This window comes from Lissotriton vulgaris, chromosome 8, assembly GCF_964263255.1.
Source record: "Lissotriton vulgaris chromosome 8, aLisVul1.2, whole genome shotgun sequence".
In the NCBI taxonomy this organism is placed as follows: Eukaryota; Metazoa; Chordata; class Amphibia; order Caudata; family Salamandridae; genus Lissotriton; species Lissotriton vulgaris.
This window is the reverse complement of record NC_141696.1, coordinates 1420159418-1420736133: the sequence shown is the minus strand read 5'-3', so window position 1 is coordinate 1420736133 and position 576716 is coordinate 1420159418. Positions and strand designations below refer to the sequence as shown.

General features: G+C 45.8%; 2 protein-coding genes across 2 annotated transcripts; one reads left to right on the top strand and one right to left on the bottom strand.

Annotated features, from left to right (window-relative positions):
• The first annotated feature begins 129868 nt into the window (after nt 1-129868).
• Nucleotides 129869-547418, top strand: C2CD2 (C2 calcium dependent domain containing 2). The gene is made up of 14 exons (XM_086935444.1): nt 129869-131624; nt 280542-280640; nt 289807-289926; nt 334149-334253; nt 378741-378854; nt 385955-386075; nt 413442-413550; nt 437459-437523; nt 447190-447317; nt 448960-449131; nt 452317-452430; nt 474968-475095; nt 480949-481285; nt 541163-547418. Exons 1-14 carry the CDS (start codon nt 131373-131375, stop codon nt 541390-541392), a joined length of 2094 nt encoding a protein of 697 aa, XP_086791570.1. The 5' UTR covers nt 129869-131372; the 3' UTR covers nt 541393-547418.
• Nucleotides 313388-322303, bottom strand: LOC147698854 (uncharacterized). Its single transcript, XM_086935445.1, has 2 exons — nt 321814-322303; nt 313388-314565 (listed from the first exon to the last, which is right to left on the bottom strand). The coding sequence occupies exons 1-2, from the start codon at nt 322301-322303 to the stop codon at nt 313964-313966; spliced, it is 1092 nt and encodes a 363-aa protein (XP_086791571.1). The 3' UTR covers nt 313388-313963.
• Nucleotides 547419-576716: the final 29298 nt, after the last annotated feature.

Below are 576716 nucleotides of genomic sequence, written 5' to 3'. Positions count from 1 at the left end.
ACGTTTTAAACACCTTTTACCCTCATGTCAGAGAGGTACGCGTTTTTGATAAATATTGCAACCAGCAGAGTAGAATGTGTAAGCTCTTCCGATGCTGTTTTTTCCACATGGTTCTTGTGCAAACAGGCATTGGTTGAATGTGTATTAATTAATCGCTTACCTGTGTATGTTACAACCAAACTGTCTCACTATCGTCATCGCTTTTACCCTTATGTCCTAAGAGGTGCGCGTTGGTAATAGGGTTACTATGTATCCCATTGGTTGAATGTACTGTAACTAATCGCTTGCCCGCAACTGTGGTTACCAAACGTTTTCACCATTGTCAACGCCTCCACCCTTATGCCATAAGAGGTGCGCGTTGTTTATCAAGATATATCCCATTGACGGTCTTTTACTGACTATTTGTGGTGTTCAAATGTCCTACAATATTTGCAAATGCTTACACCGTCATGCTTGATAGGTGCGCGTTCTATACTATATACCCAAACGATTAGTCGTTCCACCATGTCGCTTCCCACGCATCACAAGATACACTACATGCACGCGATCACGATGCGTTCCCTTCTTAAACGCTGCAGCACGAACCGCCGGTGACGGCTCATTTCACGGCGGATGCGGGACAAGACACTCCATTCAGCGGCCCTTGCTAGAGGTATTTGTAAACTGCAACATATCGTTTACGGAGGGGATAGCTCGACTGGGAGTTTGTATTTTGACTTTTACGATTACTTGAGTTTGACGCCAGGTTCCTGTTCCTTGACTCCCATCTGCACAGATCTTGCCGACCCCTGTGACGGCATCGTGTTAACCAAGGAGTGATTCTGACAATCCACATGTGAGTTATTTAGGGGCCACCCTGACTAGAGGTATTTGTCTTACCACTATCTTCCCGAGATTAATGTCGTTTCCTCCGTGTTTGTTTTTATTTCTTGCAGCAATACAACCAACCTTCATGGCGGCCATAACCACTTCTATTATTCATTTATGTTTGGTGATTATTTCGTACTAAGCCCAGTGAGTATTTGTCAGGCCACTGAGCGGGTTAGTGATATCACCGTTCCACACTGTACATAGATATTATACTGTACCCTTTTATATTTTGTAGACTAATTTGCGTCCCTCTGGGATTGGAGCCGGCTGGCCCAACCTTTGATGCTTCCCCCATGGTAAACGCCTTCGGGCCACTTTTCTCGATATCTTTCGATTCAGACCATTTTGTCAGAGTTGACAACCACTTTTTCATTTTTAGGGCTCGCCTGCTGATGCGCACCCCCCACCCCCACACCGCCCGCCTCGTGCTATTTGTAAGCCCCCCTCCCCCACACCCTCCTTGTTTATTTCTCCCCTGGACAATGATGGCGTTTTATGAAGTTCTAACCGGTTTTTGTCAGGGAGATCCTTCTCACTGCTATGCAGCTCAGCGTTCCGGATTAAACATCGACTAGTTAAATAAAAATTTAAATCAACCGCCTCCTAACTTCTAATGTCATGTTGTTTATAACTAATGAACTGATTAGAGGATAAACACATCAGCAAGACATTTCTGCATGCCTGCCTCTGCTGCGGAGAGGCAGGCACCAGCAGAGTACCTGCTTTCACCTAGGCTGCCAGATAGCTGCTATTCAAGTCTCTCTCTTCTCATTAGAGCTCCTGCGACGAGCATTTTTTGTTATCCATTTTTTTACTCGATGACGTATTGGATTTATAAAAGCAAAACTGCTGAAAACGTTCTTAATTTTCATATTTGTTTGGCTAATTTCAGTACAACGCTGTACTTTTGGATTGGAGGATTTTATAGCAGTAGAACTACTGAAATATTTAAAACAAATGTTTCATCAGCTCCTTTGCATACTTTACGTTCTCTTTTCTCTAACCCTCATATTTTATCAAAGCTGTGCCGCTTTATACTTTTAAAGATCAATTCAAACGCACAGAATTATTTTCTTTTGGGCCTTGCTTTAGATTCAGGGGGAAGCTGGGGAAGGAATTAGACAGCACGAAATAAAGACATGCGATTATGTTCGGGAACCCCGCCGACACCCACCACACAGCTCCAGCGATGCAGCCACCACACAGCTCCACCGACACAGCTCCACCGAGGCACCCACCACACAGCTCCACCAATGCACCCACCACACAGCTCCACCAAGGTACCCACCACACAGCTCCACCGATGCACCTAGCTCAACCGATGCACCCACCACACAGCTCCACCGATGCACCCACCACACAGCTCCACCGATGCACCCACCACACAGCTCCACCGAGGCACCCACCACACAGCTCCACCGATGCACCCACCACACAGCTCCACAGATGAACCCACCACACAGCTCCACAGATGCACCCACCACACAGCTCCACCGATGCACCCACCACACAGCTCCACCGATGCACCCACCACACAGCTCCACCGACACAGCTCCACCGAGGCACCTACCACACAGCTCCACCGATGCACCCACCACACAGCTCCACCGATGCACCCACCACACAGCTCCACCAAGGCACCCACCACACAGCTCCACCGATGCACCCACCACACAGCTCCACCGATGCAGCCACCACACAGCTCCACCGAGGCACCTACCACACAGCTCCACCGATGCACCCACCACACAGCTCCACCGATGAACCCACCACACAGCTCCACCGATGCACCCACCACACAGCTCCACCGATGAACCCACCACACAGCTCCACCGATGCACCCACCACACAGCTCCACCGACACAGCGCCAACGATGCACCCACCACACAGCTCCACCGACACAGCTCCACCGATGCACCCACCACACAGCTCCACCGAGGCACACACCACACAGCTCCACCGATGCACCACCACACAGCTCCGCCGAGGCACCCACCACACAGCTCCGCCGATGCAGCCACCACACAGCTCTACGGATACAGCTACAACGATGCACCCACCACACAGCTCCACCGATGCACCCACCACACAGCTCCACCGAGGCACCCACCATACAGCTCCACCGATGCACCCACCACACAGCTCCACCGATGCACCCACCACACAGCTCCACTGATGCACCTACCACACAGCTCCACCGAGGCACCCACCACACAGCTCCACAGATGCACCCACCACACAGCTACACAGATGTACCCACTAGACAGCTCCACAGATGCCCCCACCACACAGCTCCACCGAAGCACCCACCACACAGCTCCACCGATGCACCCACCACACAGCTCCACCGAAGCACCCACCACACAGCTCCACCGATGCACCCACCACACAGCTCCACCGATGCACCCACCACCGAGCTCCGCCGATGCACCCACCACACAGCTCCGCCGAGGCACCCACCACACAGCTCCACCGATACACCCACCACACAGCTCCACCAATGTTCCAACTAAGCTCCACCAATGCACCCACCACACAGCTCCATCAATGCACCCACTAAGCTCTACTGATGCACCCACCACTCAGCGCAACCACAGCATCACTCAGCGCAACCACAGCATCACTGGTCCAAATATGTTCTTTCAATGTTTCAAGCTGTTTTCAAGCTTTCATGCTTTATTACAAATCACAAAAAGATGTGAATATTTCACTTCTGTTCTTGGATTTTCGTCACAATCAAAAACACTGAACATAATCTTCACAAAATGTATTTACAAAAGTTTAAGCTATTGCCATTGCTATTTGTAAAATCAATACATCTAAGTCACGTAAATACACAACATGTTGCATTACAAATGCTATACATGTTTGCGAAAGTTATAACTATTGGCATTGTAAATGACAAAGCTATTAATTTAGCTATTTTAAAAAATAACACATAAAAAAAATTCATTTATAAGACCAATAGCTCAAACTTTCTTAATGCGAGCCCTATTGCATTTCCAATGCTTGTTCTTAGAGCTACCTGCCCCGTCCCACCCCTCACGTCCTGATGAGGACCCCGCTTTAAGGCCCTGCGGTTGCCTCTGCGCACTAATATACAAGATATATCTACAAGCGCGTGTAGCATGGTGTCGTATCTAATGATATATGAACATTGGTTGTTTCTCTTTGTAGCTGGCTCTATGGTGAAGCCAGGTTTTAGTAATTGCAATTAAATTTAGCTTTAAACTGTGTAACTTTATTTACTGTGTTCTAAACTCGCACAACTTTTTCCCCACTACACTACCCATCCCTCCTCACCCTCTCATCTCCTGTGGCACCGATCTTTTATAAGGATGTTGAAACGATATATTCATGACATTCTGTATTCCTAAACACACTGTGATTAAATAACAAGTGTGCTGATGCAATATGTGTCTTTTTGTTTATATTTGCACAATTTAGACTTAACACTGTCCATTATGTACTGGGACCCCTCTCCTCCTGTACCATATAGCACCCAGGTCCCAGTGACTTATTTGGGTATACCCCATGTTTGTACTTCATTTTTTTAAAGCCACACGCAAAGGCTAATAGAATTTCACAACCAGGTGCACAAGTTTGCAGAAAGCTTTCTGAATGTCTGGAGTGATTACAAGAGGCCCTCTCCTGGAGCTTTGCATGCACGCTGCACTAGGCGAGACCTACAAAGGGAGTGTGGAAGGCTCTAAACTGAACAAAGAACAATAAAGACTGGTCCGGAGATTGTCTAAATCGGTAATGCTTTATTCCTTATTTCAGAATTGAGGGCATTTCAAGCAGCTTAGTTCAGTTGAGCGAAAGTTCCAAATTAAAGGGTCTGCTCCTTAACCCCTCCCATGCTCGTGACGGAACCGTTCCGTCACGAGCCTCGGGTGGGCTGTGCTGGTGACGGAACGGTTCCGTCACAGCCCTCTCGCCGCGCCTGCCCGGCACGAATTCCGCGCCTGCGCTAACGTTCTCTAGCGCGGGCGGGGCCGTGACGGAACCGTTCCGTCACAAGCACAGCTCACCCGCATGCCGTGACGGAGCGGCATGCGGAGCGGAGTGGAGCGGAGTGGCTGAATTCCAAGTATCAATTCTGAGGAGAACTCAGAAAGGTCAGCCAATTCAAAGCAACATCAAATCAATGTCTTCAGTTACTAAGTTGATTTTGTGGAATATAGCAAGGGCCAGCAAATTGGCACAGAACCTGACTTTGGAACAATGATCTCACAACTTTGACGCAACCTACATAACTAGCAAAATGTTTTATGTGAGCCAACTAGATTTAAGGACCAATCACACTACTTGTTAAAGATGTTTTCCTTGTACTGCCAATAAAATAAAAAAGACCAACCACATGCTGACAATAATAATTACAATCTGGAACTCCGGAACGCAGATAACCTCACTCATATTAGTGTCAATATTTACATAAATCCTAGCACTATTCAGAAACAAAATCCAATAACTGCCACGGAGCACCAACTATTAGGATTACGAGCCACCCAGGGTACATAACATGGAATATTACTGGAGATTTCAATATAACCCTGGCAAACTATCACAAGAGAAAGTGTCCAAGACATGAAGTCGGGAATTCCAATACAGGTATCGCAATCTATGAACATTAACAAAAGCGTTGATATACTCCTGCTTGTCCCGGAGGCTCAGGGGCTGAAGGCCCTTGTTGGCAAAACTCCCATATTTATCCCTATGGCAGGTATACATTATTCAAGGAATTCTGAGTCGACTTTGGATTATACCTTCAGATCTTCCTCTATATTCCATGACATTCAGAGCTTTCATTTAGAGGTCGGATGCGAAAGTGATTAGCATCCACAGATTAAATATCAATCGGTAACCAGCGCACGGACTGCATAAATAATCTTGGATAACAAGACCCTGGCAGGGAATAAGAGGGAACAACGTATTCCGGAAAAATTGCGAGAAATGGAAAGCAAGTTTACCAACTGAGCAAGGGGAAGAATTAGATCTGATTGGTAAATGGGAGACTATACAGGTATCATTGGAAAAAAAGCTGCGTCCACAGCACTGGAAGATCCATGCTTAAGGCAACAGAGGTAGCAAACTAATAAGGAAGCTAGCAACATGAAGTACCAATATACAGCAGGCTCCTACCCGAAAACTTTCCTTGAAATATGAAAAGAGTACAAAATGGTAGTATAGTATGGGAGGCCAAGCAAGCATATATGGATCGGGAGTGTATAAAAATAGTGGAGGTTTGTAAGGCCAAGAACAGCAAGCCGTTGTGGTCCATCATTAACCAACTAGAGCGAGGGCCTGCAGGAGCTTTAGGAAACACGTTGCCCGAAGAAAAGTGAGTAGAGCACATCTCTAATGTGTATCGGAACCGAAACAGAAATTAGTTTTCGGTGAGTACATCCTGTGGCTTTAAACACCTAAACTTCACTGATCAAAAGATCGAAGCTAAAATACAGGCCAGCAGAAGCAGCTGGGCTTCAGGCCCTAATGGCCTGCCTGCATCTCTGTTTAAAAAGGATTGCGAGCTCTGAAGTAGTCATCTAGGCAGAATATACAACACCTGCATAAGATAAAACAGGGTTCCAGACTCATGGAAAGGGGCTATTGTTATACATCCTATCAACATGAAAGGCCTATATGCGAACACGTGCAGTTACCATATGATAGCACTCCCCTATACTGATGCAAAAATATTTGCAGGCCTGCTACTTGAGGAACCAGAATCCTGGGCAACGAAAACAAATGTAATGCCCTTAAACCAAATCGGCTTCCGCCCAGCCTCGAGCACCATCGATAACTTGACAGCTAATGCTATGCTTGCAGAAAAATGTACATATAAAATATTATCCTTTAATACCTGCTTTGTAGACCTTACTAAACCATTCTATTTAGTCAACAGAAGCCGCATCTGGTAAATAAGAGTCAAATGGAACATCCCTCCAAACTTGCTTAGAAGAATACAACTCATACAACTGGGTCAGGGTCACCCTTGGTTGCAATAGGGGCTTAATATCTAGAATTCAGATAGATAGAAGTATTAAAGAAGGAGGTGTGTTGGCCTCAACTTTATTCAATTTATACTTAGCAGATTTGAGTGCCCAACTAGATTCCACCCGCACCCATCCCCAAAAGTTAGAAACAACCAATAACTGCATTATTAAACTCGAACAATATTGTAGTATTAATTCTTTCTGGCATAGGTTTGCAAACTTTGCTAATCTACTTGCATCAATACTGCTCAAATAAGCAGTTGACCATAAACTTGAAGAAAACAAAGCAAAACGTTTTGCAAACAGATTATTATGAAGACCTGATACTGTGCGGGAAGTCCGGTGGGTAGAGGCAAAAACTGTAAGTATCTAGGTATATGGCTGCAAGAACTCTGGTCCTACCGCCTGCACCTAAACACACTGAAAGCGAGTGTGGCATCACAAATTTTACCACTTCAGTGCTTGGCAAATAAATTGCTCCAACTTGGCAGCCGCTGTTAACAGCAATAAAGGCAAGGTTTCTACCAATTCTGATATACGGCCTGAAAATCTTTCACAGAAAATTTGCTAGCTTCTTGAATATGGCACAGAACAAAGTTTTCCGCCTCATTTTCCACCTGCCACAATGCGCCTCGTTGGCACAAATTAGAGTAGAATTTGGCCTCCGGGACCGAGAACTGATACAGGTAGGGTCTTTCTTCCAATATTCAATGTTACTGAGGCAGGGAAAAGCTAACACACTAAGAACATTATTATTATACCAAGAAATAGTCTCAAATGTGTCCTCGAATGCAAACATATGGTTGGGGAAATAGCTGTGTCAATTAAACATCTGGAAGTGGAACAGCTCCAGCATACTAACTTACCTCACCAGTCGTTCAAGCAGACGTTGAATAAACAAATTAAGCAGAGTTCCTTGTGTGATGCAAAGCAAAGTTCAGGTTGTGCAGTCATGCATGGATGACCATTAACACCTACACGACACCAATCGTGCAAACGTATATGAACACCACTTTTAAGAAATTATAATAAAAAAGCGCTCCAAGCCATACTTGTGTTTCTACCATCAAACGATGCTTATCCAAAATGGCACCAACCAATGGCAAACAAGGATTGCAGGCTTTGTCAATTTCCACAGGAAGACTTTCTCCATATTCTATGTATTAGCCCAGTTTTACTTCCTTGGCGCAAAATCTAGCTCTGAAACCTCTTGAATTCAAATGGCATTAGACCTTATCGCCAAGCTTACTGTTTTGGATGAAAAGTTTAAAAGGGAGAAAACCAAGCTAGATCCAAGTATACAATGTTCAAAAGACCATTAATCTACCAGGACAACAAATAATTAATCAAATAACATTGTGCGTGTATATGATATTTATCTTTTTTTAAGTATCAAAAAAGTTCCATTTCATTAAAATCATCAATGCGTCAAACAGGTTATGAAGTATGAAACATGATCATATTGTTAAAAAGTTCATACCGTACAGTAGGATTGTATATGTGGTACAACACTTTGTCACACATGTTTGAAACCATGTGTGATGGGTCATGGACAGAAAGGAGGGTTGGCGGTGGATGGAAGCTACATGCGTTACGGCAGGTTGCCTTCGTCAGGGAACCGTCTCAACTTTCTCTATTTCTGTATATATTCATTCATTTATAGGCAATTCTGCTTTCTGAAATTCCTGGCCATTCATTTGGAAAGTGCACTTGGGCCTTTTAGGCAGGACGCAAAGGGATAATGAAGATTTTGCTGATCCACACTCCTTAATTGGACTTCCAAGATTAAATATATATTCCTTGACTTGTGTGTATCACAAGGTTCCTGTATGGGTACCTGTGTAGGGTCCCACTCTCGTAAAAAGTGGGATCCTTTTGTTATATTATTTTACTTCTCCCCTTGGGGGGCATAATGGTTCTCACCAGTTCTATGTCATAGACATTAATGCAGCTTCAAAGTAATGTTTTCGAAATATCCTGGCTCATATTATTTTGGCATAGGATAAAGTTCCCTCAATTTTCAGGGTTGATTATATTATTTATCTTAAAATAGCCGGCATGTCCTTCATAGTGGTGGGAGCCCTTACGTGAAAGGTTTGACACAACAAACCATAGCGTGTTTTGCTAAATTTCTTTTAAAGAAGAAGTTACTCATTAGATAGACTACAACTAAAATTTGAGGAAACCCAATGGAGTTAGCATTCTAGCTGCCTTCTTAATTGGTTACCCAATTCAGGGCCGAATGGCCAGGACAGTCAAAATTAAAAGATTTAACGCACATCATCCAATTTGCACAACCTGTGAAACATGCGGAACTTGAGTTGGTTGACGACTACTAGGCCTTTGAATGTGCATAAAGTCTTCCGTTCAAAACTGCTTAATCAATCTGAAATATGGAAACATGCCAAACCAACAATCTGCGGCCATCTCACTTCCAATTTATAATGCACGAGATATAGCCCCCTTCACATGGTGGACCAGAACTTTGATAATGCTGAATGAACTGCACCGCCGTGTCATAATGATCGATGTTGCAATGCACTTCAGCTTTTGTATTACAATGAAGGTATGATTTCAGAATGCATGTTTAATCCTCCTGGTGCTCGGAATGGCCTCTTTTTGTTGCAGATTGCTCTAAATGGAAATGTGGGCTCTTAAGCACTTTACCTTTTGCTGGACCTGGATTCAGACAATCACTGATTAAGTATATTTTTGCTTTTTATTGTCCTTTTAATTAACGCTGGTGCATGGCATTCTACGTCCTGGTGTTTTTTAGGCCGTAGCAAGGATTTTAATTTCTTTCCTGTTTTATTTTTCTCTGTTTTTTCTTTGTTGTTGCAAGTCACAGGGGCGTAACAAACGCCCCCGCAGTGGGGGGGGGGGGGGGCTCACTCTCTACAGTTAATGAAGGGGGCCCCGGCCCCCTCAGCTCTTCTGAGAGCTGTGAGAGAGGTCTGCGCTGAAGCCTCTCTCCCTCTGCATCTGAAGCAGGTGCAGCCTGCTCGGAGCCCCTCGCCCCCCTCCCTCTGACTGAAGAGAAACAAAGTATCAATATACATTGTTTCACTTCGGTCAGAGGCAGTCCCGGAAAGAGGATGGGGGCCCCAGAGACAGCAGTCCACTGCTCCTCTGAGGCAGCACAGAGCCCGGCCCCCCACTCTCTCCTCTCGATAAACAAAGCCCACCCCACAAGAAAAGAGAAGAGACAGGGACAAGGATTGGGTGGGGGCCCACCCTACAAGAGAAGAGACAGGGACAAGGATGGGGTGGGGGCCCCACCCCACAAAAGAAGAGAAGAGACAGGGACAAGGATGGGGTAGGGGGCCCACCCCACAAGAGAAGAGACAGGGACAAGGATGGGGTGGGGTGGGGTGGGGGCCCCACCCCACAAGAAAAGAGAAGAGACAGGGACAAGGATGGGGTGGGGGGCCCACCCCACAAGAGAAGAGAAGAGACAAGGACAAGGATTGGGTGGGGGCCCACCCCACAAGAGAAGAGACAGGGACGCCCCCACCCCACAAGAGAAGAGACAGGGACAAGGATGGGGTGGGGTGGGGTGGGGTGGGGGCCCCACCCCACAAGAAAAGAGAAGAGACAGGGACATGGATGGGGTGGGGGGCCCACCCCACAAGAGAAGAGAAGAGACAAGGACAAGGATTGGGTGGGGGCCCGGGTGGGGGCCCACCCCACAAGGGAAGAGACAGGGACAAGGATGGGGTGGGGTGGGGTTAGGGCCCCACCCCACAAAAGAAGAGAAGAGACAGGGACAAGGGAGGGGGGGCCTCAGAGAGCAAGAGCAAGATACTGCACAGAGAAGTGCTCGGGACCCTGACAAGGCTGCGAGTGGGGGCCCCCAGACAGAGTATTCTCCAGGGCAAAACTGACATGAGAAGGGATGCAGCAAAATGGTGCCCTCAGGTAAGCACTCTTGTTAGAAGCACCATGGGCGTCAGCAGGGTGGGCAAGGTGGGGCTGAGAAGGGTGCAAGGCAGAGGTGGAGAAGGGTGTAAGGCAGAGGGGGAAAAGGATGCAAGGTAGAGAAGGGTGTAAGGCGGAGGGGAGAAGGGTGCAAGGTGGAGGGGGAGAAGGGTGCAAGGTAGAGGGGAGAAGGATGCAAGGCAGAGAGGAGAAAGGTGCAAGGCAGAGGGGAGAAGGGTGCAAGGAGGAGGGGAGAAGGGTGCAAGGTGGAGGGCAGAAGGGTGCAAGGTGGAGGGGAGAAGGATGCAAGGCAGAGAGGAGAAAGGTGCAAGGCAAAGGGAGAAGGGTGCAAGGAGGAGGGGAGAAGGGTGCAAGGTGGAGGGCAGAAGGGTGCAAGGTGGAGGGGAGAAGGGTGCAAGGCAGAGGGGAGAAGGGTGCAAGGCAGAGAGGAGAAGGGTGCAAGGAAGGTAAAGAAGGGTGCAAGGTAGTGAAGGGTGCAAGGCCGAGGGGGCAAGGCAGAGGAGAGAAGGGTGCAAGGCAGAGAGGAGAAGTGTGCAAGGCAGAGAAGAGAAGGGTGCAAGGCAAAGAGGAGAAGGGTGCAAGGCAATGAGGAGAAGGGTGCAAGGAGGAGAGGAGAAGGGTGGAAGGTAGTGAAGGGTGCAAGGCGGAGGGGGAGAAGGGTGCAAGGTAGAGGGGAAAAGGGTGCAAGGCAGAGAGGAGAAGGGTGCAAGGCGGAGGGGAGAAGGGTGCAAGGCGGAGGGGAGAGGGTGCAAGGTGGAGGGGAGAAGGGTGCAAGGTGGAGGGGAGAAGGGTGCAAGGTGGAGGGGAGAAGGGTGCAAGGTGGAGGGGAGAAGGGTGCAAGGTGGAGGGGAGAAGGGTACAAGGTGGAGGGGAGAAGGGTGCAGGGCAGAGGGGAGAAGGGTGGAAGGTAGAGAAGGGTGCAAGGCGGAGGGGGAGAAGGGTGCAAGGTATAGGGGAAAAGGGTGAAGGCAGAGAGGAGAAGGGTGCAAGGCGGAGGAGAGAAGGGTGCAAAGCGGAGGGGAGAAGGGTGCAAGGCGGAGGGGAGAAGGGTGCAAGGTGGAGGGGAGAAGGGTGCAAGGCAGAGGGGAGAAGGGTGCAAGGCAGAGAGGAGAAGGGTGCAAGGCAGAGTGGAGAAGGGTGTAAGGCAGAGAGGAGAAGGGTGCAAGGTAGAGAAGGGTGCAAGGCGGAGGGGGAGAAGGGTGCATGGCAGATGGGAGAAGGGTGAAAGGCAGAGGGGAGAAGGGTGCAAGGAAGAGAGGAGAAGGGTGCAAGGTAGAGAAGGGTGCAAGGCGGAGGGGGAGAAGGGTGCAAGGCTGAGGTGAGAAGGGTGCAAAGCAGAGAGGAGAAGGGTGCAAGGCAAAGGGGAGAAGGGTACAAGGCAAAGAGGAGAAGGGTGCAAGGCAGAGGGGAGAAGGGTGCAAGGCAGAGGGGAGAAGGGTGCAAGGCAGAGGGGAGAAGGGTGCAAGGCGGAGGGGGAGAAGGGTGCAAGGCAGAGAGGAGAAGGATGTAAGGCAGAGAGGAGAAGGATGTAAGGCAGAGAGGAGAAGGATGCAAGGTAGAGAAGGGTGCAAGGCGGAGGGGGAGAAGGGTGCAAGGCAGAGGGGGAGAAGGGTGCAAGGCAGAGCGGAGAAGGGTGCAAGGCAGAGGGGAGAAGGGTGCAAGGCAGAGGTGAGAATGGTGCAAGGAAGAGAGGAGAAGGGTGCAAGGCGGAGGGGGGAAGGGGTGCAAGGCAGAGAGGAGAAGGGTGAAAGTTAGAGACGGGTGCAAGGTGGGGGTGGAATAGGGTGCAAGACAGAGAGGAGAAGGGTGCAAGGCAGAGGGGAGAAGGGTGCAAGGCAGAGGGAGAATGGTGCAAGGTAGAAAAGGGTGCATGGCGGAGGTGGACTAGGGTATAAGGGGAAAGGGAGAAGAGTGCAAGGCGGAGGGGGAGAAAGGTGCAAGAGGGAGGGCAAGAAGGGTGCAAGGCAGAGGGGAGAAGGGTACAAGGGGGATGGTGATGAAGTTAAAAATGTGCCCCCCCCTGGAAACATTTCTGTGGACACCCATGGAACGCACACTACTTTGTGTGGGAGAGTGTGGAGAGAGAGAGAGTGGAGAGAAACAGTGGAGAGAAACAGTGGAGAGAAACAGTGGAGAGAGAGAGTGGCTAGAGAGAGAGAGTGGAGAGAGACAGTGGAGACACAGTAGACAGTGGAGAGAGAGTGGAGATAGACAGTGGAGAGACCGAGAGTGGAGAGAGAGTGGAGAGAGCATGGAGAGACACTGGAGAGAGTGGAGAGAGAGAGTGGGGAGAGAGAGAGAGTGGAGAGAGAGAGAGTGGAGATAGACAGTGGAGAGACCGAGAGTGGAGAGAGAGCATGGAGAGACACTGGAGAGAGTGGAGAGAGAGAGTGGAGAGAGAGAGTGGAGAGAGAGAGTGGAGAGAGAGAGAGTGGAAAGAGAGAGAGAGTGGAGAGAAAGTGGAGAGAGAGAGAGAGTGGAGAGAGCGAGTAGAGAGAGCGAGTGGAGAGAGAGAGTGGAGAGAGAGAGAGAGAGTGGAAAGAGAGAGAAAGAGTGGAGAGAGAGTGGAGAGTGGAGAGAGAGTGGAGAGTAGAGAGAGACAGTGGAGAGAGAGACAGTGGAGGGAGACAGTGGAGAGAGAGTGAGTGGAGAGAGAGTGCGTGGAGAGAGAGTGAGTGGAGAGAGAGTGAGTGGAGAGAGTAGAGCAAGAGTAGAGAGAGAGAAGGGAGAGAGGGTGGAGAGAGAGAGAGTGGAGGGAGACAGTGGAGGGAGACAGTGGAGAGAGAGAGACAGAAGAGAGATTGTGGAGAGAGAGATAGTAGAGATAGAGTGGACAGAGTTGAGAGAGAGAATGGAGAGAGTGGAGAGAGAGTAGAGACTGACTGACTGACTCAGAGACTGAATACTGACTGACCGAGAGACTGACTGACTGAGAGAGAGAGTGACTGCCTGACAGAGAGAGAGAGACTGATTGAGAGTGAGACTGACTGACAGAGACTGGCTGATGTAGAGAGAAACTGACTGAGAGAGAGACTGAGAGAGAGAGGCAGAGACTGACTGACAGAGAGATAGACTGATTGACTGTGAGAGACTGACAGAGAGAGAGACTGACTGAGTGAGAGACTGAGTGAGAGAGTCTGACTGATAGAGATTGACTGACAGAGAGAGAGAGACTGACTGACTGGGGTAGAGAGAGAATGACTGACTGAGAGAGACTGACTGACTGGGAGAGAGAGAGACTGACTGGGAGAGAGAGAGACTGACTGACTGAGAGAGAGACTGACTGACAGAGACTGACAGAGAGAGAAAGAGACTGACAGACTGACCGAGAAAGAGAGACTGACTGACAGAGACTGACTGATAGAGAGACTCACAGAGAGAGACTGACTGACAGAGAGAGACTGAGACTCTGACAGAGAGAGAGACTGACTAAGAGAGAGAGACTGACTAAGAGAGACTGACAGAAAGACTGACAGAGAGAGACTGACAGAGAGAGAGCGAGAGACTGACTGACTGACTGAGAGAGACGGAATGACAGAGAGTGATAGACTGACAGAGAGAGAGACTGACTGACAGAGAGAGACTGACTGGCTGACAGACTGACTGACAGAGAGAGTGAGAGACTGACTGCCTGACAGAGAGAGTGACTGACTAAGAGAGACTGAATGACAGAGAGAGATAGACTGACTGACTGAAAGAGAGATACTGACTGACAGAGAGAGAGACTGTGATGGAATTGGGGTCAAAGTGTGTATGAAGCTATGCAATGCCTCTTAAGATTGCTATTGTCTAATAAAAATAAAAATGTATTATCAAAATGTGCTCTTTGTGGTTACATCTGCTTTTGAAATACTGCATTGAAGCTTTGTCCAATGTCTTAAAACGGAAATGAGAAGGAGCAGTGGATGCACTTTTGTCAAAACTAAACGATGAGTGGGCCCAATGTTGTATATCATGACAGGAGTCTGCATCAGGAAACCCACCTAGAATTGGGCAAACTTCCCCGGCGTACTGATGGCAGGGACCCTGTAATGAATGGACCGCCACCTATGATAGCCTGCGGGCAGACTAAGCCCAACCTTTAACTCCACCATTCAGTGTTACTTGCAACGGCTGGATTGGTGACAGTGGCGTAACAATCGCCCGCGTCCCCTGCAGTATGGCGGGTCGCTGGCCTGATCGCTCTAGACTGGCACGGAGGATGGGAGGGGGGGCCCCCTCCATGTAGTTTGCAGGGGGGCCCCCTCAAGTTTCGTTACGCCATGCACTGGTTTCGCTTCTTATTATTAATTTGCATGCCTATTATTATTTGTGTAAATATCATTATTATTAGTTGAACACATAAAAGATTAGAGGGATTTGAAAAAATACAGGAAGAAGTGAAAGAAGAAAGCTCGTTCCAAAAAGAAAATGTTGATACAAAAGAAACAAGTGTGGTCATGGGTGATCCAGAACTAGAGTCGGTGACAGAATTTCTTTTATGGGCAACACATGGAGGTAATTATGTGCATGTTCCTTGATGACGTCTATGCTTTTACAATACATTTCCAAAAATTGAGAGAACGGATTTGTTTCAGCTTTTGTTTTGGGTTTGCATCTGGAGCTTGGCTCTCATATCCAGAAAAGTGTAGTGGCTGGCTGGCGTGAGTATAGCTGAGATACTGAAGAATATCATGGATTTCAGTGTCTGTTTTGATTCAAAGCAGAAAAAGTACAAAGAGAAGTTGATTATTTCACAGAAGACACAGATTCAGAGAAGTAATACAAATCAGATAATGAGTTCTGATTTAGAGTTTGTGCAGCGTAAATTTCTGTATGAATTGGAATGCAAGGAGAAGTAATTAAGATGTGTTGCGCATCAGGGTGCAACGGGTGAAAGAAAATGCACTTTTTCGTTAAATTGTCTTCTTAGCGTATCTTGTGTGTGTATGTTTGAAGAGAATTACAAAGATTTGTTTCTGATCACCACTGTGTCCCTGGATTCCTGTTTATGGACTGTTAATAACCCAAAAGTACTGACGCCACTTCAATACTTTATTTGGTGGGGCTCTACAGGGCTACAAAAACCTGTTTTTCACATTCATGCATTGACTACTGTGACCCCTGGTTAAGAAAGCAAACCTTGTAGAGCTGAGCCAGACACGAAATTTACGCAATACATCATATACATACGCAAGTGGCAAATACATACTTTGTGATTAGTGTCCTGTTAATTTCTTTTGCAGAGACTTTCTTTGCAAGATGAATTGTGTGATATATCGCACACCAGATGGTGTTGCAATTGAAACTCAAGATGAAGATTTGGTATTTAAAATAAAATCAAGAATCAAGTGTTCATTTGTTTCTAGTTCTAGAGAGGAGTTGGCCTAACGGCTAGGGCGGTTGATCTCGAAACTGTGGAACTGGGTTAGAGTCTCGACAATGACGCTGAACATCCTGTGATTCTGGGCAAATCACGTAATCTCCCTGTGCCTAACAAAAATGAATGTGTCCAAATGCAATGCAACTGGTGCTATGTAAAGCGCTCTGATACCCGAGTCAAGTTTGAGCTATATAAAACTCTGCACCATTTTTTTTAACAAGATGACCTGCCTCTTAATTTGCGCCTTTCTCCAAATAGGGACTCTCCTTCCTAGTCAGGATTAGGGAGTTACACTCCTAAAATAACCCCTACTCACCCCCTTGGTAGCTTGGCACGAGCAGTCAGACTTATCTTAAAGGCATTGTGTAAAGCATTTGCACATAACCAACAGTTATACAGCGTAAGCACTACAAAAGGACACCACACCAGTTTAGAAAAATATCCAATATTTATACAAAAGACAAAAAACGATTAATATACACAATACAGTACTTAAAAATCTACAGTTCTCAAAATACGCTTTAAAAACAGTTCCTTGATGTCGATAGCTCCGACCGGGGCTATCGCGGCGTTGTGAGCAAACAAATCCAAACAGTTCTAGCTAACCGCGGCGTCGCGGGCCCGCTACGGTGTCGGGAAGACCCCCAAACAGTATCTTTTAGAAATGCACGGCGCCAGCGACCTCTTGTGGAGTTTCTGAAAACACGCCGTTCGCAAGCGACGGTTCCGGAGGTCGGTGCCGGATTCATCGGGGCCCTCTAAGTCAAACGCGTTGCTGGTCGATCTAATTTCTGTTGAAGTCAGGAGTGCTGGCGTCGGCAGGTGTCGGGTGCGAAGTGCTGCGTGCGGTGCCCTCAGGTCACGGTGTGAGCAGTGGCTCATGGGCGGCATCAGATGGTGTTGTCAGTGAGACCAGGGTTGCGGTGCGAGATGAAGGCGGTGCTCGTCACAGTGTTAGCAGGTCTCGGTGTAAGCAGCGGCGGCGTAGTTGCTGAAGTGCTGTCATCGGCTGACGAACTTGAGTTGATGGTGTCAGCGTCGGTAGACCAAGGCCGCGGTGCGGGATGAGGGCGGTGCGTCATGTAACTTTACGAGCGGTGCCCTCGAACCACAGTGCAAGCAGCGGCGCCAATTTCGGCGTGGAGTGGTGTCGTTGTGAAGCAAGGAGGTGCGAAGTGTGATGCCCACAGGTCACAGTGCGTGCAACGGCTCGGTGGTGGCATCAGCAGTTGTCGCTGGTGAGACCAGGATCGCGGTGTGGCATTGCGGCAGTGCCCTCTGCGTTGCCAAGGCGTCATCATGAAGCCGCGCGGAGTGCGGTGCCCACAGGTCATTGTGCAAGCAGCAGCTCGGTGGCGGTATCAGCAGGCATCGTCGGTGAGACCAGGGTTGCGATGCGTCGGTGCCCTCTGCAATGCCGTCAGGACACGGAGTCGGCAGCAGCGTCGTAGACGTCATCGAGTTGCTTTTACTCGGTTGCATCACAAAACACACAGCCCCCAGTGCAGAAGAGCTTGAAGTCTTTGTTGTTCCTGAGACTTCTTGAACAGGGGGCAAGCTCTATCTCAACCCTTTGAAGAAACTCACAAAGCAGATTGCAGAAAGTTCAGTCCAGTCTTTTCACTGCCCAAGACAGAAGCAGCCACTGCAGGCCAACACGACAAAGCACACAGCAAAGTGGTAAGTCCTCCTCACAGCTTGTCCAGCTCTTCTTGTCAGTCTTCTTGCTACAAAAGAGTTCTAAAGTTCAGTGGTCTGGGCCCCCTTATTTGTATACAAACGTTATTTGATCTGGCAGGCAGAGGGTGTCTGGGCCCGGCCAGAACCAGTTTGTCCTTCTCTGGTGTGATTCCCTGGCAGGAGATGGAGACGGCATTGTCAGAGGCAGACCAGGCCCTTTGAGGTGCAAGGAAATCTGCTCCCCATCCCCATCGAAGCCCTGGTCTATTCTACCCTTCCCTGACCCACAGACTATCTGGAGCCCCTCTGGCTCCCCAGCCTTCTGTCATCCAAAACCCAGACAGGCAATCCACAATCCAGCAGAGGCACACGGGATGACTGAGTAAGAAAATACCTACTTTCTAAAAGTGGTATTTTCAAACCCTGAATGTGAAAATCAATTTCACTAAAAGATGCATCTTTAGTTCATGCATACTATACTTCATTTTCCTACCGAATTCCCTGGGCCAGTTACGTTTATAAGATGTTATAAACAAACCTCCCATTCTCTCCCATTGGGAACCGGTAGCCTTGTAATAGTGAAAAACGAAATGGGCTGTAATTCACTATCAGGATGTGCCACCCACACCAGGGCATGTCCTACCTTTCCCTGCCCACAGAGCTACCTTGGGCCTACCTTAGGGGTGACTAACATGTAGAAAATGGAAGGTTTCGGGCCTGGCAAGTGGGTGCACTTGCCAAGTAGACATGGCAGTTGCAAACTGCGCGCAGACTACAATGGCAGGTCTGAGTCCCCTTTTTAACACCTTCGATGCTCATGACGAGCTCAGCTCGTCATGAGGTACACCTCTTGTACACTCATGACGATCAGAGCTTGTCATGAACAATGGGAATAAATCGGGATCAGCACAGGAGGGGAATACCATCAGCATTGATGGTGATAAGGCTACTTACGTGGGTGGCAGGCCCACTAGTGGCAGTTGATTTACAGGCCCTGGCACACTCAGTGCACTTTACTAGGGACTAACAAGTAAATGAAATACCCAATCATGGAAACACCAATCCATAACACAATTTACTACAGGAGCACTTGCACTTTACCACTGATCAGCAGTGAGAAAAGTGCACAGAAACACTACGCCAGCAAAAACAGAGTAAAACCGGGAGGGCAGAAAGAAAAACTCTGGGGTAAGACGCCAAAAGATGACAAGTCTAACACATGTCCCCTCCAGCTGAAAGTAGGGAGAACTACCCAACCTCCTGGCAGTTCTCTTTACTTGTCACAACGTCAATGGTACTATATAACCACTAACCTCGGAGAGAAATCAGCAGGAACGATGGCACGTAGCTATACCCCCTTCTTCCCCAGGAAGCAAGTACCCATAGAGTTATGTTCACACTGCTATGCACACAAGCTCCACAGGGAAAAGGGAAGTGGATAAAATAATAAACGGTTGCCGATAATAATCCCCTCTGCTGGTAGAGATTGGTGTCATCAAATACGGACCCTCAAGGATGCACTGGGAGTCTTCTACCACTAGGTAACTGCAGGTTTTAGGATGACAAATAAACCATAGATCAGAATATATCAGCTAACACCCCAATAGATTCTTACTACAAGAAATCATGCACACTTACTAAGGGTACGGCAGTATTCAGAGTGCAGAGAATCTCTCTAACTGGCAGATTCACTTAGATTCCAATAGCATACTCAGCTTTGTGAAGTAATAATATAGTAACCTCCCAATAATCTGCTTGGGGATTCGTAAGCACCTATGAAGCACTCCTGTGCTCTCATGAAGGATAATCTCCAAAGGGTTTAAAGCAAAATCATCAAAACGGAAAACAAAACATGAAGCAAAATCATCAAGGAGGAAAATTCGTGGTTAAGCAAAATCCTCAAGGAGGAAAATACTCGGTAAAGCAAAATCAGCAAGGAGGATAATACAATGCAGGCAAACAGGGGACCGAGCTTCGATTCACTCAAAGAAGCTCACTCGTCACAGCATGGGTCTATGTCAGGGCAAAGGATTGAGGAAATAGCCCGTCCCACAAACTCGAGTGACTGAGAACTGAAATGCGCTCCTGCGCAGTTCTCCAGGTCACTGTGTTTTTTAAAGTTCCTGAGCAGGTTACACAAGCAGAGGCAGAACACCTCAGTAGCGGCTCGGTTCCAGCCGTGAGTTAATCAAAAACACACAAAGAAACAGTCAAGCAGGAACAGACTACGCAGACTGCGTGTCACTCCAGCCAGGGGTTTTAATACTTGCAATTCAAGGTCTTATACATCGGAAGCCTCCCGAAGCACGGAAATCCTCTTCTCCTAGGACACGAAGCGAGCTGGATACTCTGCAGGTTCTGGATTGGCAAGCCCCGTCTTTCTGACGTGGAAGAGCTTTGTAGGGGATGCCGATCATGGGGCGCTTCCGGGTCAGGCCTCGACGCATCTGGGTAATGTAGTTTGCTTTGCCTCCTCTGGCATTTACACCTCGCAAAAGCCTCGTAATCGCTACAGAGCCCCCTCTCGAGGACCGACGTCCCGGCGGTCTACCCGGTTTACCAGGGTTCGCCGCATGAAAGCGGGCCAGCAATACAGGGCAGTGCAGATTCGCAGAGGATTCCCAGGTTCTTTCCTCTACCCCAAAACCCTTCCAGCCTATCAGATACTGAATCCGACCCCTAACCATGCGGGAGTCCAGAATCTCCTCCACCTCATACTCCTCCTGTCCATCTACCTCCATAGGAAGTGGCCTGGAAGGGAGCCTCATACTGATTGGACACTGTCGAAGCAGAGATACATGGACCACTGGGTGAACACGCCAAGACGTGGGGAGGGACAAAAGTACAGCCACAGGGTTAATCACTTCTTCAATCCCGTAAGGGCCTATGTACTTGGGTGCCAATTTACCCACCCCTTTTAAATGCAGACTTTTTGTGGACAGCCAGACTTTATCTCCCACCTTATAGACGGGCTCAGGAGTCCGTTTTCTGTCAGCATACTCCTTCTGGGTGGACTGTGACAAGGCCAACTGATGTTTGGCCTCAAGTAGGACAGCCCGTAAATGGGCGTGACGTTCTTGGATGGAAGGGTGTGTGGAGGTAACTGGCCATTCAAAGGGGAACATGTCTGGATGAAAACCATACAAACAAAAAAAAGGCGAACATCCTAACGTTGAGTGATCGGCGTTATTATATGCGAACTCCGCAATCCAGACTAGAGGGTACCAATCGGAGGAATTCTGAAGGGCAAAGCAACGTAGATATTGTTCCAAAGTCTGGTTCAGTCTTTCGGTTTTCCCATCGGTTTGGGGGTGGAAACTGGTAGATAGACGTGCTTCTATGTTCAATGCTTGACAAAGAGCCTTCCAGAAGCGTGAGGTAAACTGTGTCCCTCGGTCAGTGATAAGGACTCTGGGGATCACTGACATAATATAGAATGACAAAATATAGACTTACCAAAATATAGTCACCAAAATATAGAATGCCAAAATATCGAATTCCTATCTACAAACAGGTAAGTACAAAAATATCGAATCCAAAATATAGTCTGTAAAAAATATAGTCAGTCAAAATATCATTTTTTTTTAAATGTCTTAAAAGTAATTTAAAATTAATGAAATAATAAATAGAATTAACTAAAACATACTTAAAAATACTCAAATAACCTTAAAATTAAGATATAATTAATTTAAGTTATTAATAAAAAATGTACAATATTTTACCGTAGGATAGCAGGAGGGTAACATTTAATATTACCACTCCAGTGAGTGCAACAGTAGGGAAAGCGTTGGCTAGCATAGGGGTAAAAAATACTATTCCCACTCCAGTGAGTGCAACAGTAGGGAAAGCGTTGGATAGCGTAGGGGTAAAAAATACTATTCCCACTCGAGAGTGCAACAGTAGGGAAAGCGTTGGATAGCGTAGGGGTAAAAATTACTATTCCCACTCCAGAGAGTGCAACAGTAGGGAAAGCGTGAGTGCAACAGTAGGGAAAGCGTTGGATAGCGTAAGGGTAAAAATTACTATTCCCACTCCAGAGAGTGCAACAGTAGGGAAAGCGTTGGATAGCGGGAGGGTAAAAAATACTATTCCCACTCCAGTGAGTGCAACAGTAGGGAAAGCGTTGGATAGCGTAGGGGTAAAAAATACTATTCCCACTCCAGAGAGTGCAACAGTAGGGAAAGCGTTGGATAGCGGGAGGGTAAAAATTACTATTCCAACTCCAGAGCGTGCAACAGTAGGGAAAGCGTTGGATAGCGTAGGGGTAAGAATTACTATTCCCACTCCAGAGAGTGCAACAGTAGGGAAAGCGTTGGATAGCGTAGGGGTAAAAAATACTATTCTCACTCCAGAGAGTGCAACAGTAGGGAAAGCGTTGGATAGCGGGAGTGTGAGAATTACTATTCCCACTCCAGATAGTGCAACAGTAGGGAAAGCTTTGGATAGCGTAGGGGTAAAAAATACTATTCCCACGCCAGAGAGTGCAACAGTAGGGAAAGCGTTGGATAGCGGGAGGATGAAAATTACTATTCCCACTCCACTGAGTTTAACAGTAGGGGAAGTAATGATTTAATATATTATTAAAAATAAATTAAATATCAATACCAATAAAACATTAATTGAAATTAATAACCAATGTAATATTATGTAATAATTAATTAGAAATAGAACTACATATTAGTTATTAAAAATTAATAACCTATTCATAATTATTTAACAACTAATTAATTTTCAATAACAAAAACTTATTAATAATAAAAACTATTACCAATTAAAAATTAACAGTAAATTAATTATCAAAACACAAAAAGTATTTTTAATATGTAATTAATTACAATTACATTACTTCCCACCTTATTCCCCTATAAACCCACATCCCACTACAGAAGATACATTAATACAATTATCATAATTATCAAATATTTAATTAATACAAAATAATTACCAATTAATAAAAATAATTGCCAATTAATAAAAATTAATTACCAATTAAAAATTAATTAACAATAAATTTAAAATCAATACCAATAAATGAAAAAAAATTATTTACTTAATTACAATTAAATTACTTCCTACCCTATTCCCCTATAAACCCACAACCCGCTACAGAATTAAATTACGCAAAAATTAAATAACATAAAATTCATTACTTAAAATACATTAAACATACATTACAAAATTAATATACACTTTTCACACATATACTAACATACAAAACACTTTAAAAAAAGTGATATTATTAAAAAAATCGATATATTTAATGCTTATATTGTATACTTCGATATTTTGACTTCTATATTTTGAAAATCGATATTACTTACCTTAAATTCGATATTTTTAACCACTATATTGTGTCCATTCGATATTTTGTCCATTCTATATTTTTACTCCGATATTATGTCCATTCTATATTTTGAAATCAATATTATGACTGTTTACTGGACTCTGGGGATACCATGTGCTCTCGCCACATGTTGAAGAAACACCATAGCCAATTCAGAGGAAGTTGGGAGTCTTTTGAAAGGGATGAAATGCCCCATTTTTGTTAAATGGTCGTGAGAACTAGAATTGTAGTATAACCCTCACTTGGAGGCATCTCCACGATAAAATCCATAGATACCGTGTGCCATGGGGAAGGAGGGATAGGTATCGGACGGAGTAGCCCTACTGGTCTAGAATGACTGGCTTTACTCTGGGCACAAATAGCACATTTCTTCACGTATTCTTTAGCGTCTTTCCGTAATGTCGGCCACCAGAAGGATCGCTCAAGTCCTGCAATAGTCTTCTACTCCCCTAGATGTCCACCTAGGGTAGAATCATGAACCCAGGTCAGGGCCTGCTCCTGGAGTGCTATGTGTGGAATGTACAGGGCTTGATAATGGTACAGCAGATCTCCATTCAAACTTCTATGACCTGGATCTTCCTGTATCCAAGAGAGGCTGTCTATGTTGGCTACCGCTACCTTCACATCTTCAAGATAATCTTGGGTTATCACCAAAGCCATTGTCTGTTCATGAAATGCAGAAGAAGGAGGGATGGACGGAGGATCCTGGTTATTCTCTTGGGGAAAGTCTGCATGATCTGCTCTCCGGGATAAGGCATCTGCCTTGCCGTTTTGTGGACCAGGTCTGTACTTGATGAGAAAATCATAATCAGAAAAAAAAGCGACCATCTCAACTGTCTTGGGGTCAAGGCTCTTGCTGTCTTAAGGAATAGGAGGTTGCGGTGATACGTATACATCTCTACTGTATGGAGAGCTCCTAGGAGATAATGTCTCCATTCTTCACAGGCCCTTTTTATGGCCAACAGCTCCTTATCCGTAATCGAATAATTCATTTCACACGGAGTGAGTTTTTTAGAGAAGAAGGCCACCGGATGGAGCTGTCCGGTATCTGGATGACGTTGGGACAACACCCCTCCTAACTCATACTGTGAGGCATCCGTTTCCATAACAAAAGGTAAATTGGGATCTGGATGGCGTAATATGGGTGCTTGGGTGAAACGTTTTTTCAGGGTTTCAAAGGCATGGTTCGCTTTCTGGGTCCATTCAAATTGAACGTTTTTTCGCAGCAGCCTGGAAATAGGATGGATTATGCTGGAGAAGTCTTTAATGAAGCGTCGATAATAATTTGCGAATCCCAGAAAACTTTGCACTGATTTTACATGATGGGGTGCCTTCCATTGTTTTATGGCTTCCACTTTGCTCATGTCCATTTGGCAACCATGAGCATTAATGACATATCCTAAGAAGGCCACTTCTTTCACGTGAAACAGGCATTTCTCTAGTTTGGCGAACAAGGAATGTAGTCGGAGTCTGTCTAGGACTTTTTTCACATGGCAAACGTGTTCTTGCGTGTCGGTGGAATAAACAAGAATATCATCGATGTAGACGATGCAAATGGTCTCCAGAAGACCCCTCAGTACTTCATCCATGAAAAAATTGAAGGCTGCGGGGCATTACATAGTCTGAAAGGCATCACCTGGTACTCATAGAGACCGAATTTCGTTCGGAAAGCAGTCTTCCATTCGTCTCCTGTTTTAACCTGTACCAGGTGATATGCTCCCCATAAGTCTAGTTTTGTAAAAATGCAAGCCCCATGCAGCTGATCAAGTAGCACTGGAATCAGGGATAACGGATATCTATTTTTTATAGTTACCCTATTAATCACCCTGTAGTCTATACACGTCCTGAGTTTGTCACAATCCTTCGAGATGAAGAAGAGAGGAGAGGAAGCGGGAGACTTAGAATGCCAAATGAATCCGGAGGCTAGGTTCTCCTCCAAATAGGTTTTGAGGTAGCGTGTTTCAGGCTCCGTAAGGGCGTAGATCCGGCTGCATGGTAAGTCGGCCCCTGGGATGAGGTCTATGCGGCAATCAAATGGTCGGTGTGGCGGGAGTCGCGTAGCTTTTTGTTTATCAAACACATCCGAATATTCCGCAGATACATCAGGAAGGGAAGTAGCACAGCAGTAGTTCACATCAAAGCTTCCTTGGGCCAGAAGTGATGCTTTCGTCACAACGGTCTTCTGGTCAGCAGGGTGCAAGGTGGTGTAATGTTCTTTACAAAATGCAGACGTTAAAGATACAGTTCGTTCTGTCCATTTGATAACCGGGTCATGTAAGGTCAACCATGGCATACCTAGAATAAGACGAAATTGGGGGGCATCGATGAGATCGAATTGAATAGATTCGTAATGGTCCTCCCCGATATGCATGGATAGGGGTACTGTGTGGAAGCGAACAGGTCCGGAAGTCCGTGCTTTCCCGTCCACCGCCTTCACCATTTCTGGGATTTTCTTTCTTTCATAAGGAACACCTATATTCCAGGCATACTGTTGGTCTATGAAATTTGCTGTGGCTCCAGAGTCCAGCAAGGCTGATACGGTGAGTGGGTTGTTTTCATGAACCCATAGGAGAACGTTGATGTTCATATGTGCCACAGAAGATTGAAGCGTATTTGCTAGGTAAAAAGGGATCCTTTCTTCATCTGAACCCAAGGCGGTGATCCCGTCCGAACTTGGGCGTATCAGTTTTCCGTCTCCTGAATTGTGGCGGCCTGTTTTCTGGGAAACATGTTTCGTTCGGGAATCCTGCCCATGGCTCGGCATTCTCTTATAAAATGGCCACTTTTACCACAATAGTGACAAAGCTTTTGTTGACGTCGTTTTTCCCTCTCCTCTGGAGTGAGAGGACCCCTTACTCCTCCTATTTGCATGGGTTCAGCACCATTCCCGGTTTTGACAGGTTCCTCGGGATGTAGCCGTGGTCTGGGGACATATGAACGTATATCTCCCTTGCTCCTGTCGCCTTTTCTCTCTTGCACCCTGTAGTCCAGTTATACAGCGAGTTCGATCAGTTCCTCGCATGTCTGGGGGAGCTGAACCACTTGTGACAGTACGTCTTTTAGCTCACCACGCAATCCTTGATAAAACAGGGAGATACGTTTTTCTTGTGGCCATTCTGTCTCCACCACCAAGCGTTTAAAAGTGGTGATGTACGTTAACAAATTTTGGGATCCTTGGCGAAGAGTTATGAGTTCCCGATCCAATGATAACATGTGTGTCTTTCTGTCGAACAGTTTTCTCATTTCCATACAAAAATTCTGGAAGTTGTGTAAAATGGAATCATTGCGTTCCATAAGAGGGATTGTCCAACTCGCTGCGTTCCCCCCCATATAGGACATCATGAAGGAGGTCTTTGACGCATCATCCTGGAATATGTTGGGCTTACAGAGAAAATGGAGACGTCTCTGATTTAAGAAAGTCTCAAAGTTTTTTGGATCTCCATAGAACCGTTCCGGAGGAGCCAAAGGAATTCCTGAGTTCTGTATTACATGAACCGTAGGAACATAACCGGGGGGGGGGGAAGAGGAGTGGTCTGGGAAGAAAAGAAGCTGGCTCCCTGAGTTGCCCCTTCATGAGAAGACCGGGGAGGAGGAAGCGTCGCCTCTTTGATGTAGCTCTTGCCCTTTCTAGAAATGCCTGCGACCTCTCTGCGTAGGGATCTCATTTCGTTTCTCAGGTCTAGGGTTTCCTGACATGAGGTATGTACCTCCTGCAGGAGAGCTGCCAGGGTCTCCAACAGAGAAGACAACACCGTATTGGTGTCTATCGCTCGGGCTGATAGTATTCGTGGGCTTGCCAATCTGTCACAACATCAATGGTACTATATAACCACTAACCTCGGAGAGAAATCAGCAGGAACGATGGCACGCAGCTATACCCCCTTCTTCCCCAGGAAGCAAGTACCCATAGAGTTATGTTCACACTGCTATGCACACAAGCTCCACAGGGAAAAGGGAAGTGGATAAAATAATAAACGGTTGCCGATAATAATCCCCTCTGCTGGTAGAGATTGGTGTCATCGAATACGGACCCTCGAGGATGCACTGGGAGTCTTCTACCACTAGGTAACTGCAGGTTTTAGGATGAGAAATAAACCATAGATCAGAATATATCAGATAACACCCCAATAGATTCTTACTACAAGAAATCATGCACACTTACTAAGGGTACGGCAGTATTCAGAGTGCAGAGAATCTCTCTAACTGGCAGAGTCACTTGGATTCCAATAGCATACTCAGCTTTGTGAAGTAATAATATAGTAACCTCCCAATAATCTGCTTGGGGATTCGTAAGCACCTATGAAGCACTCCTGTGCTCTCATGAAGGATAATCTCCAAATGGTTTAAAGCAAAATCATCAAAACGGAAAACAAAACATGAAGCAAAATCATCAAGGAGGAAAATTCGTGGTGAAGCAAAATCATCAAGGAGGAAAATACTCGGTAAAGCAAAATCAGCAAGGAGGATAAAACAATGCAGGCAAACAGGGGACCGATCTTCGATTCACTCAAAGAAGCTCAGTCATCACAGCATGGGTCTATGTGAGGGCAAAGGATTGAGAAAATAGCCCGTCCCACAAACTCGAGTGACTGAGAACGGAAATGCGCTCCTGCGCAGTATGGCTGAGATACCCGCCACCCCCTCTCGACACAATCCCCAAGGATGGGAAACCGGAAACGGTTCTGAACTTTTGGAAGGCGGGAGGGAGTGACCCTCCCGGCCGTATTTATTAAAATATGAAACAAAATCAAAACATTAAAATAACAGTTTCATATTATGTACAATTTCATTTCCACATTACGATGTTTGGCTAACCTTAACATATTTCTAATACAAAGGTTCTCCTAGCCGAACTAACATCCTACAAAACATTTAACTTGAAATTGTACATCTTAACTTTTAAGGGCCAACGGCAAGGTCGTAACCGGTGTCAGATCCCTAAACCAGAAATACCTCCCCCACTTGTGAGGGGCGACCGCACAGAGGCGTACCTCAAGTGCATCTACCAATTTCCCTTGACTTGACGGGGGCCCCAATGAACTCGACGCCATTTAAAGGTCGTCCGAGGACTCGTGTGAGGTGTCTAGAAGGTAGCGTAAACCCCCTCCCCACCCCACACAACTTACCACATCTGCCGTCGCAGGTGTCCTGGCCCCGGGAAATTCCCCAGGAGGGGCCCGTAGCCCCTCCTATCCAGGAAGGGGCCTTGACCGCCTTTCCTTTCCTTTCGGCGGCCCATCCTTAGAAGGGACCGCCTCCCCGTTGAGGGGCCAATGGCCACCTCCCCCGAGCGCTCCCATCCGTAATGGGTGACGCCCCCCCATAGGGATCTTCCAATTACTGCTCACCGATCACGACCTTACCGCCCGACCAAAATAAATACGACAATTTAACTAAAATTACTAATTACAAAACAACCACAACTATTTCACGTATGATTACTGATCCACACTAGTGCAGAATCACTTTATTCGAAAAAACATACTGTAAATGACCATTCTTTATTGCATACTCAAAATAACACGACAATCATCACAACCTGTAAGAAATAGAGTTACCACATCAAAACTTTTATTTAAAACAACTGGCTGTCCTCAGGGGCTGGTGGGTGGGTCAAAATTGGCTCTTCGTTCCGTCTCGAGCTCACGTGCAGCGGGGAGGTGCAGCTTCAGAGCACAGGAACAAGAGGATGCTTTCTTGGCTTGTTGCTCCTTTTATCCGTCTTCGGGCGGGCGTAAACCCGCCTCCGCCTGCCTCCCTGGGCGTGGCCGGCCGCGTCAGTGTCTAGGACAACCCACTCCAGGGCGGGAAAAGGCGCGCCCCGGCTACGCCGCTTCGGGCATACCAGCCGAGACTCGCCTCCCGCCCAAAATGGCCTCCCGGGGGGATCGGGGTACTCCACCATACGTTCGGGGGGACCGAATGGTCGCCCCTTTCCATATGGCTGAGATACCCGCCACCCCCTCTCGACACAATCCCCAAGGATGGGAAACCGGAAACGGTTCTGAACTTTTGGAAGGCGGGAGGGAGTGACCCTCCCGGCCGTATTTATTAAAATATGAAACAAAATCAAAACATTAAAATAACAGTTTCATATTATGTACAATTTCATTTCCACATTACGATGTTTGGCTAACCTTAACATATTTCTAATACAAAGGTTCTCCTAGCCGAACTAACATCCTACAAAACATTTAACTTGAAATTGTACATCCTAACTTTTAAGGGCCAACGGCAAGGTCGTAACCGGTGTCAGATCCCTAAACCAGAAATACCTCCCCCACTTGTGAGGGGCGACCGCACAGAGGCGTACCTCAAGTGCATCTACCAATTTCCCTTGACTTGACGGGGGCCCCAATGAACTCGACGCCATTTAAAGGTCGTCCGAGGACTCGTGTGAGGTGTCTAGAAGGTAGCGTAAACCCCCTCCCCACCCCACACAACTTACCACATCTGCCGTCGCAGGTGTCCTGGCCCCGGGAAATTCCCCAGGAGGGGCCCGTAGCCCCTCCTATCCAGGAAGGGGCCTTGACCGCCTTTCCTTTCCTTTCGGCGGCCCATCCTTAGAAGGGACCGCCTCCCCGTTGAGGGGCCAATGGCCACCTCCCCCGAGCGTTCCCATCCGTAATGGGTGACGCCCCCCCATAGGGATCTTCCAATTACTGCTCACCGATCATGACCTTACCGCCACAGGCCGGATAGTTGACCGGCTATCCGGACCCCCCCACAACAACTCCTGCCTAAAGGTCATGTTTTAAACTCTTTAGCCAAGCTATGAGGTCTCCTATGAGTAACTCATTCCCCACCTGGGACAAATGGACCCCATCTCCCAGGTACATACTGTCCCCCTTAATACAACCATGCGGAATAGAATGCAGTGTACTTGAACGAAACAATCTACCCAATTTGTTATTTACTTTCTTCACTGAGTGATTCAGAGCAGAAACCGAATTCGCCCCCCGCCACACTTTCCGTGGAATCATATGGGACCATGCAATTGTGCACCCTGGAACTCTTCTCGCCAACCAACTTACTGTGGAGAGCATTGCCTCGAGAAGAAGTCGTCTACCAGTGGCCATCAAATAGTTGCCCCCAAGATGGACTATGATTATAGACGGCGGTGACCTTGTCCGCCCTAACAAACCCTCGAAAAAGGATTGAAACTGGTCAATACAGAGCCCGCCCCTTCCGTAGAAGGTCACCCTGTACCCGTATTCCCCAGCCATGTGAATCATGTCACCTGCTTTGAATACGTCCGCGGCACGCCTCACGTATGAGTGGCCCACGACCCACACCTCTTTTTCCGCAGCCGGTGATGTCTGACCGCTGGTTCCCAGGTGTCGGGTCGACTGCACAGTCCGCCCCGCCTCGTAAGCTTGCGAAACTGTAAACCAAACAAAAACAAGAAGCGTGAGTACATCATTACAGCTTCACAACATGTGCAACCGAACATACTTTTTGTAACAATTCGAGGACCAACGCCCCAAACGTTTCACTTTTTCCACACTCAGACCCCTGGCTGTAGCCTCAGTAGCAGCCCCTATCCGAAAGGAATGGGTCCCGAACTCGCCGGGGTTCAAGCCCGCGGCCGAAATTGACATCGCAAGCACCCGCTGGAACTGAAACCTCGTCAGTGGGGTGGCGTCAGCGTGTCTCAACAAGGTCCCCCCCATGATGCCACCCTCTGCGCCAAATATTCCTCTACGCAAACAACAGGGCACATGGGAGACCCGGGAATCCTATGTATGACTATGCAGTCCCCAATCGCACCCTGATCGGTCTTGGACCTGATAAACGAGACAGTCATCGTCTCCACCTTAACCTGAATGTGCTCTCAGCACAGTCCCCCCACCGTATCCTGCTTGTTCTTCGCCACCAGTTCGCTTACCCGCATAGCCCCATGGAATGCTAGTGCAAAAGCAGCTCGGAATAACACTGTTTCATACTGGGATGAACATGTCGCAGGGAGTACAGAAAATAACAGGGCCAACCTATCCAGGCCTATCGGGTGTCTCCGATCTACTCTGCGACCCTCCAAGCGTTGCCACCCACGTAGCGCTTTCTGCACCACGAAAGACGCTGTCGGGTCCCGGATCCCATGAGCCCTTGCCATAAAGGAAATGGCGGCCCGATACCTCTGGGCCGTAGCTACTGATTTGCCTGCCCGATGTAGAGACAGCAAAAATTTTACGACAAGCTCTTCCTGGCCCCAAAGCTCCCCCCTAGCAGAACCCAAAAAGGACCAATAGGAACGAAACGCCCCTTCATATGCCTTCCTTGTCCTGGGTGCTAAACTCTCTCCCACGAGGTTTTGTAGTTCGGGGCACCGAGAGACCAGAGAGCTTCGGGAAAGGGTGCCGCCACCCGGTCCGCTGTGGGCAGAAAACCCCAGAAGGCCTGCATACGGAAACGAGAAAGCGCATCAGCCGCTTGATTCAACACCCCCGGGACATGTCGCGCCCTAAAGAGCACATTCAACTGCATACACAATAACACAATTTCCTTGAGCAGTCTCAGAATCCATTTGCAACGTGCTGCCTGACTATTGATACACTCAACCACGGTCATGTTATCAGACCAGAACACCACAGAGTGATCCCTGAACCCCTCAGGCCATGTTTTCAGGGCCACCAAAATAGGGAAGAGTTCGAGAAAAGCAATGTTACTCGTCAGCCCGCACTCGTGCCACCATGACGGCCATTTTCGAGCCGACCATTGCGTACCGAATATGGCGCCAAAACCTATACTCCCCGCCGAATCTGTCCACAGCCCCAGCTCCTCGGAGGACCCTGCCGGTTTGTTCCAGACAATTCGACCATTGAAATCCGCCAAGAATGCCAGCCAAATGCGCATGTCCTGGCGAATCTCCGCCGAGAGCCTCGTGCGGTGGTGTCCCTCCTTCAGGCCGATCATGGCTTGTGCAATCAAGCGGGAAAAGGGGCGGGCCATTGGCATTACTCTGAGGGCAAAATTCAACTGGCCCACCGTTTGTTGCAATTGATGCAGGTTTACCTTAGACACTCGAATACATGTTTCAAGGGATGCCCTGAATTTTAACACTTTTTCTTTGGGTAACCGAAAACAACCTTCCTCCGAGTCGAGCTCGATCCCCAGAAACTCGAGTGAAGTCGAGGGACCCACAGTCTTACCTGGTGCCAATGGCACACCAAAATGATTCATTAAGACACAAAATTCGTTTAAAGCCTGTCCACATTCTGGATCCCCGGCTGCCCCCAAGAACAGAAAGTCATCGAGATAATGCATAACATGCTGAAAACCCGTCTTTCTTGTGAATACCCATTGTAGAAAACAACTGAATTTTTCAAAATAAGCACAAGATATAGAGCATCCCATTGGCATACATCTATCCATATAATAGCGACCCTGAAACATGAAACCAAGAAGACGCTGATCGTCTGGGTGTACCGGGAGCAACCGGAACGCTGACTCGATGTCTGATTTTGCCATCAGCGCCCCGGGCCCCAGGCGATGCAACATGGCGACGCCCTCATCGAACGATGCGTACCGCACCGAACACACTTCCGGGTCTATCGCATCATTCACGGAAAGACCTTGTGGGGCTGACAAGTTATGTATTAGCCTAAACTCACCCGGGTCCTTCTTGGGGACCACCCCTAATGGGGAACAAACAAAGTTAGCAACCAGTGGAAAATCGAATGGACCGGCAACACGCCTTCGAGTCACCTCTTTCCCAATCTTTACCCGTACCACCGCCGTATGCTGCAGGACCGACAGTTGGTTCTTACAACTTGCTTCACCCCGAAAATCCCCCACTGGAATGCGGAAACCATATGAAAAACCGTCTCGCAACACCCCAGCGGAGACATGATCCGGGTATTCGTTGAGCCAAGGAATCATCGCCATGGTATCAATCGGGGTAGGTAAAGGCGCCCCTCGGACTATTTCAGACCTGTTTGGCGCTTCCCCTACCACCGTTATCACCCGTTTTGGCTCTGCACATGGTCTCAGGATGGGAAGACTGTCCACACCCCCCACATTCATGTCTAAACTTGCATGACCCCTGGGGCCTCGTACATTTTCCCCTGTTAAAATTCCAACAAATCCCCCTTTTACCTGCGTTGCCACTCGACTTTGAGTGGTGCTCGTTACCTTCACCCGTCCGAAAGGGTGTCCCAGAGGATTGGCGGGAAGACTCACCCCCGTTACTCCCCGACAATGGTACTTTTAACATGCCTGAATTCTCCATTTTTTGCCAAGAAATGGAGTCATAACAATCCCATGTTAGAGCTGGGTCGTGCTCCTTAGCCTTCCTAAAAATATTGTCATAACAAAACCACTGATTACCCTCGTATGCTAGAGAATACTCCATGATACGTGTCTGGTAAATAGGCAACTCCGTCAACAATTCAGGCCTTCGCTCACCCATAATGGAGGTAAAAATGCCAAACGCTCTGCCCCAAGTACCTATGTTTTCGTCGACCTTAAAGGCGGCCATTTTTGCGCGCCAAACACTCGGATGCATAAGCTCTTTTTGGCCCTTCACATGCTCCATCTCGTAATGGTCAGTAAGCAAAGAAAACATGTTCACATACTTATCGGCCCAAATCTTCTCCTTAATTTCAAGTGGAACATGCTGGGCCACTTTCTCCCTTCGTGAGGGTACAGACCCCTCCCCCGCAATCGGCAGTAGCCGCTTACCAGAACTAGGTGCCGTACTTGCTGCCGAACTCGCACCTGCTGCAATCTCAGCCACCGGAACCTGTGGGGGAACAGAAGATGGTGCCTTCGCAGCCTCTCTAGATTCCCGCAGTTGTCTCATTACTGCCCTGGCGTCGTCAGCCGTGGTGCCCTCACTATCTTTTCCCAACCAAGCTGCCAGTTGTGCCGCCAACTCGGGAGGCATATCCTCTCCGTTCACGGGGGTGACTACCACGGGGATCGGATGCCCCTCCTTCGGAACCGGGATAGGCTCCTCTATCGGTGTATCGGGAACCGGGGCCTCCCCCCCAGGTGCCCCCCTTTTGGACCTCTTGCCTCTCCCGCTAGGGACTACTCCCGGCAATGCTGGTCCGACGATTCGCTTCGGTCCTCCCTCCCAGTTCTTTACCGCCATCTGCTTCTTCAACTCGGCTACCTCCTTTATGAGCATGCGGAGCATCTGATCGGTCCCGACCCGCTTTCCGACCTTCTTGCCTGGCATTCTCAAACGAAGATATCTGTAAAACAAAAACAAAATTACAACGCTCAAAATTGGCTCTTCGTTCCGTCTCGAGCTCACGTGCAGCGGGGAGGTGCAGCTTCAGAGCACAGGAACAAGAGGATGCTTTCTTGGCTTGTTGCTCCTTTTATCCGTCTTCGGGCGGGCGTAAACCCGCCTCCGCCTGCCTCCCTGGGCGTGGCCGGCCGCGTCAGTGTCTAGGACAACCCACTCCAGGGCGGGAAAAGGCGCGCCCCGGCTACGCCGCTTCGGGCATACCAGCCGAGACTCGCCTCCCGCCCAAGATGGCCTCCCGGGGGGATCGGGGTACTCCACCATACGTTCGGGGGGACCGAATGGTCGCCCCTTTCCATTCTCCAGGTCACGGTGTTTTTTAAAGTTCCTGAGCAGGTTACACAAGCAGAGGCAGAACACCTCAGTAAGCGGCTCGGTTCCAGCCGTGAGTTAATCAAAAACACACAAAGAAACAGTCAAGCAGGAACAGACTACGCAGACTGAGTGTCACTCCAGTCAGGGGTTTTAATACTTGCAATTCAAGGTCTTATACGTCGGAAGCCTCCCAAAGTACGGAAATCCTCTTCTCCTAGGACACGAAGCAAGCTGGATACTCGGCAGGTTCTGGATTGGCAAGCCCCGTCTTTCTGACGTGGAAGAGCTTTGTAGGGGATGCCGATCTAGGCGCTTCCGGGTCAGGCCTCGAGGCTTCTGGGTAATGTAGTTTGCTTTGCCTCCTCTGGCATTTACACCTCGCAAAAGCCTTGTAATTGTCGTGATCGCTACATTACTAAGGCGGAAGAACCTGGACAGACCATCTGCATTGGCGTGTTCTGTGCCAGGACGGAATTCCACCATAAAGTCCATTCCCTGTAGGGAGATGGACCACCTCAGTAGTTTTGGATTCTCACCCCTCATTTGCATTAACCACCTGAGGGACCAGTGGTCTGTCGGAACCTGGAAGTGAGTCCCAAACAGGTAGGGCCTCCGCTTCTTCAGTACCCAGACCACAGCGAACGCTTCCCTTTCTATGGCACTCCACCTCTGTTCCCTGGGGAGTAGTCTCCTGCTAAGGAAGACTACAGGCTGGTGTAGGCCCTCTTTGTTCAGCTGGGAGAGCACCGCTCCCACACCATGCTCTGAAGCGTCAGTCTGCGCGACAAATTCCTTGGAGAAGTTGGATGCCTTGAGCACGGGTGCCGCGCACACGGCAGCCTTCAGGGCATCAAAAGCCTTGTGGGAGGACTCAGTCCAGATCACCTTCCTGGGCTTCTTCCAGCTCGTTTAAGGGGGCAACAATGGTGCCATAACCCTTAACGAATCTCCGTTGTACCCGGTGAGCCCTAAAAAGGCCCTCACCTCTGTCTGGGTCTTGGGAGCTACCAAGCCAGAATGGTGTCAATCTTGGGGTGTAGGGGCACCACCTGGCCGCTTCCTATCAGGTGTCCCAAGTACACCACAGAACCCTGCCCGATCTGGCACTTAATTGCCTTGATCATGAGGCCTGCTCTCTGCGGCTCCTTCAACACTTCACCGAGGTGCTGCAAGTGTTCTTCCCAGCTGGAACAGAACACTGCAATGTCATCCAGGTAGGTGCCACTGAAATCCTCCTGTCCTGCCAACACCTGGTTGACATACCTATGAAAGGTGGCAGGGGCATTCTTCAACCCAAAAGGCTTCACCCGGAACTGGTAATGTCCTTATGGGGTTGAAAATGCTGACCTCTCATTGGCCCCATCGGTTAAGGTAATCTGCCAGTACCTAGACGTTAAATCAAACGTGCTAAGGAATTTGGCAGCTCCCAACCGATCAATGAGCTCATCAACATCTGGGGATGGGGTGTGCGTCAGTCCTGGTGACGGCATTGAGTCCACAGTAGTCCACACAAAACCCCCATTCCGGAGTGGCACCAGGTGCAGCAGCCTTTGGGACCAAAACCACTGGCTGGCCCAAGGACTGTTGGAAGGCTTTACCACCCCTAACGCCAACATCTTAGAGACCTCCTCTTTGATGGTGGCCTTGACCCGGTGTGTGCTTCACAGGCGGGCTGTCACCAGTGTCCACGCCTGTGGAGAAGTGTGGCTCAGGGGTTAGAGGCGGCAGACCCGGAAGCTGAGATTGGCCCTGGACCAGGGTTCAATTCCCCACCTCGGCGGGTCCTGGGCTCAAAAAATTCCACGGACTCGATAATTCTCGCTCTGGTGCCTTCTCGACTCACGGGTTCACACTCTGCGACTCTTGCTTAATCTCCACAACAGCCCCTCGCGGCGGGATGCCTGACTTTCACCTTGTGGATACCCTGCCGGGGTTATCTCACAGGGGAATACCAGGACGGGTTCCCTAAGCAAGCGCCTGGAAACCCACTGCGGGTAGCTGTGCGCTATGTAAGCTCAAATACATTTACATGGGTACACCAGTGAGTTACACCGGGGGTGAGGGAGAACAGTGGGGCAAACTGTCCCAACAACCCGTGACCGTCGCTCTGCTGCTCTGTGGTCAGTGTAGGGGAGAGGATCACACCTTCCACTGACCCATCACCCTCCTCCACCTCGTCATCGTTACCAAGAGCATGCTCACTTTGGACCTCTTGAAGTGGGGTGTGAGGCGGTTCACGTGGAGGACCCTCAAAGGGTTCCTGGGAGCCTGCAAATTCACCAGGTAGGGGACATCACTTTTGCACTCCACCACCTCAAATGGCCCAGTCCACTTTTCCCGCAAGGCACAAGGTTCCACTGGGGCCATGACCCATACTTTTTGTCCAGGTTGAAACTTGACCAGAGTGGCATTCTGGTCATACCACTTCTTCATTTCTTCCTGGCTTGCTTCCTGGTTCACCTGAGCAAGTTTCTTGAAGCGGGCAGTTTGGTTTCAGGAGGCTAGCAGGTAACTAAACACATACTGGGGAGTATTCCTTGGACCTGCCTCCCATCCTTCCTTTACCAAACTTAGAGGTCCTCTCACAGGGTGACCATACAGAAGCTCAAAGGGGCTATACCCACAAGACGTCTGTGGTACCTCCCTGTATGCAAAGTGAAGGCGCAGCAAGAGGAAGTCCCACTTACGCCTCATGGGTTCTGTTAGACCCTTGATCATGCCCTTCAAGGTCTGGTTGAATCTCTCTACCAGACCGTTACCTTGTGGGTGGTAAGGAGTGGTGGACTTGTAAGTCACATCACGCTCCTTCCACATGGATGTCATATACTTAGATATGAAGTTGGTCCCCCTGTCAGAAACCACCTCTCTGGGGAACCCCACTCAGGAAAAGATCCCCATTAACGCCCGGCCCACCACTGACACCGTCATTGTTCTGAGTGGCATGGTTCACCAAGACCAGATGTACCTGTTGGCCATGGCAATCTTGGGGTCCAGTGGACCCACAATGTCCATCTCTACCCTTTCAAAGAGTGTTCCAACAACTGGAAACGACTGGAGAGGAGCTTTGACCTTTCTCCCACTCTTACCACTTGCCTGGCATGTTTTGCAAGACCGGCAATGTCCATCTGACTGCCTTCGCATTTGGGGCCAGAAGAAGTGGATGACAAGCCTGTCAAAGTTCTTGTCCTGCCCCAAATGTCCTGCCAAAGGCAAGTCGTGAGCCAGGCCCAGTAGGAAGGTCCTGAAACGCTAGGGTACCACCAGCACACGGACTGACCAGCTGCCTGGTCTGCAGCCTGCTGCTGCAGGCCATCTAGAGAAGGGCACTCTTTCTTCTCCCTGCAGAATTCTTCCTTGGTGGGACCCCCTTCTTGCTGCCAGTGGCTCAGAGATGTTCCCCAGTTCAGCTACCTGCTCCCCTGTAGTCACGGGGTGTCCCCTTCAAGGTCCGCCTCCTTCTGGTCCGTGGGAACTTCAGGGGCCGGTTTTCCGTGCCCCTTGCACTTTCTCTTGGCAGGGACTTGGGCCACTGCTTCAGGTTCCAAGTCCTCTTGACCACCCTCTCTGGCAGCTGTTGACCGATTGGACATGCATGCCCACTCTGGCAACCCAAACATCTCGAAGTGAGACCTGAGCTCAACATCCTTCCTCAAGGACTGCTCCAGGTCGTTACCCAGCAGAAAACCTATAGGCATGGAAGGGCTCACAACCACCCTCAAGGGACCTGAGACCCCCCCCCCCCCACTCGAAGGGAACCTCCGCCACTAAACACTGGCGCTCTGAATTGTCTACCGCAATTGTTTGGTGGAATGCTCCTGGGACTACCTGCTCCTCAGAGACCAGGTGACACCAGACTGAGGTCACACTGGCTCCTGTATCTTTAAGAGCCTCTACCCTTTTCCCATTGATGGCCTCCCAGGTGCTGTATTTCTTTGTGTTAAGGGGCTCCTGGTTTCCTGGGCCCATCTCACTGTCACATGTGAGACAATGGTCATTTCTGCGTGGTCCCCACTCTCCTGTGGGTACTCCTCCTCCTCCCCAAGCGCTAGTCTAGCCAACACTTTGGACTGCCCACTGATGAATGGCTGAGTCCCCTTTGAGCACCTGAGGTCCCCCTTCATGTGCCCTACCTGGTCACATGCAAAACACTTGTGGGGGGCAGTCTCAGCATGCTTTCCTGACGAGACCCCTTGTTTCTTATCTCCGGGGGGATGGGAAACTTTAACCTGGGTGTTAGTTTGAGGCCCTTTAGAGAACTCCTGTGCTTTACCCTTGTCCCCCCACTTTTCTGCTGGGGACCCTGCCCACCTTTGGCTGAGTCTCCCCCAAAAGCTTTCTTGTGGACCCTGGTACTCACCCAGCGGTCCGCCTCCATAGCAATCTTCCTAGGATCAGTCAGCTTACTATCAACTAGCTGCTGGTGCAGATCTGCAAAACAGAGACTAGACAAGTGCTCCCACGCAATCGAATTGTAGAGCCCCTGAAAATCTGTCACATTATTGGCCTTCGCCCAGCCATCCAGTGACCGGCAAAACACATTCACACATTCAGTGCTGGCATCAGACTTCTTACTGGACCTGAACTGATCCATGTACTTTTCAGGAGTAAGACCATACTTAGTGAGAAAGGGCGTCCTTCATATGTGAGGTGATACTCCTTACCCAAAGCTAATAAAGTATCCCTTGCTTCTTCTGGGAATAGAGGCTACAATCCTGCTCCCCAATTCTCCTCAAGGACTCCATTCATATGGATTGCTGCCTCGTACCCCTGAAACCACCTTTGTTTGTCATCCCCTTCTTGAATTCGGTGCCTACATTCTTAGGGATGTGAAGAATTCTGTCTGCCTGTCATGACGGGTTGCTGCCACCATCTGAGCTGGCTCTACTCCATTGATACAGCTCCTTTATCCTGATCTTGAAATCTAACATCACCCTTTTCTCTTCCATGGCTAACTTAAGCTTCTCCAGTTCTACTGCAACTCTCCTTGCTTCCCGCCTGTCCTCCGCTCCTCTGGGGACATGCCAATGCTGCCTTGCCTGGAGGGTTCCCCCCCCCCCAAAAGCACATCCACCCTAGAAAATGGCTCCTCCGCCTCTCCACTGAGATCACCAGACTGCTCGCTGGCATGTCTGGCTGCTACCCAGGCCCTCTGCACCTTTTGCAGCTCATCCTTCCTAGTGAGACCTCTGCACTGGACTTTTAAGTTTTTGCAAATTGATTTCAATTCCTTAACATTGTAATTCAAGAAGGGGATGACATATAAAGGTGGATTCAGGGGAACAAGGCAGCAAGGAAAAGCAACTCAACGACATTTACAATGCCGTTTCCAACTCCGTGTCCTGACAGCACCACAGAGGGCACTGCCGCAACGCTGCACTGCGTCCCTGGTCTCACCGACGACTCCTGCTGCTGTGCCACCGAGCCGCTGCTCGCACTGCGACCTGTGGGCATCGCACTCCGCACCGCTACACGATGAGACCTTGGCCCCACAGAGCCTAAAGTTTTGAGATCGTTCGGGTCAGCATCAGTTTTTTTTAGTAGGGGGGTTATTTGGCCTTGTTTAGGGCAGTCGGGCATCAATCCATTGTTTAGGGAACTGTTGATGATCTTTGTCCATAGTGGGGTTAGGGTGCAGTTGAGGTTCTTAGCCAGGGAAGCAGGTCTGCGTAGTGGTTGGAGGGTTTGGAGTTGGCAATCACCCTGGAAATGTTCTTCTGAGAGAGGTTTGAAGTCATTAAGACTCTTGGGAGAAGATGGGGGTCTTGGGTATAGGCTTATTTTGGTGGTTGCCAGGAGAGGGGGTCTCGATTTTGAGTATCATGGAGTGAACTGGGGCTGGGTTTGGTTTTGTTAAGGGTGATGACTTGCTGGGTTAAGATTGAGGGTGGTGGTCTAGGGAGAGCTCAATTTTGATGATATTGTCATTGAAGAATTTAGCCAGGTTGTTACATTATAGTTTGGAGGCAGGAGTATTTACCTTGGTGGGCTTATGTAGTGCAATCTTTCTTTCATCAAGTGAATCTGTAAAAGGTATAGGAGGTTCCCCTGTAATAGATAGCAGGGAAGTGAATCTTGACACAGAGAATGATTTAGAGTCCCTGCCTTGAACGTAGCAGACTAGGATTGCTGAAACAACACTAATTGAGGGGGTCTTAGTTGGAAAGTGGAATTATTCCACATATCCCTAATCAATACAATTCAATGACAAAACAAAGCAGAGCAGGCAACTAAAGCAAAGTGAACTAGAGTGAAACAACTAGTAGATACACCAAGAATTTTTTTAAAAAATAATTACATTTATTATTTTCCTCCCGGTTGAGTTACAATCTAAAATATAATAAAAAAACATTTAAAAAACCACCAGCAGTGGTAATACAGTGAATATATGTACAGTCAAAGTAAAAACAGTCGACGCGGCGTTTCTGTGCTTTTCAATCTTGACACCTTCATCAGGATATTAATAACATTTAACTCCGTATCTACAAATTAAATAAGAGTATTTTAGCATTTATTCTGTACTTTGTTATACACACCTTGCTCTTTTTTTCTTACACCTAGACATTATTAAACATGCTTGACCTCTTATATTTATGCGACTAATCCTAGGAGAATCCAACATTAGTACACTCATTATGGAAACTTATAGTGAGGGAATCCTCATTTCATCTGAACCTGAGTACTAATTTCATCCAGAATCTGTTGATTCCACCCATCATCTATTTTGGTCCACCCTTGTGTCCTTATATACAATTAGTGACTCTACCTATATTTCGAGTGGGAAGAGCGTTTCAATTGCTTTCCAACTTGTCGTGGACTTCTCTGATATTTATAGTCTCTTGAGCTACATAAATATAAGCACAATGGAACCCTCTTATTTCTATCTTATATTATCGATGTCTCACCAATCATATTTATACTAGATTATATCATTATTTACCTTAAGGATCAAGAATAGGATCTTCTATGTGCACGGAGGGGCCACCATTGATAAAGGGAGTAGCTTCTTTCAGTCTTATTGACCTATACATGTAAAGATCACATCTACATGAAACACATACTAATATAAGTTGGTTTTAAAAGAAGCTCATGTTTGTTTAAAACAAGTCTCAATGTAGTACTCCCCTATTTTGATATCAGGTGAGTGTCTAAGTATAATGCTTTGATGATAGTTAGTCATCCAATTCTTATCTTGATGGACAGAAAGGGATATCTGTGGATATACATAAAAAAAGGGGGAGACTTATAATCAAAGTCTATATTTGTAGGAAATTAATCCAATGCATGCATGCGGATACAATGCTATGTTTGGCAGCTGTCTACATTATCTTCCACTGGGACATAATGAATTCTATTTCTATTGGTTTGGCATAGAGTATTCTTGGTTTGAACAATTAACATCTCTGTATCACTAGTGCTTCATGCACTGAAAAAACCGGAACATATAGATTTCCTTAAGTTCTAAGCAAAAAAGGATTTATTGATGATATCATCCCTGATAGCCAGGCATGAATTCTATACAGTTGTCCCTATCATTGGTCCATGTTGCAGGTAGAGATAATATGCAACCTATGGACAGGTTTCAATGGGCCCCTATAGGTTAGGTCTCCTGATTTCTAACAGACTACCTAAAAAGCAGAGTACTTGCTCAGTCTACTCTCGTCCTCAAGAGCCCTCGCCTACCTTTTGATGAATATTTGGCCTCCGTGCTGTCGGCTTGGTGATATTTCGAAGTATATGCTGGTCTCGTGGGGTCGGCGTTTTTATGCTGCCGCTTATCATGTTAACCCGGAAGTGGAGGGTCACGGCGACTCCGTGATTTTACATCTAAAACATTTCAATGAATTATTCCTATATTATTTATTTACGTATACCGGTGCATGTTGGAGACGTATTTTAAAGATTAATTCCTCGGTTTGAACCGAAAAACGGGCTCCCGGACCCGGAAGGGAATTACATAAATGCGCAACCACGGCGATATCGTTTTTCTAAACATCGACATTGGAAGAAATACCTTACTTTGTTGGGCATTGCACAGTGTGTATTTATGCCTGTTATTCACAAAACCAGGAGGAGAGGCAACTAAGTGATTAAACATATTAAATCTAAAATGAGTAATTAGACAACGATCATGGAGACTGGTTAAAATTGTAAGATAAGACTCTATTCCCCGCACTGATTTAACTGGAGCATGTGCTCTTACAATAGGCTTGTTAAGCTCCTTTCCTTCACGCTCGGCGCTAGCTGTTTTAAAAAGCAAGTCTTTAATTAATTTTTTATCATCCCTCTTCACTGTGTTATAAATCATAAATATATCTGGTCTTCTGAGGGCACAGAACAATTCTTTGATGTATCTTAACCAAGGGGTTTTCAATGCATGATCCAATGAAAGGCAATCTAAAATTACTGCTTGATTAAATGATGCCTCTTCATTGGACCATACATTCACCCAGCAGAGCGGAGGCTTAACTGCAACTAAGTCAGTCATGTACTTGACCCCCAGTTCCTCGTTCCCTATGGCACTTTTAAAATCTGTCTTAAATTACAGATTATTACACAAATAAAATGTTTAGCAGCTGCCTTATAGCCCTATATCTCACTCCCATAAAAGGCCTTGGAGAGATTGATATCATTTTTAAATCACCCCCGGAGACCATGTACCTAATCTGTGTGTGTAGTTTGCGATAGCTCCCAGTGCTTTATTCATGTCCCTTACCTTTTTGTTCTTCAGATTATTCCAATTCAATTTGACGTCATATAAAACACCAAGGTATGTAAAAGTCTGGACTTTGGCTAAGCTAGCAGTGCCTGCCTTATAGGTTTTTGTGGTAGTTCCTCGACACCCTATTTACATCACAAACAACTTCGTAAAATTGGGGGACATATCCAACCTATTCATGATGGAAACAAAATCGTCAATTAGGGCTTGCAATGCTCTGGGTGTTTGTGCTATAAGCACAGCGTCGTCCACATATAAAAGAACTGGTACCGGTCTACTGCCTATTCTCGGGTTATCGACATGAAGTGAAATCGAGGCACATTCTAGCCCATTAATGTCCAGTGTAAATAAAAAAGGGACAAGAATGCACCCCTGACGCACACCGCTTGAACATCTAAAATTATCAGTAAGTCCCCCCTCTTGTGTGAAACAAACTGTGGCTGATGTATTGGCATACAAAGTCATTAAAACATGTATTATTTTGCACTCAACACCTATCTCATCTAGTAGTGACCACAGTTTACTACGGTTAACTCTGTCGAATGGCGCAGTAAGATCCATAAATTCAAGATAGATAGAACCTGCTTTGGCGATTTTATATTTTGATGTCAACAGATACATGTTCAGGCATTGGCCTACTGTTGATTTGCCTTTTCTGAAGCCATATTGAACCTCAGAAATGATCTGTTTATTATCTGCCCACTCAGATAACCTATTTAGTAGAACTCTACCCATAACCTTGACAGTAGAATCTATCAAGGATATGGGACGGTAACATTGAGGGTTGTCTCTGTCGCCCTTCTTGTAGATGGGAACAATGATGGCAGAGGACCACGACTGAGGCATAGATGACATTGCTGCTGCGTTTAATATCCTAGTCAGGACCGGGGCCCAGACATCTATATTATTCAGGCACAGGTCCGTGGGATCCCATCTGGACCTGGGGCCTTATTCTGAGACAGACCCTCAACGTAAGTTTTAACTTCATCCATAAGAAAGTTGATATACATATCACACGGGAGGACACCAGATCATGAATATCTTGTTCTCCATCTCCATGATTGTAAACCGCCTGGAAACTAGCCTTCCATTGGTCTTGGGTTATATGATGTCCTAGGATCAGTTTGTCCGGTTCAGAGAAACAAGGTCTATTGATAACCTTCCAAAAAAGAGTGCTATTCTTTAGTTCACTAGCTTGACCCAACTCTTCCCAGACCTGTTTCTGTAATGAGGACCTCCATTCTTTTAGTGCACTTTTATGGTTTTTACTGCAAGTAGCTACCCTTATTCTATTAAGAGGGATCTCCTTCAAGGCTGTTTTTGAATTCCTCAACGCCTTAGAATTTTCCGAACAGGAAGAGACTGCCGAAATAATAAACATTTGTGTCCACCTGCGACCACCGCAATCTCCTTCTCCGATCAGTTGACAATATTGTTCCCGCACTCCTGTTACTTTGTGCTGGCCCTGTGCCAACAGCCCCAGAATTAAAGGGTTATGTTCGCTAAAGGGACTATGTAAAATCCTAAAGATCAATATAATATGACCCATGGATGATGAATCAAAAATAAAATTGATAGTTGTGGCATGGCCCTTCCTTTGTAAGAAGGTGGACAAATACTGTTAGGGGACCTAGGTGCATTCTGCAAAGTAAACATTAGGTCATGAATATTTAAAGGGAATTTAGATCTCGGCCTTCTGGGTAATGCTCCATATGTCATTCTTTTGATGCCTGGCAAATGCGGGTGTCTCTCAAGTTTTGTCCAATGTCAGGGCACAGATGACAATTAACGTCACCAAGCAAAACAAGAATTTCCTGTAGAAAGTCATCACCTTGTAATGATTCCAGGAGCCCAGATAACTCTATCAAACTTGAAGAACCGTGATTCTTAGTTTTTGTGTTCTAAAAATGTATTAGTGTAAACCGCAGTGTTTTTCCCAACATTAGCTTAAGGCCTTGTGCCAATTTAGAATTCCATGTCAGTAGTTTCATAGATGCACCGAGGTCAAGTGCTATAAAAATAACTAAACAACCTTATGCTCGACTGGAAGGCGACCCTTCTGCTGGGAGAAATAATGTCTTGTAACCTTCCAGGAAAAATGTATTTTCCGTCTCCCTGATCTCCTGCAGACATATGCAGACATATGATCTTATATGAGGTTATAAAATGAATCCATCTTTCATCTTCAAATGTAGGGGCTAGGCCTGCCACGTTCCAAGAAATCAAACTTATGTTTCCCCCACATCGGTCGCTATGTGATGTAGCAGGAATTATATCTCCCCCGGGGGTCTATCTGCCAAGAAGGGATGATAGAATCAGTAGGCTGGACTACATTATCACTCATATAAGGTTCACTGGGCATAATGTCCTGTGTTTGTGGTTCAATCAATATTGTCTGCAATATGATATGTTCAGTGCCCTCAGCAAGTCAATCCAGACCATTAAGATCTGACAAGGAGGCAAAGGTATTCAATGATACCATTAATCCCTCTCCATAAGATCACCCCCTCCAAACCATGAGCAGAGTTATTTGCTGGGATGTTGGGTGTAGGTCTATAAAAAAAGGCCTAAATGTAATGGTTTAATCTCTGAGGTGTAGAAAGGAAACTCGGCAGAATCTCTCAAGATGTTATATGCCGGTGCTGGGAATCTAAAAGTGACTATCACAGCATCACCCTTGAATATTTTCTTCGAACCGTCCAATCCAAGAGACCCTTCTTGCCATCAAGATATAATAGTGTGATCTGACACATTAAACCTGCTGTCTGTTCCTAGCCAGTGCATTACTTTATTGATCAAATTATCTGTGGTTTCTTTACTGTGTGCACCCAGACCTAGAACACTGTATAGGGACAACACTCCGGAGGCAGATCAATTAATGGCAGGCCTACACTGTTTGTATTGTTTAAATTAACCCTAGCTTGCTCAGGCTCGGCTGCAGTAGAATGTTGCTCCCCCCGCCCCCAGCACCCCTAGCCAAACTAGCCATTCAGGGAATAGGCTTTCTACAGGGAGCCTTGCTTGGGTCCGTAACTTGTTTCGAGGACCCTTCCTCTACCTGCAGATTCTTATATATCCCACCAGTTATATTATTTTGCCAGGGCAAAAGAGAACTTACTGCACAAAGAATCAACAACAGAACCCTGCCAGCACTATATAGAAAAGGTACTATGGAAGGATCCTAAGATATAAGGAGGGCAACAACATGTACTCCCAGAGCCAAACAACACATTGTAATCTTTGAATCTTTTATTTATTAACTATTTTCTTTGCATTTTTTGATTTCATGAGTTCTCAAAATTAGTACATCGCATGGCAAAACATTAAAAAATATACAAATTCAGTAAAGTTACATAATCAATATGGCAATAACAGTCCCACAAACACCGCACACATCAGACACTCACAACCAAACCAAATCGGCTACCTATCATTCAACCGTTCTTTCATACATCCATACACACAAATATATCAATGGTACATTAATGACTTTAAATGAAATCAAGATGGACAATAAATCATTAACAAAAAGGAGTATAGGGCAGGTAAGGATGGAAAAAGGATTGTAGAAAAGCATAGACAATCCTGCCGCCAACACGAATCACGCCAACTCGCGTTTCTGTGTACCGGCCCACACAGGCCACATCTTCGTCAGGGCGGTGAAGTACCACGGAGTAGGGGACACAATAGCTGAAAGTACAAAACATATACATATATAAAAAACAGCAGCCTATGAGGCTCTCATATAATACATCACTATTTACAACATGTGTTAGGCTATGATTACATGGGTCACTCCATTAGGTATGATATCCTTGATTTATAGAGCATATATAGATCAGCTCAAGGATCGGGAACCAAACAATCGCACATATACTTTAACACAACGTATAGAATTTAATCATTTATCCTCCAACTAAACACAACCTGAGGGTTTACAGAGAAGAAGCCATGGGAGTCAAATAGGACGCATAATAAACACCTGACAATCAGGGTCCATCTATATAGGTACCAACCCGATATAGGGTGTTGTCTCTTTAGTTGGTGTAGTTTACCTATTAAGCCATGGGTAAAAAGGGCAAGGGAGAGAGAATTTAACTCACCAGTAAGAATTATAGCTTCTACTTTAGCCACCAGCCCTCAATTAAGGTGGGGTAGGATCAGAGACTGGGTTCCTTTTTGATGCAATCTGTATAGGGCATAGACCAGCATCGACCCAGTAGGGATGGGCGAGGTTTCCACAGTTGTCGCAATAAAAAAAGAATCTACAAATAAACTACCAAAAACACAACGGGTCAGAACCTTACATAGAATTAAGGGAAACTCCATATGTCCAAATCATAGAGCTAGGATACGTTGCTCAAAAAGGAGCAGAAAGTTCTAAATGTAAACAGGGACTGGTTAAGACCTACCTGGATACAGTCTTCGCGAGATCAAGCAGACGACGTGGGCTAAGCTCCACATCCGCTGAGGAGAGGTGAGCAATTTTTCTCAGGGATCGGCTCAGTCTTATCAGGGGGGTTAATCTATACGGGGTTTCCAAAAGAAAAAAAAAGGAAAAACACATCGGTAATCACGTTAGAACCCCGTATCCAGCAAAGAGTCTGATTGAAGGTAGGTCCACGCATAGGACTGAAGACCCGAATATCCAGACCTCGTATAGATGGAAGCCAAAAAATGGATGCAAACTTAAATCAGGTCTGTCATTTTAAAATAATACACTGGTTCCCCCGAATGGCCAAATGGGGATATCTCACTAAAATATATACCCGGGTCAGTTATAACCCGTTGTATCATGGTGTGTACGCTCTAAAAATATGGTTTCAAATTATCACACTCAATACCTAGTAGAGGACGGATCTTAGGGATAACACTCTCCATCAGAGTTCAACAAAGTATTTCAAGAGATAGGATGTGTCCCGGAATCAGCTACGCGCGCTCTGTAAGGGAAGTTTAGAAAGGTTAATAATGGGGTACAACACTCCTCTTCGGGGTAAGCATACGAATAGGGAGGTCATAATATATTATCTCTTCAATCAGAGAGGGTGGCGCAAAGCCAAATGACCGGCCGTGGAGTCAGCGCCAGGTCAAGAATCTCGGACTCCATGGGCGGAAATTCAGGCTTAGGGCGTCCGACAAAAAGAAAGATTCCGGAGACACTCACCGAAGAGCTGCGAAGCAGCACGGTCACCGAGGGGTCTGTGGCAGCGTAGATAGCTTAGTCCTCCAAGGAATGCCAGGGAACGGCCAGAAAAAGATATATGAAAATATCCAGGAGACTAAGGTTAACGGGGATTAGTCGCAAGCAGCGGCCATATGAAAGCTACTAATCGGGGCTCAACATGCTCAGATGCTATATAGACTACCGTATAAATTGAAGGCATGCACTCCGACTTTTAACCTCAGGATAAATAGTCCAATTGAGGGGAGTTCTGCCGTAATCTTTTCAGGAGGTACGATGATACAGATATAGAAATCCCAGAAAAGTGGATAAGTAGATTACTATGAGGCCCAGCTGTCAAGGAACATTAACATTTTCAGGTAACAACCCGTGTCGCGCACAGGGACTCTTCAAGCAGAGAGTTGACGAGAGATGACTAGTCCAGTGGCGTCAGGCCCATTGGAGACAGATGGTAATTTCTAGAAATATTTGAATCTAAACATAGGTTGTCCCTCTCATACATAGGACTTACCTATAAGGATGAGAGATCATGCAGACACACAGGGAGTTAAAGGAAGCTCATGGGCTACTACATCCACTCCTAAGGATGGATCACTCCAGGTCCCTCAGGTCTCAAAAATGGACATGCAGAGAATAGGGTCACAGAGAAAAAATGTAAGACAGAACAGGTTATATGATGGCATTGGACCAGGGGCACTCCTCGTTAAGGCCTTTCTTCACAGAGTTCAAATAAAAAATCCCAAAAAACTCTCTTTTCTTATGGAGAATCGTAAGGTCCACTCCAGGTTTAGGCTGGATTTTTTCCAAGTATAAACCACCTTAACTCTTTTTTGGAGTTCTTGGTTTCTAACCAGTGTGACACAATGGGAGCTGTAACTTTCTCATTTCGGATGTTGGACTTGTGCTCTCCAATTCTCAGGCGACATTCTCGTCCTGTTTCCCCCACATAGGGCAGGTTACAGGGGCAACGAATCATGTATATGACGTTACCTGTGCGGCAGTTGGTCAATCTTTTATTGCGAGCCACAGATATGGTGCGTGATCGTATCGCCAATCACTGCATGGGGACAGGACTGACAAGTACCACATCGGTGGTTTTCAAATATCTGGTTGAAATTGGCAATGGCAGTTTGTTGGCTTGTAGGGCAGTCCTGTATTTTGCCTTTCACTAGGTAGTTCTTTAAGTTCTTATTCCGCTTAAAGGCAAAAATGGGCCTGCGTAACGGAGTTCTGTTCTCTTCCAGATTGAGGAGATGCCAGCTGGAGTTAATGATGTGCCTCACTTTGTGATCCAAGTTGGAATGTCGGGTGATGCATACCAGTTGGTCTAGGGATTCCTTATTTCTGGGTTGGAACATGCATTCCCGATTGGAATATCTTGCTCGTTTGAATGAGTCCTTGATCAATTTGGTGGTATATCCTCGATATTTGAGTTTTTCTTTTAGGATGTCAGATTGGGCTAAAAAATCTCTGATGTCAGTGCAGTTACTCCGAATCCGAAGAAACTGACGGTAGGGTATACTTTCCCTAGAACTTACTGCCTGTGACTGCACAGTTGGAAGGGGTGGGGATATTTTGTGTTTAACATACTCTCTGCTTTATTGAATGTTTCCCTGGTATCTAATAGTACTTAATCAAGTTTGACCCATGGCTGAGAAAGTAAGTCAGTCAGCAAATCTGTAAATATTTCTTCAAAGTGCTCCAAAATTCCCCCATGTCTGTCAGGCTAGTTGGTAATATTTGCTCCTCCACTCTCCATGTGGGCTAGTTTCTCTTTCTTGTTTTACAAAGTCTCTTGGGTGCCGGTGGTGCCACTGGCTGCTCACCTTCTTTATTGTCTGGGGCTGTCCCTCGGCCATTCACCCTTATCCCCATAGAGGGAACGCTAGGGCATTGTTCTCCTCCCCCTGTCATTGTAGCACATATAGCAGAGGCATGTAAATTGTCAGGGTTAGGAACCTGAAGATTCATATCTGTCATGTCTACAACATCTCCAGGCAGAGGTACTGGTGCAGGGAGACCGGCAGAGTCCATAGAAATTCTCCTAATAGCTTTGTCAATCTCTTTTGAGATGGCTCCCACCGCTTTTGCCAGAAAGAAGTCAATAGTTTCCCTCTTATTGCTATAAGGATGGTCGGTGTGAGCAGCCTTTCTCTTCCCCATAGTAGGTGAATACAGGAGATTTCTACTGGTTAAACATTTATATTTAGCCTCCCCCACTAAAACAATGTTCACTAAATTATGGTCTTCCAAAATTTGCACTGACCAGCAACATCGCTGAGGTGCTGCTGGAATGATGTATCCCTCTATCTGTAGCCACCTCGTAGATGACCAAGAGAGTAGGCCCATCTCGGCCACAGATGGCCACAGACTGGCCCGCCCTTGGCCCGGGCATCCCTGCAAACGTCCCATGCTGGGGGAGGCCCTGGGCTCTTTTGTGCCCTTCCGGGCGCAGGCAGAAAGTCGCGTTGGCACCACTCTGGCTGTATGAGATGCCAGGATTGGGAGTCCCTGGTTGCTGGATTTTGCTCGCCCACGCCGCAGGAGGCCCTGGGCCCTTTTGTGCGCCTTCGGGCGCAGGCAGAAAGACCTATTAGCACTCCGGCCGCAAAGGATGCCAGTATTTAGAGTCCCCTGGTTTCTGGGTTTCGCTTTCCCCCGCTGCGGGAAGCCCCTGGCCCTTTTGTGCACAGGCAGAAAGTTGCATTAGCGGCACTCTGGCTGCAAAGGATGCCGGGAAGTGGAGTCCCCGGTCCCTGGATTTCGCTCTCCAGGTGCTGGCAATAATGCTATCGGGTTCCCAGAGAGCCGCAGCGATGCAATGACGGCCCACAGTGTGGTCTGGGGGCTATGTTTGGTAAGGATTCAAGCTCCTAGGTGCGGAGGGGTCATCAGTAATGGGGTTCGCGCAGCTTATGTCCTAGGCCCTCCCAGAGCTGTCACTGGTAGCTGAATGCCAAACAAAAAATTCAACTTCCGTGAACCGTAAAGGGAAAGCAGTTAAAAGCAATAGCACAGCTAATCACAAGTAAGACTAGTACAGCAAAACATCAGTAATTAATCCTCCAATAGAACTCAAAATTAACATTACATAACCACGCATACGGCACAGCAATCCATCTTGAAAACGCAAAACCTCGGCAATGTTTGAACACTCCAGAAGCCCTCACAATCCACAGAATCATTCCACATGTTCATACTTATACTCCAAATCACTCAGAAACAACACTGCAAGACAGGTTTCTCAGCAAATCACTAGGAACGGGGCAAAATAGGGACCCTCATTGAAAAAGGAGGTTCTCTTTAGTGTGCAACCATCCTCTGCTACCAAAGATTTGTGGAAACAAATGGTGCCCCAAAATGTAGACACCCCAGAACCTTTTCCTCAATATAACCTCCCACAATTAGTGGATTGGAGACAGTGTTAAACCTCAATTAAATGAGGCAGTGTGTCCCCGTGTTAAGGCACGTGCCATAGCACCCAAATCACTCCAAGCACAATTCATTAAAAATTAATTAAATTAACTAAATAACTGAGTTGTAGATCAATGTAAAATGAATGAATGAATGAATTGAGTTTTATAGAGCGCACATAGCTGCCCTGAGGCGTCCAAGCGCTAATATTACCAACTGAGGCTTAGGTTGCTTGAGGGAGGGATATCTTACGCAACTACTAATTGATGAACAGAAGCGCTTTCAGCTGTTTGCGGAAAGAGATGAGGTCGGGGTTGGACCTTAGATGCTGGGGGAGAGCATTCCACAGCTTGGCCACATTATAGGAAAAAGAGCGGCCTCCCGATCTTGATTTCTTTATTTTCGGCACAATGGCCAGGTTGGCAGTGGTTGAGCGCAGCTGTCTGGCAGGATGATAAGGTGTAATGAGGGGAAGATTAATTACTGGGCCTAAAGACCAAAATGCCTGATGTGCAATACAAAGTGATTTAAAGTTAACTCTTTCCCTAACGGGGAGCCAGTGCAGTCTCCTTAGACCGGACTTTACTGATGATCTGCGGGGGATTTGTAAAAGAGTCCGTGCGGCGCAATTCTGTATCAACTGCAGTTTGCGCAGAGTGAAGTCAGGAGCTCCCAGATATAAAGCATTCCCGAAATCCAACCGTGATTGGAAAATGAAGAGGTTTAAGTCCAAACTTCCAAAATAAGGGGTGCAGAGTCAATTCCAAGACAGCTTTCAGATTCAAAATTATATGGAGTATTCAAGAGTCAGAAATTATTCTATGTCCCAATGGGCAGCAAAATCATAAAGATATCGGACAGCATCCCTAGTAGAATGGGAAAGTGTTTTGGCTCACCTCCAAAATTGAGGGTTTTTATACACAGTTCTTGCATAGAAAATGAGAAATTTGGAGAATCACTGTGGTGTTAGTAAATGTATAATTTCTTCAGCAAATGAGAGCCCCAGAATCACCCAAATCAAAATCAGCAGGTTTTTTTTCTTATGGGGCGGAAGACGGGGCAGACGGAACAACAAATGAGTGCAATGGAGCGACATCGCAGGAGAGAGGGTGACCGGAAGAAGCCATACAAAGGACCAACGAGCAGGCACGAGCTCCCTATAAATCTGGTAGTTAACCTCACAAATTAGATCTTCATCCCAGATGAAATATCAGTCCTGAATAAGGGCCTTTGGTTTGTTCCTGCCACCTAAATTGCCAAATTGAAAACACGATGTGAACTAAGTCAATTCTTCTGAAAAATCAGAGTAAAACATTTTTTTGAGGGTAAGCCTCCATTGGAATACGAACACGGTCACACACATTTGCGAAGGAAATCCTCCTTCAATCCCTCCGGTTCTGTGATTTACTAAGAGGTACTTGCGTTCGAAGAAGCAGTTATTAAGGAGGTGGAACAACTGCAACCTAGGAGAGATGCCTTCAATAACCTCAGCAGAAAAGAACAAGATGTCTTATGTTTACTCAGCGAGAAGCCCAACATCTAGATCAAACCAGTAGATAAGTGGGGGGCCACTGTCATTCAAGATCTTGACAGTGACAGAGAAGCTTGCCTCACCCACTCAGATGAAAGACACTATATAAAACTTCAAAGGGACCCTACTGCACGGCTACAGAAAAAGATACCTGAGCTGACAAATAGAGCGCTGGAAAGAGAATGGATATCCAGAAATGAAATGGACTTCCTGAACACTGTGGACCGAGGACTCCTCTCTTCTACACTATCCCAAAGATACACAAGGATAGGGTGCCCTTGCCTGGCAGATTGTCTCCAGAATAGGTTCGGTATTGGAACCTCTCTCTCAATATACTGACTGGTTCCTACGACCTTTAGTCACACAGATTAGGTCATATGTTAAGGACACGAAACATCTCCTGAATCTCATATCTGATTTGGAATATGACCCTACAAAGGAAATGATGATGTGCCTGGAAGTAGAAGCATTATATACCAGTATCCCCCAAGAGGAGAGCCTATGTGTCATCGAGAACGTATTATATGCACAAGAGTGGACCTGGCAAGCACCAGTTGATTGGATCATGACACTCATGCATATTGCCTTGACCTAAAATGTCTTCATGTTCGAAGATCAGTTCTACCTGCAGAAGTACAGGACTTCTAAAGACAGCAATTTCGCCCCCAGCATGGAAAAAGAACATATATGGACTAACCACTCACATCCCCTTAGAATCCAGAGTTGGCTGAGATACATCAACAACATCCTGATTATATGGCGTGGTGACCAAGAAAGCACAGAAACATTCGGAACTTTGATTAACCAACTAAATCCTTTCTTTCAGTTCACCATGTCCACTCGTAATCATAAAATATCATTCCTGGATGTGAATTTCATTGCCAGAGGCAGGAGATTGGAGAGTACCCTCTATATCAAACCAATTGATAGAAACAGTCTTGTAAACATCAATGCATATCCACGTGCATTGGGGAAAAATCTTCCTGTGGAACAATTTCTAAGAATCCCCAGAAATTGTGCAGATATGGCTACCTACTAAGAGGAAGCTGTGAAGCCAAGAAAAAAACTAGAAGAGAAAGCTTATCTAAAGAGAATAATAGAACAGGCACAAAAGAGAGTACGTAACACTCCTCGTGCTGCCCTGCTTGAAACTCACACGGAAATAGAGACCAATTCTTTGATATGCGTCACCACATTTAATTAATTTTCAAACTCAATCAAGAAGATTATAAATAGCAAATAGAACATATTTACCTTGAAGCAGCTGAAGTTCGAAAAATCCATGTTTTTGTTCAAATGGAACAGGAGCCTTAGGAACTCCTTGGTACACTGACATATGGAAATCTCATCATAACATGTAGTGTAGTTCCTATTTTCCCAATAGGCCCTGCGCATTGGAATAACATAAACAGTAGTTTCGACGTAGAAGTGCGGATCTTCCAGGCCTCCACTGACTATGCTAAACTTAATTGGGTTTGTTACCAACTAGCTCAGAGGTCACTGGAAACTTTCGTGACTGAATAGGAAGTGATCAGCTTCCCTGGTACAGACAAGAAGGGATTCAGTTTTCCAACAACCGTGCAACATGACAACTTTGCTCCTCAGATCAAGAGTCAATCTCTAGGGTCGTGTGAAACAATAGACAGTTATTTTACTCAGTCAGTGGTTGTGCAGTTTACTTTCACAATATGTAGAGAATAGAGAGACGGGCGTTGTCAATAAAAGGTAACATTTATTGAACAGTTTTTCTTCTCGTACAAGAGAAATGAATTGCCACAGTTGCAAGACTTGTTATTATAAAAAGTACGTACAGTAAGATGATTATTGCGAAATAATACTGTAAAAGCATTGATATGGTTTCTTAGCCATACAATGGTTTAAAATGAATAAAACATATATACATTCATATATACATTTGGCTAAAATACTCAACTGGTGCTTCTAACTACGCCTACCCCAGTGTACCTGACCTAAGCCTAATACTTGGGAGGGGAGTAAGTAAGTAGCTTTAAGTTAAGTTGGTTTTGCCAAGGTTTGCTTCAAGAATTCTCTCTAAGGGTTTAGTCAACACCATACCTCTGGAATAGAATGATGGAGGTCTGGTATCTCCTTCAGGGGGTCGATATCCCAGTCACTCGCAAGAGTGGCTTGGAAACGCCGGAGCTGGATTTCTCTGCAGGAGAAAAGACAGCGTCTCTCTTTCAGCGCGTCGAGGAGGAGGAGGAGGGGCAGCGTCCGCGGGCAGCTTGCATCTGCTGGGCTCTTGCAGGGGACGGCTGTTCAGCTCCTAGGTTCACCACACCATTGTTCGCTAGTTAGCAGTGATAGCAGTAGCGATAGCAGCTATGGTATCATCAGCATAACAGCAGCTTCAGCAGCAGCGAGACAGCTTCAGCTTCAGCAAAACAGCAACGAGACAGCTTCAGCGTTTGCTTAAGGCAACGTTGGTAATATTTATACCTGAAAGGTGCCTTGTTTGACGTATGTTTTTGGACATAAGACGTCAATAAAGATGTCACTAGGAAGTGATCGTCTATCAGTGCTCATTAGAGTTCTATTACTAATCAAAACATAGCAAGCGGGGATTTCCAGGTTGCTGAGTTTTTATCTTGTTGAAGAACTCGGAGTGTTAATCTAGGAATCTTAGATAGTAACTTCTGCTATGTCATTGCACTAATTGGTTGCAAAGGAAGTGGCAGAGAAAGCGATTCTGAAATGTGGCTCTGTTCGTGTGAGGCCAGAGATGAGTTTCTGAATGTTGCACTTGAACGGTTATGCCAATATAGGGAATAAATGGATTTATAGCCGAATAGGGGCATAAGGTCACAGTATCGATCAGGGTCCTAGATTAGAACGCTACACCCACTCCACGAATTCATGTCCATCAAATTACTAAAACTAGAGCAATAAGATGTATGTGTAACATTGCCCACCCCAAAATACATATATGCATTTGAAATAGGCGTATTTGTAATTTTTTTGTACGTTTTTGAAGCATAGAAATCATTCAAAAATTATAGCATATGAAATAAATGAACGATTTTGCAAAAAGAATTACACATGAAAATATCTCTGAATACAGAAGAAGGGCGAGATAATTTCATCACATATAAATGCATTGCAGTAGAATGTGCTAGAGGCTGGTGTAAAGTTATTATGTCTCTAGATGTATATAGAAATAGAAGTAGAAGTAGCAGCTTCTGTTCTCTATGAATAGTTTTACTTTAAGCAAAGAATTTTTCGTGCCAGAAAAAAGGTGAATATTAAAAAGTGTTCAATTCAAAAGAATTATTGCTTGAACGGGGAAATTCGAGTTCCAACGCTTTTAGCAGTTTTTGTTGTTCAAAACTGAATGCCGAATCCAGAGTTCATGGGAACGCTGTGTGTCAGAATGCGTCTCTAAACTTATTGTTTCTGTTCGGGTGAGAACATCATATCAGACAGGCTCTCAAAGAATTGGTCTACAAAATCAGGTGACAGTTCGACCAAATTCGATAGTGCTGTAACTTGGCATGTGTGAGAAAATAATTGCTGTCATCAAAGGCTGGATCAGCAATGCTCACAGAAGGTCGTACCTGGGTGATGTTGCTTTTGTCACTCGCTCCACTGTTACCACCTAGTCGTAGCACAGGAGTCTCAACGAATGCCGTCATCAGGATTGGTAGCCGCTGGAGACAACACAATGCGTGAGCCGTTATCGGACTTAGCAAAGTATCGATATCCATTGGTACTGCTGATGGAAGTGAAAGACAGGTGTCCAACACGCACTCATCTCTGCATAGCATACATCGAAGTACAGGTAAGATGCAATTTTGCCATATCGGTCTGAATGAAAGGAACTAGGTCATGTTTAGATCTCTCAGCCTGGCCAATCCAAGGACTCTAGTTATTCTGTCCCGGTAGCGCACTGCTAGGATTGTTTCTTCCATTCCCATAGGAGTCATGTCTGAGTTGTGGCTTGCCATAACGAAGCAGGAGGGTTAAAAATAAAATCCCTGCTACAAGTCCCAAAAATAGGGGTATGCCGCCAAAAACAGAGTGGACAAAATTTGGAACGATTCCCAGAATTGCTTGAAATGGTGTTAGTAGTCCCATAAAAATTGTCTTAAATATGCCTGGGATGCCTGTGGCACTAGACATGTTAAGGAGTTGGCTAAGCATTTCTACGAAATGCACGGGGCAATTTATTGATAAAAGGTCATGAACCTCCGTAGCTGTCCTTGCAACTAGGAGATCATACGTCTCTTTTGATGACGTGATGGGCACTGTTGTCTGCAAAAGCACAGACTTCATTTTGCTTAAAGTATCAATTCGTATAGAATAGAAATGCAGACGAGGCCAGATGGGAGTCTCTATGTCTCCAGGCCTGCTCGGGAACAATGCTTGCATACAGCATTTGACCATGGAAGTTACGCTTACGAGATAACTTTTCCCTGGCACAAGGCCACAACATCTGTGATCCGTTCTTAGAATGTAAATCCCATTCGCGAGTTGCATAAAGAAGGGCTCTATCAGCGTTGCAGGTGTGACAAGCTGGTGGCATGAAAGGTTGTTAGAATTACCTTCACAGGCTCTGTGTAAATTAATACCCTGGCACAAAAGTATACCGCTTAGTGAACGTTTACAGTTATCACCACTAAGAAATACATTTTTGTCGCTGTCACTATAGCATGAATGTGTGTATGGTAATTTCCATGCTGACTTAACATATCCTTTACCCAATCGTTCATACTGGCCAGCAGGTATGTTTTCAAGGCACTTTTTAAATCGGAAAGTTGTTATCGGAATAGTGATAATTCCGTGTATTATCCATTCAATGACAGGACTTTCTGACATTGTCAATGGTAATCTCTCAAGTTTTTCGATGCTCAGGATTGTATAGTCTGCTCCTTTCTGTGCCAAGCTGATTTGTTTATCAGTAAGGTTAAAATTGGAAAACAATGACGTTGTGTTGATTAAACGCCAAGGCACATAGCCCGAACGAAGATTTTGCAGCGTCCAGCCTAATTGTACCATAGAACGTAATTGCGACTGGCCATGCTGTAACATTAGCAAGTCTCTGTCTATTATATCAAAGGCAGAGGATACAATATTGTCCAACGAATATATTCTGGAGGACAGAGTCATTAACCCATTGTCCACTACAGAAAGTGATTTTTCCAAATTAATACGATCAATTTCTCGTATTTTTTCTGCTGTTTCAATTTGTGTGACTTTCCAAGCCTCGTTGTACGCAGCATAGATACTGGTCGCTATGAAACGTTTTTGACGCTGTTTGCGTGGTCCAAGAATGAAATCGCGCAAATCAGCACCATCTTTAAGTAAAGATAAGTGTTGCTTAATTTCAGCCAGTGTGGATGATCCTAGCCATTCGAGGCAGAGTTTCCCTACACTGTATGTTGTTACTATCCCTGGATGTTGTCTCTGGGAGTATCTAGGGTCTTGTCTGGTCATTTTTAACCCCTGTGTTTTATTCAGGAATCTATCTTGACAGTTGTTTGTGTCAGTAGGCCAGATTAACCACTTTTTCCAATCAGGATGTGTTCTGTTAAAATGTAAAATTTTAGATACGTCTATCTCAATATCTGTTGTTGCATTTTCAGGTATTGGCTTTGGAATAGACGGTTTGTTTAGGTCTTTGATCTTAGCTAGGCCAAGACAGGATGTTTGGTGAATTGTGTCATTTAAAAACATCATTTGTTCTGGTATCATGCAGGTTCTGAATAGTGCTTCTAGGCCTTGTACCTGCCAATCTTTCGTACCCCAAATGGTTTTTGTTTCAATGTTATTTTTCCAATAATCAAAACCAAATGTCATAATTTTTTCATAAAATGCTTCTGAATATATTAATTTAGTGTTTGTCAGCATTGTTTTCATTCCTGTTTTATCTAACAGTTTGTAATAAAACGTTTCTGCATCACTGGTGTTGAACCCTGAGAAGTACTTGAATTTCTCAAAGAATGTTTTAGAACTGCTTTTAGGTGGTGTAGCACAATGTTCCCATTGATTATACTTAAAAACATTTCTAGGCTGTGCAGATTTATGCAAATAATGATCGCCATAATGTGTATAACAGAACAACTGTTCATAACTCGACGTACCTTGTAAATAATCATGTTCTGTGAATCTAGCTGACATTCCTAAATCAGACATCATGTCATTAATACTATCAAAGTCCCAATCATCAGAGAATGTACTAGGTTTTACAAAGTCACTTAAGGAAACCTTCAGTTGATGAGGATACTTCAGGATCTCGACCGGACCATAGATCTCATAGTCAGTTTTTTTCCCATACTACCCCACCGGGTATTGGAATGGCTGTGACATTTACTGTTGACAGTTCTCTTTTCTTCACATGGGATGATCTGTGTGGTTTGAGGACTAGGTTGATGTTCTGACTTGCTGTGTCCATTGTACTATATTTTGCCTCAATGAATTTTCCCAAACAAAGTACCATGATGAGCCAAAGTAGGAGGAAAAATACACCTAGACCGAACCAGAACTCTAACCATGGGGAAATAAGGTAGATATCCTTCAGTTGATGAAAGAGTTCCGTTGCTTTTTCTTTAAAAGTCATTTTTGTTTCTGGCATCACTTCGGGGTTACTTTGATCCTCGGAAAAGTTGTCGATGTCGATGAAATAACCAGAGGCAGTTCTGTCAATTGTTGGGATTGTTCTTTCAATCTGTCTTTCGGTAGCACTTTCTGATGCCACATTATTGTAGACTGGTGTTTCTTGACGAACTGTTTCAATCTGTGTCTCAAGAGGCACGAGTTCCATGGCATTATTGCATAGTCCTTCTCTGTGCACTGCAGGCTGATCGAATGTGATTAGTCTTTCAGTTTGAACCTCTTGGATTGTTGCAAGTTTGGGTATTCTGTTGTTTCTCGGGAGTCCACTGGGCCTACTGTTGATTATAGGCCACATGCTTGTGGTTTTACCAGGTCGATTGATACAACTCTGTTCTCCTTTTTACCGGCAAGGGGCGGTAGTACAACTGATCTTGTTCCGGTGACTGCCAAGACAGGTACTGCTTTTCTGTAAGAAGGCCCAAATTCCTTCTTCACCGCTATTTTTTCTCTGACTAGATCCCCAATCTTTGGAATCCAGACAGGCCTTGCTGGGGCTGTTGCTTGTGGTGCCTCGTCAGTGGTATCTGGCTGTTGCTTTAACTTTATGTTGCTTAAGGATTTTCTTGTTTCATTCAAGTCCTGTAAAACAGCCAAACGCTATTTGATGTCAAAGTCTGTTGTTTTCTAATCTTGTACCACTGATACTTGACTATCTAAGTCCTGAACTCTCATTCTAATTCCGAACAATAGTTCGTATGGGCTGAAACCTTTTAGAGAATTTCTTGGCAAGTTATTAAGACTCGTTTGGACACTTATTAAATGTTTGACCCACCCAGCGCCTGAACCTAATACCTTCGCTGTTATAGATCGCTTTATGTCCCGGTTTTTTCTTTCTACCACACTATTCCCTTCGGGGTGTGACGGACAAGAATACCGCAACCCAATTCCCATGCTGGCCATGGCCTCCTTATAAGCTCGAGAGCTAAAAGCAGGACCCTGGTCAGAATGGAACATGGCAATTGCGTATGTGCCGATAAAGACTCGCAGATCTTTTATAACCGTTCTGGCGTCAGCCGAGCGCTGGAGGCCACATTTTTTAAGTGTGTTTAGCCTTAATGATGCGCTGGACCTCTCCAACGTCATGCACCCATGAGGGCCGGTGCATCCAATTAGAATCCTCAGGCATTTAAACTGACCGGGTGTTCTTCCTCTCGATATTCCCGGGAGACAGTTGCAGTCCGTGTAGGTACACGGAGGGGAGCCGCGGGCGTGGAAGTAAGCAAAACTCTATCCCTAGCATCATGGCGAGCTCTCCAATCGAGGCGAACTCTCACAACGCGGTATTATTTTCCAATGACCTCTCACCCTTCTTATTGTTATTTCTCATTTATGGTAGAAAAACGCCGCGTGAAGTCACCCCACGCTGTCGTTTCCGAAGGGGCGCAATCTGTTCCCTTAGGAAGTGAGTTATTTCTACAACTTCCGAAATACCCACTACTGCTCACAAATCCCTTTTTGGTATTCATTTCTCACGGTGTGAGAGGGATCTTTGCTCTATGTGTGTGTTTGTGGTTTATCAAACATTTGCGAATATGCTTGCTTGCAAATCCCTTTTGGTATTCATTTCTCACGCTGTGAGAGGGGTCTTTCCTCTACGTGTGTGTTTGTGTTCAAACATTTACGGATATACTTGCTCATACCCTCTTATCACTGTGGTTTGCTAACCTCACCACTTTATAACCGAGTGGTACATTGCTCGACCCTAATGACCATCGAGCACTTTCCGGACACGGACTCATTCACCGGGTCGGTCCTGGTGGCTAATTTAGATGCACCTAATGATGGAATCTAATGTAGCACCCCTTTATTGGTTTCACATAAATTATGCATGATGCCTAGACCTGAACATATGTGAAACCAATGTTGATTACAACCTTGCACAGAAGAAATTAACTCTTCTCCTTCATGTTTATGTGTTTGTGGTCCTGTTTTGTCCCTTCTTTCCTACAGCTTTCCTTTTTCAATACACCCCTACCAGAGTGTGTAGTGTGGTGTTGATGGAACTTTTTCCGTCTTCTGACACTGTATATAACTTTTTCACACTTAGAGGCTCACGGGAGGGTGCGTCTTAGCGCGCGCACACCACCGGAGGACTTTTGATATAGGTCCTGAAGAAAGCTGAGCTATACGCAATATAAACAGCTGAAACATGTCGACCAAATTTTACTTCTGATCCAGGATTCCGGTTCCGTAATTAAGAACCTGGGGAGTCCGCTCACCTTGTTTTTAACTAATGCGGGCTGGCCATTATTAAAAAATGTTTTCTAAAGGCACAACCTTTGCATTTTTTAATTGTTAAATACACATTTGCACTATCACATTTAGTCACCTCCTAATTTGGGCACTGTTGCACCCACCACATCCTGCTCCGCTGTAATCAGGCGTCGTAGCACGCTGGGGAGGCATTCGGTCACCCCAGCTGGGACCCGATGATGAAGCATGTCACCAACTAGTGGTGAGTGAGGGTCCTTCTAAGAATTAGGGTTCTTTCCCTCCACCCACTATAGGGTGACCAGCAAGCGCCCTGACTTTCTTCCAATTGAAGATAGTCGCTCGGGCCCTCTTAGGGACATTGAGACTGCCCCGCTGTGCATACTACACGCGTGTGAGTATTGATCACGCGTGCAGCACACAGCGGAGCTTTATTTCATAAACCTTTGAACTTATCACGTTTGTCACTTTTCTTTTGCACCTTAGTCACTCCTTCGTTGTTTACAATAGCCTTAATGATGTACAATGGGACGCGTGTCTCTTTTTTGATTGCGCGGATAGATTGCCTGATGCTTTCTATTAGGGCTTCTGACACTACACTGGCCGGTTCTTCACTGCGATCTCTGTTGCAGTCTTCACAGTTTTTTGCAAACTCATGAATGCCTTCACTCATTTCCGGCCACCAGTACTCTGATTCTAATTCTCTCATAGAGTCCCTGATTGTTTGGTGTCTCAGACCCAACCCAATATGTGCTTCCTGTGTGAGGAAGCCCCTCCGGTCCCTGTTTGGAATTACCCTATCCCCCACTCCAGGGATTCGAGCAAAAGGAACGGAGTTTGCATCGATTACGTATGCATAATTGAGTGGATAGTTCACGGGCAGTGCTGCACAGTCGCCTTTTACGGTCGTTTTTACTGCCAGCATGGTTTCCCCGTCTATGTATTTTTCTGCACGCTTTTTTGTGGCTACGGAAGCTGGTTTAGTTGCTTCCGCTACGGCTGTATTAGCCAATGAATTCCCTGCAACGTGAACGCCATCACGTTGAAGACTCTGTGCGTATATCACAGGAGTCTTTTGTAGTTGTTTCTGTAAAAGAGCTACCTGTTTCCAGAGCAATTTATGCTTTATTGTGGCGCCTGTGTCATCTTTGTAATCGTTTTCAATCCAGCTCTGCAGTTTATTATTGTAAGAGTTGACGCATAAATGAGAATCGCACACGATAAGTGTCGGGAATTCACGTTCTGCATTTTCAAGCGCCATCTTTAAAGATCTGATTTCAGCTCTCTGAGCCGAACAGTTTCTTACTGATTCAGTTTTTGTTATTTTCGGTCTGAATTTACCGCACAGCCAATGACCTTTAACAATCGCATAGGCTGCATTGTAGGATTTGCTCTCTACGTTAAAATGCTGTACAAATCTATCTGTATAGATTATACAGGCATATTGTGGGAGAGGCAGAAGTTCGATTGGCAGAGGATATTCTTCTTCATATTCTAAATCATTCAGTTCTTCGAATTGCGGGGCGAAATAGTATTTCACATCTTCCGCTCCTAGAGAATCTACACACTGTCTCCATTTCGGATCCAGTGACACTGTAGGCAGGTTTACTGGGCTGAATAGCGCCTCGAAGGCGGATTCTGCTGTGAGGATATTAATCCGTTTACCATGTGCTAGTTCTCGTTCATGTGCTAATGCAATTTGCACTGCTTTCACAGTTCTTTCTGTGGGACTGAATGTTTTTTCTGCTTGTGTGTACAAGTGAAATTTAATAGAAATTGGTACCTTTTCTCCCTCATTAGAGGTCAGGTACGTGAATCTGCATCCTCCAGGGATGACTCGGATTACAAGGTCGCGTGTGTTGTCACGTGTATCTAATTTTGTTTTTGCTAACATGTCTGCTTGCAGTGATCTCAAAATTTCTGTGTGTTTTTGAGTCCAATTGATTTCTTTAAAATCAGGTTTAATTAGTTCGTAGAGAGGTTTAACCCTCTCTGCGTAATTTAGAATGTATGTTCTTCCGAAATTCAGAAAACCTAGTATGGATTGTAAATTCTTCTGCGTTTTCGGAGCTTGGAGTACAGCACACTTCTCTAAGAAGTTGTCCGCTAGGCTTTTTCCTTCACTTGATAATTCGTATCCTAAAAATAATACTGTCAAATGGGCAATTCGAGACTTTTTAAAGTTGAATTTGTAACCCTCTGCTGCGAACCCAAGTATAATGGTGTTCACTCTTTTTAAGTGAGTATCCAAGTCGTCATCTGTGAGATAGATATCATCTACGTAAGATAATGCCTCATCATCATATATTTGTAGTAACTCTGTTACTCTAGCTGAGAATAGTCCTGGGCTGTTCTTGAACCCCTGTGGGAGTCGACAGAATTTTTTCTGAGACCCCATTACGGAGAAAGCGGTCAAATACCTGCTTTCTGGTGCAATGTTTTGACAAAAGAAACCATTAGATATGTCTAATGTCGTTTTATATTTTTTCCTAACTATGTTGTTCATTAGGGCTGCACTATGTGAGTTTTGTACTGCAAACGTTTTGCAACATGCATTAAGGTGTCTGTAGTCCAAAACTAGACGATATGAATTGTCTGGCTTGGAGACAGGAAACAAAGGATTGTTCATTTGAGAGGTGCATGTTTCAATCACCCCTTGGTATTCAAGTTGATCTAAGATCTCCCTGACTTGTTTTTTAGCTTCTTGCTTAATGGGATACTGCCTTTGGGCAGTTGGTTCACTTTTTAACTGGATTTTGTGAGGAGGTGAGTCCTCATCCCATCCTACATGATTTTTATACAATGCCGGTGGCTGGGCTACTGCCCATTTCCTTGCATGAGTATATTTTTTGTGAATCGGAATGTGATTCGAGAAGGCAGGCATAATCTGTTCTTCGCCACGAGGGCACTCCCTGACAAACTCTGGGGGCCAATCTTTTTCAGCTAACAGAATATCATAGCCTTTTGAGAGTTTTTCCCAAAAGAGACCCTTTATTTTCCTAGTCTTATCACCCTCTATACACAATGTTATTTCGTATATTTTATGGGGCTCGCTAGGTCTGGTGTCGGCAGTTTCAACCTGAATGTATTCATTCGTGTCCACTGTCTCCAGATGACTCATCAAGATCTTGCGGGCTATACTGATTTCTGCTGCACTGTCTAACATTGTCTGTGCCCACTCCCCGTTTTTCAACTGTGTCCTCAGTTTTCTCGGCATGTTTGATTACCCTAATACTGGCTACCTTCTTTTTTGGAAATTGAGATTTTTTACTCTGAGCAGGTTCCTTGTCTTTGGACTTGGTGTGCTCTCCTGGGTCTGACCGTCCTCTTCTTTCTGATTTCTGCGAAAAAGATCGAGAGGGACGTGTATCAATACTTTGATATCTATCAGGTTTTTTCAAATTATCCCTATTTCTAAGGTTATATCTTTTCTTAGAGGGCTCCCTCTGGGGAGACTGGTGTTCTCGAGTCGGAGTTCTTTCCCTCCGTGGAGGAGACCTTCCTCTGGACTGGAAAACTTTTTCCTTGGGAGTGGATTGTTTATTTCCATCCCAGCTTTTTTTAGGAGTGTTTGAATTATTTGTAATAAATAATTTTACTAACTCTCTATATGCTTTTGTTAATTCTCTTATGTTGACTAAGAGTTCTTCTTTAGACATTTTTGCAATGTCCGGATGTGGTGTGTAGCTGGCTAGAACCGGCCACGTTGCTCCTGGTCTACCTAGTGGACCGAGCCTGGTAATATGATCATTATGTTTTAGGGCACCATTAAACCAGAGCAGGTGCTCTTGGAATTTTAGTGGGATTTCAGTCTCCTCGAAAGGAGCGTACTCTTCCGGTGGTTTCTCTATTTTGTAATAGTGAAACTCTTTTGTTCTAGCGTTTGCCGCTGGAAAGTTTATCCATGAATAGAATACCTCTGTCTGCCGATATTCGTGTGCCTCTATCACGAAGACGACTGTACCACCTTGTGGTGTCAGTCCGTTTTCTATAAGTTTTAACATTATAGATTTTCTTAAGTGGACCGGGATGTCGATAGCATCCGGGTCAGTCTGTAGGAGACTCGAGTCTTCCTCTATTAGTAGGGTTGCTAGTCTAGCTGCTTCCCTTTCTTCTTCACTGTCTGACATTTTATAAATGCAGGGTTTGCAGAGTAGGTCTCCAAGGAGACAAAGATTAGGTGCACAATATTTTGGAACACTGTATCCTTCAACGTTGAATAAACCAGAGCTTTACATAAGAATCTCTTCCTACTGAGTTCGGGCGGATTTTAACCTTTCACCCACTCCAGACGTCTATTGGAGTGTTTACGGGAGAAAGGGGTCTGTGTGAAATATGCACGACTGAGTTACTCTAACGTCTTGCGTTAGTTTATCACCTTACCAAATGTTGGGCGCCATGTAGTGTAGTTCCTATTTTCCCAATAGGCCCTGCACATTGAAATAACATAAACAGTAGTATCGACGTAGAAGTGCGGATATTCCAGGCCTCCACTGACTATGCTAAACTTAATTGGGTTTGTTACCAACTAGCTCAGAGGTCACTGGAAACTTTCGTGACTGAATAGGAAGTGATCAGCTTCCCTGGTACAGACAAGAAGGGATTCAGTTTTCCAACAACCGTGCAACATGACAATTTTTGCTCCTCAGATCAAGAGACAATCTCTAGGGTCGTGTGAAACAATAGACAGTTATTTTACTCAGTCAGTGGTTGTGCAGTTTACTTTCACAATATGTAGAGAATAGAGAGACGGGCGTTGTCAATAAAAGGTAACATTTATTGAACAGTCTTTCTTCTCGTACAAGAGAAATGAATTGCCACAATTGCAAGACTTGTTATTATAAAAAGTACGTACAGTAAGATGAGTATTGCGAAATAATACTGTAAAAGCATTGATATGGTTTCTTAGCCATACAATGGTTTAAAATGAATAAAACATATATACATTCATATATACATTCGGCTAAAATACTCAACTGGTGCTTCTAACTACGCCTACCCCAGTGTACCTGACCTAAGCCTAATACTTGGGAGGGTAGTAAGTAAGTAGCTTTAAGTTAAGTTGGTTTTGCCAAGGTTTGCTTCAAGAATTCTCTCTAAGGGTTTAGTCAACACCATACCTCTGGAATAGAATGATGGAGGTCTGGTATCTCCTTCAGGGGGTCGATATCGCAGTCACTCGCAAGAGTGGCTTGGAAACGCCGGAGCTGGATTTCTCTGCAGGAGAAAAGACAGCGTCTCTCTCTCAGCGCGTCGAGGAGGAGGAGGAGGGGCAGCGTCCGCGGGCAGCTTGCATCTGCTGGGCTCTTGCAGGGGACGGCTGTTCAGCTCCTAGGTTCACCACACCATCGTTCGCTAGTTAGCAGCGATAGCAGTAGCGATAGCAGCTATGGTATCATCAGCATAACAGCAGCTTCAGCAGCAGCGAGACAGCTTCAGCTTCAGCAAAACAGCAACGAGACAGCTTCAGCGTTTGCTTAAGGCAACGTTGATAATATTTATACCTGAAAGGTGCCTTGTTTGACGTAAGTTTTTGGACACAAGACGTCAATAAAGATGTCAATAGGAAGTGATCGTCTATCAGTGCTCATTAGAGTTCTATTACTAATCAAAACTTAGCAAGCGGGGATTTCCAGGTTGCTGAGTTTTTATCTTGTTGAAGAACTCGGAGTGTTAATCTAGGAATCTTAGATAGTAACTTCTGCTATGTCATTGCACTAATTGGTTGCAAAGGAAGTGGCAGAGAAAGCGATTCTGAAATGTGGCTCTGTTCGTGTGAGGCCAGAGACGAGTTTCTGAATATTGCACTTGAACGGTTATGCCAATATAGGGAATAAATGGATTTATAGCCGAATAGGGGCATAAGGTCACAGTATCGATCAGGGTCCTAGATTAGAACGCTACAAACAGACACCTCACTTTGTGGAACCAACCCCAGGTGAAAGGCCACTACCTGTGTGGCTCTTGTATTGTATGCCAATTCACTACACTCACTGTCCAGATTGATCTAGGACTACCCCGGATGTGGGAACAACATATCCATACTAACCAAAACACTGAGAACGTCATTTATATGATGACATGCCCGTGCGGATATCGCTATATTGGCATGACCACCAGAAAGCTCAAAGTATGTCTGAGTGAATATGGAAGCACTATATGTATAGGCATAACAGTCACCAGGCTGACATTTCACTACATGGAACTGCAACACTCAGACAATGATCTCTAATGGACTATCATTGCGAAAGTCAGGGGGTTCTGGGACTACCCAAGTGACTATAAGAGAAAGAGCAGAGGTGGGTTTCCTGCTTCAAGACCCATGAACTGGGCCTCAATTATTCCATTCCGTGGGGCCAATTAACCCCTTGCATGCTGATGACGGGCCCCGTCCGTCATGCACCAGCTGATGACAGCTGGGGGCCGTCATGAACCCGCCCACTCTCCAAATCGCCCGCACAGGCGCAGAATTGCGGCCGCATGCAAGGGGTTAAGACATAGATGAGACTCATCCCAAAGGCAAGCATTTATTACTATGCCTTGTGCTGGAACTTTGACGACTTCAACACGAGCATTAGAACTGCAATCACCACGAGTGGTTTGGTTGCTGTAACTTCACTCAACTATACACAATACATAATATTCGGCAGCAGTATAGTATGGACCACCTCTGACATTAAATATTCCTGAGGTTTGACTGAACATTTCACATTAGTTGAGGATATTACGCTCCACATTTAGACAGTTTGCAGCCTAATAACTGCAGTGCCCATGATTCCTTGGATAAGTCTGTGATATTTTACGTTCGACGCATAGCACTAACGTCACATGTGACCACATGGGCGTGACCGTTACGGGTGGACGTGTACGTAATCTTTGCCAGCCACCTGCAAATAAAAGACAGATGCCGCTCCCAGTCCCGGGCTCCAAGAGCCAGGGGATGTGGACCCTAGCAGGTTTTTGAGTGAGGCAAGGATCCTTGATGACATGAGTAACCCCAAACGGATTGTGTATTAATGAGTGGTTTTTTTACTTTGAGTTGTGATTTCTGGAATGATCTAAGGTTTAAAAGTCTGATTCTCTTGTTTCCTCCGATCTGCCTGATCAAACATCACAGTGTTTGACTACAGAACTACGTCTCATTTCGCATCCCTGCGACACATACGTTGTCTTCCCTAGTTGGGTAAGGAACACAGTATATTCATTTAACCACAGCCAGCGATAATCAGGTTTCACTTTGGGCATACTTCACGGCGATTTGGCCTTTTTCCGTTCAATGTATTTGGATGTTTTTATAATTTTATATGTGCTTATGGTGCATGGTCGCACGACTGCTGGAGGATGATCAATGATCGCACCCCTGATTGAAGTTTCAGGACGGTAGATGTCTACTTCACGTTTACCGAAGTTATGGTGGTACGGGGTGGACTTTGTTTTTTCCGCAGTTATCACTATATGTTCCAATCATGATGCATGTGACCTAGCGCACAGATGCGCGCAGTTCCTTAACATTGCCTTTAGGGGTTAGCAGGCGCCGTGCAATTTGGATAGACAAATCACTGTGAGTCACTATTTCTCTCTTGTTTCAGGTTGGACACTAGAGGGCTGACTTTCCGGATCCAAGATAAGTATATCTGAGGGCAGGAAATATAGGTGCAGCTACCTGCCCCACTTAAGTAACTAACTGCAAACCAGGGATGGAATTTTCTAATTTCTTGCCCTGAAGAAAGCTTAGGACCCATTGAGGCCATAGTCAAAAGGCTGAAACATGTTGGCAATGTAACTAGGGTCATAGGACCATTAAATCCTCACGACCCCATTTTCCCATCCAATAATATCCCCTGATACTCCACAATTAAAGGGATACCTGGAGTTTCTGAAGGATTTTTAATCTTTAAAACCCCCTTGCCTATTCATCTAAGTGGTACCTGGAATATGCTCCAGCCCAGCCTGACCTTTCAGTCAGGGTAAACCCGATGATGAAGCATGACACTACTAGAGTGTGTGAGGGTTACTAAACAAAATGGAATTGCTCCCATTCATGCTGATTAATTAAGGATATCTCTACAGAAGAGGATAGTGCCCAATATATAGTGCAATTAGGTGGGATACTTTTTCGTGATTGTTAGTATTTAGTTAGGAGGACGTATGCCTCCGTTGTCTTTTCCAGCACTGTGGAAGACCCTCTCTACCCTTCCGGCCTTGGGCCATAAGTTTATAGCACCAGAAAAATTAATCATTACTTTAGCACCTAAACACTATCTTATTTTCTTGAATAATTATTCAAAACCCTCTATTCTAATGTCATCCGGAGATGCTCAAACAAACAAGGAACACTGACAATAAGACCATCCTCCAATAAGTAGATCCAGTGAAGAAACAGAGAATGTAGTTACATGTAACAATTTTGCATCCGAACTGTGGAAGGTTCCCTTTGAGCAGGACAATAACAACAGTGAAAATAAACTATTATGACTTCAGCTTGACTGAATGCTGCGAAGCCTGCGGGGAGAGGATGTGTGTGTGGGGAAGCACAAGTGAGTGACAGAAAAGACTTCCAGACCATCTTGGACAAGATGGCCTATTACAAAGAAATGTGGCCTAACTAAAACACATTAATAAATACACTTCTACACATCGTCGGAAATGTGTTTCTAAAGCAATTGCATTAATTCAGTCTGTAGCTAAAAAATCGGGTATGAAGATGTATATTGCACTTTGATAACAAAGCACAAAAATGCAAATCCATAAAATTCTTCTGCACTACGGACACTTTTCATTTTGGCTTGAAAACAAGTACTACGCACTCATGTTTGCTTGGGTTCTATTCTTTCGGAAGGCTGCATTCTGCCTTTGTCTTCGGTTAGTATGTTTTACCAATCCAATACTCAGTAGAAATGAAAGGCTGCCCATCTTTCATGAGACAAAAAACACACCCCTTGCATCTAAACTGCCAGACTGCTCTGCCTGTGTGAGCATACACCTGTTTAGAGACATTGTTCAGCCAGTCAATGAGGAGTATCTTACTTCGTTTGTGGTTAAGAAAGCATAGTATGTACGAGTACACAACCTAGAGCTGTAGACAAGAAAACGACTTGGTGGTGGGTGAGCTGGGAGGAAAATGTGCTATTCTGCTGTTTACTGATGTTTTTATATAGACTTTTATATAGAACATTTTTAAATATTAGGAACATTTATTTTATGCAATAAATGCGAACACCCAACGAATCCTAAACTCACTGAGCTATCATACCCAACATTATTCTTTCGAAGAACCTATTGAGGATTCCCAAATGTGGGAGACACCCAAATAATATAAGGGAGTTCTTCACTTTTAAACTTCTTCCAATTACATGCACTAGATTGCTGCTTGGCGATCAACAAGGGGCACCACCTAAAGATATATCCCGCTCCAAGGGCTGGAGTTTTCTAGTTATGGCATTCATAATGATAGGGCTTTCTCCAGCCACTGGTAGTAAGTTAAGGGATACCTTTTGGCAACCACACACTTTACCCCACCCCCTTCTTTCATTTTAATTTCCCATATACACATAATGATAATAATCCTGTATTTGTGAAGCGCACAGGTACCCATAGGTTTCCCGGCCCTGGGGGCTTTTGGGAAAATTAAGCAAGCTTTTGCCCAAAGTCACATGGTGCTCGGCAGACCACTACCGCCGGTGCCGGGGATCGAACTATGATCCCCAGTGTCCGGGGTCAGTCGCCTGGCTGTTGCACATGTATTTTTGAGTCTAGCCCTTTTCCTAGTAGCAGGTTCTGCCAATTAAATATGCCAAGTGTGAGGTGTCCTCTATGGTGTTTTTATCATCGTCTTATTAAATCCACCTGCCAGCTCCGGCATGTTTTAAATGTGTGAATTTTGTACTAGATGTATGTTAGTTTTTATGCTTATAGTTGATAAGCTGGAACAATAAACATTTTTGATACCTTCCATACAACAGATATTTGAACTTGCAAGGATTCAAACTCTTCATCCACCTCACAACCCCGCAAAAAACAGATATCAGTTTTTGGACTTGGCCCTCTCTGCTGGGTCACTGCCAAACGTTTTGACCTCACCCCTACTGTATTATGAACACAATTTTGTTGGCTTTTAGGACTGTGCACTTGCTAACCAGTGCTAAATGCTTGCGCTCTCTCCCTAAAATATGAAAAAAATTGGCTTACACTCAACTGGCACAATTAATGTACTTATAAATCCTTCCTAAAGTGATACTACATGTTCCCAGGGATGTACGTAAAATGCCTGGGCTGGGGCTGGGGCAGCCGTGCGCTATACAAACACCTATAACATAACATAATAGTCAGCTTGCAGCACTAATTGTGCCATCCACTTAAGTAGCCCTTACATGTCTCAGGCCTACCATTGCAGTATTTGTGAAGTTTTAAACTGCCATTTTACTTTGCAAAATAAACCTTTTGACAGATCCAACCCTTCCTTTCTAAACCATATGTCACACTTAGGGTAGGCCCTAAGCAGCCGATAGGGCCGGGTGCCGTGTATTTAAAAATTTGGACATGTACTTTTAAGTTTTACATATCCTGATAGTAAAAAAATCCTACTTTTGTATTTCACTACTGTGAGGCCTGTCTCTCTCATTGATAGCATTGGGTTACCTTATTACATGTAATACGTGATAACGTTCGATTGGAAGCAGGTGGGAATGTCATGCTTACACCTAAATGAATTGTAATTAAAAACCCTCTTTAATGGTAAAGTAGGATTTTAAGTCACAATTCTAAAAACTGCACTTTTAGAAAGTTAACACAAGGAAATGATGGACAGAGCGCTGAAACTTTTCCGACACTCACCCCAGTCACAGATCTGGTTTGAATCCATCATCAGCACTCACAGCCCACGCAGCTCTCACAGCCCACACAGCTCTCACAGCCCACACAGCTCTCACACAGCTCTCACAGCCCACACAGCTCTCACAGCCCACACAGCTCTCACAGCCCACACAGCTCTCATCCCACACAGCTCTCACAGCCCACACAGCTCACAGCTCTCAAAGCCCACACAGCTCTCACAGCCCACACATCTCTCACAGCTCACGCAGCTCTCACAGCCCACACAGCTCTCACAGCCCACACAGCTCTCACACAGCTCTCACAGCCCACACCGCTCTCACAGCCCACTCAGCTCTCACAGCCCATACAGCTCTCACAGCCCACACAGCTCTCACAGCCCACTCAGCTCTCACAGCCCACACAGCACTCACAGCCCACGCAGCTCTCACAGCCCACACAGCTCTCACAGCCCACACAGCTCTCACACAGCTCTCACAGCCCACACCGCTCTCACAGCCCACACAGCTCTCACAGCCCATACAGCTCTCACAGCCCACACAGCTCTCACAGCCCACTCAGCTCTCACAGCCCACACAGCTCTCACAGCCCACTCAGCTCTCACAGCCCACACAGCTCACACAGCCCTCACAACCCTCACAGCCCACACAGCCCTCACAGCCCTCACAGCCCACACAGCCCACACAGCTCTCACAGCCCACGCAGCCCTCACAGCTCACACAGCTCTCACAGCCCACAGCTCTCACAGCCACACAGCTCACAGCACACACAGCTCTCACAGCCCACACAGCTCTCATGGCCTACACAGCTCTCACAGCCCACACAGCTCTCACATTTCACAGCCCACACAGCTCTCACAGCCCACACAGCTCTCACAGCCCACACAGCTCTCACAGCCCACAGCTCTCACAGCCCACACAGCTCTCACAGCCCACACAGCTCTCACAACCCACACAGCCCCCACAGCCCACACAGCTCTCACAGCCCACACAGCTCTCACACAGCCCACACAGCTCTCACACAGCTCTCACAGCCCACACAGCTCTCACACAGCCCTCACACAGCCCACACAGCTCTCACAGCCCACACAGCTCTCACAGCCCACACAGCCCACACAGCTCTCACAGCCCACACAGCTCTCACAGCCCACACAGCCCACACAGCTCTCACAGCCCACACAGCTCTCACAGCCCACACAGCTCTCACACAGCTCTCACAGCCCAAACAGCTCCCACAGCCCACACAGCTCTCCAAGCCCACACAGCTCTCACAGCCCACACAGCTCTCACACAGCCCACATAGCTCTCACACAGCTCTCACAGCCCACACAGCTCTCACAGCCCACACAGCTCTCACAGCTCTCACAGCCCACACAGCTCTCACAGCCCACAGAGCTCTCACAGCCCACACAGCTCACAGCCCACACAGCTCTCACAGCCCACACAGCTCTCACAGCCCACACAGCTCTCACACAGCCCACACAGCTCTCACGCAGCTCTCACAGCCCACACAAGCCACACAGCTCTCACAGCCCACACAGCTCTCACAGCCCACACAGCTCTCACAGCCCACACAGCTCTCACATCCCACACAGGTCTCACAGCCCACGCATTTCACAGCCCACACATTTCACAGCCCACACAGCTCTCACAGCCCACACAGCTCACAGCCCACACAGCTCTCACAGCCCACACAGCTCTCACAGCCCACACAGCTCTCACAGCCCACACAACTCTCACAGCCCACACAGCTCTCACAGCCCACACAGCTCTCACAGCCCACACAGCTTTCACAGTTCTCACACAGCTCTCACAGCCCACACAGCTCTCACAACCCACACAGCTCTCACAGCCCACAAAGCTCTCACGGCCCACACAGCTCTCACACAGCTCTCACACAGCTCTCACAGCCCACACAGCTCTCACAGCCCACACAGCTCGGGACTGACTGCGGCCCTCGCTGCCTGTGATCAGTCGAGATTGGTGAGGGACGCAACTGCGGAAGGTGAAGGCTACAGCTTCCCGGCAGAAAGGTGTCTGAGAGAACGAGCACCGGAGATCGGCAGCGGGCCCTGGACTGCTGAAAGATGACGCATTAACACAGGGCGGTGAGAGGCGAATATGTGGAGCATCGGGCTGGGAGCGGGCGGCCCCTTCTGCCTCTTGCCTCGCCGCCGCAGACTACTGACGTCCTATAGGGCCGAGCGGTGGGGGAGCCGAGTGTAGGCACGGACCTGGAGCGCAGACCACAACGAGGGAAATGCCTCTTGGAGGTGGTGCCTGGCTGGGCGATGTGAGCGGGCTCCCCCCAATAGCACCACAGCGCACCGCTAGGCTGGAAGACGTGGGAGGGCTCCCCCCCTCCAACAACCCCCACCTCCTCCACACACTGTCGGGAGCAATTTCAGGCACACCCGATGCATGCTAGACTGCACTGGGATCACTTGAGCGAATGATTGATGAGGCGGCTGTACTTGCAGAATAACGGGGTCTGACCTGACTCAGGACGGACCCCTGGGGGCTACTGTGAACATTGAGACACGGTGTGGTGGTGGCACGGAGGAGAAAGGAGACCATTACAGACATTAGAGCGCAGTAGTGCACTGTAGAGTGCTGCCTGGTGAGACGACACATTACCACAGGGTGGTGAGGGGAACAGGTGCGGTAAATCGGTCTGGAAGCGGGCAGCCCTTTCTGCTTTCCAACTCCCCTCCGCGCCTGCCGACATATTACAGGCCTGTTACCGGGAGTTCTTTCGGGCACACCAAATACCTGCTAGACTGCGCCAGCACCGAGGCAGATCACATTACAGAGGAGCGGATGGCGGCCTGCTACAGGGAGAACCCCCTAGCCACCAAGCCCACGTAGTTGGAAGCTGGGCCTGCGCCTCGAGGAGGACGGGCCGCACCGGGCCCAGAGAACAGCCGGCAGGCAGGAAAACAGGAATAAAAATGGCGGGCGCAAGTCCGAAAATTTTCGGATTCGGAGGTGTGTTTTGTTGTTCTGAGTGGCGGATGATGTCACCGTCAAAAGAACAGCAAAACTTATGCCCCCGAATCCGAAAGAGACGGGGCTTTTTTAGAGTGACGCCTCTCTCCTCCAATGGCTGGCCTCCATTTAGGAAGCCAGCCAATGGAGGAGAGACGGAAGAGAGAGGCGGGTTCAAAAATCCTACTAAAGGACATTAATTCTCTTCCCGGAGACTGCGCAAGCGCAGCCTTCTCGGTCCTCAACCTAAAAAACTGTTTTATTTGAAATGCAGTCCCAGACATGGTGGTCTGCTGAACCCAGCAGGCCACCATACCTGGGAGGGCTGCCATTCCCGATGGGGTCGCAAATTGCGAGAGGCTCATTAATATTCATGAGCCTCTCTATTTGCGACCCCATTGGGAATCGCTAACAGTGTGTTAAAAACTGTTGTACATCCTAAATAGCGCCTTGCAATTTTGTCTTTCTTACATCTGGCCCTTGGTCTCCCGTGAGCATCAGACTTGCTCAACACCATCTGACTCTGACTCTGGACGACTCTGTGAGTATCCCACCACTCAGCACCGGGCGCCCTGAACACAAACCTGAGTGGTACAACACCCTAAGGATGTCCCCCCGGCTATCCTAGCCTGGGTTGCGGTGACCCCTGAACCTCCAAAAGCTTCTAACCTGAGCCTGTAGCCTGTATCTGGGTGGTCCCCTCCAACCATTATCGAAGGTGACACCCTGACCGTCTCTCTGACCGAGCCGGTCCAAGGAGGCCGACCGCAATGGCCCAATCGAATCCGTCTGCAAGCACTTGCAGCCACAAGGTTTCAACTCCCAAAGACCCTGTTTACTGGCCCGGTCGCTGACCGCCTCAAAGGAAACACCGACCGAATCTGCCGCTTGAACCAAGACTGAAGGTCTCCACTGAGAAACCCTGGGATTCCCAACAGCCGTATCCTACACCTGGCCGCCTCTGTGCCACTGGCAGTGTAGTGCTTGTGTTGGCCATTGGACCCTTCAGTGCTAGCCTCGACACCAGGAGCTTTTTGTTCCCTTAAGCAGGTGACCTGCTCATCCACATTCCCCAAACCAACGGCTTTACTTAGCCCGTTGGCTAACGCGCGGTCCCTGCACTCTGCACCCGGCCACCTCTGTGTCGCTGGCAGTGCAAACCGAATGTCCATCCGACCAAGTCCTACTCATAGATCGTAAACTCATTGTTGTTCTTTCAGATCTAAGAGGGTCTCGTTAGTAACCCTGAAAAACTGTAATTGTATTACAAAATGCATTAATTTCCTTCTCTTCTCTTAGTAAATGTACTAGCGTGGTATCTAGAGAGACCTCGCTGAGAAAGAAAAGTAACTGTATAGTAATTTCGACTGTATTACCAACGTCTACAAACCTGTATCAAAAACCAAATTAATGTCAAATGCATATTTATGATACCTTGCCTTTGAGAATACGATTTTGCTTAGGATTTGGTTCTAGTAATAAAATAACGTTAAATAATATTTGTACACAAGCAAATTGGTCTGAATTCAGTGTTTGTGTGTGTGACATAATTTTTTGCCTGAGTGTGTACAATAAATGCTTAGCACTACCCTCTGATAAAGCCTTACTGCTCGCCCACACTACCACAAATAGAGAGCAAGGCATTATCTATTTTAGCCTCTGCCTAACTTTGGGGATCCACAAGAATCTGTGCATACTATACTTTACTTTGGTATAGTATATACAGAGCCAGCTTCCAAAAGACGCCTTACCAGATGGCATATCTTTGATGGCAGCCACTATCTCCTTATCTGTTATCTCAATATCAAGCTCAGCTTGGCCCTCTGACGGAGGGTGCTGGAGTTGGAAATCTTCAAAAAACTGTTCCACAACTGCCTCTGAGGTATACAAAGCCACATTAAAGTATGCAAATGTTTCCCCAATGTCCTTGGAATGACTGTGGAGGTGGTCATCTGCATTGAATTGGGCTGGAATGGTAGAACTTGCTGTTCTCTTCTTGAGTTGAAAGGCCTGGAGTCTGTCAGCGTTCTCCCCATGGTCGAAGTGGTGCCTTTTGAGCTGGTGCAAAGCTTATTCAGATTCTGTCATAAGCAGACTATTAAATTCATATTTTTTATCATGAGGAGGCAGAAGGTTGCTGATGAAGGGGTACTACTAGTGACTTCTTTAATTTGTTTCCGATGCGTGTTTTCACTACAAATGATTTTTCTGTGCTTCTGCTGAGTCTCTGATCATTAATCCCTTATGTCTTCCCTGCTGCCCACAGTATCGAATGTAGCCCAGTAGCTTTTTTTTCTCCAATGAACTATAGCTCAGGGAATTCATTCTCCAAGTTCTATCCTTTGGGATTTGTACTTGTACAGCAAGTTCCAAGGATATAGGGGCATGATCAGAGACCATTTGCACCCAGATAGAGGCAGTGACCACTTTGGACAGAAGGCTGGCGGTAATCAAGAAGTAGCCTATTCTTGACTCCACATTATGGGATCAAGAGAAAAAGGTGCAGTCTCTAGCTGTTGGATGGGTGAGTCTCTGGAGTCTGCCAATATGTGATTGTTCATTGGGTCCCTCAGTATTCCTCTCTTGTTATTTCACCACAGATCTGGGTTACCAAAGCAATGCAAGACAGGATCGAAAGTAGGATTCAAATCACCACCCACAACAGATTGGTCAACAATCTCTTTCAGCACCCTATTAAGTTTGGAGAAGACATCCTTTTTCTCACCCGTAGGGTGTATATGAAGCCTACCCAATATCGAGTGGGGCAAAGACAAACCTAACCATTGGGTCACACTACGTTTCCTGACGGTTGCCGCAATACGGCTGTGGAGGAAGATGGCTGCACCTCCTTTCCTGTATGGTAGGGGTTTGAGGGCTGATGATCTCGAAGAAGGATCCAGGCGTGAAGCAATGATTATCTTCCCCACCCAATCCCTCTTGAGTTTCTCGGTTTCTTGCAATAAAGCAATTTTAGGATTTTTTTTAACCTAGAAACTTGAGTATTTTCTTCTTCTGGGCATATCCTGTCACTCCATGAACATTAAGGAAACAGATCGACAGCGGGTTAACCAGGCTCATTTTTACTTTCTGGTGTTGTTGATAATTGAAGGCAGCTTATATTTGAAGACTCAAGCAAGCTCCATGGGCTGGTGCACGGGCCCACAAGGGTTTCGTTCTAGCACAGTATGTAACATAAGATAGCTCATAAACTCTGGTGAAGGGAATGACAGGATAATGTATAGTACCAATAAAGCAAGTCCACTCCCTACGCCTGTAGAAGAATTTGTAAGGGTGCGCAATCCCTGGTGCTGCTGTGGGATATCCCCCTTACTGAAGGGTATGAAAGAGAGGGGGTCCTGAACGTACAGTATGTAGCTTCCAATCGTTTGTAAGATGAGTGGTCCATGTACAGCGACTATTGAACACATGTTCAATATGACTTCTAGCTTAGGGTTTCAATGGTCACCTTGATTTATCTATAACTCTCGTAAATGTTCCTTGTCCTGTGCAGCAGATGGGGGTCGGGTTCTCAACATCTCCACAGTAGGTACCTGAGATGTTGGGGGACTCAAATCAGTAACATGCATCTGGTGGGTGGAACCTCCCATGTGCATAGAGATAGAAATCTCCATTGGTATATGAAGAAAGGAATCAAAGACATCCTTGAGGAGGTTAGGATCATCAAATTCACATTTCTGGCTATTAGTCGGAAACATAGTGTCCGGCTCTAGGAGGACATAACAAATGCCCCTCTGCTTCAAGAAGGGATGCAGGGAGAAAAATGATTTCCGGACAATATGAATGTCAAGTGAAAAGCCTGTCGCGAAGGCTAGGTTGTTGCTTTTATACAGAGAAGGGCTATTTTCCTGCGCTAAATGGAGATTCAACCTTGCCTGTGCATGTTGTAAAAGGCATGTTATGTTATGTCAGACGGTTCAACATACCAGGACATTTTATCTTCGTTCTGTGGCCCCCCTCAATATCCAGGGGGGCTGGGAAGTCTATTTTCAGAATCTTGGTGATAAATCTCCTCACCTTCTTAATTTTCCAATAATCCATGCAAAAAGACAATATTGTACCTGCTGCAGTTTTCCAAAATCGGTGACCTTTCGTTGGAGAGTCCAGAAAGTAGATTCCCAGTCGAGAGCTTAGCACATCTTGTCCCCTAGTGCAACGACCTGTGCATCTGTAGAGCATAGGTTGGTTTGAAATGTCAACATTTCCGTACATATGTTTTCCACTTCCTGCATTGCCTCTGTGGATGAGGGTTTAACAGGGTGTATGTAAGTTTTTATTTCTTTCAGTTCTCTCATCAGCATTTCCAATGCTATGAGGACTCCGCGGCCATCATTGTCGATGTTTTCCCCCTTTCACCAGTCAGAGCCTCAAAAAAAGAGAGCTGCCTAGATTTATTGTTCCTAGATATTGGAAAGTTGATAGCTTGGCAATGCTAGATATATACCAGAGGCAGAGGGGGTAATGACCAAGGTTGAGCAGGCAAAAAAATGTAAATGTAGCCTCAGTCTATGTGTACAAAATGTTCCTCCACTTGGCCAGGGCCACGACCCCTGTTTCTTTCTCTCAAGAAAGGTATTGTTACAGCTTGGCTCAGCTATTACGCTTAAACTATACCCTAGAGTTGAAATGCCTTCATTCCCTTAACCCCTACAACTCTGCTCCCACTTTCCAGCACTGCCCTTTTAGGTTACGGAAACTTCTCCCCCCTCCGCCCCCCATGGGACTGCCCGCCAAAACCTTTTTAATTCTTTCACTTAATTGTAGATCTTTACCTAAACATTCCACAGAGCTGTACATACTGTTGACTGACGAAAACCCAGACGTCTTGTTTCTTACTGAAACATGGACTAACTCCAATTCTGAACCTTATATTGTCCAAACCCTTCCGTCTGATTATTTGCTGCAGAGGTTGGATAGGGCGACAGGAATAGGAGGTGGAGTGGCTAATATTGATATAAGCCATCTGAGTTGTCGAACCTTTGGAAGTCCTCTAACTGAATGTGACAATCTTTATTTCTCCATAGGGCTCACACCCCTGCTCTCGGATGTATGACATTTCAACGCATGCTCTTACCAGGCATTCTTATATATCGACCTCCCGAATCTTTGGCCCAGTTCCTCTCTTCTCTACCTGAGCAGTCACAAAAGTGGTGAGCACTGGCTCCAATTTTATTATCCTAGGGGACCTAAACATTCACTTTGATGACCCTGCGTCAACAAGTGCTTTAGAACTCTCCTCTGATCTCGCAGCCCTGCAACTCCTGCAGAAGGTATCCCAGGCTACTCACGTGAAAGGGCACCTTCTTCACCCTGTTTTTTCTAACCTCTAGGAGCTGCACTGCTTGGAGCCTTCACCCATCCCCTGGTCAGATAATCACTTGATCTCTCTCTACTGGTCCCCTCATGTTGTCATTCCTTTTGTCCGACCTACAAAAAAAAACAGCTCGTTGTTGGCCAAAACTTCCATTAGATGAGTGGTCCTCTTCAGAAAGTAGAATTCATCTATCAATCCAGATCCTGAAGCGGCCAACGATCAATTCAATAATTGGATGGAAGAGACCATAGATCGAGTCCTTCCAAAAAAGACCCACCGAATGAATCTGGGGCCTAACAAATCAGCATGGTATACTCTTATACTCCGTAAACTAAAGAAGATCAGTAAAAAAGCTGAGAGAGCCTGGAGAAAGATTTCTCCCCCTCTAAGAAAAAGGAATATAGGGACACCATCAAAACATACAAAACTGAAATTAAAAGGGCCAAAGCCTGCTATTATAATGAAAAAAATTCCTGTGCAGCCAATTCACCTAGTGAAACTTTCTGTATTGCTAAAAAACGTTTGCAAGCCACAGCTGACCCTGTTACTCCTGAGCCAACGGATTGTCGCTGCAACTAACTTGCGGAATACTTTCACAACAAAATCCAATCTATTCCAACCTTGTTTTTCGAACCTCACACAAATTCTTCTATTGAAGAATCAACTGCCAGGAGTGGGGTACATTTGCTCGAAGTATTTGCTCCCCTGTACAAAGAGGCTTTCTTAACTATCTCTGCTCTTATCAAGAGTGGATCTCCTAGAGATCCTGTCCCCCCTAAAATTCTGAAATAAGTAGTTGGTTCTGTGGGTCCCTTCCTCACAGATTTGATCAACTCTTCATTGTCCTCTGCAATGGTTTCCTCTTCATGGAAAAGGCTCTGGCAAAGACCTTGTTGAAGAAGCCTGGCTTATATTCCGACTGTCTTGCAAATTACAGACCCATTTCGCTTCTGCCCTGGGTCGGTAAAATCGCAGAGAAACATGTCAACATGGCTCTCCAGGCACCTAGAAGTTGGAAAACTCCTGCATCCATCTCAAACTGGGTTTCACCCTTCTCAAGGGAATGAAACAGCCTTACAGGCAGTCGTGGAAGACTCCAGAAGGATTCTTGATGCAGGTGGTTCTTTGGCCGTGATACTATTAGATCTTAGCGCGGCATTCGATACGGTCAATCACTGTATCCTAATCCATCAACTCCAAACTCTGGCCGTGACTGGAGTATCCCTTGACTGGCTGCGTTCTTTCCTGGAAGGTAGATCCTTCCAGGTCTTCGAGGGTGAGGCCATTTCAAGCCCTTCATTGTGGAGTCTTTTTAACGTTTATATGACCGTCTTGCTGATATCGTCTTACCCTTTGGGGTGCATATTATTACATATGCTGACGACACTCAATTGGTGGTGGCATATAACCACAAAAGCAGTTCCACTATTAGCCTTGGCCCATGCCTCGAGGAGGTGATGAGATGGATGCGCCATTCCCATCTAAAACTGAACGGTGAGAAGACTGAGCTCATGTTGCTCGGTAATGAATGAATGAATGAATGAAGGAGAATTTGTCGAGCGCAACTTAGCCCAAGGGCATCAAGGCGCCAGGAAAGATGGTACAGCTGATTATGATATGAGATAGTGCCAAACTACGAGTAAGCTTCTACAAAGAGCCAGGTTTTTAGTGCCTTACAGAAAAGCGAGAGCGATATTTGCCCTCTTAGCTCAGCAGGAAGCGTGTTCCAAAATCTTGGGGCAAGGGAGGAAAACGCCCTCCCACCCCATCGGGCTTTAACAACTCGGGGGACGGTCAACAGTTTTTTATTAGAGGAGCGTAAGTCTCTGCTAGGAGAATACAGAGATAGAAGGGACCTAATGTCTTCTGCGCCCAATCCATGAAGGGCGCCGTAGGTGAGGCACAGGATCTTAAAGTTGATCCTGGACTGTATAGGAAGCCAATGCAGATTTGTCCTGCTTAGAGTGTCTGAGACACGTCTAGGAGCGTCCGCGACAAACCTGGCCACTGCATTTTGCACTATCTGAAGGCGCTGAACCAGCTTTTTGTTTATGCCTAGATAAGGTGCAATGCAGTAGTCCAGCCTTGACGCGACGAGGGCCACCGCAACCTGTTTCCGAGCTTCAGGGGAAAGATAGTGGGTGATCTTTCTCAAAATTCTGATAGCACCACAGCAAGTAGAGACCGTTCTACTAACTTGCCTTTCGAAAGAAAGCGTGGTGTCTAGCAGCACACACTGGTTGCGGGCAGATTGAGAAGGAGGCCACCAGTAATCCCCCCCCCCCTTGAGGCCTCCTCCATGTGGCCAGCATGCATAGGTCCTGTGCCTGCCCCCAAATCCGAAATAAAGAGTTTGGGTTTTTGGCTTGACTTTGAGCTTAGCTTTAAAACCCAAGCAAGGAAAGTTGTTGCTTCTTGCTTCGGTATTCTAAGGATGCTGCGCAAAGTGCTGCCTTTGCTATCTCCTCAAGCTAGAAAGCTTGTGGTCCAGGCGCTTATTCTATCTCGCCTGGACTATGGAAATGCTCTTTATCTCGGTGCACCCTGTGCGGTCTTTGAGAAACTTCAAACCATGCAAAACTGTGCCGCAAGGATTCTTGAGGAATTCCAAGCCGCCAATCAGCTAAACTTGCCCTTAAGTCTCTTCATTGGCTTCCTATTCAGGAAACAGTCCACTTCAAACCCCTCTGTACCACCCATAAGATGCTAGGAGGCCTGGGACCGGCTATCATTTCTTCTTTTGTCCAGCTTTACCAAGCCAAAAGACGGTTACGTTCAACTGACCTCCACTTGGCATCTGTCCCCAGAATCAAGAGGGCCAGAAGTGGTGGCCGGCTCTTTTCCTACAATGCCGCTAAACTTTGGAACTCTCTGCCACTACAGCTACGTAAAGAGCCTAACCACACTGCCTTCCGCAAGAGGCTCAAAACCTGGCTTTTCCCCAATTGATTTGTCACCGCTCAGTACGGCCTCTGCCCTAGCGCTGGGATGCATCCGTGTAAACACGCGCTTTACAAATGCTTTTTTAATTTAATACTATTACAATGAGGATCTTCTGGCTTGAGAAGGCACTGTAGGTGCGAAAAGACATCTTAATACTGATTCACCATGGAACTCAACAGTCTCAGCCAAGCCCAAACAAAGATGCCTGCTGCTCCATACACAAGACTCCGGAAAGTTGTCAAACGCCCAGTGGGTGGTTGGTCAGATGCGGTAGTGGTGCCCTGAATTTCAGAGGGTGCATGGTGCAGCAGTGGTGAACCTTAGTCGCAACGCTTCTTAGGGTGGTATTGGCAGAGAGGTGTTGCTGGTCCGAGAGGGACAGCAGCACCACCACCTCCTGCTGCCTAAGGGGATACATGAATGATTGACCTTCAGGGACCGGCTCTGCAATCCCCACCATGAAGCAACCCTGTGCTGAGGCCCATCACCAACCGGAGTGTGGATCTCAAAGCATCCAGAGCTTCACCGTTCAAGCAATCCACCCTTTTTAAAGGCATCTCACACCTCCCTACATGGAAAACGATCGATCGGGTAGGTGATAACAAAGACTCGGCATACAAGTGATGAATCTGATAGGAAAAGGTATTAACATGTCATGTCCCAAGCTCTGAGTAACAAATAATGCCCTAACTGACAGATATCGAACGTGTCCCGCGTTCTAAGCACTAGACTGTCAAAACCAATACAGGAGAGGAAAAAGGAAAAAGGGGGAGCAAGCAATGGGAATAAAGAATGGATATGTAAAGCATAAATGTGGTTATTTTACATTGCAGCATGTAACACATCTTCCTTCTTTAACAAATAAAAACACAAACCAAACAATAATTAATCATCAAATAGATCCTTCCTTGATGGTTTATGGGACCTTAGTGCATACTTCACTATGTCCACTAAAGTGGCGTCTGCCTGGTCAAACGTGGAGCCACTGCCTTGTGTAGAACCTGAAGAGTTGTTGTCATTGACGTCTTGACAGCATTTATCATCATCACTGTTGGCAAGTATCCTTGCTAGTTAGCATGACCTTCATTCACACCAGCGTAGGAAGAATTATTGGTAGCATCAGAGCAACTACAATACACATCATTCCATACATGTTGGAATTGACTATTTCTCCCATGCATATTACATTTAGCTATCCTTCTGAAACTCCAATGTTTGCCATCTTGGGTGATGACACTTCCTTTGTTTACTTTGATTATTTTAACTGGTTTGGAAATTTTAATTTTGCCCTTATTCACAGTTTCCCAACCAAATCATGACCCAATTTCCTACCGATGTTATAGGTGATGCTACTCAATGTTTTTTGTCACACCACTCTTTTGACTTCTTTTGGTTAGCTGCTACTTTGGTCCTCATCACATCCAAATTCTCCCCACTCAGCATCTGCCTGACATGAAACTTTGAGATTAACCACCAGGGACTCATTGATTATGTGGGTTGCCTTCCCTTCATTTCAACAAAAGGTGAAACACTTTCCTTTAGATATCTGTTAAAACGTTCGATTAAACCATTGCATTGGGGATCATACAAAGCGGTGTTTATGTGTTCTATGCTGTGGGTGCATAAGAACTCAGACATTTCTGTAATAAGAACTGGCACCGTTATTGGCGGCCAGCCTTTCGGGGAATCCTTCTCTACTGAAGACCTTCATTAAGAATTCCAGCACCACGCTTGTTGTTAACCATTCTGCAAGCATTATCTCGGGCCATTTGGAATGGTGATCAATCAATACTATGGCAAATTTTAGATTGTCTGGTAATAATTTAGAAGAGCCCACAGTACCCAAACCCACTTTTTGCCATTTGAATTCTGGCCACTTTGTGGATTACATGGGAGGGATGTGTGCCTCACAATGTTTGTCAGAGGCCACAAATATGTCACAATTGTGTACCAAACAAACATCCTTCACATGCAGACCAGGCCACTAAAAGAAACTACGTGCTAGAACTTTCAGCGCTAATATCTTCATATGTGGAGAAGTGTGGCTCAATGATTAGAGTGGCAGACCTTGATGCAGAGCTCTGGCCCGGGACCAGGGTTCGATTCCCACCTCGGCGGGTCTCGGGCTCAAAAATTCCTCGGACCTGATATTCTCGCCTTAGTGCCTATTCCAATCATGGGTCCCACGCTGCAACTCTGGGCAATAGCTTGCTTAATCTCCACAACGGCCCCAACAGCGCTAGGATGCCTGGCTTCACCCTGGGGGTGCCCAGGAGTGGACACTTCACAGGGAAAGCCAGGAAGGGTTCCACAGCGGTATGAGTAATAGCGCCACGAAACCGCTTGGTAGCAGTGCGCTCTACAAATACTTTACATTTACATGTCCTTTGTGACATAACTCAAGCAAAAAACACTGAGACCTTTTGGAGGCACATATTTGCCATTGCGAAATTCAAACTCCCCATTAACGGACAACTCAGAGGCTACTTATGCAAAAGAATGAAGAGAACCTTCCAAATGCTTACTCACTGGCCACCCTTCTCTTATCTATTTTTTGATGAGTCTCAATTCGCCATCATTCTCATACTCGGTCATCCATTGTTACTCATCCATCTCTATTCCCTTGATCAAGCACCCATCACATACTTTTATCACCACATCATAGACTTAATTTGTCCCTTCATCCTCTACTTTTTGGTGACATGGTAATCTAGATAAACAATCTGCAGTTTGTTTTTCCGACCTGATACATACACAGTGTAGAAATTATATTCTTGTAGTTTAGATCTCTACCAAGCTATGCGAGCAGTTGAATTTCTCCCACCACCTTGGGGACAAAGTAGATATCAGAGGATTATGATCTGTCTGGATAACAAATTTGTTTACCGAAACAAAATGTCAAAAGTGTTGATTTACCCATACCCAAGCCAAAGGTTCCTGCTCAATGATGGAGTATCTACGTTCAGTTCATTTAAGGTCCTGGACGCATAGGTAACTGCCCACTCGGAACTCCCTGATCTCTGGGTTAACACAGCCCCAAGCCCATACGCACTAGTAGCTAAGGAGATGATACATTTACTACCAATAGAAAATGGCTGCACAGCAGGAGCATCAATGATAGAGGTTTTGACAAAATCAAATGCTTGCTGTTGTTCTGCTCCCCACACAAATGTGCATCCTTTGCATAACAACTTCCTAAGTGGTTCTAAAAATAGTGCAACACTGGGGACAAACCTACCATAGTATCCCATAAACCTATAAATGACATGAGTATGTCCTTGTCATCAGGCACAGGAGCATTCTTAATGGCATCAACAAGACTTTCTTGAAGACAACTCCTTTGGCAGATATGATGTGATCCAGGTAGTCAACCTGTGGTTCAAACAGTTTACATTTTTCCAAACTTAACACCAAACCTTTGTTGAACAGTCTCCTGCATACCTCCATTAGGATCTCGCAATGTTCCTTTTCACCTTTAGAAAATACTAAAATATCATCCTGAAAACACCCTTGTGTTCCTCCAAGTCCTTGAATATGGGGAATATCACTTTCTGGAACATTACAGAGGCAGACACTTGGGCAAAAGGCATAGTCTTAAACTGGTAGACACCAACTGGCATGACAAATTAAGTTAAAGGCTTGTAAACTTTTGCCAGTTCAACTTGACGATACACATTTCGGAGGTCTCGCGTGGAAAAAACAAGCACCCCATTCAACATTGACAAAAGAATCATTCACTTTCGGCAATTTATCTTTAAGTGCCCTCAAATACACGCCACATCTAAGGCTTCCATCACCTTTCTTTGCTAAAACAGTAGGTGAAATCCACTCTAATTACTCTTGGCGGTGCGTCCATTGGGGGCGTTGCCCCACTAGCCAGGACGACCGTCACCACTGTCACGCATGCCATTGCCATTCAATCGATTTATTATCAATGGGCTGTGTAACAAGAAGCACCAGCACGACGACGACAGAATCATGATCGGATTCTATTACAGGACCTCAGGCTTCAGATTGTCATTGTACATAATTTAATAAGGATTGGATAATTCTTTGCAATTGCCTTTACCTTCGTGTTTCATTGTGCAGTATATTGTTGCTTTGAGGGAATGGTGCATTAGTGGGCGAGCGCGGTGTTCGGAACGCGTCTCAGCCCGCTTTCTTTCCCTTTCATTTAGTGGCTTATGTGCGAGGTTAACGCCCATTTAGGGCGTGTGGATATTACGGTCGTTGACCGGGGGCAGACCGTCACCGCAATTTAATGAGCCTTTTGTTCCCGGAGTTTGTGTAATCTCCCCCCATTACTCGCACGCTTCTCGCGCATGTGCAAGGGCTCCCCTCATCGCCCTATGAGGCGATAAAAGGCCGGGTGGCTCTCGGCGGCAACGCGCTCCCCAAAGCTCTGAAATTGGGCTCTTTTTTTGGGCGTATTTCAGTCGCGCTTGGTCAGCACTTTAGCGGCGCGAATATTCCCTTCATTTTAAAACGCTTGTCCACGGTGATCGCTCTGCTCTGGAATACGCCTGCAGCAGGTTGTAAAATTCTGGCCTTACTAGAGTGAGCACACACTCTCTATATTACTACATTGGCCTGGGTCACTGACCCCTTTGGTTTACAGCTTTGCTAAGGGGGTCTCTAGTGAAAATTTCGGTGTGCTGGTGGGCTGACCCCCCCGATAACCCTCCTTGTGGCTGTGACAGAGTCTGGAATAGACTATTACGTTCAGTGGTAACTACATATAGTATTAGTGCTTAAAGCCTCCCCTGATGATGGATGAGTGGGAGCAATACCCAGAAGAGTATGCGGAGGAGGAGACATATGATGGACAGCAGGAGGCTGTGTTGGAGGACAACCTAGTAAATGCTCTGGATGCCTCGGTCCAGTCCTCAGTGAACAGAGTTATGGAGACCACGGTCCCACAAACTGTTCAGCAGGCACTTGCGGCTGCTCTGCGCCCTATCAGGAAACAGCTTGAGGGCTTCGCTAAGAGACACTCCTATGATAAAAAGCCGCAGAAAAAGAAGGCAGAGGCTTCTACATCTAGTCAGGGCTCTTCTGACCCTGCTCAGTGGCCACATGCACAAGCACTGTCCGCGTTGCCCGCCAGTGGGGCGGCTGATCACTCCTACTCGGGAGGCAAGGCCAAGGGTAAGCTCAGGGACCATTACGACACGGATACGGACACTAACACCACGAATACAGACACCGACACTGATACCTCGGAGGAGCCTCCTCCGCCGAAGAAGGCAAGAACATCTCAGCCGACTGGGGTTATTCCTACAACTACCCCTTTCACCTTCGACCCTTCAGACATTATGCACCCCAGGTCCTCGGACTGGGTGCCCCCCCGGCAGTTTCGACCTACCTGCACGAGAATCTTAGGAAGAGTTTCCCAAGAGAGGTGCGTAATCGCCTAAAGTCGGAGTGTTCACGACCTGACCTCCCGGACAAGGTGGCAGAGACGCTGGAAATCGATGCTAGCCTCCTGACCTTTCTATGTAAATTTTCAAAAGACCCCAAACGTGGCATCGATCGAGCCTGGAGAGGATGCCAGGACAAAATGCTGGATGTTGTGAGCCCCTTGGCCAAAATTCTAGAAATGGCCTTAGCAGTCAAGGAAGCGTCTACGCCGGTAGACCCGGATATATTGGCAGGTTGGACCCAGCGGGCCATATGCCTTATTGGCAACGCCAACTGTGCTATATCCTCCGAGAGGCGTAAATCTCTCCTGATAAAGATGGATAGCAACCTGACCGAGCTGGCAGATGCAGAACCCGGACCCCTAGCGGCGGGTCAACTTTTCGGCGACAGATTAGTTAAGGACGTCTCAAAGTACGTCGGGGCCTTCACGGCCTTGGATAAGGCGCAGACGGGGATTAAAAGAGCACTTAACCAGGGTGTTTTTAACCAGGCCGGACGAGGCAGGGGGTGCTCATCAGGCCGTGGAAGTCCCCAAGGCTCCCAGAGAGGCGACTTTGGTCGTGGAAGAAACGACTATGATTCCACCAGAGGCGGGACCTTCTATCCATCCCGCAGGAGGTTCAACAGGGGACGTTTCCAGTCCAACAACAACAGGGCGAACTTCAAAGCTCAACAAAAAACAGGTGAGCGTTGTAGACCTTTCTCTTCTTCCTTTGGGGGGGTCGTACTCAACACTGCCTACGGCAGTGGCAGGAACTAACACAGGACGCCTGGGTGTTGCAGACAGTACAAGGCTTTCACTTAGAGTTTTACACTCATCCTTTTCAGTCAGGTATCCCTGCAGATCTCCATTTTTCTGTACAAGATCGGAGTTTTATAGAGGAGGAGATCGTTGGGTTGCTGCAAAAGCGCGCGATAGCACCAGCCATCCGGGGGCCTCACGGCTTTTGCACCAACATATTTATTGTACAAAAGAAGGGAGGTGGAAACAGACTGGTTCTGAACCTCAAAGGCTTCAATCAGTTTCTAACGTACAATCACTTCAAGGTGGAAGGCATCCATCTTTTAACGGATTTGCTACAGGAAGGGGACTGGATGGTCAGGCTGGACCTCAAAGACGCTTACCTCTTCATTCCAATCTTCCCGCCGCATCGCAGGTACCTCCAGTTCAGGTGGAACGGCCAATGGTACGAATATTTGGCTCTTCCTTTCGGGCTCTCCTCAGCTCCTTGCTGTTTTACCAAGATAATGAAGCCGGTGGTGGCTCATCTACGGGACAGGGGGATACGTCTCATAATTTACTTGGACGACATCTTGATAATGGCACAGAGTCAGCAGGTCCTTCAGCAGCATCTCGTCCTTATGAAATCGCTGCTTCAAAACTTAGGTTTCGTGATCAATCCAAAGAAGTCGGTGATTGTTCCCACTCAGGTGATAGATTTCCTAGGATTTACAATAGACTCGATGTCAGCCCAGTTGTGCCTCCCAAAGGCGAAACTGAAGGATCTCAAGAAGGAGATCCGGAAGTTGTTGAGCAGTCAGACAGTCACCCTCAGGGCGATTGTCAGAGTAGTAGGGATCTTGGCCTCATCTGTCCAAGCGATATTCCTGGGCCCTCTTCATTACAGGGCCCTGCAACGACTGAAGATCAGGCATCTTCAGAAGGGATTGTCCTATTCGGACGTCATCCCTCTGTCACAGGAAGTACGGACCGAGTTACAATGTTGGCTAGGCCATGTACACGCCTGGAATGGCAGAGCGATCTTCAGCTCCCAACCAGAAGTCATAATCGAGTCCGACGCCAGCCGTTGGGGCTGGGGGGCGCGTTGCGTAGAGATCTCCACAGGCGGCAGATGGCCCCCACAGGAGCTTTCCTTGCATATAAATTGCTTAGAACTGCTCGCAGGGTCGTTCGCCGTGCGGACGTTATCCCCGAGGCAGACCTCTTGTTTTATCCTCCTTCGCTTGACAATGTGTCAGCAGTGAGGTACATCAACAAGTTGGGCGGGACGAGATCGTCGCTACTTGTACAGATAGCCAAGGATTTCTGGCATTATTGCCTGACGAATCAAATCTTGGTAATGACGGAGTACCTTCCGGGCCAATCCAATCAGGTGGCGGATTGGAATTCGAGGTACCTCAGGGATTACAGCGACTGGAAGTTGCTTCCCGAGGTCTTTCAGTGGATCCAGAAGATTTGAGGTCCTTTCCAGACGGACCTTTTTGCCTCCAGACTAACATACCAGCTTCCCCAGTTCTTCAGTTGGAGATCGGATCCGCTGGCGAAAGCGACCAATGCCTTTCTACAGGATTGGCCGAAGGCAATCCAATATGCCTTTCCCCTGTTCATCTTGATCCCCAGAGTAATGTTGCAGGTGATCAGACAACGGGCGGAGATAGTCATGGTGACACCGTGGTGGACATCCCAGTCGTGGTTTCCCAAGTTGTTACAGTGGAGTTGCGATCTCCCCAGACTCCTTCCGGAGTCGGAATTGCTATTGCTGGGCCCTCATCAAGAGCGGCACCCACTGATTTTGGAGGGCAGGCTCCAGCTGATGGCATGGAGGCTTTCAGGGAACAGTGGCACCTGCCAGGTTTTCAAGCAGGACTTCTGAATTTATAAGGCAGGCCTGGGCACCATCCACACGAAAACGGTATGCCTCGGCCTAGAAGAACTGGGTGGATTGGTGCGTGGAATGACATTTGGATCCCGTGGGGGCCGAATTGCCCCACGTGTTAAATTTTTTGTTGGATAAGTCAGCGGACGGATTGGCTTATAGATCGGTGAACAATTTCCGGTCCGCCATTTCTGCGGGGCATGCCCAGATAGACGGGAAACCGGTAGGCATGCACCCAGTGGTGTGCAAATTGCTTAAGGGTATTAGGGTTGCTAACCCACCTAAACCCAAGTACACGGGTTTGTGGGACGTTTCTTTAGTTCTCGCGTTGTTTAACAGATGGCCTGTCAACGCGCTCTTATCCAGGAAGCAATTATCGGCCAAGCTGGCCATGCTACTTTGCCTTTCAGCGTGCAGACGATCATCGGACGTGCGGGCTCTCGACGTTACAGGTAGAGTATTTACTCCGGAAGAAGTTTCCTTTACCATTACAGGTCGCACCAAAACATTGTCACGTCATATCGATTATAATGCTTTTCATGATAATGAGAAATTATGTGTGGTACAATGTTTGAAGATGTATGAGGAATGAACCAAGGCCATTAGACCTCAGGGCTGTTCACAATTGCTGATTGCATTGCAAAAACCTTTTAAACCTGTGGCGGCCGCCACCATTGCCAGATGGCTTCGTTATATTATGCACGAGGCTAGCATTGACACCACCATTTTCGGTGCCCATTCTGTAAGAGGCGCTATGGCGTCAAAATCATTCATGTTGGGTTCTAGCATCCAGGACATTATGCGTTGCGCAGATGGGTCCTCTGAGTCCACCTTTAAGACATATTATTATAAGCCGGTGGGGAATATTACCTCTGTTGTTTTTAAAGAGCGTTAAACTAGCATAATCTGAAGCCTCCGGTCCTGTAATAGAATCAAAAATTTGCTAGCATTCGTGCCAAGAATTTTCAATTCTATTAAGGACACGGAGGCGAGGATTATCCCGCCCGGCTTGGTTAAGTGTGACAGCTTGCCCACCCAGATGTTTTCGGTGGTAACGGTTTCATTTCCTTTGTTTCAGGATCAGACAAGAAATCTGTATAAACGCAGAAGGCTGCCAGGATATTCAACCTGAGGAGCACGTTTCTTTCTTCCATGTTGGAGGAGTTATGCTGTTATTCAAGTTACTTTTGGACTTGTTCGCCACAAAGAAAGAGGAAGATGGCGGCACGCTAAGGGTTCCTATGGACTGTGGGGCGTGCCAATATACATGTCATCATGGGAAATGTAGTTTGTTTTATTGTTATTTATGAAAATATGCATTTTCATTGGCTGCTGTGATTTTTGCAGTAAAGATTGAGAAGCATAATCATCGCCTCCGTGTCCTTAATAGAATTGAAAATTCTTAGCGCAAATGCTAGCAAATTTTTGATTCGGACCTGACATCATTCCGGAAGGGTGTGGGGATGGGCCTGTGGCTTTGAGTGACAGCCAGCGTGCGCTGTGACAGAGCACAGCCAGCTGAGCAGAAGGATGGCAGGGCAGCAGGGTGCACATTTTGGACTAGTCATTTTTATGACTTGCCCACGCATGCGCACACACGCTGCAGTACCTTCCCTCCTCCTCCCCCCCCCTAGCAGTCCGGTAGGCAGGGACCTGGCTCCCCCAGGTTTCATTATGGGCAGTATTAGCCCTGCTCTTAGCCAATCCTGGCGCAGTGGCGCTGTTAATGCTGCGCCAGGATTGGCTGAGTTACCGAGCACACAGGATGGTTCCGTTCCACGCATGGGTGGCGGCTGTGCTCAGTGCTGAATCTGCTGATGCACTGTGTAGGCAAATCACATGTGGCCATGGCAAGGCATGTAGTGGTGATTGGCCGCTGTGGGCACGTCACCGCGCCTGGCGTGCCGCCAGCAACACAACACAACAACAAGTAGAGTCACGAGGAGGAGAGTGAGCGCCGTAGATCTTGTGACTCGGCAGTAATTCTATTCTTCTCTACTCTGTACTCTTCCTAAAACGTAAGTTTTTTTAACACAGTCAGTCAGTGACTGTGTGTGTGAGTCAGTGCGTGTGCGGTGTGCATGCGCTGACCGGTGCGTTTGTGGGTGGCATCTGGCATGACATGATTGAATCATTTGATAATGATTAGTAGTAAAGTTCTGAAAAAATCACAGAAAACACAGGTCACGTTGAGCCTATGCTCTTCCCTTTTGTTGTGCTGCAGAGTTTTCACACCTCGTCCTTCGCAGAGTACCCATACAATATTGAATCCTCCAGACCTTCAGCACGTGCCACGTTTGCCTAATCGTAATCCCGGGCTGACGGCCTCTACAGAAACAAGTGTCGGGCCTGGGCCAGGTCGCGACTGTCAATAAATTTAATACGCATACATATATATAACGCATCACATGGAAGGCGGGTGGGCTTTGAAAGTTAATGAATGGCCCCGCGGCGCCACATTACAGTTGTTGTCCACTTGCCTCTCAGCTCGTTTTTCCATAATTATCCTGCACTGATTTGCATCGCAATCGCATGCACACCAAGGCTCGCCGCAGTCGCCTACAGTATACTGATTCCCCCTAGGTCCAAAGTAAGTCTGGCCTGGCTGTTATCCTGAATCCCTACAAGCATCATGCATTGCTCCGGGACCGAATTCATTCGAATCATGTATGGAGACGAGACAGTTTTGCATAGGGTGCCGGGCGATGCATTAATAATCTTAGAGTCGGAGATCTGAGTGACTAACTTCAGAGAGATGTGAGGAGCAACTACAGCGAGTACAGGTGGAAAGGTCAGCGCTGCAGTAATGAGTGAGACTGGGATTGAATATTAATAATGAACTAGGCTGACATCCTTGACCCTGAGTGATATTCTGGAATTTCCGGTCATCATGTAACTGTGTACAGTCTTCTTGTTATGGCTGTCTTGACAGTGCGGTCGGGTTCAGTCAGAGCTGAAGACTTACGACTCCTGAAATCTCCAATGGGGTTAACCCAGTATCCCTAAGAACCTGGGCAGTTAATCAATATTACGACAATTGGTTCCTTCGGGTGTGCCACATTTCTTTTACTCACTCATAGTTATATATAGTGTATCAGGTACAATACAAAAGGATCAGAATCCCACACCAATCTTGTATTTATGCACTATTTTATGAATTATAGTCATTCATAAATACTCTTTGCAATTTTCAAGAAAAAGGCTGTACAATGTGTGAAAAAGTGCAATTTTGTGACATTTAGTGCTCAGTGCTGGCGGCGCAAAAGTGAAAAAACCTATACAGTATTTATATACAGGGAAAATATACAATGATTCAACTTTTGGTCTGTAGAATTACACATATACCACTGTATACCACATAGGTTAATTTTCATCACAGGGTATTGAATACAGATCCAGCCATTCGTCGACGTTTCGACCCTCTAAGCGCGCACATATGACGTCAAACACGGGTCTTCATCAGGACTGGGAGGGGACAGAACAGCCTTCAAAAGAAATCAACTGTCAAGGTGGTGTATCTTGAATAGCTTGAACTGCGTGTGTCTATCAGTGGTGCGTAGAATGCTCCCACGATGGTTGTTCTTATGGAACCGCTGTGCGGACTTTATTTTCTGACTGGGTATTCGGATTACTCTTGTACCCAGTCGTGCTTCCACATATGTTTTGAAGAGCCAAGGGATAGCACTTTGATTCGATTCAAAACGCTGGAGAAGAAACCTCTTCCTTCCTAGCGTGGACACGACTGCATCTTCCTTCCTAGCGTGGTCAGGACTGAATCAGATACGTGGAAGCACGACTGGGTACAAGAGTAATCCGAATACCCAGTCAGAAAATAAAGTCCGCACAGCGGTTCCATAAGAACAACCATCGTGGGAGCATTCTACGCACCACTGATAGACACACGCAGTTCAAGCTATTCAAGATACACCACCTTGACAGTTGATTTCTTTTGAAGGCTGTTCTGTCCCCTCCCAGTCCTGATGAAGACCCGTGTTTGACGTCATATGTGCGCGCTTAGAGGGTCGAAACGTCGACGAATGGCTGGATCTGTATTCAATACCCTGTGATGAAAATTAACCTATGTGGTATACAGTGGTATATGTGTAATTGTACAGACCAAAAGTTGAATCATTGTATATTTTCCCTGTATATAAATACTGTATAGTTTTTTTCACTTTTGCGCCGCCAGCACTGAGCACTAAATGTCACAAAATTGCACTTTTTCACACATTGTACAGCCTTTTTCTTGAAAATTGCAAAGAGTATTTATGAATGACTATAATTCATAAAATAGTGCATAAATACAAGATTGGTGTGGGATTCTGATCCTTTTGTATTGTACCTGATACACTATATATAACTATGAGTGAGTAAAAGAAATGTGGCACACCCGAAGGAACCAATTGTCGTAATATTGACTTACGACTCCTGGCAGCACATCCACATACTGCCAGTTCTTTCGTACACCGGAGCACTAGCAATATGCTCAGGCTGCCATCACAAACACAGCACTGATGGCTTCTCTCAAACTGTGTAGCTTAGCACTGTCATGCCTTGATCATACCTGTCCCCCATATCCTCCAACATCCGATGAGTGAGAAACTGCCTTTAATAGGCTTCTCCGCTTATATCTACTTCTATTTCAATTGAAGCACTTTCTGAACGGTATTGGTATATTAGAATGTCAACTGATTGTATGGGAGACACTGACACATGTAGCTCCATTTGAAAGTTATCTCGACTCATAGGTCAATATTTATTGGGCACAATAATCCTTTTTTAGGCGCCAACAGGTGCTTGCTTTTGAATCGGGATTTACAAGTAAAGCGAAAGTACAACATTTTTTTCTAAAGCAGAAATGTATCAAAATAATGCCTGGTGAAAACTGTACAAGGAAACGCCACACCAATGCATGCAAACCTCTGTTGTGCTCTATGGGTTGTGATATTGAAGCTATACCTTCAGAGTTTGTACTCGTTTCTTTAAACTTTGCTGGTAGCATAATAAATGTGTAGTTGTGCGAGAGACCCAATATTTCTGTGTTGCATGTTTTCAGGAAATTAGAAGGAATGAAATGGCTTCCCCTCACAAAGGTGTTGTCTGCTCTGACTCTGGCACTTAGCACGCGAGCCCTCCATCGCATGGAAACCACGCTAACACCACCACATTGTCTGTAACCAACAGCGTGCCATCGCGCACTATTTGAGGAAGATTCCTTATAGACCAGCAATAAGCTATGTTTTCATCCGCACAGTCTTCCTTTGCAATATTCTATGTGTGCACCCCGAGATTTGAATGCCTGTGGTGTCATGAACAAACATGGTGATGGAGTGAGAAAAGATACTTGACAGGGTTTAATTAAATTAGTAATTTGTAAGTTTTGTAGTCTCTTTTGGACGGCTCAGCTTAGTATCTAGATAGTATCTAAATATAAACTGAAATTAATGCATTCTCGCTGCATGGTAGTTTGGTCTGGGGGTCCATAGTCTGGTGCAGTTTCTATGTCTGTACTCAGAAATGCATTGTATCTCAAAGTCTGTTAAGATGCTCTGTGGTTATACTGAAAACGCAGCTACGTATGTTATGACATCTCTTTATTAATTTAATAACTGCACTTTCACAATTGCTTTCTTTGACCTCCCTGCTTTATCAAATTTGCCTGAAAATGCAACATTTGTCCACTCTTTTTTCAAAAATTTCTTGGGGGGTTATCCCCCCAAAACCCCCTTAGGTTGTTCCCGCTCGCTCGCTATGGTGCAGTATGAGAATGATTTTACGCCCCATGCTTTCAAATGTCACCAGCCGCCACTGAATACTCTTTTTCCTCTATGACATTGTTGCGTTCTAATTGATCCAGCAAGTTTTGTAACTCCCTTCTCACACTAACTGAGATGCGTCTCAAGGATTCAACATCAGTTTTAAGTTTAATTTCATGTACAAACCCTTTCAATGTTCCCAATTTATTACAGAAAACTTCAAGAAAGGTTGATTCTCTCCTTCATATCTATATCTTTGATCAACTAGAACAGATCGTCAGCATTTGGGTCCAGTTTAATTTTCAGGTTTTTTTTATCTTTCCAACCATAAACATTGATCCCAACCTTAGACATAGATCTTCACATTCGCGGTTCTTCCTTTGAACTTTTCAGTTGTGCTAAAATATCCTAAAAATTGAATGTGATGACCATCAAAAGTTACTGCTCAAATCTCAGGTGGATGCAAATTCCTCACTTTCTTCCCAAGTTGTGCATCAAAGTAGGATTTATTGATGATGGTAAATAGGGAAACAGAACCAGCCATTGTAATTAAAAAAAAATAATGAACCTGAATCAAACAATTTAGTGGTTTGACAATGTCATATGTACCATCCCTTCCAACCTCTTTTTTTTTTAAAGTAATTTTTATTGTAGTCACACATTGCTCAGGCCATTGCTCATACATGAAACCGCATGGTAAAAGTGCGCTATAGAAATGTTTTTAAATTCAAATTCAAATTTAAATTCAAATACATGTACAGTATTAATCAGGGTGCTGTTTCACGTTGTTTCTCATCCCATTTTACACAGCCTGCGAGCCCACATCCCGGGGGCCGGGGGGCGGCAATTCGTCAGCTCCCCCATGCCTGATGTCAGTGCTACAGGAATAGCGTTCCGCAGTAGTGTGTGTTTGGCTACTTTTCGTCCCTCTCCTATCTGGCCTATATAACCCCCCGTACCCACCCTTACTAATGGGACACCCCCCCCCCATCCGCTCAAAGGGTCTCTTGGTGTATCCGCCTAGGCATAATCTCAATTCTCCTGCGACTACTGGCTCTACTCCCTCTCGGTTAGTTTAAATTGCTGCCCTGTTCTCGCTGAGTGTCTCCTCCTCCTCTACCACCCCGCTGTCCCTGAGGGCCTGTACTAGTACCTCCCAGGCCGTTGCCATTTCCAGCGCCCTTGTATTAGTGGTCCTGCGCGCCATCTGGTATCTATGTGTGCTATCACAAACCGCCCATTTCAAAAATTCGTTGTACCACCGCCTGTGAGTTGGTCCCGTTTTTGCTTTCCAGTGTCTGGTTATCTCCCTTTTGGCTACCATCAATCCCATATCAATGAATTTGCTTGAGAGTTTGTTTTTGGGGGTATGAGGGAACCAATGCAGGATACACGCCGCCGGGTCAAATTCGACGGTTCTTTCCGTCACTTCGTTCAGGGTCTCTCCTATGTCCTGCCAGTAGTCCCGGAGAGCCGGACAAGACCACAACATATGCACAAGCTCAGCTCCCTCCTCTGTACAACGGGGGCACGCCGCCTCCGCCACGCCGAAATCCCTCTTAATCCTCCCGGGGGTCATATACGCCCTGTGTAATATATAATAGTGGATGATCTGAAACCTCGCGTTTCTCGTGCTATTACGAGCCCGGCGTACAAGCTGTGCCCACGTCGTGTCAGGGATGTCTTTGCCCAAATCAGTTTCCCACTTAGCCTTTAACGTCTCGAGGGGTGGCAGATGTTCCCGAAGCATCCTATTATACAAGCAAGTCACCGCCTTGATTGTTCCCGCTGCCATCATGGTATATTGACAAGTCGTAGACGTCTCAGGCTCCGCTAGTCCCGTTCCCCAATGCGTTTGAATCGCCCTTATCACCGCTGTGTGAAGGAGGTAACCCCCCCCGTGAGAGGTTGAAGCGTTCCTGAAGGTCTTGTAACGGGAGGAGCGCTCCGTTTTCAAAAATGTCTCCTACTACCTGTATCCCCGCTTCCTCCCATTGCTGCAGGCGCGACCCATCGCCCCCGTGCGGCAACGCCGTCAGCATGCCCAGCGGTATTTCCGGGGCATGTGGGTGCCGTACTCCCGCTCGCCGCTGCGACCGGTTCCAGCACTGCCGAAACGTGCTTTGCTCAAGGGTCAAATCCCGTACATTAATTTTCTGCCGTAAGGCGATATAGCAAAAAACACAGTTGATGGACAGAATGTAGAACAATGTCATACATTCACCCAGTACAAGGATCTGGGCCTAAATCCATCGATGTTTTGCACTCCACACCACCCTGGGTTAGACACTGGCTATATGCAAATCAGCTCTGGCCCTGTGCCTCATGGGAACAGTCCAGTCCGAACTACCAAGCTATGTCTTTCCCAGACCGGAATCAAGCATCCAAGGACGGTTTCTGGCTATCAGCCTTCATCAGCCTGGATAGCTTGACTCCAGTGGTGTGGAGAGCCTGGGACTCACGTCTGAGTATACCCAGCACACTCGGGGTGAAAATTGCAAAAAACACAGTTGATGGACAGAATGTAGAACAATGTCATACATTCACCCCAGTACAAGGATCTGGGCCTAAATCCATCGTTTTTTTGCACTCCACACCACCCTGGGTTAGACACTGGCTATATGCAAATCAGCTCTGACCCTGTGCCTCATGGGAACAGTCCATTCCAAACTACCAAGCCATGTCTTTCCCAGACCGGAATCACGCATCCAAGGACCGGTTCCTGGCTATCAGCCTTCATCAGCCTGGATAGCTTGACTCCAGTGGTGTGGAGAGCCTGGGACTCACGTCTGAGTATACCCAGCACACTTGGGGTGAAAATTGCAAAAAACACAGTTGATGGACAGAATGTAGAACAATGTCATACATTCACCCCAGTACAAGGATCTGGGCCTAAATCCATTGTTTTTTGCACTCCACACCACCCTGGGTTAGACACTGGCTATATGCAAATCAGCTCTGACCCTGTGCCTCATGGGAACAGTCCAGTCCGAACTACCAAACCATGTCTTTCCCAGACCGGAATCAAGCATCCAAGGACCGGTTTCTGGCTATCAGCCTTCATCAGCCTGGATAGCTTGACTCCAGTGGTGTGGAGAGCCTGGGACTCACGTCTGAGTATACCCAGCACACTCAGGGTGAAAATTGCAAAAAACACAGTTGATGGACAGAATGTAGAACAATGTCATACATTCACCCCAGTACAAGGATCTGGGCCTAAATCCATCGTTTTTTTGCACTCCACACCACCCTGGGTTAGACACTGGCTATATGCAAATCAGCTCTGACCCTGTGCCTCATGGGAACAGTCCAGTCCGAACTACCAAGCCATGTCTTTCCCAGACCGGAATCAAGCATCCAAGGACCGGTTTCTGGCTATCAGCCTTCATCAGCCTGGATAGCTTGACTCCAGTGGTGTGGAAAGCCTGGGACTCACGTCTGAGTATACCCAGCACACTCGGGGTGAAAATTGCAAAAAACACAGTTGATGGACAGAATGTAGAACAATGTCATACATTCACCCCAGTACAAGGATCTGGGCCTAAATCCATCGTTTTCTTGCACTCCACACCACCCTGGGTTAGACACTGGCTATATGCAAATCAGCTCTGACCCTGTGCCTCATGGGAACAGTCCAGTCCAAACTACCAAGCCATGTCTTTCCCAGACCGGAATCAAGCATCCAAGGACCGGTTTCTGGCTATCAGCCTTCATCAGCCTGGATAGCTTGACTCCAGTGGTGTGGAGAGCCTGGGACTCACGTCTGAATATACCCAGCACACTCGGGGTGAAAATTGCAAAAAACACAGTTGATGGACAGAATGTAGAACAATGTCATACATTCACCCCAGTACAAGGATCTGGGCCTAAATCCATTGTTTTTTTTGCACTCCACACCACCCTGGGTTAGACACTGGCTATATGCAAATCAGCTCTGACCCTGTGCCTCATGGGAACAGTCCAGTCCGAACTACCAAGCCATGTCTTTCCCAGACCGGAATCAAGCATCCAAGGACCGGTTTCTGGCTATCAGCCTTCATCAGCATGGATAGCTTGACTCCAGTGGTGTGGAGAGCCTGGGACTCACGTCTGAGTATACCCAGCACACTCGGGGTGAAAATTGCAAAAAACACAGTTGATGGACAGAATGTAGAACAATGTCATACATTCACCCCACTGGAGTGCAAAAAAAACGATGGATTTAGGCCCAGATCCTTGTACTGGGGTGAATGTATGACATTGTTCTACATTCTGTCCATCAACTGTGTTTTTTGCAATTTTCACCCCGAGTGTGCTGGGTATACTCAGACGTGAGTCCCAGGCTCTCCACACCAATGGAGTCAAGCTATCCAGGCTGATGAAGGCTGATAGCCAGAAACCGGTCCTTGGATGCTTGATTCCGGTCTGGGAAAGACATGGCTTGGTAGTTCGGACTGGACTGTTCCCATGAGGCACAGGGTCAGAGCTGATTTGCATATAGCCAGTGTCTAACCCAGGGTGGTGTGGAGTGCAAAAAAACGATGAATTTAGGCCCAGATCCTTGTACTGGGGTGAATGTATGACATTGTTCTACATTCTGTCCATCAACTGTGTTTTTTGTAAGGCGATATAGGCCAGGACGTGCCGTGGCGTGCCTCGCAGCCTGCCGTCCTCCGGCCCGATACACTCGTGCCACCGCCTGCGTGAAGATTTGCAATTGGGCAGCGAGATAATAGAGCTCGTAGTTCGGTACTGCAAGCCCCCCCTCATCCTTCGGGCGGGTGAGCGTTGCCAATGCCAACCTACATCTACCCGCTCCCCACAGGAATGCGGATAGCTGGGATCTTAGTCGTCGGAAAAAGGAGCTAGGAATCCAGATTGGAAGCGTGCGGAAGTAATATAACAAACGCGGTTGCGCCACGATCCTAAAGAGGGATATCCGGCCAGCTATAGATAGCGGAAGTGTGGCCCAAAAGGTCATACTGCCCTTCAACCCCCACGCGCAGCGCCCTACGTTACCCTCGAACAGGTCCGCGGCTGAATGATAAATGTGGACTCCGAGGTATTTGAGACAAGTTGGTTCCCAAGTAAGGGTTGGTCGATGGTCAGGCCGGGCGGTGCCCCCCCGCTTCGGGAACAGGCTCGTCTTGGTCCAATTAACCTTCAGCCACGAGAGCTCACCAAATCGTCCTAGCATTTCTTCTGCGCCCTCCAGCTCTGTTGCGTCATTTTCAAGAAACAGCAGGAGGTCGTTGGCGAACAGTGAGATAAACTGCTGCCCATCCCTGGCATTCACTCCTGCAAAATATCGCCCCGCTCGGGCCTCAGCCGCCAGCGGCTCGATCGCTAGCGCAAACAGAAGGGGGGACAGGGAGCATCCCTGTCGGGTGCCTCTCTCCACCGGTTATTGGTGGGATATCAAGGTTCCGACTCTCACTCTCGCCACTGCTGCTGCATAAAGAACCCGCGTCCATTGCATATAACCCTCGCCTAAACCGAAGCGTTCCATTATCATGTATAAATAGTCCCATTCTAAACTACCGAACGCCTTTTCTATGTCAACCGAGAGGACCAGTGGGGCTCTGCCTTCCTGCTGCGAGTCTTCCATGAGGCGAATGAGCCGTCTAATATTAAGTTTCGTGTTCCGGGCAGGGATAAAACCGTTCTGATCTTCATGGATCAGATCAGGCATATGCTGTAAGAGCCTCGCCGCTAGTATAGAGCTCAAGATTTTATAGTCGGCGGTCAGCATGGAGAGCGGTCTGTAAGACGCGGGGCTGCTACTCTCCCTACCCGATTTCAGAAGCGGTACCACTATTGCTTCTCGCATTGATTGAGGCAGTTGGCCCGCAGCTCTGGCCTCCTTATAAACGGATAGGAGTCGCGGCGCCAAGATGTCCAGATATTTGCTATAAAATTCAATGGGCAGCCCATCGATCCCCGGCGTCTTGTTGCGGGCCATTTTCTTGACGGCTCCTCTGATCTCTCCCAGGTCTATATCTTTCCCCAGCTCCTTTGCCTGCTCCTCATCCAGCCGCGGCAGGGTTAGGCCATCTAGGAAGGCCACTGACGCATCCTTCCGGTCGCCCGGGTCGCTTTTATACAGGCCCTCGTAATACTTTTGGAAGCCATCCACTATAGCTGACTGGGTGTAGTGCATGTGGCCCTCCTTATCTTTAATGTGCAGAATGGGGGAGCAGCGTTTCGTGGGGTTTGCAAGCCACGCCAGTAGGGTGCCTGTCTTATCCCCCTCCACATGAGATCGAAGCGTATATGCCCGATAGTCAAAAGCACGGAGCCGCTCCACCTCAACCGCTACCGCTTCTCTAGCTGAGCTGACTGCCTCCTGGAGATCAGGGTGGCCCGGTCGCTCCCTTTCTGCTTCTCGCAATTTAGTGTCTGCCCTGTCCAGATCCGCTAATAGCACCCTCCTCGTGCCCACGTAGTGTGTTATACATTGACCTCTCATCACCACCTTAAAGGCATCCCATTCCATTGCCCTAGAGGCTGCTGATCCCTCATTGTCAGTAAAATACTGGACCATGCCCTTCTCCAGGGCCGCTCCAAAAAGTGGATCCTCAAGGGTTTCCGGCCTAAGTTTCCAGGTCGGCACCCGGGGCGTCTCGTTCATCCAGGCTAAATGAATCAGGAGCGGATTGTGGTCCGAGATTGTTCTTGTTAAGTACTCTGACCAAGTTACAGCCGGCAATACGCCTTGAGAGCATAACATCGCATCTAGCCGGACGTGGAGATCATATAACCCGGAAAAGAACGAGTAATCGCGGTCAGTGGGATGTTGTGCCCTCCATGCATCGGTCAACCCCCAGCTCTCCTGTCACTCCAGCCTACCCTTGGTGATTCGGTGCGCGGGGGAGTCCCTCAATGGCGGGTGAGATCTATCCAAAGTCACGTCCGCTATGGAGTTAAAGTCCCCTCCCAGAAGGATCGGGCCCGCTAGAAAATGTGCCAGTGTCCCCGACAGTCCCACATAGAAGGCCAATTGTTCTATATTCGGGGCATACACACTACAAAGGGCAATGTCTCTGCCTCTCAGCTTACCCTCCACCACTACATACCTCCCCTCCGGGTCTATCAGCTGCCATGTTGGTTGAAAAGGTGTTCCCGCTCTGATCCATATCAAGGCTCCCCTAGCGTATGCTGAGTAACAAGTATGAAAGATCTGCCCCCTCCATCTCCTCTGTAGCGCCACCCCTTCCTGCTTCGTGATATGTGTTTCCTGTAGAAGCGCAATATGTATCCCCCTCCGCAGTAAATAGGCGTGCACTTTGTGTCTGCGCTGCATCGTGTGTAGCCCCCTCACGTTCCAGGTTATGCATTTCAATACATTCATATTAGCCATTGTCCCTTAGGTCAACACAATGCCTCTCCTCCGTTGTCATTCCCCTGCAGATGGTGGTCCCCCCCAAAACCAATCCTGAACTTCCAACTGTCCAACTGTTCAACCCCTAACCATTCCGGGGTCAGCGATTTCAAGGAATGCAAACAGTCCCCAACAGTACAACCCCCCCCCCATTACAGGCCCCAATACCAAGATATCAGTTCCCATCCAAACTCCCGCACCTGCCCAACCCAGGTAACTAATACACGGCTGTAACCGTGGGAGCCTTAAGGGTTTATGGAGTGTGGCCTTGCCTAGAAGGGAGCCACGTGGCCCTTCTCCACACCCTTCCTCCGGTCCCCCATGATATTATCTAGCTGCGTGCCCAGTGTCCAGCCCCGGTTCCCCATACCTGCTAGCCGGGGGGTTCCCCTCCGGTGCCCCGCCCTTTACCCGCTAGGTGCAAGTCAAATATTCAGGATCTCTTCCGACGTCTGCGGCGTCACTGACGGGCCTTTGGCATCATGGATCCCAGACAGGTCTGATTCCGAGCCTGAGGCCGAAGAATGCGTCTCCGTGTCCGTGCCCTGTTTGGAGTCCCCCGCTCGTGCCATCGTTTCCACTGCCTGCAGCGCAGCCTTGCGTTCAGCTTCGGTTTTCTGAGGCAGCCGGTTTTTGTGCTCCATATCTCCGTTTGCGCAGCCTCTGCGATTTCCGCAGGCCCGCCGGTGCTCGCTCTCGTTCCTTTTCCCTTTCTTCCCGGACCTTGGCGCCGTCTGTACCCGCCTTATATGTTTCCCACCAGTCCCAAGCGTCCGCTGCCGAGCTGAAGAATAGCGTTTTTTCATCCACCACTATCCGGAGTCTAGCTGGGAATAGCAAGGAGTATGAGATCCCCTCAGTTCGCAGCTCCCTTTTGAGCGTTAAGAAGGAGGCCCGCAGTCTTTGCGTTTCGAAGGTGAAGTCAGGAAATAGTGTGACATTGTTATTCGCAATTTGAAATAGGCCAGCGTCTCGGGCTCTTTGTAGCAGCAAATCCCTGTCCTTATAATGTAGCAGCTTGGCTACGATCGGTCTTGGCGGCAGTCCAGGTTTAGGCGGTCCAGACGGAACTCGGTGTGCTCTCTCCAAGGTGAAGAAGGGCGACAGGCCCTCTGGTGCCACCACAGTCTTAAGCCAATTATCGAGAAAGGTCACCATGTCGTTCCCTTCCTCTTTTTCCGGAACACCCACTATTCGCACGTTGCTGCGTCGGCTTCTATTTTCTGCATCCTCAGACCGCCTTTCTAAGACTTGGATTCGGTCTAGGGCATCCGTGAGTTTGCTCTCCAGAGTTTTATGAGCGGGAGCCAGGTCCTTTAGGGTGATCTCAGCTTCCTTCACCCTATCTTTCAGCTTATCATGGTCCGCCCAGAGTAGGCCCAGCCCTGACGCCACCTGTAATGTAATGTAATGTAATTTGACTTATATAGCGCACAAATCACCCGAAGGTCTCAGGGCGCTTGCTTAGGGAACCCGTCCTGGTATTCCCTTGTGAGATACCCCGGCAGGGTATCCACAAGGTGAAAGCCAGGCATCCCACCGCGAGGGGCCGTAGTGGAGATTAAGCAAGCTATTGCCCAGAGTCGCAGAGTGTGACCCCGTGAGTTGAGTAGGCACCGGCGCGAGAATTATCGAGTCCGTGGAATTTTGAGCCCGAGACCCTGCCGCGTCGGGAATCGAACCCTGGTCCACGGCCGCTCTCAGCCTCCGGGTCTGCCGCCTTTAACCACTGAGCCACACTTCTACACCTGCGCAATGTAATTTTGCAACGTATCCCGCGTGGCCGTTATGGCCTCCAGGATGCGATCTTGCAGCCTCTGCAAGTCAGTAGGTTCGATAGAGTCATCATCCGCTGCCTCTGAGGTCGCCATGCCCTCCGGTTTGCCTCTGGGTTTCCCCATGCTGCGCAGCGCCTCGCCACAAGTACCTGTCCAGCGTCAGGCTGCTCCGCAGGCTTCCTGCCGTCCCGCGGGCCCCCCAGCAGACGGCGGGGCCCGCTGTATGATCGCTGCGGTTTCAGTTGTGGGCTCCGCTGCTTGTAGCTGGGGTTGTCAGGTGGATCCCGCCTGCTTCTTCCTTCCCCCGACCACCAGCGATCATTCACTGCCCTCCGTTCTCCATAGGTCGCTCAGGGTGGGCAATCCGGCCTCAGCCAACTGTCCCTACGTGGAGTCTGGGCACCCCCCGCAAGTCTTAGGCGGGCCAATGCCTCTCCTCGTGGTGTTTACTGGCGGCAGCCCCAGCCTCCGTGCCTGCTCTCCTCTCCTCCAGCGGTCCGCTCAGCGCTGGGAGATGCCCGGGCCCCACCGGGCCGCAGGCCGCCCCCGTCCGTCTCCCCTCTCCGCCGGTCCAGTGCTTGGCTTCCCCTCTCACCGTTTTTCCCTGTGGGGGGGAGGGCTCACGGGAGACCCCGTCCCATGAGTCCCAGCCTCTCCGGTCCGACCTCCGTTTCGGTGCCGATTACGGGCGCACTCCGGCGCCCCCCTCTGTGCGGCGCAGCCGCCTGGGTCACTCCACTCCTTCCGGTCCAACCACTCCCCAAAGCCGCGGGTGGGGCTCTCGTTGGTCCCCTAGCTCCAAGGGGACACCGGCTGGCGATCTTTCCTTGGCCGGCGGCAGTCTACAGCCGCAGAGCCGCGCTTCGACGAACTGCCGGGCCAGCTGCAGCGCAATCAGCTTCTCCTCGCGGCCGCCATATTGGATTCTCCTCCGCTCCGGCGATTCCAAACCTCAGCGGCTACACTCGGGCAATCAGCCCCGCCGGCGGCTCCTCACACGCTCCTCGAGCCCACGCGTTTGGATCCCCTCGTCTCCGGGGTTTCCCTGGGCTCCTTGCTTCTTTAGTCAGGATGATCGTGGGGAATGGGCGCGGAGCTCCGGGCTCACGCCGCCATTACCTTCGGCGTCCAAGCCACGCCCCTCCATCCCTTCTAACCTCTTGTACCGTAAGTACCATGTTTTGGTTAAGAATTCCTCTGGGTAATTCACTTGCATCACTTGCCACATCCTCCTGATCTTGGGGGGCACGTGGATTACTTTGTTTCTTTACTTACCTTTTTTTTTCGGCAAAATGCCCTTTTTTTAAAATAAATATTACACTCCCTGTTCACTGCGTGCCAACTCTTTGAGGATTCTAGATGTGATGGATCTCCAGACCTATAGCAAATTATTTGGTCCTGATTGTGCCAATTTTTTGATGAGTCATTTTTTTCTTGGTTTGTTGTTGAGGTAACACACTTCATTTTCTTTTTTGCCTGGGCAAATGCCACGGACAGAGCAATTCAAGGACCGGCTATCTCACTTGAGGTCCAGCTCCGACCCCGCCCAAGCTCTGCCCCCTCACTACTCTGACTATTATTGCCAATATGACGCTATGCTATATGATCAGACTGCATCTAAGTTGGCTGTAGAAATCAGGTTATGTTATTGGAGCTTATATAGTGCATTAGTACCACTAGTGGCCTTTCGGTGCTTACCTGTAACTAATCCAATATGTTGTATGTATGGTGTCTAGTCAAAGGTTTAAAAAGATTTTAAGAATTGTCTCATGTCCAACATAGGCCTAGTAGTGCTGTTTCCATGCTAGCTGTTTGGGAATACCCACATAACATAACGTGAATTTGTAAAGAATAAGTCCAACCAGAGGGGTTTGTGGTCATGAATGACAGATATGTGTTATTAATTAAAATAGTATACATAAGATGCATATTAATGTCCTAAATCTACCTAGAACTCATTTGCGAAGTCAGTGGTTTTCCAAACATTTGGCATGAATCCAACCCTCCTGTAGTTACTTTGGGCATCCTCCATGACCTACAGCTCAAGTGGTTGCTCAGAAAAAGGAGAAATATCTAGAGCTTGAGTTGTTTTTTAGGATAATCAGTTGTGTCTATATTTTCTGTTGCATGAATAGATGCAATTTGTATATGTCTATTTTTTATATTTAGAAATTGAAAAGAATAAATAGGAAAAAAGGGAAATACTCATTTCCTTGAAGGAAACATTACTCCATTTTTCTGGCCTCATCTTCAGAAAGCTTTGAACTGTCTGTTGTCAAAGATCTAGTATCATGTCCACTGGAATTTTTGGCTGTATTTCACGCATTATGTATTTGTCGCTTTGCTACAGAATTGGTCTTCTGCATAATATGCATATTTTTTAATAGAAAGTTTGTAGCTTAAACAGAAGAATAGTTGCTAAAAATAAAGCTGCCACGTTGTCACTGTACAATGGAAGATCTTCTGCAAATGTTAAATGGTCATCTTACAGTTGCTGATTACTGTACTTGGATGTTGAACTTATACTAGTGAAGTGAAACATTTGCCAGATAGTGTTAACATGCAAAAATGACAAAATAATAAAGTAATACTGTTCACATTGTGCTGTATTAAGCTGCATAATTTAGCCTTTTTACCACATAATTCAGTCCACCCAGCCACATAATTGTGTTCTTCTATGCCTCATAATATCAGTGGCCATACCTTTTGCGGATAAAAATAATACTTACAGTGGGCTTTGGGTCTGCCCATTGCTTGCCATTGGTTTGCTTTTTTGTCAAACAAATGTCCTTGCTTCTTATTCAATGGTTTTAATTTCTCTTCTTGTGTTTGTGTCTCACATGGAGCATAGCTTCTTTACTATCCTATTGATTGGATGACTTGCACAGCAGAGAACTGCTATTTTTCCTTTTGTTTCAGCAAGCCAAGAGAGTACATTTATTTATTGCTCTCTCTTTGGTTGCAGCTTTCCCCTAACATTCCTACTCTTCTATGTGCTACGTGTTACTCACGGTTGTAAAGTAGATTATTGGTAGGGGTAAATATGCACCTACCACTAGTAACAAGGTCACTAACACAGTATAGGGTCCAGTAAAGGTCTAGGTAGATTAGACACTTGCTCAGATCTTTGTATCTCACAACAAGCAGTCAGGTCTAACTTAGGAGACAGGAGTGTAAAGCATTTAAAAACACCAATATATCAAATCAGTATGACACCACATAAAATACAAATCCTAAGCCAATTTATAAAAATATAACATTTTTATGAACAAATAGACACCAAAAACGACAAATATCCAATGCAGGGAACCGGAGATATGAATTTTTAAAGTTTAACTTTATAGTGCGTAAAAACATATAGAGCCACTCTGGGACATCTGGTCGCACTTGACCGGTACAAAGTCAAAGTTTGAGGCCAGCCGCGATGGAGCCCTGGTCGAGTACACTAAGGGGGAGGCCCATCAAAATTTTAACTTCACACTTAGAAACTTTTACAGAGCTTTTTCTTCCAACGTTGCTCGACCAGCCACAGCAGGCCAGATTCTGAGAGTGTTCACCAGCTTGACTTTCAGAAAGGCCGTGGTCAAATCTTGGAAGTCTGGAGCCTCAGAGCTTTTAGCAGGACAAACCTGAAATCCTGGCCGGGTTACGGTTGAAAGTAGTGGACTTGACTCTCGAGGTTTGGTCGGTCACCCAATAGAGCTTTTTCACAAAAGTTCTCCAAACTTCAGGGGGTGCTTGCTGAAGGTCTCCTTGTAGGTTCAATGTGTCCAAGTCCCCAATCCAAAGGTCTGGAATCTTTTAGATGGTCTCTGGATTATCTGGACCACAATTCCCACAATGCATCTAGCCAAATCCATAAAAATCCACTGGACATACTCCAGGATGGGGACTCTTGGTGGAGATGATGCAGGTGGACTCTGGTAACCTGTAGCTTGTAGCAAGTCCACTCCTTAATCCTTCTTCAAGAAAGGCACAGTCCCCAGGACTGTATTACTGGATTGTGCTACAGGCGCAGTCATTCAGAGTGCAGGCCTTTGGGTGCAGATCCAGATTCTAGCAGGGCAGTCTTTTTCCTTCTCGTTTCAAGCAGCAGATCTGAGAAACTATGCAGCTCTCAGATATGTATTCAGCGTTCAATAGCGACAAACAGGGGGCACCTCTGTCCAATGAGATGCTGGGTGCCACCCAAAAGCAAAACATCGTCCTCCAAAGTGTGGCACCTTCTTGTCCCACAAAGCACTGCCCTTCCAAAACCCAAATGGATGATTTCTCTCCAGAGAAGTACCAGCTAGCTAAACCAACCCAGAGTGTGACTCATTTCCATTAGCACTCCACCCCCTGACCTCTGCAAATACCTGTCCTAAGCCTGCCATCTGGCTGGAGCACAGGATGTGGGGGTAGGTACGCCTGGCATTTCTTACCCATCTGCTCTCTGTTTGAGCTGAGTTTGATTTACCCAACCTCCTCTGCAGATCCCATCCTCCTCAGCTTCAGAGCTCTTTCCATCAGATATACTCTGCTCCGGCCAGGTCACTTATTGCTTAATCAAAGCAGCCTGGCTAAGCCTGTTAAAGCTGACCAATCAGCAGAGACCATTAGAAAGCTGGATTTTGGCTTACAGAAGAGAAAGCTCCATAACTTCTCTTCTGTACCAGTAATGATAAATTCAACAGTGTCAAGTTGTTGCAGTTATTAACACCAATTTTTTTACATCCTACGTCCTTGAATAATATTTACTCCTTTCCTAGCAATATTTATAACCAAATCAAATATTGCAATGTTAACCTATTGAGCTAAGTATCTACAATTGGGAAAAATATAATGGGCCGTTTTCTCTTACCAGGGCATATAAGACATCTTTTATAAGGCCCCTACTTATAGTTACATGCCTCCCTCCTCCCCCCAACCCTGAGACACCTAGGAGAGACACCGGGGTACCTAATATGTACAAATAAGGTAGATTATCACTTTTAAAGTTCCCATAGCAACAACTTCGATTTTACACACAATTTCACTTTTAAAGGCAGTCAGCAAGGCCAGGCTGCCTTTAAAATGACCACAAGGACTCAGCAGTGCGCACATGCAAGTGCAGGAAATCTTCTGGCCTCTAAACTTTCATGCCTCATTATATACTAGGGTATACATAGTTTGAACCCCCTAGCCCTATTATATACTAGGGACGTATAGGGTATGTCAATACCAATTGTGAGAATTTACTTTTGAAGACAATGTTGCAAGGCAGGACTGCTTTTTAAAGGATAGCAGGCACACAGAAGCACACACATGCAAATGCAGGAAATCTGCTGGGTTTCTAACCCTCCATGTCCCATTATACACTAGGAACTTATAAGTAGATTGCAACCCCTGGCCCTGTTATCAACTAGGGAGTCATAGAATCTGTCATTGCCAATTGTAAGTGTACCCTATTACATGCACCCTTTTACACATAGCACTAGCCGTGGGACTGGTTAGTAGAGCCAAGGGTACAATCAGAGTCAGTTGCCACCAGTATCATTCATCAAGGCAAAAGGGTGATTTTCTAACACCCCTCCCCCCCAGCTTGTCTGTTGCTTCACTGTGCAGCAAATCAGAGGATTCTTTGACACATATGATTTGCATCTGCAAGAGTTTACTTCTACTAAGGAAGTTCTGGATGCGACCAATGTTTCACATTTTAAGCATTCGATCATGTAGGAGTGCTATCATCTGCTGTCTAAAAGGTGCATCGAGTCTTCTCTCAAGCAGCCTTATATGGTATATGAGAGTAGTGTCAGACAAGCACAAACTCGTGGGCCATACTGACACTGAACCCTCACAGAAGGAACCGAAATAAAGAGAAGGCTTGTAACTTGATCATGTCAGTATATCCCCAAAAAGTGAAGAAAATTAGCATAGATCATGAGTCATATTGACATTAAACCCTCAAAGAAGGAACTGGATTAAGAGAAGCCTTTTTCCCTGAATATTCATCTAAAATGTTGGTAGGGGTTTATAAGGGAGCAGTGCAATAATGGGAACAGTGCTCTATCTTGGGAATGCTGATTTTAGGCTTATGTATAATCCAGGAAACGTTTGTGGTATACGCGTAGATAATGGGAGGATATCAACACTTAATATCGGTTGACTTGATGTTGGGCACATGTGAGGCAGCACAGGTGCTCCAGGGTTATGCAAAAAAGCTTAGAGCAATAATGGGAATAGTGTAATCCTTATTGAAGATTCCTTCTTTGGGCATTGAAATTGTGAGGAAATGTTTGTACTGTACCAAGCTGATGACGATGTGTATGGGTATGGGCAAGGAATGGAAAATGCCCTTAGCTGCCATATAAAGTATTGTGCAATAACAGGATTTGTGCAATACTTACTGGAAGCTCACTTTTTGGTAACATTAAGTGCAATAATGGGATTAGTGCAATTATCACCAATGGCTTACCTATGATACTACTGAGGTAAGATGAAATAGCGTTTGTAAAAGAAATATGGAAAAATGCATCATAATGCTTGCAGGTGAGTACTTCATTGAGCTTTGTTTTTTGCCCATGCTATTCTCATTTGCAAACAACATTTTTTCAACCTTTTTTTTTCTTTTTTCCGATGCAGAACAGCACTGATAAAGCCAAAAGGCGGGTTAACACCATTAAAGCGAGATTACTGGTCACTTTGCCAATACTTTTTAGGTCGAGGACCGAAGGCTGCGCTTGCGCAGTCTCCGGGAGGAGATTTCATGTTATGGAGTATGGGGGCTTGAACCAGCCTCTCTCCTCAATTGGCTGGCTTCCTTAAGGAGGCCAGCCATTGGAGGAGACAGGCGTCACTCCTTTAAAGCCCCGTCTCTTTCGGATTCGGGGGCGTGTTTTTTTGCGTTTTTTCGACTGTGACGTCACCCGTCACTCAGAACGCCAAAACACTCCCCCCGATTCCGAAATTTTCTGAGCTTTTGCGTCTGCCATTTTGCTGCTCCAGGCTCATAAGTCCCTTGCCTTCTCACTCTTATGTGTGACTGCGTAGTGTACGTGCTTCCTTTATTACTACAGTTCTTTTACAAAAAAAGCGCTCTAAACACCTTTGTTTAATGTTTGCGCTAGAAAAATTTCATAAATATAATAGTAAAATACTTGTTCGCTTTTCCCTGTTAAGCCTGGAGAGCACGCCTCATGTGCATTAGCTAACTCTCCTGGCTGTTGTGGAAACCAAGAGGAGGCGGGCCTGCCCGCACTCGCTGTCCTGTCAGGATGACGGAAACTGCCATGAAGATTCATAACAACCGGATCGTCTATCCTAAAAGTAGCATACTGTACGTTTGGGGTAACAGAAAGATATGCACTTCAGAGGCGTTACACAAAGATAATGCAGGGTGTACATTACTGTGAGCCAAAACGTACAGGGATTACAAAATTACAGGTGTGTATGAATCAATTTAAAAATACCACGTTGCGCTAAGTCTCAATACTTGAAATATTTAAAGTGGACTTATTCTGTAAATATCTCTTAAGGAGTCTGTTGTTGGATTTGTTGTTCTTCCAACGAGCATCTTTCGCACCTGTAGCTCTGCATGCTGCAAGATAGCTGCCTCGCGTACTTGTGTCTCTCTTTACCGCCCCCATGGGTCTATGAGCACAACGCCCACCTCTTCCGCTCCGAATCACGACGTTCAGTGACGCTCTTGGTTACGGACGCTGCTGCCTAGGCCGATTTAGAGGAACTGTCCGGTTAACAGGAGGTGGGGCTGCTCAGGTCAGTTGAAAGGGCCATGCTGGGGCTGAATTTTTATCCTTAGCACAAATTCTTCCCTGCGTTTGCGGCGTGTACTTTAATGGAAGGATAATTGAGCTCTGCAGTTTCCCCCCTAGACAATATCACTGAGGTGCGCGCTGTTCTGCAAGCGGTTATCTGTGTGCGCCTCTTTCGTTTTCCATCTCCTTCCATAGTGGCTGCCACGGTCAGTGTGCTTATCTTTTCCTCTTATCAGTGAGGTATGAAAAGTCAATACCTAACGACCATATAGTGCCTCTCCATCAGCTACTTGCCTGTCAACAACTGAATCTGTTGCTGCTTTTCATAAACATTTCAGAAGAAATTCACACGAGAGAAAATCATTTCCCATTGACCTGAGAAGGTTGCTACTTATGCCTGTAATGCCATAGAGAGGTATACTAGTTGTTAAGCTGCAGCAAATAATTTGAGTTTATTATGCTTTATTATCAGGCATGTTACTCTATGATTCTGGATCAATGAGGGCCATGCAAAAGCATGGGATGTTTTAGTGTCGGTGGTTGTCGTTGCTTGTAGTTTTTATGTTTTAGACACTCAAAATCTGTCCGATATTGAGCATGTCTGAGAGAGTTAAGTTACATACCACTTGGTTTAAAGGTAAACGTGTTTCCTCTGATGTAAGGCATGCTTCTTAGCTGTTTCACACTGTCACAGCTCCATAGGATGAGGTGTATCCGGAAAAAGAGTACTGGTTTGACACAAGGCATGGGAAAGTAGACCATGCTGAAAGGCTACTTGCAAGATACTACGTGCTCTCGGCGCCGCAGTTGAAAATATTGGGTTTAAATGCCATGGAAAGGGTATGAGTAGGGAATTAGTTTGTACTTTTGTTTGGTTCGTTTCTACCTGTGGCAGTCTGAGAGCCGTGGTCACAGTGCTCCAGGTTGGGAGGCTGCAAGAGTTTTTGAAGATCTTTAATGCTGGTTTGTGTGAAGCATTGCATAGCTGTTTGGTGCCCTCTTCTTTTTGAGTGACCCATGGTGAAGTGGAGGTATATTTCCATGTTCATTTTATATGTGTAAGTCGCACACCTGAAACGTTTTATTCGTTTTCCCTATCGTAAGCTAGGTTATAGGAAGGATACCCGTAACAGCTGAAATTATTTGAAACCTAACCTGCACGAAGCATCTGTGCAGTGTAAGATACTCAGTGTACCAATCCAGTCAAGTGCATGCTGACAGCTGCCGTGCTGTAGCACCCTCTAGCAATCGTCCTGCTATTAGTAAACCCAGAGAGTCCTTACAGCACCCAGGACGTGCAGGCTTTCAGCGATGTAAAAGAAGATCTACGTGCACCCATTCGCTTTTCCGTACAGCTCTTAGTGACTGTAGGCATCTTGAGCTGTACATCGCTGAAGGCGCATTGCAGTGTGGCGGAGCAGGGATTACTGTTGCACCAAGGAGCTGTATGCAGATTGGGAATCCTGGAGGTGTGGGTCATACCAGCAGGCTCTGTGTGTGTGTGTTTGTGGGGGCGCTGTGTTTGTGTGTGTGGGGGCTCTGTGTTTGTGTGTGTGTGGGGCTCTGTGTGTGTGTGTGTGGGGGTGGCTCTGTGTGGGGGGCTCTGTGTGTGTGTGGCTCTGTGTGTGTGTAAATGTAATAGGTCATGCATTTGCGAGCGATTAAGCTATTGGCGTTGTAAATGACAATGCCATTTATTTAACGATTAAGCTATTGGCAATGTAAATGACAATGCCATCTATTTATGATTTTTAAAAAAAAATCATGAGCAATGCCAATAGCTCTACCTTTAATAATGCTGAGACCATTGCATTGTAAATGCTTGTTTTTCTTTCATTAGAGGAGTTTTCATTATATTGTATATGCGGTTACCTGAAGGTGAAGGGCCAACAAAATAGTGATACAAAATATTTTGTTCTTTTTAGGTAAGTCTGTTACTCTACCCTCACTCTCTCTGACCTTCACTCAGGTTCAAACGTCACATACTTGTTTAAGTACTTTGACAGCTGGTCGGAAACTGTTGAGGCTCACCACACTCACGGTCCTGGAATAATCTTTGCACGTCCTAAACACTTTTTATGCTGAGATGTTCTTGGGTCATTTGTGGGAAGCAGGACTCAATACATCTACATGAAGTACATCTCGGTTACTGGACTCAATTTTATGGCAAGACCGGAGGCTCCTATTATGCATTGCTTATCTTGCAGCCAAGATAAGTGAAAACCACAGTTCCCAGAGGGCCAGGCGACAACTGGGCCATGGGAATGAGAAAAAACAATAGTACAGTAGCTAATCAGAACAATGAATATAGATAAGAGACCACACTGACTGCGCAGCTTCCTCTTTTCTTGCTGCTCGCAGTCAGATAAGTGTTCTCTTATCTTTGCTCTCAGTTTGAACTATTGTGTTTGCATATTTATTTATTACTTGTGCTTATTTTACCCTTATTGTATTTACAGCGTTTTTTCCCTATCGCACTGCGGCGCGCTTTGCCGGTTCGCACTTCACGCGCTGTTTGGTTACTCGCCCTCAGCGGTGCTCGGCCTCCCTTCTGGTCCCCCCCCCTCTTACTGGTCCGGTGGTTTCACCCGGCGCTGCCTTCTCGTGCGTTTTCGCGCCTCTTTCCTGCCTCCTCTCAGGTTCCCCTTAAAGCTGCTTTTTCACAGAGCTCTGTTTCAGCCTGCCTTCGTGCTCCGATCCTCCCTGTCTCACGGCTGCTTTCCGCTTCAGCTTGGCCGGCCCTGCACACGCCCACAGTGCTCTCCTTGATTTCTTTAACCCCTGCCTAACAGCGTTTGTGTGCTTTCCCTCTAATATTATGGAACGTGACAGTTCCTCCGAGAAAGTCCCTTCAAAAGAGGACAATGGGTCATTTAAACAAGATTTGAGCAAATTTATTAATAATTCTGTAGAGCATGCAGTAGAACTGTCAATGAAACGCATGTCAAAAACCATGGAAAATTCTATGCTCAGCTTGATGTCCAAGGCTCTGGCCCAATCTGCGGGGGATAGCAGAAAACGTAAGGTGGACCACTCTGTTTCTGTGCATGTACCTAAAAAAGCGTCACTTTTGATTGGCGAGTCCTTCTCGCATATGACTGAGGACTTGGTACTTCCTAGGCCTCCTAATAAGGAGGGGTTTGTTGGTTCCGAGGGCAAGAAAAAGCAAAAAACTAAGCACACAGAGACACCAATTAAAAAATTGGTTATTTCCACCGTCTTGGACACAGACGATGATATGGCTGACGCTGATGATTTGTTCGACATTTTTGAAGTTGTTGACCCCCCTTGACCCCCTTGCAAACTTCCCAAGTCTGATTCCTTTTCGTTTGAAACAGTTTATGATTCTGAGGGTCTCCCTATGTTCGACCCTTCCTCCATTCGTCATCCAGATTCCACCGAATGTCTCCCCTCTCATCATGTTGGCGAATATATTTCGGCTCGTTTGCGCCTTCGACTGGAGACCGCGGTGCGGTCTAGACTAAAATCTGAATGTCCTAAACCCGCCTTGCCTGACAAAATTACCCAAGTCCCTTCCATTGATCAGCCCCTCCTTACTTTCTTTTCTAAATTCGGCAAGGACCCCCGTAGAGGGGTAGACAAGGCATGGTCCACGTGCCAGGACAAAGTGTTGGATATTGTGGGTCCGCTGGCCCGTATTTTTGACATGGCGGAATCCGCCCGCCTGGAAGGTTCCGAACTCTGTGCGGAAGATATTTCTATGTGGGCTCAACGGGCTTTCTGTCTTACTTGGCAACGCCAACTCGGCCATTACCCACGAAAGACGAAAAGGCCTTCTGATCAAGTTGGATCCTAAACTCGCCAATCTCGCTCCCATGGATCCCCGCTCAAAAGCTAATGGTCTCCTCTTTGGCGATAACCTGGTCCGTGACCTCAGCAGGTTCGTTTCTACCTTTTTCTCTCTGGACAAGGCACAACAGTCCATCAAGAAGGTCTTTGCCCCTTGTGTTTTTGGACGGGCCGGACGAGGCAGGGGTCACTCTTACGGCCGTCCCTATAACCAAGACCCCAGAGGTTCCTACAGTAACACTCAGGACTACAAGCCACAGTTTTACCCACAACGAGGCCGTGGCTTCCGAGGTAGAGGACAAAAAACCTACCGTAATTCCAACTCCAACCAGCAAGGTAAGCCCTTCTTCTTCCCCTCCTGTAGGGGGCCGTCTAAAACTGTTTCTGCCAAAGTGGCACACCATAAGTTCAGACCCCTGGGTTCTAAACACTGTTCAGGGCTATCTCATAGAACTCTCTTCTCCGCCTCTTCAAACCTCCTTCCCTCCTCCTCTCGTCTTCTCCTCTCATATGGCCTATCTAATCTCAAACGAGATCAATTTGTTGCTACTAAAACAGGTCATACGGATTTTTCCCTTCGACTCTTACGGCTTTCTAAGCTCCATTTTTCTGGTCCAAAAGAAAAACAAGAAACTGTGTCCAGTTATCAACCTGAAGTCATTCAACCGATTTGTGGTATACCGTCACTTCAAAATGGAGACAATTCTTCATTTACGGGACACTCTTCGCCCAAAAGATTGGATGGTTCGTTTGGACCTTCAGGACGCCCACCTTACGGTACCTATTCACCAGTCCCATTGGAAGTTCCTTCAATTTCAGTGGTCAGGAGTGACCTACTGTTTCACCTCTCTTCCCTTTGGTCTCTCTTCCGCACCATGGTGCCTCACAAAACTCTTGAAGCCAGTGGTTGCCTTTCTTCGTTCTATCGGGATCAGACTTATCATCTACTTGGACGACATTCTGATCTTGAATTCCGACAGACAATGTCTGCTGTCAGATCTGCAGATGACTCAGTCTCTTCTCCTGGAACTGGGATTTCTCGTCAATGTCGAGAAGTCGTCTCTGACTCCGTCCCAGAACATGGAGTTCCTGGGTTTCCTTGTGGATTCAGTGGCTGCATCTCTCCGCCTGCCCCTTTCCAAAGTTTCCAGAATCAAAGCGGAGATTGCTTCTGTCCTCCAGCTGTCTCTTCTGTCCCTCAGGTCTCTGGCCAGGATTGTCTGCCTTCTTTCCTCCTCCATTCAGGCCATCTTCCCAGGACCTCTTCACTATCGCGCTCTTCAACGCCTAAAAACCAGGCACCTTCGCCAGGGCCTTGCCTACGCAGATCTCGTCGCCCTAGACCCTGAGTCCCGCACTGAGCTTCAATGGTGGATAGACCATTTAGATGGGTGGAACGGGAGCACTATCTTCGCCACAGCCCCAGATCTTGTATTAGAATCCGATGCCAGCCTGTCGGGCTGGGGCGCCCGCTGTGGTCCAATCTCGACTGGAGGTACATGGTCGTCAGAGGAGTCCAAATTGCACATCAACTGTTTAGAGGTGCTTGCAGGTTTTTTTGCGATCCAAAGCCTTTCCAAAGACCAAATCCGTTGTACTATCCTACTTCGTATGGACAATGTTTCTGCGGTTCGCTATATCAATCATCTTGGCGGAACCAAGTCCAAACCTCTGGCAGATTTACGAAAAGCCTGTGGGAATACTGCCTAGCACATCAGCTCTCTTTAACAGCAGAATACCTTCCAGGAGACCTCAACTCAGTGGCGGATTGGTACTCGAGGTTTCTCTGCGACTCCAGCGATTGGAAGCTTTGTCCCTCCGTTTTCCTTTCTCTTTCTCACAAGTGGGGTCCCTTCTCTATCGATCTTTTTGCGTCCCGCCTCAACTCTCAGTTGCCCCAGTTCTTCAGTTGGCGGCCGGACCCTCTGGCCCTAGCTACAGATGCCTTCCTTCAGGATTGGTCTCGGCACCTCAATTATGCTTTTCCTCATGATCAGCAGGGTGCTGTCTCAAGTTCGCTGACAATCCACTTCTCTGGTGTTAATTGCTCCCTTTTGGCAAGCTCAAATCTCGTTCCCCTCCTTGCTGGAGATGGCGATAGATTTTCCAGTTCTTCTGCTGTCTTTCGACGATCTTCTTCTCAATCCCCAAGGCGCTCGCCACAGTCTCATCCTGGACAATTCTTTGACTCTGTCTGCCTGGAAAGTTTCCGGCCTTCCTCTTCTAACGTCCTCATTTCGCAAGAGGCTGCTCTCTTTATCAGCCAGGCCTGGGCCCCTGGAACTTCCAAAGCATACAAATCTGCCTGGTCTCTTTGAGCAAGCTGGTGTTTGGAAAGGAATATCGATCCCCTTTCAGCCCCTCTGAATTGTATCGTCAATTTTCTGGCTTCCGAGGCCAGTGCAGGTAAGGCCTATCGTACTATTAACCTCTATCGCTCAGCCACTTCCCTCAACCACGCCCAGATCGATGGCAAACCTGTTGGCACTCATCCTCTGATCTGTCGCCTCTTCAAGGGTGTCCGATGTTCTAAACCACCGTTGGCTAAGTATACCTTTTTATGGGACGTTTCTGTGGTTCTTAAACTGTTTATGGATTGGCCAGTTTCAGTTTCAAAATGCTTTATTCGGTTTGTACAGGTACAACCATATAGCAACATTCATGAATGCAATTGAAGTCACTTTTGTAAAAGATTAAAGAATAATGAAACTTTCTAAAAACAATTACATTGATTCAAGCCAATCAAGTTAAAACCTGCAAAATATCACATTTATGTACAGTACAAAATAATCACTATATGTAGCATCAATTTAAACGTTTGGTGCAAGGCATGCCAAGTGGGATGGTACTAAACAAGAGGCCTATGCTGGGCGTAAAGTGCAATAATATGTGCAAAATATGCAAAAATTGGACATAGTATTTAACAGCAATTTAGCAATTTAGTGCAAATCATATCACATTTATATACAGTAGAATAATCACTAGTATGTAGCAGCCGTTTTAAACGTTTGATGCAGAGCATGCAAATGGGATGGTACTAAACAAGAGGCCTATGCTGGGCATAAAGTGCAATAGTATGTGCAAAATATGCAAAAATTGAACATTGTATTTAGCAGCAATTTAAAAATTTAGTGCAAAACATGCCAAGTGAGGTAGTACAAATCGGAGAGAGGCATGCGCTGGGCATAAAGTGCAGTAGTATGTGCAAAAATATGCAAGGATGACTAAAGTGCAATGTCTATAAAATCTCTTACGTATTTTAGCAGCAATTTATATACCAGAAATTTAAAAAGCATTAGTCCAGAGAGGTACAGAACCGAGGGAACAATCAATACCCGGGTCTAAAAACATAATAATAACCAAAGTTCATGTATAAGAGAAATGCATAAGGTTTGGCAGTAGCTCACAGTTGATCAATAGGTGTCTTTTCCAACTGAGATCATATAATGATTGATTTCCTGTGCCCGATGCATTTAAGAACATAGGTGGCTACACGGTAACACACATTAGGGGACGACAGGTCAAACAACAGTTGCATTGCAGCTCTTATATCACACGTACTATATTCTAAAAATAATTGCTTTAGGTAAAACTTTCTAAAACCAGTATAAAAATTACAAAGTAGTAAAAAGTGGCAGATACTCTGTTTAGATTTCCCATCGCATGGGCACGGGCAAGACCCGGGCTTCTTTACAGTAGGGAAAGCCACCAGATGGTGGACTATACCCAGCCTCAGGCGTGCCAGAACGAAGCGATGGGAGTTAATACTGACAAATGTAAGGTAAGATGGGAATCCTGTGCTTAGATTATATTCCAGGTACAATTTAAATGTACTCTGTGTAGCATACCCCTTCATTCTAATCCCTTTTGCATGATCCATATAGGTGGATTTAAGGTCACGCTTCGTTAGAACTAATTCTGTTGGGGTGTCTTTGAAAATATCCTGACCAAAAAGGGAATTATACCAATGGAAAATATGTTTTAGCCAAGGGATTTTTGAGTGCTGATCCAATTTAATGCAGTCTAAAATTACTTCCTGAGTAAACTTGGTTTCGTCTTTGGCCCAAATGGATCGCCAGAGGGAGAGGGGGCGTAGTGCAATCAAATCTGTGGCATGGTGTATGCCCAGCTCCCTGTGGATGATTTCGTTGGATGCTGAAGCAGGAAGACATAATAAGCGTTTAAGGTACTTGTTTTCTTCCTGCTGAATGGAGAGTGCAATCTGCGAGTTATATCCCCATATCCCTGCTCCATATAGAGCGGAGGACATGCACCTGGAATTATAAATAGAGATCATCTCCCTTATTCTACGCTCCCCTAATTTGGAAGCGAATCTGAAGATACAGTTTGTATTTCTAATCATCTTCATGCCTATACAGGATTGCTCGTTTACCCATCTCCCATCCCCTGAGAAAGTAATGCCTAAATAACAGAAATGTTGCACAGACTCAAGTTTATCCCCATCAAGGAAGAATGACTTACTTTTCTTTAGTTTCTTTCCACAGGTCATAGTCATAGTCTTACCCTTGTTAATTTTAAGCTTTCTGACCTTGATAAAAATATTGAATTTGTCAATTAGCTTTTGGAGCCCGTTCGCGGTCCTGGAAATCAGGACCGTGTCGTCCGCGTATAAGAGGACGGGTATTTGTTTACCATTTATCATAGGGGCGTCAGCAAAAGACTCTTGTGGGGACTGGTCGACCTGGTTTATAAAAAGGGAGAACAGAAAGGGGGCGAGAACACACCCTTGTCTGATCCCTCTGCCTATTTTAAAAAAGGGGGTGCATTCTCCATTTGGTCCGAATCTAACTTTACTTGATAAGCTGCTATACATTCTGGCCAGCAAATGAATAATTTCGGGGGGTGCGCCCATAGCAAGTAGTGTTGGCCAGAGCAGTGTGTGTTCCACAAGATCGAACGCTGAGCTTAGATCGGCAAAGCACATGAACAAATTCCCTTCCTTGGCTTTTGTGTACTTGCCGATGATAAGCTCAAGGTTCACACACTGCTCCATGGTTCCTATGCCCCTACGGAACCCATACTGAATTGGTGACAGGACATTTTTGTCCTCGACCCAGGACTCTAATCTTCCCAGAAGCACGCGACTCAGTATTTTTAGTGACGAGTCCAAAAGGGAAATTGGGCGATAATTTCGTGCTTCAGCCCTTGAACCTTTTTTGAAAAGTGGCACCAAAATAGATTGACCCCATGAGGTAGGTAGCTCGTCCTCAATAGCAGCATTGAAATAGCGTGTTAAAATAGGGGCCCATAGATCAATCTTGGATTTAAAGAAGTCCACAGGGACCCCATCTGGGCCCGGGGCTTTCCCCCCCTTGCTTTTCTCAATAGCATCCCGCACCTCATTTAAAGATACTGAAAACAATAATTTCTCCCATTTAAAACTGATTGGCATTACAGTTAAAACGTTAAGATCTGGAGCCAAAGTAGAATCAAAGATACAATCAGAGTTAAAAATCCCAGTGAAGTGTACAATCCAGTCTTGACAACTGACGTGCGAGGTAAGTTCGGGAATATTGTCGTTCTTTAAGAACGGGCTGTTTACAGTGTCCCAGAAAAGTTTATGGTCTTTTGTTTCCGCAGCCTGATCTAATTTAGCCCATGCCTCGTCCTGTAGTTCTCTCTTCCGAGTGGCTAGTGCGATTTTGTAATTATAACGCTCTTCCCTTATCTTACAGGGGTCTCTTGGTTTGGCATCGAGCGAAATTTTTAGCCTTTTTAGTGACTGGGCACAATTATCATCAAACCACACTGTCTTAACTTTTCTTGGCTCCCGTGTTTTGCGTGTCAGTGATTTCTCGACGGTTTGTGTAATAATTAGAAATTTAGACAGCAAAGTTTCTGGGCATGGTGTTGGGGATAGACGGTACTCCACTTCTCCATAGCAGTTTGTAATTACATTAGTGACAATTTTAGCAGGGTCAACTTTTGTCCATTTCACCCTTGTCCCATTTGGCCTTCCTACGGAGATGTTCTGAATAGGTTGACCATAGGAGTTCCTTTTTGACCCCCAGCCCAGTAATTCGACAGATACACTGTTGTGGTCACTGACAGTTTGTTCAATTACCCAGACATTTATATAAGTTGCAGAACTGGATACGATGATGTGGTCAATAAAGGATTGGCTATTCCTTCCATGGAATGTTGGACATCTGACATTGTTTGCATTCATGTTACATTCAAGGAGTTCAAGATCATATTTGGCCAATAGGTTATTCAAGGCACTGCCTAGGATGTTGTGCGGGAAATGATTGAAAACACATGTAGTTTCCCTTCCAGAGTATTCCTCCCTATGGCCGCAAGCCCCCTTAAGTGCATAAGTGCATGTTTTGATGTTAAAATCTCCGGCCCACAAGATTACAGCTGGTTTGGAGGAGCTTAATAACATTGCATCGATTGCCTGCTCGATATCAGAGATAAACAACCCCTGTCTATGGCCGGCAATGTTGTTGTAGAAGTTCACTATTATTAAGTCTCTATGTCCACTGTGGGCCACGCGCAAAACGGAAGGGTAATCTCCCAAAACTGCATGGTTACTGACCCAGAACTCGGTCAGTGTTGTGGATAGCAGGGTCACTAACCCCCCCTTGGCTCGACCAGCCTGCGAAGCCACAGCCAGCACGTTAAAGGAGGTATATCCCTCGACATATACTTCAGCTCTGTCCCAGGTTTCTTGTAGGCATATGATGTCATAGCCCTGTTTAAGAAAGACATCCCATGCGGGTGTGTTTACCTTGGAAGCTAGGCCAGCTATGTTCCACGTGATAACCCTCAATGACTCTTCCCTGGATACTTGAGGTGGAATAGTATCTGTTGTGGCTGTCGATGGTATTTGGTCGCCCAGGTGGTTTACAACAGTACAAGTGCTGTTATCTATCATAGACAGGTCGTTTGGGCTGATTACAGGGTTCTCTATGGGAGGTTCATTTGCAGGAGGGATTTCAACCGGACAAATGCAAATGGTGTTGGCTGTCATGGTTAGATTGTTTGAGCTTGTAGCAGAAGTGTCTTTGTGGGATTCACTTTCTCCGACAAGTGTATTCGCGAGTCAATCGTTTTCATCTAGGGAGTTGAATACCTGGAATCTGTTTGATGTTGGAACTGCAAATTGACCAAAGATGTTATTTCCAGACCTGATTGTATTGTGGTAATTAAGGTAATTGGGGTTAGGCATTCTGTACAATTCCATAGGTGGTTGTGGAACATGCTGATTGCTAAAGTCATGAAGGGTCGAGGGATACCCGGCTAATTGTACAGGTGCCTGCTGTGCAAGTGGGTAAGGTGTGTTAGTTGCTCTGGGATGTTTAAAATTCTGCACCGGAATCTTGAACCCCACCAGATTTCTATAAAAGTAATCCAAAGGAAACAGGGTTGTGTTGTAGTCATTGTCTGAAGGAATGGGCGCGTTCAGGATGGAATCTCGTGCCCATTCAGTGGTTTTGTAGTTTATAATTACACAGTCCCCATTTATTTCCTTTTTGCTAGGGCCCACCCACCCTACCCTTTGGGTTGAAATGATCTGGCCTGCACCACTTAAGGGGAAACCGCAATTATGGACAAGCCAGTGTAAAATTTAGTTTTTAAGGGTTTCGCTGTTTTCAAATTGGGAGGGTTTGAGTTTTGGTACATTGGCAAGGATTGCTACAAAAGGCCTGCTTTCTGGTGGGAGATTGATCACGGCGGGGATAATATTATTATAGTAGCTACGCGCCGGTGGGATCCTGCTTACTGGGGTGTAGTCCTTGGGCACCTCCCCAGTTGCTCTGTGAGAGGTGGATGAAGATGGGCCGTTGGTGACGCTACTTTGTAAATTTGCAGTTTTATCGGTAGATGCTGGGGGATTCGTATTTCTCACAGGTGGGGCCTGTGGTTTAGATACAGTATGGACAGTCGTATTGGCCTTATTCACGGTCGGTACATTTGGGATGGGTTGGGTAGTTTGTGGGCCTAGGTGTTCAAGAATGTCTAATTTGGCTAGGCCCAGTTTTTCCAGATTTTCCACCTTTTTACCTATTTGCTCAAGTTTGTCGTTTAGGGGAGCAATGAGGAGCTTCATAGCATCCATGATTTGAACCAGTATAGACTCCATATTAACTGCAGGTCCTGGATTTGGCACTGGTTGTTCACTTCCATTAAATTGTTCTATGGGGGGTGTTGGTAAAATGATCTTCTTTCTTTTACCCTTTTGTTTCACACATCCCCTAAAAGGAGCTGGTAATTTCTTAATATGGGTACGTCTGGATCTGCGATGGGCAGTGCCATGGTTGGTTGTACTATTGGCGCTGCTATTGTTGGCTAGATCTATTGTATGAGTGGTATCTACGTTATCGCAGGAAATCAATGATGCGCTAGGCGCAATACTGGGGCCCAGTTCCTCGGGTGGTGTAGCATTAATCTGTAGATTAGGGGTTAGGGACAGACGACTGTCCCTATCTTGGAATATTGTGGGGGGTGTGGGAGGGTCTTCTGTGGGAGGGGGCACAGTTCCAGGAAGGCCTGTGTAAGATTGCATCAGAATGGAGTCATTTGATAATGCTGTCATATTAATGTTATGTACAGTGCTGTCAACAGGTTGTGGTGTGCGGTGAATTAGACAAGCGCTAGGTGGTAGAGACAGTCGTCTCTCGGTGTTTTCGATGGCATTTGCTACCACTACGATTGTCTGTTGAAGCATGCGGTCAATAGCAGTTAGTGTTGGTAACGGTGTTTTGGTTTGGGCGGTGATCCTTGCAACAGAACGTGTGTTAATAGGCGTTTTTTTGACCATGTTTTTAGTGGTGGATTTGGATACAGTTGGAGCCATTTACAATATGTTTTAAATCACAAAACGTAATACCTTGGTGGTCAGTGCGAAATTGGCCAGGGGGTAGTGCCCAGCCCAGTCTCCTCAGGCCTCTGAGGGCCACAGAGGGCCCGCCCTTTGCCCGGGCTTAGCCCCGGGCACGGCCCCGCGCGCGGGATTGGCCAGTTAATTCTGCCTTATCTCTCAAAATGTTATCTGCTAAACTCACAATGTTACTTTGTTTAATTTCCATTAAAAGAGTCTCTGATGTTAGAGCTTTAGATGTTTCTTCTCGTCAATTTTCTCCTACAGGTGTGTTGTTCCAGATTCACAGAAGAACAAAGACAAATCTAGATTCTGTTTTCTATCCTTATTTTCCTGCCCAGCCTCAACTGTGTGTGGGACAATGCTTGAAGGTGTATGAACAAAAGACCGCTGATCTCAGAGCGCCCTCTTGTTCCCAACTGCTTATCTCATTCTGAAAACCCCACCTTCCTGTTTCTTCCCCTACCCTCGCCAGGTGGGTTTGTTGGGTTATGTCTCTTGCCGGTATTGACGTCTCCGTTTTCGAAGCGCATTCGGCCAGGGGAGCCATGGCTTCTAAGGCCTTTTGGTCTGGCTCCCGCTTAGAGGACATCCTAAGATCAGCCGATTGGTCCAATGACAGTGTTTTCCATATGTTCTATTGTAAGCCTATTCATACTGTTGCTTCTGATGTTATTGATATGCTTTGAACAAGCATAATAGGAGCATCCGGTCTTGCCATAAAATGTAGATTTTCCTAGTTATTATGACGGAAAGTCTTAATTTTTATTAAAGACACAGAGGCGAGTATTATCCCACCTCTACACTTCTAACATGTGTTCTCCCTCCCTGCAGCAAATCCGGCCTTGCCACCTGCTTCATCCTAGGAGGTCATCTCTTCAGCGACTACGTTCTTCACCCTCATGGACTCCTCCTCCGGCTCTCCGGGCACCCTCTTCTGATGCTCTCATTGGACTTTGGCCTTGGCTCCCTGTGGTTCAAGATATCTGCTCCTGGACTTTGGCGTTTTCCTTAGTTATGGCCATTTTTCCTTTGTTTTCTAATGTTATCTGACCAGCTCGTCAGCGAAAAGAGGAAGCAGCGCAGTCAGTGTGGTCTCTTATCTATATTCATTGTTCTGATTGGCTACTGTACTATCATTTTTTCTCGTTCCCATAGCCAGTTGTCGCCTGGCCCTCTGGGAACTGTGGTTTTCACTTATCTTGGCTGCTGTTACAATAAATCCAAGATTAGAATGCATAATACTCGCATCCGTGTCTTTAATAAAATTAAGACTTTCTGTCATAATAACTAGGAAAATCTACATTACTACAGACTTCTTGGGTTTAATTGCTATCAAGAGGCTCACTTCCTCAAGAGGACATCGATATAGATACTGCATAGTTAAGGGAACATCAGTTTGTACACATATTAGTACCTTTGAAACGGCCACAATATGTGCTGTTTTAAAAATGTATGGGAAATACTTTGTTTCAATATTGTCCTCGTTTGGAGATGTACTCTCTCAACATGACTGCAGAGATATATTTAATAGAAGACAGCTCTCGTCTGAAGGCGCAATGATTTCGTAATAAGGAAGGCTTCGACCGCTTATTCAGAATTAAGCCCTGTATCACAGGTTTTCGGCAACACTCCAAATACAATAGCGATTCCCAGTACTATTCTAGAAGATTGAAAATAGTAAATTGTTAGAAAGTATATTAAAGAACGTGTTTATTACAAACTTCAAATAATAAAAAATTCTACATTTAAAATTTAAGTATTACCTACATCTCAAAAATTGCCAACATGGCATAGCCTAACCATGACACGTTTATTTTTTACAATACCGTTATGATAAACACGAAATACACCTTTTCAAGATGGCCGAAAAAGTGGTATAATGCGGCGGGGCGCAGCAGAGAATGCTCATAGAGCTGAAAGAGTGAGTGTAAGCCGTCCCCTTTCTATGTCTACGGATGCACGCTAACCTTTCATTGGCCCCAGCCTGCTGAGTCACGCACACTTCACTGGTAAGAGGGCGCTCCAGATACAGCTTCGGCAATGCTCTTTAAAGTGCAGTGCAATGCAATGGAAGAGCGGGGAGTGGATTTTGCCTGTTCATATTCATCTGCTGGAGTCTGTATTGAGTTGTGATGGACTGGGCTAAAGTGCTGCACGGGCGTGAGCTAGGAGTGATGTTTATCTACTTCCTGGTGCAGCCCACATGAACGTACTTATGTTTATAAAATTAAAACGTACATTGAAATTACATTTGATTTATACCCATTAATAAAGCAAATAGCCTGATTACTTACCGGTAGACTTAAGTACTCTTCACTCTGTTCGTCTTCGGCCCAGTCATTATTTGTGAAAGTGGGATCTCACAAGTAATGACTAGGACGAGGATGACTGTGTGCCCTTATATATAGCGTTTTTGAAATTGTAGGGGAATTCATGCGTGGATTCTCCATTAATTATTTAATGGTACCTTAATTATCTTACTGAATATTCAAGGTAATTATACATTCAGATGACTCCGTGACGTCTATTTGTGAAACATTAAGCGTATGAAAAGAATTGTGTATTTATTTCACCCAGTATTTGAAAATACGCCCGTCCACGATTAAATCTCAAGGAGCTGCAGCTTCATGGGGTGCGATGGTAGAGTAGATATAATCTTTTTGTGAAATGCGTGTGCATGGGTCTCATTTCTCTATAGCGCCCATGCTGTGCATGAAGCGCTGTGCTGTCTTTACTCACTCGCTCCGCCTCTTCTCTTTGGCAGGGTGCTGCGCCTTTAAGAGTCCGGGAGCTGAGCGGCGCCCGCCAGAGTATCAGCAGAAGGTGGCTTGTGTGTCCCTGCCGTCCATCGCTTGGAGCCAGTGGATGTCTCACCGGCGAGTCTCTAGGGCGCCCAGTAAGGAGGGAGCAGGTCTACCGGGGGCGAGAGAGTGTCAGTCCCGGATCAGCGTGTCTCCCCTTCCAGAAGATATGAAGCCGGGCACTTCCTCAGTCTGAGTCTTCGCACACTACTCCTGGATCTTCACAAACCCTGTACGTGATGAGGAGTTTTACTGCCCTGGACTCTCTCCAAACTGCTCCCCATGCAGGTGGCGGATGTGATCCTCGGCTGTTCTTCTCTGCACCTCTCACAAGCCCTTCTTAAGCACGGAAAGGAGTGCCTACTCCTCCTGAAACCTTAAACTATAAACAAGTTTCATGCATCAACGTATCAGACCCATCGAAAACTCGCATTGTTGTCATTTTTTACATTCCTTTTTTGTGATTGTTTTAAAAAAAAGCTGATGGGGTGGAATGTTTTGCTTAGCTGACCCCACCCACCTGGGTCTTCCACTTATTTTATTTCTCATGAGGTCAGCGATGGAAAACTCGTTTTAAACGGCGTAAGTGGCTCATCGTGTAAATGAATCCGTTTTTACCACCCTTTTTTTGACCATCCGTAAAGAGAAATGCTCCACAACCTGGCTTGAAGAAGGAGGAAGGGAGACTGTTATGCTTCGCAATGTCTTGGGTGGGCGAGGTCCAGTGGTTTGTGCTGGTGTCGTTATTTGTAGTAGCCTTGGTAACTTTGGCTGTGTATCTGGTGCAATATGCTCTGGGCATTTTGTGGAGTCCACGAGGCAGTGGTCCATCCCCGGATCTGCTCCATGAGACTGACTCCTTGCTCACCTGGGTGCTCTCCCTCAACAGCTGGAGGAGCCAGTGGTTGGCCGCCTGGATATCTGCCTTGAATATCGAAGCCAAAAAGTGGGGGGTAAGTAGTCACCCACTGCCCCGTTATGGGTTACAAACGTGTTCGCTGGTGAGAAAGAATGCTGTTCTCTGCATCATGCAAAATATTTTACGTTTATTATTCACGAGTTGTTGCAGTGTGCATGCTTATTTTTTAAAAAACAGTTTCATATAGTGTGCTGTCTTTGCAATTTGAATACTATTATCTCTTTCAGTTTTCATAATGCAATGGTTCTAATATTTATTCTGTTATTGCCGTCAGTTGAAAATGGGGCGAATTAATCTTCTTTGACCTTGACAGTATTTGTTTGGGAAACGGCTATAATGGAATTCTCTGACTTAGATGTCTTGTAAATGTTGGCATTTTTCTTATTTCTAAGTTCACGATAGGGTGGTCTTCTTTTAAAAGTACAAAGGTGGTTCCACAGCTTATTTGAGTTTGAGTGTGTTTGTTTAATTTGAGTAAACCACACTAACGAACATAAATGTCGCATTACAGCATGAGTTTGCTTTTTAAAACCCGGCTAATTTCTGTTGTAATACAGTGTTTTCGTTTTATTTGACTAGTGATTTAGTTATCAAGACAATAAATGTACATCAAGTTCTTGCCTACTAGACATACACACATGCGATGTCCATTGCAAGCCATATTACCAGATTACAGTGGGTTTAGAGCCTGCTCATTGCGTACCATTGGTGTCTGTATTGCCACTCTCATTGGCTCGTTTCTTATTTGTTAGCTTGTGTGGGCTTTGTAGCATCCTGCTACGATAAACACAGACACTTATAATGGTCTTCAACTGGAGCTTTATTTAGTATGTCTTATCTATGCCCTGTCCCTGCTCTAACTAACCCTTTCCTGTGTCTACTCCTCCTCTTCCTCTGGCCCCCTAGCTCCGCCCACTCCCAACTACTTGTGTGCTAACTTCACAACATCTCCCCCTTTTGTGACAAAACAAACAAAACATACTGACTTCTCAGTCCATCTCCTCGATCAGTCTCTTGGGTGGACGTACGTCACGATGAGGTCGTGGCGACCTGGTTCTCGGACTAGTAGTGCTTAGTGTCTCAATGATCGGAGCGATGTTCTCATGATCATTTGAATGCAGTTCTTCTGCTCTGGGATTGTCCATTTCACTCATTATGGTTCTTGAAGTGTCTTGTGGCAGTTTCTTAAAGTGCGAGATGTTTCTCGTGACTCGCCGCTGCTCGGACTCCGCTGTCACCATGGTTCCTTTCCTTCTTGTGACCACCAATGGTTCATCCTTGAATGGACAGTCGGTCTTTTTCTGCGTCTCTTGCTTGACGATAACATGGTCCCCTTCATGTAATGATTTTTGAAAGGAAAAGGGGCCCCTACCTAACAGGATGAACCCTAGTAGGGATAATGCAATTTTTTAGAAAAAAGTCAACCTGTACACCGGGTTATGTGTATGTTCCTTATACTCTGTCACATATTACAAAAGGGTATAAATTGAAGTGCCGTGATATGTGTTTCTGAAAAACATCTATTTATTGATTATTATTTTTTAGCTTTTTCCACACTTTTTGTAACACTTATTTACAGTAAATCATTTTTTTGCATATATCTACATAACAATTGATATACTTATTATACAATTCAAAACAACAATAGCATATTTTTGCCCATTACAAAACTAGATCCAACGCGTTTCGGCGGCTGGCCTTCATCAGGAGTTTTGTATTCTGCTATGTCGGTTTGGTACTGTGTAATGAACTTTTCAAATCGCGGTCTGATAATTCAATGGTGCCTGGAGTAAAGCCGTGAATGTTCAGCCACTCCCCAAAGTTCAGGTACCAACAAAAAATGGAAACGAATCTTACTAGTGGCTTTCTTATAGAGATGACGCAGTTGAGGTCGGCTCTGTGCCCTCAGGGATTCGTGCAGAAGCGGATGCTGCTAAAAAACGGCGGAGAATTGTATACACCTGTAGAATAGGACCGCGGAGAGATCGTGCTAGATTTCACGATGAGGCTGTTTGTTGTCCGTGGTTGGCGCAGACGTAAAGGCTGCTGATAGTTGGATGGATGATATGTACGCTGCTCTGTATTAAACAAGATGCGGAGAAGTCCTGCTGGATGGTTGGATGTGGCCAAGCGGCAAAGGTGAGATCCTGTCTGTGTAATGAACTTTTCAAATCGCGGTCTGATAATTCAATGGTGCCTGGAGTAAAGCCGTGAATGTTCAGCCACTCCCCAAAGTTCAGGTACCAACAAAAAATGGAAACGAATCTTACTAGTGGCTTTCTTATAGAGATGACGCAGTTGAGGTCGGCTCTGTGCCCTCAGGGATTCGTGCAGAAGCGGATGCTGCTAAAAAACGGCGGAGAATTGTATACACCTGTAGAATAGGACCGCGGAGAGATCGTGCTAGATTTCACGATGAGGCTGTTTGTTGTCCGTGGTTGGCGCAGACGTAAAGGCTGCTGATAGTTGGATGGATGATATGTACGCTGCTCTGTATTAAACAAGATGCGGAGAAGTCCTGCTGGATGGTTGGATGTGGCCAAGCGGCAAAGGTGAGATCCTGTCTCCGACGTCGCCGATGCAAGGTTCCGTCAAGCCCGAACTGCTAAAAATAATAATCAATAAATAGATGTTTTTCAGAAACACATATCACGGCACTTCAATTTATACCCTTTTGTAATATGTGACAGAGTATAAGGAACATACACATAACCCGGTGTACAGGTTGACTTTTTTCTAAAAAAAAAACCCCTTCATGTAATGACAATGACCTCGCTCTTCTCCGGTGGTCTGTGTAGGCCTTCATTTTTCCTTTGTTGCGTTCGTCAGTTGCTCTTATTTCACGCGGGTCTTTCGCAGATGAGGATGCTTCCAAGGCTCCCTCCCACGTTGGAATGCGATTCCTCATGGAACGTCCCAGCATAAGGGTCGCCGGGCATTGGCCAGTCGTTGCGTGAGGAGTTGTACGATAAGCTCGACTTCATTGAGTGCTGCTTGCAGGTCCCTCCCTTCCGCGGTAGCATGTTGAAAGGTTTTCTTGAGGGTGGCCATGAATCTCTCAATTGTCCCATTTGCCTGTGGCCAGAGGGGTGTAATCCTGCGGTGATGAAAGTCTAGGTGTTTCGCAAAAGCTGCAAAGTCATTTCCGTTGAAAGGTGGCCCATTGTCAGATTTAACTGTCTTGGGAACCCCCCACGTTGCAAAGACTTCATCGAGTACTTTAAGAGTACTGGAAGTGTTCGTGGACGGCACAAAGCATGCAATGGGGTATCTGGAATACTCATCTATGATGGCCAGTACATATTTGCCCGATGACAGGGGTCCGTAAAAGTCTATGGCGATTTCTTGTCACACACCACTGGGTAGGGTGGTCATGTGTAGTGGTGCCGGAGGATCGCTCTTGCTAGTGAGTTGGCAGAGATGACAATCCTTCAAGGTGGCTTCCACTAGTTGATCGAGGAATGGAAACCACACTCGTTCCCTTAGTGCTCGTTTGGTTGACACAATTCCCCGATGCCCTTCATGTGCAAGAGCAACCACTCCTTGTCTCAGTTGAGTGGGAATTACAATCCTCTGGTCTCGCAACAGTATGCCATCAGTGGTGACCGACAGCTCTCCACTCACGTGCTGGAAGGCTTGCATTTCACGTTGGGTCGAGGAGTCGGCATTATCATCCTGAGGATCGTGTCTCCATCGATTGTTGCGGACTCTGTGAAGGACTTTCTGCAGGATGACGTCCTGTGCTGTACTTTCTCGAATGGTCTCCATAGGGATAGCTGGAGGTAGAGCTTGGTCTGTTACGAAATGAATGTACTCTTCTGCGATGGAGGACTTGGAAGCTGACGATGGAAGGGGGTGTCGGGACATGTAGTCCGCTGGATTTTCAGACTTCCCTGGTTTGTGAATTATGGTGAAAGTATATTCCTGTAACCGTAGGCCCCACCTTTCAATCCTCGGGGGCATCTTGGATCGTGGGTTTCCATAAATGGTGATGAGAGCTTGATGGTCTGTAATTAAAGTGAAATGTTTGCCATAGATGAAAACATGAAAATGTTCACATGCCCACACTACGGCTAGGCTCTCTTTTTCAGGCTGGGAGTAGGCCCGTTCCGGGTCAGTCAGACTACGACTCGCGTAGGCAATGATGCAGCGTTGATCTGAATCATTCTCATATTGAGCCAGGATCGCTCCAAGCCCCACGGGGCTGGCATCCACCGTTATTTCAGTCTTTCGCTTCAGGTTGAAGTATGACAAGTGGTTCGCTGAGTCCACCGCTTTCTTGATTTCCTTGAATGACTGCTCACACTGGGAAGTCCAATCAAATGGCTGATCCTGTTTGGTCAGCATGCGGAGGGGATGGCTGATCGTTGCGTAGTCCCTAATATAACGAGCACAATAGCTGGCCATTCCAAGGAACGACCTGAGTTCGCTGACATCTTGGGGACTCTTGGTGTTTGTTTAAGGACACGATTTTGTCCGGGTCAGGTTTCATGCCGGCTCCAGAAAAGATATGACCAAAGAACTTCTTCAGCGTGGCTTGGTGAAACTCGCATTTTTCCTTGTTCAGAGTCAGGGTTGCCGCCAACAGGGCATGGCAGACACGATTGAGTGCAATGTCGTGTTCTCGGACGTCAGAACCATAGACCAGGATGTCATCGCTATAGTTGAGCGTATTAGGAATGTTTTGAATGACTTGCCGAATTGTCTCTTGAAATATTTCGGCCACTGAAGAAACTCCGAAGCTCAGTCTTTTATATCTAAACAACCCCAGGTGGGTTGCAAAGGTGGTGATGTATCTGGACCCCACTTCTAGTTCCAATTGATGGTAACCTTTATTCAAATCCAGCTTGGAAAACACAGTGGCCCCATTAAGCGCTGCGATCATGTCGCTCAAATGTGGCCCCGGGTGTCGTTCTCTTTCTATTGCCGTGTTGGGCAGGCGCATGTCCACACAGAGTCTGACTTTGTTGGCCGTGCCCTTCTTTGGGACGATAACGACTGGTGATACCCATGGGGTTGGGCCGTCAGTGCGCTCGATGATGTCCGCAGCTAACAAATCCTGGAGTTCTTCCTCAACGGCAGTCTGTAGGTGAAATGGTACCCGTCGAGGGTGTTGGGCGACGGGCCTGACTTGTTCATTGATGTGCAGTCGCACCTGACAGTCTTTCAATTTGCCCAATCCCTGAAACAATCCGGGAAACTGGCGAGTCACATCTTGGTTGTCGCTGACCTTGAAAAGAATATCCACCAGATGGAGCCGTTCAGCGGTTGGTAGGCTCAAAAGACAGTCTGCTTCGGGGCCCTTGATAACATGGATGACCGCTGATATAGTTGTGTTGTCGTGTGTAAGGGTTGTTGAGAACTTCCCCAGACAGGGAAGTGGCTTCTTGGCCATCCACGTGAAAACCCTCACGGGTGCGAATGTCAGAGGAGGTCGTGGACTCATTCTTTCATATTCGGTGACTGGAATGTAGTTTAAGGATGCACCAGAGTTTAGCACAAATTTTGTGTCGTGATTTCCAACTTTAATATCCAGCCGAGGGTATCTCTTAAGCTGGTCCGGATCTGCTGCCAAGTTCAGATATTCAATGGTGTATGCCGAGTCTCGGGACGATGGTCTGGATTCTCTGGAAGGTGACCTCCGCTCCCACCTGGACCGACGTGACGCTCTGCTGGAATGTGACGATCCAGAGGACTGTTCCGACTGATCTTGGACAGCTCGCGTGTGGTGTCTTCGAGTGTCGGACTGAGACATTCTTGGGGCACTACTTTGTGTGCCAGATCGTGTTGTTCCTGTGGGACCACTTCATTTCTCTTTATTGTAGTCCCCACACATTACTTCAAAGTGGTTAGTTCGACCACACTTCCGACATCTCTGGCCCATTGCCGGGCAGCTGTCTACATGAGGGTAATCATACCCACATCGGTAACATTTTCTCACTCTTTCCGACCTTTTCTCCTTCTTCCATGGTTCTCGTCGTTGATATCTTGATTGCTCTTGACGGGAAGACGTGTGCGACCTCCATTGTTTGTCTCTTGAGCTTCTTCGACTGTCACTTTTGGCGTGCACACGTCGCACCTGTTCATGACTCCCTTTGTGTTCCGTTTCCATGACGGCTGCGTACTTCTCCGCCTGGTCATAAGCTCGTGTCATTTCTTCTATTTCATCCAGTCCATGTGCTTTTCTCAGCAGGCGCCTCCTGAGTTGATCCGAATAACATCCGTCTATTATTTGAGATTTGATGGCGTCATCTGTAGAGAAATTATCAAATTCACAGTACTTGGCTAGTCTCCGCAAACGCATCATGAAGGCACTCACGGGCTCATCCTTCCCTTGCCGAGCGGAGTGGAATGTGTGTCGCTCGTAATCTACATTGCGGTTGTGAAGAAACTTTTTATTCAAAACCTCACGTGCTTTGACATAAGTATCTACATCAGTAGCCGGAAGGTCTTTGAGAATCTTGACTATTTCCCGCCCTGCCAAGTTGCGCAGAGCAATCAACTTCTTTTTGTCTTCTGCAATGTCTGAACCTTCGGTGTAATCTTCAAACTCTTCCAACCATTCTTGCCATTTGGGACCCATGCTCCCTCCAGTTATCACCGTGAGGGGCGCGGGTGCCCGCAGGAGCGACCCACTTGGTGGAGGTGGAGCGACATCTTCATCGGCCATTTCGCAGCAATCTCACTTGGTTCCCCCAATGCTTGTTTCCTTGCCACTGCTTGTTTTGTTTCTTTCGCCAATGCTTGTTTGTTTGCTAATGCTTGATTTATTTCAGTCACCAATGCTTGTTTGTTCGCCAATGCTTGTTTCTTTCAATCGCCAATGCTTGTTTACCTGACCAATGCTTGTTTCTTTCAATCGCCAATGCTTGTTTACTTGACCAATGCTTGTTTGTTCGCCAATGCTTGTTTCTTTCAATCGCCAATGCTTGTTTACTTGACCAATGCTTGTTTCTTTCACGGCGCCTGACTTCAAAATGGCCGCCTTTGCTTTATACAGGGTTGTCCTTACCAGCTGCCTGACTTTAAGATGGCCGCCGGCACTGCAGGCACACACGAGGCTGGCTCTCCAGGCTCATTCACTCGGGGGGCACTCAGGACTCACCAGCGGTCAGTTTCTGGGGCAGTCCACGCCAGGATTCACTCCTCCTCCGCCACCATGGACATCAGGTGAGATCGGGGTGGGCTCCCGGCTCGCCTCCGCAGTGCCCGCTTTTCTTCGCCGATGACCTCCCAAACCTCACGCATTAGGCGTGAGGTTTTCCGATGTCCGCTGACGCCCGGGCTCAAATTTCAGCGCTCTCAGCAGCGCTTGCTGGCGGCACGTTGTGGACGCCTTCCACAACTCTGGGGCACTTCTTTTACTTCTCTGGGCACTCCACAGGGTCGGAGTGGGCTCCCGATTCCTGCACACGGGCTCGTCACCAAGGGCACACGCTTCCAGCGTGAGGCGCTTTTCAGCGCGACGAACTGCTTTGCTTTCGAGCGGTTCCGCGCTCGTTTCTTCGGCCCTTCTGTTCCCTCACAAGCTTTGGAGGGCAAATTTAATAGCTGCTGACCTTGTCCTTCAGGCGACAGCGTGGCTGCATTCAGCAGCGTTTTCGAAGCTGCTCGGGACAGGGCGTCCTGGTGAGGCTCTGAGTCTCTGCACACAGTGGGGCTTGCTCTATCCCACCCTCGTCGCCAGTTGTAGCATCCTGCTACAATAAACACAGACACTTATAATGGTCTTCAACTGGAGCTTTATTTAGTATGTCTTATCTATGCCCTGTCCCTGCTCTAACTAACCCTTTCCTGTGTCTACTCCTCCTCTTCCTCTGGCCCCCTAGCTCCGCCCACTCCCAACTACTGGTGTGCTAACTTCACAACAGGCTTTACTTTCTCTTCTTGCATTTGGCCCTCCCCTGGAGCATGATGTATGTCCTTCCACTGCTCACTATTCAGGCACTACGTTTTAGGTCTCGCCTGGGACAGCACATTTACTGGCATTTTCGAGGCCTTTTGTTTACTTGCATGTGGCCTAGAACATTTACCAATGGTTGGCTTCATAGTCCCTCTCATTTGCTTGCCTTTCATAAGTTGACATGTGCAGCATTCACTTCCGCATCTTGTGTTTGTCCCAGGGGCCCTGGAGCATGGGCAGAGTACTTGTGGCATCCCACTGCTCCCGTAGTCGGGCTCTGCTTTTTTTCTCTAAGCACTCAATTAAAGTGTGTCTTTTTTTAGCAGTTTCCCTCTTGTACTTGTCCACAGTGTTGCTTCGGACCTCCGCCCCTATGGTGCTTTGCCCTCTGTGTTACTTGTCAAACCCTACTGTTTGCGTTAAACCTTGTCCTCTCCTGCATTAAATTTAGTTGCTCCCCCTCCAACCCCACCCACTGTCTGTGTTGTTGCTCTCCCCAACCACAGTTTTTGCTCCCACCCAGGGCACAAGTCCTAAAAAAGAGAAGTGGGGGGACTCTCCAAGTTAGATAGTATCACAGGAAGTAACATCACTGCACTTGATGGGTTCCTTTACCCAAGGATTGATAAACTAACTCTGCTGCCAGCCTACCCCACCAGGCATAATGGTCTATGTGCAGCACACTTCCATGCAGATGTGATTGCTTTAGCTGCATGGTGGTTTAACACATTTGATGGAAAGATCTGTTTTTGTCTAGTCCTAGTTTTGACTTAAAGTAGCCTACAGAGTTAATGCGCCTCCTGCAAAGCACATCATGTAACATGCAGATGGCAGATCTTATTTTGTGTAGATAGCTAAATGTGTTACTGCTTTGAACGTAAAGATCCTTTTGTTACACCAGGGGTGTAGAATTTCATAAAATATCTCCTTGTCCATGGGGCAGGTTGCTTCATAAACCTACTTGTCCTGTAACAAAATCCACTTGTCCTTTTGGTGCCATTTAGTGTGGCTACAAATTATGGCAGCAATCTCATTATATAAGAGCCCTGATCTAGCCTCTCTGATTATGCCAGGGCTCATACCATTATAGGATTTGAATACTTGCAATCCCCATATGTTGCCAAGTTTCTGCAGATCTACATACTCGGGCTGAAGGTAGTGGTAAGCAATAGTTCTAGGGTTAGAATGCCGTTTTGAGTCTGCAAACCTACTAACTTGCATGATTTTAGATTTTCAGGAACTCTTCTCTAATCTTTTCCCATACTGAGAAATGTTGGAAATTTACTCCTGACAATGGCAGACTTAAACCTTCTTCCAGAGTTGGGAAAAAAGTGGTTGGTGGGAAAGTGAACTTGCAAACACTCAGATTTTCTCATGAGCAAATCTACACATGCGTATTTGCGCATGCTAAAATGCAGTTCACAAATATTTTCCAAGAGTACTATTTCTTGTCCTACTTCTGTAAATTCTTGGGAATTTACGAAAGCCATATAGCTGCACTTAATGCAAGGACATATAACATGGGTGCACTTTTGAGACTTTCTTTAAAAATTGGGCCCCTAATTTGGTCTGGCTTTGACCATGACCTTTTGCGTTTATTAAAATTCTGTCTATCTCTCTGTATTGACTAGCTTCACTGTGAGTGGCCGCATTCTGCTCTTTCACAAGGAGCATATCGGCACACAAACTAGTTTTGGTCAGTGCCAGTAACTCCTGTGGCAGTGTGTGTTTTTTAAAACCAAAATGTTTTTTTTGCTTTTGGCAAAGTTTGTTATAATGGTGAGGGCCCGGCAGCTCCCACACCAATAAGGATTTACACAAACCATGCCAAAACAAGTCACACATTGACAAAACTAAAAAGCTGATCACCAATTTCAGACCTACTGGCTTTGCCAATGTGTTTATTTTTGTTTCCCATAAACTTATTGAAACTGGTTAGACTTATTTTCCATTATGAATATTTTTGGGAAATACTAGCGTGCATGAACACATGTTACTAAATGATGCTGCAAAAAAATGGTACCTGAAATTTTACAGTAGTTCAGCAAACGTTTTTTTTTCTTATTTCATTTTTTAATGAACACTTTTATTTTGAAAGCAAAGAATCATCAATCTTGCTTTCAAGTTTCTGCAAAAATTTGCATCAAATCCGAGAGCATTCTGGGAACATTATACATAGTCTCATATTGCTAAACTTTAAAAACGTGTGTACACATTCTTATGCTGGAACCCCGTCAGTAGTGCAGTCAGAGCTTACAACATTTACTTAGAGTGCTCCCCCTAATAATAAAGGATCTCAATGAATAAACCATAAATACAAGTTTGAAAAGCATTAACTTACAGACAAAAATATGACCTTAACTGCAGATAGTGCCCTTCCCTGATCCATAATGTGGTACTGCAAACTGGCAGCCAAAGGGTTTGTGCTTCAGAGAGTTGGGCCTACTTGTCCCAAGGACAAAATACACATGACCATGTTGCCCTTGACCCCAAATAATATGTCCTGGCCGTCGGGCACGCAGTTGCATTGTAATCCTTCTAGTATTAGCACAGTGAGCTATGAAGGATATGTGACAGCTACACCCAGTAACCCTCACTCTCTTATGTAACACATCCTGTACAATGATTTACAAACTTGTGTGATTTATTGACAATATAATGTGTATGTTTGCTGTAAAGTGATCTGACACCCTGTAGTGGGATGAATAGTGCCGTAAAACAAATACAAAATACTGGTCTTTAAATTGTTATTTTGCACTCGGACAGAGTAACACATCTGACATTCTTACAGTGCATGAATATATATAATTGGGGGGGTCCAAACCGAGTAAACATTTTGCCTTTCTTAAGTACCTGTGAAGTGCTAACAAGCTGCCTGCTTTTGTTTAGCTTCCACTTCATTTACATCTAGGTGTGAGGCTACAGGCAGGCCCCAGCCTGGATACTCAGACTCAGCCTTTGTTATGGCGCAGCTGGGGTCTAAAACGACAAACCCTCTTCCCCGCCTGCATGGTGCTGCTCAGAAGGAAAGCAGACACCGAGCAGGCGCTGCTGAATGTGTCCCGGTGTCTCAAATGACACCGGGACCAGTTCAGCATATTTTAGAGTGGGGCTCAACTTTGCCGGGTGGACACTCCACCTGTGAAAAGAGTGGGTGGACCATGTCCACCCTTTTGTACCCCCTACTCGAGTCCCGCTCCCACCCAACAATAAACCCCCCCCCCCCCTCCTAAAAAAAGCTCTCCGATGACATGGGCAATAGTGGTCATGCCATAGTGTTTCCCCCCCCACTTTGTTACTGTTTCTGGCCATGTTGTACAGTATGGCTGAAAGTTTATGAAAAAAACACGCTGTGATGCTGCAGATGCATTTTTTTTTTGGGTTCCCTTTGCTTTCATCCATGCTGCACTGCTGTGTAACATGGCTAAAACATTGAGAAAGTCATTAGCTCTCAAAGGTAAGACCCATTGGCTTGTCAAATGCTTGATGCTTTTTTTTTTTTTTTAAGTACCCCATAAGAGTGCTGTGTTTTCCAGTCATCTCTGAAGTGTATTCCCCCTGGCACGCTCATGTTGCTCTTTATCTGCCCATGTTCTTCTCCCCTCCACCCTTTCGTGATGCCCTTGCGTGGCTCTCCACGACGTTGCTATTTCACTTGGGTGCTTCTCTCTCTCTCGCCCATTGGCTCCCCCCACTCCATATTCCTCTCTGTTTGCTTCTGTTCCAGCGGCCTCTGAGTTACTTCCTGAGCTCCAGTGCATCCCAATGTTGCTTCCTCCACCCTCTTATTGCTTCCCTTCCTACCCTCCAGTTTTGCTCCCCCTACTCTTGTAGTTCACCCCAACCGATTGTGCTGCTTTTTTTCTTTTTATTACCAGTGCATCTTGAAGCCCTTTCGTCATTTAGTAGGCGTGCAAGTTAGGTGCGCACACCTACAAAATTACTTTTTTTCTATTTTCAATCCGTGTCGCACAGCATTAGGGGTACCGTACAACACAGCCAAAATCAGTGGCAAAGCCAGTAGGTTTGGTAGTCGAGATCTACTGGCTTTGCCAATGGTTGTAACTTTTAGAAAACAATACTTTGGCTGTTGGAGCTTACAGACTCGTACATATTTCTTAAAATATAAAACTGCAACTCCCAGAACAGGAAGTGATGCTTGTTCAAATTTTAAGGAATGGATGAAAGTCTCGCACATATTATGGGGCACACACCAGCTATGATAACCCATGTCCCAACATGAATGCTCGTAAAATTCAAATACTTCACATTCTCAAAAACATAGTTGCGAGTTGCAACAGACAGCCTTCAAAAACGTCGCCTACTAAGGAATCAAATAAGCTTTAATATTTCAACACATGAAACTTACCAAAGGAGAAATGCAACTCGCACCGATGACTCCATGCCCCACAATGCCTTATGGATTGAGCAATGAATTACGCCCATGGGGGTCATGGAAATAAAGATAGTCAGTAAATGGACAAATGCGAACATTTCATTTGTTGAATTGCAGCCCGAGAAGAAGAGGCTTTCTGCCTCGAAACGCGTTGGTGAAAGAATGCAAATGATGGTTTAAAAAGGCTGCCTGCTGATGAAAGCCGGATGGCAGAGTGTTGCTGTGTGACCTCTCATTTGCAAGGGCAACTTTGAGGGGAAAAAAAAATAATAAAAAAATATATATATATATTATACATACACACACAAACTCACTCACTCACATGTATGTTGCAACAAAGTATGAACGATTTCTCAATACCAGACTGTAAGCACTCACAGGAGCATTTCTCAGAGTATAAAATACTTTATTGGTGCAGACCCCGCTTACTGAGAGACGCTTTTCACCTTGCGGCTTTTTCCATGCGGGACATCTAAAAAGCCGCAAGGCGAAACGCGTGTCAGTAAGTGGGGGGTCTGCACCAATTAAGTATTTTATACTTTGAGAAATGCTCCCGTGAGTGCTTTCAGACTGGTATTAAGAAATCGTTGATACCTTGTTGCAACATGGATATGCGGCTCACCACCGCAGGAGTGAGCACCCGGGGAAAATAGGAGCGGCGGCGGTGGTGGTTTCTTTTGTTTAATCAGTTTGTTGCTTCGTAAGTTCTGCGTCAGTGCTGAACGTTCGAAGAAAGTCGTGCGGCAGCGTCGGCCAACGGACGTGCGCAGCACTGGCAAGGTAGTGCTCGACAGTTGGCCGACGGCAGCACTAAAGGGGTTAAAAAAAAATATATATATATATATATACATATAATACACCCTCACTCTCTGGTGTCTAGTTGGCTTCCCCACCCGCCCCCCCGAAAATTTGCCCACACTTCTTGTACGCAGTCCTTGCCACTATATTTAAAAAAAAAAATCATGGTCCCTAGCGGGCTTTTTGCACCCCTACGGGCACAGAGTGGGAGTAATGACTCTCCATCTACCCTCCAAGGGGGCAGAAAGATGGGGGCATGGCCATGTCCTAGTGGGCAGCCTCCACCACTGTATTAAAAAAAAATCCCTGCTGCCTAGTGCACAAGCCCATGCTGAAGGGGCCACTCCCTCTATCCCATGTGCCTAGTGGGGGGGTTCCTGCTTGTGGATCGCTCTCCTGTGGCGACCCTCAAGCAGAGATGCTCTGAACAGAGGTACCATTAGAAAGGGGAGATTCTCTTAGACGAGGTATCTGTGGAAAGGGGAGAATCCGTGCTTAGGGGGCTTAATTGTACCTCCGAGCACTGATTCAGTGAAATGGAAATGAGCCTATCGCCCCGTTTCCTTTGAGTTTTAGAAGTAATGACCTCAGAGCGCCTTGCGTGCTGGTCGTCATTACGAAGAAAAAAACACCCAAACACTAAGGCTGAAAAACTGTCTGCTTTTTAGGTCTCGACTATTCTATTCTGCAGGGATGAATAGACGAGAGTATAGGAGTTGAAACAAACTCTTTGACCAAGCAGATTCCTCCCAATGCATGCGATCTATTGAAGTGTGCCGCTTCGCCAGCTCGCGCTTGGCCTCACTCACACCAGCCTGACTTCATTGGCATGCACTCCCAAGCTGCTCCCCCGCCGCTCGCCATATGCTTGTTCCCTCCCACTCGCTCGCTCCCCCTCCCCTTCCCCCCCCCATGCCTCGCACCAGACTTCATTGGAATGGCCGACTGGCGCGTGCAGGGAGCGTGAGCTGACTCTGCCTCGTTTCTTGTTTTCGTCGTTTCGTCAGGTGGGCGTGTATTCCCTGTTGTCTTTTGGTACTCTTTTGTAACCTACATTTTGTAACCTGCACATGCCACTTTCCTCTTGTCTACGTAACTGTTGTAAATAAAAGATGAGGCAACGAAGTGAAGTCAGTTTGGTCATAGGGTTTATTTAAGTATAAGGGTAGAAAAACCCGACCAGCACGACCGGGACCAAACGGGCAATAATCGCCGTTGGGACCGAACGCTGGCCACGCAGTGCAAGCAGGCAGCTCGAGCTCAGCGCGAGATGCACGCTGAGAACATGGAAATATAACACATCTCCTTTCCTTAAACAATGGAAAAAGGAGGAAAGCACTAAAGTAAATCAAACAAGGAAAGCACAGCAGAACACAAAAGAACATTGCTTAGAACATGCAGTTTTCACTTTTTAGAAACGAGGTACCAAGTAACATGAGACTTGGCAAGTGGCATTACCTAGAAGACTTACCGTAAGCCTCTAAAGAAGGTATGTCAAAATAACTCACCGGGAAAGTTTAACTCTGCATGAAACTTGACGGAGCGGTGGCCATAAGTTCCCAGCCCGTCAACGCAGACAGCAGCGTCTCTTTGCCATCGCGCTTAAAAGTGAAATCTCCCTCTGTCCTGAAAGGCAACATTGGTGAGCCCCACCGCGAAGACTATTTAAAAGGGCAACGCGCTTTGAAAGCGGCACTAGCAGAAAATTAAAACGGAAGGGACCACTTTAAAGGGCAACGTGCTCAAGGGTTAGAGACAAACTTGTGGAACTTAAAATAGAATACGTCTGAAAGCGGCACAGGCACAAATTTAAAACGTAAAGCCTTCCTGCATTGGAATACAGCGAACAGTGACACACTCACTCCAAATACTGTGTGTCATTTTGAAGGAAAGGAGATTAAAACAACTGTGACACACACACTTATATCGGAAGCCACACAATTTGTAGACAGCAGTGACACACTCACTTTAAATCCAGTGTGTCATATAATTGCAAACCAAAACTGCAGTGACACACACACTAATTGTTCACCTTACTGTGACTTTAATTAACTGCTCATACCATGAATGTAAACAACACCATCCTAGCCCGCTGGCCACGCAGTGCAAGCAGGCAGCTCGAGCTCAGCGCGAGATGCACGCTGAGAACATGGAAATATAACAGTAACGTTAACGTTTGTTCTTGTTCTTGAGTGTCTGCCATATATTGCAACATTATACCTCTAATTGTACTTTTTGTTTTTCTCTCGTAACCTGCACACATGTCACTCTTCCTCCTGTATTGCACCGTTTGCTACCTCATGTGTTCCGCTCGCTCACACGGTCACCCTTGTCTGTGCGGCACCCGCCCCCATCGTCCTCGGCCAGCCCCACATCCTCTACTGCAATCACCTTTCCCGACAGCGCCCGACCCCCCGCATTGTCCCTCCAGCGCCCGCGGCCATCCCCACATCCTCTACTGCAATCACCTTTCCCGACAGTGCCCGACCACCCGCATTGTCCCCCCAGCACCCACGGCAGTAAACCCCCATCCCAATCGGCCCAAGAAGGATGAAAGGCCCGTGCCTGACGCCCCTTCAACTCACGCACCAGTCCCCTCCCTCAACCTCTGCTCCTGCGCACAGTCGCCTCCGAACCGCGTCGGCTGCTCCATGCTTAAATCCCTCCCTGCATGCCCCCCTCATTGCCCCTAGTTAAGTTCTTCTAGGCACCCTGGCAGCCCTGCTCCCCCTCAGCCCACGCCCCGCACCAGACTTCATTGGAATGCGCTCCTAAGCTGCTCCCCCACCGCTCGCCATATGCTCTCCCTGCCCCGCCTCCTTCGCCCCCCCTCCTCTGCATGTCCCTAGCTCCTGCTCTCTTGTTCTCTTAAGCCTCCTCTCTCGCCACACTCCCTCAGTATTTACATTACAAGGGTGCTCCCCCGGGTGTGTGTCCCTCTCCATGACTCCTTGTTTATTTTACTTCACGCACCCAGACACGTATTCTTTAGTCTTATTTTCATTCTTTCCTTTCCAGCTTACTCTTCCCGTCTTCGTCTGTTTCCTCCGACCCTCTATCAACTCTCTCGAGCTCTGAAGCAGACACTCCCCCGTCATCCTCATCCTCCTCTGCCCGTCTTCACATTACTTTTAAATTCCATGTCTCCTCTCTCTAGCTCACTCTCATCTCTTCTATGGCGTAACCACCTCCTTCCTATCTTTGTCATAATCGGGTTGCCCCATTGAGCCAAGGTTCTTGATAGTGTTTTAAAATGAAAAAAACAAGATACTGTATATTTTCCTTGCTTGGCTACATTCTTGGCTCACAACTCGTGACCAAGTCGTGTTGGCCCCTGAACGGCGGGGTTGACTAAACAAGAGAGGCTTGAGCTACACACTGAAGAGTGAAGAAAGACTTGGCACCCACATCCCCTCTGGTGAATCCAGAGCCAGTTGTAACTTGCTTAGCCAGTCGCAGTGCCTTGAAGAGGCAAACTCTGTAAAACTCTATTAAAAAAAAAAAAGTTTCCTCTAAAATAAAAGACGAAGTGCAAGCTACCGTATACGAAAGCTAAGTAGACTATATTTGAGCTAAAACGGAGTACAACCAGCGTTCCTAAAGCCAGTCAGCTTGACTAACCAGCATTCCTAAACCAGTCATCTTGAATTTCCCTACTGTTCCCCGATAACAGGAAGTGACGCATCTCCTATGTTTTGTCTCCTCATTCTATGGTTGCAAGTCATATTTCACGACAGAAACTACGGTAGCGTTTCACTGGCACCATATGTGACGGAAATGTTCGAGTCATTCATTCCATAGGGGTGTTCTGCAGCATGTGTGAACATCAGAGAGTGTGCTTGCTCATAAAATCGGTGCATTCGCCCATTCAGCACAGCACAAGCGGCCCACTCAGCACAGCACCAGCTGCCCACTCTTCATGCTGTCAAACTGTGCATGGGCTCCCTTAACGCACAGGGCGCACAGACAGCCCACGCACTCTCACACACACTGCATGCATTCTTAGCATACAGTGCGTGCCCCCAAACCCCAAATAATGCTCGATCCACTATCAAGTGCATGCCTGCACACTATTAAAAAAACATATGCATGCACACAAAACAGTACATCAGGGGTATCCATCGTAAGTCCAGGAAGATTGGTGCCTTGACACGTATTCAGGATAGCCACGGATTATGTATGTAATGTGCATTTAGATTCATTGCCTGCAAATGTGTGGCATGGATCAGGCCCACCTGATCTTAGATTGAACACACCTGCAGTACATGTATGCATAGACGCCAACATCCCATGTGGGCGTGCGCACACAGATGCAGTACACTACACAACACATAGTACAACCACACACAGTGTAGTGTGTATGGAACTGTACAGTTATACACCTGCACCATACATTGAGACACAGACACCACAAAGAGCATGCAAGTGTATAACATACGTCTGATGCACCCACACCACATACAGTGTGCACACATGCAGAGATAGAACACAGACCACAAGCGTTTAAGACAACATGTTCCCATATGACGCCATTCCTACATGCCCTTTGAACGTATCCAGGTCAGATCATATATCCGGACTGTTCACGCTCCCTCCGCAGAGCAAACCCCTACCAGTGCATGCTCTCACACCACAGAATATGCCCCACAAAACTTGCATATTATACACAACACAAACTCCTTTCAATGATTTATGCTCCATACACACAATGCAGGTTTCCAAACACTGCATACATGCGCACTAAACCCAACTTGTTCGTTTTCATCCTAGAAGATGCATGTCCTGTCAGTGTATGCTCGCAAAGCGCAAACAGCCCACAAATGCTATGCTTGAACACATTAAAAAAAGTCTATCTATCTATCGCCCTCCCTCCCTCTTTCTATCGCCCTCCCTCTATCTATCACCCTCCCTGTATCTATCTATCGCCCTCCCTCTATCTATCGTCAGCCCTCTATCTATCTATCGCCCTCACTCTATCGCATCACCACAGCATCACTCAGGGGCACCACACCATCACTATGCTCTACCACAGCATCACTGAACACCACAGCATCACTTGTCGCAACCACAACATCACTCAGCGCCACCACAGCATCAATCTGTGCAACCATTCAACAACAACTGGTTCAAATATGTTCTCAATGTTTCAAGCTTTATTAAAAATGTCACAAAAAAATGTTAATATTTCCCTTCTGTTCTTGGATTTTCGTCACAAATAAAATACACTGAACATAATCTTCACAAAAGTTATTTACAAAAGTTTAAGCTATTGCCATTATAAATTACAATAACTTTTATTTAAGTATTAATTATTTAAAAAAATTAAAACCCATTGTTATTTGTAATATCAATACATCTAAGTCACGTAAATACAACACATATTGCATTACAAATGCAATAGTTGTCACATTTGCAAAAGTTATAACTATTGGCATTGTAAATGACAAAGCTATTAACTTCACTATATCAAAACCAACACATAAATAAAATATTTATCATTTACTATACCAATAGCTCAGACTTTCCTAATGCGAGACCTATTGCATTGCAAATGCTTGTTTTAATTCTTTTTGTGGGCAGCCCTCGCTGCTATATTTTATTAATAAAATAACCTGGGCTCTCGCTTGCTTACTGCCAGCTAGAGACCAAGTAGTATAAAATTCACGGGTACAGTTGTTGTAGTTGAACCTTCTTAGAATGAGCCTGTTGCAGGCAAATTCTAAGATGTTTGAAAGCATTGACATAACATTTTTGTGTGTTTCTCTTTCTTGGGACTTCTGGCACTCAGATGGTAGCTTGATATTTTCTGAAATAGATGGAAACCGTCCCTTCTGCAGTGCCTGCCTGGCCACGGGTGGCTAGATAATGCAGAAAAGCTCCAAAATTATGGTTTTGTCTTCCTTCAGTGTCTGGTACAGGAAATGCTGCAGCTTGTAGATACACCCAATACCCGTCTTTCATTGAAGTGAAAGTTGAGTGTTCTATATATATATTATTTTTTTTCAATGATGGTAGAGCCTGCACATTCATGTATTCTTTATTGTTGACAATACGGTAGTAATGAGACAACATTTCCCCTTCATTCCTACCTCACCACTGTCAGGAGACATCTGTATTTAGCAAACAGTGTGACTAGAGCTGAACTAAATGTATGGCTTTGTAATGTTATTGTGGCCTGTACTTGTAGTCTCTGCTCTTTGTAACCCTGCTCCTAAAGCTATAGCCTAGTTTCTGGGACTGTCATCATTATCTTCAGAAATATCAAGAGTTATGAATGTAAAGGAGCAAATGGGCAAGTGGAGTCCCCATAAAGTACGACCATATTTGGAATTCACAGATTAACTCTTTGCAACTATAGGCCGAGCATATGACACTAACTACACTGGCTGATTGGTCGGCACACCGTATATTGGTATTTTGTTGTCGGTACGAGTGTCATGCTTTCTATTTGTTTGTTGGCCCATCAGGCCCGAACTTAGTATTGTTTATTTTGTTTTCTTGTTTTTGTTAAACTATAGTAAAATGTGTTTGTTAGAAGGGGGTGGTCTCTGGGTGGTAGAGGTAGTTACTTCTGACCACACAGGGACCCCCCTCTCCCAGGAACGTTGCTGAGCATTGGGGTCTGACCCTCAGATGGGAGGGTTAGGCATTGATAGTTGCACACAGTGAGATCTCACTATACTACAAAAGGACAACACACCAGTTGATTATATGAATAAAAGGGTCCTTTATGTAACTGAGGTCATCAGGCTTGCAAAGTCCATGGGTACACTATATAATCAGGATGGGGGCTAGGGGCATCCCTCAACACGTGGGGACCAGGAGACAGTTCGATCTGGGTATAATCGTGGTGGCTTTCCCAGTACTCACAGTCCGCCAAGAGCGGGGTGAGGTCACAAGTCCACAGGCCTGAGATATCCAACGCCTGGGTCGGTCCTGCAAGACCGTGAAGAGCAGCGGTGATTTGGTGGTCTGGTGGCCAGCTCTCAATCCTCGAGCCACGTGGGTATTTCTGAATGAGTGACGCGGGGCGTATCAGGCGAACGGCTCTCAATCCTCGAGCCGCGTGATACGTGGATGCCTAAGTGCGGGGCGTACCCGGCGTCTGGCTCGTGGGTCAATAGGGAGTTGCAATTCGGCTGGGCTGCGGAAAGTCCGAGGCGTAGCTTTGTGGAAGTCGGCGAAGACGTGATGCGCACCGGCGGGTGCGTGTCACGAGTACGAGGCGTACTCGTGTTCGTGGACTGAAGCTTACGATGCGCACCAGCGGGTGCAGGCCAGGAGTACGGAGCGTACTCTACGTTACTGGACTGAAGTTTACGATGCGCACCAGTGGGTGCGGGCCAGGAGTACGGAGCGTACTCTACGTTCCTGGACTGAAGATTAAGATGTGCACCAGCGGGTGCGGGCCAGGAGTACGGAGCGTACTCTACGTTCCTGGTGGTACAAGGCAAAGCGCACCGTCTGGTGTGTGCACGTCGAGGAGGAGATGTCAGGCTTGACCCGCGACAAAGTCAGCAGTGCTCTGGAGGTCCGGAGACTGGGCGTACTGGCAGTACGGGTCGACTGAGCCACGACTAAGTCAGCAGGGCTCTCGAGATCCAAAAGTCAACTGCCCCAGTGGGGAAGGGGCCTCCAGTTATAGGGCCTCACTCCTTTGAAGTTCTTTGATCGGGCTAGGCGGTTCCTTGGTGTCCTCGCCCCGATTGTCCGGGCTTCCTGCTAGATGGCACCTGGCTCCTCTCCAGTTGGTGGCAGGTTTATCAGACGGCCATGGGGGAGCGGGGCCGGCCTCGGGGGAGACCGGACGTTTGGCCGACACTCCTCCACCCCCTCACTTAAAACCAGGCTGGGAGACAACTTGGCAGGATGTTTCAGGCCCTCCCGTTTCTCATGGCCCGGAGTACGGTGGTGGGGATAGGGAGTCGGGGATCTCACAGGACAGTGCTTTTCCTACACTGGGGGGTGCTACAGGTCTTCGCTACGTGTAGGTCTCATGAACCCTGGGGATGGGGCGCTACTCTAGAGTTTCTGTTACCTACCCGGGGTCTGGTGAATCCGTGAGGTCCGGGGTTAACTTATTAGTATGAGGCCTCGCACGGTGTTCTGGGGTGGAGCATGAAGGAGTTTAGCCAGAAGAATGGGACGTACACGGGGGGCCTAGGGGAAAGAATGTAAGGAGACCCACGCCAAGGATGCCAGGTCTAACAGTGTTGTAAAAGAGCACATGGAGTTGAATGTAGATGTAGATGTAGCGGAAGGCAAGATTATGTGCACTCTGCATAGAGCGAGTCCCTCCATCCTCCTGAACCAGCACTTATTAATTGAGGGCAATGTGAGAAGTTGGCCTGGCATTAACAGGGGCTGTAGCATATATTATGACACCCCTGGAAAGCCTTCCAAAATGGCACCACAGGTCTGCTACTGCAGCCTGGGTAAGGTGGTGCATGCACCCCTTACTGAGATATAGGTTACCTATATCTACGTTGTATCACTGACACATATAAACCTATAAGTCACTCCCATGGCAGGCCTTCTCAATCCTGAAGGCAGAGTGCTTGGTTTTGTGTGAGAGGGTGCCCATTCTTGAGCAGGATCCCTCTGCAGCTTTTGGAATCACTTCTCTGTAGCTGTTCTGTGATGCAGCCAAACCATATACTCTTAAGTGCATTTTAACCTCGCGGTTAATGCTAACTTTGGAATGGCTGCATGGAAACATGTCGTGTTTGGGTTCAAATACTTTGGAATCCTCCCCCCCCCCCGCCAGTTCTGACGCCGGGGGTAGAATTCCACCCTTCTAGAGGGAGAAGACATGTACACACTTACTTAACCGGTAATAGTTTAAAAGAGCCCCAGCTTCACAAGATGGATGCTGCAGCCACAGACACAAGTCTGACCTCCTGCTGCTGGACGAAACTCCGGCAGGGGAGCCCTGGACAATAGGTTTCTTGTCACAGGGAGGTGTATCCACCTCCCAAACAGGCTTTAGTGTATTGGGTCTGGGTGGATGCATTCATAGAATGCTTTTTCAGACAGTGCTGGGGGCACACTTGGTGTCCCTGTGCATATCCCAATTCAAACCGGTTGCAGTGGCACTCAGCCCCTGCTCTGGCGCGAAACTGGACAAAGGGAAAGGGGTGTCACCACCCCTTCCCTGGATCACCCATTGGTGGGTCCCTAGAGTAAGTCCATCCCCTAAACTTAGTATAAGTAGAGGAACACAGTCCTTAGGACTTTAGATTACCCTGGATGAAACTCTGCAACATATATCCTGCAACTTCGACATTCTATTTCGACTAGAAGGTGGAAGAATCTCCCTTGGGGTTAAGGAGTGACTCCCCTGTTCAAACAGGCACCAAAGAAGCATCTTGTCGGTCTGCATTTCCAAGGCGCCTGCCGGATCCCGAAAGATTTGCGACTCAGGACACGGACTTCCAGACTTCTCAGAGGCCGACGCGAGATCCCAGCAAAGCTGATACCCACTGCCCTCAAGAGTGACGTGGGACCGGAACTCCTGGACACCTGGCACATTTGCAAGTGCGTCGACTTCCCAAACTTTTCTGAAGTTGTGCATTGGGCTACTTGTTGTCCAAGCCCTGTGCACCTTTTGCACCGAAGCTTGTGGGCCTACACTCCACTAGTGTTCCGTGGGCCCGCTTTTAGCATATCCGCTCTAGGCTCCTTCGCGATCGCTGGCCCGTCGACCAGTGGGTCCCCACAAAGGTAACTCTTCTGTTTCTTGGGCTTTCCTGGTTGCTCCAGACATGGCCTGACTCTCCTCCAAAGGGTGAGTCCAACAGACCTTGCTGGTCTGCACCGAAGCCAATCTTTGCTTTCTGCATGGGTTACTGTTGCAAAGGCTTGTTGGGTCCAATCCGGAGACACCGCAGCACTCGACATCCTTCGTGGGACAGCTCTAATCCAGCTCCTGGTCGTCCTCCGCCTCCTGGTCCTCGTGGCTGAAGTCAAGCTTCACCTTCTTCACCTGAAATCACCCGAAATTGGTTAGCATCTTCTCATCGCCTTCCTGGTCACTGGCTAGTGACCTAGACTCTGTCCCCTCTGCTTTTAGGTTCTTCAGATCTCCGATCCACCCTTGGATCCACCCGGACACTTTCCACTTGGTCGCCTGCAGCACTTTTCAGCAGCTCGCCATTGAAGTCGATAACGAAACCCAACACCAAAAGACACCTATGCACCCGGCTTCATTGGGTGAGGTAACTCGAGTACTTTGGTGCTCCCGTGGGTATTGACTCTAGAACTGCCTAGTTCCAAAGGGGTTTGCTCCAAGTACTCTTCTAAGTGTCCTTTATCTGTAATTAACCACGACTTCCCCCATAGAAGTTAATGGTGATTTGCGGCTGTGTTTAAACATTGCACGCGTCCCCTGTGGGTCCCCTGTGTCACTACCTTGGGTGGTTCCTGGTGGCCCCAGCGGTTCTAAAGCTCTAGACCTTGTATCTATGTCTGTAGTGGTTCTTGTACCACTTTCTTAGTATATGGTTTGTGACACCCCTAGGGCTAATCATATATTGTGCTAATTTACTGTGTGCTAAATAAGTTTACTGAATGTACTTTTGCCTCTAGCCTCATAAAGAGACTAGAGGGATGTGTTTAGAATAAATGCATATATTATATATATATATATATATATATATATATATATATATATATATATATATATACCTGGCGTAGTTCTCCTTTCATTTGGTCATTCATGAGATTATAGACTGGTAAAACAAGCTGCTTTACATTCCTTTAAGACTTAGCCTGAAGGCTGCTCTCCACAGCTACCACTAGGATAGCTTTCTATATAGGTTGTCTTTAAGCCTACCATCAATAAGGGTCGTTTGGACTGGTGCAAGGTGCCCACTAGAATAGTGGACAGCATATGCCAGGCCAACTTCTCACAGGCAATACATCCTAAGACTATATATGATGGGTGTGAGGAAAGGAGTATATTCAAGTCAAAGTCAAAGTCAAAAAGTTTTATTTGTATAGGTACTCGACAGAGGACCACAAATATACAGTTTACAGAAAATGAAAAGAGGTAATTTCACATTTTAATCAATACAATATTAAAAGAGATTTAAAAAATTTATAAAAATTGTAACAAACAAATTAGTTTGGTGGCTGTTTACATAACTCTAATAGTTCACTCACTCAGGTGATTCTGCAAGTGCGATAAATAGAGGCAAGGAATCTTGTCCGTGCGATAGATACTTTTGAATTAGGACACACGAACAGCAAGTGCTCTATGTTTTGGTCTCCCCCTTCACACAGGGGGCATAGCACGGATCCTCCTGGCAACCATCTTGCTGTATAGGTTAGTACGGGTAAGATGCCCAATCTTAACATGGTGATTGACCTCCTTGCACCATGAGTCAAGGAGAACCCGATATATGGTTGATTATGCTTATATTCCAAAGAGTCTACAAAGTATTTGTATGTTGACAGTTTTTTACAATGTTCATAGTCTAATTCATAACTTAACGTCGGGGTGAAGCATTTTAAAAAGAGTTTCATTTGGGCTGCTGTCCAGCCACTTAACATTTCCGGGCTGATTTCTGCCATTTGAAAAATAGTTGTCATATTTTTTTAAAAAATCTGATTTTTTATTTCACCATCGAAGATTTCTTGTTTCAGTAAGTGTCTTAATGTGCCCTCCTTTGCATGGAGAAGATTATAGCTCCACCTGATTACATTGGCTACCGCCGTGGCGTAGGAACTTGTGATCGAGAATTCCAAACGTAATGCTTGAACTGATATGGAGTCGGAGACCTTCATTATCCTTTTTAGGATTTTCCCCTCTTTACGGTCCATGTAGGTCCATTGTCTTATCGGAATATATTCTGTTGCATATGACAATACAGGTGGAATTTTTGCCTTATATATTTTTATTAGAGAGGAAAAGTGCCGATTCCCAGTTGAGCGGTAAAGTCTTAAGAGGGCCTCAGTATGTACTTCTGACTTCCTCATTAAGTTTTCTAACTGTTTTACATTTGTATTGTTCTTTGATAGTATCCTGCCTAAATAAGGATATTCGTTTACTATTTTTATTTTTTCTCCGCCTAGGCTCCATCTGTATTTATCGCTAGATTTCTTTCTCGAAAAGACCACAATTTTTGTTTTCTTTAAGTTCGGAATAAAAAAGTTTGCTTTTGAATAATTATAAAGAATGTCCAAAAATTTTTGCAGACCGAAGGGAGTGAGATCGAGCATCACTATATCATCAGCATAGAGTAGTACTTGTATGCTTTGCTTAGCAATTTTTGGGGATAAACTTGAGCCCTGTTGTAATTGTTTGGGTAAGTCGCTAAGGTATAGGGAGAATAATAATGGAGCCAAAAGACACCCTTGCTTTAGACCATTGGCTGTTTTTATCCTTTTTGTTAAGCCCCTTTCTCCCCCCATTTGCACCTGGCACCAAGTGTTGGTGTGAAGATTCACTATAGTTTGGAGCAGTTGTTCTGGGATTCCAAGTTCCCTGAGTCTATGCCATAGAGTAGGTCGATCAACACGATCGAACGCAGTCGAGTAATCTATAAACACTGCATATACTGCCTGGGATTTTCCTGTTACATATTTATCTAATATTGTTTGGATGATAGCAATATTATCCGTAACTGAATGTTTTGGCCTGAAACCAGCTTGAAACATTGGAATTTTATCCAGTGAGAAAGCCCAATCCTTTAATCTTTGTAGAACCTCTGCTGCAAAGATTTTTCCTGCAGCGTCCATTAATGCAATTTGCCGGTAATTTCCTGCAATTGTCTTGCTACCCTTTTTATGTATTGGGATGATGGTACTCCCCTGCCAGGATTTTGGAATTTGTCCAGTTTTAAGGATATAGTTAAATAGATGCGATAACAACTTACTCCATTCCCTTGGGTTTGCCTGATAGATCTTTATAGGAATCTGGTCTGGGCCAGAGGCACCTGTTTTTCTCGCTTTTCTGATATTCCATTCCACTGAGATAGCTGTGACTCTGAATATTTGTAAGTCAACATCTCCTTTGGTTTTTTCTGAGCTTTTCCCATCAAAGCTAATCGGGTTTGCTTTGTAGAAGTCTGTAAGATAAGTTTCCCGATCCTTTGGTGGAACAGGTATTGATTGGAGTTTCTTTTTCGTCCCTGTTAGTTTGGCTATGAGGGACCAATATTTACGTGGATTGAAGTCTTTTGCAGCTACTTGAATGTCAACCCAATTGCGGTCTTGGATTTCTTTTTTATTTCTTTGCTTTTCTCTCCTGAGTTTATTTTTTAATTTATTGATTTCTTTCTTAGTTGACATAGAGTTCAGGTATTGTGCACGTACCAGTTTGTTCAATTTTTTCTTCGTAATAGAATTTTGGGTGTTTTTTATATTATTTTTTTTGCGGTTATTATTATTCCCATTGTTGGCTCCTGAAGAAGCACGATGTAATTTATCCATTAGGAAATTTTTGAGCTCTTTAGTTATGTGTTCAAAATTTTCTATTGGGTCATCCGAGATTGTTTTTGCTAGGAGATCGTTATGTTCAATCGATGACGATATTCTGTCCAGTACTTTGGAGCTCCAGAAAATTCTTCTCTGTTCTCTATTTATCAGGACAGAACTTCTATGGAATATTAACTGCCTGTCAGTTGCTGTTTGAGGCCTCCATTCAGTAGTTAGAATCATCAATGCATGGTCACTCTCTTGGCTTAGCTGTACTTGTAGGTGTGTAGCAGTCTCCGATAGATTCATGCTACAAATGATGTAGTCAATGATGGATAAACTTCCGTTGCCCCGTCTGGTGTATGATGCCGGGATGTCACCTTCTATATTACCATTCAGAATTACCCCACTTAGAGTAGGTAATATCGATAATATTAATTTCCCTCTTTTATCACATTTTGAACCCTTAGGGAATTGTGGGGCTGAGAGTTCGACAGATTCCTCATCATATAGTTGAACCCATTTGCTAATTTCCAGATTAGAGATTTTGCCATTTAAATCACCTGTTATTATGTATGAAATATGTAATTGGTCTTCTACTATCTGTGTGATGGATTCCTTGATCTCTAAAAAAGTAATATCGTGATTCTTGCCGGGGGGGGGGCATATACATTGATTAGCAAGATTGCCTTTTTTGGTGCTGCATTATGAGTTTTTAAAAAGACCTTTATGCATTGCAGATAGTATGATTTAGTCTGGATAACTTCCTGGGCCCACATGTAATCCTCCCTCAGTAGAATGGCCAAACCACCTTTTGCGTGGCCCCGATTGGTGGCTTTGGCTGGGATGTCATAAACATAATAGCTTTTCTGAGAAAATGATTCAGTTGCCCAGGTTTCTTGTAGCATCAAGATATCTGGATGGTTACTTATGGCTTCCGTCAGTTTGGTCTTAGTTTTTCCCGCCATATTCCATGATATTATTTTTAGGCCATTGCTAAACAGATTGTCCTAGACATGAGGAAAATTTATTGCTATTCAGTATATTATATTGTGTGGTTGTGTGACCTCACCATGAAATTAACTCATAAATTTGTCTTTGGTCCAGTTAGGCTCACCTGTAAAACCTTAGCTCAACCCTGGGTAGCTGTGGCTTTGAGCAGTTCGGCTTGAACAAAGGAACACATGTTAAGCATTTAGAAGTATGAAAATAATGTAATCTGAAAAATGCGACTCAAGGGAAATGTGACACCAAAATGACTTTTTAGACCTCAAAATTAATAAAATCCACCGGAGGGTTTCAGAGGTATAAATTATTAAGTAAATTGTAAATCACTGCTTTCCACTGAAAATACAGCAAGCATTGACCAATTAAGTGGTTACTTAGATAACTTTAAAAAAACTGCTCAGGTACTCCGGCCTACTTTGGGCAACCAATTCCTACATAGAGCCAGTCACATGGGCCATTAAGGCGTAGCAGGATAGTAACCTACAGTCCAACAGTCAAAGCAGTCTCCAGTCCAGTTCAGAGCTCTGTGGACAAACCGCCATGGACATCAGTGAGATGGTCTTGATGCAAGGGATAAAGGATGCTGAAGATGCTGATCTGGTCAAAGCGGATCTTCCTAGAGCCACCCCTCGTTCTACGACCACGGTGTGGCGGCTTCGACCACAGAGGTCAATGTTCCTCATAGTCCAGCTAAAAACCAGTTGCTACTTGTCTACTGGTCTCCATTCACAGCAAAGCCAGCGGTTCCCTTTAATTGTGTCTAGTGTCAGTCTTGAGCGACCAAACTGCACTTTGATAATTCTCCGGGGTCCAACAGACGTGGGTGCTAGTTTTGAGTGTAGGGGCTCGGTCTCCCGGGCTGCGCTTCAGTAATCCGCTGCCACAAAGTAGTTGTGGCTACCAACATGCCAAGGCTGCTTCTTCAGCTTTTGTGGCCTGTAGGTGTAATAGGAAGTCAGCCATCTGCCTCTTGGAGTTCACCTCTTCCTTCTGGGGCTTAGGGGCGATTTTCCTCAAGCAGGTGCAGTCCAGTCTTTTGTGCAACCTCTCTTTGCTGGGTCTAGGGAACAGCAGAGCAGCCCTTCTTCGAGTCACTCCCAAGTGCAGACATGATCTAACGTCTGGGTGCCAGGGGTGTCACTTTTATACTTGCAACTTGCCCTCTGGAGATGTTGGAACTACCAGCCAATGCGCCACCAGATCCCTTACCACCTGAGGAGTTCCTGCAATATGTGGCTATACGCTAGCCTAGAGTGCAATATTCTGCCCACGACCTAGATGGCAGAATCCTTCTCTCAATGTGTGACTCTTAGTAACCCACTCTAGAGGTGCGTCTACTTGAGGGCTACATGCCCATGGGAACACTGGTTTGGCAACTGGTCCCCCCCCCCCCTTCTGTCACTGACACCAATGTGTAAACCCGAACAAAAGGGCAGTCCCTCGAGTGTGTCACCACCAATTGCCCTTCAAATGCAGCTTCCCCTTTGAAGCTCGCCTTCTGAGCTCATAACCTGTTTGGGCTTCTTGCCCAGGAGAGGTGACGCCTAGTCCAACGGCAGATCTCTATTGTGTCCTTTCCTGAGAGTCGTTCACACCTCATCCCAGTAGTGCAGAAGGTAGTCTTGTTGCCAGCATCTGTAAATGGCCACTGGAAAACTTGGGCAACAGAATGATAACTTTCGAAAGTCCCTTTTACTTAAAGGTTACATTAAATTCAACTTGGGCATCAAGTCTGGTTTAATGCAACAGTTTTTTTGATACCTTGAAGTGCCAACTATAGTAGTCCCATTCAGGAGTTAGCATAGCTGAGTTGTCTGCATGTAACCCTGTACTTGCCTATGGGCTACTAGCTCTTCCAAAGTAAAAACAATTTGTGTTTTTTTTTTTTTACTGTTATGACATATAAAAACGCATGTCCTGCTTTTTAGGGCTCGCGCCTGCGTTGCAGTGCGCAGCACTGCTCGCGCCGCGAGAGCTCTTTGGTAAGGGGTTTTGAAAGCTGCTCATACGTGTGGTTTTGTTTCCCGCGGCTCTAATGGCTTTCATGTGCTTTTTTTTTTTTTAAAAGCACACGCAATTGGGCAAAGGCAGGCGCATGACCAGCCTTTGCTCCGCCCATGGCTAGCACGCGCAGCACTGCACGTTCGCCTCGCTCCTCTGTGGTGCACGCGCACCACTGGTTGCAACATGTAATCGCACAACAACATTTTAATTTAGGATAAATATTGCGTAATATATGCGTGAGTATGCACTAGACCGCCTCTGTGGGTGACTTTTTTTGCTAATTTTTTTGTCGAAAGTTCGACCCATTACACTAATAACTTATTTGTGTTTAATATATACACATTGAATCAGACCATAATAAACACAAGTTCTGTTGAAGAGCGGCCTTTATTATTCCTTTTTCGTGTATCTATTTACTCAAGACAATTATGCGCTTGTGTTAAGGCTTGGTTTTGTAGTGGGAAATGTAGATACTTGTAAAATAACAAAAGGGGCGTCCTTTTTTCTTGCCACGTTTCCCCACCTCACGGTAATCCCGCAAGACCTGCCAGGAAATCGAGTGCCCATGACACCGGGTTAACGACTTGCCAGTAACCCCACCAGGCACCCCAGGTAAACTTCGTGCAGGTTGACCACCACATGTAAAGAACTTGCCGGTAACCTCACCCGGCACATCATTAAACGGCGTGCCGGTAACCCAAACAGGCAAGCGGCGTGCCCGTTACTTACCACCTGTACACAAATTGCCGGTACCTGCATACTGCAAGTCAATAAATGACGTGCCGGTAACACCACCATGCACCCCAGGTGCCCGAAACCCACCACATGCGAAGAACTTACCGGTAACCCCACCCTGCACTACAGTATACGATTGTAGGTAACCCCCCCCAGCCACATCAGTAAAGGACGAGCCGGTAACCTCACTGTAGGTAAACAATGTACCAATAACCTCACACCAGGTAAACAACGTGCTGTTAATACCACCAGGCACCAATGGTAAATGACTGCCGGGTAATGGGCCAGTAACCGCACCCTAAGTAAATTACGTTGGGTAACCTCACCGTAGGTAAATGACGTGCCACTTGAAAACAAGGTGCCCTCAATCCCACCCTGCACGTCAGTAAATGACGTGCCCCTAATCCCACTGGGCACACAAGGTAAAAGCACGGGGTGCACTGGACGATGCTTCCCATCCCCACCCCTCCTCCCCCCCCCCCCCCCCCCCCCCCCCCCCAAAGGTGGGAAGGGAACAGCCTGAGAGAGTAGACGGTGGGAACTTGTCCCTCAAACACCTCGGCGCCGCTCACACCCCAGGTGGCATAGGTGCATTCTGTGAAAGGCAAATTCACGCCACATAAAACGTGCATTAATGGCGTTTGCTGACAGTGGCATTTCAATGACATTGTTTGGGAAACTGTTGCCAGGGGCGAGGGAATGGCCGAACCTCTGTCATTTGTAGAAAGCCACACGGAGCCGTAAAACATGGGAGGGCAGCTTATCTTTAATGGGGTCACCAACTTCAGTCCTTTACACCCATGCCTGCCTCTTTAAAAAAAAAAAAAAAAATCCATAACCACGAGTTGCTAGTATGCCCAATGTTTGACGTGTGGTGGGAATTTAAGACCAGTTTTGCACACATTCCCCTAGATTAGATTAGATTTGGGCATTTGTAAAGCGCCTGGTTACGCCACTGGCGTGTCCCCGCGCTGTGATAAGTGAAGTGAGATGATCCATTTCACAGAGAACAAGATGACTAGCTAGACCAGCAATGGAGGAATTTCCAGTTGACCAGTTACTAGTGTTTTTTTTCTTAATCCAGTTGCAAAATGTGCATTAAACTATATATGACCTTTGGAGGGAAACATTTATTTTCTACATGTTAAATAAAAACACCAAACTGAGCATTAGTCCTTAAGTTACACAATGAACCAGGAATCAACTGTAACTGTATGCATTACACTTCTGACGATTAAGAAACCAACACCAGCGGTCGGTGCCAATAGAAACCACTCGCAACAGGGTAACTGGATATTCAGCCAGCCACCATAAAGGCAGTTAAGGCTTTAAAAGTAAAGATGCTTGGCTTGGTTGCAGGAGTCCTCTGGGGAGAGACACCCCTACAGGGGACGTAGATTGTGTTAGAAGGGCATTCCCAGGAGAGGTGGCAAAGCCCAGAGCAAACTGTTGTCGTGGGTGCTTAAAATGCTAATTGCTGCAGAAAGGACAGGCACGAAGGCGTAACGACATCAGAGCGCTTTACATGGATTATGTCATCAATCCCACAAGTGATTCAATAAGACTATGTTGCTTTGTTGTGTTGGTCAATAGACCTACATAGGTATTAAGGATGAGAGTGGGTATTATAATGCATATTGGCTATTAACAAGTAACCCTAGTTTCCACACACCACCGAGAACGGCTCTGATTGGTATCAGAGCTGGTAAATATGGCAGAAATGGCTGAACCGAAAATGCCATCAGTGGCACACTTTCCATCCTATTTAGACCTGGGTCGGCAAAAGAGCACACAAAGCATAGCCATAGCGAACACTGTTTTATCCACTGTTCATATATGCCCCTCTTAACCAACAGTACTCAAGGCATTTCTGATGACCACTCACACTTACTGAAAAATATGCTTGACTGAAACTGCCCTGGTAAAATGCCCGGTAAACCGCTTACCGTACATTTCCCACCCAGGCTGTAATAAGGGGCCTAGACTCAAGTTCTTTACTGCTGCTGTGGAGTTTTTGCTATACATCTAGGCAGAATACCTACCGTGCATGCACGCTCTCGTCCTTCATATTGTCAGTGAGCATTGGAATAGCACTCTTTGTGCTAGCATACGTTTTGCTTGTCTAGTTTGACCTAAAAAAAATACTGCATATTTATGGGTTGAGTATTGTTTAGGAAGTTAGATTAGCCGCACTGATCATAGTACGTAAAACTAACTGCAGTACGATATCTGAAACTGACCAAAACCCTTGAAACAAGCATATGTGGTACTGAGTGGTATTATGTTGAGTGTAGTTATGTTGCATTGATTAGTGTGTAAATATGTGGTTTGTAATTGTATGGTACTGAGTGGTATGAGGGGTGTATTTATGTTGCATTGAGTAGAGTACATAACTACACTCAACATAATACCACTCAGTACCACATAATTACACATCACATAACTACACTGTATTCAATACAACATAAATACACTCCATATACCACTCAGTACTACATAATTGCACGTCACATACTCTCCACTTAATGCAACATAAATACACTCCACATAATACCACTCTGTGCCACACAACACATAATTACATGTACTCATTGCAACATTAATACCAAACTTTCACTCAATTTTGTGCAATATAAAAATAAAACCACAAAAGAAACAATTGCAATGCAATAGGTCTCACATTACTGAATCTTTGAGCTGCTAGTGGTGTTATTATTAGCAAAGCCAACAGCTCAAACTTTTCTAATGTGAGACCTATTGCATGGCATATGCTTGTTGATATTCTGCACCCTCCCTTAGGCCTTGACACCCTAGGGGCGACTTATATATATTAAAAAGGAAGATCTGGACTTTGTGATTAGTTAGCAGTTTTAAAACTGCTCTTCCAGTTTACAGTGGCAGGCTGGAAGACATGTTTTATTCTGTCACACTCATGGTGGCATAATAAGTGTTGCAGCCCTGGGGGATATGTTAACTGACATGCCCTGGGTATCCCTGGTACCATATACTAGGGATCTATAAGTAAGTTAACGTATGCCAGTTGGGTGTAAACTAACCAAACATACACTTTTAAGGGTCAGAGCTCAGGCACAGAGGTCTGGTTAGCAGACTTCGCTGCACTCTGACTGGAAAAACCAGTAGTCTCAGCCCAAAACTTGGAGGGTGATCATGCAAAAAAGAGGCATTTCCTTACAATTGGAAATTTACTACGTAGGAGCATTTAACAAGTATTTACAAAACCAACAGGCCCGGCTGTGATGTGCTTATGCATGCCAGAAATACATACACACTATTGAAGCATCTGCTGTCTCTGTGCAATATGTGTCTCTGTATATCTTCTATATCGGTGCACACTTTTTTTGTTCCTCCAGCTTCTGTTACTACAGGGTCTCAGCAGGGCAAGCTTGGCGATTAAAAAAAAACAAACAAAAAAACTGGGAACCGAGATAAGGAAGCATAAAAAGAGACCGGTCCCACACAGACACTGCTTCAGTAGTCTGTGTGCATTTGTTAATTCATAAGCACATTAAAGTCGAACTTTTTTGGCTTTGACAGTGCTTGCAGTCAATGTGCGTGTCTCTAGCTTTTACTATTTCAGTGTTCGGTTTGCAGTGGGGAGGGTGAATTAAGTTCCAAAATAGGAAAGGAATGCAGAAATTGCCTGCCCAGATCCCATTTGAGAGCATTAGCATACTCATGCAGTGTGTCTTTATGAAAGTCAAATGCAAGGTAGAGCTATTACTGTGGACTGGGAAGACGGACTGTTGTTTTCCTGTATGGATTTGATAAGGGACATGTGGATGGGTCACTTTGTCTTGTGCCTAGTAGAGACTAGCATCTCCCATGAACATCCAATCACAAATAGGGGTTTGAGCATCATTATATTCAAGGAAACTATCAATGAACTCTTATTTGTTACTAGGACGGCGGTATTAGGTGTTCAGCCTCCGTGATCTAGATGTTGTGCTGGTTATCTCCATAGTGGAGCATAGGTCCAAGAAGGATTTTGTTACATTAATTAGTTTGCATGTAAGGAGCCCCTTTTGAATAAACCCATCCATTTGTTTTCCCTTTTTTATCATGGTCAAGTATACTGTGCCCTAGTGGTGAAATAGCGGTAGGGAGGATAAAGTTACCTAGGTTTCCATTAGTGCAAGTTTCATTTTTTGAATGAGGCCAGATATGAAAGTTGCAATAGAGGCCAGAGCCTTACAGTTCAAGGGTGCAGCTTTAATGTGATGTGCAAGAAATAGGTTACTAGAGGGGCGATGTTTATGAGATTCCATGTGCAGATTGATCTTTGTGTTTTGGATGTCTAACTATGTAAGAGTGCATAAAAGTTAGTAAGAGACTTTTTGTTGATCGTGTTAACAAACTTGTGCGTGATCCAGTTGGAATAGTAGTCAATGAGAACAAATGGGTATTTGTCCAGTGGACCCATGGCCTGGATGGGTCCTGCAATGTTAAGTCTGAACTTGTTCCACAGAACCGTGGGAACTTCAACAGGAATAAGAGGGATGCGCCTCAGACTTTTAGTTTTGTCACTCAGGATACAGGCATGGCAATCCCGAACCTTCTCCTCCATTAGATGATCCATGTAGGGGAACCAGTAATCAGATCTTAATCGGGCTTTACTAAGACTTCTTTCCAAGTGTCCTTCGTGAGTAAGGTTTAAAATGTGGTCATGTAAGCCTTCTGGTGGAACTATCTTCCCTGATATCACAATCTAAGGGCAGCTCATCTCTAACATTCTAATAAGACTGTAGTTCTTCCGGTAAGTTTTTGCATTTAATAGGCCACCCCTTAATCGCATATTATTTAACTCTTTTAAGGTCTTGATCTTGTTCCATATGGAGATTCCATTGTTTTTGTTCCACAACAGGCAGGGTAACCTCCAAAATCTCATCATTTGGAGGTGTTGTACCACCGTCTCCCTCTACTGGTCAATCAGTCAATCAATCAATCATAGAAATTTGTATAGCGTGCTACTCACCCGTAAGGGTCTCAAGGCGCTGAGGGGGGATGGGGGGGGTCGCTACTGCTCGAACAGCCAGGTCTTGAGTACTTTCCTGAAGGAGAGGTGATCCTGAGTCAGCCGTAGGTGAGTGGGGAGGGAGTTCCATGTCTTGGTTGCTAGGTAGGAGTAGGATCTTCCTCTGACTGTGGATTTCCGAATTCTTGGGACGGAGGTGAGGGCGAGGCTGGCGGATCGGAGCTAGCGGGTGGGTGTGTAGAAGGTGAGGCGGCTGTTGAGGTACTTCGGGCCCAAGTCGTGGAGAGCCTTGTGTGCGTGGGTGAGTAGTCTGAACGTGATCCTCTTGTTGACGGGGAGCCAGTGCAGGTCTTTTAGGTGGGCGGGGATGTGGCTGCGGCGCGGGATGTCCAGGATGAGTCTGGTGCCCTGGATAAGAAGTCAGCTACACAGTCCTTTGACCCTGGAACATAGACCATTTTGAATTACCCATTTGGCTTAATAGGGTGTCTTGTTCTCCACGCTCTTTTTTGAAAACAAGGATAGTAAAGGCTTTATCAGTGCACAGTTCAAACGGCAAGCCCCACACACAAAACTTGAAATGTTTAATCGTCCAATACAGCCAATGCCTCCTTCTCTACCGTTGAATAATCAACCTCTTTCCCTGTTAACGTTCTGGAGGCAAATCCAACAAGTTTCTCTTTGTTGTTTACTCTCTGAGAAAGGGTGTCGCCAATACCCTTGCTGCTAGCATTGGTGGTTATAATAGTTTCTCTTTCTACATTAAAATTTCCAAATTGGGGAGCAGTGATAATGGCCTTTTTTTATGTCTTCAAATGCCCTCTTGTGGTCCACTCCCCACTCAAATGTAGAACCTTTTTATAGCAAGTTCCTCAAAGGTTGCGTCAAAATGGAGAATTCTTAATATATTTGGCCATGTACTCTGCCAAACCCAAAAATAACAATGTCTCCTCTTTACTAGTGGGGGTGGGAGCTTTCCGCACAGTTTCAACCAAATCAGTCTTGGGTTTGAGGCCTTCCTCTGAAATTGTGTGACCCAGATAGTCTACAGAAATCGCTCCCAATTTACATTCCTTAGTTGTAAATCCTGCATCTTTTAGTTTGCTCAGCACATTACTAACATTAGAATTGTGTTCACTTTCACAGGCACCATTTATTATTATTCTATCATCCTGAAAACACACTGTCTTGACACATTCCCTGAGTAATTGTTGCATTATTCTTTGAAAGGCTGAGGCAGCTGTAGCCAGCATTCTAAAAAACTTGAAATTGCCATAAGGTGTAGTGAATGCCGTTAACAGCTGGGACTCAGGATGCAGATTGATCTGGTGGTACACTGAGGAAAAAATCGAGAACGCTGAAATACTTTGCCTCTTGAATAGTACTTGGCATATTGTGTATCCTTGGTAAGGGATGCCTGTCTACCGTGATGCTTACGTTGAGATCCCTTAAGTCCACACTTAAATGAATGATCTTACCGTTGTCCTTGGTTGTGAGAACAATGAGCGCCAACCATTCAAAACTTTCAGTATCCTGTATTACACCCTGATTTACCGGTTTCTCAAGTTCTTACCTTGAGGGTTCCCTCATAAGTAGTGGTACAGAACGAGTTTTATGTACTACAGGGCATGCTCCATCCTTAAGTACAATCCTGTGCATGTATTGTTTTAACCTTCCTAATTTCTTAGTGAAAACCTCAGGAAACTCTTTTATGAGGTTGCCACCTACCACTGGAGATTCCACTAATAGCACCTGGCCTACATTGGGAGGATCAAGGGTGATGCCCAATTCCTTCTGGTGTTTCCACCCCAATAAGCTTGATCCATTCTTCGTGACATAAACCTTTCCCACTGTGTGCCTGTCCTTAAAAGAGATTCACATTCTCACTATACCCTCCAAGGGAATGGGTTCTTTGTTGTATCCACCTGGACATATATCAGCAGTTTCCAAAAGAAGATTATGTTTACCAAACTTTTCGTCAAAATGTTTTTTCTCAATCAGGGTGTAAGGAGAACACATCTGCATAAACTTGCACGTTTTCTTCATCTAGACTTGTGTTACAGGTGGGATCTTGTATTTTTTCTTCACCTTCCCCTTGGTCTATTTCAAAGGCGTACCCTTTGTTCTCCTCACTCTCAACTTCTAACCCATTTCCAAGTGTACCTTTCCACTAGCAGCTTTGCATACCTTCGAAAAATGGCCTTTCTTACTACATTTCCTGCAAACTGCACTATTTGCTGGGCATTTCCAATTATTAGCTACATGGTTAGGACTACCACATCTAAAACAGCAAAAATTCTGTCTTATTGCGGGAACCCTCTTTAGTCTTCTCGCTAACTTAAAACACCGTCTCTTCACTGACTACATTCTTAGATTCTCCTTTCTCTTTGTTAAACCTGCAGCATTTCTCATCTTTTACGCACAATGCTGTATGCTCTATGCCCTTAGCAATGTTGATGGCTTCTGACTGGTCCGGTTTTATGGTGAGCAGTTCCTCCTGTACTTTCTGATCATTCGTGCACCTAACTAACTGGTCCCTAATAAGGGAATCTGTAAGTGTGCCAAATTCACATGTAGATGACAAGCCTCTTAAAGCTGCCACATAAGTTGAAACCTTCTCTTCCTTTTTCTGAACTCTATTAAAAAATGTGTGCCTCTCTAAGACCACATTAATCTTTTCTCGGAAATGGGACTCTAACTTCCTCAAAGTGAAATCGTAAGCATCGACGCCTGCTTCTACCTCATCTTGTTCCTTATCAGCATGTCTACCAGTAATATCCTCTATACTTTCCTTCCTTGAATGCCCAAATTGTGTAGAAGAATATGCGGTTATCTTACAGATGACAAATCACCTCCCCCCACCCCCAATTGCTATGAGATATGATTTAAAAACGGCCACCCACTTGCCCCAAGGTATATCTGGTTCACCTAGCTCAGGCGGTTGTTGACCCATGCCAGCAGCTGCCATAGTGAAGGAGATGGCAAAGTACCTTTTAGAAACAAAATTGCAATCTTAAAATATCCCCCTCTCTAAGCCAAGCTAAAAGCGGCTTGGAAAATACCCAAAGTACCCGGAGGACTGGAGAGCAAATGTATAAAGGCCTAATAACCTGTGGAGGAAAAAGGTAGGTTAATGACATATATGCCATGTACTGGGCACAAACCATCAGTCACAATGCACTGAAACTGACATAAGCTACGTCCTGTTTCTATGATGATGTTTGAAACTAGAAACTCCGGCTGAAGCTGGCCCGACGTAATTAGGCTAATAGCTAGCATGGCATACGTTGAGTAAATCCTCTCAGAACGAGTACACCTGAGCATTCATAAGCTTAGTCCTGTTTCTATGCTGGCGTTATGTCACAGGAAAACAGTGAGGAACTCGCGGGAGGAGCGACATCAGGAAATCCTATTAAGGCTCACTTAGGAGAATGCTTACGCTCGAGGAGAATCCTGCGTGTCTGGAAATGGCAAAAGGAAACTCCGACTGGTGACAATGAGGAGGACACTAACAGCGGAACTGCAACACCACTTGTAGCGAAGGAACAACTCCACTGCCGCCCGAGCGCTCTGACAGCCCACAGCAAAACGCCTCAAGAAACGAGGAACACTCCGCTCCAGCGAACGCATCCTGCGTAGGGATCACAGCAGCCAAGTCGGACACTCCCAAGAAGGCAGATGGGTTACCCAGGAGGGAGCACCTGAAAACATGCCTACACGGAGAGTCCGTCGCCACCTCCCAGGCGGCAGCAGCACAGTTCGACTGAAAGCTTCCTAGTGAGAGAACCACACAGTGGAACACTGGGCACGAAAGAGAGAGTCTCAGAAATGCTACTAAAGACTCTTCCTTAAGCTTCCTTCCCCCTGAAGTGTGGCAGTCCACGGGCAATGAGGACACCAATTTTACACAAGTTGTGCCCAAAAACGAAGCCATGACCAGAATATAACAAGCGGGGGCCAGAAAAGCCAAGAGTGGATGCCGGTGGTGTACGACAGGTACTAATGTCCCATATAACGGTCCACCGCAAACATAGGAAGATGTCACTGGATTTGCCTGATGAGATCTACTCCCCACATGAAGACAACGGATAGCAGGCAAGAAGTGCACGTCAGCATATCACAGGATCCATGCAGTAGTTTTGAGGCTGTCCCTTGTGTCAGAACGACTGGCAAGACGTAAATGAACAGGGTGGAGGTGAGGCGCTTTCCCTGTCACAGCATCCTGTAACTCGTCGCCAAAATGAAGTAAGGATAGACACGGTAAGTTGTGTCCCAAGTTCTTCATTACCATGTAGAGAACCAACACATTCAGCTTGCCAGTGCCTCTCAAGCTCTCTCTGAAAGAACTCCAACATACTAAATATCCTCCTCTGGAGGATTCTAAGATGGAACCGAAGAGGTGGGATGGGTAGGAGAGGACCGGAGGAAACCAACTGGAAAAGATATGGCATAATGCACCAAAGCCTTGGGTTTATTGTATGTGTTGTGCTGTTTAGTCTGTTTCAAGTGAGGTGTGACTGGGTGTAGCGAGCAGTACCTGCCAGGAGAATACTGCCTGTGGAAGTGAGGTGGACAATTGTTTGCAGACTTGTATCTCATGCGAGTGCTCTAGCTTCAATTTGGGTGACTTAATTCAGTTTATTTTGAGGGAGTGGATAAGAAGTTTGTGCTCTGATTTGTAGGGAGTGGCTACCGTGAAGTTTAAGGTGAGTAATAGCCTCCCTCATGTCACTCAATCATGATTGAGTGCGGTTGAGTCAGTAATTGGAGAGCTGGTTTGTACGCTGCTGTTTTGTATAGCTGGGTTAGACTAGGAAGTTGGGAATCACTAGAAGTGTTATTTGAGAGACATCTGTTGGTCCTTTACAGCATTTTGGTTTTAGGAGTGTGTTTCAGATCGTGGTCCCAACTACCTTGATTTATGGTCACATTTTGCTGTCTAGTGGCTTTCTTTGAGGAGGGTTTGAATGATAGTGGGGAGTTAGGGGCAGAGGAGAACTGTGATCTAGTAGTGTCTGTGGCAGTAGAGATGGTAGGCATAGAATCCTTGTTGGGTCCCCTACCCATGCTTCAAGTGTCAAGAGCCTTCAGGGTAATGAACAACTTTGTGAAGAAATACTGGTTGATATCCAAGGCTTGGAGGAGGGCTTTCTCATTTTTACAAACCGTGCAATGTAGCTCACATTTCTGGTTATGGATACCCTTCTTCCTGTCAAGGATTTTTGTGTTCTTTGACAGCAAGAAGAAAAAGCATAATGTATTGGTCCACTAGGTTTGTTCTTCATAAAAAAATCTTTTTTTAAAGTTGACCAGTTTTAGTGAAGCCCAACTGGAGACACAGAATTTGTCACTGATTAATAATGTGTTTGATTGGCTGCTGAGTTTTAACATTTGATGTATTTGAGAGGAGTAGTTCTGGATTGGCCAGGGGGAATATGATCTCTGAGGCATTGCAGTATGCATCCTGGAGATTGTAGTTTAGGTTAGTAGCCGTAATAGGGACTCTCCGATGTTTAGTCGATTTTTTAAGAAGCAGATTCCATGTAGAACACCCACATAATGCAGCCATGTGGAATCACTCTGTTCACAGGAAAAAAAGCAGTATTAAAATCTTACATTAGGTGTAAACCTGTCATACTGATGTACCTAACATATGGCTGAGAGTTTCTCAGGATGCAAATTGCTCTTCGGTGCAACATCAGCATGAGTGTGAAAAATATTTTCCCAAATATGATTTAGGCACTCATTATAAAATCCCTTTTACCTCCAAAGGGAGATACAAGAGCCAGAATAAACAATGCTAGCCAGACTTTTCTTACTTTTCTTGTGAGTTAAAATGGATTGTGGGTTAAAGTCCATAGAATGTGTAATAACCTGACTGACACACATTTACCAGGCCATTTACTGCAAGTTCTCCCTGATTAAGGGAAGATTAACATTGATGGCTACTATCTACTCTGTGGAGGTGGTAAATATTTGAGGATGGCCGGTGTGATTTGGGGGTTGTTGGGTGTGGAATACAAAGGGATTGTGGGAAGTGAGTGGGCAGTGGACTTTGTCGGGGAAGGGGGGCGGTGGGGGATGCATTGTCTGCGTCTCTTGCGGTACTGGAAAGGGCAGGCGGGGATGGGTTGTGCCTTTACACTCTGGCCTTGGCCCACTGCATTGGTGGTGTGTATTGGTTCCGGACCCCATATTTTCTAATCCAGAAGCACTGAACCACTTGTAGTTCGGTCTACAACCCCCATTTCCCCACCAACAACCCACCCACAGGTTCCACAACAATCTTCGAGCACTTTGTGGCATTGTTGCTGGATTGGTCCCAAATCCCTGAGGGTTCCTTTCTCTTGATGCGCTATTCAGTTTCTTAGTGAAGTGTGTAGCACTCTGTCATGTGTCTGAGGAGCGCTGGTTCTTACAACGGCATCTATCTGTCCGAAAGATGCTGACAAAAACAGGGAACCCCGTTATTGGTTAGTTCTTCCCTATCCCTGGCTTTTAGAGCATCTTAAGTGTTCAGATTACTGCAACATTGTTCAAAATTTGAGATGCAGTGCAGGTCAAGAGCCAGTGCATTCTAAACCTGGGATCCCAAAAAACGGAATCCAATACCACTACATTGGTCTGCTTGAATAGTAGGACTTAAAGCAAAAATTGAGCCTCTGACCTTAAGGAATTAAGGATCTGTTTGCAACATATAACGTTCCTAATCTGCCAGTTGCTCAATTTGGAACTTGTCAAGAAACAGTGCAAACAAGTATTCCTTTGCGAGCTTGGTTGATTATTCTGCAAAAAGGTCAAGGGCCAACCAGGGAATCATTTGTGGAAAAAGTATTTAGAAATGATTTGCCTGAGTTATCTGTCCCAACAGTGACAGTAGGGACTGAATCGCAACAAAAAGTTACATGTAACTAATAAAGGAATTAATCTTGAAGGATAAGGCGCACAGAATTTAGATTGGCGAAAAATCCTTATATTCAAGATATCCATGTATGATTTAGAGGTACAAATTGCTAAATTCCACATAAACATTAACCTTGAAAATCGGATAAAGGTACAAGTTGCAAAATTCCACATAAACATTAACCTTGCAAATCGGATCAAATTCGAAGTCTAAATGGTGGGGTCAAAGACTAATGTATATAAAGTCCAGTCCATTCTGATTGATATTCGTTTGTTCCCACTATAAAGATCGAACAATTCAAATGTGAAGATTCAGTAAATTCAAGTGGAAGGAGTTGGACTTGGCTTTGACATTTCGGCCTCTATTGTTCAGAGTCTGCAAGACCATCATCCGGACTACCACAATAGATTGAAAATACAATATGTATACTAGTGAGAATACCCAGGTAATAATTCATTTCTTGTAGCTTCATTCAAAAATTGTCGTCCTAATTTACTTTTGGTGATTCTTTGACTTTACAATTGATTCACTCAGGGTATAGACAGCATCGAGCTTATTCATTTTTTTATTTTTTAATGTGGGGTGGTATCCTGATTATTTCATAATTTTAATGAGGGGTCACCTTTTGTATTTCCAATCTATTGGATTTCGTGGACCATGAACAAAAGAGACCAAAACGTTAATGCAAAGTCCCAACTCCTTCCACGTGAATCTCTTCCCCATTGAATTATTCTATCTTTATGGTGGGAAGATATTCTTGTTTAGCAGAGTGGACTTTTGGACCTTAATCGTTGATCTCTCTATTCAGACACAGAATTTGATCTGCTTTGCAAGGTTAATGTTTATTTGGAATTTTGTGATTTGTACCTAAATCATACATATTGAATATAATGATTTATCTTCAATCTAAATTATACGTGCTCCTTTCTCATAAATATTAATTTCTTCTATTAATTTCATGTAAAGTTTAGTTGTGATTCAGTCCCCACTGTCACTGTTAGACACTATGGAATTCAGCCCTTCCGATAAATAACATTAAAACAAAAGTCTATGGCGATGGTCCAAATTTCTGGTACAATGAGTAAGGCCTAACTCCATCATGCTCAAACCAGAGAGGACGTAGCCCACAGTACATGGCAAGGGCAACAGCCTAGTTATAGTGGCCCACCAAGAGCTGGGGGCATTGGTCTAAGAGTAGTGCTTTGAAACTGGGATGTCTCTCGACAGGGTCCACTGCTACCCCAAAATGGGCCTCCCTTAACACAGTAGTTGACTGGGGCTAGCTTTTTTTCTCACTTCATATCGCAGACACAATCCACTCTCTTATTTGCTTATCTTAAAGCTAATGTGGAGTTGCTTGCATGTTTCTAAGTGCAAACCTGAGTAATCTTTGTATGCTTGGACTGATAATTAATACTAATATTACAGTTACATGCTTGGCAGTTATTCTAACATTACCTTGCAGCAATAAAACCCTCCCTATCTTAGCCTAACATCTGTTTGACGCTACATATATTTTTTGTCTTTTTTCACCCTCCAAGCATCTTTATGATTCTTGATTGAAGATAGTTTCTGTAATGTTTAGTTATCCTTCTGAGAATTGAGGTACTTCTCTTATCATACCAGTGTGGAGTTTTTGTTTGCATCTAGTAAATAAATTGTGTATTAAGGGTTATGACCGGAATCATTCTCCTTCACTTGCAGTGCTTGACTAAGCCATAATGCTTTATTTGTGGGTAATGTTCTCCATTGTATAACCACGGGAGTTACCAGCTTAAAAATGGCAACAGCTTAATAAGTACATGACCAGAGTAGTAATTCATCCTTTATTGATAAAAATATCTGTGTTTCAGGGAATACGTTCTAGGCATCTAAAAGTAGGTATGAGGTAAAAAGATTTACCTATGGTATATCGAAGGTAGTAAATTGATCCCACTACACTGATGTAGCATTTTCTGAAATGATCATTACAATGATCAAGATAAGGAGAGTAACTATTATTGTCGGGTAATGCACCTTAAGTTTGCAGATTATGAATATTTGTTAAAATAATGTTTGTGTTCCAATGATTAACTTGATATTAATTGCATTTTAAATTCATACAATGTACATTCATTAAAGCTTAGTACTAGAGTTAAGGTAAAGATGATCTTATATTTACATTAATCATTAAGGTTTAGATTGTTTTAGATTTTAATGTAAATAAAAGCATTTTTAATTAAATTTACAGTCATTTCAAATTTGGGGTGAGGGTTAATGTAACACGGATTATTTTTCAAATGTAATTTATTTAAGATTAATCAAGGAATATGGTAATTGTTGGGTTATGGATATTTTTTAATGAATTATAGACTTATGGCTTCAGTTGATATACGGTTTATGGCTTCAGTTGATATACGGTTAATTAAATAACATATTAAAAGTTTACTTTGGGTTGATATGGTTGTAGGATTATGATGGTGGCACTGAGGTATTTGTAAAATGCATTAGAAATTTCTCTTAGCGATGTAGTGACTGTAAATGTTGTGACTAATTGATGTATGACCCTCAAAGTCCATGAAATGCTTGACATCTGTTGTCTGTGAAGCAGAAAAAGGCCACAAGTTTACTGAATTGTATACTGATCTACACAGGATAAACTACCTTTTGCTTTACGAGGCCCAGTGTGATGCTACCGAGCTTTGGCCTAGCTTACAACAGCTTAGTCTTGCAAATTTAAAGATGTTATCCTCTATAAAATCAGAAATCACAGGAGTTTTTTTGTGGGGTGGGGGGAGGGTGGGAGTACTGTGTCTACCATTAGTTAGTTTCTTTTAAAAAAAATATATATAGTGCTTCATTTTATTCATGTATTTATTGTTTCTATACAATAGTGGTGGTTGGGGTTTGCAGACCATGATTGAAAAATAAATCTAATACTCTGAGATGTCTACTTTAATCAGGCCTATCCTTTACCTCTATCACATACAGCTCATCCCAGCAGCACTCTAACGAGTCTGAAGAGAAGTAGTTTTAAATCAGAGTTCCTGTTTCTATGTTATTATGTCCCCCCCCCCCTTAGTCCAACGTTTTAAAAGCCTTTAAACAGCTGCATGACATTAACCTCTGCCATTGATTACCAGTGGCCTTACGCTGCAATGTCTCATACATTTTAAAAAAATCAATTTTTTTCACCCTGCCAGTTATTAAAATTATTTCCAATTGTTTTTTGTGAGTTTTGCAAGGAATCAGGATAAATCTATCAAATATGCAGTGTTTATTTACATGACCAGTGTATAGCAAATCTGCAACTTTGGGCCTTGATAAAGCATACAAATTCAGGAAAGCTTAAGACTTTGAACGTATTGAGTCCAGTTGACAAAGACCTGCACATCACTGGTTATATGAGGAAGAAAGAGATGCGTAAAATATAAATTGTGATAAGTAAAATAACATAAAATCGGATAATATAAGCAAGACTAAAGCAGAGTGGAAAAAAGTGTGGTATCCTCCTCCTATGTTGACTTTTTTATTGCAGGCCTCACAAAAGATCGTACCCCTTATTCCTGCACAGTGAACAGCATTTGACATAGGTGGATGTGCGGGTACTAAGCTTTATTTTTCAATTAGTTTTATTTATTTTCCACATACTTAAAATGGCCAGCTAATGGTCTTCATTCAAAATGTTCAGGTGCTAGTCTCCACTGGCTTATTCAACTTTTGTCATTCAGGATTGGGATGGCTCGGTTTGTGCCGTGATACTTCTTACAATGTACCTCCATTTTAGCTGAATGCCAAATAAATCTGTGGATTTGCCTCTGCATTAGGTCTTCTGCGTTTTCCTTCTCTTTTGTAATTGTTATTATATTGACAGTTTCACGCTCACTGTCTAGAAGGTACCTTTGGCATGTGGATCTGCTATATCGCGCAAATAAGGACTCTCACACAACTCTGAATATAGCATAAAAGGTCACCTTTATTACCAGGACAGCCAAAGACCGACCCGCAACATTAACTTTTTCCAAACAATCCTTTTGCTTTTATTTTCTCCAAACCTTTTCCATAGAATCCATTTCCTTTTTCAATGCTTTATTTCCAAATACCATAACTTGTTTTCATACCATCCGTATGTTTTCCTTCTTTCCATCTCTTCCCCCACCTACCCTCCCAAGCCCTCCCCTTTAGAGAAAGGATGAATCCGCTCTAGATTATCCTATCCCCTTCAAACACGCCACCCAGGAAAACCTATGAGTTTTCCTGCCCCACCCAAAAACCCTTCTCCCCAATCATAAATAGACCGCTCAAGTCAGGTGCAAATTCTCAGTGAAGGAAAACACTGCCTTTATTGTTCATCCAATCAATTCTTTGGTTTGGAGCACCACAAGTCAACACACCATAGATTGGCCAGCGTGTCTCTCAGTTCCATTAGGTAATAAGATTGACCCATCTGCGAGAGGTGAACCCCATCATTCCTCAATAAATGCAGCATTTCGTTGTTAAAATGCTCATGTGCAATTACCGTGATGCCCATTGCTGCACAGTATGTTTTCAAAGCCCTGTTAACTTTGCGGCGAGCCCTTTCCACCGCCGCATGAACCCTGGCACCTTTCCATTGACTCCTGTACAAAAATTCCGTCCACACTACCCGAGTCCCCACCCATCTGTCTTTTATCACCGCCAAGTCAAGTTTCATTTGTTTGATTAAAGCCAATCCAGACAATTCAACCAGATCGTTTTCTCCTAAGTGCAGGATCAATAAGTCTGGAGTACCCCATGCCTCAGCCATTTTGTTCAAAACCGGAAACAGCTCCCCCCATTTCATCCCCCCTAAACCTTTCCAAATCACCTCATGGTCATTACCATACAAGCCCAGACCTCTCCCACACAGCTGCTGTTCAGCAAAGTTTGCTGCCCATTTCACTATTGAATGGCCAACAATCCAGGTCCTCTTTTACCGAGGAAAATCCGCCACTCGACCTGTGATGGAAAAAGTAACATTAATACTAACCAGAAACCCCTTTCGTTTTTTTTTTTTTTTATATATATATAACATTTACCACCTGACATATTTAAAGCAACAATTAGATTTCCATCTCCTGATGCGCTGCAATTCTTCTTTCCCCCAACCCAACCTAGCCGCTTCGGTAGCTGCACCGATTCTGAAAGAATGCGTCCCAAAACTTTGCGGATTTTCCCCCACCAAAGCCTTCCTCAAAACAGCTAAAAATTGGAAACAATTCAACTGGGTTTTATTCTTATGGCAAAATACCACTCCCTCTTGAAATACTGCAGAATCAACAAATGATTCCCACTCCCCCACCGGACAACAACCCCCCACCCCACTCCTTCCAAGCCGCACCAGCATCCCATTCCCTTTCTGGTCTGTCTTTGACTGCCTCAACGTAATTTTCAACAATCCATTTCCCAGAATTTCTATATCAGAAGACTGGATCCCCGTTTGATTTCGCAACCCCAGCAACTCTGATATCCTAAATGCACCAAAGAACAACCACACCATACATAACTTGAAGCGAGACCATTCCCATTCATCATAACAGCAGACGGGCAGAACTCCCAACAATTTCTGTAATAATGCAAAAGTAATGGGATTTCCCAACTTTTTCGCATGCCAAACGGTCCTCCCAAAACCTTTTAACATTTTTTGTAAACGGAAGCCCATTCGAACCTCACACCCCAAAAACAATTTACTATAAAACGAAATTCCCGCCAACTTGCCTGAAATGGTCGATGGCGACAAACCTTTGTCTATCAAATATAACACAAACTCCCACATAAACTTTTCATTTTGCACCGCTGTACCGTTCATGCCGCGCTGAGACGCATATCCCAAAAAACTAGACCATGCCAGCTGATAACTGCGTCGCGTGGAGCCCGCTAATGACTGTTCAACAAACTCTGCCATTCTCAGTTCCCCAGGTCCCACATATTCGACGGGATCGGTGTCCTGCATCTGTCCGCTCCAGGTGCCAATTCCTGAAACCTCTGCCACTGACAACGAGATAAAGCGTCGGCAATTGAGTTGTTGACACCAGGAATGTGTTGAGCTCTAAAAACAATATTCAACTGCAGAACACGCAACATGAAAGCCCGTAACAATTGCAGCACCCGTACATCCTTAGCCCGCTGCCCATTAACCAGGCTAACCACTGCCGTGTTATCGATGTGAAACAACACGCAGCGGTCTCTGAATTCCTCTCCCCAAACCTGCAGCGCCACTAAAAGAGGGAAAAATTCCAAAAACGTGATGCTGCGACCCTGTTGCAACCACAGTGACGGCCACCGCTCCGCGTACCACCTTCCTTCCCAAAACAAGCCGAAGCCCATGGCCCCAGCCGCATCCGAGAATATTTGCACTGGCCAGACCGGACACACCATTGAACTCTTCCAAAAATCGCAACCATATGAGCAAGTCCTCCTTGATTTTTGATGTCAAATGTATGTGATGGTGGGGCAAAGACGCCCCAGCCATAGCAAAACCCAGACGCCTACAAAAGTTCCGACCTTCCCTGACCACTCTGCATGCAAAAGTCAAGTACCCCAGAAGCTTCTGGACCTGCCTCAACTGCACTTTCTTTGCCCCCAACACTTCTTGAAGAAAAAGCCTGATCTCCTGCACTTTCGCCCGAGGCAAACGGGCCACCATGTCCTTGGTATCTATCTCTATACCCAAAAAGGTCAATGTTGTCGTTGGACCCTCCGTCTTGTCTTCAGCCAATGGCACACCAAACTCAGTGGCCACGGCCTGAAAACATGCCAAAACCTTAGCACATTGCTCCGTATCAGCTTTTCCTACAAACAAAAAATCGTCCAAGTAGTGACATACAGCCGCATGCTCTGATCGCCGGACGACACACCACTCCAAAAATGTGCTAAATGTTTCGAACAGTGAACAAGAGATAGCACAACCCATGGGTAACACACGGTCCACGTAGTACTCTCCTTCAAAATACATACCCAGCAACTCGAAATCCACCAGATGAATAGGTAAAAGACGGAAGAATGCCTGAATGTCACATTTAGCAAGGTCAGCTCCCACCCCAGCCTTGCGCACCATTTCCAGAGCGTCGTCCACTGACGAATATGACACAGCAGAATCAGTAGCGGAGATGAAGTCCTTCACTGACTGCCCTTCCGGCCAAGACAAATGATGGATCAGGCGGAACTCGCCTTGCACTTTCTTTGGGATAACGCCAAGGGGTGACACTATCAAATTTGGCAAGGGGCAACTCGAGAAAGGGCCAACTATCCTGCCTAAATCCAATTCCTTTTGCAACTTCACCCTCACCACCGTAGACAGCTCCTTTGCAGATCGGAGGTTATCCGCCCAACGCAAAACTCTGGGACCTTGGTAGCCAATTCTAAAACCCAGCCGAAAGCCCCAAAACAACTTAGCCGCCTCCTCCGTGTCCGGGTATCTCTCCAGATAACTCAACATGGCCTGTAATCTAATTGGGGTAGGAGCCTTTTGGAATAAGAGGCGGCACTGACCCACGCCCCCTCTGACCTCTCCCGTGATCTCCGGGTTGCTGGTTGGGAAAGCACTGAAAGATGGCATGTCTGCCCCCACACTGAGCGCATTCATGTTTGAATTTACAGTACTGACGCACGCAGGAACATCTATTAAAGCCCCAACATGCTCCGGTTTTGGGCAACTGACCCCTTCCGACACCACCCGCCCCCATTGTGGCGGGACGCTGGGAAAAGGGCCGATAAGGTATTGGCAACCCACTTGCCGTATGAATAGTGTTAGCAGACGAATGTCCTGACAACCACTGCAACCACAACTCCTGATCAACTTCCCCCCAAGGTTTATCGTTAAATAAACCCACCCTCGCCCGAAACTCCTCGTCGTAGTTCAACCACGCATACCCCCCCGCCTGCAAATGCGCCCTTCTAATGACATCGATGTATTTAAACAGCAAAACCGCCCTCTCGGGGTAACGCTCGCAATACACGCTGGCATAAATAAGGAACGCCGCTGTCCAATTTTTATCGTTTTCGGCACCTTGGGGCGACGGGACAATTCCACTTCTTCCTCTTTAGACCCTTCCCTGGCCTGTAAATCCCTATGAAGTAGACGGAAAACATCCACGTAATCATGGTTCCAAATACGTTGCCTAGTTCTGTTTGACAAATGGATACCCAACGGCATCGACACCCCCATATAAGGCAGTTTTGTACCGCTTAATCTCGGTGGCTCACTCTGTCCTGAACTAGTTACCGATGAACTGGGGCTCCCTCCCCCCTCTTTATCCGTCCTCCCCCTGTGCCCTGCCGTTGACTGTAAACTTTCCACATGTTTCGTCCCCAATCCTTCACACCCAACCACCACCTCATGACCACCCTCAGCAGGCGCAACACCTGAACCACCTGCCAACGGCCGTGTCCAAGCCGCCCACCAGTCTGCCTTACCTGCTGGTAACTGCGAAGCTCGTTGACGAACGTCTTCCAGACCATCACGCTTATGATGTCCGCTCTGATTCACACGTGCCGGTGAGAGAACCGCTCCAGAACTCTGAAACACACTGGCAGAAGTTACTTGTCTCACCCCCCTCCCAACCCCAACTCGGCCATCATGAAACAAACCACCTCTTGAATAATTATCATTTTCTTTATCAGATTCATCGTCATCACCTTCAAGATTTTTATCAATTTCTGAAATTACCAAACTTTTACCTGGCCTATTGCCAGACGCCAAGTTAGTAAACCGACCATGAACCTCAGACCTCCGTGTAAAGCGCCCAGTCGCAGGTATGAAATCCGCACCAGATCCACTTCTTGCACGAACCCCTCCCCCAACAGCCGCACTCTGCTGCGCCGACTGAGAGAAAAAGAACTGCTCATCCGTTACCAAACCAGCAGCCTCCGTAAGGTACTCGCCGCTCGAGCGAGGACCCGTTCCATACTTACCCGATACCTGTGAAGCCGAATTGCCAGACCTTTGTTTCACTGGCATCTCCGTATGCTCCACCCACACCCATTGGCCTTGCGGAGCCGCAGAACCCGCGTCAAAAGCCACCGGAGTACACCCAGGCGGAGGCCTAGCGTCTGGAAACAAGGCGCCAGTATCCTTCATTTGCCTGACACAACCCCTGTCACCCTTATCCCCCCCACCTCCCACTCCGGAACTGCCCAACTCGAGGCTTCCACAACATACCCCCCACCACTTGCTTAGCCTGTGGAAAATAAGAATCATATGTTACATGTCCACTGACATCCTCATCAAGAAATTTTTCTTTGGGGGGCCTCTAGGCTGAGGAACAATAATGTCCTGGCAGTCCATAAACTCTTCCTGCTGCAGTTGCTCCTCTAATTCTTGTGCACCTCCCCTGTCATCGTCGCCTTCCTCCGCTCCAGAAAGACCATATTCATCGGACTCACTATCACTGGAATAGTCTACCAAAATCTGTTTCTGCCTGTCAAAAGATATTTCTGGTGATATTTCAATTCTATTGCTGCTCAGCGACGGACCTTCTGACCTCTGAGGCGTGTCTGCCGACCCTGTCATGCCGGATCGTGACAGAGCCCCTCTGGACACCTGTGACGCAGGGACCATATTTTTATCGAACTCCCTGTCAGCCTCTCTCTCGGCCAGCTGAAACTGCAAAACACGCGTGTCAAACACGCCACCGGCTCTGCCTCCGCGCCTGCCGGCCCGTCGTCTGGCCGGTGTGGCAGCTAACTTTCGGCCCACCTGCAGCGCACTTGGGGCCGATGCCGAGCGCAGGGGTGGGAGCTTCTTACCCCGTCCGCCTCTGCTCACTGAACGCGCTCTCCTGGCTCTCACCGCTGGTACCTTCGCACCGCCCTCCTCCTCAGAAACATTACTGGGAACCGACCTGCAGGCAGCTACAGCGCGCAGGACTCCCTCAGCTGCTAAGCGACGAGGACGCTTCACTGCTACTGAGGTATCTACCACAGCGCCAGGTCTCAGCAAATCACTCCGACCAACTGCCACCAAAGCTCAAATTGCCTCTCTGGCAATGTCCTCAGCCGCCATTCTTCAAATACTGACGAGAATCGTCGAAAAAACAGCTCACAGAACGTGTGACAGTGCTAACAGGATTACCTCACAGCTGCTCCTGTCAAACACGACACCACCGCTCCTCTCACTCGCTCAGAGTGACGTCAAACCCTCCCTCCCCTCCCTTCACTTTGACCTAGCCCCTCCCACCACCCAATCAGGCCGCGTGAGGTCGTCCCTCGCGCGAAATACCCCAGGGGGACATTGGCTTTGCCAAGTCCCCCTGGGGACCCATTCTGCAGAAATAAAACCGATCGCTCAGTCTTTTGGTGCTCCAATGAAAACCATGTTTTTTACCCTACTGCTGAAAAGCCCCAAGCCCCAAGTCCAGTCCAAACTATCGGACACACTAAAGCCCTATTCCTAACATCTGCTACATGCAAACTTTGTTTTGCTAGATTCATGACTACACCTCTTGAGGGAATCATTTTTATTTTTTTTTATAACCAATTTTATTTATTTTTAAATCGCAACAAAGATAACAGCACCAATTGTGGTTACGATGTACAAGACAAGGCAAAGACGAAAACACATCACATTGACATACAAAGGCAGACATGTATAGGGAAGGTATCCGCAATCCTACTTCAGTCCTTGGCTGCCTATTAAAACCCTTTAGTCCACCCCGACCCATTTGCCACACATTCGGCGAAACTTTTTAAGGCACCATCTGGCTGCATACAGAGGCCGTTCTTGTGCAGCACACCAGTCCACTACTCTGCGCCAGCGCGCTAAAGTAGGTGTCGTTGAGTTCAGCCAGTGAGCTGCAATGTTCCTTTTGGCCACCATCAGTGATGTGTTAAGAAAGAGTTTCTCAGCTCTGGTACCATCCATCGCCTCGGGGATGCCCAAACGCACGTTCGGTGGATCAAGGGGAACCTCCCAGCCCAGGACCTCAGCGAGCTCTCGGGTCAGACTCCCAATACCTCTTGATCGCACAACAAAGCCATACCATGTGATAAAAATCTACTTGTGGGTGAAAGCAACGGGAACAGGAAGCATTGGGCCGGAGCCCCGCACGGTGGAGGCGCGGCAGTGTGAAGGTAGTATATTTGGTATATTTAGTATATTATATTTATATTATATTATATTTATATTATATTATATATTATATTTATATATATTTATTATATATTATATTTTTATATATATATTATATATTTATATATATATATATTATATATTATATTTATATTTATATTAATATTATATTTATATTTATATTTGGTATATTTAGTATATTATATTTAGTATATTATATTATTATATAGGTAGTATATTTAGTATATTAGTATACAGCGCTAATAGGTCAGCTTTAAATGTGCTGCCCCCTGCACTCAAAAAGGCATGCCGTTCTCCATACATGCACAGGTATCCCTCTCCTCCTGTATTCGTGATAAAAATCTACTTGTGGGTGAAAGCAACGGGAACAGGGCGGAGCCCCACACGGTGGAGGCGCGGCAGTGTGAAGGTAGTATATTTGGTATATTTAGTATATTATATTTATATTTATATTAATATTATATTTATATTTGGTATATTTAGTATATTATATTTAGTATATTATATTATTATATAGGTAGTATATTTAATATATTAGTATACAGCGCTAATAGGTCAGCTTTAAATGTGCTGCCCCCTGCACTCAAAAAGGCATGCCGTTCTCCATACACGCACAGGTATCCCTCTCCTCCTGTATTCGTGGAGGTACATAGGTCTCCCTACAATTACGAGTGTGTGAGACACCCACACCACTCTCATAATCTCACACAGGCACACCCTGCCCTTGCTCTAACAAAAGAACTCTCTTCACGCAGCACTTGCACATGCCCTGCACTTCAACAAGCATAACTCACTCCAAGTCAAAGTACAACATGCTCATTGTCTCACCAACCTCAGACTGCGGCTTACAGTGCGAGTAGGAGGATTAAAACATTTGTTGGCACAGATCAGTCATAGGAGTGGTCTAAGTGGTCAGACAAATTGTTGGACTCGTCACCACCTTTTGCCCCCAAGGATTCAGAAACTACCCTCTGGCTGACCAGCACTATAGCCATGAACCAGCGTAAATGTTTATCAAAAGCCTCCGAATGAGGACACTTGTTGTTTTTTGCCTGTGCTTTACCTCGTGGAACACAGATGAACCATCCTGGCTGAGAATCCCTCTCAAACCGTAGCAAATGCACCATCTAACATTTAAAGTGCCCAGTGAAGGGTTGAAGTGCAACCACTAAAGCAATGTTAAGACAGTTGCATAGAATTATCAACAGCCTCCACCACCTTTACCCCCATATAATACTGTTCACCAATTTAAGGTTCATATTCCTCCATTAGAGGCCTCCGACTGTGGCAGCACAACACATCTCGATACCTTTCAAATATGGACCTCATCCACCGTCACAGAAATAGAAAAAGGACCGCGTTCAAACAGAACACGGTCCAAAGATGTACATGTCTTTCACCCGCCTTGCACACGGAAGAGCGCGCCTGCCTCGCTTAAACAAACCTAAGGCAATGAAAGAGGATTAGAATCATTTTAATAGTCTGAGCATTTAAGAATACACAACTGCACTACAAAGCAATATAGAGCATTAGTGATTTAACTCTTGGCTGCAGCAGCAAAGAAGAGTAGGGATTATGTTGTGTCTAACAGATGTTGGGCCATGTGTTCCTGATTGTTTGAAGGTTTTAACGGGAAGTGTAGTTTTGATGTGTTTACCTGTTTTCATTGGCTTTTGCATTTTTAGCAGTAAAGATTGAGAAGCCTGGTCTTACCCTCCAATCCTGACAGAATTTCTTGCTATAAGTGGTGCTTGTCGAAGCTGTTTACAAAATTCCTGGACACATGCCTTATGTGCACTGCGCTTAAAATCACCAGAAGGGTTCTAGAATGGTATGGATGGATGGAACTGCATTGTAATGCCGAATTTCAGTGAGGGGAAAGGGCAGAGAGTGGAGGACTGAGAGATGGAGAAAATTGTCAAATGAAGAGTCTGGACCGAAACGTCTCTGGGTTTTGTAAATGAACGTCACCCAGGAAAGGGGCAACAGGTAAAAATACTGGACGTGGTGGTCTGAGAAGAAGTAAGCTTTAAGAAACTTATTGACATACATAACTAAATAAAGTTAAAGCGCCTTGAAGTTGCAGCTCACGCTCACTACTGCTTAGTCGCTTTGTAATTATAAGGTGTTGCCTATTATATAGGCGGGTTGCAGATGGGGCAAAATGTGAAATCGTTTTTTTGAACTGGTGCTGGAGTACAGGAGGGCAGGTATAGCTCATTTTATAAATAAGGAATTTCAGAAGAAAATGTTATTCTGCAGCTTAAATGCGCACATTAAACATGGCCCACTGTGTGGAGGATCCGAAAGAAAGTAGGGAATTGGCACAGTTCAAACCAGAATACAGTCTTAAACAAGCTGCACACACCAGTGGAGGTAACTCATTTTTGTGTGGGAGGTGGTGCGGAGACAGGCCTCTGTATCGATGCTCAGCATGCATACCTATTCGTCTCAAAATTGGTGTACCAAAACCTTACTTGATGTCACAAGTTCGGTCAGTGAGGCCCCTGTCTGCTGCCAGGTCTTCAAAGGGATCTGGACAAGACCGGCTGTAGCGGAAGTCCTCCCCAATGCCTTTCTGACTGCAATCCACTGACGTTTCCGGGTGTGCTGTTCGTCGTTGACACACACTCAGTCACACAGCCGACCCATGTCCCAACATCCCAAAGACTCAGAATGTTTGGCCCGGTTGCATCAGGACATAGTGGAAGGCAAGGAAATGCCCTGGCAGTCTGGACTGGGTATGGGCCAGTTCACTGTGGCTCTGCAGCTGGAGGTGGCGGCTCTGTAGAGGTCATGGCGCCTCGCCCAAAATGTTTCACTTGTTGAAAGAGGAGGGACCAACCTACCTATTGTTGAAAGCGCCAGTCAGCCCCAAAAATAATGTGTGCGCAGTGCTGGATTAAACCCTGTGGCGGCATCTGGGCAGTTGAAATTTCGGGGGCTCCCTCGCAAATTATCTCCTATTACCCAATGCACTGGATTTTTTTTGGTGTGTTACAAACTGACAGGTGCCAGAAGATGAGCTTTGAAGAGACAAACTTGCATGCATCTGATGTCTCTTGCTTATGCGTTTTAAGTTATTACATTATTAGAGTATTTTCTCTATAGAGTCTTTAATGTAAAGTTTTCATTTCTTTGAGTTGATTCATTTTTTTCGATCTTGTGGAAACAATACTTAAGAAAGCTTGATCGGAATTTTCTTACAAGATCAAATCCATATTATTTCGATCCGTTGTCAAAGGGGCCCCCTAAAAGGAGTGGTGCCCATAGGCCGGTGCCTATGTTGCCTATTTAGTAATCCGGAACTGTGTGTGCATTGTAGCCTGACAGCCTGAGGTATGTCACTGATCTTTGCAAACTGCAATCCGTACCATATGTACACAGAGGCGGTCCGATTAGGACCAGTGCTCAAAATACTATGTTCTATTTTAGCATTTAAAGAACTGCCCCCAGCAGTGCTGCACACTGCCCTCACCAGCACCACATAATTCACTCTGTCCGCTCACTGTAATGCGTGCCCTTTAAAAACCAGCATTGACAAAGCCTATAGGTTTCGCCTATGCGAGACATATTAGAGTTGTAAGTTTAAAACCATTTTTGTACATGATGCACAGCAGCACAGGCTGCTGTGCAACATGCATCACTACAGTCTTCCCATCGCCCTGCTTACAGTAGTGAAAGATCCATGACCATTTCGATGTTTCTTGGTGGAAGAATGTTGGTAAAAGTATAAACCAACATAATTGTAACAAAATATTTTTTTGTAGTTGTCAACTTTAAAAAAAACATTTTTTAAAAGTTAAGTAGTGCCTTTACTTTTTTTTCGAAGATGTGACCGTTCTAGTGCTTAGACACCAGAGCCTTTACAGCACTCTTGCACCCCATGGAGGGATATGCTTTCAAGGAGTGGTGGGTTATTTGAGTATTTTATAGCACAATCCCACAGGGGAAGATACGCACGCTTCCGCCAACAGAGACAAAAACAGGCAAACAGGTGGGAAGGGACTTGTGGGACGAACCAAGAAAAAATGGAAGGGGGCAAGTGGGTAGGGGGGAAGCAAACAAATGGGCATGCAGGGATGGGTCAACTAACAGAAGTGGGGGCAGCAAGACATCTGAGGGCGAGACAACAGTGCTAAGAGGGAAGACAGGCTGCAAGCACATGCACTCGTATCGAGTGCTAGGAAGCAAGTAAAACAAAAGTACCTTCACAAAGGCACAGCAAATAGAAGGACATTGGCAAAGACTTGGAGCTGTACTTGGTCCATGGCATGGAGTGAGACCGAACAGAGGAAAACCGGAATAGGGGGAGCTTACCCATATGTTATGGAGAACGAGGCCAGAAAAACTAGTAGGAGGAGCAGAAATAGAATTACCAAGACTGTGGGGAGTACCAGGATCAACAGGACCAGGAATAGAAAGACAGAACTAGGAGGCCAAAGAGTGGGCTACCAAGAGGCTTAGGACCAATGAGGGTAGAAGGAGGCACAGGGACCAGCTAGGAGGGCAAAGAACAGAGGACCAGGAAAACCGGGATCAGGAGACTGAGTAGGAAGACCACGAGAAGGGAGAAAGAGTAGGAAAAACAGGAAGACCAGGAAGAGAATGATAAAAAAGAGAACTGAGAGGACCAATGCTACTAGTAGAAACACAACCTCCAAGCGGACCACGAGGCCAAAAAGTAAGACCTAGAGGAGGTGGTTCAAACCGACTAGGAAAAAAGCCAGAACCATTGGGGTCGCTAGGAGCAGAAACCGGCTCCGGGATCAGTACCAGGAAGAACAAGCATTTGCAATGCAATAGGTCTTGCATTTGCGAGATTTTAAGCTATTGGCATTGGAAGTGAAAATGCAGTTTATGTATGTGCTTTGAAAACCTGCAAGCAACGACTAGAAGTACAAAGTGCACATAACTAAAAGGCATTGTCATTTACAATGCCAATAGGTCAACGTTTAGAAAATGCACGACCTATTGCATTGTAAATGCTTCTTTTACATTGGTTCTTATAAGGCTTGATTAGCCATTTCAAAGAACACTGCACCGGCATGGCGTTTTCAGGTATCAGATGATGGGGAGATAGACGCCTACACTGCATACAGATGTAAACCGACTCCAGGCACACCTCACTCTTACTATACACAGTGAGCAGAACCCAATAAATGGTACAGATAACTCCAAGACACTAACAATGAAGCTGGACAACAGCACACCAAATAGATCAGGTTTTAGTTAGGCATTATAAACACGTTTCATCATCATTACAGATACAACGGTTAGACTCAACAGAAAAACAGAATACAAAGTACATTTCAAGGTGTAATCAAGCATGACCGCTCATTACTGGAAATTAAACAATACAATTTGAGCGATAACTATCATGTGTGGAAGAACAAACTGTAGTAAGAGGTTTCCGTTTAGTAAAACACACTGCACTTTTATTGTTGTCCCTTTTTTTTGCTTACATGGGGGCGGTGCTCTGAATGAAACCGAGCGCGTTGTCCCTGAAGCAGTGCGGCTCTTAGATGAAAGTAAAAAAAAAAAAAGACGAAACTGAAGGATCAAACCCTAATACTGCCTGCGCTCGGAAGAAAAGGAACGCAGACATGGGAGGGGGGGCGGGAACAGGACAGCAACAGAAAGGGCGCTGTGATTAAAGTTAAAAATCAAAAACATAGGGATCGAACCTTAATACTGCTCTGCCAATGTACAGCTACATATGGATCCGCTGGTGCCTCCTTCTGCAGCCCTTCCCTCCTGGTACTGTAAAATATTCAGCTCATGGAGCTGTCACGAGTGCAGCGGGGGCATTGTATGAGCGTGCAAAACTGAAAACGCGGTGAGAGCGAACAAGACGCCGTGAGCGTGCACATCGGCTGTCCCTGCGCAAGCTGAGGATTGCCAGAACAGACACACTGTCTATATGCGCTGAGGTTCCGAGTCTGAATCGGAGGCTGAACTGTCCATGAGCCTGGCACGCACCAAAGCACATTCCTACGGCAGCACGGCTAGCGTGACGGCTGTCGCCTGGTCCAAGAGGTACACCGAGCACCCAGTGAGCTCTGGGGAAACTCTGCTGGGCATCGCTCTGAAGTATGGCGTAACGGTAAGAAGTGCGGAGAGGGAGTAGCTGTACGGAGGTGGTGTCAGGGGCTGAAATGTTCTGCCGCAATGCCTTTGTCCTAGTGGGGTAAAAGGAAACTAAGTGTGTAGTCGTGGAGGAATATGGTGGGGTCGGCAGAGGCCTCAGGGCTGGCTGACATTGGAGGGGGTGCAGGGCAGCTGGGGATTGGAGAGGAGCGACCTGGTGTGAGACGCTGGAGGGTATGTGGCAGTAGGAGGAATCGCTCGCCCAGGCAAGTACTACTCACGGTGAGTACACTGCGCTGCTTGGCCCGCTGCTCTCTTTGCACCGTTTGCCGCCGCGTGTGCTCCTCTGCTGCTGCTGTGTGATGTGAGCGCTGAGAAAAATAACAAGCTGTCCACACGTGTTCAGATAAGCGCGACGCACACAGACCGGAGATGTGCACGCATATGGTGTGAGCAGGAGTTGTGATAACGTTGCGAGGCGTACGTGTGCACATCTCCTGTCTTGCTCTGTGTGCACATGTCCCCCCTTCCAAACTCAAGTCGACCACAATAGATCTCGCTAGCGACAGCGCTTCGCACTGCGTCGCTAGGCGAGACCTAAAAATTATGAGGGGTATGCCGTTTTAAAAATTTAAGTGAAAAACTGTGCTTGGAAGCGCAAAGTGCCAACTGTGTTTATCTGGTTGTGCTGGACCGGGACAAAGTCATAAGTTCAGGCCAACTGTGTTGGAGGATGGGTCAGGTACATGGACCAAGTTAAGCCAGCACAATCCTGGTTGTGGAGTGTTGCGAGATCCTGTGTCAAGCATGTGTTGTACTGCGGTGGTTCCAAAAGGCTGCGGGCGTCGATGCAAGGTCCTGTGTCGGGAAAAATGCGTTACACAGTGTCACTTCAGTGGAGGTAATCGGCAGGGCTTGCGATGTGAGGTCTGCATCATTGTTGAGGATGACATCGATTAAGGTTTGCGATGAGAAGTCCTGTGTTGGGGATGTCTTGCACAGTGGCAGTTCCAAGAAGTGGCGGGATGCGTTGCGAGATTCTGCCCGGCAGATGCATTGCACAGGAGCGATTCCGGTGCAGACTTGCAGGAGATGCGTGGCTTCAAAGGTTCTGCCCAAGAGACCACAGCTGGGCTGGCAGAGCACCTTCAGGGCCACTTCCAAGGGTCCTGGACAGGAGTGGCACCAGTTGGGTAGGGGGAGCCAAAACTCACAGCAGGCAGATTCCAGTTGCTGGGTTCAGAGTGGTTGGTGGATTTTCTGACTCTGAGGCTCTGATCAGGAGACCAGTCAACTACCCCTTGAATTCACACTAGTGGTCCTGGGTCCAAGATGCAGGTCCAGTCCTTCTCACTCTGGCAGCAGTGTACCACTTCTTCTTGCAGAGCAGCACAGTAGTCCCGAGTCTTCTATGGGGTCAGAGGTGAACTGAAGAGTTTGGTCTGAGGGTACTGAATTCATACCTGGCGTGAGCTTTGTAGTAGGTGAAGTTTCTAGAGGTTTCCACCACCAGTGGTGCTTGGAAGTGCCTGCCTCCCTGCCCTCAGATTGTCTGAGGACACAATGGACTAATGTTAAACCATTTGTGAGTGTGCTGAGGCAGAGCCTATGTGATGTGCAAGTATGGCAGGTGGCAGCTCTGCGCCCCCTATTAAGTCTGAGATGCCCCATACTGCCGACACATATTTCCCCATTGTCACACTGTCTAGAAGCAACACACAAAGACCAACTGTCAGCTATGCTTAGTCATGTGACCAGAATGTAGGCTGCAGATGGTTGGAACAAGAAAATGCCAACTTTCTAAAAGTGGCATTTTAATAGTTGTGGCGTAAAATCTGACTTTACCAATAAAGAGGGCTTTAATGTACAATTCTTGAGACACCAAACTCTACATTCTTACCTGCCTCCAATTGAAAGTTATCACTTAATAAATGTACTAAGGTAAACCAGTGTTATATTGTGGGAGGCCTTGCAGTAGTGAAAAATGAATTAAAAGTTTTTCGCTACAGGGATATGAAAGTTAAAAGTACATGTCCAACTTTTTTAATACACTGCACTCTGCCATCTGGAGTGTGTAGGGTCTACCCTAAGAGTGACTTCATGTAATAAAAAAAAGAAGGTTTAGGCCTGGCAAAAGGCTTTTTTGCCTGGTGGAAATGGCAGTTTAAAACTGCGAACACAGACTGGAATGACAGGCCTGTGACATGTTTAAAGGTGATGTATGAGAATCAATGGGAAAACAGAAACTGAGAAACCATATTGGAGGAAACCAAATCATGGAAAACCAATTTTGAGGAAATACAAATAAATAAAAAATAAAAGGAAACATTTTAAGAAAAATCCAAAATTGCATTAAACTTGGAGGGGGGTGGAGTGGAGGGAAGGAGTTTAGAACTAGTGAGGCGTTTTTGGGTTCAGGGATGGCTAATGTTTAGGGGTAGTCAGGGGGTTTTTAGGTGTCAAAAATTGGTGGAGTTCAGGCACAGAAACAGATTTTTAGGGATGGGTGCAGTTTAGGAGTAGTGAGGTATTGTTGGGTTTCTGGAATCAGTGGAATTTAGGGATGGTGAGGGGGTTTTAGGGTTCACGGCTCAGTGGATTAAGCATGTGAGGTGTTTTTAGGGCTCGGGATGGGTGGTGTGTATGGATGGTGAGGGGTTTTAGCTCCCTGTGCTACATTACGATTGACACGTATAAACTGCACAGTAACAAAAGAATCTGTGACAAAATAAGTAATCCTCTGAGCTATGCACATAAAATACTGTTATTTTGAAATGCATAGTACAAATTCTTTGCAGCAGGCATATTAACCATCTGTGATACCTTAGATGAGTCAAAGCTGCCATGTGCCAGTGCTACTTTGATTTCCAAGTCCGGCCCTGGCAGGGGCAGGAGCCTCATATGCTGCCAAGTAAAACCAAAACATTGAAAAGTTAGTCACCGACCTTCCCATTAAAAGCTTACAATTTTTGCAAAATGTTTTCAATATAAAATAATCTTTAGTATTTCCGGTATTTGTTTGGTGTGCACTTGTTTGTGTATTTTATGTGAATTATTGTTATAATGTTTGAAATTTAAATTGTGCAGATTGCTTGGGAGTCCCCGGCTTAGAGTAGTGACTTGGGGGGGGGGGGGGGGGGGGGGGGACGGAGGGGAGGGTCCTCCGGCATCAAAAGGGTGGATCCACTGCATTAAACCGTTTAGGTGAAATGATTTCTCAGTAATGGTATTCCATGAAATCGTTTGTCTATGAAATCGCATACAATCGTTTAGGAGGCTACTTAAATGGGTGGCCCTATAAGGGCTGCAGGCCCACTAGTACCCTTTAATTTACAGGCCCTAGGTACATATAGTACCACTTTACTAGGGATTTACAAGTAAATCAAATGTGCCAATTGGGTGTACGTCAATGTCACCATGTTTAAAGGCAAGGACAAGTAAAGTAGGCACAGTCCTATAGCCAGCAAGAATGAAGTCCGCAAAAAACAGGAGGATTGAATTAAAAAAATTGGGGAAAACCACACGAAGGATAGGATGTCCAATAGGGTTCTTTCAGGGGGTGGAGGGGGGGGGGGGCAATGAGTGGATTTGGTATTGGCAAGTGGCGGCCATTTGGAACACTCTTCAGAAACCCAATGCATGCTCTTTGACAAATGGACGGATGGACAGACCTCAACATGCTTGATCTTGGCAAAAGCCCTAACGCAGAATAAACCTTTTGAGGCCTTCCTGGTGACATGTGGTATCAACACATCGACTTCTTGAGCCTAAACTAGGATATTCAGCAAGAATCTGTTGAACATGTCAAGTTACGGACAGCAGAGATATAAAATAGCTTGGAAGAATTCATTAAAATCCACTCTGGCATTGTAGACCTTTTGCTTTCAGCAACAGCTGTGAGCTAACATTGGAATGTTGGAGTTCCGGGCTTCTCCCTGCCATTAGAAGCCCGGAGCACTCCATTGTTTACAATGGAGCTTCCAACATTTCATTGTTCTGTATGACGCATAAAGAAATATATATTCATGTATGAAACACAGTAATCATTTATAGATAACACTGAGATTTAACCCCTCCCATGCTCGTGACGGAACCGTTCCGTCACGAGCCTCAGGTGGGCTGTGCTGGTGACGGAACGGTTCCGTCACGGCCCTCTCGCCTCGCCTGCGCGGCACGAATTCCGCGCCTGTGTTAACGTTCTGAAGCGCGGGCGGGGCCGTGACGGAACCGTTCTGTCACAAGCACAGCTCACCCGCGTGCCGTGACGGAGCGGTTCCGTCACGAGCACGGGACCGCCGCGCGGCCCCCCACCCCCTTAGCACTGCGGCGGAATAGCCGCCGCAGTGAAGGGTGTTAAGATGCCAAAGGAAACCTTCCAGAATAATAATGAGGCGAAATCCGGTAAATGAAAGTAAGCGAGTCTTTAATGATCCAGCCAGATCAGCAGCGTACAGTTAAGGTAACATTCAACTGCCCAGCCATACTATTTATATCACTCCTAAACATTCAAAGGACAACATACAGACACGCGACACAGATCCGCATACACACCGCACGCGAACACAACACGCGACATACACACATTCAAACCATTACAATACACTTATTGTTTGTGAATGACGTGCGTGCGTTCACGCGCGTCATTTCAAACAATAACATTATACCACACACCTCCCTCCTTTTTTTTTTTTTTTTTTTTTTTTAACGTAAGGACAAAATCCCTGAACCGTGCCGGAGTTCTGCGATACCTTGAACTTCTCAATAACTCTTGCCTGTAATACACAAAGGGGTTAAAGTATGGCCACCAAGTCTTGTTGTACTTAGAGCAGCTTGCCAATTAGTGCAGCCTAGTCATCTTTTCTATCTCCCCTTCATGTAAAGTGCTCTGATAACCTCTAGGGTCATGTTTGCGCTATATAAATCTTTATAAATAAATGTGTTGCAAAGAAATGTAATCTTTGTAAACCTTATTGTTCTCATCCGTTTTATCGTGAGACCTCCCGTTTTGCCGCTGCTAACCCTTTCATCTCATCTGCTCCCACACAAATAACACATTTCACCTTTCATTACAGAAATGCAATTTTCTGAATGATTCCTTCTTCCACAGAGTTGCATTGAAATCCGCACATCTCACAACCCCTTAACTGTATTTTATGTAATTCACGTAGAATTTTAGGTATTTTCCTAACAAAAAAGGGGCTGCACCCGTGGGAACTTACCGTTTTCAACAATGTCTTTATTCATCCAGTCACTGTGTAAATACTGCCCGAAACCCACATCCTTTTCCTCTTACCTCTTACCTCTTATCTCCACCTGACGCCTCAAACGTGCACGAGGCAGCGAGAAAGTCCCAGAAACCTCAACCGTTGACGTCGCAGCGTTTGACCTGGGTTTTTCCAAAACTCCGCCATTAGGTTGTTCAAACGCTTTCTGTTTTCTTCACCCACAAAACGCGAGTATTTCTGTGTGGTACTTTCAGGGCTGCTATTGTCGTCTGTTTAAATATTCACGCTGAAGTTATAAGAAAATGGTAATGGGGTGAGGGTGTTGTGTTTTTTTTTTAGTTGTTTTTTTTTTTACATTGTTCGGTACTTTGAGCTTCAAGCAAGGAAATTCCAAATCACAAACCAGAGTGTAGCAAAAGCTAATACACTTAGAATTTTGTATTGATTGTGATCTGCAAGTGCCCAAATATAATACTTGCTCTCGGGAAAAAGTGTGGAGGGTATGGCGTATTACTCATTCAACGAGATCTAAACTGTAGGGCCAACGAGAAACACGGAAAAACAGGATATAAATGTGTTTACCTTATGGAATGTTTCAGAGGGCAGGAAACCGCTGAGGCCATTACTGTCTTTTCCAGAAAGCAAGTGGAGCAGTTGTATTTTATTTATTCCCTCACATTTCAAAGACGATTTTTATATTGTAGGTCCCTTACAAACCTCACCATTGGAAAGGCTACGCATTCTTCCGGATGTGAGCATATGAGTCAATTCAATTTCAAAAGCTTTTATTCGATTTGTGCATACAAATCATACAAGCAAAAAGTACATAGTTAAAATATTAAAATCATCATATGAACTCTCATAGAAAATGACAAAGTGAAAAAGTTAGGGTGCAGCAATTAGTAGATGAACATGTCTCTGTAAGTCAACATAATGTAATAAAATGCAATACATTCTTAATGAGCAAACAGAGGATCAGTAGGGATTACTCAAGAGGCCTTTCCTGGCAGCTGTACATCAGAATTTTTAAATAATCATAATATACTGTGGACAAACATGATTAATACCTTAATTACAGAAATTGATATAAGAATTAAAAAGCATATATATACAGACAGGAGTGTTTAACGGTAATAGCATCATAAAACATTTCCTGGCAGCTGTATAACATAAGTACAGACAGGTAAGTATAAAAATGTTATTATAATACAATACTTTTCCTGGCAGCTGTACATTTCAAAATAAAAGTAGCCAGAAAAAAACAAATCTCCTCATTCTCTAATGAGGATAAAAATATTAATGCTATTTGTGTTGTGCGAATATTATATTTAATAAAAATTGGCTTAAGGTATTTTAACCTGAAAAAATGAAAAAATTTGCAAAAAAGCAAGAAATGGCAACTACTCTGCCGGGAAATACTGTCACACGGACAGGGTATGTCCGAACTGGTTCCTGTGTTTGGAAAAGCAACCAAGTGATGAACAATACCCAATCTAACACGTGTTAAAACATACTGATGAGAGGGACGAGTCACATACACAAGATAAGATTGGAGTCCTGGAGTTAACTTTAAATCTTTATAAAATTTCACGGAGACAAGCTTGCCAGACAGTTTATCGCGTTCTGCCTTTCGGTAGTTTAGAAACGTTGTCTTGATCTCTTTTTTTGGAATAAGAAGAACCTCTTCAGGCTCACGGAACACATCAATATTAAAAAGAAGGAGATACCAGCGGTAAATGTAACTTAACCATGATATACGTAAAGAGTAGTCCAGGCCTATACAATCAAGAATAATATCCTGAGTGAATCGAGTCTCTGTCTTAGCCCAAATAGAACGCCACAATAAGAGTGGCCGGACTGCTGCTAAGTCAGAAATGAACTCGATCCCAACTTCATCATGGATCAGCTGGATGGAGGCAGAAGGGGGAACACATAACCAGCATAACATAACATAATCAGCGCCGTGATATCCTACCTAGGATGATTGTTAGCGCTTTATAAATAAATTAAATACAAATACAAATAACAACCTCCTTAAAAACTTGTTTTCCTCCTTCTGCAGGGCTATACCCTCGCTCTGTCCCCACACCCCTGCCCCATACAGAGCAGAGGAGACACAGCATACATTGTATATGTTCATCATGTCTAAAATGCTTCGTGAGCCAAGTTTAGAGGCAAAGCGGAAAATACTGCTTGTGGACCGCAGCATTTTTATTCTAATAGATTCAAATTCCGCGGTCCAGGACCCACTATTGTTATATGTGATTCCAAGATAACAAAAGGACTTAACAGAAGTCAACTTTTCCTTATCCAGAAAAAAGGTGTGCTTTACCTGCTTAGCTGCCTGACCGCATGACATTACATAAGTCTTAGTTTTATTCACACGAAGCCGCCTAGCTTGAATGAACTGCATAAAACTATCGATCAGGCGCTGAAGGCCCATCTGTGTTCGAGATAAAAGAACAGCGTCATCCGCATAAAGTAATAGCGGGACAGGTTTACCACCAATCAGAGGGGCATCTGCTGGGATGTTAACCAAGGAGCGGTCGACACCATTAATAAAAAGGGAAAATAAAAGCGGGGCCAAAACACATCCCTGGCGTATACCACGGGACACTTTAAAAAACGGGGTACATTCGCCAAGGGTGCCATAGCGGACTTTACAGGAGAGTTTTTCGTAGAGTCTGGCCAAAAAATGAACTATTTCCCTTGGGGCCCCTGCATCAAGCAAAACCTCCCAAAGAATGTTATGGTTAACCAAATCAAAAGCGCTGCTCAAATCAGCAAAACATAAAAAGAGGTTGCCATTTTTAGCCACAGTATATTTATTAATCAAAAGGTCCAAATTTACACATTGATCCAATGTGCCCAGGCCTTTCCGGAAACCATATTGGACTCTAGTTAAAATGTTAAAATCAGTTGCCCAATCTTCCAGCCTCTTGAGCAGAATCCTACTCATCACCTTTACAGAGGCGTCCAATAATGAAATTGGACGATAGTTAGAAGCCTCTGATTTATCACCTTTCTTATGTAAAGGAATAATGACCGATTGGCCCCAACTGGGTGGGAAATTGGTTTCTGCCGCACAATTAAATATCCTCGTCAGGATGGGGGCCCATAATGCCGTTTCCTCTTTATATAGATCCAGCGGGACCCCATCGGGGCCGGGGGCCTTACCTCCTTTACTTAAAGAAATTGCTTCATGGCTTTCTTCTAATGTTATTCCCAACGGAAGGGGCAGCCATGGAGTAGGCTCTAATAATGGTGTCTCAGAAGATAACCCTTCTGGATTGAATATCTTGGAAAAGTAACTAACCCAATCACTACATGCCACGTAAGAGGTTAATTCTGGGACATTGTCTTTATTGAGAAACGGGCTATTAATTGTCTCCCAGTACAATTTACTATTTTTAGTCTCAGCAGCCTCCTTCAACTTATCCCACGCCTCGGACTGTAATACCCTTTTCCTTTTGTTAATTGCTAATTTATATTTAGCCCTAAAGTGCTGTATATCCGTCTTAACACGTGGTTTAGTGCCTAAGGCCTTCTTTAGGTCACGGAGGGCGACTATACAAGTCTTGTCAAACCACCCCTGCTTCGGACCACTATTGGCTGACAGGGCCTTAGTAAAAATACCATCAATTATACTATTCATGGAAACAAAGTGAGCTATTAAGCAGCCAGAATCACAATCCTCATCCAAACAGGAACTAATTTGATTCTTGCATTGGATAAGAACCTCCTTCTGCTTAGTTTTGGAATTTAAACCAGTCCATTTGATCCTTAGACCCTTTGGTCTAATGGGTACTAGGTCAGTTGAACATTTCCCACCTGAAACTAATGAAGTACCATGCCCCAAGAGGGTGACACGAATGCTGTTGTGGTCACTGAGACTTTCTTCGTTTACATACAGATTAATAAAGTCTCCACCGCTAGACAACAAAATGTGATCTTTAAATGATCCTGCATCTCTGCCTGTAAATGTAGGGCATGTTATTGCCTGGTTGTTAGTATTGCAGTTTAACAGTGTCATATCTAGCGTGACTAGCATATTATTTAATGTGGAACCATAACTGCAATGTTGGAAGTGAGGAGAATCCTCCCTCGTCCCCAGACCCCCCCAATGGCTACTCGTTGCTGCCCCAAAGCCACAGATGTTCCCGTTTGACAAATGGCAGGGCTGCAAGTTAAAATCACCTGCCCAGACAACCACGGCCTTTCTTTTCGAGATACCAAGGGCCTTGACAATTTCCCTTTCTAGAGGCGGTAAAATATCCCCTCTAGTAGCGTCAAAAATATTGTTGTAAAAATTTACAACAACTAAATCAATATTCTTCCTGCACTCCACCCTTATTACTTGGCTATGAGTCCCCACAGTCGTACTGTATTTGACCGTGCAGTCACACAGCTTGGTGGATAGGAGCAACAAAAGACCCCCCTTGGCCCTACCCGAGCTAGATTTAGTTGCTCTAAGGCAATAAGATGCATACCCTTCGATATTAATGGGTTCTGGACACCAGGTTTCCTGCAATAAAATTAGGTCCAATCCCTCCCCCAAAAAGCTGGTCCAGAAGGGTGTGCCTAATTTGCTGGCAAGGCCGGCAATGTTCCAGGAGACAAGAGAGAGTCCTGCTGGTTTACCAGGGTCCTTACCAACACATGGCTCTGACTGGATTGCTGGTAATGGGGCTGGACCATCTTCCAGAGGGATAGTGTCTGGACTTAGTCTGAGGCTGACAGTAGCTGTACATGTATCAAAGCTACCCCTATTTTCTATACGTAAGAAGGGTGTTGACAGTGGCACCATTAAAGGTTCAAGAAGTGCGGCTATAGGCCTGACAGGAGAAGAACTCGCCATATCTAAATAGGGCGTAGAGATGTTTAAATCCGGGACTTTAGTAGGGCTGAGTCAATCTACCTGGTCTAGCACAGCATATCTATTTGGATGGGCGAGTTGTGAAAACAGGGGATTTTGGGAATGGGGCAAGTCCTGCCATGTTTGTTGCCACTGGTGTTTATCTGGTTGTAGTGGCTGAAAGGGTTGCTGCCACTGGTGGGCAGGCTGAGGTAAAGGTGGTGGGAAATGGAGGGGATGTTGCCAATGAGAATTAACATGGTGCATAGGGAAGGATGGGATGTTTAGTGAATGCTGCTGGAAATTAACACAATGTGGAAGAAAAGGAGACGGATGTAGGGGGTGCTGCCAAGGTTTGGTAGCATGTTTTGGAGGGTACACAGGTCTACTGTTATTTTGAAATGAGGAACAAGGAGGATTTGGTCTTGAGGACATCGGTAAAAAATAAGACAAAGGGAGTGGGTTAATTTGAGTCGCAGGTCCACTATTGGGTGCATTACATATGTAACTAGCAGCCCCTATATCCCTAAAATTAACTGTGATTACGTCCCCTACTATTGTTTTCTTGCTTCTGCCCACCCAATCCCCTCTACGCACGGTAAGAATTTCACCGTTCATGTTGTTAGGTAGAGGTTTATGTAAATGGAGCCATTGAGCACATTTATTTCTAAGCTCAGTAAAAGTTTCTTTTACTCCCTCCTTCAACGGGGGGACTGCTGTCAACACAACGACAAAAGGGGAAACCTCTGGTGGTAGATTAATTGACCTAAAACGTGCCTGTTTTGCCTTAGGACCTTCAGGTTTGTTCGTGAGAAGAGACACTGAAGGTGTGTTAGATTTCCCTGCAGCATCTTTTACTTGAATAATGGTGGTATTATTATCAACAACAGGGTGTTGATGGGTCAAATTAGGAGCCTTCACCTTTGGAGTGGGTGTAGTTTTAGATTGGATGGGGTTGTTCCCTGTTTGCGTCAGATGAGATACAACTGGGTTCCCAGGTGCTACAGTAGCTTGAGCGTTGTTTGATACATCTGTGGGGGGCTGGATACTTGATGAACATTTAGGGGCTAATTCTATAATCCCTTGCCCATGCATTTTGTGTGGCCATTTAGAATGTATTAGGGATGTAAGCCTGTCCACTTTAGAGATTAAAGGCTTAATTTGTGCTGCTAAAGTGGCCTCCAGGTCTAATTTTAAATCTGTTACCATGTTTTGCACCCAGCAAGGGATACCTGATGTCACTTGCGGGGTAGGGGAAATCAGATTGTGATTCCTAGCTGGCGCTTTTACTTTATTTTTACTCTTAGATGTAGCCTTTGGGAGATTGGGAGCCCTTCCCCTGGGAACTTTGGGTGCAGGAGCTGTTGTTTCTACCTCATTAATACCACTCAGACTCGACACCGCTTTGCCAGACGACTGACAGGCTTCTAGATCTGGTGTAACCTCCAGGTCAACAAAAGACGGGTCAGAGTCTGATGGTGCAACCGATAAATCAACAGTATTTGGTACAGTCGGAGCACTATTACTAGGCATGGTTAGGGGTAGGGAGCAATTATTCAAGGACTGCAAAGCGGGTGATTTAACATTTGCCAAAGAACCCAAGGATGAGCGCTTAGCATTTGCAAGGTCCATGGAGACTCTCTTTTCCAATAAGACGATGCTTTGATCAATAGTCTCATGCACACGGGAAATAAATAGATCTATGGGACCAGTCACCTGGGCTACCGCCGTAGCTTTTTTCGCGCAACTTCTGGTCCTGTTGCGCATGGTCGACATCTTAAACGTTTGGATGGTTAAGGGCAAAGGGACAGGGGTTCAGGGCCAGGGCCGTCCTCTGCCGTCCTTGAACGGCCTTAAACGGCCCGCTCTTTGCCCGGTCTTCGCCCCGGGCTGCGTCCCGCGCTGCGGGAGAACTAGGTCAATAAATAGGTGATCAGGTGGGCCAGGGGGTGTGGCAGCGGGGAGAGCGGACCGGAAGTTGGTGAATGGTCTTGCAGGGACTCCTGGGCAATGGAGTCCCCTGCACGCTCGCAGCCCCGCTGATCGCACTCACCCGGTACTCGGCAGACCTTCTCCTGTGTCCCGGTTTGGCAGCACACGCAGCGGCACCCGCGGAGCGGGTGCGGCAAGAGGTGGCAAGAATCCTCAAAGAGGCGCTGTGGCAGGAATCCTCAAAGAGGCGCTGTGGGCAGTCCAATCTGCTAAAGTGCGTCCGTGTTCTGGAAAGCGTCCCGCTAAAGGAGAAGTGGTGAGAGATTTTAACAGGCTGCAGGAGGCGGGGGCGGCAGCGGGGAGAGCGGACCGGAAGTTGGTGAATGGTCTTGCAGGGACTCCTGGGCAATGGAGTCCCCTGCACGCTCGCAGCCCCGCTGACTGCACTCACCCGGTACTCGGCAGACCTTCTCCTGTGTCCCGGTTTGGCAGCACACGCAGCGGCACCCGCGGAGCGGGTGCGGCAAGAGGTGGCAAGAATCCTCAAAGAGGCGCTGTGGCAGGAATCCTCAAAGAGGCGCTGTGGGCAGTCCAATCTGCTAAAGTGCGTCCGTGTTCTGGAAGAGCATATGAGTCATGTAAGGGTTTATAATGTGTTTAAGGTATCAAGAAGCTTAAAATGAAACGTGACGTCTGTGGGCAGCTGCTGAAAGGAGTCCATCAGAAATGCTAGTTTTGGGGCACCTGTTCTTTGTTGGCCGCTGTCAACCCATAGGCAGTAGAGAAACCTTAAGGAAACCATGTTTACACATTCTGCACGTTCTAAGGCATTTAAATGGTTTGATTTCACATCTTCTTTGGTTGGCCAGCCGGGAGACCGCACAGGTCAGGTTCTACACAGGTTGGGAATCTCGGTGGCATAGACCACATTGCGCCCTATTGGTTAGCTGGAGCCTGTTCCAGTGTTCTAATGGATTTTCAGACACCTTGCATTTCTGTTCAGCTCCCCAGCATACAAAAAAGTCATTGGGAGTGATGGCACAATTAGTTATCCTAAGTGTCCTCGGTACTTCTATGCCTTAATAATTTGGAAACTTTGTTCCTGTGTCTGCAGCGAAGTGAACCATTTCAACAGTCGAATGTGCGATCCTAACATGGCCTTTTTAAAGGGATCAAATATAAGAAAATGTGCATCTTAAGTAGCTTGACGTGGCATTGTAGATGTAGCTTCAGAGTTAGTTACTATTGATGTATCTGCGAAGCCCGGGTTACATTTGGTGGTATCATAGAATTTTTGTGGCGAGCTCCTTAGCCCATTAAGCTTTTAGGTCATTTTGTGTGGGATTTAGCTTTAATGCTCTGGGGCGGCTACCATCTCATACAGACATTTATTCCATAGGCTTCTTCAAGGTGCCTTGTGTGGCTATGCCCTTAGGTTTGACCTGTAGATCTGCTGGGTGGCCACATCTTTACTTGCCTCGTAGGCATTGAGGCTCTGGAAGGGGGAGAAAACTGAGATTAGAAGGCGTACGAGTGATTGTGTTTCTGCTACTGGCAGTGACAGACTTAATAGTGTTAGCTTATCAGTGTGTTTAGCACTGGGTGTTTTGACACTGCTTCTTTTCTTTGCTGATGCAGGAAGCAGTAATTACAACAGTTTATCTTCTTAGTGGAATCCCTGCAGCCGTTGCAGTCGACAGCACGGTCTACAAGCAGTGGCAAATCCAATAGATCTCAACATTAGAAAGCAAGTGCCGACCTGTTGGCTTTCCAGATTGCAGAGGCCACTGGGTGGGAGGGGCTACTGGGCCACAACCATGGGGGTCGAGGCCTTTTGTAACTGCTGTCCCGGGTCATTACAATAGCTATGCAAACTGTCACATACAACCCGTTCCACACTTGACTCTCGGTAGTAGTGCGTGGCTCGCAGCCACAGGCTTCTCAAGGAGGTTAGTGTGGGGATACTCGCGCTCAGTAATCTGCATCACCCTCTCCTGCCCCCTCCTCACCAGCAGTGCAATAAGATCAACGTCCAAATCAGTGCTATTCTTTGTATAAAAGGCAAGTACTTTAATAAACGGAAAGCCTAGAACTCTACAATACATACCCAATGCAAGAATACCCAGTTTACAGATGTTAGCCTTTATGGTTCCAGGGGCCTTTTCCAGCTAGCTGAGCTACCCCACCACCTTGTGGGTCCCCCCCAGGTCCAGAGTTCGAGGTGCTGCCTATAAGTGCAGCTAGTGCTTCCCCCTGTTTGGTCTTAGCACTCAGTCTTTCAGGCCTGAGCCCTTTTATCCTCTCACTCAGTTTGTAGGAGCAGCTCTTGGTGGCGTTCAGTCCTCCTGAGGCAGCTGGACCTCCAGGGAGCTTGCAGGCCGCACACAGCAGTTGTCAATGGAGCTGCGCTGCAGTCAGTCATGCAGCGCATACCTCGGAGGGTTACAGCAGAAGCAAAGGCTTCTCTCGGTGGCACTCTTCCGGGTTATGGTGATAGACCTATGCTCACGGCATGGCTCACTCCGGCACTCTGATGAGCACTTGGCCTTCTTATTGAGCCCAATGACAACACGCCCACAGGTGATTGTTATTTGGTTAGGGGGTCGCCATGTGTAATTTTTGGCATGTAGTGCCTCGAGGCACGACTTGGATTCTTTACAGGGCACTCCAGGAGCACCTCTCAGATCACTTGGTCTTGAGGACTGGTCCTGACCCAACGGCTGACATTGTCCGCTTATCTGGTACACATGCCAGCAATAAGCACTTATCCAGGCTTCAGCTGGGCACAAAGCTCCTGGTGCCCTTGTAACTACAACGGGGATAAATGCTGAAGATTGCACTGCCCGCTCTGGCAGTGCCACAATTCCTGTTATTACCCAGCCGCTTAGCATGTCCCTGTTGTACAGACCGTATGCCAGGGTAAATTATGACAGTCTCTTCTACGATCAGCTCCTCCTGCACAGTTGGCACATCTGTCCCTTGCTCGCAGACAGTTTGCAGGTTATCATGGCATACAGGACAGTCCAGTAGTTCCCTACTCCGATCTGACTCCAGACGAGGTTTCTTTGACCCTGTGGGCATGCATGTCCATGATGTCCGTGCAACACCAACCCTTGGCTGCTTTAAGCTTAGTAGTCCCTGAGTACTGTGCAGAGTACCACAACCTCGCTAGAAAAGACCACAACAGCAGTGGAGTTTTGGGTTCCCATCTTTATACTGATTTTGCAAACTGAAGACGTGTACTCCGACTGCTTTCTTGGTTTGGGCTAGTTCTGCATTCGGGCATCCTGCCCATGCCACCTTCTAGTGCCCACCATAGAAGTATAAAAAGGTTTGAGAAGGTTGCACCCAGCTATTTACGATCCCTCCTTGCACATCAAGAAGAGAGGCTAAAGATATGGGCCTCTTCAATGAATTTCTTTCCCTTACAACAGATACTGTAGCCCTCACCCTGCATCCCCTGCCATCTACCTAACTGCAGCTATAATCTGAATCATTTACAGCCAAATATATCGGGACAGGCACCTCTAAAGACAGTCAGTGTTCTCTTTCCTCATTAGAATATCTGGTGTAGCCCCTCTTCCCATCTAGTAGATGACGGCAATATACATATGCTGTTGGGGAAAGCAACATCTCCTCCATCTTGTACTCTGGGCCAGGCATTGGACTTCCACTTCTGCAGGCCTGCACAGCGTTTTATCAGTCCTAATACACATGTAAATGTAAATGTATTAAAGTATGTATGGGATGTCAGGCTTCGGGATTCTGAGTTCACCGTGAGCAGCAGGAGTTTAGAAGAACGGGCATGTAAGTGCACATTCATGTCTCATAGGTAAAACATGTTACTATAATTCCACAACCATGGTATGCTTCCCGACCGCACTCCACACATTAAATCAGATGGTAGCTGTCGGTCTCTATGAGGGTGCGCTAGTGCACCCCTCCCAGTTCAGGATAAGGACCAGAACTTATTTCAGACCAGGGCCTAGGCCATCACACGTTCGAGAATAGTGTGTGATGCAATAAAAAAATGAACATATGTAGTTCAGGCATGCAGCGTAGAAAGACATACCTTTTAAATCATGTAGGGGACATTCATGTTCCAACACCAATGCTTGTTTCCACTGCATGTTCTAGTGCTTCACAGGACATACAGGCATATGCATTGCAACACGTGCCTTTGCATGTGTATACATGGTGGCTAACTTGTTCGCCATTCCAAGATGGCCTACATTACATGTTTGCATGGGGACAATGTAGGGTGGGGGAGTAACAGAACAGGTAGGAGGACTGGTGTATTAGCTCAGAGAAAATTAGTGCGGAGGCTGGAGAAGAAGAGAATAAAACATTTCCTAGCTATCATAATAGAAAGTTTAAATTATATTGGGGATAAAGAGGTGAGGATTATGCTTTTCTTTCTTCACTTCATTTGTAACCAGCAGCCATTACCAAACATCAATAAACTACATTTCCTATGAACCACAGGGAAGAAAACCGAAACATTAGTACAGCTAATGAGCCCACCGGATCTCTTCTTAAAGTCCCATCTTTCTTGGTGTGACAGGAGCTAGTAATCATCCTTCTTATTTCTGTTTAAAGGAGTCTAAACGTATTGTAGAAAGGTACAGTTATCAAGACCGTTGCACAAAAAAACAGTGTAGAAATAACAATAGCCATTTGGCAATCATCACGTTTACATATCAACCAACATAAGTCCACATAATGTTTGCACAACATAAATGCATAGAAATTGAAAATGATACGCTTACTAACAAGATACTGAATGTCACTCACCACAGGACAGGACAAATGATGATCAGCCAGTGGGTGGGCTACTCCTCGCCTCTGAGTCCTTAATAGAATTGAAGCGTTCAGTTGCATGAGCTAGGAGATTTTTTATTCAATGTCCAGACCGGAGGCAAGGAGTATGCTAGTTTAAAGCTTGCTGACTACCAGGGTTGTTATTGAGGAGCCTGGTTTAAAGTAGAACCTTTTAAAAGTTGAATCTGAGGATCAGTCTGCTGTGATAAGGATATCCTTTAGGCGCACCCCCTGCCCCACGGCCAAATGCTGAATGCCTCAGAAGCCACCCCTGGTATGTGCCCCACTTTTGTGTCATTACCAGCCTCCTACATGGCCACCTTGCCCACATTGCAATTGAAGGGGACAATACTGCCTTATGCGTTTTTTAAAACATTTTTTTATTGTAATGAGGACCATGTTGTCCCCAATGTGGACAGAGATCCTCTGTCACTGCTTTGTATGCCTTAATACAACGAAGTCCGCATATCTTGGGGGATTACGCAAAAACAAGGTATGAAACCATGCAAGAGATACACTTGGTCCGTCTAGATTTGTGGAAGGTAACCCCATCCGGGGTGAAAATTCTACTCTTTATGTCCAAAGCCTTGACATCAGAAACTTGCCTGCAGGAACCAGGCATAACAGAGTAGCCACCTTTGCGGATATCTTCTTCCTGGAAAGGTATTTATTGCTGGGCCTAGATAAAAGCGAGTTTGGCACCTTATTTACATCCAAGAGGTCGGAGTATCGCTGTTCCAGAGGCAAGGGCAGTCTAATGCCTCTAAGCACTTTTTGGACTAAAGGGTGTTCCCCCTATAGGATGGTCACCAACATGGGCGTTTGCTGCTGATATAACTGAGTGGAAGGTATTGACTGATCTATAAGCCTTGCGATCCGAGGCTAGGGAAGCCAGGAAGTTTAGGATATGGACAACGTGTGTCACCACAGGATCCAGATGTCTCTGCTGACACCAATCCATCCATTGAGACTAGGCATACTGGTATTGTTTGATTGTGCTATCGGCCCATGCTCTGGAGAGGTCTACAGTTTCTTGCAAAAGGCCTGGCACATTCCATTGTTCTCTGTAATCCTTCATGCCATAAGTTGTATTATGCCTACCAGAACCAGATGGTGAGGATTCCCGGAAGGATCCCTGAGGAGACCTAGGAACAGGGGTCGACTGATTGGAAAATCCCAAGAAAGTTCCCTCAAAACCAGAAACCAAACTTGAAATCTCCAGATTGGAGCAACCCCACAAGATCTGCTTGTTGCCTTCGAACTTGAGCTGAGAGCCTCATGACCGAGGAAGGTGGGGTTAACGCATATCCGACTCGGATTCCTGCAGAAAGGAAACTATTGCCACTGCATTGGGGTCCGGTCTCCAGCTGAAGCACCTGGCGGGCTGGTGGTGCAGGCAAGATGCAAACAGATCCACAATGAAAGTGCCCCATCTGGTCTAGTTGGCATGAAACACCACCTGATCCAGTTTCCAGGGGCTTCAGTCTTGCAAGTAATCTGACTGCCAATCTGCCACTTGATTGGCAATCCCCGGGAGATATTCTGTGATCACGAGATGCAATTCTCGATGCAATAATCAGACGCTTGGAGCCAGATCCAAGAGAGCCCTAGATTTTGTTCTGCCCCGGAGATTGATGTAACTAACTGCCGACACATTCCCTATTGTTATGAACCCCAATATACCGCAATATAGCCCTAGGTAGTTACATGACCTTTTACCTATATTCGTCCTACCATTGTTATACATTACGGGTTTTGTGCTGACCTTTTACCTAGTTAGGTGCTGCATAAAAGTTGTGATGTTTTCTCCGAAAACTATCCTCATTTATTATGCATGAGGATTCTCAGTATCACAGCAGGATTATCATCTTCTGTATAATAACTCTGTATAAGGGTTACCACTATAGTCATCCTTGGATGACATGCCCACAGTATTATGATACATCTAGGTAGAGCCCTTGAGGGTACCTTTTTGGGTATATAAGCCCCAGATCTTCACTGGGCAAAATTGAGGATAAGAAACTTCCATGCTGACAAAAGACGCTGATCTATTTATGCAGACACTCCAGCACGCAGTGGTCTGACATCCCTCACGGGGTATCCAACTCGACACCAAGACAGGGACCTTCGCTCTCTCTCATTAGGTAATGGTGTTGTCAGCAAATCTGCACAGGACAGTCAACCTCCTGGAGTCGCTAGGGTTTATTATCAACGGGGCAAAATCCATCCCAACTGACACAGACCTTCACATTCTTACGGTTCCGTAGTGGACTCAGTCAAAACTTTGAGCCTCTCCTCCAGAAAGATCTTCAAAGCAGACCCACACCGTGGAGAACCCTGGTCAACCTAACCACATCCCTCAGAGAGGTCGGTCACATCAACCGGATAATGGGACTTCTCTTTTCCTCAATGAAGGCCATAATCCCAGGACCCCTGCACCCTTGGGCACTCCAGTGTCGGAAGGCTTCTCACTTTCGCAGGGGCCACACTTACTCTCAAAGGGTCCATCTCTCTGACAACACCAAGGACGAGTTACGCTAGTGGCTCACACATATTTACTCCTGGAGTAGACGTGATATTTTCAGATCCCAACCAGACTTTGTGATCAAGTCAGATGACCGTGGCACAGGCTGGGGGGCCTGGTGTGGTAAATATTCCCATCTAGAACAAACCATACATATCAATAGAGATGACGCAATTACGGTTCCCCAAGAAAATGACTCATTTGGCCCACCCTGATAGGAAATCCGGGGATATGAGTGATCCTGATGCTTTGGCGTCTTCAGCCATGTCGAGGTTCTTCATTAAAGGGCCCGCTATGTTGAGGAGTTTATCCTGACAAGACTGCCAGGAACGTTTGATCCCCTTTTTAGGGTCTCAGACATATTTGGCAAGAAGTTGGACATCCTGGGGTTGATCCCTGGCATTAGCAGCACTTTGCCTTCTAGGGATGGACAAGGATACTCTGCCCGCATGCAGTTGCTCATCTTTGTCCAGGGGTTTTCTCAACTTTCCTGCCACGTAGGTGGCTACTTTTGCTGCTGGAGCCCACTCAGAGGATCAATGGTGTAGGAGATCTTCCAGGTCTTTATATCCGGCTCTTTGTCACGATTGATAATATCACTTGGGAGGGACACCACTGGGTGTGTCTGCGTATGTAGGCTCTGTCCTGTCAGGCTAGGCAACCCCGTTGACACTGCTGGGGAGTCACCACTATGTGGAGACAAGAGGATGTGGGGGCTCAGGCCCTTCTGAAGCAGACTGAATTGGGGCCCCAATGCTCAGTGAGGGGGTAGTGGCTTACATCAGTGAACTAGGCTACTAAACGCTTTTTTAAATGTGTTGAAAGCGTCTAAATAGACCACAGGGTCATGTGCACTTTGCGTTTGGTGTCAAGGGCTCACGCGCCAGGCTGCCCTAAGGTTGGGGGACCAGAGGTCAAGGAAGGTCTTCTCTCAGGAAGAGGGGTTGAACGCATTTTTCTGCCATCTGCAGAAGATTTTGCTCCATAGGCACAACCGCATCTGAGACTCCTCTATGAATGGAGGCATCCTTCGCGTCACAAAATTCTATAATGGGGAAGCAGGAGAGGGGCTCCTCTTCCATGTAAGAGTCCTCCGGCTCCTGTGTATTGTGAGAGCAATTAATAAGAAACTGGGGCATTGGAACCAAGTTTAGTGTCTGGCCCGGGCCCTGGAGACACCACATGCCTGTTAAATTAGAAGGGGTCAACTTTATGCCTGCCTGGGTTGGTGTCTCGACAGCTAGTGAGGCCCCAACTACAGTATGTACACACACAAAAAAACAGATTACCGGATAGAGGACCTAGTTTGGGGGGGGGGGGGGGGAGGAGTTTGACCCCAAGTCAAATTGAAATGGAAGGTCAAGTATTTATGACAAAGAACAAATCCTTTCTTGAGTCCCCTCACTCACCGGGGTTTCCCACCAGAGACATGCCTCATCATTGGGCTCCTCTCAATCCGCTGCGGATTGAGGCTTGCTCCGACTTGCAAAATTACTTAGGAGCACTAATAGGCGACTGTGTGGTGCAGTATTTGGTGGAGTAGATAAAAAATCTAAAAATACCTGGCTGGTGGGCAAAACACTTTATTCTAGCTCCTAGTCGGTATATTAAAAACAGGGGTACAAGACAACGATGTAGCCATAATGAGTTAAGTCTCTAGTGTTGGTCAACATGCTCCGAGTCTCCCCATGGCTCTTCCTCAGGACCACACAGGGGCCAGCCTGTGCGTTCCACTCCTAAGTGAACTAAAAAGTGAGGTACATAAATAGTTAAGTCGGAAGTAATGTGTACGCACCTACTGTGTGTGCACTATAATACATACGACATTAATTCAATTGATCGTAGTATCTGTAGGAGATAAAACAGAACAATGTTAGCCATACATCAGCCTGCCAGGGCACTGGCAGGTATTGAACTGCATGCAGCACACAGCGTCTAGAGCACACTTAATATAGTTTGTTATGCGTGAAATAACATCGTAGTCTTCACTTCCATCGTGCCTTATCGGTGGAATCAAACATGCATGTGTCTTCTCCGAGGGAGATCCTAAATTAATGTGTTTTTGTAAAAAACTGAGACATAGACACAACGTAAAAACACATACATAAACCACAAAGAAAACTTTGCATATTGTGCCATTACATACTTCAAATGAGGTTCAGATTAGCCCCTTGGTCTGGAGGGGTTGAGGGGCTCGTATTCATAATCTCAAATGAGGATAATGAATGATTAGATTTAATGACAGCAGTGAGTCTCTGAAAAAAATGAGAGCGCATGTGCTGTGGTATAACGGTTGTCCATTGTTGCAGTATTTGCCGCTAAACACTATCTGTAGTGGCTGCGCTGTTAGGGAGGAAAACGGGACACTTACTTGAGTGGATCTCGCCTTGGCAGTAATTCACCCACTCGTACCCCTGGAGACCGCATATGAACTTGTCTCTCCACAGGTACCGGGTTAAATACTGTTAGTTCCGCCTAGTCATCGAGGAAATGGCGCCAGAGTGTGGGAAAACGGCGGCCATGTTGGGGGTTTTAAGTGGGGAAAGAACTGTAATAAATGACAGTAAATACAGGGGAATTCTTTTTAAAGTGTGTTATAGCCCCCAAGGTCATGATTATTTTCGTGAGGTAGTGTTGTAGTACGGTGTGATTCATGTACAAAGACCGCCGTGTTGGATGAAGTTGGGTTCTTATGTTATTCGTATGGTTTTACTTCGAGAGTAAAGTTACTTTCTTGGTCATGTTAACCTCCTGGACTAGCATTTACTTCTGCGGGGGCTCATGGTGCAGCGAATAACGAGTGATTGGGTGCTATGGAGGTTTTACTATTCGAATGCTTTTCTTTGGACTTTTTCATGTGTACATAGTACATAAAAAAGGTCAATGTTGTTGAGGTAATTATTATTCCTATTTTGTGGATTGGCCTCAGGGGATTTTATCATTCAAACCCTTGGTGTCTGTGCGTAGTTTAAACACCCAACGTTGCTCCTTCGCCAGAAGTTTTTGTTCTAGGTTCTCAGTAGGTTTAATGTGTTCCAGCACCACCCGTTGGAGGGCGTTAGGGGTGTGTTGTTTTTCAATAAAATGTGTGGTCAGCTTTGTGGTTGTTCGCCTGCTTCTGATGTTACTACGATGCTCAACTATCCTTTTGCTAACTGTGGGCGTGGGAGTAGGGACGACCGTGACACCAAGTAGTGGGGTTAAAGACGGTTTTATTTTTATGGCTCTAGCAGGTTTAGACATCAACGTCGTTCTGTTTCTAAGTGTCAGTCTCTCTCTGGCGAACACGCTGGGATCCGTGGCAGTGGTCTTCTCCTTCCTTTAATTGGGTGTAGAACGGTTGGTCTCCCAGGTGTCTCCTGGATAGGGTGTTCTCTCCGCAGCCTCAGGCTCGGGTGCATGCAAGAAACCAACAGAAAGGGAGCCGTTAGTGTCCAGTCCTCAATGGGGTTGCACCAGGGGGTCCGGGGTAAGTGAGGGAAACCCAGTGTATCGTGCCTTCGTATTTTACAGTGATTGGTGTGCAAGTGAGGTGGGGCAAAAAGGTAGGAACAGGGAAGGGAATGGGAGAGCGAATGGGACGGGAGAACAACACAGGGTAGGAACGAACAGGGTCTATTTGCACTATTCACACGCTATCGCTTCGCCTCCCCAACCAAGCTGCTCAACGCCGCCGTACCTGTGACAGCCACACTCCTCCCTCGGGAGCGTGGCACGGCGGTCCGCAGGGTCGTTGGCCTCCTGGCTTCCCTCCGACTTCCGTCTCCTCCGTGATGTTCCTCCGGGCTGGCTCTCTCCACGCTCTCTTCGGTTTCGCCTCCGTCCTCCGTTCCGCTTGCTTCCGCCTGTCTCTCCTCCTCTGCAGTGCTCGCACACCCAACGAACATCACTTCCTGGCTTTTCACCAATCAAGTCGCTCTGACGTCCTTCGGGGGAGTGTCCTCCTCATCTGCGGAGAACGCCCAATTAAAGGAGCCGCTGTTGTTGTCGTCGTCCGGCTCGCGTCGTCCTTCGTCCCATCGTCCTGACTGAAAAGAAGGAGTCGGTGGTTGGTCAGCAGGGTGAGGGTTCCACCAGTCACGCGAGGTAGGCGCCCCCACCTCGTTACACTAACCTTCCTGGTAGTCATGCCTACGTAGTGAAGGTTGCATGTGCAGGTTATTAGGTAGACCACCCCTGCAGTGTTGCAATTTGTGAATTTACGTAATTCCCACACCATGTTGTTGTTTAGTGTCACGCTCTTGGTGGGTGATGTCAGGTGACGCACACTGCAGTTGTTGCATGGGTAATGTCCGTTGGGTAAGGGCTGTAAGACTCTTTGGTTATCCCCGCTGGAAGTTGTAATTTTTGGGCGTGTGTGCACCAGAATGTCTTTCAGATTTTCCCTTTTCTATGGGAAAACATAGGTCTTGCAATGTCCAAACTTCCACTATTCAAGATGCGCCAATGTTTCTTCACAATCTTGGCCACCGTGTCCGATGCTACATTAAATGTTGTAATGCAGATTGGTCTCTTTTTAATCAGGTTTTTCTTCCCGTTGGACCTCCAGGAGTGATTCTCTGATTGTTTCCCGCTCTTTTCTTGGCTTGATTCACTAGGTGGGGGGGTATTTTCTTGTGATCAGTTTTCTGGACAGTTCTCTTGCTTGTTGCTTGTAATCCTCTTTCTCTGTGCAGTTTCTCCGCAGGCGCAGGAACTGTCCAAAAGGGAGATTCTCTTTGAGTTGACTCCTTGAAAGCTGTCATACAGCAGGAGGCAGTTTTTCGCTGTCGGTTTGAAGTGTGTTGTGGTTCTCAGAGTCTCCTGTTGTAAAAATGTTCATATCTAGGAAAACTAATTGTGACCTGCTCATAGTATGGGTACATTTGAGAAAAGGATCCTGTAAGTTCAGCCAAGCCATGAAGTCAGTGGCTTCAGACTCATTTCCTTCCCAAATGAGTAGCACATCATCGATGTATCTCTTCCATAACACTATGTGGTCGGTATAAGGGTTCATATCGTTGAGTGTCTTAGGTTTCTCCAGGTGGTGGACATAGGGCCCTGCCACCCTTTGGGCGAATGTGCTCCCCACGCTGGTACCATGCTGTTGGTGGAATAGGGTCTCTTCAAAACGAAATAAATTCTCTGTGAGGGCCATCCTGCAGCATTCCAAAACAACATGTCTGGGGGTGTGAGATAGCCATTCTTGTTCAAAAAGCACTTCCTCTATGATGTTGAGGGTCTCCCTATGGGGTAAACTGGCTTCGAGACTTTCTACATCCAGCCCAATGAGTATGCTTGTTGTGGGGTTAAAGTTGAGGTCCTGGAGGAGGCATAGTACCGCCTTGGTATCCTGTAGGTAGGTTCTTGTATCTTGTATCAGCGGGCGAAGGAATGCGTCCGAAGTTCGAGAGTGGTTCCAGGATGGACCCAATACCTGAAAGTTTGGGAGCTTTTAAGTTGAACCATGGCAGGCTGGTGGTGCCAGGCTTTCAATTGTAGTATCTGTAGTTATAGAAACAGCGCTACTAGTTGTCACAGAGGAGCTTGGAAAGGTCCTTTACCAAGGTGGGTCTGCTGATTTCATCCTGCTCAACATGAGTACAGCATTTAATAAGGTCTTCTACGCAACCCTACTGAGGAGGGTGAAAGAGGGAGGGATCACAAAAAGTGCTCTACAATGGCGTTCATCTTTTCTAAACAACAGAAGCTTTCCAGTTAGCGAGAGGTCATTCCTTTCTGTCACACATCACATAAAGTGTGGTGTTCCTTGAGCCACAAGCTCTTTTAATGTCTGTCCACTGTCGGACCTCATTTGCTCTCTATGTTTTTCTGTGATGTCGTATATAGACAATACACAGATAATTGTCTCCCTCACTCCTAATACAGGATTTATTTCACAGCAACTTAACTCCTGCCTAAATCAAGCCACCGATTAGATGGCTAACAGAAGTAAATGGAGATAAACCTGAGGTTTTGGTGGTCGGTAACAGCCTACTACTTTGGAACCAGATAAGCTGGACCTCCTTCCTTGGAGATCGTCCATGAAAAGCCTGCGCGTTACACTGGACAGAAAATTAACTATGAGAGTCCAAGACAAAAAGCTGACATCCAGCTGTTTTGGCCACTTATTAGCCCTCAGGAAGGCACTTATCGGGTTATCAGTCGCTATCCAAAAAACAGTGGTTCAGGGTCAAATTCTATCCCACCTTGAATTCTGTGTTTCTGGGCAGTCCACTTTCTATTACAACAAGCATTGGAAATGCAATAGGTCTCGCAGTAGTAAAGTTTGAGCTATAGGTGTTATTTATTTTTTTGTTTTTTATTTATGTGTTTTTTCTAAATAGCTAAATTAATAGCTTTCTTCTTTACAAAGGCAATAGTTATAATTTTTGTAAATGTGACACCTCTAGCATTTGTAAAGCAACATGTTTTGTATTAACGGGACTTATATGTGACTTAGATGTATTGATATAAAAAAAATCAATGGCTTTAAAAAACAATTAATAATTAATACGTAAATAAAATGGATTTTATTTTATATTGCCAATAGCTTAAAGTTTATTAAATATATTTAGTGAAGATGCTGTGGTTGCGCTGAGTGAGGGTGAGTGAGGGTGAGGGTGAGTGAGGGGTTGAGGGTGAGTGAGGGTGAGGGGTTGAGGGTGGGTGAGGGGTTGAGGGCGAGTGAGGGCGAGTGAGGGCGAGTGAGGGCGAGTGAGGGCGAGTGAGGGTGAGTGAGGTTGAGGGGTTGAGGGTGAGTGAGGATGAGGGTGGGTGAGGGTGAGGGTGAGTACCCAGGTGTTCTGCAGAACTCCTGAGGCACTCTAAACTGACCACACAAAATAGAGAGATTACGGTCAGAATTGTGAATGATAAAAGGGATATAGTGGCGTAAAACTGGACTGGGTGAGGGTGAGTGAGGGTGAGGGTGAGGGTGAGGGTAGTGAGGGTGAGGGTGAGGGGTTGAGGGTGAGTGAGGGTGAGGGGTTGAGGGTGAGTGAGGGTGAGGGGTTGAGGGTGAGTGAGGGTGAGGGGTTGAGGGTGAGTGAGGGTGAGGGGTTGAGGGTGAGTGTGAGGGTGAGTGAGGGTGAGGGGTTGAGGGTGAGGGGTTGAGGGTGGGTGAGGGTGAGGGTGAGTGAGGGTGAGGGGTTGAGGGTGAGTGAGGATGAGTGAGAGTGAGTGAGGGGTTGAGGGTGAGGGGTTGAGGGTGAGTGAGGGTGAGGGGTTGAGTGAGGGGTTGAGTGAGGGTGAGTGAGGGTGAGGGTGAGTGAGGGTGTGAGTGAGGGTGAGTGAGGGTGAGGGTGAGGGGTTGAGGGTGAGTGAGGGTGAGGGGTTGAGGGTGAGTGAGGGTGAGTGAGGGTGAGGGGTTGAGGGTGAGTGAGGGTGAGGGGTTGAGGGTGAGTGAGGGTGAGGGTGAGGGAGGGTGTAGGTTGCAGTACTGCGGAAGAGCGGTGCGCATTGATAGGTCACAAGACCTCACGACAACCATGGCTAAAAACCATTGGCAAAACTAAAAGGTCCCAAACGGTGCGATCTTAGGGGTTTGCCAGTGCTTGTTTTCTGTGGTTTCCATCGCATTCCGGTGACGTCGCATCCGTAGCAGCATGGCAGCCTCCACTAGCACAGCAGCGCCGCTTTCTCTACGAGTGCTAGCAGAATGCCGGGTATCCAAAGCCCGGGCATGCGAGCTGCGATTGCCTCACGGGGAGGTACCTACGCCGGTCTTTATGCCTGTGGGGACACAGGGCACCATGAAAGGAGTCACGGCGCATCAGTTGCGGGCGCTTGGATGCTGGATCTGCCTCGGGAATACCTACCATCTGGGCATGCGCCCGGTAAGTGAGGGAGGGCTCTTCCAAAACTGACAGTGGTGAGCGGTATTAATGAATGAAACTACAACAGACGAATAATAACCATGATTGCATTTTTAGTACGACAGGCAAGACCTAAAAAGGGCATATCAACTATATTACAATTATCCTTACTGGTGATGCCATATATCACATCTTCATGTAAGATGTAATTTAAGATGTTATCAGTGATGTCTTTTGACAGGTCATGAGCAGTGCAATGTTGGTGCTTGTTATGCTTTACATTGTAGAGAAGAAGGTAACCCACACTTCACTATGTTTTACACCATTCTGTTTTGGGTGAACAGATAAACAAAACTTAATATGTTTATCAAGGCGATTATTTGCGCCGTTTTTATTTTTCAAATTTTTGGAAAAGTTATACGTGTACAGAGAAATCACACTGTCATTTACATAATAACCAACCAATTTTGAGGTAATTTTGACTACACAAAACATAAATTTAAACACATAAACAATATGAAAACAGTGAGAAAAAAGTTTTTGTTTACAACAAGGTGAACATATATCATAAACGGGGGGAGGGAAAGATGTTAAATTGTTCTTTCAAAAATATCAACAAACGCAATTAAGCAAACATATTTCTAACCAAAAGCAATTATTGCCCAAGGAGCAGCCTTTAAGTGAATCTGCATGAAAACAAAATAACCTCTCGGAAACAATGTTTAAAAGGCTATAGATTCCCAAGTATTTTTTACGTATTTCCAAACTTAGGACGTAATCCTGTTCGCCGAGGGAAAGATGTTAAATTGTTCTTTCAAAAATATCAACAAACGCAATTAAGCAAACATATTTCTAACCAAAAGCAATTATTGCCCAAGGAGCAGCCTTTAAGTGAATCTGCATGAAAACAAAATAACCTCTCGGAAACAATGTTTAAAAGGCTATAGATTCCCAAGTATTTTTTACGTATTTCCAAACTTAGGACGTAATCCTGTTCGCCTACGCGTTTCGAGTTTGCAGGGTTTCTTCGCAAACTCTCTTCAGGGCCAAATGAATTCTTTCCCCTGTTTCTCAACCTATTAGTGAAAACACAAATGATTGTGGACACTCATTATAAATTGCTCTCCTTAGCCCACTCATACCTTCTCATATGTACAACTTAAAAAAACGTACCTCAGGGGACTTGAGGTAAGTTCGGTTTGTCCGGAGTGCTAAAATGGGATTTTTCGAGTCTGTGCGTTTTCTAAAAGACACAAGTGGTTGTGTCAGAAACTGCGCTGTATGAAATTGTTAGCCAGCTTATTGTGACGGTAGAAGTAACTTCCTACCTGATTGCGTGACTCAGAGGGAATCAAGTGGACTCTTCAATTTTGTGTTCGGAGTTAGGCGTTAGTTCGCTTCCCAAACTTTTCTGTTCAGGGAGGGTCCTGGAGCGGACCGGTTCCCTTTTACTACTCTCTGTCTGTATCTGCAGGTGAGGAAAGAAGAAACGAGCGCCAGTGTTTAGAACGCACTCGTGTGCTAGTCTATGGGTTGCGCGGCTTGTCTTGTGACAGCACGTACCTGCTGGTGTGTCAGCGTGTTCCACTTCCTCATTCCATCAGTTAGAGTGAACGGCATGCAGCTCCAACAGTCTCTCTGAGAGGCTCGCTGTTATATAGCCAATCACAGGAGGGCAATTTTGAAAGTCACCATTTGGGCATTGTGGGACCTGTAGTCAAATTGACTGTGAGTGAACTTCAAAGTCTGGAAATTTCACTCATTGAGTTAAGGCCCGTGTTGATAGTGTCAAAGCGGAGTATCAGGTACGCCTCTTTGCGCAAAAGTGCCTGCTCTATATTGGGCGATCTATGTTGTGGATCTAATCCCGGCAAGACAGTCCATTTGAAATCCGTTTCTTTGTGGCTGGCAGCTAAAAAGTGCTCCACCATTGGGGCGTTCTGCACTTTTTTCTTTAGTCTCGAACGGTGTTGTGTTATCCTGACATTTACCTGTTGACAAGTTTTACCTATGTACAGTTTGTTACACGCACACAAAATCCCGTAGATTACATTTTTGCTCTTACAGTTTGTATGCAAACTGTGTCTCCATTTGATGCCATTGTGGCAAAATTCATCTCCTTCTACAACATTATGGCAGGCCACACAAGTACCACATTTGCGGTGGCCAGTAATAGGTTTGAGATTCCATTTAGATATGAGATCGCTCTTTGGTTTTTGTAAAGAGCTATCCGCTCTAATGATTTGTTGTCCGACGCTTGGATTTTTCCCTATTGCGAAGATCGGTTTTTGCAAAGGGAATTCCATCCCCTCCAACAAGTGCCAATTCCGTAAAATGATTTGGCGAAACTTGTTCGTGTGCGCCCCATAGGTAGTCACACAGACCAGTTTCTCCAATTCCTTTTTCTCCTTAATTTTTAGCAAATCTTCTCTGGGAGTGAAGCGTGCTCTTTTCTTAGAGTGTTTTAGGAGTTTATGGGGATAACCCCTCTTGTTTAGTTCTTGGCAGAAGGTGTCCGCATGTGTATCGAACTCCTCGAGTTCAGAGCAATTGCGCCTGATTCGCAATAGTTGGCCATAAGGGAGGTTCTGTTTTAAACACTGTGGATGGGCACTTTTGTAGTGTAAAATGGTGTTTTTGTCTGTTGCCTTTTTAAACAGACCGGTGGTTAACCTATTTCCCTGAATGCAGACTGCCACATCAAGAAACGTCATTTTTTGGTTACTGTAGTTGATAGAAAATTTGATGTCGGGGTGTCTCGAGTTTAGCCATTCATGGAAGGCTATGAGCTCCGTCTGGCTCCCCTGCCACAGGAGCCAGACATCGTCAATATACCTCAACCATTGTCTGATGTTTGTACTGTAAGGATTGTCTTTGTGAATGAACTTTTCTTCGTATTGGGACATGTACAGCACGGCCATTTCTGGTGCGTATGGACATCCCATAGCTGTACCTTTGATTTGGATGAAGAATTCGTTCTCAAATTTAAAATAGTTGCTTTTAAGCGTGATGCGGGCCAGAGCTAGAATAAAGGCAGTTGGGACTCTGTGTGGTCTTACGCGTTGTTCTAAATATAATTCCATCACCTCAAGAGCCTCATCTTGGGGAATTTGAGTATATAGTGAGGTGACGTCCAACGTCACCATCAGTTGCGTGTCGGAGTCAAAGGTCATGTAATGGAGTTTATTGATGAAGTCAATAGTATCTCTCAAATACGATTTGACTTCCGGCAAGAAAGGCTTCAAGAAGAAATCTATATACTTTGACGCAGGCTCTAGGGCTGAGTCACAACCGGAGACAATAGGTCTCCCCGGTGGTGTTGTGCTGTTTTTATGGATCTTCGGCAGGAAGTAAAGGACCGGTGTTCTAGGTGATTTTTTGTTTAAGAATTCAAACTCCTTTGGACCAAGGAATCCATTCTCTAATGCCTCGGTGGTGATTTGGGCAATTTTTTCTTGAAGTTCTATCACCGGGTCATCTTTGACCGCTCGGTACCACTCTTGATTATCCACGTGAGTCCTTCCTTCTGAAAGATACATGGGGCGAGGCCAGACCACCACTGCACCGCCCTTATCAGCCTGTTTAATGATGATTGTTGGATCTGATTTCAAATCTTTTATAGCCTTAAGCTGACCCTTACTGATATTGTAACGGATGAATGTTTTACTCTTCTCTAATTTTGTTAAAGATGACAAGACAGCCTGTTCAAAAGCATACACCTGTTTAGGTATATTTGTGGTGGGCAAAAATTTCGATTTAACCCTGAGACCCGTGGTTTCGCTACTTGTAGTGGCTTCTGCATCAGCGAAATAAGCTTTTAGTCTGATTTTACGGCAAAAATCCAGCGCCTCAAGTTTAAGTTTGGTGAAATCAGTTTGTCGGTTAGGTACAAATTTTAAACCCAAGTTTAGGATGGTACTTTCGTCCTTTTTTAGCAAGGGGCGGACAGCAAAACGTCCGCTTCAAAGAACCATGGGAAATGCGAACGAGGAACAGGTATTACAAGAGTTAGACACATCCACAATAATCAACCTCTCAGACAGAACCCTCACTACAGACGAAAGTACCATCCTAAACTTGGGTTTAAAATTTGTACCTAACCGACAAACTGATTTCACCAAACTTAAACTTGAGGCGCTGGATTTTTGCCGTAAAATCAGACTAAAAGCTTATTTCGCTGATGCAGAAGCCACTACAAGTAGCGAAACCACGGGTCTCAGGGTTAAATCGAAATTTTTGCCCACCACAAATATACCTAAACAGGTGTATGCTTTTAAACAGGCTGTCTTGTCATCTTTAACAAAATTAGAGAAGAGTAAAACATTCATCCGTCACAATATCAGTAAGGGTCAGCTTAAGGCTATAAAAGATTTGAAATCAGATCGAACAATCATCATTAAACAGGCTGATAAGGGCGGTGCAGTGGTGGTCTGGCCTCGCCCCATGTATCTTTCAGAAGGAAGGACTCACGTGGATAATCAAGAGTGGTACCGAGCGGTCAAAGATGACCCGGTGATAGAAATTCAAGAAAAAATTGCCCAAATCACCACCGAGGCATTAGAGAATGGATTCCTTGGTCCAAAGGAGTTTGAATTCTTAAACAAAAAATCACCTAGAACACCGGTCCTTTACTTCCTGCCGAAGATCCATAAAAACAGCACAACACCACCGGGGAGACCTATTGTCTCCGGTTGTGACTCAGCCCTAGAGCCTGCGTCAAAGTATATAGATTTCTTCTTGAAGCCTTCCTTGCCGGAAGTCAAATCGTATTTGAGAGATACTATTGACTTCATCAATAAACTCCAGGACATGACCTCTGACTCCGACACGCAACTGATGGTGACGTTGGACGTCACCTCACTATATACTCAAATTCCCCAAGATGAGGCTCTTGAGGTGATGGAATTATATTTAGAACAACGCGTAAGACCACACAGAGTCCCAACTGCCTTTATTCTAGCTCTGGCCCGCATCACGCTTAAAAACAACTATTTTAAATTTGAGAACGAATTCTTCATCCAAATCAAAGGTACAGCTATGGGATGTCCATACGCACCAGAAATGGCCGTGCTGTACATGTCCCAATACGAAGAAAAGTTCATTCACAAAGACAATCCTTACAGTACAAACATCAGACAATGGTTGAGGTATATTGACGATGTCTGGCTCCTGTGGCAGGGGAGCCAGACGGAGCTCATAGCCTTCCATGAATGGCTAAACTCGAGACACCCCGACATCAAATTTTCTATCAACTACAGTAACCAAAAAATGACGTTTCTTGATGTGGCAGTCTGCATTCAGGGAAATAGGTTAACCACCGGTCTGTTTAAAAAGGCAACGGACAAAAACACCATTTTACACTACAAAAGTGCCCATCCACAGTGTTTAAAACAGAACCTCCCTTATGGCCAACTATTGCGAATCAGGCGCAATTGCTCTGAACTCGAGGAGTTCGATACACATGCGGACACCTTCTGCCAAGAACTAAACAAGAGAGGTTATCCCCATAAACTCCTAAAACACTCTAAGAAAAGAGCACGCTTCACTCCCAGAGAAGATTTGCTAAAAATTAAGGAGAAAAAGGAATTGGAGAAACTGGTCTGTGTGACTACCTATGGGGCGCACACGAACAAGTTTCGCCAAATCATTTTACGGAATTGGCACTTGTTGGAGGGGCTGGAATTCCCTTTGCAAAAACCGATCTTCGCAATGAGGAAAAATCCAAGCGTCGGACAACAAATCATTAGAGCGGATAGCTCTTTACAAAAACCAAAGAGCGATCTCATATCTAAATGGAATCTCAAACCTATTACTGGCCACCGCAAATGTGGTACTTGTGTGGCCTGCCATAATGTTGTAGAAGGAGATGAATTTTGCCACAATGGCATCAAATGGAGACACAGTTTGCATACAAACTGTAAGAGCAAAAATGTAATCTACGGGATTTTGTGTGCGTGTAACAAACTGTACATAGGTAAAACTTGTCAACAGGTAAATGTCAGGATAACACAACACCGTTCGAGACTAAAGAAAAAAGTGCAGAACGCCCCAATGGTGGAGCACTTTTTAGCTGCCAGCCACAAAGAAACGGATTTCAAATGGACTGTCTTGCCGGGATTAGATCCACAACATAGATCGCCCAATATAGAGCAGGCACTTTTGCGCAAAGAGGCGTACCTGATACTCCGCTTTGACACTATCAACACGGGCCTTAACTCAATGAGTGAAATTTCCAGACTTTGAAGTTCACTCACAGTCAATTTGACTACAGGTCCCACAATGCCCCAATGGTGACTTTCAAAATTGCCCTCCTGTGATTGGCTATATAACAGCGAGCCTCTCAGAGAGACTGTTGGAGCTGCATGCCGTTCACTCTAACTGATGGAATGAGGAAGTGGAACACGCTGACACACCAGCAGGTACGTGCTGTCACAAGACAAGCCGCGCAACCCATAGACTAGCACACGAGTGCGTTCTAAACACTGGCGCTCGTTTCTTCTTTCCTCACCTGCAGATACAGACAGAGAGTAGTAAAAGGGAACCGGTCCGCTCCAGGACCCTCCCTGAACAGAAAAGTTTGGGAAGTGAACTAACGCCTAACTCCGAACACAAAATTGAAGAGTCCACTTGATTCCCTCTGAGTCACGCAATCAGGTAGGAAGTTACTTCTACCGTCACAATAAGCTGGCTAACAATTTCATACAGCGCAGTTTCTGACACAACCACTTGTGTCTTTTAGAAAACGCACAGACTCGAAAAATCCCATTTTAGCACTCCGGACAAACCGAACTTACCTCAAGTCCCCTGAGGTACGTTTTTTTAAGTTGTACATATGAGAAGGTATGAGTGGGCTAAGGTGAGCAATTTATAATGAGTGTCCACAATTATTTGTGTTTTCACTAATAGGTTGAGAAACAGGGGAAAGAATTCATTTGGCCCTGAAGAGAGTTTGCGAAGAAACCCTGCAAACTCGAAACGCGTAGGCGAACAGGATTACGTCCTAAGTTTGGAAATACGTAAAAAATACTTGGGAATCTATAGCCTTTTAAACATTGTTTCCGAGAGGTTATTTTGTTTTCATGCAGATTCACTTAAAGGCTGCTCCTTGGGCAATAATTGCTTTTGGTTAGAAATATGTTTGCTTAATTGCGTTTGTTGATATTTTTGAAAGAACAATTTAACATCTTTCCCTCCCCCCGTTTATGATATATGTTCACCTTGTTGTAAACAAAAACTTTTTTCTCACTGTTTTCATATTGTTTATGTGTTTAAATTTATGTTTTGTGTAGTCAAAATTACCTCAAAATTGGTTGGTTATTATGTAAATGACAGTGTGATTTCTCTGTACACGTATAACTTTTCCAAAAATTTGAAAAATAAAAACGGCGCAAATAATCGCCTTGATAAACATATTAAGTTTTGTTTATCTGTTCACCCAAAACAGAATGGTGTAAAACATAGTGAAGTGTGGGTTACCTTCTTCTCTACAAAGTATTTGGGCCCTTACCCCACTGCTGTCCGCCTGGGCCAAACTCCTTTTTGTCACATATGTTATGGTTTACATAGCATGCCCTAATTGGCAGACTTTTGGTCTTTAGGTTGTATTTCGTGTACAAATGCGCTGTTTTGAATAGGAGGATGGCTGCGGAGTTCCACGCCATGTAGCCACAGGTGATCGCTGCCCTGCCCCCGGCAATGGTGGATCGTTCCTGGCGTGCGGAAGGCTGGTGTCCTCTGAACCCTTTAATTGTGGCTCTACTCGGGAGCAAGTGCGAAAAGCAGCGAGGGGCAATCGACAATACTAATGGCAACGTGGTGAGAGACGGTAGCTGCAAATGCGGCGGCCGCTTTCTTTGAAGTGCTGCTGGTACCGCTCTCTGCTTGGGGGTCTGGCACCTCGCATCTGTTTGTAAAGAGTAGGGAGTCTTACCGGTGTTCTCTAGCGGCGGCTAGAAGAAGATCTCCGCAAAGAGAAAAGTTGCAGAAGCGGCAAGTAGCTCTTTCAAGCACAGCAGACGAGTTTTCCCTCAATGCGACAAAGTGAGGGGTCATTTTTCATCACTTCCGTTAGTTGTTTAATATGCAATCACTGCCCCATTCATGAGAACAAAAATGCACAATAACAAGATGGTAACAAGCCTTGGCAAAGCTAATGGGTCTCGGCTATTGGCTTTGCCATTGCTTTTTGATGACTGCCAAACTGGAACGCAGGAAAAAGGGCATCCGGGAGTGGTGATGTGGAAAGTGAGCCCCGGGGGATTGGGGAAAAAAGGGGTAAATAAGGAAATGCATGAACTCTGATGGAGTGCTGAAAATGAAATGGAAAATGTCCCCTAAATTAGCTGGATTGAAATTAGTTGAATCATGATGGGATTATGAGATAGCCAATTAAGCCATCCAATCATACGAAAAGGGCTCACCCAAAGCCTGCTTGTTAAGTATATATTATGTAGTGAAATAATAGGTATCCCTATGTCATAATAAGCATGTAAGGTGATTGTATAGAGCTTTATGTAGTATATATGTGTGTCTGCACCTTACTATGTGTGCAACAATTGAGGTTAGTAAAAGATGTTGGGTGGGTGTGTAAGATAGGATTTGAATACAGCACAATACACTCGACAGAATTGGGGGGGGGTTCTGTGAATCAAGAGATGGCATTACATTCTTATATATTTCAATGAGCTTAGATTCTAGAATTGATTGGGACTTTGTTGCTTTTGTCATCTCAGTAACAACTGTTTTTACATTTGAAAAACTTTTAATATATGGCAATTTGTCCTGAAGAAGGCGGGGGATGAACTCCTGGCACCGCCATAACGACGCGTCAACACCATTTTTAATTAAGGATTTTTTAAGGGACAGCACTCTGATGTACAACAATTATCAGTTTTAATTAATTATGTTTGTGTATGTATGGTTTATACAGGGTATCCATAAGGAACAGACTATTTGTTTTAGAAATTGACATAGGATTGCTGGGATTAGGCATTTATGATGTTGGGCAATTGATTTAGGGATGCCATGGTTTAAAACTTTTTTGTATTGTATATTGCTTACGTTGCGATAAGTGTTTAGATATCCCATGGCTGAGTGGTGTGCTGGGTAGCTTGGGCTGTATAAAGATGGAAAGCATCTTTTGGGACTCCACACTTGCGGCCTCGGTCGCTAAAAAAGAATTACAGAACACATTGTACACCCTATATAAGAATGAGCAGAAGATTGTAGAGGTCAAGAAGACAACTGTGCGCAATTATATGTCTATTGAACGGTACAGTCACCCACTCGATAAATACCTGTCTTTACCCATGAGCCATTGGGAAACTTGTTTGTTGTTTCGTCTGAGAGCCGGCACAATTTGATTTTTGCTCTGCTTCCCACTTGGTTATAGCCCAAATTCAAATCTCAACTTTGCCCTTGTGGCGGGAGGAGTCCGCAAACCATTATGCACTTCATATTTTTCTGAAAATACTATACCAAATATTTTAAACCGTTTTTATGCTCTTATTTGAACAAAAAAAACAATCTGTTTGGAGGTAGCATATCGATTAATGATAGAATTAGATGACGTTGATCTTATTTTCCATACTAGTACTTTTTTTTAATCTGCTGTAAGGGCGCGAGGATCCATGATGGACCCTTGACATTGCTACATAAAATATTTTGTAAATGATTTCTTTTTTGTATGTACTGATACTCTGTATATCTCTGCACAAGTCACTTTAGCATCTGTATATTGGATATTTTAGTCATTTTTAAACTAATTTTTGGTTACTTACTGTGATGTATTTGTTTTGTGTGCTTTTATGGGTGCTATTGTATCCGAATAAAGATGAACTGACTGACTGACCTGTATACTCTGGACATAACAAAATTCATAAAAATTGATTTTTTTTTATATAATGAGGCAGTTATAATTGGTGATATCTAAAAAAGAATTCTAATTCAGTGCATTCAAATTGATCTAAGATACAGAAGATCTATGAATATATAGTGTGAGCACAAAACGGATTTTGTTTTTACTTATTCTACCTACCCTATCGGCAAGAAAGAGTGACACTTTGGAATTGAGAGTTTAAACTGTTGCACACTGTACTTTAATAGGATAGGGCACAGAGACTTATTTAACGTAATTTGGATGGCCAGCACCAACAATGATTTTTTTATTTTTTATATCCTAAATGATCTTGGTGGTACCAACATTACAGGTTAGCAATGTGTAACTACAGCATAACAATACACATATAGGTATACATACAAGTATATGGAATTTTTATAGCATGAACCTAGCTAAAGGGCAGTAGAGTGCTGTCCATAGTCCAAGAAGAGTATAAAGTAAATAGATGACAGTAGAGCAAACTGGCTTGGGGATGGTTAATGCATTGGGATGTTTTCCTTACAGATGTGAATCTTTAACTCTTCTAAATTGGATTTGCATTGGAGCAATCCTGGTGGATAAGGGGATGTCGTTCCAGCTCCTGGGTGCATAGATGCAAACGTCCTGCTGTCTTCTTTTGTTGTGGTTTATGCTTCATAGTCTGCAGTCTGATAGTGTCCTAGCAGCAGGTGTGCTGGGAACCACTTGAGATAGTGAGCTTGTCTGAAAGTTAAGATGAGGTGCTGGTTGTGATGGTTTTGTAAATGATGCAGCTGGTGTGAAGATGGTGTGGGCCAGAAGGGGAGACCATGAAGTACCATTAGAATGGGGTGATATGGTCTTATTTCTGCCTGGTTTGGATAAGGCTTGCTACGGAGTGTACGATGTTCCTAAGGGGTTGTCATTGTGGAGTGGAGTACCTTACCACCATTCAGATGTGAGATGCAGGAGTGTGAGGGCTTGAACTAGCCTTATAAACAATTCTGATCAATTTGATAGTCTATAATGACTTCCTCTCAAATGGGAGACTGCCTCTCGAAGGTGCTGGGGCACACCAGGGTGGGAAGTATGTTAGGATTTTGTGTGGTGCTATTAGGCTTTTTTGATGGATTGCAGATCTCTGAATTTGTATAAGCCGTTGCATGATTTGTATCCAACTCTGTTTGCATCACTTACATTCACTTTTGTTGTGAATTGCCCACTTAAATAAAAAAGAACATATTAAAAATTCAGGAAATTTCCCTTTTATGGCAATTATGGACAGCTAATGGTTTCCGACCTTCAGCTCGAACAACTGTGAATGCTTGAAATGATATGCTTTTTTGTTATTTAAAATTAAGACTGTGGAGTTGAACTTGGCTTTGGTCTAATAATCCCAAGTCTTGGCTTCCTACATGTATTGTGATTATTACAACGTGATCATTGATCCTAATGTAGTTATTTTGCACCCAAAAATATCCATACCTCAAGGGACCAGTAATTCTGGGAGGCAGAATTAACCAGAGAGACTATCGAATTTCCCCTGTGGAATGGGGAGTGATCGGGCAAGTTCATGTTACGGCTGCGAATGTCAGGCCGTTGTATGGGGTGAAACCTTTTCCGAGTTTGATATCGCCAATATGTCTCTGTAAAACGTCAGTGGGTGCATTAGTACGTAACTCATACAGTAATTGGGAATCGCTCGACATCCGAGTCTGCTGTAACGAACCAGTATTTCCTCTTGTCTTGGAATGATGGGCTTGTATTTTTTTCTTCATATTTTTGTGCAGGCGCCTCAGGACTTCAGCTGTTGACAGCACAGATCTTTTTACTTGGACGAGCTACATATCATATTCTCGTCCATTAGAAGTAATTTGCAGAGGGGCATCTCCATTAGTCCTCTCCCAGCTGAGCGTGCAGTACATTAGTGGATAATAACGCGCCCTGGATGGGTCGAGCTAGTGGTATTTGGCGGGATCTAAAACTCCCGCATTAAATGTCTTTAAGTACACGGGAGCTGGTGCCGGGCGCTCTTTTTGTGACCGGTGATTACTCCTTTACCACATCCCATGGGCCCCTTTGCTTCACTCGCGGATGCTTTACATCCTACTGCCTCCTCTCTGTTGTTGCTGAGTCACGGGAGCGCACCCGCACGTAACCCTGGAAACGACGTCATGACGCCGTGTGAGAACCTTCCAGCGTGATCACTACAGCAACTCGCTGCTTCCCTCACTAATGCACCGAAACCAACGCTTTCGCGTGACTTTATCATTTCCGGAGCTTCCCCATACTGTTTACCAGGACAACGACCCCAAATACCCTCAGTTGCTGAGTCCACAACGAAAATAAACATGATTCCGACAAACTCTATTCTAATAAGTCATTTGATTTTCAAATATGTATTTTACAAACACACTCATTGAGGCACGACCTGAGATGCGCTTTTCTTGGTTTTTTTCTACCACCAAATTTGATGACGGAATATTTTTATTATATTGTCCTTTTTCACTACTGGTTATTGGTGTGAACTTGAATGCTGCTGTTTGACTTAGCCGCTCTCTGTTCTAGCCGCTGTTTCAGGCAGCGTCTAGGATTAATCCCACTGGGTCTCCGCAGCCAGTGGCTTATCCCCATTTTTATTAGCTTACTCTTGTGCTCAGTGGCTTATTCCTGTTTTTAGCTTCCTCTTATGTCGGGTAGTCCTGCTGGTTTCATAAACACCACCAACCCTCCTGCATGTGGGCCTTTTGTAATTCTGAGGCGTGTGGGGGTAGACAGGCCTGTAGATGTAGACACCTTAAAAGCGCTGTATTCTTAGTCGGCGTGGATGGGCAGAAGCATTAGATCATTGGTTTATGTTATTTTATGTTATAACATGTTTTATTTGATTAAAACAGCCACTAAGAACAGTAACGCAATGCAAGTATAATGTTCGAAATTGATGATTAAAGTTTTTTAATGTGAAATAAAGTGCACTATTTAGATTAACTTGTTCTATAGACTGTGTGACATTTGGTCGAGTACATAGTGAAATCGTCATAAAGTTTAAAAAAACACAAACACAACTACGAATTGAAAACTGCTTTGTACCCTACATTTTTGCAAAATACAAAGAGATAGTAACTATTATACCACACTTTATAATTGGTATAGCCAAGGTTTAATTTAACATGAAGAAAAGCTTAATAAATTGGTGGTCTGTTATATTGTGCTTCGCCAATCTCAGCCAGGCTGAAATTGACGTGACACGAGAGCATTCCATATATGACATAGTATAGTTCAAGGTTTTCAATGCAGGGACTGTCTGTTGGAACTGTGCCTGGCTGTGATAGAGCTGGGTGTCTTTATACCATGACATAGTCATTTGAAGGATTATCGAGAAATGGATTGAGGATAGTGGAGGCAGAGGAACGGCAGCAGTGTCTTTATAGGGCACGAGGGCTTTGCTTTGCCCCCCTATTTTTTTTGTTTTCCCTGTGCCCCATACATCATATTTCTTATGTCATCTTAATTTGGATATCATTTCTTTTTTTGTGCCGCATGACCTGGGCAAAGTTGAGTGAATGGGGGTGGGGGTGGGGGGTGGGAGTAGGAGAGGGGGAGCGGGATGAAGGCTCTGAGTCTGCTTGAATAGCTGGCGGGCCTCCTTTGGGTGAAGTGTACATATCTGGTTGAACTGGTGTCTCGCTCTGTCTAGCCCAGAGGTATTCAAACTTTTCCAGGTTGAGCCCCCCCCAGCTGAATTCCCCCAGATGTTGGGCCCCCCCACCACCCGACCGAAACCTCAGGAATCCGGCACACCACATGATCGACTGCAACGCGCACACCACGGGCCATATCCGGCAAACAATGCTCAACACAACAAGAGTGCCTAGCAAACTGCAGGCCTGTGAGTGGGTGTGGCAAAACAACAGAGGCGTACCACACAGCTCAAAACACAATCCTCCAAGGCAAAGGAAGTCATCACAACCCTCCCCATCCATCATGTACACCTTGTCATCCACCAACTCCCCCACCATTCATTCCTTCCCTCCATCTGTGCCCCATCCACATCCAAACCCCTTCAACCACTTGCAAACCCATCCACCATCCATCCCTCCATCCATCATCTCACCCATCCATCCATCATCCATCCATCCATCCCTTCACCCAATCCATCCCCTCACCAATCCATACACTCTTCCACCCATCCATCCACTCATCCATCCAACCACTCACCCCTTCACCCAAGCTATCCTCCCACTCATCCATCTACTCCTCCATTCATTCATCCATCCACTCCTCCATTCATCCATCCATCCACTCCTCCATTCATCCATCCACTCTTACACCCATCCATCCACCCACTCATCCATCCAACCACTCACCCCTTCACCCAAGCTATCCTCCCACTCATCCATCCACTCCTCCATTCATTCATCCATCCATCCACTCCTCCATTCATCCATCCATCCACTCCTCCATTCATCCATTCATCCATCCACTCTTCCACCCATCCACTCACTCACTCATCCAACCACCCACCCTCTCACCCATCCAGCCATCCCCCCACCCACTCATCCATCCACCCAGTCACTCATCCATCCACCCACTCAACCCCCCACTCATCCATCCACCCACCCATCCATCCCTCCCGCTCTCCACCCTCCCCCCACTCATGCATGCACTCTCTGACCCATCCATCTCCATGCTCCTCTCCTCACCCATCTATGCACACACCTGCCCATCCACTCTGCCAATCATTCATCCATGTCCTCACTCATCCATCCATCCTCCCCCTCTCTCTCTCCATTTCCCCCTCACCCAGCCACCCATCCCTCCATCCACCCTTCACCCATCCACCCACTCATCCATCCACTCATCCACTCATGAATCCATCCATTGACCTCTCACCCACCCCTTCACTCCTCCATCCATCCCCCCGTCCATCCACCCTCCTCAATCACCCATCCATCCCCACATCCACCCCTTCACTCATCCATCCATCCATCCACCCCTTCACCCATCAATACATCAATACATACATACATCCATCACCTCTCTCATCCATCCACCCACTGACTCGTCCACCATCCACCCCCCATCGATCCATCCACCATTTCACTGATCCATCCATCCCTCCACCCATCCATCTACCCTTCCAACCATACACACATCCATCCATTCCCATCCATCCCTCCACTCATGCATCCATCCTCTCTCCCACCATCCATCCACCCCTTCACCTATCCATCCATCCCCTCACTCATCCATCCACCCCCCCACCCATACATCCACCATGTCACCCACACATCCACCATTCCACCCATCACTCCACCCATACATCCACCACTCCACCCATACATCTATTCACCCACATGGCAACATAACGGACGTCTGGTGGCCGGCTCCACCCGACATCCCTTGCTCTCCCTCTAGCTGCCTCTGTCTCCCTCGCTCTCCTTATGTCCCCCTCGCTATGCCTCCCTCGCTCTCCCTCTGTTTCCCTCGCTCTCCCTCTGTCTCCCTCGCTCTCTCTCACTCTTCCTCCCTCGCTCTCCCTCTGTCTGCCTGTCTCCCTCCCTCACTCTCCCTCTGTCTGCCTGTCTCCCTCCCTCACTCTCCCTCGCTCTCGCTCTGTCAGCCTCTGTCTCCCTCCCTCGCCCCCCCCTCACTCTGCCTCCCTCACTCTCCCTCCCTCGCTCTCCCTCTGTCTGTCTGTCTCGGTCTCCTTCCTCCCTCTCCCTCTCACTATGCCTGTGTGTGCCCGGGCTGACACAGCTTCTGGGCACACACACACTCAGCCAGCCGCACCCGAGCACTTCACACCTTTTTAAGAGACCATTTGCATGCTAATGAGGCTCTGTTCAGCTCTTAGGCCCCTGCAGCCCCACTCTGACGGAAATCGCCCGCCCTCACATCGTGCTGCACAAAGGGAAGATCGGAGTGGAGCGCGCGCCCCCCCCTGGGATGGTGCCACGCCCCCCCCAGGGGGGCGCGCCCCACAGTTTGAAGAACCCTGGTCTAGCCTGACATGCACTCTTAATCCATCGCCTACCTGCACAATGTAGGAGACTGGGGGATTGCTGCCACAGCCCCCAAGTCTCCTTGGTAGTGTTGGCAGTGCTTGACCAAGCCAGTAATTGTGCTGCTCTCATGCTGTTTATTAACATATAAAGCAAGGGAGCAGTGCCTAGATTGGCTCAGGAGTCGCGGGGATGGGACAGGGGCTTGGAGGGAAGTTCCAACTTCCATGCTTGCAGCACACCTGGAGGCAAAGTCACAAGTGTTTGGAGTTGAATGGTTCTGAGACTACAGATCTGATGGTGAGTGTTTTACCTTGTAGTCACCCAGGGTGAAATGGGGTCTTTGAATCAAGATTGTGCCCTCTGACAACAGCCTCATCAATAACTACTTGGGATTCATCGAAAAGAATGTTTCTTTCACATATTTACAGCCACACAAAGGAGGAGGCATGGGCTGTGTGACGCTGATCTCAGATCTTCAGACTTGCGATTCCTCTCACACCTAGTCAACCAGACCGGGAAAGGCAAGACAGCCTTTTAGTATGAACACAGGTGCGAAGTAGCGTCGGAAACTGCCGTAGACCACAATGGAGAACTTCAGAAAAGGTGCTGCTGGTGAAGAAGGTGAAAGTGTCCGGTGGAACTCAAAGAGTGGACAGAGTGTATGCCACTCAGGAGTGACTAGGAGGTACGGAAGACTAATGCCCACCGATGTCTGGGATGCAGGAGAGTTGACGGTGCCCTTGAAGTTGCAGCTGTATGGACCAGCCGACGGAGAGGAAGGCCATGAGCCGTGCACAAGCTGTCCCACGTCTGATGTCGAGAGCCAAGAGGTCCGTGTCCGGCAGTGGCACCAACAAGCCTTGACAGCGGCAAACAACATAGTCCTCGAGAAATGTGCAGTGTCTGGACCAGCAAGGTCCAAGTGACTCACCACGAGCAGGTAAGTCAGAGCAGGGAAGCCCACTGGAGCCAAAGAAGACCGTCAAGAGGAAATATGGGCCAAAGCACAGGAGCCTCAACAGGACCTCGAGCAGCTCACCAAAGGATGAAGGCCAACGGTGCAAAGGAAGCGGTGCAAGCGAAGATCTTGGCTGCAGGAGATGGTTGAGGTTGGAGCTTCTTGGAGCCAGAAGATCTCTGGAGGTGAGTCAACAAGCCTTGGCAGTGGCAAGTCAACATGGTGCACAGAGGTTCTGCTTCAGCAGTTCCGACAAGGGATACTGGCTGCAAACTTGCTATGATGACCGTGCAGGCCTCGGGAGTTGCAGAACCACCCCCTGTGTTGCTGAAGCTTTTGGAGTCCGTAGGAGCTCAGGAACAGCAGACCAGTCAGCGTTGTTGCGGTGCCTGCAGATGCAGGGGAGTGACTCTTTCACTCCAAGGGAGATTCCTTCAGGTGTCTTGAATGTCCACAGGCCTTGTGAACAACCTGTATGGAGCACAGGCACAGACAATGGAGCAGACATGCATGACAACGAGACCAGGAGCAGCAGGAGTCTTTCCAGTTGCAGTCTCTGTTCCCAAAGCGAAGTCCAGAGTGCCCAGACGGTGGAAGTAGAAGTGGTATTCGATCTGAATCTTGTCCCACAACAAATCTAGGGACCCACCCACAGGTAAGCCCTTAGTACCCTAAGGAAAGGGTTGGGACAATTCGGGGGTTCCTCCCACAGGAGGGGCTGGACAGTGGGAAGGATACTTCCATGTCCTTTGTCCTGTTTCGCACCAGAGAAGGAGCCACTATCTCCCTGAACTGATTGCAACTAGAGTATGCAAGGAGAGCACCAAATGTGCCCTTCAAAGCAGTCTAGTGGCCCTGGCAAGCGCCCCCACTATGTACCAATACACTAAGCCCTGACAGGAAACCTATTCTGCCTTACCCTGCTCAAGCTTGGCTCAGCAGCAGGAAGGCAGAATCGTGTCTCTGGTCGGCAGCAGCCATAGTTTGATCTCTGGGTCTAGAAGACTGGAACCGGAAGCAGTGAGGGCCTCCTGGAGGAGCTTTACACAGGGATGTGGAATTCCTATAGCCCGACTTCCAGGACATATTATTTTGGGTCAGGGGCAACAAGTTTTCATGTGTATTTTGTCGTTTGGACAAGTAGGCCCAACCCCCTACAGCACAAACCCTTTGGATGTCAGTTTGCAGTACCACATTATGGATCAGGGAAGGACAATGTATGCAGTTAGTCATTGTGTCCATGTGTTAATGGTGTTTAAACTTGTATTTATGGTTCATTAATGCAATCCTTCATTATTAGGGTGGGCACTATAAGTAAACGTTGTAACCTTGGGCTGCACTTCTGACATTGCTTCCAGTATAAAAATCTGCACACACGTTTTCAAAGTATAGCAATATGAGGCTATGTATAATACTCCCAGAATGCTCTCTGATTAGATGCAAATATTTGCACAAGCTTGAAAGCAAGATTGAGGATTCTTTGCTTGCAAAATAAAAACCACAAAAAAATGCAAGGAGGAAAAAAACATTTTGCTAAACTACTGTAACATTTTAGGTACCATTTCTTTGCAGCATCATTTAGTAAAATGTGTATGCTAGTATTTCTCATATTTATAATGGAAAATCAGTGTAACCAGTTTCAATAAGATTATGGGAAACAAAAATAAACCAGCATTGGCAAAGCAACTAGGTCTGAATTTAGTGATCAGACTTGATTTTGTCAATGTGTGACTTGTTTTGGCATGGTTTTAGTAAAACCCTATTGGTGTGAGAGCTGCCGGGTACTCGTCATTATAACATACATTGGCAAAAGCAAAAATAGCTTTTGGTCTAAAAAAGCACACATTGCCACAGTAGTTCCTGGCACTGAACAAAATTAATTTGTGCCAATATGCTCCTTGTGAAAGAGCAGAATGCCGTCACTCGCAGTGAAGCCAGCCGATAAACTGAGAGAGAATTTTAATAAACCTAAAAGGTCATGGTTAACACCAGACCTAAGTAGGGGCCCAATTAATAAAGAAAGTCTCAAAAGTGCACCCTTGGTATATGTCCTTCCATTCAGTGCAGATATACAGTGTTGGTGAATTCACAAGAATTTACAGAAGTAGGCTAAGAAATAGTACTCCTAGAAAATATTTGTGAACTGCGTTTTAGCATGAGCAAATATGCATAAGTAGATTTGCTCTTGTGAAAATCTGAGTGTTTTTAAACCTTCCCTCCAACCACTTTTTTCCCCAACCCTAGAAGAAGTTTGACATCTACCATTGTCAGGAGTCCATTTCCAACCTTTCTTAGTATTTGTAAAGATTAGATAAGAGTTGGCGAAAACCCTTAAAACATACACGTTAGTAGGTCTGCACAGACTTGAAAGGGAACTCCTACCCTTGAACTATTGCTTACCACTACCTTCAACGCCAATATGTAGATCTGCAGAAACGTGGCAACATAAGGGAATTTCTAGTATTCAAAACATACTATGATACGAGCCCTGGCATAATCGGACCGGCTATAACAGCGGTCTTATATGAGATTGCTGTCATAATTTGTTGTTGCATTACATAGCACAAAAATGACACGTGGGTTTTGTTACAGGACAAGTAGATTTATGAAGCGACCTGCCCATGGACAATTACAGATTTTATTAAATTCCACAGCCCTGTTTACAGTGCATTGAATCATACCTCCCAAACAGTTTACGATGTTAGGGTATGATTCCAACATGTTTGATACCAAACACAACAGGGTTCGTTACAGCCAGTTTAGAGAGAACCATCATATAATGACGCATGTCCACTCTGTCATCTTAAGGTCTGATGCACTTACAACCTGGGAGAATGGACTCCGAAGGTTGTCGGGTGTTCTGCTCATGCAGGGGCACCCTCACTCTTAGAACTGAGCACCCTGCCTATGGGGTAAGTTATACGTTTTAAGTGCAATGACCTCGGATATTAGGAAACTTATATCTGTCGTAAGTGGTGCAAGCACTAGCTAACACAGGCTGCAATGGCAGGCCTGTAGTCTCAATTGGAGTGGTCTCTCATGGGTGGCATAATACATGCTTCAGCCCATGGGAGACCCCTGGTGTACCTATGCCCTGGGTACCTTAGTACTGTATACTAGGGACTTACAAGGGCACATCAGTAGCCAATCTGGAGTGTCCCTAAGTACTCCCCATGTCCAGTTTAGGGAGGAAGCACAGAGACTAGGGTCCTGATTAGCAGGATGCCGGTCAGTAAAACATATTGACACCAGCAAAAAGTGGGGGTGACCATGAAAGCAGATCCCACTTTCCTACAGACGCCATATTATGTTGTCTAGCATTCTTTATCGCACATTGTTAGACCTGTCTGCTTCTGGGAAGACTCTAACCATCATGATTTATTTTTGTCCCCCTTAGCCTCCCAGAGTTTCTATTTTTTATTTTTACATGTGTCCATCAGGAATTTTTTTATGCTGTCAGGGGGCTAGGTGTTCCTTGGCGATGACGCCATTTTTCCCTCATAACTTGTGAGGCCTAGTCACCCCCTTGAAAATCTAGGGATCTCCAGAGACCTAAAATGGTGTCCACCAACTGCCATAACGGACACAACTGGAGGACAGGTCCATAGGATAACATTAGGGAACTTTCTGGAATTGACTAGAGACTTCTGCAGGTCTCAGGCCACCCTATATAAGGCCAGTGACCAGCAGCCATTTTGTGCTGACCCCAGAGTAGAGGAGTGAGGCAGTGGTGAGAGGAGGTGGACACACTGAGAGCAGCTAGTTTGTCACTGAGGCTGACAGTTACTTCAGAGGATTGTTCCCCCTTCAACCTTTGACCGATCCCTCTCTCTCAAGATAACAACTGCTGATAAAGAAATCGAGCTACTTGAGAAGGAAGACCCTTCTTAATCGGCACTCCAGTAAAAGCTGACAGGACCTTCCTTCTGAAAATCATTCCCACATCCCTGCCCAGCGCTGCACCTACCAGGGTGTCGAATCAGTTGTGGACCCCTTGAAGCGCCTTGGTGAGGTTGGGGGACTGTGGAGCCTGTAGCGACCGGAAGAGCGAGTGCCCGATCAGGAGGATACCTTCCCTGGAGCCAGGTGAGGGAAGCGACAGCGTGTGGAGAGCGGCGCTGTGTTAACTGACTGCGGGACCCCGGGGGCACCGGACGCGTCAGTGGAAGCCAGGAAACGCTTCCGCGCATGTCCGTAGCGCGTTCGCTATTTAAAGCAGGAGGGGCCTAGGGTCGGGCAGGCCCAGGAGTGCAGCGTTCCCCTGTGAGGCGAGGTCCGGCGAGGAACGCGCAGGCGCCGAGGAGCAGCGCGACTCGAGAGGCGGGGCCGTCGAGGAGCGACGCGCATGCCCAGGAGTTCAGCGCGACCATCGGGTTGCCTGAGGTGGCGCCGGAAGATTTCCCTGAGCGCCGTGTTAGCGGCGGTAATCCCCCACTCTCGAGCGCTATCTGGAGGAGCCAGCGCTTGAGCAGAAGACTGCCCAGCCAACCCCTAGCGACACACTGAGGCAGTGAATCATCGCGCTGAGCCTAAAACGAGGCCCCTAGCCCAGCGCTGACAGGGAGGCAGTGAATCATCGCGCTGAGCCTAAAACGAGGCCCCCTAGCCCAGCGCTGACAGGTGGAAGCGCGCTTGGGCTGAGGAAGTCGGCAAGGTTTCCCCCACGCCAGCAACAGGAAAGCAGCTGGTCGGGGAAGCCCAAGAGGCAGGTGCCATCTGAAGGCCTGTGGACTGTGGCGTATCCGCCACAAAGACAGTAAGGAGAGTGGGGGTGTGGAAAAGAAGTGCTAGGCACTAAGGTGTAAAAGTTAACAGATACCTTAACAGTTCTACAAACCAACAAGGTGCCTTGACCCTTTTAATTCCCTTGGAATTCATACTGTGATATAGAAGATAAGGGGATAGAGTGTATAGCCCTGAATGTGATAGAATAACCAGGGAATTGGCAGGGTTTATTGGTGAAGTATTGGTGACATTGTGTATTGATGTAAATTAACCCTACATAGTGTGAAACTGATGAGATTCTCTTAATTATCCAAAGAGTTACCTTTGTGCATTACTGAATCCTTGACAATAGTATGTGGTTTACTGCCCTTTTTCCACAGCAGGAAGAGTGAAAAGTAATTTCTCAAAGCAAAAGTGTAATGTTTACTCCTGAAAGAAATTGATGTTGTATCCTGTATGATTTGAATCCAAAGAAACATATTATTTTTATAAAAGGTAACGGTATTTTTCCAAACAGTGGTGTTGTGTCTTTATTTTAGTGGTTCATCACTGAGTTACTGTGAGTGAGACTTGTAAGTACTTAGCCAACGCCTTGAGTTAGCTGTAGACCACTACTGTGCCAAGCTACCATATGTAGGCTTGGGTAATCTAGGTCCAACATAATTGGTGTTTCAGCGGTGGGATAACGGATTTGTACTTACACTCACTTATTAGTAACGCAGTGCCAACCACGAGACCTCACCTGGAGTTTTCTCCCTGCGGCCCTCCTAATTTACATTTTTGATTTTTCTAAATTTACTTCTGGCGGTGGGTGGAGGTTGACCTCAGGTCACTTTGTGGATTTCTCCTGTGTAGCATTGTATACTTCAAATAGAAATGGAGATAAATGTGGAAGAGCTAGACAATTATACTGTGACCCAGTTGAAGGAATGGTGTCAGCAGCAGGGGGTGTTTTTCAAGAAAGGCGCCAGAAAAGTTGAGCTGCTGACCAGTATCCGGGCATGGGTAGAGGCTCATTCCGGGGAGGAGGTAGATCCTGAAGAGAGTGACAAGGACACTGTCCTGGAGACCGCAACACTGTACCAGGCGGGAGGGGAGAACCTTGTAACAGGTCCTAGAACACCTTCCAGAGTGGGCAGTAGCGTGTCAGAGAGGGGCCTGACCGACGCCGAGTTAGAAGATAGGAGGGAGGAGAGGAGGATGAGAATAGAACTAGCCAGGATGGACATGGTGAGGGAGGAAAAGAGGTTGGAGCATGAGCGGACCATCAAAGAGATGGATTTGCAAGCCCTAAATTTACGTACCCCCAAACCAGAGAATGGTGGCAGCGATAACCAGACCAACACCAGGGAACCTAGACCGTACCTACCAAAAGATATTATGGCTTGTTATGTACCCAGTGACGACATTGCTAAATGGCTAGCCGCCTACGAGGTCTCGCTGAGGGCCCATGGGATTCTGGAAGTCCACTGGGGAGGTGGGTTATACAAATACATGCCCCCCACTGGCAGGGATACTTTGTTGGCCCTTGATCAGAGTGAACAGACCTACTACCCGGCTATGAAATCAGCGCTGCTCAAGAAGTTTGGGTTGACCCCTGAGAAATATAGGCAAAAGTTCCGGGGCAGCTACAAGCTGGGCACGCAAAACTGGGTAGATTTCTTGGACTACTCCAGGAAGGCCCTGGAGGGTTGGGTAAGAGGCAGCGAAGTAGGAGACTATGAGGGACTATATGACCTCATACTCAAGGAACACCTACTCGAGAAGTGTCTTCCCGAACTAAGACAGCATCTGATGGACAGCAAGCTGACCAGCCCCAGGAAGCTTGCTGAGGAGGCGGACATCTGGGTTAGTACCCGGGTGTCGACTAAGGGGACTGGAGGGAATTCCTAGAAGCAAGGACAGGGCGCCCCCCAGAAGAAAGAGGGAGGGGAAACTAAGAGGGAGTTCTCAAAAGGGCCACAAAATACTTCGCAAGGAAGGGGCAGAGGATTCATCCCCAAGAGTAACCCCCCTCGCAACCCTACCCCTGGCCAAAGCCAGCAGCCAAGGGTTGTTCATTGTTTTGAGTGTGGTGGTGTGGGACACTATAAAGGAGATGTGAGATGCCCGAAAAGACCACCCCCTCCCACTGGAGGAAGAGCCCCGGGAATCACTAGTGTAGTGCTCGGGGAGGAGATGCCTTTGGTTAATGGGGGGGAGCGGGCGGGTGTCACCTTAGTGTCCCTGGGAGATAAGGAGATGGTTCCCAAGACCCAGCTGCCCTCTAATACTACTAAGTATGAGCAGTGGGTCACCATCAATGGCCGTAGAGGGGAGGCTCTGAGAGACACAGGAGCCAGCATGACTATGGTAAGGAGTCAGCTGGTGTCTCCAGAGCAGGTCATCCCAGATGTACTCCATCCCGCCGTAATGGCTGACGGCAGATTGGGCCACTACCCTGTGGCTGAGGTTCCCTTTGAGTGGGGAGGGGTTGCAGGTCCACTTCGAGTTGCCGTAAGCCCTGCCGTGCCTGTTGACTGCCTGTTAGGGAATGATATGGAGCACAATGCTTGGAGGAGGGTGGAGTACCAGACTCACTCTGAGATGCTGGGACCCCCTGACTGGACTTGTGTCAGCACAAGGTCAGCGACTGCCCGAAGGGGAAGTTTGCTTACGCTGGAGCCTGGAACAATGGCCCAGCCGGCTGCCAGAGAGGAGAAGGACAAGAGGCCGGAGGACCCTGCCTCGACATCTCCACCTCGTGAGACAGCTGGACCACCTGCGGAGGTGGATCTGGAGTCCACAGGGGAGAATGTTGCTTCCCTGGAAAACCTACCCATCCCAACTGAATGGCATGTGGAGGGAGGTCCTTCCCGGGAAGAATTCTGTGAAGCTCAGAAAGAGTGTCCTACTCTCGAGGGGCTGCGGCAACAGGCCAATGCCCAGGCAGCAGGAAACACTGAAGGGAGCTACCGGATTTACTGGGAGGATGGACTCCTCTACAGTGAGCCCAAGGCACCTGGCCACGGTTCCGCCAGAGCCTTGGTGGTCCCTCAATGCTTTAGAGCCTTTCTACTGGAACTGGCTCATGAGATACCATTGGCAGGACATCTAGGACAGGACAAGACCTTTGCCCGGCTTGTCCCCCACTTCTACTGGCCTCGAATGAAAGTGGCGTCTGATACATATTGTCGGACGTGTGTGTCCTGCCAAGCTAGTGGGAAAACAGGAGTGAAGCTTAAAGCTCCCCTGGAACCACTACCTGTCGTTAGCACCCCCTTTGAGAGGGTGGGCATCGACATTGTGGGGCCATTGGATCCACCAACTTCAGCTGGTCACCGGTTCATACTGGTTTTGGTGGATCATGCCACACGGTACCCAGAGGCAATACCTCTGAGGACCATCACTGCACCTGTGGTGGCAAGGGCCCTGATGGGGATCTTTACCCGAGTGGGTTTCCCCAAGGAGGTTGTGTCCGACAGGGGGACTAACTTCCTTTCAGCATACATGCGGGCTATGTGGAAGGAGTGCGGAGTTACCTATCGGTTTACCACTCCTTATCACCCACAAACCAATGGTCTTGTGGAAAGGTTTAACAAAACCTTGAAAGGTATGATACGGAGTCTACCTGAGAGCCTGCGGAGGAAATGGGACATCCTCCTACCCTGTCTCTTGTTTTCTTACAGGGAAGTGCCGCAAAAGGGAGTGGGCTTCAGCCCCTTTGAACTTTTGTACGGGCACCCTGTACGGGGACCTCTCAGCCTGGTGAAAGACGGATGGGAACGGACTCCCAGAAAGCTTCCCCAGGACGTGGTGAGCTACATGCTGGCCTTCCGGAGCCAAATGGCTAAGTTGTGGAAGCAAGCTTCAGACAACTTGGAGGCCAGCCAAGCAGTGATGAAAGAGTGGTATGACCACAACGCTCACCCAGTGGAACTGGAGCCTGGACAGAAGGTGTGGGTGATGGAACCTGGAGAGCTAAATGCCCTCCAGGACCGTTGGACAGGCCCCTTTGAGGTTTTGGAGAAGAAGGGGAAGTCTACCTACTTGGTGGATCTTAAGGCCCCGAGGCAGCCCCACAGGGTGCTGCATGCCAATCGCCTCAAGCCACATCATGAGAGGCCCGAGGTTGTCTTGATGATGGTAACCGATGGAGCAGAGGAAGAAGAAAGTGAACCTCTCCCTGATCTTCTCTCGTCCCAAGAAAAGGATGGGTCGGTGGAGGGAGTAATTCTCTCGCCATCCCTAACTCCTGAACAGCAGAGTGATTGCCGCCAGATCCTGGAGCAATTTTCTTCTCTGTTCTCCCTTGTCCCGGGTAGGACCCACCTGTGTACCCATGACGTGGACACAGGAGACAGCCCACCTGTGAAGTCTAAAATCTACCGGCTGTCGGACAAGGTGAAGGCCAGCATCAAGAGTGAAGTAGCCAAGATGCTGGAGCTGGGAGTGATTGAACCTTCTGGAAGCCCTTGGTCTAGCCCGGTGGTTTTGGTACCAAAAGCTGCCCCACCAGGCACCACACCTGAATTGAGATTCTGTGTGGACTACCGAGGCTTGAACTCAGTAACCAAAACTGATGCACATCCCATCCCACGGGCGGATGAGCTTATTGACCGGCTGGGAGCTGCTCAATACTTAAGTACCTTTGACCTAACTTCAGGGTACTGGCAGATTTCCCTTACCGAGGAGGCGAAGGAAAGGTCAGCCTTCTCTACACCTCAGGGACACTACCAATTTCGTGTGATGCCCTTTGGGCTCAAGAATGCCCCTGCCACTTTTCAGCGGCTGGTGAACAGGGTCCTTTCTGGAATGGAAGCTTTTTCTGCTGCATACCTGGACGACATTGCTGTCTTCAGTAGCAGCTGGGAGGACCATTTGCAGCATCTGCAAGCTGTTCTTCATGCCCTGCAACAGGCTGGATTGACAATCAAGGCCAGCAAGTGTCAGATCGGACAGGGGTCGGTGGTGTACCTAGGTCACTTGGTGGGCAGAGGGACGGTGCAGCCCCTCCAGGCAAAGATTGAGGCTATCATCGCCTGGGAGCCCCCCAAGACTCAAACAGAGGTCCGAGCCTTCCTGGGCCTCACTGGATATTACCGTCGCTTCGTGAAGGGGTATGGCACTATCATGGCCCCCCTCACTGAACTTACTTCCAAGAAGCAACCCCGACGGGTAGTCTGGACGGAGGCTTGCCAGCGAGCCTTCATGACCTTGAAACAAGCATTGTGTTCCGCTCCCATTCTCAAGGCCCCTGACTTTGCTAGAGAATTCATTGTCCAAACAGATGCGTCAGAACATGGCATTGGGGCAGTGTTATCGCAGCTAAATGATGAGGGCTTGGATCAACCCGTGGTCTTCCTGTCCAGGAGACTACTTCCCAGGGAAAGGAGGTGGAGTACAATTGAGAGAGAAGCCTTTGCGGTGGTTTGGGCTCTGAAGAAGCTGCGACCATACCTGTTTGGTTCGCACTTCCTGGTTCAGACTGACCATCGCCCCCTTCGTTGGCTGATGCAAATGAAGGGGGAGAATCCCAAGTTACTAAGGTGGTCCATCTCCCTACAGGGAATGGACTTTAGGGTGGAACACCGACCTGGGGCGGACCATGCCAACGCAGACGGTCTATCCAGGTATTTCCGCCTTAGTGATGAGGACTCCCAAGGGGTTGGGTAGTTCTCCCCACTTTCAGCTGGGGGGGACGCGTGTTAGACCTGTCTGCTTCTGGGAAGACTCTAACCATCATGATTTATTTTTGTCCCCCTTAGCCTCCCAGAGTTTCTATTTTTTATTTTTACATGTGTCCATCAGGAATTTTTTAATGCTGTCAGGGGGCTAGGTGTTCCTTGGCGATGACGCCATTTTTCCCTCATAACTTGTGAGGCCTAGTCACCCCCTTGAAAATCTAGGGATCTCCAGAGACCTAAAATGGTGTCCACCAACTGCCATAACGGACACAACTGGAGGACAGGTCCATAGGATAACATTAGGGAACTTTCTGGAATTGACTAGAGACTTCTGCAGGTCTCAGGCCACCCTATATAAGGCCAGTGACCAGCAGCCATTTTGTGCTGACCCCAGAGTAGAGGAGTGAGGCAGTGGTGAGAGGAGGTGGACACACTGAGAGCAGCTAGTTTGTCACTGAGGCTGACAGTTACTTCAGAGGATTGTTCCCCCTTCAACCTTTGACCGATCCCTCTCTCTCAAGATAACAACTGCTGATAAAGAAATCGAGCTACTTGAGAAGGAAGACCCTACTTAATCGGCACTCCAGTAAAAGCTGACAGGACCTTCCTTCTGAAAATCATTCCCACATCCCCTGCCCAGCGCTGCACCTACCAGGGTGTCGAATCAGTTGTGGACCCCTTGAAGCGCCTTGGTGAGGTTGGGGGACTGTGGAGCCTGTAGCGACCGGAAGAGCGAGTGCCCGATCAGGAGGATACCTTCCCTGGAGCCAGGTGAGGGAAGCGACAGCGTGTGGAGAGCGGCGCTGTGTTAACTGACTGCGGGACCCCGGGGGCACCGGACGCGTCAGTGGAAGCCAGGAAACGCTTCCGCGCATGTCCGTAGCGCGTCCGCTATTTAAAGCAGGAGGGGCCTAGGGTCGGGCAGGCCCAGGAGTGCAGCGTTCCCCTGTGAGGCGAGGTCCGGCGAGGAACGCGCAGGCGCCGAGGAGCAGCGCGACTCGAGAGGCGGGGCCGTCGAGGAGCGACGCGCATGCCCAGGAGTTCAGCGCGACCATCGGGTTGCCTGAGGTGGCGCCGGAAGATTTCCCTGAGCGCCGCGTTAGCGGCGGTAATCCCCCACTCTCAAGCGCTATCTGGAGGAGCCAGCGCTTGAGCAGAAGACTGCCCAGCCAACCCCTAGCGACACACTGAGGCAGTGAATCATCGCGCTGAGCCTAAAACGAGGCCCCTAGCCCAGCGCTGACAGGGAGGCAGTGAATCATCGCGCTGAGCCTAAAACGAGGCCCCCTAGCCCAGCGCTGACAGGTGGAAGCGCGCTTGGGCTGAGGAAGTCGGCAAGGTTTCCCCCACGCCAGCAACAGGAAAGCAGCTGGTCGGGGAAGCCCAAGAGGCAGGTGCCATCTGAAGGCCTATGGACTGTGGCGTATCCGCCACAAAGACAGTAAGGAGAGTGGGGGTGTGGAAAAGAAGTGCTAGGCACTAAGGTGTAAAAGTTAACAGATACCTTAACAGTTCTACAAACCAACAAGGTGCCTTGACCCTTTTAATTCCCTTGGAATTCATACTGTGATATAGAAGATAAGGGGATAGAGTGTATAGCCCTGAATGTGATAGAATAACCAGGGAATTGGCAGGGTTTATTGGTGAAGTATTGGTGACATTGTGTATTGATGTAAATTAACCCTACATAGTGTGAAACTGATGAGATTCTCTTAATTATCCAAAGAGTTACCTTTGTGCATTACTGAATCCTTGACAATAGTATGTGGTTTACTGCCCTTTTTCCACAGCAGGAAGAGTGAAAAGTAATTTCTCAAAGCAAAAGTGTAATGTTTACTCCTGAAAGAAATTGATGTTGTATCCTGTATGATTTGAATCCAAAGAAACATATTATTTTTATAAAAGGTAACGGTATTTTTCCAAACAGTGGTGTTGTGTCTTTATTTTAGTGGTTCATCACTGAGTTACTGTGAGTGAGACTTGTAAGTACTTAGCCAACGCCTTGAGTTAGCTGTAGACCACTACTGTGCCAAGCTACCATATGTAGGCTTGGGTAATCTAGGTCCAACACACATAGCTTTCATCAGCGGGATATTGAGGCACTTAATCTCTAGGGGGTTGGGGGTTGTAATTACAGGCAGACCTGTGAACGTGGTTGGAGCGGTCTGTGGTTTTAAAATGTTCTATATGGGCAGATGTTGGTCTCACAAGTGTGTTCATAAACCATGGTTTGGTTCGTTGTGGCAAACGTGTGGCTGTCTGCATGCATGTGTCTATTTTTTATAAAAATGTATTAGAAAAGCTTTGATCTGGGACATAAACAGTCCATTTCATATGCACAGCTTTTGTTGTTTTTGTATGTGTGTAGTGTGTTTGTTATTTGAATTCTTGTCACTCATAGTATTGCAAACTATACTCGCACCCTGGTAAACATCCCACAAACTGATTTAACCTCATAGGAGCGTCTAACGTTCAGCGCCCAGTGCTGAACGTTCGAAGAACGAATGCTGGCCCGTCGGCCAACGGTCATGCGCAGCACTGGCAAGGTAGTGCTCGCGACGTCCGTTGGCCGACGGCAGCACTTAAGGGGTTAACTCTAGGTTTGCTGTGTTTACATAATAAATAATAAGGAACAGAAGGAATATAGTTTCCACTTTTAAAAATGGAAAGAATTGGACTGTTTGATTCAATTTAGTTTTTCTTGAATGAGCAGTTGAACATGGTGCAAAATATTTTTAATAAAGAGTTATTGTGGGTTGAGGTTTCTTTGCTAACATAAGTTACCCATTCAACTTCTTACTAGAAACAAATGTGTTAATTGTGTTTCAAAATCAGTTTCCTCTGTTTTCGCTTGAATAGTGTTTTTCTGTGTTGTAAACCAGAGCCAATTTTGTTTTAAATTCTGTTTGCACCTGCTTAAATATTTGAGCAAATTGATGTGTATATATATTTTATTGGACAGTATAATATTCTAATTATGACCATATTACACTGTGCAAGATGACTATCTTTCACAATGTAATATGCTAATTTATACCTTTGAGGATTTGGTGAGACCATGGCTCAATCGAAGCAAAGCCCACTCAACAGTGTGTGTGTGCGTGTATTAAAACAAAATAGGTAATGCAAGTTATTTAATTCAGGTAGCAACGTAAAACACATTATTTAGTAGAGTTGTATTCCGTGCAATGTCTTTATAAAGTACAATCCCTGAGGCAGTTAGCTGTGTAAGGTAAATTACACTGTATTGTGCTCTTGGGATTTAAACTTTGCACAATAGTAATGTGTGATTTTGAGTTTTAGTGCAGTAGCCCATACATAATGTTATTGGTCCAGATTTACTTCCACTGGCACGGCATTAATATATTTATTTGAATGCAGTAAACATAATGGGCACTTCTAATCTTTGTAAACCAAAATTATTAGTCGGCATAGGAATAGAAAGTGGTGCTGGAGTTCTCATTGTGTCTCAGAAAACAGATGAAATCTTAAAACCCCCCTGGCTCATCCACACAAGACCGCTCACGCGTTAGACTTTTACATATTCGCACTTCTTACTTTCCAAAACGGTTAGCACTTATGACAACATTCAAAGTCGCTGAACATATGTTCCGTAAAAGGTAAGTATCTTAATTCTAAAACAAGTAGAGGTTAAACTGGCACAATTTCGTTCACCCATGCACATTTCAGATTAACCTCTTCTGATAATGACACGAGTGCAGCTTTGACCAAAAAAGTTAAATATTTCTGCCTTCTTCCCCTACCAGTATGACAATGTTTGACATTGTAGGAATAATTTAATGCCCCTTAGTTCCCCAGAGCCTTCAGACTAACTGCATGAAGTCTGCACCATGGACAATTAAAAGTGGGAGAAACCTCCACATCTTTAAACCATTGCAGAAAGCTTGATGTACCATTGATCTGTTGCTGAACGTTTTTATCCGTGCGATATCTATCTATCTATCTATCTATCTATCTATCTATCTATCTATCTATCTATCTCTTTTCACAGTTCACCAATACTTCCCTTCTCCCAGGACAAACTGAGACAACCCCAAATCTTCTTGCAAGAATTTTTAAGTTTATTCGTCCATCACCATAACCAATATAAATATATATATATATATATATATATATATATATATATATATATATATATATATATATATATATATATATTTTGGTTTCAGACGTTTTCTATTACTTTAGGAATGTCTTTGAGGACCATTTTGTATGTGCCAATAGTGTGAATGTACTTTAACAGCTTCCACAACTTGTGGTTCTTGTTGACCTTTCTAGGCAATGATAAATCTACTTATTGCTCTATCACACATTCTTCTTTACAGACCGCGTGAATATAATTGTGTTAAATTACACTATGCTTCTGTTAATGTATCCTTATGTGGGTGACAAGGTTTATAGTTTCTGCTGATGACTACATTCTTTTTTACTTTGCTGTTTCAGCTCTCTGTAGTTGGTGTCCTTGGTGTCATGAGTCTCTCAGGAGGATGCTCTATTCAGAGCTGGGAGGCTGCCTCAGACTTTAGATAACACGAGCCTTGATGTCCAAGACAGAATTACAATCCTTTTTGGAAAATTCCTGTTAGCGGCAGGGGTGATCAAATATCTTACCCTCTTCACAGAAGGGGCCTGAGGAGGTTTAAATTTCCTAGAAATTGGTGTAACAAGACTTAACTTAGTGAGAGTTTAGATGTGGATCAGATAGACTGACACTTGATTAAGTACAACTCCTAAAGGTCAATGTGGAGGCATACCAGTGGTGGAAATTATAGATCAGATTATAAGATTTGGTAGGTTGCAAATGTTAAAGTACCGTAGCACTTCTCGACAGTTTATTGACCAGGAAGGTATTCCTGCCTGTCAAAAGACTTGGTTAATTACTTCTTTTTTGAGGGATGGTTATGTGTCTCTTTGCAGAGAGGGTGTCCCTGTGGCGACATGACTCTCTGAAGGAAAATCACAATTCCCCTGATTTTTTTCAGAAAATCCCATTATCTCAAATAACATTCAGTGCTCCTGTTACGTTTTGTTTTTACTTGTTTACAAACTAATTATCGAAGCTTATCCTAAAAGTGTAGATAATGAGTAGTAAGCAGATCGGTTTAGGAAATAGAAAACCACATGGAATGGATTGCTCATTTGGTAACATTGCCCAGTTTTCACGAGTGATTTTAAAGCCAGATATTCAAAAGGATTGGTGCAAGATGAAACATTTAAAATCGAATTAGAAATAAGGGGAAATCCCCTGCTGAAGGCGGTCTCACTGCGGTTCGTCGTAGACCGCCTCCAGAATTTAGCAGACGTCCTTACATTGTTGGGGTTCACTATAAACTAGCCCAAGTCCCACCTGCTTCCTCACAGCGACTGCCATTCATTGGGGAAGTTCTGGACTTGGTGGTGTTCAAAGCTTTTTCTCCACCTCGGCAAGTCTGATGCATTCTGGCTATGATCCCTATATTTCAGACTCCATCCTGGATTCCACTAAGGGTACGTCTGAGGCTCCTTGGCGGCTTTGTGTATCCTTTGTCAGCTAATCTAGTTGGCCCTGCCGTGGAACACGGAATCTCATTGGGATCAGCATCAAGGCTATCTTCCTGGCCCCATCATTTTCTCGAATGAGACTGCCCAAGATCTGCGTTGATGGCTGACCAATCACAATTTGTCCAATGGCAAGTTGCTCTTCCTTTCCAACACAGAGCTGACCGAGGTGACGGATGCATTATTAATAGATTGGGTAGAGCATCTGAGGGGATGTGGAGATTAAGATGCTTGTGACATTAACTTGCTGATTCTACAGGCTAGCCGTTAGGCTCTGAAACCTTTCATGCTACTCATCAAGGGTGGGCTTGTGCAGATTCTCACGGCCGACACTACCACCAGGTGGTACTACAAGAAGCAGGGCGGTGTGGGATCCTAGAGCCTGTGCAAAGAGGCTTCACTTCTTTGGAGGTGGGTAGCTTGGGAATGCCAGAGCAGGCCAATTGAGCAGACTTTGTCAGGCATTGACATACTGAAGTGGCATAAGGTGTATTCGAACAATGGGGAGAGCCTTGACTGGGTCTGTTTACCACTAGTGAGAGCATGCAACGTCATCAGTTTTGTGCATTGGAGGTTCCATGACCACACTTTTTAGGAGTCACATTTTGGCTGGAAGAGACAAAGGGGCTTGTGTACACCTTACCACTGCCATGTTTCCGGCCTCACATTCCGAAAAAGATAAACAATTGCCAGGCCTATATCATCCTAATTGCCAGAGACCGGGCCAGGAGACTGTAGTACCCAGGACTCCTAAGCGTAAGCATATGCCCTCCGATCAAGCTACCACTTTGAAATGATCTCCTGTCTCCGCAGCAGGGAAGAGTCCTTCATCCAAGCTTCAGCTACATTTGACTGTGTTTGCCTTACATCTGAAGTGGCAGATGTCAACCTTGCCACCAGATACCCTTCCATGAAATCCATCTATACTGGGACAAGCTTGTAATCTGCTGTGGTGACGGAGCCACTGAATTCTTACAGGCAAAGCAGCTGGATGCTACTTTGTTTTTTTCTATTTTGAACACCTCATGGCCTTGCAATGGGTACTATAAAAGTCTGTCAGCCCTTTTGGTCTTTGTTCATTTGTCAAACCAAATATCTTTTGTTACAATAGCCAATTGTAATGCATTCTTTTTTTAAACAAAGATTTGACACACATGTTCCCTCTCAAACTGTTGGTAATATTCCAGTGGGACTTTAACTTGGGCTTGACCTCCCTCATGTCTACACACCCTTCAAGCTTACCCATGGTTGCTTGCTAGGTCTCTTGACACTAAAAAACCTATTCCTCATTGCAATTTTGTCATCTCATTGCTTGAGTGTATTGGAGGGGCTTTCAGTGCAACTGATCTACACCACCACATTGCCAGATAAATTGGTACTGAGGACTAGTTAGGGCTTTTTGCCTAAGGTTGTTACTCCCTTACACATTGGACAGTTGAATACCAGTGTTGTTTGTGTCCCCAATACCCTCCGAAAGTGGAGGAGATGCTCCATCAGTTGAACCCCAAAACGGCTTTGAGTTTTTACATTGATCATAAGAAGGCCCATCAAATGGACATTTCTTTCTTTGTGTTTCGTGGAACATAATAAGGGAAGGCTATGCAGAAGAGGACCATGTTGATTTGCCTAGCATTACTTTTGACAGCCTGGTCTGGTAGGAAGGACACGAAAGGTGAGGAACTGTGGTTGGAAGTATCCATCAGATGAGCAAGTTACTTGGCTTCTTTTATACTCTTTCTGGTGGCTACTCTACTTAACTGCAGATTTTTCACTGCCCTCCTGCCTCCCATCCTGCACAATGGACTCTTTTTGGCATCTAAGAAGGTCCTATGTTGGAGATCCCCACACTGTTACCAATAATTGTTTTGTGCTCCGCTACTGCGGGCATGGAAAGGGAAAACACAAGAAACTGGCGTCAATATGCGGGTGGTCCTTGTGTCACTTAAGCATTACTGAAGGTAAGTAACCTGTTACTCTTGAACATGGCCCGCGATGCTATAGAGAACCAGTTACAGATCTCAATAGTGAAAGGTTAGACCGAATTTATTTATTTATATGCTTATATCGCGCCTGAATCAGCCCCGAAGGGGTATCTCCGCGCGTAGCTTCTGGAGTGGTATTAGGGAACGACCAGGAACATGAGACTGCAATGGTTACAAAAGATGTCATTAATCTTGTGAAAAAAGGTAAGTTTTTAACTTCTTTCTAAAGGAGAGAAGATTAGGGGTGTGTCTCAGCAGTGGGGGCAGAGAGTTCCAGAGCATAGGGCCTTTAAGTGAGATGGCCCGTCCTCCCTGTCTTGCTCTCGTCACCCTAGGAACCTGAAGCAGCATAGTGCTGCTGGAGCATAGGACACGTCCAGGTGAGTAGGGGACAAATATGTCTCTTAAGTATTGAGGGCCGGACCCGTAAATACATTTGTGCATTATGCAACATACTTTGAAGTTAATGCGTTGTTTCACCGGGAGCCAGTGAAGGTGAGAAAGGAGAGGGCGTGAGGGAGTTGGGGGTAAGGCATTCAAGATGAGTCTTGCTGCGGTATTCTGTACCACCTGCAGTTTGCCCAGTTGTTCTTGATTGGCAGAAATGAGGAGTCCATTACAATAGTCTATCCGACCGATGACCAATGCTTGTACCAGCGTCTTCCTATGGATGTCGGGCAGGAAGGGGAAAATGCGTCGTAGTAACCCAATTACTCGGAAACACGTTCCCGTGACTTGATTGACATGGTCTTTTAGTATCAATGCTTGGTCTAGGCGCACTCCCAGATTTTTGACAGTCTGCTTAGGTACTGGGACAGGTCCTAGCTCAGGTGGCCACCAGTCGGGGGACCATAGCAGGGTGGCCCCTCCAAACAACATGACTTCAGTCTTAGTCACATTGTATTGGAGGAAGTCATGGGCCATCCAATCTGCCACGGCTCTCATACCATTTTGAAAAGATTGTACAACTGTTGGTGTGAGAGTTTGGAAGGGAAACAGCAGCTGGGTGTCATCAGCGTAGGAGATTGGGGTGAACCTGTGAGATCTTATGATGTCAGCCAGGGGGGCCACATATACGTTAAATAACGTATGGCTTAAGCAGGAGCCCTGTGGCACTCCCTTGGTGAGCTTCCTACAGATGGAATTGTGGGAGCCTAATTTGACACCTTGTTGGCGGTCCGTAAGAAAGCTTTCTAACCACGCCATGGCAGCCCCTTTTATTCCCACCTCCCTCAGGTGGCCGAGAAGAATGTTGTGCGACACCGTGTCGAAGGCAGCAGACAAATCCAATAGCACCAGAATCACTGAGCTCCCCCCGTCAAGTGACATCCTGATGTTATCAGTCACTGACAGGAGAGCTGTCTCTGTGCTATGGTTGGGCCTAAAACCAGATTGAGAGTGGTCTAGGCCGCCTGCTGCCTCGATGTAGTTGGACAGGTGCGCGTTGACGTGTTTCTCGGCAAGCTTACTAAGGTAAGGTAGGAGGGAGATGGGCCGGAGGTTGGAAAGTTCCGTCCAGGGGAGAGCAGCATTCTTGCGGATGGGGTTCACCACCGCTCTCTTCCACTCAGTAGGCACGTTTCCCTTCTTTAAGGACTGGTTTATTACATCTTGAATATGAGGGCCCAGCAGAGGACTCAGGCGGACTAAAATTTTGGCAGGGATCAGATCCTCCGGAGACCCGGATTTTACATGGGTCATTAATATTTGGAGTTCCCTACTATTGATAGGGGGAAAGATGGTCAGTGAGGAGTTAGTGTTCTTAGTGGGGAGAGGTGTATTCAAGGTGCCTTTTTCTGTTTGGGACACTAGGATCTTATCATAGATGGAATCGATTTTATTTTCAAAGTATAAGGAAACTTCCTCACACTGACTTTGAGAAAAGTCATCTGGGCCTACACAGGCCGTGGGCTTGACAAATGTCTCGAGAATCCGATATAGCTCTTTAGGAGAATTGCCAGCTTCCGTGAGTTGTTGGGTTATGCAGTTTTTGCGAGCGGCTTTAACATGTTTGTAGTAGTTAGTGCTACACGGTGGGCCTTCCTATTATCCTCCGAATGGCATTTTCTCCACCTCTTCTCTATCCTCCTACATTCTTGCTTCTCCGTTCTAAGAGCCTCTGTGTACCATTTTTCCTGTTTAGCTACAGGAAATTGCCTGAATGTTTTCAGGGGGGCGATTTTATCTATGGCTACAGTAAGTGAGTTCTGAAATGTTGTTAAACTGTGTTCCACTTCATCTGTGTCCTTAATGTCAGGTTTTTCCCAGATCTTTTGTAGTACCTCCAATGTGAGTTTATGCCATTGTCTGCGCATTACAGGGGGTAGGGGTTTCTTGCTGGGTCCTTTGTTAATTTGGAGGATATTAAATTCTAATAGAAAGTGATCAGTCCACTCTAATTGTACCGGTTTATTGCAGGATATATTGTCAAAATTAGTGTATATCAAGTCAATACAGTGTCCACCTTCATGTGTGGGGCCCTCATTTTTTTGTGTAAGGCCTATGGTCTGATAGTTCGGGCTGATCAGTGTGAATGTTAAAATCCCCTAGGAGTAGGAAATCCTCTTTAGCCCGTATATGTGGGCCAAGTATTTCTAGAAGGGATAGGGAGAAACTTGGGCATGTTACTGGTGGGCGGTAAATAAGAGCACCCTTACTGGTCTTTCTATTAGGGAAAGTAATTCTGTAAATCATTATTTCCAATTGTGTGCAGCATTTCCTGTCTAAAATATCTAATTTAAGGTCCTCTTTATAAACTATTGCGATGCCGCCACTTATTTTTTCGGGGCGGTCTGCATTGTGAAGTTTGTATCCCTCTGGTACTCCCAGAGCAATAGCAGATATCGTATTGGGTTTTAGCCAGGTTTCGGTGATGAAACAGATATCCGGGGTTAAGGTGTCTATCAAGTCCCAAATAGCGATTTGGTGCTTAGGCATTGAACGGGCGTTTATTAAAATGCAATGCAGATTGTCAGTAGACATACAGGGTTTGCTCAACTTCAGAGAATTAGTAGTGGAAAAATGACAGTTTAAGCATGAAAAGGGTCCTTCAGGACAAGGCCAATTATCACATGTATAGCAGGGGGTGACAGGTTTCCTTAAGTGCAATAATGACGACGCCTCATACCTGAAGCGTTTGGGAGCGCAAGTGGGCGGCATAATGGAGCCCCTAGCCCCGTCCTGTCGCGGACGGGCGTAGACGGGCAGCTCTTTGGCTGGTCTTCGGCTGAGATGAGGCTGCGCGCAAACGCTGCGCGCTTCCGGAGAGGTGAGGGCTAAATAGCCCCCTGAAACAACTAGAGCGCTAATCGCTCCCGGAAGTGCCTGGCCCTCACCTGTCCGCCCTCCGCACAACGGTAACGAATTACCGAGTCGGAACGAGGCGGGCAGGAAGTGGAATCGAGACCAGCACTCCGGTGAGATGTAAGGTTTTTAAAAAGAGTATTAAATGCGAGAGAAAGTGCACATGTATTACAAAAACACGTGAAATATTAGAATTATAAAATGCAGCTCTGAGATGTCAGATTGGTTTCAGGAAGTGCGTGATACCAGGCAGCGCGCTAGCGGTATGGAGACACTGCTACCGTCTCCCACCGAAGATTAGTAAAACAAGTTATGGTTGCGTAGCTCCCCACCCCAGCTGCCCCTTATGTTGGGAAATTGTACAATCTCCAGAATGCACAACTTAATTGTTAACTCCAAAACTCTAAGGTTGCAACACAAGCATAGCTTGTCTTTTTTGTTTTGCTTACATGCCAGTGGGAAGAGTACCTGTTGATTTTGCTCATCATAAATGCTTGAGTCCCTTCAAAATGATCATCCTCACTTCCTAGCCTAAAACATCTCACTAAATTGAAGGCCGTTTCCACTCCTTATTCACGATAAACATTATAGTCCAATACATAGACATTAGTGGTCAAAGATATTTTTTTCCTTTTTCTGATAAATTTGAATTGGGCAAAGGTAATTTATGCAAAAAAAGTACTTTTAAATTGGATACCGAATATTCGGGCTTTCTGTCGACAATTGCCCTACAAGCTAAGAAACGAAACTGTTTAAAGCCCTTTTTTCACATGGCCAATTCCACCCTTCATGCTCCCTGATTAGCCATGTTACCATGGCTTTGGAAACACCTGGTGCCTCGAACTTCGTCTGTCCCTTCCTGCTTGTTTGGGAAGCAGACAATATAAGTTTGTTCTGCTTTGATGTTCCTAAACTTTTGTCCAGATTCTGAGGTAGACCGAGTACCCAATATTGAAGAAGACAACATATGTGCACGAGTGACTATTACTTGCTTGAGCCGCTTTTACTTGGCACCATAAACAGAAGTCTCTGCCCGCTATGAAAATTTTGTAGGTTCTGGACCCTTAAGTACCCCTTCTTTCCCTCTGAGACGTTGTAATACTGACTTGGTAACTTGTTATCCTTCATCTCAGCTGATTTTAGAAAGTTCCACGGAACTCCTCCCATCACAGTCATGGCTTAAATATTCTCCCAGCACAAAAGGGGTTTATTTCTTCTTCTGTGCTTGACACTGCAGCTTACTTTTCCAGTTACTTTGGTGAACGCAGAAAACAAACCACGTATTGCCGTTCAGAACATTCTCCCTCGAATCCATTGTTCTGCATTAATAATAATTGGAATAACGATGGAACAACAAACGAGTGGCCGAGCCACTGTTGACCATGAAGAGAAGGTTGTTTTCATGAAACAGTAGCTGTATTCTTCTTTTGTTGTAGTGTAAGACAGAAGTGCATTTATCTGAATTCTTGCTGTCCTTGACTACTTTAATAAAGAAGAAAAAGTGCCAGGGCTCGAATTTTGAACACCAGAGCTTATTTATTCAGCTGGTGTGAACCTTCCTTTCATTATTTCGAGAAGGTGTGCATTTGTCATTATTTAAACATTTCGAAGCAAATTTACATATTTAAGCAATCTACAGAGGATGAAACATTCCTTTTACTGTGGATACAGTATACACGACATTTCATACATTTCAAATACTTTTGATATATTCAAACAAAAACAGATAAGGAGAAATTCAAAAAAAAGTTACACTTTCACTTTTTCATAAAACAGACATTGAATCATGTACACCAAAGTTCATTCGGGTATGTTTGTTTTTAAGTGTATTGCCCTATGCTATTATGCGCCTCTTTAGAACAGCCAAATAGCCGACGCGTTTCCAAACCCTTCTTTTAGTCAATAGGGTTCTTCCTCAGGGCTGGGCTGTGTACCTGTGGTGTAAAATTAAGGGACATACAGTATCTCCTTTTCCCTGAACTCTTTAATTTACTTAATGTACAGGCTAAACCTTTGAGATTTTTACCTTGTGTCACGATATTGCTGACTGCTGTTTTCACAAGCGGGGCATCAGGTAAACTTGAATTTTCACCATTGCCTAAATGAAGTTAAAGGTTGGCGAATGTAGTGAATATGTTAAGTTCTCACACTTGTTAGTACATATGGTGTCTAAGTATGTGGTGCGCTGACACTTACTTGTCTTTTGTTCATCTAGTTATCCGCTAACTCGGAGTATTTCTTTGGAGGAGTCTATTTGCATGTTCCACGGTAATTTCGTTCTGTGAGATTAAAAGTTTAAGGTCAGTCCGAGAATAGGACATTTACTCGGATTTTGTGCGTGTTTATGATTATATCCTGCTTTTTGTGCGTGTTTATGATTATATCCTGCTTACTTGTAAGCAGGATATAATCATAAACACGCACAAAATCCGAGTAAATGTCCTATTCTCGGACTGACCTTAAACTTAAAAAGTGTCAGCGCACCACATACTTAGACACCATATGTACTAACAAGTGTGAGAACTTAACATATTCACTACATTCGCCAACCTTTAACTTCATTTAGGCAATGGTGAAAATTCAAGTTTACCTGATGCCCCGCTTGTGAAAACAGCAGTCAGCAATATCGTGACACAAGGTAAAAATCTCAAAGGTTTAGCCTGTACATTAAGTAAATTAAAGAGTTCAGGGAAAAGGAGATACTAAATGTCCCTTAATTTTACACCACAGGTACACAGCCCAGCCCTGAGGAAGAACCATATTGACTAAAAGAAGGGTTTGGAAACGCGTCGGCTATTTGGCTGTTCTAAAGAGGCGCATAATAGCATAGGGCAATACACTTAAAAACAAACATACCCGAATGAACTTTGGTGTACATGATTCAATGTCTGTTTTATGAAAAAGTGAAAGTGTAACTTTTTTTTGAATTTCTCCTTATCTGTTTTTGTTTGAATATATCAAAAGTATTTGAAATGTATGAAATGTCGTGTATACTGTATCCACAGTAAAAGGAATGTTTCATCCTCTGTAGATTGCTTAAATATGTAAATTTGCTTCGAAATGTTTAAATAATGACAAATGCACACCTTCTCGAAATAATGAAAGGAAGGTTCACACCAGCTGAATAAATAAGCTCTGGTGTTCAAAATTCGAGCCCTGGCACTTTTTCTTCTTTAATAACGTATATTGACCAGCCAGGACCCGTAGGACAAAACCCCTCTATTCATAGACGTCCTTGACTACTTAGCATTCGCTTACCCTGCTGCAGAGTAAGTGACTTCATAGCTATGCACAGTGCTGCCTGGTTGGGGCGAAGAGTTGAGCGTGGTGCTGAGGACTATCCGTTTCACACAGGACACTTACAAAATGGGGATTTCCGAGTTGCCCAAATGTTGTTCTTGCCTGTTGGATTACTCAGGTAGGAAAGTTCTTGGAGATCATGTGATTGCAGAGTACAGAGCAAAACCACGTAGCAGGTACCAGCAGAGTGTACCTCTGCGCTAGGCTGATGGGCGCGTAGTTCGATGAAAGATAGGCCGGACTGAGTGTGTATGGATGTTTCAGGTCACACTCCATACTGAGGGAGATGCTAGTCTGCAGCTGTGGCCTACACAGGCACCTCAGTGTCGAATTGTATGCTCCATTTTGAAGGAGTAGAACATAAACCTGGCTTTCATGTTTTGATTTTTCTGCAGAGTCGACATTAGTTATCTGAGCAGTACAGGGTCAATTTCTTCTTGGTATTTAAGCCTCAATTGTTACATTTATGATGTAAAAGCGGTGTATGCAGAGCCTGCACGGAATGGAAAGCTGAAGCAGCCCATATTTCCTGGTGTGGTTCCCTCTTGAGCCTTCATAATCCAGTTCTAGGCCTCGTTCCAGGATCCTGTAATTGAAAGGCAGTATTTGTTGCCAAGGACCCTGACCTCTGGCTATTCGGCTTATACATTTGTCCTCAAACTTGATTGGAACTCCCTCCGGTTTAGTGGTGAGCACTTCACTTGCTACACACCCAGCCTGAAATAAAACAGGCTGATAGCATGAAAGTATCTGAAAAAGATTGTTAAATAAATATTAAATAACAATGGGAACGTCGGCAGCACCACCTTTTTTTCTTTGATCTCCTTTTGTTAAGAAAGAATGCCGGTATTGCCAGACTTAACCTTTTGTTCCCATTCTGAGGTCAGTGTATTGGTTGTTGGTATCAAAGGTTGATGACTGATTTAATGTGCGTTGCAGGAAATTGTTTCCTATAGATACTGCTTGCCTCACTCGCAGAGGAGCGGGTTGTCCTCCATACGTTAAAACCATTGCTACTTGAGTGGAAGCTATATGATCACACATATACCTTGTAGTCAAAAGGCTTTCATTATTGGATGAAGAATGGGTTTGAAAATGCATAATGACCAATGCAGCATTTTGTTACGGGTAGTGTCCAGAATGTGAAGAAAAGTCCTAGTGCAAGGCCTGAATCCAGACTAAAAGTTATTCCCTTGGTTCTGCGTACTAAGATTCTTGCAGCACTGCAGTAATCAGCTGTTTTCTTGCAACTCTGCAGTAGCCGTCCCCTTTCTCTCAACATCCTTTTGAATAAAAGATATTAGCAATCTGCATTTGTTCACCTATTAATCTTCGGCCAAGAGTGGACCTGCTCTTGCAGAGTGGTCCAGTTCTCCACACCTACCCCTAAATGCTTACGGTTGGATGTGTGTAGACTGAGAGATGTCAGTCCCTTTGTCTTCCAGGTCATGTATCTTCCTGATCAGCCATCTTTTGTTTTGTTTGCCACTTGTGGCACACTTTCTGAAAGGTTTGCTTTATCTGTTTCCTTCTTCCAGGTTCATTGTTCCTCATTGTGTTTTAAATCTCGTGCTGATTTCCTTGAGGACTTCCCCTTTCGAACAGATGCACAGTTGGCTCGTTTGGCTTCTAATTATAAAGACGGTATTACTTGTAGCATTAACCTCCGCTCACAGAGTTTGAGGACTTGAGGCTCTTTCGGTTTGTCCACCTTCCACAGTTTTCTACCTTGACAAGTTGGTGCCCCTCATCTGCCCTGGCTTTTTGCCCATGGTTGTTTTGGCTTTTTTTATGTGGCCCAGCCTATCACCCTTCCATCCTTCTCCTCAGTGAGATCAGGAGAATAGAAGAAGTGTTTGCATGGATTAGAGCCCTAGGATGTGATCTACTACAGCAACTCCACCTGACAGGCTGTTTGTTCTGCTCTTTGTGGGCTTTACTAGAGCCGAGAAAAGCAATGTAGTGTCCAAATGCCCCGTTTTGTATTGGTCATCTCACGTATCAAAATCTGTTAAACTTATGTAAAAATAAAGAAAAGAAATCCCTCCAAAGGGCATTCATGCTCACTCCATTAGTACCATGTCTGCTTCCAGGGCTCTGACCAGAGGTGTTCCAGTGGCTGACATCTGCTGGATGGTCATCCCTGCCTACATTTGCTGACACTCCACTTTCCGCAGCACTAAATTGTTAAAAGGTAAGCGCGACCCACGTATGCTCCAAAGCCTCTTATGTCAACCTTCATGCATCATTCTCTTCTCAGTTTGGTAAAGGGGAGACTTTTATCCAAGCTGCCATGGTCTTGCTTGCGCTTCAAGTTTTTTGGTCGTTTTGGTATCCAAGTTATACATTTGCTAAAGTGGCAGTCTAGCGCCACTAGAAGGAATCTGTTGTTTTGCTATTAAGAGTTTTAAGACCTAAGCATGTATGTGTATGCTTGTCACCCCTCTCCACATTCAGGTAAACTTAGATCATGTCCTTTATTTTAATGCAAGCAAGGCACACTCTTCTCACTTTGAGAATTGTTGGTGGCCTCCTGTAATGGATTACACACAAGGAGAAGTTTTTATGCGTTTACCTGCAAGTAGGTCTGTGTAGTAAAGTAGAGAAAGGGCTTGCCCCAAAAATATCCCCACTGCTGCCATTGGCAGGGTTGGTACCGCTTTATCTCAGCATATGACTAACAACCACATTCTGCAGATGTGGCTGTATCGAACAGCAGTAGACTTCAGACATGAGAATGGATTGCCTTGACATCGTGCAAACATTGTGAAGCCTCTCATTGGCTTACTACAAACGTGGGAATGCCACTCTCTTTTACTGGCATGCGGTAGACAGACTGATGCGTGGGAATAGCACACAACTGAACACTGTAAACATGGGAGTGTCCTGTTAGTATAGGACACATTTGGGCTGCACCATGTCAGAATACTAAAACTCTGTAAATACCACTCACCAGCCTACTGCAACGGAGGCAGCTCTTCCTGAAGCCCAGTGTGGATTAACAGGGCGCCCACCAGAGCGGTGACGAAGCAGGATGATCTGCTCTGACTGCAAGGATACGATTAAGCCATGCTACCTACTCCAGAACTGGAGGGATGTAGGATATTTCTGGGCCTAAAGGAGAGCAAGCAGGAGATAAAAATAAGTTACTTACCTATAACTGAGGTTCTCCAATATTGGCTTCTTTCATAGATTCACATGCTTGATGAATCAGACTAGCTAGCAGTAAGAAAAATAGTATCATAATTAGGAATACAATATATAGAGGACAGTGGGATAATAAAATAAATAAATGCTTATTGGATTGAACTTGGGGTTGGTTTGTAATATTGCCCTATCCACTTTCAATTGTAAAAAGGTTTCTTTAACTGTGAGCGCTTGAAATTCACTTCTTCCCCTTGCAGACGTTAAGGCTAGTATTAATTCCACTTCCATGAGAGGAATTTTAGATCAGCTGTGTGAGTAGTCTCGAATTATGCCTTCATCGACTATGAAAGGATCAAATTAAGCTGCCAAGATGAAGGAGGTTGCTTTATCAGCGGAAAGACTCTGAAAAGTATGTTTAAGAAACTCTTTGAGACTACTAGACCACAGTGAAGATGAACCGGATGATCTCCTAAATTTGGATACAGCTGCTAAGTACACTTTAATTAAAGTATGAGCCAAGCTTGATTTAGCTGGACCTAGAATATGTGGCAGGATACTTCCTGGTGGGGCTGAAAGAGGATGTTGAGCATGCTAAACACTTTCCTTTGTAACTGTGCAAGATGGAGAGAGGAATGTCCCTGTTGGAGGTGTACGAGGGGGATGCTTTGTAAATTCTAGTGTATGGCCATAGGAGACTAGATCTAAAACCCATTCGACCACTGTGATTAACTTCTAGTGAGACAGATAGTTTGATATTAGGCCACCAGTTGTTTCTGGTACATACTTGTGAGTAACCAGTAAGTTTGTCCTGTCACTGTTTCCTACGTGTCTTTCCTGAGAAGTTTGTATCCTCCTTGTAGTTTGCTTGCTGTAAGCTGATGATGGTGGTTGTCTGTCCTGTTGTTGAGGGAATAGTGGTCTGTATTGTTGCTGAAAGGGCTGGTACTATTGTGATCGTAAGGTTTGTATCCTCCTCTATATGAGAACATACCCCTGCCACGAGAAGGCATTTGCCTTATATGTAGCAAACCCATGATTTTGCAATGTCTACTTCTGGTATTTATAGATTATAGCTCCTTTTTTAATGCATCTTCCAAATAATGCCTCTGTCCAAGGGCATGTCTAGAATTTTACTCTGGACTTAAAGTCTGAAGGACGTAGCTTTAAGCCATTCCTGTCTCAGAAGGACATCAACACCTGCGAATTGACGAAAACCTGTGGAGACGATATCCATTGCACAGTCTATATTTTCTGAAGAGGTTAGTTTGCCTTCTTGTAGGAATTTCCTTGCCTCTGTTCTTATATCCTCTGGTAACCGATCTATATAAGGAGTTATATCAGACCACATTTGCCACTTGTATCTATCACAAATTGGCCGTTCTAACCGTAATAGCTGGCATAGATGAAAATCTCTTTCCTATGTGGAGAAGTGTGGCTCACTGGTTAGAGCAGGCAGACCCTGAAGCAGAGGTCAGACCCGGGACTAGGGTTCAATTCCCGACGCGGCAGGGTCTTGAGCTCAAATGTCCATGGACTCGATAATTCTCGCTTCGGTGCCTGACCTAATCATGGGTTCACACTCTGCAACTCTGGGCATTAAGCTTGCTTAATCTCCACAACGGCCCCCCCGCGGCGGGATGCCTGGCTTTCACCTTGGGGATGCCCTGTAGGGGCTATCTCACAGGGAAAAGCCAGGACGGGTTCCCAAGGCAAGCGCGGAGATACCCCTTCGGTGGTCGATTCAGGCGCTATATAAGAAACATAATAATAATAATAATATGTTATCAAGACGTCTACCCCAACCTGGTTGCCAGATTCTTCATGATTTTTACACCTTCCCAGATGTAGTCTACAACAGTGATAGCTCAAACGGATTTTCTGGCCAGCTGTTTAAAATCATAAAGAAAACAATCTTATTGTTTTACTGGCATTGGCAAATCAAATTGTTTTGCTGCTCGCTCCATCAGAGTATTTGATCCCCCAATATCAGGAAGGGTATCCACCGGTTGGGGAACTGGCGGTGAAGAAACCGGTAGCAATTAATCATCCCATTCATTAGTCGTACTGCAATCATCTGGTACTTGGCCCTCTTCTCTGTCCTCATCTAAGGATGGCACATCAGCCGCAGGTGGAACCGCAGTGCTTAAAGCCGGCATTTTTTGTGGTGTGCACTGCTGCTAAATTATGCGGTGTGCGAGGGATAGGAGGTTGAGTTCAAGGACAGTGAATTGTTTTGTTTTTGGGGGAGATGCAACCCGGGAGGTATCTAGAAATCTTTTATAATAGTCCTGTAGCATGCTCTGCAAGTAGTAAATAAAAGCTCTTTTTACTTGCACCATCTCCTCCTGGGTTCATGGTGTACATAGGGTTGGTAATGCTCCCTATATGAAGTAGACTTAACCATAATTTGTGTTTCTTATGAATAATAATGTTCCTCACAATATTGCTCACTCTCCACAAGGTTTTTGACGTGAAGTTCTGAAGGAATAAGCTCTGTTCCATAAGGACCATTGTTCTCTGAATCCTCATCCTCTAATAAGAATTGGTGCAAGAGGCGAAACCTTGCTCGGAGATGTGTGGTCCGGCATTATTGGAATTAGTGAAGAATTAAGCGATTCTCTCATCGACTGTATCATCAACAGTGGCTTCGACTACGGCCTTATTGACACTATTGCTGTCTTCACTGTCGACAGCATTTCTTCTTTTGCCATTGATGGAATTGTTGACTGTTTCTTTGTCAACTACAGCCCCATAGGTGAGATCATAGGCGCTGTGACAGACGAGGATACTACCATCACTGTGGACGTTGTCTGAGTCATCTACAAATATAATTTCCTGCTGCAGAGGTGAACCTGGAAGGACTCCTCTCTGCACGGCGCTGTTCAAGTGCATTACTCATCACACAGCTGCTTGCATCAGCTCTGCAACCAGGTTTAATCTTTCTTTTCCTCAGTTGACAAACTGAGAAGTGAATCATTTGCATGATTATGTCTACAAACATTCAGCGCGTCATAATAAAGGGCGTTATGAGGAGTGGCGATGTCTTATGTTAGAAGAAGTATATGCTGGGCTGACTTTTGGCATGGGCGATCTGGGTCCAAGGAGCCAATCTCCAAACGGGCTTACTGAGTCAGCCCTCTGTATTAAGGTGCTGAGCACAGTAATGTCTATCTACCTTGGCTTCAGAGATTCATTTTAGAGTTGTTCTAATCATTCTTAATGGGTGGCAATCTCTGTATTTCAGATCCTATCCGCCCTCCCGTCTACCTTTCACCCCCTGCCGCAACATACCAACCAACACTCACTATCCAATCCAACAAACAACTCGCCACCGGCCTGATCAAGCTAAACTGTGCGTGATTTAGGTGAGTTTGGGAGAAGGTGCGGAAATGTGTTCCGAATCAAGTCACTGCTTTGATTTGGGCAGCCAGGGACTGACCTGTGAAAGGGACCGGCGTCTGGCACATTTTACTCGCCAACAGTAGCACAGGATGCAGATTTCTTTCCACCCAGGACTCTCTCCAAGTAAGGGCCAGGTCTGACTATATGTTTCATTTACGAATGGAGTGATGTGGAGGCTGTGAAATGCGTAAACCGCTCTACTATTTGTATAAACGTTTTTCATACGCTTAGTCAGGTATGCTTTATAGGTAGTTTACAAGACTCTAGCAGTAGACCTTGGCTCTATTATACAGTGAGCTCACAAAACTGCCACCATAATCTGTACCCCTGATAGACCTAACTCATGACTCACAACTCCAAATCCGCCATAATGGCCCTCCTCATGAGGTTGGTAGTGGCATTCTACGCCAGTACCAGGACTTTCTGGTCCCTTTTGGAATAAAACTTTTTGAGGAAATTACGCATGCCCAGGTTTTTCTCCTTGTGGCTGAACCTGCTGAAAGCAGCCAAAAGCTTAGGATGAAATATTGGGAAAAGCACGTGGGAATTGGCATGGAAAGTCTATTTCACGCTTGTTATTACCTGTATTTGTAATTCTGAAGAAGAGGAGAAAGTAGTGAACTAATGTGACAAATTCCAGGCCTCTCTTGATGAGGTTGAGGTATCACTACCCACAGCACTGTCCTCCAAGACAAACTTGCTAAGAGGACACATAAACAACATTATTTAATATGCCACCTGGCAACGACCTATTATTCCTTATATGAAAACTCTAGTTTAGGATCAGAACCTCCAAGCTCGGCCTGTCTCTAGTTCTGAATAGTCTGGACCGTGGAACCACGTTACTCACTGCTGTCTCGAACCACTGCTCGGCGTGGTTGTAAAATCATCAGCAAGACTCCGTTCCAACCCTAGAAAGGCGACCACATCTGAAATCTTTAAATCGACTCTTTGGATATCCGTTCCTTGCTGCCAACTCCATGCCCAACATACAAAGCTGTGCACAGTAACAATTCATAAAATTGTAGAAATTCAACAAGTACAAAGGAGTCTAAATTCTTCTCTGGAGCAGCATCAAAAATATGGACCATCCACTTATAACGTGAATGGTTCGTTCATACATTTCTTACAAAAATTTGAAATAATTCTTTAATCGAGGACAATGGTCATGCGTGCCCACTTGTCCTAAGTGACTCTTCTGCCAGCCAGCCGACAGACCTCTCACAAGAATCCTCTTTGTGCGAGCCCTAATGGAGCACTTGCCCTGCAATAGAGCACAGAGACCTGTTTGACACTATTCACCAATGTGTTTGAAAGTGTGCCATCGAAGCACGTTGCTTCTGCTATTTCTAAAGCACGTTGACGTCGTCGGGGACTTGGTGTCCGATATAGGATTCCAAACAAAGTAAATAAATGTAAAGGTCATTAATGGATCGAATGCTGCGGGGTTTCCTATAGCTTGAGTCGCTGCACTGGTTGGCTGGTGTGTGGATTGATGTTTACCCCTAGTGCAGCTGTTTCAGTGTCGATGGTTCCCCTCTCCCGTGATTACAGATTGCGCGTGGCTGTCTTGTGCTGTACGTACACGTTTCTCGTGAATCGGCCATGCTGCTGGCTCCGGGGGGTGTGCGGTTCCGTGAATTTGACTCGACAGATTGCCTCGGGCTGGCAGGACACCGTGTTGTCTGTCCCAGGCTTTCATTTCACAAGCATGCTAATTAAGCACATCCTGCGAGATGTCTTTATTTCCTCCTGGTGAAGGAGTTCGAATAAACCGCTCATAACAAGGAGTGTAAAAAGAAAAAAGTCCCGTGCTGTAAATATGGCCCAATGTTATTAAAGGGGCACCGCAGCCTAGGTTTGCTCCTCGGCACAGCCGAACCTAAGGTGCCTGGTTTTAAACGGACACTGCGACCAGCTAATAAAGGGCAGTCTTGCTCTGAATCAGAAACGGACCGTTCACAGAGGGATAAAATAAACAGCTCACCAGCTGCTCCATTTTGATTGGGCGGGCCTTTAGGATCCCACTCGAGAGCTGGGGTACAGGATGTGCGTTGGGCCACGCGCAAACACGTGTGGGCCTTCGGATCCTACTCAAGGCCCCGTGTATAGGATGTCTGCTTGGACCACGCGCCCGCACTCCTGGGCCTTTGGGACCCCACTCGAGGCTGCTGTGCAGATTGTTCGTGTGGATCCATGCCACATTGCCACTACGGGTGCAGTATCACCCATGTTGAACGACTAGCTTCACCCCACAGGTCTTTACCGTCCGCGGTTGTTTCCAAAGGGTATATGTTCAGTCAGCAACAAAGAGGGGCACAGTGACCCTTTCTGCAATCCCACAATGAATGCCCCCATGCAAAATATGCAGGGGTGCAGATTTTGGGATCCGGGCACGAGGCGTTCTGGCACATGTGAGCGCGTGCTTTACTGTGCCATTTTGCGCGTGATGTTTTTACTGCTGCAGAATGTGCTGAAACTGTGAGCCTCTGTTGTGGAGAATTGTGAGCACTTGAATCTACAAGATGGAAATCTCTGTTTCCCTGTCAGTGCCTGTCATGTCGTTTTAAGCGCATATCGAGGTGGCCCGGGCCTGTGTTGTTTCCCAGCAGCGTTTGGTAGAAACAGGTCATGGTGGTTTCATTTGCTTTCTATATTTACGTAACCTCCGCACCCTTCCCACTCTCCCCCGCACCCTCCCCTCCAAGCCGCTGGTGATTTCCTTGAATGTAGCAGCGTGTCGCCCTGAGGGACTGCGCTTTCTTGGTAGCATTCCAGAACATTCTATTCTCACGCGTCCCGGTGCACCACTGCAGCTCCCGGCTGCTTCCCACACCGAAAATACACAATGACCTTCACATGACCTTCTGTCCAGCTCGTGCTGACTAATTATTATTGTAGGGACGCTGTAATGTATTGTATACATTGAAAAAGTATCGTGGTAAAAATAAACGAATTACACATACACGGAATTCTATTCGTGTCCCAGTTGGAGGTTTGGACCTATTTTACAAGCACCGGTTGTGCTCATTGTCGGACTTGATTGATTTTTGCCGTGCACGTTTTAGGTCGTGTTTCGTCGTCGATGTTTGTCCACAAGCCATTCCTTTCCAGCACCCGAAAGTGGTTCCTTCTTGGTCTCTGCTGCCTGTTTGTCATTCTTTTTGAGCAGGTGCTCCGATGTGCAGGGTCCTCTTTATGTCACGAACACAGCCCCTGCTGTGCACGCGTGTACTTGCCGGGGGCTTTCCGACCCCTGCACACATCTTCATAAGGAGAAGCAGGCACGCCGAGGGCAGCCGCGAGCAAGCAGCTGTTTCACACAACACTTGTGTGGATCTGCCAGGTGCAGACACGCCCAGGAATGTACACAAAGACGAGACAAATGCTGCTCTTCAAGGAAAAAAATCAGCAAACTGCAAGTGAAGTGTATTTTCTTAGACACGGCCTTTCCCAAGCGACCTAGCCATGCATGACGGTGAACCTGGCACTGTATTGGGGTAGAAGATCCTCTTAGAATGTCGTTGTTATGGTGATGGGCCCCTCGACAATCCATCAGATGGATCAAGGTCAAAGAGGTGGATCAGTGTTTAATCAAAGCTCTCATCAGACCAGACATGGGCATTCCTGCCGCGGACCGGGCAGGTTAGACACCAAAAACGGGAATCTGCCATCCTTCTCGGTCACCTCTATGGCTATTAACTCTTTCCAAGACTTTCGTCTCCGGGTCCGTTACCATGGTTACTGGTTCTCCTGGTCACCCATCTCACCTGTTAGCGCCCTACCTACCACTGTATCCTACCTCAAGGCGCTCTGATGCTACCTAGCTTGGTTAGTAGTGCTTTACAATAACTTCCAATGAAACACATGCTCGAAATTCAGTAAACCGCACGGTTTGGAACGGCAGTAAATCAAATGACAGTTGTTGAGATATGTACGTGCAAAAAGTGCACGAGTGAATCCCCAAATATTGTAATTAGGCGTTAGGTAAAAGCAGGTTGCATGCACAGGAAGACTAATACGAAAAAAATGCAGTAAAGTACCATTTTTGTTGAACACAAAATGTCTTAGATTAAAACATTAGTGAAAAAATACCTGTACGTGAATTTCTGAAAATGGAAATGACATCACGCCCCCTTTAACACCTGGTGACATAATAGGAATGATGAATTGCAGCACTCTGAGTTGAAAGGCTTTCAATTCCGGTTTACGTTTTATTTCTTAGGCCGCCCTTCTGGGAATAACTATCACCAATGCGGTAGCCAGGGTGAAAGCACATGCTACCCCAGCTGCCACGTCTTGAAGTCCATAGATGGTTGTTTGCAACCACTCGCCCACATTGGATGGCTCCAGAGGGCACCAGTGTCCGGCAGAAATGTAAATGGAGCAGTGGAGTTCTGCTTACAGTTCACTAGAGTCCGATTCTGTTACCTGCATTCTGTGCTGAATTGTGGAGTAAGAAGACACCTAGTGATTTATAAACAGGGGGTTTGCTAAGAAAAGCTGGTCCCTTGATGATAGGCATAATGTGTGAGTTTCCTCAAGAGCATGATCAGAGACTCTTTGGACATTAAAAATAATAATAAAAATTGCCCTGTTTTTTTTTTTTTTACCAGACCAGGCACGGTGGGCTTCCTATAGACCTCCGTGCTAATGCAACTTTACTGGATACTGGTTGCTACTGAGGCTCTGGTTTTCTCGCAGAAAGGGCAGGTTTTTATTTTTAATCGGAGCTAAGAAACTATTGTGTCAGCGACAAACGCTAAAAGAGCATTTATGTTGACTCCTAGCCTCGCCCAGGTTTGCTACTGAAATAGAAGATTCACCATTGCGGCTAAAGGCCTGATCATATGTCCGATCGAGTAATATGTCTACGGGAGGTACTACATTGCCCGAATCCCCTTCTGGTGACATCCTTTGCTATTCCCGTACACAGATTCCTCTTCAGAATTATTCAAAAGCCTGTATGAATGTGCAAAGTGAATATATATTTCAAATCAATATCCTTTGAGGCTTAGAGTGCTGAATAAATTATGCGGAATAGAAGCCGAGAACTCTGGGTAGTTCCCACCTCAACTTGGGAACTACCCATAGTTCTCCCCTTTTTTGCATAACTTATGCGGCACTCTAAGCCTCAAAAGGGTATTGTTTTGACTTGTACTGGGTGCTCCCTCTTTGTCTTGACATAGCGAAAACTCTCTGAAGAGCTATAATGATAGTGAAAAACATGTCTGGGGTTGCTTTTCTTCATTCCAGGTTGGCTTGGATGGTATTCTACCAATCCAAAGCTATAACACTGTGCCTGGAGTGGTAAAAAGCTTTTGTTATTTTTACAGTTCGTGGTAGATGGCGCTGTGCTAATCATATGCTTTAAAGTCATGGAGAAGGCGCAAGTTCTAGTTAATGTAGTGTGGCTAGTGAGGTGACGACTGAGTACGGAGGTGTTTAACTTACAGTAAATTGAAGGTGGAGTGTAAATGATCAATTGAAGTTGGAACTAGAACTTTAGAATTTCTAATGTTTGTATAGTTTAGTAGCATAACGTGAAGTACAGCACATTAGGGTGTAGTACAGTTGAGTGGAGCGACTTTTAGCAGAGTATCGTATTGTGTAGTGTCATACATTGGAGTGTCGTACAGTGTAGGAGAGTGTCTTATAGTGGAGTGGCGCGTCATATAGTAGAGTGGCATGTGCTGGGGTGTTATACAGTGTAGAATAGTGGCATGGAATGGATGGGTATAAAGTGTCATATAGTGGCAGGGAGTGTAGTAGAGTCTTGTAGAGTGGAGTTTCAAAGAGTACTGTAGTGTCGTACAGAAGACTGGCGTAGAGTTGAACAGTGGCGTAGATTGGGCTAAAGTATTGTACAAAGGAGTAGAGTGTTGTGGAGTTCAGTGCAGTCATGTAGGATACAGTGTAGTGAACTGAAACTCCGAGTAGAGTGGCTGGTGTATCATACAGTGTCGTAGTAAAGTGTGATACAGTGTAGTAGAATGTTGGAAATTGTCATAGAGTAGAGTACAGTCAAGTGGAGTAGATTGTTGTACAGTGTAGTGGGGTACTGGACAGTGTTGCAGAGTGTTTTGGACTGTAGTGGTAGAGAGTGTAGTAGAGTCCAGTGGTATAGTCGAATGGAGTGGTAGTAGATGAGAGTGGAGTAGTGTGTTATAGAATACAGTGGGGTAAAGTGGTGTAGTGGCGTATAGGTATCTACATAATGTGTCTTAGAGTTGAGTAGTGTCGTACAGTGGTGAAGAGGGAATTAGAGTGTTGTACAGTGGCGCAGCGTACACTGGCGTAGTATGGGTTAAACTGTTCAGTTGAAATGAGGAGTGGTATTCCGCACAACTAAATAAAATGTCAATTGGATCTTGTATACTACAGAGTTGCTGAGTGGAGTACAGTGTAGTGGCGTAGCAAAGAATGGAGTAAAGTGTCAGAGTGGAGTGGTATTCTGTGCCGTTGAGTATGGGAAACTGTTTTAGAGTGGAGTAGAATGGAGTGGCATAGAGTGGATTATAGTGTTGTGTAGTAGTATGTGGCACAGAGGAGTGGGATAGAGCTGTAGATTCAAGTGGCATACAGTGCCATTGAGCGAAATGGCGTGGAGTAGTGTCCCAGACTAGAGGGTATTCTGGTGCAGTGGTATAGGGTGAGTTGCATAGAGTGAAGGGCGGCTTGGTATAGTGGCATACAGTGAAATACAGTGTTGTACAGTGACATAGACTGGAGTACAGTGTTTTACAGGTTAATGGTATAGAATGCAGTAGCTTTGTTGAGTGGAGGGGCATGGTGTTATACAATGGAAAAGATTGTCGCATAGTAGACTAGCGTTGTAGACTGGAGTGGCGTAGAGTGCAGTGTGGTTTGTCATATCGTAGAGTAATGTGGCGTACATTGAATAACATATAGTAGAGTGGCGTACAGTTAAATAACATAAAGTGGAGTGTTCTATAGTGAAGTAGCGTATAATAGAATATTGTAGACTGGATTGGCGTACAGTGGAGTGGTTAAGAGTGGAGTGAGGTACAGTGGAATACCATAGTGTTGTAGAGTGAAATGCCATGGAGTGTTGTGGAGTGGAGGGGGTTGGAGCATAGTGGAGTAGTGTACAGTGGACTGAAGTGGAGTGGCATAACGTTGAGTGTACTGACGTATTTTAAAGTGACATAGAATGGAGTGGCATATGGTGGAATAGCGTAGAGTAGAGCGGAGTTAGTACAGTGGAATGGCATAGAGCGTAGCAGCGTTGAGTGCCATAAAGTGGAGTGGCATAAAATGGATTGTCTTTTAGTGGCATGGCGTAAACTGGATTAGCGTTCAGTGGTGTTCACTGAAGTGTTGTACAGTGTAGTGGTATACAGTGGAACAGCGTAGAGTGTAGTGCCATATAGTGGATTTGATTAAAGTGGAGTGGCGTAGACTTGAGTGTCCTAGAATGGAGTGACGTAGAGTGTAATAGCGTACAGTGGAGTGGGGAAGAGTGGCATACAGTGAATTAGCGTAGAGTGGACTGGTGTCGAATAGAATAATGTGGAGTGTACTGGGGTACATTCCAAGTGACGTAAAGTGGAATGGCATATAGTGGAATAGCTTACAGTGGAATAGCGCGAAGTGGCGTAGAATGGCATGGTGTATAGTTTAATAGCATATAGTGATGTGGAGTGGTGTAGAGTGCAGTGACATAGTGTAATAGCATAGAGTATAGCGTCATACAGTGGAGTAGAGTAAAGTGGAGAGGCATGAGTGGAGTGATGTAGAATGCAATAGTATACAGCAGGGTGGCGTGTGGAAATTGAAACGGATGTAGCAGAAGTGTTTTTACGGATGTAGATATAATGTGGCAGGAATATAGATTATGAAGTGCAAATAGTAATTTTTGATAATATGTGTGAATAGTGCAAGTAGTGTTAAAGTTATACGTTTTAAAATACTTAGTTATATATTGTGATAAGTATGCAGTATAGTGCTGTACAAGCGGATACGATGGCAGTATGTGATTAGCTAATGGTTACATTTACCTGATATTAAAGGCTACCATGTAGTTTTAAGCACAGTTTAGCTGCATTCTGGCTTTTGCTGTGTTCTGGGTTAAGGTCTTAGATAAAGGCAAGTAGTAGGTTTTAATATTGTTCCCTACCGTTTGCCACTTTATTAAAAGGATAGAGTAGAGAAATTTGTTTTTAATTTTCTTTATATTTTTACAGTACTTTAGGAATAACTGCATGTTTTAAAAAGTGTTATAAGTAGCACAGTAATTAGTAAATATTACTGTCTTACTCCGTAGAATTTTTCGTGAATATTTAAATGTTAAAAATAGAAAATACATTGTAGTACACTATATTTGTAAAATGTGTTGTAGTAAAGTATTTTTTTTTTTTAAAGTTCACTTTAAGTACTGTTTTATTTCCTAGGAAGTATAGCGGTACTGCGTACATGTTTGTATAAAATATATAGAAGCGTATACATTTTCTGTACCTATTACCACTTCAATAAATTGATAACCAGTAGGAAAACATTATCCAACCAAATGCTCAATTATATCTAAGGGCGTAATCCAGAAGACAGCCAAAGTGTACCTAAAACATGGCTGCCTTTAACTTTTGTAAAGGCAGTCATTGGCCAATCACATAATGTCTTGTCATCTGGATGGACTATGTCCTCAATTTTACCCACCAGACAAAAACAGTTGCGGCAACGTACTTCGGCATCCTTCGGAACCTCAAACCGATCCCAAAGTTTTTCGACACGCCAGCTAGTGGTGCAGTCAGCTATTCTCTCATGTATGGACTACGCAAACTCTCTACTTGTAGGAGCAAATCAGGCCGAAAAATCTAGAATTCAACGAGTCCAGAACGCTGCGGCTAGAGCCCTGACAGGCCTCCCTCATTTTAAATCTGTGAGTAGCACGCTCATTAAACTCAACTGGCTCCCGGTAGAGAAGAGGATTCATTTTAAAACCTTATGTCTCGCATTCAAGGTCTTGAAAACTACCTCGACACCTATGCTGAGCCCTCTTTTAACAGCATACACACCCCGTCGTGCTCTTCGTTCGGAAGGCCAAAAGTTGGCAGTTGTCCCCCATTTTAAGCTGGCCCGGATGGGCGGCCGCTCCTTCCGGCACCTTGCAGCTAAGCTCTGGAATGCTTTACCCTCCCAAATTCGCGGTCTTAACGACCTGCTGTCATTCAGAAAGCGGTACAAAAGGGGGTGGTGATGGACGGAGCATCTGCATCAATCAAACACTCACACCCAGTCAAAAGATCTGGGTTTAATCCATCACCGTTCTTTAGCCCACTCTGCCACCCCAGTCCAGACATGGCTATATGCAAATCAGTCTGACCCTGTGTCTCATGAGAACAGTCCAGTCCAGCCCGAACTGCCAAGCCATGTCTTCCCTGGACCGGAAACAAGCTTCCGAGGACCGGTTTCCAGCATTCCAGCCGTCTTCAGCCCGGCTTGCTTGAATCCAGTGGCAAAGTGAGCAAGGGACTCGCGTCTGAGCATACCCTGCCACAGGATGGATTAAACCCAGATCTTTTGACTGGGTGTGAGTGTTTGATTGATTCAGATGCTCCGTCCATCACCACCCCCTTTTGTACCGTCATTCAGAAAGGCCATAAAAACCAACCTTTTCTGCTAAACCTCTAGGTGAGTGAATCCCAGGTTCCATCCGCTGTAGCTTACTTCCCTTTTTGCAAAGCGCCGGGACGCCCCTTTGCTGGGGCAGCCGTGCGCCAAATAAGATCCCATAACATAACATAACATCGCTATGTACTGTGATACTTATGCAAAATATTGCAAAAGTTTCTGAAATATACCACAACAATAGATATCCATAATCTTAAATGCCTGATAACGTAAAAAAATAAAAGCCCTACTTACCTGTAACACCATCCTCTACAATCCTGCTAAATTTCATGGACTGTATGTTTGGCTGCTACGCGCGAGTGCAAAGTCTATGGAAAAAATGCATTAGTGCCCAAACATGTTTTGGGACACCTCCCCTCCCCACTCCCTGGATCTGTGCTCCTCTTTAACCAATCACAACAAAACGTTTCATTCTCCGCCAGTGTAGAACAAGCATTTGCAATGCAATAGGTCTCGCATTAGAAAAGTTTGAGCTATTGGTATTGTAAATGACAAATTTTGTATTTATGTGTTGGTTTTGAAAATAGCGAAATGAATAGCTTTGTTATTTACAATGCTAATAGGTATAGCTTTCGCAAATGTGACACCTATAGCATTTGTAATGCAATATGTGTTTTATTTACGTGACTTACATGTATTGATATTACAAATAAATGGCTTTTATTTATTTTTTAATAATTAATACTTAAATAAAAGTTATTGTAATTTATAATGGCAATCGCTTAAAGTTTTGTAAATAACTTTTGTGAAGATTATGTTCAGTGTATTTTATTGTGATGAAAATACAAGAATAGATGTGAAATATTAGCATCTTTTTTGTGACATTTATAATAAAGCTTGAAACATTGAGAGAACATATTTGAACTAGTTGTTGTTGAATGGTTGCACAGATTGATGCTGTGGTGGCGCTGAGTGATGTTGTGGTGCCCCTGAGTGATGCTGTGGTGGTGCCGAGTGATGTTGTGGTGATGTGATATATAGAGTGAGGGCGATAGATAGAGTGGGGGCGATAGATAAATAGAGTGAGGGTGATAGATAGATAGATAGATTGATAGAGTGAGGGCTATAGATAGATATAATTATGTGGCACTGAGTGGTATTGTGTGGAGTGTGTGTGTTGCATTCAGTAGAGTGTAATTATGGGGCGTGTAATTATGTAGCACTGAGTTGTATTTGGAGTGTATGTTGCATTGAGTGCAGTGTAATTATGTGGCGTGTAACTATGTGGCACTGAGTGGTATTTGGAGTGTATTGTTGCATCGGGTGCAGTGTAATTATGTGGCGTGTAATTATGTGGCACTGAGTGATATTTGGAGTGTATGTTGCATTGCGTGCAGTGTAATTATGTGGCGTGTAATTATGTGGCACTGAGTGGTATTTGGAGTGTATGTTGCATTGAGTGCAGTGTAATTATGTGGCGTGTAATTATGTGGCACTGAGTGGTATTTGGAGTGTATGTTGCATTGAGTGCAGTGTAATTATGTGGCGTGTAATTATGTGGCACTGAGTGGTATTTGGAGTGTATGTTGCATTGAGTGCAGTGTAATTATGTGGCGTGTAATTATGTGGCACTGAGTTGTATTTGGAGTGTATGTTGCATTGAGTGCAGTGTAATTATGTGGCGTGTAATTATGTGGCACTGAGTGGTATTTGGAGTGTATGTTGCATTGAGTGCAGTGTAATTATGTAGCATATAATTATGTGGCACCGAGTGGTATTGTCTGGAGTGTATGTTGTATTTAGTAGAGTGTAATTATGTGGCGTGTAATTATGTGCCACTGAGTGGTATTTGGAGTGTATGTTGCATTGAGTGCAGTGTAATTATGTAACATATAATTATGTGGCACTGAGTGGTATTGTGTGGAGTGTGTTGCATTGAGTGCAGTGTAATTATGTGGCTTGTAATTATATGGCACTGAGTGGTATTTGGAGTGTATGTTGCATTGAGTGCAGTGTAATTATGTGGCGTGTAATTATATGGCACTGAGTGGTATTTGGAGTGTATGTTGCGTGAGCGCAGTAATTATGTAGCATATAACTATGTGGCACTGAGTGGTGTTATGAGGAGTGTATGTTGTATTCAGTAAAGTAATTGTGTGGCGTGTAATTATGTGGCACTGAGTGGTATTGTTTGGAGTGTATGTTGCATTGTAATTATTTAGCATATAATTATGTGGCATTGAGTGGTATTGTGTGGAGTGTGTGCTGCATTCAGTAGAGTGTAATTATGTGGTGTGTAATGATGTGGCATTGAGTGGTGTTTGGAGTGTATGTTGCGTTGAGCGCAGTGTAATTATGTAGCATATAATTACGTGGCACTGAGTGGTATTGTGTGAGTGTATGTTGTATTCAGTAGAGTGTAATTGTGTGGCATATAATTATGTGGCACTGAGTGTGCACCTCTTGGCCTGCCCACTTGCCCAGACGTCAGTGGTGAACAGGGCTGCCCTCTAGTGTACAGTCATCGGTTCTCACCTCTGTGCCATCCTCTGGCTCCTAAAGGCCGGCTCTCGGGTGCGCTCCTTGGCCCCGGTGCACCCTGGTGTCTGTGGAGGCCCAGCATGGTGGGCGAGAGGGAGAGCACCGGAATGAAGATCTGCCATACCTCGGGCTCTGCACTGGCACCGGGGTCCCTGCGGACCCCCCTCTCCTCGCTGGTTCCACCTCCCAGAGTCAGAAGGCTCGCCATCTTGCTCTGCTTTCGCTCAGGATTGTAGGATTGTGACCCCCAAGCCCTCTCAGCTTCTTAAAGTTTGTCTCTTGGGGGAGAATGGGAGGGGAGACTCAATGGGGGGCGGGGTTGCTCCCCAGATTCTATAGATATGCTAATGTGATCATCTTCCCCAGCTGTGTTGGTGCCAAGGCGGGAAGAAGCTTGGCTGTCTCCTGTGACCCCTGCCAGGAGAGCAGCTGAAATGCAGCGCTTTGTTATGGAACAAGATCCCCCGGTGCACTGCCTTCCAAACAATTGATTTCTCTAAGCGAGAGCCTACCTCGCTGTACTGTGGACGGGAGACGCTGTGCCCGCCTCCCTGCTCGGGGCCGCGCTAAGGCATTGGCGGCCGCCGAGGCAGGAAGACAGGCAAACACGGAGGAGACGTGGGCGGGGCCTGATCGAGGTTTCCGCTTCCCCCTGCCTGGGGGAAACTTTAGCTGTCGTTGCCGGTCTCCCATGCGGTGGAAGGAGACCGGAGTTGCTGCAGAAAGCCCCGGGTCCCAGGAGGGGGCCCGGGTGAAGGGGAAGCCGGTGGAGCTGCGCGGGGCTCCTTTATGATGGAGCGAGCCCCGCGCTACATAAGGAGATGCCGCCGCAGCAGCCCCTAAGAACGGGAGCTCCAGAGCAGACCGGCAGCCTACCGGTAAGTGGGGCCGGTGTTGTGGTAGCAGAGGGGGCCGTTGGGGCACATTGCCGGTGGCCGCGCCCCGTGTGCTTTCCCTCCCTGTGGGTGCCCGTGTTTAAGACAGTGTGCACGGCGCCGTGCTGGACGTGCGCGTTCGCGCACCCAAATCCACACGAAAAGCTCGTAACACCCTCCTGTCCCTAATTCCCCGGAGACGGGCAGCTATACGTCTCTAACTGGACGCATCCTTCGGATGCTAACTCCAGCGGGAAACATCACTTACAACGCATTTATTACAACGCACTACCATTACAACGCAACCATTACAACGCAAACCATTACAACGCATTGCGCTGGGGGGCGCTCTAGGATAGGGAATATATTTAATTTACTATCCAACACCTTCCCTACTATCCACGGGGACTGGAGTTGGAATAGTAAATTAAATAAATCACTATCCAGCGCTTAAAAGCACTATGCGTTGTAGTGGTATGCGATGTAAAAACCGCGTTGTAACAGCAGGCGTTGTAATAGCCTGCGTTGTAACGACACTAATCCACTCCAGCGAGACCTAAAAAGGAAAAGGCCTGAAAAGTATTTATACTTATAAAGGACCTCCGCCTTCTTCTACACTCCTCTCTATGGCCATGGAACTACTCTGTGCCTCTTAAGATCCTTATAATTCCGAACAGGGGAAAGAAGTATATATTTAGGATCATGCACAAATGTGAAGTACATAAAAGAGGTGGGTGAGTACACTGTGAAGGTGGCTTGATGATATGGGCCCCTATATTTTTGCTTACTCAGTTTGTGGTGTTAGGTGGATCCATTGAAGAGCAAAGGAGGGAGGTACTAAAAAATCTTGCTGCACCGCAAAGATATTACCGCAATTGGGTACCAGCATAAACGTTCTCCATTGTTTCCCTATGTTGGATACAACGTGCTTTGAGTCCTACCAATATCTAAAGAGTTTCCATTTTCAGTTCATATCTCACAGGATAAACCTGAAGTTTTTTGGCTACATGTTTCATAGTCTTTTCTAGTTGGTCTGTAATTTTTGCATAAACCTTTTTCAATCATGTGACTTCTTCAAATGTGTGGAGAACAGATCTCATCTGAGTGGCTGTTTACTTTGGGTGCAATCAAAAAGTGGCCCCCTCCCCTGGCAACGGACTTTGAGGGTGCACTTTGATGGTGCTTTTAAACCTATGCGTTTCAGTCCTTACTGAAGAATTGGTGGTACTTGTATGGCCAGCATACCGCCAAATTAGGGTGGACAGCCCTTCCTCTTAAAGACGTTGATGTTTAGGAGTACACTACATTTTAGAAGGGGCACAGAGCAGCATACGCCTCATTTTGCCTTTCCATTTTCAGTAGTCTTTTTGTAGTCCTCAAGCTGTAAGGCATGCCCTGAATTTATAACATTAAAGACTGATGTTCTCATGTGTTTTCAGCTCTTTGATATCATTTTGTTGATCATGTGCTTATTCATAAAGTGTGTTAGGCTGATATAATGCTCAGTCCACGTACGAATTAATCAATAAACTTCTTTGTCTGATTCCAGAGCTCATTGAAGGTAACTTTTGAGGAAGATGGCACCAGTCAGCCCCTGGACCTGCGAGTCAAACAGACCGTTAGTGTTGTGAAGTCGGCCCAAGAAAAAGTAAGTCATCTTTTTGGTTATCTGCTCTGTTTTGTGGCCCTTTAATTGTATGGTATATTAAATCAATTACGTCTAAGCTTTCAACTTTTAATTTGTAGACAGACATGGTTATGCAAATAGTACTTAACTGTGTGAGGCTGGTGGTCGTTATTCACGGTCCAGTTGAGCCATCGTTTTACTCCTTATGTTTTTGAAGGGATCATGGTCTAAGGCATGGGTACTCACAAACTTTCTCTCAGGGGCCAAATTTACTGTGTGGTTCTTGTCCGAGGGCCGCACCGGTGGGGGAGGGGGCGGGGCTAGAGCAACCAAAAAAAAAACTGTGACCATGAGGTTGAACACAGGTCCCTGCAGCGGACACCTTCGTCCACTGAGCTACCAGACCCGATATATATATATATATATATATATATATATATATATATACACACATCTCTGCCTCCCTCCCTCCATCCCTCTATCTCCCTCTCTCTCCCTCCTTGTCTTCCTCTGTCTCACTCACTCTGACTGTCTCACTCCCTCTCTCCTTCCCTCACCTTCGCTCTCCCTCCCTCCTTCTCCCTCCCTTTCCCTACCTCTCCTTCCCCCTCCTTCCCTCCCTCACCCTCACTCTCCTTCCCTCACCCTCACTCCCCTTCCCCCTTTCCCTCCCTCACTCCCCTTCCCTCACCCTCACTCCCCTTCCCTCACTCCCTTCCCTCTCTCCCTCCCTCCCCCCCCTTCCCTTACTCCTCTTCCCTCACTCCCCTCCCCTCTCTCCCTCCCTCACTCCCCTCCCCTCCCTTCTCTCCCCTTCTCTCACTCCCCTTCTCTCACTCCCCTTCCCTCCCTCCCTCCCTCATTCCCTCCCTCCTCTTCCCTCCCTCCTCTTCCCTCCCTCCTCTTCCCTCAATCCCCTTCCCTCACTCCCCTTCCCTCTCCCTCCTTCCCTCACTCCCTCCTTCCCTCACTCACTCCTTCCCTCACTCCCTCCTTCCCTCACTCCCTCCTTCCCTCACTCCTCTTCCCCCACTCCCCTCCTCCTTCCCTCCCTCCCCTCCCTCCCCTCCCTTTCCCTCACTCCCCTTCCCTCACTTCCTCCCTCCCCCTCCCTCACCCCCTTCCCTCATTCCCCTTCCCCACTCCCTCACTACCTTCCCTCACCCCCTCCCTCACTCCCGTTCCCTCTCTACCCTTCCCTCTCTCCCTCCCTCCCCTTCCCTCTCTCCCTCCCTCCCCTTCCCTCTCTCCCTCCCTCCCCTCTCTCTCTCCCTCACTCCCCTTCCCTCACTTCCTCTCCCTCACTCCCCTTCCCTCACTTCCCCTCCCTCACTTCCCCTCCCTCACTTCCCCTCCCTCACTTCCCCTCCCCTTCCCTCACTCCCCTTCCCTCCCTCACTCCCCTTCCTTCCCTCCCTCACTCCCCTTCCCTCCCTCACTCCCCTTCCCTCCCTCACTCCCCTTCCCTCCCTCACTCCCCTTCCCTCCTTCACTCCCCTTCCCTCCCTCACTCCCCTTCCCTCCCTCACTCCCCTTCCCTCCCTCACTCCCCTTCCCTCCCTCACTCCCCTTCCCTCCCTCACTCCCCTTCCCTCCCTCACTCCCCTTCCCTCACTCCCCTTCCCTCCCTCACTCCCCTTCCCTCCCTCACTCCCCTTTCCTCACCCCTTCCCTCCCCTCACTCCATTCCCTCACTCCCCTTCCCCCTCTCTCCCTCCCTCACTCCCCTTCCCTCCCTCACTCCCCTTCCCTCCCTCACTCCCCTTCCCTCCCTCACTCCCCTTCCCTCCCTCCCCTTCCCTCCCTCCCCTTCCCTCCCTCACTCCCCTTCCCTCCCTCACTCCCCTTCCCTCCCTCACTCCCTCCCTCCCCTCACTCCATTCCCTCACTCCATTCCCTCACTCCCCTTCCCCCTCTCTCCCTCCCTCACTCCCCTTCCCTCACTCCCCTTCCCTCACTTCCCCTTCCCTCACTTCCCCTTCCCTCACTTCCCCTTCCCTCACTTCCCCTTCCCTCACTTCCCCTTCCCTCACTTCCCCTCCCTCACTTCCCCTCCCTCACTTCCCCTCCCTCACTCCCCTTCCCTCACTCCCCTTCCCTCACTCCCCTTCCCTCCCTCACTCCCCTTTCCTCACCCCTTCCCTCCCCTCACTCCCTTCCCTCACTCACTCCCCTTCCCTCACTCACTCCCCTTCCCTCACTCCGTCTCCCTAGCGCGAACTTGACCCAAGAGGGTATCAAAGCGCTTTACATTTAGGATCATTGCGTTAGAAGTTACATCAGTTACAAGAGCACAGTAAGGAACAGTATACATCATGTTCTTTAACTAACCAGCCTGAGAGGTCAATGAAGTAATTCAGAACAAGATCTCACTATTACACAGTTAATATTAAATAGTCGAGTTTCGCATTTAATAACAATATAAGCTATTTAAACAGAAAGCATGACAATGTGACACATTTTGGATAACTAGTGCAATAGTCCTTGGGGGGAATTCTCATTTTTTTTAAATGACGACACAGAAATGTTGACAGTACGTTTACTCCATTTTTAAGTTATCATATTTTTTCATGAGATTTGTTACAAGACTTACTTTACATCGTTTGACGACTCAGCTTTGGTTCTAAGAATCAAACCAGAGCCCTGGCACGGTTATCTCCAAGGCAGTCTGTGCCCCCCACCACCCTTTAGAAATAAAGCATCTCCCACTCCCCTGATTGCATACATCTCCAAACCCCACACGACACAAAAATACTTCATAAATGCTCAAAATAATTTTCACATACAATAGGCTCTAAAACACGCAAACTATTTGAGCACCAATAAAGCGATCCGAGGACCTGTGAGGGGTATGCAAGCGCTATAGTAAAACCCTAAAAGTATCATCACAAACAAGAACACCCATACAATATTCCGCTAACAAAAGTAGTATCCATCCAGCTAACAACGATCCTGGGGCGAGCATAAACGGTGTGACATTCACTATAATGCCGGGCTGAGTCATGTGTACGAATAACCTCTCCGTGACATCATGAACACAAGGATGAGCACGGGATCTCAATCATCAAACAGATGCATTCTGAACTTCAACGCAACCAACTGGAGTGCCACATTTGAAAACAACAAGTTTGAGAAAAAGTGCGCTGGACTAGAAGAAGGGGTGCTTCAAGGCGCTAGAATCCTTTTGTAACCTCAAAGCCGTGTACACCCTGGGCAAAAAAAGAGCTGAGCCTCATTATTAAAAGAATAGACCCCCCTCCTCCCCAATATACCTACAACAATGCTATACATATAGACTAGACGCCCTGCTCAAGGGGCGCCTCGCACACCTGTCTGTCACCGGGCTGAGACAGCTTCCCCAGCGCGCACAGACACACAGCCCCACCCGAGCACTTCACAGCCATTTGCATGTGAATGGGGATTTGCTGTATTTCACCTCCTCTTAGCGCCCCTGCAGCTCCACTCTGGCCTCCTGGGATGAATCGCCGGGCCCCACAGAGCAGCAGAGTGTCTCTGCAACCTGCAGTGTTCGCAGACACTCTTTAAAAAAGTTTTTTTTTTTTTAAAACACCGGTACGATGTCTCATGGTCCGCGGGCCGCCACGGAAGGCTTGCCGGGCCGCTATTGGCCCGCGGGCCGTACTATGAGTACCCGTGGTCTAAGGGATCAAGAGGGAACGGGTGGGTGGTCGCGCCATTCAGTAGATGTAGGCCACTAAAGTTTGGTAGTCTTGAAGTTACCCTCTTGGTGCCAATTCCCATTTCCGTACCAGTAGTTACCCTAGTTGAATTTTCAGGAGTTTGAACCTTAACGGAAGTCCCATTGACTAGCAGGTTACCCGATCCCAGTTGCCTTATTATTTAGGATACTTTAACTATGAGCCCAGTCTTATTTTATCAGCTGGTAAGCTCCTTTTCCAGCAGATTCAGAACCCTAGTTTTCTTTTATGTTTTTTTTGCATTTGGATTTTTTTTAACACCTTGTCCATTACTTTGTTCCAACCAACTAAGCTTTTCTTCGTGGCACTGAGGGCAGCTGAAAAACTAGGATACAAGGCCTATTGTGTACTCGTTGCTTTTGTAGCAGTTCACCTAGCACCTTTGACCACTGGTAAGCAGCCCGTTCATAAAATAACCGGGGACCACGAAAGAGAATGCTGAAGAGTTGTGAAAGAATACTGTTGACCAGAGTCCTCATGTCTTTTGTAGTGTAGCCCATTATAGCGTTAGTGCTGTAAAACATTTGTAGTCAAACCTTGGGCCCAGAAGGCGCTAAAACATTTGTTTGTTGTGCATCATTTTAGTTCCCTACTTTACCTTTTGTTTGTGAAGCAATAGCTCGGTCTAGACACAAGCGTGTGACTCTACCATGTCCTGTTGTACATGAGATCCAGGCCTATCTGTCCTCCTCCTAGAGAAGACCTTATTCAACCTAGTTACCCCTGGAAGTGGTGCCCAAGGAGCAGCATAAGGTCTGTTATACAGTAGTGCCATGCAGATGTTTTTGTTCACTCTGTGTTAAAGAAAATATCCATTTAATGAGATTTGCTTTTGTGAACACAAGGCTGGCGTGTTTTCCGCCAGCCGTTATTGTTCTCAAGATCTAGGAGAAAACTTGTAGTCCGCATCATTGCTGGATCTATAAGTGCCATAACGTGAAATGCCATATCTGCAGTATTGGAGACTGTCCTAAGGTGGCACCGCTGAGGCCTCAATGACAGACTAGCAAGTACCACCTTATTGTATTCTTCTGATTCCCTGTTGAACAGTCTCTATTCCACTGATACTGGCTCTAGGCAGTGGAATATAGGTCTGGGTCACCATGCTCCATTTAACTCTCTAAAGTTAAATGTATTAATTGTATCAATCGGGGACTTGTGAAGCGCGCTACTCACTCATGAGGGCTCGGGGTGCAGATCTGAGTCAGCCGAAGAGCCAGTTCTTAAGGCTCTTCCTGAAGGTGTGCAGAGTGGGGGAGCGTCTGATGTCGATCAGGAGCTCGTTCCAGGTCTTTGCCGCAATGTTGGAAAAGGCTCTACCACCCGCTCTGGCTGTGTGGATGCGTGGGGTTTCGGCGAGGTCAGTGGAGCAGAGGTTTCTCTTGGGTACGTGGAAGGAGACTTTCATTGAGGTATTGATGTCTCGTGTTTGGGAATGCTTTGTAGGCGTAGGTGAGATGCTTGAAGGTTTTTCTCTTTTTTTCGGGGAGCCAGTGGAGGTCTCGCGGGTGTTGGGTGATCTGTTCATGTCGTGGGATGCAGAGGACGAATTTGGCCTCGGTGTTCTTGATTGTCTGACATTTGCTGAGCAGAAATTTGTTGATTCCAGCTTAGAAGGCGTTTCCATATTCTAGTCTGCTTGTTATGAATGCGTGGGTGACGGTCTTACTGGATTCAGAGGGGGGGGCGGATCCATTTGAAGGTCTTGCATAGGCTGCTGAGGTCAATACACTGTGTGAAAGTGGTCTTCCCTCCTGGACTACTCCTAAAAAGATGTGTGTGGTGATGCTTGTTGATTCAGTTGAAACCTGCTCTGAATTTGATGTCCTTTCATTCTCCAGGCACCAGATAGACTTAGACATACAAGTAGACACTTGAAAAAACGAATTGGTGTGATTGACTTCTAGAGTTTTAGGCCAAGGAATAATTTTCCATCTTGAATGAGGCCATGCATTCTGAAAGCACTTCACGCTCGATGCTTTCCCAAAAGGCGATGCTTGATTAACAAAAAGGTCCACAAAATCGATTTGCTTCATCCCTGGCAAGCCATTCATGCTTATTCTCCACCTTATCTTCTTCTTTCTTGTTATGGAAGGATTATGCACACTTGTTGAATAGGAAAGGGTTAGGACTTAGCATGGAGTAAGGTTACCTAGATGAGGACTTGGCTACTTCTACTCAGTAGGATGCGTCCTACTCCAGACACCCTCCCAGCTACACCTCTGCCAAGAATCAAACCCATCAGAGACAGTCCTTTATGGTAAGAGGGCTGGTGAGGGTAATCCCCCACAGGATGGTAAGGGGTGTGGGCGAGTACCTCACGCCTGGTACCGCCTGGCATAAAGGCATCTTTACTCTTTCAGGTTTGGTTAACATCTGTTTCCGTAGTGCTTGCCAGCAAGACACTGAATAAATTACACGACCCTCTCTGTCTTATGTTGTCGAGGCATGCTGGTGTAAACCATTGGATAAGTAGTTGTTTTTAAGGCATTACAAACCATTAATTTTGCATTTAATATGCCAGCATTTTTAATATATTCTTGAGGATCACGCACTAAGCACCTGACGCGTATATATTGCATGAAATTTAAAAAATCATAATTGTTTTTGCTATTCCAGTATGCACTTAGAAATATTCTTGTTAAGAAAAAGTGGGCGCCTGAAATGAAGTACCTTAAATACCAGAAGCAGAAAGAATGAAAAGAAATATTACTGAAAGAAAACCAGTTCTCCTTTAACAAACGTTTATTTTGGATCCTATTTTTTTTCAAACGCTTGTGCAGAGAAGAGCGCAATGATCATTACTCCCGGGTGCCCGCAGCTTTCCTTTTGCGATTGAAAAGGCAACCCTGTATTGCCCTAAAGGGCCCTCAAAATAAGTGGTTTCTTTAATAGCGTCCAACGTGGTATTCATGATGCCCCCCCCCCCCCCCCCCCACCCCCCCTCTCCCTCCGGGACATGCCATTCCGATCAGGGGAAATGGTTCTGAGTGGGAGCCCGGCAAGACCTCTTCTGCCTTGGGGTACACATCACAGGGGCCCAAAGGCGGGATGAATACTGTTCCCGCCACCATACGTTTGGAAAATGTGCCCTGGTGCAGAAGCCCTACAAGCCTCCCTGTGATGCTTCCAGGAAGTGGATAGCCTGCAAGAAATGCGGCTGACCTCACGGCACCTTGTGTGGTCGGCTCTTGCTTTGGCAGCCTCGCCAACCTAGTCTATCATGTGTCTGTAGATGCCACTGTGCTAAAATGGCAGAGAGGCCCATCCTTAAGTGCAGCCAGGTTAATTTATGCACCGCTATATTATAATAACACGTAAGGTAATCAGTACTTTATTTTTTACTGCGCTTTTAAGAGTTTTTTTGTGATTTCAGTATGCGTCCGGCTACGCAAACACTGAAAAAATAAATCCTCCTAGTTGATGAGTCTGATTGTGTAAGATGTATTGTATGCGCTATTACAGTATCTATCGTCAGAGATCCCTTCCCCTTTTGCAGAGGGCAGTGAATGATTTTCGCCATAGGCCAGCCTAGCCGCTTGCATCCCCCGCTTGATTCTCCATCACTCGCGCATGCATGCACAATTTCCTTTTATATTTGTCCCTGAAAGCAGTGCAAGTCGGGAATCCCTCGCTGACAATCTACTCGGGAAAGAAGCGGCGGGTGCTTGAATTCATCTCAGCCAATAATAATTGCACTAGATTGCCGGTCCTTTAATCGTTTTATTGCTCGCAGTGTCACTCCGAAGGAGACTCCATTTACTCGGAACAGGATTGACCCCTCTGGAAGGGCACATCCCCTCCTCAACGGGATACCCAAAACATATTTCATCCTTCTTCGACCTCCTTAATGATGCCAACAATATATAATGAGGGGCTGTGTATCTCTTTGAAACCATTTTTCTCTCAACCATAATTTTTCTTTTCTCCCCCCCCCCCCCCTACTGTTTATAACATAACATTTGCATTTATTAAAGCGCACATTCACCGGTAGACATCTTGGCGCTGGAAACAGATGTTTGTTACCTAACTCAATGGTACTCAATTTATCGACCTCAGATGGATGAAAGGCTGAGTGCACCCGCCGGGATTTTAACCCGTTACCAAGATGTGGAACACAGGTCCCTGCAGTGGACGCATTAGTCTACTGAGCCACCAGACCTGACTTTATTGTAGTGCACATCCTAAAAGTCGGTATTTCTGTATTTTTGGACGGGTGATTTAATCTTGAAGGCAATGAAGTCGTCGCTTCAAATTTTTGGACTCACTGTGGCATGTCCCAGGTGTTAAATTGAAATGTCCAAGGTGTGTCCAGTGGAGTCAATTGGGCCAGAAACAATTCGTTGGAGGGTGAAGGCCTCAAAGTTGGATGTGATGGCAGTGGTTGCGTAATTAAATTGTTCTGGTCAAACCAGATGTTGAGACCTCCTAGAATGTGTAGTGTAAGGTGATACAAAGAATCTTGTATCTAACAAGACCTACATTCAGAGTTTGCATTGCTGGTGGTAGTCTATATTTTAAGACACAGGAAGAGTCGGATTGAGGTGACGTTACCAGCTAGGATTCGCACTTGTTCACACTGAAGATTTCCGTATGTTTTTTTTTTAATGCTTTTCTATTGATGACTTCTGGCCTTCTCCAGTTTTCCTAGTGCAATTTTGTTGAAGCCATATTCAGGTGGGATGACTTTGTGGCACTTGGTTTTGGAACCTTTGCTGAACCATGTTTCTGTAATGAAGATGAGGTCTGGTGTGGTTTCTGAGAGCAGACCAAATATATTGACATTATTTTTGCTCCTGGATTTTGGGTTGAGGAGTGAGAATTTTATTTGTTGTGAATGTCCGCTTGACATGATGGTACGTTAGGGAGGTGTGTCATAATATGGGAGGAGAAACAAGGGCATAGGTGATATGGGTGGGGGTGAGCTGATCGTAGTCTGTGACCTCAGGTGAAATGTAAGGTAAGGTGTTGGGTTAGATAGTTATGCTGTTTGAGAGGTGGGTGTGGGGTTATTTTTTTGTTGGAAGTTACGATTCTTAAAATTGAAGCCTGATGGCTTGTACTAGAGGGTCCCAAGATGTGGAGCGCCTTTTGGCTCCCTTCTAACAACTTGCAGTTCAAAATAAATGTGAAATGTGAACCTTTCAAAGTTGCATTTAATTGGACTTTAACAGACTAGTGGGGCATGATTGACGGATTCGGAAAGGGTTGTCTACGTCATCGTTTGGACTTCCTAGTCTGTCTTTGCGCTCCAGAGTTACCGAAAAGGAACACATACTAGTTGCAAAGCTTGTATATAAATAAATGTTATTGCTTGTGATATTCTGCATATGTAATGTGTGTCCATTTCAGTGTAAAACCCTAGAACCACGAGGTCTAGAAGACCTGGGGAAATATAAAGACTATTGCTATACTTTATGAGAAAAAATATTGATTTATTTTCAGAGCTAATCTGTGTTTCTTCCCAGGTTATTTGCTGCAATGTGATGGGAGATTCCATACAATTTTCAGTTCACGTGATTCATCTTTCATCTGCTACCTCGGGATTCCCATCGTACACAGTGAAGGTTTCCCCCCTTTATTTACAGGTAAGATTAATAGATCGCCTTTTACATCCTTATTTTTGTGGTTACTCGGATTTCTGTGATTTCCTTTGCATGTGGACCGTGTACCACCGTTAACTAGTATCTACTGGCCCTGATGTGCCATTTGGCACCTCAGCACTGCGTTTGCTACTTCTGGAATGTCTTGGGAACAAAAAACAGATCTTCTTAATGTAGTTTCGATTCTTTAAAAAGCCTATGATATTGTGAGGCAAGGCATAACCCTTTGATGTTGTTTGGTGGTGGTCAAAAAGGTGCATGATGTCACTTCCGCTACCCCTGGTGTTATAGTTAGGCCTTCATTGCACTAGCATGAAGTTGAAAACCTTATATTTCTGTTGTCCCTTCTGAGATCTTAGTATTTTATGTAACTTCTAACATGCGTTTTTAGGTGGATCCTAGTAGACAGGGCATGCGCCAAAGAGACAGTGCATGCGGTCTGTTGTGAGCCATATTGTGGCTTAGCAAGTGCATAAAAGGTCTTGGAATCTGCCCTTTGCTTACCATTGGTTTGTTTCCTTGTCACTAATGTGCCTGCTTCTTTTTCACATCTCAGCTCGTCAATCTTGTGGTTGTCCCTCCCATTAAGAATTGGCTCTTTACCATTGCTGTGATTCGCAGGCTTTCTACTTCCACTGCTGGCTTTTTAAACACTACTTTTTTCTTTTCTGTTAAGCACTCAATGAGAGTGCATGTGTTTTTAAAGTGTCTAGCTCGTGTACTTCTCTCACCTGCTCTCTGTGCTTTTCCTCATCTCTCCCTTTTACGCTTGTCCATGTGCTTCTCAATCAATCAATCACTTGTAAAGCGCACCACTTACCCTTGAGGGTCTCGAGGCGCTGAGGGGAGGAGTGCTGCTACTGCTCGAAGAGCCAGGTCTTGAGGAGTCTTCTGAAGGTGAACAGGTCCTGGGTCTGCCACAGGTGGGTAGGGAGGGTGTTCCAGGTCTTAGCGGCGAGGAAGGAGAAGGACCTGCCACCGGAGGTTGCTTGTTGGATGCGGGGGACGGCGGCGAGGGCGAGGTTGGCGGAGTGGAGCTGGCGGGTGGGGGTGTAGAAGCTGAGTCTGCTGTTCAGATAGGTTGGTCCGGTGTTGTGCTTTGTGTGCGTGGGTGAGGAGCTTGAAAGTGATCCTCTTGTTTATGGGGAGCCAGTGTAGGTCTCTCAGGTGGGGGGGGATGTGGCTGCGGTGGGGGATGTTGAGGATCAGTCGGGCGGAGGCGTTTTGAATGAGTTGTAGTCGTTGTAGGTGCTTGGCCGGGATTCCTGCGTTGTGTGTGTTGCCGTAGTCCAGCCTGCTGCTGACGAGGGCTTGGGTCACCGTTCTTCTAGTTTCGATCGGGATCCACTTGTAGATCCTGCGTAGCATGCGTAGGGTGTTGTAGCAGGAGGAGGCGACGGCGTTGACCTGCTTCGACATGGAGAGGGAGGAGTTGAGGATGAATCCTAGGTTGCGCGCGTGGTCCATGGGTGTCGGTGCTGTTCCCAGTGTAGTCGGCCACCAGGAGTCGTCCCAGGCAGAGGGGGTGGGGCCGAGGATGAGGACCTCCGTCTAGTCAGAGTTCAGTTTCAGGCAGCTGCTCCTCATCCATTCGGCGACTGCCTTCATTCCCTTGTGGAGGGTGATCTTGGCGGTGTGCGGGTCTGAGGTTCCGTGACAATTGTAAGTGGTGTTTTTCGACTCGCTCGAATATGGTCGAGTCTGGTATCTATGAACCGCAACTGACGAGTTTAGTGGGTGTACGTGTTTTCGCTGCGCTAATCTAAACCGTTCGTCTGTTTCGTGGGTTTCTTCATCTGAACCCACAGGTTCCATTTTAGATACGGCACCCATTTTGTTTCTTGCCCTCAAGTAGCCAGCGAACGGACACTGTCCGCTTCGTGACCCTGGGATTCCCAAACTCTTGCGGAAGACACGTGTTCCTTTGAGGGTGTCTTTATGATGAGGGGGATGACACTGTAAGGCAGATGGCCCCGCTCGAGGCTCATCTTGCCGTGCCGATTTATTGTTTCAGTTGTGCATTCATTAGGCACGTCTCCTTTGATCCCTGCAATCGTGTTTCCGATAGCACCTCCTTACACTCTTTTCAATCTGTTGACTATCTTTGTCTTCCTCTGCACCTGTTTTTGACTCTTCCTTGATTCATTCACGGCCGAATGGAATGCACTAATGGTGGGAAGATGTACTTTTACAGTTGGGAACCGGCAATGCTACTGTAATTATGTTCCGGGCCCTGAATACATGAAAGCGACCCCCTATGAAATTTACTGTGGGTACTGGGCTGTAACCTTTTGTTTGCCATGTTGTTCTATGACGAAAAACTGTATAAAAGGAGCGATCCACAGATACAACTTGAAGCAGTCTCCTTGAACCTACATGCTATGTACTTCTTGTGACTTCTGTGTTCCCTGCAGTAAATAAACCTCGAATCTTTGACGCCGAAGGAAGTGTCCCGTGTCTCTGTCATTTGTACGCCGGAACAGGTAACCCACGAAGGTTTCAGGTGTTGTCCCTGGCACCGCTGGGTCTTAGAAGAACCGAGTCCTTCAGTTGGCGCCCAACGTAGGGCGGCATCAGCGGTACCGGTCCAAAGCCCGACGATCGTAAGGAACTTCGTGTGAAATCTCCGAGGGAAGGTGCACCCCGCTTCATCGATCCTGTTGTCGAAACAAGTGGCCCGAAGACTTTTCTCGCGAAGATCCCCGCCTTCTGACAGCTGCGACGGACCGATGCCCTGACTGTCGACCTGTTTTGGCGCCTGGCGTAGTCCTTGGTACAGCGGGAACGATTGACGGGCCTTTCTGGTGACGCCATTGTTCTTTGAGTTAAGTATTTGTGGGTCGCTCCCAGATTCCTTAGTTTTTGTGGGTGCTTAGTTGTTGCATGGTTCCATTGCATTTGTGATTCTTTGTATTTTGTTCTTAGTTGTTCTATTTGACGACTGCAGTCGCCAAAAACCGAGGGTTTTTGCACTTTTGCGGGGACATTGTAATCCAATAACCCTTGACGTTTGTGAAACTCGGTTAGTGTGCACGATGCCTGGCCGTAGTACTTTGTTCAGTTGCTTTAGAGGTTGTGGTGCGGATTCCCGATTGGAGGACTCATGTCCGATACCTCCAGTTGGAACTCCAATTTATGAATTATATAGTCGCCATGGTGTGGGTCCCATCACATTCAATGATTGCTGGGTTCGTTATACCAAAGATGACGGTGTCCTTAGTTGGCCACCTCATGGTATTTTTGAGACCCCAATTTTAGATAATCTTGAAGCTAAATTGTTTCAAAAGAAAGCAAGCCGGCCATGTTTGATTCCTTTCGGTTATGGCGTAAAGAAGCCAAGCAGAAAGAAATCAAACAGCTTAAATGTAATAAGAGAGAAGGTATCGTTACAACGATGAGAAATGCAGAGAAGTTTTAGAGCGACAAAGAAGAGAAGGAAAAGGAAGTTTTTGATAGATTACAACGTATGACAGTGGATAAATGTTATCCCGTTTTACCGACAGGTACTGATAAGAAGGGAGAGGAAGCAGTAGAGTATCCCTTGTTGTCCTATCTATTGAAGTCACCACCTCCATATGCGCAGGATACCACAGCCCCTGTGGTTCCTCCTGTTCCTCAACCTGCTGTTCCGGCAGCTGTTAATCAGCCTGTCGCTGGTCCTGTCCTTGCAAATCCTCTTGTTCCTATTCCTCTACCCGCTACTGCTACTGTCCCCACTGCTCCACCGTCTATACATTCTCCAGCTGTTGTTCCTGCTACTTCTGCTCTTGTGTCTACTCCTACTGCTCCTGTCTTTGGTCCTCCTGTTGTTACCCCTTTACTTCTCTCCTCTTCCCCGTCCGTTCGGCGACGTATTCCTAATATTGTTGCTAACTTTTACTCTCCTCTTGGGCCGCTTCTTGGGTCTGATGATTCTGATGCCCCCCAACGACGAAGTCAGCTTCCTGGTGGTAGGGAATGTGAAACGCTAATTAACATGGCTAAAAATTGGATTAGGTATCCCCTGCGCGTAGTTGTTGAGACTTTTTCTCAATTTAATGAGCCAACACAGAGATTCGTGTTTGAAGAAATGTGCAAATTCTTACACGACGAGATATCAGTTGACGCGGTAAACGAGGTACTGGTCGCTGTAACTGAACTTCAGCTTCAGTTTTCGAGTGGTATGATTGTGGGTAGCAATGTTCGACGTGCTGTCGAGCATCCTCTATCTTTTCGTCCCACTGTGATGCCTCGTGCACTGTTTAAAGATGAACATAAGGAATGGATGGCAACACCTGGTCAGTATCCCATGCGTGAAGTTCCACCAGTGTGGATGCCAGGTGATGCTGCTCAAGTTCCTCCCATTTTGCCACACTTCCAGAGAGTCTGGATACACCTTCCATGGAAACGATCGGAAGTTTTACAGGTTAAGCAGACTTTGCCTGACCCTCGCAAAAATCCTGCAGGATATTATAAGGAATTGTCCCAATTAGTGGATGCTACGATCATGAATCTTGCCGACATCGACATGTTGTTCGGCAATGTCGTACCGCAACCGATTTGGGCGAAAATTCGTCAAGAAAATCATGCAGCCGAGTTAGGCGGCGATTGGGCTGCTCTTGTGGCGGCTGACGTGCGACAAGTTGGTGGGGCAAAGCCTGAACAGCTTATTACTGATCTTCCCCAAAGGATAATAACATTGATGAAGATACTTATGCCAGCAATGAAAGTTAACTGGGATAAACTGTCTGCCTGTAAGCAAAAGAAGGACGAGAGTGTCTCCGATTTCTTTACGAGATTTGAGGAGGCATTCGTCGATCACAGTGGTCAAGATATGAGCACTGAGGGAGGTCAGAGGTTGTTTGTGGATAAATTCGTATCGAATTTGTTGCCTGAACTTAGCAACAAATTAAAAAATTCAGAAAGTGCGTGGGCTGTTTCGACCGCTGCTCAGATATTGGCCACGGCCCAATATTATGAAAATAGAAAGAAGGAGGAAAATGATCGTGCAGATAAAAAGACCAAAGAACTCAAAACGAAGGTTCTGTTACAGCAAGCGTATCCTCCGCGCTCAAATCAGAATGATTCTCAACAACGGAATAGATCACAATCGCAGTCCGCTAGGTCACAGTCGCAGAATGATTCTTCTTCGCAGAAGATCTATGCTTGGGTACAATCAATGTGCCTATTGTAGAGGTGAGGGTCATTTGAAATTTGATTGTCCGGTTTTGCGCGATCGAAATAATGGTAATTCATCTAGAGGAGGTCGTGGTGGTCCTCAACAGGCTTCACGAGGTAGAGGTCGTGGTGTTACTCAGAATCAAAATGAACGTTCTAATAATTCCTCTGATCCCAATAATTGTTTTGATCAGCGTGGGTTATCGTCAGGTAGATCCGCACAGTACAATGTGGACGATTTTTACATCGAGCAGGGTACTGATGACTGTACTTACTAGGACAGCCACAGACAAAGAGAGGGAGTAGTATCAGTTCCGGTTGATCAGAGAGGGCCTTGCGTCGCAGTTGCCACATCGGGCGTAGTTGAGCCTTTTCTGTTGGACACTGGTGCAGCGAAAAGTTCCATTATGCATTCGAAACTCCCTGGCGCACCTTTGTCTGGCTTAACAAATGTTTCCGTTGGATTCTCTGGCGCCCCTGTTAGCAATCCGGTTTCTCGCCCTTTGCCCCTCACAATTGGGCCTTGTGAGCAGATAGCTCCTTTGATTTTGACTACTGGTTGTGGTGAAAATCTTTTGGGCCTGGATTTGCTGAAACGTTTGTATGCGACTTTGTATTGTTCTCCTGCGGGAGTGAAGCTTACATTGGGTGAGAGAGTAATCTCTCCTATGTACTTGTCAATTGATAAGCTCCCACCGGAATTGAGTTCTCTTCCTGTATCTTTGTGGGCAACAGGTCCCAATGACGTGGGCCTGCTTGACATCTCCCCTTATGTTGTCCAATTGAAATCGAATGTGCGATTACCACGTATTCCCCAGTATCGTATCTCCCTTGACGGGGAGCGAGCGTTGTTAGCAATCATCTATGACTTGATCGAGAAAGATGTTATCGAGGAGACACGGGGAAACGTGTGTAATAGTCCTGTGTTGCCTATTCTGAAACGCACTGATCCAACTAAGCCTCCTGTTTATCGTTTTGTCATTGATTTACGGTAGGTGAACAAAATTGTGGTTCCTCAGTTCCTTGTGGTGCCTGACATCACGGCTTTACTGACTCTGATTCCAGCATCTGCGTCCTGGTTCTCAGTGATCGATCTGAAGAATGCTTTCTTTAGCATTCCGATTGCTGAGGAAAGCAGGGACTTATTCGGTTTCTCTTTAGGTGGTCGCAGCTTTAGGTTTAAACGGGCTCCTCAGGGCTACTGTGAGAGTCCATCAATATACAGCCAAGCCCTGAAGAGTCAACTTGATGCATTTGTGTTACCGGCTTGTGCGGCCTTGATCCAATATGTCGATGACTTATTGGTGGCTGCGGTCACACAAGAAATTTGCAAAACTGCTACAGTGTCTCTGTTACAGCATCTCTGTGACTTACGTCACAAAGTGTCACCATCTAAACTGCAATATTGTTGCCAAGAAGTAACCTATCTAGGTCACTTATTGTCAAAGGAGGGAAGAAGGTTGACCCCAGAGAGAATTGCAGCGATCGCTCGAATGACTGTGCCAACAACTCAGAGAGATGTGCCTGCCTTCCTAGGTATCACGTCATACTGCAGGCAATGGATTCCAAATTTTTCATTGCTAGCGAAACCATTGGTAGCCCTCACGTGCAAGGATGTTCCAACTCCTTTGCCATGGATGGAAGAATGTCAGAAGAGTTTTTCTGAATTGCGTGATGCGTTGTGTTCGGCCCCTGTGTTAGGTACTCCTGACTACAGTAAGCCGTTTACACTATACGTTCACGATTGTTATTTGTGAACTGAGGAAGAAACGAAGGGTCGTGTTGACCTAAAAAACACTCCATTGGAAGACCCCGATGATACTTTGTATGTGGACGGTTCGTGTTTTAAGTTGCCGAATGGTGATGTGACGACTGCGTATGCTGTGGTAACGTTGAGTACGGTTGTGGAAACTGTGAGATTGAGTCAGAATTCTGCACAGGCTGCAGAATTAATTGCATTGACGAGAGCGTGTGTTTTGTCGAAAGGAAAGCGGGTGAATGTGTTTACCGACAGCCAGTATGCCTTTGGTGTTGCTCATAGCTTTGGACGATTGTGGAGAGAGAGAGGCTTTATGACATCGCATGGCACGAAGATTCAACACGGACAGCTTGTGAACGATCTTTTAGACGCACTTACATTGCCCAAGCAGGTGGCGATTATTAAATGCAGTGCGCACCGTAAGGTGACGGATGATGTTGGTCGTGGCAATGCGTTTGCTGATGAGATTGCTAAGGAGACTGCGAGAAATCTTGCAACCAGAATGTATGTGACGAGTTCGGTAAGGTGGCCTGCAGAAACTGGTATGTGTGAGGATACTGATGAAAGTGTGAAAGCGATTCAGAATGAGGCCACCGAAACTGAAAAGACCAAGTGGAAGGAGAGCACAGGAAAGTTGGATGCGAATGGATGTTGGATTGATTTGTCGGAGAATCAAAGGTGGATGTTGCTGGATGCATATGTGCTAGCTGTTGTAACTATGGCGCATGGTTTGTCACATATCAGCGCGAAAGGTATCTGCAAGTTGTTGTCCCCTGTATGGAAGAATGATGGTATCGCTAAATGCGCTGAGAGATTGGTCAAGAATTGTATGGTATGTATGATGTACAATCCTGGCAAGGGCACTCCTACACCCCCTGGCCACTTTGCTCCTCCTACATGTCCCTTTGAGGTAATCCAGCTGGACTTCATCCATATGGAGCGATGTAATAACCTGAAATACGTTTTAGTTGTGGTTTGCGCATTCTCCCGATGGATTGAAGCTTACCCTCTCAAAGACAATACTGCTCTGTCCATAGCGAAAGTCCTACTGAAGGAATACTTTCCTCGGTATGGAATGCCACGGATTGTATGGTCTGATAACGGAAGTGAGTTTGTGGGGAGTGTGATGAAGAGTGTGTGTAAGGGCCTTGGAATTACACAAAAATTCCACAGCGCCAATCATCCCCAGTCAGCAGGTTTGGTTGAGGGGTACAATGGTACTCTAAAATTAAAACTCGCAAAGATTCAGGCTACGACTGGTCTGTTGTGGCCCGACGCTTTGCCTTTGGCTCTTTTGTCAACTAGGGCGACTGTACACTCTTGAGTAGGGCTCAGCCCATATGAGATTGTGTTCGGCCGTCCTGCAAATATTTGGGGGGTTCCTAGCCCCAGGTCATTCACAGATCTTGAATATCCAATGCTAATTGATTATCTTCATGATCTGACTTCTAAACTGAGGTTAATTCATCAACAGGTCTTTGAAGCACTGCCGGCGCAGACGGAGGGTCCAGGCCACCAGCTCCAACCCGGAGACTGGGTGGTTACCTGAAATTTTGGCCAGAAGCGAAACCTCGAGCTGAGGTTTGTGGGACCCTACCAGGTGCTCCTCACCACGAGAACTGCTGTTCGTTTGGAGGGCCGCAAGCATTGGGTGCACGCCACCCACACCAAAAAGGTACCAATACCTTTACCAGCGGACTCCTGGGTGAGGACTGGCATCGCCGCATCAGAAACAGAAGCTTTGCCGAACTTTGCGTCGTTCAGTGATGCTCAGCCTGTGGGAGATACTTCAGGGCAGCCGGATAACTTTGTTGAACCTTTGCCATTGGAGAATTCAAGATCTGAACTATTGTCTGACCGACAGGACTCTGTTCCACAATCCGATCAATTGTTTGAAGAGCAGACTCGTCCTGGAAGAAGCAGATATTTTCTTCGTTCCAATACCAGAGACTAATAAATTATTTTTGTTTTTTTTCCTTTTTAAATCCACGTTACCCCCATTATCATCTTGAACATTTTTGAATAATTGTGGTTTCTGTTTACATTCTGAGTTCTTTTCCACGTGTGTGTTTTTCCACAGCTAGGAGATTTTGTATATATTGTTTGATCAAAAGAAACCTTGCATCCGGGTTGACCGTAGGGCCGTGCGGGTACTTCCTTCTGTTTAGTAGGTCCTGACATTAGGTCGGAGGCAGTCGATTCCTAGGAACTGCTGGGGATTGACAATTTGCTACACAGAACGAAGTGCGTCAAGAACGTTGCGGACGGTTTTAGAGGATGGCATTCTCGAAGTTGTCGGAAGTGGAGACGACTCAAGCGCAAAGATTCGAACTGCATAGGCTTGTACGTACCAAATGCTTTATGTTTCAGGTGTTCCTACTGTTCCTAACTGTTTCCTCGTTATTGGTGGGTGGAGTATACTATGCGATACAATCATTATTGCCTTCTGCTTCACCTACCCTTTCCTCTGAACCAAACCCTACTTCCACTGTTTCTCCTCATTCTTTTCATCTTACCCCAACACGAGCAGGTTATACGTGCGGAATTTATGAACAATTCCTTCGTTCAGCTCCTTCATCAACATCAGTTGGTGATGAACACTACCAACTGTTGGGTGTGTGGGTTAATGCCACACACCACCGATAGGGGAATTCCGTACTTGGTCCTTCCTTATAGTTCCCAGGGTTCGGCTCGAGCATTCCAAACAATGTTTCGTAGCGCACTAGATTCCTACCCCCATCGAGAGCCACGCACTGCAGATCATGGTCCTGGCCCGTACCACAAGCCTTTGGCAAGAGCGATTGCCGATTTAGATAGGGATATCTTCGACGCATCGCTTATCCCAGAGGAAGAGGTGCGAGCATACAGAGATCTGAGTGAGGCTGAGTATAGTATGTCAGTGGGTGATCGGCAGCTTAAAAGCTCGTCTCCGATCTGGATCGTACCCCATCTCGGTAATTTCTGTCTGAAAGGTCTTGGCCGAAGCCCGCAAGCTCAGCTCGGGAGGAGTGCCTGTACCGAAACGTATGTTTTGCCGACGGCCTCTTTCCCTGTTCTTTTGACTGCCAAGGGTATATACTTTGTCTGTTATGACCGCGCATATACATGGTTGCCTCGTGACTTCTCAGGCACATGTTATATTGCGAATCTGTTGCCGCTGACCTTTACTGTTGGGCCGGATTATCACAAGACCAGAGTTGTGAGAGGTGTTATTAGTGAAGAGGACACTGCCGGTCAAGAGGCAGGAGACTTCTTTAAGGGTTTCTTGCCGTTTTGGGGACCTATGATCAATAGTAGGAACCTGAGACAGTTGACTCGAGTGGTGGAATCGACCGCTAATATCACTGCAAGTGCCCTTGGTAACATTACAGCAGAGCTTCAGGCTGACAGGCTTATGACGTTACAAAATCGTATGGTTTTAGACGTTGTCCTTGCAGATAGAGGTGGAGTATGTAAGGTGATCCATTCGAGTTGCTGCATTTTCATTCCTGATAACGCTCCGACTGTCTATCAAGCCATCTCGAAGTTGCATAAAATCTCCGAGTCCATACACGTGGACGTAGGTGATTGGACTCTACTAGGGTGGTTTTGGGGCCTGATGTCGACGTGGGGTTGGAAAATTCTGATGATCATTGGGGTTGTTGTAGCATTTCTGTTCACGTGTTGTCTTTGTGTACAGTGTGGTCCTGCCTTATGTGGCCTCTGTGCTACGACGTGTATAAGACGGCCACCTATTTCCAAGGAAGCACTGATGGATAGAATAATGTTGCAGCAACATCTGGATGGTCTGATGAATATCGAGATCGATTCTGATTTCGACTAGTGCTTGCCTACATGAGGGCAAAAGGAGCGTCTGAGGTTCCGTGACAATTGTAAGTGGTGTTTTTCGACTCGCTCGAATATGGTCGGGTCTGGTATCTATGAACCGCAACTGACGAGTTTAGTGGGTGTACGTGTTTTCGCTGCGCTAATCTAAACCGTTCGTCTGTTTCGTGGGTTTCTTCATCTGAACCCACGGGTTCCATTTTGGATACGGCACCCATTTTGTTTCTTGCCCTCAAGTAGCCAGCGAACGGACACTGTCCGCTTCGTGACCCTGGGATTCCCAAACTCTTGCGGAAGACACGTGTTCCTTTGAGGGTGTCTTTATGATGAGGGGGATGACACTGTAAGGCAGATGGCCCCGCTCGAGGCTCATCTTGCCGTGCCGATTTATTGTTTCAGTTGTGCATTCATTAGGCATGTCTCCTTTGATCCCTGCAATCGTGTTTCCGATAGCACCTCCTTACACTCTTTTCAATCTGATGACTATCTTTGTCTTCCTCTGCACCTGTTTTTGACTCTTCCTTGATTCATTCAAGGCCGAATGGAATGCACTAATGGTGGGAAGATGTACTTTTACAGTTGGGAACCGGCAATGCTACTGTAATTATGTTCCGGGCCCTGAATACATGAAAGCGACCCCCTATGAAATTTACTGTGGGTACTGGGCTGTAACCTTTTGTTTGCCATGTTGTTCTATGACGAAAAACTGTATAAAAGGAGCGATCCACAGATACAATTTGAAGCAGTCTCCTTGAACCTACATGCTATGTACTTCTTGTGACTTCTGTGTTCACTGCAGTAAATAAACCTCGAATCTTTGACGCCGAAGGAAGTGTCCCGTGTCTCTGTCATTTGTACGCCGGAACAGGTAACCCACGAAGGTTTCAGGTGTTGTCCCTGGCACCGCTGGGTCTTAGAAGAACCCAGTCCTTCAGGTCCTTGGTGAGGGAGAGAATGAGCTGGGTGTCGTCAGCATAGGAGATGATGTTCAGGTCGTGTTGGCGGGCATCTTGTGCGAGGGGGGCCATGTAGATGTTGAACAGGGTCGGGCTGAGGGATGAGCCCTGGGGTACGCCGCAACTGATGTCGGTGGCTTTGGATCCGAAAGGTGGGAGGCGGACTCTCTGGGTTCTGCCGGTGAGGAAGGACGTGGTCCAGTCCAGGGCCTTCTTCTGGATTCCGGCTTCTTGGAGGCATGACTTTAGTGTGCGGTGGCAGACCGTGTCGAAGGCGGCTGATAGGTCCAGGAGGATAAGGGCTGATGTTTCGCCGTTGTCTAGTTGACATCTGGTGTCGTCTGTGGCGGCAATGAGAGCTGTCTCGGTGCTGTGGTGTCGTCTGAATCCGGACTGAGAGGGGTCTAAGATGTTGTCCTCGAAGGTGGCGGGTCAGTTGCATGTTGACGGTTTTCTCGATGACCTTCGCCGCGAAGGGGAGCAGAGAGATGGGCCGGAAGTTCTTCAGGTCTTTGGGATCCGCCTTGGGCTTTTTGAGGAGGGCATTGATTTCGGCGTGCTTCCAGCTTTCCAGGAATGTCGCTGTCTTGAAGGAGATGTTTATGACCTTCCGTAGTTGGGGTGCGATGGATGTGTCAGCTTTGTTGAATAAGTGGTGTGGGCAGGGGTCTGATGGGGATCCTGAGTGGATGGAGTTCATGAACTTGCGTGTGTCGTTGTTGTTGATGTAGGACCAGGAGGTTAGGAGGTTGGTGCAGGTGGTGTTTGCGGGGGTCGAGTCTACCGTAGTCGCGGTGGTCGTGGTGTCCGGTGCATGATCGTGGAGCCATTTCTTCTCCTGTTTCCGGCATGTACGTTTGGAGGTCTGGAGCTCTTCGGTGAAACAGGTAGCTTTCTTGCTGGTGTGGTTGTTGGAGGGTTTCTTGAGCGGGCGAGGATGTTGGCGCAGTCGTCTATCCACTGTCTGAGGTTGTGGGCGGCGGCGTCTAGGTCGGTGGGGTCGGGGTGGTGTAAAAAGGTACGAAGCAATCAATAAACAAAGATCCTTAAGTATTGCCCGGCGGTGTCGCCTCTGTAACCCACAAAATATTAATCAATGAAGAGGCAGGCGCTGGAGACTGGAAGGCAGAAAGCAAGGGTTTTATTCTCTCCGGAGGAGAACACATCAGTTCGGACAGCAAGTATCGTCACGAGGTGCTCTAACCGCATCTCTGAGGCCTGGCCTCTTATACACAAGTTTATTACTTTATTGCATAAAACACATCTCTGTCAACCCTTTGATGTACGGAAAGACATCCTCGGAATCCCCGCTTCAGGCCCGCTCCCACACACATTTACAGTTGAAGTCCCCACCCCGGTCACAACAGGTGATGATTCTCGCGCAGCTGGACATTCCGCTGATTCACGCATGTGTGAGGTTGATCGGATCTCATGGGGTGGGGGCTTTGATCAACTCATGGATCCTTTGATGAGGGAAGCTTCCTACCGTACAGGAGGGGGGGGGAATAACAGTATCCGCAGGGCCAGGTGGCGGCCTGGGAACGAGTAAGACAAACGGGCACAAAGGAAAGGGGGTTTTTATCAAAGGATCCGGGACCATGAAAGGAATGGAGGGAGGTGTCGCGCTTGGAACAGGATGGGGTTCCGAGGCAGAGCTGCGTGGTAGAGGGGTGTGATTCTCATGGGAGAGCAGCGCAGATGGAGAGGGTTTATGGCCCATGCATGAGAGAGCGGGGGTGACCAGCGCGTGGGGGGGGTGCTTGTGAGGGCGAAGAGCCATGCTGGGGGTCAGCGGCGTGCAGTGGGTGGTTCTGACCAAGGCACCTAAAATGGCGGGTGTGCACGACAAAAAGTGTGGCATCGGGGGAAAAGGCAAGATGGCGCGGATAATGTTTACCAAACCGTATTAATTTTCCACAGTGGGTTCTGGGTAAGTGTGGTCATTTGATCTTCGGTGACTTTGCTCCAGCAGCGGCGAGGCAGCTGTTGGGCGCGGTGGTGCGTGGTTGGTTTCTTGAAGGTGAAATGGATTCAATGGTGGTCGGTCCAGTGGAGTTCGGTGGTGCAGTTGTAGGTGACATGGGTGCTAGTGGTGAAGACTGGGTCGAGGGTGTGGCCTGCGGCGTGGGTGGGTTTGTTGACGAGCTGTCTGAGGCCGAGGTTGGCAAGGTTGTCGATCAGGGTAGCAGAGTTGGCATTGTTGTTGTTCTTGAGGTGGTAGTTCAGGTCTCCGAGGAGGATCTAGTCCGTGGAGGCAAGTGCGTGGGTGCTGGCGAGGTCGGGGATGGAGTTGCTGAACTGGGCACTGGGTCCGGGGATCTGTAGACAAGTGTTCCTCTGAGTGTGGTGTTGGGGTCGGTGTGGATCCTGAAGTGCAGGTGTTCGGCGGTGTTGAGGGTGTCGTCTGCGTAGGTGTAGACCTTGAGGGTGGACTTGTGGATGATGGCTAAACCTCCTCCGATTCCATTGTCTGGATCCCTGCGGGTGATCTTGTAGCTGTCCGGGATGGCTACGGCGATGTCTGGCGCTAAAGAGTCGTTCCACCAGGTCTCGGTCAGGAAGGCAACGTCTGGGTCGGAGGTGTCGAGCAGGTCCCAGAGCTCAACGGCGTGTTTGCGTGCGGAGCGGGTGTTGAGGAGTATGCAGCGGAGGTGGTTGGTTCTGGTCCTTGGAGGTTTGGATCTGTTGCAGGTGAAGTTGCAGGTGCGGCAGGAAAAAGATCCTTATGGGCAGCCTGGAAGCGGCGGTGGTCTCGGCCGGCGTTGAGTGCGAGGAGCGTGTTGGCCTCGTATCTGGGTCTTGCGTCGTGGAGTGCGCAGGGACCAGGGGTTTTGGCGCTGGGCGTGGTCCAGGCGCTGACAGGCGCAGACTGGCTTGCCTTTGGCACGCCGGCGGCGCGGCTGCAGCGCGGCATCCATAAGCGGGGGAGAGGGCTCGTGAGGGCAGCTGTGAGGCGGGAGCGGGGTGGCCAGTGGGAATGCAGGGACGCAGTGGCAGGAAGAGTAGGCAACAGCGGGAATACGGCGGGCAGCAGCTTGTGGGCACTGGCGGAAAAAACCTGAGGAAAAAAGAACAGTTAGACAGTTAGGGAGTTGGGTGCCGAGAAATAGGCAGCAGAACCAGGAAGTTGGGTGCAGAGAAATAGGCAGCAGAACCAGAAAGTGATGAACACAAGTTAGCAAGGCACGGAACAGCTGGCAGCCGCGTGGTGGCGTGGGGAGCTACCTGCCTGCGAGCAGGGTCAGCAGTCGCTCCTTCACCACTGCGCGGCCTCCAAAAGAGGGGGAGAGGGAGGGAGGAGCAGCTGCGAGGCGGGAGCGGGGTGGCCAATGGGAATGCAGGGGGCGGGGCCGCAGGGACGCAGCGTCGGGAAGAGTAGGAAACAGCGGGAATACGGCGGGCAGCAGCCGGGGGGCACCAACAGAAAAACCTGAGGAAAAAAGAACAGTTAGACAGTTAGGGAGTTGGGTGCAGATAAATAGGCAGCAGAACCAGAAAGTGATACACAAGTTAGCAAGGCACGGAACAGCTGGCAGCCGTGTGGTGGCATGAGGAGCGACCTGCCTGACTCCTTGTTTTACCCCACGCCCTCCTTGTTGTTCGCCCCCCGTGCCCTCTGTGTTGCTTTCCCATCCCTCCAAACCTGCCTTGTGTTGCTTTGGCTTCCTCCACCCACCTTCCGCTGTGTTGCTTTGGCTCCTGTATCATGTTGCTTTAGCCACCCTCCCTTCCCCGTGTTGCTTTGGCTCTCTTGTTGCTTCTGTTCTCAACTCCCCATCACCTTTGCTTTCAATTAAAAAAAACACACTTTGCACATTTTCTTTTCTGATTAGTTACAGATCCAACTTGGATCAGTAGATATAATGCAAAAAAGAAAGCACCTGTGTCATTTGGTAGATATGCGCATGCATGCCGAGTGCACCTACAAAATGGCGCCGTGTTGAAGCCGGGTCTGGTGGCTCAGTGGACTAATGTGTCCACTGCAGGAGCCTGTGTTCGACCTCATGGTCACAGGTTCAAATCCCGATGGGTCCACTCAGCCTTTCATCCATTTGAGGTCGATAAAATGAGTACCATTGAGTTGGGTAACCATATACATCTGTTATTTTAGCGCCAAAATGCCCCGTTGCTGGGGCGAACGTGCGCTTTACAAATACACCTGTTATGTTATGTTTGTGTCAAAGGCTCTCTTTTTCTGTTATTTTAAAAGTTTAATCCAAAGTTGTAAAAAAGACAACCCTGTGGTCTTAATTTTTGGTCATCCAATAACCAATATATTAACTATTTGTTAGAACAGTGTGGCATCTAGGGGGAGGGGGGACGCAATGCTAGTTAAAATGCGTTACTCGATGTACACTTAACCTTCGTACCAATAAACGTCACACTTTAAGTACAAGAAACAATTAAACAAGAATTTATAAAAATATATCACAATTTATTTAAATAAGGTACCTCCCTTTACGGGTTACACTCTAAAATAAAAACATAGGTTTAAAACAATACATTTCATTATAAAAACAATATCCTTAAACATAAAACAGTCAAAAAACAGGGGTTGACGCGGCGTTTCGGTGGTTTTGAAATAGTTGCACTTTCATCAGGACGTTTTGACTAGATTGACTTGAAGTCTTAAGATTGAAGACTTTGGTTTTGAGCAAGACTTTTCTTTAATCTTGTCTTGAGCTATTGTGAATCTTTGGGCGAAATTAGGCCTCTCTTAGGCAGTTTTTCCGCTCATATATCGGCACAGAGGAGCCACCGTGGTTTATGATGTGGTCTTGACCAAGTTGATCTTGGGGATTCCTTGTTCAATTTGGAATCGCAAAAAAAGACTTTATATTGATTCTGTTGGTGACGCGATGAGTATTTCGCAGTTTGGTTACAGGGAATCGGTCTTTCAATTGATAACCTTGTTTTTATAAAGCGGCCTCCCTGCTCCTCCGTGTCCGGGTCTTCATGACCTCATGACATGGTTCTTCCAAGTTTTTAAGCATGGGATTAGCACAGTGCCATCCACGCCAATCTAGAAAGGGACAAAGTATCTTCCATTTCCACAGCAACATCTTTAAGCATGGGATTAGCATAGTGCTATCTTTTTAGAGAGGTGTAGTTTTGTCCAGACACAAGGGATCACCCAGTACAAGTCCAACCAATACCCTTAGTAATTAATATATAAATATATATATCATGAACTTGACCTTGAGGACTCAACATTTTACATGAGAATCAGTTGTTACACTTTTTTGTATCTTAGGCACAGATGGGCTAAGTAATTTTTTTAGAATCATAGGGCGTTAAACGGATGCCAGAAACTCAGCAGCTTTAGCTGCTAATTAAATCTCCTCCCATAGTAGTCATTTTTTTGCTCTATATCCACTACATCCTTCTCTGGTGTCTGAACAGCTGAGGAATCTCAGATCATTAGGGCTAGGTTCAGAAAAAGGCCTTTTCTATCCTGGCTGCCAGACTTCCATACATGCTGCACACATGTCTCCTCAAAGTCGAATAAAGATTTATAAGGGAAAGAAGGCCTGGCATTTCTCTCAGCATGTTTAACTTATAGTTCCTCCCTCAGTCTGTCCTGTATTGATCTCTTTACAGTAGTGGACTAAAAAAAGAAAACCGACAAAGGAGCTGTAGTCTTTTACTAGCATGCCTACTCCAGAACTGGGAATTCTGGCGTTTTATCCCCTTATCAGCCCTTTCACCACCCTCCCCGTTCCTCAGTTTATACAAATGTGTAATGCAATCCAAACTTGTATAATTATACAATATAATTTAATATGGGACTATCTCGTGTAAAGTATCCAATATTTTACGCGCTCCTTCTGCAATACAAATCTGCTCTGTGAACTAACTTGTCTGCTCAATGGGTCTGGGCTGTTTCATTCCAAAGTTTGAAAGTCTCTAAGCACCACAGTGAATAACGGATGTTCACTGGCAGCCAGAGTTCAACTCACCGGCGGAAGTTGTTTTAAGTTGTTTTTAAGACAAGATCATTACAGTCATACTAGACTCATACCACACTCATCCAGGTGAGTTCAGGTTTCCTCTTTCCACTCTCTTCCTCACTCTATAATGCTTAAATGTTCTTCCTGCTGTTTCCCACCCATTATGAGAACATGATCTTTTACATTGCTTCTGATGACATTATTGCAACAGCAACACAATGAAAAATAACATATTCCCAGAACTCCCTCTTAACATCAGAAATATTTTTTTTCATTATGCAAGACAATCAACGATGTTCAACTTCATTACAGAGGCGTCTATCGTGAAGGACCGAACCAGCTGTACAGTGAACCAGGGACAAATCTGTAGCAGTACTATTGAGCCTTTTTGACACCGCTGGCACAGTGGCTAATGGGGCTCAGCTAAGCCTTCACCAGCGTTTAGCGTGAATAAGCCCTCGCTAGGAACAATTCCAATACTAGACATTCTTTAGATCCTGAATAGTCAAGGTAACGTCTTATAAGTCCCAGAGGGCTGTTCTTTCCCGATAAGTTATTCAGGTATTGTTTTTCTGTGATTGTGGCTGGGAATTTTGAATCCAGAATATCGACGGGAGAGAATATCATTACAACAATATCATGGGTCACAATATCGAAAGGGTACACAGAAGGAGGTAAGGATTTACTATTCTTAACTCCACTTGTTCATACCTTGTAGATATATACATCACCAAGGTAAGTTTATGTCGAGTTGGGTATAGCAAGTATTTAGAAATTTATCTTTAGATATTTTCTCCCTCAATATTGTTGTAATTATAATCAGTCCCGTCGATATTGGAGATTTGATATTCCTGCCTACACCTTTTTAAACATAGTTATATAGGGCCCTCACTAATTCTCCTGCATGATGTTCAGTTTTTCTCAGGTTGGGTAATAACACACGTCTGTGCCTGCACGCTTCTAACACTCTGGGTGCTCTTAAGCTGCTTGTGAAAGCCCTAATGGTCATACAAAACTGAAAACGGACCACTTGGCCCCAACAAAGTTTTAAGAAACCAACTGTGATGGTAATACTATTTGACCTAATAGGCAGGACAATCCTGTCAGGGTTTCTCTCTGTTCCCTTTAGCCCAATTCCTGCTCATCATAACCAAAGGCGGAAGTCTAGGGGTTCCTCTTAAATCCAGCATGTCCGTGGCAACCCATGTGGTCTTGAAATACCTGGTGAATATCATACGAAGTAAGTGCCTTTATCAACAAAGCTGGGGTCCTGTCTTTTATTTACAAATCCTGCAGAGTTGTCAAAGCCATTGGCTCTAACTAAGCCTTTTCAATTATTTGTATGCTAGATGACCTGAAAATGTCATCCTAAAGCACTCAAGATGTTGCAGTCCATAATATTTATGTCCGAAAACTAGAGCCTGTGTTAGTCAAGATACATTCCTGTATAGATTTGCCTTCGCTCAGAGAATTAAGTTCATATTAGCATGACTAGTATTACATTTATTTATCCCCCCCCCTAGAATATCTGAAAATAAAACAATCACCTTACTATCCTGCCACCGATTGAGGACAAAAGATCTCTGCCTTAAAAATCCCTTTACATCCATTCTCACTTCGAAGTGGGAAGAGCTATTTTTATTTAGAGAATACTCCTTTTGGATATCTGATATGCCTTCCTTGTTCCCCTTCAGAAGGATGGTTGAGTCTTTCCTGTTCTGACTTGATTAAGTTCCAGCAGTTGTATCCTTCTGAGATCATATTGAATTCTGCTGTGCCTGTCTGCACATTGTAGACTGTTATTATCCCCCTGATGTAGTTCCAACAGGATGTGTGCTTGCTCTTATGTCAAATTAATCCGTGTTTGGTCATGATCCAGATCTTCCTGCAACCTTCATGTGAAACATTACGTTTCCATTGGGTTGGAAGGAGCCAATGGAGAAGTAGCTGTACTTTAGGAAAACAACAAACCATATTCAGATGCTCAGAGAAATGCCCCAAGATGAGGGTGTAGGTTACCTTCATTTTAGGTCTCCATTGCCTAGATAAATTGGATGATCAAGATATCCCCAGACTTGGGGCAAAGATCTGGGTATCACAATAGCAATCGACACCCTCCTTTCTAACATTAAGCGGTTGTATGACTTGGCAAAGTTCGTTGTGATAGCTTCATTCACCAATGATACAACATTTTAGAGAATTGGTCTGAAAAAAGTGTTTTGACTTTGATCCGTGGAGTAGGCCCCCGAAAAATGGTCAGACGAGATGACTAGCAACATCGAAGTTTTAAGAAATGGAATGGAAACCATTATACCAAGACTTAAACATTGGTGTAAGGTTGAGTGATGTAAGCCTATTTAGGCAGTACTTGTTTAGTGGACAGCATTGCGTTATTTCTGCAATGTCATAGCAAAGTTAATGCAAAATATCTTTCACAGCATTAAGTAGGAGTTGTTGTTGCACCGTAACCAGATGGATGCAAAAATCTAATGTCTAATCGGACCACCTAAATACCACAACCTTTATCATTTGGTCACTGGTGTACACAATCCTGGCTCAGGTGGGGAATGAAGTAGACTGACTGGAACATTTTCCCTTGCCTTGAAGCTGTTTCTCCAGAATTGGTACTAGCTATCCTCAAGTAAGAATATGAGGGTGGCATAAGGGGAAAGAAGAATGGTTTGAGATGCGACCACAGAAGGCAGGATATTGACGGGGATGGCAATGAGATGCTGCAGAGAGTGGAACATACGTTCAAAATGACAGCGCATTGAGAACCTTCTGAAGGAGACCAGTGCCTGAGGTGGCTGCTGAGTCCTGGTCTCTGGCATTCTTTTCTCCTTCTGTGATGGAATTCATTCCAGCAGATGAGGCTGTTACAGGCTGCCGCAGGTGCCATGTTAGGAGTTTCCAGGCTTCTGGAAGGTGAACAGCAACCATGTCCCCTGGGACGTCCATGGTAGCATCACTCAACAACAGGAGAGAAAGTGGGTATCAGTTCTGCCTTATGGTTACCCTCTTTTATAGTTCGAGTGGTAGAGCACTGCCAGTAAAAGGGAGATGAGTCCGTATTTTACAAACAAGGTTGGTAGTTATAGGATGTATACAGTTATATACATTGGTAAAATCACAAGACTGGAAGGTACAGTATACTGAGGTAAAGCTTCTTTACCTCCCCCAGCAAAACAGCACCACCAAGTTTTATGCTATAACATAACAGTCACATTGCTTACTGTACTGACCGCACACGAAAACGAACCTTCTCGGATTCCACGCTGTGATGGGATACTTGGAACCATTTGGAAAGTCAACCCTGGACTACTGAATGAACAGTGATGCCATGTTAATGTCTGAATGAGCCGCATCATAGGTGTCACGTAACAAACGTTTTCCTCTTAAATGGTTTTTTTTTTTAATGGGAAGAAATCACTTAAAGTATGACAGCCTAAATGATTATAAAAGCAAACTAATGCTGAATAGTTTTATTAAAAGTATTTTACTCATTTTTTTATATTGGTTCCTGGCTCCTCCAGGATATCAAAACTTTAGGAAGCGGCCAGCATTTACCGCGGAGGATGGTGCCCGACCCTATGTTTGAGATCTAGTTCTGTTTGTATAGCATGCCATACTTGTGTTCTAATTATCATAAAGTGCAGTCTTTTCCACACAGCCTGATTCATTCTACAACCGAAACTCAATTAGCCTGTCAACGTCATCCTGTAAGAAATACAGAATTGCCTAAGCAGTGAGAAGAAATGCCAAATGCAACCTTCCAAACCTGCAGGAGATGATTGCCCAATTTATTTTAAATATATCTTTAATCTATTTATGTCGTGGTAATTGACCAGTTTATGACTATTGAGGTTTGATCTACCATTTTATTCATTTAAATAGAGCCACATGCAGTAGCGTTACCGATTCCATCTTAAGGATATAAATAAGTGCAGAGAAATGTAGCAATTGAGCAAGAATATGGAGCAACTGAGAGGGGAAGCAGGAAGTTGATTGGTCCAATAGGAGCTTGGATAAGGCAGTGGTGAGACTGGCACTTCCAGTGGAGTAATTTTCTGAACAGATCAGTCTTTATGGAATGCACAGAACGTGTGTAACGTAGTTAAAGTTAACTGTGTAAAGTGCTCGGTCGAGAAACAAATTATATTGTTAATACATGGGCTGTAAATTCTGCTGATGGCATTTCCTGGGTCCTGACCTGCACAGATATTGGGTTTAATTTCTATAAAATCTTGATCAGCTATATTGAGAACTTAATAAAGATCCCTCGTTGTGATTTAGTTATTGTGGCACTGAGTAACTCTTACCCACTCCTGCCAAGTGTCACGCATCAGGCGTTCGACTAATGCATTTCAGTGAGGTACTCCGCATTACCGCACAGAAATGCATTGTCACGCCTATGCTGTGTGTCCGCTGTCACTAAAAACGCGGAGAAAATCCCAGAGTCTGTAGCTGCACGCCGCCTGTGGCTTGCGCGCACTGCTCCAAGGCCAGCAGGCATGGGGCTCACAGCTGAGCTAAGGCTGCTGGTAGCTTTAGCTCCGCTGCTACAATGTATCACAATTTTGATTCTAAGTGCTGGGGCTCTGGTCCTACTGTCAGCAAGCTTGACGTCATCACAGGCGACGGAATGTCAGATCCGTCTGCTGAGCGCGAGGAGTACGTTTTGGCGAGCTAAAGGGAGCTGGCAATTTTGCGGGCACTCCAGGCACAGGGCGGCATATAATCTTGGCCGGATGGAGCTTTACATATAGCCATGGCCCACGAACGGCGCCAGCCGCGGGCTCTTCCCAACCCGGTCTGCCACGTGCTAGCTGTTATTCCCTCCCACCCCCTGCGAATGCAATATTGGGAGGGAGGGCGAGGGGTGGGAGGAAAGTAGACCAAGATTGTTTGTGTGTGTAAAAGGCCGCTTTATTAGGAAACAGGTGCACATTACAAATATAAAACCTTGGCAACGCCTTACAAAACTATACCTCACTAAATAAATAAATAACTTCCAACCCCGCCCCCAACCCCATCCCCTAAAATTCTTTGGCCCCTCCCCCGCCCAACAATACAGCAATAAAACATTACAACAACGTTATAAACATCACGTCATCAATAAACATTATGTCATAAATCAAATCATTACGTCATCAAATAAAACTTTATTCATCAAACCCCAATCACATATTGAAAGCCAGGCCCTCTATAACCATAAACCCTGCCTGACCCTTCACTCCTGACAATACCCCCCCCACAAACCTGAACGGTCAAACAATGACCAACATACCCCTGAACCTGTCAATCAAAGAATCGATCCAATACTCATCAAAAAATCTACCATGAACCGCACCGATACAACCAAAACCCCGCACAGCACCTGTTCCTAGCGACAATACAAATTACAAGAAACAACCCCTGCACACCTACGTCCAAGAAAACAGCCTTTAAGAAAAATAAAAAATTCAAAATGAAAAAAGGGGGGAAAAACCTTGAAGTAAAAAATGGGGAAAAGAAAAGACCCCGGAGAGGGGAATAAGAAATGGGAGGGAGGGTGGGACAAAAACGCTAACAGCCCACCTAGCCACCAGGTCACCAAACCTAAAATGGTGGCTAGGAGGCGGGGTCAATGTAATTTATAATTGGGCTGGCCAGTCCTACTAGGCCAGCCCAAAACCAGAACATTCTGGCAACTTCTTGAAAGAAAACCCCTCGCAGCCCTCCCAAACCGCCCGGGGGAGGGGACCTCCCTGCGGTCAGCTCCCTCCCCCAAGCCCCCCTTGGGAGGGAGGGCGAGGGGTGGGAGGAAAGTAGACCAAGATTGTTTGTGTGTGTAAAAGGCCGCTTTATTAGGAAACGGGTGCACATTACAAATATAAAACCTTGGCAACGCCTTACAAAACTATACCTCACTAAATAAATAAATAACTACAAACCCCGCCCCCAACCCCCTCCCCTAAAATTCTTTGGCCCCTCCCCCGCCCAACAATACAGCAATAAAACATTACAACAACATTATAAACATCACGTCATCAATAAACATTACGTCATAAATCAAATCATTACGTCATCAAATAAAACTTTATTCATCAAACCCCAATCACATATTGAAAGCCAGGCCCTCTATAACCATAAACCCTGCCTGACCTTTCACTCCTGACAATACCCCCCCCCACAAACCTGAACGGTCAAACAATGACCAACATACCCCTGAACCTGTCAATCAAAGAATCGATCCAATACTCATCAAACAATCTACCATGAACCGCACCGATACAACCAAAACCCCGCCACCCAGAAAGGTAGGAGGGGGAGAGAAACTACACCACCTCCCTTTCTGCCCCCCAAACCATAAACTAGAAAGAACCAAACCAATATCAACGCTGCATAGCTAGTGAACGCGCCAAAACCTCACGTAACTCCAACAAGTATAGGTCCATTCCAACTCTTGACAAGTGAACACCATCATCTCTGAAAAATTCCACCGTCTCGAATTTAATTTCCCTATGGGAAATCCTGCTAAAACCAAGACCACGGCAGCAGCGGGACACTTCCGAGTTTACCTTCTTCCTGGCTCTGTCCACAGCCCTGGGATTAACTGCCCCTCTCCAGATCCTACGCGGTATCAATTCCGTCCAAAAGACATGGCACCCAGCCCAAAGCTCCTTAATAAGGCCCAGATCCCTTTTAATAGCTCTAAGTAACACCACACCTTTGGTAGCACAGAGATCGTTCTCCCCCAGATGGATGACCAAAATATCAGGACATAGACCGCCCACCATATTGTTGTTAAGACAAGGGATTAACTCTCTCCAGAGCATCCCACCTTTCCCCTTCCAAACCACATTAAACATTCGAGCATTAAAACCCAGGAGTTCTCCAAAGTAACTTTGTGCCGCCTGGACTCGGGCCCACTTCACGAAGGAATGCCCAACTATCCAAACTGTCACCACAGGAGAACGAGGCCCAGCAACCGATCCTACAAAAGAAAACAGAGTTAGAACTCATGGGAAGGAAGATGACGCATGCGCCTCCTCCGCTGGACTCCTCACGTAGCGCTGAAAACAGTTTGAAGACCAACGCCCCAATCTCATGATATCTCTGTCAGTCCAACCTCTGTTAAAGGCTTCGGTTGCAGCACCAATCCTGAAAGAATGTGTCCCATATAAGTTCCCATCCAGTCCCAAGTGCTGCAAATCCTTGCGCAAAACCATTCGGAATTGGTATGTTGTAACAGGGGTGCCATCAATATGCTGAAAAACAAGCGCCTCATCACCACCCCCACAAAGTGAACGCCAGCGCCGCGCCAACAGTAAAGGGCAAGTAAGCCTTGGAGCACGCGCCTGCAACCACACACCTTTCCCTTTTTTCGTCTGATCGGTTTTGGAGCTGGCCAGCCAGACATGCACCCCCTCATCTGAACAAAAAACATCCCGCCAGAATAGGCCACACTTGTGTTTCGAACCCAACAACTCCGACACCCTGAAAGCTCCAAAAAACATGAACGCCATCAACATGGAAAATAAACATGACTCAAAGTCATCTGAACAAACAGAAGGTAGAATAGTGATCAACCTAGCTGGGACCTGCCAAGATAAAGGAGCCCTTAGTCTAGTAGCATGCCCTTGCTCTCTGGCCCAACCCTCTAGCATCCTTCTGCCAATTTCCCCCGCTGTCTGGGAATAACCCCACAACAACTTACCCATAAAAGCTATCCCTGCCAATTTCCCCGCGATGGTTACCTTAGTCAACCCTCTATCCATTAGGTCTAAAATGAAGTTCACCACATCCTCAGAACGGCGCCAAACTTCCTCCCGCCTAGAAGCACTGGATTCCAGAAACTCCCTCCAGGCCAGAGAATAAGCGGAACGCGTAGACACAGACAAGGAACCTACCACCAGTTGTACGACCCGACCTTGCCTACGTGCCACAGATGAATCGGCATCGGGGTCGGATTTCCGTCTGCATCTCTCGCCAGTCCACGGAATCTCCCCCACTGTGAACGAGACAGAGCATCCGCAATGTCATTGTCCACCCCAGGAATGTGCAAGGCACGAAAATGAATGTTGTGTTTCAAGCAACCCAGCACGAAGACTCTCATGAGCTTCAATACCTGTTCATCCCTGGCAGACTGTCTGTTCACGATCTCCACTACAGCCATGTTATCCACACGAAAAAGCACCTTCTTATGTGCCAATTCCTCCCCCCACAGGGTCAAAGCCACCAGCAAAGGGAAAAGCTCTAAAAAGGTAATGCTGCGACCTCCATTCAACCACTCATCCGGCCAACGTTCAGCACACCATCTTCCATTCCAATACAGCCCAAAACCATCACTGCCAGCAGCATCCGAGAACATCTGCACATCCCACTGGAAGTCAAGGTCCCACATCAAAGGAACACCATTAAAGGAGGAAAGAAAAAATCTCCACATTCTCAAATCCTCTTTGACACCAGCAGACAAACGAACACGATGGTGAGGCAACTGATGACCTGCAAGAGCCCTGACCAATCTTCGACAAAAAGTCCTGCCTGCCCTCACCACCCTACAGGCAAAATTGAGATGGCCTAGTAGCACCTGAACATCTTTCACCAACACTTTCCTTTTTGATAACATGGCCTCCAGTAACTCCAGCATTTTCACTTTTTTGTCCTCGGGCAGGCGAGCACACATCGCCAAAGAATCAATCTCAATACCTAAAAAGGACAAAACAGTGGCAGGACCCATCGTTTTCTCGGGAGCCAAAGGAACTCCCAGATCCTCCATGAGCCCTTGGAAAGTGTCCAGAGCAGACTGGCACTCCGTGGAGCCCGGGGATCCGACAAAGAAAAAGTCATCTAGGTAGTGCGTTACTAGTGAGTGACAGGACTGCTGAGTAAAGTACCATTGTAGAAAAGTACTAAAACACTCAAAAAGAGCACATGAAATGGAACAACCCATCGGCAGAGCCTTGTCCACATACCATTGTCCTGCGAAATGAATACCCAGGAGACACCAGTCGTCCGGGTGGACAGGCAACAGCCGAAAAGCAGACTTGACATCAAGTCAAGTCAAGTCAGAAATTTATATAGCGCGCTACATACCCATAGGGTCTCAAGGCGCTTGAGGAAGGGGGGAAATTACTTGTCGAATATCCAAGTTTTAAGTTGCTTTCTGAATGCTAGGTGGTTCTGAGTAAGCCGAAGGTGAGTGGGAAGAGAGTTCCAGGTTTTGGCTGCCAGGTAGGAGAAGGATCTACCTCCCATGGTGGCTTTGTTGATTCGGGGAACAGTGGCCAGGGCCTGGTTGGAGGATCTTAGATGACGGGAGGGGGTGTCGAAGGACAATCGTGTGTTGAGGCATTCGGGTCCAAGTTCGTAAAGTGCTTTGTGTGCGTGGGTTAATAGGCGGAAGGTAATTCTCTTATTTACGGGGAGCCAGTGGAAGTTTTTCAGGTGACCAGAGATGTGTTCTTTACGCGGGATATCAAGTATGAGCCTGGCTGAGGCGTTCTGGATGCGTTGGAGTTTTTTCTGGAGTTTTGCGGTGGTACCGGCGTATAGGGTGTTTCCGTAGTCCAGGCGACTCGTGACAAGTGCGTGAGTGACCGTTTTTCTAGTTTCGGTGGGGATCCAGCGAAAAGTTTTTTTGAGCATGCGAAGAATGTTGAAGCAGGATGATGAGACAGCGTTGACTTGTCTGGTCATTGAGAGTGAGGAGTCCAGGATGACGCCCAGGTTCCGTGCGTGGTCCGTCGGGATGGGTGCTTTTCCAAGGGCCTCTGGCCACCAAGAGTCGTCCCAGGCGGAGGGGGATGTACCTAAGATTAGGACTTCTGTTTTGTCTGAATTCAGTTTCAGACGGCTGTGCTTCATCCAATCGGCTACTTGTTTCATTCCTTCGTGTAAGTTGTTTTTGGCGGTGTTGGGGTTCTTGGTGAGTGAGAGGATCAGTTGGGTGTCGTCAGCGTAGAAGATGATGTTGAGATTGTGTTGGCGAACGATGGCTGCGAGGGGGCTCATGTATACGTTGAAGAGGGTGGGGCTGAGTGATGATCCTTGCGGCACGCCGCACATGACTTCAGAGATTTGAATGGAGGGAGTCGGACTCTCTGAGTTCTTCCGGTGAGGAAAGAGGTGATCCAATCCAGAGCTTTTCCTTGGATTCCGATGTTGCTGAGGCGCTGTAATAGGGTGCTATGGCAGACTGTGTCGAAGGCTGCGGAGAGGTCAAGGAGGATGAGGGCAACTGTTTCTCCATTGTCCAGTAAGGATCGAATGTCGTCTGTTGCTGCGATGAGCGCGGTCTCAGTACTGTGTTTGGCTCGGAATCCGGACTGTGATGGGTCGAGGGATTTGTTGCTTTCGAGAAAGGCGGAAAGCTGGTTGTTGACAGCTTTCTCAATGACTTTGGCCGGGAAAGGAAGGAGCGAGATGGGGCAGTAATTTTTGAGTTCGGTGGGGTCAGCTGTGGGTTTCTTCAGAAGGGCGCGGAGTTCTGCGTGTTTCCAGCTTTCCGGGAAGGTGGCGGAGTTGAGGGAGCAGTTGATGACGTCCCGGAGGCGTGGTGCTATGATGGAGTCTGCTTTGTTTAAGATGTGGTGAGGGCATGGGTCAGTTGGGGATCCTGAGTGGATGGAGTTCATCAGGCGGATGGTGTCCTCAGTGGAGATTGGGTTCCAGTCGTTAAGGATGTTCAAGGGGGGAGAAGGTCCTGCAGAAGGTTGGGTGGGTAGGTTTTCGGGTCAGTTGTCAAAGCTGTTGTGGATGTCTGCAATTTTGTTGTGGAAGAAGGAGGCTAGGGAGTCGCAGAGGGCTTGAGAGGGGGTGATGTCGTTGGAGTTGGCTGATGGGTTGGTGAATTCTTTGACGATGTTGAATAGCTCCTTGCTATTGTGGGCGTTGTTATCCAGTCGGTCTTTGAAGGCGGCTTTTTTGGCAGATCGGATTAGTTGGTGGTGTATGCGGGTGGCGTTTTTGAAGGCGTCTCTGGTGATGGAGTTTGGGTCTTTTTTCCATGCTTTCTCGAGGGAGCGGCAGAGTTTCTTGGATTTCTTAAGATCATCGTTGAACCAGGAGGCCTTCTTGCTGCTTAGTTTGTTTTGATGTTTTTTCAACGGTGCTAGGATGTCGGCGCTTTTGGATAGCCATTGGGTGAAGTTAATGGCTGCTTGGTCGGCGTTTGAGGAGTGGACAGGAGGGATTTGGAGGAGCGATGAAGAGATCTGGTCGATGGTGAGTTTGTTCCAATTTCTACGCAGGGTGGGCTGAGGGTGGTAGTGGATTGTGGGCTTATTGTAGAGAAAGTGAACGCAGCTGTGGTCCTTCCAATGAAGAGCTGTGGTGTGGCTGAAAGAGACGTTTTTGCTGGAGGTAAAGATAGGGTCGAGTGTGTGACCTGCAATGTGGGTGGGGGAAGTGACAAGTTGTTTAAGTCCGAGGTTTGCGAGGTTGTCCAGAAGGGTGGTGGCGCTGTTGTCATTGCTCTTTTCCAGGTGAAAATTGAGGTCTCCCAATAGGATGTAGTTCTCGGAGGGGAGGGGGTGTGGGGTGATGAAGTCAGTGATATCGTCGTTGAATTGCGCCCGGGGGCCGGTAGAGAAGGGTGCCTCTAAGTGTGGTTTTGGGGTCGGTGTGGATCTGGAAGTGGAGGTGCTCGGCGCTGGCAAGGTTGTCATTTGAGCTGGTTGAGATGTGAATGGAATTCTTGTGGACGATGGCGATGCCTCCTCCTGTATTCTTGACGCGGTCCTTACGGATGATCTTGTATCCTTCTGGGATGGCAATGGTGATGTCTGGGGCTGATGATGCGTTCATCCATGTTTCTGTTAGGAAGGCGACGTCTGGTGAGATGGTGTCTAGTAGATTCCAAAGATCGATGGCATGTCTGTGGATTGAGCGGGTGTTGAGCAGGATGCATTTTAGGTGGTTGTTGTCGGGTCTCTGTGTCGCGTTGGTGGATGAGGAGTAGGTTATGGTGCCGTCGAACTTGCAGGAGTTGCACGAGAAGGGTCCATGGGTGTATCCAGGAGCGGCTTGGGCGCAGTTGGGGGAGCGGCCGGTGTTAAGGGCTAGGAGGGAGGTGGCATCGTATGTAATGCGGGGTGTGTGGGTGGTACGAGGGGCAGGGGGTCTGGCGCTGGGCGCGGTCCAGGCGCGGACGGGCGTAGACGGGCTTACCTTTGGCGCACCTTCGGCGCGCATGGGGCGCGTCCGCTGCGCGTGAAAGCTTCTGTCATATATAGATAGTGGAGGGGGGCGGAGCGTGGGAGGGGCTGCTGGGAGGCGGGGAGCGGGGAGGAGACACGGTCCACGAGTGACCAAACCCAAAATGGACGGGCGGAAACGAAACTGGGACTCCAATCAGAGCGTCAATAAAGTAAATAAATAAACATTCAATGCAGCGCAATATACAATGAGATGCTTCACATATAAACGTTACCAGGCGCTATCTTCACCTCTAGGCACTCAGGGAATGCAGGCTATGTCGGAGCGCGCTCACCCAGGCAGGCAAAGGGTGTTAGGAGCAGCAGCTGGGGCAGGCAGTCGGCAGAACCAGCAAACGGAGCAGGAGGAGTGGAGCAATCAGCCAGGAGATCGTGGCTGGGAGCGTGGGGGAGCGACCACAATGGAGCTAGTCCAGGTGGTCACAGAGGGGTGTGGGGAGGATCGGGCTGCTTTGCTTGTGGGTGGGAGGGGCTGCTGGGAGGCGGGGAGCGGGAGGAGACACGGTCCACGAGTGACCACACCCAAAATGGACGGGCGGAAACGAAACTGGGACTCCAATCAGAGCGTCAATAAAGTAAATAAATAAACACTTGGCCATCTCAGCAGCTGCGCCCGCGGTCACAACAAGTGACATGGCTACGTCAACCGAGGAATAAGAGACTGAAACAGCCTCTGGGTCAATAAAATCATTGACAGACGACCCTTCTGGCCATGATAAGTGCTGAATAAGCCTGAATTGTCCTGGATCTTTCTTCGGGACCACTCCAACAGGTGATATAATTAAATTAAGGATCGGCCAATCATGGAAAGGGCCAGCCATCCTTCCTTCATGTACCTCTTTATTTAGCTTTTCCTGCACCACTGCGCTATGCTCAGATGCTGATTTTAAATTGGCAGACCATCTCCTCTCCCTTGCTCCCATGTAACCAAGCCGAAAACCAAACTCAAAGCCATCTAACAATTTTTTCTTTACTGCCACATCCTCATAGTCTCGAAGCGCAAGGCGCAACCTCTCCAACTTAACCGGTGTACGAGCCCTTGGACCCAGCACCCTTAGCACCTCTGGCTCCCCTACCCCCTGAAAACTGTGAAGTTGTCCCTGAACCACCTGCACTCCCCTGTTTCCCCTGTTGGCTGCCTGCTGGCTGGTTATCCCAACATCTGGAAAATGGGTGTCTCCTACCACAGCCAGAGCATTCGTGTTTAAACTTACAATATTCCCTGGTACAAGATCCCTTGTTAAACTCCCAGCATGTGCCAGTCCCGGACTGTGTGGTTGAAGTAGCTCCCACCCCTCCCCGGGTGGGCTTGCCCTGAAAGGGCCGGTAAACTAAAGGAAAACCACTCGCTGTAAAAATAGTCTTCCCCCCTGACGCAGATCCCATGGTATGCTGCCATAAGTCAAGATCAAGCTCCCCCCACTTGGCTTCAGGATCCCAAGCCATCCTGGCTCTGAACTCCTCATCATATTGTGACCAGGCAAACCCCCCACCAGTAATCTGCGCTTTGCGTATAACATCCATGTATTTAAAAAGGGACACGCTGCGCTCTGGGAACTTTTCACAGTATACACTCGCATAGATAAGGAATGCAGCTGTCCAATTTTCAATGTTCAGGGGGACTCTAGGACGTTTAGCCAACTCAAACTCCTCTTCTTTAGACCCCTCTTTGGACCGGACTTCCCGGTGTAGCAGCTTAAGGAGTTCCACATACTCACCGTTCCAAATACGCTCTTTTGTCGTTAACATCAAATGAGCACCCAAAGGCTTTGTGACCCCCATATAAGGTAACTTTTTGATTTTCAATTCTTTACTGGCCACAGGCTCTTTAACCGTACTGGAAGCACCAGTGGTAGTACCACTCTCCACTTTACCTGTGACTTCCACAACATCATCAGTGCCCACAGCAGTGTCTTTCACATAACGTCCTTTGCACAATCTCCCTTCACCAACAACAACAACAGTTTCTTCTCCTGTGCCCACAGACACCATATTTGGTTTGGCCTGTGCAGCTAACTGCTCACCTGGCAACAGAGAGACCACTCTCGAAGGCTCCACCCGTGGCGCTGAAGTCAATGTGTCTTGTCTGCGAGGCGCCCTGACCGATGGGCCGTGCTCTCTTCTCACTGGCACTTGACTCTGAACCACTGGAGCCTGAAAAACACTATGAGAGGGCTTTCCCCCCTGCACGTCCCGCAATTCACCTTCCTCAGGACTATCTTCGTCATAGTCCAGAACCACTGAATCCAAACCAGTAGGCAACAAATCACCACGGGTCTTACCTAACCCGGTATCAACAATATTACATGTTAATGTTTTTGAAGAACCTCCAGGCAGGGGAGCAGACTGTACACGCCTGTAGCTCCCCTTGCGTTGACTCTGCGGCTCCATAGCCGCCGGCAAGGTAGGACACCTATACCTGCTACTCGTTTGGGCCAGCGGGGTCACGCCAGACCCTCGTGTGCTGGCTGCGGCGGGTTCCCTCGGTGGAACAGAGAGGGCCGCGCTAGGCATTCTCCTCGCTTCCCCTTGGCGAAAGTGGACTGGACCGCACCCTGCCAAGTCTGGACCGCCGCACCTACTCCTATCCTGAAAAGAAAAGGTTTGGACTGGTGTGCTAGGGTCCCTGAATACAACACCTGAAACAGACCTTGTCCTCTGCAAATTAGCATCAGCAGCCGTCCCCTGAAACCTATCCAAAGAACGCCCCCTAATACAGCCCCTCAAAGGCACTCCCCTGGTCGGAGAGTCGCCTATCATCTCTTCCTCATCACTCTCATCCAAGTTATCGCCCGCCACAGCTGAAGAAGAGGCCTGAAGAGGGGCCCCCGCACCCCAAACTTGGCCTTCACCATCCTTGTGAAAACCACGCTGCGCTAAACCTGCCGACCCGAAATGCTCCCATCCAGGAGAACCAAACATAAAATATGGACCTCTAGCATCCCCAGCCCAACTTGGGGCCACATCCCTAACCCCCTGAACAGGCCCCCCACTCACTTGCTTTGAAAACCCCTCACGCCCCAAAAACGTGCTCGGAAAACCCACAGCCCCTGCAAACCTCACACCAGGTTGAGAAAACCTCACAAATTCATCCACACCTGCCCTTCCAAGACCCGCCAAACCTGGGCCAGGCGCAGGTCCTGCCCCACAACTCTCACAAGAAAAAGCTCCATGACCCCCTTGTGACACCCTCCTACCATCCCTCTGCAAATGGTCATCCACCTCCTGAAAACCAGGAAACACAAAAGCCCCTGACCGTGAACAATCCTGACCCAAAACAACACCAGACATAGAACCACTTTCGCCCATCTGAGCCCACTCACCCTCCCCCCTGGAACCCCCCCCAACAGACAAAGCAGCACCCACAGAAGAACCAGGGGTAGAGAATAATAAAGGGCTGCCCACTTTACTTTCCAAATCCCCCTGCGCAGTACCAACATCATGTGAAGAAAAAGCCTGGCCAGCATGAGGCTCCAAACCCACCTGTCTAACCATCCCACCTGATACAGACTGGCTGAAAACCCTATTATCAGCAACATTTAGCCCTGGTACAGAAATATTAGAGGGGGTTAACAACATTCTGGCGCCTGCGTCAACATTAAACTGTGTCTCTGCCACAAAACGCTCTGAAACCTGTAAATCCGGCAGACCGTGATGCTGAGCTGCCCCATGACTCACATCAAATTGCACAGAGCCCCTGCGCGCCCCTCGCGCAGACACAACAAGCTCAGGCTCCACGGGACGCTCACAGAGAGGGTCAGATGCGGAGCGTTTCTTACTCCCTCTCCGCCCCCGCTCCCCCGCTTGACCGGTAAAACAGAAACTGAAGCAGGCGCTTCAACAGACAAGCCTTGACCCGCGCGCACCGCCGAGGAAACCAAACCCGCACCTGCCGCCTCACCCGACAGCCCGGAAATTATGTGAGCTGGCGCGGTAGCACCCCCCGCCCCAACCGGCAACCTAGGGCGTACCACAGGGGCAGGTCGCGCGTCACTAGCGCGAACCACGGGAGCGCCTAAAGCCGCCGGAGCTCCCCCCTCCCCCGCCGCCACACGCGCCTGCAAGGAAGGGGCCGGTTTCCTCGTACGGGACCGGCCCCTTTCGCTTACCTGTCCCGAACGCCGTTTCTTGGGCGAGGAACACGCCATGACCCCCGCGCATACTCCAACAGAGGCCTGGCGCTGGGGGCGCGCCTGCCCCCCACCGACTAGCAAATCCATGCGACCCGCCTCGGATAGAAGGCGCATGGCTTCAACAACGCGATAATCCTCCATAGTCGAATAACCTCACTAAGTCACAAAATCTTCAAAGTGGAATTAAACCTGACACAAAAACGCTAATAGCCCACCTAGCCACCAGGTCACCAAACCTAAAATGGTGGCTAGGAGGCGGGGTCAATGGAATTTATAATTGGGCTGGCCAGTCCTACTAGGCCAGCCCAAAACCAGAACATTCTGGCAACTTCTTGAAAGAAAACCCCTCGCAGCCCTCCCAAACCGCCCGGGGGAGGGGACCTCCCTGCGGTCAGCTCCCTCCCCCAAGCCCCCCTTTTACTGTGGCCGAAGCAGAGGAGTCGGTGACTGACACAGGAGCCGTCAGGACAGTCTGTTACCGTGCAGCCCGGATCTCGCAAGAGTGACAGGGCAGTGCCCAGGCCTGGGTGACTATTACTGGAGGCAGGCCGTGGGCAAATTCTAATTGCCGCAGCCCTCGCTGTGGCTGGCGGCTGAGCCTGCCTGTAATTTATGGCGCGCCAAAAAGTTGAAGGGCATATTTGGTTGAGTGTTATGGGAGCCAGGCAACCAATCTGCTCCCTCTGAAGTAGATTATCGTCAGCATGCACTGGACATGTAAACCTGCCTCACCCGAATGACGGTAAAAGTGACAATGTTTTCATAAGCAGTAGATATTGTGACGTGGATACTCATTACGGAGCTATGCTGACCTATAGCTTTGCGAGGGAAAAGTTGGTGTTTTTTCTGAACAGAGGTGGTCCAGAGTACAGTGACTTACCTAGATTAATTTAAAGCAAGATTTGAATTATAGTTTATTAGCTCATTGCGTGAGCCAAATAAAAGATCCAAGCAAGGTAAGTGCAGGATAAAGAATTCATTCACTTCACAGGTGAGAGAGCACAACATAGCTCTTCTGCTTTTGCATTCACAATCCTGAAGCACTGTAGCACTAAAAATCGTAACCTGCATTAGTGTCACTGAGCCATATAATAAAAAAAGTAATTCTTGCTAAATACGTGTGCAATAAACTATTCAAAACAGTGCACGTTATATTTTGTTGCCCAGGCAACAGCTGTAGAGATGTGATGCAGCGGCAAGGGCAGCTGAGTTCGGAGTACAGGGTTCACGGTTCGATCCCCGGCGGTAGCTCAGCTCAGCACCATGTGAATCTGTGCAATAGCTCACTTAATTCCCACGACCGCCCCCAGAGTCTTGAGACCCGTAAGGGTGCGTAGTTCGTGCTTTACAAATATGGATTGATTTATTTCTCTCCGTCATTGATAGTCTGGCTGACAGCTCTTACCTTTTTATATGCTGCTACTGTGCATATATAAAGTTTCCTTCATGCTTATGACTTCTCTTCAATGCGGTTACTAATGGGAATGTCGTTCAGGAATAGCCATGACACTTTATATATTACTACCATTACTCTTTCTGACTGTAATACTCATTCCAGGCTTTTGTGTTTAGGATTATTGGGATATCGTCCTGAGCTGGGAAACTGATAAAGAAGTGCCCCTTCTCTCAAAATGTATGGTGCGTTAAAAAATATAACTGCCTGCGTAACATGTTCCTGGAAGCGCGGGAAAATGGCCTACTTCCCCTTGACCAGAGGTTGGCCACCATTGTGGTCATCCATAAGGAAGGGAAGCCGAGAGATTTGTGTCGGTCGTACCGTCCCATCTCTCTCTTGAATGCTGAGCCTAAGATTCTCGCCAAGATACTTGCTAATCGCCTGGTTGGTGTTATTGGCGACTTAGTGCATCCGGACCAATCGGGCTTTATTCCACACCGCAACACTGCCCTTAACTTGCGTAGACTCCACGGTGCCCTGGCCAGGGCCCACACTCTTGAGGAGCCGGCAGTCCTTGCGTCCTTGGACGCCACGATGGCTTTCGACTCTCTCGAATGGAGTTACCTTTGGGCGGTGTTGGCGAAGCTCGGTTTTGGCCCGGTGTTTGTGGAATGGGTGAAGCTTTTGTACGCTGACCCACTGGCTAACGTTGCTGTCAATGGCCGCATCTCGGCGACTTTTGCCCTTCACAGGGGCACCAGGCAGGGTTACCCCTTGTCGCCTCTTTTGTTTGCGCTCGCTCTTGAGCCACTTGCGGCCTTGTTACGGACACACCCGGATCTACATGGTATCAGCTGGGCCCCTGGCTTCGAGGACAGAGTCTCCCTTTATGCGGATGACATCCTGCTTTACCTCACTTCCCCCTGCAAGTCACTTATTGTGGCATGTGATGTACTTCGACTTTTTGGCCAGTATTCTGGCCTTGTCATTAACTGGGCCAAGTCCTCCCTCTATGTACTGAAAGGGGACACACCGCGCCTCCCTAGAGGCTGCGGCATCCAGGTGGCCAGCCAGGGCTTTAAATACTTAGGGATCTATATCTCTGGTAATGCGAAGGCGCGCTACGAACACAACCTGCTTCCCCCTCTTCTCCGCCTCCGGCGAGACGTGGAGAGTTGGCGCAAACTTCCGCTTTCCTTACTCGGGCGCGCGGCATTATTTAAGATGATGTCTTTGCCCAGGTTCCTGTACGCCCTGCAGAACACCCAAGATCAGGTTCCCGCCCGATACTTCCGGGAAATCGAAGGCCTTCAACGTGCCCTGCTCTGGGATGGCCGACCCCGCATCGCTATCACGAAGCTTACGCTTCCGTGGTACGACGGGGGTGTAGCGTTACCGGACGTGCGTCGTTACTACTGGGCCTCCCAATTGGCGGCCATCAACCACGGTTTCTATGGTCCGGAAAATAACCCTGGATACGCAATGGACAAGTGGCTCTTGAGTGGCGGCAACTATTACAGAGCGCTTTATTCGAGGTCTCTGGACAGGCGGATGTCGGGCCCGACGAGAACGGCGGTCCATATTTGGAGGGCAATCACCAAGGCTCAGGGCTGGCAAGGCAGACTGACTAGATTTACCCCATTGTACGACTCAGACATTCTGGGCAAGTTATGGCACACCAAAGGGTTTGATAAGTGGGACCTTATAGGTATTTCCAGGGTGGAGGATATGCTATCGAAAGGTGAGATCAAGACCTTCTCCCAACTGCAGGCTGAATACCAGCTGGGTACCACAGAGTCTTTCCGTTATGCCCAGTTGCGACATGCATTGCTTTCTGCTAAACCGGAGGAGGGGGTGATTCCAGAAAGCTCCCCGCTGGAAGACAGGGTGCTGGACGGCCATATGCCTGACAGTGCCATCTCACTGTCCTATAAAAAACTTATTAATGCTCGCACTGACCTCCTCCAGGGTGTGCGGGATCAGTGGGTGCGTGACGGATTGGAAATCGACGATGAGGATTGGCAGAGTGCAGTTTCTTCCCCGAAGGAGGTTGCCATCTCCTCCCGCCTCAGGCTGGTGCAGCTAAAAATTCTGCATAGGGTGTACGTGACTGGCCCCCGGCTTGTGCATATGGGCTTCTCGGTCGATGGGCTTTGTCGCCGCGGCTGTGGTGCCCTTGCCACCTTTATGCACATTCTCTGGGAATGCCCAGCCGTAGCTTCCTACTGGAGACGAGTGCACCGGATTATGGATGAAGTAACTGGGGTGGTAGCGAATGCGGAAGCTAAGAGGTGTCTCCTCAACATTTGGGGGCCGACGGACCACAATGTGGCTCAGACGCAGTGGGTGACCCTTGGCAACATGGTGGCTAAACGCGATATCGCTCAGAAGTGGGGGGCCTCGGTAGCTCCCATGGTGGTGCAATGGAAAGCCAACATGGATTGGTGTATGTTCAGGGAAAAGACAGTCTATGTTGCCAGGGGTAAGCCCAAGAAGTGGTTGAAGGTGTGGGGTGCTTGGAATGCCTATAGGGGAGATATTTGTGTGCCCCCAGAACCTGTCTCATTAGAGGAACATTTGTCGCCATAGCCTGTGACACCAACTGTGACACGTTGTATACATTTTTATCCTGTTCTCTCTTCTCCCCCCCTTTTGTTCTGATCTATTCTCCTGTTTCCGTGCTTGTGCTCCCACTACTCCCCCCCCCTGCCCCGCTGCCAACGCTTCACTGGTTTTTTGCCCCATTGCCACTCTTTCTGCGCCTTTTTGGTGCCTTTCTCTTTCTTTCTTTTCTGTTCCTTCATGCAACAAAATGATAAAATCAACCTTCATTGCGCTGTGACATTGATTCTTGCACTATTGCTCTCCTGTTTGCAAATGCTGCTTTGCCTCCGGGATATCAGGCTGATTAGCTGTGTGCACTCTTTCAAATAAAGGTTTTAAAAATTAAAAAAAAATATATATATATATAACTGCACACCCCTTTTGTTGCCTGTGTCAAACATTATTCATTTCTCTTTTGGTGTGTGTCAGTCGGCCATATATTCGGATTTTCCCATAAGGGGACATATGTTTTACACACAACAGCATCCTGGCTGGCTGTAACCTATATGTTTCCCTCGTCTTCATTGCTTGATTTTACTCGAGAGAAAGTGTCACTCATAGTCATTGAAATGTCCCTCATAATTACACAGAAATTATGAAAATGTCACACATAGCAATTTCAAACCTTGGCAGCTATGCCTACCCAATAAAAAAGAACACCTAAAATCTGATCAGAAAGAGGAATCCGGTCTGCGCAGACTATTGAGCCAGATTGCAGGGCCTTCTTAATGTTACATGCCAGATCTACCGTATGATTTGTAGATCACCTTTGAGTCTAAAGCCAATATATTTCACACTGGTTTGCGGTTCTTTGAGAATGAGAACAGTTTTTTACATTGAGGGGGAAAGAAAACATTTGAGCTAACTTGGTGTCTTTCTCCATTCATCCAAAAATAAGAAGTGGAGGTGGGAGGGGGACCGAACTCTGCAAGAAGGATGCTTTAATGAGTTACGTTAGATAGGGAGCAAGCATTCCTGTATTATTCGCTTTAGGATGTCTACAATTCTTTAAGAATTGTAATTGAAGTGTGACTTTGGATCGTATAGTGGAGGAAGTTTTTTTCAAACAAATTAAAAGTATACCTAGACCTTTTTTAATTTTTTATGAAAAAGGTGACTAAGCTGGGGCTATAATACTTACCATGCAAGGTGAAGTATAGGGGGCAAGAGACGCTGATTTCCTGTGATTCTGATTCTCGAGTTTACCGCATAGGATGTCACTCCTCAGATACCATAGCAGTCCCCTGATTGGAGCAAAGCGGCAGCAGCAGCTGCTGTAATTTAGGAGTACTTACTGAACTCATTGTCTTACACAAAGGCTCCGACCTTCTGGCAACTTGCTGTGTATTGATAAAAGCGTGTCCGGAACTTGAGAATTCTGAGGAACTACAGAATGGAGTCTGCTTCTTATGGAGCCATGAGAAAGTCTAGAGGACAAAACGTATATTAGCTGAGATTAAAGTATTTGAGTGTTACCCAAAATGAATTGTATTCTAAGAGAATGTGTAATTGAGCCTTTCTTGTGTAGCACATATAACCTTGGGGGTGCAACCTAGCATTCTTATTCTTTGATCTATAAGGTGATGTCATAGTCCCTCTAAGCCCACCTTCACTCGTCTCTGCAACTTTTTCAAGAGAGCAGGGCCCGTGTTTCATGTGAAATTTCCCATAGTCTAAAACCAAACCAAGATGAAACTGTGTATCATACTGATAAACGGCTCTAAACAACACTGACTCCTAGTTGTACGCTAAGGTCCTAGCAAGTATGATAAAGACTTTGTTGCCTTTCCTTTTAAATACACGAGAAGCAGAAAGGAAGGAAGTTGTTAAGTAAGATCTTTGCCTAGGAGATGTAGCCAGGCTTAGGAAGCTCCTCTGTCATGGTGCCTATGTAGGATGGACATTCATTTGAAATCTGAATTTGATCCAGCATCATTGATACACTTCCGTACAGCATATTAAAAACACTACGTCAACGGTTCATATTCTTATTGGACGCGATCAAATTAGAACCTTCTACCTGACAAAGATGGCTGACGTATCATCTATTCACCCTATTGATTAAGATTCTTGTGTAGGTAATCCAGAGAGATGGATGAAATTCGGGGACCCTATGGAAGGCTCGAGGACATTATATACGATTCTAATAAGGTGGACTTGGTTATTCACCTTCTGTTTAAAGAGTAGCTGCCCATAGCATTTCTTTAGAGGCATCCTTCATTACTGTTCTGGTGTTTCACAATATGGCGTATATTTTAGTCTTATTAAAAATTACCTATGACTTCAACCGTATGAAAGTGAAGTATGTGGCACCCTTTCTTGGATACTTCGTCCTTGCATCGTAAAGAGTATTTTCTACTTGCTCTTAAGGATACGTTTCAATGGCTATGTCACATAAATACGAAGATATTTACAACAAGGGGTGGTGAGGGACAGAGTCTCTGAATTAAGCAGAAAGCTCTCACCCAGTCAAGAGATCAGGGCTAGATCCAACACCGTTTTTTAGCTCACTGCACCATCCCAGTTTCAGAACCTGGCTGTATGCAAATTCGTCTGTTCCTGTCCCAGTGCATGATGGGAACAGGGCAAACCAAACTACAAAAGCCAATTCTTACACTGGGAAGGAAACAAGCTCCCGGGGACCGGTTTCTGGCATTACAGCCGTCTTCGGCCCGGTTTGCCCTGTTCCCATGATGCACTGGGCCTGGGGCAGACTGATTTGCATATAGCCAGGTTCTGAGCTGGGATGGGGCAGTGAGATAAATAACGGTGATGGATCAAGCCCTGATCTTTGGACTGGGTAAGAGTGGTCTGCTTAACTCAGACACTCTGTTCATCACCACCCCCTTTTCTAAATCGTTTTTGGCCACTATAGGTGTGGCAGGGTATACTCAGACATGAGTCCCTTTCTCACTGCTCCATCAGGATTCAAACAAGCCGGGCCGAAGAAGGCTGAAATGCCAGAAACCGGTCCCCGGTAGCTTGTCTCCTTTCTGGTGAAGAATTGGCTTGGTAGTTTAGTCTGCCCTGTTCCCATGATGCACTGGGCCAGGGACAGACTGATTTGCATATAGCCAGGTTCTGAGCTGGGATGGGGCAGTGAGATAAATAACGGTGATGGATCAAGCCCTGATCTTTGGACTGGGTAAGAGTGGTCTGCTTAACTCAGACACTCTGTTCATCACCACCCCCTTTTCTAAATCGTTTTTGGCCACTATAGGTGTGGCAGGGTATACTCAGACATGAGTCCCTTTCTCACTGCTCCATCAGGATTCAAGCAAGCCGGGCCGAAGAAGGCTGAAATGCCAGAAACCGGTCCCCGGTAGCTTGTCTCCTTTCTGGTGAAGAATTGGCTTGGTAGTTTAGTCTGCCCTGTTCCCATGATGCACTGGGCCAGGGACAGACTGATTTGCATATAGCCAGGTTCTGAGCTGGGATGGGGCAGTGAGATAAATAACGGTGATGGATCAAGCCCTGATCTTTGGACTGGGTAAGAGTGGTCTGCTTAACTCAGACACTCTGTTCATCACCACCCCCTTTTCTAAATCGTTTTTGGCCACTATAGGTGTGGCAGGGTATACTCAGACATGAGTCCCTTTCTCACTGCTCCATCAGGATTCAAGCAAGCCGGGCCGAAGAAGGCTGAAATGCCAGAAACCGGTCCCCGGTAGCTTGTCTCCTTTCTGGTGAAGAATTGGCTTGGTAGTTTAGTCTGCCCTGTTCCCATGATGCACTGGGCCAGGGACAGACTGATTTGCATATAGCCAGGTTCTGAGCTGGGATGGGGCAGTGAGATAAATAACGGTGATGGATCAAGCCCTGATCTTTGGACTGGGTAAGAGTGGTCTGCCTAACTCAGACACTCTGTTCATCACCACCCCCTTTTCTAAAACATAAATACGAAGGGCAAAACAAATATTGATGTAGATTTATTAGTTTTGCTAAAGTGAGTAGAAATGGTGTACCTCGCTTACATTAAAAAAAATATTTTTATTTGTTATACTGTTAATTTCATAAATTTCAAGTGCGGCCTTGCTTAAAAGATTCAGCATATGTTATCTGTCCACACAGGCATAATTTTCATATTTCTTTTTATATTCTGATTTGAGACTACCTCTAGTGATGTGAGCAATAGTACTTTTCAGCATTTGCTATTTGAATTTTCCTTTTGGCAGTATGGCATCTTAATCCGCTAATTAGACTCATTTTCATTTTCTGATGCGTTGAGTTCAATAATTGTCTCCGGGTCGTTAGGTTTTCATCCATTGTATGGTCCATGCAGACTAACTTCTTTCAGAGTTCTTCTGCAATCATCAGTTCTGTCATGTCCTTCATCCATAGTGTGTGCTTTGCATCCTTTTCATGCATGCTGGGGACATACAACTGAGTTGCAAATAAACCTGTGCTGTTCTAAATGGTATTTTGCATGTTGCTCTCAATTGGCTGGGAGACCACTCTGAACCTTCTGAATTTCAATTTAACTAGAATCGGTGCTTGGAGTACCTTTAGAGGTCTGCAAAAAGTGCATAATTAAAATTGGGTTATTTGTTTTTGTGTAAAAATACATTTTGGAAATGACGAGAAATTGTGCATAAATATGCGAGATGCCAAACTGACATTGGTGCTATATTGTAGTAAACCTATCCTTGCATCAGTTGTCGACACAAGGATGCATGTGGTGCACAAAGCCACAAAAAGCAGCTGCTCGCATTCTTGGTTGTTCATGTTGTTCTTGCGAACTTATGCAATTTTTTTTGCGAATGGTGTGTGATTATGCGAGGAGGCGTAACATTTCGATTTTGGGAAATTAATATAACAAACACACTGCAAAATTACTCAAATTCTGCGAGATTAAGCTAGTATAATGGAAATTCCACCTGGGCCTGGATACTTTCGATTTTGGGAGTAATGCCTTGATAGTAAAACAATAAGATGGTTGGATATAAACTGATTTAAAAAAAAATAATAATAATTTAGAAAAAGGACTAGTTTGTTAATTGAAGGGCTGCTTCCAAGTATGCCTGGGTGTAGTTGCGAAGTAACAAACATGTTTTGTGAAGTTCCTCTAGGGGTAGAGTGCAGTGCAAACTGCCATGTGCGCTGTTCTTCCTGCCGTTCGTGTAGAAATTCTGCCCAAGCGCCAGCTCGCGATCCACAACTTACCATGTGCGAGTAAGGAAAAAAACTCCACTGCACTATGCGGAGCAGAGTTTTCTGCACTCCATGAGTTCCGCGGAATACAAAGTGTGAAAAATCTGCAAGCTAACGGAGCGGAGTTCACCGCCATGGACTACTTCAAAGTACACTGTACTTCCTCAAAGCTTGGGGCCAAGGTTTTAGCCAAGCATTTACCAGTTCTATTGCCACTCAGCCTGCCAGGCATTATGGTGCACATAGTTACTTTTTTTTGTTCATAATGGCCATTGACTGAGACAGTAAAGGCTACCAGTCATTAAACTACTCGATCATGACATTGTTCCTGGGTGCTACCCCGGAAGGAGTAAGAGACTGGTTTAGCATTTGTTACAAACCATTATGAAGCCTGATTAGGTATGCCATCCAAGGTATCTGGGTCTGGTTTGGGCCCACATTCTCAGCTGCAGCCAAAAAAGGTGCAGAACCGTGCAAAAACATTCTTAGGGAACCAGTCTTAGCAGAGTCCTGATGGTTGTCTGCATTCCCTTAAATGAACCGCAACATGAATTCCCATCAGACTATGATCAAATCTCGTTCTTCCAAAATATTTGTATATTTCTATATTGTGTACTTGCTATCTATGAAATTGAAAACCTGTTTTACATTTTTAATTTGCTAAACATGTTTATCATGTTCACAACAGAAATCTAAAAGCCACTGTTTTTAGCTCAATGGGATTGTGATAGATGTATTAGCATACTTTGAAAATCTATGCCATAGCACAAATGTGTAGTCATTTCAAATGATTTTTATGTTTTTAAGACTCCTTGGTTCTATTTCAGTATCTGCCTGTTGCTTGTTAGCAGGGCTACCATTGCTTTACCATATTGCAATGTCATTTTATTTTTACCACCACATAATACATTTCCCCTTAAATCCTTCAGGTACTGTGATAAGCAACTGTAGTAAAATGTGGTGCTTTGTGTTAATAATCATGTGGTGCTGCAAATGCAGGAGGAATAAAGGAGAGGCGTGCTTCATCTTTTATTATTTGATGTTTACTGAGCTTATTATTTTTGTATCTTACCAGCTGGAGCTGCACATGAAAGAGGAAGGAAGAGAAATCCAGGTTATTTGGTCGCTGATAAATTTTCAAGATGCAAATCTTCATATCCAGCCAAAGGCAGCACAGGAGGTCAGTGAGTAAGTTTCATCACTCAGTCCTTTTCAGGTCTGGATAGCATGAGGGTGCAAAGGATGATCTAAAGCATCTCCACAGCTTTGTTTACCTACAAGTGTAGAAGAAAGGTAGGACGATGAGCCTTTCGTCTTTATGTTTTTCAAATGTTTTCATTGTCATTTTAATTGTATTTTACTATCTTTGTTTATTGGTAACTTACAGTGGCGTCCAAAACTCGTGATAAATTTCCTCAAGAAGCACAAGGAAATTAATGATATTACAAAACCTGTAAATCCGACCAATAATGCGTGTTGTAAAGTGTTCTACTTAAAGTGATCATCGATTTCCTCCAAATAAGCACTTTGCAGCCTGTCATATTAATATTGAGAGTATTTCAGATGGCGGCATCCTATTTGCCACATTTTCTTTTTCTCTGTGCCTTTCAGCAGGCCCATTCTAAATTTGCTACAATGCACTCATGAATTGCACTGGCATAAACGCAGCCACTAGCCTTATGCGCAACAGCTTGTAATACTTTTTAGGTCTCGCCTGTCGATGCGCATGCGCATCGAGCAAGGCGAGAGTATTGCGAGTTATCCACTCTTTATCCACACTGCAAGGAATCGTGGCGATTCCTTGCAGTGCCCGTGACTTTTAGGGTCAATGCGCATGCGCATTAAGCTTATGCGCATGCGCATTGACCTTAAAAGTCACGGGCGCGTGCATGTCCGTCTTTGTTTACCCGCTCCGCCCCCTCCCGCCGTGTCGCCTTGCCTACTCTCTTCCACAGCCTCCCCCAGCTCCGCCTCCTCACTACTTGATTGCACGGCCGCTAGGCCGTGCCTCCCCTACTCTCCTCCCCCCTCCTCCTCTCCTCCCCTGCCTGCCTGCCGTGTCGCACCTCTCCCCTCTCCGCCCCCTCCCCCGTTCCGCCCCCTCCCCTGCCCGCCGTCTCGCATTTCCCCTGTCGCACTTCTCCTCCCCCCTCCCCTCTCTTCCCTCCGTCTTGTTTTCATTACTCTTGGAAACCCTGCACCAAGGTGATCACTGCTGGTAATTTAAATAGCCTTTCCACTGAAGTAATCTCGTGATATGTTCGCTATTAAGACACCACTAATATTAGTAGCTGGGAGGCGATTCTCATTGAGCAAGCTGGGGCAGGGTTGATCTCAGAATAATTTGGGGGTGGTCCCTCTATCTCCCTGACGCGTTCACTCCTGCCAACATTTGGAGCCTTCAGAAACAGGCTGAACAATGTGTGGCCATAGACTTTCACATACATCTCAGCAAAGGGGAGCGGGGCTGCACACACCGCCCAGTGCTTAATCACCCCCCTTGAAACAGTGACTTGAAAAGGAATGAGCCGATCCCACGAGACGCCCACGGGCCGCATGGCGCAGCGTGTGACTCACGGCAGACTGTGCGAAGGAAGACACGCTGTACCCCAAGCAGATGCTGATGCATATCTCACCACGCGCACCGCTCCTGACAAGCATGTGCAGCCACAAACAGAGACGCACACAGTATTTCATGATGTGCTTCGGGGGCTTGTAAATATATTTCTGTTCTCTACAGTGTCTGGTTAATAAGCGTTCAGCCACGGGACTAGAGTGATCTTCCCAAGATCCGGACAACAGCCCGAGTCACTTGAACTCGGGTAAATTGCATCCATAAATAGCAATTTAGTATCTTCATGACCTCAGAAGCCCGGTCGGAGCAGCTGACGAGGAGGGATCCGGTCAAAGGGGGCAGAGCGGGGATGAAAGGCTGAGCACTCCACAAGGCATGGTTTTATAAACCCCGCCCCTAACCACCCCCCTTATACCATAACGTAAACCACTGCATGCCCGACGACTGCTACCTCCGACAGCATCACCATTCACCAACAAACTCCCCGCTCTGCCCCACTCCATTCAATAACACCAGCCGAGCTCTGAGTGTCAGAACCGGACACAGGGGCCCGCAGGAGGCTGAGAGCTTCTCTTCAAGCACAATCCCAGCGCCCACTTGAGCCTTCGTTAAACACATGACGCTTTACAGGATCCGTTTCTGTGAGGCTTCTTTCCCGGATAGATCTCAGCCAGTGGCAGATAACTGAACATTGATGGACCTCTGGACTTTAGTTTCTCGAGGGAGCTCATAAGAGGAGAGCAGGAGTCTGTCTGCAGGCAGGGCTTAATTTGTGCCGGGGGTTTCTGCTGCTCTGCCCCTGCACTGGGTCGGGGCTATACATTTCTTCACCTGCGGTCGGAATTCCTGATAACTGTTCAAAATGAATATAACTAGGTAAGAGAACGCTGGTATGTGTTAACATGCAGGCTCACCTTGGTTCAGGCATGGTGAATGAGTATTGCTTATTATTACATTATTAGTGGTGTCTTCTTGACATGACTCGGCCAATCACTGCCGTGCTCTCTAATGCAGTCATCACTGCGCCTGCTTGGGGCAGCGTGTGAGATTCCCGGTAGATATCCGCAGCAGAGGGCTGACTGCTGAACTGGGCCAGGCAGGCTGTGAAGGCACAGGCCCAGGACAGACTTGGCAGGGTGGGCACTTGAGGAATAAATGAAAGCACAGACTTGACGTTCGCCTTGCTGCCTAGCCCAGTACACAGTACTGGACATAAAACTGCCCTCGATGTGTTGTGCTCGTAACCAACTCCACCTAATAGCCGCAATTGTGTATTTACTCACTTGTATTTTGGCTTTCATATTTGAGTGATAATGGACAATATACGCACTCATTATTACATTTACTTCTTTGGGTGTCCGTGTAATAACGAAGATAAGGTCCCAGGCATTCTGTTCATGTTCCCTTCTGGAACATTCCCAGATGGTATTTGTAGAGCCTTCCAGCAGGATACTCGGTCCGGGTGTTTTTCAGAATGTCGCCTCCTTCACTCACTGGTCTTCCGCGTCAGTCACAAGCAAGGATGGAGTGGTACACCCCCTAATAATTATTTCGTTGGGCTTGGTCTGGCAGTGCCAGTCGGATTCAATGTCTGCTTAGCATTGAGCAGACCTGTGGCTGCCCCTGCGTGCACTCCAGTTGCTGTTCTGCAGCATTACGGAGACCAATGCTGTACAGCAGGAGGTGACAGATGAATAATTGCCGGCCGACTCCTGGATGTATTCTTTAAAAGTCCAGCTTCCTGGGGACCTTCTGTGGCCCGTCATCACCCCAAGGCTCTGCCTAGAGCTGTAGTGAAGGGACCATTGTTGGCACTTTTGCCGTTATCAAATAAGTGGTACAAAAGGGAGTGGTGAGAGACGGTGCATCTGAATCAATCAGACACTCACACCCTCACCCCCCCACCCTCACCCCCTCACCCTCCACCCTCACTCACCCTCAACCCCTCACCCTCACACCCTCAACCCTTCACCCTCAACCTCTCACTCACACTCACTCACCCTCACTCACCCTCAACACCTCAGCCTCACCCTCACTCACCCTCAACCCCTCACACTCACTCACCCTCACCCTCACTCACCCTCAACTCCTCACCCTCACTCACCCTCACCCACACTCACCCTCCCTCAACCCCTCACCCTCAAACCTTCACCCTCAACCCCTCACTCACCCTCACTCTCACTCACCCTCACTCAGCCTCAACTACTCTCACTCACCCTCAACCCCTCACCCTCACTCACCCTCACCTTCACTCACCCTCAACCCCTCACCCTCACTCACCCTCACTCACCCTCAACCCCTCACCCTCACTCACCCTCACCCTCACCTTCACTCACCCTCAACCCCTCACCCTCACTCACCCTCAACGCCTCACCCTCAATCACCCTCAACCCCTCACCCACCTTCACTCACCCTCACCCTCACTCACCCTCACCCTCACCCACCCTCAACCCCTCATCCTCACTCACCCTCAACCCCTCACCCTCACTCACCCTCAACCCCTCACCCTCACTCACCCCCACTCACCCTCAACCCCTCACCCTCAACCCCTCACCCTCACTCACCCTCACCCTCACTCACCCTCAACCCCTCACCCACCCTCAACCCCTCACCCACCCTCAACCCCTCACCCTCAACCCCTCACCCTCAATCCCTCACCCACACTCACCCACACTCACCCACACTCACCCACACTCACCCTCACTCACCTTCACCCTCACTCACCTTCAACCCCTCACCCTCACTCACCCCCACTCACCCTCAACCCCTCAACCCCTCACCCTCCCTCACCCTCATTCACCCTCAACCCCTCACCCTCACTCACCCTCAACCCCTCACCCTCACTCACCCTCAACCCCTCACCCTCAATCCCTCACCCTCACCCACCCACACTCACACACACTCACCCACACTCACCCTCACTCACACTCACCCACCCTCACTCACCCTCACCCACCCTCACCCTCATGCTAAAGATTTACAAAAAAACCCATTAACAATTCTAAAAGCACTAACTCTAATGCTGCGAGACCTATTGCATTTCTAATGCTTGTTTATATTGCACCAGAAAAACGACTACAAGATGGTTGTCTTGCATCCGGATACAAGCTAAGCAGTCATCTTGGATTTCTTTTTAAAGCTTTTTGAAAAGTCATTATGTATGGGGGCAGACAGCTATTGATCTGGTTAACAGGGAAGATTTTTAAACCGGGTACCCACTTCAAGTACCATGTGCCCTTCCATGAAATGCCATTGTGTTGAAAGCCTACCCAACCACTTGCCACTCTTAAAACAGCCATTGGATGAGGAAGGCTGATGAAACCCCACTCTCTCTGCATTGTATTCGTATGTATCAAACAGTATATTGGCTACACCTATTCGTAGGTGAAAAAGGGGAAATGTATTTCCAGCTTACGATCCGTAATGTAATGTAATGTAAATTGATACTTGTATAGCGCACTACTCACCCGCAAGGGTCACAAGGCGCTTGTACGAATGCCCCTGTGGAACCCATCCTGGCTTTCCCTGTGAGGCCGTTCACTCCTAGGCACCCCCAAGGTGGAGGCCAGGCATCCTTAGCGTTGTGGGGGCCGTTGTGGAGATTAAGCAAGCTATTGCCCAGAGTTGCAGAGTGGGACTCCATGATTGGAATAGGCACCGAGGCGAGAATGATCAGGTCCGTGGAATTTTGAGCCCAAGACCCGCCAAGGTGGGGAAATGAACCCTTGTCCCGTTCTAGACTTCTGCATCAGGGTCTGCCGCTATACCCATTGAGCCACACTTCGTATCGTGTGGTTGCCATGCCAAACACTCAGCTGCAGAAGTGACCATCACATTTAAAAAAACTTGTGAATTTGAGCAATGCTTTGTTCAGTAAGTTTCTTTGTTAATTAATGCAGGTATGTGACCTGATCAGAATTGACCGCCAAGGTTTATAGCATCCCTTGTTAATTAACAATTCAGTTCTTTTTGTTAAAAATCACAACCGTCCATGAAGGGGAAGGTCAAATGTGAGGTGCCTATGGCTGTGATGTGCGGCCATGAGAAATAGAGAGAGAGAAGTTAAGAAGGAACGCGGCCTCTCACTAGGGTGCCAGAAAGAAATGTGAATGTGTACAATTGGTTAATCAGCAAATGTCAAAGCTACTTGGGAGGTTGTATAAGCTTTCTTTGAAATCACTGGAAGCTTCATGGTGACAACGTTATATTATTTTTAATGTAGTTCTGAAGGGCGTCCTATTAATGGAGACTTATACTAAATATTTGCCTTAGGTACAATCTGACTGCTACTATCTGCAAACTATATATTGTGAAAGCACTTTTTTATGTTAGACACTAAATCTTTTTGCACATTTTGTGGCACCCTATCTCATATTGTGTGCATTCACATTTTCAAGTAATGACTTCTATAGGCTGAGGTAGAATTAGACACCTTTCTGTTCTAGCCCGAAACGGTCATTGCTCCAAGTATCTGAGATATATTTATCGTATTATGGCTTGAATGAAGGGTCTTCCATCATTAATAGTTTTTGTCCCAAAATAGGTTTGACCCCTATATCTGTCCTTCTTCCCATCGGTTCCGACAGTCAATGTTTTATTTTTTAATTTTACTTTTGTTAGCAATAATGTGAATTTACCTAATGTTAATACTTTAGAGCGCCTGAAAAGTTTCCACCTACTCACAACCCCACGTTTCCACGTCAGTCACCTCGCTGCCAGGGCCACCCCCTATGGCATCACCTGAGCACCCTTCCCCTCTACGTTGTAACCCCCCGCCATTAAATCTGTATAATGGTCTACCTCTCCTCCCTTTCTTATGCACACCCCCCCCCCCCCGTAAGGCCCTCATCAGCAGACATGTACAGTTCTCCACTGCTGTCCACCTGCCCGTGAGCTGTGTGCAACATACGCATGTGCAGTGACGGTGTCAGTCTGTACTGAGGTGCAGAGCGAGTGTTGTGTTTCTGCAAAGCTTCCTAGACCTTCCTGCAGCCGTCTTTAAGTTCGTTAGATGCTTAAGTAACCTCTGAAGTAAAAGTTACTGCTCGGACAAAAAGTCAATTTGAAGTTACGATCTTTGTTATAAATCCGAAAATGGGTTTATAGTTTTTACTTGCACCCTCAAACCAAATTCCATTTTTTCTTAAACTACAAACTCGCCATAGCCTGCCCAATGTGGTGCTTCCTGGTGATATTATGCCAGGACATGCTGGCACAGGCTTGGCGCACTCATGATTCGGCATGTTGTAAGACCATGAACATGTCTGTAAGTACATGCTACATTTTATTTAAGCTAACCTCCGCTTTTTTGCTTTGTCAATTAAACCTTGCTTCCTACAAAGATATCATTTTAGTTCTATCTCCCGCAGCTGCAGGCATAACAGCTGTTAATTATCCGCACCTGCGTTTATGGGCCAGAGCTGAAGGCGAGAACCCACAAGCAGGAAGCAGTAGGTAAATTATGTTCTTGCCCTGACACTAATGGCAATAGGGCTGCAACGTCCTGAGACAAGAAGGGTCTGAAGGGTCTTCTGTCATTGCATGATATGCCGCCATGTTTTGTTGCTGTGCAGTGGGCCTCTCTACTACTGGCGGGCCCTTCTTTTTAGGTCTGGATTTGATATCACCGTTGTTAAAACTACCAGTGGTTTCTAATAAACTTACTCTGGGCTTTGGGGCCACCTCCTTAAACCATTGGTTTCTCTTTCATCTTTTCGGCCATTAACTTGACACTTTGTCAATCAAAGGCTGACTCCACCCTGCTGTGTATTTATTTCTTTTCCAACTCATACTTTTGGCTAATAGATGTATTCTTACTCCTGCAATTGACGGCTTGCATTGTAAAGCATCAGGAACTATTCAATCTCCCCACCGGTCTGCTCCTCATTGCTTCTTCCTGTTGGTGGGTCCACTCTTAGTTTGCCCCCGTATGCTGACATCCCTCTAAACCCTTCTTAGAACCATGTTACAATTGCTGTCCGGCTTCTTGTGTAGGTCTCTGTCTGCTCCTCTTTGCTTTCTCCTACCTTCCACTGGTGCGTTCTCTGCTCTTCTTTTCCCTGTGTGCCCTGGAAACCCTCACATACCTCCATGCCAAGCTGCCCCTCCATCTAAGCTTAACTTCTGTACTATATTACATATTTCATTTCATATTAAACTTCACAAAAAGGGCACATTGCCTGTCATATAAGGTAACTGAGCATAAACCCATTATAAAATGGCTGCTCTCGCTATGTGCACCCAGTCACTTCTAGCTTAGCTACTACCGGCTTCCTGTTTGGATCCTTCTTGGAGCAACAGAGTGCAGAAGAGAAGCAACTGCAGGAGTTACACATCTGTACTTTGCTGTTTCCAGTTGTGTTCTCCACAGTTATTGCTTCCACTCCACACAAGTCCTATCCCATCGCATCTTCCTTCCCGCTCTGCCATTCCTCTCCCTTGCCATCACTTTTCACGCACCCCTTCTTTTTCCATTATCTCTCTAGCTGTAATATGCCAGTGCTATGTTTTCTTATGCTAGCCCGTTAAGCCCGCTCCTATTAGTCTTGCCAGTGCGATAAAGGATCAAGAGCGGAGGAAAAATGTGATGCAGGAAATTCAAACACATGTCGTCCTCCGTGCCATCACGACCCCGGAGGGATTAGCAGCTTACGGTCACAGATACTTATCCACTCCTCTGCGGATGCATAGATGTATACCCTACCGGGTAATTAGCTGCGCTTTATAAATCTGAGTTGATTGATTGATGGAGGCACATGAAAAATTGCTCCACCCATCTCTGAGTAAAAAAAGTGCCCAGCTACTCTTAAAACAAAGGCTAGATAAACTGAGAGGCTGTACAGAGGATAGAGGTAGAGATGGATCCGTGTACAAGGAGAAGGTGAAAGAGAAAGAGAAGTTGAACTGGCATACAAGCAGTAATCTTACAGCTTCAGAATGCTTCCTGAGCAGACCTATGTAGTATTTATTGCCCATAAACAAAGAAATCTGATTGGCTGCCCTGACTGGAACACTCTAATCCAGCACTCCTGAATCCCTGCCCCTTTTAGCCCATTGTCTGTGTTATGACAGCGGTCAGAATCAGTAGTTGTTAATAAGTCTTTCTTAACATATAAGTATAAATGAGGCCCACATGCAGGTGATGGCAAGCCGATCTGCTCCTCTTGAAAGCACATACCAACATTCTGTGACATCACACGTATATCAATTAAACATTTCACACACATTACATCGCAGTACAGGCAATTTCTTATTGGTTAATAAAGCCAGTATTCGCAACCCAGTTAAAGTTTACTGTGTTTAAGTGAATGAAAAATGATATGCCTTAACCTACTTTGTACAACATCTCTTTTAATAAAACTAAAAGATCAATATGAAACAAAATCCTCAAATCTCCTTGTTGATTTCAACATCCTGCCAGCATATCACCCTTTACCTTATGTGAAACAACATATTCATTAGGTATGACTTCACTCCTGTTTAAGTTGTGACTACCACTTATCAACATTTTCTTGGGAAATAAGTACTGGTTCTTTGGATGGGTCGATACTCTTGCTGACATTGTATTTGTCAGAATCGTCAGAATGATTTATGTTTGCATCGCTAAACCCATCATCTCTCCCAGTACTAATTATGTTGCTCCCTATTGATCTTTCACGTGTTGAGTGACTTCTTGCAGAACAATCATGTCCTACACCATCCCACAAGAAGTGATCACTTCTACAAAAATGTCTAGATTGTTTATGCATTAGAAGTTCTTCTTGGCCTGGTTTCAACTTCACAACATCAATTTTCCTCCACCATCCCTTATCCTTGAACAAATCAGCACTGTTTGAAACTTCAACAACATAAAACAGAGAAGTAAATACTGATGCCCCTTTTTGCACTTTCACAGATTTTTTGATAATAACCCAGTCTTCTTTTTCAATTACTTTGTTTTTTTGTTCTGTTAACCCCATCATGCTAATTCTTGGTTACCTTCTGTTTATCAACAATTATTTGCTGAACCTTTACTTGCCTATCATCAACTTTTTCGCATTGTTTTTTAGTATTAAGCAAGTTACCAAATTTTGGGGTGAGAACGGTATTACCTCTTCCTCTCATTAAATACAATGGTGAAAAGCCAGTTGTTTTATTAACTGTATTATGTTAACTGCTTACTTTGTCGTGAATATACTGTCTTACAGATAAATGTGAGGCAAAAGCCAACTGTGCACCTTCCTTTAAAAATCTATTTACACAAATCCATTGGGAGATGGACCATTTTGGAGTTTTTTTCTTGTTTTATTCCAAGCTGGTCTAAAAAAATCGGTCATTTTAGTAGATGCAAGTTGTGTCCCATTATTAGAAACTAATATATTTGGCTAAACTTCCAGTGCAAAATTTGTTTTTTTAAATTCAATAATCACATTTGTAGGAATATTCGGAAGAAATTCTTAATGAATCCAATTGGTGTAGTAATCTGATAGGACCACAAGATACTTACAATTGGCTTCCAAAATATTGAATGGACCTTCGTAATCAATAGCAACTTTGGTTCAAGATCCATCAGGAATGACAACCAAATGCATTTAGTTTTTACTAGTTTTCCAATGTTTGTCAGCCCTTCAACATTGTACACACATCAACATAGGTATTCATATCCGCATCCATGCAAGGCCACCAGAAATAATTTCTCAAACTTTTTTGTAGCAGTGGTACTTGGGTGTCCTTTGTGTGCTAAATGAATCCATTTCTTCCTAAGTTGATAAGGTGGCACAAATACATTGTGTCTTAACAGCATATCATTCTATATTGTTAATTGTTTCACATTTGTCTAATTTCCCTAATGGTGGCCATTTACTAGTTAAATACTCACATCACTTTCTGTGACATTTTGTCCTCTTTTAATGCCTCCAACCACTCCTTTTCTGAAATAACCCCTTCACTAAGCTTTATGGCATCTATGGAGGCTACAAGACATTCCTTGTCTTCCAAACACTCATCTACCTGATCTAATATTGGCAATCTGGACAAAGTCAGCACAACTATTTAAACCACCAGAAATATGTTTGATCTTGAAGTTAAATTCCTGTAATTTTGCAATTAATCTGACTAATCCGAAATATGCTTTTCCACTACCTCTGCCACACCCATCCATCATATAAATAAGTGGTTTATGATCAGTTACCTATTCAAATTATTTTCCCCTCCGGTACATCTTTAACTTTATCGCACTCAAACACATGCTAGTGTTTCTCTTTCTATTGTGCTGTAGAAAAACTACACGTTCCTTTATCATCTAGAAAAGAAGGCAACCGTGTACTCTTTCCTCCCTTTTTCGGTGTGTAAATACCACTCCAATGCCTACCTCTCTTGCATCTACGGTAATAATGTTTTCCCATTGGAGTCGTATGGATGCACCGTTGGTGCAAAAAAACAATTACTTTTTTAGTTTTCTGAAAGCCTTGTCTTGATCTTTTCCCCACTCAAACTTGGCACCTTTCCTCAACAATTTGTGCATGGGGCCCACCTTATCTGCTCACCCTACAATAAATCGTGAACAATAGTTACTAAGTCCCATAAAGGATGAGTGCCTCTTTGTCACCTGCTTTTGGTGCTTCACTTATTTCTTTGACCAACCTTTCTTGAGTTTTATTCCTTCTGCAGTAAACATATATCCTAAATATTCTATTTTGTCCTGTAAAAACGTACATTTAGTTTTTGAGACAGTCGTGCCTCTTTTGTTAAGGATGGATGGCACTGTTTTCAAAGTTTTGCTGCTTTTCTCTTGTATCGTACTTGCATGTACCAAGAGATCATCCTGGAATTTTTCCATGCCTTTTACTTCCTTAAAAATTATGTCCATTAAGTTCTGAAAAACGTTAGCAGCGGAGGCTAGCCCAACAGATAACCTCACATACCTGTAGGTTCCAAAAGGAGTGACAAATGTGTATAATCTTTGGATCCATTCAATAATTTCACTTGGTGATATGCTTACTTGAGTTCTATCCATGAATAAAATTTTGAACCACACGTGGCAGCAGGCATTACTTGAATTTTGGGTAGTGGATAGCAGTCCACTATTATATTTTTATTCAGAGATCTCAAGTCATCACACAGCCTAAAATTTTCTATTTTCTTTTTAGAAACTACTATCGCGGAAATCCATTTAGAAGAGCCAGTGCGTTCAATTCCTCCTTCTTTACATAGTGTATCTAGTGAAAACAACTTAAAATCACTTCTTACAGAAGAAATACTGGCCTTACTTTGTGTTTAATGGGAATTGCTCGGTCTTTCAATTTGATGACCCTTTTACACATCCAATGTGATCAGCAAAGACAGCCCAAGACCAAGTCTTCCCAAGTCCTTACACCCTCCTATGTTCCTGCCTCCTTCAGCAACATACATGTTAGTGTTGATAGTCCTTTCTTTAAAACGTATTGCTTCCTCAAAGAATCCTAGCAAATGTATATCAAATTCTCCAAATGCATTTGGATTAACATTAGTATCTTGTAATTTGACCTGTTGCCAACACCTATAATACATTTGATCGGATATGATGGTTATAGGTAACCCTGAGTCCGTCATAAACTGTTACTCCATTTACCCTATTTGCACAATACCTAGTGGTGCTATAAGTTTACCTGAATAATCTTCCACTGTTAGTACTATGTTGGAGCATATTTCTTCATCCAAATCCTCTATAGTACTCACTTTCACCTTTGTAAAACTGCTGCTTTTCAATTTTTTTCAAACCGAAGCAAATTGACCAAACTTAAGACATTGAACTCCTCTTTTGCAAGTAGCTGGGCATCCTTGAAAGTCCGCCATATGACTCTATGACTCTTTGAGCCACACCAGTAACAAAATTTTTTTTTGTTTTCGTTATTTCTGCTACTTTTAAACTAATCACTTGGTCTATTTTCATATTTCTTCTTTTCTGTAGAGAAAATACATTAGATGACTGTATTTTCAGTGGCCAACACTTTGAATGAAATTAAAGAACGCTTAGTGCCCTTAGCAATGTCACTCTCTTCTAATAGCCTTGCTTATATTTTCTTATAATGGTAATGAAAAACATATTGATCCCTGATATAAATGTCAACCATTTAACTGAACTCACAACTCGGATGCAAGTACTCTGAGTGCTGCGATATATACTCCTCAATAGTTTTGTGCTCCAATTGTTGGCACATTTAAAATTTGTGTCTTCCTACCATTATATTTGGTTCCTCTGTGAATCGCTTCTCCATGTACTTAACTGCTTCTTGATACTCGTCCAAAGGTATGAACTGACCGGACGCATTCTCATACTCTGACAAACTATAACAAATTTCTTGACCAGCATTACCAAGCTACTGAAACAATATGGCTTTTTTCTTTCTTGCATCAAAATCTTTTCCATCGTTAGCCACTAAATAATTTTCAAATGATCTGTGTCAGCTCATTCAACACATAGATGGTTTTCCTGCTTCATTTAAAAATGCAGCAGATCGACTTAAGCATTACTCTATGCCATGGTGTTTTATAACTCTGTTATGCTTTTCCTTTTTAAATATATGTATGATTATTAATCTTCCTACTACTTTTGTTTTTGGAAAAATTTTCTTCCACTATCCTGATTGTAAATTATGATTTCTTTTTTCTCCTCCACTTAGTATTAGTGGTCATCAAATGCTTTAAGTTAAGTGTCTTTACAGGATTTGCCAAAGTACCACATAATATTATGAAGCTGTACAAATGAATACAACTCCTCCGACACCCAGTATAAAGTTTCACAAGTAAACTGTGGCATTTCTAATTTATATTTGTCTCACCGCTGTTTTTTTTTTGTTTGATTAAATGCGCTGATGTGCTTTCACACGCCACTGTTCAGATTCTCCTCAAACTGCGATCCACGTTAAAGTGGCCCAAATCAAGATGGCGGCACGTCATGTCACACTAACGTGGCGTGTGATGTTTACAAAGCAAGGCTCTTGAAGAATTTCCTCGTAAAGCAGTTCACATGTCACATTACAGCAGTCAAGTTCGAAGATTGCAGCACTCTCAGTTGCTACTGACAACAATGCAGGACGCATCTGAATCGTTAGTCAAGTAAACGGCCACGCTTCTAGTCAACCGCCACTCTGAACAACAAGTATGCCTTAATTAACTTCACAGCCAAAATACGCCAAATGCCACAGGCAATTAAATAATACTTGTGCCGTACCTAGGCTTCTTCTCGACCTTTCACATCTGGCTTGTATCCGTTGCACTTCGTCTGTCGTTAAGTTGTCTGAGACAGGACCTCGAACTCCCACTGACTGACTTCCAATGGCACCACTGCTGTATACAGACACGCCTGGTATCACTAAATCACATGCGGAAAATGGACACTTGTAACAATTCTAAACTTTTGGTTAGACTTAGTATGATATCCTCAAAAACACAATGTTTTGTTGGTATTGCGGTATATATCTTTCATCCCCCCCTACATTGTAGTTGTGGCAGTTATCATTGGATACCATAAAACGTGCTTGGTGCCTGCCTCATCCAGAGGCCCCTCTGGTTTAGAGTTGCAGTGTCCAGAGATCAAAAGGAAAGTGAAGTAAAAAATGACCCCGAAAAATGTGAGTTACAAATTAGGTCCACGCTCCAGGATTTTATTAATGAGTGTGGATCTAAAGATAAAACATATTGGGTACTTGTGCTAGATCGAGTAACTGGATCTAGAAGTGTAACTTGAAAAATGGTGTCGACATGTTTCAGCCCCCTATGGCTCAACGGAGTCTGCAGGGCTTTCGTCAGGACTAAACAAACATACAAACATAAAATAGTTACTTACACCTTTTGTGCAGTTACTGTTATGGCTTACTGATTAAAGTGTCGGTAGCCAGTCTAGCTCTTTCAATCTAATGTTAAATATCAAGAGGCTTCGTCAGGGGATACCGGCAAAACTATTAGCCACCGAGCCGCGTGGGAGGAGACTTCCGCCACTTGTGCTGACTCTGCCCCTGGAAGCAAATGGACACCTATTCCTCCTCCCTACCCCATTGATTACCGAGTATCACTAAATCACAGTCATACACTGCTGCCTTTTAAGGTTCTATGGCGGGCATATGTTACACAGACTAAAGTTCATCAGATGGACCCCTTCCGTTCCCATGCATGTCCCAAATGTTATTCACCATCCGCCGACTTTGCTCACATGCCGTGGACCTGCTAAAAGGTGGCCAAGTGTTGGCAGACTATATTTGCAGAACTGTCACGAATGACTCGCCCAATTACTGGCACTTCTGGGGTTTGTGCATGACTTCTCTGAAGCATCGTGCTACTTCATAGCCATTGCGCTCTTGCTCATTAAGGGGGAGGTGGCCTTACGCTTGGGGAGCAGGCATCCACCAGTGCAAAAGGCATGGCTCAACAGCTTAATATATTGCAATAAGAATAGTGAACTCTACGCACATTTACAGCCACCAGCATTCATACTGAGAGACATACGGCAGCCGTTGCGCACGTATATCCTTGTGCTTGAGGACTCCGTCAATTCAACCATGAACAACAATGATTGCTTGTTGTGCCCGGTGTGGTATCATGAGGACATTACTTACACTGATGAGTAAACAACAACCCCACCTGAACTTGGGGGGACTGATCTTTAACACAGTCTCTAGCGGGCACTTTAAAGTACAACTGCATGTAAATGGAGATGGATTGCAACAACTACCATGGGATTATTGATTGTTGAGTGTGTACAGTACCTTATTTGAAAAAATGGAAAATAAAGTTTAAGAAAAAATAAGTTGCATAGACTGCCTTTTCTATTAAAGTGCAGTACTTTCTCTGCTGAGGGCCTCCTTCCATTCAACTCCGTGCCAAATTATGACAGTAGTCCGAATCAGTAGTGGTGTATAAGTCATTAATAGCATATAAGTCTAAATGAGGCCCACATGCAGTTATAGGCAGGGTGATCTGCTCCTCATGACAGTACAGGCTTATCTAATACTAATATTCTATGACACTGCATTTATATCAATTAAACATTCCACACATTACATCACAGTACAGGCAAGCTTATATTGGTTAATAAAGCCAGTATTCACAACCCAGTTAATGTGTACTGTGTGCAAGTGAGTGAAAAATGATATACCTTAAAATACTTAACTTATGTGGCGGGTCAGAAGGAGGGACACGGAGATTAGTGCGGGGTAACTGAGGCTTTATTTTAATGAAGGTCTTTTTATTCCTTGGGTTCGTCTTTCTCGGGCTAGCGCGGCGGGGTTCAAGGTGGCAGCTAGGTCGCGTGATCTTCGAGGACTCGTCAGTCTTTCTCCTCTCTCTGGGAAGACCCGTTCTCTTTCTCTGATTGGGTTCCAGCGCCACATGCGGGAGAGAGAGAAAGCCTCTTAGTGGGTTGCTCATAGTAGCGTTCTCCCAATTGGAAACCAGGGGGAGTGAGGGCACCAGTGCTTGTGTGCTACTTTGTACAGAGTGGTACAAGTGAAGGGTAATCGTGGAGGAATTAAGGAACGGTAAGGTAGGGAATGAAAGGGAGGGTAGGCTGAAGACGTTATATACACTATTCACACTGCGGCTCCCCGCCTCCCCAACCAGCCTGACACACGGTATTGGAGTAAGCGAGGTCCCTTAGTTTCCCTATCTTGCTCCTTAGGAGCTAGGTATATTCCAGAAGGGATCTCGACTCTTCTTGTTCTTCCTTTTCCCAAGCCTGCCGGGTTATTTCTAGCAACGATCTGGGCTGTCTGCCGTAGAGCAGCTCAAAAGCAGAATAGCCTGTGGAGCTTTGGACCTGCGCCCGTAACACATATATGGCCAATGGGAGTAGCCTGTCCCACTCCTGGTTTTCTAGGGACAGCATTTTCCTCAGTGTGGACTTGAGGGAGCTATTGTACCGCTCCACTAGCCCATCGGTCTGAAGGTGATACGCAGACGTGCGTATCTGTTGGATATTGAGCATCTGGGTAACTTCCTTCATTAGCTTGGAAACAAAGGGGGTTCCTTGGTCGGTTACGATCTCTTTGGTGAAGCCCACTCGAGAAAACAGTTCTAAGAACGTTTCCGCTATGTTTTTGGAAGTCGGTGATTTGAGTGCAAAGGCTTCTGGGAAGCGGGTGGCGTAGTCCACGATCACTAAGGCATAGGTATTCCCTTTTGATGAACGGGGTAGGGGTCCGATGATATCCATGCCAACCCTCTCAAATGGATGGCCAATGATCGGCATTGGTTGTAGGGGGACAGCCGGGGGTCTCTGTAGGTTCCTCCGCTGGCAAACCTCACAGGTCCTACAAAAGGCTGTGGCTTCCTTGTACAAGCCGGGCCAAAAGAACCATTTAAGGATGTTTTGCAAGGTTTTTCCGCACCTATATGTCCGGCAGTTAGGTGTGTGTGCGCATAGTACAGTATCTACTCCCTGAAGTCCATAGGGACTAGCAATTGTTTGGGGTCTCCCTCTTTTCACTCCCGGTACAGTAGGTTGTTTAATATGATGAACCTGGGGTATGGGGCCTGAGGATTCCCTTGGCTAGCATGGGCGGCTTCCCAAGCGTGGGAGAGCGTGGCGTCATTCGCCTGGGCAAAATGAAAGTTGCGATCTAGCGTCCATGGCTTGGCTGCTATAAGGGTATCTGCTGTCTTCTCACCCAGTCCCTTGGTCTGGTTCTTAAACCGGGTCAAAAAATCGGGGTTATCCAAGCCGGGAATTAAGTCTTCGGGAAGCGTGTCAACTGCCCCTACACTTATTACACAAGGGCTTCTACCCGTTGGTTGTATTACGATCCTGGCTAAAGAATAGGGCTTCACATCCCCATGTACACATCGTATATAGACCCGGGAACCAGGTTTATATACACTGCAGCTCCCTGCCTCCCCAACCAGCCTGATACACGGTCACGCACCTGAGAGAGCTACACTCCTCCTCCGTGAGTGTGGCTGGGCGCTGCGTGGTATTGTGGGCCTCCTGGCACAGCTCCTCTTGTCCTCTTCTCCTCTGCTATCACCGACCTCCGTCCTCCTCCGCTCTCGACTCGCTCTCCTCTCTTCTCCTCCAAGGTGCCAGGACACGCCGTTTCTTCCACTTCCTGCATTTTTACCACTCCCATGGTCCACGCGTCATCAAGGGGCGTGCCTGTTCCCTCGAGGCTGTCCATTCCGCATAGCAACACGTCACAGGGGGAGGTGCTTTCTTCGTACCGTTTGGCCCCGTTAAAGAAATATCCCTCTGTTGCCAAAGTATGCTGATTCCACCAGTCTTCGGACTCCGATTCCCAGGTGTCCTGAGGTGGTGACAGAGAGGAGGTGGAAGGTAGGTCAGTACACCACCAGTCCTTGAGAGAGATATCGTCTGTATCTTCACCCGCCTCCGCCTCCCTGCTACAACTTACTATGTACAACAGTGTGCCTTATAAATAATGTGCATATCCTGGTCTGTTTTGTTATAATATTAAGTGGTGGCATTTTTTGTCTCTGTTTCCATGAGAATAAGTTAATGCTGCTGTGCTCTTTTTGTACAGTGATGTTCTGAGTGTTCTAGTAACAGTCTAGAAGTTATATGGAGAAGTAAGTGTAACTGGGGCACTTAATATCCAGCGCCTGGTGTGAGATTGTCTACTTTTTACAGTCTACTTTTAACTGGAAGAAACAGACTGCCTGGATGCAGCTTGTGTGCCAGTCTGCTCTATTACAAGCAGCCTGCATCGAGAGTGTTGATCAGGCTCCTGTTGCACTGCAGACAATGCTCGAATTGACCTGGTAATGCTCAAAAACTGGACATCAGGGGGAAAATCCTTCAGTCTCAAGAGGAGGCACCATTCCACCCAGTAGAATATTGTCCTCTTCTGTAAATAAACATAAGAATGTCTCCACCCGGAATAAATCAAGACCGTGCTGCTAAGGTCACCAGGAATACAATCTCCCTCCCTGAGGACAAATGATCAAAAAACAATATTTGTTAGGAGTAAATCCATAAATAGATGCTTCAATCAATATAATGGACGTCAAATAAAATATAACCGCAAAAATACATTTCCCCACAAAGTTCAATCAATTTCACACTCAAACATACAGCATATATTCCACATTCACACAATCACATACGCCCTGATCCTAGTGGATCCAGTCAGTCAAGAAAAAACAAACAAATGGATAAAGACGGAAAACCACAAAATATATAAACAGTTACAAGATATCAATATTGATTGAAATCAATAGTTTCACAAATTCCTAATAATTGAAAAGATGATTAAATAATGCTCAAGTTGTCAGTGAATGTCCAACAGTGACCAAATAGAAACATGACTATATACAGGCTAGCTAATTCTAGAAAAACATAAATCTTCGTAAAGAAGAAAAATGTGGGGAAGATCTCAATGAGACGAACGGAAATCAGATACCCAGGCCACTTGTGAATGGCGCAGGGTCCATCCAGAGGGGGCTGGAAGGGCATACAAGGCCCACAATCCCACACAGGTCTTCAAAAGGCAGATAATGCCAAAAGGCTCACCAACAGAAAGAACGGGTATGTTCATGGGGGATTCCAAAGGGATAGGCGGTGCAAATATCAATCAAGGGATTCCAGTGTGTATTTCGAATCGACTGACCTGTTGAAGCGGTATCCAAAAACGTGAGCGGTAAGGATCACAGAGGAATTCAAAAGGATAAGCTGTACAATTATCAATCGGGGGATTCCGGCGGGTATTTCAAATCGACTGACCCGTCATGGCGGTATCAAAGATAAGAAGAATTCAGCCGACGGCAGTGTCCGTACGTCAACGCGAGGGAACAGCTCTTGTCCTCTTCTGACCCATGCACCCACTCTGGCCTGAAATACTAGGTAGCTGGCTCCCTCCTTAATAGAACAAGCCTTTCGTTCGAGCCTTCCCAAATGGAAGTGGTGGATTCTTTTCAACACATCTGTTCTAGTGGGTTATTCCAGAGCCTGCAGGCCTGCCATAGAAATGCGTGATCTCCATCACAGTGATGATGGTCGTGGTCCTCTATTGGGCCGTTTCGGTTTGGGTGAATCTATTGCCGTCACATGAATGAACATGGCGGATTTGGAAAGGGCTGTGGTTGATGGTCTATTTAACGTCTTTGTACTTCAGTAGGCATTAAAGCGCTATCCCTATGTAAAGCTCAGGTGCATCTCTTTTCTTAAAAACGCTGTTCTATGCAAGCCGTTTTGTGTGCATTGGGTTTACTTATCCAGAGCAATGGTTGTTGTCTGTCTGCTTTCCGAGGCCACTGTAAGCTCTCACAAAATACCATCTTAATCCTTTAAACCCACTGAGGTCAGTGTGGTGATGACTCGTGTTGCGTTGTACGGTTATGAATAGCTCTATACTATTGTGAACATTTGTCTGGAATTGGTTCTTAAAAGCAGCTTAAAAAATTAACCACCAGATAATGTACTAGGTACCTGCAAACCCTCCCTGTTCTTGATCCCTTGGTCTATTTCCACGTGTTGGCAAAAACCAGGCACCACTCTGACGTACTTTTCAATCTGCTCGACTGCTTGTTTTTTTCCCCATGGTGTGTATGATTTTCTTCCTGTTATGTAATGTACCTTAAGACTGGATTTGCAGCCTGTGCATGCTTTCGTCCTAATGTCTGCTTCAGGACGATTACTCAAATTGAGGCCAAAAAAAATCCCCAGCAGGTTGCATTGCTTAAAGTGATGTGGGCTCTTAATATAATGCTTCTGAAGTTTTGTGCAGCATTTTTTTTATACATGCGGATGTTTTTATCACAATTTGCTGTTCCAAAACTGTGTTTATCCTTGATTTCGACTTCTTAAAACTGTGCCGAATCCTTTTTGTCAATGGCTTAATTGAAAACGCTGTTGTGCTCTCTATAGCTTTCTAAGCGCAAAACATCCCTTCGTGGTAAGTAGGCTTCCTCTCACCCTTCCCAAAGACCTGGCGCATTGCATTTACGTTTTCTAGATTTCAGTGGCTAATTTTCAAGAAGTGTTCTGTCTGTAGGCAACGGACCTTGCTGGCTGACCCTTTCTGACCTGCCTGCTTTGCTTGGGGAAACATCAACGTGTTTACTGTTGCCTGCTCTGCATACAGCCAGTGGGGCTGTCCCAACGCATCAAGTGCTGATGCTGAAACCGGCCAGATGTCTTTGCAATATTCTGCCGACTCTGCCCTCCTTTTCTGATTCATATTTTAGTAATTTAGTGAAGTCTCCAGCTTACATGTGTGCAGTTATTTCTTCTGGAGGCCTACCGCTAATTCAACTCCAATGGTTTGCTTCAGCTCTTTTTCTAAGATCTTTTGTACTAGTAAGAACTGCTCTGATGTGGTTGCCAAAGTGTTGATATAACAACGCTGCCAGAGTCGTCCAACTTTGCTTCATACATTGGTAGAGGTGAAGGTAAATCCATTAAATGTGCCAGTAAGAGTTTGGACAACTTCTATGAACTTGAGTTTAGATAATCCAATTCCTTCAAGGGAGCAAAAGAAACAAGCATTGGCAATGGCAGCAGGTCTCGCATTTTTTTTTTTTATTTTTTTTTTTATTCCTTTTTTGTTTTTTTATATATTTTTTATTTTCTTCCATTTTTTCCGTAAGTTACATTGCAAAAAATACAGTACAGAATTTTCTCACAATTATACAGTCATATATATTATCATACAGTCAGAGCCAGGAAAACAAAAAAAAAAGAAATTTAAAGAAACAAAACAGAGTAAATCATAGCCTAACGTAATCCTGGCAAAAGAATAATTTTTATGCCTTACTATTCTTCCACTCTTCTATAGGGCGCCATATCTTCCCCCCCAAATTTCTTGCCCTTCTGCCTTTCTTATCATAAATGGCTTTCTCCAAATTATATATATGTAATAACCTTGCCATCCAAATTTGAAATGTTGGTGCAGATTTATCTTTCCAGGCTTTCGCAATAATTAGTCTGAAAACTGCTGTGGCCACAAATACAAATTCGGGATAGTTATTATTATCGCCTATACTAATACCTAGTATTAACAGCTCATCTGTAAGTTTCACCTTTAGTCTTAAAGATTTCTCAAGTCAAGTCAAGTCAAGTCATAAAATTTGTATAGCGCACTACATACCCAGCGGGTTTCAAGGCGCTTAGGAAGGGGAGGAGGATTATTTGTCAAATATCCACGTTTTAAGCTGTTTTCTGAACGCTAGGTGGTTCTGGGTGAGGCGCAGGTAAGCGGGGAGTGAGTTCCATGTTTTAGCAGCCAGGTATGAGAAGGATCTACCTCCCATGGTGGTCTTGTTGATGCGAGGTACAGTGGCGAGGGCTTGGCTGGAAGACCGTAGATGGCGGGGGGGGTGTAGAAGGACAGTCGAGAGTTGAGGCAATCTGGTCCGATGTCGTAGAGTGATTTGTGTGCGTGGGTAAGCAGTCGGAAAGTGATCCTCTTATTGACGGGTAGCCAGTGGAGGTCTTTAAGGTGATCAGAGATGTGTTCGTTGCGTGGGATGTCTAATATGAGCCTGGCTGATGCGTTTTGGATTCGTTGGAGTTTCTTCTGGAGTTTAGCGGTAGTACCCGCGTAGAGGGTGTTTCCGTAGTCCAGTCGGCTCGTGACCAGAGCGTGGGTGACTGTTTTCCTTGTTTCGGAGGGGATCCAGCGAAATGTTTTTCTGAGCATGCGAAGAATGTTGAAGCATGAAGAGGATACGGCGCTGACTTGTCTGTTCATCGAAAGTGAGGAATCCAGGATGACGCCCAGGTTCCGTGCGTGGTCTGTCGGGATGGGTGCTTTTCCAAGGGCTTCCGGCCACCAGGAGTCGTCCCATGAAGAGGGGGAAGTACCTAAGATGAGGACTTCTGTTTTGTCTGAGTTCAGTTTCAGACGGCTTTGTTTCATCCATTCGGCAACTTCTTTCATTCCTTCGTGTAGGTTAGTTTTGGCGGTGCTGGGGTCATTGGTGAGAGAGAGGATTAGTTGAGTGTCGTCCGCGTAGGAGATGATGTTGAGGTTGTGTTGGCGTGCGATGGCCGCGAGGCGGCTCATGTATACGTTGAAGAGGGTGGGACTGAGTGAGGATCCTTGAGGTACGCCGCAGATGACTTCAGAGGCCTCGGACTTGAATGGAGGAAGGCGGACTCTCTGGGTTCTTCCGGTGAGGAACGAGGTGATCCATTCAAGTGCTTTTCCTTGGATTCCAATGTTATTGAGGCGTTGTAGGAGGGTGCTGTGGCAGACTGTATCGAATGCTGCAGAGAGGTCGAGGAGGATGAGGGCGACTGTGTCTCCGTTGTCCAGAAGAGTTCGAATGTCGTCTGTTGCTGCGATGAGGGCGGTCTCAGTGCTATGTTTTGCTCGGAAGCCAGATTGTGAGGGGTCGAGGGATTTGTTGGCTTCGAGGAAAGCGGCGAGTTGGTTGTTGACGGCTTTCTCGATGACTTTGGCCGGGAATGGAAGAAGCGAGATGGGGGCGGTAATTTTTGAGTTCGGTGGGGTCCGCTGTTGGTTTTTTCAGAAGGGCGGTGAGTTCAGCGTGTTTCCAGTCTTCTGGGAAGGTGGCGGAGTTGAAGGAGCAGTTGATGACGTCTCGGAGGTGCGGTGCGATGACGGAGTCTGCTTTGTTGAAGATGTGATGAGGGCATGGGTCTGTGGGGGATCCTGAGTGGATGGAGTTTATCAGGCGGATGGTGTCCTCGGTGGAGATTGGGTTCCAAGCGTTAAGGGTGTTCACGGGGGGAAGATGGTCAGCAGATGGTAGGGTGGGTTGGTTTCCGGGTTGGTTGTCAAAGCTGTTGTGGATGTCTGCAATCTTGTTGTGGAAAAAAGAGGCTAGGGAGTCGCAGAGGGTTTGAGAGGGTGTGATGTCGTTGGAGTTGGCCGAGGGATTGGAAAATTCCTTGACGATGTTGAAAAGTTCCTTGCTGTTGTGGGCGTTGTTGTCAAGTCGATCTTTGAAAGCTGTTTTCTTGGCTTTTCGGATCAGTTGGTGGTGAGAGCGGGTGGCGCTTTTGAAGGCGTCCTTGGTGCTGGTGGTTGGGTCTTTTTTCCAGGCCTTTTCAAGGGAGCGGCAGAGTTTCTTGGACTTCTTGAGATCATCGTTGAACCATGAGGCTTTCTTGCTGCCAGGTTTGCTTTGACGTTTTTTCAGTGGAGCTAAGGTGTCGGCGGTGTTGGATAACCATAGAGTGAGGTTGGAGGCGGCATCGTTGGCGTTGGAAGAGAAGGCTGGGGAGTTTCGGAGGAGCGATGCGGAGATTTGGTCCGTGGTGATTTTGTTCCAGTTTCTTTGCAGGGTAGGTTGGGAGTGGTTGATGGGTTTCGGCTTGTTGTAGATGAAGTGGACGCAGCTGTGGTCGGTCCAGAGGAGATCCGTAGTGTGGCTGAAGGAGACATGGTTGCTGGATGTGAAGATGGGGTCGAGTGTGTGACCTGCGATGTGGGTGGGGGAAGTGACTAGTTGTTTAAGTCCGAGGTTGGCGAGGTTGTCCAGGAGGGTGGTGGTGTTGCGGTCGTTGGTCTTTTCAAGGTGAAAGTTGAGGTCTCCCAGAAGGATGTAATCTTTGGAGGGGAGTGCGTGTGGGGTGATGAAGTCCGTGATGTCTTCACTGAATTTTGCGCGGGGTCCTGGTGGTCTGTAGAGGAGAGTGCCTCTGAGTGTTGTTTTGGGATCGATGTGGATCTGGAAGTGAAGGTGTTCGGAGTTTGCGAGATTGACGTCGGAGCTGGTTGAGATGCGGATAGATTTCTTATGCACGATAGCGATTCCTCCTCCTGTGTGGCTGGTACGGTCCTTGTGGGTGATCTTATAGTCTTCAGGAATGGCAATTGTGATGTCTGGTGCGGAGGAAGCATTCATCCATGTTTCCGTAAGGAAGGCGATGTCTGGAGAGATGGTGTCTAGTAGATTCCATAGGTCGATGGCATGCCTGTGGATCGATCTGGTGTTGAGAAGGATGCATTGTAGGTGGTTGGGGTCGGGAATCTGTGGTGTGGTCGTAGCAGAGATGTTGTTGGTGCCGATGAATTTGCAGGAGTAGCAAGAGAAAGGTCCATGGGTGTGTCCAGGGGCGGCTTGGACGCAGTTGGGGGCGCGACCGGGGTTAAGGGCTAGGAGGGTGGTGGCATCGTAGGTAATGCGGGAGGGCTGGGCAGCGCGAGGGCAGGGGGTCTGGCGCTGGGCGCGGTCCAGGCGCGGACGGGCGTAGACGGGCTTACCTTTGGCGCACCTTCGGCGTGTCCGAAGCGCATGGACGCTGCGCGTGGGACCATCTGACATAAATGGACAGAGGAGGGGGAGGGGCGAGGGCGGTTCAGCTGGGAGGCGGGTCGGGCTGAGGAGGAGGTCAACAAACACAAAATGGAGGCGGAGGGGTCAGGACGGAGAGAGCGCTTGGGGTGAAAAACACAAATGCAGGCAAATGCTGTCAATAGACAAAGACAATAGGTAAAGCGGCGATTCTGAGCACACGCAACCAATCAGGGATTAAATCTGCAGCTGGAGTCACGCCGGCAATGCAACAATAGTAGCAGACAGCTAATCGACTATGCAAATGGGCCAAATCGCCACAAGCAGCGCGCAGCGGCAATCAGAAGTTAAAGCAGAATATAAATGCCAAAAAGTACTGTAAGTCTTGTGGTATGCCTTCTGCTACGAGGACGCAGCAGCAGGGGAGCGACCACTCTGCTCGGAAGCGAGGAGCGACTCAAGAAACTCCTCTATTGCCACTTTTACGGTGCATAACTGTGGGCACTGCGAGAACATATGCGTAAGATTAGCATTTAATGAATCGCAACGTGGACAAGTTATACCAGTGTTACCCCCCCATTGTGCTATCCTAGCTGGTGTATGGTATAGCGAGAAGATGGTCTTGTAATGTTGTGTTTGCAATGTAGCAGAACAAAGTATGGTTCTTCCTAAGTCTAATGAGGCTTGCAGAGATTCCGGGTGGGCCCCAACTTGCTCAACCCATTTATTACTAAATTTCTCCCTGTCGTCGATTTTATACTCCTGTAATTCTATATACAATTGTCTGATTGAACCCCTTAAGCCACTCCCTAAATATTCCATAATCCTACAACTTGACATGCCTACTGGCCCCCCCTGTTTTAGGTGGAAGTAACTTCTTATTTGCAAATATTTGAAGAAGTTGTTTCCGGGTATTTTAAATCTATGTTGGATATCTTGAAATAATAGAAACCCCCCTTCCCCATCCATCAAATCTCCTAATTTCTTAACCCCTTTATCATTCCAAACTTTCATTGTGTTATCCCAAAAAAATTCTGTTGGCAAATCGACATTTAGGTATAGCCTCGGGTATCTATTAAATCTTCCTAACCCTACTTTCTTCATAATAACCCTCCAAATTTTGTATACTGCCTCCAAGGTCTTAAATCTAGTATGTTTGAAGTAGGTAAACTCTACTGTATTAACCAGGGCATTCTCAGCCCTTTCCCCCAGTAGCGCTTTATAAACATTCTCTATACCTGTCCCTTCCTCATGAAAAGAACTGCCACCTAATAGCGCTTTAGAGTACTGCAGTACTGCTGCCCAATAATAAAATCTGAAGTCTGGTGCCCCCCAACCTCCCTTTTCCTGTGGTAGTGTCAGGAATCTGTATGCTCTGCGTGTCTTCCCTTGTGCCCATATTAACCCATTCAGTGTTGCTTCTATTTTATTAAACCATGTCACATCAAACAGTAAAGGGATTGCCCTAAAGAAATATAAGAATTTGGGGAAAGTGACCATTTTAATAAAATTAATACGCCCCATTAAAGTCAAATGTAAATTATTGACCCTCTCCAAATTTCTCCTAACCTTCCCTAATAATGGTCCCATATTTATCTCAACCAGTTTCCCTAAGTCAGCCGTCACCTTAACACCCAAGTATGTTGCTTCCTGAACTACTCTTGTATCTCTAAAGGTGGAGTAATTATTCTGCACTATCTGTGTTTTCCCTCTATTTATTGAATATCCTGAGAACATGCCAAATTTCCCTGCCTCGTATTCAATTTCAGTCAGTGCTTGCGCTGGCTCTGGAGTGACAATCGCTACATCATCTGCATAGGCAAATAATTTATAATCTTTCTCATGCAATGTAACAGGTCTGATCCTACAGTTCGCTGTTAACCTTCTCAGATAAGGGTCCAAATAGATGGCAAACAGCAACCGGGAAGCTGGGCACCCCTGTCTTGTCCCCCTCCCGATCTGTACCGTTTTTGAATAGGATTTGTTTATTCTTATCCTAGCTGTAGGTTGTCTGTATAGAGCCTGAATTGCAGCCATAAATCCTTTACCTATTCCTGCCCATTCCATCGCTTTCCATAAGTAGGCCCAGGAAACCCTGTCGAAAGCCTTCTCGGCGTCTAAAAAGATTGCTGCAACAGGGTCTCCCACGGCCTCTGCTGCATCTAGGACAGTGATCATTTGCCTGGTGTGTTGGGTAGTCCCTTTGCCAGGTATGAACCCATGTTGTTCCGGGGACACCATTTTCTCAATGACCTTGCTCAACCTATTAGCAAGTGCCTTGGCGTAGATCTTCACATCGGCATTGAGTAGAGTAATTGGTCTATATGACCCTGGTTCTGTTGATGGTTTGTCCTTTTTTAAAATCACAATGATGTCTGCACCAGACCATGACTTTGGGACAATCCTACCTCCCTGTGCCAAACAACATATCGCCCACAAATCTATGCCAATGACGTCCCAGAAAGTTTTATAAAACTCTACAGGTATCTGATCCTGTCCTGCTGCTTTGCCTGCTGGAAGATCAGAAACTGCATCCCCTATCTCCTGGAAGGTTAACACCTCATCTAATTTGTCCCTCTCTTCTATACTGAATTCTGTCTGTGGTCTTGGTGTTAAATAGCCCATACTTTCTTCCTTAGTCTCACTCGTAGTTACTTCTTTCTCGTATAAAACCTCATAATACCTCCTGAATACCTCCTGTACCTCCTCTACCTTATTCACAATTGACCCAGTGCTATCCCTAACCTCTTTTATCTCCCCTGCTGCCAGCGTTTGTCTTGTTCTAATTGCCAGGAGATGTCCGACCCTTTCATTGAATTCGTAGCACTGTTCTTTTTTTGCTAGGTAATTCCTAGCTAGCTTCTGCGCTAACGAGACACCTGTTTCTGCTTTTTGAGTTTCCAACTCGAGTAAAATCGATTCAAATGGTTCCCTCCTGCTTATTGCCTCCACCAAAGCCCCTTCTATTGTCCATAGGATTCTAATCTCTTCTTCCGTTTTCTCCTTCTCCCTTCTGTTTCTTGCAATTGTATAGCTTAGTGTCTCCCCCCTTATACCTACCTTGAAGCTATCCCATACCACATCTGCCGACGTAGAGTATCTGTTAATGTCCCAGAATTGCATTATCCATGCTTTCATACTTATAATGTAATCCTCATCCTTTAGCAGCCCTCTTTCAAACGTCCAGGTAGAATTTATTCTCTCTTTGACTTGAGCGGTTTGAATACTTAAAACCAGGGGGTTATGATCTGACACTATCCTGGGAAATCGCTCTATACTGGAGATACCTACAAGGGAGCTAGAAATGAGAAAATAGTCCAGTCTTGCTATTGACTTGTGTGGTGCAGAGTAAAAGGTGCTGCCTGAACCCATTGGATTTTTTTCCGCCCACATATCGCTTAATGCATTATGACTAGCAAGATTTTGTACTGATCTACATACCTTTTTCTTCCTTCCCATATATCTCCCCCCATACTCCTCGAATAAACCATTTAAGCCGTTAATGTTAAAATCTCCACAGCATATCACAGGTTCTGGCCATAATGCTAGTTCTCTGTCCAAAAATTCAAAAACATCCGGATCATCATCGTTTGAGCCATACACTGAAACAATTGTAAATCGAAATGCATTTGTTTCCAACTCAATCATCACCCATCTCCCATCACTATCTTCCTTTTTCTTTTTGACTTTTGTGCAGCCTTTCCTTGCCAACACTGCAACACCCCTACACCTTTCTACCTGGCCTGTATAGGCGAGAACATCAAACCCCATTTGCTCCAACAAATACATCTCATTAACGGCTATGTGCGTTTCTTGTAAACAAGCTATATCAATTTTCCAGAATCGCAGTAGTGCCCCCAGTTTTTGTCTTTTTTCTCTGTTATTTAGACCACATATATTCAACGTAATTAGCCTAGTTTCCAGCTAACATTTTTTCCCTTTTTCCAGCTTTCCACGTGCTCATACCCACGCCCATTACTTCCAACTTTTCCTCCCGACATAGTGATCATAGTGACTTTTACCAATCTGTACTGCATTTTTACGCCAACCACTACACGTGCCCCCCCACCACCCTCCCCTTCTGTACCCCCCCTCCCCAGCTGCTGCCCCCCCCCTGTGACAGGCAAATAGGTCAATACTGACCTATGCGTGTCCACTGTGCGTTGTAGCGTCGCCCCCCTCTCCTCCCCTACCCAAACGAAAAAAGGGAAATCCTACTCCTGAGAGCTCCTATTCCCCCTAGTCTTTATATGTCTTTTCCATATTTCCCTTATTACTGCTCATTACTGTTCTTTACAATTTTATCTCCTCTTTTTTTCCTTTTTGACTTTTTACCCCTCTGCCCCACCCTATTCTAATATATCTACTTGATACTATCTTCTAGCTCCATCTTTTTCCTTCAGCTCTTTTAACTCTTCTAGATATTCTCCAGCTTTAATCTCTGAGAAGAACATTCTGACTCTACCCCCAACGATAACTTTTAGTTTTGCCGGGAACATCAAGTAAGCTTCAGCGCCCTGACTCTGAAATGCCGCAATCATTTGCCTGAGTCTCCACCTCCTTTCCACTGTGACGTGGCAAAAGTCAGGTCTTGCAAAAAATGTTGTTCCATCCACCGTCTTTTTAGAGTCAGGTCTGGCTTTGTCCATGAGCTCTTGTCTCGCCAGAAAATTTCCAAAGAATACTAGCATCGCTCTTGGAAGTGTACCATCATCTCTTTTTTTCCCCTTTGTCGTGAGCGGAAATCTGTGTGCTCTTTGCACCTCTTGTTCCCATTGCCACGGGGTCTCCGGAAAGGCACCTTTTAACAGCTTAATGACGAAGCCTCTGGGGTCTTGCCCCTCTGCCCCTTCCTCTATTCCTAGAAGTCGTGCATTATTTCGCCTCTGGCGATTCTCCAAATCCTCCACCTTCCATTGTAGATCCTCCATCAACTTCGAGTGCTCTTCTCTGCTTGCCTGCCAGTCCGTCACTTCCTCCTCAATCCTGCCAGTCCTTTCTTCCACTTCGGTAACTCTTTCACCCACTTCCTCACATTTTTTGTTTATTCTCCTGATAGAGGCTTGAATTTTTTTAGTATCATGCCTGGCTCTTCTACTCTCTGCTCTAGCTTCCATTTGAATTTGTTTTAGAGTTGCAAATATTAAGTCTAGTTTCCCATCCTCATTCTGGGGGTCTTGCCCATCTTCCTTGTAGAGGTTCGAGGTAGCGGAGTAGTCCCAAATCAGTTTTTTATGAGAGCTTTTATGCAAGCTTGTAGGGGAGCCTGTTCTCCTGCTAGTCAGCCTGCGTTTTTTTTGTGTGCCTTTCTCTTTGGAGCCCCCGGTATCTTCAGTACTAGAGCACGAGTCTCCTGTCTCTTTCTCATCTTCGCTGCTGGTTATAGTGGAATCTGACTCTTCAGGGACTGAAAAGAATTCCCTGTCCCCCTCAGCTCCCTCTGCACTCTCTGCGCCCTCTGTGTAGCCAGTGACAAGCTGATCCTTTTGCCCTTGCAGTGTACTGTTACTGGTCTCAGAGTTTCTTTGTACGTTATTCCAGCTTTTCGCTTGATTTATTAATAATCCTGCCTCCACCTCCTGTAGCGCTTCTAGCAAAGGGTCTGTGTTTAAGGGTTCAGTTACTTTCTCCTCAATTACCGCTCTCACCTTATTCTCCGCAATCGTGTGCTCAGCCTTCCCTCCGGCGGTAACTGGCTCAATTGCAGCTTGCTCCGCGGAAAGCGTGAGCTCTGCACGTTCCGTTTGTGTTGGTTGCCTGGTAACGCCTTTGCTTGCGTCCACGAGGACGCTGCCTCCAGAGCCGATTGCCGAAGAGTTCTCTGTGCCCAGGACTGCCGCTGTGTCCTCAGTTGGAGCCGCCGGGGGTGCCTTGCTGTTGAATATCTCGATCACTGAGGGCTGACGAAAGGTGAGATCGCCCTTCTTTTTCTCCGCGGTGGGTTTCCCCGCTTGGCTGGATTGACTTGCTTGATTGCTGTGACCGCGGCTGCGAGTGTCATCACTCGGGTTAAGCGCCTTGTCTCTATCTTTCTCGGCGGCTCTTTCACTTTTCTCGATTTTGCGTTGTTGAGCCTTGGAAGCCGTCGAGATCGTGGGTGTAGAGCGTTTGTTGGGTGGGGGCATCTTGGTTTTCGGGATTGTTCCAGTCCTTCCTGGATCCTTTTGGCCTATCTCTTTAGCTGGGCCGAAGCTTGAGACTGCTGTCTGCTTGTCCTTTGCCCGGTTTGCCATCTTGGGAAGAATAGCCTTACGAAGCTTCCAAAACAACGATTTCAGTTGCAGTATACTTTTTTTTAGGCTGTGATAAACGCCGCTTTTCTCCTCCAGCTTCAGCCAGCATAACCTCCGTTGCATGCTACCTTAGAAGCCGATCAGGTTCCTGGATTCTCCATAGGTCGGAGAGGGGTCTAGATGCGACTTGCACCTACAGCGCTACAGCGGCCATCTTGCCCTAGGTCTCGCATTTCCTAGAGTTAGAGCTATTGGCTTCGTAAATGACCATGCCTTTTACCCATGTGGTTTGGTTTGGAGAGGATGTATGTGGTGTGGTGTGGAGTGGAAATATGTGGGTTGGATTGGAATTGTTAGTTGTGGAATTGTTAGTTGTGGAATTGTTAGTTGTGGAATTGTTAGTTGTGGAATTGTTAGTTGTGGAATTGTGTGTGGTGGAATTGTGTGGTATGGAGGGGATTTGTGTAGTGGGATTATGTGGCATGGTGGATAGATAGATGTGAGAGCTGCACATAATAGATAGAAAGGAAAACAGAGAGGTTTGTTCAGAAAGTAGTTTCTTTTTATTGTTTACCTCTAGTGAACCATTTACCCTCCTCCACCTTCCACTCTCACACAGAAACCCACACCACGGGGCATGGAGTCATAGCACATTCTATAGGCAAAATGCAGAGCGTTACCAAATGTAGGAAATAAGACCATTTTCCGTCAATAAACAATCAAACTGACAGAAAAATGGTAATTACAGCTGTCTGCAGCTTCATGAAATGCTTGCTTGTCCTTGCACAAAGCAGACGGAAACGGTCGCTTATTTGAAATATGTGACCATTACCATGCTGCATTTTTTTTGTTCCTGAATTTCTCTTGTAGTTATAACATTTCCCGCAAAACTCCTTTAACAATGGCCATTTGTTTAAGTATTGACAAAGCTTAAGAGGTTTGTTTTTTGTATGCTGTGTGCACTGAGACACACACCATGCTGCCATTCATAAAACATGTTTTTTTTTTTTTTTTTTTAATTTAAAGACAGGAGTATAACCCATAGACCAAGTCAGGACTGGGTAGATAAGGTGCAATTAGAAAACAATGTCCTGAAAGGTAAAAGTCAATAGACAATTAATCATAGCATGCACATAGCATTACTTGGGTGGACAAGAAGGAGATAACTCATAGTTTTTGTCAAAAGGAACTTATTCAGCTTTATGTGGAGAACTTCATTTCATGGTCGGATACAGTTAGAAAAACAGCACTGCATAGAATGTAATGACAACCACATTGGACTTGGTGCAACAAACGTGAATAAATAGTGCAGGTGGCGACGCAAGTGAAAGAAAAACAGCGTAGTCAGCGCACTGTGCAAGTGGTGCAAGCTATTTACAGTGGGTGGCTAGAACGGCGCATGTGACATTGTGATATCACAGTGGGCACAGTAAATTTTGGTTCAGGTCTAGAGCCACTAAGGAAAAGTGCGCCTATTAGTCAGGCTGTTGGGTCGACTGCGTTTCGATCCAGAGAAATTAGGATCATCATCAGGACTGGTTGTCTGAATTGGGAAGTGCTTTGTAGGGTCCCAGAGATTAATGAGTCCTTCAAGATTTAGTAGAATGGGTTGGTTGGAGATAACTAGGTGTAAGACAGCTTGGTGAGTCAGAAGCAGTGTTCTCTGGCTTTGTAGGTTGACCTTGCTCCGTTAATTAGTTGGTGGCAGGTTCTGCATTGTAGCCGGCCAAAAGTGAATAATCACGCTGGCGGTCGGCGCTCAATCAATCAGCGTGACCGTCCAAGTACCAACGGAATCAGGTTCTGGACGAGTCATGCACGGCTGGCGGTCGGCGCTCAGTAAATCAGTGCGACCGTTCCTGTACCATCGGAATCATAAAACATGAGCACTGGCACGCATAAGTATACTGATTTTCACAAAGTACAACAAAAACTAGCACCAATGGAGGAGTGGTGTTGACGAAGACCGAAGGTAACCGAGGGCAAGGAAGAGATAAAGAGAGGGAAAAGAGAGAGCGAGGGAAATCGAGGCAAAAGGGGTGAGAGTTGGAGGGACAAAAAAAAAGGCAAGGCTGGAAGGGGACGAAGAGGCGTACTTGGAAAACAGCAAATGTGATGAGAGCAGCAATATAAACAAGAAGAATTTGGAGAATTCCGATGAAGGGCAGACCACAGGGCTTTTAGTGTTTTGTTGTGGGGCCCTAAGGTGGTAGTTCCTTCCTCATTAGGAGCTTCTATGTGCCCCAAAGTTGCAGGGTTGTAGTAGGCATGAGACGTTTATGAAATGGGAATGTCAAACCATGACCCGGGCGTACCTGAATCCTCCCAATCCCCTTCGAGGTGGCTTTTGTTTAGCTCAAATTACTTTGGCGCTGACAAATTGGCAGAGCATGTGGCATAACGGCTAGAGCGGCTGACCTTGAAGCTGGGTAACCGGGTTCGAGCTTTGGCAGGTGCCTCAACATCCTAAGATTAACAAATCCCGCAATCTCTCTGTGAGAAAAAAAGTCAATATGTCCGTCTGTTATGCAACTAGTGTTCCTGTAAAGCGCTTAAATACCTTTGGGTAGAGTCGGCGCCATATAAAAATGCCCAAAACAGGGGGTTTCGTGCCTCGTCTCTAGTTGTTTCCAGTTTTGGGGTGAGGGGTGTGTCTTGTGTGGTTTGTCTTGTTCTTTGAAGTGGGAAGGTTTGCCTCGAGACTGTGTCCGATTGAGGGCTTATCCTCTGTCTGAGAGGTACATCACAGGGCAGAACTACCAAGACAGCTCCGGCTGCAGATCAGCTCAGCACCATGTGACTCTGGGTAATAGCTCACTTAATTTCAATGACGGCCCCAGGGCCTTGAGACCCATAAGTTCCTATAGTTACAGGGATCATCTCTCATGGTGTGCTTCCCTCAGAACCCCTCGCCCCCACCCTAAGTCGAAACATTTTGATAATATATATGGAGTCAGATAAAATAATAAACACTTCAATACAGTGCATTAGGTGGCTGACAAAATGTAACCCGTGACTTATATGTGCAAGAACATATTTTTACTTTAAAGGAGGGGAGTCTATGAAATTAATTTATGGGGGGGGTGCCCATAAAATGTTTGCAAGACTACTGGTGTAGGAACATGTGAGGGCCACTGCATAAACAGGCTGGACTCATGATTGAATGTGTTCACTGGGGAAATAAAGGGATGCTAGTCAGTCACAATGAACATACCTGCTAAACTAACATACCAGCGAAACACAAACAACTAAGTGCATATGTGTGTCTCTAGAACCTGGTTCTGAGATGCAACAGGAGTGGAAGGAAAGCAAACTATAGGGTTACAAAAGTGCAGCAGAGGATAAGCTCAAACACACGACAATCCTCCATGCCACACCAAAGAACCCTTAGTGTCTATACCAGTGGTGTAACACAGGCCCCCTCAGCACGGTACTGTGGTCCGAGAGCTCCTGATAAAATCCGGAGTGGGGGCCTTACCATGTACCTTGCTGGGGGGCCCTCTCAAATTTCATTATGCCACTGGTCTATACGAATGTGCTCCCGAGCTACCAGGCACTGGGCATCACAAAGTTGACCAGTACAGTAGGAAAATGGGAGTGGGGCACGAGAAGGGGTTAGGAGTAAAGATAACACGGATAACGGGAGGGGGCCGGGAGTAAAGACAACAGACAGCGGGAGGGGGTGATAAGAAAGACGACATGGACAGCGGAAGGGGGGGTACAAGAAAGGTAACACTAACTACGGCAGGAGGGGCGGGAGCAAGGTAAACTGGGACAGCTAGCAGCAGAGTTGTGAACAGGAAAACAAGCGGAGACAAAAGAAAAAGTAGTGCCCATACCTAAACATATGGCCCATGTCGAAAGGATCCATGTAGCCGAGGCAGTCCACAGGGCGGGAACAAAACAGCCACAAGGTGGATCAAATGTACTCTATTCCAAGGTAAGATATGGAATTTGTAAAGGTGGACCATGCAACCAATGAAAAGCGGTGGGCGTGTGGTGAGTGTTTTGAAACTCCACAGATGGATTACAGCATGCCTTGCAGGGCTGCACATGCGCGCTGCCTCTAGGCTCGACCTAACCAGGTCATTCTCGGGACAAGGTTTCCCTGGAGTCCTTGGTGCTAATGCAGATACTGTTGCATCGGTCACCTTTGACTAGTAGATTGTCCAGGACTCATCCAGTACCACGCATGTCACGGGTAAGCATCATAGGTATGACCTGCAGCATAATTACACTAGTACTGGTCATTTTGAACACCATTACTGTACTTTGCTATTTGCACCGGAGCATCAAGGACAAGATGGAACAGCTGTTTACTGTTCTGCTTAGCTCTCCTAATCTAACCCTAGAGACATTATCCCAACGGCTTCATTATTTTTAACGTTCTACATCTCTGAATCAGCTGCCCTATTGGTGAGGTGGCAGCACCCAAGTCCATCCAGCACTCTACTCTTTATAACCAGTCGTTCTTTTGTGACTGCTAGAAAGAACAAGCATTTGCAATGCAATAGGTCCAGCATTTACGAGAGTTTGAGCTATTGGCATCGTAAATGACAATATCTTAAATTCTTGCAAATGTGAGACCTATTGCATTGCAAATATTTTTGTATACAATCGCCCCATGCCACGCTTTCACGTTAATAGAGGCCGCGCCACTTTAGATGAGCCCTGTCTAAAGAAAGGTCCGCGGTCACCAATAAAGTGAAAGCGTGGTATGGGGCGCTTTTACCATAAAAAGCATTTTTTGTCAAGTTGACAAATCCTTTTTTGGTAAAAGCGCCCCATGCCGCTGTTTCACTTTAATAGCGGCCGCAGACCTTTCATTAGACGCAGCTGGTATAAAGAAAGCGACGTGGTCGCTATTAACATGTAAGTGCAGGATGGGGGCGCTTGAAAACAACAAAAAAACAAGTAATGCATGTATGCAGTACGAAAACAGGAAATACATGGACGCAATCATGTCAACATGTAAGCTCTTGGAGACTGGTTGGCCTGAGTTTGGAACAACTGGAAAACATTTTCTTCCCCCAGTGATCTAAGGTGTACTATTGGGAAATGTTCATTTGTTAGTGCAGCGGGGGACGGGGGCGTATTTAAAATTTATAGCATGACACTCTGGTTAAACAAAAAAAACAGACACAATGGGAGTTGGTGGGGATGGAGGGGAACAAAGGAAGAAGTGTCCTAGCAGACTTGCGTGTAGGGAGCGTGTTTGAAAGAAATGCAAATGCGAAGAAGCAGCCGCCATTACTGAAGCTGGCGTCCTGTGCATGCTGTGTACATTAATTTAGTAAATAGTTCTCAAAACTGCCAATGAAAGCTCCTCAGTAAAGACACATGTAAAGGGGCCAGTCCTCATATCGGATCCTATTTCAATTTCACACGGCACTCAGCAGGGATGCCCATTATCCCCTATATTGTTTGCCATCACCACGGAGCCGCTGGCGGCTAGATGAAGACTGCATCATGCGAATAGGGGTATTGGGTTTACCATTAGGGGCCTGATCATATCCATGTACGCCGATGATCTCACTCCCTACTTTATAGACCCAGCGGTTAACTTTGCACCTCTTACTAGGAAAATGGTGCAGTATGGAGGTATTTCTGGGATCCACATTAACTGGGCAAAGCCCATGCATCTCCTGCTGACTGACTTCAAAGCTGCCTTTGACACTGAGTTCCTTATAGCTTGGTGTGTGGATTAGAAGTGATATTCAGGAGGTCTGGACAGCCAACTATGGCAAAGTGATAACATGGTTAGAGGATAGGGTCCAAAGGTGGAAACATTTGCCTCTGTCCCTCACAGGTCGCATATCTATAACAAAAATGATAATCCTCCCTAAATTACTACATCTATTTGTAAATAACCCCATTCCTCGCAATTCTTCAAACGTCTCAAATCAAAGATCATCGAGCTGGTCTGGGTGGGCAGACAGCCTAGGGCATCCTGGGACCTCCTTACACTGCCACTAACACAGGGCGGTTTGAGAGCCCCTGATTTTGAATTCTATGCATACTGTGCCCAGACCCAATATTTTAATTTTTGGTAACCCACAACGCCTTTACAACAACACTTAGCCGTCCAAATGGATAGAGTGGCCCCCTTATCTATCTCAACAGCACTCTACCAAGACTACAAACATTCCCAGACAAAATACTGATACCACAGAGACCCAGCGCTGGGCTTGGAATGGAATCTGCGGGAGGGCCAAACTAGACTTGCTATATGCACCATCCATACGGCTTGCTAATAACCCACTGATTCCACCATTATTGGAGCGCAGCGCATGGGAAAGCACACACCAGAATGGGCTAACTACATTTAATGACCTATACCCTGATGGGCAATTTCTTACTCTAAAGCATTGCCACTGGACACGCTGCTGTACTTCCAGCTCAGAGCAGCATGCCGGGTATGCTTTATCATGTTCCCTACTGCGCCGCCGTCACTTTCAGCACTGGAGAACTTCCTAAAGGAGCCTTCGGTCCGTAAGCTGGTCACCCGTATATACACTATCACACATTGCGACTATCCGATTACCTCACCAAATTCGCGCGCCGCTTGGGACACAGACACTGGGGAGAGCATTTCGGAGCATTGCTGGCAATTGGAGCAGCTTTCACCAAACTACCGCTTCAGACTCCTACATCTTAAATACCTGCATCACTTATGTCTCACCCCAATACAATTACACCGCATGGGTCTGCGGCCGGACTCAAAATGCAGACGTTGTGGAGAGTCACTGGCAAAATTCCTGCATTTAACCTGGGAATACCGGCTTATGGCTGGCTTTTGGGTCAAGGTGTTCAAGCACATAGAAGACCTAACCGGGCAAAGATTAACTTGTACTCCCTTGGTGGCACTACCGGGGTATGTGCGCAACATCCCGGGCATGGCGAGGCGTCTCTCGGCGCTCCTGCTGGCAGAAAGACGTGTAGACATGCCCTTGGGGAAATAAACGTCCCAGTCCATAAAAGCCTGGGTTGAAGACGTCCCATATTGCAGGGATCGGCTGACATGTTATTAGGAACTTGTACCGGCCCGCTCTCGACCTAAAGACATCTGGTCCCCGTTCACATACTGGCTCATGTCTATAGATGGCTCTGCGCTATAACAGGCACTACGCAAGTATAGTGGACACATATGAGACTTGCCATGCCAGTGGGCTGTTTATTGTCATTAATGTTGGTAAGCTATTACACGCCTAATAAGTATGTATAATTCACTGTGGTTTACTCTTTTCCGTTGTCTACAAATACCCAAACCGCTGTCAAATGCATGTAGGTTGTCTATTGTTTACAATGTATGCCTTGGAATGCAGAAGCTCGAACAATATTGAGATGTGCTACATTTGATATTCTGTTTTGTTAATAATTGAAAAACCAATAAAAAGAAGGGCCAGTCCTCATGTGAGTTAACAGTAGACAGGAAATACTAAGAAGGGACTAATCCGCTTATTAACAAATCAGAAGCCAACATTTACAAAGGACAATGACACAAGCCAATGAAAAATATGGGTGGAAAGTGGGTGGAGCTTCAAGTGCATAGCTCAATACAGCATGTCTTGAAAAGACAGCGCAAGCTCTGCCAAGGCGAGACCTAAAAACCGAGCAACGTGGCCAACTCCTTTCATCATGTTTCCCCCTCTCTTTGGAAAGTCAGTGGCAGGAAGTATTGCTGTTATTGACCATCATATTTTCTTATTGAAGCAATTAAAACCTTTCTATATTCGTAAAAGATTTAATGAACCAGTTTAATTTGTCTTGAACAATAACAGATTAAATCCTAGCTTATAGCAAGACAGGGCTATGTAGAGACATAGAATAGAGGCAAATGTAGGATGGGGGCACTTGTGTGGTTTTCACCAGGTTCTGAAACGAATCCATTTCTTCGACTTCCCCAGGAACCATTTGTCTCATTGGCTCTTTTATTTCACAGCCCCAAACGTTAAATGCTACAATGACTACTAAGCTTCAAAATTACATTTGTACATTGTATAGCCAAGTCCTAGGCTTGATTAAAGGAATATTTTTGTATTTGTAGGATTTAAGGCACATCAATACAAAACTATAACTGTGTATTAATGAATCCTTTGGGACTCTGTTGTTGGTCCACAACGTTGAGATCCATCTCCATCAAGAAATTGAAAAGCCCCAAACGAGGACCTTAAGAAAATTAAAATCTATATAATCTGTTTGGAAAAGTCACAACCATGAATATTGGCTAGCTTTCCTTGCACTCCCGATCACTTTGAAAAGGTAATCTTTATGGATGTTAGATAAAGGCTCATTTACATTTTCTAGACCATAAAATGTATCCTTGTGCAACAGAATATTCCATTATTCCTAAGTCTTAAAGCATTTTGACTCCAGCTGTCTCGGCCCATGCACCCCTCTCTTTATGATAATGTGAGACAGACCCCACCATCCTCACCCTGGACTGTGGTCACACCGCAGATGTTTGTGATTTTCTACCTGCTTTTAGTTTGTGTCAGAAATGTACTAGATGGATGGAAGCATGCATGCATGGATGGGTAATGCTTATGTCGAGCCTTTTCATAGCTCAGATAGTTGATTTAGGGGCTAAACTGTTTTTGGTTGCATGATACTGGGCAGGAAGATAATTGAATGTAAAATCAAGAGTTCCGATAAGCGCACGTTCCTAGAAGATAATTTTTAGGTCTACCACTGAGACTGCTTTATCTATACTGCCAGATTATATATATTTTGCAATTGTATATAAAATGCAATCATATAGGGGCTTTTGGTTAGCAGTCTTCATTGTTTTGTTAAATTATCATGCAGACTTTGCACATGCGCATAAAATAGTGCCATTTAGTAACATGGCTTATAAGCAGTGCATGCTTTTCATAATTTTTTCCCTTTTTATCTACCACTTATGCACCACCAGAACACTGCATCCTTCTCCATGTTGGTCTCCCCTCGTCTATGCCTTTTCTATCTTCTTTTCTGGACCTCCTGTCACCTTTCACCTGCTAAAACTACAGAGTCTTTTTCCTTCTAGTTTTGTCTAATCTTCTCCTAATGATTAGTCCGCTTGCAGTCAGTGACCTCCTCCCCATCTTCACCTCTCCCGCCCAACACTGCCCTTCTTCCCTAATCACTTTACGCCAGCCTGAAGCCACCCTCCATCTTAGAATGGTAGCTAAAGCCTGAGGTTGATGCCCCCATGAACTGGAAGAGGATTCAACTTCCTTTCAGAGGTACTTCTTGCAGATTGTATACTTTAAACCTTAAAATTTTTGTTTTTTTCTGAATAAAAATTATTTCAGACTCACATTTCCTAGTTGTTTCTCCTGCTTCCATCATTGGCAAGTAGCCCTTTGCCTTCAGTTATGCTACCTACATCCAGGACTACAAAAATGAAAAACGTGGACTGGCACATTAAGGTAGACATGAATCTGAGAAACTCGGCACTTTAGTGCTCTATAATAACACATTCAAACTATCCTATCTTTTTTACAGACTAGACTTTGTGTTCTGAGATTTCCTTGGCTCTGTATGTTTTCGTGTGCAAGATGTTTTTGGTTATAAAGGCCAAGGCTGGCTAAAATTGTAAATGTTTGGTGGGGAGGACTTGGCAGCTATGTGCTGACGGTTAACTAGCCCCATGCCATTAGGGCTACCTAAAAACAGGAATCTTCGAGTCAACAATGCTCAGCATATTCTGACTAGTCAGCCCATACGTATTACAGGGAAATTAGAAAAAAACACACAAGTACCAGGGTGTTTAGGCTTGCTCGCTGACAAAAAATGTGGCGGGCTGATGACCTGGCCAGTTACCACTTTATATCAGTTGACCGCTTTAAGCTATTAATTTCTGCTGCAGTTGGCCAGTTTCCTTTGCAATTTTTGTCTGTTTCCCTTTATTGCTCAGCAGCTGGCCACTGGAATTCTCAACTGCTGGATATTTACCACTGTGCACAGTGTGGCCTTTAGAACAAAATTCCCATGTAAGAAAACTGTTATATCCTAAGATTTACATTCCAATGTGAATCAGCCTAGGTCTTCCTAGCTGCTCAGCTAGTGTGAGAGATGGTGACGGAATGTTGGTGTGCCTGTGATGAATGGAATGCCTGGGTGACTGTGTGGATGAGTGGGTGACAGTTGGAGATGGTCTGAGCAGCTAGGCAGGCTGCTCCTTGTGGGGCTGGCGTAGGAGTTACTAGACCTGGGTTAAGAGTTGTACATGGCTGATCCTTCTTTAATACTGCAAGACTTGGATTAATAAAGAAGACTTCAGAAACTTACAACCTGGCTACCAGTGTCTTCATGTACAAAGTACAACAAAAACCTATTGGGATCCAAGCACACTACATGATCCTGGATTCCTTGGGTGTCTAGATTCCAGTAATGCCCTAAGTTGGAAGTGCTCATTGCTTGCGAGTTGACTCTGGGTTTAAAAGTTGAGGCCATTCCTAATGGAAAGAGGGAACTGGATGCTTAGAGACCCCTGGGTTATAGTGCGCTATACAAGTCACAATAAATAAATAAATAAATAATGTTTTAGGAACATTTGTGTAGTGTGCAAGGTATTCTTCGTAAGAAAAGCTGCTGGGATCCATGTAAATCACACCACCTTGGGTTACCCTGGGTCTCTGTATACCAGTAATGCCCAGGGTTGGAATGGTTCCCAGATTGCAGACTGACCCAGAAACCTAATACTACAGAAATGTTATATTATAGAGATTTGTAGATTGGCCTATCACCCGGGAGGATATCCTGGCACTGAGCAGGTGTGAGCCTATAGGCCTCGAAAAATCATAAAAATTTTACTAGACCATGAATAAAGTACTGTAATGTACTTGACCCGTAAACCTGTTTCAAATTGTGTGATCCTAGTCAAATATTTTATTTTTATTGAGCTGCCTTCTCCTTCATTCTCACATGAGAGCACCTTGAAAAATGCGAGTTCAGCATATCTGATGTACTAAACAACTCTTTGATTGAATAGACTAAACATTTTCTCCATGTATAATGCAAATCTGGCTCACGTAAAGGGTAAACTTGACCCCGACTTGCCTTTTAGTTCACTAATAGCATTGTCATCAGGTCGGGCAGGAATATTTCTCAGTCCATGTTTAAAAACTTGCTTTTAATAAATATATTGCTAAAGCATGATGTGGTAGTGTATGGTCATAAACAGACCGCATGTTTCCCATTGAAATGACAAAAAACTTCCAACTAACATGCAGTTTTGTTGATCAATCTATATAGCGCATAAACAATGTTTGGAAATTGGGTTCCAGCAAAAATCTTTATCATTTGCACATTATCAAGTAAAGTGTTCTGATTTGTTTTCATCCTATGCAAATCTTTTTTTCATCACACAGAATTACAGAAATGTGTTTTAATAACTGCTGAAATGTTCTGAATTGTTTGTGCAGTTAGCTTTTTAACAATTTAAATGTAGTGTTAAAAAAAGCTTACATCTTACAGCCTTTCATTTCACCCGCTTTGCACAGCACGATTGCCACACTTCACTTTACAAAATCCTTTAATTTCGCCGTCAAAGAAAGAAAAGTAAATGAAAGAAGACAGACTAACTTTTGACCTCTGTCTCTGAATGGGTAACAAATGTAACAAGATGAAAACAAGATTTAAAGGCATCTTTATTGCTCATTCACTTGTAGTTGAACAGAAAACCATTTATTTGTCAACTCTTCAGATTGGGCTAGTCGGCCCTAAAAATAGCTTGCCCTGATGAAATCTGTCTCGCCATAGTGAGTGGGCAAGTAGAATTCTCGAGGCATTGTCTAGCCTCACCTACGTCCTAGAGGGACTACTCTAAAAGCCATGTCTTTAACTTCTTGTGGAATTGAAGACCTTAGGAGGAGGCTCTTATGTGTAGTGGTATGTCGTTACAAGCTTTAGGAGTGATGGACCACCAGGTCGAGTTTTCCGTATGTGTGGGATGTGTACAAATAAGGAGTCCGAATGAGCACATATGTCTGGAATGTTTGTTAAAGGAGATGCAATTGTTGAGGCATGCTGGCCCACTGTTGTGTAGGGCCTTGATAGCGTGGGTGAGGAGTATTAATTGTGCTAGTGACTATGTATAGGGAGCCAGTGGAGCTTCTTCAGATGTGGTCTGATGATAGTCCAGCTTGGCAGGCTGAGAGTGATTCAGGCTGCCGAGTTGTGAATGGTCTGCAGCCTTCTGGTCAGTTTTTATGTTGATCTTGGCATAGAGGGTGTTCCTGTTGTCCAGCTTTCCTGTGATGAGGGTATGCGTGGTGGCTTTCCAGGTGCTTAATGGGAATCATTTTAAAATCTTCCTCAGCATCTTCAGGGTATGGCAGCATGAGGCAGGGACTGCGTTGTCTTGGGTTGTCAGGTCAAGTACTAGAGCCATTCCCCATGGCAAGTGAACGGAAATTGGAATTTCTTTGGGCGTAGTTTTGATATATGGACTGGCAGAGAGGACCTAGGCTTGTGAATGCTGTCTGGTTCTCGGGTGTGAGGCCCGATTCCAAAAAGATCCAGCACCCCACCCATTCTTTTCCTCATTTAGTGTATGATATTCTGGCAGGCTTTAAGCTCCACTGGGTTGGCAGATGGAGGTGTTTACCACCTATTTATCCATCCCAGGGAGGAGGGGAGGGATAGCAGAAAGCCTACCAGACCTTTGGGGAAGTAAAACCGAATGAGGTGAGGGGCTTCCCCACCTTGAAACTTTATTGTAGCCTCCATCCCAAGCTCCAGATAGTCTTTCTGCCTACTTAGAGGGATGATAGTAGAGTTCACCTTTTATCTTCCTACCCCAAGGGTTGGTGTCCAAAAATGAATGGTATGGGGCACCAGACCATCTTGGCATCGGATCCATCTACTGGGCGCTGGACAGTTTATCTGCTATTCCAGGGATGTTTGATGGGGGTAGTTATCTCAATCTCCTCACCCTTATGTCAAAACTATGCCAAAAGCGATGCAAATTATTTTGCATGCTATGGGGATTGGTTCAGTATTCGGGCTCTAAGCCTCTGGGGCAGAAAGACTGTTTGGTCTTCGTGAGCGATGGGAGCAACAGCCTGATGCTAAGGCAGGCTGCACCACCCCATTCTTCTTTTTCTATAAATTAAATAAATGTGGTGGCTAGTGGGCTTTCTGCCTTCTGCTCCCCTACACCCAGTCTTCTCCAGTTGGTGTTGGGGCAAAGAGACTGGCCTTCGGTGGTAGGGGTATGGCCAATGCAAGAATGTGACCGCCTCCATCCTAGACTTTTTTCTTTATTAAATAAAAAAATACCTCTTGGTTGTTTGTGGGCTGTCCAGATGTTCCCTCATCCCGGGAGGAGAAATTTGCAGGTCAGAAAGGCTGTTTGGTCTTTGGGGCTGGCCAATACTTTTTGAAAATACATTGGGAATGTGGTAGCTCAATACAAGTCCGCATTAATTGATGCTCTATTTGTTACAGATCTTAATTTTGAAACCTGGATTGCATCATCCTGTTATTCCACAGAAATCTGTTTTGCAATATATGTAGAAAGATGTCTGCTCTAAAAACCTCAGTTTGCATCTTTGGTGGATATAGGACAGACACTGCCAAACCCTTTTCATTTAAACTTGGATGATAATGTTTGGGAAATTAAGTGATTCGTCCAGTATTATGGCTGCCAGTAATGACCTCTGTTGGGTCTGCCTTTTCTCTCTTGTTCTTTGGACAGACTGGAGCAGATGCAATCTCTGCAACTCTAAGGAATCTTTTACAGAGTCTGCTGACTACAGTTCGTCCATCCGTGGCCTTAAGTACAAAGCCTACAGATGGAAAGGACTCACAGGTGAGCCTTCATTTTTTTGTTGATATTGCTTATTATTTATTTATTTGATAACTATATTTCGGTCAGTGACCATAAAAGTGCACATAAAATACAAACCAGCACAGATTGTTAAAACAATAAATTATCATTAGACATTTAAAAAGAGAACTAAACTATGAGTTATCAATAAGGAATAACAATGAAACTTCATAATTACTAAGAATTAAGTTAAAAATGTTTGTCTCCTACGCCACATGCTAAATTGGTATCGAGATACAGCAAACACAATGGGGGGATGAGTATCATGAGTCGATATTCTACATGCCTGGGAGAAATGCACAAATTTGAGACTCTTACAAATTGGAATCAGCCAACAATTTCTAATTGCGGAATAAGCTCGACAAAAAAACAAAACATGTGGTACATTTTCAATTTTGTAGTCACAGGCAGGGCAAACTACAATACTGGTTTTGGTCCATTTGGTTGTAAATGACCTAATGGGTAAAGTGCCATGCCTTAACTGGAGATACAACTTTCTGGAAAGAGGGGGTTCGATTACATCCATGAATTCCTCGATTTTAGAGTCCGATTTAACTAAGAGGAACTCAGACGTTAGCCTGCCCATAGTTGCAGAGCTCAGAAGTGTTTGAGAATTCTGCATGCGTATCAGAGCACGAAGTTCTCGTTTTGGTATCCCAAGGCAAAAGGTCTCTGGTTTTTCCCACAAGTCCGGGAGACTCAGCCGGAGACTATCTGCCCTAATATGCTCAAACCACGGTATCTTTTTGCTTTTCAGAAAAGTCCAGATCTCTGATAGTTCTGTTCTGTATGCGGCCAATTCTGGGACTGACCACACCTCTTCCAGTACATAATTGGTCTTGCACTCAAAATTTCCTCTATTGGCTCCATCCCAAGGTCCATTATTGGCTCCATCCCAAGGTCCATTCATAACAGTAATGAGCGTGATGTAGTCTTGCTCCCATGCTTTCCGTAAATTTCTGATGTTCATAGAGTTCTCAAAGTGGGATTCTGCAACTGTCGGAAATTCCCAGGAGTGCACATAGTTGCACCTGTTTGTGCATGTGGAAATGAGGCGCTAAACTGCACTTGCTTGTGTAACTTTTCATTTTGTTTCTTATTGGAGGAAACATGTTTTGAGGAGTAACTCCTGCCCTACCAATTTTGGGCCTTGTAAGCTCCACATTATCAAAACTGTGTTTTTTTTCTTTTCCTGCCCTTGACAGGGATACATTGTGACTGAAAAAGCGTCACCTTTCATTGTTCTGCAGGTCAGGACGAAATCGCCCTCATAAATGATGCGATTTGCTCACCTAGATAGTACTCCGGTGTCAAAATAGCTTTGTGAAACGTGTCCAATATAGCGCTGTTGGGTTTTATTAAGAGTTAATTTTGGCTGGGGTACCTCAGACCTTCCCATTTCTGTTTCTGCCCAAGTGCCCTTGTTGTTCACTTTGAGTTCACTTTGGATGTGAAAAAAATAACATGATATATTGACCAAGAAACAAAATAAGAGCCATAAATTCGATCTTTATTCATAAAGCTTTGAAGGAAAGATTGTCCTTCGGGATGCCTCATTGAGATGCCTCATGTTTTTACATGAGCACTTTTTTCTTTCTTCTCTGTCTTATGTTGTACAGATGTAGTGCACACCTTTTAAAATCCTTTCAAATAAATAAAACTAGTATAAAGATGATTTATTTATAATCCCTGTTCTGTGCAATCATGGAAACATTTGAATCGAATGGAGCAGATTCCTCAAACAGCACAGTCTAGAGGGCACAATGAACTATTTGTACATTTATAGAAGAATCCAGCTTCTTTTAGGGGTGGAGGCCATACTGTGCAGCTGGATTGCCGTGACCCACCTCCCTGATGAAGGTACGTGTGCATGAGGTTGTTACCCAGTGTGTGCTTATGCCTGCTACTTGAGGTTGCCCTTTGAAGTCTGCGCGTGACAGCAGGAACAGTTTTTACAGAAGGGTAACAGGATCACTTTAGGCATTTCTACCTGCTGTTTTGCAGAAGTAGCTGCAGACGATTGCACATTCCGTTCTATAATGCCCAAGGTGTAACGCTTTTTACAATGGCACATTGTGAAGTAGTCAATCCCTCATTCGATAGTGTGCGTGCTAATCGCAATTGATCCATAGTGCATACACAGGCACAGCTGAGTGCCCACTTCTGTAAAATGCCCACAGGCCTCCTTACCTAATTTTGCTGTACATTGTAATATAAGGGAGCACTATAAACGTGCCATCTTCATAAGACCTTTATACTTTTTTTAATAGTTATTGAATAAATATTTGTAGCCTATCATGCGGCATTAGCTCTGCTGACCTACACCACAGTTTAAAGGATCTATGCATAAAAGCGTAGGGAGGGTGTTGGGGAGACAGACCCCTGTTTGCATGCCCCCTCTACACATGTTCTTGCCCATTCCATTAGTTTTCAGAATAAACTGCAGCGCCCTTATTACGGCTGACCCTGCACAATGCACACCTCTGTCTTTTGGAGTTTTACCTGATTAATTTTTTGGCGTGCATGATGAAAATGTGGACATTCTTTTTGCAGACTTAAAAAGTACTGACCATTACTTTGTCCTGCAAGTATTTTCAGTGCAGTGATGGGTTATGAAAGGCTGACCGATTCACACAACCAGTGGCTAATAGTGTTGTTTGTGTGTGAATACCGCATAATAGTGACGGTATTAAACTAGGTCAGATCATCCCCTTGCTCAAAAAAAAAAAAAAACGGTGCAGGCCAATATGACCCAAACAACTTCAGGCCCATTTCCAACCTTTCCTTCTCTGCAAAAATGATTGAAAAATGCATTCTCTCCCAACTCGACCAACACATTGATTCCAACAATCTTCTTGAATCATTGCAATCACATTTCAGGAAGGGATTTGCGCACAGAAATATCTATACGGAATATAGCAGATGCCCTACTCAAATCACTGGATGCGGATAGATGCTGTCAACTCCTCCTAGACTTTCCAGCGGCCTTTGACACGTTCAACCACTAGCTGCTTCTAGAATCCCTCTATAAACAGATCGGATCAGCTGGCTTGGTTTTGAAATGGTTCGCCTCATATCTACATAACTACTCCCAACGGGAAAGAAATGGACAGGACGACCTCGGATACTTCCGCCATAACCAGGGGTGTCTCTCAAGGCTCAATCCTTTCACATACACTTTTCAATATTTACGTGTAATCCCTCCGCACCATACTCAAACAAGCAAACATCCCATACCACCTCTATGCAGACAACACCCAGCTCTGCTTAAAAATAGCCTCTCGTCAGGACTTAAGACGGCTATAAACTACGCTCATAAAAGTCCAAAGCTGACTATCACACCACCACCTGAAACACAACCAAGCCAAGACTGAAATCCTTCCCCTGTCAAACAATGGACAGACCCCCCAAATCTAAGAGTGGATGAACACCATTGACGCTTTTAATTGCAAATTGACTTTGGCTAATTCCATCTAATCCCTTGGGATCACCCTGGACCCAAGTCTGAGTATGAACCCATACACAAAGAATACTGCGAAGAATGCATTCTTCAACCATCAACTCCTCCATAAATTCAAGCCCTTCCTCCTGCTGAATGATCTAATGGCCGCCACACAAGCTGTTTCTATCAAGACTGGACTAGGAAAATGCCACCCTCACTGGCACCACGAAATTGCATGTAGCTCCCTTAAAAGCCACACAAAATGCAGTAGCCAGGATAGTCACAGGAATCCAATATCACAATAACATCTCACCCTCCCTAAAAAATCTAAGGTGGCTCCCAATTGAAGCGCATTGCTTCTTCAAAATGGCATGTCTCAATCACAAAATCCTTCACACAGGAAAAGCCTATCTTGCTTCCAAACTTACTAAGACCGGACAGACGAGAAATTTAAGGAGCTCCTACATGCTGCTTCTCATCCCCCCCCTAAAAAGCCCTCGCTCTCTCCTTCTCCGGCAATGCCCCCAAAATCTGGAACTCCTTCCAGTACATATCAGGACAAACCCCTCCTCCGCGAGCTTCAAAAGACAATTAAAAGATCTACTCATCAGTCAACACCTCAGGCTCCAAAGCCTAGTATGCAACTTGAATCCCAACTGGAACCTCCTACGCAAACTGTACATTGTTTGTTCCTCCCCAGGAATTGCTTTGATTGGACTCCAACTAGACCTTGTTGTGTAACTTGTATTGGCCAACTCTACCTTTTGACAATGTTTGTAAAGTGCTCTGATACCCCCAGGTCTTGCCAGCACTATATAAAACTCTTTTATTAAATAAAGCTACTGAAACTACATGCACCAGTCAAGAGCAGGCCACAGACTACTGAGAGTTATAAGACATGCTTTCTTCTGATAATCCAAAAGTGTTTCTGGGTCTTTCATTCCTCTCCACTGCTGTGGACATTCTTGTTTGCAAGTAAATACAAGTCTGCTTCCTATGATGGTGGAAATAAGGTACCAGACACCTCTTTATTTCTGCCACATTGCTGCTCCTCTGGACGTCTATGGAATCTTCTGCTTAGTAATGCGTTGCATCTGTGTCACAGCTCAGGCCACTCCCTGCTTTATCTTCACAAGCTTCGTTTTTGGGCGATGCCAAGGCGGCCTGCATCATTCCTGCTTCATAAACACACTGTGAATGCCAGTGTTTTCTAGGTCCTCAGCCAAATGTCAACCGTCCTCATCTCCAGTCTCTCTCTATCTAGCAATGGTAGCCTTCTCTTGCTAACCAGCTCATTACAGCAACCAAAATGCTATCTATGCTTTAGCAACGAGATCCCTTAGATTGTTGAGAAGAAAATGACTGGGTACTGTGTCTTTTACTAGATGAATAGACCTGGTTGGGAAGATTATCTCGTTTTCAAGTCTAAAGCTCCATGTTCCATAGTGTTGTGATTCGCTTATTCCCGTGTCGGTGTTCCATCAGAGACCGTAGTACATCGAGCAATCCACAGCACTGAACCACAGTTCTGCATAAATCCACACTTAACACCAAATAAGTACGCTGCTTTCTAACCTGGCCCCACGGTTGACCATCCCTCCCTTCAGGAAGTATTAAGATGGCGTGAGTTAATTCTCTCTTCGTATAGCTATGGTGTGGAACATGATTTCTGCAAGAGTAAAAAGATCTGACAGTCGCGGAGCACCTAGCAGTTGACATCTGCATATGTGCATGCTACACTCCATTCCAATTAAAAAACAGAATCACGGGTACACACATGCACTACAGCATCTGTTCTCACAATGTTCTGCAACATGTTTATGGACAGCTTCAGTTCACTGCACAGTATGTGGAGCTGGTCTTTGAACCTCGCATATCTCTGCCAACTCCTTCCATATAGGCTAAACTAGAGGCTGGGTCCTTCCAGCCAAACACCATGCAACTATTGTGAATTAAGTGCTTTGTGGCCTGATCATAAGATGTGAAGTGTATAAGTGATCCAATTCAATACCATCTATCAGCACACACCTCCGGTGCAAGGATATTGAAAGCATCACCTCCAGGTGATGGTGATACATGCTTTTGTGTAATCTAGTCTCAATTTTTGTATCTGAGCCTTCTTGTACTCTTTTGCTGAGCTTTTAACTTTATGATCATATTTCTCTAGCAGTTCACCAGCAGCACTGTTGCCAGTGGAACATGTCAAGGTTATGTAAGATCCGCAAAGCTGCTTGGAATAGAGATCCTGATTTCATACACGTCGAACTGAAATGTTAGATATAAAATTGTGCCCTTCATTCTAGGGCTCTCTGCTCTGCGTGCAAAGAAAGGCGTTCCTTCTCCCGCATGGCATAGAACTAATGGAACCTTCTCTCTCTGGCAATTCAATCTACGTAAGATCATTAATGGTTCAGAAATTTTAATGAAAACTTGCCATTATCCCCTCCTTATGTTGTCACCTGTTCACTGACCTCTCCTGTAGTTTTAACGCCAATATGCCCTCATGAATGCATTTGTAGAAGAGAAATAACACTGTACTCTGCAATTTAAGAGGACCATAAATGTATGCCTTTATGTGTGATCTCGAAATGAGGAATCCTCCAGAAAGGGGCACCACTACAAAATGAGGAGCCCTACAGAAGGGGTCACCACTAGCAGTTGCCATAAATTGGAGTTTTCAAAGTCCTATATGGTGGGTGCACCTACAAAAGAAAAGGTTTGTTAGAGAAATGCGTGGTGGAAACCACTGTTCTCACTGAGGCTATGCTGCGGTTAGTGGGGGCCTTCAAATCTTTCTTTCTTTGCTTTCTCTGAGCCTTCTGTTAACCAGCTCAGCACTTTTGTGCCGCTTACCTTTTGTCAAATGCAGTCCTTTATCTTTTGCCCTCGCCTTTTGATGGTAGCCATGATGGGCCTAGTTTTCTCTGTCATCGTGCCAGGCCACTGAAATAGCATCGAACACAAAATAGTGGTTTTATTGCAACTAGACACCAAATTTCCCACCGAAGTTAAGATCTGTTACTGGAGAATGGAGGTCGAATACTTGATGAAATTCAGAATCGCAGGTCAGGAACTGCAGCAGACATTTATATAGTTTTCATGTGTGTGCTGAAATGTTATGGCATTATTTAATTGAAGGACCTAAGATTGGGAATATTTTACATATAAATGTACACTCTTATCTGGTTTGAGTAATAGGTAGTCGCACTTCACAGTTCATGATCTCATTTCTGAATACAAGGGTTGAGAACATGACTGGTAGCACGGTGTGTATCTGTAACACTATTTCTTACTAGTTCGCAGCAGGCACCCTTTTTTGGCAGAATTTGAATGGGAGCCAAATGCTCGTCTATCTCAATCCTGTTCAAAAACATTCAAGTGCAGTGGAGACATTTGCATTTGCTATGCCAGTGTGTGCATCCTTCTTATGGGCACAGGAATTCAATTCCAGACTCTGCAAACTCAGGATTTTACACACACTAGATATACAAGTACCAAGATGGAAGATTAGGATCTCTTGCTATGTATGCCTGTGGCACAGAACCATTTATTTAAAAAGATAAATGTATTCTATAAGATTATATTTTTTTCTAGGGCAGTGATTTGTCTCAATGTCTTTTCCCCTATATTTCATTTCCAGAGCATACAAAGCATAGGAAATTCCTTTCTGACAGCGAGTCCGCCTAAACCTCCCAGAGCGCATGAACTAAAACTGCAAGTGAAAAGCATCAGAGCTACTTTGACTGGTCAGAATGCTGCAGGTAAGAAAATCCTCCGAACACTGAACAGAGACTTCTATGGAGTCACGCCTTCATATTAAAGTGTCATTGATTGAGAATATTAAGGGGTGTACGTTCCATTTTGGCCATGTGTGACATATATGGTGCATGAAAAAATAAATCCGATCTTGCTAAGGCTCATTAAAAACGATATATTTGCAAATAGTTGCTTCTTTAACGCCTCACAGTGCTAAAATCCCAGAATCATTCCGTCTTTTAAATAAAAAGTGAAGAATTTTAGCAGCTTCCATCTTTCTAATTCCTTGCCACTCTCCAGCACATTTGAAAGGGATGGGAGGCTCATGTTACTTTATTTTATTTGATATGGACTGCTCGTGCAATCCATATCAAGCAACAAGATCACCTGGTTTCAATCGGTTGTAACTTGTAGCTGGGAACGTTCCAAACAAGTGATAGACGTTACTTTAGAAAACAAAAAACACCTGGATGGCTCTGGATTGTGAATTGTGGCCCATTCGGTGCCCAGAAAACGTGTTCGGTGTAACCCCCCCTTTAAGGAAGCTGTTGAAATGTTCGCACTGTCGACCTCGGAATGTCTGTTGCCAGTGGTTGATAGAGGAAAGATTCTGTTATTCAGCCAAGCAAAGCCTTGCCGCGGCCCCAAGACACTGAAGTATTGGGCCTTTCCTGGCAGGACGTAAGCATCTCATGGCAGCCCTAGGGTATGCGGTGACTGCACCTGTGCGTTGCACGGCTTCATTTGGGGAATTGTCGGCACTTCCAGGTCACACAGGACACTTCCAGGTCACACAGGTGGAGTTCTCTGGGTGAAGCGAATGGCGGTGATGTTATTTTTTGTTTGCATTCTACGGTTGTGAACATCCTGTTGGTTAGGCGTGTGCTAAGGTGCCAAGACTCGTGTCACAAATTTGCATGCATTTTGTGTTATGTTCGCAGCCTCCAGGGACAGCTTGCAATCCAGACTGTATTCAGCCTCCTTTCTCCAGTGTTCTTCCTCTTCCTTGCTATGGCTGTTCTACTTGGTGTTTTCTTTCTTAGCCTTCCTATTTCTACTTCCTCCTCTTTCTTAATCTTTTTTCCCCCGTACATCCTTCTTCCTCTTCCCCCTTTTCTCTCTTTACACTTCTTTTCATCCTAGCAATTGATGCAAGATAGTGCGAGAGTGCTGCAGTTTCACACGTTTCTTAAGAATAATACGAGTTTGTGTAAAAAAAAATAAAAAAATTCTCAATTGTCCTGCAATGTTAAGGCAACCATGTTAAAACAACAAAACCGCTCAGTTGTTTTACAGTGATTAGGCAACCATAGTAAACCCACCAATCACACAGAGGCAACATTTGCATCTGATAGAAGAATGCTTTGCGTACACTGATATGTGCACAGGCATTTTTTCCTCTTTGAAGAACGGGCAAAATACAAAGTGTATGGCATGACCAGGCCACGCAAACGTGGTTATGCATCATAGTGTTTTTTAGTTTCAAATATAGGCTTTATGCTGCTAACCCAAGCATCTGATTTAATAATTTTCATATTATAAAAGAAAATCTATTTTCATCTGAAACGGACGAAAAGTTATTAAAACTTGCTGCATGCCTGACACCCTGCAGAAGCAAACTGGCCGCCTTTTATCTGTATATCTGTAACTATTTATGCATTTTATGTGGTGTCTCCGATCAGACAACAAGTGGCAAGGGTTGTTGTCTCCTGCAGGCACCAATGAACAAAACGTAGTTCAAACTCGATGGAAAATTAACCTTCTTTTTCATGACAAGATTTTGTGTCGCTTTTCACTGAAATTTACATTTAAATCATACACTGTTTCCAGAGCAGCAATTCTCTCAAAGGGACACTCGGATGTTCTAAGAATTTCAAACAAGCTACATCTCGTTTCTTGTCAACATGCCTCTAAGAGACAAACCACCATCTATAATTAATATGGAAAGTACTAGATTGCTCCTCAGAACTTTAATAATAAGAGAGGATTAAAGGCCCTTAAGTGCGAGCCCAAAAATTAACCTGAAGCTGCAGAAAGGTTTTTAAACATAACCTGCAGCACCTTTTATTACAAGGTGTGTGAACTGAACATTTCTTTCCTATGCTTCTTTACTAGGTTAAATCGTTACTTATTGGTGTATGATATTTGAATAGTAAAAGCTCAGTCCTGCCAAGTATCACGCATCACATATGACACTAACACATTTCAGTGCGGTGATCCGCAGCACTCTGCTCCCGGGGCCGTCTCGGACTCTGCAGCTGTGGCTGCTAAGTGTTACAATGTCACATTTATACTTGGATTCACCACTGGCAACAGCAGGGCATATTTGCTACATTCCTAACTTCCGTGGCTCAGAGTCGGGAGGAGTTTTGTAGCACACGCATTCTGCTGCCGCCAGCGGCCGGAGTTAGTTTCGGCAGGCGCGCACTGCGGTTATCTCAGGCTCGCACCGCTGTTAATTTAAATTAATACAAATGTTTGCTCTAGCACCAGAGGGAGCCGACTCACCGCACCGGGGTGCTGGCGGTTGAGTGAACAGCCCAGGGCAGGCCTTGCGCTGGAGTTATTCAGCACATAAGTCGCACAAGTCTCTCCACGCAGGTGCTGAACATCAGAAGGCTGAGTCGTTGAGGCCACGGTAAGGGCAAAGTGAATGCAGCCTGGAGTGTGAACTCTCTCTGACTCGGATTATAAATATGCTTTCACTATATAGCGCTTGCCGCACCCTGCCTTCCTCCTTCCACCGATCCGGGATTTGCTGATCCCTGTCTTCCTCCTTCACCCTTGTTGATCCCCCCAGTCCACCCACCTAGCGCTTTGTGTCTTGTGGTTTACAGTCAACTTGCCTTCCGAAGGGTCCTTGCTAAGCCACGGTGTTGTGGCCAGTAGCTATCGCCTGTACACCATCTTTTGCTCCCCGCAAGGGACCTAGCTCCCAGTTCACTTCCCCACGCTTGGCCTCGGCTCTTCGCCGCATTTGCGCTGACTAATGGCAGGACCGATCCAGCGACCAGCCTTGGGAGCCCCACCCTGAAACAAGACATCTAGAAACTAACTCCTATCATATTGGAAATGCTGGGATCAGGTACAGGTAGAGTGGTGACAGGGAAAGTAGGTGTGGGAATATAGCGGCCAAGAGTGATGTTAGGTAGGGGTCAGGTGTGCGAGTGGTGGCAGGAGCCGACACTTCTAGAGGCTTTGCTCTTCAGCGATTCACTCCACACATTGACCACCCCGGCTCAACGCGATTTAAGAGGTTAGCATGAATGAGAAAGGGCTTTGCTGCATAGTGACCAAGCGTTTGTTTCGTTCCCCTTCTTTACGTTTGCGGTTTATTTCTCAAAGTCGCTGGGGGTAATTTAAAACATGTTTCTGACAGTCCTAAGTTGTCTGCTATGTTGTATGAGAACTTACTGAGCCGGCCTCAGCTTGTGAGGAAAATGCAAAATGGTCTTTGATAGCCTGTCTTTGCTAGTCAGCTGAGACTGTGTGACTCTTAGGCAGCTCAGATGCCTCCGTTTGTAACATGTTCATGTTGGACCCTTGAATATCCTGCCTGTTGGAACAGGTCCCACGTGGACAGAGAGATCATTTCTGGTGTTTTACAGCAGTTTTAAAATCTTCTTGGAGTTTCTTGTTGCTCAAATGGGTGTACATTTTGATATTTATATGTTTCCCTCGTCTATATTGCTTGATTTTGCTCGCAAGATAGTGTCAGTCATAGTAGTTGAAATGTCACTCATAATTGCACTGAAATTATTTAAATGTCACACATAGCTATCTGAAACCTTGGTAGATATGAAAGCTGAATTTGTATTGTGTTCTTTCTTTAGACATCTGTGTACTTTTGTGCATTGGGATCTCTTTTACATCAATGCATGTTAAATGTCAGAATAACTGGATGATAATGCCACTGGTTGTGTTGAATAACTTGCTTGTGTGCAGAATATACAGCATAATTTCCCTATTCTTGCCGATTTAAATAAGTCAACCCTTCTGACTAATTAAGTTCTCCATTGTTGCATGTTTCCAATAGGTCTTCATATAGCTCATGAGTAATACCAGTGTTACACATTGACATATTCTAAACCTACACATGGGGCGGGTGGGATGTTGGAGTAGGTGAGGTTGCAGGGGATCTTATCTTTATCTAAGGTTTGTGTAACAGCTGCTCAGAGCACATTAGCCAAAAGGCTCACAAGCAGCTCACAAGGAAATACTTCTAATGTGTAAGGACACGCCACCATACTCCTGTGGTCGCCTACCTGCATTTAACCTTTCGCGACACCCGCTCCGCGGGTGCCGCTCACTCAGCTTCCAGTGAAGTGTGCTGCTTTGTTTTGTCCAAGACGGAAGGAAAGTCCGCCTAACACCAAAACCTGCTTCTCTGGCTGCCGCCTCCCCTCAACGAGGACTCGCTGGTGTGAGCGCGTCCTGCAATTGGCAGGACTAGCTAAACGCTCCCAGCTAGAGTCCCCAGGGTAGAGGCTAGGGGCAAACACCATCAGCGAGCCGGGGGACTGCGAGGACCAGCATTCTCCAAGCAGCTCAGCTGGTTCCTCTTCCCCCGGCGGCCACGCCCACCGCCTACAAGTACATAACTAATACCATTCTAACCGCGACGCGGGACGCGCGCGGGGCCGAGCTCGTGGCGAAGACCGGGCAAAGAGCGGGCCGTTTGAGGCCGTTCGAGAACGTGCGAGACCGGTCCGGGCCCCTGCCCTAAGCTTTACATTTACGGACCTCCACTACAGGAATCTATATAAACTACCTCTGTGAACCCAACTACCCTTCAATAATACCAACTAAAGTCTTAGCATACCCTATTTAGTGAAAATGAACACGAGGGTAAGCAAACAAAAAAAACTTAAAAAGACAGGGGTAGGAGAACAATTGTTAGGACCAATGGATGATTTTATCACCAAAGCAAATACATTCATTGACCAAAGCATCAGCCTGATTGAGGGTAGAGTATCAACTGAACTTGCGATTGCAAGGCGATCCTCAATGGGTCTACTAGCAAGTGCAAGAACCCCAGAAATACAGTGTGCCCCAACTCAAACCACAGTGGGCAACAATAGGCTTAGTCTTCCAAATGTTGTAGACCTTTCAGCCTCACAACTCTCTGTAACATTCTCAGAAAACGAGCTAGAGAAAACACCCGAAATTTTCCCTGATCACACCCAGGAAGAAGTAAGGCAAGCAAGAGGGAGGAGGGAGGGAGCCATCAAGAAAAGGAAAGATAGGGAAAAGGTAGATAATACTGCAAACAAGGAAGCGGACGATCGTATTGATCTGATCGACACCACAAACTCGGTAGGTCCATCTTATCAAATTGCTGACCCAGCCAATAACTTTGTAACAATTCATCATCCACCACAGAACATCCCAGACACTATCACCCCAGAATCCCCCCCTCTCTAATAACTGGCAAGGAAAAGGAAGCATCAAGGCTAATAAAGGAAATAGCTTCCCTGCTAGATTCCTTTTTCCGCCCAATAGAAACTAGACTGCTTAACATCGAGTCGCAACTGACAAAACTTGCTAGTTGTCCTAAGCCAAAACCCATACAGGGAGCGCAAAAAACGGGGACAAATAACTCGGTCACATTATTCCCACAAAAAAAAGTTACAACTTTAGCCTGCCCGTCGCCTAAACAACAACCGACAGTAAAGGTTCCTACAGTAGCAAAAGCTCCCACAGTACCGAAACCCACCCCCAAAGTCCTCACAATCCCCCCTCAGAGTAATACGGCACCAAAAACACCCACATTAAACACGCCAGCTATAAAAACACCGGCCCCTAAAACTCCTGCCATCAAAAAAACAAATCCTCCAGTAAATAAAGGAGGTATGAGAGGGACTACTGGTAGCAGGCTCCCTCTAAACATGCCACCTGAGGCATGTCCATACGTGGTAGTGATGACCGGGGTACCTGAACTAATGGGGGAGGGGGTGGAACCAAATTGATCGTTAAAAAATAAGGTACAACATTGGTTGAACACAAATCGACCCATTCCGCCAACCTGGACAAGTAGGATAACATCAGTATGCAGGACCCCTTGGGTGGGACATAGGAAAAAAAGTATACAGGGAGATTGTATAGTGATCACCTTTGAGGACCCAAGCATAGTAGAGTACATTTGTTCTTGGGAATACCACAATACAAGTGGCGGGATCGATACAAAATCCCTTTCCTTCTTTTACCCAAAAAGACATCATAACAACTACTCCCAAGAATTTGATAATATCTGGCGTAAAGCAGTCCCACAACCATGGGAACTAGACTTCGCTGGGTATAAAACATCTCAACGAGATAGTGATCACGATAATTCTTGGTGGTCAGCAAATCAGAACTACCAACACTACGAGGGCCCGTGGCAGACCGTGGGACCACAGAATAGAGGCAGAAACTGGGAACATTGGGGTAGATCGCGATACCAACCATATAGACCTATCTATAGAGACACCCCACACTGGGAAAATTGGCCGGGCATACCGACCATGAATCAGTTTAGTAGCCTGGAAATGGTCGACTGACCACTAGTCGAAACCCCGAAGCCCCCACAGGCTTTTCCTGCCTTAGCCCCAGATCCACCAGAAATTAAGACGGCAGACCCACTAAAGAATACATTACGGCTCCCCGTTATTTTCTGGAACATCGCAGGCCTCCGACCGAAAATAGAGGATGGTTCTGCTGCCCAATTTCTGGAGGAAGGCAAAATTATATGTCTACAAGAAACATGGGCCACGACGGCCCTACATCTTGTGGGATATAAGACATACTTTTCCCCCGCCCTACCAAGTAGTGCAGGCAGACCCAGGGGGGGGGTCTGGTAACCTACATAGCCAATATAATAACAGACCTAAAGGTACTAGAGGTAGAATCTTTTTCAAACTTCCAACTGCTTTCTCTCACGATAGGGAAAAAACATACTATCATCTTAGTAAATCTTTATAATAATTTAGAGGATGACCACTTACTCAACATTCTCTCCTCAATCCAAGAAAAAAATTGCCCATCACAGACACCTACATGAAAAAAAGGGCAACGTTCATAAATTATGGGGAGGGGATTTCAATCTACACCCCTGCCCTTCATCGGGTAACCAGATCTGTGGAATGGTGGATGAATATGAGAACCCTCTCGTACACTTCCTCCATTCACGAACGGGGCTAGCCATGAATAACCTCCTCTCAGATTTGGAACTATCAATAATAAATCCAATACAACCAACAAAGAATCTACTAGAACCCACCTACCGGGGGAGGGGGCATGAGACTACAGTCGATTATATAGTCCTGACAGAAGGTCTGAAACATCTAAGTATGGACTTTAAAATTATGGAAAATACCCTAAGTGACCACTCTGCTCTCAGGTTGAATCTACAGCTGAATCACTCAGAATCTCACCTGACAGCAATAGCAAACACTCTATCCCAAAATAGGCTTGAACTGGACAAAAGAAACGGATACACCATAAAATGGGAAAAAGTGGACCCTAACAAGCTGACTAGCACACTAATAAAGACTGCTTACAACAATATAATGACATGCTTAGATCCACTAGCAGATGATAATTTAATTTTGAAAAATTTTAAGCTAATACTAGATCAAATAAAAACACTGTTGACCAGAATACCTAAACAAAATAACTGTAGTACTACGGGTTGGTTCAACCATGATTGCACTAAGGCGCAAACCAACTTAAGAAAGGCGCTCGGTAAATCGAGTAGAGATCAGCTAGAGATACACACCTCAGGCGAGAGTATAACAAGGCCAGAAAGACAAGGAAAAAAGAGCTGAAACTGTCTTTGTGGGACGATCTGCATAAAAGCGCACTCATGAAAGACAGTCAGTCCTTTTGGCGAATAGTGAAGTCTCCCCTGCTATCGGATTCCAACACTCCCCAGATCGAAGTTGCTATCGACGAGGAAACCTGGGTAAACCACTTTTCAAAAATTTTCGAACTAACATCTCTAACAGAAGAATTCCAACATATTCTTCCCCCGGTAGTATTCCCAATATCGATAGTTTTTGAACTACAAGACCTCGAAATGGCACTGCAGATGAGTAAGAGTGGTAAGGCACCCGGCCCCGACGGGGTCCCAGTAGATTTATTCAAACATCTTCCTGATGTCTGGGCCCCCATACTCACACGAGTTTGCACTGCAGCGGCGAAACTGGGATTGTTGGAGTCATGAACAAGCTCTATCATGGTTCCTATCTTTAAAAAAGGGGATCGCCAAGATGCGAAATGTTATCGCCCTATCTCGCTGTTAGACTCTCTGGGCAAGGTAGTTGGCAGAGTAGTCTTAGAAAAACTCCAGCAATGGGCAAAAGATAAAAACATTCTTTCGGACCTGCAATTTGGATTTAGGGAAGGCTTCGGAACTGTGGAACAGGCCCTTAACTTAAGCATGATAGTCTCTAAATACATCCACGCAAAGCCAGGGACAATGTACATGGTATACGTGGATTTGTCCTCCGCGTTTGATTGCGTGTCTCATGCGAAGCTTTGGACCCTGTTAGGAACAATAGGGGTGGACCCGCCCTTCCTGGATTTCCTAAGGGAGATATACGGTGAAGCCTCTGTAAGAGTACGCTACGGAACAAAAGGCGAGCTGACTGCATCATTCAGAGTAGAGCGAGGAGTAAGACAGGGATGTGTCTTAGCCCCCTTCCTCTTCTCCCTGTATACTAACGGACTGGAGGAGATGATGCTGAGGGGGGGGCAGGACCTACCCAGACTGAAACATCGCCTGATCCCTGCACTGCTCTATGCGGATGACGCAGTTATTTTAGCACGTACCCCTATCGAGCTCCAGAAATCTCTATCCAAGTATGCAGATTTTATGGGTGCCCTAGATCTACATATAAATGTAAAAAAAACATTTGTCATGGTAGCGGGTGGACAACGAAAAGCCACAAAGACCATCTATCTAAAAGATCAAAAAATTGAAAGGACCTCACAGTACCCTTATTTGGGCATCATGATCGATGAAAGCCTAAACTGGAAGGCTGCTATCGAAGCCAGGAGACATCTGTTCAAAAGAGCAATTGTAGCACTGATGAACTTCTCACAGAGACTTGGAAAGAGACCACCAGCCGAACTGTTAAAGATTTATGCTGCAAAATGCCAAGCCATCGCCCTTTACGGGGCAGGGATTTGGGGGGACACAGCCACTGGTTCATTGCAAATAGAAGAAAATACTTTAATGAGTTTCCTCTTATCCACACCATGAGGCTCTTCCATCTATGCTTCTCATATGGAACTGGGAATCCCATATATAGAAGACCTGATAAAGATCCAGCCACTGCTACTCTGGAGACGCATCTGGCTGTCGGACAAAAATTTGCTGACTAAAAACATCTTACAGGACACCATGGCACTGGATTGCGCATATAAAATAGCATGGCTTACCTACATCAGACACTTTTTTTCCGACCTGGGCCTATAAATGTATTATTCCACCCCAGAAAAATTAACTGAAATATCTAAGAAAGACCTGAAACAAATAGCGCTGAGTCACCTAGAGTCCCTGAGGTTGACTTTGCTATCGACCAAAAAATCTGTGCTCCATGCAAACATGATACAGCATACCCCGAAAATCCAGCTTTATCTGACATTAGAACTTACAACATATGATAAGATGCTCCTGACAAGGTTCAGATTGAATCTTTTCCACAGACTAGTGGCTTTTCCAGAAAAGAACACTTGGGACTCAAACTTGGCCCTCTGCCCATGTGACGATATGTCTCATCAGTCATGTATCCATACAATTGTTTTGCAAATATTTCCACACCCATAGAAAAATCTGGCTATTTCCTTTATTAAAAGGCTGGGATTACAGACCGTGTCGCCCAGCCATGCTAGCACTACAGATGTTGGACTCTGAACGTACCTGCTATCATGTACTTAACTTCTTAAAGTGCATTATGAGACATAGGAATAACCTCTAAAAGAAAAAAGAAAATCAGATGAGACCTATTATCTTATATTTCGCTCAAGAAATACACAGGATTCCGGTCATATTATTGTTTTTAAAGTAATAATTTGTTTTTATTTAAATGCGTATGTACATTGTGATAACTTTTATGGTTTTGCATTGTTAAAAACCGAATAAAGAAATTATTATTATCTCTCCCTGCTGAATCACTGTATAGTCTATCTTCACTCTTTACCTCAAGCTTTGTATTTACTTTTCTCTCTATTTTACAGTAGTGCCTCTGAAAACGTCATGCTGAGCTGCGGTTAGATCGTTGCAGTTTCTCTGCTCATGACTATTTACCACAACAAAGTGATGAAGACAATTACTTGAAATAAACCCAGCCTCTGGTGATTGCTCAGGCTTCATTCCAGTCTACATCTTTTTTTCGCCCTCCGCGCCTTGTTTAGACAGAGATCGGTATTCTACAAAGCAGTCTTGGTCCTTCTCATATAAGACCTGTCAAGCCTAAACTGCCAGGCAGGGTCCCCTCCAAATGGCAAAGCAAGCAGCTCCTGCCTGTTTCGGCCCACTTGTGCCTTATCGATGAGGTGCAACGTGAGTCCTATGACACAGTGAGCAGGAGACATGCGCCTGGGCATACTTGTTGTGCTTAAAGCATCTATTCCAATCCCCCAGGTACTGAGTGACTTTACGCGCTACCTTCTATTCATCTCGAACATTCTAGAAAGGAGGTTAATGGCCATTTGTCCTTGTTACCAGGGAACCAGTGCAGTCTGTGTTCTGTCCTTGTTCGAGAACTGAAGCAGCTTTGCACCCGGTGACTGTAGACCTTTAGATCTGAGGGCTGCATTCAGTAATTTCTCACACAAGGTCATGATTTACTGTTTTTCACAATTCAGTATTTGAGACTGAGTTCTTGCATGATTTCAGTATGTTTGTACTGATCAATGAGAAGCTGTCTATTTCCCTCTTTTTAGTTCTTCTTTCAAGTCTCTACTCTGCGGGGTTCACCAAGGATTCCCAATTAGCCTGTCTGTATATAATCTATAGGTCAATCCTTTCACTTTCCTTATTACATCTTTTTGTTTTGCCAATGTTTTATGCCGATGATACTTGGGTTAACTGTATGTTTTTTAACGATAACCAGTGCAGTGCTCAATCCAGATTTAGAACTTGACAGGAACTTCTGCCAGTACGGCGCTCCATACTTTGAAGTTGTAGCAGCAATAAAACTGCTCCTATATCCTGGATTCTCTTTTCAGTGTAGTCCTCTCTCTGGTGGCCTATGGAATCTGGTCCACCTCTGATACCCGCACCATCACTGGATATTTTACTAAGATGGTTGCCTCTTGTTTCTAGTACTTGCATGTCCTGTTCAAGAAAGCACCTTTTCTTCTTTGGAAAGCCTTAAAACTGTGATTCGCTTTTATCCTTTCATGGATTGACTATTATAATTATCGGTGTCTTGGCCTTCTCGTATATTTGATACAGCATTTGTAGTTGGTTCAGAACACTGCAGCTGGACTTCTTTTGGCCTTGTTCTGCCATGTGTACATCGCATAATCACAGAATTGCTGTTACTGGTTGCCAACACCCAAGCAATGTATTTTTCAAGCCCTATGTTTGCATCACATGACTGTTGACAACCAGTGTCCCACTCTGTCTTTCTGCCCTTTCTAGGCAGTATATTCCTATCACTCTACATTTGGCCTCGTGGAGTTGTCTTCAAATCAGCAACATCAAAAGGGCTAGACTAGGTGTCAGAAGGTTTCCATTTTTGAGTTGTCAAACATTGGAATTCTGTTCTCCAAGGTATTTTTGTCTTGTCCATTCATGTGTCCTAATGGGGAGAAAAAAAACTAGCTTTTTCCCACTTGATCAGCCTTACTGCCAATCCTAAGTTTTGACGTATGACATCTTATTTTTGGGTAATACGCTGTATAAGAAGGTTTCATTTATTTATCATTTCATTCATTCACTGCAACAAACAACATGGAGATTGAAGAATACTTTAATTAATCTCTGTGACTTACAGTTACTCAGGCTTAATTCCATTCCATTTTTTATCGCCCACTATGTAATGTAGTTGAGCTTATATAGCGCACAGCTACCCGCAGTGGGTGTCCCGGCGCTTGCTTAGGGAACCCGTCCTGATATTCCCCTGTGTGATAGCCCCAGCGGGTATCCACAAGGTGAAAGTCAGGCATCCCGCGGCGAGGGGCCGTTGTGGAGATTAAGCAAGCTATTGCCCAGAGTCGCAGAGTGTGAACCCGTGAGTCGAGAAGGCACCGGAGCGAGAATTATCGAGTCTGTGGAATTTTTAGCCCAAGACCCGCCGAGGCGGGGAATTGAACCCTGGTCCAGGACCGATCTCAGCTTCCGGGTCTGCCGCCTCTAACCCCTGAGCCACACTTCTCCGCATTTAACTATGCCACTCTAGACAGAGAGCAGCCATATGCAAATCAATCTACTATGGTTCCTTTCATTTTACGAACAATCCCTTAAACAATCCCGTTGTTTGAAAGCAACTTCATAACTGCCAAGTGCAGCCATGTCACGTGAAACATCTTTAGTATGTGCTAGCGTTTAACCAACAGCATTTTGCATGCTTCAGTTAGAAACGTACAATTGTTAATGTTAAAACTAATCAGTCAAAGAACGCATTGTGCACTTGACTGAAAAACTAGGATTTGCGGAAGGAGTGACTCGGGTGATGTTTCCAACTTTCTCCTTGAACCACACGTTCTTGTTTTGAGATTATGAAGGAATCAGGAGCTGGTACTTGCATAAGAATTTCTGTATACACCTGCTTTCTTTTTAAACATGGCAGTTCTGCTTGTTTATTTTAATAATTCTTTAGAAAAGCGATTTAGATGCCTTTAAAAGGTTATTTCTTATTGTGTTATGCTATATAAAGTGTATATTTTAAAGTGGCAAAATTACATTTTGCTGATGTTACCATTTTTAGGTCTCGACTAGCGTTGCAGCGCGCATGCTCTGCTCGCTGTGCAAGGCATATTGCAGTAGGGTATGTTTTAAAAGTGGAGTGGACGCCCCACCCATCTTTTTCATTGGCTGGCGTCATCGTCCATGCTAAACGCTGGCTTCCGATTGAAAATTAGGCTTCTTAGTCCCTCCTTGTTATCGCCCGGTCTCCTTTTGGGACCTCCCATCCGGACTGGATTGTTTACTTGCGCCGTTACACGGTGGCCTTTTTCTGGTGGGTGAGCACTATTTTTAAAATGGATACTGATGGGGACAATGGCGGCTGTTGCGCTATGCGGTTCAAATTTTATGCTTTTTATTGCTTTAATGAGTGTGGCGTCCACTACAGGGACACCGCTCTCATTTTTTTGCTTTTGTTTTGTACTTTAAAACTGAGCGGGCGCCGCTTCAAGGACATCACGCTTGGTTTCTTTATATTTTTTAACTTTAACACTGAGTGCGCCGCTTCAAGAACACTGCGCTCAGTGATAAAGTTAAAAAAATATGAAGAAATATGCTTCCGCTTCACGGCTGGCCACAGCACTTTACACCTGAGCAACGCTCACTCACGACCACCAAAACCTGTTCTACGTGCAGCCTGTCTCAGTAGCTCGCTAGTGCTGCTGCTGGCTCTGCTCGGGAGGAAGCGAGATTGACGCTGCTACAAACGCGACGACAGGAAAAGCCTCCTCACCCCCCCCCCCCCCTCTCCAGCTGTGGCCGCCGGTGCCAGCAATGCTGCCTTCTTCCCCAACAGAACCCGCCCTGGGTGGGGAGAATTAGGGCGCTGCTGCCTGCTTCTTCCCATGTACGCAGCAGCATCCCCAGCCGGCGGCTATGCGCGTGGCGGCTGCGGGTGTGCCGGGAGATGTGTGGCTGAGCATGGAGGAGCCCCTCCTGTCCTCAGTTCTGCCCATGATTGTGCCCTGCTCCTAGCCGCCGAGGGCAGCCGTCGCGGCTAGATCCGATCAACCAGCCGCTCATCTCTGCATGCCAGCGGGGGAGAGTGCAATCCCTGAGGGTCAGGGAAGCCTTCAAAGCGCGAGAGGCACCATGGGGAACACTGCGTCCTGCTGCGTGTCGTCCAGCCCCAAGCTGCACAGAAATGCCGAATCCAGGCTGGAGTCTTACCAGCCTGAGACAGACCTGAACCGGGAGGACACAGGCTGCCACCTGCAGTTCATCAGCAACCGGGAGAACATGGATGGTAAGAGGAACCGCTGGGCTGTTCTTCATGGAAAGAGCACCCATTACCCACCCACAACTCCCCACTGGGTTAAACAAAGAACCTGTGTCATTGTGCCCCTGGTATGTGTGTGATAGGTTGCAGGCATGTACTCTGAATGTAATGACTGGGTGGACACTATGTGCCTGGGCTCTCCTGGGCACAGCTTGAACTGCAACCCATGATTGAGGTATAGGCAATGGGGTCACGACTTACATTCCTTATACTGCAGAGACGGGCGTATTCAGTCTGTGTGCTAGGATTCCTTAATTGGCTGATTTGGGGCGTGTTTGCGATAGATAGTTAGACGTTCCCTGAAGAAAGGCCTGGCTGGAAGTGTCCTCCCTAGTGTTCATTTTGTGAGTTGGGCAGATTGCTGTGATAAGTTCTGAGCTGTTTGCATGATAGGTTACAGGCATTGTACCACAGTGACGCCTTGTTTTAAAATGGTTTCTTGCTTGTCGCCAGCAGCCATTTCACTTTTATTTTTTTGGGTTTGTATCGGCTCACAGCTGATGGTGTCCTTGGTTTACTCTGGCCAGATACCACATTTACTCCAGCCTGGACGGAGGAGCCATCTGCCGCATACAAACACGCTGTGCAGGGTGCTCCATCTGCCACATACAAACACGCTGTGCAAGGCGCCTCACCAGCCGCTGCGCTTCATTTTAAACAATGTTTTATATGGTGGAAATTCTTATCAAGCACTTCCCACTCGGCGCGCCTCATGGCTGCCGTGCTCATTTCTAAACTAGCACTTCCCTTTAAACAATGCCTTTTCTGATGGAAATTCTAAACAAATATAGATTATATTTTAAAAAAGGATTACCAGGTTTTCTTTCGGAATTCGACCTTTTCCAACATGGCTGCCTCATCCTCGGCACAGTTAAACCATGCCCATGACCTATACTCCGTGACCGCTTCTGGTGTCACACATCCGGGTCTTGTCTGCAGGGTCCTGGCCTGCACTGAGCAGCTCGCAAAGGCCAGAAGCCCTGGTTTCTCTTTGTGGCGGCTGCAGGTGACCGAAAGGTAAGTCAGCAGGGGTTCACCAGTGGGGCGCCCAGGCTAGGTACTCAGCTGCACCCCCACTATGCTCCTATCTTCCATTCTAGCTGTTTCGTAGTGCAGCCTATTCTTTCTCGCCAGCCCTGCTGCCTTCCTCCACTCTACCTCCTCGGCTGTAGTTCCAAGCTCAGTGCTCCCACAGCCCTCCTCTGCCACTCCCATCCCTTCCAGTCCCACTGCATTCAGAAAAACCTTCATCTGCTGTTTAAAAAAAAATATATATATATATCTTTTAACATTTACCGATTTGTTTTTGGAGGGGGAATGGCAAATCTCTTATTGAAACGCTTTTGGAGGGGGAACGACAAAGCTATTATTGAAAAACCAAACTATGTGTATGAAATTAATCATGCAAGAGATTTTCACGTTTCAGTTCTTTGGAATGGCAGTAAAATATGATGACATGGATGCTTAAAACGTGGAACAAACTTTTGTTGACCCACCGCCTCACTCTTTCATAAAGGGGTGGGTCAGATGAGATCAAAAACCAAGCGCCTATGGCGACCTAGCTACGGCAGACATTCCCAGCGCCTAACCGAAGACCAAGATGTTAGGCCTTGCCCGTGTTCTTGAGGCGCCCCACCTCAAAGCATCTCCTGTGAAGACGTCCCTTATGATTCAGGTGCATCCATGTGGGTTTCATGTTTGTAAAGAGTGGTATAAGGCAGATGGGATACAAGCTCCAACTGGGCCCACTCCAATAATGAATGCTGTGTGCAACCCCAGCATTGGCAATAGCTCTCAAGGAGCCTACTGCAGGCATGACGCGCTGTCCTGCAACGTTGGGCGCGCCATGCGTGCTTTTACTTTCCAAGCAGCCCGGGACAATGGAGGCCTATTCTTTGAAATGAAATAGGTCTCACATTTGCTATAATTTAAGCTATTGACATTTTATAATTGACAATGCCTTTTGTTTGTGTTAATGATCAAAACAATTAAACAAAAGGCAGTGTCGTATACAACGCCAATAGCTTAAACTCGCACAAATGCCAGACCTATTGCTTTACAAATGCTTGTTTTCTTAGGCATGGGCATTGAAAGTACAGTCCACGTCGGTAAAGAGTGACAACTCTGGGTGACAGTGGGGGGAATTCACACTTCTGCAGATACCTTACACTGCCAGCATAAAGTGACACGGATAAAATACAGGCTCGGCTCACAAACGTAATTCACTAGAAACCCAGTGAACCCAGCCAATGCGTGCCTTGCAGTGCATGCCAAACGTGCAGTTGGTATGCAGTGTGTAGCCCCTCGCAGGTACCGATTGTCAACGCTTCCGCCTTCGTTGCATTGACGGCTTCTTATCTCCCACGGTGTCTCGGGGTTGCAGCCGGGCGCACGTGCGCACGTGCGCATGCGCACTGAGCGCGCGGGCCGCCTGCATTCCTGAGATAAGAGGAGCATCTGGGACGCCTGGCGCACGTGAGCGCTTCAGAAGAAATGGAAACTGCTCATTACTTGTCGGCAGGAAACGTCTGCCAGACTGAACACGAGCGAAGGGCATGGCAGCTGAATATCGGAAGCAGCTTAGAATGGACTGTAGACATCCAGCACGCGTCCTCGGGTTTCCTTCTGATAATCGGGAAAGGTCAAAATGAAACCTAATGTTCTGCATTTCATAATTCAGAAACCAGTTGTGCAATGACTGAGCAGCTAGTAAGGTGACATGGTTTTATTTAGAGCCTTTGCCCTGAATCACTGAAACTCCCTACAGGAGCCGCTCACTGCTCATGCCTGTTTTTTTCCGGTGCAGTCTTGGGGGGTGGGGGAGAGTTACCTTGACAGTGGCTCATATTTGCATATAACACCTTGTTGCAGCGTCTGAGACCATAGCTGCCAAGGTCACCAGATCCATGTGTGACAGCTGGTCCAGTCCTGCGTTTTTCTTTGCTTTCTGGGACGAGTAGTCTTGCTTATTGACCTGGGAAACTTGGCATAGCTGCGTTAACGTTTCTCAGGGCTGTGAATAACCAGTATCACTGTTACCCATTTTTTTTAGGTCTCTCCTAAGGCAGCGCGCGTGCTACCTGTTTCAAGACATTTTGCTTCCTTACATTGCTAATCAATGGTTGGCTTGATTGTCGATCTCCATGGCCTGCTTCTAATTCGTGCCGACTTCACTTCATTTTCTTGGGTTTGTTCTTCCCCTGGAGCATGGACCCATTACTTGTGTCCAGCCACTGCTCCTGGTTCCTGTGCCAATAGGTATCATAAGCTAGACCGATTGCCTATGCCACATTGTGGCAGAAATTGAGACGCTTATTTCCAAATAAAGAGATCAGCGAGGGTACTGCTATTTGCATCTATCCACACACCAGGTATTTGCACACTCCATTTACGCATAGGCAGTGTTTCAAATGGGCCGGTACTGAGTACCAGCACTTCTTAGAATTATCGCTCTGAGTACCAGCACTTTTCTACTGCCCTTGAGAGTACTGGTACTCATGAAAAAGGTAGGCTCACTGGCTGTGCTGGGAAGCAGGAGTGGAATGTGCCTTTGGCAGCCAAGGCGCCGCTTCGGTCTCGCCGATCTGAGCCCCTGCTGAGCTATTCAGCAGGGCTCCTTTGAATATTGTGTGGGTGCACGCCATCACGCTGTGATGTGCTTGATGGAGCAGGGTCCGTTCAGGCGAGCAGAGAGGTGAGAGAGGGTGGACAGCGAAAGAGCGCGAAGCAGGTAAAGAATCTGATGTCAGATGTCAAATGTCAAAAGCTTTTATATAGCGCAACAATTCACCAAAAAGGTCTCAGGGCGCTTGATGTGTAAATGAAAACTAAAGAGATGTGGAAGAAACAGAGAAGGGCTCCTGGCGTGCGTAAAACAGGAGGGGAGGGGTGCCAGTGAAAGACAGAAAGAGAAGCAGCTGGGAGGGACGCAAGGGTGACAACGTCAGCTACAGAGGCTACCAAGAGATAGAGTGAACATCAGAAAGAGACGATTGAAGAGCAAGCACAATTGGGTGTGAGATAGAGAGAGGGGCATGCAAGCGAGAGAGTTGTGAAGGGGAGGGTGAAAGGATGAATGGATAGATTGATGGAAGAGACAAGACATATCTTCTGTGGAGGGTTGCTTAATTTGCTTGGTGTCATAAGAGCTTTGGTGCGTCGTGGTAGTATTTTCAGTTTCTTGCACTCGTGTGCTCAAAAATATAAAGTATTGTGCCAAACAGCAATTAACAGTATGTCATTAAGAAGGTGCAACTATTGCAAAAAAAAGACATGTTAACATATCTCATTTCTTTTTAATTTTTTGTAATGAGTTAACCTGCTTTGTTTATATAAACACATTTCTCATGTGTTTTGTTGTGTGCTGCAACTATTATAGCAGTTAAGTTTCATCATGTCTTGCCCTTAGCCCCGCCCCTAGCCCCGCCCCCTCATTACACCTCTAGCTCATTTTAATGAGTACCTGCACTTATTTTTTTCCATTTAAAGCACTGCGCATAGGTAGAGGCAGCGAGCGGTCTGGCACTTGTCAGGCAGGACAATATAAGCATTTTGACCTCATAAATAACAGCTATAATACAGTTTCTGTTGTAACAATATGCAATATATCTCAAATGGATAACTTGTAGGTTTCCAATTTAAATGCAGATCGGGTTAGCTTAGCTGTCAATCTTAAAGTAAAAAAAAAAAATTGAGTTGAGTAATAATGACGTAAAGACTGATTACTAATGCGACATGACCAAATTCATTTTGTGGCATACACTATATCAAAGTTATAAATTCATAGTATTACTGATAATCATAATACTGTTTAGAACAGGTGCCATCAATTCATTTTGGAAAGTTGAAAAGCTATGTCAATGGCCTGAGATTGAATCCCGCTACCTATAAAATGCACATTGACCTGTATTGCAGGCGCCTTAACCTATTGAGCTATCTTTATTGAAGCTCAATGATCTTGCCAACAGCTGGAAAGGTGCGCAAGCATCCATACATGTCCATTTTTCATAATGCAGCACATTACATGAGCTATGATATGTGCATTCACGTTTTCGTATCTTATTTTCAATCTCTGGTGAAAAGATGGTAGGAAAGCACAGTTGATATTGCCGCTCACCACCACAGTCAGGCCCTCCCCCCGTCCATGGTATTATTTAGAGGTGGGCGAGCCAACAAATTAACAGGGAGAGTCCAGCCAAGGGTTGGTTATGGCTGTAAGAACCTGTTCACAAGCCGAGCCTGAAAATATTATATCATTGGAATGTACATAATTTTAAAATATGACGAGATGTCTTCAAAATGCAAAAAAGCATATTTAACATGTGAAAGGGTTTAACCAACTGTGCACCAGATTGTTTCTGCATCGGATAGTATTTATTAAGTGATCGTTTTAGTTTTTAAACCGAAACTGAGAAACCTTGACAATGCTGTTAGTGAACGAACGCTCAACTCAGTTGTCGTGTGTATCCTATATGTGGCCTAGATTCTTGTACACAGACCAAAATGAAAGTATATTAAATCAAACACATGGGAGGATTTTGTACAGGGCACATCCTGAACTCCCTTATTTGAAAGTGCTCTGGTGTGATAATGAACAGATAGGCTTGGTGACAAAGTATTTGCCTAGGGTCACACCATTTTGGTCAAGCAGGGAAGCCAGGATTGATCCCAAATTTTTCAGTTACACACACTATGCATTCAGCCACTAAATGGATAGCTTTCAGTGGCTCCTGCATATGCAGATGTTATCAACGGCAGCTCACAGTATCCAGCACTTAATCTTTTAGAAATACATTAAAAAGTGCTTCCTCCTCTTCCATGGCACGTAATGCACTTGAAAGTGTAACCTTCAGTGCAGCTGAGCTCTTTACAAAACGAACAGTGAAAAGAGCGTCAACTGTTAACAATAGCTCTACTGCCTTCACCACCTCCTGGAATTAATAATAATCGACTTCGGCAGTGGGAAGGTAGAGGGTTGAGGTGCGTCACCTCCTGTACACACATCACGCACAGCTTGCACCAATTCTTACATTCATGAATGTTCAACACCACAGGGCAGATATCACGGAACACAAAGCCTGACAAACCCACGAGCTCCAACGCTACTGCTAAGAAGATTGCAAAACAACTGTTAAAATAGTTCTTAAAAATGCCAGTATGTTTCTACAAAGGATGTCTTTTTGTAAATGTTGAGCTGCAATTGTCTACTTCATTGAGCTCCAAAAATGTCCTTCCCTAAAATGCCTTTTAGTTTCTGTTTATTATTATTTTTAACGATGCTAAACCGCACTGGCAAACGCTTTGTGCTTTTAACCAATAGTGTTCAGGGTTGTCATAAAGCATTGGCAAAGCCAGTAGGTTCCCAAAGTCGCAGCCTTTTGGCTTTACCAAAACCTGTTTTATATATGCATCTCAGACTGATCAAGGACTGATTTGCACTCATTGGGGTTTGAAGTGTTATTCTGTAGGCACCATTCAGAATTTAGCAGAGAACACAGAACTAATTGAGCACGTGACCAACTGTTGTGGATTTGGGGGTCGGGTGGAGGCACTTTAATGAAGTGCGGCAGTACAGGGAGAGCGGGGCGGATGATCTTGGGTACGTTTCTTTTTTTACAGCATATTTTAGATGATGGGCTTTCTCAATTTTCTTTTAAAAGCTGTTAGATTAAATCACATTCCGAGAGCCACTAATTGTTCGTTTTGTATTATGGTACAGTTTAAGAGAAAATGGCCCAGCACTGGTGCTCTACATCCCACCAGTTACCCACTTGGTGTTGTAGGTTCTATGTTAATCCAGCTTGTGCAGGCACCTTGCACAGTTCTACCCTACAAAGGACCACTGTGCGAATTCAAAATAGTCTTCTCAGAGTTGCTGTATTAAAAAAAATGAAGCTTCATGGAATAGAATCTAAGCCAGTGTCATATACTGAATGATAATAAAGTCTGTTTTGAATTCACACACTGGTCATTTGCATTGTAACACTGAGTAAGGTGTTGCTGCAAACTGTTTTAAAATAGTTTTAAAATAGTTTGTTTTTAGCATTTTCAGATACTTGGAACCCAATTTACAAAAACTTCTGTAGTTGAACTTGTGTGCCACCACTACGTACAAGAGCACAAAACATGAATTTCTAGCTGTAAGATAATTATCAGAAATTTGTGGGTGTTCTCAGACTTTTCTTGTTACCTTCATGGAAACAGTCCGATATGTTTTTCTTTGGAGACCGTAGTAACCCCTTAGATAGGTGAGAAAGGATCGGGAACAGTCCTAAACACAAAAGTGGGGAAGCGGGGAGCGCAGAGGGGTAACGTTAGGGAGGGGTAAGGGGTATCTCCACCCCCGAACAGCATCCTCCCTCACAGAATTCAGAAAGGGACTTGAGACCTGGCTCTTCAGCTGATTGCAGCAGAATCAAAGTGCCTGGATGCATTTACGGGTGATTAGCCGCACTCTACAAATCCCGACTGATTGGTCTCCTTTCTGTTCTGCTTTGGACAATGCTAAAAACCGCCCCAAAGAACTCTTCAACATCATCAGGAACCAAACCTCCATTCCAGTGATAGCCAGCATGGCGGCGTCCAAATCTCACTGTGACGACTTTGCAAGCTTTTTCAACAACAAAAAAATGCCAAAATTGATCGCTCATTCAGTGCGAAGCCCTCCTCCCGCACAGAGTCCCGCCCCCCTGCAACTATCCACATCAGGCCAGCAACTGCGGCTATTCGCTGGTCATCCTTCCGGCCTATCCAGGATGAAGTGATAAGCAATCTCATAGCCACCGCTAAACCCTCGTCACACTCCCTAGATCAGCTACCCTCGAGACTGACCAAAGACCTGAAGCTTACTCTAGCCCCAATCTGGGGCAAGATCATCAACAGTTCTTTGAGCGAGGGCTCCATTCTTGACTGCCTCAAACTAGGTCAAGTCACGCCAATCCTAAAAAAAACCCGGCCTCGACCCCAAGTACATGAACAACTTCAGACCGGTTTCGAACCTTCCGCTCTTATCCAAAATTCTTGAAAGATGTGTGCTGTAACAGCTATCCCAACACCTAGAGAACACTAATCTACTCGACCCACACCAATCCGGGTTCAGAAAGGGCTGCGGCACGGAAACCGCAATCCTAAATGTCCTAGATGATCTACACTTGTCACTCGACTCCAACCAATGCAGCCTTCTAATACTCTTCGACCTCTTGGCTGCGTTTGACACAGTTGATCATACCCTGCTACTCCATGTACTCCAGGAGAGTGCGGGCATTGAAAGACTGTTCTAAAATGGTTCTCCTCCTTTCTCAACAACCGCACACAAAGAATAAAAATCAACAGCTTCGAATCGGACCCCCTGCCCATTAGTAGAGGAGTCCCACAAGGGTCAGTACTCTCCCCGCAACTTTTCAACATCTACATGGAGCCCCTCACATTCCTTCTAAGGAACTCCAACATCCCCTTCCACCTCTACACGAACGACACACAACTCTTTCTGGAAACCACATCGATCGCAGACATCCACAGACTGAATGGTACACTCACGGAGGTTCAACATTGGCTCTCATCCAACCACCTCAAACTCAATGAAGAAAAAACAGAAGTGCTCCTCATCTCGAATAAAGATGAAAACCCCCAAATAGTAGAAAGCCTTAAACTCCCTGAATGTTCCTCTTGTGCCAACAGACCCTGTAAAATCCCTAGGGATTACTCTTGACCCTAAACTGGACATGAAAAAACACATCTCAAAAACTGCCAAAAGTGCGTTCTTTAACCTGAAACTTTTCTACAAGCTAAAACCCTTCCTCCCCTCGAAAGATCTGAAACAGGCCACTAAGGCACTGGTGCTCTCCAGAATGGACTATGGCATCGTAGCTCTGACTGGAACAGCCACATCGCACCTGGGACCTCTGACCACTACCGTCCACGCCGCAGCAAGAATGGTCACGGGAACAAAGAAATACGAGCACATCTCCCCGGCACTCAAGGAGCTGAAGTGGCTCCCTATTGACCAACGAGCCAGCTTCCGTACAGCTTGCCTCACACACAAAGCCCTGCATACAGGCAAACCAGAATATCTGGCCACCAAACTCAAAAGGCCAGTCAGTCTAGGAACCTCAGAAGCTCCAACACGCTCCTACTCATCCCTCTGAAATCACAGAAACACAAAACCTCAACCTTTGCGGGTAATGCTCCAAAGATATGGAACTCCACCCCCCCCCCCCCCCCCCCCCCCCCCATATCAAAATGACCGCCTCCTTCCCGAAATTCAAGATGCTACTCAAAGCCCTCTTCCTTGAGCACTCTGGATCATAACGAGAACCCCACGTCTGACTGTGAAAGACTACTATCTCTATGTTCCCAGAGCCGGTTGATTCGCTCCCGATCTCCACCCTATAGTGCGCTCATGTTGTTACTGTGCAGACTTTTACTTCCCGACTGTGCTCCCTGTTCTTGTTTACCGTCCACTCTGTCTTTTTGGTGCTTGTTTGTATCTGCTGTGAAGCGCTCTGATACCCTCTGGTCCAGCTAGCGCTATACAAAACTTCAATACATTTTCCCCTTGGAGAAAAAATAGTGCAGTTGCACTAATGCAAATTCATTTTTCCATGCATAAACACAGTTGTAGGCTATGCACATTTATGGATGCAACCGCTGACCCCGCATAGAAATTGCAAGGGATTCTCAGTAGTTTTCCAGCTGCACTCTCGGAAACCTTTGTGAATTCTAAAAAATATGTTTTAAAAAATACTAAATTTTCCTCCAATATGAAAAGCAAAGTAATAAATGGAGATTTATTTTTTGTATTTATTTTTTTATTTTTTATTTTGTAAAACTTTTAATAATCAATTCTAAACACTTGACTTTCAGCTAAGCATTCCTGGATAATTAGTGTTCAGGCTTTAAAATACCTAACGTGTACATAGCGTTGATGTAGTTCTGTTTGCAAACCTAATTAGGCACGTACAGATACAACCGAGACTCTCGAGGTGTTTTCGGTCAAATAAACATTTGATTCATTTTTGTCAACTCCTAAAAGTTACATGTTCTTTCTCTGCTATGTTAATACTTCTTTTATGTTCATCATAGACAATGTGGCTGTTACTCCCAATATCTACTACACAGGGCAGTTACATCGCTGGGCTGTGACGGGTCCTTTAATTTACTGCCATAAACACACCCAGCAAACGTCATTCACTATCGCCATCGGCCAGAATTCACAGGAAACCATGCAAAACCCAAAGTACAAATGTACATTGACCATAAAGTGATGAGGACCACATTTCCCAACGAAACAGGCACAATAAAGGCATCTTCACAGGAAAATTCTGCACAATAAACATGTACAAGAAATCCATAGCTGAGTATTTATTGGCAGTAATCATCTAAATAAACTTTGTATAACCTCTTCGTGCTATTCTTATGAATTATGAAACATGACAGTCTCAGTAAACAATTTCTCCCATGTAAACGTAACAGATGGATATAACCAATTAGTGGCATTGCATCGCACAACGTTAAATGCAATTTCTTTCCTCACATTGACATCACCCAACGTTGGTATCAATACTGAAGATTGCAGTGGCTAAAAGTCCTCACAACACAAATTATACTCGCATCTCTCTTCTTTATTCTTATGATGATCATACTTTTCTCCACATCATCATAACATGAAAAGTATTTTGTCGATGGATGGGCAAAGTGATGAAACCCCCATATTCTCTACCACACCCCATCTCAAACACACAGAAGTATTTCTTCGTATTCAAGCGCTTGTAAAGATTACAACATTTGCATTAGAACAGGGCTTTTTTCTATTGCTATACATCGTGTATCCTCAGCCCTCCTCAAACCATCCTTGTATTTGAAAGGCTGTGTCTCCAGCCTTGAATGGAAAGTTAGTTTCCCAATCCACTCTCATTCACAGGACCTGCCCCGGCCACAAGCAAAGTTTTGAGCAGAACTGCTGAAAAAAAAAAGTGAGCTAATGGTACTCATCAGAGGGTGAGTAAAATTCAATGTACTGCAGACACATGTCATGGAGGCAGTTCTACATCTCCCTGCTGCTCTCCCTGTGTCATGTTGCACGTGAGGGAGAATGTGCAAAAGGCTCTGCGCGCAGGGCACTTGATGGAGCAAACGCTCCCTACACAAATGTGCGCTTGTATAAGGGTCATTTAGAAGTGCACACCTCCTGGGATAGTCTTGCTGTGGTCACTATTGCAAAAATCAATTTCAATCCTCAAACATAAGTTGCATCTCTAAACCAGAGCAGGCCAATACCAGAACACTGAGATCCCACTCAAAGTTCACAGTATCACACGCGCCGATGTTGTTACAGAGGATTATGCATCCTGAAGGTGTATCTGCTCCCCAGCAGACATGTGAAAAAGTCCTAATCTTCCGCATTTATAATACAACAAGACAGTCCACAATGTCAGACAATCTAAGCATCCACAGCATTATGCCTCTTCTTTGTAACTTCTTCCAGGGGCGGCCTTAGGCATGTGAATGGGGTAGCAAAGGTCCAGGGATTTTAAGGCTTGAACAACACTTGAATAAGTGGTATTGATGGGTGGGTGGAGACACACTCGAAGCTCTGGACCTCTTGGGCTTCAAATAAAGAGACAGTTTTGAAAAGTGGTAAGTGTGTTCTCCACAGAAATTCACATCAGTTTTTCAAGATTAATATCCATTCTTTTCAAAGCGGCCTTAGGCATGTGCAAGCTGTGCACCTGCACAGGGCCACCAAACCCCAGGGGCCACCATGCCAATATATATCCTTAATATAATAATCATCTGAGGTTGGATACATATTTGCGTGGCAGCCCCTGGCAGTGATTTGGGGGCTTCCGGCCCTGACCCCCCACTCCCACACCCCCCAGTCCCCCCCCTCTTCACTGGCCTCCGCGCTCCGCCTGTACCCCCTCTTCTGGGGCCCCCTACCTACGCTCCCTGCCCAGGGCCTCCATGAGGCTAGAGCCGCCCCTGCTTCTTCAGCCAGACCAATATGCCCTTTCTAGTGGACCATGCTTCTTCACACTTTGTCTTCCACAGCCTAGACAACTCTACATCACAGAACCATTCTTAAATGGGCAGAGTCTCTCCACATTGTGCCTTCTTCTGTTTGGATTGATCCCTCAGTGCCCCACCAGGAACTTGATGTTATCAGCTAGGTGCCTGGATGACATTCTCTGGTTCAGACAGACACAGGATCTTGAGAAACCACGTGGCACCACGCACGGAAGCATGACCAGGCATGATTCCAGAACAAGGAAAGAACCAGGTGACACACAAAGTACAACATCTGTTCATCTCTTTTCTAGCATCCCTGACTAAAGCCACTGTAAGCGACAAATGTAGCACAGTACCTAAACTGCAAAGCTTAGCGCAACCAAGGACATGCATCTCAAGCCCTTGCAGAGCTTTTTTTCTAAGAATATATATATATATTGACGCTTATTTAATTATTCCCTAGTCTCAGGTCAACCTGGTTCTATTACAAGAGCATGAGTCACAAAGACGAAAGATGTATCGGGCAAAATAAATCCTGTGGTCCTCGGAATAGTTTACAAGTTCTGCGTGCAGTTGATTGCCAAATACTTGGAACAGAGCTGTCAAGTTACCAAAGTCCTTGCATGAGTACTCGTCCAGACCAGATTTCTATTTTGATTTGTATTATTGGAGTTGTATTCCTGTTTATTCTATTATAAAATAAAGACTATAACTCCCAGAGTGCAAAGCTAAGCACCTAGATTAGTTAAAATTCTCAAAATATGACCTTACTAACTTGAAATCACTTTTGGAGGTAGCACATTGTCAGTGTGCAATTTGTCTTTTGGATGTGCTGTTATATACTTTGTATTTTGTTATTTTATTCTGTTGTATTTTGTATGATATGACACTACAGTGCCCACAAAGGTGTTGATCAGTTTTAGAAATTCGAGCCAAACGAGGTATTTTCTTAGAGCTCCAGTTATATTTAGTGGTATCACTACATTCCACTTGGGCTGGGTGAGCACATCATTGTTACTCTTCGACTTCTTAAGAATGTCTAGTTTTTTTCCTGGGACATAGCTGTTTCTTGGCAAGCTAGTCTTCTTATGAAGGATGCAAATTGACTGCAGTTACAGTCTACAGTGGGATGTAGTTTTGCTGGTACCATTTCACTGTGTCTCTTTTCTTCTTGCTTCCTCCATACAGGCAGCGTTAGTACAGTCTGTGTAGCGCAGCTGAACAACCCCTTGCAGAAGTTTTCAACGCCAGTAGCACAAAACACTACAAATCTTTCATGGGAAGAGGAGTTCACCTTGTAAGTACAAAGTAGACTACTTAGATGTAACCTTTCGCCCTCTTTACATTTATGAAAAGTTTATGCTATGATGGTGAGGCCCTGCAGGTGAACCCACCCACATGTTGATTGGGAGATGTTGTCGCAACTGCAGCTTCTGTACAAGCACCTTAGCAAGGTCATTGATCTCCATACTCCTCCTTTTCGAAGACCTGTCTCCTCCTTTAATAGTAGGTATTCACACCCCAGCATAGATTTTATTTGACCTGGCTAAGACGAAGTCTAATTCATCATTTAGTTGCCTTCCCTTTGGCAGGCTGTTGGGTTGACGGTGGGTATGAAGTGTCCATGTGACGCCAGTTCAACTCAGTCCGCTGCACACTTTATGCTGTTTTGCACATTGTATGGTCCGATAAGATCTACATTTTTGCACCCAGTTCTTTTGCACAGTCACTTTACCTCGTACAATCTTTGGCCGCCCCAGAAATCTGCCATGCAACACTTAGTTATATTGTAACTGCAATGAAAGTTAGGAAATCTTATGCAATGTAAGCATTGTTATTGTGATTTTAGATTTTTAGACATTTGTTTTTGTGCCAATTATTGTTCCTGTCGCTTTCTTTTATAACTCATCGTGAATTGTATATTTATCGTATGTGCTTTTATGATCAGTACATGGTTGAATAATGATTTTCTTGACCTCACAAGTACACTATGGATCTAAATACAGAACATTGGTGCCCACACAGGCAGTAAGGAAATGGTGTCTTTCATTCTGAGGCCAAGCATTTACAAAATCAGATCAAGATCATGCTCTGTAAAATCTGACTAGAAGTGGCCATAGTATTCTCAATGTCTCTGTGATGGTTTCGATATTCTGTTTTCGAAAAAGCTTGCAAGCTTGTTTGAATCCATACAAAATGAAGTTCTTCAAGGAGTCAGATCCAGGGTTCCAGACAGGGTAAGGGTTTGTTAGATATTTATGTCTTTCTGCTAAGATGGTTCCGGAGGTTATCCTGGGTACTTCTAGTTTAAAACCTGGGTCCCGGAATGAGCCACGCCTGATTGACATTTAGCATGCTTTGGACCCTACCATCCCTTCTTCTGTATGTGAAATTTATAAATCTGTCTTTTTCTTCAGGCCATGTTTCAGAGACTTACTAAGAGGGTCTTCCTCTGGATAAAATCAGGATGTCAACATCCAACTGGAATAATGAAGGCTCATTGCAGTCTCCAAGATTATTGAGAATCATGACTAAATAGCCCAGCAGTGTGCTCGACACTCACAATGTGCCTGACTGGTCACAAGTTGGCTTTTGTTCCAAACATGGTAAAGAATCTCCCTTACGGCTACTCTGGATAAGCAGTGTGCCATTAGAGGACTGTGTGGGGCTCCTGTTATTCGAACTGTCTGCTGTGTTTTTGGTTAGCTAAACTATTCTGATTCACAGGCTCACTGTGACTGGCTTGGGTCACCCTGTCCTGGAGTGATTCAGGTCATTTTGAATGAGCGTACAATCCAGTTAGTTTCTTGGCATACTTCATATTCAACATAATGGTCTGTCACCTGTTGGGTCACTCATTGATCCACTTATTTTCCCATTCTTTTGAGTCTGTATGTTGAACAACTGGAGGAGTTAATTCACTCACTTGACATTGTGGTCCACTCTTCTTTACACTCCTCCTGTGCTGAGATTGTCTGCTGCCGTCCAGTTGCATCTGTCATCTATTGAGTTTGTAGTAACTATTGAGAGCTGAATGGCCTCTAGGTAGCTAATGTCCAATGGTGACAATGAGAGAGTTTGGCTGAAGGTATTATAATAGGTTGGAAAAGGACTAGGTTGCATGTTTCTTGGATGCTTTACCTGCTTACAAATATCAACATCATTATCAAACCTTTGGCTTCCTTGAGTGGGTTGTTCGTCGTCGTTACACAGCCCATATTCTCTCATCTTCCTTGATTGAAGACTTGCATACCTTCATCCTCAGTGACCCAAGGCAGGCATGTCCTCACTTCTTCCTGGAATAATGGCATGCATGTCCTTGCCTCTTCCTTAAACCATAGCACGCATATCTTGACTGAACCCTGGCATATGTGCTCACCTAGTCTTCGAAGTAAAGCATGCGTATCTTGCTTAGGGAAAGGAATGCAGACCTTTACCTTTTCCTGGAAGCAGGAGTTGCATATCTTCACCTGTATTACACCAGTTCAGTTTGTGATTTCTCCTATTTTTCAATTTAGGAGGGATATTGGAGATTCTTGCATTTACACCCAGTCCACACTTTTCTGCTTTAAGAAGAGCAGAGGGACTCTGAGGTGAAATGCCCCTTCCTACCTACGTTCATTGTTGATTCCAACTCTTTAAAACAGTGTATTTGCCTTTTCCCAAATCCATTTTACGTTATATCGACTCTATTACCGCTCTTCTAGCCAGAACTCTGCCTTGTCCATCACTTGACCAGTACAATGAATTTCTGCCCTCCTTCACTACCTTGGCTCTCCAAATCAAATCCCCCCCTCCTTTCCTAGACCTCGGATAGAATGCCTACTCTTAAACCTAGCAATACTTGTGCCATTTTTGACCTCATTAGCACTGAGGTCATAACCTAATTATTGAATACCTCAAACCCTCCAACTATCATTTAAACTTCTTACCAGTGAACATTGTAAATCCAGATTCGATCTGTTTGGCAGCAGAACACATTAATAAAAACTTTTTTTCTTACCTGCTGAAAGTGTACTAAACATAAAAAAAAGCTTAATCCAAATGGATAGTCTCTAACCTGCCTTAGTTTAGCAAAGCTGAGAGTTGTTTTTCCATAAAACTCAGGCTACCTTAATCGAGAGCAGCTTTACTTGAACATCATCTGGTTTTTAAGCTGGTTTCTATACTGATATACAAGGACTTTGTTATAAAATGTAGTAGTTTAGTTTTTATCTTATCAAGTGTTTTTTTTTATAGTTTCTTTTTGTTTACGTTTCACATTTATTATTCACAATGGATATGTTTATTTTAAATTATTGTAAGAGGGGAAGATGTTCGGAACTTTATATTACTGGTTTGATAGAAAGCAGAGTATATTATTGTGGTGGGGACTGGAATGTGTACCTTTTGAATAGGGAGCAGGCATTTGATGTGAGCCTGCATTTCTGCCAGTCCATAATATAAGAACCTTGAGACCCTCATTGGTGATGCAGATGCGCTTTACAAATCCTGATTGTTTGATTGATAAGAGGCTCTTGAATGAGCACTTATCTTACTCTCCAGATGTCGCCTTCCTGACGGAGACCTGGCTGAACCCCGCTTCGGCCTCTGCACCCGACATAGCCATATCTGTCCCGGAGGGCTACAAATTCACCCGCAGGGACCGCACCAACGGAGCAGGAGGAGGAATCACCATCGTCCACAGGAACACTCTCAGAGTCTCGACCAACACCGGCGACACCCTCAGCACCGCCGAACACCTGCACTTCCAGATGCACACCAACACCACCCTCAGAGAAACCCTCATCTACAGACCCCCCGGATCCTGACCACAGTTCAGCGACTCCATCTTCTCCACGGACTACATCCTCCTCAAGGACCTGAACTTCCACCTCGAAAACGACACCAACTCCATCACCCTGATCGACAACCCAGCCAACCTCGGACTCGGACAACTTGTGACGAGTGTGACCGGGGTCCGCCGGTCACACGCTTGACCCCCATCTTCTCCGCAAGCCCCCAAGTCTCCTTTAACCACACCACCGAACTCCGCTGGACTTACCATCGCTGCATCCACTTTTACCTTCAAGAAACCCACCATGCACCACCGCGCCCAACAGATGCCCCGCCGCTGCTGGAGCAAAGTTACCGAAGACCATCTAACCACCACTCTCGCCCAGAGCCCACCCGCCGACCCCACTGACCCCGACACCGCTGCCCGCAACCTCAGACAGTGAATCAACGACTGCGCCAACACCCTCGCCCCGATCAAGAAACCCTCCAACAGTCACACCAACAAGAAATCCAGCTGGTTCACTGAAGACCTCCGGGCCTCCAAGCAAACCTGCAGAAAGCTGGAGAAGATCTGGCTCCGTGAACGAACACCAGACAGCCATGCAGCCCACAAGAACCCCACCTGCACACACCATCACCTCATCAGATCCGCCAAAAGGGCCTCCTTTAAATGCAGCCTAGACAACAACGCGCACAACAGCAAAGAGCTCTTCAACATCGTGAAGGAACTCTCCAACCCCAGCTCCAACACCAACGACGTCCCACCCTCGCAAGACCTGTATGACTCGCTGGCCACCTTCTTCCACCGCAAGATTGCAGACATCCACGACAGCTTCAACGCCATGACCGCCCGACAACTACTGAGACCTCCGCCCCCACGACCGCCAACCGCCTGCTCTCCTGGACCAACATCTATGACGACAACACCATCAAGATCATGAACACATCCACTCAGGATCTCCGTCATACCCATGCCCACACCACATCTTCAACAAAGCCAGCACATCCATTGCACCCCATCTCCGAAAAGTCATCAACACCTCCTTCGAGACAGCAACCTTCCCGGAGAACTGGAAGCACGCCGAGATCAACGCCTCCCTCAAGAAACCCAAGGCGGACCTCAAGAACTTCCGGCCTATCTCCTTGCTCCCGTTCCCGGCAAAGGTCATCGAGAAGACCGTCAACAAACAACTGACCCGCTACCTCGAGGAGAACAACATCCTGGACCCTTCCCAGTCCGGGGTCCGCAGCAACCACAGCACCGAGACTCCCCTCGTCGCCGCTGTGAGAAGTTGGCCCGATATGCAACGTTCGCTATTCTAGCGACCGCTATGTATCGTTCCAACGACCCTTATGGTGTTTGGTTGTAAGTCAACCTATAGACCAGCTATCCTAGTAGCGTGGATACGAGCAGTCTAAGGCTAAAGACTCGAGAGGGCGCGTTAAGCCAGCTGTTTACCACACATGTACCCCTTGAACACCCAGTGAAAGGACACCACACAAGTGTTATGAAAATAAACAGTATATTTATTAAGAATCACAACAGCCCTGTACTCTTTATGAGGACAGGGTACTAAGCACAAACCAAATCTCTTTAGCAAATACTTCAAGTGCACAGTTTAAAACAAGTGTCCGAGGACACGGAAAGGTTAAGGTCTCGGGCGGACCCGATAAGGCAAGTCGGAAGCGAGGGACTCGGGACCCTAGAGTAAAGAGGCTATGCAGGCACCGAAATGCCGAGTTACCTAGCCACGAGGGCTGCGGCTGCACAAGTCTTACAGGCGTCGGGGTCTTCGCTGACGAGCCAGGAGCCGGAAGAAAAGGAGTTGCTGGCCGGCGACCAGTGCTGAATAGTTCGTAGAGATCCAAGCCTGGATCGGAGAGTGATGAAACCTGAAAGCAGAGGGGACCAAGTTCGTACTACTAGCCAGTAGTCAGAGGGTACCAGGAAGGTACCGGTTGGCCGTCACCTCGACCAGGTGAGTGGGCGACGCTAGGCTCTGCAGTCTCACGGACCAGGAGGCGTTGTCGGCGACCACGGTGGAGGTGCGAGCTGTCCCACGAAGGATGATGCTGTCGGCGTCGCTGGGCCCAGGATGGGGCAACAAGCCTTGGCAGATCTCAGGGCCACGTGGTAGGCCTAAGATGGCGTCTTGAGGGGACCAGGAGGGTCCGGGGTGCTTCTCGCAAAGATAGAAGCAAGGGCCAGTCTGGAGCAACCAGACCAGCAGTGATGATTCTCGGATGTCGTCACAGAAGGGCACAAGCCAGCGGCTAGTGACCAGACAACGTGCTGAGCAGCGAGCGGAAGGGCCCCACGCAGATCGTGGAGATGCTGGGAGACTGCACTTCGGTGCTAGAGCGGCTCAGGGTCGGGGCTTCTCGGACCCCAGAGCACTCACCAGAGAGTTACCTCGATGGTCGTGCTGGTTTTTAAGAGCGTGCAGGTTCTGATGATGGCCGGTCCCTCGAGGTCTCGTCGCACCCACAGATCACAGCTGAGCTGATGACGTGGGTAGAGGTCAGAGGTGCCAGGGAAGCCGGTTCTCGTCGAGCTGGGCCGTCGGATTCCTTGAGGAAGGACTTACAGCAAACCGCAGAGTTCTTAGATGGTGCCTGCTGATGCAGGGTGACTACTCCTTAGTCACAAGGGAGAAATCTTGAGAAGAGTCTTGAGTGTCCTTTCGTAGAAAGTAGTTCTTGATTCAAAGATGATCTAATTTGGAAGGGTCCCCGCTCCGGCCTTTATCCTAAAGAAAGGGGTGGGTACATGACTAGGTCCTGCCCTAAGGGTGGGACCAGGAAGGGGGGTAGTTACACCCCTCTCCCCTGACGGACTTTCCCCAGGCCAGGGCTGTCGCCCCTGGAACTGGTTCTAACCGGCAGATGCGTAGTGAGCACCGGGGTGCCACTCCGCAGTCACCTTCTCTCAAAAGCCCTACCTACCCAGAATACACAAACCCTGTCTGGGACGGTGCGAACACCGCCCTCGACAGGAAACCCTTTGTCCAAGCGCTCCTCGCTGGAAGGACTCCCAGCGGCAGGAGGTCAGACTCGTGTCTGTGGTGGCAGCATCCATTTTGTGGAGCTGAGGCTTTAGTTAACTTTAACCGGGGTTCACAGTTACGTACATGTCGTGTCCCTCTAGAAGGGCGGAAGGCTAACCTCGTCGCCAGGGTTGGTGAGAGGGCAGCATCCCGATTCGTATGACACCTTACTCGACATGTCTTGATAACGCGACACCGAAGTTACCGATGTGGTACGCGTTATCATGGAACAGCCATTGGGTCTGGATTCCGCAAGCTGCAACCGGGCTCGGCTCAGGCCAGAACACAGTTCACACGAGCCCACGCACTCTGCCTTCAGGATTGTTAAGGCCTGCCATAGGAGTGACTGATAGGAACTCGGGTGTCCATTGTATGGTTAGATATAGAACTACTATACCTAAAGCAAAGGGTGATTACACGACTTCGCCCCAGCTGTCATGCAGCCAGTTGTGTCAAATTTAGGAGGCCAGCCAGGGGTGGCATAATACATGCTGCAGCCCCTGGCGGCCCTGGGTACACCCATGCCCTGAGTTACAGGGTCTGATAAGGTGGCCCAGTACCAATTGGTAAATGCACCTAGGGTACATCTCGTAATTTAGAAAGAGAACAGCCAGGCTGTGGGTCTGATTGGCAGGCCCACAGCCAGAGAAAGTCGTAAACCAGTGAAACAAAAGCAAAAAATCTGGGTGATCATAGGATTGCAGACCCTACTCTCCTACATGACCCCCCCCAAACGTCGGAACAATAAGCTAACCTTGACCAGGTGAGTCTTCTTGTTCTAAGTGGAAATATCTGGAGAGCCCATCGGCATTGCCATGATCAGTACCAGGTCTATGTTCCACTGTAAAGTCCATCCCCTGTAGGGAAATGGACCACCTAAGCAGTTTGGGGTTTTCACCCTTCATCTGATTTAGCCACAAGAGGGGCTTATGGTCGGTCTGAATCTTGAAGTGAGTGCCAAACAAGTATGGCCTCAGCTTCTTCAGGGCCCAAACCACAGCAAAGGCCTCCCTCTCAATAGCTGACCAATTCTTCTCTCTAGGGGTCAGCCTTCTGCTTATAAAAGCAATGGGCTGGTCTTGACCATCGAAATTCAGTTGAGATAGAACAGCTCCCACACCCAACTCAGAAGCATCTGTTTGGACAATGAATGGTTTGGAGTAGTCTGGACTCTTCAGGATAGGCGCCGTGCACATGGCCTGCTTTAGGTCATCGAATGCTTTTTGACAGCTCGCTGTCCACTGAACCTTCTTTGGCACTTTCTTACTTGTCAGTTCGTTTAATGGTGTCACAATGGAACCATAGTTCCTGACAAACTTCCGGTAGTATCCAGTCAGGCCCAAGAAAGCTCGAACCTGAGTCTGGGTGGTTGGAGGAGCCCAGTCCCTGATTGACTGTATCTTGCTCTCCAGTGGCTGAACCTGGCCTCCACCTACAAGGTGGCCCAGATATACAACCTGTGTCTGCCCTATCTGGCACTTGGTGGCCTTGATAGTGAGACCTGCTGCTTGCAGCGCCTCTAACGTCTTCCGCAGGTGGACCAGGTGATCCTCCCAGGTGGAGCTAAAGACAGCGATATCGTCAAGATACGCCGCACAGAAGTCATCCAGCCCAGTAAGGACTTGATTCACCAACCGTTGGAAGGTGGCAGGTGCATTTTTCAGACCAAAGGGCATCACCACGAACTGATAATGCCCACCAGGGGTTGAAAACGCGGTTTTAGGCTTGGCGTCCTCAGCTAACCTGATTTGCCAATACCCAGCTGTCAGGTCAAACGTGCTTAAGTAGTTGGCCGAAGCCAATCTATCGATAAGCTCGTCTGCCCTTGGTATTGGATGGGCGTCAGTCTTAGTGACTGCATTGAGACCCCTGTAGTCTACGCAAAACCTCATCTCTCTTTTACCGCCCTGGGTGTGAGGTTTCGGCACTAGAACTACGGGACTAGCCCAAGGGCTATCCGAGGGTTCAATGACTCCCAGCTCCAACATTTTCTGCACTTCACTCTTGATGCAGTCTCTAACGTGATCAGGCTGCCTGTAGATTTTACTCTTGACGGGCAAGCTGTCACCAGTGTCAACCTCATGGGTGCACCAATCGGTCTGACTGGGTGTTAGAGAAAACATATGTCTGAACGACTGAAGAACCTGTTTACAGTCGCTCTGTTGATGTTCGGAGAGGCTGCCACAAAAGACAACACCATCTACCGAGCCATCGTCAGGATTCTGAGTGAGCAGGTCGGGGAGAGGGTCACTCTCTTCTTCCTGTCCCTCATCTAGGGCCATGAGCAAACTCATGTCCTTCCTGTCGACATATGCTTTTAGCCTGTTGACATGAAGCACCCTGTGGGGGCTCCGGGGAGTTCCCAGGTCGACCAGGTAGGTGACCTCTCCCTTTTTCTCCAGGATGGTGTAGGGCCCGGACCATTTGTCCTTGAGTGCTGCTGGGGCCACTGGCTCCAACACCCACACCTTCTGTCCGGGCTGGTAAACAGTCAAGACAGCCTTTTGGTCATGCCAAGCTTTTTGGAGTTCTTGGCTGGCCTTAAGGTTTTCCGATGCCTTTTCCATGTATTCGGCCATCCGCGAGCGGAGGCCAAGCACATAGTCCACTATGTTGGCTGCAGGCTTTTTGAGAGGTCTCTCCCATCCTTCCTTCACCAAACACAGGGGTCCTCTTACAGGATGCCCGTACAGAAGTTCAAAAGGGCTGTAGCCAACCCCCTTCTGTGGGACTTCTCTGTAGGCGAACAAGAGGCAGGGGATCAGGACGTCCCATCTACGCCGAAGCTTTTCCTGTAGTCCATGAATCATCCCTTTCAGGGTCCTGTTGAATCTCTCAACAAGCCCATTGCATTGTGGGTGATAGGGTGTAGTGAACTTGTAGTTGACACCACATTCCTTCCACATAGCAGTTAAGTAGCTCGACATAAAGTTTGCACCTCTGTCGGAGACGACCTCCTTAGGGAAGCCCACTCTGGAGAATACTCCAACTAGGGCTCTTGCCACAACAGGTGCTGTAGTGGTCCTAAGGGGAATAGCTTCAGGATACCTGGTGGCATGATCCACTACCACCAGTATAAACTTGTGCCCTGATGCTGTAGGTGGTTCCATGGGACCGACGATGTCGATCCCCACCCGTTCAAAGGGCACCCCCACCACAGGCATTGGTATAAGGAGGGCCTTTGTCGTGCCACCTGACTTACCACTGGCTTGGCAAGTGACACAGGAGCGGCAAAACTCCTTGGTATCTTCGTTCATGTGAGGCCAGTGAAAGTGTGAGACGAGTCTGTCCCACGTTTTCGTCTGGCCCAAGTGACCTGCTAAGGGAATCTCGTGGGCCAAGGTAAGTAGGAAACCACGCTGAGACAAGGGTACGACCAGCCTCCTGGTCATGCCAGGCTTGGGGTCTCTTGACTCAGTGTACAGGAGTCCATCTTCCCAGTATACCTTGTGGGTACCTGTGGCGTTCCCAGCAGCCTCAGCAGCAGCCTGCTGTCTGAGGGGTTCAAGAGAAGGGCAGTCTAACTGGTCCTTCCCCAGGTCCTCCCTTGAGGGTCCCCCTGAACCCAAGAATTCAACTTGATCAAGTTCGAATTCCCTAGGCTCAGTTTCCCTCAATTCCTGTAGGTCAGCCTCCTCTGAGACTTGATCCTCGACCTGGGGCAAGGGGGAAGGCGCAGCCTTAACCCTACCGCTCTTCTTCTTGGGAGGTGTCTGGTCCGTTGTTCCAGGATCCAGCACCTGTTCAGTGGGGCATTTCCTGACCTGTGACCTAGTCACAGCGAACACATGTGCTGGCAAGCCTAACATCTCCATGTGAGTCCGGTGCTCCACTTCTGACCATTGTGATGACTCCAAATCATTGCCCAACAAACAATCCACTGGGAGGTCTGGACTAACTACAACCTTCTTTTGGCCAGTTACCCCTCCCCAGGAGAAAGCTACAATTGCCATACTGTGATTGGTAGTGACATTGCTTGCATTGGTCACCAGGAATTCTGTACCTGGCATGATCTGTCCAGGGTCCACAAAGTTAGGCGTCACCATGGTGACGCTGGCACAAGTGTCCCTATAGGCCTGAGCCATCTTTCCATTTATGAAAGGCGTCTGTCGGTATTTGCCCAAAGAATTGGGGCTTACGTCAGGGGACACGTCCACGTCCCCTGTACTGACAAGGACAGCCTGAGTGAGTGTGCCAACTAAGTTGTCACGCCCCTCAGAACCCAGGGTTAACCCTACTAAACCCTTGGGAGGCGCACTACCACTGCTGACTGTACTAGGGGGCACAGGTGCCTTAGGGGCTGCAGTGGCAGGAGTCTGCCCTCCTCCTTTCTTGGTGCACTCACTAAACCAGTGAGATTTACTTTTACAGTACTGGCACCACCTTTTGGATTGGCCTTCTTTCTTCTTTTGGGGAGCCTGACCCCCACCCTCTTTGGGTTGTTGGGGACCTGTCGAAGACTTCTGGTCATTTTGTTCCCCCTTAGAATCTTTACCCTTCTGGTCTGCTTTCTTCTGACCACCTTGATTCTGGCCCTGGTTCTGTTTAACTCTCGTACGAACCCATCTGTCTGCCTTCTTTCCCAATTCTTGGGGAGAGGTCAGATCCGAGTCGACAAGATGCTGATGCAACAACTGGTTCTGACAATTGTTTAAAATTTGTTCTCTCATCATCAAATTATACAATCCTTTGTAATCAGTAACCTTACTGCCCAGCAACCAGCCCTCAAAAGCCTTAGTGGCACAATCGACAAAATCAGACCAATCTTGAGCCTGCGTCTTCTGGGTATCCCTGAACAGCACCCTGTACTGCTCAGTGGTTAGGCCGAACCCTTCAACAAGTGTATTTTTCAAGATTTGGTAATTGTTAGCGTCCTCCACCCTTGTGGTGAGGAGCTTGTCTCTTCCTTTTCCTTCAAAGGAGAGCCACAAGATAGCTGCCCACTGACTCTGGGGAACACCCTGCACAGTGCAGGCCCTCTCCAAAGCAGTAATCCATTTGTGGATGTTGTCCCCTTGTTTAAAGGGGGGCACTATCTTCCCAAGGTGTTTCGTATCGAAACTCTTTTCCCTATTACTAGGTACATTGCTGCCACCAGTGGGGATTGCCCCACTTAACTGTTGCTCTCTAGCAAAGGCAAGCCTCTCTTTGGCCAGGGTAAGTTCTTCCCTTTCGATCCTCAGATTAGCTGCCCTTTCCTTAGCTTCGTACACTCTCCTCTGAGGGGACGTCATCCCTCTTTGAGAAGAGTTGTGAGAGCCATTGGTTTGAAGGGATCTGCCAGAGCCTCTTGACAGAGATCTGGCTCGTCCATTCCCAATGTTAAGCGGACCTGACAGTAGCGCCGGGAGTCCCCCAGTACCACCGTCATGTTTGCTTAAGTTGGACCGTGTTAGTCTGACGACCTCTACCTGTCCCTTGTCTGCCTCATCCCCAGAGAGATCCTCATCCTCATCTTCCTCCCCATCTTCGTTCTCAGTTGCGAGGTGGATGAGGTCAGGATCGTCTCGGGTTCCCTCGAGGGGAGGCATGTCTCCTTCTGGATTAGAAGAGCTACGAAGTTTCTCCGCTCTTCTGGCATCATAAGTCTCCAAGAGACCAATCAGAAAGGACGTTGTGGGGTTAGACCCCTGCTGAATCTTCCTGGAGTGACACAGCCGTCTCAACTCCTTGAAGCTCAGCACAGTATATCCTGAAGGGATGACCTGTGGAGGGTCAACTGACACAAGGGGAGACCCAGAGTTTCCTCCTTTGTCCGACATACTGTTTCTAGTGTGGTGTAAGTGATGCACCTACCTACACTATGTGTTTACCTACTGTTCCCTTGCTAAGAGTTGTAGCCAAGGTGTGCTAAGCCTTGAGGAGCTACAACAGCTGGTTCAGTAGAACTCAGAGTATTCTAAGCTTTTAGTTATATGTACTAACAGTACTTGTGCGATCTTTCAACAAGATATTCTTAGGATACGTGTGGTAAAACAACAGCAAGCTCAAATCCCAACCGCTGCTCACCAATGTGAGAAGTTGGCCCGATATGCAGCGTTCGCTATTCTAGCGACCGCTATGTATCGTTCCAACGACCCTTATGGTGTTTGGTTGTAAGTCAACCTATAGACCAGCTATCCTAGTAGCGTGGATACGAGCAGTCTAAGGCTAAAGACTCGAGAGGGCGCGTTAAGCCAGCTGTTTACCACACATGTACCCCTTGAACACCCAGTGAAAGGACACCACACAAGTGTTATGAAAATAAACAGTATATTTATTAAGAATCACAACAGCCCTGTACTCTTTATGAGGACAGGGTACTAAGCACAAACCAAATCTCTTTAGCAAATACTTCAAGTGCACAGTTTAAAACAAGTGTCCGAGGACACGGAAAGGTTAAGGTCTCGGGCGGACCCGATAAGGCAAGTCGGAAGCGAGGGACTCGGGACCCTAGAGTAAAGAGGCTATGCAGGCACCGAAATGCCGAGTTACCTAGCCACGAGGGCTGCGGCTGCACAAGTCTTACAGGCGTCGGGGTCTTCGCTGACGAGCCAGGAGCCGGAAGAAAAGGAGTTGCTGGCCGGCGACCAGTGCTGAATAGTTCGTAGAGATCCAAGCCTGGATCGGAGAGTGATGAAACCTGAAAGCAGAGGGGACCAAGTTCGTACTACTAGCCAGTAGTCAGAGGGTACCAGGAAGGTACCGGTTGGCCGTCACCTCGACCAGGTGAGTGGGCGACGCTAGGCTCTGCAGTCTCACGGACCAGGAGGCGTTGTCGGCGACCACGGTGGAGGTGCGAGCTGTCCCACGAAGGATGATGCTGTCGGCGTCGCTGGGCCCAGGATGGGGCAACAAGCCTTGGCAGATCTCAGGGCCACGTGGTAGGCCTAAGATGGCGTCTTGAGGGGACCAGGAGGGTCCGGGGTGCTTCTCGCAAAGATAGAAGCAAGGGCCAGTCTGGAGCAACCAGACCAGCAGTGATGATTCTCGGATGTCGTCACAGAAGGGCACAAGCCAGCGGCTAGTGACCAGACAACGTGCTGAGCAGCGAGCGGAAGGGCCCCACGCAGATCGTGGAGATGCTGGGAGACTGCACTTCGGTGCTAGAGCGGCTCAGGGTCGGGGCTTCTCGGACCCCAGAGCACTCACCAGAGAGTTACCTCGATGGTCGTGCTGGTTTTTAAGAGCGTGCAGGTTCTGATGATGGCCGGTCCCTCGAGGTCTCGTCGCACCCACAGATCACAGCTGAGCTGATGACGTGGGTAGAGGTCAGAGGTGCCAGGGAAGCCGGTTCTCGTCGAGCTGGGCCGTCGGATTCCTTGAGGAAGGACTTACAGCAAACCGCAGAGTTCTTAGATGGTGCCTGCTGATGCAGGGTGACTACTCCTTAGTCACAAGGGAGAAATCTTGAGAAGAGTCTTGAGTGTCCTTTCGTAGAAAGTAGTTCTTGATTCAAAGATGATCTAATTTGGAAGGGTCCCCGCTCCGGCCTTTATCCTAAAGAAAGGGGTGGGTACATGACTAGGTCCTGCCCTAAGGGTGGGACCAGGAAGGGGGGTAGTTACACCCCTCTCCCCTGACGGACTTTCCCCAGGCCAGGGCTGTCGCCCCTGGAACTGGTTCTAACCGGCAGATGCGTAGTGAGCACCGGGGTGCCACTCCGCAGTCACCTTCTCTCAAAAGCCCTACCTACCCAGAATACACAAACCCTGTCTGGGACGGTGCGAACACCGCCCTCGACAGGAAACCCTTTGTCCAAGCGCTCCTCGCTGGAAGGACTCCCAGCGGCAGGAGGTCAGACTCGTGTCTGTGGTGGCAGCATCCATTTTGTGGAGCTGAGGCTTTAGTTAACTTTAACCGGGGTTCACAGTTACGTACATGTCGTGTCCCTCTAGAAGGGCGGAAGGCTAACCTCGTCGCCAGGGTTGGTGAGAGGGCAGCATCCCGATTCGTATGACACCTTACTCGACATGTCTTGATAACGCGACACCGAAGTTACCGATGTGGTACGCGTTATCATGGAACAGCCATTGGGTCTGGATTCCGCAAGCTGCAACCGGGCTCGGCTCAGGCCAGAACACAGTTCACACGAGCCCACGCACTCTGCCTTCAGGATTGTTAAGGCCTGCCATAGGAGTGACTGATAGGAACTCGGGTGTCCATTGTATGGTTAGATATAGAACTACTATACCTAAAGCAAAGGGTGATTACACGACTTCGCCCCAGCTGTCATGCAGCCAGTTGTGTCAAATTTAGGAGGCCAGCCAGGGGTGGCATAATACATGCTGCAGCCCCTGGCGGCCCTGGGTACACCCATGCCCTGAGTTACAGGGTCTGATAAGGTGGCCCAGTACCAATTGGTAAATGCACCTAGGGTACATCTCGTAATTTAGAAAGAGAACAGCCAGGCTGTGGGTCTGATTGGCAGGCCCACAGCCAGAGAAAGTCGTAAACCAGTGAAACAAAAGTAAAAAATCTGGGTGATCATAGGATTGCAGACCCTACTCTCTTACAGCCGCCACTGATGACATCAAGTCCCCGCTGGACTACGGAGAAACGGCAGCCCTCATCCTCCTGGATCTGTCAGCCGCCTTCGACACGGTCTGCCACCACACACTACGAACACACCTCCACAACACCGGGATCCAAGAGAAGGCCCTGGACTGGACCACCTCCTTCCTCTCTGGCAGAACACAGAGCGTCCGCCTTCCCCCCTCCCCCTTCCACTCCGAAGCCACCAAGATCATCTGCGGCGTACCCCAGGGCTCATCCCTCAGCCCAACTATGTTTAACATCTGCATGGCACCGCTCTCCCACGTCGCCCGTCGGCACGACCTCACCATCATCTCCTACGCTGATGACACCCAGCTGATCCTCTCCCTCACCAAGGACCCCCACACCGCCAAAACCAACCTTCACAAAGGAATGAAGGCCATCACTAAATGGATGAGGAACAGCCGACTGAAGCTGAACTCTGACAAGATGGAGGTCCTCATCCTCGGATCCACCCCTTCGGCCTGGGACGACTCCTGGTGAATGACCGCACTGGAAACCGCTCAAACACTCACCGACCACGCACGCAACCTAGGGGTCCTCCTCGACTCCACCCTATCCATGACAAAACAGGTCAACGCTGTCTCCTCCTCCTGCTTCAACACCCTCTGCATGCTCCACAGCATCTACAAGTGGATCCCCACTGAAACGAGAAGAACGGTCACCCAGGCCCTTGTCAGCAGCAGGTTGGACTACGGAAACGCGCTCTACGCATGAGCCTCGGCCAAACTCCTGAGACGGCTCCAACGCATCCAGAACGCCTCTGCACGCCCGATCCTCTACATCCCTCGCCGCAGCCACATCACACCCCACCTGAGAGACCTGCACTGGCTCCCATTCAACAAGAGGATAATCTTCAAGCTCCTCACACACGCACACAAGGCACTCCACAACACCGGACCAACGTACCTCAACAGACGACTCGGCTTCTACACCCCCACCCTCCAGCTCCGCTCCGCCGACCTCGCCCTCTCCACAGTCCCCCGCTTCCGAAGAGCGACCTCCGGCAGCAGATCGTACTCCCACCTCGCCGCCAAGACATGGAACACCCTCCCCATCCACCTACGGCAGACCCAAGACCTGCTGACCTTCAGAAAACTCCTCAAGACGTGGCTTTTCGAGCAGTAGCAGCATTCCCCACCCCAGCGCCTTGAGACCCTCACGGGTGAGTAGTGCGCTTTTAAAATTATATGATTGATTGATTGTATTACTTGGCATCTTTATACATCATATACATGAGTCAGCCTTATGTTTGGCCAGTTTACTCTGTTTCTGTAGTGGACAATGAGTACTAAAAAGTTTGAACTCTGTATTCCTAGAACTTCCTGACTACCTAACAACTAGCAGGATGTTGCACCATCTGCTTTCGTCTGAGATGTTCTAGTGATTTGTCAGGCTCCTGCCTGGGCATCACTGCAGTCTTTCACAAAATACTACTGTTTGAACTTCGAAGTCTCGGCAGGATCTCAGTTTGCCAGGGCATATCCTCCGGAGCTTACTGGAACAAGTTTAATTAACAACAAACTCTCTGCCCCACCTCCAGTTAGAGACTGCTTTGTTAGTGGCTCATGAACTTACGATCAGCAGAGGCCGCACTATTGATCTGCCCACGGTTCAAACTGTCCTCTTTAGGAGGACGTACGTTCTCCTACACAATTCCCAAAGCATGGAATCAATTGCCTGAGAACCTGCGCAAAGAATCAAATCTCTTGCCCTTCAGAAAAAAGCTAAAAACCGTGCTATTCCAGGAGGCATGGGGTACCATCTAGCCTGTTCCCTCAACAACTTTGTGTCCACTCGCCGCTAAGCGCTTAGAGACCCCTGGGTGATAAGGCGCTCTACAAATCAAAAATACAAATACAAATATAAGAAATTTGTGAGAAGTGTCATCCACCAGGCGGGTTAACTACCTTTACTATTTTTCTTTCTGATCACTACTTAGCTTACCATAGATTTTTTGTTGCCCTCTCACATCCCCTCAATGGAGTATGCTAATTGGTATGAGTTTTTTGTTATGTTTCAAGTTCATCACTGAGCCTTTTCTGGCTCAGCCATATTCCATCCTTGGTATTTTTATCCTAATGGATCAGTTGGCAGAGCCAATGTCATCAGCTTCTCTTGCACACTTTATCGGTCCACCATCTCACTTCATGTGATGCCTCGTAAATCCATGAGACATAGTCGGGAGGATCGACGCATCTTTAAAAAACATTTGGTGACTGTGGCATATAGTAAGATTTTCAAATAAGGAATCTCAGGAAAGCTACATAAGAATAAGAAGGAACCAAATATAAGTATCTACATTTTCACTTTGTTCTTAGCCATTATCCTATTCAATTTTGCACTTACCCTTCAGTGTGTAGTCCACTTCTTGAATGTATGCTTGTGTGTTGACTGATTATGACTTCTTCCTTCTGCAACTAAAGTTTTACCTCTATTCGAATACATGGTTGACCAACAAAGTTTAGGAAAAACAGCTTGGATGATGTTTCGCTGTGACTTTCATATTAACTTGGACAGGAATCCCATCTACATCCTTACCAGATGCTCCTATTTATGAAAGAGATGCTTAACATGTGGTGTTCTTACACTTGATAATCCTTATCTCTGCCTGCATTGTAATGCAAGCTGGCATTACACACCCTACAGCAGCAGTGAGAAAACCCCTCAAATGATTATCTATTTCCTACTTTGGAGATGACAAAGGTGTACCAGTAGGACTCCCAGGGATCTTCCAGAGTGGGTTCCACCACCTTGGGAAGGATGACAAGTACTACAAGGTATCGTTGCCCATCTTTATTTTTGACTGGGTGTCTGCTGAAAGTAAAAATACCCAAGTCACATGCAGCAAGCAGGATAATTGTCTTCCCCAGAACTGCACCATTTTCTTATCTAATTATATTCCTCCCTCCCTTTAATACCTGTGCAAATACTATTGACTAGTAAAAATCGTTTTATGAAGACCAAACTCGCTCAAGGCCACATGACTAGATGTATGTTCCTTCATTCATTTGTTGAAGGTCATTGCGATTAGTAACCTCCCTCTTCAGTCAGAGGATGGAATGATAAAGGCATGCCTGTTTGCCAGAATAGAACTCACACCAACATAAGTTGTTAATTGCTTCCAGGAGTAACCTTTTCTTTTCCTATCTGCCCAACTACAAAGCTCTTCTTCAGGAGAGATCTAGTCCTACTCTAAAAGGAGGATTTGTTGGCCTTTTGGTTAGTGCAGTCATCTTTGGAATGTGGGGAACCAGGTTTGAATCCAGATTTTACTCAACATCTTGTGACTGGGCAAATCGCGTAATCTCCCCAGGCCTGGAAAAAATGCGGAACATTCTGTTGTTCGTGTAGAGTGCTTTATTGCCCCCTGACCAGATTCACTCTATATCAAATTACAAAATAAATAAAAATGCAAAGGGATCTACCATACCATTATCATGTACTTGAGTAATTGTTTTTGCAATAAAATAACCACACCTTCAGTAAACAACTGCAGGGCTAAAATATGATGAAAAGGGGCTCAAGAGGTATCACTAGATCTGCCCAATTCAAACTTCCAGAAAAAAGGCCTGTCTGTATTTCCACTGATATTGGGAAGCGGGTTCTCCGGGTGATCTTATGTATGTGGCATAGAAGGTAAATATGTCCATTTACCGCTGTAAAGAAATATTTCAATGATGTTGTCCTAGGAGTGCCCAAGAGTCTAGATGAGCAGCATGCTATTTCCACAGCATTCGAAGTTTGGAACTTGAAAACCGGCTAGCCTGCCTGGTTGCTACCGATTTGTTTTGCTACATTGGAACCTACTTGCATGATTCTGCTGCATAGCATGCAAAGTATTATCTTAACAGAACTCTTCCTACACTAGTCGCACTCTTTTATGAAGAAGCTGACACTTGGATCCAGGGACTCTCTCAGTGGTTCTCTTTGTTCCATTGGGCTTTCTCCATTATGCAGATCTTTAGCAGAGGTGTGCTGAGCAGTAGTCTGCTGCTCGCAAAGGTATTGCCCAGCTCTAATGCAAAGTTGGATGTTTCTGAACAAAAACTCTTCCCAAAGACCAACATCCATAGAAATAGGTGAATCTGCTGCCCCATAGCTCCTGAAATTACTACTTCACAATATTATTGTTTTGCCTGAGCTAGTGTACTTCGATTGATTAGATGTGGAAATTCTACTTGATTGTTTTAAATCTATCTAAGTCGAAGCAGCGTATCGGAATTCAGGATGATGACTTAATGGCACAGTGCAGCTGGTATACCAATCCATGACCCTTAACAAAGATTGGGAAAGGTGTGGTGGATGGAGCTGCTGCATGTGTCACCACTGTTGTCTGGAGAAACCAAATCTATTCTAGTTTCCTTTCCTGTTCCTTTTTGGGATATCAAGGCTTGCAGACGTGAGCAGTGAGGGGGTGGGAGGAGAGGTAAGAGAAGTGTGCTCTGCTCATGGAAAAGATGAGCATTTATCAGTCTCATTACCTCTACACACAAAACAAGCCTTACAATGAAAAAGGACTTGCTTATAAGTTACAGCCATTATAGAATTGTTTACCCATATATTCCCTAAAACATAAATGATGACAACCACATTTTCCACTTAGCACACTGGTAAGTTCCAGGGGCATCCAGTTAGCTGAGGGTAATTTCGTCCTTTGCCATGAGGTGACGTGCCCCTGTAATGGTTTAGACATATTTAAATATTGATAATTTAGGAGAATAATTGTGAAAAATTTGGTGGGGAGGTGCGCTTTAAAAAAAATGTTAAACGGGGATTTCGGCATTAAAGTTTGAAGACCACCGACTTGTTCACTATTAAAATGTATTAATGAAATTAAAAATTATATTTGTATAGCGCCAAACTACCCGGAGGCCTCGCAGCGCTTAATGTAGCTCGAGTCTTTGTATAGATGTGCACTTACACACTATCCAGATGTACTTATGTAGCTCAGGTTTATATATAATTCCTGATTTAGTAGGTCTGGTTAGAAGACTCTAGTCAAGATGTATCAAATCGTAGTATAGAAACAAAACCCCTCCCCACTCCCAGACAGGGAGGATGAAAAGCTTGGGATGGTTGTTATGAAGCTCTACAATATAAGAAGTGAAACTCTGCAGCACTCTCCACATTATTCTGATTTCAGACTTGCTTAGATGAGGAGAGTACGGCAGGGATATAGATCGGAGATGCTAGCAATAAACATATGTTGTGTGGATAAAGCGACCTGTCCTCCATCTTGTACTCAGGCTGTGGGCTTCCAAAATGGAACCTACTGACCTGCATCGGGTGCATGGGACAGTATTAATACTAGCACACACATATACGTACAGCACACAGGATTTGCGTTCATCATGAGCAGCTGAATGTGTACTAATGGACCAGTAAGTGCCACCTCTTCTCCTCCACTCATGTACACGTTGCAGGCACCGTAGGCACCACTCACTATGAGGGTGTACTCCTCTCGGTTCAGGACGATGTCCAGAATCTATCATGTTCAAAGACCATGCCTACCTAGGTCAACGCGCATACTCAGGATTAGTAAGTACCATGACCAAAAATCAATGAATCCGGATCACAGCTATGCAGTCTGGGCACGCAGGGGGACATAACTGTACATCAACCAGTGGACATTTCTGTCCCTCTTAACTTTCTCTTCAACAGAGGAACTCGTTAAAATGTGGGAATGTTGGGAAAATTGTTCATGTGATGTTGCACTAAACTGTGTGATTTGGTGCTGTGAGACCAAAAGGTTAAATATTGGCACAAAGAATCTTATTTTGAAATGAGTCAGTGTGATTGACATTCCGACATTACTGCACAACTTTAGGTCTTGTTGTGCCAGGCATTACAAGTCTTTCTACATGAATGTTGCCCTTTTTCTGTGGAAGTTCGAGAACGCAGGTGTGTTGAAGTGTGGTGTTCTGATCCTAGCTTGCATTTCAAAGAAACCGGACGCAATTCTCTATAGTGCAGTAACCCTTGAGACTTGGCACGTCTTGACACAACAAGATGCGAGCTAAGAATCCCTGAATCATTACTATGTATGCCTGTTAGAGGCTTTGTGGTGTGCACTGGATTAAGAAGTCCGCTCAAAAGTAGTGGTGCGGACGCAACCCTGGAGGGTTAGAAATTCTGAATCCTATGTTCCTACACCTATTGTTATGGGAGATAATTTCTCCTTGTGTGCATCTATCCTTCTGAAGCTGCCATTAATCCTTTAAGTACCACCATCATTTGCTCTTAAACCCATTCACTGCACAAAGATCTTCTCAAGGACTGCCTCTGTGAAATATTTTACTCCTCTGTATCTAGAAAGGCATTGCAGAATGATTGCGCTTTCACCATACCCACAAATGCGCAGTTCTCCTGCAGCAAAGAAGACAATAACCTATTTCATACAGGAGGTATCCATTGCCTTCGCTGTAGAAGCAGGTTGAGCATTACTGCAGCAAGTCAAAGCTGAAGAATTTCTATTTCTGCAGTTGGATCTTTATGGTGCCAAAAATCCAGACCGGAGGCCATCAAGAGCGGAGACATGCTGCTCTAGATAATTCCTGGGTCACATCAGGGGACTACTGCATTATGCTACTGGTTTGTGCCGGAGTTTGTAGAGGCAGTCTGAAAATATTTCTCTCCGAAATCTGAATTTTACCTAAATGTGTGGGCCGGTAAACACATATCTGTTTTCCCACAACCCACACCATCCCAGGAAGTGTTGATCTTTTCCTGTGAGTCAGATAGCACAGAACCCAAATGCTCCCACTTCTCTCTCTCTTTCTATGATGTCAAACATGTTTTTTCAGCCAGCCAAGTGGCACAGGGCCTTTGTGCTTCATGTGCATTGTATTTGAAAATGTGACTATGAGTAAGCTCTGGTATTTTTTTCATCTGGTCACCAGGCACAGGGCTCACCTGTGGCTAGTCTTTTTAAAATCTTTTCCATTAGCATTTATCCATTCAACTCCTTATTTTTAACATGTACCCACCTCCCTGAGATCTACATTCCAGAAATCTTCTCTCTTTTTGATGCTGTGAGCACTTTTTCTAGCTAGTCACCTGGCACAGGACGACCCTTGTGCGGTCTCCTTGTTTTGACGACATGAGCAGGTTTTGTTCCCCAGATGGTCACCTGACAGACACGTTCTGCAAAAAAGTAAGATTAGAATAGCAAAAGGACTGTCCTGTGTGCGTTTTACACATGTCCAGCCCTACAAAAAGTAGCTTTGTGAAATGATAGTTTGCACACTCGATTTGCCCGCATGCTGTGAGCAAGCTAAATAAAGAAGTATAATCTCGATGCACTGTGATAGTTAAAAAAAAAAAAAAAAAAGTAAGATACATTCAGATAGTACTGATACTATTTCAACCACTTCAGTAAAGGGAGTATGACGTTAGGGAGAGAATTTGGTTTTGTCTCTGCGGTTTCAGTGCAAGAAAAATTGATGAATTTCTTTTCGAGGCATACTAAATTTTCAGGAATCATCAAACTAAAACATGCAGCTATGTATTTAATTGTTTTCACTGGCATTCATAGCCAGTCCTATTCTCAGATCTTTTACAAACATGATACAAAATGTATTATGATGCAAAATGCATTTGTTTTTAATGTCTACTTCTACCTGGAGATTCCTCACCGTAGAATATTCCCAGGCTGGAATGATATTCTAGCAGTGCTCCCACGTGACAGAACAGAGCTGCATATAAGCATCACCCTTGGGCGATGACTTCAGTTACTTTTTTTTATGTGCCTTTCGACTCTGATCCAGAGCTCTTTTGATTGGTCAATTTGCTCCATTGGATGAAGGATAACTTCCTGTGTATGACATAAGCGAAAACTGAGATCCCTTAAATGGGAGTAACTCAGTCTGTCTCACTGCCCTTCAGCTGACCCCAGGATCGACAAAGCGATGAACCTGCAGTCAATGTTTGACGCAAACCCTTTTTTTGCCAGCAAAGTGTCCAAAGGGATCAGTTTCAAGCACCATGTATTTTGAAGAATCTTTTCACTTCTCTAAATTTCAAGTGGGCAGAGCTATGAAGAGGCCTTGTTATGGTAGGCCTGGCCTACTGCAGCATTGTCGATACTGGCCTCCTGAAGAAACTAATTTGCAGGCTACAGAGCCACACAGCAATACTGTTCCTAAGCCTCTGCAGATATGACCACATAAAGCCAGCCCTAAAGACTCTCCAGTCCAGGATTACATGCAAGGTGCACTGCTCTGTCCACAAACCTTATTGGGGTAGAGGTCTGGAATACCTGCAGAACCAAGCTTCACGCTACTCCTCAAATCCAACAATCATCATCGGATGATGACCTGATGCATTAACATTCATTCAAGAGGATGAAACACATTGGTAGATCCCTGGGAGTATGGAACGTCTTCATCTGGTTGGTGTTACTGCTGGTTTTTGCGTTTTCTTGCTCTTCACCTGTCCAAATATTCGCTGCTCTTCTTTTCCTTCCTTGTTTATGTCTCTACTCATCCCCTCCTCAGTCTGTGCTCTCTGTTCGTATCAGTCTTTTGTCCATCATTTATAAGTGTAGATGAAGATGTTTGTGACCTCATGTTTGCTAGACCTCAAGCTCACCCATCTTTGTTGTTCTTGCAAAGCAGAAAAGTGGTTCTCTCTATTCGAAAGGGGGACCTAGGATGCAAACATATTGACATTGCAAGTTTAGAATTTGTGTGCACATTTCAGTGCTCTCTACCTTCAATTTAAGGAACCAAAACAGCCCCCAAATATGCTGTTGGATTGGTAATCTTTGCAACAAAATGGCAGGAATTTGTAGATTTTTTTATGTTTGCTCAGAAAATTAAACCAATGTTTTTATCTGCCCTGCAGCGACTTGAATGTTAAATCGAAGGAGTTGCATCTGCAGATCTTAGAAGCTGGGAAATCCTCTGAGAGTAAGTGCCTTACTTTTGCATCCGTGTTCTGAGCTGTAGACAGTTGTATAATGAGGTACAGTGATTAACTGGGACTATTCTTTTAAAGTCAATTAATTTGTTCTGGTCAGAAAGACCTTCTTCTCAAGTCGCGCATTCTGTTTATTTCCAGGGACTACTCCAGCAGTTGTGCATACCTGCATGTTTTATTTGTAGAGGATAATTCATTTTTTGACATTGAAAGCGGTCATCTGTAGGATGTTTGTCCTAATCCTTCTATGCCGATTGAGGAAGAGTTGTTTTGTTTAAAACTTTGAAAGCTAGTGAATGATGCACAAAAAATATTTGACCCATTGAAAAAGGTTGAAATTCTTTGCTACAGTTACTGTTCTGACACTATATGAAGCCTGTTTGTGAGTTGAGATGTGGGTTTAAACCTTTCAGTGTGAAAGTAAAGGATTTTTGTTCATATATATAAATGTTATTCACTGTGGTTACGCGTGTTCATCTTCTCTTTCTTGAAGTTCTCGGAGTGTTTAGATAATGGATGGCAAGTTTGGGTGGCAGAAGTTGGTGGGTCTGTATATCCAACTATAGCCCTAAACTATCTTCCTCCTAGCCTTTACATTAGTGGACTGACTTGTCAGTATGTTAAGAATTCTGCACCCATGCATGCAGTCTATCCTTTGTTTACAGGGAATCACATCTTTCTAATGTGTGGACGTGCTGCCATTTTTTAACTGATCAGAGAGGAAGCTGCTCCTGACGAGGCATTCTACTTCGTATCATACAGCCGGTTTAGTGCAATATATTTACTACCAACATAACAACATGGTCTGATTACCTGGGTCCTGTTTACTGAGAGATGTCTTCATTGGTAGCAGCAGCCTTAGTTGAAGCTTCTAGATCCCAGCTACAGTACATCTTCCCGTAGATTCTTTACCTTAAATCTTATCCTTCCAGGCTTCAGACTGGCCCATTGAAGCTTTTGTCTAGTGATTGCTGTCTAGTGCTGTCAGGTGGTGCCTTGCGATTCTGCCGCTACTAAACCTCCCGACAGGACAACAGTGAAGTATATCAAGCACTAAGCATCTGGCTGGCATCGGTTCCTGTTTTTATGTGCCTCATTGATGTGGCTTGGAAGCTCTCCGTGTGGCTCCCTGAGAAAATTCTTCTGCATTAGACAGCAATCAAGTCAAATGTATCATAAAGCTTTCAGGTTTCAAGCCGGGTTGCAGATGCCTCATGAAGATGCCCCTTTTGCGTCCGCATAACAACTGCATGTGGTACCTCAGACCGGAGCACAGCGATGCCGCCTGCGATTCTAGGGGCTCCATGCATACAAAGGCGAACAGTAGGCCAAGTTGTTTCTACTAAAGTTGCGCTAAGAGATACCTAAGTGAACTCTTTTACCCACAGGCAGATCACCTCCTCAGAGTTGAGCATGGCACGCCCTTGATACCATATATGTTGCAAGAAGATGTCACTGTGATGAAAGTGGAGTATACTCCCTAGGGCCTGGTATGAGGGCAGTTTCAGCTCAGACAGCCTACAAAGCCCTCACAATGCCTGATCAAGATTATGGCTGTGCACAGTATGATAGTTCGAAGGCTGATACCTTCAGTAGCCTGGACACTTAACCACACAATTATTTACCTCTCGTGCCCTGCTTTAGTGGAGGTTTCTCTGTTTACAACTGAAATACATACAGCAGCTAACGCTTTGGTTGGTGTCCTCTCTGAAGACCAAGTCTAACACTCTGAAATATTAACACTCCTCCTCAGTAGCTTAGCGAGCTCTTGTTTCTGTCTAATGATGCCCTTTGCATCCTGTCATGGCTGCATTGGAGAAACTATTTTTGACATTGTATTCGCATAGAGATTGCCGAACGTCACCGGTCTCCTCTTGGTGATCCACATGGTTTGTTCTTTCACCGTCCACCTGAACGTCTGGTCGTCCAAACGTATCCCTGAATCCAAATGCCTGCCCTGTGGCACCTCCTGATAAGGAGTAAAAGAAAATTGATCCTATGGCTGTGAAGTCTTTGATTCTAGTAGCAATAACCTCACACTTTTCCTACCTGCCCTCTTGATCAATATGTTCATACCTTGTGGGACTTGGCATATGTTGTTCCACTTACCAGACCTCATACAACCATGCAGTTTACAGACTTGGTTAATGACAGTTTGAAATTATGCAGACAGATCTTGTAGTGCAGACTGGACTCTCTGAACACTGTTGCTTAATGTGTGGGATCAGCTATTATGCAAAATAAGCCTGCTTGGACGCTTTCCTCTGGATTCTCCAGAGACAGAGTGGTCCAAGCAGTACTCGCAGACATCCCCTTCGTTTGTTAACGTCTGTTTATGGAGAAGCAGACTCCTCCCTGGAGCTCTTCAAAAACAGAACAACACAACGGTTGCCTTGATCTGAACTCCACAGTGATGTTGTCTAGACTGGGGTTTCCATTTGTAGATTGCCACAGCCCAGAGCAGAAAGCCTCCTAAGCATTGTTCCATGCATTTCTTTCTGAAAGGTTCCCTGGGAAAATTCCATCTTGTTCGACTGGTCTCAGTGCCTGTTGTATGCTTTTCTACCAATCCCGCTTCTGATAAAGTGCTGCAGAAGGATTGAACACAGCTCACAGAGGGCAGGAAGATTTGGTATGCCTAATGGTTGCCACCCAATGCCCTCTTGTCTCTTAATGCTATAGCTGCACACATGCAAACTGGGCAGTGCCAACTAGGTTCCATTTTGTTTTCCAGATGAAGGCACAAATGTCTTCTTTGTAGCCAGGAAGCCCAGTACCAAATCTTGCTGGAGTACGTTAGTTCAGTGCTGTGAGTCAGAAGGCATTCAGCACTACAGATCTCACTTTCCTGAAGTTTTTGCAATTTGTAGTGCTTCCTGGGGAGCAGGGTCTGGCAGTGGCTATAGTTCAGGGCTATCCGATTGTCCTGTCTGCCTGGTCAACCTACCATGTTTATCTTGTGAATTGTGGTGCATTTTCTAAAAGATTTGCTTTCCTAACTTTCTCACATTACTTTTATTGCTCCCCAGTGGGCTCTGGATCTTTTTTACTACTCTGTTCTAGTCGATACAGAGTTGTCCGGTTCACCTTTGTACCCTGAAGACAGTTTTGTTGCTTGCTATAACTTCAACATGTAGGTTCATCCACCTTTCTGTTTTCCGTCTTTCTTACCAAAGGTGATTTCTGCATTTCATATGGACCAGTCTAATTACTCTTAATGCTTCTTTCCTCCCCCACATCCAACCAAGGAGGAAGAGGAGCATCTGCATAGCTTTAACTATAGGCCTTCAGTACCGTACTATAGCTACCTCACTTCCCATGACAGAGCGAATGATCAGATATTTGAGGGCTTTCTCCGAGCTAAGAAGGGCTTCAAGGACACATCGTGGTCGTCTGGATCAAGATCTGCTTCACACAGGCCAAGAAAGACCTTTGGGGGGGAGGGCATTTGTGTTGGCTTCCTCCGCACCTCTCTACTGCAGCATCTCCGTTCTTGACAACTGCAGGGTGGCTACATGGTCATCTTTGCATACATTTGCCTTGCACTACTACCTCACATGACTGGCACTATTCCATCCAACCTACCAGCGAGAAATTGTTTTGGGGCTTATTCATAAGGTGAGAAACCTGTGGGAAGATGTATCCATTAGAAGATAGTTACTTTTACCTATGATAACAATTCTTCTGGTGAATACATAATCTTTTTACAGATTCCACACTGACCACCTACTTCCCTTAGGGTGTTAGGGCCATGCCAGATCCATATTATGTATTGGTGTGCTCTCAGTTCCACTACGCACGTCTCGTGGTATGGGAAATGTTCAAGAACTGACAACAGCACACTTGTTGGCACCCAAATATACTCTAGTGTTATCATGTCCAGAAGTGGAGTTGTTGTTGGAACTGCATGCCACTGCCTGGAGATGCTGAGCACTTCTGCAGAAGGGAAAAGCTTTTTGGACCTGTCTGAATACTGGAAATAAAATTCATTTGGTGAAGAATTTGCACATAAATTGTGTATTCACTAGAAATCTTGTACCAAAACGAAGTAAATGTATCTTTAGGGCCATGTTTTACATGTTGCAGTCATGGCATAGCTATCTCATTTCACCCCCACCCCCCTCACAGTTTGGCTTCACCATTTTTGCTTTTGTATAGTTTAATGGACTTTCCTCGTTATCCTTACTGCTCCTCACCGCCCTAATAATCAGTACTTTGCTCTGCTTTTTTTTTAATGCACCTTTAGTCATTTGGAGAATTAATAACTCCCAGGCTTCCCTCTTTTGTTGCAGACATTTGTTCCTCTGTTTATGCCCATACTAAGTGTCCCTATGTGTAGTATTAGGCAGTCCAGCATTTATCACAAATACAAGCCTTCATATTTCACTTATCACCCTATACGCCCCAACAGAATGTTTCTAGGAAGGTCATACGAACTTTACTATTTTCAGCTGTAGTCCTCCTAGTCGCTATCCTTATTCTCTATTCAAACAGCACCTTAAATCCAACACTGGGGCTACAACTGTGTCACAACTTTGGCTAGATGAATATATTCCTGTTTTCTATCATAATTTTTTCTCATCATTATCCTTGATCACTGATCTTGCCTTCCTCCTTTAGAATATACTGTCCGTACATTTTAGAAATTCAATCATCAGTTCCTGATTCTTCCATCCCAAATTGCAATGTATAGTCTCAGCCATTTAGACCAAGGTGTCTGTGAAATTAGTTCTTTTGACTTTACATTTGGATTAAGTCAATGGTCTTGATTTTCCTGTAGACACACTGGAAATTCTTGAGTGAGTACAGAACGTGCCAGCCCAGTGTCTGACAGGGTTAATACGGAGAGCTCACGCATTTCATGTTGTCAGCTTACCACTGTGGCGCATGTGTCCACTAGAGAGCAGTTAAATAACTTCTTGTCAGGTTGCACTAACCTTGAGAGCAGGATTTAATGGGAGCAATCGTCTTGTTCTTCTGTCGCCAGCCCACCAGTGACCACATAAATAGAAATATAAGGGCCAGCAGCTAAAACAGACACAGGACTCCACCACGTCTGCCTTGTCACTTTGCTGGCCAGTGAGGTCTGTGGCATTTAGTGAATCACTACAAGGCAAACCAATACCTTAAGTGTCTTGTTGTTTGCTGTGTCCTACACCAGTAAAGATCCAATGCAAGCTCCAATTGATGCAGAAGTGGATTTATTGGTACAATCTGGAACACCACCAAACAGGTCCTTCCCACTCCTCAGCCACCTCTAATTGCCCCACTCATTACATGCCGCTCAGTACTACATGACTTCAGAACAGTCCACTTACACTGAGTTGGCAGCCAAGAAAGTTAAAACACAACACATCCCTTTTCCCACAAAAAGGATACCGCACAGAATGGAAGTTTATACTTCAAATAAAAAGAACTAAAATGTCATTAGGTGCAATGAAAAACAAAATAAATTATGAAGCATAACAAAAGGATTACAAAAGATTTGCTAAATATATTTAAAATGTTTAATCTTCTCCATCCCTGATAGGAAATTTGCTCGTTAACATTAACTTCCAAAAGGTAGAGCTGAAGCACTATTTCTTACAATCTTTCATCCACACAGGAGCACACATAGCTCTGTGTGGTCTAACAACTCCATCACTTCAGGTGTTGTCTTAGATATTACATCCATGTTCTACATCAACTCCACTACCCTTCTTTTTGTCCATCACCTCATTTCCATTTGTCTCTCTCACCCTCACCAGTCCGGACGTGCTCCACCATTTCCCAGTATGTACCCACAACACATTTAACTTCACCTTTGTGATACCCAATGGTCCAAAAAAAGCAAAAAAATACTTACCTTTGACATGAAACCTAGGTTTTTTGATCCACACTTTATCGCCCACAGACAACAAGATATTTTTCACACAATGTTGTTAGCAAACCTTTCCTTATACTTCCCTTGATGCAAAGCAATTTTTCCCTTAACATCTTCAATCCATTCAATATTCTTTAAAGTACCACCCTTTAACCAGTGGCTATTCTTCTTAGTGGCAGCCCATCTCCCTCTCAACACACTGAAAATTAGTGATGACATTAGGTGTAGTTCTGGTGCCCACAGATTTCCCCTCAAGAGACTCCTCAGTAAAACTCCAACACACACTGTGTCAGCTGTGTTTCTGAATACCATGTTAAAGATCTTTTCTAGCACCACAACGAAAGCTAGCGTGCTCACGGGGCAAATGGCACCTTATCGGATGACTGTGCTTCTGGCCTTTACACGGCCACTGGCACCATTCGGCTGACTTCTAGAAGAAGACTACAGGGAGAGAATAGATGACCTCTTTGGTACAGATCCCAGCCCTCTCAATCCCTGCGCTTATGGGGAAGATGCGGTAGGAGAGCAGCTTCTTGAATTGTTAGGCCTGTCATTGGCCAGTGGATTAGACAATTCCCTAGAGATGGAATTTCCTTTTGGGCCCCCTACCCTGGAGGTGCTGTCCTTCCCTTTAGTGGTCAACAAAGCAGCTGTGGTGCTGGACTCCCAACTCTGGCTAGTAAGAATAACGTCATTGTAGTAAAGGGCACATTTTTGACATGGTCACCCCCACAATTTGCCTGGTATCTGATGCAGTTTTGACGCAAGTGCACTGGGCTACTGCTATCCAGGTCCCCAATGCCAAATCTTTCTCTAAAACTGTACAATTGTTCCCCCAATTGGCAATACCTTTAGCACACCTGGTAAGTCCCTAGTAAATGTCACCACTGGTACCTAGGGCAAGGAGGCTAAAGATGGTCTCTAAGGGCTCCAGCATGTATTATGCCACCATAAGAGACCTCTCCGCACCAATATGCCAACTGCCATTGCAGGCTGCATGCTATGGTGCAGAGAAACGGGAAGACTCAACATGGCACACTTCCTGTGTGCCATGCCTGCAGAAACTGCATGCAGCATAGGTAAGTCACCCCTACAGCATGCCTTACAGCCATAACGCAGATTCGACTGTACTACAAGTAGGGACATATCTGCTTGAGCAGATATACTCCTGTGATGTCGAAGTCAATTCTTGGATTTAACAAGTGCACAGGGAAGACATTTTAAGTGCATGTTCTGGACACTGATGTTTAAAGAGTTCCCCAGCAACATGATGACTTCACTCAAACTAGAGATGTTTGGTATCACATATCTTATTAATAAGCCCACACTGATTCCAATGATGGATTTAGTAATGCATGCACCCAGAGGGTTCCTTAGAGGTGCCCCCTGAAAACCTACTGACTATCTGTTTTCTGTCTGACTGGTGTAGATCACCCTGCCACTACAGACCGATTTCTGACCCCCTGCTGGTGAGAGTCTGCACCCTTTGAGGGCAGAAATATGCCTGCTGTTTCCGGAGGTGGTGTCACACCCTCCAAGCTGGATGGCTAAGTGACCGGCATATAAAGACAGGAGGCCTCCAAGACCTTTGCCGCTTTAGATGCAACCCAAGGCTTCCCCAGACAGAGAAAATGCCACCCCATACCCCAGGCCTATTTTGCACCATGGCTGGCTGGAAAATAAGCTAGTCAGGAGGCGTGCTCGAGGCTAGTACAACCCCTAAGGTGGGCTACTTGAAGTGGTCATAACTTTAGAATTCCACCATCTCCTTTTGTTATAACCCCAATGGGACTTTAATCTTGTGTGCCCCTTCACAGTTGCCAGTTGCACTTGTAAACAATCAAAACTGTTTTTGATCCCCTTGACTAGTTGGGTCAGTGAGTTGCAGGCTTTGAGCTCCGACCCGTGGTTCGCTTCCTTTTTCCCTGATAAGTTGGTGTTGCGAACTAGAGCTGCTTTCCATAGAAAGTGGTGACTCCCTTCCTTCTAGGCCAGGCCACCACCCTACCAACCTTTTTCCTCCTGCCCCACAATACAAATGAGGTTGAGCAGTTTCATGGGTTGAATACTAGGCAGTCCGCTTCTACCTAGTCCACACCAAAGACATGTGACTGGCCAGCTCGTCATTGGATACTGTGGTTCCAAGAAAGCCAAAGTGGTCCTGAAGTGGACGCTGTCCAGATGGATCATTTTGTGCATCAGAACTTGCTATGCTTTGCCCAAGAAAGCAAGAACTGGAAGGAATAGAGGCCCATTCTGCCAAAATCATCATGCCTTGCCTAAGGAGTTCTAGTCATAGAGATCTGCAAGGCAGCTACGTGGGCATCCCTACACACGTTTGATAAGCATTACTGCCTGGATTCCAAAGTGCATTGAGATGGCCACTTCGACAGATGTGTGTTGCATGGCTTCTTTATTTAAACATCCATCAATCCTCCTCCATAGAAGGGTTCTGCTCGGAATTATATTGTAGGGATCTACAGGTCCTAGTATCAATCAGAAGAAAAATTTGCGTATCTGCAAATACAGTATTTGTGGTGGATACTCTGTCTACCTTCAGATTCCTCATCCATCCCGCCCACCTCCCCGTTTGATCAGTGTGTTATAGTGAAAGTGTATTAACGTCCCCCTTTAAGTTTGCTGCTGCATGACTCAAAATTGACGCCATTCCATCTACTCGCCTCGAATGCTGGGGAAATAAATAGTTGAAAACTGTCTTTGTTGCAGCGGGGTCAGAGCTATATGAGTTTGTTGAAGTTATCCGACGTCACTACCAGCATTGATAGGGAGCCAGCGCCCACTACTGGCAACTTTGAAGTTTTCGGTTCCAGTCTGATGCCTGCGGTTATTCTACAGGTGAGGATTCTGCAGGTAGATAATCTACCAGAAAGATAGTTTCCTCAGGTAAGTAACTTTTCTTCAGTGTGGTAATACAGTGCACTGAACTGATGACACTGAATTTAGCATTTAGTACAAGCGTGTGTATGTATATATGTTTATTTTTTATCACCAAAGAAATTGTTCAAAATATTTAATCACACCACCAATGCGTTTCGACTGATATATATTTGTTGCAGGAGTATTTCACAACTATATGTCAACTTCACACCATAGAGTCATCACATCACTTCTTGGCATATCCATGACCATTAAAGATTTTGTTTTAGTGCTATGTGGTATTTACCTTCAACAGCAAGCTTTTCAGACATGTTTGCTTCCCTAAAACAATACAACTCTTGCAGAGAGTATAGTTTGGGCAAGGGCCCCAGATTCACCGGAACTATCCTGGTTTTCAACAACTATCTAGACTAATTGTAATACATTTAGCAGATGTTGCGGGTCTAAAGGGTAGTCGCTGAACCCCAACCAAAGGCAATTTAATAAACTTTAATATTTGTGTGAAAGTTACATTAAGTTCTCCTTTGTGTCTCATTGTCTGTTTTCTTCGTTGGTGAATGCGGTCAGTGAAGTCATTCTCTGCCCCTAGATTGATGCAATATTTCTGCCTTGCATTTTATTTTTGTGAAATGTCCTGGTTTTTGTTTTTCGATGTTTGGTCACCCTAAGAGTACCTATTAATTTAGCCTTGCATGTAAATGAAAAAGAAGAGCTGACATCCATTGTTATTAATGTACCTTGCATTTCTCTGTGTAATTAGTTAGGTGGCTTGCACCTGGTGCATGGCCTTATAGTCCCTTTGTAATGCTTTCCTTTCTTCTTTGTTTCTTGCTTTTTGACATAATTTTGATCTGTACAATGTTGCAGCCAGTTCAGTTAATTTTGTTTCATATAGGTTCCTTCAATGCCTGGGCTGCTGTCCCATTGGATCTGTTCAAGAAACAGCCCTCTGGAAAACAAAGCTTTCCACTGAGCAGCAGGCCAAGCAGCAATAACCCTGTCTCGGGTACTGTAACAGCAGAGGTATGTTATTCACACCTTTCTGCGAATTTGGTAAAAACATCCCACATCAGAAAAGAGCGGATTAAAAGAGCAGTTATTTTATTTGTATTATTACTGTCCAAATGAGCAATGCTGTCTGCATACAATAAAGAGTAAATATTTTTATTGTGCTTAATTATCAACAAACTGACATAATATTTACTTCAGTGTTGCTGAACTACATCGTCCTCCATGCTGGCAGTGCAAAATCTGCCACATTTGGAATTGTTTGCCGTTGTGGCAGGAGAATACTCCACTGAAGTGACTGTCGTTGCTGTGGGAAGTATCATTTTTGCAGGGAAATCTGTCAGAAGTCCACTAGCTGCCATATTGGATAGTAAAATCTCCACCATCTACTGTGGACACATGAAGTGGACCATCAAAATGGAGATAAATTGACAATGGTCACATAATGTACAGTCTCCTACACATGCCAACGATGTTTCTCAGTGTGTTAGTTAACACTACTAATTTTTTCATAAAAATAACAAAGTGGTCTTTGCTGGTGCTAACTCCACCTAACGTGGAAGGTTGATCTTTCACTGTGAAAGGAGCTGCTGAACAGTCACCATGTTTAATGGTGTTAACACCGTGCTTTGATTGACCCAATGACGTAGACCGAGTTTCCTCCATCAGTAGGACATCCCCTATGAACCGTGGTCTAAATTGGATGGCTCGATCAAGCACTTTTTTTATGGATCCTCTACTAACCCCTCCAACCCCCCTTAAATCAGGCTGCATGTTTCCTTGAATAGCAGAGCAAATGATCTTGATATCAAGCTAGAATGGACATCGGATACAGGTGCGTAATGGCCCATTCAGCACAACATCTCAATTTTATGCTGCAGATTGGGTGATCCATTTAACACAAAATGTTATGACATCGCTGGCGATGTCAATACAATGTGTAACCTGTTAAGATCCATAGTGCAAACGGTGTTGCAGCATTGTCATGACTGTAAATGTTTTCTTTAGTTTATACACCAAAGTATCTCCTTTTCTTATCAGCGATGATTGCTAGTTAATTACTGACTAAGCTAATAACTGTTAACATACTACAGTAAGAATGGTACTACAAGCACTTCTGAAGTATGCAACACTTTATATTCATAATCACTTTCTCCACTAGATTATTCATTTTATATGTAATTTCAAGGAGGTGTATTTGCCACTTCCCTTTGGGATGTTTCCCAAATAATTTGTGTCCAATTTGTGTTACACACTTTTTCATGCAGTATCCTGACATTCCTTTCCTGTTGTCTGGCATGGACAAATGCTCAGCAGATGAGAAACGAAATTCTTGTTGAATCCAATTGAAATCAATCTCTGGGTCGTCTCATTTGTTGTCTGAATTGACATTTACCTGGCCTGATAGCGCAAATCATTGAGCCTAGGTATCCAACATTAACATGGCTGTAGCGTGCACTACATGCATTACGTCACATTATCAATAGTATAGTAAGTCACAGAAAATAAGCTAAATTACTGGATTAGCAATTGGGGTTTTGTGTTTTTTTGTGCTTAATGCTTAGCCATTCCCTGTGATTAGTAGTAAACTGGCTTTTTATAATGTACTGCAGTGTTTGTCCAATTCTTTATTAAAATGTGCTTTTCTTCATTCAAGTTTTCCTATGTAGAACCCACAGAGCTAAAGTCCTGGCAAGTTACTGCCCCTCCTACTGCTACAAAAGTGGAGAAAGATCGGACGGTGATGCCCTGTGGTACTGTCGTCACTACTGTAACAGCTGTAAAAACCAAACAGCGACCAGAAGGGAGGACTTCTGCTGTGAACTTAGGTTAGCAGTAAATATGTAAAAGAAATACTGTTTTTTTAATTCAGACATGTTGTGTACAAATCTACACTTTTCCAAACGATGTTTGTGTAGCCACATATTAGCTGTCTAAAGTGCTATTGCTTTCATAAGCCTTATCCCCTCTTAAGTGCCTAAAAGGGTGACCCGATTGAAAACCTTTCTTCTGGAACATTTGCCCTATTTTTCTGGAATAATGAAAGATCCACAGATTCACCCAGGAACGGGTTTGCTAAAGAATGAATGCTATTTCACAGAATTCCACTTTTAACATGTTCTGTTCACACACAAAGTTTATATTGGAAGTGCAGAATTGTAGTATTCAGCAAAATGACTTTATGCCACAGTGGTATTATTCACCCTGTGTTGCCTATGAAATAGGAAGAGTACTGTGTATCTGGATTAAGCTGAGTAATAGAGTAATCTCATTTATCTATTTTATGAATACTTGTTCTTCAAAAACCTCAATCCAATCAATCAATCAAGCATGACACTTGTATAGCGCGCTACTCACCTGTAAGGGTCTCAAGGCGCTGTGGGGGGGAGAGGGGTACGTTACTGCTCGAAGAGCCAGGTCTTGAGTTGCTTACTGAAGGAGAGCTGGTCCTGGGTTAGCGGGAGGTGGACGGGGAGGGAGTTCCATGTCTTGGCTGCCAGGTAGGAGAAGGATCTTCCACCGGCTGTGGCTCTGCGGATGCGTGGAACGGCGGCAAGGGCGAGGCCGGTCGACCGTAGCTGGCAGGTGGGCGTGTAGAAGGTCAGGCGGTTGTTGAGGTACTTGGGGCCCAGGTCGTGGAGAGCCTTGTGTGCGTGGGTGAGGAGTCTGAACGTGATCCTCTTGCTGACGTGGAGCCAGTGCAGGTCTCTCAGGTGGCCAGAGATGTGGCTGTGTCGGGGGATGTCCAGGACCAGTCGTGCGGAGGCGTTCTGGATGCGTTGGAGTCTTTTCTGAAGTTTGGCTGTGGTTCCGGTGTAGAGGGTGTTTCTGTTGTCCAGTCTGCTGGTAACGAGCGCCTGGGTGACCGTCTTCCTGGTTTCGGTGGGGATCCATCGGAGCATGCGCATGGTGTTAAAGCACGATGATGAGACGGCGTTGAATTGTCTGGTCATCGAGAGGGAGGAATCAAGGATGAAGCCCAGGTTATGTGCGTGGTCCGTTGGCTTGGGAGTGGTGCCCAGGGCAGGGGGCCACCAGGAGTCGTCCCAGGCGGAGGGAGACGATCCTAGGATGAGAACTTCCGTCTTGTCCGAGTTCAGTTTCAGGCGGCTGTTCTTCATCCACTCGGCGACGTCTTTCATCCCTTCGTGAAGGCTGGCTCTGGCGGTGGCTGGGTCGTTGGTGAGGGAGAGGATCAGCTGTGTGTCGTCGGCGTAGGAGATGATGTTGAGGTTGTGTTTGCGTGCGATGGCGGCGAGGGGGCTCATGAAGACGTTGAGCACGGTGGGGCCGAGTGATGATCCCTGTGGTACGCCTCAGATGACTTCGGTGGCCTTGGATCTGAACGGGGGGAGGCGGACTCTCTGGGTTCTTCCGGCGAGGAACGAGATGATCCACTCCAGTGCCTTCTCTTGGATTCCAATGTTGCTGAGGCGTTGCACTAGGGTGCGGTGGCAGACAGTGTCGAACGCTGCGGAGAGGTCCAGGAGGATGAGAGCCGCTGTTTCCCCGTTGTCAAGCAGGGATCTGATGTCGTCAGTGGCTTCGATGAGGGCGGTCTCGGTGCTGTGGTTGGCGTGGAAGCCGGATTGCGAGTGGTCGAGGGATCCGTTCGTCTCGAGGAAGGCAGCAAGCTGTCTGTTGACGGTCTTCCCGATGATTTTGGCAGGAAAAGGGAGGAGCGAGATGGGACGGAAGTTCTTGAGGTCGGTGGGGTCCGCTGTTGGTTTCTTCAGGAAGGCGCTGAGCTCGGCGTGCTTCCAGCTTTCCGGGAAGGTGGCGGTGTTGAAGGAGGCGTTGATGATGTCCTGGAGATGGGGTGCGATGATGGAGTCAGCCTTGTTGAAGATGTGGTGGGGGCAGGGGTCGGTTGGGGATCCTTGGATTATTAACCTATTATTATCATGTAAGTTCTGCTCTCACAACTGACCTATAAAGGAAAGGGGATACATTTCAAAAAGCAATATTGTATATCTTTACAGCTCTTGGACTTGAGCAGCATCCTTTGTAAACAATAAGCAAATAAAGATGAGCAGTAATTTAAAGAAGAGCTTTACAAATAAGGGAGTAAATATGTGGAACTAAACTCAGGTTGAGCAGCTGGGAAATCATGTTTTCCAATTTTCATTATTTGGTTCAATCTTTTCAAATGCCATCCTCACTCTTTAAATATATAATTTAATCCTATGTGATCTGATGATATAGATTACATCCAGAATTTGCTGTCACTGAATATGTGTTTATACCTACAAATTTGTTGCTGGATTAACTCTGTATGCCGGCTCTTACTGCAATTTGGAAGCACTCCAGCTTTCATTCCTCGCTTGATGGAATGGAAGAAAGATTTGGACTGGTGCATGGTGGTGAAAACCATAACCTATGAGCTGGGGCTGCCCCAAAAAATGGGGGAAATGGAACATCTATAGAGGGAAACCATGTGCGGGTCCTCTAGTACTAGTTCCTAACATTGCAGACAAGGAACGTAGTACCATGGAATAACGTTGTTCACATTGGAATAATCGACGGCATGGATCTTCATGATGTGCAAATTTGTGTAATTGTAATTATAATTACTGTATGTAGTTGTGATGGTGTCAATACTATATATCATTCTGTTAAAGTGGCAAATAAAAAGATGTTCCAAAAAAAGAATTAGCAGGAGAAATGATTAGGAAAATGTATACCTACCTCTTGTTGCTAGACCTTAATCCCTTGCTTAATTAATTGTGGCTGATATCCTTCCACTTCCATTGATGTTTTCAGACCGCATCTGTGATCTTCAGTAAACTCTATATACTGTATGATCGTCTCACTGTTGTATTTCTGCTTTGGAGACAATATTTTAACTTCATCTCTTTAGTGTTGGGGTTACTGACCGGCCAAAGACATAACAATGACCTATAGAGCCCAAATTTTGGTTTAGCCAGTTGGAAAGAAAATGAGGTATTAAAAGTTTGTAAATATTTTCTATTGATAATTAAGTTCACCACATGGTCTATTTTTGGAATCTTAGATTCACCTACAAAGACCCCACCAAAAGTAAAGGTGATCGAAAAGGATGTGTGTGTTCAGTCCCTTCCTTCCCTTGGTGCTCCTGTCAGCAAAGCATTGTCTTCCTCAGACACAGGTAAGAGCAAGAATCCAAAATCTTCCTTATGATACTCTTTTCACATTTTGTGTAAATGTAGACTATTCTTCCTTGCCTATGAATGGCAAAAGTATAATATATTCACTAAATTAGTAATGTTAATAATGGATGAGCTTTCTATTCTTCTGAAACTCATGTTTTTCACTGCCATATTTTTGTTTAATAGCCCAAATATAATTGTCATTATCAATAGATGTGTTGCACACCGTTAGTGATTACTTAACAACTTTATCTTGGATTATTAACCGAAAGGAAAATAGCTTTTTTTTTCTTTCAGACATACAATGGGCAGATTATCTATAGCAAGCATAGGAAAATGAAAGTTAATAAAAAAAATATAACCTTTCAAAAACCTTTGGCCCACTTGAAAATCGTTGTTTTAAAGCTGCAGTGATTGCCATAGATTAATCTCTTGATGTTTTTGACTATCACATCAGACTTTCATTGCTTTGGGTCAGCCTGAAAGTGACCTTTCAAAGATGTTCTTTTGTAGATTTTATTATGGGCATCTTAATTGTGAGAAGTTGGCTTGGTATATGATGTTCACTATTCTAGTGAGCACCTTGCACCAGTCCAAACAACCCTTGTGGTGATGGTTGTAAAGTCACCCTTAATGACCAGCTATCCTAGGGGTAGCATGGACAGAGCAGTCTTAGGCTAAACTCAAGAGGGCATGTGAAGCCAGTTGCTTTACCATATGTAACCCCTTTAATACCAAATGAAAGGACACCACACAGGATATATATAAAATATATGTTATTTATTACTAGACAAACCCTCTGAACTCTTTGAGGCCAGAGGCACAAGCACAATACAAGATATTCAATTAAAATACAATAAGTTGCACAAAATACAGTAGGGCCCTAGGGGCACGCTAAACCATATACTAAAATAGTGGTATAATGACCACTACACGGTAAGTGAATAGGCCTAGGGCCTAGGGAATCGCTGGGGCTACGCTGAGCTACCAAGAGTTAGGAAGCAGGAGGCCCACAGGATGCGTGTGCAGTGTCTAAACACACATGCGGGTTACCATAGAGAATGAATGGGAACGTAAAAGATGGAAACTAGTTCTTTTAGGGTACTTCTGACTGGACTCAGTGAAAGTTACTTGAAACCTAGACAGTTGGATAGTTAATACCCACAGGAGCACTGGAGTACTCGCGTTAACTCACCCACAGGAAGTGGGTGCATAGGTGTCAAAGTGTGTCTGGTTTCGTCGTCGAATCCTATGGAGCCTGGAAGAAAGATGCTGCAGGCGACCAGGAGAGTGTCCGGGCGGATCCAAGGGTGGATCGAAGATGGAGGGGACCTGAAAGCAGAGGGGACAGAGTCTGGGTCACTAGCCAGTGACCAGGAAGGAACCAGGCGATGTCGCGAAGCAATCAGGCTCTGTCGTGAAGCTGGTCTCTGCTGCCACATGGACCAGGAGGTGTGGATGACGACCAGGAGTCGGGCACGGACTGTCCCACGAAGGCTCTCGCTGTCGGCGGTATCGGCGTCAGGATTGGAGTCAACAAGCCTTGGCAAAGGCAACCCACGAAGGAAACGAAGTTGGCTTCTTACTCAGACCAGCAAGGTCTGAGTGGCTGCTTCTTTTGAGGGAAGCAAGGGCCAGTCTGGAGCAACCAGACCTGCGATTTAAATTCAAAGGTTCATCGCCAAGATGGCCACTAGCCAATGGGCAAGTGACCGGGCAGACTCGTCGAGCAGGAAAATGCAGAAGGGCCCCACGCAGAACTCGTGGAGTGTGCAGGGCTGATCTTCGGTGCAGATGATGCTCGGGGCTGGGGCTTCTCAATCCCCAATGCACAGGTTCGAGGGTACCTCGGGTGCTGCACAATTAGCAAGTCGCAGACTTTTCAAGGTGGCCGGTCCCAAGTCTCTCGTCGCCTCCACAGGTCTCAGCTCTGCTGGGACTGTGGATCGGGCTGTTGAATGTCTGGAAGTCCGGTTCTCGTCGGGCTCTGTGCTCGGGCTCCGGCGGGAGCGTCGACAAAGCAAGCCGTTGATCGCTGGATGGTGCCTGCTTGTGCAGGGTGGTCATTCTTCAGTCGTCGTCTTGCGAAGTAGATCGTCGAAGGTCCAGAGTTTTGTTTCAGAGTTTAAGTCAGGATAATCTAAAGTCTTGGGACTCAGCTCCTACCCATATTCCCAATTCTAGGGCCTGGATTACCTACTAGGTCCCTTCTATGGGTGGGACCAGGGAAGGGGGTGCTTACACCCCTTTCCCTTTGTCCAGTTTCGCACCAGAGCTGGGGCTGGAGTGCCCCAGCACCGATTTGAACTGGACTATGCATGGGACACCTTGTGTGCCCCAGGCAGTGTCTCCTTTCTTTCAGCCCTCCCTGCCCTAATACACAAGAGCCTGTCTGGGGTGGTACTAGCACCTCCCAAGACAGGAAACCTATTGTCCAAGCCTCCCTCGCTGGAAGGACTCCCAGCAGCAGTAGGTCAGACTTGTGTCTGTGGCAGCAGCATCCATTTTGGGATGCTGAGGCTCTGGTTAACTTTAAACGGGTTCAGTAGGAACAACATGTCTTCTCCCTCTAGAAGGGTGGAATGCTACCCCCGTCGCCAGAACTGGCGAGGGGGTAGTATTCCAAATCGACATGTTTTGATAAAGCCAAACCAGAGTTAGCATTTAACCGCGAGGTTCATAATGCACTTAAGATTATATGGTGTGGCAATATCCTAGAACAGCTATAAGGACTTGGTTCCGAAAGCTGCAGGCAGGATCAGCTCATGCTAGTGCACCATCTCACATAAAACCAAGCACTCTGCCTCCAGGATTGTTAAGGCCTGCCATAGGAGTGACTTATAGGTATATATGTGTCTAGATATAGGGTTAGATATAGGAATACTATATCTAAGCAAGGGGTGATTACACCACCTTGCCCCAGCTGAGTGATCAGCCAGTTGTGTCAATTTGAGTGGCCAGCCAGGGGTGGCATAATACATGCTGCAGCCCCTGGTAGGCCTTGGGTGCACCTATGCCCTGGGTACCTATAGTACACTGTACAGGGGCTCATAAGGTGACCCAATATCCAATTGTAGATGTACCTAAAGTACATGGAGTCCATTTTACAGAGAGAGCAGATAGCACGGGCCCTAATTAGTAGGATCCCAGGCCAACTAAGTCAAAAACCAGCTAAACACTAGGCAAAAAATCTGGGGTAACCATAGTCGGTATCCACCTTCCTACATTAATTGAGTAACGTTTTGAGAACCTGAGTGTTAATTAATTTTTCCTTCAATTTAGTCCGCCTAGATGTTTCGCTTTTCGATCACCTGGTGTTTGGCCTTTTACAGTGGGCGAGTCTCACTCCTCCAGTCTCACCTACATGTAATAACATGGTAATTGGACTGCATGTGTTTTCCATCTCTGTGGAAGAGGTGTGGCGCAGCGGCCTGGGCGACTGACGTTTGATGCTGGGAATCACGGTTCGATCCCTGGCTCTGGCGGCAGGGGTCTGCCCAGCACCATGTGACTCTGGGCAATAGCTCGCTTAATCTTCCTAACGGCCCCCAGCGCCTTGACACCTTCAGGTAATTGTTTGCGCTTTACAAATACTGGGCATTTACATTTATCTCTGTTTGCCTTTTAAAATAAGGCTGCTGTGACACAGCTAGTTTAAGGGGCACTGGGCAAGTTACATGTGAGCTTATGTGCACACGTGTGGGCTACTCTTGTGGGTCTACTATCATGTGCAGCCCAGTAATTGTGCATGTGGAACCTGACGTAGAAAATACTCTGCAGGGATGAATGTTAACCTGGGGTAGGCCCTATAATAATATTAGTGGGCACTCCTAAAAAGGTCAGTAAGGTTTACGGGATTATATGCAGTATCACTGTACTATACACATACAGGGAAATCTGCTTTAAATTGCAGTTTGGCTCAACTTAGGCCTACACAGTCCAATGAGGTATCAAACTGGGATGAAAGTTGTACACCAAGTTTGAATATGCAGGTTCCAAGAACCTACAAATATAGCTTATTGGTCATCCTGAATTGTATTTCTTTTGTCACCCTGCTGGGCCAAGTTAATTACTCCGAGGGAGAAAAGGCCTCCCAAATCAAAGGGAACAATTCAGTGCTTCACTAAACCCCTGAGAAGGAAAGGGTGAGGAGGAAAATATGTTTAGGGTATTTAGCTGCTACACTGTAGCGGGGTTGGGACAGCCTAGGCCCACTGAACAAAGAACGAAGCCCAGACGTTTGAGCCATCACAGGATGTTCTCCCCTTTGAAGTTTTGGTAGTGATGTGAGCTATGGGTAGAACAGATACCACATGACACATAGGCCACATGATCTCAACAGATTGGATTGCACCGGCATGCTGTGCAGAAGACTCACTGCTGCCCGGATTATCACAAACACCCCGGCCAGATCATCGGCCAAACCCGCTCTCAAACTCCTTCATTGGCTCCCCATAAGGGAGAGAGTCAAATTCAAGGCCTTGTGTCTTGTCCACAAAACCTTGCACAACCAAGGCCCCCCAGTCCTTAGCAATTTTATTACCCCTTACAGAGCCACTAGATCCCTCCGTTCTAACGCGGAAAACCTTATCAATACCCCAAGATTTAGGAAGGTCCGCTCAGGAGGAAGACGCTTCTCGGTACAAGCTGCCCGTCTTTGGAATTCTCTTCCTCATGACCTACGTCTTGAACCACAATATCTGCGGTTCAGGAAACTGTTAAAGACACATCTTTTTCCCTAGTTTTTACGTCCTTCTTTCTTGCGCCTAGCCCCCGGTCCTCGGATTTACTGTTTTTTTAGGGTTCTTTAGCGCTGGGATACCTCCGGGTGACTGCGCGCTTTATAAAAATAAATAATAATAATAATAATAATAATAATAATAAAGGGTTGAGAATGGGATAGAAGGGTGATATGGTATCCTAAGATTGGCCAAGGGTGCCCTATATCTAGAACTTTCCATCCCCACTGTTAAACTCTTGCACAAGGGAGAAAGAGAGCTAGACCCTAGAATTGGACCATGACGGCAGCAACACCATGGACAGCTAGAAAGAAAGCCACCTGATGAACTAAGGCCGCAGCTGAGCCCAGAAACAGTTTGTCTCTGCAGGGCCAGTGAGGCTCCCCCTTCGATGTCCTGAGGACCAGTTGTGGGGGGGGGGTGGAGGTCTGGACTTCTGTGACCCAGCAGGAGGAAAGGCTTATTGGGGACCAGGAAAAGGAGAAAAGCTGGCACATGGAGCTTGTTAAGGAAGCAACGTCTTTTGGAGGCCGAGAGGCCTGATGCAACTGCTCCTTGTGGCTAGAGCCTACCACCGGTAGTAAAATGAGCCAAAGAGCAAGGAAATCGGCCCTGCGGTGCTTGAGATATGCACTTTCAAGGTTTTCCATTATAACATGCCCAAAATCGACTTGCCATGTGTGTGGGCTCCGCTGTTCATTCAGAGCTTTCCTAAAAATTATTATAACTTTCCCGGACCTTGGATGGACATCTGCTAAATTATTAATGGTTGTAAAGATTGCTCAGCAATACTGACATGATCTAACAATAATTCAGTGCTGCATTTGAGTCGCATGTACTGTCAACCCTGACACGCTTCCAGCTTGCCTCCAGTTTTTTCTTTTTTACTTCACCTTCTTGCTGGACCTCTGCTCCATGTAGAGGCGCATTCTTTTCTCAAGTTCCTCATTAAGGCTGAATGATCGAATATTCAGGGTCTCTCAAGTTATCGTATTCAACCACAATGTGTTTTTTCCTTAAGAAACTACAATCTGCGTTTGTATGAATATTCTTGATTGCAGCAGTCCGCTTTCAGTGATTTTCACACTTTACAGTTTGATTGTTGCAGCGAGTTGCAGCTACAAGCAGATCACAACATTCTTCAGCGACTTGTAGATTGTGGATTCTGATTAAGAATGTTTCAGATATCTCCATGTATGTTAATGTTCACTGGCACAAAAGAGCTTGCCAGCAATGCTTCTCAGGCAGAGGTTCTAGCATACGGGCAAAATGTTGTGGGGTTTTTTCTTCCTCATCACCACAATTCTCCAGGGCCTGTTGGTGCCTGACTGAGGTATATCGAGAGCCCACATTACACAGATTTATAAATGGAGACCCTTTACTGTTCCTAAATTGATGAGCGGTATGATGGAATAATCAGCTGACTTTACCTATTACTCTAGCCATTCAGTTAGCTGTTGCCAAGACTGTGTTCATCTACTTTGAAAAACTGTCCTCGTACAAAATATTAATTCTCCATACCTCCTTTGGCCAGTCCTTAACGTCAGACATGGCCAAATCCACCCACTTCTTACATAAATGCCTGGCAATCACCATTAAATAAAATATTAGCCTCCTCTCATTAGCTTTCAGCTTCATCATAATCTCAATACCCACACCAGACACAGTAGCTGGGCTTACCTCCAGGCTTTGGCTAATCACGTCTGATATAAGTTTACTTACTGCTTTCTAAAAGGACAAAGGTCAGTGCAAGTGGTGAACATACACACATCGTCGACCACTGGAGCAACACATTTCTTACAGCTCGGCTTACTGCCTTTTACCCTCTTCCTCATCTTTTTCGGGGTCAAATATACTCTAGGGAGAGTAAACCGATGGTTCTTTTTAAGGGTAGATGGGATAACTGTAGTATAAAGTGTGTTTAAAGATAGTTGTAATAACAATTTCAGCTCTGTATCTGGCAAGTATCCTTCACCTACTCGATACATAGCAGGTCTCTCTTTATCTACTGCATCGCACAGATAACAGTACCATCTTACCCACCTCCACCTTAAAATTTACTGAGTGAGTGAAGCCCTTCCAAGGAAGCCCTATTTTCATACTTATCTCTTTTTGTGTGAGTTCCAAGAGGAGATCTGATTATATTTAAACCTGGAAAGGTTCCCCTTTAGATGCTGTATGTAATAAATCCCAGGATATTTAGCCATTAACTCTAATTATATTTTTCCATTGATTGATATACGCCAGTGGCTGGCTCAAAGCATCTTACAGGCACTTTGAGGTGCCAGGTGAGTCCCAAATTGGAGCAGACTCATTATAATGAGTCCTACATCTGAGCTGCACACATGCCTATAGTCTAACGGCTGACTCCAATACCTTAGTCTTTATTTTCTTTAAGAACTTGGGAGATCTGAACTTATGGAGAAAATCGCTATTTACCTTCAATGAGGAGGCCATTTCCATCGCCAGCTTTCCTCTATCGGATTGATCTGAATTTGTCCAATAGCATCGTAAATGACTTGATTTGATATGCCAAGCAATATATTTGCAACTCCTAGCACTGAAGCCCTACCTTCTCTAATTTACACCTTAATTTCTTCTAAGCAATTCTTGGAGCTTTAAAAGCCAAAACAAAGTTGTTAATGCTCAATTGCAACTTCTGAAGCCCATTGGAATTGAACTCTAACTGCACATGTTACCTCCACTAAGATGGTGTACTCTGGAAGATGGAACAGACTTGTCACATGATGCGCTGATAACTATATATATCCTTTGTTGGAAGTCCTTTGTGTTGCATTCTTACAAGCACAACAGGGTTGCATGGTGGTCACCATTAAGGGATACTTAGTGGCCTTTTCTCCATTACTCTGGCTTCCACACAAGCCTTTGCTGTTTAAATGTCCCTTTGTCTGTAGAATGTATTTCCTACTACCCTATTAGTTATTCCGTAATTGTAGCTGAACATGGTTCAACGTTTTTGTTGGTATCTTCTTTTGTATCCCTTCACAGCTGGAAGTTGTTATTGTTGATATTGGAAATTATTTTTCTTGGGTAGCAGTTACCTCGGCCAGCATGTCAATGAGTTACAAGCACTTGGCATCTAAACCCCCCTCCAACTCCTCACCCCCGCCCAATCTACATGCTTTTACTTAAACAAGTGGGCCCACTAACCAGAGCAGCTTCCCTGTCAACGCCTTTCTATTTAGGGCAGTCCGTTACGTTTACTTCTTTTTATTCCCTGCAACATCTCACTAACGAGAAGGAGCTTCACAGTCTGGTCCTCTACTTCATATACCACAACAAAGAGATTAGATCTGACAGACAGCTCTTCATAGGTTACACAGGTACAGGAAGGTCAAGCGGTCCAAAAGACAACTTTGTCTCAGTGGATTATCTGCTAAGCACTTGCTTTGAAATAAATGACAGCTGGAATCCGGATCTATTCCACCAGGACAAAACCTTCAACTTCAGCCTTGGCAAGGGGTATCCCAGTGACAGAGATTTGTTGGACAGCGACTTGGGCTTTCCATAACACCTTACTAAGCATGATTGCTTTGACAAACAGGTGAAGCAGAGTGGCTGCTTTGCTTACTCAGTAATACACAATTTCCTTGTCTAACTATTCCTTCTGACCCACCACCTGGTAGGGTACTGCTTAGAAATCCATTTGAAAGGTGAGAAATCTGCAGGTTGAAGAAAGTTACTTTCCATTGGTGGAAACTTGATTTATCTGCAAATTCCTTACAAGTACCACCCGCCTTCCTGTTTGAAGAATGGCCATAGACCAGAATTTGTTATTTAAAAAGGTTCCAAGTTAACATTTCGTACTGCACCTTCGCCATTTGATGTCCTTCTCATACTCGCGGTGACCTACTGGATTGAACGTGTGTGGCGCAGAGCAGCTCCTTGCACCACAATCTACCCCCACTGCAACGGAGGCTGCCCGGAGTGCTGACCGTCCCGAGCCTCCATGTGAAGACGAGCCTGCGCTACTGACTGTGGCTGATACTCCATACATGTATGTTGAATGGTCATGCTGGTGCGCTGGGGCCTTACACCTGTGATGGGATTCCAGGGTGTATGATTGCCATCATAGGCTACTGCATACAGCGACATAGGACTTGTGACCTCACGCCAAAAAGCGAATACATTGGGTCTGTTTCCACTATATGCTGATTTCTCGCAGCCGAGGAGCCGTGCAGTGTATGGTCAGCCCTTACAACTAGGGTTCTGAAGCGAGCTCTTTCTGGGCAGCGGACTGCTACGCGCCTGGATACCAAATAGTGGCTACCTGTCATTGTGATACCTCTATACTGGCTGTGGTGTGCCCACGAGGTCTTGGGACTAGCAGCAGGATGGTGAGACATGACACTCGTCAACCGAAGCGGTCATTCGAAGCTGGGAAAAAAAATTCGAAAGCTAATTCGGCGGCTGCTGAGAAAATCACTGGTGAAATGGCGGGGGCAGTGAAGCATCCGCGGAATTGGATATGTGACAGCTTTTGCAAGAAATGAGACAGGGGTACGCCACAGTGGTTGACAAAGTAGACAGAATGTCTTCTAGAATGGATGCCATAGTCCACAAAGTAGACCAGCATGAAGAGAGGCTAGCGGAAACTGAAAGACGCATTTCGGACAACGACGATACCACTGCAAGACACACAACACAACTAACGCATATGGCAACCTGCTCCGACCCATAGCTGCGAAAAACGAAGATTTGGAAGCTCGCAGTCGGCGTAATAACATACGTGTTACGGGAATACCAGAATCTACAGACACAGGCCGGATGGAGGAATACATAGAGAAACTACTCCTGACATCCATAGGAGCTGAGGCCTTCTCCGCGCAATTTATTGTGGAGCGAGGGCATAGGTCCTTGGGGCCTATACCGAAACCCGGGACCCCGCTGAGGCCTATCATTGCGAGGCTGCTAAATTACAGGGACCGCGATGTGGCACTGAGGACAGCGCGTACCAAACAACACTTGACATATAACGGAGTGAATTTCTCAATTTTTCTGGATTTTACCCCACTGGTACAAGAAGAAAGGCGCAAGTTCCTGGGCGTAAAAAAGAAGCTGCGGGACGCACAAGTCGATTACGCGCTGCTATACCCTGCACGTTTGCGGGTGACTCACCAAGGGAAACAACGTTTCTTTACAAATCCGCAACAGGTGGAGGACTATCTACGAACACTGAGGAAGTCGCAGCGTGGAGCGAACAATCGTGATCCTGGGTGCTGCGAGAGACACGGATGAGGAAGCTTGATAAGGAACTCTAACTGCATGTGCGGCCTCCAGAACTCACCTGATAGCTCACACAAACTGATGCAAAGCTGAAGAGGTGGGGGACTATACAAAGAGGACTATCCGAGGAAAGCATGATTACCCAGTGGTAATGTATCCCAGGGCCCACTATCCCTCCTCGGGCCTGGTCTTGGGTCAGGACAGTTTCGAAGCTTGAGGAGGAGGAGGTGGTGGTTGTATTGCACTCTAGTAGATCCCCCAGCGGGCGAACCCCAATGTTGAAATATGTCACTCGGGGTCTGTTGGTTAATGTTTGGGGGGTGGAAAGGGTGTGTGGGCTGTTGGTGGGGATTGTGGGGAGGGGTATAGTTCCTGGCAAGTTGGGAATGCTTCAGTGGGTGGAGGATGGACAGAGGAAGGGCTGGAGGGTGGCGGTAGGGGATGTTTGTTTGACACAGTACAGGAATTTGAAAGTTGGGCAGAAGCTGTCTGATTGGTGTCGTTTGCATATTGAAGTAACTCATTGGTACGAGTGTTGGGGTGATACATGGATGGAAGGAATGACATTTTGGCCATGGTTCATGCTGCACAAATGGCTTGCCTCTTCTAGTGATGGGTGAGAGAGCGGCTTCTAAAATTACAATACTTTCTTGGAACATCAGGGGGCTTAAAGATGCTAGAAAATGCAGGCAGGTATTAGCATACTTAGATAGACATGGTGCTGATGTGGTAATGCTACAAGAGACTCACACACCACCGCGCACTAACCCCTCTTTTGCCTCCAGGTGGGCAGGGCTCCGTGTCTTTTCCAGTTACTCCTCTTATGCTAGAGGCGCAGCCATACTGTTGAGACGTACGGTACCTTTTACACTATTAGGACAACTGACGGATATGGCTGGCCGATACGTGCTGATATGGGGAGACTGGAAGGTAGCACTGGAACCATAGTTAATTGCTATGCACCAAATGTGGATACTCCAGAATTATTTACGATGCTATTGCGGAAAATACTAGACGCCGGATTAAGACAAATACAATCGGTGGTGGTGACTTTAATGTGGCAATAATACCAGCTATGGATAGAGCGGACGGGCAGGCACACTACCATCCTAGGATGAGAGAGACGCTTCAGGGTAGACTGGAAGAGGGGCAGCTGATAGATAGTTGGAGACACATGCATCCCGCGCAGCAGGAGGGCACACACTTCACATCATACACAAGCTCATGGGCGCGCCTTGACTATTGCTTCTTGACCAGAGAAATGGCTCTTGGGGTGACTGTGGCTAGGCACTTGGCCAGAACCCATTCGGATCATTGCCCCGTGTTAATCACACTGACTGTGCCCGGATATGATCGCCCCAGACCTGCTTGGCGCCTGCACCCTACTGCCCTGTTGGACCCCGTATTTAGGACAGAACTAGAAACTGATATAATAGACTTTTTTCCTAGGAATAAGGACACGGTTGATGATGTAGCGATGGTCTGGGAGGCCTTTAAGGTCACCGTTAGGGGGTGGTGTATTGCAAAGAGTTTCGGGGTGCTGCGAGATATACAACGCACAATCCGAAAGCTGGAGGATGAAATGAAGGAGCTAGAGAGCAAAATGCAAGGCACGGATTGGGGAGAGGCACACCGGCAGTTTAGGGTTAAATTGACGGAATACGAGGATGAGACACTTCGCAAAACTAAATTCCGTAGCAAATACTGGATTGCCCGCAGATATGGTGAAGGGGAACGACCAGGGAGGTCGTTAGCGGAAATTATACGCGCAACGCGTAGTACTAATGTAATTATGGAAATCTAAACTACTGATGGAGAGATTCGTAGAGACAATGATACCATTGCGGGCGCCTTTAAAACACATTATGAGCCCCTTTACACCACGCAGGCTTCGGGAGAGGTAGATCTGAATGGATTCCTGGGAGACGTAGCGTTATGCTGGCTAAGTGACATACATAGGAAATTTATGAGTGCGCCCCTGGAACTAGATGAGATTAGGGATGCTATCATGTCATTGAGCAATGGGTAGGCACCTGGCCTAGATGGTATACCGGCAGAATTCTATAAGTGTTTTATAAATATCATGGCTCCGGTCCTTAAGGAAGTATTTGAGGATTCCTTAGAGGGTGGGATATTACCCAGATCAATGCGCGAAGTGTTGATCACGTCCCTACTGAAGCCGGGTAAAGACTCTAGATTTTGTGACTCCTATAGGCCACTGTCGCTAATAAATTGTGATGCGAAAATACTGGCCAAGGTCCATGCCACACGACTGTCCCTGCTCATGACGAGGATTATACTCCCAGACCAGTCGGGGTTTGTCCCATCTAGGGCCACCTCACATAACCTGCACACTCTCTTTTCACTCATACAGATGGTTGCCCCCCATTTTCCTCTCGCTACAGTTTTTCTAGACGCAACTAAGGCGTTTGATTCTGTGGAGTGGCGATACCTCTTTACTGTGTTGCAGAAGATGGGTTTTCCACCTGTGTACATAGCATGGGTGCAACTGCTTTATACTGAGCCTATGGCCAAAATTCTAATAAATGGACACCTGTCGGACCCAATAGTAATAACAAGGGGCACGAGGCAGGGATGCCCACTGTCCCCGCTCCTGTTCGCGATCGCGATTGAGCCACTGGCTTGTCGAATACGACAACTACATCAAGATAGCGCTTTTCGGTATCTGCAGCGTCAGATATCGGTGTCCCTTTATGCTGATGATGCTACGTTGTATGTCGCTGACCCTCAGACTAAGCTAAATGCTTTACTGCAAGAATTTGTGGCCTTTGGTGGACTATCAGGAGTAACAATTAATTGGGGAAAATCGCAATTCTATCCACTAACATCTGCAGTGTCCGACTTTACTTTCGACTACCCAATGGAATGGTGTCACACAGACCTGAAATATCTGGGGATACAAATATCTAGAGATAGGGAGGAGACGCTGAGACAAAACTATGGCACGGCAATCACCAAATTAAGAGCTAGTATCGCGAGATGGATTGCCCTTCCGCTGTCAATGGCTGGCAGAGTGTCACTTACTAAGATGGTTATTCTGCCTCGTTTTTTATATTACTTCCTCAACATCCCGTATTACCCGGGGGCCTATTTCTTTAAAACATTACGTACAAAATTGATCAGGTTGGTCGGGGGGGGAGGGAGGGCGACAAATACGATTGAAATGGGCTGTTACAGCACAACCATATAACAAGGGTGGGTTCGACATACCAGACTTTGAAGCATATTACCTTAGCGCGCAAGCCCACTATCTGTTCCATTGGGTAAAACCCACCCCTTTTATGCCTCAAATAGCTGCAGAAGACTGGATAGCTAGACCGTTGCCCCTGACTGAGGTCGTTTACTCTCCTATCAGTGCACTATGGAGATAACTACGATAGATGCATGGCAGAGAATCTCACGCAACCTAGGCGTTACTTTCTTATATGCACCACGTATGCCCCTTACCTATCATCCCAGAGTAGATTTATTGCGCGAAACTGGCTTTCAAAATATATGTCGGCGGCTGAACATACTCACATGGGGAGATCTATTTCTAAATGGTAAATTTCGATCACTTGATCTTTTGTTTGGAAATACCCCACCCACCCCATTAGAGGTCTTCTACTATATCAGATTGCGGGAAGGTATGAAGGCACTGCTTCCTGACTACCCCAAAGAGCCGGAGTGTGGGGGACCACTGCACACTGTACTGAACAGCGCTGACTGAGCACATTTAGTGTCACACATTTATAGAAGCTTGCGGACACACACACCGGAGATAGCGGGGTCATCTAGAGGGCACTGGAGTGAGGACCTAAAAGGGAGGTTACTGATGATCAAAAGGGAATATTGTTGCGATATTACGGGAAACATCACATCTAGCTGCCGCCTTAAAATTATCCATTATAAATTCCTGCATAGGATATACTATACCCCAGCACGCAAATATAGGTTCAATTTGGCGGATAATGACTGCTGCGAAAGATGTAAACGACCTGGAGCTGGCTTCCTCCCATCTATCCTGGGAATGTCCCAAAGTGGAGCAATATTGGGAACAGGTCCATAATGCACTGGAATTAATGTTGGACACTACCCTTACCAAAGACCCATTGATTTTGTTATTAGGGTACACTGCACAGATACCCAGAACCTATAGAAAATTTCTAGATGTTGCTTTGCTACTAGCCAAGCGGCGGATTGCCTGTAGATGGGGGAGGGGGAGGGCCCCGAAGTTCAAAGACTGGCTACTAGATGTGTTGTACTGTCAGGAACAGAATAAGATTTATGCAGAAACTCAACCTATAGCGTCAAGGCCTAAGGACATCTGGGTGCCCTTACAGAATTACATGCTACGAAAACAGACAATGCAGACAGGAAGGGAGACCCCCCTGAGGGCCTAGGATGAGGGATGGCGTGTGACTGTACTGCGATGGACTATGGACGCACTGCTGCGGCATAACTATGTTGGCGATACCCTATAGAGAAGTAATGATGCCAGCATATTGTCTGCCACATTAGTTACCCGTTAAGGGTCCTGTTGTTTTGACATACTGCCATGTATGATAAGTATGCTACCCGCCCCTATATGTTTTATGGAGGATTTCTAAGCGATTGGTAATTATCTGGCCTTGCATGTAACCATGGACTTTAATGACTTGCTTGATAGATGTCGTCACTGTACCTGATGGAAAATGTAAATGTATGGGATGTCTGTGTCTGTATACGGTTTGAAAATGAGAAAAAATAAAGTTTTCAAAAAAAAATTAATACAAAGCACATGGTAACAAACATTTCTTCTGCCACTGGGTATCACCACTAAACCATTTGAGGGATGCAAGATAGACCTTTGTATTTATACTCAGAAATTGTGTTTTGTACGTTAAAGTGAAAAGGAAAGTTGATGTTGCCAAATAGGAATTCGTGTCCTGGGTTGGTAACTCGAAGCTTGACATGGTAACGAGACGAGAACGATTTACATGTGTCTTCATGGGAGAATGGTTCTTCTTGTACTGATAAATGTACTGATAAATGTACAGAACCATGGGCAACTCACATCTATTAATTTACAACATGTTACATTTAAAATCCACATAAAAGGGGCAACATGCATATGAAACCAATTGCGAAAGTTTTTAATCAAATATATTAATTAAATCCGTACAATGTAAAGAAATCTGCATGTTGAATCCCACACATACTTCAATCATGTCCACAGGCGCGCTCGATTCAAACACATGCTAAAAGCAAGTTACACAGACAAAAACAAAATAGAAAAATGTATCAAAAGAAACCATTAAAATGGCACTTACGTCACATTATACAATAATATTATGTTCGAGGCATATGAGCTGCAGATTGTACACTATGCATAGATCGCCATCTGGTGTTGGGCTCGGATGTTTGAATGTTGTTTTTGTCTTAGAAGAAGTCTTGTAGTCGCAAGGTTGGTGACTCCTCCTTCGGTCGACAGTGCGCATGGGAATCGGCTCCATCGGTAGATTGTTTTTGACTTGCTACGCTCCGGGTCTGTGTCGTTATCGAACCCCCTTTCGACACGCAATCACAGTTAACCAACAGTATTGTCTTGATCGGGTACCTTTCGACACACATCCTCGACGACGACCGCTTTGGAAAACTTTGACACCTGTAAACTTCTTTGCCGCTGGGCCTACCCATGCTGGTATGGACGGACGTCGATGGAACGGACTCCTTTTAAGAAAAGTGTCCCCGGTGTCGTGCTAAATTCCCAAACTCTGACCTCCATCCCGTTTGTAATCTATGCCTCTTTCCAGAACATCGAGAGGACAACTGTGAGGCTGGTCTAGCCTTGCAGTCCAAGAAGACACTCCAGGATAGTCTAGCTCGACGCAACGAGATGTCCCGAGGCACAGGTTCCATTCCGGACTTCTTCCATCCAGGTCCCGATAGCCTTCCAGAACCAGATCAGGAAGAACAGGTCCCGGACTCCGAAGTAGATGACTCCGATGCCGAAGATAACGTGGTGGTGGTGGTGGTGGTGGTGGTGGAGGAGGACGTGGTGGTGGTGGAGAAGGACGTGGTGGAGGTGGTGGTGGTGGTGGTGGAGGAGGACGTGGTGGAGGTGGTGGTGGTGGAGGAGGACGTGGTGGAGGTGGTGGTGGTGGAGGAGGACGTGGCGGAGGTGTTGGTGGTGGTGGAGGAGGAGGACGTGGTGGTGGTGGAGGACGTGGTGGAGGTGGTGGTGGTGGAGGAGGACGTGGTGGTGGTGGTGGTGGTGGAGGAGGACGTGGTGGTGGTGGTGGTTGTGGTGGTGGAGGACGTGGTGGAGGACGACGACGACCTGGGACCTGCCTGAAGACACTACCACCTATGAGCCAAAGGAGCACATAGTCTGGGAGTTTTTTAAAATCCCAAGGGGCCTCAAAAATGTTAATGCGCCAAAGGTTACTTGTATGATCTGTGGCACTGTACTTTCAAGGGGGAACCCTGCCAAAAAATATTCTTTTGGCAACACCATGATTCGCCACATGCAATGCCGGCATCCAAACAACTATGCTTCGGCAGAGGTCAGAGAACTGACCAGAAACCCTCCCCAATCTTCTCCCAGCACCTCCCAAAGTAAGCAACCCACTCAATCGGGTCCAGAGACAAGGGAGATTGTCCCAAACATCCAAACCTAGTTTGGAGATTTCAAAATTGTTTGCTAATTTTGTGGAAGGACAATTTCCTATGGTGAGCAAAGCATTAAACTCATCAACCGGGCTGGTGACAACCACAAGTGCCCAAAAAAAACGTAATTTTTTCCAGATTTTTTTTGCTCCAGTTGAGCCGTTTAAAATTCCCTGTTTTTTGTTTGTTCCCATAAAAATAACAAAAAATATATAAAATTGTTCATAAAAGCCAAAAAAAGTAAAAAAGGTTCCAAAAAACGATAAAAAATGTTAAACAACAAAAAGAATAAAAAAACTGTTCTTTTTAGAACTACCTCCAATTTATAAAAACATGCTACATTTTTTTAAAAATCTGTTATTCTTTTTTCCCCATGGTACACTCCCCGGTGCGCGTACCGGGCGCTACCCCCCGCGCAAATCGAAAAAAAAAAATTAGATCTTTTTTTTGCCCCGCTTTTATGGCCCCCACATCAAACCTAGGAGGTCAGGGGGGGTCTACCCTGCCCCCTTTTGGTCATTTCCCCCTTTGTTTTTGCCACCTCTTGTGTCTCGATCCTACCGAGACACAAGATGGCGGCCGCTCCAGACTGTTTGGAATGTTGACAGACACCAGAGAGCCAATCAGCTTTCCGCTCGCAAACTTGCGTAGCGCGCTGGTACGCGCCCTGGTGCGCGTACCGGGGCGCGCTTATAGATATATATATTTTTTTTAACCTAAATTACTCAAAATCCACTGGAGCACATATCTTGAGACATAGCAAAGGCACATCGGGCTACCAGTCCCTACAATTTTGCCAAGTTTGGTGGAAATCCATTCAGCCGTTCGGGCTAAAAGTGAGTCCAACCGCCCTATGGAAATTAACATGGGGAAAACACGTTTTGGGACCCACCTTTTATCTCTGCCCCCGCTTGACGAATCCCCCCAAACTTTCAGGAAAGGAGCGGAGCGCAGCGAGGCAAATTTAAGAAAAATTACAGGCTTCCTCAACCAGCGCCAAAGTTATTCCCAATAGAATGTTGCGGATCCTAACCAATCCTAACTATAACTACCTACTGGCGACCGCCAGTAGGTAATATATATATGTATCAAAATAAATGTATATATGACTGTGTATGCTTGGTATTAATTTGTTTATTGTGGGACCACAATCTCCTAAAACATTACTGTGTAAACTAATGGATCAGGGGGGCGGTTCTTATTTTTGTTGTGCAATTGTAGTTCGAAGATTAACAGAAAATCACAAGTTTTGTTTTATTTTTACACTATTCGATTGTTTGCCTAGGCAATTAATCTGAAGACTTTATTTCCTTTTTTGGTACTCACTCTGCTTATTTTATAGACAATACAATATTTGCGATTTCTGTATATATGCATATATATGGCCACCGGTTAGTTGGTGGAAACTTATTTTGACATTAATGTTATTCTTTTCCTTAAAGTCTTACTATGGTACACTCAGTGTAATATGTATAATACCAATTTAAAAAGTCAAAGTTCTGTTTAAAAAAATAAATCTATAGAAATACCCATAGAAACAGTACATTTGATACCATTGTCTTGAAACTGGGCTCTCAGGTTTTCCTTGATTTCCGATTCCGAATGGGTTTTCTGTCATAATGACTGCCGATTTGTGTTATTGCATTGATGCAGCTTTGCTATGAAAACTGCATTGAGGACAGCACTCTCAGCACCAATGAACAGCCTTAGCAAGTACCACACATCAGGGTTTAGACTAACAAATTTTAATGCAGGTGACCGCATCAACGCATTGAAATGCATTAGTCACTTTTAATTGGAAGTCCTCCAACTTTATGAAATCATGAGGAATTGCATTTATTTGAACAAAATAAATACAGAATGCTCGGCCATCCGGGCCTGAGGCTCATTTGTTCTGCTATGGTCACAATTTACTAGTTGACATTCTAGATAAAAATAAAGTAACTCTGGGGTGGCCAAGATGCAGATGTCATGTTCATAAAAAATAAAGAAAATTGAAGCTGAGCTCTTGCCTGTCCTCCCAGTGCCACATAAATCCACTGACTAGTGGGGTTGTCAATAAAGAAACTGAAAGCAGGTTCAACCCAGCTTCCCATGGATTTCGGTGCCTTCTGATGTGTTTCCGGGGTGGGGCACGCATGCAAGCCTGGCTGGGCTGCAGTACCGTCACCTTGGGTCACCAGTGTTACACTACAAGCACCCCTCACGGGCAAGGAGCAAACTGCGTGCCGTGTAAGGTGAGCAAAAGTTTGGATTTGTAGAATATATGCAGTCGATTCTTATGGGGTTATCCCTCAGAATGTGCTGCGGTGTGACAGCATGGGAGGAGAAGCGAGTTTGTAATTAAAAGTCCACTTGTTAAGAAACCACTAAGGGCCTTATTACGATGTCATTCGCTGAGCTTCCGACTGCTCATCAGAGACTAACCAACTGTCATCATAGATTTAAAGTCCGACCGCCTAATTACAAAGTGATACGCAAATAAATGATGGATAGAATGCTGAATAAATCATACATTCACCTCAGTCAAGAGATCTAGGTTAAATCCATTGTTATTTTGCTCACCGTGCCACCTCAGTTTAGACCCAGCCATATGCAACTCAGTCTTGACCCTGTGCCTCATAGGAACAGTCCAGACCAAACTGCCAAGCCAGCTCCTCCCTGGACCGGAAACGAGCATCCTGGGACCGGTTTCTGGGTATTACCCATCATCCGCCAGATTAGCTTGAATCCAGTGGCACAGTGAGCAAGGGGCCTACATCTGAGAATACCCATCCCACTTAGGGTGAAAGTGCTAAGCAAACAAATGATGGACGGAATGCTGAATAAATCATACAGTCACCTCCCAGCCAAGAGATTTGGGTTAAATCCATCATTCGTTTGCTCACCATGCCACCCCAGTTTCTGCATTCTGTCCATCAATTGTTCATTTTGCATTTGTCACCCCGAGTGGGACTGGTATGCCCAGACGTGGGTCCCGTGCTCTCCATGCCACTGGAGTCAAGCTCTCCTGGCTGATGAGGGTTGAAACCCCAAAACCGGTCCTAGGATGCTTAGTTCTAGTCCAGGGAGGACCTGGCCTGGCAGTTCGGGCTGGACTGTTCCCATTGGGCACAGGGTCAAGACTGATTTGCATATGGCTGGGTTCAAACTAAGAAAGGCATGGTGAGCGAAAAAAGTATGTATTTAAGCCCAGATCTCTGTTCTGGGGTGAATGTATGACATTGTTCTGCATTCTGTCCATCAGTTGGTCTTTTTGCATAATTACAATGTAGGGGGTCAGAGTTTAAACCAGCCAGTCGTACCGACTAGTTTCCAACGGGCTCAAGGAGCCCGCACATATTTCCCTATGGACTGTCTTTCCACCGTGTGGATTATGTCAGTTTCTGACAGGCTTTTTATGTCGGACTTACTGACATGAAAAGCTTGTTGGAAAGCAAACCATACCACAGCCGCCTCTGGTTGGGAACCTGTGGGGCACCTAAGGTAGCCCCCTGTTAATACCTGCCACGCATTGCAGGGATTAACACAAGCTTCCATTTCTCTATGGGAGCTTGTGCTGCAGCCGGTTTCCGACCGCAGTACAAGCTCCAATAGAGAAATAGAGGCTTGCAAACGCACCATGTGCAGTTGCATCGTAAGTGCGGTGTCGGGACCAGAGACTGGAGGGCGATCGTTCCCTAGATCGCAGTGATGTCAGTTGATGACAACTCCGACCGACATCGAAATGAGCACCTAAGTTCTTTTTGCCTCGAATTATACCTGAAAACCCCAGCGTTACTGCTGAAGCGCCGTGAGTGCTTACTAAAGAGTGTTTATTATAGAAAGTTAACCGACATTTCATCAAAGTGTTGTTGTTTTAATAATGGTACTACACAGGATGTACTTGCAGCATGAATTTTACTAATGTTCATGCATTATTATGGTAATCTGGTTCCATTTGGGGCTTGCATACCAGAATACTCCGGTTCAGCATTGCCTTATGTTGGTTTGTTTTATCGTGTTGGAATCTTGATGATGATCACTTTCATTTTTAGAGGAGCACATTTTGATTTCAGGCATGGTCCCAGAGCCAGTGTACGTTAGCCCCAGGATTTGAAAAAGAGCGGGAGCTTCAGTAGATGCATTACTAAGACACATTACTGATTAAAATATTGCACATTATTAGGGACTTCAGTAGTGGCATTACTAACACACAATGCTCAGTAAAATATTGCACATTATTAGGGACTTCAGTAGTGGCATTACTAACACACAATGCTCAGTAAAATATTGCACATTATTAGGGACTTCAGTAGTGGCATTACTAACACACAATGCTGAGTAAAATATTGCACATTATTAGGGACTTCAGTAGTGGCATTACTAACACACATTACTAATTAAAATATTGCACAATATTTTATTAGCACAGAGCAAAAACCTGTGTATTTCTTTTAATTATTCTACAAACAGTGCACAGTCCTTTTATTAAACTGCATAATCCTTCCCAATGCCTTTCAGGAGCAAAACCAAATCAAACGTCTTGTTTCGTACCACCTCCGCAGCATACACCGTCACACTGAACAAGGGTCTCTGTGCTTGTGGGCGTTTGTCGTGTGTTCCCACGAACTGGAGAAAAGCCCTTTGTAAAGCTTCTGAAGCTTCGCTCTTTTCTTTTCTTTTGGTGGCTGTGGAAGAACAGCCACCAAAATCGGGGTAATTCCTGAAATAAATAAAAAGGCTCAAGGCTGAGCGGCTATATCTACACATTGCAATGTTCTGTTTTCCCCAGCTGAGTTTTGTTATCCTTCTTTTGCTAAAAAGGGTTAGCTCGGGTTAAAATGCAATCTTATTTGTAAAGCCAACCCCAACCACTGTGGTATGTTTTAAATCCCGAGTTCGTCCTCCTCCAGACCAGACAGTGTTATCATATACTGCCTGTTAGAACGGATGACTTGTGATACTCATTCCCACGCTTCGCAATCCTCATTGTGCTATACAACATTTCCTAGAATGAATTACCCACGAAAGATTCATTGTCTTTGTCTTTGTCTTTGTCTTTGTCTTTGTCTTTGTCTTTGTCTTGTGTGTGTGTGTGTGTGTGTGTGTGTGTGTGTGTGTGTGTGTGTGTGTGTGTGTGTGTGTGTGTGTGTGTGTGTGTGTGTGTGTGTGTGTGTGTGTGTGTGTGTGTGTGTGTGTGTGTGTGTGTGTGTGTGTGTGTGTGTGTGTGTGTGTGTGTGTGTGTGTGTGTGTGTGTGTGTGTGTGTGTGTGTGTGTGTGTGTGTGTGTGTGTGGTAAAGTGCTGTGACACTCTGCACTGGTATGAGCAAAGCTATAAAACAAACGAAATGCAGTGAGATGGAGCTAATAAGAGATGAGGGGCACTGATAGAGGGAGGTAAGAAGGGAATCCGTGAAAATTGGAGGTCCAAGTAGGAGCCAAAAACCTTGTTGCACTAATGCCGGCTCTGAAAGAGTGAGTCGGTGATGTCTGTCATTCTGATGTTTGACGTTGATAGTTTTATACAGTTAGGAAGGGTAGTACTTGGTCTTGACTGTAGGCACACATGTACTTTAATAATACATTGCATATTTTATAATGGAAATGAAATTGTCTGGGTTAGGGGCATTCCATTTAATCTCTTTAACAGCAGTTTCAAGATCTTTGTTTCTTGTTGCTCAAATCTATGTAATTTCTGATATTTAACTTTTCCATGGACTTTATTGCTCGATTTTGCCCGTGAGAGTGTAACCCAATCATTGAATGTCACTCATAAGTACACTGAAACTATGAAAATGTCACACATAAGCAATCTGAAACCTTGGCAGCCATTATGTTTTCTAATAAGGAAGTACAGATCATTTTGCAGTGCTTAACCTGAACTAAAAGAGATTGTGTGTTTTCATTTCATTCTTAGAGCTTTTGATGTTAAATGGCACAGACCCCGTTGCAGAAGTCGCTATTAGACAGCTGCGTGAATCTGCCAAGCAGTCGCTCAAGTCTCCAAGGAAGAAGAGCACCATCATTATATCGGGGATTTCAAAGGTAGTTACTAATATTATTTTTGCAGATAAGCATACTTCAGGAGTGTGAATATTGTACACGTCTTTTCTTGATTTATAGAGCATTACAAGCTTTTTAAGGAACAAATGTGAATTGTGCATTTAGTTATGCCTTTTAGCAGAATATTTCAATGCATCTTTACATACCTAACCTCAAATCAATGAGGAAAATACTGAGACATTCATTGCATGATACAAACCGGGTTCTAAAGGAATTTCAGTGAGCTGCTTTAGTGAAAAATCAGAAACTCTGCATAAGAGTCAAGGTCTGGCATTATCAAAGTGAGTCATCTCTCACCCCCAAAATGTTGATCTGAAATAGGCGTTTTAGGTCAAGCGCTGGTTCTTAAAAACCAAGCACCTCTTGTATCTAGCAAGGCCTTCTACGTAAGCGTTTTCGCCCCCTCCTGTTTTTAAATTCTGAATCGTAATAAATTGTATATTTTTACAAAACACACTCTCTATGGTTTACATCTGCTCTAAGTATTTGTTGATGTGTACATGCTACATAACTCAAGCGAAATCTGGTATTTGGAGTAATAAGTGAACTACACTTGGGTTCTTTTCATTTTGAGTTAATTTGTTGTGGGGACCACTTTCTTGTCCCTCCTATCTCCAGGGTGAGACCAGGCATCCCCGGCGGTCTGGTGGGGCCGTTAGTGAAGATGAGGCAAGCTAATGCCCAGAGTTGCCGAGTGTGATCGCTGATCAGAGTGGGCACCGAGGCGAGAGAATTATCGAGTCCGCTGACCCTGGTCCAGAAACCTGCCGCGCCGGGAATCGAACCCTGGTCCCGGGCCGTCCTCTGCTCTCGGGTCTGCCGCCTCTAACCAGTGAGCCACACTACTTCACATAAAGAATCCAAGCTTATTGATGCATCTGGAAAAAGGGTAGCTGATAACGCTGCTAATCACTAGCGCATTGCAAACACAGAAGGCTTATTAGTTAGGTATGACAGAGCACACTGGGATGAGATGGAAGGTCTTCTGCAGAACCTTCCAGAAGAGCACAAGAAAAAGGCACAAGAGCTAGTTGAAGAAGGCAAGTCCTTTCTAACTACTCCATTAGAGGTGCTCTTGATGCTGCTGACACTGCAGCGAGGGGAGTTAACACACGCCTTCTCTCACGTCTGGTTACCTGGCTTAAAATTTCAGGCTTTAACCCAAAAGTCCAGCGGTCTATTTTAAACACTCCTTTTGACAAATAACATCTTTTCAGACCTCAGGTTGATGAGGCTTTAGAAAAAATGAAAAAAGACATTGACGTAGCAAAATCCTTGGGAGCGCTTCAGACTCATTCAAGCAGAGGCCGGGTCTGGTGGCTCAGTGGACTAATGCATCCATTGCAGGGGCCTGTGTTCGACCACATGGTCACAGGTTCAAATCCCGGCGGGTCCACTCAGCCTTTCATCCATCTGAGGTCGATAAAATGAGTACCATTAAAATGGGTAACAATGAACATCTGTTATTCAGCGCCAAGAGACCTCTGGGTGAACGTGCGCTTTACAAATACACATGTTATGTTATGTTATGTTCATTGCTCATTCTATAGAGGAGGGTCTAAAAGTACATCCTCAGACCCTAACACTTCCTCTTACAAATCCAACACGCAACCCTCTGCCGCTAGAGGCTTCTTAAGAGGATGTTACAGAGGAAACAATTTTAAAGGTAGTGGTAAGGGCACGCCAACGCATAACTCCCCTTCTCCCAATAAGCAGTGACTTTCCTATGCTTCCCCTGATCATTTAACACATGTCGGGGAAAGGCTACGAAAATTTCTCCCCATTTGACAATCCATAACATCAGCCAAATGGGTGTTAGACATTATCCGACCTGGTTATTGTCTGGAGCTCACCAGTAACCCTCCTAATATTCCACGTCGCACTCACAAACTCTTGTTAGAGCACCTGCAGCTCCTCAAACAAGAGGTACAAGCTCTCTTAACAAAAGGAGCTATAGAACCAGTTGCACTACAGTACCAAGGTTTTCTGTAGTTTCTAATCTCCAAGAAGGACATCTCCTTAAGACCAATTTTGGATCTAAGGACATTGAATCTGTACATACTTTCAGAACATTTTCACATAGTCACGCTTCAACAGGTCCTTCCACTGCTCCAGCATGGTGACTTTAGGTCTACACTAGACTTAAGACTCATACTGTCCTATTCTGGTTCACCCAGCTCATCACAAATACCTCAGATTTGTGATAGGAGGGGGGAAATATGATCAATTCAAGGTACTCCTGTTCGGAGTAACTACTGCTCCCAGAGTATTCACAAAATGTCTGGCAGTAGAAGTGGCACATCTCAGAAGACAGCAGATTCATGTCTTCCCCTATCATAAAAGCCAGCACACACCAAAAGTGCTGACTACATTAGACCTACTCTACCAATTGGGTTTCACAGTCAATGCTCAGAAGTCTCACCTTCACAAATGCAGCCATATCTGAGAGCGACTCTAAACACTTGCACAGCTATAGCTTCTCCCAATGCAGCCAGAATTCGAAATATTCAAACTCTGCTACTACATTTTCATACCAATCAATACTTAGCAGTCAGGACGTTCATGCAACTGCTAGGGATGATGGTATCATGCATCGCAATAGTAACTCATGCAAGATTACACATGCATCCTCTACAGGAGTGCTTAGCACATCAGTGGAAACAGTCTCCGGGTCAATTAACAGATCTAGTGTTTTTTGGACAGCCACACCCATCTCTTTCTGCAGTGGTGGAATACAACAAACTTATCAAAAGGGTGGCCCTTCATCAACCCTGTTCCACAGATTGTGCTACCAGCAGACTCATCCCTCACAGGTTGGGTTGCCCACCTTCACAACTTGACAATTAAAGGCAATGGGACAACAAGTACCGAGCTCTGGCTCTGCACATCAACTATCTAGAGCTTCTAGCTGTATATCTAGAACTGAAAGCTTTTCAGTCTCCCCTCATAAGGAAAGTTGTCATAGTCCACACCGACATGACAGCAATGTACTATGTACAGAAAACTCTGCAACTGTAATGCCTCTCAGACAATTTGGCATTGGGCAATTAATCAGTCCATCTTCTGGCAGAGCACTTCCCAGGAGTGGACAATCAGATTACCGACCTCCTAAGCACAGGTCGGCAGCAAATTCACGAGTGGGAACTTCATCCCCAGATTCTCCTTCCATACTTTCAAGAATGGGGATTCCCCAAAAATAGATCTGTTCGCCACAGTGAACAACTCAAAATATCCAAACCTTGCCTCCAGGTTCCCATACCATCTATCCAAAGGCAATCCTCTATGGAGAAATTGTCAGGGATATTTGCCTACCCTTTTTCTGACGCTCCCTCTCCTTCCATTTCTGGTTCAGAAGCTCAGGCAAACATCCCTCACACTGATTCTTGTAGCTCCTACTTGGGCTTGTCAGCCATGGTTCACAACACTTTAAGAACTGTCAGTGGTTCCACATCAATAGCTACATCGCACGCAGAACCATGGAGAAATCAGACATCCAAATCCCAAGGAGCTCATCGTAGCGATTTGGCTCCTGAGGTCATAGTTTGGATATCTTAACTTGCCACCAGAATGTATGATTATTCTTAAAGAAGCAAGGAAGCCTACTACCAGAGCATGCTATGCATCTAAATGGAAAAGATGTGTTGTATATTGTACTAATAATATTGATTTACTCGATGCATTTACTCAAAATATAATTTACCTTCTGCATTTACAGCGCTCTGGTCTAGCCTACAATTCAGTTCGACAGCATCTTGCGGCAGTAGTCTCATATTTGAAAAACAGACATCTATCTTTGTTCAAGGCTCCAGTAATTAAAGCCTTTATGGAGAGCCTTAAGAGAGTAATACCACCCAGGGTTCCTCCAGCACCAGTTTGGAATCTGAGCATTGTGCTTACACAGCTCATGGTTCCACTTTTCGAGCCATTACACCACTGTTCGCTACAGGTTCTTTCATAGAAAGTGGCCTTCCTAATTGCGATCACTTCATTGAGGAGAGTTGATGAGCTGCAAGCTTTAACCTTAGAAGAACCTTTCTTTTAACTTATAAAGACAGAGTAGTCCTTCGCGCCAATCCAAAATTCCTTCCCAAAGTCGTTTCTGCTTTTCATATCAACCAACCAGTTGAGTTGCATGTGTTCTTTCCTCAACCTAATTCTGTAGCAGAAAAAGCTATTCCCACTCTTGATGTCATTAGAGTGTTATTGTACTACACTGAAAGAACAAAAGATTTTCGTAAAACAAAACAATTGATTGTTTCATTTGCTACATCTCACAAAGGCCATTTGATTTCTAAATCAAGTATTGTGCAAGATGGATTGTTAATGCATTCAAACCTGCTACGCTAAAGCTAAATGAACTTTAGCTATACCTCCTCGTAAAATAGGAGCGTCTATGGCCTTTTTAGGTAACATCCTTGTAGCTGACATTTGTAAAGCAGCAACATGGGCCACACCACACACGTTTACCAAACATTACTGCGGATGTGTTAGCATGTCAACAAGCCAATGTAGGGCAATCATTGCTAAAAACACTTTTTCAAACAGCTGCAATATCTACTGGTTACCCACCTCTTTGGAAGAATACTGCTATATATTCTATGTGAAGCATGTGTATCTACAGCACACTTGCCACGAACGGAATATACTACTTACCCAGTAAGCATCTGTTCTGGCATGTAGATCTGTAGATTGACATGCACCTTCCCACCTCCGGGCACCAGTAGCTGCTGCAGTATTGCATTATTTACATTACATACCCATTGACATCTCTGTGCTACACTTCCTCCATTCTCGCCCTCTTGCGGGAAAAGAATCTAACAACGGAGTTGATGCCCATGCACACTATCACCCACAGGAGGAGTCACCTTACCTCGTGACTAAGAAAGATTTCTTCGAAGAAAAACAACTTGCAAACATCCGGACCCAACTCTTGATGGCACGAGTATGCAAAGCATGTGAATCTACAGTCTACATGCCAAGAATAGATGATTACTAGGTAAGTAGCATAATCCTTAAGGAGTACTAGACTGATGTGTAATTAATAAAGTGGGATCTGGTAGAGGCACATTTCTTGTATATCTGGTATAGACACGACACTTGATTCACAAAGCTTTCTTCCTAAACTCAGTAGGGGCGCAATCAATGCTTTTTGTGCATATACTGGGTAGGAGCTATGAAGATGTGTATAGTCCAAAATCAGCTGGCAGTGAAGAGAATAATTTTAAAGCCTTCAGTCTGATCTTCTGTTTATTAAGTAGTAGAATGCTTTTGTAAATCTCGAACAGTTTCATTTCTGTGGCCCGTGTTTTGCATTTTTAGGTCTGCCAGAGAAAGTTCATACACTTTTGGTGCATTTTTCACTTTGTGTATCCGCTAACCGGAGTATTTTGCATTTATACGTCCAGCAATGGTGGTTTTTCCTTAGCGAGGGGTTCCACAATCCACTTCCTCAGTTTTGGCTCTGTAACTTGAACTGGAGAAAAGTTTCTTAGCTCCATTCCATGTAATTGTAGCATCAGAAAAAGGCATAATGTGACAGTTGGTATAAAATATTGAAACAATGGTTTAAGCAAGATACTAGAGTATTGATTCCTCTTTCGGGAAAAAAAGGTTTTTTTCAAGAGATCGCACGCATAATTTTGGAGGTGAGAAGTACTGACTCAAACAACTTCACAAAATGTGTCTGTTTGAATGTATGCACAGTCCTGCACAATATTGGGAACTAGTGATCTTTGGAAAGCCTTATGCGTGACATACCGCAGAAGTGTATAGAATAAATGTGAGAAAAAAAACGCGGTCACATTTGTTACTATCAATTTGTTCTTGTTTCATCAGACAGCTTTATCTCAGGATCAGGAAGCCTCGCTTATGTTTGATTATGCAGCAGCCATGGATGGTGCACTTAGCAATCAAGATTCTTCTGTCACTGACAGTGCGGCCTCTAATGCACTTGTAAGTGAACAGATGATCTTGCCATCTTCACCGACACTACCTGCCCAGGACCTGGACCTCGAGGAAGACCCTCTACAGGACACATGGGCATTTGCAGGAGGCCATAGCAATGGTCCTTCAGGGGATTGGGACCTTCAGGTGCCAGAGGACAAGGACTGTGAGCAGGTCTCCATCAACAGTCTGAGTGTCTCGGAACTGGGAAATGTTAAGAAATCCAAAGGTAATTCTCATTTTATAATTTGTTAAGTAAGTCACTTTGTTTTGTTAGCACATCATTTGGGTCAATTTACAAACTCATTTAGTAATAGAGGAAATACTACTTTCCTGTAAAAATTAATGACTTTGTGTGTTGACCAAAATGTCTAACTTCTTGTTAGTGGAAGCGCGAAGAGGGCAGTCATTTCTGTTTCTACTAATTATATATGGATATTCCGAGGGTGTTACCATTTTTGTTTTTGGGCCAATCCCCAAATCCATTTAAGAGTAGAACTGCTATTCCTGTCGTGCTCCTTCTCCACTCTTAATGGCTGTGACATTGGCCCCATAATGTGAAGGATGTTTTTCAATGGTAATTGGAATATTAATTAGAGTGTGGCAGACTAATTAGCTCCAAATGATTACCTTAAATCCCTCCTTAAAAGTGCTGCGACCTAGTCCATAATCTGTGAGTCTCCAAAACATTTGAATATATTACTGAAACCCTTAAATAAATGTTGCTCTGATTCAAATTCAAATTGGCAAGACTTTAACAAAAAAACATTTAACTTATTCGTCTAAAAAATCACTCAGTTTAATCCATTTCCGCATTTAGATCATCACACAAAGTTGGGTTTAGGAGTAATAGTTAATTAAATACAGTTTAAAAAAATAACAAAGTCCTGGAAATTTACTCGTGTTCAATCTTTGCAATGTGATGACAATTTCTATTGCTTATTGTTACCAAAAATGGTATTCTGTCTCGAACTGGAGCACAACCGTATATTTCAAAAAACGTAGCCCGCAAATATCGTGGGCCTAGACCGTGAAAAGTTTGGAAGACCAGCCACAACAACTTACACCGATACTGTCTGTCATGAGACACTAGCGCAGTTTCCTTGGTGCTGCAGAAGCAGACGCTTCCCAAGGGAGTTGGAGAGCCAATTTGGCTGCCATTTTCTGAATTCTTTGAGGTGTGGGAAATACAAAGATGGGCATTTCCAAAAAATTACGAATTGCAGTAGTACGGTCTACTTAAAATAGTATTGATTACTATTAAAAGACGAGTGTGTGCTGGTAAAACAGGCAAAATATAGTATTTAAGACTCATCAATAGAAAACAATCGGAGGAAAGGTAGCTCACATGACTAGTGAGAGTCATTTTATCATCAAGAAAAACACCTGGGTTACAATCTGAGGTGTGCCAAGTTTCTCTGGGTGAAGTGGCTTGAGTTGTTCTCAAGCCACTTCACCCTTCTCGGCATGCAATTTTGGAAATTCTCCTGGGGGCACTGGTATCCAAGCCTGATAGTTTTAACCAAAGAAGTAACTGTGTATTATCTGCATAGCTCATAAAACCAAATAATGGAATAACTAGTGGACATAAAGAACACCCAATGATGGAATAAGGAGGGGCAGTGGGTGGACCTAGAGATTTAAAGCATGGGGCTTAACCCCTTCCATGCTGGTGACGAACCCCAGCCGTCATGCACTACGGTGCTCGTGTGCTGATGACGGCTGGGGTTCGTCATGGCCCGCCCGTGTTCGTCCGGCGGCCGCACACGGGAAAAATCGCGGCCGCATCGAAGGGGTTAAAGAAGAGCCCTGCGGTGCATGCTGTTTTAAAAAACTTAATCTTGACTTGGATATAAATGGCTGTAGAGACACTGCTTGCTGGCGTTGTGAAGGATATGATCTAATCCACTCCAGAGTTCCATCTTTTACTCGAGTCTCTCTCAGCCTGAACAGCAAATGTTCATGGGAGACAATATCAAATGCCACAGACAATTCAACAGCACCAAGGCCGACGAATTACGTTAGTCACTTGAGTCCGCAGCTCATCTAACTTAATGACCATTGCTATCTGTATGCTATGACCTGGCCTGAAGCCAGACCTGGGTTCATCTAGAATCTTGTTGTTATCCAAATACCCCGAAAATTGGTTGTTCACCCTTTTTCCAAGATATTGGGGAGCAGCGAAATCAGGTGATAATTATTCATTATAGCTGGGTCTGCCGTTTGTGTTTTTTTATAGTAGTTGTACCAATATGGCTTTTTTCCCAAGCCAGAAGAATAACTGCTGGATATAGAGATACATTGCAAATCCGATGTGAAGGGTGTACCACCTTTGGTTAAAACTGATAAAAAAATGTTGGGAGAGATTGGATCAAGAGGAGAGCCGGAAGATGTGGTATTAGAGATGTTTACAAATGTCATTGGTGTATTCAATTGGTTTAGAAGGGTTGGAGCCAAGCTCCAATGTCTTTGCATCCGGAGTAGTCCCAACAGCCGCCTTCGGCAATTCAACAAGGAAGCTGCAATGTGAGATCATTTTTCTCTTCAAAATAAGTTGACGGTTTATTACAGAGTAACTGTGAGTAATCCAAGCTGTGCAGTCAGGTGCAGCTAAGAATTTAGGTACCCAAAAAGCTCTCTAGCAGCATGACAGCCTTTTAGTATTTTCTCTGTGAAATATTTGCTTTAGCAGCTAAAATCTGCGTTCTAAAAGATATTAGTGCTGCTCAAAGTTAGAGTTTAAACTCGAGATCATAAGCTTGATGCCATCTGCGTCCTACAGGTTTGCAGGCTAGCTTAGCTGATTTTAGGGAGTTGTTATACCAAAGAGCAGAGGGCATGGCTCAGCAATTATCAGCTAAACCGGTAGCAGAATCCTGTCAGTAACCCTCTCTAACCAGCTGGTAACGTTCTCACAATCCTTCGCCAAAGAGGAGCCAGCCCGAGGAGGACCAGTAAATCATAGCTTTCTCCTAAACGTCTCCAAGTTATTCTTGGCCCAGGCTCATGTTACATTCTTAGTCCTTTGGGATTATGTTTGTACATACTATTCTTTTAGCAGGATATGAAATTCAGTTAAATAATGGTCGGTCCACATCATTGGAAGGATCTGCTACTGAGTTATTCAAGGAGTCGGTTCCAGAATATTCTGAGGATTCATCCCAAAAATGTAAGTCTTAATTGTACAACCCTGCTATATTTTTCAACCAGAGGGGCTAAACTGTCAAAAAGGTCTTTTTCAAAACCAGGACTGGTCAGGAGATCAAAAATATAAAAGCCCAGCCTGTCTGTCTGAAAAATGTATGAAGAAGTCTTCTAGCTCTCCAGTAGGGAGCTGCACTGCATCACAGTTCAACAAAACAAAAGTGGCAAAGCTAGTAGCCTTTAATGTGCAAAAACATGTAAACGCAGGTATCCACAAATGCTGTTTAGCACGTTCAAGCAAATCCTATTGGCTTGCAAGTGCTTGGTTAAAAAGTAGCAAAAAGGGATGTTTTTTGTGTAGAATGCACATAGGATGTGAAGAATGGAATGTGCCAATCGTTGATGGTTGAACTTACTTTTCAGATGTAAAATAGTTCCAGGGGACGCACCAGTGGTGGCTGCTTCAGAGCGGGAGGGGGGGGGGTTGGGGGGGGGGGGGGGGGGTTGGGATTAAAAAGAATAAAAATGAATAAACTTTCCTTCTCCGCCACCCCAGGTATCTCCTCCGTCTTGTAAGGAAGGTCTGCTGGAAGCACCGAAAGCACCCAGGCTTTCGGGACTCTCCCACAAGATCGGCTGGCAGGGGACGGTGGTGGAGGGGTAGGGGGAATAAAAAAAAATAGTTTACAAAATGTGCATTTAGGAGTGCAAACCACTCCCTCACTGCTCCGACGTCAGAGCCCAGCCCCGTCCAACTGGTGCATAGAAAAATAAAATGATGTTAACGTCCTGTTATTATCATTTTATTTTTTGCACTGCTGAAATAGCAGTGAGGCGATGCTCCTCAGCCTTAGCGGAGGAGCCACCACTGGGAAGTACGTTCTCAGATGTGGAGTTCTATTCCAAGCAGCCAATAGCATTGTGAGAGAAAGTTACTTCTCTAGGATGAGCCAAGGCCTACTATATGAATATTTTAAAGAATGGTTAACAGTTGGTGTTGCAGTCAGCTGTGCTCTCATGTCAGACCTAAAAATGTAATCCAATGTGTTTGTAAGATTTCAGTGACCTGCATACAATACTTTCGACTGAATCTTCTGCATGAAAATGAGTGTTTTAATCATGGGATAGGAAAACGGGAAAGAAATAGAATTAGAACACTCGAGATATGAGTAGTTTGTTGCACTTAATCCTGGGTACATTTGTGCTTTAACCAAAAAAATGAGATGTATGTGTGGCATTCGACCTACAGCTTTGAAAATATTGTACCTATAGGAAAGGGGATTGGATGGTCTTTGGGATATGTCTGATCGTTCTTTGAACATCTAATTCTTACAGGCATGGAAACTAGTACCACTGTGCCTAAACAGAATAACTAATCAAAAAAGAAATGCAACTTTTCCTCAATTAGCAACTAATTTTAACAAGTCTCTGTTGTTTAACGCTTCAAAAACTCTCCACATGTGAAATTCTAACATGTAAAAGGCTTGTTGATGATGTGCAATAAGTGTGTGGGTATTTTTATTTCACGAATAGGCTTTTAGCTAAGTTATTGACTGACCTGGCTTACCTTATTTAAATCATGATGGTGTGAAGCTTTAGAAGGAAAAATAGTCGTTTTAAGATTTGTCCTTTATTTCGGACTTGGTTTGTGACACCAACCTTGTAGTAGCCCCATTCCTCACCCTCAGAATAAAGACACAGCTGTAGGTTTTAGACTATAGGAACATTTTAAAAAAAATGCCCCTGCTAATCCAGATATATTGAAATACAGTAAAAAACCTTTATGGTTGTGAAAAAAGTATGCATATGAAAGGAATTACCAGTAATTATTAAAGTATTATTTATGATTTGATGCCTGAGGTTTTTTGGCTTATCGAACCCCTAGGTAGCACAGTTTAAAACTCTTCAGGCTTTGCATAAGGTCTGCCCCACGGTCACTGATAGAATGATGAAATGGAAATCGGCCTTCTCTCTCCTGTGGTTAATGGTGTTTCAGACTTCTGCGGTTTTGTTTGCTTCGCTGCGTCAAGAACTTGTGAAGTGTGAACGTATTTGCGATATGTTTTTTAGATTAAATAATTCCCTGTATCCTTTTAACTTCAGTTTATATATCTTTTGCATTTTCTTTCCTTAAACCAAAACAAATATCCCTTATATTTTGATTGGCTCAAGTAAACAAAGGGTGAACTACCCTTGACATGCCTTTCTGTTTCCTGACCTCCACCTTCCACCTCAACTGTTTTTTCTTGTGACCATATACCTTGCAATGGCAGACCAATTACATTAAATTAGTAGTTGGGCACTCTGGAAATCAATGTTCTACTCTTCTAAATTCTAGATTCCTGAAATCCCACTAAATTTCACACATGTCCCTGTGCTTGGAGATTTGGGTTCTTTAACCTTTATGTAGATAGTTTTAAGCCTGATATATGCACAATTTTGAATGGCTTGTATGTACCATAGATTTTTGAGTCCTATTTTCACCCATTACCTTCTGCAAATATCGTAAGGCCAATACTGCTGTAGTTTTCCACCCCAAACAGCAGGTATTTGGGATTTGGATTGTGTTTTTCTCACATAATTCTCTGTGAAATTGGTTAGCTTTAATGTCGTCTGGGTTTCTTGGCTTCAAGAAATGAGACCCACCATTAGAAACCAGAGAAAAGTATCTTCTCTACTTGGGCCGTGGACGTAGGCTATCACTAATGTGATTGAGTGACTTTCAAGATCCAAGAGTGACTCTAAAGGACTTGACCAATTCAAGGATGACCTGCTTTCACCTCTCCTAGGTATCTTTGTAATATAAATGCAGGTATCCTGGTACTACTGTAAATGTATGGCATATGTAGCTGTGCATGCTTTTGGCTTGGATGTGAGCAAGTTGTTTTTCTTTGAATAAGTCTTTCGAGTCACGAGGTACTCTGACTCCAACTTTTTCTGGTAAGGTGCAGGGGCATAGATTCTAAAAGTAGATAGTTTTTTTTTCTTCACAGTTGAGTTCAGTGTGTCTCCACCAAGCTCTGGATCAATACCTAAAGGTGATCGTCTTCGGGCATGTTCAGATGCTCCATATTCTTTGGTAAATCAATTGTTGGGTGCACTACCTTTTCAGAGTCCTCGTGCTACCTGGTCCATCTCAATGACGGAATCTCTTGGCTCCCCGTCCGGGGCGTTGGCCCTTTAGGGCCAACTCCGTTCTCTTCTGCACAGCAAATGACCAATCCGTGATGGAGAAGACTCCATTCCATAACTGTCCCCAGTGTAGAGGTAAATATCCCTGGACAGGCTTCCACCAAGTGTGTAACCTCTGTCTGTCCGGGCCGAACGAGGCTGCCTGCTCCAACTGCATTGCCTTCCTTTAGAAAAAGATACAGCGTTATCAACTCCTCGCTCGATGACCCAAAATACCTCCTGTTTTTTGAGCGACTCAGTTTATCCCAACAAGGGTCTCTCCGGTCCCTGTTTGGAATCTCAGCGTTGTCCTAACATGGCTTATGGGACCTCCCTTTAAGCCACTACACTCACGTCCCAAACATTTCTGTCTTGTAAGGTAGCTTTCCTTGTAGTTATCACTTCTCTCAGACCTGTCTGTGACAACTAGATCTGAACCTAGAAGAACGCTTCTTCTCAGTCCACTCAGGTGTAGAAGATAGAAACTGCAGAAAGGGATACAAATCCCCAGGTGGCCTAGCTTCCACCTGAATCAAACCATTGAGCTACCACTGTTCTTCCCACAGCCAGAGCACTTCGCGGAAGGAACGCTTCATACTCTGGATATCAAAAGAGCATTCTGTATTACGTTGATAGGTCTAAGCCATTCCACAAGACACACCAGCTCTTTGTTCATTTTTTCCAAACCCCAAAAAGGCTGTTCTCGCTCCAAATACAGTATTGCATGCTTGCAAGCCAAATGTATACAGATCTGTTGCGCCTAAGCCAAAAGACCTTCGCCTGTCACTCTCACACCACACTGAACCCGTAAAAAGGGACTTTTATGACTTTCCTGGGTAATCTCCCTATACATCTGCAAAGCAGCTACCTGCTCTCCCGCCTCCCATCCCCACACCCACTTTCACTAAACATTACTCTGTGATTGTTTTAACCTCCAACCAGCAAGAGTTGATCAGGCTGTCTTACTTCAACTTTTTCAGTCTTCTGCACTATCCTAGGGCTAGCCACTGCTTATAGGAAGACTGATTTATAGGCTATGTACAGCGTGTGTATCAACAGCTACACATGCCTCAAACCCTGTAAGCACGACACTTAATGCTGTAGATCCACATGATTCCACCCTACTCCCCGGAAGCCCTTGGATGCTGCAGTCTCCTTGCTACTTTTTGCATTTCCTATTCCTTGCCTTGGTCATCTTTATTGTACCCTTCTTCTCCATCTATGTCCTCTTTCTTTGGGTTGAAAAAACAATCTGACAGTGGAGCTGATGACCCCGGCGCATTATCAATCATGCGTGGTCACTATACCTCGTGTCTCTAAAGACTTCTTAGAAGAAAAAAAACTGAAACAAATGGTCAAAATATAAAAAGCAGCGGGCCTATTGGCTTTATCAAGGGGTCAGCACATCAACATATGTAAAGCAGATCTGATGACTTTCAAAACCAGTAACTATAATCAAATGTATATTTAATAAATTCTCACATCGCAATATTTAATAGTGATTCTTCACTCAATATTTTAAATGAAGCATTATCTTAAAAAAATCCTAACATTTCTTTGTCCTTCTTTTTTTTTTTTTTTTTTTTTTTTTGCATATTGCAGCGATAGGTCCAACCACGAAGGGTCTCTGCACTCCAGCCGAAGAGCAAACCGCTCCAGAGTGCTTAAAAAAAATATAGTGAACTTTCCTGGGGTCATGGATTTAGTGGCCTAGGAGACTTAATATACTACATTCTGTGTCCGCATTACCTTGATCCATTAAAGCTAGACAGCATTTTTCTTTTTTTTGTTACTGTGGTGGCTGCTGCGCTTCTTGCAGCCCTCTGCAACATTACAAAATAGTTAGAGGTGCTGCTACCCCTTCCAGGGGGGGCACCAGGTACAAACAAATATAATTTAAAAGCCCTTGCAGGGAATTATGGGGATGCTCCTTTCACTGGAGCAGTAAATAAGAGCGACTCATGTCGCTTATTTATAATTCTTTTTATTTGCTTTTTGTGTGTGTGTGGGGGCGGGGGGGGGAGTTTACTCGTCACAACTGGGACACCCAAACCTTTTAACGTTGGAGCCACAGGGGGAGCCCTCATGACCCCTGCATGCTCCTGAGCCAACACCAGTGATGGGGCTGGCCAGAGCCGGTCATTATTTTCAAACTGGGTGCGCACCTGGGGGCACCCACAACCTTTCCAATCTTTGAGGGCCACGGAGGGAGCAGGTTCTTTCTGTGCTCCCACCTGGCAGGAGCAAAGTTGTATTTCCTGCCCTAGAGAGTGTGGGCAGAGATTAACATTTCTATTCCCTGCCCGCACTCTCCGGGACAGAGAACAGCGGTGTCCCATGGGATGGGGTCCCTAGCATACGGCATTCATCAGGCCACTGTAGCAGTACCCACAGCAACTTCATGTAAAGACTGTCAACATGGCAGACCTGATAAAGGTTTGTGGCCCTGCTTATTAAGGAACCTTTGTGTGAAATCCCTAATGTTGTTGCCTGTTTACCTTTTTTGCTGAAAAGAGAGCTTCTCTTTTTTACTTGTTGTTCTGAAACAGAGTAGGAGGATAATGAGAGAAGCCACACAGTCTAACTGATGCTCAGCTACACATGAGCGCATACACCACCTATGTAACATGGCATGGATGACGGCTTGGACATTTCTGAAAAATTACATTTTGAAAGCTGGAAAACAAACATTTTTAAGAAATATATTTGACAAAATAAGATTTTCGTAATCAAATGTCTTGTATGTTGTGCTTGCAGGTTTCAGTTCTGTCTTTAATTCCTCTGTACTGTTTGCAATGTCTGATTTGGTGTACCTCTTGTTTCTTCGATCTGTTCATTTTTCTTGTCCATTCCCTCTAAACCTAAAGAGGACTGCTTTGCCACCAAGAGTTAATTGTCTGCACAGTAAGTTCAATAGTCTTATTTTCTCCTTAAGCTACCCCAGTCTCATTGTGATGTAAGCACTGCATATTCCTCCTGCCATCACCAACAGGATTCCCTCTCAAGATTTTAATATGGACTTGAGCAAAGCAAATTGGACTGACCATGCCATTCTTCCTATGTGTTGTTGCACACATCCCCATTATACAAACTGAGAATTCTGCATATTTAGAAAATGTAGAGTTTTGAATAACTATTTTTCAAAAGCTGGAGCCTAATTTTAAGATTTACAGTAAAGTAAAATCCAACTATTCCTGGCAGACACAGTACGTTTGCAATTGCTTAGATTATTACTGACGGAAATCATGCAGCAATATTTCCATCTCCCTATCGTAGAATTGGGGCCATGGTCTCTCTGGTGCTAATTTTGCTAATGGCAGATTTACAGTATTTACCCTAAATCAGGAGATTTTATATAACTGCCCTAAATCCAGCCCATAGCCATTTCATTTTGAAGGCTTTAAATCGCAATGTAATTTAATTAAACCAGATACGTTCGGAAAGGGACAAGTTGTCGTGTATTTGAAGTCGGAGTGTAGCATGATTGTTAGTTTACATAGAGGAACAAGTTACTTGAAAGAATACATGTTTATTTCTGGGTAAGAAAGTGTTTGTGTCCTGTGCAGCTGTAGATACACATGCTGTTCATACACCTGCTATTTTGTTTTTCTTCGAAGAAGTCTTTTCGTGTCACGAGGTACTGTGACTCAACCTAATACTGGTAATGCACATGGATCAGCTCCATTGTTAGATTGTTTTTTCTCTGCTGTCTGGTTCAGAAATATTCCATTGAGTTCTGGTTTTACGCTATGTAGTGTTCGCTGGGATCTGTTACTCACTGCAATCGCACTTCTGGTTTCTCATATTGCGTACTGCCTTTGACTTGTTTTTTCTGCGGCTTTGACATTTTTTGACCACCTCCTCCCCCCCCACCAATCCGCCGACCTCTGTCGCTACCTCTGACCCAGGAGAATGTTCTCATGATGGAAAGGACCGTTTTTGACCCAGGTGTCACTCGAAGTACCGGAGTACAGACCTCCATCTAGTCAGTAACCTCTGTTTGTCTCCCGATGATCGAGAGGCTCTTGCAGAGCCTGTCTCGCTTTCCATAATAAAAAGACCCTTTGGGATTATCGAGCCAGTCATATCGCCTCTGCATCGATGGTGCACTGACAGCAGGATGACACTCTCAACATCTTAGGCGTCTGAGACAACTGAAAATGACCAGCAGCAGGATGCAACTGGTGGAGAGGTCGCTCGATGGTGGAACTCTGTAGTACTTATCCTTCTTGACCTTTCAGTGGCAGTCATAAGATTCTGATTGACTGCATCGAATATTTGGGTATTCGTAGCTCAGCTCTATCACTACTATCTTCCTTTCTCAGAGTTCAGTCAGTGTCTGAGGATGGCTGTTGCTCAGATTCTTTTTCTCTCCCATGTGGAGTTCTGCAGGGATCATCGCTGAGCCCTACCTTGTTTAATCTTTACGTGGCTCCGTTGGCCACATTGATTAGAAGTTTGGATTTTTCGGTTGTCTGTTATGCCGTTGACACGCAAAATATTGTCTGCAAATACATGCTACTAGTCAACAACTGGATGTCGTGCAACTGTCTGAAATTGAATACTGATAAAACCAAAGTGCTACTATTGGGAAATAATACCTCATTCTGGTCACCAGACTTGTGGCCCGAGGAGCTCGGGTCCCTTCCAACCCCAGTCACCAAGGTGAAAAATCTGCGGGTGATCTTTGATAGCCAGCTGGTTTTTGACAAACAGGTGAATGCCATTACTCCAGGCACTTTTCTCACGCTAAACATTCAGAGAAAGATCTTAATTTTTATCCCTATGGAGTTGAAGAAACTAGTGGTAACTGCCCTTACTTTATCTAAAATGGACTATTGTAATGGCCTAATTATTAATATACAGAAACTACTTTTGAGCAAGCTACAAATTCTTCAGAATTCAGCAGCTCACCTATTGCTGGGAATACCTAGACAAAGCTCAGCAGTTAAGGCCCATGAGGAACTTCATTGGCTGCCACTTGTCAAGAGGATAGACTTTAAGGCGTTGTGTATCACCTTCAAGGCCCTACATGGTGAAGTCCAAAACTATAAAAAAAAAAGTGACCAGAATATTACCGCTAGGCCACTCCAATCATCCTCAGCAGTTAACATGAAAGTACCCAAGTTCAGAAGAATTTGCTAGAGGGAGTGGGGGTGGGGGTAGAAGTTTCACATATGGCACAGCCTAACAGTGGAATGCCCTAACCACCAAATTAAAGACCAGTTCTTCCCTGTTGGCTTTTAGAAAGAATCTTAATACCTGGCTTTGTAACTCATAGCTTCATAATTCTGTTGTGCTACCAGCGCCAATACGCCCCTGGGCATTCGAGCGCTTTATAAAACATATTTTCATTTCATTTCATTTTGTCTCTTTCTCCAGGCTGCACAAGGGACGTGCATTGTCTAAAGCTGGTATTGTGTACTGGCTGGTAAAATGTATACAAACCTGTTATACTAAAGCCAATCTCCCTATGCAATTCCCTCCCAAACGCCACTCAATCCGCCATAATGGGAGCTTCTATGGCTTTCTTGAGTAATATTCCTATACTTGACATTTGCAAAGCCGCTACTTGGTCTACCCCCCACACATGAAACATTCACGCAGTAATGTTTTGTAAATAACGCCAACAAGCAAACTTTGGTCAGGCAATCCTTCACACACTTTTTGCCTAGCTTCCTCAGCATCCTCTGGCAAGCCACCACTTCTGGAAGGGCTGCTTTACAGTCGGTGCACAGCATGTGTAGCTACAACTACTCTTGCCACAAACAGAAAATGTTATTTAACCTGTAAGCATCTATTTGTGGCATGTAGTGCTGTAGATTCACATGTGCCTTCAGATGTTGCAGACGTTCTTGACTTTCATCCTTAATCTTTCCTATGCATGATCATCTTTTCGGTATCTCTGTGCTCCATCTAAGTGCTCACCCTTCATGCAGAATAAACAATCTAACAATGAAGCCGATGCCATGTGTGTTACTAGTAACATGTTGAGTCACAGTACCTTTTGACTTGAAAAGATTTCTTGGAAGAAAAACAACATGCACACGTCCGAGCCGGACACTAGACGGTAGGAGTATGCATAGCATATGAATTTGCACTGCTCCATGCCACAAACAGATGCTTTCAGGGTAGGTAACATTTTGCTTCCTAGTTCACCGAATTTCTCACTGCTATGTTAATATCAACATTTAGGAGATTAAACAAAGTGCACTCTTTTTCTTAAAACCTACAAATCTAAATTGCAAATTAGCACAAGTACGCCATGTAATTATATTGCATCACATTACATTCTATTTTATAAATCCATGAGTTTGTGGCCCATGACACTGCAAGGACTATGGCAAAGGTGAGCATCAAATGTAGACAAAGACTAGGTATCCCAACATTTATTATCTGTTTGATATGCCATGGCTAGGAGTTCCTTTACCCACAATCTAGAGCAAACACTGTACTAATTTGATAATTATTATAATATACAGTGACATCTTAGTTGAAAATAAAAATAGTAAAACCGCAAGCGAAGATGTTCAGTCCTATGAGTTGGGATTATATTGAAGCATTCTTATTCTAGTTAGTTGATCTGAGACAATAGGCAGAGAACAAAACATAAACAATTACTATTCATCAGGAAAATTAACAGTTTCTGTATGCATCTTTGATGTATTTTCACGATTATTATTGTCCAAGTGAACTTCCTGTCTAGAATATGAGCAAAAAAGTAATTGAAACCATAAGCCATCTAAGTATCTGCAGCCTGGAATAACATCATGCACAGGGCAAGACAGGCTGGCCCGTGATGTTCAGCCAGTGTGCAGGACCTCTGTTGTAGAGGGTTCACCTCTGGTTAATGAACGAATACTTCAAGACCGGTTTATTAAGTCATTTTCCCAAGCCTTTAGTGTACAAGCTGTCTTAAACTGGAAAAGCATCAATCATGCACTCGACAGAGGCCACATGCTTGTCATATGGTAAATATCTTAATTCATGTCCATTCTGCTCCCGACTAGGACCTTTTCTAGGTTTGTCGATATTTTTTTACCGGATTGAAACTAAACACTATAAATCACAGTATTGTTCAATAAGTAGATCATTTAGCATACATATGTTGTCATGTGGTTTAAGAGAAAATCAAATTATTGGAATTCAGCATATAAAAACTCAAAAAACGTTTTGTGAGAAATCCTATTGATGAAATTTCATCAAAATTAGGAAAAATGAACAGAAACTTTCTAACATAGCATAAAAACCCAGGCCTGGAAAGTGACAAAAATGATTTAAAAGGGACTGTAGATGGCAGACCGCAACACATGGTACAACAAGTACCAAGAACGGGGAGTTAAACCGTTGCGGGAGTGGGTGAAAGTGAGACAAAACAGTTTAGGCATAGGGAAGGGTCTTTATGTTGTTCAAAAGCAAAATTTGTTGGGTAGGTGGGGGGCTTTGGCGAGATTGAGAAAAGGTGTTGAGAGAGGAGAAAAACAAAAGCAGGGAGCTGGAGTGTGGTCTATCTTCCTGAAGAATTAAACAAAAGAGGGGGCAGCAGAGCAGCGGAAGAGGCAGGGGGTAGGCGAAATATTAATGTTATCCTTTCAAAAAAACAAATGTGTAGAATGTAATTTTAAGATGCAGGGTAGTCAGAATAAGATTCTATCATTTGATGAATGCTATTTACCATGGACATTTCGAAGAACCGGTTAGATGAAATGGATTCTCAAAACTGGTATTCTACAAGTTTGTCCAGGGATCGCCTACAAAGATATTAACACAGTATCCTACTCCCATCTGGATGAGATTTGCCCGTCTACAAGTGAATACACATGCCACACAGTGGAAAGGTCATTGGCAGCTAACAGCCATCCCAACTAAGAATAGAAAGGCTGTGTGCAATAACACGGGTGGTGCAACATGGTTATACTGGAGTCCTGGTGGTTAATACATACCATGTTCCTGACCCACCACTTGTGCTTTCATAGAGCCTTGTGCCCTCGTCTCTTTTTTCGTCCTTTTGCTTTTTCTGTGTGTCCCCTACTGAATTGCCAATCACTTTCTTTAAAGCTGCTACTGGTTTGTTTGTGGTTTCAGTTTACACGACAAGTAGAATATACTATTTCTCTTAAAACATGATAAATATGGTTTGGTCAGCATGTAACACATATTCTGGTTACATTAGGAATCAAAATCCAGGCAGAATCACTATGGTTGACATATGATTATTATTTCTAGTGTGGTATTTTCAGTTATTGTTCAGTTGTCGCCGGCTTTTTGTTTTGCTTTTGGTAAGCAAAACAATCCAAGCTTAGATCTTGGCCTTTGTCAGGGATTCATATGCCACTCTTGTTAAGCTTTGCACCCCTCAGGTAGAAACACGTCCAGAAACTGATGCAGCAGTAATAGAGGGTCAATAGCCAAAGCACACAATTAGAAGAGGTGCTTTAGATAGCAGTCATATGATATACTTGTTTGTTGCGTGTAACTACTTGTGAATGGAAATCGCATCTCCAGAGAATGATGAGCAACACTACATTATTGGATAAATACTATCCTTATCCAGTATTGCACAAATCTTTTCATCAAACTGGCCCGGCTGTGCTGCAACCCCTAGTATTGCCTTATGTGCCGCCTAGAACTCTTCGTTCGGCTTCTTTGCATCTGGCAACTACGGCAAAAATCAAGAAAGCACGCTGGGGTGGCCGCTCATTCACTTGCTCAGCGGCGAAGGCATGGAATTCCCTGCCTTTACACCTTAGACAAAACGACAACCTGATGTCATTTAGGAGAGACCTAAAAACCTATCTGTTCTCAAAAGCGTACTAGTTCTCCCTGCAGCTGCACACAGTAATCAGTCACTAGCGCTACGAGGCCTCCGGGTAGTCAGCGCTATATAAATGGAATTTTTCATTTCATTTCATTTCAGTATTTGGGTGTCTTTCATAGATTCACATGCCTGAATCATTCCCCGTCGCCGAGACGGGAGCCTCCGGTACATAAAAAAGTAATGTCCTATAGACATACATAGAGAAAATAGGCCTAAGGGCCTCCCCTTAGTAGCCTTTCCACGTCCTTATGTAAAAAGGACTAAACTCTCATCGTTAGCCAATCAGCTCCGACCTCCCTCTAGAACCTTCCCGGGAGGAGCCTCAGTCCCTCAGATTTTCTACCGCACGTTGTGCTAGGGAGTCTCCAACCTGAGCTCCTCAGGTTTTTTTCTTCAACGTCATCAAACCTCTCTGGAAGTTCTTCTTCGAAAGGATAATTACCTTCAATTGCCTTATTCCATGTCGGAATCGCATAAAAAGGCTTCTTCCATGTCGGAATCGCAGAAGAAAGCCCTTTTCAGGGCCTGCTCTTCTTGCGGGAAGAAACGGATCCATGCGGATGATAAGCACGATCTGTGCTTGTATTGCCTGTACCCTGACCACGTCTCTGACAAGTGCAGGGTGTGTAGAGCCTTCCCTAAAAAGACTGTGAAGGAAAGAGAGGCCCGCCTTCTCACATGGCTCGACAGGCTTAAGGACAGAGACACTCTGGAATCTTCAGAGGGAAGTGTCTCCGTGTCCTCGAAAGTCTCGAAAAAGAGACCCAGGGTGCAGTCCCCTGGCCATACAGACACTCCTCCTAAGAAGGCACACAGGAAACCTTCGGAGGCACGATCCACTACTTCTTCTGTGTCTGTTCGAGACGACCAAAAGTTCAAGAGGCCTGCTCCATCTACCAAGAAGACCACCTCAGTCACGACCACCGTGTCGACTAAGACAGCCTCATCGCCCTCAGCGGCGGCAACCACGACCACATCCGCGTCCTCAGGTACACCTGTTTCCTCTATCATTCTTCTAAAATCATCGTCAAAGACGAAAACCGTGCCGACGACGGAGTCCCCACAGTCTACGTCATCGTCGACAAGCGCCAAACCGTCTGTCGCTAACGAAGAACCCGCCGTCGTCAAAGAAGTCGTCGACGGAAGGCTCGAGCACGAAGAAGTCGGCGACGGAGTCGACACCGAAGACGCCGGTTACAACGGCGATGTCGACAAAAACAGACTCGCCGTCCACCGGTTCAATCGAAGGCGGCGTCTTCGAGAACATTACCGTCGTCCACCCAGTCCCTGATCAAGGCCTCATCGGCGACTGAGGCGCCGTCCGAGGGCGAGTCGTCGACGGAGGCGACACTGACGGCGCCATGGAAGGAATCGAAGTTGGTCGAGGTCTCGGCACTCTCGCTTCCGCCTTCAACGGTTCCCTCCACCGCGGCAGGATTGCCATCCGCGCCTGGCAAACCCAGGGTGCAGATTACCCCGGAGTCAACGTCCCCGAGCAGAGTGGAAAAACATCCACCTCAGGACATATTACAAAGTGAAGAGTCCGAAGGGGAGGACCAGCCAGGTCCCGCTACCTCTATCTCGGACCTTAACGTCAAATGCCAAAGTACGGAGGAGGAACATGAAGAGTTCACTTATCAGGAGCATTCCGTCCACACAAGTGTCCGCACTGAGCCACCTCAATGATCTGTCTGCCCGCAACTCTTGTCAATGACCTACGGTACCTGGTACAAGATTACAAACAACGTTTCCCGGATGCCGACAGTGGGTCTCAGACGCCGGTCACACGTGCCCCGGCGTCCACCCCTCATCCTTCCGCTCACCATAGCCGTGTACACAACCGGCCCCAGACGGTGAGACCCCGTGATAGAGTCCAACCTCAGGTGGAAGAATCCTCTGAAGAGGAAGAGGAGGAGGAAGAATTGGAGGAAGGAGAGGTCCAAGACGTCCACTCGGACCAGCCGGACGAGGATGAAGATGTAGCGTCATCCCCGCATTCATCGTCCCCGGCTTCGCCACGCCCGCGCCAAGCGGACTCGGTGCCAGCGGACATTGGTGGTTTCCACAAACTGGTGGACAGAGCGGCTAAGAGGTTTCATATGGCCGTGGAATCGACGGAAGGGGAATGCTTTCTCCATGACTTCAAAGAGCACAGCCAAAAGTCGGCCAAATCTATTCCGATAATTGACTTTCTATGGGACCAGGGCAAGAAATTAATGCTAACGCCTGCCTCTGTGCCTGCGGTGGTGCCACGCCTGGACAAGAAATATAAGGCCCCGCTTACGGCGGCGGCTTGCCTCAATGGCCACCCTAAACCAGATTCGGTGGTGACTCAGGCGGCCCAGAAACACTCCCGCAACCCATCCTCCCCGCTGTCCGCCCCTCCTGACAAGGAGGGTAGGAAACTGGACATGATAGGAAAAAGATTCACTACCACGTCAGCCATGACAATTAAGGTGGCAAATTCCATCGCCCTGCTAGGGTGCTACAACCGCCAACTCTGGGAGGACATTGCCCCCTACGTACAAGACCTGCCCGATACAGTCCAGAACGAAGTTAAAGCTCTCCTTGTGGAAGGTCAGAATTCCGCTGCAGAGATCATTGACCGTGCTATCGACGCAGCCATGACTGGGTTCCGTCAACTAGCAGGAGCTGCGGTGCTCCGCCATCAAGGCTGGCTCAAAGCTACGTCCTTCCGTCAGGAGGTTCAATCGAAGGTGCTGGACATGCCCTTCGACGGCCAGTATCTTTTTGGAGAAAAGATCGACGAGGCTCTGCAGGCCATTAAGAAGGATACCGATACTGCAAGGGCACTGGGCACACTACAGTCCCGAAACCAGTCATTTCGTGGTGGCCGCTCCAGGGGTCAATCCTCCTACAGGGGTTCCTACCAGAACAGGTCCTCTTACTCGTACAATAACAGAAATCAGTTCCAACACAGGCAGCAACAAGGTAGACAATCCTCCTATGGCAGATCTTCCTTCAGAGGCAAAACCGCCAAGAAGGGCACTGGCGGCCGCCAGTGACCATTTACTCCGGCCAGTCCTACCACCGTCTCCATCCTTTCAAATTGGAGGAAAACTGACCCATTTCCTCCCCAATTGGCGTAAAATCACCACGGACCGGTGGGTACTGCAAATGATACAATTTGTACATTCTCTCGAATTCACCAACATCCCTCCCAATACGCCTCCCCTCAGACGGCCTCACAAGCATCTGCGCCTGCTTCTCCAGGAAGTCACCGTCATGTTACAAAAAGGTGCGATCGAAAGGGTTCCGGTGCCCCTAAAAGGGTCGGGATTTTATTCCCACTTCTTCCTGGTGAGACAGAAGGAAGACAAGTGGAGACCCATCTTGGACCTCCGGGCGCTCAACACCTTCCTACGGAGCCAATTGTTCAGGATGGTAACGATCCAGGAAATCCTGGGCGCACTGGAACAGGGAGATTTCATGACCTCCCTGGACTTGCAGGACGCCTACTACCACATCCCCATCCTCAAACGTCACAGGAAGTTCTGAGGTTCGAGGTGGCAGGCAGACATTATCAGTTCAGGGTCCTGCCGTTCGGCCTCAAATCCGCGCCGCGGATTTTCACAAAGTGCCTTGCGCCGGTGGCGGCTTTTCTGCGTCAAAGGGGTCACCAGGTCTTCCCCTACCTCGACGACTGGCTGGTGAAGGCACCATCTCCCGGAGGCGCAGCCGCTTCCTCCAACGCCTGCATCGCTCTTTTTCAACAGCTGGGCTTGACCCTCAACCTCAAAAAATCCTGCACTACTCAGTCAACAAGGATTACTTTCCTAGGGGCTACCCTGGACACGGAGTGCGCAAGGGCATTCCCCTCGAAAGAAAGGACGGACAAGATACTGTCCCTGGCCACGGCTGTGGCCGCGAAGACACGCCTCAAAGTCAGGACTTTCACCTCCTTGCTCGGAATGATGTCTTCCTGCATACTCCTTATCCCTCACTGCAGACTCAGGATGCGCCCCTTGCAGGAAGCTCTAACGAGGCAGTGGACCCAGAGTACCGGCTCGTTCGAGGACACAATGAGGATAACACCGGCCATTTCAATGGGCCTTCAGTGGTGGAGACGCCGAAAACATCTGGTGGCTGGCTTGACGTTCCTCCTTCCGCCGGCCCCTCTGGTAATCACGACGGACGCCTCCCTGGAGGGCTGGGGCGCTGTTCTCCAGGACCTTCGGATCAGCGGCAAATGGGAGGACCAGGAGAAACTGCTCCATATAAACCTCTTGGAACTGAGGGCAGTGTATCTGGCTCTGCAAGCCTTCCTGCCACGCATCCAGAATTCCCCGGTGCTCGTCAAAACGGACAACACCACGACGATGCCCTACCTGAACAAGCAAGGGGGAACGCGGTCTCTCTCTCTCTCACGAGAATCGCAGAAAATCTGGAACTGGCTGGTGTTGCACGGAATCTCGCTCAAAGCGGACTACGTTCCCGGAAAGGACAATACCATCGCGGACGCCCTCAGCAGGCAGAGCTCTCTCTCCCACGAATGGGAGCTGAACGACGACACTCTGGCTCACATCTTCTCTCAGTGGGGTGTCCCGAAAATCGACCTCTTCGCAACCGGAAGGAACGCCAAATGCCCAAGCTACGCAAGCTGGCATCACCAACAGGGGTCGTTGGGAAATGCTTTTTCCATCGGCTGGTTCAGCGTGTTTGCGTACGCTTTTCCTCTGTTTCCAATGATCCCGAGGCTCCTCCGGAAAATGAAAGCGGAGCCTTGCACCATGATCCTGATTGCTCCGTTCTGGCCGAGACAACACTGGTTCTCGGATCTGCTTCGCCTCTCCATCAGACCCCCGATTCACCTGAGGCAACACCCGAACCTCTTGACGATGTCCAACGGACAGGTACAGCACCCGAACCTCCGCTCGCTCAAATTATCGGCCTGGCTCCTGAGCACAGAGAGTGCGGAGACCTAGAGATCCCACGGGACTGCAGGGAGGTTCTGGCGAAAGCGAAGGCGGGCAGCACAAACAAAACCTACTCGCTCAAGTGGAAAAGGTTCTGCATGTGGTGTTCGAACAAGGGTCTGCGGCCACTGGATGTCACCCCGGTACAGATATTGCCGTACCTCCTCCAACTGGCGCAATCAGGACTAGCTCACGCTTCCATTAAGGTTCATCTGGCAGCTATCTCTAGATTCACCAGAACTTTCTCGGGGCCTTCCCTGTGGTCAAGTAGACTGGTCAAGCAATTTCTGAAAGGGCTCTACAGATCCTTTCCGAGGCCTCGGAAAGTCCCTCCAACCTGGCAATTGAACCTGGTACTCAACCAGCTCATGAGGCATCCGTTTGAGCCCATCCACCGAGCGTCTATCAAACATCTCTCCTGGAAAACGGCACTCTTGCTCGCTCTAACATCGGCCAGGGGGGTTAGCGAACTTCAAGCACTGTCCATTCAGGAACCATACCTACAATTCAGGCAGGACAGGGTGGTGCTCAGGCCCAACCCTAACTTTATACCGAAGGTGCCTTTGGACTTTCACCTCAACGAACCGATTGTCCTCAAGTCCTTCTTTGCGAACCCTTCCACGGCGGCGGAAAGGGCTCTGCATTCGTTGGACCTCAAACGATGCCTTAAGTTCTACTTGGATAAAACCAAGGATCTCAGAAAGTCTACTCAGCTATTCGTGGCCTACAGCAGCCCACGCATGGGTTTACCTCTTACAAAATAGAGCATCTCCCGATGGATCTCCTCGGCGATTGCATTCTGCCACGACCAGGCCGGACGGCCTTTGACTGATCGAGTTACTGCTCATTCCACCAGGGCGATGTCCACGTCGGCGGCGCTATTCGCTGGAGTGCCAGTCTTGGACATTTGCCAGGCGGCGACCTGGAAGTCTCCGCACACCTTCTCCAGGCACTACTGCTTGGATATCGAACTGCAGAAGGACGCAGCAGTGGGACAGGCGGTGCTACGCCATCTCTTTCAGTGAGGTGAGCCTTACTACATCCCGCCATCCAGGTATGCACATTCATTATGATTGTATAATACTATGGTTTCTGCTTGCGCTGTTGTTACCATGTTGTTGATGATTCTCATATTGTCTGACATGACTGCAGATCTGCTTGCTTTACAAATGTGCTTTACAAATATGCATATCTAATTGCTGGCTACTCTGATTCAGGCATGTGAATCTATGAAAGACACCCAAATACTGGATAAGAAATGCGTTACTTACCTGTAACAGCAGTTATCCAGTATTGGTGTCTTTCATAGATTCACATGCAACCCTCCCGCCTCCCCGGTAAGGACTCACATACCTCTATGTCTATATTACGCCAACCTAGCTGGGTGCGTACGAAAATCTGAGGGACTGAGGCTCCTCCCGGGAAGGTTCTAGAGGGAGGTCGGAGCTGATTGGCTAACGATGAGAGTTTGGTCCTTTTTACATAAGGACGTGGAAAGGCTACTAAGGGGAGGCCCTTAGGCCTATTTTCTCTATGTATGTCTATAGGACATTACTTTTTTATGTACCGGAGGCTCCCGTCTCGGCGACGGGGAATGATTCAGGCATGTGAATCTATGAAAGACACCAATACTGGATAACTGCTGTTACAGGTAAGTAACGCATTTCATGCATTGTAAATTATTGTGCGTTTGTGTGTGTATATATATGTGTGTGTGTATATATATATGTATATGTTTGTATATATTATATTTCCCAGGGATGCAATAGTCCGGCTCATACCACTTGTGATCCCCTTGTCAGGCAGTACAATACCGCCTCCTCTCTCCCCATGCAGAATGTGACTGCACCGTGGCAATGACTCCGCTCGGGGGGTGGGGGGGGAAGGGGGGTTGGGGGCGGGGGCTCCATGTTGCATATTCTGTGCGCAACTAAGTTTGCTGACTTAAATATATATTATGGATATATTTCATGGTTTTCTGTGAAATATGCATTTCACCATCAAAATGAGAACCCTCACCCAAACCATTTGAGAGGTCACCAGTGAAGCCATTGAACAGGTCAGGAGTGATGTAGAATGTGAGGTCCTAAGTAGTGCCTGGCAGGGGCGCAAGTTATAGTTAGTTCACTAAACTAGAACTTTTTATTTTTTGTTTGGTTTAAAATGTTACGTTATAACTGACATTTTCACCGAACAAGAATTCTGAATTTATTTTAGTGAATATATATATATTATATATGTGTGTGTGATTTTGGTTATACTGTTGATAATCACTGCAATACCAGCTGCGTTTTTCGAGATTTGAGAGCTGCATTGATTTTCCATTCCAAATCCAATTTTCACTCATGATGCTCTTTGAAACTCTAGCAGTGTCAGCTGACTAGTCACTGAGCAATCCGTCTTATATATACACACACACGAGAATTCAAGGGGTTACATTTATGCAGCGTTTTATAATTGTAAGAAAGATCTTGTGTCTATTAGCAGTTTTATTTCTCTGTCCAAAGCCTCTGTAACATGAAATCTGTGAGGCTTTTCCCATTTCATTTTCACTGTATCTCATGTGTGTTATTTTACCTTTGAACTTTTTTAATAAGTGTGCGAATGTGCATTTATTAGTTACGGTTTCTAAATAACATTGTGTTGGGCACATTTATTTAAATATAACATACTTCTGCATAGTATGATAATTATACTTTATTAGATTGCAGCATATATATTAGATCACTATCTTCTGCATTTTTATATAGTGTAACATCTAAGTACACATCCTGCGTAATTGGGATACGTTTTATAAGTATTCGTAATTTGCTGTGGTATTTGAAAGAGAAGCGTGTGTGCACACACATTCACGCTTATCTTCATATTTGTTAAGGCGGTATCAGCCACATTGGCCACAGTGCCTTTGAGCAGATAGACTGGAAACTCACCAGCCTCATCCACTCCTCTGTGCTAATGAGGGAAAAGATCTTTAAACTTAGCATCCTAGAATCACCTTTGTTGACTAGGACCTCACTCTTCCATGAACATACCCACGCAATTTGGGCATAAGGCTTTGCACAAGAAGTGTTCTCTATTCAGTTCATGCTTGGACCTCTCTCCAGAGCCACCCCGAACCTTTTCATTTTTCTCTTTTTTATTACATACACAGTCACCTGCCCTCTAACTCATTGTTTGTGACTGTCTCGTCCCAACCTTTTCATTGTAATGATTTTAGAGGTGTGTATGCTCATTATCAGTTTATTAAACAGCCCTCTGATTAATCCATATATCTTCTTGTTCAGAAGATCCCTTCCTGTACAATACAAACATATGTTGTTGTGCATTTGTGCTGCTTCTGTTAGCCACCTCTTCCTGGTTTAAATTTTATTTTGTGGGGTCGTATTGTAGGAAATGCAGCTAGGGGATTTCCCCTATAGTGTCAAGATTCTCAGAGAAGTTCTTCAAGCCCATCAATAAAATTGCATAGATGTCACATGTTTAACCCGTGATAAAGAAAAGAACCAACATTCTTGTACCACCTAAAGGAGAAAAATGTATTTTTATGTTCTGTAATAAGGCAGGCTTACTCTATTCTGCTCCGAGGTGCTGGCACATTTCATATGTAGAGGAAGCAAGCGGAGTCTACAATATCCACTGCTGGAACGGCTGTGATAAAGTCCCTGCCGCTTGTCAGCCTGTTCTCACTCCCTTTCATCACACCAGGACTCAGACTTCCGATATTCATACGCCATGATGCAAGCTCATGTGCCCCTGCTCTGCGTTACCCTAGTGCATCTGCATTTACTTTGCTGTTACCCTCTTGTGCGGGTTGGCTTATACTCCATAGAGCACTTTGAACTGGTCAAAAGCCATCATGTAATATTACAGATAAGAACTGTTTTTTATTGGACTTTTTACTGCAGTTTTCTGCTTTTGAATGTGAGCAACTTGCCATTGATTATGAAAAAAGCAAAATGAACTAAGTTTCATTGGGAGCCAGTCAAATATGCAGGTCCTTTTATAGAAATGATTTAAAACAATCTTACATTGTGGCCAACAAAGGTCCAACAACAATGCTGAAAAATAAAAATAGGAGAAATGTTAATGGCCCAGGTTCAAATAATCAGTGCATCACAGTTGAAAGTGCAAATAGATGGTGAGAAGATGTCAGTCAGTATACTGAATGACAGAACTTCAGTAAAGCTGAGTACCTAGAAAGAGTAACAGCTCTTTTGGTCTGCAACAGGCCCTAAAGGGACACTGCAGACCGAACCTTTACAGTGTTCTGCCAAATGAGCAGTGTGGAAGTCTGCGGGGAGACGTGTTACTTAAAGCTGTGGCTAAGGATGTGCTGTTTGATGCATGCTCCTTTTCCAAGTAAAAGGAAAGATGTAACTAGATCAACTAGCACAAATTGTGTACAGACATTGGGAATAAAAAACAATGATCCCTAAAATGCAGACTTTGTAGAACAATGAGTCTTTCTTTCGTAGACTTTAGGTAAAGGCTACAAACCTATACCATATGGGGTAGTAAAGTATGATTGTCTATAAAACTTAACTTTAAATCTTACTGTGAATTGTACAAGATGTAACTAGATCAACTAGCACAAATTGTGTACAGACATTGGGAATAAAAAACAATGATCCCTAAAATACAGACTTTGTAGAACAAAAGTCTTTTTCGTAGACTTTAGGTAAAGGCTACAAACCTATACCATAAGGGATAGTATAGTAGGATTGTCTATAAAACTTGACTTTAAATCTTACTGTGAATTGTACAAGAAAAGTGTCTTGCAACCAAAGTTCATATATCTACAATCTTCAGCAGCTTGAGATTGTCTGGGTCTGGTTTGGAATTACCAGGGTGAACATGGTCCTTTAAGTTGTGACTCCTCTTATGAGCAAATAAGGGTGGGTCTGTTGGACTGTCAGCTACGTTTGGTGGATGTTGGTGGCCAGATACACAGACTCATTTGTTGCAGTTCTGTTTAATTTTGGAGCACTGAACACCTCACATTTGACCTTTGGTATCCATAAACTTTATGATAAAATGATACAGGAAGACCCAGCAGAAGGCCAACTTTTCATTTTTCCCCAAGAATTGTCAAATGACCGGCGCAGTGTTGAGGCAGCTTACTCCCTTCCTCGCTCTGCTTCAAGGGTCTTTTGAAACACTTTCTTGTAGTTTGCATATTCTGCTCCATGATCACCCTGAAGACATTCAACAGCTAGGTGGTTATCCAGCATTTCAAGATGTAGATCCTGTTCCCCTTTCAAAAGATGTTATGACTACTGTAGTATAGGCTAGCCTGGATGAACTTTAAAGACTCCTATCTCAAAGTATGTATTTTTCCCCTTTGCCACAAATTACTAGACGTTGCTTGGATGTGACTGATATGAAAGTCTTCCATTTTGCCCTCTTTACTATCCTCCACCAAACTACTATATCATGTGGTAGCATTTCTCTAGAACCAAGGGTTTAAAGAGAATTATTAGGAAAACTTGTTTTGTAGGTTCTGTAGTAGGGGATCTCTGTGTATAGTCATAATCTAGTGAATAGTACCGCCCATGTGCGTGGACCCCGGCAATCAAAAATAATCTCTTAAGTTGTCAAAATAATGCTGAAACTGTAGAAACTGCAAAGACACTTAAGAGAAAATTTAAAGACAAATAATGCAGCCTATATCCACAGGCTACACTGTCCAGTACTTCAACTAGAAATTCCACCAAAAAACACTACACATAAAACAGCCTGCCAGTTTCTACCATAGAGAAACTTGCCTCCCCCAGTCAAAGACTCTGGAATGATAGAGAGGAAGGTAGGGACAGACAAGCCCCATAGGCTGCCATTATGTGGCTTAAATAGGACACTGATTCAGAAAAGGGGGTGGTGATGAACAGAGTGTCTGAATTAAGCAGACCACTCTTACCTAGTCCAAGGATCAGGGCTTGATCCATCACCGTTTTTTAGCTCACTGCACCATCCCAGCTCAGAACTTGGCTATATGCAAATTAGTCTGACCCTGGCCCAGTGCATCATGGGAACAGGGCAGACCAAACTACCAAGCAAATTCTTATACTGGGAAGGAAACAAGCTACCGGGGACCGGTTTCTGGCGTTTCAGCCGTCTTCGGCCCGACTTGCTTGAATCCTGATGGTGCAATGAGCTAGGGACTCACATCTGAGTATACCCTTCCACGCTTATGGTGGACAAAAATGATTCAGAAAAGGGGGTGGTGATGAACAGAGTGTCTGAATTAAGCAGACCACTCTTACCTAGTCCAAGGATCAGGGCTTGATCCATCACCGTTTTTTAGCTCACTGCACCATCCCAGCTCAGAACTTGGCTATATGCAAATTAGTCTGACCCTGGCCCAGTGCATCATGGGAACAGGGCAGACCAAACTACCAAGCAAATTCTTATACTGGGAAGGAAACAAGCTACCGGGGACCGGTTTCTGGCATTTCAGCCGTCTTCGGCCCGACTTGCTTGAATCCTGATGGTGCAGTGAGAAAGGGACTCATGTCTGAGTATACCCTGTCACACCTATAGTGGCCACCATCAGGATTCAAGCAAGCCGGGCCGAAGACGGCTGAAATGCCAGAAACCGGTCCCCGGTAGCTTGTCTCCTTTCTGGTGAAGAATTGGCTTGGTAGTTTAGTCTGCCCTGTTCCCATGATGCCCTGGGCCAGGGACAGACTGATTTGCATTTAGCCAGGTTCTGAGCTGGGATGGTGCAGTGAGATAAATAACGGTGATGGATCAAGCCCTGATCTTTGGACTGGGTAAGAGTGGTCTGCTCAATTCAGACACTCTGTTCATCACCACCCCCTTTTCTGAATGGTTTTTGGCCACTATAGGTGTGGCAGGGTATACTCAGACATGAGTCCCTTTCTCACTGCACCATTGTCATATGGTTATTACGTTTCCATAGGTTGTGTTAAGTTAGCATGTGCTTGTTAAAAGTTTAAACGCCATCTTTTCTTTCTGCTTCGGTTTGCACACGACCCCTAATTGTTATTACAGCTTTTAACCTAGAAGAAAGATGTGATTTACTTCAGAATAATATATTATTGTACTGGTATCAGTCGTGCCTGGGACACTTGGTACAACTGTCTGCACACTGAGAGCTGCACACTCTAACACAAGGTTATTGTAGGCCTGATCCTCGCACTACGTTAGTCATAACACAAATAATGTTTGTGCCAACTTTGGGCTTTACGTGAGTTCAAGATACAGTTACAGGGAATTGAAAAACACACTTGATGCTGGACATGCTGAGAGCTGGTAGCTGTTGATGTGATCTCCTACTACTGAGAATTTGAGGTATGGGTTCGCCCAGCTAAAGCCCAAATGAGACCTTCTTAGATATAATATAATATGCTAATTAGGGTGCGCGAAATATAGGTGATACAGAATTCTATAGATTTTGCATCATAATATGTTATCACAGTTTGCTTATTATGGATTAGTGACTATGCTGCTGACTCTGATTTTTATAATATGTATGCTGGTATTATACAAGATACTGCGTTTGAGAATGTTGCATTGAAAAAATAAACATTTCAAACTTGCACGTGTTCTCATTGCCTCCCAGTTTCGGTTTGGAATCATAATATAACGAAAGAGTGTTCATGTGTTCCACGATACCTGAGGTATTCTAAGTTCATGTTCTGGATTGTCTAAGACATCGGGAAGTCTTCACTGCCGATGAGATACTGTAGCTAGCCTGGTAAGGGGATTTCTGAAACTTAGGTGAGTTGTGGGTCACCCTGACTCACCCAGGTTCTAGGTCTCTGAGCACAGTTCTGTGAGAGAACGGAAACCCTGCGACATGGCGCCCATACGTTGGTTGGCCCTATAACATGACACTCGAGTAGTATATCATTCAAACCTTAACGCCTACATTCCCGTTTCCGGAAAACGGCAGTGTCGGAAAAACCTACCTATTTTTGAAATAGGTAATTTTCAAGCTTGAATCTATCTAAAACGGTTTCTTTGAATTACTACCCAGTTGTGCTACAAAGTATAATTTGTTTTTTCTAATTCCTGTGCTGACATGGCTCAAGCCGTGGACATCCCGCAGCATAGTCGCATTGCGGTGCGTGATCATTTGCGGATGTATGATGTTCCTTTGGATGGCTTGGCTGTGGTTCTGGTGGTGAGCGCGGAACATGCTTACCCGTACGAACTGTTTTATTTGTGGGTGACATTTCCGGCGGTGGACGCTAATTCTGGTGTGTTCCACACATACACTGCTTCAGATGTACCGGCAGCGTACGCTCCGTACAGAGCACTGGAGGTTCCTATTGACGCTTGGCAGCATGGAATTTGGTTTGGTGTCGCCCTACCGCACGCTATGACCGCTCCGAGGTTAGGTCCTTTGTCCATTGCGGGCACTAGTTGGCCTGCTTTGGGTGGATTTACTCCTCACCCTAGACGTAACGCTTGTAACGTGGGCGAACTGCGGCAGCTTCATGAAGTCGCGGTGGGAGTGATTAGAGCGCTTGTTCATTACATTGGACGTAATGTTCAGGAAGCGGCCCCTAGAGGCGCACAGCTTCGAGCAGAACATGCTGGTCTGAAAATCAACCCGGTCATGGTTAATTCCGTGATGGGTAAAAAGCCCTTAGAAAAGGACGATTTTCCGTTCTGGCTTGCTGAGAAATTCGGCCAGCTGGAGGCTGTGTTTCCTAATACGAGTCCGGGTGATAAGCACCGGATTCTTACACTGAGTTTACCGAAGGATCTGGCTCCTGACCTTGCTGACTGTGAAACCTGGGGGAAAACTTTTGCAGCGGTCTATTCGAGGTGCTATGGCTCCCCGTCTGTGACCAACCTAGGTGGGGTCCTTAAACGTGTTCAGGATGAACATGGACCGGAGGCGGCTGTTGAATTAGGCATGCGCCTGTGTGGCTCTTTTGAAGTGGTTTGCGGTGTGATCCTTGCGAATGTCAAGGGGGATGCAGTGAACTTTCAAGTTGCTAACGCGTTAGCGTTGGTTCCCGAGCCCGATCGACCCCGAAAGTTAGCAAAGATTATTGTGCATGCTTACGCGATGGTGGGCCGCAATTCCAAAGGGGTTAAAACTTTTCCTGATAAAGAGAAGAAACAGCCCCAGAGTCAGACATCGGAAACTGGTAGTCAACAAAAGTCCAAGAAACAAAATTGGCCTAAAAAACAGAATCAGGGTAAGCAACAACAACAACAAACACAGGTTTCTACTCCTGCGACTCCATTGCCTGCGCAGTCGGATCGTGTTTATGATTTGCGCGACCGCGCGATGATTAAATCGCCTGAGAGGTTTCAGGCTTCTGAACAACGCTCTCCTCGTTCCTTTCAGGACTCATCGGCTCCGTCAACCGGTGGTGGAGGGGGCGGCAAGGGCCGGGGTGGCCAGCAAGGACGCGGTCAGCCCCGCCCGCGTTCCAGTGGAGATCAGCAGGAAGGCTCTACGCCCAAGAGACCTCAGTTTGCCACAAAGAAAGTCGCTGCCCTGACCGCGCATCGTTATGCCCCAGATAGTGAGAACGCGGCTTCGGAATCTGACGTGGGCTCTGACCTTGCTGGACAGCGCTGCAGAGATTACCATAGTGAGAGAGGCCCTCCGTCCACTGTTGAAGGTGACAGCGACTGAAACTTTTGTTGTGATTGAAACTGCAGATACGCATGTTGCTCCCCCTGAAAGACTTTTTGAAATTGTCCTGTTAATTGAAGGTGACATGCAGCGAACTGTAAAAGGGGTATTTTGGGAAAATCTCTCGTCTATGTATGACATTTTGCTTTCGGAGGCTGACTGGCCCCCACCTTTTGTTCTCGCAGCTCCGCGAGGGGAGGAGGTAATCCTGCCCAGCTTCGCGCACACTGTGCCGAGGGTGGAGGCGCTGCATTTTGCAGAAGAGTGGGCTCTGGCGCTTGCGCCGGCTGTGTACCGCAATCAGTGTGGCTGGGATAAATTGTCACCAAGCCATGAGATTCCTTTACGGTCACAGCCACAGCCTCAACCCCAATATCCCGTACGGCGTGAAGCGAAAGCTTCAGTCGCGGCTATCCTTGAACAATTGGAATATCAAGGTGTAATTGAAACGTGTGTGTCACCGATGAATAACCCCCTTTTTACTGTGAACAAACCGGACGGGTCATATCGTTTGGTTTTGGATTATAGGCATTTGAACTCGCATTGCCGTAACTGTGCAGTACAGAATACGCACGGCTCTGCGTTAGTGAATAGTCTTGAGCGTAAACGGTTCAAAACCACGCTTGACATTTCCAATGGTTTTTATGCACATAGATTAGATGGTCTAAGTTCCCAATGGACCAGTTTTACGTGCGGCGGAGTGCAAAAAATGTTTAAACGACTCCCAATGGGCTACAAGAACAGTCCGGGAGTTTTTTCCGCGCGCATAGTCTCTCTTTTGGAGAGCTTCGACCCAGTTGCTTGTTCGTATGTGGATGACATTTATCTCACTGACGACGATCTTTGGGAGCATCTGTGTCGAGTAAATAGCATAATTTGTAACTTTGCTGACGTGGGTTACAAGTTTAACTTTGCAAAGTCGCACATTGCAGAGTACACAGTGTTGTTTCTAGGTTACGAGCTTAACCATGAAGGGAAGGGTTTAGCACCCCATTTCCTGGAGAAATGTGCACAGTTGTGCTCTCCGACAACACTGAAAAAATTACAATCTCTTCTGGGTTTTCTGAATTTCGGGAGGACTTACATTCCGAAATATGCCCAGCGTATCAAGCCTTTGTATGCTTTGATACAACCATCTTTTTCCAAATCATGCTGGCTGCCTGAGCATTCGGCCATTCTGCAGTCTTTGCAGGCTGATTTGCTCGCTTCTGAATACTTACAGACTCGTGATAACCAGACCAACCTGGTGATAAGAATTATCCCTGGGGCGGTGGGTTTCACGTACCTGACTTTTAATGAAGGGGATACAGTACCTATTGCTTACAAGTCACACTTGTACACTTCGGCTGAATTGCGTTTTTCCACTGTGGAGAAAGTTTTAACAGCTGTGCAGATGGCAATTCTTAAGGAACGTGCCCTGTCACAAGGAAAACGCATGTTGGTTGTTACCCCGTGTCCTGCCTTAGAGGCGGTTACGAAAGCCAGTGTACCTAATTCCAAAGCTTTGCACCCTCGGTGGATTCAATGGGCTGCATCCTTGACGTCCCAGGATGTCACGTTTATTTTTGACGCCACGTTACGGTCGCAGGAGTATTTACAGTATGAATTTGTTCATCCTGCACCATTAGCAATGCGGCCGTTGGAGGATTTCCATTGCATCATTTACACTGATGGTTCGGCGCAGGTTGCGCATGGCTCTAAACATGCCTACGTTTCCGCTTGCGCCATTGTGGTCGGTGCCATGGTGAACGATGAGTTCAAGTCCAGTGTCGTGCACACGCAGACGCTTGGAGACTGCACCGCACAATTGGCAGAGCTTCGTGCTCTGATGCTTGCATTGGAGTACGCAGATCCTAGTGTGACGACTTTAATAGTGAGTGATTCTTACTACTGTGTCCAGTCTTACAATGAAAACTTGTTCTTTTGGATTCAGAATGATTTTCGTGACTCCAAAGGTAGCACAATAAAACATAAAACTATCTGGGTCCGAGTGGCGGAACTTAAAGAGAAGCTGCCACTCGTGTTTGTGATTCATACTCTCGGTCATCAGCGCGTGGGGGTTCACGCTGTTGGCAACTCGCTTGCTGATGAAGCAGCGAAGTCAGCGGTATCAAAATACTTAGTTGCAGCAGTCACGAGGTCCAAAAGCAAAATCGATGATGACATCTTGGCAGCTGTAGCTGCAACGGAGAAGGGAAGTAAATATCCTGCGGGATTCCCTTCTAAATACACATACCACTTAAGTCCCGATAAGGTTCCTTATGTGAAAATCCCTGACGTTGGTGAGCGTTTAGTTCCCAACTCGGATCGCAGAGCTGCTTTGATTACAGCGGCACATGAAGGTGTGGCGTCTGCGCATGCGGGCGTCTCGGCCACTGTAACTCAGCTACAACAGAGATTCTGGTGGCGGGGTCTGTACAAACAGACGCGTGAATATGTTCTTCAATGTGACATTTGCCAGCAGATTAAGCCTTCTACTGCTGCGCGTCCGCCTCAGACACAGTTGTACATCTCTAATAAACCGCTTGGTTGCGTTTATTTGGATCACTGCGGTCCTTTTTCTTCTGATACTGCGTTTAAATACATCTTAGTAGCAGTTGATTCATGCACACGCTTTGTATGGGTATGGCCGCATCGAAGCGCTGATTCACGGACTGTCATTAAGGATTTGCGTGTCTTTGTGGGAATTTTTGCCTGTGGTACTTTCCATTCGGACCAGGGTCCGGCTTTCGCCTCTAAGGCATATAAGGCTGCTATGGTTTCGTTGGGAGTCCAAGTCAAGTTTTCAAGCCCCTACAGACCCGAGGGTAATAGTGTAGTAGAACGAATGAACCGCGACTTAAAGCAATCTTTGACAGCCCGAGTTATAGGCACTGGTAGAAACTGGCTAGCCCACCTCATAGGCGTGCAGCGTGCGCTTAATAATCTCCCTAGAAGGTCTCTGGGTGGGCGGACCCCATACGAAATGCTCTTTGGTATCAAGATGTATGTACCTGACCTTGATGGGCCGGACTACAAGGCCCAGGCCGGGGCCTTTGACGTAGATGAACATTGCGATGTTTTACAGAATCTACAAAAGACCAGAGACAGTCTTGCAAAGGAACATTTGCCCTCCACATCGGATGATGCGTTGCAGATCCCGGTAGTTGGCTGGCTACCCCAAGTTGGAGAACTGGTTCGAGAGAAGATCGATAACAAGAAAGAGTTTGGTCCCTCATATCGAGCACCAGTCCGAGTCCTTGGAGTGAAGGGCACAAGAACAGTCATTTTACCACCACTTCCAGGTCGTAAGGAAAACAGATTTATTTCTATTGACAATGTCAAGACACACAGGGTGGCCGATTCTTCATAGCATGACACCGGCTGTATCCTGTCCTTCCATGGTGAGGCACTCTGTGCTGGCTATTACATCTGGTGCAGAATGGGAGGTGTCCCTCGAGATGCCTGCCATATCCAGTCCTTTATTAAATACTATTCCTGATACTAACATTGATGAGCTAACCTACACTTATCCTGCTGATTTATCGATGCCTGATTTACAGACCCGTTTGGCAGGCCAGTCCAGATTCTCTTTTGACTCTGTTTCGGAAACATCAAAGAAACCCACAAACATTGCAAGATATGCCACGTTGTTCAAAAAACATTTTTTAATTCCGCCTTGGACATACATTTGGTTGATCCTATTTTCATTCTATCTTTTTATGTCAATTGGTTTTGTGTTTTATTTTTTCCGCCTGATCGATGGTCACTACGTTAAAGAAAGAACAGGAATTCGGTACTTTAATGGAACATTGAACCCTCTCTCCTCTTCACATTCTGCGCTCAGACAGAAACAAAACTTAAAGGCAGTTAACATTACAGCATGGCCTGTCCTTGATGGGATTGTGTGGGATGCGGTTAGGTTTCAGATACATGGGCCTACTGAAGTGATTAATGTTCCAAATGTGCTTAGAGTAAACATGGGAGATGTGATTAAACAAAATGTACGTTCTGATGATTGGGATATTCAGGCCGTAGAAGCGTTATTCTCGGATTTGAAGTATTATGCTGCCTTCGATGCTGAGGATCTGTATACTGATTCTATTAATTATGGTGATTTGTTTTGTTTTCAACACTATGGTAATCATTTTTTACATAAGACACATTCCAGGAGGGTTGCTGTGAATTATACACAATGGGAACATTGCCCTGCTCCATTCAGTGGCAGTTCCAATACATTTCTGAAAAAATATACATATTTTACAGACTTTGATCAGTCTAATCCCGAGTCATTTTATTTTAAAATGACACAAAAGCCCATTTCCAAAGTTAGACTTACCGATACAAAATTGCTGTATTCGAAGTCCTTTTTAGACAGGTTGGCTGTAGATGGTTACGAGTTCTGGAAAGGAACAATTGACCTTAAATCGGTTTGGGGTACCAAAGATTGGCAGGTACAAGGCACTGAGGCTTTGCACCGTGCATGTCTCATCCCGAATCACATGTTGTTTTTAAATTCTACCATTTTCCAGACAACATGCTTTGGATTGGCTACTTCTAAAAAATTAAATACACCGACCATCCCAGATTTAAATGAATATACAGGTTGGGGTAATTTCACTGATTCCTCCATTCAAGGGTTGCAAACTCTTTTAAACAATTCATCCTTTGACATTCACAGTTTGGATTCCAAGGGTTGGCTGGTATGGCAAAAAAGTGCTGATTCTTGCCAGCGCCGTTTTATGGGTTTGGCTGAGGGATTCACAAAACTCAGGCCCGATCCACGTTTTGAGGGAGACTATTCTGTCACGACTTATTCTGTGGGTAAGCTGTGTCAAAATTGGTTACAGCATTCTACTTTAGCTGCAGTTAAACTACATTTGTCTCAATTACATGATAATGTGGATTTAAACGATTTTATAAAAGGCCCTGCTAAAGGTAGATCTAAGCGATTCCTGTATGCAATTTACAATGAAATTTGGAAAGTTAACCAGGTTGAGGCTGCTAAACGCCTAAGGGCTATTGATCAAGCTAATTTGGAAAAAGTGCTTGCAGTGGTTGATAACAGCATTAACACGCTTTCTTCCCGAATTTACACTTTAAATAATATTGTGTCTTCTGTTGTCGACATAGTACATGATGAAGTATCCGTGTTGTATCATGGTCAAAATCAATTGCGTTCTGTGATGCAGTTTGCGTGGACACTACAGACTCTTAAGTCTGGTAGAGTGCCATGGACTTTTTTGAACATATCATCATTATTTGCCCCGTTTAATTTGACTGAAAAACAGCGCATGTTGTCAATGAGAGATGCTACGTTTTCTATGTTACATATTGAAAAATTAGAATCCCTGCCATTTTCGGTGGCTGAAGTAACTGCAGCAACATGGCTTATTCATGGTGTTATAACGTTACCTTTTGCTTTGTATAAATTTACAAATTGTATGAAATATATTGCCATTGGGCGATATGAACCATTAGGCAGTGCTTTCCTCCATGAGACATGGTCTTTACCATACACTTACAGATGCCTTAAGGATGGGAATGAAGTGAATCTGAATGGTGAAGAATGTACGCAGTCCCCAGACCGCTCACTTATTTGCAGACACATCCAGTTGCATGGTTCTTGTAATCAGGACAAACCGAATTTGGCCTGTGTTTTGAAAGGGACCCCAGTTCCTGCAATAGTTCCCACGTTCACGTTGTTGTCCAACGGTAGTTATTTACTTTTAAATAACGAGTTTTGTTGTGGGTTAGAGGCTGGAATCGGATATGTGGTTACAGTGTCTGAAAGGGTCGTTTGCTGTAAGAATGTGTTGTATCCACCCACGCATGGGAATTCAGAAGTTTTAATTTGGCCGAGAATACCAACCTTGAAAGCTGAATTCAATGGTTTAGGCCGTATAAGAGCCCTTTTGTCTCAAAAACAGGTGGCCCTGAGCTCTGCCCGTGAAACTTATGTCCTTCACATAGCAAACACACGCACAGAAGTACAAGCTCTTTTAAGTACTGATTTGCCGTTTCATTTTTGCGAGCTAGTTCATCAAATTTTTAATGCCTCCTCCACATCCAACCTCGCTCATTTTTTTAAAATGGTTAGCAGTGGTCTTGTGACTACATTTGAAAAAGTATTTGGTATTATCCCTGCGTTCTTTCATTCTATATTCGCTAGTCTGTTTGGCGGATTTCCTGTTTTGCTGGCTTTGGCTGCAGGCGTTCTGGTGATATTTTATTTCATAAAACATGGATGCCCATCCTGCGCAAGGAAACGCACAGCACCTACTGATGCAGTTTCGCAACCGGATGCTTGATTATTATGGATCCCTGCCGCTTGCGACTTTAAGCACGGCTTTTGGATTATCTTTCAGATTTTCCTATTTCACCTGTGTCCAGCCTGTGTTTCATTGCCTGAGCTGTGATTTCGACTGGGCCATTGATTTGTGTCTCTGTTTACCGACTTCTCCTGACGTCGACTTTGATCAGCTGATGTCCCCCGTAGTGGCTCATGAGTTGGTCTGTTCTGGCGAAAGGGTTATGGCTGTGGCAGCGATGCATGGACTAATGGGTCAGTGGGACATATTCGCAGCAGCGCATGACTTTCTGGCACAAAGCGTTCTCGAGAACCCACTGAGTTGTCCTCTGATGATGCTAGAGGATTCAGTACTGGAGGAGCACGTATGTTCTTTCCCATTGCTTAATTGGATGGCTGAACTGTTTTCGGATGATGACAGTGATTTCATGTTGGAAGCTGTTGCTACATATTTTGCATATTCATTCAACGAGGAATGACTTTGAATACTTCCATCTATATGGCACGTGACTTTTTAGTAATTCTGAATGGTGCCAATTTCAGTACGAACATTCGAATTTTTTTTCATATGTTCAAGGCCTGTTTATTGTATTTAGGCCTCAAGTTCGACTTTTTATATTTTGTGTGGCCACTATAGGCATTCATACATAGTTTTTGTATTTTTTAAATTTTACATACATTACATACATTTAGCTTGGCTCAATATCATTGAACTCTGCTTTCAAGTCTTGCCTCTCATAGAATATTGGCTTATATATTTGTCTTTTGACCGTCCTCGGACCATTGGGGGGGTGTCATATGGTTATTACGTTTCCATAGGTTGTGTTAAGTTAGCATGTGCTTGTTAAAAGTTTAAACGCCATCTTTTCTTTCTGCTTCGGTTTGCACACGACACCTAATTGTTATTACAGCTTTTAACCTAGAAGAAAGATGTGATTTACTTCAGAATAATATATTATTGTACTGGTATCAGTCGTGCCTGGGACACTTGGTACAACTGTCTGCACACTGAGAGCTGCACACTCTAACACAAGGTTATTGTAGGCCTGATCCTCGCACTACGTTAGTCATAACACAAATAATGTTTGTGCCAACTTTGGGCTTTACGTGAGTTCAAGATACAGTTACAGGGAATTGAAAAACACACTTGATGCTGGACATGCTGAGAGCTGGTAGCTGTTGATGTGATCTCCTACTACTGAGAATTTGAGGTATGGGTTCGCCCAGCTAAAGCCCAAATGAGACCTTCTTAGATATAATATAATATGCTAATTAGGGTGCGCGAAATATAGGTGATACAGAATTCTATAGATTTTGCGTCATAATATGTTATCACAGTTTGCTTATTATGGATTAGTGACTATGCTGCTGACTCTGATTTTTATAATATGTATGTTGGTATTATACAAGATATTCGTTTGAGAATGTTGCATTGAAAAAATAAACATTTCAAACTTGCACGTGTTCTCATTGCCTCCCAGTTTCGGTTTGGAATGATAATATAACGAAAGAGTGTTCATGTGTTCCACGATACCTGAGGTATTCTAAGTTCATGTTCTGGATTGTCTAAGACATCGGGAAGTCTTCACTGCCGATGAGATACTGTAGCTAGCCTGGTAAGGGGATTTCTGAAACTTAGGTGAGTTGTGGGTCACCCTGACTCACCCAGGTTCTAGGTCTCTGAGCACAGTTCTGTGAGAGAACGGAAACCCTGCGACACCATCAGGATTCAAGCAAGCCGGGCCGAAGACGGCTGAATTGCCAGAAACCGGTCCCCGGTAGCTTGTCTCCTTTCTGGTGAAGAATTGGCTTGGTAGTTTAGTCTGCCCTGTTCCCATGATGCCCTGGGCCAGGGACAGACTGATTTGCATATAGCCAGGTTCTGAGCTGGGATGGTGCAGTGAGATAAATAACGGTGATGGATCAAGCCCTGATCTTTGGACTAGGTAAGAGTGGTCTGCTCAATTCAGACACTCTGTTCATCACCAACCCCTTTTCTGAATCGTTTTTGGCCACTATAGGTGTGGCAGGGTATACTCAGACATGAGTCCCTTTCTCACTGCTCCATCAGGATTCAAGCAAGCCGGGCCGAAGACGGCTGAAATGCCAGAAACCGGTCCCCGGTAGCTTGTCTCCTTTCTGGTGAAGAATTGGCTTGGTAGTTTAGTCTGCCCTGTTCCCATGATGCACTGGGCCAGGGACAGACTGATTTGCATATAGCCAGGTTCTGAGCTGGGATGGTGCAGTGAGATAAATAACGGTGATGGATCAAGCCCTGATCTTTGGACTGGGTAAGAGTGGTCTGCTCAATTCAGACACTCTGTTCATCACCACCCCCTTTTCTGAATCGTTTTTGGCCACTATAGGTGTGGCAGGGTATACTCAGACATGAGTCCCTTTCTCACTGCACCATCAGGATTCAAGCAAGTCGGGCCGAAGACGGCTGAAATGCCAGAAACCGGTCCCCGGTAGCTTGTCTCCTTTCTGGTGAAGAATTGGCTTGGTAGTTTAGTCTGCCCTGTTCCCATGATGCCCTGGGCCAGGGACAGACTGATTTGCATATAGCCAGGTTCTGAGCTGGGATGGTGCAGTGAGATAAATAACGGTGATGGATCAAGCCCTGATCTTTGGACTGGGTAAGAGTGGTTTGCTTAATTCAGACACTCTGTTCATCACCACCCCCTTTTCTGAATCGTTTTTGGCCACTATAGGTGTGGCAGGGTATACTCAGACATGAGTCCCTTTCTCACTGCACCATCAGGATTCAAGCAAGCCGGGCCGAAGACGGCTGAAATGCCAGAAACTGGTCCCCGGTAGCTTATCGCCTTTCTGGTGAAGAATTGGCTTGGTAGTTTAGTCTGCCCTGTTCCCATGATGCACTGGGCCAGGGACAGACTGATTTGCATATAGCCAGGTTCTGAGCTGGGATGGTGCAGTGAGATAAATAACGGTGATGGATCAAGCCCTGATCTTTGGACTGGGTAAGAGTGGTCTGCTCAATTCAGACACTCTGTTCATCACCACCCCCTTTTCTGAATCGTTAAATAGGATACTGTGCCTTTAAGAGAACTTTCCAGAACTTCTCCCAGTATCCCAGAATGCATAGCAGGTCCCTCTACATTCAGTTCTTTTTTCCGGCTCCTGCTTACAGGACCCTGGCATTGAGCTCTCCCTTGTTTCAAGGGTTTATTGGATATTTTGGCACTTATGTGTTCTAAAAGTGTTTCAGTTTACTTGCTTGGTGTTCTCTTTCTCTCTTTTGTGCTGTTTCAGGCGTTTTAGGGCTCTAAAATGCCTGGCCTTTTTGATAAGTGCCCAGCATGTGGGAGGAAGAAGGCCAAGAGCGATCCCCATGATGTCTGCATCGTCTGCCTCCCTGAAGATCATGTCCCTGAGGATTGTGTCATCTGCCAGCAGTTTACTGCTCGGACTCTGAGGGACAGACTGAAGATCAGGCTTTCTGGCCTTGAGGAGAGGCGTCTGCAGGCTGCAGGTGGGTCTGGGCAGGCTGGGAAGGTTCCCTCTGCCTCTGCTGAGGCCTCCGGGGGGCTCCCCAGGGGCAGGAAGTCCAGCAAACGGTCCTGGTCGACGTCGATTGCATCGACGACGACGTCGAGAGGGATGACGGCGGTGTGCTCCCCTTCTCCCCGGGGCTCCGGGTCGAGACGGCGTGACGGCTCGACGTCGAAGATCATGGAGAAGTCGCCGTCGAAGCCACCGTCGACGTCATCGTCTTCGTTGACGTCAAGGTCTTCCTATCGACGCCGAAGGCGAAGTGACAGGCATCGACGCTCGCTTTCGAGGCGACACCGTCGATCGCCGTCGAAGCACCGGTAGACGTCGAGGGGCTCCTCGACGTTGAGAACATCAAGATGACGGCTACGCTCGTCGTCTAAGACGGAACGCTCGACGTCGCGGGATCGGCGCTCGGCGTCGAGGAAAGGAAGGTCGACGTCGCGGAGGCAGCGATCGAGGCTGGAGTCACGGAAGCGTCATTCGACGCCAGAAAAGCGACGCTCTGCGTCTCGCAGTAAGCGGTCGGCGTCTAGGAGTCGTTCAGCCTCTCCGAAACTGCGCAAGAGAGATTCTAGTCCCAGAAGTCACGCTGCTTCTAGTGGAGGACGCAAGAGGAAGCGGTCACTTGCTGATGGGGCTGGCTCTCCGCCCCCTTCGCCTAAAGGGTCACCGGGCTCGGTGTACTCAGAGGTGTACACGCCTTCTCGGCCTCGGACTCCGCCTCCTCCTCCTGTTCCTAAGGAGGATCCTCCACCCAAGCCTCCACTTCCTTCACCACCACCTCCTGTCCCTCCGCATGGGCCCACCCCGCAGCCGAAGGTTCCTCCGCCGAGGTCCACTTCCCTGCCGTCTTTGCCTGTTCCTCCTAAGGGGACCCCAAAACCGAAGCCCCGTGAGGAGCCAAGGAAGACCCCGCCCTGAAAGCCAGCGGAGCGGCCACGGTCTGGCAGGTCTCGCTCTCGTTCTGGGAGAAGGGAGAGATCACGACACAGATCATCCACAAGGTCGAGACGCCGCCATAGGAGGCGCGAATCTCGCTCACACACGAGGTCCTCGGGGACCCGGGACTATTCTCCTACCCTGTCGGGGTCACCGGACACGAGGGTGTCCCCGATTGATGACCTGGTGGCGTTCCATGACATCCTTTTGAGGGGCGCTGCGAAGTTGGGCATATCCCTGACGGTGCCTACTCCGAAGACTTCAGTCATTTTTGAGACATTGAATCAAAAACACCTGTCTCGTCCTCTCCTACCTCTGGTGCCGGGCCTGGAGGAACCGGCTATGGTCCTGTTTCTCACCCTTGCGGTGACGAGGGCGGCTCCATCGAGGTTGCTGAAGAAGTACCGGGCTCCCGATTCGGACCCGGCTTTTCTGAGAACGGAACCCCCTCCATTGTGACGGCGGCCCGCAAGCAACATGCCACCACTCCTTCCTCCACGGTTCCCCTGGATAAGGAGTCCAGGTGGATGGATTCGGCGGGGAGGAAAGTCTGTGGAACTTCCGCTACCTCCATGAAAGCTGCGAGTGCCACAGCACTGTTGGGCAGATACGACCGCGCCCTCTGGGACTCCCTCGAGCGGTTTGCTGAGCATTTACCTCGGGAGAAGCGTGAGGACTTCATGGAAGTGCTGAATGAGGGGATGCTGGTGGCGAACCAGATTTTCAGCGCTGTGGCGGACTCTTCCCTGTTGGCTGCTCACGGATTTTGCCACGAAGTCAACCAACGATGCCACGCATGGCTCCGGCTTGCGTCCCTGAAACCGGACGCACAGCAGAGGGTGGCCAACCTGCCTTTCTCCGGTGAGACCCTCTTCGGGAAGCATGCGGACGATGAGATGGCCCGCATGAAGGCAGAGGCCGAAATGCTAATGGCTGTGGGCCTGGAGAAGCCTAAAGAGACCAAGAAGACGTACCGCCCTTTCCAACGGCGGTTCGGCGGGCAAGGCCGAGGACGAGGCCAGGCTTCGGGACAATCGCAACAGCAACACCAGTTCCGTAAGCCGTTCCAGAAGCGCCAGAAGGGCAGGGGAGGCCAGCAGTCGGCCCCGGCGCCCAAGGGCCAGGCTGGGTCTAGGCCCTAGGAACCTACTTCCCCCGGATCCGTTACCCACTCCGGTAGGGGGAAGCATTCAATTTTTTCTGGCAGAGTGGAGAAAAATTACTCAGGACAAGTGGGTGCTGAATATTGCTTGCAATGGATACAGTCTGCGGTTCACCAACCCTCCTCCAGCAATTCCCCCAGTCAGCTCGCAGTTTCAGCTGCGCGAGCCTCAGGCGGAAGCGGATATCCTGTTGAGGAAAAGGGCGATAGAAGACATACCTCTGTCTCAGAGAGGAAGAGGTCTGTACTCCAGGTTCTTTCTGGTTCGCATGAAGGACAAGAACGAGTTCAGGCCCATTCTGGACTTGCGGCAGGCAAACAAATGGATTCGCAGGGAAAAGTTTTGCATGCTGTCGTTGCATCAGATTTACCCTCAGTTGCAACAGGGAGACTGGCTATGCGCTATAGACCTACAGGATGCTTACTTCCATGTGCCCATTGCACACAAACACAGGAAGTTCCTGCGGTTCCAAGTCGGCACCAATCACTATCAATACACAGTACTCCCATTCGGACTGAAGTCTGCGCCGAGAACTTCTCGAAGTGCATGGCGGTGGTAGCAGCTCACCTGAGGAAGAGCAAGGTGTTCGTCTACCCGTACCTGGACGATTGGTTGATCAAGGCATCCTCCTCGGAAGCGCGAGCACACTTCCAGAAGTCGTGCGTTCTCTTGAACAAACTGGGGTTGCACATCAACATGGCCAAGTCTGTCCCGACTCCGGTCCAATGCATACAGTACTTAGGAGCCTCCATCGATACGCTGTCAGCAAGCGTGTCTCCTTCGGAAGAGCGACGATTATCACTCCTTCGGAAGGCTCAGGCTCTCATGACGACTCCATCTACAACAGTGAGGACGGTGTCTTCTCTACTGGGATCGATGGCCTCTTGTATCTTCCTGACGCCTCACGCACGGCTGCACATGAGACCGCTGCAGGAGTGCTTGGAGGACCAGTGGGATCAGAGGAAAGTATCTTGGGACGACAAGATTCGACTGTCGCTGCATGCTCTTCAGTCTCTGAAGTGGTGGTGTTCGGCGGAGAATCTCCTCAGAGGGGTTCCCTTTCACAAGGACATTCCCACGCAGACTGTCGTGACGGATGCTTCTCTCCTAGGATGGGGAGCGCATTCCGGGACTCTACAGATTCAAGGAACGTGGTCGCCGATGGAGGCCACGTATCACATCAATTTCCTGGAACTCAGGGCTGTTCACTTGGCACTGAAGGCTTTTCTTCCGTCCTTCCAGACCAACTCTCTGCTTGTACAGACGGACAATACCACCACGATGTATTACCTCAACAAGCAGGGGGGCTCGAGATCACGCACTCTGTCACAGGAGGCGCAGGCGATCTGGCACTGGCTCCTAGCCAGAGGACTGACGATAACGGCCACCCATCTACCAGGTGTGCAGAATGTTCAGGCAGACGCACTGAGCAGACTGGTCCAGGAAAACCACGAATGGGTCATAAACGACGAAGTACTAGGAGAAGTCTTCGCAAGGTGGGGAACTCCAGACGTAGATTTGTTCGCCACCGCCGAAAACAGCAAGTGCAGAAACTTTGCCTCCAGGTACTTCCAGCAAGGGACGCTGGGGAATGCGTTATGGATCAACTGGACGAACGGCTTTCTGTACGCCTTTCCTCCCATTCCCCTGATTCCGGCAGTGCTCATCAAGCTGGCCCGGTCCAGGGCTCGGATGATACTCATTGCCCCGGAGTGGCCCAGACAGTGGTGGTTGACGGACCTACTTCAACGGTCTCTCCTTCCTCACATTTGGTTGCCGTGCAGGCCGGACCTTCTCACGAAGTTCGGGGGACGGGTGTTACACCCCAACCTCTCGTCTTTGAGTTTGGCGGCGTGGTTCCTGAGAGAGTGCAATATGGCCATCTGAATCTGCCCGATGATTGCATGGACATACTGAAGGAGTCTAAGAGACCTTCCATTCGGACTTCATATGCTTACAAGTGGAAGAGGTTTTGTATCTGGTGCCAGTCTAAGAACCATGACCCTACGACCTGTAAGGAAGAGGTCATCCTTCCTTACCTTTTACATTTGGCGCAGTCTGGCCTTAATGTGCATTCTATTAAGGTTCATCTTGCTGCATTGACTGCCTACAGGAAATGCCCTTCACAGCCTTCCTTTTTCCAGATCCCTGTGATCAAAGATTTTCTGGAAGGATTGAAGAAAGTATTCCCTCCTGTCAGGCTTCCTTCGCCTTCGTGGGAATTGAATGTGGTGCTGTCCAGATTGATGAAGGAACCTTTTGAACCTATTCATAAGGCTTCGTTGCAGCACCTGTCCTGGAAGGCGGCGTTCCTCGTGGCCATTACATCGGCCCGCAGGGTGAGTGAAATTCAGGCGTTGTGTTGTACTGAACCTTATACTGTGTTTCATGCTGCTAAGGTTGTTATGCGCACTCACCCTAAATTTCTTCCCAAGGTTATTTCTGATTTTCATGTCAACCAGACTATAACTTTGCCTACGTTTTTTCAGAACCCTTCATCCCCAGCGGAGAGGTCTCTCCATTCTCTGGATGTTAGGAGGGTGTTGACATTTTATCTGGATAAAACTAAAGATATTCGTAGGTCTGACCAGTTGTTCATCAATAGGCTGTGGGATTTTAGGTTTAAACCTATAATAACTGATAAAAACCCACCGAAAGAAAAATAGCCCTCACCGGCGAAAACATATAAACACTGAAAAAACACCTGCACAACCACAAACTAAATGCCATTCAAAGAAAGGAAAAAGAAAGTGAAAAAGTCATTTTGTTCTTACTGAAGGGGTCAATAAAATGTAACTTTGTTATACAAGCTAGTAGTAAGAAAGACTGGCTAAAATTATTCTGCTTGAGTTTTGTTCTTTAGGGATGCCACTAAAATATTGTTTCTTCTTCCTTTTACTTTTTTCAGTTTTATGGCCTTTGGTCTAAAGATGCAGGGTTTAGTTTCACGTTTTAGGTTTAGTTTAATTATTTTATAAACTGTAGAGAATCAGGACATATCAAACTCACATTTGATATTTTGGCTGCATTTGATTCTTTCACTGATAGGTAAAACGGCTAGTTTCATGAAAATCTTTCCTAATATGTGTCATCACATTTACCCACAGAGAATGGGTAAAAACCCTTAATACATCAGACCATAGTTTCTAGTGGGACAGTATTGATAGTAAGTGAATTGCCAACACCTCAGGCTTTAAACATTAAATGCAAGGTATAGTGACAAGTATATATATCACCAGGCATATGGGATCGTGGTGAAAACGTGACACCAGACTTTTTGAAAACATGGAACGCAGTGTCACTTGTTATGCTCTGCAAAAAAGGTTCGTTCCAAGTTCAACAAAGATTGGAGTGATATAGTTTGTATTTGTAGTAATTCAGCTACGTATATAAAAAATGTGTGTGATGATCTGTCAAAATTGATACCCGAGCTGAAGTGATTCCCTGCAGGAGATCCTTGCCACTTGTTAGATGGTATGCTGAAAGCATCTTTACAATCTTCAGAGTTAATGAGGGATGCTATTGACTTTTTAGTCCATTCTGGTGCACTGTTTTCTTAGGCCCAGGAACTAAAACGCAAATATTTATCAATTTGTGCTTTATGTGGCCTCAAAGAAAGAGTCATCCTCCCAACTGTGTCCCTTAGCTGACGGTTCTCAGCCGAAGGGGCTATGAATGCTGAGAGGGCCTTTTCACAGAAGTTTACATGGGAAGGAAAGCACGAGCGCACATGACCAAAGACTCACTGAAGAAGTATTGTATGGTGTACTACAATAAGATTCATTTGCAAAAATCTCTTTGGACCTCATATACGCTGGACGTACACTGTCTATATACCATGTTTTTTTCAGTGCAGAAAGCAAGCAATGATAAAAGCAAAACGTTCCATAAACACCGGAAAAACACTTTTTCTGTTGTTTTTAGTGGCGTGAAAATGTGTAACCACTGATAACAACTGTTTTTTAAGATATTGAAAACACTGAAAAAACCCCACCAGAATTTACCAAAAATAGAAACTGAAAACAGGACAGCCTATTCATCAATTATGGATCGGTCAGGACGGGTCTTGCGACCTCTAAGCAGTCCATCTCTAGGTGGATTGTGTCCTGCATACAATTATGTTACCAAAAGGCTAATAAGACCTTAGGAGGTAAGCCTAAGGCTCATTCCACCAGGGGCAAAGCTGCCACGACGGCTCTGCTCCGTAACGTGCCGATTGCTGAAATCTGCAAGGCAGCCACTTGGAAGTCGGTTCATACCTTTGCTAAGCATTACTGCCTGGACACTGACGCCAGGGCAGACGCTCAGGTTGGGCAGGCTTCGCTGCGGAATTTGTTCGCACAGTAGTGGCGTTATGTATTTGTTCTCCACCGCCGCTTTGGTGTGGGGATGGGCTTGCCATTCTATTCACTAGATTATGACTATACACAGAGATCCCCTACTACAGAAGGAGTAGTTTCTGTCCTGTAACTCCAGTTCTGTAGTAGGGGTATCTCTGTTATAGTCATAAGCGCCCGCCCTCCTCCCCGGTGGAGATATTTGATCATGTACGGAATGCGACAGGTCTGGCGTGCTTCGCCTTCAAAAAGAACTGAAAGTAGAGGGACCTGCTATGCATTCTGGGATACTGGGAGAAGTTCTGGAAAGTTCTCTTAAAGGCACAGTATCCTATTTAAGCCACATAATGGCAGCCTATGGGGCTTGTCTGTCCCTACCTTCCTCTCTATCATTCCAGAGTCTTTGACTGGGGAGGCAAGTTTCTCTATGGTAGAAACTGGCAGGCTGATTTATGTGTAGTGTTTTTTGGTGGAATTTCTAGTTGAAGTACTGGACAGTGTAGCCTGTGGATATAGGCTGCATTATTTGTCTTTAAATTCTCTCTTAAGTGTCTTTGCAGTTTCTGCATTATTTTGACAACTTAAGAGATTATTTTTGATTGCCGGGATCCACGCACATGGGCGGGACTATTCACTAGAATATGACTATAACAGAGATACCCCTACTACAGAACTGGAGTTACAGGACAGAAACTACTCCTTACAAGACATTGAGATGGTCATTTTGTTAAGGCCCAGTGAAAAGTGTGTTTTGCTTGACAATTTGTTGTTGGAATGGTCACAGCCCATAAATTTGTCAGCACCAGTTAGAAAGTACCTGCCTTTAAAGACAGAAAGGACTGCTTGTGGGAGTAAGGAAGGTGCCTGCAAGTCTGATCTCGGTATTTTGCAACCTTTTTTGAAGTGTGAAACATGCATTTGTTTCATTTCGAGATAGACGCTCATTTGTTGTGATACATTAGCGTTAATTTTGGCATTAGCAGATGCCAGTGCGTGTTTTAATTTGACTATCATCATCAGTCCCAACTATCTTCAGAAGCTGCTTCATACTTTTCTTCACTTTAAATGTAGAATAAGACGTTCTGTTTCTCCTCCAATTTGATCTTCCAATAAACTTCACTTTTCTTTTCTACAGTGATTGCTTTTTCATTTCTACTGAGGGATTTGAATATCCATCGGTGAGTGCATACACCTCAATGGTGTACCCTGTGAACATAGTTTCCTCTTGGGGTTTAATGGTTACATAGTTTTCCGTCCCAACACTAGTTCTCCTTATTGGAAGCTCTTCTCTGAACTGCTGCAAAGTGTATTGGAAAATAGAAAAATCAGTAGTTCTTTTGTTTTTAGTCGCAAAACTGACAACAATCCTAATTATTTTGTGAAAGTGATAATTGATGAGAAATATTGAAACTAATTAAGAAAACAGTGTAGGAAAATGAATGATCCTGATTAAGAGTGGAACCCAATATCTCCTCAGCTTTATGTTCACTGGTAGGTGCTCCACAAACGAGCAATGTTAATCCGGTGTATTATACCTTCAGACATTGGTGTCCTAAGATTATAGTTGTAGACGTTCTACAATGGGTGCGTGTTTAATTTAAAAAAATATATATTTTTGTATTTCATGTGAAGACTGAGCAAAGAATATTTTAAAGTAAATAGTAATCCCATAGTCAGAGCTGTCTCGTATTTACAGCTGTCACTATAATGATTTTATTTATAACCTAATCTTTATAATAAACCAGTATAAGCATATACATACCCTCACAAACCAACACATTGGTTACCACTATAGTTTTATACTATCTGCTTTGGAAAGCCCAATAAAAACAGTTGCACAAGTGTGAGAATTTTCCTTGTTGTAATTTTAGAGCGAAAACTAAATAACAAATTTCCAAAAAATTGCACTGAAAATATATTACCATATCAGGTTGCTTTTGGCTATAATTTTGCTCCATGTGTTTCTCATTTAAACCATACTTCAGATTCAAAAAATAGGATTCCTTTTTATGAGTTTGTGGTTTATTTTATGGTTTGGTTTTAATAGCTAACCGGTTATGCCTCTAGTTATCTTTAAATGCTACTTCATTACTTGTTTGCAGAAGTTCTGTACTCATTTTAATGAGGTTGGTCCTACAAGGTTGTCTGTTGATTTGGGACTCCTCATGCAGTTTTGTTTTTTTCACAGTAATAGGAAAACGCAACATGCCAACCATGAACATAAATGCTGCAAAACTGAAGACACCAGTGAATTAAAAATAACAAGACTATTCATAATTTCTGGCTACATATTTAGTATTCCAAAATCCCTGATGGCTCCTAATCCCACCCTGTATGTGTCCTGCCAACAGTTATAATTACCCAAATGGGTTCTCAGAGTAAATAGTAACCAGCTTTAACAAGCTTAACATTGCTGTACTATGCGTCCACAAGGACCCTCATTGTTTTTTCCCTCTGGTCGATATGGACTGAAACCTGCATTTCCCATGCTTTGCAATTTCACACCACAGGACCACTGCCTCTGCATGCTTTTGAAATTTCCCGCCTTATCTCATATTGCCTTCTTGACAGATATAATTTGCCTTAATGTCTAGGGTTCCGGATTTGTGACTATGCCAAAAACAATTTACAGAGTTGAACTGCATTCCTTCACACATTTCACTTGGAGGACAACCATCTGGTGCATACCTGCACTTGTTGTAAACCGATTGTGATCTAGAGCGTTATTTAGAGTTTGGCAGATGGCTACTCCTTCACAAACGTGATGGATATCCCCTCCGCCTTATTACAATTGCGTTAGGTGGAGGGAATGTTTTTCAGATTTATACCTTAGTATCCATTCCCCAATCCAGACCCAAAGTCTCTAAAGAACTGTTCATTGTGTCTACAGAAAATATTTGATCTTAGTTTTAAAAATGGGAGCCAAGAGTAAATTATGGGGGCAACATTCGTTGGTGTACTAAGCAGCTCTTCTGTCAGTTTCCAAGGGAATCCTTTTCCCTCGAAAAGAGGTTACCCACAATGATCGAGTGTACTATAGTGGGGTGAAGGCTCTGGGTTGCACCACCATCTCTTCCCCATTAGAAAATTAATTGTTCCAGCTAATATTTTCATCGTACAGTGTATCCTTAAAGGTTAACTGGGGAGTTGAACATTGTACCTGGATACATGCTCTTTACATCATCTGTAGCTTGGCACGGACAGTCCTGATCAAGACTTCTGCTTCTCATGAATCAAGCTAAGTTGACATGGCAGCCACCAAGTTATCTATTGTGGGGTTTCCTTGCATAAATTAGTGAATTACTCGACACTCTTTACACACAGATTACAGTACTACTTTGCAGCTCACCAAAGCACACGTACAATGTATAGAAGCACACAAAGGGGCAAACTGCTGACATACATAATTTCACCCGACTTTCTGACCTTCATTATGACCAAACTCACAGATGACTACAGTGCCTGCTCTCACTTAAATACATTGAGGAGTTTTTGACCAGGTTTAACTTTCATGCCTGTCCCCTGAATGCAAGGACTGTGATTTAGAATGTTCCCTCCATAGGTTTGGCGGCGGAACAATGGAGAGGGCCATTAAGTATTAATACTAGTGACTAATGTGGTAATTATAAAAATGAATCACGGAGCATAAGTATTCTTACAAGCTTTTGTAGTCAGAAGAGTGGGGAACCTGGAATATACCTTCCTCGGGATTTCTCTGAAGTCAGCAGAATGAGCATGTTGAAACAAGTGGCAAGCCAGTTGAACAATTTGGTTTAAGAAGCCTATCGTTGACCAGAGATTCTACAGAGAACATGGGGAAACAATGACTAATCTCTGCACAAAGAAGGAAAGAGGCAAGCACTCCACAAACCCTCTAACCTATGGTAGGGGACCCAAGGGGCAAACAAAGTAGGTGCATTGTTGTGAGCCAGTGAAGGAACTGGTCATCAGCAGTAAGCCACACAACATAAATTGTTTCTAGGCACAAGTGTGATGGCTTAAAAAAGAGGATGTGCATCATTGGTGACCTGGAAGTCCCACGTCTTTCACCTGGAAGCATCCGCTGCCGCCTCTGCGCGCTAGCCCTTCCAGGCTGCTCATTTGCAGTCGGAAAGCAGAGAGGAAGAAATGGCTCCCAGAGGAATCGCACTGTAGCTATTCTGTATCCATGAAACACTTGAACGGCCCACGATGCTGCCTCACTCAGAAACCAATGTCACAGGTTCCCACGAGCTTACACATTACTAACAAAAAGTACTTTTCAGTCCTTGCAAAATGCTTAAGGTACTCACTGTCTCCCTTACTGGAAAATAGATGTATGTAGTCATTTGTGGCTGCTTTGACATCTAAACCACAAACCTATTGCTTCCCCATTTAAGGACAACTGTCTTTGTTACTGGAAACTCATCAGCTCAGTCTGTGGTTGGGTTGGCAGACTCGACAAAGGGAAAAGCTGTACCTTCCTACATGGATAGTCTAGTTGAAGTATTAGACTCAAAACGGGAGGCCTAGGATAAAGTAATTCAGTTGCCATTTGATGAGAAAACCTCTTTAATTTCCTCAACAGGCATGGTTTTATAGCAGCACCACATTAGAATGATCAGAGTAAAATCTTAGCGCTTCTTTTACACTGTACTGAGCGGACACCAGTTCTTCCATCTGGACAACGTTTTTAGATCTGCAAGGTATGAGTTGCTGTTCATTTTAAGCCTTTGACAAGCACCATCCATGCCCAATGCCTCAACCTCACAGTCCACTGGACAGTCCTGAAGAAAGGACAGGAATGTAGTACTTTGGTTGTCCTTGTCCATCTCATAGGATTTATGGGGGGAAAATAAAAAGAACTACAAAGAGGCCTTAAAAGACTACCATAAAAAGATACAGGCAGCTAAGAAGGGCTTTTTTGCCTCAAAAATTGAATCGGCAGGAAATAAAAGCAGAACATTTTTCAACATTGTTAAAAGCTTCTCTTTACCAAAGGCGGAGACTAGGTTGACCCCCCCTCTGATGAGTGGATTGGTAATCTAGCAAATTATTTCTATTCACAAATTATTACCATACGATCCGCATTTGATGACCCAGCTGTGATAGAGGTGTCATCCTCTCTACAGATCGCCTCGAAGGGGCAGGAAGATAGGGTTTTCCTCTTTACCTTCCAGACCTTGCCGCTAACAACGTCATTGGCAATAATGAAGGGCATGAAATCTGGCTCGCCGGTGGACCCTTCCCCTGCCAATTTTCTGGCATCCATGGCCAAGGTCTTGAATCCCACCGTAAACTACGTGCTGAATACCTCCCTCTCCAAGTGACAGGTCCCACGGCTGAACCCATGGTCTTAACTAATTATAGACCTATTTCTCTTCTGCCGTTTTTTTTGCTAAAACAGTGGAGAAATATGTTCATAATGTGATAAGCAATTTTTTATTTTTTTTAGATTATTTACCTTCCCTGAAATGAACTGTTGGTCAAAAGAACTGTCTATATGCCCCTGTGGTGAATTATCTGTACAATCCGATATTCATGTTTTATTTTTTTGTAAACTTTATACTCTGCCTCGCAGGAAACTTATTGTCCCTATCCTAAAAGAGATGAATTTAAATAGATGTCGCCCAGCGTTTTTAGAACTCCAAAAAATGGACACTGTTTTTACCGTTGCTTCATTATCAGAGTTTTTTAGACCTGTTTTTAAATATCGGAAATCAATTTGTTTGGATGAAATTTAAATTGTGTATATTATGGAAATCATGAACTGTGACAACTTCTCCTTTCCCAAACAGCTGCTTTATTAATCACTGTAAATGTATTTTATTTGTTGCTTTTATGGTTATCGACTTTTTAACCGAATAAAGTACTTTTTTAACTATGATAAGCAATTTCACGGAGGCGAACATTCTGTTTCACTCTAGCCAGTCAGGCTTTAGGCAGAATCTCAGCACAGAGACAGCATTGCTGGAGGTATCAGATTCCATTAAAGAGACTTTGGATGCAGGTGGCAAAGCGGCCTTGGTCTTGCTAGACCTCTCCGCGGCCTTCGACACTGTACCCCACGACCTTCTTTTGCAGAGGCACAGTGCTGAAGTGGCTCAACTTTTCCTAGACAGCAGAAATCAAGAGGTCTGGTCACCTCCTTTCTCTGCCAGTATACCATCCTTAAGGGTAGGGGTGCCACAAGGCTCTATTTTGAGCCTTGTACTCTTTTAACCTGTACATGGCCCCCTGGCCGAAGAGAATGAGGTCACAATAATATCATATGCCGAGGACACGCAACTGCTGTTCACCTGTAGGAAAGGAGAGGAATTTAATGGGGAGAAGATTAACAAATGCCTGAAAGAAACTTTTGCTTGGTATAAATATAACCATCTGAAATGTAACTCCGATAAGTCCGGAAAAAAAATCGGCTCCCGCCGCTGAATGTCTGGAAACAATGGTGGCCACAAGATATGTTGCCACCCCAGGCTGCAGTCAGGACTGTAAAGAACCTGGGAGTAAAAATAGATGACACTCTTTTGATGGCACCCCAGGTTCAGGCAGTAGCAGGGATCAGTTTTGTCCTCCTAAAAATGTTGCTGAGGTTTTTGTTTCTACTTGAGACCTCACACAGAAAAACTATTATTCAGGCCCTTATTATGTCCCGACTGGACTACGCTAATGTCCTGTACTTTGGCCTCCCGGAGTTCCTATTAAACAGAATGCAGGTGGTGCAGAACGCGGCAGCCAGGGCTATTCTGAGTCTTGGGCCCGGAGACCGGACTTCCCACCATCTCGGGAACTTGCAGTGGCAGCCTGTTCGCAGCAGAATTCGCTTTAAGGCACTGATCCTGGCTTTCAAGGCTCTGCATGGCCTCGGAGCAAAGTACATCTCAAGAAGAGTCTCTGGTTATGTACTGGCCAGATCTTAGATCCGCCCAACATCATCTTATGGTCATCCCGAAGCATTGCAGTGTCCGTAAAGGCAGCCGTTCTTTTTCAAGTGCAAGTGGCGGGACTCTGAAATATGCTGCCTCTTTCACTTAGGCAAACCCCTAACCTGTTGACCTTCAGGAAACAACTGAAGATCTGATTGTTTCAACAAACAAACAAACTGTTTTTAGGTCTTGCCTACGCAACTCGCATGCATTGCATAGGAGGGGACCTCATGTAATTGACTTGCTTTTTGGGCCAAAACGTCCACGCGTTGCTTTGCCATCCATGGCAACGTGTGCACGTGAAGCGACCTACTTGCGGGAGCGCGCCGCCAAATGGCAGCAATTATCGCTCCCGCAAGTGCAGACCCCCTGCTGCCGCGCCTCCTCCTGCTGCCGCGATGACTTTCGTTGTGTACACACATTGGAAACTCATTCTGTAAACCGTGTTTGAAATTCTCTTAGCCGTTCGTTGTCGTTTTGTGGGTGTATTTTGTTAGTGGCATCTTTTCATGGGCTGTTGGGCTCCTTTTCCCACTCAAGTCTCTGGAAGTAGTGCAGTCTGCTTACTGCCATGTAGAGTGTTTGTTGGAGAACACTGCTAGGTGCGGGCACCTGGCGCAGCGAGCCCTGGTGGATGCGTAATATTGCCAGTCTGAGGAGGGTGAGAAATCCTGCCAGGGTGCCTATCTGCGGGTAAGTGGTCCTTGCATTGACCTATCAGCGGAAAATCCTTGTGCACTGCAGTTCTTCAGGCGGGACACAGAGTGTAGGCAGCACTAGAATTGGGGCGTGACTGGCAAACACATGCTTGCAAATACGTGCAGCAACAGGTACAGAAAAGCACTTGGATAGACACAGAGAATGTATTGTATTGCAACATGTAGCCTTTTGCGGGGTGCTGAATCTCTTTCCTACGTGGGTACTCTACACCATGTAAGGCATGTTGTATTTATTCTGATCCTATGTGGGAAGTGCTTCTGTATCATGCGTGATGACAAGCGTGGAGCAGTTATCGTGTTCTGTGACACCGCGCTTTACAAGTTGGTGAATGAAGGTGTATAAGAGAAAAATGTGTAGTTTAGGATTTCTGTAAGATGGCAGTTTTGAACAGCACCTCGGGTCCCTTTATGGTATTTCTTATAATAATAGTCCACTTGGTTACTGCATTGGGTGGTCAATTCTGAGATATTTTGTTTAAAGTTTATGGCCCAGAGCAGGCACAGGTTGGAGGGAGAGATCTGCTGGGATGTGCTTTGTAAATATGACCACATACCTGATTGTTATTGTGAAATGTTTGGATGGAAAAGTTCTTTGTGTGGTGACCGATGTGATCCCTTGGCCTGAGTTCCCAAGCTGCAACAATATCTGGATCCCTGGTGCTGATTTTTGGTCATGAACAATCTTCAAACATGCGTATGCGCAATGACCTAGCCCTGTCTCACAAATTGCAGTTTTACTTTGACCGGGAGGGTTGCCCAAGCGCTAACCTTATAAGTGGTAAAGGGCTACTGCCCTGACCAAAGAGATACAAAGCACGAGCACAATGGTGGCAGCATACAGTGTTTTAGTAATGATGATCAGCATTGTTAACATGCCTATTCACCAGTGTAACTGGGGTGGGGCTTAGCAGCCCACTCACTCATTTAAAAATCGGCTGCTGTGTGCTTAACTCATTCCTGGTCTATATGGTATTATCAAGTTGCGCAGTCCAGCGTACATGTGTGTATGCTGTGCTGTATGTGTACCTGTGAGAGGTACAATACATGAAGATCTGTGTGTTCTATATTGGAAGCCCAGGGTGTTGAGGAAGAAATGTAGAAGAACCCCCCCAGACAGATTTGTAGATTGCTATATTCCTAAGAGCTCGATGGGGCACACTCTGGAGGAAGGTACAGTCGAGCTCTCCTGTACACTTCAAAAGGGCTCTTTATTCTGACAAAGGTCCGTGTTCAGTGGGGCCTGAGCACACTTCAAGATCTGGGGCTGGGGCTGATCATAAAGAGTGGTACTGGTGGGCTTTATTAGCTTTTGGTAGGCATATGTCAGTGAGATTGACATTCAGGTGTGATCCAAAAGTAACTTCAGTGGCCTGTGTTCTGGGCCTATTTGGGTTGGAGTTGCCTAAGTTGTGTCCGGCTACTTCCCGGGCAGGGGACAGAAGAGAGGAATGGGTACTTCAAAAGAGGCATCCCCTGCAACACAAACTTCAAAGCACGAGACACTGCAGCCTGGATTTACTAATCTATCTTGTAAAGCAAGCAAGGCAACTTGATACGCTGCATTGCATGGAAGTGAGAGAGCAGAAATGTGTCTTATGCACTAAGATCTGGCACACTTGTGCTCTCTCATTGCGCTGGTGCTCTTTACGCAGCTTAAAGCAATGCAGGCACCTTTGCACCATGGTAGGATTGTTTTTGCACAGGAAGGCATACCTTCTTGCACAGAAGCAATCCATAGAGGCATATTCCTCTTTCGTTGCAGACTGCATCACACTTGCAATGCAGAAACACAAGGAGAAATTAAGATATTCTCCTCGATAAGTCTCGATTAGGTAGGTGCACCATTTTGGCACAACCCCAGGTTTACTGCCTTAAGAAAATCTGGGTTTTCATCAGAATTCATAGGTGGATACATGGGAACGCCCGTGCTCCACCCATGTAACGCCTACCCGATGCAGTATAATGCAGCGCCTTGCGCTGCATTATATTTTTTTTACAAAGCTACGCAAATTGCTTTGTAAATCTCGACTAGCATTTTACGTTGTTGCTGCACCAAAAAGTAGCACAATTATGATGTAAAATATTACCAAATCTGGGCCTAAATCATGTGCGTCTGGAAATGGATTATTAAAAGGGGAGCTGGAAGCTCCCAAATTGTTAACTGTCAAGTCGCTTGCCTGGGCTGTACATGGACTTTGAGAAGCTCAGCAACTTTTTTGCCTTGAATGAGCAGGACTGGACAGTGAAGTCTGCCAGTCTCCCATATGGGAGAGGGGACATCACCCAGGGAAATCGAGCACCAAGCTTGGAGTACCAGTACCTGCCAGACTTCTGAGACAAGAAGACCCTGTGCGGAGGAGTAGAGCTCCTGGAGGGAGCAAGGTCCAGTGGGGTATCCTTGTGAGTGGAACTGCGCAACAAGGTGCAGGATGACCTGCTGTTGCACCGGTCGGGCGTTTGCCTGTATGTGGACTAGAGTTGGCGACCCCATATGCCAGAGGGGTCCGCCGTGAAGAGCAAGGGCTGTTGTCCTGGTGCACCATATGGCAAGAAGGACTGTTGCTGAGTGCATCGAGTGACCCCTTAGGAAGCAGCGGGTTCTGATCCATGTGTCCACAGCCATGGATGAAGCCGAGTGACTGCACCCACTCTGCCAGCAGGATCTGAGAAACTCACTACATCGTTCAAAAGAGCCCTGCAGAAGACCAGCCTCCTGGTGTGCAGTGACAAGACTACAGCTCATTGCCGGCGGCCCGTCTAGTCCATTGTGATGTCAGATTGCTGAACGCCCCAAGGTCTCCGTAGTGCAACCTAAGCGGGAGCAGGTAAGACTGATCCCCGGACCAGAGAGCCCAGGGGGACCTTGCTCTTCTTCATAGCGCTGTAGCACTGGTGCACTTTGACTTCTAAAAACCCATAGACTTTTAAGACATGGACTCGTAACGGAGCCTAACCTAGAGTACCATAAATGAGGACTAACCACTGCAGGTTGACAGGGAAGTGGAATTCAGGCCTCTGCCCGGCAGCCGACTTTAGGAGGGCTGTGTATATTGTTTGTGTGTGTCCTACTTCACTTCTGTATTTGTATATAAATACTACTTTTTTTTAAATAAAGGTGAATATCTGCGTTTATATTAATTTATTGGGGTTGTTGGATGTATTTTGAGTCATGAGCCTATATTCACCTTGCACCTACCTTCCAGTTTGAAAGAAAACATAGAGGTGGATGAGCCAGCAAATATATAGACCGAGCCGTGCCACAGTCAAGCCAGGGTTCTGGCCTGGCTCTAAGAGCCTTAGCACGAGCTGAGCTATAAAAAGATTTTGTTTGAATCATCTAACAAAAATCATGAAAAATATGATAAAAACACTTTTTTTTAAAGTATTTTTTTAACATTAGTGTTTTGTTTTTTGGTAGATTTATTGAAAGTAATTGTTTCCCAACCATTCAAGAAGACCTAAATACCCTGATGATATTGCCACGAGAGAACCAAGAAATGGTTTTGTCATGTAGACTGTATATGGGCGATGTCATTACATATGAATGTGATGATTCATTATTTCTTATTCAACAATATATAAATGGAGCTGTTTGTATAGCACACATTCTGAACAGAGTTATTTCCAAACTGGCGCCCCAAGACAGTGAGGCACTGTGAAATAAAAAGATTTGCTTTGGCTCACATATTTTGGTCAAATGAGGAAGTGGGGATTTGAAACAAAGGTTTCTTTAATATAAATTGAGCAATTAGGCCGCTAAGTGGATTTTATCTTCAATTTCCAGTTAGCAACACATTTGCCCTTTTGAATCAATCTAACACTAGGGGCCTGATAACGAGTATAGGTGCTAATTATTGCACCTGCTATTGATAAATAGCAATACCATGTTATTTATTGGGTGCGATAAATAGCAGCTATTATGAGATAGTGGTCACTAAAATGCAGATTTTGTTGTTTAACGCACCAAAATTCCAATGATACAGTAAATACCATATGCTTTCCCACTGTTAACTTTCAGCAGGTTTGACCTACCGAAATTTAAAGAAAGTTGAGTTATTTATCACATCCAATAATTATCAGATACGTTAAATACCTTTTAACTTTTAATTCCCACCAGTGCGGAAACGGGGGTTTTCGCACGGGTCAGAAATACACAGACCGATTCATAATCAAGCCCTAGGTATGTGAAAATCCATAAGGGAAGGCAGTACACTTTAGCTTGTGTTGGTATCCTTGGCTTCCCTTGCCTTAACAAAAGCAGACTTTTGAGCTGCATAACACCTAAGTGATGGCAATTTATAAGGTTAGCCAAACAAAGCAGCCCACAGAGGTTCACAGGTCTCCATCAAGCACATGCAAAGTGCAGGTCATTTGTTTATGGAAACCCATTCCTTTGCATATCAATGGATGACCTAAAGCGAGAGCAAGCACGTGCACTGTCTGCTCTGTATCACTTGTCTGGACACTTACGGTGTTTCAGAAAGCCCACAGCGCTGTAGGGCCCCAGCGAGCGGCAAATTACGTCAAAAGGCTAAGCTCTTAAGTGGGCCGGGTTCCGCCGGCGCTGTGCACCAGCAGTTCTAACAAGCATTGGCATAGCCAATAGGTCTCGCCTTTGGGACCTGCTGCATAACTAAATACTTATAAGGTCCCAAAGGCGAGACCTATTGGCTATGCAAATGTGTATTTTACCTTGTTCTTTCTCTTCTGTTTCTTTTTTCTCCCCCGTTCTTAGCTTTTGGTTTTCTGTCGCAGCGCCGGGATACTCTGAGTAGCTGTGCACTCTATAAATTTATTTTAACATAACTTATTCCACTCTAGTGGAGCTGGGCTCAACTTCCCATCTTCTACATTCGCTGGTCCCATATCACCAGTGACTCTTGGATCTTTTGCTGTTCAGAAACAACTGCGCTGTAAAACGTCCCCATTCCCCAACATCAAGGCAACCCCTGCCTCGTTCAGTGTCATAGAATTTCTGGATCAGATGAGGCTTTTCTCTTTAGTGAAAATAGAAGCGAGTTTGGTCAAACCCAAGTTTCTCTTCCCTCCAAGCATGAGAGATGCTGACTTTACTCTAGGTCCGAGCCCTAATAAAGACCCTCACCTGTTATGGTCTGGGGATCTACAGAACATATACTTTCTTATGCCCATCCAACTGGATTACAGAAAGCCCCTGTAGTTGAGTTGGAGAATTCTGAAGGGTGCATTACAGAACACTCCAGTTTGCCCTGATGTCCTTATTTTTTTTTTGGGGCAGCCAAAACTTGGAGTCAACTTATGCTGCCTCATTTGCAAAGAGGCATACTTTAGGTAACCCCTAAAACTTGGTTGTTCTCGCGCTATTAACTCTGGTTTGCTTGTGCCAACATTGCCATGTGGTCTTTTTAGCGCCAGACTCTCCTTTGGAACAGCTGTCACTTTCTATAAATTGCATTATTAATTCATTCAAGGTGATACTATGGCACAATGTTTCTTTATCCCAAAGCTGATAAATGAATGAGATTTTTTGCGTATTGTTTTCCTGCAAACTCGGGTAGTCTTGGAAAAAGCGAATTCACAATATCTTAAGATTTCTTACAAAATACATCTCTTACTTTGAAAGAATGTGCCTATCTCACCAGAGCCAAGGTGGCACCCATCGCCTTGTCCAAGTAGGTTTCTGTTAGAGAGATGGGCATGGTAGCAGCATTAGCATTAGCCCCCCAATATATCCATTCCATATATGCCACACTCTGTGCTTGAGCCTGAGAAAATGCGCAGGGTGAAAGGTAGAAACCTGTTTGCTTACATTTTTGCTGCATGAAGCTGCTTTTAGTTTATTCTCCTTATTTTATTCTGTCTGTTGAACCTACCTTTGGATGGGGAATAAGAGCCCGCATTTAGATGTCAGATAAAATTGCGGTTTTTAAATTGTATTCCAATTCAATGTGCTCGTTGCTAATTCCAGTACTGTACCACTAAACCTACTGTTATTGGTCATTGCCTTTATACCCTTAAATTGGGAAATGGCCAATGTGCCCATCTGCACGGGGGAAGAACATGCAACCCTATGTTTTCTCATGTACACCTAGTGAAATCTACTAATTGCCAGCTGTTAGACCCAGTTTTCGCCCTTGCCACTCGTAATGGAAATGCAGCAATCAATAATAGATCTATGTATACTATGACTAGTGGGGCAGAAGAATAGAGATAGAAAGGAACTACAAGTTCTTGGGTTAATTGACAGACAGCAGAAGGTTGTAGGAGGACCAATAGTACAGTGTAGAACATATGAAACAATCATCATTAAAGAGCAGTAAATTTATTAAACAGCCTCCAAGCAAGCAGAACCTTTGGCAGAACTAGAAACTGAATTAAGGAAATGTAGAACTGTCACAGGGGAATAACATTACTTATTAAAGCAGGCTGTGTCAAGTATGCAAGGAGATGTAGTCTGTGTCCATTACATGCTATCAAAGGTCTTGAGATGATATATAGAGGTTTTCAGACTCAATCTTCCACTTGCTATTAGTCTGCTCTAATGTTTCCTCTCTTTTACTTTTGCAGGAGGATTTTTGCGAAAAGGCGCCAAGCTTTTCTTCCGTCGGAGGCACCATCAGAAAGAGCCTGGCATGAGTCAGTCACATAATGACCTGGTTTACCTGCAGCAGCCTACAGCGGAGGAAACCCGCAAAAAAGGATCAACACTAACGCGCATGCTTCACAAGAAATTCCACCCAAAGAGCAAGAGCAAAAACAAGCTGAATGTACCAACCCTGGAGCAGCCATACACTTAACGACCCCGCTGTCAGAACACACAACTTGTATTATTCGCGGAAGGGCCAGCCACTGCCAGAGCACTCCAAGACACAAACAGGCACCATTGGCCAGTCTGCATTACCTAGAGATTAACAAGAACACGAGGATCCTGGATGTTCTACTTGTTGGTTTCATTCCTACCATGAACTAGCAAAAACATTGAGACCGTCGGCCACAAATGTACTGTTCGGTGAAGCCATAGGAACCCTTTTCAGTATAACTCTCCACACAACACTGTGAGATTTTATAAGCAAGAGGCTTTTTATTTCTAAATACAGAACTCTGATGCATTAAGCAGCAAGGGGATGGCATCTGGTCCAGTGTATAGACATGAGGAATTTCTCCTGATTGACAGAGCGCTTTATTGGATTCTCTCCAGTAGAACTAGATGAAAACGGCAAGATCCGTCTTTAGTGTGCAGTCGGAATGGTAGATTTGCATTAATGTTATAATCCTGTATGGATACAGCATGCACACTCCTGCCCGCTCTGAAGTGAATGTTCTTCTCAGGTCTCAAGTTTGTTAGATTTTTCGTGGTGTTAATAATCCCTATGTCTACAAATATTCTCGGTTACAGGGTAGGGCATTCGTTTCTTGCTTGGCAGCCAGGAGCCACTTGACTTTTAAAGTTTGCTGGAAACTTTTACTTTTTTTCTGTTCGTTAAAACAAATCCTTCCGATTCCAGTATACTACTGAGATGCAAGTTACCAAGCAGCATCACTTCTGTTCAGTGGCTGGATACTTCCCTTCCCCCCTCTAACAACTGGAGATGCCCTCTCCAGCAAAGATTGACTAGATAAAGTCATGGTTTTTTAGTAGGTTCTTTGAAGAGAGGTGTAGGCAACAACTCACTCAGGCCAGTAGCAGATTTCTTGGAGCAAGTGTGAGACTGACAGGTACATTAATGGGTATCTAAACCAAACATGGTTGCAAATTTGGAAAATTTGCAAGCAACAATAAGGACTTCAAAAGAGTTGCCAGACTCCTGATTGCCGCATATCTGAATCTGAACAGGATACTCAATCCACTATTGTATTTTCTAGAGCCTTGATAGACCCTGGGGTTAAAAACAGGAAGCTGAGAACCTTGTAATGCCTCTTTTACAGCATACTGGTACATAATGATGCTTGTTGATCAGTGGAAGATGACGGAGCTGACCGTCGTCATCTCCCATCTTCTGGTCACCAGAGTGGTCATCAGTGCTTACAGGATTGTAGCATGATCAGATGTCGATTAGGAGAGTGGCAACTGCCCTCACCAATTACAAAAGGAGCATTCTATTGTACTGTAAAAACCGCCGTCCCTTAAAAACTGCAAACTTGCAACTGTTCCTTTTAGGACTGAACTATTAAGTCTATAAGAAGTCTACTACAATTCCTAGAATTTCCTTGAGACATTAACCCTGATAATTTGTGACTTGTGAATCATACCCAATAAATGTTGCTCTTATTAGATTATAGATCTTAAAACTATATTCATCTTGCTTTGTGATAGCTTCAGTAAGTAACTATTTATTTGAACAGTGGACTGGGAGTACTACCGGTCTTACTGTGTTGAACTCTGCCCGAATCTTGGCAAATGCACTACGCCAAGTTGTAGGAAATGTGGCATAATGCATAGCGTTGCATGCAGCATATATCCCTTTATTGAAGAAATCGTCCACTTGTAGACTGGATATAGTCCAGTGGATTATAATCTAATAAGTCCCCTTATTTGCCCAAACACAAAATGAGTATTCTGCTCAGCGTAGTTCAATGATGCTGCTTGCACGCTGACCCACCCGCACCCAAATCCACCCAGCGATGTTGCACTTCTTTCTGATGACCTGGGACATCACAATTCAGAAGTCGGGGCATCACTACCCTAACTATGCATCTGCTTGAACAAAAAATCTAAATACCCCGCACTAAATATTAATACGCAGCATTTTACAAGCACTTAAACAAGTAACAACATCGAATGATGAGGTTTCAGCAAAGCAAGCAACGTTCAGGGACAGTAGTCACTTTTTGGATTGTGTGCCATGGGGCTGTATTTAAGCTTTTGTATAATTGGTTGCTCCATTTTTACTAGCATGAATGGAAAAAACAGACACATTGCTATCAGAGTTTGCTTTTTTAATAAGCTGGATAGAATTTGTATTTTCCAAAACAGACACCGATTAATTAGTTGGCTGTACAAATGGCAAGCTGTGTATGCAAACGGAACATGCCTTCCATATCTGCCATCAGAGTACATATGCAAATAAACAGCGCAAGAACTACTGAATGCTATAAACTAAATATAATGCTAAAGCCATGTCAATAAGTGTACTTTTTACAGTCAGGGAAGCAAAAAATGCAGACACATTTCCAAATGGTTACTGGAATATTCAGCTTTGATACAATGAGATCGGTTATGGCAAAGTCAGCAATTTGCTTTCCACCATTCGCAGCTGCCACAAGCAATGCTTTCACTGCTGACATTAAAAGCGGTGTATCATTTGTGTATTGGTCGATTTAAGGAGCGTTCCACGTTTATTGTGTCTATTTACCTTGGATGAAGTAATGTCTTCATGCTTAAAAGTTTTTTTGTAGCTTTTTTAAATTGTGCTAATATGGAGGATTGGGGAGAAGATAAGAACATTGATTCACTAGTAGTTCATTGCCTGTCTTGAAACTGATGAAGTCAAAAAGTTGGGTTATTAGCCAACAATTTGCCTAGTCCAATTTTACATGTGTTCTGAAATGAAAAAGTGGGTTTTGAAGGGAGGGAGATGAAGTGGTGATATGCACACATTCTCACAAACATTGCCACATACGATTACTCAATTGAGGAGACTAGCTTGGACATCATTCTGTTAGAGAATGGTGTAACTTGATATGTAGATATTTTATCATTCCAATTAAAACAGTACATTCCTGATAAACATGATAGAAAATTGAGGAAAACTAGTTTACCTGTAACAAATTATTATACAATCAACCAGCAGATATTTTTTCCATATCAGTTATAATATTCTTCAATTAGGTGAGGCATATATCCAAAGCTGGAATAAATGTACTCTTTAACAGTAAAGAACTTCAAAACATTGCCCATGATTGGGTATTTTTTGTGGTGGGAAGAACAAGTGCACACAGCTCTACCTGAGTCGCACTGCCATGCAAACAACCCTCAACAAAGGCATGACCAGGCCTTCCTCCCACGTCCCTTCTCCTTTTGAGTGTTCTCTACAGCTCTTTTCAGAGTAGAACTGCTGAAATACTAAAAGCAGGTAAAGTCAAAAAGAAATTACATACATTCCTCACCACCTATACTTATTTCGATTCCCTTGAGCAGCGTTACTTCTGAATCCTAGAGAATTACAGATTCTAGCCCTCCTTTATTTGAGTGTGCTTTAAACAATATTTATTCAGAATTCCAATAAATTTCATAAAGATTTTGGAATAAACGACGTCTTACACCTATTTTTTTTATCTTCACCAAGCTGAAACAACACTTTCTTCCCAAACGTACCTTAAGTACACTACTGGAAATTAAAACACCGATTTTACAGTAGCATGTGGATTTGTGATGGAATATGACGACTGGGCTATGAGTCCATAGTTTTCGATCTGGATTAAATGGTACTTCAGTCTTATAGTTTTGACATTTTGTAATAATCTTAGTTGCCAAAGGCCAATATTTGCGTTCATATCTTATTATTTTTTATTGGTTGGTTGCTACTCCTTTTCCAGCAAGAGCAGTGGCAACTCAGGCCCCAATTGATGGATTCATAAAAGGGATCTATAGTGACGGAGGAAAGGCAAGAGTTCTACATAGAATGGTCATAGATGGAGAGCTGGTCATGATTAACAAAAATCTAAATGAGCTTAGTTATTCTCTGATGTCATTACGACTCTAAAAGTCCCTAAAAATTCCATTTAAACCAAAACGTGTGAATATCAAAATGCAGAAGGCCGGTGTTGCATTGTCTCAACTAAGGTTATATTGGAGCCCCGTCACTTCGTGTTTCGACACAATTATTATTGTTGAGGTTAAAGCATCTTGAAGTACGTTTCTTCTCTCGATTGAATCAGTTTGAGTGAACTGTGGTAAATGCACTTATGTGTTGTGGAACGGTTGAAAATTAAATACATTCTCGTCCGTAGGTTTACATTCAGTGTTCTTGCTCTGTATCTGGAAACACTTGGTAATTTGAGTTTGATTTTTAGGTCATTTGGTGTGGTTGTGGGTTAGTCTTTTGAGGGAAGTAAAGCCCTGCAGGTGATGGAATTTATTATTTTTTTTCTATTCTGAATATGCTGTTTAGTTGCACTTTAGACTAGAGATATGATTGGACACTGAGGGAGGTTATAATGGTGGTATAAACATACCTGTTTTATGTCATGTGAACAGAACACACATATCCAACAGTGGGAGTCACAAAAAAGAAAGTTCTCATATCCTTTAAATAGGAAGTTCTGAAGTTGGCTCAGAGAGCATGTGCACTGGTGCTTTAATAGAGCACAAATACCAGGAGGACATGTTTTAGTGAGTGCTGGATGGGTCATGCAGAATACACATTCCTGCCTGAGCCTTTGAACATGAAGATGTCCACAAAGTATTTTAGTGCTGTGACTTTTAGAAGCCAGTCATTTAACCTGCAGTGTACCTTATTTGGATGCCACACTGCAAGTAACCAGTTTGCTGTGCCCAACATTTGCCCTCACATCAGGTTCGTACATCTCTTTGCCATATTCCATTTTCTTCCTTTCCTTTCAATTATTTTATGTTAACTTGAACATTGTAGTACAAATCAAATGTTGTCTCCACTCCACACAGATAATATACTTTGATTATCTTTGTTTCTGAGCCTCGTTCCTGTAATTTTATAATACCCTGCTCTTCTCTATGTAGGCTTGTTGGTTGCTTGCCCTTCTCAATAATGTGTCATGGCCCAACTTACTCTTTATCCTTGTGTTAGGCTTACAGGACATTACTTTGACTCTCAGGGCTGCGGCCTTTAATGTAGTTATCAGTGCTAGGCAACATAGAGATGGTCGTACACTGACCTATTTGCTTGAGACAGTTGATTGACAACCACCTTCAGCCCAATCCCTCATTACTAATGTGATTTATTGTCAGGAGGGGCAAGTTTTACAGAAATAATAGTCGTATGATCCCAACCTTAACATATCTTCTAGTAACTCCACATTCCTCTGTTCAGTTATCATGAGCAGCAATCTCACATTGGGCAACATATTACATTCCTGGGTAATGCTTTACCTTTATCCATTTTAAACAACCATGATTATCATGCTTCAGAAATAAACAATGTTGTTAAAATATAGATCAGCTACAGCTATTCATACAAATTAACTTCTGATGAGCCTTACCATTAAACGGTAAGTGGCTGAATTGCAGTCGTTATATTGCCATTCTAGATATGCGTTCCAGTTTTAGAATGTAAAAAAAGTCACTTGCAGTCTTACTTTCTTTTGATGTGGCATTTTACTTTCTTTGTTTCACCCATTATGCAGACAGTACCAATAAGACATGAGCATGTAAGTTTATAAAAGTATTCCTTTTAAACTGATAGCATTGAGAGTGGGGGGATTGGTAGTGTCTCTGATAGGTAGGTCTGGAAACGACATCTTAATTCCACTTGAAAATGTGGTCATTGTGTCTTGTGTAAGGATGTCCCACCCCTTCTCACGTGTGACCCTGAAGATCCTCACACTCTTTAACTGAGAACCCGTGCTCATTTAATTGGAATCTATTGTAGGAGAGCACGGAAGATCTCCGTGCTGGTGGCATGCCGGAGGTACTGTGAATGATTTCCTGTATTTATTTTTTGCATGTGGACGCTTCTTTTTAGGACAGCCTTTGAAAGAGTGTGTAGTGGATGATATTTGACAGCACTGGAAAACAAAGATGTGAATTGATATATGCAAATGTAAACTTAAACATGTGAATAAAGGTATACAAATTTTTATTATGTGAATAAAATATACATATCCTGGTTAAGGACTATACACGCAACCTGGTGAGTGTCTCTGTGTATTTTCAAATATTTTGGCTTGTATGTGTACCATTCAGATGCAGGGCGGTTGTCTTTAGTGCGAGTGTAGAATCCCATGATGTTCAACCTGGTTTGCATTGTAGATGGTGCTTCACAACATTTCTATATAAAATAAGTTACAGAGGGCCAATTTGCCACACTTTTCAACATGTCATAATAGGGAATAAATGAACATATATGATATTTTACCTTATGCTTCATAAAACATTAATTCGTAGAATTTTAATAATAGTTAAAAAAAATCGAATCCATATAGTATAAAGAGCGCTCATGTAAAAGAGCAAAGATTCCAAACAAAATATCACTTGGGGAATTTAAAGTCTCAAACTGTGGACAATAGTTTTCTACAAAAACTGACTAGAAGGGCAGTGAAAGGTAATGAACAATGGATATGCACAATATCTGCAAGAACGTCTGTGAATATCCTTAATCAGAGAAGTATATACCACTATTCTGCCCAGAACACCCAAGCCAGACAGGAAATGTCAAACACCTGTCGGGACTTAACAATTAAAAGATAGGTTAAATTAGCAGACAGAGGGTATAATTACAGAGCTATAAAAGTAAGACTAATCAGGCTTAACAAAAGATAGGAAAATTACTCCGAGCAGGGCTCGACAAATCCGAAAAATTGTACTAGTCCTGCAGGTCTAGTACCATGGAAAATCCCCTCGACCTGACTGCAACCCACTTGACCTCCGTCTCTGAAAACGGAGCAAAAGTGACAAGATAACAAGATTTAAAGGCATCTTTATTGCTCATTCCCTTTATGAGCAATAAAAGTGCCTTTAAATCATGTTATCTTGTCACTTTTGCTCTGTTTTCAAAGACAGAAGACAAAAGTTAGTTTGACTTCCTACTCGCCAGAAAGGGCGAGTAGGACCTAAAAATAGCTCGTCCTGATCCATTCTCCCTCGCAAATGCGAGCGGGCGAGTGGATTTGTCGAGCCCTGCCGAGAGATAGCAGTGTAGCTTAAAAGTTCCTGAGTGGGATAGCAAACTAATGGGTTGTATTTGTTAGAGTTTGAGAGACGCTTTTCATGTGTTTTTCCAAGATCCCGTCTATTATATTTAGAGTCTTGTTGACCGAATTGGACAATGAATTCCATTTGTACAATTGAATCTTAGAAAGTTGAGAGGGAGGCTCTTAGAGTACAGATGTGGAATGAGACTATTTTAAGTAAATCTGAATGTAATCTGAGTATTGGTGTATATAACCCATACCTGCCCCATTAAGATTCTTAGTGTGATTCGTGTAAGGTTATGTTCAGATTAGATATCACCCAACCTAATCCGCTCCTTGCAATTGACTTTTGAAGCAAGTAAGGAGAACTACTCCTTTGAATATTCTGGTCTCGAGGACATTGATGAGCCAATGATGATCAACCGTATTGAATGCCATTGATGAATCTAGAAAGTCCATTATGCAGTGAATATGCTCCAGAATTTTAATACTGGCCTTTGTGCAGTGCTACAGCCTTTGCAAAAACCTTATTGTTAAGTTACTGTCATGTTCAATGTTTAAGAGTTGGTTGGACATATAACTCACAATGTCTTTTCCCAACAAAGGCAGATCGGTTAATGTCCAAAGGTTGGAAATTTGGTTGGAGTAGAGCCAGACATTCTTTAACAAGGGATATCACTTTGAGATTTTTCAGCAAAGGTATCTTCTTTTATTGAGTTGCATATTCGTTGCAGCCACAGCTGAATAGTTGAAAAGTGTTTTATCATGTAAACTGGTATGGTCTTCATGGTGGATAATGGCTTAAATCTGTAATGGGGTTGAGGTGGTGTTCAGATAAAAGAATACGTTTAGATGAACATGTGTTATGCATCGTTGGCAGAGTCTTCATACTCATTAACTGCAGTTGTGTGATGGAAGGTAATACCAGTTAGGATGCCCAGTGGAATTAGTCTCCCAAGATAAATATTATATTCATTCATTGTTTGTTCTAAGAAATTCATTGAAGTCATCAGTAGGATTTTGTGCTTTCTGGAAGCATAATATATGATATGTAGCTATATGGTTATGTTGGCAGATGGGGTTCCATGACACTTTCAAGAATGAACATCAATTATGGAATGTCTCTTTGTTTTAATAGGGAAAATAAGTTGATGTGTTAATGCTACACATCCTATAAACACTTCCAGACAAACTGTGACCCTCAAAGGCTAACTAATTTTAGAGCCATTCCAATTGCATAAATTAGGTGCAACTCCTTTTGCATTCCAGTTTAATTTAATAATGGAAATATTTTTTATGGATGAACTGGATGTGAATTTACCATGTTTGGCATTGATTGTCTTGCTGCAATGACAGCTGCACTTTCACAACCCAAACAATTCTTCATTGCACACAAGTGATGCTCTATAACTGCAGATGTAACACGCCGTCTACTACATTTCACCTGGAGTGGTCTACCAAAACATTCGAATCAACTTGAATTCCCTCAAGCTTTCTTTTTCTCTTGTCTTCTTCGGTCTACAACATTTTGTCATTAACAAATATCTTTCAGAGTCAGTTACATCGTTTTAGATCCAACTAATATATTCTTGAAATATTTATTAATACCACCTGTAAAACAATTAAAAAAAGATTCACCACTGCACTTAATTATTCTGATGAATACTTCTAACCGCAGATTCATTACATAGAGAATATTCCATTGGGCCCAATTCTCAGAACTATCCTAAGACAAAATCCTAAACTTACTACCATTTTGGTATTCCCAGACGGTGCTTACTCATTTTGGTATTCACAGAAGTTAGGAGTCCTAACTTTAGGAATCCTAAATGCCTTCTGTGAATACCAAAAGTCTTAAAGTTAGGATTTTTCTCAGTTTAGGAGTGGTAAAGTTAAGACTCCTAACTTTAGGACTCCTAAACTGAGAAAAATCTTATCTTAAAGACTTTTGGTATTCACACAAGGCATTTAGGGGTCCTAAAGTTAGGACTCCTAACTTCTGTGAATACCGAAATGAGTAAGTGCCTTCTGTGAATACCAAAATAAGTAAGTGCCATCTGTGAATTCCAAAATGAGTAAGTGCCTTCTGTGAATACCAAAATGGTAGTAAGTTTAGGATTTTGTCTTAAGTTAGATCTGTGAATCGGGCCCTCATGCACTAGACTTGATCTGGAAAGTTTTCATAACCAGGCTTCTGTGCCCTGCTAGGTGGTGCCATGTGGCTCCACATTTAGTTTGTTCTACTTGAGAAGTGACAGAGCACAGCTGCATGTAAGCACCACACTGTGTGCTAATGCCATTTTGTTTGTCTGTGCCTTTGAGTGCGTATCCGGAGCTGTGGTCCCTCTTTCACCGGTTTTCAACGATTTTTCAAATCCAGTATGCAAGTGGAAGATGTTCCCAACTACAGTGATCAAGCCATGCAGTGACTATCAAAAATCGATATCTTAAAGGAAGTGCATGAGGTTTCTTTTGTGCTTGGTTCACAGTTCCAAGTCATGCAATGAAACCCCTCATGCACTCGAAGGCAATCTGGGAACATGAAACAAAGTAGTTTGTTGCAGATCATAAAAAGAAGGACCTTGCATAAGTCCCACTCACAGTTGAGAGTGCAGACCCGCTCCTGCACTCTATGTTGATCCTGTGACCGATCTTTGTGATCGAAGTCATCCGGTAAGTCAAAGTCCAAATTGAAGAGGAAACATTGGAAGGCGAAGCAGGCCTCAACCCAAACCACCATTCTCTGTCTAAAGTGAAGTTTCAACGGCGTCAAGGTGCCACTTGATTTCGCTCCCAATCCCTGACCGAGAAGCAGATTTCACAACTTGTTCCGATGTGCGCAGAGTTCCCCAGGCCTTCATTGACACCACAACAGGTTGAGACCTTTAAGTAGTACTTGCTCCATTTTTCTGTACTCTTCTGGCTCCCTCTGGCATGCCTTCAGGCCTTAGAGATCCACTGTGGCCTCCAGTCGGTTTACCGCCGGTTGATCTGCCCGCGACACTGAGCTCCTAGAACCCGTCTCTGGTTGTGCATAAACTCTGGTGCTGACTACCAATCCCGCTCCAATACCTGCGCCATGCCCTTATTCATCGATGCCGCCCCCATCAACGCTGAAACCAAAGAGCGATTGTAGTGATGGCATGTTCCTTTAATTGGAACCTTGTGTATGTAATAGGAATGTTTGGTGGCTGAGCAACGGTAACTGGGGCTCTGGTGTCATTCTTGATGTACCTTTACTGGAGCTGCATGTTATTCTTCCCCTTTAGTATAAACTTCCTATTTAATGTAATTCTACTTCTCTCATTCTTCTGTTTCTGTTGTGATTGGAGTCACTACAATTTTGGCGACATGGATGGTCTTTAAAAAAAGAAGAGAACCTGTTGGGGAAATACAGTAATACCTAAGAAAACGGAGGTGTGACTTTGTCCGTGTTTTGATGGAAGCTATGGAAGGCCGATTGTGATTTCAACACTTCATTGGAAAAAGGAGTGTGTTTACGATACTTGAGAATGGAGAGGACTCTGAGAAAGAAGAAAAGAAAGGAAATTTCATTTTGGGATCGGAGAAAACAGTGGATACTTCTTGGATTTGCCACGTGAAGAGGAAGGGTTTGTGGTCAGTTTTGGACTGAGGCTAATTCTGGCAACATTTGGAAGCATTTTCGGGGCTTTTTGACTGAATAGTAAAGCTGCGGTACGAAGTGTTTACCTTTAAAGTTCAACCGCCCAACTGCTTTTCCCCGTGGACGCTTGCCTCGAGTCACAGAGCGCCGACTCCATAGCTTCTGGAGTCTCCTAAACCTTCGGATTCTCGGCACATACAAAGCTAACGTCATCACCAGTGCGCAAGGCATTCTGGGTAGCGCGGTGAAATCACCACGTTAGCTTCACGCATGGCGGCCATCTTCATTTTGTTTTCATTTCGGTTACCATAGTAACCATTGCCGAGCGTTTCAAAACTCATTTTTCCATCGTTTTCATCGGGATTGTCTACGGAGCTGCGCGCCTGTGATTCCTCTCTGGAACTTATTTGGGAGTACACGAAGTCAAGCAACATTGAAAGTTTGGAACTTATTTGGGAGTACACGAAGTCAAGCAACATTGAAAGTTTGTGGATGAACATTGTTATGCCGTTTTGCTGGTGACACGCACACCGTGTGTCATGTTCTCTCCATACATCCAGTGTGCAAAAAAGGCTTTCGAATACGTTGTGCTTACAATAGAGCATTAGTGACCATTTTCTTTCTTCTCGTTCCTGTGGTATTATTGTAAAGATCAATACACAGGAAGCTGGTTAAAACGGGTTTATTAGCCCAACAGGGAGGCAAGTCGTCCACATCAGAGATCAAGCAACAACTGACACAGATCATGAATTCCAGAGTGACATGGCTAGTGACATGGCTGCATTCTCTCTTGAGAATGCACATATTTAAAGACATAGATACAACACATCTCCCTTATAATGATAATGAAAGAGGAACAGAAAAACTTGGAAAAGAAAAAACGCTGGAAAAGAAGAAATCATGAGATACAGTAATCCTGGAGATACAAAGGTGTCCTCCTGACTCTAGGGTTCATTCTAGGGTTCATTCCATGAGGCGAAACACACGCATCCTGAGAAGATGACGGGCAAACAACACAATCACGAGGAGTTGAACCAACAGGAGCAGCAGCAGGTTGCATAACAGCATTATCCCCCTCCACACACCTTGACAAACGTGACATGCTCCACACATCCCCCCCCTCAAGCATAACTACGTTCTTCATGACTTTTGCAATTCGCCTTGGCCCAAAGAACTTGGACACACCCTTGGGAGACCAAAGGCCTTTTTTGACAAAGACTAAATCGCCCACTTTCCAAAAAGGAACTTTCACACCCTTCAAAGCATCATATCTGCGCTTGTAACCATCCTGGTAATCACTTAATCTGGGATTGTTGAGAACTACACCTCTATCCTTAGTAGACAACCACAAAGGGTTGAGCTTAGAACCAGCCACACGTCCCCTAAGTTTCACAAAAGGTGAAATGCCTGTCACACTGTTTGGGGTGTTCCTGTGCGCCCAGAGTTTTTCCCTGAGGATAGGTTTCAGGGGAAGTCCTCTCTCCAAAGCAGTTTGGGCACACGCTCTAATCAGCCTATTCATACTCTCCACCAAACCATTCGCCTGTGGAGCATAGAGGGCAGTCCTATGATGGGTGATGGAAAGGTCTTTAAGGAAAACAAACATTTCCTGAGAGGTGAATTGAACACCATTATCGGAAACCACAGTCTCCGGAATCCCTTCACAGGTAAAGGCATCTTTAAGAAATTCAATGATATTTCTACTCAAAACAGTTCCCATGCAGGCAGCAGACAACCACTTTGAAGTGTAGTCTACAAGGACAACAACAAATCTTTCGGAAGGTCCCAAATTCAAGAATGGTCCAACTACATCAATGGCAACCTTGGACCAAGGTCGTTCAGGAATAGCAATGGGAGAAAGCGGAGCGGTGCTCACCTTCCTTGATTTATCATTACTGGCACAAATGTGGCAGTCTTTAACGACAGCTTCAACTTCATGGTCTAACTCGGGCCACCAGTAAGATTCTCTCACCCTTGCTTTGGTGAGACTACGACCTAAATGTCCCTCATGGGCAAGGTTGATTATCTTCTCTCTCATACCACAGGGAGGAATTAGCCTGTTACCCCTAAATAATTCACCCTGAACTATGTTCAATTCATCACTAACGTTCCAAAAACCTCTGGCAGAATCAGGAACTTCTCTCAAAACAGGCCAACCATTGACCGTGGCCTCCAAGATAAAATCCCTAGCAGGATCATCAGGAAAACACCCTTTCCATTCCGCTTCATTCAAAGCAGATTCTCTCACCCATGAAACAGTGGGAACCTCCGGGTCATACGTGACCAACTTATCAATAGGCAACCTAGAAAGAAAATCAGCGGGAACGTTCTTGGGACCAGGTAAATATTCAACACAAAAATTATATTCCATGAGACCCTCAACCCATCTTTTAATTCTGGGGGTGGTACATTCGACATTCCTACACGAGAACAACTGCACAAGGGGTTTGTGGTCAGATCTCACTACAAAAGGTAGACCCCACAGGTAGAATCTGAAGTGTTTGATGGCCCAAAAGCAGGCCAAAGCCTCGCGCTCAATGACCGAGTAGCGCTCCTCCGCACCCTTCAAGGAACGTGACGCAAAACCAATAACTTTCTCTGAACCATCCACGAGCTGGGCCAAAACAGCCCCCAAACCACGTAAGCTGGCATCAGTGGACAGAATGGTCTTTTTGCGCACATCAAAATGTCCTAAGGTAGGCATCTTACCAATCACTGACTTGACTGTGTCAAAGGCATTCGAACAATCTTGGTTCCAATCAAAAACCGCACCCTTCTTAAGGAGAAGTCTAATGGGTTGCATAACGCTGGCAAAATTGGGAATAAACTTGGAGTAATACTCCGATAATCCATTAAAAGACTTAACCTGATCTTTATTAGAAGGAGGTTGAGCTTGGAGAATGGCCTCAGCAAGATCAAGCTTAGGACTGATGCCCTCCCCAGATATGTTGTGTCCCAAATAGGATACAGACCTAACCCTGAATTTGCATTTCTCTTGTTTAAGAGTCAGACCTGCATCTCTAAGCCTAGACAAAACAGCAAAAAGAGTAACATCATGTCTATTTGCGTCAACACCATGGACTAAAATGTCATCCTGGAAAAAGAGGACACAATCAATACCTGAAAGGACATTTTTCATGATTCTCTGGAAACAAGCAGCAGCGCTGGCTAACCCAAAAGGCATCCTAATGAACCTAAATGCACCGATGGGAGTGACAAAAGAAGTCAGGTGTCTTGACTCTTCATGTAAGAGAACCTGGTGGTAGGCAGCTGATAGATCCATAACGCTAAACAAAGTGGCACCACCTAACTTAGTCAAAATCTCATTGATATTGGGCAAGGGCTGCCTGTCCACCCAAATAGAACTGTTCAAACTCCTGAGGTCCACACACATCCTAATTTTGGTACCCTTGTCCTTAGGTGCCAAAACAATCGGCGCAAGCCATTCTGAGGACTCTATCTCCTCAACAACACCAAGTTTCAATAACCTCTCAATCTCGACTTGCAATGGTTGTAACATGAGGTTGGGCACCTTCCTGACCTTATGCACCACAGGCTTGGCACTACTTTTCAAGATTATCCTGTGTTTGAAACCTTTGAGTAACCCCAGATCTTCAGTAAAAACTTCAGGGAATTTCCCAAGAACATCTGAAAAATCACCCCCTTCAGATACTAGCATAACCTGCTCAGGTGCATTGGGATTCAAGGTGATGCCCAGATTCCGTTGGTGACGCCAACCAAGGAGGTTATCTCCCCTCTTAGCAATATAAACCTTGCCAACAGTTTCCCTCCCTTTGAAAGAAATGGTTTGGATGGAATATCCCAGTACCTCAATTTTCTGTTTGGCATACCCCACAGGATTGATGTCAGAGACTGTAAGTTTAATTTTATCCCCATCAAAATTTGCAAACCAAAACTTATCACTGATGAGGGTGAACAGTGAACCAGAGTCAGCTAACACGGGAACAACTTTGTTTGCAATTAGGATGTCACAAGAGGGCATAACTACTACGTCATCATCCACTTGATTCACACCATTGATAACATCATCCGTAATGCAATGGATCGATTCTTGATAGAAAGCTTCATCCTCATCAATACAATTGACTTTGTTGCTTTTACACATTCTTGCGTAATGACCCTTCCTCCCACAATTTCTACAAACAGTACTTTTAGCAAAACAATTCGGATAATTCGGACCATGCTTCTCACTACCACATCTGGGACACTTAAATTTGTTGTCCTTATTTGGATTATTACTGCTAAAGTTCTGTTTGGGTTTTTCAGATTTAACAAAGGTTTTCTCTTGCTTGGGAGAAATTTTGCCAACAACAGCAACATTACACTCAGCTTGGGGAGTTTGTCGGTGCTCAAGACCAACACTGGAAACCGGATCATTCTGAGCGGGGCCCTTCCTAATCTCCTTGACCCAAGTAGAGGTATGTTCAACACTCTCAACAATCAGTATAGCCTCTTTTAAATTGGGATTCTTGGACAACAGTTTCTCTTGGATTTTGAGATCATTTGTGCAACGAACCAGTTGATCACGAATGAGGGAATCCGTTAAAAGTTCAAATTCGCAGGTCTGCGCAAGGGATTTAAGTGCTGCAACATAATTTCCAACTCTCTCACTCTTGGCTTGAACACGCATGAAAAATTTGTGTCTTTCCATAACAACGTTAATGCGTGCACCAAAATGATTTTTAAGGAGAAGAACACTCATCTCAAAAACATCAGATGGTTCACCAGCACCCCTGCCAATCGGTATCGGATCTAAACTGTCATAAATGTTTCTTCCCTCAATTCCGAGGTTGTTAAGTAAAACAGCCTGTTTCCTGACAGCAGAAAACTTCTCTCCGCCAATTGCAAGAAGGTAAGAATCAAAAATAGGTTTCCATTTCTTCCAAGGTAAAATGGGTTCGCCCTGTTCGCTTAAAAACTGGGGAGGTTGGTTCATACCACTTGCAGAAGATGACATGCTGAAAGAAAAACAACTAAACAAACTAAAATAACAAGTTAACTAAACAAGCTAACACAACAATCTAAAATAACAACCTAAAATAAGGAGTTAAAATAAGAAAAGGATACACAAGTTCCTTAGTGTGCTTCTTTGCTCACTGCACACTGTGTACTGCGGTAACTTCGAAAATAGGAACTGCTTCAGAGCTGAGATTCTATGACTTCAGTCAGATAAGCACATCAAAAAGGTAAAACAGAATCAATCTTGAGAGTAAACAGTCTCAGTCCCACTGCATCAAACAAAATTGTGACTTGCCTCAAACAAAAGAATAAAAGGAAAAAAAAAAAATACCGTGCTCTGGGGAAAATCTTCAGCGCGTTTAAGTGAAAGTCCGAGGAATAAACACGAAGCGCTGGCAAAAAATTGGTTGCTAGGTGATGGAACTGCGCGTAAGGAAACAAGAACGCGTTTGTTCGTTTGTCACCTGGCAACACAAAGCGTGTGACGTGAGGTCTGAAGGACGCTAGGCACGTTGCGTGTGACGTGACGCCAGTCAAAATCACGCAGGAAGACGCGCCGAGACAATGGCAGCACACTCCAGGCAGGCACGCTCAATGGAACAGCTCGCGAAGACCGCGTTCCAAACAGGCACGCTCCAACAGCTCGAGCAGGATTTGAAAAAATCTCGAGCAACGGAGGTAGGGATACTTCGTTAAATAGGCCCAATTCAGACAGAATCACAGAAATGTACCTTCTGCTTGGTGCCGGCGCCGCCAACGAAATACACAATGTTCCCTCACGAAGAGCACAAGGTAGCACAGAAAAACAATATTTCCACAGACGATATTTCCTCTCCAAAAAAAAACGGAGGTCCAATTAAAATAAGGTCTTCGTCTTCAAGGCGCTGGGTTCATTTTCACCTGCTGGGCTCATCGTCGCCAGTATTGTAAAGATCAATACACAGGAAGCTGGTTAAAACGGGTTTATTAGCCCAACAGGGAGGCAAGTCGTCCACATCAGAGATCAAGCAACAACTGACACAGATCATGAATTCCAGAGTGACATGGCTAGTGACATGGCTGCATTCTCTCTTGAGAATGCACATATTTAAAGACATAGATACAACAGGTATATATGCTGTTAATAATTCATGAAGTGCTCGAATTTCACAATGTAACAGTTAATAGTGAAGTCATGTAAACAGTATATTTATTAGGTTGACATTCACGAAAACACAGTTGACTATTTTGGGGGATTTTGGGGTTGTAATTGTATCATACATGCAGTAGAGATTTCTTGGGGTATACATTGCAGCAGAGATTTCTTGAGGCTCAGGAATTTCGTGTGGTATCAGTTTAGAGTTTGCAAGGGGTTATTCATTTACGTTCTAGACTTACAATCTTTATATTTTGCTGTCTCATTATTCTTGAAGTGGTTATTTGAGTCTTTATATTTTTACTGACTAGTCATTCACGTAGTGGTTGTTTGAGTGTTTTTGTTTCTCTTTCGCATTTACATGAAGGTTGTTATCCATTGCTGAACTAATTTTATTTTGGGATCTGTGTTGGTGTGTAAGCTTTTTAGTATGTTTTTGATAGCCAGGGATTCAGCAACAGGGGACGAAGGTTCTTCTGGTATGCGTTTGACTTCAAATTTACAAATCAATTCCCCAGGAGGAAATGGTGATTTTCGTGATAGGAAGGAGTGGGAGGGTAGTGAAAGGAAGAAATTTAGTGAGAAGGAGTGGCAGGGTAGTGAAAGGAAGAAATTTAGTGAGGGAAGTGAAAGGAAGAAATTTAGTGATGTGGTGTGTTTTAGATGTGGGAGTTACTCACTTGCTGCTACTTTTGAGAGGTGCCCTGCTAAGCATGCAAAGTGTATAGAGTGCGGATTGGTGGGTCATTTCTCAAGGGTTTGCAACCGGAAAAATAAGAAATTTTCAAAGGAAAAAGTTACTTATGTTCAATATGAAGATGATTCATCTGCTTCTGAGTCAGATGATCGTGATGTTCAAGTTAATTATGATCGGAACATTGAGATTTGAATTTTAGTGATCACATATTGGTGAAATATGTACTGGATGATATTGGTTTTTTTTTCTTCTCTCTTTCGCAATTTGGAAAGGGGGGATGGTTGGGTGTGATCTGGTTTAGTTCTCATTTGTGGGTCACATAGGTTTGTGCGGTATTTACTAAACATACATGACGGATTATTAGGTCCGAGTTGTCAATGATTTTATGTTGTTGTTTTTTTTATTTGTTTTTTTTTATTTTGTTTGTTTCTTTGTTAAGAAGGAGGATGTGTAGTCATGGCATGTTCCTTTAATTGGAACCTTGTGTATGTAATAGGAATGTTTGGTGGCTGAGCAACGGTAACTGGGGCTCTGGTGTCATTCTTGATGTACCTTTACTGGAGCTGCATGTTATTCTTCCCCTTTAGTATAAACTTCCTATTTAATGTAATTCTACTTCTCTCATTCTTCTGTTTCTGTTGTGATTGGAGTCACTACAGCGATCTATTGCTAATGCCAATGTCTGATCTCCAGCCAAATTCCTCTCAACTTCTACTGAGGTGACGCTCTGACTTTACCCCTTCATACCCGGTTCCCGTACACCCTAATTCAGAACTTATACCTCTACTAATGCAGAGCTGCCCTCTGAGGTTCTATCACCTTTTTGGTTTTGATTCTGCGTTTACCACTATCCGAAGGTGATGATGGGGATGATTTAACCCCACATTATGATGATTTTATACTTGAACTTACAGGAGACCAGTGGGCTTGAAACTTTCCCTAGGTCAGGGTTGAGCCCTTCCCAGGCTGCAAACAGAGCAGACTTTGTCCTTTACTGTGTTATTTCGACATAATGACGAGGTCAAGGAGCTACAACTGTTTTCTGTTGGAAGTTAAGACACATTTCCTAATAGATGTTATGCAGGTTTGGGCCTACTTCCTTTAAACTCGTATTCAACAAGTTCTGAACTGATACTGTTATGGGCAGTTGGTCTCCGCCTTACTCTTGCCCACAAGTGAACAAGTAGGTTGTCGGACTGTTGCCCAGCAACCCTGATTTTCCTATGCAGAATTCTACTCTTGAGAATTGGATGGTCCAAGCTTCCACTGAATAGGGAGTACAAAAGAATTGCTGCATTTGGAAAACGAATGTTTTCTTTGGCCAGCCTAGATTTGAAGTCTGTCAACGCAGTTTGCCTACTAGACCAACATATGCACACTGTCTGGGACATGGCCAACAAGATTTTGTTGGCAGTCCCGAAAGAATTTGGGGTCTCCATGTCTCAAACCATTCAAGATGGTCAGGATGCAGCCAAATAAGTCATTTGTGCTGGCCTGGATACTACAGATTGCTTGGATTGAGCAGACAGCACTTGTGTGGTGTCTGTTGTTGTGCTTGGGGATTGTTAGGGGATGTGCAGGTATCCCTTATGGGTATGCATTGTGATTGGACCCACCTTTTTGAGGAAAGATAATTGAGTCTGCCTTGGAATGCTGTAAGGAAAGCTAGGTCACAGCATGTTCTTTGGGCCTCTCGACCTCTGCCAGACCGTTTCCTTAACAGTTTCAGCCACTCCGAGATTTCTCCAGAGGGTTGGTGGACAAGGAGTGCGAGCTCCTATAGTAACCCCAGTCCTTTTGTGTCCAGCGGCGGTGATCAGACAGGTACCGCACAGGTTCCCCGGGGCATCAATCTTCCTAGTCACCCTCCTCTGTGGCATCAGCCTCCAAGCCACTTCAGTTTGCCCTTACTGGTTTACAACCCCTCTGTGGGAGACCGGATCTAACACTTGCTTACAGGGTGAAAATCCATCACATGCAACAGATGGGTCCTCCAGATTGTGCGGCAGGACTTCATTTTGTTCCTTTCTGATGAGCTACAACTTCTGCCTACTTCTATTTTATTACAAGAGGTGCAAGCTCTGCATTCCAAAGGGGTTATCAATAGGGTTTCCAGACACAGAAATAGGTATGGGTTGTTAATCCTGCTATTTCCTTTTACCAAAGAAGGCTTGAGGCATTCATTCCATTTTAGATCTTCTTCCTCTGAATGCCCCCTGACGAAGGCCCAATTCAAATGCTTACCCTGGCCTAAGTTCTGTCTGCCCTTAATCCAAACAACTGGGTGGTACCCTTTGGACCTGTAGGACACATACTATAATTTGATCATCCTGTAGTCCAGCAGACATTACATGCCATTATAGGTTAGTCAAGAGCATTTCAGTTTGCTGTGCTCCCCTTTTGCCTTATCAGCGCCCCTCGGTGTTCATGAAAATTATGGTAATGGTTGCCAGCCATCTCCGGAGGTTGGGAATACCGGTTTCCTCTACTTCAATAACTTGCTTATGAAGTCATAAACCTTCTCCAGATGACAGCGAATCCCCTGACATTGGTAGGATTCTTGCTTAACGAGCCCAAGTCACACCTGACTTCTTCAGAGACTGCCTTTTATAGGAGCACTCTTGAATACTATACAATTCATGGTCTTTCCTCCGTCACAACGAGTCCAGGACATTTGTGTCATGATCACAACGTTTCAGCATCAGACCGGGATCTCCATATAAGCAGGGATGAGGCTTCTTGGCATTTCTGTCTCATACATTCTGTTGTCTCAGTGGGCCCAGCACAAAGAAAGCTGTCTGATGTCGTCCAGGTTTCAGAGCAGACTGCACCCGATCTGCAGAAGTGGCTGCTAAACCGCAACCTGACCAGTGACAGAACCCGCTCCCTTGACAACTTAGAGCTGATGGTGGTGAGGGATGCGTCACTGTTGGATTAGGGTGGTCATCCAAATGAGGTGGAGATCAGAGTAGTCTGATCTCCTGTGGAAACCTGGCTTCATCTCAATCTTTTGGAGTTTTGATCACACCAAAGGCTATCTAGTGGTCGATCATCTTTTTCTGGGGTCCTCGTGGGCAAAGGAAGGAAAGGCTGTGCAAAAAGTCTCTCTCAAGGTAGACAGTCCTTTGCCATTAAGATCAGCTATGCAATAGGCACAAATTAGCCTCTGGATGCACAGAGGGCCAATTTCACCAGGGCCAAGTCTGTCACCACTGTATTTGCACCTGGAGTTCCAGTTCTTGACATCTGCCAGGCTGCGACATGGGCATTGGTCACACATTCACCAAGCACTACTGCATAAGTAGCACTGCTGACAAGCAGGTCTACGGGGAAGTGCACTTCACCTATTCAGTTCTGCAAGAGGTTTTAGTCAGAGCCCATGTCACAGACAAGCCACAGTGGGGAGGTACTGCTTTTGTATCTATTGTAGAGGTGAGGAATCTGCGGTTAGAAGTATCCATGACCTCCAGTAACGCTCATTCTTGTGAATACTTTAACCTCACTGCCCTTCGATTGCCCTGTTCTGTGGAGTGGTTTCTTTTTATCATCTAAAAAGCTCCCAAATAGGAGCTCTTCATACTGGTACTGACTATTGTTTTGTGCTCTGCATCGGAGGGTGCAGATAGTGTCAGGTAAAACTGATGTTGACGCGCATGGGTGTCACTTATATGCTTCTCTGCTCTCACTTCCAACAAAGTCTATAAGACTGACACTATGCTGTCAATGTAGTATCGAGCATAGTCCTGCATTCTGGGTGTTAAAGGTATTTGCACATAAATTAGTCCAATTCACAATCTTTGATCTCTAATTCTGTTAAGGGTGTCACAAGGCTCCGGTAACCCTTTACAGGAGAAATAACTCCAGAAATAAAGGTTGAACATCAACTCTGTTACTTTTAAAAATATACATTGGTCTGTCTGTCGTTCGACTCATGTCATGGTTATCCTTAGAAGTCATATGAGCCAGCCTCAAAGGTGAGTGGTTGATTCACAGAGATCCTTTGTGAAAATATTAAATATATGCTTTGCTGGTCTCCTACGATTTGCATAGATGTCCGACAGGAAGGGAAGATCCATGCAAATTACTTACTTGCCCGCTTTCTTTTCTTTCATGCATACTTCTTTGGAGTATTTACACATTGGACAATCCATACAAACAAATGTGGCAGAAATGTACTTAGCACTGTACTCCGCTTTGTTTCCTACTTTGTCCTTCCATCCCCTTGATTCCCTATTACATCATATTTTCCTCCTTCCCCTTGTCCCTCCTGCTACTTCAATCCCACCACTCTTACTCTGTCGAGTCTTGCCATCCTCTTCACCCTTTCACCACATGACTTCTACTGCATCCTTCCCTCTGCCACCCCGTCTCCACCCTTCCATTACACCCCTTCTTCCCTCAACCACCTTTCCCTCCCACCTTATTTCCCATTGTCCGTTCTGCTTCACTTTTCCTTTCCTGAATTCAATCCCTGTATCTTATTCTCTTTTCCTTGTTCCTTCTTCTACTGTTCGCTTTACTGTCCAACTCCTTGCATCCTCTTCTGTCTTCCTCTTCACTCTCTAATGCCCCGTTTGTCCTAATTCCTCATCTCTGCAGCCCCTTCCTGCTGCTCCTTTTTTCTCCCACTTTGTCTGTTCTCACACTTCTCACCTCTCGCATCCCTTTCCCATAACTCTTTCTTCCAACCGTTCCTCTTTCTCCCACGCTTTTATCCATATCCCATTCCCTTCTCAAACCTCTCTTTTTCAGTCTTCTGGCACAGTCAGGTGCCAAATACAGCTCATTCACAATCCAGCAGCTTGAGGCATTTGTAGGCTTGGAGGGACGAGAAATCCTGATGCCCTTGAGAAGTTTACTCCCAGCCCCCACCCCAAGTGTGTTCACCCACTGGAGTACTGTTCACCAGCACATGTCCAGCTGAAATAGCTGATCTGAGCAAGTTAATGGTACAGTATGCCATACCCTCCTGGAAGAGCTCCATAAGAAAATTCAAAATCTCATTAACACTGATGCCCACCGGATCCAGGTATCTCTCCACACACCAACAAACCCATCTACTCCATGCCGATCTGTACCTCTTGGTAGTTCCTGGAGCCCACGCCTGATGGATGAGTAACCCAGCTCCCTGATAGAGCCTGATGTCCTTCCAGCGTCGCCTGAAATCCTCCACGCCATGCGAGGAAGATGGCCCTGAAGAACCATAGGATGTGGATGGCCCTGGGGATCCGTCAGAATATCGGGAAATGATGGCAGGAGCAATGGAGCGGCTCACACCAGCTCCAGGAGAGAAGGGATCTCCATACTGGTGTGATCCGTACCAGAGATGCTTGCTGATGTTTGAGTTGAGCTGCCAATCTCTGAATTAGGAGAAAGGGTAGGAAGGCGTAATCCATCCATCGACCAGTCCTAGAGAAAGGCATGCACCGCACCCGCTCCGGTCTCTGGCTGACGTAACGGGTAAGCTGGGTTCCATCTGTAAGAAAACATGTCCACCTGGCAAGGCCCCCATCGTGCCATCCGAGCCTGAAAGACCTTCGGGTCGTGCCTCTAATCGCTGGCATCCTTGTGGTACCTGGAATTCTAGTCCACCACGAAGTTCAGAGCTCACGGAAGGTACTTTGCTGTCACCGAAATTTGCTGTTAAAGGTATGTTGCCAAGTCATCCTGTGCCCTGGGCACCCCCCCACTTTTTGCTGACTGATACTGGTGGTAACTGTATTTGACTGACCCTAGGCTCTGCCTAACCAGGCCCAGGGCCAGTGCTAAGCTGAAAGAGACACATTAGGATATAGTTAAAACACCTAACATACACTAGGGTACACTTTGGTATGGTGGGGTACCCCTGTAATTGGCATGACCTACCCCATAAGCCCCTAGTATATGATAGGGCAGGGGATTGAAACTACCTAGAAGTCCCCAGTACCCTGGAGCATGACACTTTAGAGGCCAGCAGCTTTTTCTGCACTCATGTGTCCACTGCCGAAGCCTGAGGTCAGTTTAAAAGCAGCATTGGGTGCCAGTTGTATGTCGTTACAACGCATTCCGTTGCAACACATACCTTTATCACGCATGCGTTACAACTGAATGCTTTTTTCACGCATAACCTTTTCCACGAATATTCCTTTTCCACGCATAGATTTACAATGATTTTCGTTGTAAATTTATGTATGGTAAGGGCATACTCTTGGGATAGGTTATACCCCTCCCCTGTACCCTTACGTGTCTGCCCCCCATCCCCCAAACCTTCGTCTAGTTACCCATGCCTTTAACCCTCAATCTTTTTTTTATTTTTGATTAAAATTCCCCTTACCTCTTCACGTCGTCTTCTCTTGTCCTTCATCCTTCTTGATGACATCCTAGTCGTAAAGAGGAAGCGGAAGTTTCTTTCAGTTTCCTCTCTAACGACGTCGATTGCCTCCACTTCGCTTCGTCACTTCATTTTCTGGGGGGTTTTTTGATGTGGGGGGAGACCCCCTTAAGCCCCCTTTTGTTTGCCTTTACCACACATGCCTTTACTACGCATCTCATAGTAACGTTATGCGTGGTAAAGGCTTTCGTGGTAACCACGCATGCGTTCTAATGCATGCATGGTAAAGGATTTCATGGAAACGGCCGTGTTGTAGTGGCCATTTCCCCTGGGTGACAGGACTGCTTGTAAAAGTAAATTGTGCCCAAACTCAACTTTGGTGGTAGGGGCCCATAAAAAATGGATAACCTACAATGTTTTGGCATATTGGGAACCCTCAGGGTCTCCCCTAGATATCCCAGGGGTGGGGGGTCAGGTATTTGTAAGGTACACCCTTATGAAATTAGATTTTATATGTGAAATTTCACAATTACCTCCCCACATTGTGTTAAAGTGCTGCTCAAATTCGACTTTGATGCTAGAGGCACTGTGGAAGGAGGATCTGCAATATTTCTGCCGATTCAGAACCCCTAAAGTCTCCCCAAGTTGCACAGGGTGTGGGAGTCCTGTAGAAATTAGGGAAATACTTATAAAATATGTTTTTATAAGCCCTGGTGCTAGAAAACTGGCCCGTCATTTTCCCCATTGCAATTCCCAGGCCGTATAGGTTAACATTGAAGGGAGTTATTAAATAATAACTCCCGATAGGAAGGGATAGAGCTACTGTTCAAACACTTCCTAGAATGGTAGGGAAAAATCCAACAATGTTCTATTGTTGAATTTCTTCTAAAATGTACAGACAAGAAGTTATTAGACTTTCTTGTTTGTGGATCCAAATTCAGCCTTCCAGTGGTCTGCCCTGATTGGTCCGAGTAAAGTACATTAGCCAGTTGCTTTGAAGAGGTGACAAAGAGCCCCTGGGGTTAACTGGCTCTGCTGAAGGGCAGTGTGCAGTTCAATAGGAATGCCAGGCCAGGGGAAGGAGTTGAAACCATAGTCTGCAAAGGCAGAGGGATGGCCACAGTGTCAGATGGTAGGTGGAGGGTCTATGTAAATAAGCCATGCTAGGGGGGTGTTTAGCCAGCTCTTACCTACTTGATGGAAAATCAGCCATTATGGATTTGGAAGATTTGATGCACTCTGGGACAAAATAATGCCACACTCTACAGGATGTGTTCATCACTTTGAGGAGTTATTCAGCTCCAATGGTCAGACGTGACCTCCTGCATGACCCCGAGAACTTGGAATAAGTATCTGAGAAGGGGCAGAGCCCTCCAGATCAGCTGCTTGAAACTTAATGAAGCAAGAAGTGCCCTGCTGAGAAGATTTTGCTGCGCATAGAATTCTAAGACCTGACCTCTGAAGACTGCACCATCTGAGACTACAGTCCTGTGGATTATCTTGCTGGAAAAGAACTAAAGAGTGGACTCCCTGAAAGCTACAGGTTAAAAGAGCTCAACTGGAACATCACCAACTACATCTACACCTTGGAGACCCATCAGTGGATTTGTTAAGGGTTTTGTACCAGTGGATTGTGGGAACTGACATCCTCAACTTTCAAGGACCATCCTGGAGCTTCCAGACCCTTAGAGTGAGTTTGAGACACTTTGGGACCCCTTGAGGAAGAGGTGCAAGAAGTTTGGGGAACTTAGGACCAACTTTGAAAAAAAGCTCCATAGAGGGACCGACTCAACCTGGCCAGCCAGGCCGCCTAACTTCAACAGTGAGCTGGCCAAGCCAACCAGGTTCGTCCCGCTAAAAGCTCCATAGTTCTAACTTCCAGAGATTGACCGGGACTAGAGAAAATCTGAAGCCGGTGAACCCTCACTAGATCCGGCTACATGAGGAGCATCGAGAGACCCCATGAGAAAAAGCTGCATACGTTTTTTAGTCTGCTCGTAGAAAAGGTGACCGGGAGCAACCACGAGAGCCAAGCTGCCTGCCTTCTATCGCGTGTCGGCCTGGATTCCTGAGTTGACCCGATGAAGCAATCTTGAAATATTTTCCAAGTCCCCTACAGGGAAGTTGACCGGGACCTAGTCACAAGTCAAGCCGGCGAACCCTCACTGAATCCGGACTGGCTTGGAGCTTCGAGGGGCCTCGAGGAGAAAAGCTCCAGAAACGTTTCTAAGTGTAACTGTAGAAACTGAGTCCGGGACCTGCCGCGAGCTGTAGCCGCTCAGGGCCCCATAGTGCCTGGCCTGAAACCTTGACTTTGGTCCGGTCTATCGTGAGCAGGTATCACAATATGGTGCTATAATCTTCTAAGTGCTATATTTTATTGAAACTTTGAAAATTAATATCTCTGGTTCCCTGCATTGGACTTTTGTTGTTTTGTGGTCATTTTAAAGATACAAATATTTCCTATTTCTAGAAATGGGTGTTGGATTTTTATTATGTGTTGTGTCTTAATTATTTACTGGAATTGTGTTTTTGAATGCTTTACATACCTGTCTTTGAAGTTAAGCCTGTCTGCTCGCTGCCACGTTACTAAAGGTTCAGCAAAGGAATCATTTTCTAAGACCTATGCTGAGTCCTACCATGTGTTAGTGGCCTTATTGCCAGTGGCAGATCTACATTTGCCCCTACCAATAACCCACTTTCCAACAAGGTAGTAGTGCTAGAAATCCTTGGCTAGTTCCACCAGAGCTTGTGAGAGTGTCTCACCCAGCCGGTTGATATACTTGACTGCCAGCATGCTGCCCATTCTCAGGAGTACACAGCACAATACCGTGTTCTTTGTGAGGGATTGAAAAGCAAACAATCCCGCTAGAAGTTCCAGGCAATTAATGTGTAGGCTCAATTCTTCCTCTATCCATTTGCTCCCAATGGATATTGAGCCACATCTGGCGCCCCATCTAGCGCCCCATCTAAGGCAACTGGCATCCGCTACTATCACAAGGCCCGGAAGGGTACTAAAAATTGCCCACCCGTTCCATGCCTCCATGTGGTCTATCCACCACTGAAGCTCCGTCCTGGCCTCCAGCCTCTGTGACACCAATTCTGAATAGGTAAGACCCCCTCCAAACATGAGCCACTTTCAGCCTTTGCAGTGACCCCAGGAAAATGGCCTGTTTCGAAGAAGATAACCTAACAATCCTGGTCAACTGCTGCAGGAAGATCTTGTCCCTCCTGAGAACTTTCTTCAGCTCCTTCTTGATTTTGCTCATCTTTTGATCTGGCAAGCTCAGGGTCTCTGCTCTGGACTCTATGCAAAAGCCTAGAAATGTCATGTTCTGTTGGGAAATCAAATCCAACTTCTGTTGATTGATGAGTAAACACAAGCCCTGGAGTAAGGTGATGATGGTGTCTAGGTAAGACACCAGAAGATCGCGTGATGGATTCACCAGGAGGAGATTATCGAGGTAGATAATCAACTGGATGATCAACCTGTGGTGGACCTAGGACCCGGGTCCATCACAGATTTGAGGAGCTTTGTGAAGCACCATGGTGCTGATGACAGACCAAATGGGAGGGTCCAAAACTCAATGATTTGCCCTTTCCATTCAAATTGGAGAAATCTGCAAGGAGGAAAAATGGGGATTGTTAGGTAGGTGTCCTTGAGGTCTAGGCGTACTAACCAGTTGTCCTGGAGCAGAAGGTCCCTGAGGAGATGGATCTCCTCCAACTTGAAATGGCGGTAAACAAGCCATTTGTTGAAGGATCTGAGGTTGATCACGGGCAGAAGCCCTTGTCTTTTTTTCTCCACCTGAAACATATTGCTGAGAAAGCCACTGAGTTGGAGAGTGGGTGATCATATCGCACCCTTAGTCAGTAGATCCTGTACTTCTTGATCGATCAGAAGGGAATCCTTTGTGGAGATAAATAGTAGGTGGGGCCTTACTAACTGCACAGGAGTTCTGTAAAATGTTGTGGTACCCCTGCAGAGTCTTGAGCACCCACTGGTCTGACGTAATTTCAGCCCACTTATGTGTGAACAAAGCAGTCTCCCTCACTCCCGCCCCCCCCCCCCTCCACCCCACCAGCCGGAGAGGCAAAGAAAGGATGGGGCTTACCGTTGAAACTGCTGCTGCTATTGCCCCTCCACGGACCAGGTTGTTCTTCCTTGCCCACGGCCGCAGGTGGGATAGTGTGTCCCCTTATGGCCATCGTGCCAGCTGTTGTTTCTCATGGCCTGGACTCTGTTAGGGCCTTGATAGGACTGGCAGCCGGAGAAGCGACCCCTGCGTCTTCATGCCCCTCCAAAAACCTTCCCTGGGAAGTTCTTCATTGACTATTGGGCTTTGTTATGGGCTGAAAAGGTTGAGATGAACTTCCCCAACTCCTTGACGAAAGGCTCACCAAACAGGTTTTCCAGCGCTAAAGGTCCCACCTCAGACGATGATAGCTGTAGCAGCTTGGAGTCTATTTTTATTAGAAGGGAGCATCAACATTCCACAAAGGGCATGGTTGGTGAGGAAGCAGACCACTCTCTGTGCCCAGTCAGCTGCATCTTCAATCAATCAATCAATCATAACACTTGTATAGCGCGCTACTCACCCGGCAGGGTCTCAAGGCGCTTGGGGAAGGGGTCTGCTATTGCTCGAACAGCCAGGTCTTGAGTTGTCTCCTGAAGGCGAGATGGTCCTGGGTCAGCTGAAGATGGATGGGGAGGGAGTTCCATGTCTTGGCCTCCAGGTAGGAGAAGGATCTGCCACCAGCGGTGGCTCTTCGGATGCGTGGAATGGCGGCGAGGGCGAGGCTTGTCGAACGTAGCTGGCGGGTGGGTGTGTAGCAGGTCAGGCGGTCGTTGAGGTACTTGGGGCCCAGGTCGTGGAGAGATTTGTGCGCGTGGGTGAGGAGCCTGAACGTGATCCTCTTGCTGACGGGGAGCCAGTGCAGGTCCTTCAGGTGGCCGGAGATGTGGCTGCGTCGGGGGATGTTCAGGATGAGTCGGGCGGAGGCGTTCTGGATGCGTTGGAGTCTTTTCTGTAGCTTGGCTGTGGTTCCGGCGTAGAGGGCGTTTCCGTAGTCCAGACGGCTGGTGACGAGTGCCTGGGTGACCGTCTTTCTGGTTTCGGCGGGATCCATCGGAAGATCTTGCGGAGCATGCGTAGGGTGTTGAAGCATGATGAGGAGACGGCGTTGACTTGTCTGGTCATCGAGAGGGCGGAGTCCAGGATGAAGCCCTAGGTTGCGTGCGTGGTCTGTTGGCTTGGGGGTAGTGCCCAGGGCGGGGGGCCACCAGGAGTCGTCCCAGGCGGAGGGCGATGGTCCCAGGACGAGGACTTCCGTCTTGTCGGAGTTCAGTTTCAGGCGGCTGTTCTTCATCCATTCGGCGACATCTTTCATCCCTTCGTGTAGGCTCGTTCTGGCAGTGGCGGGTTCTCTGGTGAGGGAGAGGATCAGTTGTGTGTCGTCGGCGTAGGAGATGATGTTGAGGTTGTGCTGGCGTGCGATGGCTGCAAGAGGTCTCATGTAGATGTTGAAGAGGGTGGGGCTGAGTGATGATCCTTGCGGTACGCCGCAGATGACTTCGGTGGCCTCGGATCGGAACGGGGGGAGGCAGACTCTGTGTTCTTCCGGTGAGGAATGAGATGATCCACTCCAGGGCCTTCTCTTGGATACCGATGTTGCTGAGGCGTTGAACTAGGGTGCGGTGGCAGACGGTGTCGAACGCTGCAGAGAGGTCCTGGAGGATGAGGGCCGCTGTTTCCCCGTTGTCGAGCAGGGTTCTGATGTTGTCGGTGGCTGCGATGAGGGCGGTCTCAGTGCTGTGGTTGGCCCGAAAACCAGACTGTGAGGGGTCGAGGGATCCGTTGGTCTCGAGGAAGGCTGCAAGCTGTCTGTTGACTGTCTTCTCGATGACTTTGGCAGGGAACGGGAGGAGCGAGATGGGGCGAAAGTTCTTGAGGTCGGTGGGGTCCGCTGTTGGTTTCTTCAGTAGGGCGCTGAGCTCGGCGTGCTTCCAGCTCTCCGGGAAGGTGGCGGTGTTGAAGGAGGCGTTGATGATGTCTCGCAGTTGGGGTGCGATGATGGAGTCGGCCTTGTTGAGGACGTGGTGGGGGCAGGGGTCGGTCGGAGATCCGGAGTGGATGGTGTTCATCGTGCGGGCTGTGTCTTCGGTGGTCACCGTGGTCCAGGTGTGGAGGGTGGCGGTGGAGGGGGTTGGTTCGACGGTTGGGTGCGTTGATGGTGCGACGAGGCTGTTGTGGATGTCGGAGATCTTGCGTTGGAAGAACGAGGCGAGAGAGTCGCAGAGGTCTTGTGAAGGAGTGATGTTGTTGTAGCTGGTGCTGGGGTTGGAGAACTCCTTGACGATGCTGAAGAGTTCCTTGCTGTCGTGGGTGTTGTTGTCCAGTCGTTCGTTCAGAGATTTCTTCTTGGTAGTGCGGATAAGCTGGTGGTGCTTGCGGGTGGCGTGTTTGAGGGCTGTCATGTTGTCTGTGGTCTGGTCGAGGAGCCAGGCTTTCTGGAGGGTGCAGCAGTTTTTCTTGGAGTCCTTGAGTTCGTCAGTGAACCAGGAGCCTTTCTTGCTTCTGGGTCTGCTGGTAGGGTTCTTTAGTGGCGTGAGGTCGTCAGCGCAGTCGGAAAGCCACTTCATGAAGTTGCGTGCTGCTTCGGTGGGGTCCGTTGTGCTGGCGGGTGGGTTCTGGCTGAGGGAGGTGGTGAGCTGTTCGGCGGTGATCTTGCTCCAGCTCCTGTGAGGAACCTGTTGCGGTGGTGGTGGGTCGTGGTTCTTCTGAAGCTGAAGTGGACGCAGCTGTGGCCGGTCCAGTGAAGTCCTGTGGAGTGGTTGAAGGTGATGTGCTTGCTGGATGAGAAGACTGGATCAAGCGTGTGGCCGGCATAGTGGGTGGGGGTGTTGACCAGTTGCTTGAGGGCGAGGTTGTCCAGCAGGGTGGTGGTGTTGCGGTCGTTGTTGTTCTCCAGGTGGAAGTTGAGGTCCCCGAGGAGGATGTAGTCGGCGGAGGGGAGGGCGTGTGGGCTGATGAAGTCGGCGATTTCTTCGCTGAATTGTGTGCGGGGTCCTGGGGGTCTGTAGATGAGGGTGCCTCCGAGGGTGGTCTTGGGGTCGGTGTGGATCTGGAAGTGCAGGTGTTCGGCCGCCGTGAGGGTGTCGTCGGAGTTGGTCGTGATGCGGATGGTGTTCTTGTGGACGATGGCGATGCCTCCTCCAGTCTGGTTGACGCGGTCCCTCCGGGTGATCTTGTATCCATCCGGAATGGCGATGTCGGGCGCTGAGGAGGCGTTCATCCAGGTTTCTGTCAGGAAGGCGACGTCTGGAGATGTGGTGTGGAGGAGGTTCCAGAGTTCCACGGCGTGTCTGTGGACGGAGTGGGTGTTGAGCAGGATGCACTTCAGGTGGTTACTGCTGGTGTTCGTCTTGGCGGGTGCGGTGCAGGTCCGGATGCAAGAGAAGTTGCAGGATCGGCAGCAGAAGGGTCCGTGGGTGCGTCTCGGTAGCATCCGGGGGTTCGGCCGGTGTTGAGTGCATTGAGTGTTGCGGCGTCGTAGGTCCGGCGGATGGGGTGGCCTCTGCGGGGGCCAGGGGTTCTGGCGCTGGGCGCGGGCCAGGCGCGGACGGGCGCAGACGGGCTTGCCTTTGGCACACCTTCGGCGCACAATCGGCGCCTCCGCTGCGCGTCAACGCTGCACGTATGCATGGGCGTCATAAGTAGGAGCCGGGAGGGAGGAGCAGCTGGGTGGCGGGAGCGGGGCGGTGAATGGGCAGGAGGGGGTCGGGCCGCAGGGAGGCAGCGGCGGGAAAGGAGGACAGAGGGCGGCTCAGCGGCTGGGTCGTTCCGGGGAACAAAGAAGAAAATAAAAACGAGGCAGGAATGGAGGAATTGAGCCTTAAGAAACACGAGGCAGTAGCAGGGGTGTGTGGGGGCGACCTCGCTTCTGTGGTAAGCGGTCTACCTGTCTGCTTTGCCTGTTCAGCTCGCTCGATAATCTTCGCTATGAGCCCACCACGTCAAGAAGTTTATCCTGACACGCCCTCCATGAGCAATCAATCCCCTTCTTGGGATCTTTCCTGTACTTGGTGAAAAAGGTACACAGCTTGGGGTCGTATCAGGGGTAGCTGTGACCGTATCCCCTTAGGATGGTCTGCGACACTACGCCTGGAGACGGGCTTGCATCTCCTTGCTGATGGGCTGGTGGATCTTGATCGCCACATATTCCGCCACCTTTCTGTCAGGGACCCAGTCCGCGGAGTGCATAGAATATATACCTTCAGGGTCAAACATGTCACTAGGGGCAGCATCCACCTCATATGGCTCTGAGGCGGCAGGATTTGGGCACCAGAACCTACCCGATCCTGGGCCTCATTGGATTAAACGTAGTCATCTTCCAGCTTACCCTCCCCCCTAATAGGGAAATCCCTCCTCGGGTCAAAGTCCGCCCGATGTAGTCACCCATTATACTGGGTGTTTCCTCTTGGTAGGGTGCATCATTCAGCATGCCAAACTGTCGAAGCCACCAGATGCCCCGCGTCACGCTTGTAGGCCTTGCCTTGTAGGATTCCTGTGCACCTGGAAACCTGGGCTGATAGCTTAGAGACACTCCTGTAGAGGGGCAAGCGCCCAGGAAATGGCATGGATGAAGAGCTTGTCCACCTCTGCAGGATGGCTCTGCCGGGCCAAGGTAATTCATCCTTTGAAGTAAATGAGTGAGCAGGTGTTGTCCCTTTGAGGCTGCATTATAATAGGGTGAGAGCACCAATCAAAGCCCTGCAATACTGTTAACAAGGGCAGCCCCCTCGCTGGTGATCAAAACTGAAGACCATGCTTCAGACAATACTCGAATTGATGGGCTAGGCCCTTTAAAACCTACTGCTAAGCAGTGTCAAGCGAGGGTTGGAAGGGGATAAAGGCACAGCGTAGAGGACCTCTCAACTCCCCCAGCGCAACACTGTTGCAAGAGCGCTGACAGAGCTGCTCTGCAGTGCATTAGAAGGCGCAGATTGGGAGCATGAAAGAGCGCCACCTATCACACCCGTGCGCTACCGAGAAGTGGCGCTTGGACGGGAGCCTACTGTTCATTGAGAAATCCTGTCAAATGAGAGCGTTGCTGTAAGTGATATTAAAATGCTCATACACAAGCTGAAAACACAGCGTCAATAAGCCCAAATATCCCCCTGACACCTTTAGTCAGGAAAAGGAAAGATATATGACTTAACTGACACGAAGCAGTGTTGAACGATGAGGGACTGCGAAGGGGGTCATGTTACATAGACCCACAGATTTTTACATGATTGGCTGATAGTCGCCATGGTTACTCCGTGTGGTTCGTGGGAGTTGTACTGCTTGTCTAGTGATGTTTACTTTTGAACTTTGAACCTGCTGTGTGATAAAAGTGAAGAAAGTGTAGTATGGATGGTGGGTTCATTGTTGACAATTCTAAGTTGGCATGAGCTTCGCTGCCATGAGGCTGCTTTTGCGCACAATACTACATGCCTTTATTTTGCAAAACTTTGTGCCTTTCACATGAGAACTGTCTGCTTTTCACGTTCTCTGCTGTTTAGTCTGCACATGATGTACAAGGTCGATAAACAATGCCCCTTGTTGTTCTGTTCTGGTCAGTCCCTCGCACTTAGACATGACATGACACACAGCTGCACTACTGAAAGTGGTGTGCTTTAATATTGCAGCGACGCATGTTCACACACTTGGAGAGAGACCTTTCCAGAGAGAAGAGCTGTGCTTGTCCTGAGATGTAAACCTTTCATCTAGGCCTTGAGGTATGGGGACAGGAGACAAAGCCAAGAGGTCTTCGAGGTTAAGTACTATAGCCCCTTTCCACTGTCCTTACAAAATTATATCCCCATTTGTATTCTATGGAATTATGACAATTCTGACGATATTTTGTTTATGCATTTTGCTGCTAGTAATGGCACGTGTACTGTACCATAGATAGTTTCAGTTAAAATAAACATTTAAGCTACACAGTAACTCTGAATACTCTTATTGTGGATGAGTATGAGTGGGTGCATGAAAGAGTTGTCTTGCTCTCGCGATTCCTGAGAGAGTCGGGAGTGTTCTGTTCTGGGTTGTCTAATCATTGGTAGCTTCGCTGTTAGTCGGAGAACGAATGAGACACTATTGCTAGTCGGTTTGGGAGATATTGAGCACTGAGGTGATAAGGCTGGGAAACCACTATCAATAGAGGTCCTGGTTTCCTGCGCATAGTTCTGTATATGTGCAGAATCCCTGCAACTAAAGTAATGCATAATCCTTGCCTCTGGTCCTGACGTAGAACTAATAAAGACGATGACCATGATCATTTTGGCAGATTAAGAAGGGTAAGATTGGTGAGCTAGTATGGGGTGTGGCCAGGCCAGCCAAGATGGCGGATGCAACTCTTTGGCGAGCCGACCACCGGCCTGCCGTATTGATTGCAATTCACGTTGCTGGCCTGGCTTCTCCATCGCAGTCAGGCATTGATGGCCCACTGTGATCCCTCCTTGAGCCAAAACCTTGATCCTGAGCTGCCTGCATGTGCGAAGACATCGGCCCTTGTGGTGCCCGGCTCACCAGCTGAAGGCATCCCCGGTGCGGGGACAGCAGGCTAGCCTCCTCCTAGGCTCATCTTCTAGCCCTGGACTTTAATTGCCAGCATTGTGAGGGTGGCAAAGTGCTCCCAGTGACCCTGGTGGGGCCTCTGGTGAGCTTTTAGAAATACCTGAATCTTTAGGCCAGGGGGGCTGCCTAGAGTATCAGGCCATGAGGCCACCCGGCTGGTCCACATGGATCCTGGTCCTACTGATTGCTCTCTTTGCCCATGGCTTCCCCGCATCGGTGCCACAATCGAGGTGCGTGAGGGAGTACTATGCTCCCGAATCTCGTTGGGGCCCAGGCAGACGTCTTGCCAGTGACGTCTTGCTTGTGGCCAAGTCTTGGTCAGTGGGCCTTTGGGAAACTCTATGGAGGCCTGTGAAGTTGTAAGAGGCTGCCACTGGGCGGGCCTATTCCTGGAGGTGCCAGTCAGGTCCACAAGGGCCTCAATCCACTGCGGGCCCCCTTGGCTTACCCTCTGAGCTGGTACACTCTAACTCGCTGGGTGCTCCGGTTTGCAACCACTCCACGCTGGACAGGGGGGGGGGGGGGGGGGGGGGGGGCCTGAGGCCCCGCATTGCTGAGCCGGGTAGCATTTTGGAGTCTAACATTCAAGTGACACTTGGTGAGTCTGCAAGTGCACCCAAACCTGCCGCCGACTGCCTCAACACCCAGTTTTCCCACTGTACTTCTCTGATCGAGATGTATGAGAGAAAACCTCAAATTAGGTCCAGCTGTGGCCTTGCCAGACAGCCTGTTGAGGTGGGGCTCCCGGAGAGCCTGACTGGGGTCTACGATGTTGAGGTGAGCCACCATTGAAAGTGGAGACACTCCGCGCCGAAACCTTGCATACCACACATGACACCTGCCCTTGCATCCCCAAATGGGATGCGTGGGAGCAGCTCCAATTTGGTCCATACAGCGTGTGAGCCTTGTGGCCTGCAGTGAG

What these genes read in the sequence shown, in the direction of transcription:
- C2CD2 (XM_086935444.1), top strand. Translation starts at nt 131,373, where the DNA reads ATGTCTTGGGTGGGCGAGGTCCAGTGGTTTGTGCTGGTGTCGTTATTT. An exon ending in CAGATGGAAAGGACTCACAG is followed by an intron (nt 378,855 to 385,954) that starts GTGAGCCTTCAT and finishes TTTCATTTCCAG; the next exon opens with AGCATACAAAGCATAGGAAA. An exon ending in AGCTGGGAAATCCTCTGAGA is followed by an intron (nt 437,524 to 447,189) that starts GTAAGTGCCTTA and finishes TGTTTCATATAG; the next exon opens with GTTCCTTCAATGCCTGGGCT.
- LOC147698854 (XM_086935445.1), bottom strand. Translation starts at nt 322,303, where the DNA reads ATGCCTAGCGCGGCCCTCTCTGTTCCACCGAGGGAACCCGCCGCAGCC. An exon ending in AGTGGTCTCTCTGTTGCCAG is followed by an intron (nt 314,566 to 321,813) that starts GTGAGCAGTTAG and finishes TTTCTTTTGTAG; the next exon opens with GATCGGTTGCTGGGCCTCGT.